Genomic DNA, 576,716 nt, shown 5'->3' with positions numbered 1-576,716 from the left:
CTACTACTCGCCCATCTTCACTCTTCCATGTGGTGTGCCCCAGGGATCAGCACTAAGTCCGACGCTATTTAATATATATGTATCGGACTTGGCGAGGGTCATCAAGCAACATGGGTTGAGTCTAACCACCTATGCGGATGATATCCAATTGGTGGTGGCAGTGCATAAAGATGGGACAGATGTTGCTTCGAGATTCCAGGAGGGGATGCTTGCCATCGGTTCCTGGATGTTGAGCAATCGCTTAAAGTTAAACTCGGACAAGACCGAGGTTATGACCTTTGGAAATCTCTTGCCGAGATGGTCCTCAGGCTGGGGGCCAAGTGAAATCGGCCCTGCACTGGTCCCAGTGGCCAAGGTCAGAAACCTCGGGGTCATGTTCGACGACAAGCTGATATTTAGACATCAGGTCAATTCTGTGGTATCTGCCTCCTTTCATATGTTAAGGAAAATCAAGAAACTACTCCCTTATCTTCCCCCTTCTGCAGGAAAAACGCTGATTTCCACCCTTGTATTCTCTAAATTAGACTACGGCAATGCCCTTTTCCTTAATGCACAAGAACAGGTCCTTAACAAATTGCAATCAATTCAGAACGCGGCAGCTAGGGATCTGCTTGGCATCCCCAAACGTCACCCAACCTCAGCGGTCATACGTCAATTGCACTGGCTACGGGTCAGAATTAGGATCAAATTCAAGGCCCTTTGCATCACATCTAAGGCAGTTCATAACGTAGGACCACGATTCCTGAGGAACGCATTTTACATCTATGCTCCCAGCAGACCATTGCGTTCATCAAGCTCCTGTCTCCTCTCAGTCCCCCGCACGAGAACTTCCACATGGGGAGACAGACGGTTTCTAGTGGCCGCCCCTAAGCTTTGGAATTCGCTCCCGTTGTCCATCAGACGCAGTTCCACTCTCACCACCTTCCGAAAACTTCTTAAGACCTGGTTATTTGACCAATGATTCTTTCAGCGTGTTCTGTCCTGAGAAACACATGCGCCGAGACACCTCCGGGTATTTGCGCGCAATACAAATTACAAAAACATAAACATAAACTTGGAGAAAACCTTTCAATCTACAGAGAGCCGTGCTGATCCTGTGATGTGATTCACCTCATCTGATCTTGGAGGTATGGGGTTCCCGATTTAACCTAGAGATCTTCTATTATTATAAAACCTAGCTCCTAGCCAGGGGAGGGTGGTACACAAGGCGCTATAGACCTGGTTCCACTATCAATATAACATGATTTCTCCCTTTGTGTTTTAAGGACTTGTAACAATGCTGATTGTTTTATTTCTAATCATTTGTCTGCTAATGTTAGCCAAAATACTGCATCTTAGACCACGTAGTTAAAATAAACATTTTAAACTTTATCTTGTGTCTGATTGCTCATGTTGTGGACTTGTATGAGTATAAAAATGACAGAGTGTTCTTGATTCCCACTATTCCTGAGAGTATACTAAGTCGCTTGTTCTGGGTTGTCTAATCATTGGTAGCTTTGTTGTAGCACGGAGAACGAATGAGACACCGATGCAAGTGGGATTGGGGTTCTGGGAACTGAGGTGGGTTACACAGAGATCCTGGTTTCTGCATAGTTCTGTGCATGAGCAGAATCCCCGCAACATGGCACACCTAACGTTTGGTCTTATATTCGAGACACTTTAGTAGTGCTTATACTAGTCCACAATACCCTCACTCCTGTTTCCGGTTAACAGTGGTGACGGATTAACCTGCCTATATGGATAGATTATAGGTTCATTCAAGCTTGATATTTTAATATTTTGAATTACTACCCTGTTTGTGCTACAATTATATAGGTTGTTTTACTCTTCTTTGTCCTTATGGAAGGGATCGACATAGCTCTGCATAGTCATGCAGCACTCCGGCATCACCTAGCGCATTTTAGGGTGCCTAACGATGGTATGTCGGTTATCTTTGTTGTGAGTTCGGATGCAGCATTCCCCTTTGAGATTTTCTACTCTTGGGTTATGTGTGCTGCTGTTGATGCGGATGATGACACAATCCACTCATACACTCACATTGAGACACAAGCTAATTATATGCCATAAAGGACACAGGAGATTCTGCTTTCAGCAAGGCAGCATCCAATTTGGTTTAATGGCGCCCTCCCCCACACTGTGACTCCAGTCCGGTTAGGCCCTTTGTCAATCCCTGGGGCCACTTGGCCAGTCTTGGCCGGGTTCACACCACATCTGCGTTATCTCACTGTCCCTGTTGACGAGTTGCATCAACTTCATAACTCCTTGATTGGGGTACATAGGGCTTTAGTACAATACATTTCCCGCAACCTCCAGGTGGGGGTACCTAGGGTTGTGGTGCAACCAGTAGGACCAGCCGGGATGTCTTTTAGTCCCGTCATGATGAATTTGGTAATGGGCAAGCGCCCCCAAAATAATGACGATATGCCTTATTGGCTTGCAGAGACATTTGACCAACTGGAAGCAGTATTTCCTAATACGACTACTGTGGAAAAACACTGGATTCTCACTATTAGTTTGCAGAAAGACTTGGTACCAGAGGTAACCAATTGTGAGAATTGGGGTAAAGTATTTGCAGCAGTATATGCCAAGTGCTTCTGCACACCGTCTATGACTGTTCTGCCCTCCGTGATCAAGAGTGTTCAGGAGGAGCACAGTTCGTGGGCGGCTGCAGAGTTAGGAATGAGGCTAATCAGAGTGTATGACGTAGTTGCTGATCTCATCCTTGCGAATGCAAAGGGAGATGCGGTTAACTTTCAGGTGTCTAATGCTTTGCGCCTCGACGGCGAAGCCGAGAAACCCCGACTGTTACCGAAAATTACTGTGGAGGCTTATAAGACCATTGGCCGCAATAATTTGGGTGTTAAGCCTTTTGCTAAAACAGCAGTTCAACCGCAAACGCAGACTGCTAAGTCTAATAAAGACAACCGTCCAGTTTTTCCTAAACAAAATTGGAAAAAAAAAAACAGGGGAAGCAGCAACAGAAACAAGGGTTGCGTCCTGCGTCACCAATACCAGTGTCTACTGAGCGCACATATGATTTGCGCACCGCACGAGAATTAGGTCTCCTGATAGATTTCAGGTTCCTGATCAACGTTCTCCTTGTTCTTCACAGGAAACATCGATCTCATGAGCCAGTGGCGGAGATCGCAGCAGAGGTCGGTGGTGCCCCGTTAGGAACCGAGCAGCCTCGTCTGACTGATGGTAAAGGCAAGCAGGACGACTTCCCATGTCAACGCCCTCAGTTTCAGAACAAGAAAGTTGCTGCGTTAACCGCAAGGTATGCCACAGAGAACACAGCTTCAGAACCTGACATGGGCACTAACGCTACTAGACAGCGCAGCAGAGGTTACAATAGTGTGGCAAGCACTGCGTTCATATCTGAAGGCGACAGTAACTGACAAGTTCATCACAGCGGAAACTGCTGACACTAGAGTGGCTCCCCCGTGACATACTATATGAATTGGGGCCAGATGTAGGTAAATCGATTTTACCGATTCTAAAATACCGAATTTTACCGAATCGGTATTTTAGCATCAGAAAATGGGATGTAGGTAAAAAATTGGTAAAAAATACTGAATCGGTAAAATTCGGTATTTGACAATCGGAACTTACCGAATCGGTAAATACTGAATCGGTATTCCCCATTCATTCCTATGGGCCAAAAGGCCCATAGGAATGAATTTTATAATTTTAAAATGACACTTTAGGTACAGGTAAACGCTGAGATGGCCTGAAGTAATTACGGCTGCTCGAGGAAAAAAAGGAACATTCAACTTCTGTATACGAAAAGAAACTAGTACTGATCAGGTATGCCTTCACTATGGTGAACGATAAAAAATGTGTTATAAACTGATAGATGTAAAAGTTACAGGAGATTCTTATTAATTGTAGGTGCAAGCATCAGCGTACAAGGACGAGGTTTTACCCTACATTCACAGGAAATAAAATGGGAAGAGTGTCGGGATAAAGTAAAGGACACATCCAGGTATGTGCAGGAGAGTACGCTCTGAAATACTGTTGGACTGAAACTAGTTGCAGAGAGTGATAATATATCCTACTTTGATTTTAGGATAAGGACCAGAAAAATAGTTGAATATAGAAATAGACGCCTGCAGCCCAGCGGAAGCTGGTAAAAAGGTAAAATAGCGGCACTAGGCTACAATGGAGGAGAATGAAGGAAGCACAGTTAATTAAAACCTAATTTTTTTTTGTTTTATACACATTCTAGAGAGAAGTATTTAAGACAGAGCCCTGAATAGAACCTGAGAATTGATCTGATCGGGTTTGAAACGCGTCGGCACACAAAAAAGGAAATAAACATTTATTGTTGAATAGACCAAATATTTGATTTATGGTTTATGGAGAGAGACAAAATTCCTTCACATTCAATTGTGGTGTATTTAACTTTCAGCCCCAACCTGACTTTGTCGAAAAAAGTGTGGGTAGTAAACACACTGTATAAATACGAATTAATGGGGCGTGGCCAAGATGGCGGGGTGAGCGGACGCTTCCTCCCGTAGCTCCTCCGGCCCAGCTCAGCCTGAGCCCTGATTTCTGCGCTTCTCTCCCCCCGCGGCTGCACTGCGGGTGAGAGGACTGTGCCGGAGTTCGAGGGGCACATTTTGGTGCCACTTTGATTTCTGTGGCCCCGGGGGAAGTTCCCGAAAAGTTTATTCAGAGATCGCTCCGAGGAGTGGAGCCCGGGTCGCCCCGAGGAGAAGGGCCTGGAGGCGGAGCGTAGCACGGCGCTGTCCGCACGCCTCGGCTGGCCCGAGTGCTGAACAGCGGAAAGCCGGAGATCCCGAGGGAACGGACTGGACGGACTTCGCGGAGTGAGGTGGCCTCCTGGCCTGTGCCCTGGTGACGGGCACCATTGCTGGGCGACGGACCTTAGCCCTGCACCGGCGGTCTCCCCCCTCCCGGGGTCTCGAAGGGAGACGACTTGCGAACTCCGCGCCTGGAGGCACTGGATGGCGGAGTTCGAGCAGTGCCCGAGCTGGGCAATTCACTGGAGGTGGAGGGAGGCATCGGTTTTCTACTTTCCGGACTAGTTACCATTTGAGAGTCGCCCACGGACTTGCTGGCCCGGGTTGCCTTCTTGGGTCCCACCCTCCCGCCATCTTGTCTTTGTGTGGCTGAGCCCAGTGACCCCGACCCGCGCCCTTCTCGCACGGGTGCCTCGGCTGGTCCTGGCACCAGCACATTTGCGGCCCTCCCTGGGAGCATATGGCGGGAGGCCCGCACTTCGGACGTTGCTGTCTGCCCTACTGGCCCGGGGGCCGTCTTGCCCAAGCTCGGACCGCCATCTTGTCGCCTGTGACGCACTACCCTTGTCCTCGGCGAGGGCTTCACATCTGGTGCCCGCGGGCGGCGGCGCTCGCCCTCAGCAACTGACCCTGGGCTTTGCCGGGCCCCAAGATGACTGGAAGATGTGGCGCGGCACGAGGAGATCGCACTTTGCCGGAAATGCTCGGCAGGACCCAGCAACTACGCGACAGGACGCAGCCGTCCCCGGGGGCCTCCCGGGCATCAACGGACGCAACTGTGAGCGAGCCGCCGGTCACGCGGTCCTTCATGGAGGACTTATTTAGCTCCCTCAAGGAGGAATTTCAAACTCTTAAGACCGAAGTGGCTGGAGAGGTCCGGGAGGTGCGCAGGGAAGTCGAGGGCCTGGGCGAGCGGGTCGAGGCTGTGGAAACGGCGGCTCAACGTCGCGATGAGGAGATAACCCATCTCCAGCAGGACGTCCTCCGCCTCCGGGAGCAATGTGTCGAGCTCCAGGCCCACTCGGAGGACCTCGAGAACAGGTCCAGGCGGAACAACATCCGGGTGCGAGGTGTTCCATCCGCAGATGAAGGTGCGGACCTGGTGGCTTATCTGCAGGACCTGTTCCGCGACATTTTGGAGGAAGGAGCGGATTTCCCAATCCGCATTGACAGAGCACACAGGGTGGGCCGCCAACGCCAGTCATCGGCACCCCCGCCTGATATCCTGGCATTTTTGCCGGATTTCCCCCTGAAGGAGCGCATCATGACGGAGGCCCGCAGGAAACAACCACTGACCTTCCGAGAAAGACCTGTGGCGCTCTATCAGGACCTGTCCGCTATCACACTGCAGAAGCGCAGGTCTTTCCGCATCGCTACGGACTTTCTGCGGGAGCACGAGACAGCCTATTCCTGGGGTCACCCCTTCCGTCTTATCTTTCGATGGAATGGGGTGCTGCATCAGCTGCGCTCCTTACAAGATGTCTGCGGAGTGCTGGGCCTTACTGCTACGGAGGAGGAAGGGGCTACACCCGCATGGCGGCGTCCCGAGCGGCGGAGCCGACGGAGGTCGAGAAGGCGCCCGTCGTCGGCGCCAACGAGTCGCCCAGACTCGCCCACCATCAGAGCTGAAATGGCGGAGGCCCTGAGGACTGCCTCCAGGAACTTGCCTGAATCTACTGGTGTGGCCTTAACGGCCTAACTTCTCTCCGGGGGGAGAGGCTCTTAGCTTTAACGATGCTGGGCTGGGGGCTGGGGGGGCGAGGGGGGTGGTGTGTGGCTGGACGTCCACTTGACTTTTTTCTGCAGACTCGCCCATTTGGGCTAGACTGAGACTATGGGGTGCTGTTTTCTGCTTTTTGTTTTGGCTGGTTGCCATGAGTGGGTTTTGGGGGGGTTTCACTGTTGGTTTGTTGTGGGGGGGGTCCCGTCCGAAACTGTCCGATTGTGTGCGATGCCGCTTCTGGCCTTCCCTGTGCCCTTCCCCCGCGCGCCCCCTCCGCTGATCCCCCGCCGGCTGCATAGCGCGTTGTTTCCCTGGAGGCGATGCCACCCCTGAAAGTAGTGACCCTTAATGTTAAGGGTCTGAATAACCCCGTGAAGCGTAGGGCGATCCTCTCCCTGTTGGAGGGGTCGCAGGCGGATATCTGCCTCCTGCAGGAGACCCACTTGCTTCCCAGAGATTGCCATAGGTTGCGCTCTGCCAAGTTCCCCACGCAACTCTTTTCCTCTGCTGCGACTAAGACCGCTGGGGTGGCCATTCTTTTAGCCAGCTCCTTTAGGGGGGAGGTGTTGTATAAATATGCTGAGCAGAAGGGGAGGCTTTTGGTGTATCGCATGCGCCTCGGAGGTGTTGCCTTTACGGTTGGTTCGGTTTACAGCCCCAACGACCACCAGGACCGCTTCCTGGAGTCAGTGTTGGTGGACGTTACTGCCTCGCCCGATCGACATATTATCCTGGGAGGAGACCTGAATATGGTCTTCGACTCCACTCTAGATAGGTCTGCCCAGCGCTTTCCGCAGACAGGGGAGCTTTCTAAGGCGGTACAGGACCGGATTGCGGAGATGGACCTGCATGACCTCTGGCGCACCATGCATCCCACCGTTAGAGACTACTCGTATTTTCCCCACGCACACCGCACTTATTCGCGGTTGGATTATCTTTTGGTGAGCGGCCCGCTCCGCTCGGCCGCTGTGGCGGCGGACATGGGGGTCTTGTCCCTGTCCGATCATGCGCCGGTTTCAGGGGTCTTTGCTTGGCCGGCGGCCCCCCCCTCCAGAGGGATGTGGCGGCTTCGGGACACGCTTCTCCATAAGAAATCGGTAGTGAAGCGAGTGGAGGAAGTCATCCAGGACTACCTGACCCACAATAACAACTCTGACACGTCCCTGGCTACGCAATGGGCGGCTTTGAAAACAGTCGTCAGGGGGGAGTTTATCTCCATTTCCTCGGCGGAAAACAAGGAACGCCAGCGCAAGAGGGAGGAACTGACGGCGCAGGTTAGGGAGCTCGAGCAGGTCCACCGCAGAACGGGGGCTCCTCGTGTTTGGAAGCAACTGAAGGCGGCACGGAAACTCCTCTCTGCGTTGGATCTCGATCGGGCGGAGTACGCAGCACTGCGCCTGAAACACGCCTTTTACACCGGCGGAGACAGGTGCGGTAAGCTCCTAGCCCATAGGCTCAGGGCTGCGCAGCAACGCAATGTGGTGAAGGAGCTGGTGGGTGTGGACGGGATTCCGGTTTCTGGTGACGCGGAGGTGGCAGATACCTTTCGCTCCTTTTACGAGGCACTGTATGCTTCAGAACCATCCCCACCGGGAGAGGCTGAGGCCTATTTGGACTCCGTGACCCTCCCGGCCTTGGACCCCTCCCAGGCGGACCACCTTGAGAGGGACATACACGTGGAGGAGGTCATCTCCGCGATCGCACGGCTGAAGCATGGTAAGGCCCCGGGCCCAGATGGCTACACGGCCTTGTTCTACAAGACCTTCTGTCCCACTGTCGCTCCTCTCCTAGCTCGCTTGTTTAATTCCTTCTCTGAGCCGGGTGCCATCCCACCGGACCTCCTCTCGGCGACTGTGTCGGTTATCCCCAAACCGGGGAAGGACCGGACTTTGTGCGGCTCGTACCGGCCTATTTCGCTCCTGAATGTGGACCTCAAGCTTTACACCGGAATCTTGGCGGCCAGACTGGGTCTACATCTACCGGGTTTGGTGGAGGCGGATCAGGACGGTTTTGTACCCGGTAGGCAGACGGTCGACAACACGAAGAGGGTGACGCACGTGCTGGAAAAGGCCTCACGCGTCCCGGGGGAGCGGATGCTGCTGTCGGTCGACGCGGAGAAGGCCTTTGATAGGGTCCATTGGCCCTACCTCGAGCTGGTTCTTGGGAAACTGGGGATCGGCGAGAAGTTCCGCACGATGGTCTTTAACTGCTATAGGAGACCGTCGGCGTCAGTGCGTGTCAATGGACACAGCTCCAGCAGCTTCGCCATTGAGCGCGGCACGAGACAGGGTTGCCCACTCTCGCCGCTCCTCTTTGCCCTTTATATGGAGCCGTTTGCGCAGAGGATCCGCGACAACCCGGACGCTATTGGGGTGAAGATGGGACAATACACGCATACTGTCAGCTTATACGCGGACGATGTCTTGCTGACCCTAGATGATCCCAGGCGGTCACTCCCTGCCTGCGTCCAGGAACTGGACGCTTTTGCCCTCGTCGCAGGCTTCAAAATGAACATGGCTAAGTCGGCTGCACTGGATGTGTCGCTCTCTGCCGACGCCAGGAGGGACCTTCAAAGTCTCTTCCCTTTGCAGTGGTCCTCCTCCACGGTGCCTTACCTGGGCATATTGCTTGCTCCCTCCCTGCCTGCCATGGTTGCAGCTAACTATTCCTCTCTGGGCAAAAAGATCAAAGAGGAACTCGGCCGATGGAACAAGGGCCTACTCTCGTGGCTGGGCCGTATCGCAGCGGTGAAGATGACGGTACTGCCCCAGATTCTGTATCTTTTTCGCGCTCTACCTCTTCAGCCCCCTGTGGGTTGGATACGGCAGACGCAGGCAGACATCTCCCGCTTTGTGTGGCAGGGCCGTAAGCCTCGGATGAAGCGGGTCCTCTCCACGCTTGCCCCGGAGGCGGGAGGTCTCGGAGTCCCGGACCTCCGGAAGTACTTTCAGGCGGCGCAGCTCCGGTACCTGGTGGAGTGGAGCCGGTGGGAATCGGACAAACACTGGCTCTTTCAAGACCAGGCAGTTGCAGGCCGTACCCTCCAGGAGGTCCCGTTCCTGCGGCGCATTCATCGCCCGCCTAATCTCTACGCCTCCTTTATCACCCGAGTCCCGCTAAGAGTGTGGGACGCGGTGTGTGAGCTTCGGGAGCTCACCACTTTTCCATCGCCGTTCACTCCCATTGCTGGCAACCCGGACTTCACTCCGGGTCTGGAGCCGGGGGCCTTTTCCCACTGGGTGAGTGCGGGATGCAGAGCGCTTTTCCAGATCTACGGGCCGGAGGGCGTGCTCCCCTTCCAGCAGCTCCGACAGGAGTTTGGCCTGACGGAAGGGGACAGACTGCGTTATATGCAGGTCCGCCACTGGGCTCTTCAACCCCCAGTGCGTGATGTCGCCGCCCGCTCGATTACGCCCTATGAGCGATGGTTGGTAACCCGGGCCTCCGACGCCAAACTTATCACGGATTTGTATAGGTTTCTCCAACCCCCGCCGTTTCATTACCATAACCCGGGCAGGGAGCGCTGGCACAGGGAACTGGGCAGGACCCTGAGCCACAAGGAGTGGGACGGGATTGCATATCGGGCGAGGCACTCTGCGTACCACACTGGGCTGATGGAAACCTTCACTAAAGTATCCACCTATTGGTACTACACCCCGGAGCGGCTCTACGAGATGCGCAAAATAGGCGATAAGGGTTGCTGGCGCGGCTGCGGACAGGAGGGCACCCTCACGCACATTCTCTGGGAGTGCCCGGTGCTGTCGGCCTACTGGAAGGAAGTCTTAGATGAGGTGGATAGGCATTTTGAGATCGAGCTTCCGCGCTTCCCCGCGTATGTCTTGCTTGGCCTCCCCAATGACCTGATGTACCCGTTGAAATCCCGCAGAGGCAGGCAGATTGCGATTGCGCTAGGCTCCGCTGTTCAGAACATACTTGTACTCTGGCGCACCCCTACTGCCCCCTCTGTCACTGGTTGGTTGCATAGGCTCTGGCAGGTACTGGGCATGGAGAAGATGTCGCTGACGGTGGCTGGGAATGTTGACCAGTTTGAGGAGCTCTGGCATCCCTTTTTGGCACTGCTGTCCACGGAATTTCGCGAACTTACGTGCCCACGGTACTTGCGCCTCCTTAGGCTGACACCGCCGGCGCCAGCGGCGGAGTGAATGTGCGGATTGGGGGCTGGGGGTTGGGGGCGGGAAGTGGAGTTATATGCTTTTAATGCTGACTTTCGGACGGGGATGTTGGGGTGTTGTTTTCTTTCCTTTCTTTCTTTGCTTTTCTTTCTTCTTCTTTTCTGGGGTCAAGGGGCTGGTGGAACGGTATGCTTCTCTTTTACTGTGTCGCGGAGTCCTATTCTGGCTTGGCCTTGCCTAGGGAGCGGGGGCCTACGGAGGGGTCGTCCACAATGCCTTATTGCCTTATGTCTTTGCCTTGTCACCCTCTGGGGCATCCTGCCTCCCTCTTTCTCTTCTGACTCGTTGCAATGATTTGCTTTTTGTACTGTATGTTTACCTGACTTCCTGGTCCCCTCCCCGTGTCTGTTTTTTTATGTCTTAATAAAATACTTTAAACCTAAATACGAATTAATGTGTATATAATGTAAACATTTTTTGCATATTGTGTATCTATATGTGTTGTGGAAATGTATTGTATTTATGTGTAAATTATGAAAATGTTCAGTGTTTTTTTTTCCATATATGAAATACTAAAAAAAAATGAAATTTAATAAATAAAAGGGGACGAATGAAGTATACCTAACAAACTAGAAAGTAATACTGGTTTGTTTCCAGAAAGTACGTGGATCTAGAGAAATGTGTAGTTGGTAATTTATATTTCATAATAGACCCCTGTTTATCACAAATCACAAAAAAAGTGTACTTGTGGATTATTTTTCCTTTTCTCCCCAAAGCCCTGCCACCCCCACCCCCCACCCACTCCCACACCCACACCCCCCCCAACCCAACCCGTGAGCCACCCGTCACAATCAAATTTGTCCATGGTGCAAAACACCCTTTCGGTTACCTACAGACTATATATATTGATTACAGCACATTGTATTTCATATTCCCTCCAGGTAAAGCTGACGTGCTGTCTAATATAGACTAAATGAATAATACACACCACTGTATATCCTAATATTATAACCATATTAGCGATGTACCGAAAGAGAAAAAAAACAGAAAAAGAACAGCATACTAGCCAGACGAAAAAAGATCTAACTAACTTATACTTATGCTTATGCTTACTGACTTCCCATTATCTTCAGATATTCTTGTGCAGCTATCTCTGATGTAAAGTAAAAAATTGAATTTTTTCTTTATGAAGCACCTTTAACTTAGCCGGATTTAACAAAAAAGCCTGCCCCCCTTTAGCCTGAAAAGCTGATATTACCTGCCGCAATCTCCACCTTTGCTGCACTGTTCCTCGGCAGAAATCGGGGCGCACAAAAAAATTTGCATCCCTTACCTGACCGGCGCCTATCTGGCCGAGCAAGATCATATAATGCCTCGCGCAACAAATAATTGTTCAAACAAATTAAAATTGCGCAAGGCTGCACATTGAGCTTTCCCCCAGACCCACCCACTCTCATACTTATAACAAAAGGGAATCTGTGTGCCCTGATAACCTCAGTCTCCCAGTTCCAGCTTTTTAAATCAGGGAAGGCCTCCTTAAACATTTCAACAATGAATTGCCTCAGATACTGCCCTTCCCTCTTTTCAGGGACCCCCAAAATACGAAGATCATTGTGTCTTGATCTGTTCTCCAAATCTGTCAACTTCCAGTCAAGTCCACTCTAGTTTTTTGTAAATCTGCGATGGACGACTGCTGATTTGCCAATGAATCATTCTACTCCTGAAATGCGTTCTTCCATCTCCACAACCCTTGTTGTTATTTCAGGGTAGGACTTTGCAATGCGGTGAACCGTGTTTTGTAATTTGCACACTGCCCCCTGTGCACGTAGACCTTCTGCCTTTGTCTCCTCCCTGTGGGCCATTATGACTTTATAAATTGTGTTCAGCGTTACCTCACCACAGTCCTCCCCAGGGTTACCAACATCAAGTTCTGACTGGCCAGACTGTACAGTGGGTGTACCGTCCCAAATAGGCTGGAAAACAGGGATCCTCTTCTCATTCGGCACGTGATCTCCATAGTCTTGTATTTTCCTCACAGTCTCTTGATTCGCGGATCGCTCCAAACAGTAATCATCATCCCCTAGATGTAAGTCTATTTCATCCCCTGAATCAGCCACTGCGCTCAAACTATCATTGTTGTTGTCGTTATCATTATAGTTCTCTGAAACAATTGAGAAGTCCGACATAGAGTAGAATTTACCACCTAACCCAGCAGAGTCTGCATCATTCATCTTTTCTGGCACAATGTAGCCATTATTAGCTCTATCTAACCAATCTGGTGGAGCAGTACCCACAATTAGTGGCCCCCCGAAATCACTTGGGGCCCGATGTAGGTAAATCTTTTTTACCACTTCATAAATACCGATTCATACCGAATCGGTATTTAAGAAGTGGTAAAAAAGAGAAGGGCAGATGTAGGTAATTTTATTTTAAAAATTACCGAATCGGAAGGAATCGGTATTTACCGATTCGGTAAATACCGAATCGGTAATGCCCATTGATTCCTATGGGCATTGAAGCCCATAGGAATCAATGGGCATTACTGAATCGGTATTTACCGATTCGGTAATTACTGATTTCTGCAAGGGGGCAGGGGGTGTCACTTTGACACCCTCTACACCCCCAATACTGGCTTGTGTGCCATGTGGCACACAGACATGCCCTAAGGGCATGTCTGTCTGTCACATGGCATAGGTGTGCATGCACACATGTGCATGCACACCTGGATTCGGTATTTTAACACCCAATTGGATTGGGTGTTAAAATACCGAATCTGAAGGGCCTGTGGGACTGAAAGTAGTCCCACCTACATCCCGAATTTTTAAAATTGGTAAACTTACCGATTCTGTATTTTTCCGAATCGGTAATTTTACCGAATTGGTAAAATACCGAATCGGACAAAAAAAGGTCCCCCACATCTCAAAAGGCCAAATACTGGTCGGAAACAGCCGAATTCGGCCGTTTCCGACCGGTATTGGCCACCTACATCGGGCCCTTAGTGTGGTATTATCTGTCAAATCCTCTGTAGCAGCCCCGTTCTCTACCATCTCTAAGACTGCCACATTGTTGCCCAGAGAGCAATTTGATGACAGAGGTTAATTCTGAGGTGGATTTACTGGGACCCCCACCGGCTTGCCACTAAGTACCGTTTAAAAAAAAAACATACACGATCCTTTTTGGGGGTGTCTTGTTGCCCATCCCTACCTTTTTGCAGAGATCCTTTCTCTACACCCGAAGCACCAGGATCAGCATTCCCAACTGCCCCAAAAGGATCCAATAACCGCTCCACAAGTCGCCGTCTTTTATCAACATCCCTTTCACAGTGAGCGGGTGTCCCGCTGGTCGCATTTGCATTTGCATTTGATACCTAGTTAGGTGTGCTCCCCCCCGCCGGTCAATGCCACAGAAGACACAGAAGCCGAAACGGCCGCCGTGGCCCCACAGGTTTTTGCCGCTCTACCTTTCGGAGCCATATCCAACCCCAGTCCAGAATCGCCAGAAGGGCGCTCCACACCAAGCGTTCACAGCTGCGGCTGAAGGTTCCTTATCGTTTGCCGCTTACTCCGCAACTCCTTCTCCGCTCCGCCTAGCTGAACCGCCGAGCACGCTGCAGCTTCAGCGCCACTCTGTGCCACGCCACCCAGGAACCTAGACCAGCCGCACAGGAATCGGTCTCCACTGAGTGAGATTCGTACACCCCCCAGGAAACTCAGCCGCTACCAAGCCTGGGCAGTCAGCAGCAGCACAAGGACAGGTGAAATCAGCCACAGGTATGAGGCTATGGTGGAGCAGTCCACAGGCTACTCACACAGCCTCTACAGCGGCCGCCATCTTGTCTCACACTTGACATTTCCAATGGCTTTTTTAGTCATAACTTGCCCTCTATTAGTAGTCAATGGACAGCTTTTACTTCTGGCGGAAAACAAAAACAATTCAAAAGGTTAGCCAAGGGCTATAAAAACAGTCCAGGCGTTTTTGCTGCACGTGCTGTCTCATTGTTAGACAGCATCGAACCCTGATGCGTACTCGCATGTTGATGATATTTATCTCACAGACGATGAATTATGGCTGCATCTGTGTTGCGTGGACCGCATCATAGTAGTGTTTGCGGTCTTCAGTTACAAATTTAACTTTGCAAAATCACGCATTGTGGAGTACACAGTGTTGTTTCTGGGCTATGAGCTCAACAATGAAGGTCGAGGTTTAGCACCTCACTTCCTGGAGAAATGTGCATGTTTGCCCCCTCCAACAACTCTGAAAAAACTACAATCTTTGCTGTTTTTTTTAAATTTTGGGCATATCTACATTCCCGATTAAGCCCAGCGTATCAAGCTGCTATAGGCTTTGATACAACCTACTTTTACCAAATCATGCTGTCTTCCAGAACATTCAGCTATACTGCAATCTATGCAGTCTGATCTTCTTGAATCAAAATACTTACTGGAACGTGACAACCACACAAACCTGGTAATAAGAATTGTGCTGAGAGCAGTGGGTTTCACATACTTAATGTTTAATGAAGGAGACACAGTCCCTATTGCTTAGAAGTCACACTATAAACTTCTGCTGAAATGCGCTTTCCTTATGTTGAAAAGGTTTTGACAACAGTGCAGATGGCGGTTCTAAAAGAAAGAGCGCTGTCAAGGGGAAACGCATTTTGGTTGTTACATCATATCCTGCCCTTTGAGGCAGTGACGAAAACCAGTGTACCAAATTCTAAAGCGTTACATCCAGGTTGGATACAATGGGCCACTTCACTGTCGTCTCCTGATGTCACGTTTATCTTTGACTCCTCATTGCAAACACAGGAGGTTTTATAGTATGTATGAATTTGTTCATCCTGCTCCTCTGTCCATGTGTCCGCTTGAGGATTACCATTGTATCATTTACACAGACAGTTCAGCGCAACTGGCGACGGATTCTAAACATTCTTATTCATCGGCCTGCACAATAGTGGCTGGTACCATGGTGAATGGTGAATTCAAGTCCAATGTCACACACACGCAGTCATTAGAGGACTGTACCGACCAGCTGGCAGAGATACGTGCTCTGGTGCTTGCACTGGAGTTTGCTGATCCTCGTGTGACTACTTTAATTATAAGTGACTCCTACTACTGTGTTCAGTCTTTCAACGACAATTTATTCTTTGGGACTCAGAATGACTATTGTGATTACAAAGGTAGCACAATTAAGCATAAAATGCAATGGGTTTGAGTCGCAGAACCTAAAGAACGTATGCCTCTCGTGAATGTGATTCATACTCTTGGTCATCAGCGCGTAGGAGTACACGCTGTTGGCAACAGTTTAGCTGATGAAGCAGCAAAAAAGCAGTGGCAACATACTTAGTAGCAGCAGTTACAAAGTCCAAAAGTAAGATTGATGATGACATCTTAGCGGCTATCGCTGCTACAGAGAAGGGTGATAATTACCCTAGAGGTTTCCCTTCTAAATACTCTTATCATTTAAGTCCTGATAAAGTTCCCTATGTGAGAATTAACGTCCTTGGTGAGAGGTTGTTTCCAACGCGGACCGCAGGCTTTCCTTGATAACAGCCGCTCATGAAGGCATGGCCTCTGCTCATGCAGGCGTCTCAGCGACTGTCACTATCTTGCAGCAACGTTACTGGTGGCGCGGATTATACAAACAGACTTGTGATTATGTCTTTCCTTGTGACATATGCCAGCAGATTAAACCTTCAACTGCTGCGCGACCACCACAAACACAGTTGTACATATCTAATAAACAACTTTGGTGTGTTTATTTAGATCACTGAGGTCCTTTCTCTTCTGATACTGCGTATAAGTTAATCTTAGTTGCAGTGGATTTGTGCACACGCTTTATATGGGTTTGGCCACAACGCAGTGCTGACGCACGAACTGTCATCAGGGATTTGTGGGAAATTTTGCGTGTGGCACCTTCCATTCTGACCAGGATCCAGCGTTCGTCTCTAACGTGTACTAGGAAGCCATGAGGTCTTTGGGGTTGCTGGTCAAATTTTCGTCTCCATACTGGCCTCAGGGCAATTCTGATGTGTAGCGAAGGAACCGTGACTTACAGCAATCCTTGACAGCTAAAGTTATAGGTACTGGTTCACCCATTTGTATAGTGTAGAACGTGCACTTAATAATCTCCCTAGAAGATCTCTGGGTGGGCGGACCCCATACGAAATGCTCTTTGGCATAAAAATGTCCGGGTCCTTGATGGTCTAGACATGGCGGCATCAGCCGGTCCCTTTGACGTACATAATCATTCTGCTGTGTTTCTGAACCTAAAATAGACTCGAGACACTCTTGCAAAGGAACATTTGCCCTCCACAACTGATGCTGCACTACAGATTCCGCTAGTTGGCTGGCTACCTCGAGTCGGTGACCTGGTCCGTGAGAAGGTGGAGAACAAGAAGGAGTTCGGCCCCTCTTGTCGTGCACCTGTTCCAGTGCTTGGCGTGCAGGGTACCAGAACAGCCATTTTACCACCACGTCCTGGTCGCAAGGATAACAGGTACATCTCCATAGACAATGTCAAACTACAACGAGTGGCTGATTCTTCTTAGTATGACTCCAGTGGTCTCTTGTCCAGCAATGCTGAGAAATTCTGTTTTGGCCTCGGCAAACACCAACAGGCCTGACATTGCCATAGAGATGCACACAGTTACTAATCCGTTGTTGAATCTGCAGGCTGGCGAGCGACATGAAGATACTGAGTATACCTATACCACAGATGTGTTGTTGCCAGTTGACCAGTCGAACTTTTCATTTGACACTAACTCTACAACATCAAGTGCCCCATCAAAATTTTCTATTTTTCTTACTTGGTTTAAAAGAGATTTTTTAATTCCACCTTGGACTTACATCTGGTTGGTGCTCATTTCCATTTTTTTGTTTATGTCAATTGGATTTGTGGATGTCTTTTCTCGTCTAGTCAATGAACATTACCTTAATGAAAGGTCTACAATTAAGTTAATTGATGGAACTTTGGCACTCCACTCCTCATCACACATCATGAAGAGGGACCAGACTTTTGTCAATATCATTGCCTCGCCTGTGTTAGATGGGATTGTATGGCCTGCTGTAAAATTTCAAATTCATGGCCCAACAAAACATATGCTCTGATGATTGGAACGTTCAAACCGTTGAAGCTCTATTTTATGATTGGAAATATTATGCTGCATTTGATGCTGAAGATTTGTATTTGAACTCTGCAAATTATGCAGATTTGTTTTGTTGTCAGCACTATGGTCATCATTTCCTGCATAAAGCTAATATATTTAGAAATGTGGTTAATTATACACAATGGGAACATGGCCCAGCTCCCATTGAAGGCAGTCGAAAAACTCTTGGAAAAATAGACATATTTTTATTGATTTTCATCGATAAAATCCTGAAGCTTTTTATTATAAAATGACTTCTAAGTCCAGTTCTAAAGTTAGACTCACTCACACTAAATTACTGTATTCTAAATCATTTATGGATCAATTAGCTATAGGTGGCTATGAGCTGTGGAAAGATACAATTGATCTTAAATCTGTTTGGGGTTCTAAACCCTGGAAGGTGCAAGGCACAGAAGATTTACAACGTGGGTGCCTTATCCCGAACCACATGTTGTTCTTGAATACTACTATTTTTCAAACTACTTGTTTTGGATTGGCTACTTTGAAACAAATGAATACCCCTAACATTTGAGCTTATCCTACATGGGAAAATCACAAAGATATGTCCCTTGATGAGTTGCAGCCATTAATTAATAATACCTCATTTAATATTTCTAACTTGGATCCCCAAAGTTGGTTGTTATGGCAAAAAAGTTCAGATTCATGCCAACATTGTTTTCTGGGTCTGGCCCCGGGCTATATGCAAGTTAGAATGGAACCCCATTTTGAAAATTCCTATTCTGTTACTACCTATTCAGTAGGCAAATTATGTCAAAATTGGCTCAGACATTCTACCTTATCGTCAGTTAAACATCATTTGTCCCAATTGACTGACGATGTTGATGTGAATGATTTTGTAGGAGGCAGGTCCAAGAGATGGATATATGCTATTTACAATGAAGTGTGGAATTGATCACAAATTAAAGCAGCTTTTCGCTTGAGGGCTATATTTAGCAAGCAAGCTAATTTAGAAAAAGTGCTTCTGTCGTTGATAATAGCATTAACACTCTTTCATTCAGAATTTACACTTTAGATAATATTGTTTTATCTGTTGTGGATATTGTGCAGGATGAAGTGTCTGTTTTGTACCATGGTCAAAATCAATTGCATTCAATAATGCAGTTTACTTGGACTTTACAAACATTGGAAAAGTTCCTTGGGACTACGTGAACACGTCATCTTTGTTTTTACCTTTTAATTTGACAGAAAGACAACAGTTCGTGTCCATGAAGGATGCAATATACTCGCTTTTGCATATTGAATTGCATATCTAAGCCCTGTAGGAAACCATATTGCATTTCTGATGATGAAGCATGCATTCCTAGTGCTGTCCAGCAGAGAGCAGTGGAGTGCAGCAGAGTGTCGCGGAAAGCTGCGAGCTGTGAGTCGCTCCGGTCGCCATTCCTCACGTTGCGAGCAGAGGGAGGCGAGTAGGCGAGCAGGCGAACTACAGCCCCGAACTTCAGCCCCTTGGAGTCAGCACCTGCCTCCGCTATCTGGCAGCCAGCAGCCGGCAAAGAAGGTCCGGCGGGGGTAAGCGGAAAGCCTGTGGGGGAGCCCAGCGCTTCATAATCAGCGCCCAGCTCCCTGCACCCTGTGTCTGCCCTGCCCTGTCTACAGCTTTCCGGACGGCATTGAAGGTCTTTGGCCCAGGTCGGTGTAAGTGGAAAGCCTGTTAGGGGCTGAAGGGAGGCTGCCCCTCTAGCAGAGTAAGGGAGAGCCTGGGCAGCTCGGCTGATCGGTGGCAATCTCAGGAGTTCCTGTAGACTGCGAGCCGTGAGCAGAGAGCGGGACTTAGAGGAAAACTGGGAAAAATGGCGATAACGGCGAAATCGGCGTATTGCCATACTCCCGCTAAACTCTTGCCACAAACACGCAGCGTGTGGAAAACCCGGCGGTAAGCAGCATTATATAGCATAATACAGTGGCTATATTATCCTATGCGTGCAGAAGTATTGGGGGAATCAGTGAGTTGCAACGGAGAGAGGAGAGTAGTCACTGGCCTTAGCTTACTGGCGCTGAGGAGTGATTAAATTGGACACTGTAGCTTGAGTGCCAGACTGGCTGGTACACGTAGCATCCGCGTTAATACAGATCAGACCAGACCAGACCAGACCTGAACGTGCTTCCCTGCTCCCCAGCCCCCTACAGACTGCTTATCCCGTGCAAAAGACTAAAAGTGGTTTAATAACTCCTAGCACTGGGACAACGCAGATATAGGAATAAGATAAGTGGCTAATTTTATCCTGAGGATATCCTGAGGAGGTAAAAGTGTCGCAGAGGGTGCCTCCTCCTTTCTGCAGGGGATCCGCGGGCTGTCAGGGATGTAAGGAGTCTGACACAGCTGCAAAGAGGGTAGCGTGCAGTCCGCAAGATATCCTTTTGGTCACCCAGCACATAAGTCGACTAAATCTAGACCCCAGAATAACTATGCGGTCTGGCAAAGTAAGGAAGACCCCTGGTGAAAAGTCAAGTTACGCTAAGGGATCGGCCAAACGGAGAAGACTTGATAAAACAACTGGAAATAAAGCAATTAACAACATGAAAAATCCTTTAATTTCTCCAATTGCTTCTCTATTCGAAAAGTCTGTGTCTAATAAAAACATTTCAAGAAGTTCGCGATTTCATTTCTTGAAGGATCCAGGGTCTGTACTGTTTTCCCTAACAGGGGATGTTGTGGGTCTATCAAATCCCATAGCCCCCGCAAAACACCTGGCAGTAAACGAACAGTGGCTGGATGATGCCACTCATGCATCTACTTCAGGGAACCAAATGTTCCAACATAGCGGAAATTGCGTCTCACCCAAAAGACCAGTTCAATTGGATAATTTAGACCACAAAAAAAGCAGCATAATTACAACTGCTACTGTTCATTCTGCTTTTGATGATTCAAATACGATATCTATCCAGCAACCGCATTTGACAAATTCAACTAGTCAACGTCAAAGTTTGGAAATAATTTATAATTCACAAGACAATCATATACAATCTTTACATCCGAGCTTTGACGAGCTCTTGCATCCTTGGCCCAACTTAAACAACTTAACAGATAATAGCAAAGAGAATGATCGATTGGCTGACACAAATTCAGTCCATGCGGAGGTAGTAGTAGCCGCAGAAAAGGGCAGCTATGAAGAGGTACAATAATCAGTTTGCACGCGCCATATGGAGAATCTGCCCAGGCCAATCGGCCTCGGTGAACTTTTGTTACCATCAGTAAATGCGAGGCTTGATAAATCATTAAGCAATGAGGCCAAGACAACGCCCCAAGAGGATGTAGGGCCCCCGGATTTTGTCACTCCCCTAAAAAAAGCACTACAAACCTCAACGGCAACTCTAATAATGCAATCTGAAGAATTGGACATTCAGATAGATCTGATGAACGTGATCGCATCTTACATAGCCGGGATAAATACGAAATTAGATAATCTGAACAATCTAATTAACAGAGCACACACACAATCAGATTCTTTTCAACCTCAACCTACTTGCCCTTGCGGACCAGTTCTCAATAAATTAAGCTCATTGCCAACTGTATTAGAACAAATACTCACTCTTAACAAGCGCTTTATTGGTACAGACCCAAAGCTCGAACAACCAGGCCCTCTCAAAATCGAGCACCAACCACCAGCCAATAATAAACTCAGGTCAGGCAATGTCACTAATAGAAATGATTCAAATGAAATAGTTACGTCCGAGGTAATTACCTCAGAGCCAATAAAGCAAGGACAAACAAAGCGACAAAGAAAACGAGAACGGAAGGCTAGGTACTAGAAATGTGATGCAGATTCTCATGACTGTTTTAACAGTACTGCATTTCTCATTTGTACAATATTTGTTGCAGTAACTGTTGGTTCGTGCTTACACAAGATTGCTCTGTTTGCCTGTCAATTCTTTTCCCTGTATTGTTCTCCCTCCCATTTACTTGGTACAGGCTTGTGCCCAGTTTTTGATCTGTGTCGTGTCTCACATATTCATGAATCTTCGTTTAATCTTGAAAATAAATATTCCCTTGTCCGGCTGGACATTGGAGAAAAAGAGCCATAGTTCTTATTTAAGTCTGTGCGTACTACTCATAATTGCATTGAAAAGTTTAGGACCTTTGTTCTTTATAAAATCGCAGATTCTCAGCCAGGTATTGGGTTATTTTCCATATTTATAAACCCAAAAGCAAAAATTATAAAAGAAGACTGCATCACGGAAATCCAGTTAGATGCAACCGAAAAAGTCACCAACTCCGTTTATGAAAAGCCTACAAGTAAAAGGGAACCCAAGAGCTCTCAATCATCAGGAAGCACGATAATCACTTCAAATGCAGCAATAAATCAGCAAGACGCGCTGCTGAGAGCATATCATTCGCCTACCACTGGCCCTGGTAATAAGCCCAGTAAAACTGTAAATTGGAATAGACATAGCGATCCTCACTCTAAAGTGATCATGCAGTTGAAATCTACAGAGACTAGGATGCAACCTCAAGATACAATTCTCCCTCCCAAAAAATGACAACACCTTTGGGAATATAAAACCTAAAGCAATAACAACAGAATTAATACCTCAAATCTCCCAAATAACAAATGAAATAGCTGAAAAAGCTGGGGTTCCAGACAGCATCAACAGTCAATTACATATGGAGCACTGAAATGAAGTAGGGGAACAATTAAACTCTGTTTCCTCTTCACAAACGGTACTAGAAACGGGAGACCAACATATGGTCGATAACCCTCAGCGCGATAATTCAAGATCGCTATTTGGAACACAGAGCAGTTTGATTCAGGGCAAGTTAAGCTTCTGCATAACGAATAAGGAAATAACGCAACCAATCCAAACGGATGGTAAAGAGCAAAGGACAAATTCTCCTAAGCCAGGTATTGAGTGTCATCAAATTATCTGGTCACCGGAGTACAAGACACAGGGCTGTCATGATATACTGAATAGGTGTAATATCCTGAAATTAATGAGTTAAGAGATATTAAATCAATAGATCTTGAACGTGTTCAATTTCTAACAGGGTCAAAGGACTTAACAAGTGAACAGACACTGACCACCTGGAAAACTCTGGAGATTGCGCAAATATTACTAGGAAGATCAGACCTATTTCAACCATGGGGTATTCATCTATCACAGCCCGTCACCCCTCGCTATCCATTTCCGTTGAAGAAAACTTGTAGTTTGCAACCAATAAGCTGAATCGGCTTCTCAAAAGCCTGTCTACTCGATTCTATACAATGCCAAAGGCAGAACTGATGCAATCCTCATCCAGGAAGGAGTGGAAGCAAAAAGGGGGAGGGAAGCCAGATCTCCAACGGAGCACTGGAAATGGCTTCCCAGTATGTTAAATGACAAGCAGAAGAACTGACCGTATAGAGATAATGCTAAGCAAGAGGAAAAAAGCGGCTTACACGTTCTATCATGGAACATTGCCGGAGCTAAATGATTGCTGGAGGATGTATTACCTTTGGATGAATGGGCAAATGCCGATATAATCGCTCTACAAGAGACATGGCTGCAAGAAGAAATTGCGTTGGCCGGCTGCACGCACTATTTGGTACCCGCTGAAAAATGTAAAATCTATTTCAGAGCCATCGGTGATCTTTCAGTCAGTTCGACCCTATGTCACAACTTTTGGTGACAATGGATCTTGCGTCTTTATATACGCAAATTCCCCAACAAGACGGATTGGATGCAATCAAAATCTATCTAGAAAAAAGACCACGTCCCCACAGAGCTCCGACTAAGCTAATTATCGAATTTGCATCTCTAGCATTAAAAAAAATGTCTTCATGTTCGATGATGAGCTGTTCCTTCAGGTGAAGGGGACAGTGATGGGATGTCCTTTTGCGCCAGAGATGGCCGTGCTGTAAACGGCTCAGTACGAAGAAAAATATGTGTACAATAACAATCCATGTAAGGCACATATTAAGCAGTGGCTAAGGTATATAGACGACGTGTGGTGCATCTGGAATGGAACCCCTCAGTCCCTAGAGGAATTTCACAGTTGGCTATATAATCGCAGTCCGGACATCAATTTCAGCTTAACGTACGACTCAAAATCTCTATCGTTCTTAGATATGGAGATTAAATCAACACCAGAAGGACTAATGTCTTCTCTTTTCCTCAAGAAAACTGATAAAAACAATGCCCTGCACTTCAAGAGTTACCATCCGAGAAGCCTAAAAAACAACCTCCCCTACGGACATATATTCTTAGGGTGAGAAGGGATTGTTCCAGAATACAAGACTTTGAAACACATGGCCATTCACTGGTTCAAAAGCTCCAAGAAAGAGAATATCCACGCAAGTTCCTCAAACACTCCATGAAGAGAGCCAGATGGACACCAAGAGAGCATTTATTGCAAAAGGAGGAAAAAGCACCCACACAACGTATGGTGTGCGTATCTACCTTCGGACCCCACACGCATCCAGTGCAAAATATCATTCGGAAAAGTTGGCATCTAGTGGAGGAAGTTATCCCTAACATCGGGTCACCGTTGTTTGCGCTAAAAAAGAACCGGAGTGTTGGACAGCAGATTACAACTACACGTCCTGCAATAAAAAGACACACAGAGCACCCTGTTCAATCTCAGTCCGGTCAATGGACACCACAAATGTGGAACCTGCTCGGTGTGTAGTCTAACAATGGAAGGCTCATTGTTCACTGATGGCAAGAAATATTGGCGGCATAATGATTTCACTAACTGCAAAACGAAGTACGTAGTTTACGCTATTGTGTGGCCATGTAAAAAAGTCTACGTTGGTAAAACTACACAGGAGGTGCGCCAACGGATAATCCAACATCAATCCAGAATCAATAACAAAGTACTCACCGCACCATTGGTATCTCATTTTTTGCAAAAAAAACATTCTGTGAATGATCTAAAGTGGACAGTCTTACCAGTCATAAAAAGCCCTGCCGGAGCGGGAGGAAATCCAGACAGACGCCTCTCACAGAAAGAAGCCTACTTAATCCTCAAATTCGATACAGCAATGGCAGGATTAAATTACCTAAATGAACTGAGTAACCTTTAACATAATTCTCATTCATGGAGACTCTGTAACAGCCAGCTGCTCTGGGCCTCTCAAGGCCGTGACGACTGTAGTAAAATCATTCGAACCACATATCCCAGCACACACCTGAAACGACACAAATGTTCTTATTGAACCGCGGCCCCTTTAAATATGAACACATATGTCTCTGGCGTAACCACGCGTTACGCTTGGTGCGAGGAAATGGATGCCGGAAGATAGGAGCAAACAGTTGGTTTTCCAAGTAAGCACTTTGCCCGTTTTCAATTAGAAACCTTCCGCAAAGCTTAAATATTCGACCTGCTTCCAATTTCACTTTATTTTTTCAGTCAGGATTTTCACCGTGCGGCTCGCTCAAACAGTGCACGGAGCCGCGGCGCAATCAATCTTCGATAAGGTAGGAAGCTCCTCCCTCGCTCTCAGACCTTTCTGCACACTGACTTAACAGGCTCAATAACTGCATGCCCGTTCCTCCACAGCATCACTTGGTAACCAGTGAGTAATACTATGGTGTAAGCATACCAAGTGTTGAATACAATCCGGCATCCCTCCCCCGTGTCCATACTGCCAACATATTAAGGTAGGCTTTATCTCATAGCGGCACCTATCAAGGTATTATTCAGCTCTTAACGGTGAAATTACAGCAGGTTTTCGATCTTTTTTGTTCACCTACAGAATTTGTATAGGCGTTTTTTTGACAACTTTCGACCTTTGTGGCCGGAGAAGTTTTTAACAGGTAAATTTAGATAGGAGTAGAGAAGTCTGAGAGTAAGAAAAGAACCTTTAAAGGTGTTCTTATACTGATACCACTGTCATTATTATTTTTCACAGTGACAGCAACCTCCAGTCCGTGTCCTGAAGAGAACCCAAAAACAACATAGGGTTTGAAACGCGTTGACTTTCAGCCTGAGATAAAAAGAAGGGGCAGATCTAGGGCAAAAGATTGTACCATAATTGCACAATCCATCCTGCTCATTCCCCTTGAATCAGACCCCACCAAGTAAGATAAAAAATCTGAGGCATCGTTTAGACAAGCAGGCTGCCGCAAAAAATTAAATGTCCGCTTGTCTGCATGTATATATATGAAGGACTGGTGCCTCACAATGAAATAACTAGAGGCATTGCACAGTTGTCTATGTGATTTTGTACAGTAATTTGTTGCATGTATTTTTTGCATTCGTGTATTCTTTGAATGTATGTATTTGACAATGATTGTGTTTTTCTTTATGACATATGAAAAAAAAAATTGAAAACAGTTTTTTTAAAGCATAAATTGATTTAATCAAATAGTTGTCCAACCTAGTAATTTGCAGACTAGGTGGGGGATTGTGTGAAATCAAACCTGTCTGGCCATTGGTTTTTGTTTAATAAATTGTAGTGGTCCTGGCCAGTCAGTGACAGAACCCAAGCCTCCTTCTTTTTCCCTGTTCGGTCTACGTGTCATCAGCTTTAAAAATTAAGTCAGAACAACTCAACTCTCCTGATCCAAGTATTCAATTAATCAAACTATCAGGTCCAATTGCAAGCAATAATATGACAACTATCCTGATTAATGATTACACGCAACCAAAAAATCGGGTCAAAAAGATAAAAAATGCCTTACTGCGTGATGTAATACCGGACCTATTTTTTTTTCCAAACAAGGGATACCAGGCCACCAATTTCAGTACTGCTAATTAATACTGCAGATTCGAAATACAACGCAAAAAATCATTGCACTTTACTTTCATATTTGTATTGATTCAACTTCATTTCAAACAACTGTTCATTACTCTTGATGCATAGGAGGAATACACATTTCATTCAGTATATTGTGCGAATCAAAATTGTATGAAAACATTTTACAAAAACATATTATGATCAAAAACAAAACAGTGTTGTATTTGCATCAAATAATTACACCAGTCCAAAATTTCAACAATTGCCTGCCAAAATTCAAATTCTATGTTGCACTATGACAGGCAGGCTGCGCTGAAAATTATTTTTTATAAAAGTTCTCTCTCGGGGAATGTTTCAATTATGACACCCTCACTAGAGTCCCATTCAATGTTGGTCCCTCGCAGACGATTAAAGACGTGCTGATGAGTTTCCAATCCCCTTCTGCATTGGGGGATTATCATCATGGCTTTAGACCACGGTGTAATCCTGGTAAATAACAAAATAATATATAATGAGTAGCGCCCTTCTTTGCCTCTCCTTATCAAACTTTTAAATAAACCAACCCACTAAGTACATACCAAGAGTACCTTATAGTTTTTGATGGGGTTCTTTTAAAGGTCCATCTTCTGTCCCTAAACACAACCAAATTGATTTTATATAAGTTTGAGTCTGACGTTATGGGACAATCTTAACTACTATCTTTGTTTTTTATGACTTAGAGTTGGAAGCACTTACTGGAGTCTTCGTACATCTATTTCGATGACTCCCTACTTGTGTTCATGTTTCCAGACACGGTCAGCTTAGGTCGTTTTGAATTCACCCTGCAAACAATTAAATTGCCATTGTTTATACAGAACGAAGTTGCTTACTGTTTGTGACTTAGGAAGAGCTTTCCACAGCATTTCTCTTACTTGTATGAAAGGTTCCTCTTCTACCAGATGAATTGTATCCTCATCTAAATTTGGGGCAGCATCATTTCCTGTTGCAACCAAACAGAGGAAACTTTTTATTTTTAACGCAGTGTAAATGGAAAGCTATTTGTTTGAATGTGCGCTTTCATCGTCCTTATTTATCTATCTGCTGCAGCCCATTATGTTATTACATTGCACGTTGTCGCGATGGAGTACTTGAACCACTGTGACATTTTTGTTCTGTACGGCAGTTTCACCGCCCGTCTTCTTCACTTACTTTGCAGCTGTGTTCTTCTGGCATAGATTCAGTCTTCTCTCACCAAATGTGTATCACTCGATGCTTGTACTGTCTCTGCCTTTATGCGTGTCATCATCGTGTTCCTTGTCCTTTTGGATTCTGGGACTTGTGGTTCCAATGTTCAAGTTTGTGCTTGGTTCAACTCGCTTAGCTCATTCAATCCTCTTGTTGTACAATGGAACTTTAGAATTAGATACGCTTCTTTTTTAGCCAGCATATTTTCTAAATTGCCTCTGCGTGGGGGCAATTTAATACCGGATAGTACAGTCCATTGAAAGTCTCTTTCTGAATGTTGTTAGTCAACAAAATGTTGCACCATTGGGGCGGTCAGTACTTGATTATTGATGCGCGATCTATGTTGTACGATTCGCTGGTTCACCTGTCGTTTTGCCAATGTATATTTGAGAACATAGGCATTTGATCGCATAAATGGTATTCCTAGTTTTACAGTTTGTATAAACTTATGGCCCTCAATTGTCATGCCGCAGACGGAGTTTTTCCATCTGGAGGTCCAATCTGGTTAAAAGGTGCCAATTTGATAGGATGATCTTCTTGTAATTGGCACCTTTTAACCGGATTGGACCTCCAGATGGAAAAACCTCTATTTGCCATGCGTAAGAATGAAAACATTGGGCAAAAAATAATTAGAGCCGACTTGGGACGAACATCAACGCCAGTCAGTGATTTGCGTACGCAGTGGAAGTTACCCCTCGTTCAAGGTCACAGAAAATGTGGGAACTGCTCCGTCTGCGGCACGACAATTGAGGGCCATGAGTTTATACATGACGGCATTAAATGGACACACAAGGAGTTCACTAACTGTAAAACTAGGAATACCATTTATGCGATCAAATGCCCATGTTCTCAAATATACATTGGCAAAACGACCCAACAGGTGAACCAGCGAATCGTACAACATAGATCGCGCATCAAAAATCAAGTACTGACCGCCCCAATGGTGCAACATTTTGTTGACCAACAACATTCAAAAAGAGACTTTCAATGGACTGTACTATCCGGTATTAAATTTCCCCCACTCAGAGGCAATTTAGAAAATATGCTGGCTAAAAAAGAAGCGTATCTAATTCTAAAGTTCCATTGTACAACAAGAGGATTGAATGAGCTAAGCGAGTTGAACAAAGCACAAACTTGAACATTGAACCACAAGTCCCAGAATCCAAAGGGACAAGGAACACGATGATGACACGCATAAAGGCAGAGACAGCACAAGCATCGAGTGATACACGTTTGGTGGGAGAAGACTGAATCTATGCCAGAAGAACACAGCTGCAAAGTAAGTGAAACCCGCCGCAAACACCGTTATGAAATGTGAAGTTGACGGGCGGTGAAACTGCCATACAGAACAAAAATGTCACAGTGGTTCAAGTACTCCATCGCGACAACGTGCAATGTAATAACATAATGGGCTGCAGCAGATAGATTAATAAGGAATATGAAAGTGCACATTTAAACAAACCTACTTCTGAGCAGCTTCGGGACGCCGCCACCGCCGAGAGTCACTGGGGGCCATTGAGAGCAGAACCCACGCCGCCACCGCCGAGAGCCAGCTGTTCCAATCCCCGCGCCTCCGCTCCGGGACCACAACTCCCGGCAGGCTTCGCGGCGGCGCGCAACGCTGACGACGCACCAAGAGGTGCACAAAACCGGCGCAGAGGCCGGCGGAGAGGGTGCAAACCTACTTCTGAGCAGCTTCGGGACGCCGCCACTGCCGAGAGTCACTGGGGGCCATTGAGAGCAGAACCCACGCCGCCACCGCCGAGAGTCGGCTGTTCCAATACCCGGGCCACCGCTCCGGGACCACAACTCCCGGCAGGCTTCGCGGCGGCGCGCAACGCTGACGACGCACCAGGAGGTGCACAAAACCGGCGCAGAGGCCGGCGGAGAGGGTGCAAACCTACTTCTGAGCAGCTTCGGGACGCCGCCACCGCCGAGTGTCACTGGGGGCCATTGAGAGCAGAACCCACGCCGCCACCGTCGAGTCAGCTGTTCCAATCCCCGCGCCGCCGCTCCGGGACCACAACTCCCGGCAGGCTTCGCGGCGGTGCGCAACGCTGACGACGCACCAGGAGGTGCACAAAACCGGCGCAGAGGTCGGCGGAGAGGGTGCAAACCTACTTCTGAGCAGCTTCGGGACGCCGCCACCGCCGAGAGTCACTGGGGGCCATTGAGAGCAGAACCCACGCCGCCACCGCCGAGAGTCAGCTGTTCCAATACCCGCGCCGCCGCTCCGGGACCACAACTTCCGGCAGGCTTCGCAGCGGTGCGCAACGCTGACGACGCAGCAGGAGGTGCACAAAACCAGCGCAGAGGCCCGCTTCGTGGGACGCTGGGCGGGCCCTCCATGGCCCTCAAAGGCCAGAAGAGGCCGGGCTGGGCCACCCCCCTGACGTTTACTTACTTACAACCGAGCAGGTACTCTTTTTTCTCTTATTTGCTCCTCACTTCCCTCTCCCCACGTGAGTGGACTACTTTTGGATTCTACTGCACTTTTTTTACTTAGTGCTGTATATCTTCCAAGATGCGTCGTACAATGAAGAAGGTCCCTAAAACTGTCAGAATGCCTACTCCACGCTCAAACTCCAAACAAAAGGAGGCCGAGTCCCAACCTGTCCCCACCCTTACAGCAATTGACATCATGCTGCAACAGACCATAGGGGTGGTATCCACTGCCATAGCCAATACAGAAAGGAGGCTGTCTCTACCTCCGACAACATTTGTGCATGTTTCTCAGGATGCTGCAGTTGATCCCTTGGTTACTACCTTAGATGCCACTGATGAGCTAGAACTAAGTCTCGGAGTCACTGCCTCCTTTGCTGAGCTCCCGTGTGCCCAGCACTCTATTGAGGCTACAGTGCATTCAGTAAATTCTCAGTCTGACTTAAGTCCTGCAAGGGATGGAGAACCAAATTAATTTAGTGTTAGATAATGGCAGTTCAAGTAGTGAACCTAAGAAGAAAAAGGCCAAACGTAATAAACAAAATCATAACTTAGTGGCCCCATCCACCAATTCGGCATCAGGTATACCTTGCTGGGTAGTAAATATGGTGGCTGACCACAAGGATGACCTTGAGGATACTATCATTGCCCACATAAAGCCACTTATGTCTAAAATTGACAGATTGACATCCCTAATAAACACCAAAGGGATTGGTCCCAACAAGCATGGGGGTAATGAGGGCATATTATCTCAATGGGGTTCCAAAGGGGGGCCAGAGGGGGGAACCACCAGTAACCCACCAAAAGTCAACACCACTCACACTAACCCGCCCCCAGCTAATAAATCTAATAAATCTATGCAACATCCGCCTGAAATTGGGAAGAAAGCTACTGCAGTCCCAACCCCTAATACTGCCAGTACCATTCTGCAGGCCCAACAGGTTTCAGGAAATGGAAATCCCCCTAACCCAGCAGATAAGGACGGCCAAAGTACTAGAAAAAGCACAAGTACAACTGCTTCCCAAATAAAAATACAAGAGGCAAAGGCAAGACCGACACGATTTAAGTCAATTAATTTACCGCCTGAAGCCTCGCCCTTTGTGGTTATATTGACAGGTGTGCCTCCCTTGAAGGAGGGTAAAAGGGAAACCCAAGTTGAATTAAGAAATAAATGTGCTCAATGGCTACAGTTAAATAGACCTCTACCCCCTAACATCTCTGGGGAAATCCTTGCGGTTAGAAGAGGGGAGTGGATAGGTAGAAATATAAAAACAATAGCAGGGGATATTATAAACATCAACTTTAGAGATCCAGCGGTAGTGAATTATATATGCAATGCACCGCCTAGTGGAGTCAATACACAAATCCACCCTCTTCATCTTTCATATTTCTACCCGCCTATACCTAAACGACAAACCCTGAGAAACAGAATACCCATTAGCAGGGCTTACCAACAAGTACCCCAGCGGAGTTTCCACCAATGGCAATCACCTTGGCAAGGCACCCTTGAGATTGATCCCTTTGTATCGCAGTTTGCACACTGGAATAGGTTTTGTGCTCTGGAGGAGGTTGATTGGCTCTTATCTAAAGAATCCATCATCCCGCCCTTGGATCCGAGACGGGGGGAGGAGGAATGTATGTTGAAGGAAACCCCAATTTTGCTCCCTCACCCTGCCTCTGTTGTAGAGCCCACATTAACCTTGTCAACACTGTCAACCATTAACATGCCACTAGCTGAGTGTTTGGGCCCCTTAAATATCATTAATAATAATAATAATGCACAGGACACTAATGGCTCACTCAAGATCCTTAGCTGGAACCTTGCAGGTATCTTGAGGAAATTGGGCTCACCTGAGTGGAATGATCTAGTAGAGGCGCATAAAATCTGTCTGATCCAGGAAACCTGGAGCCTTGAACCTCTCCACCGGGTGGGATATGTCACATACTTTGTGCCTGCAGTAAAAGATAAAAATGGGAAGGGAAGCCCCTCGGGGGGCCTGCTCATCTGGGTAAGCATTTCCCTTAACTGCTGTATAACACCGAAGCAGGTTGATAGCCTAGATATTCTAGGAATATCCTTGAGAGGTCCCAGCGAGGGGCTAACCCTTGTCTTGTATAACATCTACGTCAGAGGTACCAAGTGTGGGTCTATGTCCCAGGTAGTAACCACCTTAGAAGCAGAACTTAGAGAAAAAGCTGAAGGAGTTCAAATTTTGGTAGCGGGTGATTTTAATTGCACTTACGAGCCGCTCCCTATGGATGACATCTCAGACCTAGGTGAGGATGATGCTAGATGGGGTATTCCAGCTTTAATCATTCCCCCGATAAAAAGATGGTCTCGTAGTGCAATTCAATTAAACGCCTTGACACTGGAGTTTGGCTTAAGAGCCACAAATGGCCGCACACCCTCAGATCACCTGGGTGCTGCCACTTTCAACAGAGTTAATCATACTTCAAGGATTGATTATATTCTGTTGGATTTTAATCTATGGGGACTAGTGCAGGATATGATAGTTTTACCCACTGTGGAAAGCGATCATAACTCGCTTTCTTTATCCTTAAAAGATCCCTGGCCCAATAGACCACCTGTAGCACCCCTCAAACAAGCTCACAAAATATCTGTTTCCTCCTGTGGAAGGCGCCTGAAGTGGAATAACATTTCCACAGATGTCGCAAAACTTAATATTATTAATGAACTACTTACGGCCTCGCAAACGGAACTGGATAGTTCCAATTCGGCTTCATTAACTGAAAAGGTAACACCCATTTTTGAGGCAACACTTAGGACTATAGGGGATGTATTTTTGAAAAAGGGGTGCGCGGGAGGAATACTGCACCACGTAACCCCAAGGGTAAGCACGACAGGTATACACTTACTTGCAGACAGGCCAAGTCGCTCTTGATAAAGGCTGTCAAAGGCAAATCCCAAACTCAGATCCAGACAGCCAGGAAAGAGCATAAGCGAATATTAGCATGTGCAAAAAAAGAATGGGTTGAAGAGTACTGGCGTACTCTAAAAGAGGCTAGTTTAAAAAAAGACCCAAAGTGCTTCTGGGACACAATTAGAGCCAGACATAGACCAGACAGTGACCTTATTACATGTAACATCTCCAGTCAGGCGTGGGTTAATCATTTCGCAAAGTTATATACTCGCCAACTAGGCCCCAATACCACTGATGAATCTAATGCTGATCAGGGTTGGTACCATTAAGAAAATAGGGTGACCCATAAGGCATGGACCTGGGTATATATTGATATAAACAGACAGCGGTCCTGAACCTATAGATTCTAATGATTGACTTAATCAATTGTTAATCAATACTTCATGTGGAGCAACACTGTCCAGTCTGCTCTATAATACTCAATTACTCAGTATAGTGAGAAAAACCTAACACCACGGTTAAAGAAAAATATTTTTCTGTTTTATTTTAAAATTTTCATTTCTATTAGTAGTTCATATTTTACAATATATTTTTCAAAAGAAGATAAAAACAAAGAGGTTGCCCCAAAGGGAGCGTGCAAAGAAAAGAGGTGATCAGAAAAATGAAACAAGTGAGCAGAAAAGAGATACACAGTGGTGGACAAGAAATTATTCACATTATTTTACAACCAATATCGGACATATAATTTACCGTATTGAGTACCTGGCCAAAGACTTTTTTTTATGTAATTGCAATCACAACATTGTAATATATGAGCCTATATATCCTAGATGTTTTGCACTATATACAATGATGTTAAACAATTGGTCCAAGGTTATGTAATAATGGTGTCGACGTTTCGACTCGTCTTATACCCAACGGTGATTTAGACCTGGGGATTGCGAGTCTTCATCGGGACTCTAAACACAAACAAGGGCAACCAAGGGATTTATTATTAACCCTAAAAGAGAAGAAATAGGAAATTACTGACCGTGGTGAAGATTAGAGAACCTATAACCCACAAAGGGGTAAGGTAGTTTTTCTTACCCTTCAAAATAGAGCAAGCGATGGGAGGTGGTCCAAAATTTACAACTTCCCAACCGATATCCTGTAAGAACAAATTAGAATCTAGAATACATCTAGATCTGATTCTTGGCAATTTCCTTGACATTACCAATATTGAAGAGGGATTTATTTACCTTGAGCCCATATCCTCATCCATGTAGGGAAGGCGATACTTCATGCATGAGACATGGCGAATAGGTACCTACAGATAATTTAAGGTAGCATCAATATACCATAACCATGGAAGGTATAATGGTTTAAAATAATTCACAATAAAGGTATTTACCTTGATATAAATGTATTTTGTCAAGATCAAGTATTCCTGTTGATGATTTCAGGTCGCTGTGTAAGGAGACATAACGAGGTCTCACTAAGAATAAATCTTATACCATTTGTGCCATAAATTACCTTATAACATTAGTACTAGTTACCTTGTCAAAGGTGAGTACAATGCACCTAGATGGGTAATTCCTAATTTCCGGACTCCTATTCCTGGATTCGGATAACTATAAAAAGAGGACAAATAAATGAATTGTCATTTATTATATGCCGCTTATTGTAGCATGTTTGGAGTTACAATGTTTAATTTTTAAGGTCAAAAGCTTACCTAATTCCAATATACTGCTTCACGGGCAAGCCAATGATAAAAGGGGGGACTCCTACTCGTAATTCCAATTGCTGTAATAAGGGAGACACAAAAGTAGGGTTTCACTCGATATTTTACTCCTAATACAGTTGTATACATCGAATGACTGTGTGTCACAGTCAACCACATAGAAAGGAACTGAATCGAAAAAGAATCTGAACCTACCCAATTGCCGGTAGTTTGACCGTTTTAACATCCGAGCCTCACTGTGCTTCAGGACACCGTCATAACCGCTGGTGCATTTCCGCGTTACAAATATACCCAGACTCCCTCACGTAACAGGCATAGAGAGAGGACTGGTTATCGGAATCATGTAAGGAAATACCTACATGCCCGATTTTTAGTGAATAATTCATAGTTTACCGATATTGCAACGTTAGTCATATTTTGGGATAACATTTTTGAAAATAGGTTAATGTTAGGCGATTGTGGCAAAATTCTTATAATCGCCGATCTTAATTATAAAACGGCAATATTTTTGAAAAGGCAATTTAAAGGCATTCAAAAAACCACATATGGAAACCACATTTGAAAAGCAATCCTCTGTTGAAGAATCATTCCATTTATATGAACGGCAAAGGTCTCAAAGTACAAGGTGCACAAAAGATTAGAAGACCCCCCGGGAAGACCAATAATTTTGGGGTGTGGGTCACTTTTGGAACCTTTGTGTAAGTATGTGGATGTATTTTTAAAAAGCCCATAGCCACTGCTACTCCAACATATGTACGTGATACCACACACACTATCCAGTTGGTGGAAGGTTTCAATTATGATTGCAATACGTGTATATTGGCTGCGATGGATATCGCATCTTTATACACGAATATCCCTCAAAACGAGGCATTGACCTGCGTAGAACGTGCTCTCAACATGAGAACTGCCCCACATAGAGTACAGACAGACTTCAATATTCAACTTTTGGAAATTGCAATGACCAAAATTTTTTTGTATTCCAAAACGAATATTATATTCAAACAAACGGAATAGCCATAGGCGCGAGCTTTGCCCCAAATCTTGCTATCATTTACATGAGTGAGTATGAGAGTAGGTTCATCCAAAATCAATATAATCCTTACTTCAATAATATTTTATTGTGGGTAAGGTATATTGACGACGTTCTCTTGATCTGGCATGGTGGGCGTTCTGAGCTTGAGGATTTTCATAATTGGATTAATACCTGCTCCAACAATATTCAATTCACTCTGGAATCTGATTCATTGTCCATTAATTTTTTGGATTTAAAAATTAAGACTGCAGATGGATAATTATACACCACCTTGTACAGAAAGAGTAGTGAACGTAACACCCTCCTCAGGTATACTAGCCATCATCCACGCAACCTCAGGGACAACTTGCCCTTTGGGCAATTCCTGAGGTTGCGACGGAATTGTTTTAAAAAAGATGATTACCTAGAGGAATCTGCAACTTTGATGTCGAGATTGAGTGAACGTGGTTATCCCGCTAGGCTCCTTAAAAAAGCCAGAAAACGGGCCTGTCATAACCATTGTGAGCCCTTACTTCACATTACCCAAAAACCAAAGAAGAAAGGTTGGTTTGTGTGACGACATTCAATACTAAAAGCAATGCCATTAAGAAATGTGTGAATCGGCATTGGCATTTGATCAGTGGGGAACTAGGGGGATCCCACCATCCTTACACGCATTCCGTAAAGGGAGGAATATCCGGGACCACCTAGTAAAATCATTGCTACCAAAGAAACAATCCTGGAGTCAACCAACAATATGGGGTGCATCAACAGTAAACGGCCACAGAAAATGTGGGATGTGTAAGGCCTGTCCTCTCACAATAGAGTGCAATATATTTGACCATAATGATCAGACGTATAAGCTTACCCAACACACCAACTGCAACACCTCATGGGTAATTTATGCAGTCTCATGTCCTTGTGTTTTTTTGTATGTGGGTCAGACCACACAAAAAATAAAATGTTGCATTCTGCAACATATGAGCCTTATAAGGTGTAAAGTTCAAGGTGCTCCATTGGTGGATCATTTCAGTAGATTCGAACATCCCGAGAACAGCCTGAGGTGGTGGGTCATTGAAAAAATAACAGCTAACCCTCGAGGAGGTGACCAACACAATATTCTGAATAGAAGAGAATGTGAATGGATATATACTCTGTATACGGTTAACAAGGGGCTCAATGAGCTTGAGGAAATGAACAAACAAGTGGCACTATTGGGAATATGAACATATTATACTATGTGGTTAAGTGTTTTATGAGAACTGTACAATTAACTGTATAAATGTTTTATAAGAACTGTATAATTTTGTGACCACAATTAATGGAAAGAAAGCCATCTATCGAGCTATGACAGTACTCTGTTATTGTATATGTATGATGTTACCATTTTGCATATAAGCATTATTTGTAATTGTACGTCTTGAGGATATTTGTCCACATGTTTATAATGTATATAAGGATAAGGTATGGTCTATATGACGATACAATCCATAACCGAATGTTGAAATATAATCTGAGCCCTCAGCAAACACCCCTTTTGGCCAATGCTAATCTATGTTATTTTCCGATACACAATCATCGGGGCCATGGTCCTTTGTCTATTTCCGTCTTTTTCCACCACTATGTCGATCTCCTCCTGGTGTTATACTTTGAGACCTTTGCCGTTCATATAAATGGAATGATTCTTCAACGGAGGATTGCTTTTCAAATGTGGTTTCCATATGTGGTTTTTTGAATGCCTTTAAATTACCGTTTCAAAAATATCGCCGTTTTATAATTAAGATCGGCGATTATAAGAATTTTGCCGCAATCGCCTAACATTATCCTATTTTCAAAAATTTTATCCCAAAATATGAATAACGTTGCAATATCGGTAAACTATGAATAATTCACTAAAAATCGGGCATGTAGGTATTTCCTTACATGATTCCAATAACCAGTCCTCTCTCTATGCCTGTTACGTGAGGGAGTCTGGGTATATTTGTAACGCGGAAATGCACCAGCGGTAATGACGGCGTCCTGAAGCACAGTGAGGCTCGGATGTTAAAACGGTCAAATTACCGGCAATTGGGTAGGTTCAGATTCTTTTTCGATTCAGTTCCTTTCTATGTGGTTGACTGTGACACACAGTCATTCGATGTATACAACTGTATTAGGAGTAAAATATCGAGTGAGACCCTACTTTTGTGTCTCCCTTATTACAGCAATTGGAATTACGAGTAGGAGTCCCCCCTTTTATCATTGGCTTGCCCGTGAAGCAGTATATTGGAATTAGGTAAGCTTTTGACCTTAAAAATTAAACATTGTAACTCCAAACATGCTAGAATAAGCGGCATATAATAAATGACAATTCATTTATTTATGTCCTCTTTTTATAGTTATCCGAATCCAGGAATAGGAGTCTGGAAATTAGGACCTACCCATCTAGGTGCATTTTACTCACCTTTGAAAAGGTAACTAGTACTAATGTTATACGATAATTTATGGCACAAATGGTATAAGATTTATTCTTAGTGAGACATCGTTATGTCTCCTTACACAGCTACCTGAAATCATCAACAGGAACACTTGATCTTGACAATATACATTTATATCAAGGTAAATACCTTTATTGTGAATTATTTTAAACCATTATACCTTCCATGGTTATGGTATATTGATGCTACCTTAAATTATCTGTAGGTACCTATTCGCCATGTCTCATGCATGAATTATCGCCTTCCCTACATGGATGAGGATATGGGCTCAAGGTAAATAAATCCCTCTTCAATATTGGTAATGTCAAGGAAATTGCCAAGAATCAGATCTAGATGTATTCTAGATTCTAATTTGTTCTTACAGGATATCTGTTGGGAAGTTGTAAATTTTGGACCATGCTCTATTTTGAAGGGTAAGAAAAACTACCTTACCCCTTTGTGGGTTATAGGTTCTCTAATCTTCACCACGGTCAGTAATTTCCTATTTCTTCTCTTTTAGGGTTAATAATAAATCCCTTGGTTGCCCTTGTTTGTGTTTACAGTCCTGATGAAGACTCGCAATCCTCAGGTCTAAATCACCGTTGGGTATAAGACGAGTCGAAACGTCGAAACCATTATTACATAACCTTGGACCAATTGTTTAACATCATTGTATATAGTGCAAAGCATCCAGGATATATAGGCTCATGTATTACAATGTTGTGATTGCAATAACATAAAAAAGTCTTTGGCCAGGTACTCAATACGGTAAATTATATGTCCGATATTGGTTGTAAAATAATGTGAATAATTTCTTGTCCACCACTGTGTATCTCTTTTCTGCTCACTTGTTTCATTTTTCTGATCACATCTTTTCTTTGCACGCTCCCTTTGGGGCAACCTCTTTGTTTTTATCTACTTTTGAAAAATATATTGTAAAATATGAACTACTAATAGAAATGAAAATTTAAAAATAAAACAGAAAAATATTTTTCTTTAACCGTGGTGTTAGGTTTTTCTCACTATACTAAGTAATTGAGTATTATAGAGCAGACTGGACAGTGTTTGCTCCACATGAAGTATTGATTAACAATTGATTAAGTCAATCATTAGAATCTATAGGTTCAGGACCGCTGTCTGTTTATATCAATATATACCCAGGTCCATGCCTTATGGGTCACCCCATTTTCTTAATGGTCACCTTTGTGCAGCATGACTGCGAGGTTTGTTGTTGTTTTTTGTTGTTTTTGTTAAATGTTTGTAATCCGTCATTAGTGCTTTGCTAAAAGTTCAATACATCAGTACATTCACCAGACTATGTCTGAGAAGGAAACCCTCACATATAGCGAAGACTACATCAACAAACTCTTAGAAGAAGAGGGAGGGGGCACTCTCATAGCTGGTAGTACAGTCACTAATGACCTGTCTTTAAATGAAAAAATCTCAAAATTAGAGAGACTTGAAAAAAAGCTAATAAGAACTAGGCTACATGGTCACACGCTGGCCAAATATCTACGTTCAAACGTAATCCCTATTGGTCTCCAGGTACGAAATGAACTTGCCATTTTCCTGGAAAATCCTAAATTCAAGGAGAACTTCAGCTTTGTGTCCAACACTTGCTCCAGACACTGGATGGTGTTGGGTATAGAGACTGCTGTAGAAGAAGTTGAGAGACTCACAAGGGAAATAGCAGATCTACGGAAAGAGATCATTGATGATAAGGCCCTTGTGAATGCCAAGGAAGCTTTAGAAAGGCTAGAGAAGACGATAAAGGATTTTGAGATCTATACACAAGGCATTACGTTGGATAAAGTGACAAAAGACATAAAAGCTTACGATAAAAAGACCACTTACCCTTACCTCCAGGAGGGATATTTTGAAAAAGATCAACGAGGAGGTTGGTCTAGTAGGGGTAGAGGTGGATATAGGAGGTACAATACCTTTTCTGGTTCATTAGTGGGCAGTGGTTCAGATAGTGACACAGAACGCCCCAGTACAAGTACTGGCTCCACGACCAATCACCCCCCTCAAAACCAAAATTATCCAGAACAACAGTCTTTTTTAGAAGAAGACCAATGGTGGGGTTCATCTACGAGAGGCCGCCCCTGGGGGAGGCCCAGGGGCTCGAGATCTCGCCCATGGAACAGGGGAGCGGGACGGGGGAGAAAACAAACCCCTTTCCAACAGAACTCCAACGGGGAAATCAACACGAGACGGCAACAATACAAATGGTGAGAAATGAACCAGATAACCCCATAATCAATATATCTGATTATCAATTATCCCCGATAGAACAACAGGTCCTATCGAAGGGACTGTCTTTTGTCCCTATCAACATGCCAAATGACTTCAATATCAGAATTGAATTACAACAATTGTTTTGAAAAATTCGCCTTAAGCATTATTTTCAAAAGATCCCATATAATCCAGTGTTCTCTGGCAGTGGGCTGCGACCGCCCTCCAGGTTTAACTCTCCTACACATTCAATTGACAGTAAGATATTGGCCTATGGACAGGTGGTGTTAAGGGGTGTTAATGAGACATTGACTGCACGACAATATGTTCCATATAACATAAGTCGTGATGAAAAGATTGCACTACAATCCTTAAAAATAACAGTAACATCGTTATAAAGCCCGCCGACAAAGGCGGAGCTATTGTTGTACAAAATCTGGAGAATTATAAATCTGAAATTCTTTCTCAATTGGGAAAACCAGGCAACTATGTACATTTGAGAAAAGATCCCACAAAAACCATCAGTGAATCAATTCAAAAATTGACTAAAGGGGCTTTAGAACAGGGAATCATTAACAAACACGAGTATGATTTTTTAAACAACAAGAACCCAAGAACACCCACAATATACATCCTCCCCAAGGTGCACAAAAGATTAGAAGACCCCCCGGGAAGACCAATAATTTCGGGGTGTGGGTCACTTTTGGAACCTTTGTGTAAGTATGTGGATGTATTTTTAAAGCCCATAGCCACTGCTACTCCAACATATGTACGTGATACCACACACACTATCCAGTTGGTGGAAGGTTTCAATTATGATTGCAATACGTGTATATTGGCTGCGATGGATATCGCATCTTTATACACGAATATCCCTCAAAACGAGGCATTGACCTGCGTAGAACGTGCTCTCAACATGAGAACTGCACCACATAGAGTACCGACAGACTTCATTATTCAACTTTTGGAAATTGCATGACCAAAAATGTTTTTGTATTCCAAAACAAATATTATATTCAAACAAACGGAGTAGCCATGGGGGCGAGCTTTGCCCCAAATCTTGCTATCATTTACATGAGTGAGTATGAGAGTAGGTTCATCCAAAATCAATATAATCCTTACCTCAATAATATTTTATTGTGGGTAAGGTATATTGACGACGTTCTCTTGATCTGGCATGGTGGGCGTTCTGAGCTTGGGGATTTTCATAATTGGATTATTACCTGCTCCAAAAATATTCAATTCACTCTGGAATTTGATTCATTGTCCATTAATTTTTTGGATTTAAAAATTAAGACTGCAGATGGAAAATTATACACCACCTTGTACAGAAAGAGTAGTGAACGTAACACCCTCCTCAGGTATACTAGCCATCATCCACGCAACCTCAGGGACAACTTGCCCTTTGGGCAATTCCTGAGGTTGCGACGGAATTGTTTTAAAAAAGATGATTACCTAGAGGAATCTGCAACTCTGATGTCGAGATTGAGTGAGCGTGGTTATCCCGCTAGGCTCCGTAAAAAAGCCAGAAAACGGGCCTGGCATAACCATCGTGAGCACTTACTTCACATTACCCAAAAACCAAAGGAAGAAAGGTTGGTTTGTGTGACGACATTCAATACTAAAAGCAATGCCATTAAGAAATGTGTGAATCGGCATTGGAATTTGATCAGTGGGGAACTAGGGGGGATCCCACCACCCTTACACGCATTCCGTAAAGGGAGGAATATCCGGGACCACCTAGTAAAACCATTGCTACCAAAGAAACAATCCTTGAGTCAACCAACAATATGGGGTGCATCAACAGTAAACGGCCACAGAAAATGTGGGATGTGTAGGGCCTGTCCTCTCACAATAGAGTGCAATATGTTTGACCATAATGATCAGACGTATAAGCTTACCCAACACACCAACTGCAACACCTCATGGGTAATTTATGTAGTCTCATGTCCTTGTGGTTTTTTGTATGTGGGTCAGACCACACAAAAAATAAAATTTCGGATTCTGCAACATATGAGCCGTATAAGGTGTAAAGTTCAAGGTGCTCCATTGGTGGATCATTTCAGTAGATTCGAACATCCCGAGAACAGCCTGAGGTGGTGGGTCATTGAAAAAATAACAGCTAACCCTCGAGGAGGTGACCAACACAATATTCTGAATAGAAGAAAATGTAAATGGATATATACTCTGAATACGGTTAACAAGGGGCTCAATGAGCTTGAGGAAATGAACAAACAAGTGGCACTATTGGGAATATGAACATATTATACTATGTGGTTAAGTGTTTTATGAGAACTGTACAATTAACTGTATAAATGTTTTATAAGAACTGTATAATTTTGTGACCACAATTAATGGAAAGAAAGCCATCTATCGAGCTATGACAATACTCTGTTATTGTATATGTATGATGTTACCATTTTGCATATAAGCATTATTTGTAATTGTACGTTTTGAGGATATTTGTCCACATGTTTATAATGTATATAAGGATAAGGTATTGTCTATATGACGATACAATCCATAACCGAATGTTGAAATATAATCTGAGCCCTCATCAAACACCCCTTTTGGCCTATGCTAATCTATGTTATTTTCCGATACACAAACATCGGGGCCATGGTCCTTTGTCTATTTCCTTCTTTTTCCACTACTATGTCGATCTCCTCCTGGTGTTATACTTTGAGACCTTTGCCGTTCATATAAATGGAATGATTCTTCAACGGAGGATTGCTTTTCAAATGTGGTTTCCATATGTGGTTTTTTGAATGCCTTTAAATTGCCGTTTAAAAAATATCGCCGTTTTATAATTAAGATCGGCGATTATAAGAATTTTGCCGGAATCGCCTAACATTATCCTATTTTCAAATATTTTATCCCAAAATATGAATAACGTTGCAATATCGGTAAACTATGAATTATTCACTAAAAATCGGGCATATAGGTATTTCCTTACATGATTCTGATAACCAGTCCTCTCTCTATGCCTGTTACGTGAGGGAGTCTGGGTACATTTGTAACTCGGAAATGCACCAGCGGTAATGACGGCGTCCTGAAGCACAGTGAGACTCGGATGTTAAAACGGTCAAACTTCCGGCAATTGGGTAGGTTCAGATTCTTTTTCGATTTAGTTCCTTTCTATGTGGTTGACTGTGACACACAGTCATTCGATGTATACAACTGTATTAGGAGTAAAATATCGAGTGAGACCCTACTTTTGTGTCTCCCTTATTACAGCAATTGGAATTACGCGTAGGAGTCCCCCCTTTTATCATTGGCTTGCCCGTGAAGCAGTACATTGGAATTAGGTAAGCTTTTGACCTTAAAAATTAAACATTGTAACTCCAAACATGCTAGAATAAGCGGCATATAATAAATGACAATTCATTTATTTATGTCCTCTTTTTATAGTTATCCGAATCCAGGAATAGGAGTCCGGAAATTAGGACCTACCCATCTAGGTGCATTGTACTCACCTTTGACAAGGTAACTAGTACCAATGGTATACGGTAATTTATGGCACAAATGGTATAAGATTTATTCTTAGTGAGACCTCGTTATGTCTCCTTACACAGCTACCTGAAATCATCAACAGGAACACTTGATCTTGACAAAATACATTTATATCAAGGTAAATACCTTTATTGTGAATTATTTTAAACCATTATACCTTCCATGGTTATGGTATATTGATGCTACCTTAAATTATCTGTAGGTACCTATTCACCATGTCTCATGCATGAAGTATCGCCTTCCCTACATGGATGAGGATATGGGCTCAAGGTAAATACATCCCTCTTCAATATTAGTAATGTCAAGGAAATTGCCAAGAATCAGATCTAGATGTATTCTAGATTCTAATTTGTTCTTACAGGATATCTGTTGGCAAGGTGTAAATTTTGGACCACCTCCCATCGCTTGCTCTATTTTGAAGGGTAAGAAAAACTACCTTACCCCTTTGTGGGTTATAGGTTCTTTAATCTTCACCACGGTCAGTAATTTCCTATTTCTTCTCTTTTAGGGTTAATAATAAATCCCTTGGTTGCCCTTGTTTGTGTTTACAGTCCTGATGAAGACTCGCAATCCCCAGGTCTAAATCACCGTTGGGTATAAGACGAGTCGAAACGTCGACACCATTATTACATAACCTTGGACCAATTGTTTAACATCATTGTATATAGTGCAAAACATCTAGGATATATAGGCTCATGTATTACAATTTTGTGATTGCAATAAAATAAAAAAAAGTCTTTGGCCAGGTACTCAATACGGTAAATTATATGTCCGATATTGGTTGTAAAATAATGTGAATAATTTCTTGTCCACCACTGTGTATCTCTTTTCTGCTCACTTGTTTCATTTTTCTGATCACATCTTTTCTTTGCACGCTCCCTTTGGGGCAACCTCTTTGTTTTTATCTACTTTTGAAAAATATATTGTGAAATATGAACTACTAATAGAAATGAAAATTTAAAAATAAAACAGAAAAATATTTTTCTTTAACCGTGGTGTTAGGTTTTTCTCACTATACTAAGTAATTGAGTATTATAGAGCAGACTGGACAGTGTTGCTCCACATGAAGTATTGATTAACAATTGATTAAGTCAATCATTAGAATCTATAGGTTCAGATCAGGGTTGGGAGTCGCCCTAACTTCGATCCAAATGGATTGGGAGGTCCTTTCTGAAGAGTCCGATTTTACAATAAAAGAAGTTTAGTATGCCATAAGTACCATCATGCCCCAAAAAGCGGCTGGCCCGGACGGCATTCCCGGGGATCTGCTGCGGTCAGACATTCCAAAATGGGGGAAATTCATTCACTGCCTGCTTATTGCCATCTGCAGGGGTGCTTCGATTCCAGCATCTTGGAAAGGGGCGGAGGTCGTCCCTATTTTTAAAAAAGGTGCTAGGGATGACCCGTCCAACTATAGACCCATAAGTTTGCTGGACATCAGCCAAAAAGTAGTCGGCAAGGTCTTACTGGTAAAAATATTGGACTGGATTAGCGATAATAATATCCTCTCTGATTACCAGGCAGGATTTAGAGCAGGCACTGGCACAATCGAACAAGCCTTTAGATTGATGCTGGTGTACTGGAAGGTAGTGGTCATAGGCAAGGACAGTCTTTATCTCGCCTTTATCGATTTAAAGACTGCCTTTGACCTTGTATCTAGGGAGAGCCTTTGGAGGGTCCTTGCTGACATGGAGATGCCACACTACATTCTTTTGCTACTCATAAGGCTCCATGAAAACAGCTTTGCACAGATAAGATGGGGCACAGAAGGCGAAAAAACTAGCAGTATCCCGGTCGAGAGAGGGGTCCGTCAGGGTTGTGTTTTAGCTCCCACCCTTTTCTCTCTATATATCAACGGAGTGGTTGAGCACCTTCAGAAAGACCCTTCAGATGAACCATCCCTGGCGGGAGAGAGTATACCCACCCTTCTCTTTGCCGATGATACGCTTTTGATATCCAAAACCCCAATGGGCCTCTAAAAACTCCTTAATAACTTTCAGTCCTTTTGTTCAGATTGGGGCCTGGTAATTAATACCGACAAGACGAAATACCTCGTGATGAATCCCCCAAAAAAAGCTGTATGCCCCCCGAAATTGAATGCAGTACCTTTGGGGAGGGTAGAAGTATTCGACTATTTAGGGATTCGTCTGTCACATAACATGCATTGGGCCCCTCATTTAGACAAAATGCTGCTAACCCACAAGAGGGTAACAGGAGCTCTTCTGAAAGAACAGCGCTTCTGTGTAATTAGACCTATAGCCCCTGTCATTGAGATCTACACAGCAAAGGGGGTTAGCTCTGCTCTTTATGGGGCGGAATTGTGGGGCCCCTGTATCACCAATGAACTGCCAAGATCCGAGAGGAAGTTCTGCAGGGCTATTATGTCACTTTCTCACGGCACTCCCATTGTCCCATTAATGCTCGATTTAGGATGCCGCCCCATTGAATATCTAGCCAAATTTCGGCCCCTTTTGTTATGGGCGCGCTTGTGGCGAGTTCCGGAGCTCGCCAAATACGCGCAAGGGCTTTCTGAAATTATGGCATTACCAGGGTGGCATAGAATCAACTGGATAAAAGATATGAAAGCTCTTTTGTTTAATTTGGGCCTAAGTGAAGCCTGGACAAATAGATCTTCTCCCCCAAAGGCTACGCTTAAGAACCTTTACTGGAACTGGATACTGACCCAACGGAGTACCAACTGCTCATTGGACAGACTCACGGAGGATTTCCTGAAATTCATGGACCTACCAATTCGGGAACTCTATTTAGACATCATTGAGAAACCATTTGATAGGGTCCTTTACTTTAAATTTAGAACAGGAACTCTTCCTCTGCGTGCTTTTACATCCCGGTGGAAACCACCAGCTCAAACCACAGAGTTCTGCCCAGTGTGCATATCCAGACCAGAGTCAGTGGCACACTTTTTGTTTGAATGCCGGGAGTATGCCCTGCCAAGAAGGAAATGGCTCAAGCACTTGTGCCGCCAGCTGGGGACCAGGCGCAACGAGGAGGCTTTACGCATTCTAATGTCAGACTGTCGCACCTTGTATGTTTGCACTCTTGCTAAGTTCCTTTCATGGGCTTGGACTATTAGAACTAAAAGGCTTAAAGCAACTGTTTAATTCCTTTTTAACTAACTATTAATGAAATGTTCCTTGTATATGAAAACTGAAACTTTTTTAACCAATTGTATTTAAATCGATGCACTTCCCTTCCCCCTTTTCTCCCTTTTATTCAAATGAACATATGTATTTTATTGTGTAGCTTTTATGATAACTTTTTTATCGAAATGAAGCCTTTTTGACTTTGACTTTGACATTTAAACAAATAGCTTTCCATTTACACTGCGTTTAAAAAAAAAAAAGTTTCCTCTGTTTGGTTGCGACAGAAAATGATGCTGCCCCAAATTTAGATGAGGATACAATTCATCTGGTAGAAGAGGAACCTTTCATACAAGTAAGAGAAATGCCGTGGAAAGACCTTCCTAAGACACACACAGTAAGCAACTTCGTTCTGTATAAACAATGGCAATTTAATTGTTTGCAGGGTGAATTCAAAACGTTCTAAACTGATAGTGTTGGACTTGGCCCTTAAGGCAGGTTCACCCCTAATCTTTTTGCTTTAGATCTGTGATATGCGTGGATGATTTTCTGGTCTGTGCGCACTTTTTCTCTGTGTCCCAGAGTAAAGTGCGTGCATGTAGTTAGGCTGGCCTGCTCTCCCATAGGGATGCATGGGGAATGTCTGTGTCCCTAGTAGTTCCTGATGCGTGGGGAGTGCATGCTCGAATTTGGTATGTGCGAGTTCGTGAGAATGAATGCTTCGCAATGATGTATGTTGCGTGAGTGTGTCATGTGTAGAAATGTCATTTCTAGGACTTGGCATATTACTGTAAAATATGTCTGCAGTGTGATTGGCTGGAGCTGGCTGGTGAGCCTGGCTCCAGGAAGGCTGAATGGGTCTGCCCGGTGGTGAGTGTGAGATTAGCATGCTTGATGGCTTGGGAGGAGTGCACCTGGTCCCTGATGGGCCTGGACTTTCCCCAGACAATGCTGGCTCCACCCCCTATAGTGCGACTGATGGCCCTAGCCCTGCCAGTGAATAGAGAGGGTGGTTGAGGTAAACAGAGTACTTCAAAACCAGCTGCGACTGGTTTTCCCCCACCCTGCACCCTGAGACAAAGGGTTTTTACTGTATAAGAAGGGGCTGTGTCCCCATACAATTTGTCCTGTCTTTGGTTTTCTTCCAGGATCTTGCCAGAGGGGGCTGCTGCTGCTGCTGGGGCCAAGAGGACCGCCACTTGGCTGTCTCCCTGCCTGGAGACCCAGTGTGCTGGCTCTTGCCCTGCCTTGCCCCTCTGTCTGCCTCCAGACCCTGCTGGAGCTTTGCTGTGCCTGGAGGCACTCTGATTCCGATTTGTAGCGCTAGGCCCGCTTTATTTTCCTTGAAGCACCGAGCGCGCTTCCCTTGGCGCTTGAGAGCGCTGTGCCTCGACCTTCAGCGCTTGGGAGCGCTTTATTTGCATTGCCGGTGCCACCCGGCATTGGAACCGATATTGCCGATTTTTGGGCGAGCGAGTGCCACCTCGCTTTATCTTTTAGTCTAAGGCCGGTGCTACCCGGCATTGCCCCGTTGTGCTTTTATCTATCTCAAGCCGGAGCCCACCCGGCATTGCCCCGTACTTGGATTTTGTAATTACCTCGAGGGAGCCCACTCCTCGGGTACTGAGAGCCCGCCTGCCTGCCTGGTATGAGCCGCCGCGCTGCCCGCGGCGACCCGGAAGTATTTGGCCGACCGGCCAATCGCTGCGCGGCCCCCTCGAGGCCGACCGGAAGTCCCGCCCCGCAGCCAAGCAGCGCGAAGGAGGAAGCAGCCGGCTCTGCCCTCGAGCCTCCCGGAGTGAAAGGGAGCCCCACGCCGACCAGAAGAGGAGACGCATCCGGCCCAGCGCGACCCGGTGAGTGCGGGGCGTTTCAGTGTGTGACCCGAGCGGCCCCAGTTGGCAGAGGGCCGCTCCCCCGACGCCCGCATTCTTGTTGTGTGGAGCCCCGAGGCTCCTGGGGGGCAATTTGTTCTTTGAGCCCGAGAGGCTCTACATGCCCACATCGTATTTAGAGCCCTGAGAGAGGCTCTGGGGCATTTTTGATCATCCTGAGAGCGCTGAAGCTCTACACTTGTGCATTTGCTTAGCGAGCCCTGAGAGGCTCTAGGGGGACACAGGCAGCTAGTTGGTTGTAGCCCCGAGGCTCCCACGCTGTGTCTCCCCACCTTGTCCATGAGCCCTCCTGGCTCCAACGTTGCCCTAACTTTTCCTGCATCAGTTGCCCAGCACTTTGTGGGCAACTGCTACGTTTAGGTTTGTGTGCTGTGCTGCCTGCGCAGCTTCCCTGACACTGAGACTCAGGGCATTCCGCCCCTTTCGAGGCCAGGTGGCCTGAGGGACATTGTGAGTGTTGTGCTATGTGCACCCCGCGCATTGTAATTTCTTGATATGTGATTCTTGCGCAAAATGTTCTAATCTGCACCTCTGTGTTTAATACCTCATGTGCAATTGTTGACATCCCACTTTAGGTTTATCCACTCTGCTAAATGTGACCTGCATAGAGGATTGGTGATGTCCCATTTTATGTTTATCCACTTTGCTAAATGTGACCTGCATAGAGGATTGGTGATGTCCCATTTTAGACCACCAAAAAAAACTTCTATGGTCCACATGCCCAATCAACTTTGGATTATACAATCGTAAGTCTTTCACTGTTTCCCCTATTAGATCGTTTTTACATAGAGTATACATCTATGAGTGATCATGCAATGCAACATACTATATTCAACTCGTGTGTGGAAAGATTCCAATCATCATACATACTTGAGGGCCAATTATGCACTATCAACTAAAAACGTATATTCTGGTCTAATTCGAATAAAATCGAGTGGTTCTGGATAATAGAGGAAACATTTAATAATTTAGGTGACATGCCAACGAATAGTATACAAGCATGGTCTCTTTTTTTGCAGAATCTAAAGCTCAAAATGAAATCGCCTAATGTGAAGGGCAATGGGCGCGGTTCAAATAGCAAATTGCCAAAGGAACTGAAAGATCTAAGAAGGGATCTGCGAAAAACACATAAGAAGTTGCAATTGAATGCCAAAGACTTAAGTCAATTGGGCATTTTTCTTGCTCTAAGAAAATTGTATAAAAAGAAGGTCTTGGCAAATAAAAGAGGGATAAATGAGAGTTTTTAGACTAAATTGCTCTTCAGTTCCAAACTTCCTAACTCAATTACTTTCTGGAAAATCATAAATCAACTAACAAGACCTCGGAATGTATTAACATCAAATGTGCAGGAAAGCGAATGTGCTACTTTTCTTTCATCCAAATTCAAAGAAAATACAATAAAATCTTCAGGGGATCAACTTATTCTGTAACATCATCATAAAAGGATAAATGAGGTGGAATGCTGCGGCCAGCCGCTAACAACCTTGTCAGGGTCTGACTAGGCGCCTGCATGAAACCCCGGGAGGACTGCTTAGTATATTCTGACGATAACATGGAAAACTACACTTCCCAGAAGCCTCGGCTGAGGCTACTTTAGGGGGAATGACACGCATCCTGTTGCGTGTTATTCCGGCGTTCTGGGTTCAGCGAGCGAGAGAAGCCGCCTCTCGTTCCTCCGTGATTTTCTTCTGGGGAAACTCCTGTTCTGGATACCACGGTGAAAAGGTAGGAGCGGAATCCCATCTCTATTTACCGGCATTGAGCGGAGCGCTGTGGTGGCCGCCACACGTTGCCGTCTTGACATCGCGTTCAGTGAAGGAACTGCACGCATATTCTTTGACTTGATTTCCTTTGATGCGGAGTGTAGTGGTTTCCTGCCACACGTTGCCGTATCGTTCTGGACTTGGTTTCCTTACTGTTGCTTATTTGATTCTTCCTGACTACGGTGGCGTAGGTGGTGCACGGTGGTGGTCGCAGCTACGTGACACCAGTACAAGCTGCTTGTTTCTATATGAGTGTGTTTATTTTGATTCAAGTACAAACGGAGCGCTGTGGCGGTCGCAGCTACGCGTTTCCGTGAAGGATATTAAGGACTACATGAGGTGTTGTGTACTGATAGTATTAGCCAGTGATAATACTATTAAACAACCATCGTTCTTTCTTTTGGATTCTTTCGTTTCTTATCTGTGGAAAATCAAACTGCTTGTTTTTCTATTAGATTCGGCAGAGCGGAATGCTGTGGTTCTTGCTTCCCACGCATTGCCGTGTTCTGCGTTTCTATCTTCTGTGCTGCCTCTCTTTGGTTCTCCTCAGTCCTCCTCTTCAGTGTGATTAGTGGGAAGCTCTCCCAGGAACCCCTTTTGTTATATTGCAGTTACTTGTAGAAGGTATGAGAGGCATAGTATACTAGGTTCAATGTCACAGTTGTGTATATGATTATTGGTCTCACTGTATTTATGTTTCATATAGGACGAGAGTACAGACAAAGAGGGATAACAGAGATACATTTCCAGAATTCCTGTTTTTATCCACAGGTATTCAGATTATAAGGAAACTATATGAGTGTTCATATTGTAGAAAGGAACAGTGTTCTTATCTCTGTGCATTTTGTCGTTTCAGATATTCCCTTTCCCCGCAGACCCCTCCCTTTCCTTTCCCTGTTTATTATTTTGTAATTACCCCTCACCTAATGGCTCAAATCCTCTGTTGACATTTAATCAGAGGGTTTGTGACGTTTGGAGGTGGGCTGTATGATCATCATCCGGATCCCGTGGAGTGTACCTGACAAACCTATTCAAGCAAAGGTTCCGCATCAGCTGCAATGCTCGGACCTTATACTGCGGAGGAGATAATAAAAGTAATTAAAAAGGGCAAAAGCAACGGGGCCCCGGGTCCAAATGGTATCCCGCAAGCTGCTTACAAACATGCACCCGAATATTGGAGCGCACCTCTTAAGAACCTCTTTTCAGATGTACAAACCTACAATCAAGTGCCGGAAAGCTAGAAGGGCTCCATAATAATGCCTATATATAAAGGTGGTGAAAGATCTAATCCACTTAACTACCCACTAATAGCACTGCAGGACGTGGAAGCAAAATATTATGCATCACTGCTCTTAAAAGACCTGGTAACCTGGTCTGGAGAAAGAGAACTGACCCCAATCAACCAAACAGGGTTTAGAGAGGGGATCGGAACTATTTCAAATATTTTATCCATCACCATGATAGCGGAAAAATGTAAGCGCACCAAACAGGAGTTGAACTTATGTTTTATAGATTTGCAAGCCGCATTTGACAATGTGGTTCGGGACCTATTATGGGCAAAACTGAGAGCACGGGCTATACCGGAGAGTATATTACGGGGCCTGCTACTATTTTCCTCAGACACATGGACACAAGTAAAATTAGGGGATGGTTCCCGTCTATCAAGGAAAGTGTTCACAAGAACTGGTTTAAAACAAGGCTGTGTCTTGGCTCCACATTTATTCAACTTATTTCTCTCGGATCTCTCCGTCAAGTTAAACACGCGTAATGCTCACTCACCGAAATTAGGCAATTTGCAGCTCACTCCTCTTGCATATGCTGATGACATCGTGCTCATGAGCTTAACAAGAGTTGGTATGTCCAGGTTGCTAACTGCACTTTCTGCTTTTCTGTTCGTAAACAAGCTGTCTCTGAACTTATCTAAGACTAAAACAATGTTAATTACCAATCGACGCTCTACCGATTGCAACATCTGTTTTGAAGGAAAAAGGCTGGAAAAGGTATCAAATTATAAATATCTGGGATACTTCATTGATGATAAATTAGCGTTAAAAGACCAGAAAAGTTACTTGACACAAAGAGCTAGAGCCTTAATTTTTGCTTTTAGCACCCTGTCAAAAAAATTGGAGGGTCCATCTTTTAAACCATTACTATTTGTAATTGCTAGCAAAACACTTCCCACCTTGGCTTATGCAAGTGTAGCAATGTACGGTAAGGATTCCTCTCTTTTAAACAATTTAATCACCAAAATCTACAAGAGGGTCTTTCAACTTCTCAGCTCCGCTTCACCAGCGCAAATGCGCTTAGAATTTGGTCTTATGAACGAGACAGTGGGAAGACTGTATACATGTATTAAGGTATGGTACCGGATTAAGATGAATGCCATCGATAATAATCTAAACAAATTTCTATGGCAGGATTTTGAAACACAAAAAAAATCTGAAGCAAACAAATTTGTGTCCAGCGCATTGGAATTAACATGTACTGCTGAGCTTTGGGATAAAAATTTGCCATTTACCTCATTCAAACAGGCAATTAATAAAGCTGCCAAATTTCATTAATTGATAACTGATAAGGATATCTTTTCCCATCGCTCTCACGCTTGGGCCGTGATTAACAGTTATAAATCACTTACTCTGGCGTTTTACTTGGCTTCTACTTATTCAGTCCTTATTAAAAAAGGTTGATGGCCCTAAGATTTGGTAAATATCCAACATTGGCAGACGAGCCTGCCTGGAAACAACTACTATCCATTGACTGTCGGCTATGCGGTCACATCAAGGAGACTTAATTCAGATTACATGTCACTGTAAGAAGCTGAATCAAGAGCGAACGCTCTTCTTAAAGAACTGCTTTCTGGTTAAGAGACTGCGGACATGCAGGACAGCAGTTATTTGTTGTTTGGACTCAATGGACCCCCAAATGAACTGCAAGATGATAAAGTTCTTGCTTGCTTTTGAAAAACGATTGAAAACAATTTAATATTTTTAAAAAGTATTATGTTTCATGTTTCTTTATTCTTTAACATTTAAAGTTTTATATTTTTCTGTTTTTTCTTATCGTTATGAATATGATTATTTGGGTTTTATTTTGTTGCAATTTAATTCTTGATCATTTTTTTAATGCAATTTTATCTTTAAACATTGGTTTGTGAATTGAACAGGAAACTTGTTATATTTTTAATTAACTAAACAATAAAGACTAAATAAAAAAATCTAAATATTGTATTTCTGTAACAATGCCAGCTTCTTCTGCCCAGACCTGTAATCTGTTCAGCAGAATTTGACCTGCCACCTTAACAAAAGAATCTAACAGTGATATTAGTTGACAACATATAGGATTATGGTGGTCTCTCAGGAAACTTTCGAAAGCCTGTGTAAATGTAGGTGACAGGGTCTCAAATTTGGAGGAAAGGATAGTCGCCACTGAAGCAGAGGCTGCGGCAGCCACGAGCAGAATGGAATCCCTTGGCGCACAAGCAATAGATGTCCAGTGGAAGCTGGAGGACCTAGAAAATAGGCAAAGAAGGAATAATCTTAGGGTCCTTGGGGTCCCAGAAGGAATCGAAGGGCAGGATGTCAAAGCCTTCATAGTCAAAATTTTCGAGAAAGCCTTTCCAGATATTGCTGGATGGAATTGGACCACTGAAATTCAGAGGGCGCACAGGACTCCGTTTAAACTGAGACAGAATACCAGAGAAGGTGACAAGCCCAGAGCTATCCTAATCTACATAGGCAAATTTCTTTTGCGCCAGTCTATCTCAGAGAAAGCGAGGCCAGACGCCAAAAGAACCTTTGAGGGAGGCTCTTTCTTTGTAAGGCCTGATTTTTGTCACGCCACCGTTGAACGCCGTTGGAGACTGAGACAATTAATCAAGCCTTTCCAGGACAAAAGAGTACAGGTCTATCTTATTAATCCTGCCCTGTTAAAAATAATTCATTCAGGCAAGACTATGTATTTCTCTTCTGAAATCAAAGCTCGGGAGTATCTTTACTCAATATAGTACGGTACATGACTAACATTGCTGGGTGTAGCATAGGGGCATCCTATATACATCCTATATATAATATAGCTATAGCTACTAGCTGAGTGTGTTTTACTACTAGTCTTTAATGATCTATATAAAAGAAGGATGCAGCCTAAGGGGGATGAGTATATAGTTGAGCATATAGATGTATAGTCTATGGTGGGCAGGGTATGATGTTTGAGTCTAAGTCTAAGTCAAAGTTTAAGATTTATAGAGCTAAAGGTGTCACGATAAGGTGGTTCATGGATCATTTATTAGGTTGAGGACGTGTTTGAATAAGTAGTCCGCAAGTGTCCACTGCTGGTATGCACCCATCACACGCACAGACCTAGTCTGCGCGCTTCACTGGGGAGCGGGTTGGGGTCAGGGGGTTAGGGGGGACAAGGTTTGTAGTGGGGTGGGGGGTTGGGGAAAGCAAAAAACAAAAAGGAAAAAGAAAGTTCATGCAATAAATGTGTTTCTTAATATAAATATGATGTTTAGAGTTGATATGCACAGTTATGAAAAGCTCAGGAGGAAACGTAACTGGTTAGAGTGCTGGCTTTGCTCCCTACAGGGATATGTCAAGGATTAGGGTAGTTAGCCTTAATATAGGCGGACTGAATAGCTGGAAAAAGAGGGGTAGGTTTGAGGAGTATATAAAATTAATAAGGGCTGATATCATCTGTTTACAAGAGACCCATCTACCTTGGAAAAAGAAACACTGGCTAAATCTTAGGGGGTATGAAATTCTGTCCTGTTCCTCACAGACATCAACGGTAAACGGGGTAGCTATCATGGGCCGGGTTGGCCTGGGAGGAGCAAAAAAATCAAAGGCTGACGCACTGGGAAGATGGGCACTATGCGAACTGAAAATAGGCATAACTCTATGTTCAGTATACAGCTCTAACCTGGATGACCCAGGGGTGATGGATCAGATAGAGAGGGAACTTACCAACTGGTCTTCACCTATAGTAATGTGTGGAGATTTCAACATTTCAGCAGATTTTATAGGTGATACCCCATATATCGGTCGTAAGCCCCGGGTATTCAGGGCTGTATCTTCTATAATTCAATCTCATGGGCTGAGGGATGTGTGGGGCAGCCTAAAGAAAGATGAACCCGGGTTCACATACTTCTTACATCCATTTAATAAACATACAAAACTGGACTATTTCTTAATATCAGCAACCTGTCTCCCTAATGTAGAAATTGAAATGCTTCCCAGGCTTATATCGGATCGCAACCCCCTTATTCTCACTATGACCATGAATATACAAAGGGAGAAGATCAGACCCTGGACTTTTGATAGGAAGCTCTTAGCGGATAGCAATTACCTAGTACATATCAAGAACTGGTCCCAATCCTTCTTTGATGCGAACAGATACAGTGCATCCCGTGTCATGGTCTGGGATAGTTTCAAAGCTGGCCTGAGGGGAGAGACAATCAGCTTTTCGGGTAGGTTGTGGAAAGAAGCTAAGGAAGACAGAGAACGTCTTTTGGTTAAATTGGCGGAGGCAGAGGAACAACACAGGAGAGACGTTTGCCAGGGGATACAGGGCAATCAGAGCTTAGAAAGGTTGAATAGCATGAGGCAGACATACAACGGCAATTGGCTAAAAAAGCCGCAGCACAATATCAGACCCGCAGAGCCAGTATGTATGAAACAGGGGAGAATGCAGGTAGGGATCTAGCGTTAAGGATAAGACAGGCTACATCAAAAAATACTATCACCGAAATTAAAGAAGGCGATCAGATCTATAATAAACCATCTGAAATTCTCAAAGTATTTAGGAGGTTTTATCAGGATCTTTATAAGGAAGAAACGGATATAGTTGATCCGGGTATAAACTGGCCGGATACAGGCACTAAACTTACGTCTATGTTATGTTATGTTACATACATTTGTATTGCGCACAGCTGCCCCAGCTAAGAGGCATCCTGGCGCATGGCAGGTAATATGCAACACCTACAGGGAACACAACAGAAGGAAAGATAAGGCAATTATTAAAACAGAAACGTTTTAAAAACTTTACGGAAGACTAAAAGATCATCTAGCAACCGCATCTGCCCTCAGCCCCACATTATTCAACTTGTATGTGAAACCGCTGGCTGCCGTCGTCAGGCAATATGGCCTTACGATGACATCGTATGCCGACGACACGCAGCTGGCGGTGACACTCAGTGGGGACCCTGAGGTGACTGCGCCCAGATTCCGGGCAGGACTGATAGCTGTGGCTAGCTGGATGCGTAGCAACTGCTTACAGCTTAATGCCAAGAAAACCGAGGCCCTGATTGTGGGGAAGCAGGCGGAACTCTGGGGAGACCAGTGGTGGCCTCTCGAACTGGGGGCAATGCCCATCCCAGTGGACGAAGTCAAAAATCTGGGGGTATGGCTGGATTCTAACCTTTCCTTTACCAGCCATACAAAGAAGACAGCAGCTACCTGCTATGGCATTCTGCGAGGACTCAGACCAGTCCTCAAATTTTTCGACCCTCCCACACGTCAACTGGTGGTTCAGGCCTCTATCCTCTCACGGATAGACTACGGGAGTGCCTTGCTCCTTGGAGTCAACCAGGCTGAGGCGACTAGGCTTCAGAGGGTGCAGAACGCTGCTGCACGGGCCATTGTAGGTCTCCCGAGACAATGTCCTGTCTCTCCTGTCTTGGCCTCTCTGCACTGGCTTCCGGTCAGACAGAGAATCAAATTCAAGGTTCTCTGTCTGACATTCAAGATTTTAAAGCTTTCTTCTCCCCCGGCCTTGACAGGCCTTATTTCTTCTTATGTCCCCACGCGATCCCTCAGATCCGAAGCCCAGTATCTGGTGAACAAGCCTAGGTTCAGGCTTAGCAGGATGGGAGGACGTTCCTTCCGTGTGCTGGCGGTGGACCTATGGAATTCCCTTCCTGTTCACATTCGCGCCCTCAACAGCTTGACCCTCTTCAGAAGGGCCATCAAAACCCACCTGTTCATCTCTGTTAGCTAATATCCCCCTTTTTCAGCTCTGATCTGTTGTGTTGTTGCATATGATCAGGCGCCAGGACGCCCCTTCGCTGGGGCAGCTGTTGCGCCTAATAAATGTTATTAACATAACATAACATAACATAACATCTCTACTGGAAGGGAGTTCCAGAGCTCGGCCGCTCTGACCCGGAAGGATCGACCACCAACCCGACACAGCCTGTATCGGGGGATCACTGTAAGTGCTTGACCCAACGATCTCAAGGACCGGGTAGGCACATACCAGGACAAAAGGTCCGCAAGAATTTGAGGACCCACACCCCTCAAAATCTTGAACGCCAAACACAGCACTTTAAACTGGATTCTTGCCCTGATAAGCAGCCAATGCAGTGATCTCAATGTGCCGGAGACGGAACATGTACGAGGTAAGCCAACAATGGCTCTCGCCGCGGCATTCTGGACGCGTTGGAGGCGGGTAACCTCCGCTGAATTGGTCCCTACCAGAAGCGAGCTAGCATAGTCCAGGCGAGATAGCACTGTAGCCTGGACTATCAGCTGCCTGGTACGATGGTCAAAAAACTTCAGGACGGGACGCAGCGACCGTAGGATACTAAAGCAACAGGCCGCGGTTCTCTTCGTATGACCCACAAAACTGAGTGTAGGATCCATCCATACTCCTAGGTTCTTTAATTCTGTGACCGGAATGGGGGCCGGCCCCAGCTCCGCGGGCCACCACCTGTCCCCCCATAGTTCCGATCTCCTACCGACGATCATGATCTCCGTTTTCTTTGCGTTGAGCTGGAGACAGTTGTTCTTCATCCAGCTCGCCACCGCACTAAGTCCACTCTGAAACCTGGGGGCATCCCTGTCCGCATCCCCGCTGATCGTAACCGCTAGCTGAGTGTCGTCGGCATATTAGACCATGGTCATGCCCCATTGCTTGACGACCTCAGCCAGCGGTCTCACGTATAGATTAAACAGCGTGGGACTCAGCGAGGAACCTTGCGGCACCCCCTGTTTCAAAGGATGGAATTGGGACTGGAACGGTGGGATGGCAACGCTAAAGAAACGATCGTCTAGGAAAGACCGGAACCACTGGAGGGCAGGGCCACCCAGCCCAATCTCCTCCAGGCGATGCAACAGGATAGGATGCGAGACAGTGTCAAACACGGCGCTCAGATCTAATAACACGAGCACCGCTGTCTGCCCCGCATCCATCACCGTGCGAAGATGTCCAGCCATGGAGAGAAGGGCGGTCTCCGTGCTGTGGCCGGCACGGAACCCGTTCTGGGTGGGATCCAAGATGTTAGCATGGATTAGGTGGGCCGAAAGAACTTTGTTGACATGGGCCTCCAACACTTTGGTCGGCCACGGGAGCAAGGAGATAGGTCGATAGTTTTCGGGTTTCTCTGGATCCAGCGAAGGCTTCTTTAAGATGGGAGAGACCACCGCCCGCTTCCAGCTGGCGGGTACCGTGCCCGACTCCAACGAGATGTTAATCAAGGAGTGTACCACGGCCCGGCCCACAAACGACTGATCTCTAAAAAGAGTCGGTCTGAGCGGATCAGCGGGGGACCCTGATTTAACCTGCTGAGCCAAGAGGTCAAACCCCTCAGATGACAACGGGGGCAGCACGTGCAAAGTGGTATCTCCAAGGATGTTGATTGGAGACTCAACTGGAGGCCCTGTATAGGGAAAAGTCTTATAGATGTTTTGGACCTTTTCCAGAAAAAACAAAGCAAGAGCCTCACAGTGAGTGGTGGAGCCAGTCGTAGGAGCACAGGCCCGCTTTGCTAAAAGATCCTTCATCACTTTGAAGATGGTTTTGGAGGGGTTGGAACTGTTACCGAATTCAGCAGCGTAATAAGCTGCCCGGGCTTGGCAAACAGCCCGATGGTAAGTTTTGACGGAGGCGAGATAAATTGCTTTTTTCCCGTTATCGTACGCCTTACGCCAAGCCCTCTCCGCTCGCCTACAACTACCCTTGAGTGTACGCAAGGCGCCATCGTACCACGGGCTTGACTCCCTGGAGCTGATCTTACAAGCGGTGATAGGGATAAGGGCGTCAAGCGCCTTGGAGATCCAGGAGCAGAACCTATCGTAACCTGTGTCAACAGTTACCAGAGGACGTTACCAACGTCTAGCGAGATAGAATTCCTGGAGCAGAATATTACCGCGGATGAGCTCTCTCAGGCACTAAAAGATCTATCAGTAGGCAAGGCAGCAGGGCCTGATGCCATACCCCTGGAGCTCTATAAACACCTGAAGGAAGAAACTGCACCTCTTCTGTTAGATTTATTCAATGGAGTTATAAATACTGGGGTTATACCAGAATCTTGACCAAAACCAATATAGTTGTATTCCACAAGAAAGGGAAACCCAAGGAAAATCCCGGCTCTTACAGGCCCATATCTGTGGAATTTTAGTCTGAACATCGTCTGCACCAACCTGTCACCCACGTACAACATGCACGACAGCCATTTTAGGCATCATGGTCTCCCTGTCCTCGATCGATTGCCAGCGCGCTCTCCTGACCCTGCGAGCATCCTCCGCGCACCCTGGCTCCCCCCTACTCCCTCACATGGGCAAGTCATAAACCTTCTTCTTTTGCAAGACTCTGTCCTTGGGAGTCACGCTCGCGCCTGACCAAACACCTCCTTTCCTTTCATGAATACCCCTGTTTCCTGCCTTCCAGTCTCCAGTGCCTGTCTCTTTGTTTGGTAACCAGAGTGGTATAGAGGCGGTTAACGCCGGGCAATCTTGAAACAGGCCGTCAGCCCTACCGTTTTTTCTACAATTGGCGTCCCAAAGCGTGGGGCCCATCAGCGACACGTGGATCCAGTGGGAGAGGTCCCGACGACAGAGTGAACGACTGCAAGGATCGGGAGAGCTCCTGTCCGATAGACCCTCGTCTGACAGCCGATCATCCGAACTTCACTGGTTCTGAACAGACCTCTCTCGAGTGATCTACGGTCCTGACTGGGAACCATCAGGAGTGCCGCGAACATCACGAAGAATAGAGGACGATCGGGCGCTGGATTCGGAAGACAGGAAACTGTCCATGCGGTCCGGGTAAGGTCGTGTAAACGCGACAAAATTACGAAATGATTGTTTGATTTGGATAATACTAGTATTACGCGTTGTTGATTCTTCTGGAGATTCACCGTCTGCAAACGGAGAAACAACAGGCTCTCTCTTTGCAAGCAGTGAAGGATAGGTAACGCAGACTTTTGTCCCCATTGTAACCCGTCGTGCCCATCTTCCTCCCCCACTGTTTTCCCGAACTATTGTTCGCGGATTGTTGTCTGGAGATTCTCTGTCTGCAAACAGGGAAGAACAAGGTCTCTCTTTGCAGGTAGAGAAAAAGTAGGTAACGCAAACCTTTAACCCGTCGTTCCTACTTATTCTCCCCACTGATTGTTTGATTGACCGTACATTAAGTGTTCGGTATTGGTTCTTTTTGAGGTATTCACCGCCTGCAAACAACGGAGAATAGAAATATTCTGTCTAGTCTTTGCACGCCGTGATAAGATAGGTAGTGCAGACCTTTGTCCCCGTTGTAACCCGTCATGCCTATCTTCTCCCCACTGATTGGTAGCCTGTTTAGCCCGGACCGCTTATTAGAGATGAACCATCCAGCTCCGCTGGAGGGCACCCCTAATAAGGACATGTTCACTAAGCATGGACTAGTCGCTATAGCTTATACTAAGTTATGGCATAAATACACAAAGAAGAACCCTGAAAGTCAGTGGCCACTGATAGGTTCCTTTGATGATCATAAAATAAAAACATTAGAAATAGCGCTCCAGAAAAATAAGACTACACCCACTATGCTCGATAGTATCGGCATGTGGCGCAAAGAAACGGAACAACGAAGAAAAAGAGAAGAAGCAAAAATAGGGAAAGAATTACGAAAGGCAGCCCACCTAGCCGCTAAGCAACTAGAAGAAGAAATAAAAGAAAGAAAGGAAGCTACACAAAAACAAGAATCAGGGTTGACAGGTCAATGTCCTGTTAGGACCCCTTCTACGCTCTACCCTGAATTGCCCTCCAAACAACGGGCGAACGATGAGTTACTGCTAGGTCCCCCAATCATCTACATGCCCCCTCCATATGCCCCCTGCCAACAACACCTGCAAGCCCTGAGTGCGAACGAGAGCGACCTTAGCGCTAGTGCACCAGCCTTCACGGCCTCTGCACCAGCCGCATTAGTAACACCACCGGATGACCCCGAGGCTAGCAAGCAACCACCAGCCAGACCAAATAGGTTGAGTAAAGATGAGCGGGATGGGATTGACAAAATAGCAAAGACACTAGTCGAGCGGAAGGAGAGCGAAGAATACACAATGAACATGTATAATTCGCATGCCGGCAGCCGCAGACGGCATTTCATTTTACGATTCAGCTACCACACCCTGAACGCATATGAAGATAGGTATCAGACTAAGGGCCCCGCTAAACTGACAACACTATATAGAAAGATTGATGTTGGAGATGGGACTGAACGTGAGGCGACGGACCTCTTCATGCAAATGCTTGAGGTCTTCCGCCACCTCACGGAACAGAAACCAGAAGTCAAGGTTACAGTCCCTGAAACAACCGAGTCCTCAGTAGGAGTAGCCAACTCTATGATGCCCATCAGAGAGGCGGCCCCTTACTGGGTTCCGCCACGTGGTCAGGGAACAAACGACGATATTAACCATGAAGATGCAAAGGGGAGGGTTGTGTACAATTGGGTTTACCAACCATGGGACCGACAAGACATCTTAACCTTTAGACAAACTCTGCCCGATTTAAGAAAGAACCCGACAGCATTCTATACCGAGTTAGGCACAGCCTTGGGTTCGACGATAATGACTTTAGCGGACATTGACTTGTTTTTCGGGTTATGCCTGCCAGCTGACGTGTGGAAGCAAATCCGGAAGGCTGACCACACGGATCTGTTCGGACATACCTGGAAGCAACTCAGTGATCTAGATAGACAGCGAGAGCCCGGAAAGAAACCAGTAAAAGACATATTAGAACTCCCAGACAAATTAGTTCAGAAGTTAAAGACACTGATCCCAGAGAAAAAGGTAGATTGGTCGATCGTCACGGCCTGTCGTCAGAAACCCCAGGAAGATGTATCGGAATACTTCTCCCGATTCGAGACAGTGTTCTCCGACTACAGTGGCCAAGACATGACCACCGCAACCGGACAACACCTGTTTGTACAAAATTATGTAAAGGGCCTATCACAAGAGGTCTCCCAAAAGCTGCAGACGAGTGAGAGTAGTTGGGGGGCCTCCAAACCCGCAGCTATCCTTCAGATGGCTCAGTATTACGAATACCAGAAGAATGAGAGTGATAGGGCATCCGAGAAAAAGAAGAAAGATTTGAAAGAAAGGGTGATGATAGCTCAGATACAAGGTATAGTGGTCGGACGGGAACCCCACAGGGGGAACTACCAATTGACTACCCCTAGAAATCCACCTCCCAAAGACCACACCCCAACACCCCACATTGGACGTAGAGACATTAGCGAGGACCAATGCGCCTTCTGCAAAGGATTCGGCCATTGGAAATCCCAGTGTCGGGTTCTATTAGAGATGAACAGAAATAGGGACCCCAAGGACGTAGCGGGTGGGCCGAGAAATAGGGGACAAGGACGAGGGTACACAAACGACACCACCAATGACAGACCAGGGAGATCGAACACATTTGACCGTCCCCGACAGAACCAGTATCAACTATCAGACGGTGAGAATGCCCCCGATTTTGCATAGGACTGCCAGGGGCAAGGGAGGGATCCAGTCGAGCTCTGTGTTGACCAGCAAGGTCCTTACGTCACTGCTAAGGTCCTAGGTACAGAGTCTCCATTTTTGGTAGACACTGGGGCGACACGTAGTGTGTTATCGAAACGACTGATTCCAAGGGCACCCTTGTCTGGCTCACACATTACATCGATAGGTTTCGATGGGACGCCCTCCACTAACCCCCTGTCCGTGCCTATCACCTTTGACCTAGAAAGCAACACCACTGACACAACATTTCTGCTCTCCTCCAACTCCCCTGACGCCATTATGGGCATTGACTTACTGAAGCATTTCCGAGCTACCAGTAGGTGTTCCCCAGATGGAGTCCGAGTCATCCTGTACGACAACCCAGGCATGCGCAAATCCTGCCCTGCACGACACATGTGCTCCATAACTGACGCTGATCTGTCCTTGCTCGACACCCTGCCCCAGTACCTATGGGCCAAGAATGACTCTGATGTGGGACGAATGATGATTGACCCCATTCATATAACTGTAAGACAGGACGCTATGCTCCCGAAACTCCCACAGTATCGGATATCGCCCGAGGGCGAGAAGGCACTGGTAGCAATCATTCAGTCTCTGGTAGATGCGGTTAGCAATGTCTGCAACAGCCCTATCCTACCCATTGTTAAAAAGCAAGGCGAGGGAGATGAGAAAGCGTACCGCTTCATCATCGACCTGCGAGAGATTAACAAAGTGGTTGTACCCCAATACCCCGTAGTCTCAGACATCACCACCATTTTGACCCTCATTCCGTCCACTGCCACCACCTTCACTGTTATTGACCTCAAGAATGCGTTTTTCTCTATCCCCATCCACCCAGACAGCCGTTATCTCTTCGGCTTCACCCTAAAATCCAGCTCGTACCGATTTTGTAGAGCTCCCCAGGGGTACACTGAAAGTCCCAGTATTTACAGCCAGGCCCTCAAAAGACAGCTGGACGCTGTCCAGCTACCAGATGGAGTGGTATTGGTCCAATATGTCGATGATAGCGTTTTGGCGGCTGACACCACCCCACTTGCAATCACAGCTTCTATCCAACTCGTACACTTTCTCGCAGAAAATGGCCACAAAGTCTCCAAAAAGAAACTACAGTTCTGCCAGCCACAAGTGACATACCTAGGCCATCTCCTGTCCAAAGAAGGGAGGAAACTTACGCCCGATCGAATCCAGACCATCCTAGATACCCCCATCCCAAAAACACAAAAGCAAGTCCGCTCTTTAGTTGGCCTTACCTCTTTTTGCAGACAATGGTTACCAAATTTCAGCCTCATTGTAAAACCCCTACTTGCCTTGCTGGCCAAAGATGCCCCCTTCCCACTTCCTTGGACCCCTGAGTGTCAAGCATCCTTTAAGGAGCTACGGGATGCCCTTTGCTCAGCCCCTGTCCTGGGAACACCGGATTACTCCAAGCCCTTTTCCCTTTTCATCCACGAAAAAGAGGGGTGTGCATTGTCCGTTCTAACACAGTCTATCGGTCCTAAGCAGCGCCCATGTGCCTACTTCTCTGCCACTCTTGACCCTGTAGCCAGAGCTTTGCCTACCTGCCTTCGAGCAGTAGCTGCCGCTGCTGTCTCTATCCGTCAGAGCGAGGGAATCGTACTTTCAAACTCCCTCACTGTGTTAGTACCCCATGCGGTCGACACCCTTTTGAACCAAACCAAGACTCAACACCTGACTAGCGCACGACTGACAGGGTACGAATTGACGCTACTTGCACCCCACATCAAACTAAAGAGATGCACTACTTTGAATCCTGCCACCCTGTTGCCCCTGCCTGAAAATGACCCCGACGTACCTCCCATACACGACTGTGTAACCCTCACGGACGAACAAACTAGGAGTAGAGTTGACCTCCGAGACACTGCTTTTGCAGACCCTGATGGAGAGCTATGGGTAGACGGCTCATGCATCAAACTCCCAGATGGCACCACTTCAGCTGCCTATGCAGTAACGACAGCCCGAACAGTAGTTGAGACAGCCCGCATCACACAACGATCTGCACAGGCTGCAGAACTGATAGCCCTCACACGAGCATGCATCATAGCCACAGGAACCACCGCGAACGTACATACGGACAGCCAGTATGCCTTCGGGGTGGTTCACCATTTTGGGCTCCTATGGAGGGAAAGGGGATTCCTGACATCACACGCACACCCATCCTTCACGGAGATCTGGTTTCTGCTTTGATTGAAGCAGTTCTCCTCCCCAAACGATTAGCAGTGATCAAATGCCAGGCACACAAGAAGGTGACAGACTTAGTCGGACAAGGGAACGCACTGGCCGACATCACTGCACGAACCACAGCTGAGAACAAGACGGTGACAAGCATATATGTGACCAGGTCACAAGCAGAGAAATGGACTGACGCTAGAGAAATGATTAGAGACATCCAGTCGGCCAGCACCCCTCACGAACTGACCGAGTGGGCACGGGTGGGTTTGAAGGACGATGAGTGCTGCTGGCGGACAAAAGACGCAAACAGATGGCTGCTGCCTGACTCATACCTGATCCCGGTACTGACTATTGCACATTCCCCCGCACACATAGGATCTGCACCCATGATCGAACTCATTTCCAAAGTCTGGTACAATGACAAAATCCCCGACTCAGCCAAACGTCTGGTCCAGCAGTGCCTTATCTGTTTGCAACACAACCCCGGGAAGGGAACTGTGGTACCCCGGGGAGGGTTTGGGATCCCCGATCACCCCCATGAGGTCCTCCAGATGGATTACATCCAGCTAGAGAGATGCCAAGGCTTGAAGTATGTACTAGTCATTGTATGTGCCTTCAGCAAATGGGTAGAGGCCTATCCAACCCGTGACAACACTGCCATGACTACTGCCAAAGTACTACTGAAAGAGTTTTTCCCTCGCTATGGCCTTTGTCGAATTTTATGGAGCGACAATGGCCCCCACTTCATAGCTGAGGTTATCCAATTAATCTTAAAAGGATTGGGGGTGAAGCAAAGGTTTCATGCGGTCTTCCACCCCCAATCCGCCGGTCTGGTGGAGCGACATAACGCCACATTGAAGTTGAAATTGTCAAAAATAGTGGCCACCACCGGACTTAAGTGGCCAGATGCCCTCCCAATGGCTTTGCTGTCGATGCGCTCCACTCCCACCAAACACCATTTGACCCCCTACGAGGTTGTATTCGGGCGACCGATGAACCTCTGGACTGCCCCCAAACCGACCTCCATTCATGACGTCCCGGACATCCTACTGTATGATTATTTGTGCAAGTTGACTAAAACGTTGTCTGTAATTCATCAACAGGTGCAGCAGGCCATCCCCGATGCTTCCAGGGGCCCAGGCCACGACACCCAACCGGGGGATTTTGTGCTAGTCCGAAACTTTCAACGGGCCAAGAGTCTGAAACCCCGGTGGACGGGCCCCTGGCAAGTGCTGATCACCACCCGGACGGCGCTTCGAGTGGAGGGGAAGCGGCACTGGCTGCACGCACACCACTGCAGGAAGGTCTCCCCGACCCTGGCCACGACAGAAAACGTCAACACCCAAGAAGAGCTCCTGAACAAAGACCGGCCAGCATTAAACTGTTATCCCGACACCGAGGCACTTGAACTTGCAAAATTCCCTGATCCCACTGTGCCATCCAGAGAAGGGTATTTCCTGCGACGAAAGAAGGGAGCTTCGGCTAAGTAGACCACGGACTGAGTTAAATCTCAGAACGGTGACCTAAACACAACCAAGGGTTACCGGGAGAGAAGCTAAACAAAGTCTGTGGTTCTGCCCGCTACCGAGCACCTTGAAGATGATGGAAGCGCCAGATAAGAAGATGATGGAAGCGCCAGATAAGAAGATGATGGAAGCAACAGGAAATACCCGCTACAGGAACCCAAAGACTGACAATCTGCACAAATCAAAGACAATCGCCTTCTTCGTTGTCTTTCTCTTTTGCCTCCTCCTCATGACCTCCTTCTGGATCCTGGAGGAAAACACACCCGCTCGTCAGGTATTGCTGCCCACTGCTCAGCCAACCCCTACGAGAGAGCATCACCTAATCTCCCTGTCACCCCAGCTCCGAGAAAGGCGCAGGGAGTTCTGGAACAATTCCTTCGTGCAACTGTTGCACCAACACAACCTTGCTGCAAATGCCACGAACTGCTGGATCTGCGGGTTGCTCCCGCACGCCACTGGACACTCAATCCCTTTCATCACTTCTCCTTTCTCAGTTCACGGCTCCTGCCTCGCCTGGCTGATCCTCATGCAAGAGAGCCACAAGGACAACGCCACTTCCGGCCAAACAGTATCACACTTCTACTATGGGTTCTGGCTGAACAAAACCGGAAGGACCTCTGCTCCCCTGTGTCCTGTACCCTCGGGTGCCACCTTCCTTAAGAACATCCCAGCCAAAGAACGTGTTGAAGTGCAAGTGCTCCACAATCCGGCTAGACCCACCTTCTCTCACCTGCAAAGACAAACTGCCGCCACCCTGACTGTGGCTCTGTCTGTTATCAATATCACAGGACTTGTGTGTCTCGAAGGCCAGGGAACGCAGCTGGTGGGTCACAGTTCTTGCCGCATCACCAGAACATTGGACTCAGTTGATCCTCCTTCCTTTGTTGCTTCTCCAAATATGTACTTTGTTTGTGGCACCAAAGCTTACACCTGGCTCCCGAAAGGTTGGAAGGGTACCTGCTACATTGCCTTCATTCTCCCTCCCACATATGTAGCCCCTGCTAACCATCACCGGCAGAGGCGCGCAAATGACATTGAACAAGCCGACTCCACTGGAGCACAGTTCCTGGATGCAGCAAAGGGGCTTGTTCCTCTGTGGGGTCCAATGGCGAACAGTCGAGCCATCCGACACCTGACCCAGGCAGTGGAAACAACGATCAACATCACGGCTGGCATCCTCGCTAACAACACGGCGGAACTTCAGGCGGTCCGCCTTGTGGCCCTTCAAAATCGCCTTGTTCTAGATGTGGTTCTAGCCGATCGAGGAGGAGCATGCCGCATCATCGGATCTAGCTGTTGCACCTACGTACCAGATAACTCGCCCTCAATCTACAAAGCAATTGAACACCTCCACAGACTTTCCTCGGAGGTTCACCAAGAACAAGAAGGATGGTCGCTTGGGAGCTGGTTCTGGGACACTTTGAAGGACTGGGGTTGGAGGTTGTTTACCTTTTTATTGATACCAATTGTGATACTATGTGTGTGTTGCTTAAGTATCCAATGCCTGCCATCCTTGTGTGCACTTGTTACTAATTGTATGTGCCCAAAGACTTTGGACTTCAGAAATGAGCGCATGAGTCCCCTCTATGAAGTAGAAATACGTGGCCTTATGGGGATAAATCCGAACTGACAAGTTGGCGAGACGTGTTAAAAGGGAGGACTGTGGAATTTTAGTCTGAACATCGTCTGCACCAACCTGTCACCCACGTACAACATACACGACAGCCATTTTAGGCATCATGGTCTCCCTGTCCTCGATCGATCGCCAGCGCGCTCTCCTGACCCTGCGAGCATCCTCCGCGCACCCTGGCTCCCCCTCCTCCCTCACATGGGCAAGTCATAAACCTTCTTCTTCTGCAAGACTCTGTCCTTGGGAGTCACGCTCGCGCCTGACCAAACACCTCCTTTCCTTTCATGAATACCCCTCTGTTGGTAAACTCTCCCTATGCGCCTGATTGTCCACGCGGCATGAATACCTCTCCTTTGATGACCCCTTCCACCGAGTCCGATTGTCCACGCAGGTCCGAGGCCACCGCCTAAGCCGGGAGATACAGTTTACTGCCCCCTATTGCATGGAGTCATTCCTCTTCAAAGGACCCACTATTGATCAAGGCCTCCCCACCCCCTGGGATACGATCAGGCGCACACATCCTAAGAATCGGCGGAACACTCAGCTGCGTGATAGCCCCCTCCTCTTATCAGCAGGTTGAGGACCTCTATTGTGGATGTATGTGGGGGTGGGATTGACACGAGGATTACGGGGATGTCTTTCTCCTTACTTCACAATGTCTTGATTGTAATAAAGATTGGTCACATGTCATAAACCAGGGTATAAGAGGCCAGGCCTCAGAGAGGCTGTTAGAGCACCTCGAGACGATACCTTGTTGTCTGGTCTGATGTGTTCTGCTCCGTCGGAATAATAAAAAAACTCCTGTTTCCTGCCTTCCAGTCTCCAGCGCCTGTCTCTTTGTTTGGTAACCAGAGTGGTATAGACGCGGTTAACGCCGGGCAATCTTGAAACAGGCCGTCAGCCCTACCGTTTTTTCTACATATCGTTAATAAATAGCGATAACAAACTTTATGCAAAGATAATGGCTACACGGTTGGGGAGGATGATCGCGACCCTCGTCTCGCCCTGGCAGCATGGTTTTGTCCCCGGTAGGGATACTACTGACCATATTAGAAGGGCAATAACTCTGTTCGATATCCATGCAGCTGGTGGGGGGGGGTCGCGATGATCCTCCTCGACGCGGAAAAAGCGTTTGACCGTGTCAGGTGGAGCTTCTTGTGGAAAGTGATGGCAGATAGAGGTTTTGGTCCCAGATTCTTGCAGGCAATTAAGGCTACGTATTTTAATCCAATAGCTAGTATCCAGCTTATGTGTGAAAGTTCTAGGCAGATTCATATCACGAGAGGTACGAGACAAGGGTGTCCGTGCTCACCCATCCTTTTTGCATTATACATAGACCCCCTAATTACACTCATAAAGAATAACATTAATATAAAGCCAGTTGTCACTAATGGATTTCACACCAAAATCCTCGCATATGCAGACGATTTAGCCATAACCACCACTGATCTGGACAGTGCAATGAGGGGAATAATCAGTATTACATCTGACTTTGGGAAGTTATCCGGATACCGACTCAATGTGGCAAAAACACAGGTACTATGTTCAAGAAATATAGTCAAACTTGATGATAGATATGTAGACTCAGTAGTATATCTAGGAATAACAATCAACGCACAGCCAAGGGAAATCATCAAAGACAATTTTTTGCCATTACTTGAAAAAATGAAACAGGATCTTAAAAGAATTGATACCCTCCATCTCTCAATCATAGGTAGGGTCAATGTCATTAAAATGACAATGTTCCCGAAGATCCTGTACAAATTTAGGTCTATCCCCTTTAAAGTAGACGACATATTGATTAAGGAAATGGAGGCAATCTTCATGAACTTTGCCTGGCAATATGGCAAGGTGAGGAGATTAATCAAATTCTTGTCTCTCCCCCAAGAAAAGGGTGGGTTAGGAATCCCTAATCTCACGTTCTATAATTGGTCTTGTCTACTTACAGAAATGGCTATACTCTTCTTTCCTGATGATATGCCACACAGTCAGGGAGATATCCCATCTATCTATCAACTGGCTCTAGGAAGCGAAGCACGCGGGGTATTGCTAAGGAAATACGATAAACGCTTTTATAAGGCAACAGGCTATAAAATATTGGAAGACATCTGGAGGTTATGGTCCTCTGTACAGAAGAATCAGAGCATTCCAAAGTTTAATAAACATACCATACTCTGGAAATCAGGTCTATTTCCACACCTAAGTAGAGATGGCCCATGGAGACACTGGGAAAGACAGGGAATCACTACATTAGGTCAAGTGATGACAAAGGATGCTTTGAGGCCCCTTGAACTTCTGAAGTCACGATACTCACTTCAAGGATGCCAAGAGTTCAAATATATGCAGTTGGCCAACACAATAAAATCAAAAAGACCGAGTATAGATATATCTAAAGATTGTACAATACTTGACTATATGAAGGGAGGTGGTTGCAGAATCAGATCATTCTACGGGCTGTTCTTGGAAACGCTTCCCGATGACATTCTTAAGACAGAGGCCGCTTGGGTTGTTAAACTGAGAGATCCAGACATCGACTTGGATAGAGCTATCCTAATGGATAAAAAGTTCTTACACTCCTCAAATTTAAGAGCACAGCACTTTAAGACTCTATTCAACTTATACTACACTCCGGCTAAATTGTATGAATGGGGAAAAAGGGCGGATAGCAACTGCCCTAGATGTGGAGAGGGGCCTGCTGATGTTCTTCACATGTTTTGTAGTTTTGGAAAATTAGGAACTATTAAAAATGAAATCGAAAAGTTCCTAGAGGGGCTGCTAGTTGTCAAAATAGACCTATCCCCTACACTTTTAATAATTGGGTGTGACGCTAAACTGGGCTTAAGTACAGAATCCGAGGCACTTGTTTTTATAGCGACAGCTGTTCTTAGAATATTAATTGCTGCTGCATGGAAGGATATTGAGGCCCCAACCTTCCAAATGTGGATGTGCAGGATGCTCGGGATCCATAACATCGAGTCAGAGCTGTACGCTCTAAAGGGAGCGAAATCCAGGGAAATGGGATTAGGATTTGGGCGCCCGTGGCATCATGGAGGCAGCTAAAAAGCGGGGGTCCATAGCTCCTCAAACATCTAATGTAGCCACTACTATAGTATTTATTGTATTTATTACCCCATGTTTTATCAGCTGAGTTTTTTACTCTTAATCATGTGTATTTATCTTCATGTATGTATATTTATATTCCTGTATTAATATCTACTGTTTTGTATAGAGTACATTATATTGTCATGAACTTTCATTAAAAATATTAAAATAAAAAAAGGATTATGGCGGTCTCCCTTCTTGAAAATTGGGACAAGATTGATTCTGACGAAGATGGAATGAATCCATAGGAACAACATGCGGTTAGTACTAGATTTAGTAGGGGGCCCCGAAGGGGCAAGTTTGAATTATAAAGGTCCACAGGCACTCCGTCCGGGCGCTTCGCCACCCATACTTGCATTTATAGCACAATTAACTTCTTCCAGGGTAAAGTAAACATCTATTGGATGGTAATTGCGTGATATTAACTTCAGTGTTTGTTTGGACGTGGTCAATGATATTACCTGTACATTATCATTATACATAGATGAATAATGGTCCACCCTTTGATCCTCGCCGATAGTTATCTCTATAGATGAAGTATCTCAAGGGGCTAAAAAAGGAGCGTTTACTGCAGTCCAAAAATGGTTATTATTTCCGAGTGCAGTGGGTTTGTGCAATGCCATCCATAATTCATCTCTCATTGCACCCTTACATCTTTGAGGGCACGTTTATATGCCCCTTTGGCTATTTTAATTTCTATTGGATTGCTGATGGATTTATGTAGAGCATTGTTCAAGTTGGTATATGCTTTGGTGCATTTAGCGTTAAACCAGCCCTGCTTCTTATCATGAGATTTTTTGTTTTCCACGAGTAATGCCCTTTTAAACTCTGAAGTGATCAGCGTAAAAGATTTTTAAAATTCACCATGGGGAGTGGTCTCAACAAGACAAGCTAAAAAGTCTGATTTACAATTAGTTTATAGGGACCTCGTAAATTCAAGTGGTTCCACCATGGGCCACCGCAATGAATAACCATTAATTTTGTTCAGAGCTATATTCTGTACAATGCGATCTGATTTACCCTTTTTATTTATCACATTGCATAGAAATTCAAAGGTGACGCTTAAAGGGAAGTGTTCACTGATTGCGTTGTTATGGGTCACAAACTTTTTCAGCCTGCTGAGGTGTCTGTTTGAGAGCAGGATGTAGTCACTGATCGAGCTCATCCCTCTACCGTTAAATGTGCAACTGAAGGGTACTGAAATCATTGGCAAAACCAAGATCAAGTGAAAACATGATCTCATTTAAATATTCCCCAAACGTTGTATCTGGGAAATGAGCATAGTTAATTCCATCATCAGACGTCAGTCACAAACTTTTTCAGCCTGCTGAGGTGTCTGTTTGAGAGCAGGATGTAGTCACTGATCGAGCTCATCCCTCTACCGTTAAATGTGCAACTGAAGGGTACTGAAATCATTGGCAAAACCAAGATCAAGTGAAAACATGATCTCATTTAAATATTCCCCAAACGTTGTATCTGGGAAATGAGCATAGTTAATTCCATCATCAGACGTCATTCCTCAAATATCCCTCTCAGTATGTGGGCACAGTGTGGAAATAAAATCCCCACCCCAAAAAACACACACGTCTTTTACAGTATCATTCTGAATATTACTCAGATCGCTTCATAGTTTTCTCAATACCTCCAAAATCTGGTCTTTAGGGATGTTATTATAAAAATTCAGCAAGGCTATACAGTGCATTATATCCACGTTAAACATCACGATCTGCTAATAAGAGTTTGACGTCTTCAATTCAATCTTTTTTTACATTAACTTGATTGGACACATACGTGCACAGGCTACCCTTGTTTCTCCCGTGTGTGGATAATATTGCAGAAGTATGAAATGTTTTATCTCCATTAATATGCATGGAATTCTCCGCCAAAGTTTCTAGGAGTACATCGGAACAGTGGTCCGGGTGAACAATTGAATATGCATAAAGAGAAATAATACATTTAGAATTTAACCCGTTGGCTGCGGCCATCCCGAGCCCTACCTCCGTAGTGCTGCGCACGCCCGTTGGCTGACGCGGCCCGTCAGCGCAATAGAACGCCCGCACCACGGCAGAATTTACACCACGATTAACGCGTTAAGACAAGAGATGAAAGAAGCGTGTTAAGCTTAGTGTACAGTGTTGTTTATTCACACTGGACTAACGATGATTCATAACATTTGTTAACACAATGTTAAAATAGTGCGCCAGGCGGGGAAGGGAAAGTTGAGGGTATTGTGATTGAGGTGAGGATGAGGGAGTGAATGAAAAAATGAGGGAAACCAAAGGATTTCGCAAAATGCAGGACTGTAAATACACACGGGTGGGGAGCAAAGTAGGGAAAAAAAACAAAAAAAAATCCTCAAAATTGGAATATAAAAAGATTGGCAAGGGAGTTAAATGCTGCCTCAAATGAAAAATCAACTTAAAATGGCAAAAGAGAAATCAATAAAAATCCTAACATGGAATGTTAATGGGCTTAGAACACCGTCACGAAGAAGAATTATGGAATATCTCAAAGAAATAGAAAGTGAAATTATTATCTTACAAGAAACTCATTTAACAATTGTAGAATGGTCTCAATTAGCAAAAAACCTAAACTGGATTGGAGCAAGCATACATACAATGCAAGAGTGTAATACAAAGGGGGTAGTAATTATTTTAAAGAAATCTCTCAACGCCAAAATAGAAGTTGACAAAGCGGATAGCAAAGGCAGATGGGCAATCGCCAAAGTCAGAATTGAAGAATGTATTCTCACTATTGTGGGGTATTATGGCCCCAATAGGGACGACGCTGAGCCACTAAAAAAGCTTTATTCCAAACTCCTAACATACCCAGTTCCAATCATAATGGGAGGGGATTTCAATCTCATAGGAGATCCTAAAAATGATAGATCCCCACCAACAAAACAAATGAACTTACCGAAGATGAGGGAGTGGTTAGGGATCTATAAAAAAGATGTATTGCTAGAAGACATGTGGAAATTGAAAGGAATAAAAAACTACCCATATACCCTACACAATAAAAAAATTAGGGCACAAATCAAGAATAGATTTCTTTCTATTAAACAAACATTTGCGAGATAAAGTTAAAAGTATCGAACACTTACCTGCACACCTATCGGACCACTCTGCTGTCCAGCTACATATAACACTTCCGCAACCACAAATGCCTAGCAGGTGGACTGTTGACCGTACAATTTTGAGGGACGAGCGATGCGTGGAGGAGCTTTTAACAACTACCCGACAATATTTTCAAGATAACGCAACTAGCACAACAAAAAGAATGACATGGGATGCTTACAAAGCGGTAATCAGAGGAAAACTGCTTAGCCTGGGTGCTTATAAACACAAATCAAAAAAACAGGAAATCATAAAAATGGAAACGGAAATCAAAGAAGATGAATTGCATTTAGAATGCGATGTCCTGCAAGAACAAAAGGAAAAACTGGAAGAAAAACTTCGTAACTCAAAAGAAAATCTGACAATTTATCTAGAGAATATAGTCAAAGAGAAATGGGAGAGCAGTAAATTAGCAAACCATGAGTATGGTGAAGGATGTGGAAAACTCCTAGCCTGGAAAATGAAAACAGATCAATCCAGAAACAATATATTAAACATATATAACCAAGATCAATCAACCATTTTTTCAGACGATGCCGCAATAAGAAGGGAATTCTTCAACTTCTTTACTTCAATATATAAGGAAGACACAAACCCAACGGAAGAAGAAATTAAAAATTATCTTGAGAAGATCCAACTCCCGCGTCTGACGGAGGAAGAAGCGGAATCTGTGAATTCCGAAATAACAGCAGAAGAAGTAAGGAGCGCCATAAGTCATCTAAAGAAAGGAAAAGCTGCAGGCCCAGACGCATTGCCCAATTAATTTTATATCGCACTGGAAGAAACACTAATCGAACCTTTAACTGAAACGATGAATAAGACATATATGGAACATGAAAAGATCCCAGACTCATGGAACGATGCTACGATAAGCATATTACTAAAACCAGGAAAAAAACCAAAGAACTGCGCATCATATAGACCAATATCGCTCCTAAACTGCGATTATAAGATCTTCATGAACATAATAGCGAAAAGAGTATCTAAGGTTATGGCCAAATTAATTAATACGGACCAAAAGGGTTTTATAAAGGGCAGACAGGTACAAGAAATCACACATGAACTAATAGCAACTGATGCCGCTAAAGCCTTCGACCGTGTTAACTGGGCTTTTATAATCAAAAGCATAGAGAAAAGTAACTTTGGGTTTAACTTTACTCACATGGTAAGTGAAATATATTTGAGCCCAAGAGCAAAGGTAGCTGTTAATGGCAATCTCACGGAAAATATTGAGATCCAAAGAGGTACACGACAGGGTTGTCCCTTATCTCCGCTACTTTTTAATTTATATATTGAACCCCTGGCATGCTCTATCAGAAAGAATACTAACATCACACCTTTCAGATATTTACATTGGACAAGGAAAGTAGCGCTCTACGCAGATGACCTAATGGTGTTCACGGACAATTATAATTATTCTAAACTGGCAATTGATGAAGAAATGAACAAATTCGGTAAAGTATCAGGATACCTGGTAAATACTGATAAAACGGAGATAATGAGGTGGAACTCACAATTAATTTCACCACTCTTGAAGGATAAAATAAAATACTTAGGAATCACCATAACACAAGATCTTGGAAAACTAGCAGAAACAAACCTCAACCTAGTCATGAACGAAACGAAAAAGCTCCTGAAAATCTGGTCAGGTCTACCATTAAGCTTCTTAGGTAAATCCAATATAATTAAAATGTCAATTATTCCAAATTTCACTTATCTTTTTAACAATATTCCATTAGAATTTAAAAAGGAAGGCTTAAAAAAAATACAAGGAGAAATATCTAGTTTCATTTGGTCATCAAAGAGTACAAGAATCTCATGGAATAAACTCAGGAGAAAGAAGGAACAAGGGGGTATAGCAAGTCCGGATATATATGAATATTACAGATCCTTTCAATTTAAAAACGTCAGAGTCTTACTAAAAGCACATCAAGCATATCCAATACATTTGCAACACTTAACAAATGGTGAAGACCACTTCCTCTTCAAATTTGGCCATCCGAAATTTTTCAAAAAAGTCAAACTAAAGGTTCTGAACAATGCCGTTAAGATCTGGAACCAAATAAGATCTGTCACACAGATTCCATATTATAGTAATATGGCTCCAATATGGGATTCTCCAGGCACCCCTGACTGTTTAAATGACTCTTTATCAAAACCACTTAGGCAAGCTGGAATTGAAAAATGGGGACAACTCCTATCTGGAAACTTCTTGTTATCATGGGACCATTTGCAAATAATTACAGATCGTAAAATCTCGAAGTTTAAATATTACCAACTGAGCAGCTGGGTAAGCACCATTCCAAAAGGAGCATTAGACCCGGAGAATCTAGAACCAGAGATGATGAGTGAAACGGTATTAAAGAAAGAAGTATCAAAATGGTATTGGGCACTAATTGAAACAGAAAAAGAAGACCCAACAACTGCTGAAAAAACATGGAAGAAAGACTTACAAAATGAAGGTTCAGATCTCTGTCCAATCTGGAAAAAATCAGTAGAAAAATGTTGGTCATGTGTAAAGGCCGCTCCACTAAGAAGGAATCACCTTTTCTCTATACATAGAGCATACTGGACTCCTAAAAAGTTATCAAGATTCAAAGGAGCTACAGTAAAATCGTGTAGCAAATGCGGAGAGGAAAAAGCGGATGATATACATATGTTTGGTGGGTGCCCTTCGCTTACACAATACTGGCAAGAAATTGGTAAGACTCTAACCGCAATACTGGCAACTCCAATAACTGTGAGTATTATTTTAATTATTTTTGGGATACACTGCATTACTCAACTTAACCAGATAAAGTTAGACAAACATCAAGAAAACTTACTATTTGTTATGATCCTTTTAGCACGTAGAGAGATATGTATTAATTGGACAAAACCAATTCCCCCAACACATGAAAGCTGGTTAAACACTGTAATAAGAATTAGTAGTTTAGATAGAAAAGGGAAACAAATCAAAAAAATGAAACACTGGGAGATCTTGGAAAATTATATTGAATCTAGACAATAACTTATAATCTCTCCTTGCCAGAGTTCCCTTTGCTGGTTTTTTCTTTTTCTTTCTTTTTTCTTTTTCTTTTGATTCCAATGATTAAGCGGACAATAATTCCTGGCATGACTTGAAGTCTGTCAAATATCCAATGGGTCAGAGATCTCTCGAAACGATGGAATTATTGAGTAAGATGGAGGTGTGCAGTGGAGAACTGATCAGACCAAGAACGAGGCTTACCCCTTGCACCTCCCGATAGACGATCAGGGGCAGCCTTTGTGAAACACCTTGTTCGGTTGCTGTTGGTCTCCCAAACGCCTGTCATTCTTTTTACTTAACCCGCAATATGAGGATAAAAAAAAAAAAACATGTGCGATTCACAAAATCTATTATTTACACAGCAAAAGGGCTCATTTTTAAAGCCAAGTTATTCACAAAATATCCAAATTTCAAATAGCCATGGTCAATAGCAAAAACACAGTGACTCATCGCCGTTGTTAAAACGGGCTAGTGTATCAGAAGTCAACGTTTTGACCCCTAGAAAATAGTAGGTTATTGTGTACCTTACACCAGGGTCTTCCTCAATACAGTAGTGGGGGAGAAGGGGGTGGTTACCTGGGGAAAGAGCATTAAAAAAAAACATTGAGAACTACGGATTTCCATAAGGGAAGTGGAAAGTATCAAGGGCCTAAGCCCAATATTTTACCATGAAAAGGCCTTTGATTAGGCCTGAAGGGGAGAATGTGGGCGCGTGGGCTTCAGTTGGGCAAGCGAGAACAAACACCTGCAAAAATAATAAGCAGGTTCAGTAATGGATCAAAGGCTCCCTCAGTCAAGTTGAAATAGGGTGGGCCTGCTTTATCTACTTACATGAAAGGGTATTAATCCCTGAATGAATGAAAGGTGGCCAACCATGAAAAATCAGCTGGGCCTTTTCGGATTCATCGTATAGCACAGACAGCAATAACGAGCAACCAGGACCAGTGGAGACTACAGCTATCAGGACAACTGGCATCAACCTCAAGGACCCTATCAGCCTTTTTAGGAGAAGGTCAATGGAGACCACCCAGAGGCAGAGGGGGATCATGGCCCAGAGGAATACAGAGGGGACAGCCAACAACCAGCGGCAACTGGGAAAGTAGATGTGGCAAAACACAGAAACGGGTCAGTTTTCAACCGGAGAATCACTGGGAAATCCAGACCCGGCAGAGGACCTATAGGTCATGAGAAGACCACAGAACCCTGTAGTTAAAATTTCCTCTTACACACTGAAAAATAATGAAACTAGCGTCCTCAGTAAGGGTCTCTCTTTCGTGTCCACGGCACGCCCCACTGAATTTACCTCAAAACCGAACTACATCGCTTTTTTAGAAAAATCCATCTCAGATATTTTTTCAAACACTCTCCTCCATCCCTAGTAACCTCACAGACAGGATTACAGATTCCCTCAACCTTTGTGCCACCAAGTCACAAAATGACGAATAAAATTCTAGCTTTTGAGAGCGTCGTCTTGAGGGAGTTTCTACGATACTAAAAGAGTTTAAACATATGAAGTACAATATCACTAAGATGGAAAAGGAAGCGCTGGTCTCCTTGAGAAACAACAAGGAAATAGTGATTAGGCCAGCAGATAAGGGTGGCGTCATCGTTGTACAAGATGTCGCAAATTACAAGACAGAAATTATGAACCAGCTACAAGATGGAGTGAGCTACAGGAGGCTAAGATCAGACCCCTCCAAGGACCTCGCTAAGGATATATTGACCCTGACCACATATGGCCTTGAACAAGGTTTTTTGACAAACCATGAGTTCAAGTACCTCAATCAAAAACATCCACAGCTCCCTACCTTGTATACTTTACCAAAGATCCACAAGGACCCACTGAAACCACCTGGACGTCCCATGGTCTCTGGATTTGGATCCATGCTCGAACCATTGTGCAGATACATAGACCATTTCCTTAAACCCATAGCGGAGACAACTCATGCCTACTTGAGAGACACAATGCAAACCATAAACTTGATTGATCTTTGCCCCTACAATCCAAATAATCAACTTCTGGTAACCTGTGACGTTGTATCATTATACACCAGCATTCCCCAACAAACTGCTCTGGATGTAATGGCGGAGATATTGGACCAACGATCGGCACCCATGCCTGTACCTACTGAATTCATCATTGACCTACTACTCTTAGCAATGATGAGGACTTTCTTCTTCTTCAATGGCCATTTCTATTACCAAACCAAAGGAGTAGCAATGGTGGCTGCCTTTGCTCCTGACTTAGCCATCATTTACATGGACCGTTATGAAAGATTCTTTGTTTTCAGTGAAACCAATCCCTACATCTCAAAGGTGTCCTTTTGGAGACGGTATATAGATGATATTCTGATGATTTGGACTGGGAACTCTATGGAACTAAGCAACTTCCACTCTTGGCTTAATGGAAGAAGTCCTGACATTCAGTTCACCATACACTCAGACCCCAATGAAATTGATTTTTTGGACTTCACAGTCAAGAATGAGGATAACCATCTGTTAGAACTGGGGGTCTCTAGTTGGCAGAGGTAGGTACCACTGTCCAAATAGGGACCCTTGATTCTAGTCAGGGTAAGGAAAAAACCCTCTGAGATAACCCCTGCTCACCCTCTAGGTAGCTTGGCACGAGCAGTCAAGGCTATTCAAGAGGCAATAAGTAAAGTATTTTTACCAACACTCACAGTAATACAGTGAAAACACCACAAACTGACTCCAGAACAGTTTAGAAAAATAAAGGTATTTAATCTAAACTACACAAGACCAAATCGACAAAAATCCAACATACACAGTTCAAGAATATGGTTTCAAAAGAGTTCTTAAGGTTGTAATAAAAAGTTCATTAGGTTGCGATAAAATAATCCACAGTTGCGTGAAAAGTTCACAGTTGTGTCACGTTACAGACACAGTAGCTTTAGTTGCGACAAAGTTCCAAAAGCAGAAGATGGTGCGGTGGAAAACAAGCGATGCGTTGCTCCTGAGACCCTGGGGAGGCGATGCGACAGCCCCGCTGCAGCAGCGGGCGTGTTGCAACGAATCCGGTATGTATTGTGAGGAAGGCCACTTGTATGGATTCCGGTGCGTAGGTTCCGTAGGAAGTTTGTTCTCGCAAAGGCACGATGCAGTGATATCTGGAGTTGCGACGATCTCCGGGGCGATGATGCGCTGACAGTTGGTGAGACAGGCCGCTGAGGCTCTGTGCATTCATTACTTGATATTTTAAAAATTACCTTTTGTGTTTTATATTTGATTGACGCTTCCTAGCGATACATGTTATTTGTTGATTTTAATAACAAATATACCTGTACTGCTCCTCGGCGCAATGCTTTCCTTGCCTGACACTCTCTTTCGCTCTAGGCACCAATCCGCCATGGCTTGTGCCGTTTGCAGCGGCGGGTCCACACGAGCGCTACATCCTGCATCCGGCCTCACATCCTCACTTCTGCCCTGCTGGTCAATCGGCAGGTTAGCGGGCTAGTGAGTGGAATTGATGTGGCTATTTAAGACCAATGCAGCCTTCAGTTGGGGCTGACAGTTGGTGAGACAGGCCGCTGAGGCTCTGTGCATTCATTACTTGATATTTTAAAAATTACCTTTTGTGTTTTATATTTGATTGACGCTTCCTAGCGATACATGTTATTTGTTGATTTTAATAACAAATGTACCTGTACTGAACGCCGCTCCTCGGCGCAAAGCTCTTTCCTTGCCTGACACTCTCTTTTGCTCTAGGCACCGATCCGCCACGGCTTGTGCCGTTTGCAGCGGCGGGGCCACACGAGCGCTACATCCTGCATCCGGCCTCACATCCTCACTTCCGCCCTGCTGGTCAATCGGCAGGTTAGCGGGCTAGTGAGTGGAATTGATGTGGCTATTTAAGACCAATGCAGCCTTCAGTTGGGGCTGACAGTTGGTGAGACAGGCCGCTGAGGCTCTGTGCATTCATTACTTGATATTTTAAAAATTACCTTTTGTGTTTTATATTTGATTGACGCTTCCTAGCGATACATGTTATTTGTTGATTTTAATAACAAATGTACCTGTACTGAACGCCGCTCCTCGGCGCAACGCTCTTTCCTTGCCTGACACTCTCTTTCGCTCTAGGCACCGATCCGCCACGGCTTGTGCCGTTTGCAGCGGCGGGGCCACACGAGCGCTACATCCTGCATCCGGCCTCACATCCTCACTTCCGCCCTGCTGGTCAATCGGCAGGTTAGCGGGCTAGTGAGTGGAATTGATGTGGCTATTTAAGACCAATGCAGCCTTCAGTTGGGGCTGACAGTTGGTGAGACAGGCCGCTGAGGCTCTGTGCATTCATTACTTGATATTTTAAAAATAACCTTTTGTGTTTTATATTTGATTGACGCTTCCTAGCGATACATGTTATTTGTTGATTTTAACAACAAATGTACCTGTACTGAACGCCGCTCCTCGGCGCAACGCTCTTTCCTTGCCTGACACTCTCTTTCGCTCTAGGCACCTATCCGCCACGGCTTGTGCCGTTTGCAGCGGCGGGGCCACACGAGCGCTACAGCCTGCATCCGGCCTCACATCCTCACTTCCCCCCTGCTGGTCAATCGGCAGGTTAGCGGGCTAGTGAGTTTCTTCCCACTGGGTATATAATGAGGCAGTGGCGGAAGCGCGCAGCGGGAGCGCCGACTTAGCGCCAAAGTCCTGCCCTTCTGCGCCCGTCCGCGCCAGGACGGGACCAGGGGCCATTCCCTCTGCCCCCGGTCACATAACATACTCCCGCTCTGCTCTATTGAGTCTACAGCCGCCTCCCTGTACTTTTGCTCCCACCTTTCGTTGTCAAGATGTGCCGCTGAAATGTCCTAAATGCGCTCTCACGCTAGACTCTGTCACCCCGGTTATATGTACCACCTCATCCACTTTCTGGGATACCCCATCTGTCACTCATTTTTCCTCTATTACGCACAAAGCATGTCCTGATCTGGGCTTTATTAGTATAAATTGCTGATCTCTCTCTAAACATAAGAGAGACATCTTTGACCCCCTTGAGTCATCTAGCCCGGCAGCCATGTTCGTAACGGAAACATGGTTAAACGACAGTTCCGGTCCGGACATCGCCATGGCTCTCCCCAACAACTACACCTTTGTGGGGAGAAACCGTGTACTCAAGGATGGCGGAGGTATTGCTGTAATCTTTAAAAGAGAATTCTCTTGCAAATGGGAAGATCTAGATTTTCCCAGTTGTGAAGCTGGTCTCTTTAAACTCCTACTCTCTCCCAATTTCACTCTAACTGGAACCCTTATTTATCGTCCCCCTGGCTCAGCCTGTGCATGGGCATTCTCTTTCCCAGAGCTCATTGCCCCTTTGATGTTACAATCCACTAATTTCCTAATAGTGGGAGATTTAAATATTCATTTTAATCATGCTTCCTGCCCCATTAGCACACGCCTATTACAGGACTTAGCCGCCTTGGATCTTCACCTGCATAACTCCGGCCCCACCCATAAAGCTGGTAATCTATTAGATCCCATTATCTCCAATCTTAATTGCATCACTTGCCATTCTTCCTCACCTGTTATCTGGTCCGACCATTTCATCATTGACTTTTCAATCAATATATCTGATCACAACTCCTCTACTAGCTTACATCCTCATAAAGCCAGCAGGAATTGGAAACAATTAGATAATGGCAAACTGAATATCTGCCTTGAGAATTCTAAACCTACGGTTCCCACCGTTACTACTAAGGAGGTGTCTGCTATCAGCTCTTGGCTGATATCAGCCTTAGATTCTTGCCTTCCAACCCAGAGAAATAAGCCTCATATCCATCATCCACCGGCACCCTGGTTTAATGATTCACTCCGCCAGGAAACATCTCGTTGCAAGAAACTGGAACGCATCTGGCGCTCCAACTACAGCACGGATAATAAAAAAAGATATAAGGCCGCCCTTCATGCATACCATTCTGCCTGTGATACCGCCAGAGCTAATCATGCTAATACCACCATACTTAAGGCCCAAAATTGACCTAAGGCCCTGTTCAAAGTTGTAAAAGATCTTTCAGGCATGTCCTCTGTACCTAAAGACCCCTGCCTGGACACAGAACAATGTAACGCCCTGGCAAATTTTTTCCGGGAGAAAATAGATAAAATCTATGCTAATTTTAGCGCTCCCTCCTCTTACTCTTCCATTCCTGATCCTCAATTGCCCAGCCTCTGCTCCGTCGAGGCATCTAGTCTAACTCCCACTGCCCCCCAACTCCATTCCGGGGAGCTGATCTCGCCTTCGCTTTTTCAAAAATATCTACACGAAATAAAAACTGGCTCTCCCCTTGATCCCATGCCTCCACAAATATTGGGCACCCTGGATCCATCCATACTTCAGATTATCCTTGATCTTCTGAATGCTTCATTGGTTGAAGCCACGGTTCCCAAAGAATGGAAACATGCGATGGAGGTTCCATTGATAAAAAAGGCCAACGCGGACCGAAATAATCCCTCCAACTTCCGTCCCATCTCTTTGCTCTCATGCTACTCTGAAATTCTCGAAAAGCACGTTAACTCCCTTCTCACCTCTTATGTTGAATCCTTTAATTTTCTTCACTGCTCTTAATCCGGGTTCAGGGCCGGCTTCTCCACTGAGACCACGCTTCTCGGTGTGGCCGAGACCATCAGAAGACAAGTGGACCACGGGGAGACAGTGGCACTCATTCTGTTAGATTTGAGTGCCGCATTTGACACCGTCTCCCATTCCATCCTGTTGTCCACCTTGAAATCTGTGGGTATTGATGGCCCTGCCCTGGCCTGGATTGCTAGTTTTCTTTCTAACCGCACCTTTCAAGTCTTTTCCTCTACTTCTGTCTCCTCCATCTTCACCTCCCCTCACGGTGTTCCCCAGGGTTCTATTCTCAGCCCCCTTTTCTTTAATCTTTATGTGAGACCTCTAGCTTTCCTGGCGGAGCAAGCAGGTCTCACGATCTACTCTTACGCAGACGATACGCAAATCGTCTACTCTCTATCTACAAATAAACATCTCCCCACGTCTTCCCTGCAGTCTGGTTTGTAACAAATCTCCAACTGGATGCATAGACATAAATTAAAACTTAATGGTGACAAAACGGAGCTGCTTTTATTTGGCCCAAATCCATCGCTCTGGGGCCCGCAACATTGGCCTCATCAGATGGGCCCTATTCCTACCCCTTCAGCCACAGCCCGCAACCTCGGGGTCCTTCTTGACAACCAGCTGTCAATGAAGCAACATGCTGTAAAAGTCTCAGCCACCTGCATCACCATCGTAAGGTGGCTGAGAAAAATTACGTGGATGCTTCCAGCTGACACCCTGAGGACTGTAGTCCAGGCCCTTGTCACCTCACGGATGGACTACGGGAACATTCTGCTCTTGGGTGCCTGCAAGGAGGTCACAAAGAAATTGCAGGTGGTTCAGAACATGGCAGTTCGCCTTATCTGTAATTTGCCTGCCAGGTCCTCGGCAGCAGTCCATCTGCGCAATCTGCACTGGCTGCGCATTGAGAGCCGAGTGAAATTTAAAGCTCTCTGCATAATGCACCATATTAAAACTGGTAAAGCCCCGAAATACGTGTCCTCTTTGGTACAGCACTATGTCCCTTCCCGCACTCTGAGATCCTCCACACAAAACAAGTTTCAGACCCCTCGTTTCAACAAAGCCAAAATGGGCGGTCGCTCGTTTGCGCTACTTGCACCCTCCCTATGGAACTCCATGCCTCAATCCCTGCGATCTGAAATTTTCTACCTGAAATTCCGCAAAGGAATTAAGACCTGGCTTTTTAATACTTAAAATGCGTGCTCATTCCTTCTCAACTTAGCTCACCTTTTGTTTGCTTTAGCGCCGGGAAACCTCCGGGTAGCTGTGCGCTCAATAAATGCAATTATAATAATAATAATAATAGACCAGCGGTGATCTTCTCTCTCACAGCTCTTCGATGCGATGGATTCTGCGACGACACTCGCAGCGACGTGATGCAGTCCGCAAGCAAGCAGTGCGGCTATCTCACCCAGCGACGACAGGCTCTGCGATGACACTCGCAGCGATGTTAGGCTTCTCGCAACGATCGGGTGCGTCCCGCAAGCGAAGGATGCGACGGCTCTGACAGCGGCAACAGGCGCTGCGACGATCTCGACCTTCGCAGCGGTGGGAAACGTCTCGCACTGTCGGGGATGCGCTCCGCAGCGAGCGATGCAGTAACTTTTCAATTGCAAAAAGTCTCTCAAGCTTAGTTTCAAGATTCCCAGCACAGGTACAGCTTCCAGGGGCCCCACAACTGGATCAAGCACTCTAGGAAGGACAGAACTCTCTCAGCAGAGTTAAGGGAAGCTGGGGGTGAAGTCCTTTTGTTCCTGGGACTTCAGAACAGGGAGCCAGTTCTTCTTAGGCCCTTGGAGATTCCTTCAAGACAAGGGACACAGCACAATAGCAAAGTCCTTCCCCCTCTCCTTGGCAGCAAAGCAACAGGTCAGTCCAGCAGAGCAACAGCAGGACAGTCTTCCTTCTTCAGATTCAGCTTTCTCCTTGGCAGAAGTTCCTTCTTGATTCCAGGATGATCTAATTTTCTGTTGTCAGGGGTCCTGTACTTATACCCCTAAAAGTCTTTGTTCTCTTTGTGCAAGTGGGCCCTGAGCCAGGTCTGAACCAGTTCTGGGTGTTGCTTGAGCACTTTGTTTGCCTGGCTTCTCCTTTCCTTTCAGAGTGAGGGGCAGGGTCGTCAGCCGCAGAGCAGGAGGTGGAGCCAGCATTGTGACAGGCAGGCAGGCACAGCCCTAATCAGGCCCAGGTGCTAACTCCTCCCACCACTCAGGTTGCAAATCCAGTCATTCAGCCTAGGGCTGACTCAGCCAGCCCCATGGGGAATCCCCAGTCCCTGTCACTCTCAAACCAGACAGTCAATACACAAATAGGCCAAGGCACACAGAAGGGTCAGACAAGAGAACAGCAACTTTCTAAAAGTGCTGTTCTCAAACACAGGATTTAAAAACAACCTTTCCTAAAAGATGTGTTATTAAATTCTGAGTTCAGGGATACTAGACTCGTATGTCCTATCTTATTCCTATGGGAAGAAATGCTGGTAGCCACTGTAGCCAGCATCCTCCAGGTTAACATATGGAGTAAGATAGCCTTACAATAGTGAAAAACGAAAAGGGCTTCCTTTCACTACCAGAGCATGTCACCTGCACCAGTACATGCTCTACCTTTCACATACACTGCACCATGCCCAGGGGGGTACCTTGGGCCTTCCATAGGGGTGACTAATGTGCACAAAAAGGGAAGGGTTAGGCCTGATCATTGGGGACACTGAGCAGGAGGACATGGCAGTTCCTAGACTGCACCCAGGCACTGCAGTGGCAGACCTGAGACACCATTTTAGGGCTACTCATGTGGGTGGCACAATCAGTGCAGCAGGCCCACTAGTAGCATTTGTCATCACCAGCCCTGGCACACCCAGTGCACTTTACTAGGGGCTTCGTGGTGATGCAAATATGCCAATCATGGATATCCAATCATGATAACAATTTACATAGGGAACACTTACACTCTGGCACTGATCAGCAGTGGCAGAGTGTCCAAAGCATCTAAACCAGCAAAACGAAGTCCAGCACAGCATCAAAAATACAGGAGGTAGAGGTAAGAAGATAGGGGGAACCACGCCAAAAATGCCAAGTCTAACACCATCTATAGACAAGTCTGTATCAGAAACCGGCAGAGAGGAATTCCTTGCTAAGATATAATAGTTACCATCCGCGAGGTCTTAGAGACAATCTACCCTTCAGACAGTTTTTGCAGATTTGCAGCAACTGTACAAAGAAAACGTACTATTCTTCCAGGGTACAGTAAACATCTATTCTATTGGATGGTAATTGCGTGATATTAACTTCAGTGTTTGTTTGGACGTGGTCAATGATATTACCTGTACATTATCATTATACATAGATGAATAATGGTCCACCCATTGATCCTCGCCGATAGTTATCTCTATAGATGAAGTATCTCAAGGGGCTAAAAAAGGAGCATTTACTGCAGTCCAAAAATGGTTATTATTTCCGAGTGCAGTGGGTTTGTGCAATGCCATCCATAATTCATCTCTCATTGCACCCTTACATCTTTGAGGGCACGTTTATATGCCCCTTTGGCTATTTTAATTTCTATTGGATTGCTGATGGATTTATGTAGAGCATTGTTCAAGTTGGTATATGCTTTGGTGCATTTAGCGTTAAACCAGCCCTGCTTCTTATCATGAGATTTTTTGTTTTCCACGAGTAATGCCCTTTTAAACTCTGAAGTGATCAGCGTAAAAGATTTTTAAAATTCACCATGGGGAGTGGTCTCAACAAGACAAGCTAAAAAGTCTGATTTACAATTAGTTTATAGGGACCTCGTAAATTCAAGTGGTTCCACCATGGGCCACCGCAATGAATAACCATTAATTTTGTTCAGAGCTATATTCTGTACAATGCGATCTGATTTACCCTTTTTATTTATCACATTGCATAGAAATTCAAAGGTGACGCTTAAAGGGAAGTGTTCACTGATTGCGTTGTTATGGGTCACAAACTTTTTCAGCCTGCTGAGGTGTCTGTTTGAGAGCAGGATGTAGTCACTGATCGAGCTCATCCCTCTACCGTTAAATGTGCAACTGAAGGGGACTGAAATCATTGGCAAAACCAAGATCAAGTGAAAACATGATCTCATTTAAATATTCCCCAAACGTTGTATCTGGGAAATGAGCATAGTTAATTCCATCATCAGACGTCATTCCTCAAATATCCCTCTCAGTATGTGGGCACAGTGTGGAAATAAAAAACCTACCACAAAAAACACACACGTCTTTTACAGTATCATTCTGAATATTACTCAGATCGCTTCATAGTTTTCTCAATACCTCCACAATCTGGTCTTTAGGGATGTTATTATAAAAATTCAGCAAGGCTACACAGTGCATTATATCCACGTTAAACATCACGATCTGCTAATAAGAGTTTGACGTCTTCAATTCAATCTTTTTTTACATTAACTTGATTGGACACATACGTGCACAGGCTACCCTTGTTTCTCCCGTGTGTGGATAATATTGCAGAAGTATGAAATGTTTTATCTCCATTAATATGCATGGAATTCTCCGCCAAAGTTTCTAGGAGTACATTGGAACAGTGGTCCGGGTGAACAATTGAATATACATAAAGAGAAATAATACATTTTGAATTTAACCCGTTGGCTGCGGCCATCCCGAGCCCTACCTCCGTAGTGCTGCGCACGTCCGTTGGCTGACGCGGCCCGTCAGCGCAATAGAACGCCCGCACCACGGCAGAATTTACACCACGATTAACGCGTTAAGACAAGAGATGAAAGAAACGTGTTAAGCTTAGTGTACAGTGTTGTTTATTCACACTGGACTAACGATGATTCATAACATTTGTTAACACAATGTTAAAATAGTGCGCCAGGCGGGGAAGGGAAAGTTGAGGGTATTGTGATTGAGGTGAGGATGAGGGAGTGAATGAAAAAATGTGCGATTCACAAAATCTATTATTTACACAGCAAAAGGGCTCATTTTTAAAGCCAAGTTATTCACAAAATATCCAAATTTCAAATAGCCATGGTCAATAGCAAAAACACAGTGAATCATCGCTGTTGTTAAAACGGGCTAGTGTATCAGAAGTCAACGTTTTGACCCCTAGAAAATAGTAGGTTATTGTGTACCTTACACCAGGGTCTTCCTCAATACAGTAGTGGGGGAGAAGGGGGTGGTTACCTGGGGAAAGAGCATTAAAAAAAAACATTGAGAACTACGGATTTCCATAAGGGAAGTGGAAAGTATCAAGGGCCTAAGCCCAATATTTTACCATGAAAAGGCCTTTGATTAGGCCTGAAGGGGAGAATGTGGGCGCGAGGGCTTCAGTTGGGCAAGCGAGAACAAACACCTGCAAAAATAATAAGCAGGTTCAGTAATGGATCAAAGGCTCCCTCAGTCAAGTTGAAATAGGGTGGGCCTGCTTTATCTACTTACATGAAAGGGTATTAATCCCTGAATGAATGAAAGGTGGCCAACTATGAAAAATCAGCTTGGCCTTTTCAGATTCATCGTATAGCACAGACAGCAATAACGAGCAACCAGGACCAGTGGAGACTACAGCTATCAGGACAACTGGCATCAACCTCAAGGACCCTATCAGCCTTTTTAGGAGAAGGTCAATGGAGACCACCCAGAGGCAGAGGGGGATCATGGCCCAGAGGAATACAGAGGGGACAGCCAACAACCAGCGGCAACTGGGAAAGTAGATGTGGCAAAACACAGAAACGGGTCAGTTTTCAACCCGAGAATCACTGGGAAATCCAGACCCGGCGGAGGACCTATAGGTCATGAGAAGACCACAGAACCCTGTAGTTAACATTTCCTCTTACACACTGAAAAATAATGAAACTAGCGTCCTCAGTAAGGGTCTCTCTTTCGTGTCCACGGCACGCCCCACTGAATTTACCTCAAAACCGAACTACATCGCTTTTTTAGAAAAATCCATCTTAGATATTTTTTCAAACACTCTCCTCCATCCCTAGTAACCTCACAGACAGGATTACAGATTCCCTCAACCTTTGTGCCACCAAGTCACAAAATGACGAATAAAATTCTAGCTTTTGAGAGCGTCGTCTTGAGGGAGTTTCTACGATACTAAAAGAGTTTAAACATATGAAGTACAATATCACTAAGATGGAAAAGGAAGCGCTGGTCTCCTTGAGAAACAACAAGGAAATAGTGATTAGGCCAGCAGATAAGGGTGGCATCATCGTTGTACAAGATGTCGCAAATTACAAGACAGAAATTATGAAGCAGCTACAAGATGGAGTGAGCTACAGGAGGCTAACATCAGACCCCTCCAAGGACCTCGCTAAGGATATATTGACCCTGACCACATATGGCCTTGAACAAGGTTTTTTGACAAACCATGAGTTCAAGTACCTCAATCAAAAACATCCACGGCTCCCTACCTTGTATACTTTACCGAAGATCCACAAGGACCCACTGAAACCACCTGGACGTCCCATGGTCTCTGGATTTGGATCCATGCTCGAACCATTGTGCAGATACATAGACCATTTCCTTAAACCCATAGCGGAGACAACTCATGCCTACTTGGGAGACACAATGCAAACCATAAACTTGATTGATCATTGCCCCTACAATCCAAAAAATCAACTTCTGGTAACCTGTGACGTTGTATCATTATACACCAGCATTCCCCAACAAACTGCTCTGGATGTAATGGCGGAGATATTGGACCAACGATCGGCACCCATGCCTGTACCTACTGAATTCATCATTGACCTACTACTCTTAGCAATGATGAGGACTTTCTTCTTCTTCAATGGCCATTTCTATTACCAAACCAAAGGAGTAGCAATGGTGGCTGCCTTTGCTCCTGACTTAGCCATCATTTACATGGACCGTTATAAAAGATTCTTTGTTTACAGTGAAACCAATCCCTACATCTCAAAGGTGTCCTTTTGGAGACGGTATATAGATGATATTCTGATGATTTGGACTGGGAACTCTATGGAACTAAGCAACTTCCACTCTTGGCTTAATGGAAGAAGTCCTGACATTCAGTTCACCATACACTCAGACCCCAATGAAATTGATTTTTTGGACTTCACAGTCAAGAATGAGGATAACCATCTGTTAGAACTGGGGGTCTCTAGTTGGCAGAGGTAGGTACCACTGTCCAAATAGGTACCCTTGATTCTAGTCAGGGTAAGGAAAAAACCCTCTGAGATAACCCCTGCTCACCCTCTAGGTAGCTTGGCACGAGCAGTCATGGCTATTCAAGAGGCAATAAGTAAAGTATTTTTACCAACACTCACAGTAATACAGTGAAAACACCACAAACTGACTCCAGAACAGTTTAGAAAAATAAAGGTATTTAATCTAAACTACACAAGACCAAATCGACAAAAATCCAAAATACACAGTTCAAGAATATGGTTTCAAAAGAGTTCTTAAGGTTGTAATAAAAAGTTCATTAGGTTGCGATAAAATAATCCACAGTTGCGTGAAATGTTCACAGTTGTGTCACGTTACAGACACAGTAGCTTTAGTTGCGACAAAGTTCCAAAAGCAGAAGATGGTGCGGTGGAAAACAAGCGATGCGTTGCTCCTGAGACACTGGGGAGGCGATGCGACAGCCCTGCTGCAGCAGCGGGCGTGTTGCAACGAATCCGGTATGTATTGTGAGGAAGGCCACTTGTATGGATTCCGGTGCGTAGGTTCCGTAGGAAGTTTGTTCTCGCAAAGGCACGATGCAGTGATATCTGGAGTTGCGACGATCTCCGGGGCGATGATGCGCTGACAGTTGGTGAGACAGGCCGCTGAGGCTCTGTGCATTCATTACTTGATATTTTAAAAATTACCTTTTGTGTTTTATATTTGATTGACGCTTCCTAGCGATACATGTTATTTGTTGATTTTAATAACAAATATACCTGTACTGAACGCCGCTCCTCGGAGCAACGCTCTTTCCTTGCCTGACACTCTCTTTCGCTCTAGGCACCAATCCGCCATGGCTTGTGCCGTTTGCAGCGGCGGGGCCACACGAGCGCTACATCCTGCATCCGGCCTCACATCCTCACTTCTGCCCTGCTGGTCAATCGGCAGGTTAGCGGGCAAGTGAGTGGAATTGATGTGGCTATTTAAGACCAATGCAGCCTTCAGTTGGGGCTGACAGTTGGTGAGACAGGCCGCTGAGGCTCTGTGCATTCATTACTTGATATTTTAAAAATTACCTTTTGTGTTTTATATTTGATTGACGCTTCCTAGCGATACATGTTATTTGTTGATTTTAATAACAAATGTACCTGTACTGAACGCCGCTCCTCGGCGCAACGCTCTTTCCTTGCCTGACACTCTCTTTCGCTCTAGGCACCGATCCGCCACGGCTTGTGCCGTTTGCAGCGGCGGGGCCACACGAGCGCTACATCCTGCATCCGGCCTCACATCCTCACTTCCGCCCTGCTGGTCAATCGGCAGGTTAGCGGGCTAGTGAGTGGAATTGATGTGGCTATTTAAGACCAATGCAGCCTTCAGTTGGGGCTGACAGTTGGTGAGACAGGCCGCTGAGGCTCTGTGCATTCATTACTTGATATTTAAAAAATTACCTTTTGTGTTTTATATTTGATTGACGCTTCCTAGCGATACATGTTATTTGTTGATTTTAATAACAAATGTACCTGTACTGAACGCCGCTCCTCGGCGCAACGCTCTTTCCTTGCCTGACACTCTCTTTCGCTCTAGGCACCGATCCGCCACGGCTTGTGCCGTTTGCAGCGGCGGGGCCACACGAGCGCTACATCCTGCATCCGGCCTCACATCCTCACTTCCGCCCTAGTGGTCAATCGGCAGGTTAGCGGGCTAGTGAGTGGAATTGATGTGGCTATTTAAGACCAATGCAGACTTCAGTTGGGGCTGACAGTTGGTGAGACAGGCCGCTGAGGCTCTGTGCATTCATTACTTGATATTTTAAAAATTACCTTTTGTGTTTTATATTTGATTGATGCTTCCTAGCGATACATGTTATTTGTTGATTTTAATAACAAATGTACCTGTACTGATTGCCGCTCCTCGGCGGAACGCTCTTTCCTTGCCTGACACTCTCTTTCGCTCTAGGCACCGATCCGCCACGGCTTGTGCCGTTTGCAGCGGCGGGGCCACACGAGCGCTACAGCCTGCATCCGGCCTCACATCCTCACTTCCGCCCTGCTGGTCAATCGGCAGGTTAGCGGGCTAGTGAGTTTCTTCCCACTGGGTATATAATGAGGCAGTGGCGGAAGCGCAGCGGACGAGCGCAGCGAGAGCGCCGACTTAGCGCCAAAGTCCTGCCCGTCTGCGCCCGTCCGCGCCAGGACGGGACCAGGGGCCATTCCCTCTGCCCCCGGTCACATAACATACTCCCGCTCTGCTCTATTGAGTCTACAGCCGCCTCCCTGTACTTTTGCTCCCACCTTTCGTTGTCAAGATGTGCCGCTGAAATGTCCTAAATGCGCTCTCACGCTAGACTCTGTCACCCCGGTTATATGTACCACCTCATCCACTTTCTGGGATACCCCATCTGTCACTCATTTTTCCTCTATTACGCACAAAGCATGTCCTGATCTTGGCTTTATTAGTATAAATTGCTGATCTCTCTCTAAACATAAGAGAGACATCTTTGACCCCCTTGAGTCATCTAGCCCGGCAGCCATGTTCGTAACGGAAACATGGTTAAACGACAGTTCCGGTCCGGACATCGCCATGGCTCTCCCCAACAACTACACCTTTGTGGGGAGAAACCGTGTACTCAAGGATGGCGGAGGTATTGCTGTAATCTTTAAAAGAGAATTCTCTTGCAAATGGGAAGATCTAGATTTTCCCAGTTGTGAAGCTGGTCTCTTTAAACTCCTACTCTCTCCCAATTTCACTCTAACTGGAACCCTTATTTATCGTCCCCCTGGCTCAGCCTGTGCATGGGCATTCTCTTTCCCAGAGCTCATTGCCCCTTTGATGTTACAATCCACTAATTTCCTAATAGTGGGAGATTTAAATATTCATTTTAATCATGCTTCCTGCCCCATTAGCACACGCCTATTACAGGACTTAGCCGCCTTGGATCTTCACCTGCATAACTCCGGCCCCACCCATAAAGCTGGTAATCTATTAGATCCCATTATCTCCAATATTAATTGCATCACTTGCCATTCTTCCTCACCTGTTATCTGGTCCGACCATTTCATCATTGACTTTTCAATCAATATATCTGATCACAACTCCTCTACTAGCTTACATCCTCATAAAGCCAGCAGGAATTGGAAACGATTAGATAATGGCAAACTGAATATCTGCTTTGAGAATTCTAAACCTACGGTTCCCACCGTTACTACTAAGGAGGAGTCTGCTATCAGCTCTTGGCTGATATCAGCCTTAGATTCTTGCCTTCCAACCCAGAGAAATAAGCCTCATATCCATCATCCACCGGCACCCTGGTTTAATGATTCACTCCGCCAGGAAACATCTTGTTGCAAGAAACTGGAACGCATCTGGCGCTCCAACTACAGCACGGATAATAAAAAAAGATATAAGGCCGCCCTTCATGCATACCATTCTGCCTGTGATACCGCCAGAGCTAATCATGCTAATACCACCATACTTAAGGCCCAAAATTGACCTAAGGCCCTGTTCAAAGTTGTAAAAGATCTTTCAGGCATGTCCTCTGTACCTAAAGACCCCTGCCTGGACACAGAACAATGTAACGCCCTGGCAAATTTTTTCCTGGAGAAAATAGATAAAATCTATGCTAATTTTAGCGCTCCCTCCTCTTACTCTTCCATTCCTGATCCTCAATTGCCCAGCCTCTGCTCCGTCGAGGCATCTAGTCTAACTCCCACTTCCCCCCAACTCCATTCCGGGGAGCTGATCTCGCCTTCACTTTTTCAAAAATATCTACACGAAATAAAAACTGGCTCTCCACTTGATCCCATGCCTCCACAAATACTGGGCACCCTGGATCCATCCATACTTCAGATTATCCTTGATCTTCTGAATGCTTCATTGGTTGAAGCCACGGTTCCCAAAGAATGGAAACATGCGATGGTGGTTCCATTGATAAAAAAGGCCAACGCGGACCGAAATAATCCCTCCAACTTCCGTCCCATCTCTTTGCTCTCATGCTACTCTGAAATTCTCGAAAAGCACGTTAACTCCCTTCTCACCTCTTATGTTGAATCCTTTAATTTTCTTCACAGCTCTTAATCCGGGTTCAGGGCCGGCTTCTCCACTGAGACCACGCTTCTCGGTGTGGCCGAGACCATCAGAAGACAAGTGGACAACGGGGAGACAGTGGCACTCATTCTGTTAGATTTGAGTGCCGCATTTGACACCGTCTCCCATTCCATCCTGTTGTCCACCTTGAAATCTGTGGGTATTGATGGCCCTGCCCTGGCCTGGATTGCTAGTTTTCTTTCTAACCGCACCTTTCAAGTCTTTTCCTCTACTTCTGTCTCCTCCATCTTCACCTCCCCTCACGGTGTTCCCCAGGGTTCTATTCTCAGCCCCCTTTTCTTTAATCTTTATGTGAGACCTCTAGCTTTCCTGGCGGAGCAAGCAGGTCTCACGATCTACTCTTACGCAGACGATACGCAAATCGTCTACTCTCTATCTACAAATAAATATCTCCCCACGTCTTCCCTGCAGTCTGGTTTGGAACAAATCTCCAACTGGATGCATAGGCATAAATTAAAACTTAATGGTGACAAAACGGAGCTGCTTTTATTTGGCCCAAATCCATCGCTCTGGGGCCCGCAACATTGGCCTCATCAGATGGGCCCTATTCCTACCCCTTCAGCCACAGCCCGCAACCTCGGGGTCCTTCTTGACAACCAGCTGTCAATGAAGCAACATGTTGTAAAAGTCTCAGCCACCTGCATCACCATCGTAAGGTGGCTGAGAAAAATTACGTGGATGCTTCCAGCTGACACCCTGAGGACTGTAGTCCAGGCCCTTGTCACCTCACGGATGGACTACGGGAACATTCTGCTCTTGGGTGCCTGCAAGGAGGTCACAAAGAAATTGCAGGTGGTTCAGAACATGGCAGTTCGCCTTATCTGTAACTTGCCTGCCAGGTCCTCGGCAGCAGTCCATCTGCGCAATCTGCACTGGCTGCGCATTGAGAGCCGAGTGAAATTTAAAGCTCTCTGCATAATGCACCATATTAAAACTGGTAAAGCCCCGAAATACGTGTCCTCTTTGGTACAGCACTATGTCCCTTCCCGGACTCTGAGATCCTCCACACAAAACAAGTTTCAGACCCCTCGTTTCAACAAAGCCAAAATGGGCGGTCGCTCGTTTGCGCTACTTGCACCCTCCCTATGGGACTCCATGCCTCAATCCCTGCGATCTGAAATTTGCTACCTGAAATTCTGCAAAGGAATTAAGACCTGGCTTTTTAATACTTAAAATGCGTGCTCATTCCTTCTCAACTTAGCTCACCTTTTGTTTGCTTTAGCGCCGGGAAACCTCCGGGTAGCTGTGCGCTCAATAAATGCAATTATAATAATAATAATAATAAACCAGCGGTGATCTTCTCTCTCACAGCTCTTCGATGCGATGGATTCTGCGACGACACTCGCAGCGACGTGATGCAGTCCGCAAGCAAGCAGTGCGGCTATCTCACCCAGCGACGACAGGCTCTGCGATGACACTCGCAGCGATGTTAGGCTTCTCGCAACGATCGGGTGCGTCCCGCAAGCGAAGGATGCGACGGCTCTGACAGCGGCAACAGGCGCTGCGACGATCTCGACCTTCGCAGCGGTGGGAAATGTCTCGCACTGTCGGGGATGCGCTCCGCAGCGAGCGATGCAGTAACTTTTCAATTGCAAAAAGTCTCTCAAGCTTAGTTTCAAGATTCCCAGCACAGGTACAGCTTCCAGGGGCCCCACAACTGGATCAAGCACTCTAGGAAGGACAGAACTCTCTCAGCAGAGTTCAGGGAAGCTGGGGGTGAAGTCCTTTTGTTCCTGGGACTTCAGAACAGGGAGCCAGTTCTTCTCAGGCCCTTGGAGATTCCTTCAAGACAAGGGACACAGCACAACAGCAAAGTCCTTCCCCCTCTCCTTGGCAGCAAAGCAACAGGTCAGTCCAGCAGAGCAACAGCAGGACAGTCTTCCTTCTTCAGATTCAGCTTTCTCCTTGGCAGAGGTTCCTTCTTGATTCCAGGATGATCTAATTTTCTGTTGTCAGGGGTCCTGTACTTATACCCCTAAAAGTCTTTGTTCTCTTTGTGCAAGTGGGCCCTGAGCCAGGTCTGAACCAGTTCTGGGTGTTGCTTGAGCACTTTGTTTGCCTGGCTTCTCCTTTCCTTTCAGAGTGAGGGGCAGGGTCGTCAGCCGCCCAGCAGGAGGTGGAGCCAGCATTGTGACAGGCAGGCAGGCACAGCCCTAATCAGGCCCAGGTGCTAACTCCTCCCACCACTCAGGTTGCAAATCCAGTCATTCAGCCTAGGGCTGACTCAGCCAGCCCCCTGGGGAATCCCCAGTCCCTGTCACTCTCAAACCAGACAGTCAATACACAAATAGGCCAAGGCACACAGAAGGGTCAGACAAGAGAACAGCAACTTTCTAAAAGTGCTGTTCTCAAACACAGGATTTAAAAACAACCTTTCCTAAAAGATGTGTTATTAAATTCTGAGTTCAGGGATACTAGACTCGTATGTCCTATCTTATTCCTATGGGAAGAAATGCTGGTAGGCACTGTAGCCAGCATCCTCCAGGTTAACATATGGAGTAAGATAGCCTTACAATAGTGAAAAACGAAAAAGGCTTCCTTTCACTACCAGAGCATGTCACCTGCACCAGTACATGCTCTACCTTTCACATACACTGCACCATGCCCAGGGGGGTACCTTGGGCCTTCCATAGGGGTGACTAATGTGCACAAAAAGGGAAGGGTTAGGCCTGATCATTGGGGACACTGAGCAGGAGGACATGGCAGTTCCTAGACTGCACCCAGGCACTGCAGTGGCAGACCTGAGACACCATTTTAGGGCTACTCATGTGGGTGGCACAATCAGTGCAGCAGGCCCACTAGTAGCATTTGTCATCACCAGCCCTGGCACACCCAGTGCACTTTACTAGGGGCTTCGTGGTGATGCAAATATGCCAATCATGGATATCCAATCATGATAACAATTTACATAGGGAGCACTTACACTCTGGCACTGATCAGCAGTGGCAGAGTGTCCAAAGCATCTAAACCAGCAAAACGAAGTCCAGCACAGCATCAAAAATACAGGAGGTAGAGGTAAGAAGATAGGGGGAACCACGCCAAAAATGCCAAGTCTAACACCATCTATAGACAAGTCTGTATCAGAAACCGGCAGAGAGGAATTCCTTGCTAAGATATAATAGTTACCATCCGCGAGGTCTTAGAGACAATCTACCCTTCAGACAGTTTTTGCAGATTTGCAGCAACTGTACAAAGAAAACGTACTATTTTGTACAATCAGGTGACCTAAGCCAACGACTGGAGAAGAGAGGCTACCCAAGGAAGCTGATAAGGAGAGCACAGATAAGGGCATGGTAGAGCCCTCGCGAGAGCCTGCTGAAACCTAAAGATAAAGCAGAAGAATCCATGCAAAGAATGACATGTGTCACCACTTTTTCAACACAAAGCCATGCAATCAAAAAGGTGATCAACAGATATTGGGGCCTGATATCAGAAGACATTGAACAAACCAATCTCCCTATGCACTCCTTCAAGAAAGCTAAAAGTGTCAAGGACCACATAGTGCTCTCCTTCTTAGAGACTCCTGAGGCGCCATTAATCCAATCAATGTGGAACCTGCCACCTCCACTGGGGCACTTCAAATGCGGACAATGCAAGGCATGCCGAACAACAATCCAAACAAAACAATTTACATATAAACATCATGTAATCACTTTGAAGTCCCTCACGAACTGCAATTCTACAAATGTTATCTACGGCATCATGAGTCCCTGCTACCTCTTATACATAGGTCAAACGCAACAGAAAGTGAAGGCCCGGATCCTGTTTGTTTCTATTTTTTCACCTATGCAGGTACAACATGCATGTCACAACAGTCAACCAATGTAATGCAATGTGTATTCATATATGCTGGAACTTGTGTCCTTTCATTTTGGCATTTTTGTTTCTAACGAGTTCTGTGTAGGTTCTCTTTTGGCTGCAGTTTTTCTTCAGCCCCGTTAATTTAACTGTAGCCTAACCACCATCCCAGCAACTTTTTCATTTTTGAGACTTGTTCACAATTCGGGTTTATCAACTTCGGCAGACGAGCATTCAGTCTGTCTTCCTATACACATTTCAACATGAGTCAGCACCTGCAGTATGACACGTACGCACGTGTAATTGACCAGTCTAAACCTGCATACATATTCAGCAGGATTCAGTGCTCTGGTTCCAATTCGTGGACAGAGACGTTTTCTGAGCAGCTGTAAGCCTTATCCTTTCAGCACACTTAACCCCCCGCAAGCTCACAGTTATGTTGAACCCTTGTTCTAGCTCTGTTTTTAAAACACAGCAAGTGGTTTTTGCGCGCTTAATATTGAATCTTGCATACTCGGCCTGCAGGACTCCCTCCGGTTTTCCTTCCCGGACCAAGGCGCTTTTACATAATCCGCAAGGGATTTTGTTGCTATACAATTAAGACAAATTTCAAACAATACACACACTTTGTCTGCTCAACTAATAGACTAACTGTGAATAGGCAGATAAGCGTATACAATTGTTATAGAGAAGTTTCTTTTGATTGTTATTCTCGAAATGTCCTTCTTATAACATTGTTATTTATTTTGTACCCTTTTTAATTCAATTTTGAGTATTAAATACGAACTTTTTTCATATACATCCTCTATCTCTCTTTTTCCATTTGGATCACTTATGGTGACTTATCTATATTGATTGAATATTTGTGGTTGCTGCTTTGCACTATCGCCCCATGTGTGTAAGGCCGCTAAGTATTGTTTGAAATTCTGTCTTAATTGTATAGCAACAAAATCCCTTGAAGGTATCTATACCCTACCATATCTTTTGCCCAAACCCTCAAGGGTATATTGGGTTGCTCACTCTTTGGTTACTTTACATAATCAGCGGCAGGCCCTTAATTTGCTCATGGTACTGATTGGTGCGATCTTTCATACCTAACATCAACAAGCAAACACCCGGGGGCACAGTTATTTTGAGCCATTGATCTGGCTCTGGCTTTAACACACAGCAAGCGTTTTCTACGCACATACTATTGACGGTTGGAACCTTGCTCATTCGAGTGGCAGGATTCAGCCCTCCGGCTACCCTCCCGGACCGAGGCACCTTTATATAAGCAGCGGCAGGCCTTTAATGTACTCATGTTATTTATTGTTTCAATTTTGCATATCCAAACAGTACGATTTAGTCCTTTGGTTCCCGAACACGAAACAAGGCATTTTTCCTTAAAGCGGCAGGCATCAGTAGTGCAAACGCTAAGCCCTAGGACACGCACAGATATTTTCATTAACTTGCAGCCTATGTTTGGAGTCGGTGTAGCTTACCGGAACTTTATTACTCTTAATCTCCTTTTTCAGAGATGACTCGCAACCGAGCTACCTTTGCCCAGTTTGTTGAATAGACAAGATGTTTAATGTTTATGTTTAAGAATATTAAGAATATGTAGAGCGTGTGGCTGCCTGAGGGCTTCCCAGCTCTAAAGAGTACTGTTTAAAAGCTCTTAACCATAGGCCGTCTACAAGGGAAAAAGCAAAGTTTTGAGATGATTCCTGAAAACGGTTTCGTTGGGTAGAATTCTTATTTCATATGGGAGGGCATTCCACATCTTTGGTACCAGGTGGGCAAATGATCTGTCCCCCCCCCCCCCCTCTCCTCACCTGGCTCTTTTCACCCTCGTTGTCCTAAGAAGCTGTTGCTCGGCTGATCTTAGATGTCTGGTCTGGATATACCTGGACATCATTTGTCTCAGTTTTATTGGACCTTTTTTGTTAACAGCCCTCTATGCCAGGCATAGGGACTTAAACTTTATTCTTGTTTCAATAGGGAGCCTGTGTAGCTGTTTCAGTGCTTCTTTAGTGGAAATGCGTTTGGGGATTTTTAGAAGGAGTCTTGCTGCCATATTTTGTACTACCTGAAGTCTCTTCATCACATATTTAGGCACGCCCACGTAAAGTGAGTTTGCATACTTCAAGCGCGAGATTATAAGAGACTGGATGGCCGTTTTTTCAGATGTTCCGGGATCACCTCTATAATCTTCCTTAGTATTTTAAGCAGAAACATATTCCTGACAGTTTCCTGGATTGGTAATCCATTGTGAGTGAGTTTTCTATCCAGACCCCCAAATTTTTAATAACTAATTTAGGTATAGGTGGGTTTTCCATACAAGGGGGCCACTGTGTAAGGGGTGCCTGGATAGTGGATTTTGCCAATAGCATAATCTCTGTTTTTTCGTCATTTAATTTCAGATGGCTATTTGCCATCCAATATACCACTCTCTCCAGACAGTGACTCAACTGTTGATTTGCATTATCTGTTAGGGAGACTATCAGCTGAGTGTCGTCAGCATATGGCACCACTGAGAAACCATCTTCCGACTGAGACCGGGAGGGTTTTCGTATTTTCATGGGGGTTAGTTAGAGTTTTAACCACTCTAAATAATTCCCCTGAAGAATTAATATAATGATGTAAGGCAGCCCTCGAGTCTGGGAATAAAAAAAAGAGAAAACTGACATACCATTAATCAAGAGAAGTTTGCGGGATGGAAGAGTTGCTAAACCGCATAGGGGAATGAAACGAATGACTCACAGGAGTTGAATGTGATGGGCACTCAAGTTTGTAGCACAGTTAGCGTGGTGCCTTGTCACTGTCAGGCGCTGAATCCTGCCATCCTAGCATATCCCGCCTACTACGACATTGGGGAACTAAGACTCCCAGAAGGTCCAGAAATTGGGCGGAGCCTTAGTTATATTACCCAGTGGTGCACTGAGGAAAGTGCGTGTAATCTGCTGTTTCAGAGGACTCTTCTCTCTTCTTCCGTCCTTGGTGAACGCTGTTCGGATGTCCGAGTCTCGCACAGAGCATCAGAGGCTCATTTGGTCCTGGGTTTTTGTTTGCCACTCGGAACAGCGGAAGTTCCGATCTTCACGCATTGTTAATACGCCTTTCTTATGATTCGTCTTATTTCGGATACCGCACTGAAGGAAGAGCCCTTCCGAGTTAGAGGACATGTCCCCGAAGGAGCAACGCGCTGAGGTTAAGCGCTTCTGTTTATATATCCTTCACGCTTTGGATGCGCTTGGAATTTAGTTTGGAGGTTCTTGCTCCAGAGACATATCGCGCTGCAGGAAGCGCTTTGAATTCCTCGTACTGCCGGTAAGCTGTTATTATCGGATTCTGTTCATAAAGAAAGACCTTTTTGTTTCAACCTTTGGATTTGGGACTTCTGGGTTATTCATCGCTCTTGAGGAGCTCAACTCTGTTGTGGCATAACTTTACATCGTGTGGATTTGTTCATAGCAGCACGGACCCTGAGTTTATTATTTTCTGGTGCTTGCTGGGATTCCTGTTCTTCTCTGGATTTAAGAGGAGCTTTACTCATTTTGTTATTCCATCCCAATTTTAATCAATTAATTTTGATCTCGATTCACTACTTTACGGCTCCCAGTCACGCCCTGAGTCTTTCTACTATAGCTACACGGACCGTCACAGGTCACGTGGTCTGGTTGCCTTGGTTACCCGCTCATACAGGAACCAGCCGACCGCCATTGCTGAACGCGAGTCGGAGCACAGACAGATTCAGTCTGCCTTCGGTAAGCCTTACACCGTTAGAACACTGCACCACTTGTTAGCGATTACCCCTTGGTTTGATGTAACTAAATCCCGTCTTTCCTCTCCAGACGATCATATCCTGAGGTTGTGACAAGGCGCCACGCTAACTCTGCTACAAACTTGAGTGCCCATCACATTCAACTCCTGTGAGTCATTCGTTTCATTCCCCTATGCGGTTTAGCAACTCTTCCATCCCGCAAGCTTCTCTTGATTAATGGTATGTCGGTTTTCTCTTTTTTTTATTCCCAGACTCGAGGGCCGCCTTACATCATTATATTATGTAAGTGCATTTTCTATCATTTCCCAACTCTGGACGCATTTTACTGTGAAGGTCCTAATCAATGGGGGCGTGGCCTGGAGCCGTCGATGGTGGACGTGTAGTTCTCCAGCTCCGTCCTAAGCCCTGAAAACAAGCTGATTATCCTGCACTCCCCTGCCTGCGACCCACCTGATCCCTCCACAGGTTGTCTCCGGAGGCGAGCGGCGTGCGGCGGTGCGATATAGCCCCTCTCGGACCACTCCTCTGGCGAGTTCCGGCGACGGAGCCTGTTGCGGCCTGCGGGTCGAAGTGAAGCCCCAGCCTAAAGTGATTGGCCTGGCCGGCCTACCCCTAGCCTCCTTTGCGGTCCAGTCGGGACCTGAGATTGGACTTCTCCTGTGCTGCCGGCCGGAACTACGGAGTGCGGTATGGTGCCCCACCCTGACTGAGGCTCCGCTACCCCCCCCGCTTGGTCGCTTCACCACGGGCCGGCCGCCCTACTGCGGGGCCCCTTCGGGACGCGGGAGCACTCCCGGACCGTCCCCCCGCCCACCCACGAAGCTAGCGGGACTCCGGCATTCCGCCGCGGGGACAAGGACTGAAGAGCGGGTGGCACACACAATCCACTGCCAACACCGCGAGACCGTCTTCGCCCTGCACAGACTGCCAGCATCACAACGCGGATCGGCCCGACCTTGCTGATATCCGGGCGCCATCTTGCCATCACTTCGGGCTTGGTAGAGACCCTCGGGCCCTGGCAGTCTCGCCTCGCGTGCCCCCAGGCCGCCTGCCGGAGACCCTGAAACGGACACGCAGCACAGAGTGGCACGCATTGAAGACACCCGGACCTCAGGTACAGGGGTCTGGAAAGGGAAAGTGCGCCACGCGCTTTGGCGCCTTATTACAGCGCTACAGCCCCGACCTTTGCCGCGCTCCCGGCAGCTACGACAAGCTCACTCTGCGGTGGCCTGGACCCCACCACCTCTCCTCCCCCACCGCCTCTACGGACCTGGGGTCATACCTGCCTGTGGAGACGCCGGAGGCGCACCGACCCACCCTACATTGACACCTCGCCTAGGTAGCCTACGCTGTCCCTGCCAGCCCTGAGATCTTCGCTACATCTGCCTCTACCCAGTACATAGTGGTCCTCCCATAACCACTGCCGGACACTCAGAGGGACTGCGGCGGTCTGCTGCATCCACTACAGCGCCACCCTGCTAACAAGATCCATGGGCAGACACAGGGGCAAACCTCAGGACCAGGGCGCTCAGACGGACGTGCAGTCCACGGGCTCTGACGACCCGCTGGCCTCCTCCAGCATGGACATCATCCCGCCGACCGGTAAAAGATCGCAAGACGCCAAGCTAGATCTGATCCTGAATGAAATACGCGCGACGCGCGAAGCGCTAGAATCGCGCATAGACAACATGGCGACTGGCCTGTCCCTACTGAAGGCTGACCATAACAAGTTGGCGGATCGGGTGGTAGAGCAGAAAATAGCGCTAGATGACCTAATCCCGCAGCAGACGGAACACTCCACAAAATTGGAAAACGTAGAGAAGCAACTAAAGCAACTATGGGGTAGAGTGGACGATGCTGAAGGACGTGCCCGCCGCAACAACGTCCGCATTCTGGGCATTCCGGAGAGAAGCGAGGGGAGGGACCCCACGCAGTTTGTGGAGGATTGGCTACGGAAGCTGGTGGGCCAGAGAGACCTCACCGCCCTCTACAGTGTGGAACGGGCCCACAGGATGCCATCGCGGCCCCCACAACCAGTGGCACCTCCTCGCCCCCTGATCGCTCGTCTCCTCCACTTCAGAGACCGAGACACTGTCCTGCGAGTGGCCAGGGAGGAAGCGCCAATACGCTTCGAGGATAAGAATATATCGGTCTACCCTGATTTCACACCCACTGTGCAGCGGGCCAGGTCCAACTTCATGGGGGTGAAACGCAAATTGCGGGACAGGAACATGAAATATGCACTTTTGTTCCCTGCTCGGCTCAAAATCCTACATAACAACAGGTCCCATTTTTTCGACTCGCCTGAGGAAGCGGCAGAATGGATGGAGGTCACTCTGACCCCGCCGGCATCACAGGACCCATTCGCAGACCACCACAGTGACACCCACAGGGGCTTGCCAGGCCGACGGAACAACACTCACAGCCCCGGCCATCATTCATCCCACGGAGCATCGGCGACGACGCATCCCCCTGGATGCCAGGCGGCGGACCACTCGTCATCATCCCCGCAACAACGTCTAACAGAGGAGGCACTGGCCGCCCACGACGCGGGAGCAACCGGAGACAGGCTCACCGTCACCACCGACACCCACACTGAGGTGTCTGGTTCAGTTGACAGCTTGCAGCTCTTCCCGAAGATCACGGCCCAGATGGCAGAGGAGTTCTGAACCACGACACAATTGATCCTCACCGGGTGGTAACGTATGACTAATCCCCTCCTTCACATATGGTGGGTTGTATGTGTGGGGGCCCATTGTATTGTGGGCTATCATGCCCACGCAGACTGTTCAGTGACAATCGGCGGAGGCCTACCACCCCCGGTATGCACACGAAATTGACTGACTTGTGCCCACGTTGGGCACCATGGTTTGGCTCCTGGGTACGTTGGCTCAGGGACCTTTTTGTTCAGGGGTTACATGTTTGCGAGACACTCTCACTTTTTAGCACAGCAGGACGTGTGGGGTCACCCAGTTGTTTCACATTGCCGCACCACACAGATGGTAATGGGACCTCTTAACAATTACCAATTGTGCACCTGGAACGTGCGTGGCATGGGATCAGTGCACAAACAACATAGAATCCTTGCACAACTCAACGGCAGGGGGACACAGATTGCTTGCTTGCAAGAGACACATTTGAACGCTGCTGAAGCGGTGAAATTGCGCAAGAAATGGAGAGGGCAGCTCTTTGCTACCTCATATTCTGCATTCTCAAGGGGGGCGGCGATTTGGCTCCGTGGCTCTCTTCCCATCCAGGTGCTGGAGCAACAGATTGATCAGGAGGGTCGCTATGTATTTGTACGGGGACTGTTGGATGGGGAGGCGGTTGTCATTGGATGTGTGTACTCACCTAATTTTTGTTAACTGTCAACGGGGTACTTGCAGGTTGGGCTGATCATCGCTGGATCATCGGGGGTGATTTCAATGCTGTACTTGATGTTATGCTAGATAGATCACACCCCCCTTACAGGCTGCCGAGAGCAGGAAACAGGCAGATGCGCTTACGAGTTGGGCTGAGGGCTGGGATTTGGCAGATGTGTGGCGCAGCATACACCCTCTGTAAAGGGAATACACTTTTTTCTCCCCTCCCCACCAGCTTCACACCAGAATTGACCATGTTTTCTGCTCCCGTTCCCTTATAGCGATGATTGTCCAGACCCAGCACATGGGGAAAACTCTATAGGACCATAGCCCCGTGGAGATTACATGGCAGTGGGGTAGGAGGCTGGCTCCCATTCCGACTTGGCGACTGTCTCCTGATCTCCTCGAGGATTCGGTCTTCCGGTCCTCCCTGTCCGACACTATAGACACCTACTTCTCCACGAATGCGAACACGGCCAGCTCCCGGCAGATAGAATGGGACACTTTCAAAGTCTGTCTTAGGGGGACTGCTATGACTACTAGGATGGGAAGGAAGCGGGAGGTGATCAGCCAACTGAAGGAGGTGGAGGGCTCACTCGCGTCCCTAGAGAATGAAGCAGCGGGCACCAATGCTCCCTTTACACCACTGCAAGAAGCACATATTAGGCACGCGGAGCTACTGGAAGAACTGCGGCTTATAGACTATAGGGAATACACGAACAGGCAGCATACGCAGGCAGACCGAGCCGGTCCCCTACTAGCCCGCCTCCTACGGGACTCCCCGATCAGCCACCCCATTTTGAGGGTCTTGGACCAATCTGGCCGCTCGGCTACCACCCAAATAGGGATTAATACGGCGTTTAAGGACTATTACACCATGCTGTACGGTCCCCCACAGCCCTTATCAGAACCCGCACTGGCGGCCTTCATGGAGGGGCTGGATCTCCCACAACTTTCTGACACCCAGAACAAAGACTTGAAGCGTACTATTTCAGTGGCGGAAATTAGACAGGCGATACGAGCCCTTCCGAAGGGTAAGGCCCCCGGAACGGATGGCCTACCAGCTGAATTCTACGCAACGTATATAGACCTCCTGGCCCCACGGTTACACACTGTTTATCTGGAAGCCCTACGTACAACCTCTCTACCGCAATCGTCCATGCAAGCACTGATCACGTCCCTCTTGAAACAGGCCAAAGATGGTCTACTGATGGCCGATTACAGACCCCTGTCCCTTCTCAATACTGATTCTAAAATATTGAGCAAGGTGCTGGCGTCGAGGCTCGTGCAGTATGTGCCTCAGCTGGTCCACCCGGATCAATGTGGTTTTGTAACGGGCCGTAATACGGCCATGAACCTTAGGCGCTTAGCCCAGCTCATGCTCGGAGACAATGTGGACACGGGCTCCGAAGGATGCATATCTCTGGACTTAAAACAAGCTTTCGATTCCTTAAGATGGGACTATATGTTCGCCACCCTGTCAAAATTCGGGATACCGCCCGAATTTCTCGCTTGGGTCAGATTGCTATACACCATCCCCACGGCCAGGGTGCGCACCTCCAATCAAATCTCAGGTCCCATAGCTATAGCAAGAGGCACCAGGCAGGGCTGCCCGCTCTCCCCTCTCCTCTTCGTCCTTGCCCTCGAACCATTGCTCTGTAGGCTCAGGTCGATGGCCCCCCGCTATGGCATACAACGGCATGGTACGGAACACATTGTATCTGCGTACGCGGATGATATTATATTATATCTTCGTGACCTGAGGGGCGACTTGAACCCAGTTTCCCAGGTTTTTGAGGATTTTAGAGAGATCTCTGGCCTCACCATCAGCGAGTCTAAGTCCTATGGGTTCACCTTTGCAGCCGCAGGCGGGTCGGCCCCCCTGCCTTTTGCCCCTCATGAATTCCAGGTGGCGGAAACCACCATCCGATACCTTGGGATACAGATATACAGGGAGGCGGGCATGATGATAGACGGCAACCTGGGGAGGGCCATCAGAACGCTGAAGTCACAAATTCAGTTCTGGCTAACATTGCCGCTCTCAATACCCGGCAGGGTGGCAATATCCAAGATGGTGATGCTCCCCCGTCTCATCTACTACTTCACCAATCTGCCATTCCAGATCCCAGCGGCGACATTTAAGACCCTCGACTCCCTACTCACCGAACTTGTGTGGGGACATGGCCGCAGGCGCATAGGTCTGACCAAATTGCAGCTCCCCTCCAACTCCGGAGGCATGGGCTTACCGGACTTCAGAGCTTATAATTATGCATGTCAGCTACAATGGCTAGCTTACTGGGTGGCGGGTCGCAATCTTCATGAGATTAATGTTTCAAAAAACGACCATGCTAAGGGGAGAGTGCACATCTTGCTCCTACCTGGCTCGGATCTACCTAGAAACGCCTCGCCACTTCTCAAGCTGGCGGTAACATACTGGCTGAAGGCATTAAAGTACACGTCCCCCGGGACGCCTTATGCCCCCACGGTACCACTATTGGGCATACCACTAGGCTCGGGCACACTCACGGCGACCTTGCTGGAGCTCTGGCATGACGCAGGTGTGACACACATGGGTGACCTGTTTGCGGAGGGGCACCTATTATCTTTCGAAGACTTCAGAACCACACAGGGCGTCCCCAGCGGCTCCTTTCTTCTGCACGCCGGACTCCGCCATTATATCGCACGCAAATGGTCGTCTGACGGGCGGGAGCCTGTTACGAACCCTCTCGTCACAATGCTCTACCTCATGGGAACGGGCGGCCATCTGACCAGGTGGCTCACAGCTAGCATCAAAACGGGGAGGGCACTTACACTGTCACCACTGCGGGCGGCATGGGAAGTAGATATTGGAAGGCCACTGCGAGACAAAGAGTGGGAGCGCATACTTCAGTTCCCCAGAAAAGTAGCTAGGAACTCCAAATACAAGTTCATCCAACAGATGTTACTACATAGAGCCTACCTGACTCCGCACCGCCTCCATGTGATGTTCCCTGCATCCAAGAGCAACTGCCCCCGATGCGATGCAGACGACGCATCACTGGTACATATGCTGTGGCAATGCCCTAAACTAGGGTATTTCTGGACCACTGTCCATGACTCACTCGAGAAGGCTGGTACTCTGTCCCGATCACCTACACTGGAACATACACTTCTAGGGCTGGGGCCATCAACACGCACCAGAACCATGGTGACGCGCTTCTCAGATCTGGCCCTGTTGCTGGCGAAGCGTGCCATCACGATGAGATGGAAATCATCTAAACCGCCCAACGCTGATCTGTGGCGGGCGGAAGTAGTGCGATGGGGTAAGGCTGAGGGTGAAGCACTACAGAGAGAGGAAAGTAGGGGCCTCCGAAAAACACTGATCTCACTGGAATGGTTTGACACGTTGGGGGTATTTGAGGCTGGCAATGACGAGGATGAAGGAGATACAAGTGAATAGCCACTTGGGGTATCACTATGCCCCGATTCACTCTCCCATGCACAACCACTGTCTACGGTGCACTGCGATGGGATACGGGTGACCCCGACCCATCGATCAAGCTACCCCACCCTACCTGTGTGTTCAACTTACAATACGTATCAATGCATTGGGGGTGACCCACTTGTCGATATTTCAATTATGTGCCCGTTGAGAGAGTGTCGGGTGGGATTTCCTAGGGGTGGAGGGTGGGATCAGGTATGAACGGGGTCTGTTAGTTTGTTCTGGTTCATCGACAAAATGAAAAATCGAATTCACTATGTTTCTATATATGCTTTGAGCAAACGCATGCATGTACCACCGGTATTAATACTGAGCTCGTATATATGAAAATGTATGCATGTTACTGCTCTAAAAACTATGCTAATAAACAGATTTAAAAAAAAAAAAAAGGTCCTAATCAATTAATACCTTTCCCATTTGTAGGACCTGAATTAATTCTTCATATGAAGGTATTCTCCATTCCAACTTCCAACTTGGAGACAAGCAACCCATGGTATGTCTTGTCCACCATTATAGTGTGCTTAACCATTTGTTTAAATTCTGACTTACGCACCCTATCTGAATTAAATTAAATCATTACTTACTAAATAGGTTGCCTGCCCCGTCCCCGTCCTGAAGAAGACCCCGAAGCAAGGTTATAACTTACGCCTGCAATTATTAGAGGGTCGAAACGTGGACAGCTTTTATGCTTATCAGCTTCACCCCATCATTTAGTCATTCAATGTGATATGTGGATATGTGATATGTGGAGTATGATCTTTATCTAATGATGTACTTTTTCTATGTTTGATTTCGATACAAAGTACAGTGAGGACATTTGGCTGTTTTTATTGTCACTATCCTATACCCACACTACCTTGCACTACATCACCTCCCTCCCTCCCTGGGGCACTATGCATTTTGTGGTTGTGTATCCAAATTAAGGATGACTAACGTATGCCTACATTGTGAATAAATAACAGTGTAGTCTAATTAAGTTTTTCTTTATTCTTTGGTATTCAACACTTTGAATGTATTGTTTTTTGCTGGGACCCCTCTTTTCTCAGTAATGATATTACCCAGGTCCCAGTGACTACGTTTGGGTGAACCCTTTGCTATATTCTACTTTGAGCAGACGCTGGTCTGCGAGGTTCTTTCTCCTCTTTTCCTGAATTTATTTCAGTCTAGCACACCATGGTTGAAAGAGAACTCCTTTCATATTCAGAAGAATATATTGATAAACTTCTTAAGAATCCCTATAATATTTTCTTATCTACCAACATTCCTACCATTGATTTCACTCTCAAAGACAAGATATCGCGGCTTGAACGGTTAGAAAAGAAGCTAATCCGCACCCGATGGCATGGTCACCTTCTAACCAGATACCTAAAAGAGATCATCATTCCGATTGGCCTTCAAATCAAAATTGAACCAGCAATCTTTATTGAGGTGCCTAAATTTGAGGAAGGGTTTAGCCACGTCGCTAATAATTGCTCACGCCACTGGATGGTGTTGGGTATTGAAACTGCAGCCGAACAGATTCAGCTTATTTCAGCAGAAATCCAATCACTCAAGGCAGAGATTGCTGGTGATACCTATTTCACCAGGGCCAAAAAGAGTCTAATCAACCTTGAAACATCTCTCAAGGATTTTGAACTTACTACACAAAACAAGAAATTGGAGAAACTTGCACGAGATTTACACCTATACGACAAAAAGAAAACCTCTCCTTACTTGCAAGACGATTACTACCGCCAGGACAACCAAGGCCGTTTCACTAACAGAGGACGTGGCTCCTCCGAGGTAGACGCAACTATACCACCTTTTCTGATTCCTCGTATAGCTCTGAGGGGGAACAAGACCAAGCAGGCCCAAGCCACGCCTACACTTACCAAGATTACGGTTATCACCAGAATCAATACAATCCTTTTTTAGGCCAGAGTCAAGGACCATGGAGACCCCCGAGAGGCAGGGGCAACAACTGGCCCAGGGGCCAACAACGTGGTCAACAACAGAATACCGGCACTTGGGATGGAGGCAGAGGCCAACCACAGAAGCAAGTTCATTTCCAGCAGGAACAACACGGCGAGAGGGTAACACGCAACAAGACATATCGGTGGTGAACCCCACATCCACTTTGAACCCGGTGGTGAACATATCAAATTACAATCTAAGTGATGATGAACTGAGGGTGCTAAGTAAAGGATTATCTTACGTCCCTACTAACATACCAGATAATTCCACAGTGAGAACTGAACTTTTTGAACTTTTCAGAAAGATTCGGTTGAAGTATTTCTTCCGTAATTCCTCACCCTATCAAAATCAATCCCACACTGGTTTGAGGATTCCATCTACCTTTGTTCCTCCGTCTAGTGCCATGTCACACAAGATCTTGGCATATGAAGCTGTTGTATGGACAGATGTGCAACAAATATTGCAAGAAAAGTCATATATCAAGTTTAATATAAGCAAAACTGAGAAGGCTGCACTCCAATCCCTTGCTCTAAACAATGAGGTTATCATTAAACCAGCCGACAAAGGCGGGGCCATTGTCATCCAGGATGTGTCCAAATATGAATCAGAGATCCTCAGACAACTGAACGATAGTGTGAGTTATAAATTACTCAGATCAGATTCTTCATCATATTTGGCTCTTGAAATCTTGCAAGTGACCAAAGAAGGCCTAGAGCAAGGTTTCCTCTCAGAAAAGGAGTTCCACTATCTTAACCAAAAGAATCCCAGATTAGCCACCATTTATACCATACCTAAGATCCATAAAAACATGGTTGACCCCCCGGGACGTCCCATCGTCTCGGGTTGTGGTTCCATGCTCGAACCACTTGGAAGATATTTGGATTTTTTTCTGAAACCACTTGCTGAATCAACCCAGACATACTTACGGGACACAATGCATACCATCAATATTGTGGAGGGTTTACCATTTGATCCGCGAAGGCAAATTCTGGCTACATGTGACATCGTTTACTTGTATACATGTATCCCCCAGGAGGAAGCTTTAGCTGTTGTAACTAGATCTCTTCAACATCGACCTGCACCAGTGGCACTTCCCACTATATTCATTGTAGCCTTATTAAGGACAGCAATGACTAAAAATGTTTTCATATTCAAGAACCAGTTCTTCCTCCAGATCAAAGGCGTAGCGATGGGGGTTCCTTTCGCTCCGGATGTGGTCATCATATATATGTCAACATTTGAGAATGGGACCGTATTGAACAGATTCAATCCATTCAGAGACCGTCTCGGTCTCTGGATGAGATATATAGATGACATCCTACTGATCTGGGATGGTGATCCAAATGAACTCAAATCCTTTCATTTATGGCTCAACCAACAATCCCCCCATCTGAAATTTATGATTCATTCAGATAACCACAATGTGGATTTTCTAGACATCACCATCTATGAGAATTCTGGCACCCTATTAACCACACTCTATCGTAAGCCGGCTGAAAGGAACTCACTTTTGCAATATAACAGCCATCACCCCGAGCCTTGCTTGACAACCTGCCCTTTGGGCAGTTCCTATGGATCCGAAAGGAACTGTTCCAACAAGGACCACTACATTGAGGAGTCCGAAGATCTCTCCAACCGTCTTCAACAACGTGGATACCCGAGACGACTTGTCAAAAGAGCGAGGAAACGAGCCTGGTTCTATCCCCGTGAGTATCTACTAACTCCGAAGGACAGAACAGACCAACAACAAGAAAGAATTGTATGTGTTACCACATTTTCAACGAAAAGCAACAAAATAAAGCGCATTGTAAACCAACACTGGAAATTGATTGCAGACGATGTGAGACAAGAGAACACACCATTACATGCTTTCAGAAAAGCCAAGAGTGTTAGAGACCACGTTGTGAGATCCTTTTTACAACCGAAGTAGGAACCAACTATCACTACCCTGTGGAATCGTCCACCCATTGTGGGTCATTTTAGATGTGGACAATGCAAGGCCTGCAGCACTACCATACAAACCAAAGAATTTGAACACAACAAACGTAAAGTGCAATTAAAATCACACACTAACTGCAATACATCTAACATAATCTATGCAATAGTGTGTCCTTGCAATCAGATTTACATTGGGCAGACTCAACAGAAGGCCAAAGTAAGAATCCTTCAGCACACAAGTCGGATTCGCTGCGAAGTACATGGCGCACCGCTTGTTGAACATTTTCAATCTGCCTCACATTTCCCTGACAGTTTTAATTGGGTGGTTCTAGAGAACGCAATCCTTGGACCTCAGGGTGGTAACATTACCAACATTTTGAATACACGAGAGTTGAAATGGATGCTTTATTTTGATTCCATCCAGAATGGCCTGAATGAAAATGACAGCTCGTTTTCTCAATTAGCCACTCTGCCTTAATGTGCACGATACCAATCCCAGCTATACCTTGACTTCTGTTTATTGACCTCTATGAAATATGGTTATGCTGTTTTTGTTTTGCTTTATTCTGGTGGATACGGCCTTTACCATCATAAGACAGGTACGCCGTATGATGATATCGTTAATGACCTTTACCATACATGGATTTATATGTGTCTATATTCATGTCTGTTTTACTTCCTAACAGGTATGCCTTATTGTGGTATTCTCAAATGGCTTTCTTCATACATGTGTTTATATGTATTTATACTCATATTAGACTCCTTGTCTAATCTACGCCACGACAATTGGTGGTCCTATCATCAGTTACAATCATGTTCATTTGACTGTCCTGTACCATCGTTTGATAGGTACGCCATACTGTGCTTTCTGTACAACTTTCTTAATTTCATACAATGATACAATGTTTCCCAAGAATCTGTATACTCAACATCGACCTATGAAATGCCCAGGTTCAACTAGGTAATTACTCAACTACAACAAAAGGCCCATATTAATGAATTTACATTATGAACCTTTCACCTATGTGCTTGTGGTTCATTTTGTCATTCCATCCCAATTTTAATCAATTAATTTTGATCTCGATTCACTACTTTCCGGCTCCCAGTCACGCCCTGAGTCTTTCTACTATAGCTACACGGACCGTCACAGGTCACGTGGTCTGGTTGCCTTGGTTACCCACTCATACAGGAACCAGCCGACCGCCATTGCTGAACGCGAGTCGGAGCACAGACAGATTCAGTCTGCCTTCGGTAAGCCTTACACCGTTAGAACACTGCACTACTTGTTAGCGATTACCCCTTGGTTTGATGTAACTAAATCCCGTCTTTCCTCCCCAGACGATCATATCCCGAGGTTGTGACAAGGCGCCACGCTAACTCTGCTACAAACTTGAGTGCCCATCACATTCAACTCCTGTGAGTCATTCGTTTCATTCCCCTATGCGGTTTAGCAACTCTTCCATCCCGCAAGCTTCTCTTGATTAATGGTATGTCGGTTTTCTCTTTTTTTTATTCCCAGACTCAAGGGCCGCCTTACATCATTATATTATGTAAGTGCATTTTCTATCATTTCCCAACTCTGGACGCATTTTACTGTGAAGGTCCTAATCAATTAATACCATTCCCATTTGTAGGACCTGAATTAATTCTTCATATGAAGGTATTCTCCATTCCAACTTCCAACTTGGAGACAAGCAACCCATGGTATGTCTTGTCCACCATTATAGTGTGCTTAACCATTTGTTTAAATTCTGACTTACGCACCCTATCTGAATTAAATTAAATCATTGCTTACTAAATAGGTTGCCTGCCCCGTCCCCGTCCTGAAGAAGACCCTGAAGCAAGGTTATAACTTACGCCTGCAATTATTAGAGGGTCGAAACGTCGACAGCTTTTATGTTTATCAGCTTCACCCCATCATTTAGTCATTCAATGTGATATGTGGAGTATGATCTTTATCTAATGATGTACTGAACCAATGGTCTTTTTCTTTTTCTATGTTTGATTTCGATACAAAGTACAGTGAGGACATGTGGCTGTTTTTATTGTCACTATCCTATACCCACACTACCTTGCACTACATCACCTCCCTCCCTCCCTGGGGCACTATGCATTTTGTGATTGTGTATCCAAATTAAGGATGACTAACGTATGCCTACATTGTGAATAAATAACAGTGTAGTCTAATTAAGTTTTTCTTTATTCTTTGGTATTAAACACTTTGAATTTATTGTTTTTTGCTGGGACCCCTCTTTTCTCAGTACTGATATTACCCAGGTCCCAGTGACTACGTTTGGGTGAACCCTTTGCTATATTCTACTTCGAGCAGACGCTGGTCTGCGAGGTTCTTTCTCCTCTTTTCCTGAATTTATTTCAGTCTAGCACACCATGGTTGAAAGAGAACTCCTTTCATATTCAGAAGAATATATAGATAAACTTCTTGAGAATCCCTATAATATTTTCTTATCTACCAACATTCCTACCATTGATTTCACTCTCAAAGACAAGATATCGCGGCTTGAACGGTTAGAAAAGAAGCTAATCCGCACCCGATGGCATGGTCACCTTCTAACCAGATACCTAAAAGAGAACATCATTCCGATTGGCCTTCAAATCAAAATTGAACCAGCAATCTTTATTGAGGTGCCTACATTTAAGGAAGGGTTTAGCCACGTCACTAATAATTGCTCACTCCATTGGATGGTGTTGGGTATTGAAACTGCAGCCGAACACATTCAGCTTATTTCAGCAGAAATCCAATCACTCAAGGCAGAGATTGCTGGTGATACCTATTTCACCAGGGCCAATGAGAGTCTAATCAACCTTGAAACATCTCTCAAGGATTTTGAACTTACTACACAAAACAAGAAATTGGAGAAACTTGCACGAGATTTACACCTATACGACAAAAAGAAAACCTCTCCTTACTTGCAAGACGATTACTACCGCCAGGACAACCAAGGCCGTTTCACTAACAGAGGACGTGGCTCCTACCGAGGTAGACGCAACTATACCACCTTTTCTGATTCCTCGTATAGCTCTGAGGGCGAACAAGACCAAGCAAGCCCAAGCCACGCCTACACTTACCAAGATTACGGTTATCACCAGAATCAATACAATCCTTTTTTAGGCCAGAGTCAAGGACCATGGAGACCCCCGAGAGGCAGGGGCAACAACTGGCCCAGGGGCCAATAACGTGGTCAACAACAGAATACCGGCACTTGGGATGGAGGCAGAGGCCAACCACAGAAGCAAGTTCCTTTCCAGCAGGAACAACACGGCGAGAGGGTAACACGCAACAAGACATATCGGTGGTGAACCCCACATCCACTTTGAATCCGGTGGTGAACATATCAAATTACAATCTAAGTGATGATGAACTGAGGGTGCTAAGTAAAGGATTATCTTACGTCCCTACTAACATACCAGATAATTTCACAGTGAGAACTGAACTTTTTGAATTTTTCAGAAAGATTCGGTTGAAGTATTTCTTCCGTAATTCCTCAGCCTATCAAAATCAATCCCACACTGGTTTGAAGATTCCATCCACCTTTGTTCCTCCGTCTACTGCCATGTCACACAAGATCTTGGCATATGAAGCTGCTGTATGGACAGATGTGCAACAAATATTGCAAGAAAAGTCATATATCAAGTTTAATTTAAGCAAAACTGAGAAGGCTGCACTCCAATCCCTTGCTCTAAACAATGAGGTTATCATTAAACCAGCCGACAAATGCGGGGCCATTGTCATCCAGGATGTGTCCAAATATGAATCAGAGATCCTCAGACAACTGAACGATAGTGTGAGTTATAAATTACTCAGATCAGATTCTTCATCATATTTGGCTCTTGAAATCTTGGAAGTGACCAAAGAAGGCCTAGAGCAAGGTTTCCTCTCAGAAAAGGAGTTCCACTATCTTAACCAAAAGAATCCCAGATTAGCCACCATTTATACCATACCTAAGATCCATAAAAACATGGTTGATCCCCCGGGATGTCCCATCGTCTCGGGTTGTGGTTCCATGCTCAAACCACTTGGAAGATATTTGGATTTTTTTCTGAAACCACTTGCTGAATCAACCCAGACATACTTACGGGACACAATGCATACCATCAATATTGTGGAGGGTTTACCATTTGATCCGCGAAGGCAAATTCTGGCTACATGTGACATTGTTTACTTGTATACATGTATCCCCCAGGAGGAAGCTTTAGCTGTTGTAACTAGATCTCTTCAACAGCGACCTGCACCAGTGGTAGTTCCCACTGAATTCATTGTAGCCTTATTAAGGACAGCAATGACTAACTATTTTTTCATATTCAAGAACCAGTTCTTCCTCCAGATCAAAGGCGTAGCGATGGGGGTTGCTTTCGCTCCGGATGTGGCCATCATATATATGTCAACATTTGAGAATGGGACCGTATTGAACAGCTTCAATCCATTCAGAGACCGTCTCGGTCTCTGGATGAGATATATAGGTGACATCCTACTGATCTGGGATGGTGATCCAAATGAACTCATATCCTTTCATTTATGGCTCAACCAACAATCCCCCCATCTGAAATTCACGATTCATTCAGATAACCACAATGTGGATTTTCTAGACATCACCATCTATGAGAATTCTGGCACCCTATTAACCACACTCTATCTTAAGCCGGCTGAAAGGAACTCACTTTTGCAATATAACAGCCATCACCCCGAGCCTTGCGTGACAACCTGCCCTTTGGGAAGTTCCTATGGATCCGAAAGGAACTGTTCCAGCAAGGACCACTACATTGAGGAGTCCGAAGATCTCTCCAGCCGTCTTCAACAACGTGGATACCCGAGACGACTTGTCAAAAGAGCAAGGAAACGAGCCTGGTTCTATCCCCGTGAGTATCTACTAACTCCGAAGGACACAACAGACCAACAACAAGAAAGAATTGTATGTGTTACCACATTTTCAACGAAAAGCAACAAAATAAAGCGCATTGTAAACCAACACTGGAAATTGATTGCAGACGATGTGAGACAAGAGAACACACCATTACATGCTTTCAGAAAAGCCAAGAGTGTTAGAGACCACGTTGTGAGATCCTTTTTACAACCGAAGGAGGAACCAACTATCACTACCCTGTGGAATCTTCCATCCATTGTGGGTCATTTTAGATATGGACAATGCAAGGCCTGCAGCACTACCATACAAACCAAAGAATTTGAACACAACCAACGTAAAGTGCAATTAAAATCACACATTAACTGCAATACATCTAACATAACCTATGCATTAGTGTGTCCTTGCAATCAGATTTACATTGGGCAGACTCAACAGAAGGCCAAAGTAAGAATCCTTCAGCACACAAGTCGGATTCGCTGCGAAGTACATGGCGCACCGCTTGTTGAACATTTTCAATCTGCCTCACATTTCCCTGACAGTTTTAATTGGGTGGTTCTAGAGAAGGCAATCCTTGGACCTCGGGGTAGTAACATTACCAACATTTTAAATACACGAGAGTTGAAGTGGATGCTTTATTTTGATTCCATCCAGAATGGCCTGAATGAAAATGACAGCTCGTTTTCTCAATTAGCCACTCTGCCTTAATGTGCACGATACCAATCCCAGCTATACCTTGACTTCTGTTTATTGACCTCTATGAAATATGGTTATGCTGGTTTTTTTTTGCTTTATTCTGGTGGATACGGCCTTTACCATCATAAGACAGGTACGCCGTATGATGATATCGTTAATGATATTTACCATACATGGATTTATATGTGTCTATATTCATGTCTGTTTTACTTCCTAACAGGTATGCCTTATTGTGGTATTCTCAAATGACTTTCTTCATACATGTGTTTATATGTATTTATACTCATATTAGACTCCTTGTCTAATCTACGCCATGACAATTGGTGGTCCTATCATCAGTTACAATCATGTTCATTTGACTGTCCCGTACCATCGTTTGATAGGTACGCCATACTGTGTTTTCTGTACAACTTTCTTAATTTCATACAATGATACAATGTTTCCCAAGAATCTGTATACTCAACATCGACCTATGAAATGCCCAGGTTCAACTAGGTAATTACTCAACTACAACAAAAGGCCCATATTAATGAATTTATATTATGAACCTTTCACCTATGTGCTCGTGGTTCATTTTGTTATTCCATCCCAATTTTAATCAATTAATTTTGATCTCGATTCACTACTTTCCGGCTCCCAGTCACGCCCTGAGTCTTTCTACTATAGCTACACGGACCGTCACAGGTCACGTGGTCTGGTTGCCTTGGTTACCCGCTCATACAGGAACCAGCCGACCGCCATTGCTGAACGCGAGTCGGAGCACAGACAGATTCAGTTTGCCTTCGGTAAGCCTTACACCGTTAGAACACTGCACTACTTGTTAGCGATTACCCCTTGGTTTGATGTAACTAAATCCCGTCTTTCCTCTCCAGACGATCATATCCCGAGGTTGTGACAAGGCGCCACGCTAACTCTGCTACAAACTTGAGTGCCCATCACATTCAACTCCTGTGAGCCATTCGTTTCATTCCCCTATGCGGTTTAGCAACTCTTCCATCCCGCAAGCTTCTCTTGATTAATGGTATGTCGGTTTTCTCTTTTTTTTATTCCCAGACTCGAGGGCCGCCTTACATCATTATATTATGTAAGTGCATTTTCTATCATTTCCCAACTCTGGACGCATTTTACTGTGAAGGTCCTAATCAATTAATACCTTTCCCATTTGTAGGACCTGAATTAATTCTTCATATGAAGGTATTCTCCATTCCAACTTCCAACTTGGAGACAAGCAACCCATGGTATGTCTTGTCCACCATTATAGTGTGCTTAACCATTTGTTTAAATTCTGACTTACGCACCCTATCTGAATTGAATTAAATCATTGCTTACTAAATAGGTTGCCTGCCCCGTCCCCGTCCTGAAGAAGACCCCGAAGCAAGGTTATAACTTACGCCTGCAATTATTAGAGGGTCGAAACGTCAACAGCTTTTATGTTTATCTGCTTCACCCCATCATTTAGTCATTCAATGTGATATGTGGAGTATGATCTTTATCTAATGATGTACTGAACCAATGGTCTTTTTCTTTTTCTATGTTTGATTTCGATACAAAGTACAGTGAGGACATTTGGCTGTTTTTATTGCCACTATCCTATACCCACACTACCTTGCACTACATCACCTCCCTCCCTCCCTGGGGCACTATGCATTTTGTGATTGTGTATCCAAATTAAGGATGACTAACGTATGCCTACATTGTGAATAAATAACAGTGTAGTCTAATTAAGTTTTTCTTTATTCTTTGGTATTAAAAACTTTGAATTTATTGTTTTTTGCTGGGACCCCTCTTTTCTCAGTACTGATATTACCCAGGTCCCAGTGACTACGTTTGGGTGAACCCTTTGCTATATTCTACTTCGAGCAGACGCTGGTTTGCGAGGTTCTTTCTCCTCTTTTCCTGAATTTATTTCAGTCTAGCACACCATGGTTGAAAGAGAACTCCTTTCATATTCAGAAGAATATATTGATAAACTTCTTGAGAATCCCTATAATATTTTCTTATCTACCAACATTCCTACCATTGATTTCACTCTCAAAGACAAGATATCGCGGCTTGAACGGTTAGAAAAGAAGCTAATCCGCACCCGATGGCATGGTCACCTTCTAACCAGATACCTAAAAGAGAACATCATTCCGATTGGCCTTCAAATCAAAATTGAACCAGCAATCTTAAATCCTGTACATATTTTAACTGCTACTGTTTTAATTTGCGGGAACCAAAGTCCGCTACAGGGCAACAATTTCTCAGCACCGAGGCGTGCTTCTCTTACCCCCTCATCCCGGCGTGGCCAATTACGGGCTGACGACGCGGGACAGGGGCGCCATCTTGGAGGGAGGAAGGGTTGGCGGTCCAGTGGCAGGACGCCTCCCGCCCTCCCGGATACTTAAGGAGCTGTTTCCTTAGGCTCGCTGTACTTGTTACTCTCCCCTGAGGCGAAAAGCCGGGGGTTCTTTACACTTTTCTTTCCTGAAGCGCACAGACACGCGGATTGATTTATAACGCTGTTACTGCAGAAATTTTTAAATCCTGTACATATTTTAACTGCTACTGTTTTAATTTGCGGGAACCAAAGTCCGCTACAGGGCAACAATTTCTCAGCACCGAGGCGTGCTTCTCTTACCCCCTCATCCCGGCGTGGCCAATTACGGGCTGACGACGCGGGACAGGGGCGCCATCTTGGAGGGAGGAAGGGTTGGCGGTCCAGTGGCAGGACGCCTCCCACCCTCCTCAATAGGATATAAAACAATGGGGTCATTCCGTCCGCGCAGCGGGCGCGCCGGCGGCGCGCCGAAGGCGCGCCAAAGGCGGGCCCGTCTGCGCCCGTCCGCGCCAGACACGGGCCTAGGGCCACCCCCCCTGGTCAAAATGTCCACGCAAGCCTCATTTCCTACCCACGCTCGGCTTTGATAGATCTACGCCCGCAAACCTCGCATCACTGCACAAGGTACAGCCCTGACTCTTTGCTATCAAAAACTGAATTGCAATGTAAATATTGTCAAATGTCTACCCCTTTATTAAATAAAGGAATAGATGGCGAAAACGGGATTAAAACAAATCAAATGTTTAAAATAGCTCTGATTAATGTGCGCTCCTTACCCAAACACAGGCAAGAGGTAGCTGATGTACTCACTGACAGGAACATAGATATTATGTTCCTGACAGAGACTTGGCTGGACAAAGCCTCGGACCCAGACCTCGTGATAGCCGTTCCACCTGGATATAACTGCTACAGACTAGATAGAAGTGGCAAACGAGGTGGTGGGGTTGCAATAATTGCCCGTGACTTTTTTAAAATCCGCACTACTGCCTTACCTTTAAAGGCATGTGAGGCGCTTCAATTTGATATTTACCTCTCACCATCAAACAATTTTAAAGGTATATTACTTTATAGAAGACCAGAAACCAGGGCAGATTTTCTGACAGAAATACTTACTATTCTGGAAACCTCCGGCACTGATAACTCGATAACTTTGTTAGGTGATTTTAATTTCCATTTGGAATGTGGCGAAGACAAGGACACCATTTCACTGCAATCTGAAATGGAGGTCTTTGGTCTAGCTCAGCTGGTGAAAGGACCTACCCATAAGGCAGGCCATACCCTAGATGGTATCTTTACCAACTTGGAAAATATATCAGTGTCCGATATCTTACCCATGACATGGTCTGATCATTATTTGGTTTTGGCAACCATTCAAATTAACAAAGTTATAACACCCTCTACATCCTCCTCGCGAGAATTGTTTAAGGTCTGGAAAGATATCAATATTCCCTGCTTTAAGGAGGCGTTGGTGAACTCCACTCCCAAATGGGCAGATGACCCAGATACCGCTGTCGAACAATATTACACATGGATAGGCCAGACGGCCAATAAATTGGTACCCGAAAAAAGAATGTCCAGAAATAGAAATACCCCTTCAGCCCCTTGGTACACTGAAGAGCTCAAAAAACTGAAACAGCAATGCCGAAACAAAGAAAGAATATGGAGAAAAAAGTATGATAATAAGGATAAGATAGTGTACAAGGAACTCTTAACCCAATATAAACTTCTAATAATAGAGACAAAAAAGAAGTTTTATACAGAGCAAATCGAAAGCGCTAAAAACTCACATAAAAAGCTTTTCGAAATAACTAAACATCTTGCGGGATGTGCCCCAGATCTTAACCCTCCTTGCTCACAAGAGTTCTGTGATTCACTAGCAACATTCTTCTTCACCAAAGTAAATGACATATTTTCAGCATTTAACCAAGGTGAAGATCAAAGGATCGCGAAAATAAATACTTCCCCTCCAAGTAATACCCTTTCATGCTTTGCAGAAGTAACAGATTCCAATATCCAAGACATCGTGAAAACAATTAAATCTGGATCAGCCCTGGACCCTTGCCCTTTGAACACCCTTCGGTCACTAATAGATACTATAATCCCAGTCATCACTCAATTGACCAATCTCATGTTCCACACAGGAATCTTCCCCAGTCAGTTGAAGAAAACACTACTTAAACCACTCCTGAAGAAACCTGGCTTGGACAAAGCAGAATTAAAAAACTATAGGCCTATAGCCAACCTACCTTTTATCGCGAAAGTAATTGAGAAAGCTATGAACGCTCAACTTGCGGGATTCATCGAGCAATACCATCTGCTCGATGAAACACAATTCGGGTTCCGTAAATATCACGGGACGGAAACAGCCCTCATAAAGGCAGCAGACGACATCCGATTAATTAGAGACCAAGGTGGAACCGCACTATTGGTGCTCTTAGACTTATCAGCTGCCTTCGACACGGTTGACCATAAGATCCTAGTCAACCGTGTCGAAAGGATGGGCGTGCAAGGTACAGCGAAAGACCTAATAGCGTCTTTTCTAGCAGAAAGATCCCAGGCAGTCATACTGGGCCAGTATGAATCTGCTGAATTATCACTGCCGTGTGGGGTACCACAAGGTTCATCCCTTAGTCCGACACTTTTTAACATCTATGTGTCGGACCTCGCAAATACCATCAAAGCGCACGGGATGAACCTTACCTCATACGCAGATGACACTCAGCTGATACTGGCTGTCAGAAATGACGGGGAAACAGTGGCGGAAAATTTCAAGACAGGGATATTGGCCATTGGAAAATGGATGTCCGAAAACTGCTTGAAATTAAATTCCGACAAAACTGAGGTGGTCATTTTTGGCCACCTCAGTCCAAGCTGGTCCCCCACTTGGTGGCCATCATCTTTCGGAGCTGTACCTGTGCCAGCTACGAAAGTGAGAAACTTGGGTGTCATCTTTGATGACAACCTAAACTTCATGGCTCACGCAAACCAGACAGCTTCCAATGCCTTCTTCAAGCTACGATTGGTGAGGAAGATTCTTCCGTTTCTCCCTACCAACGTGGGAAAGACATTGGTTAGTGCAATGGTCCTTTCAGCGCTGGACTATTGCAACGGCTTGTTTGCAAATGCCCAAGCGAAAACAATCAAGAAGTTGCAGACAATCCAGAATGCAGCAGCCAGGCTTCTCCTCAATATTCCAAAATTCAAGCCTATATCTGAATCTTTGAGAAGTCTCCACTGGCTACCTGTTAGGAACCGAATGAAGTTTAAGACGCTATGTATCGTCTATAAAGCACGGCACCATCAAGCGCCTCAGTTCTTATGCGACCATCTCGTCCCGTACATTCCCACTCGAATGTTACGATCTGCAGGACAGAATGACCTGATTGTGCCTCGAACCAGACTGGTCAACTGGGGAGACAGACGTTTTCTAGTCGCCGCCTCAAGATTGTGGAACATACTTCCACAAAACATAAGATCAAGTCCAAATTTATTGTCCTTCAGAAAGAAACTGAAAACCTGGCTATTTAATCTTTAAAAACTATACAGACCATATAGGAGGGTAAAACAGTACAGCGTCGAGACGCCTGCGGGCAATTGTTCGCGCTTAATAAATGCCAAAAATAAATAAATAAATAAATATTGAGGTGCCTACATTTAAGGAAGGGTTTAGCCACGTCGCTAATAATTGCTCACGCCACTGGATGGTGTTGGGTATTGAAACTGCAGCCGAACAGATTCAGCTTATTTCAGCAGAAATCCAATCACTCAAGGCAGAGATTGCTGGTGATACCTATTTCACCAGGGCCAAGGAGAGTCTAATCAACCTTGAAACATCTCTCAAGGATTTTGAACTTACTACACAAAACAAGAAATTGGAGAAACTTGCATGAGATTTACACCTATACGACAAAAAGAAAACCTCTCCTTACTTGCAAGACGATTACTACCGCCAGGACAACCAAGGCCGTTTCACTAACAGAGGACGTGGCTCCTACCGAGGTAGACGCAACTATACCACCTTTTCTGATTCCTCGTATAGCTCTGAGGGCGAACAAGACCAAGCAGGCCCAAGCCACGCCTACACTTACCAAGATTACGGTTACAATCCTTTTTTAGGCCAGAGTCAAGGACCATGGAGACCCCCGAGAGGCAGGGGCAACAACTGGCCCAGGGGCCAATAATGTGGTCAACAACAGAATACCGGCACTTGGGATGGAGGCAGAGGCCAACCACAGAAGCAAGTTCATTTCCAGCAGGAACAACACGGCGAGAGGGTACCACGCAACAAGACATATCGGTGGTGAACCCCACATCCACTTTGAATCCGGTGGTGAACATATCAAATTACAATCTAAGTGATGATGAACTGAGGGTGCTAAGTAAAGGATTATCTTACATCCCTACTAACATACCAGATAATTTCACAGTGAGAACTGAACTTTTTGAATTTTTCAGAAAGATTCGGTTGAAGTATTTCTTCCGTAATTCCTCACCCTATCAAAATCAATCCCACACTGGTTTGAGGATTCCATCCACCTTTGTTCCTCCGTCTAGTGCCATGTCACACAAGATCTTAGCATATGAAGCTGTTGTATGGAGAGATGTGCAACAAATTTAAAGCTCTGCGAGGGGTTTGTGAGTATTTAGAAATATATTGGCGCACAACAGGTAGTGGTTGGGTCAAAAGAAATGTTAGCTTGTGGTTGGTGCAACTGGATCAGAGAGAACCCTAAACTCTGAAAAGCAGGGGTGGAGGAATTCCTTCCCTGTAGTTAACTATAAGCAAAATCCGATGCACACAACAAGTAAGTGTGATATGAATGATCACCAACAAGTTACAAGGATGGAGTCACACAGATGTGTTCTTTTGTGTTGTTTTATTGGAATGCATATATTAGAAACATGAGACCAGCCATTTTTTTTTCTTTTGTGTCGTTTTATTGGAATGCATATATTAGGAACAATAGACCAGCTGACACGTGTTTCATCAAGCAGGGTGTTAACCCGTGACTCTTCAGGGCTGGGGGTGACATAAAAAGGAAGGTGGATAATAACGTGTAAATAAGACAGAACACATGATGAGAAATAAGAGAGGGGGGAAGAAAAGATATAGGCCAGTGGTCAAAGAGGGAAAGTGCATGTGTGTGGAAACCGAAATGTGAGGTAAGTAAAGACAAAAATTTTGACATGATGTGAGTGAATAAAGTGGACCGAAACCCTTAGTGGTTATGCAAACACGCTTGCTTATAATGTTGACGTAGCAAATAGGGAGATACATTATGTACATCCGTATAATGTTTGGGAGGGAGGAAAAACAAATTGATAATTCATAGGCGAAAGAGGAAGTTACTCATACAGTAGCAGTCAGTGACCTAGCCGGGATGCAGTCACATATCATGAGGACAAAATTGAAATGACAGGTTTGTGGTGACACCTAAGTGGATGTTAGACCTGTCTGACTTTTTGGCGAAGTCCCTCCTAATTTTTATTTATTTTGTCCCCTTTTTGCCCCTCATACCCTTATTAATTTTTGTGTCTACTGGATTTTTATAGGTGTTGGCCAGGGGGATAGGTGTTCCCTCTCCCCCTCATAGTTTTTTACCCCAGGTCCAGAGGCCTGTTCTGACAGGAAAGTTGGCACCACCTAAAATGGTGGCCACCAACTGCCCCAACTGTCACCAACAGAACCTGGCCATAGACCAACATAGGGCATTCCAGAACCTTCTGGTCCATTCTGGACCACTGAAGGGCAGCCTATATAAGGCGGAATGCGGGGCAGCCATTTTGTCTACCTGTGGAAGTCAGCTGGAGGACAGGTGGTGGCTAAGGGTGGGAGAAGGTTGGACTTTGGATTGACCTCCTGGACTTGGAAGCTGTCTATTTGGCCCAGCCCACAACTCCCCTGTTGGTTACTTGTCCTGGCCCCGCTGTAGGAAGTTACTGGAGACCCTGGGCGCCTAGCTAGCCCTTGTCTAAAATCATACAGGGACAGCTTTAGGAGAAGGAGACTGCAGCGCTGTGGTGTGCAGTCCTCTGCCCAGCATACAGAGTCCAGGGACTGTCAAATTGTCCTAGACTGTCCCCTATCGTGGAAACCCCTGAAGCGTTAACCCTCACCTGCTGTGGTGAAGCGCCACTGAGGAGGGTAGCAGAAGCCAGGAGGAACCGGGCTGCCCTGCCTTTCCACCTCCCAGTCTGGTGCAGGGCGAGCGGCGCCGTACTGGTGTCGTCATCGTGTGTCCCAAGGTGAGGAGCAGGGAGCTGCCTTGCGAGGGAGCCAGCGTGTGGAAGTTGAGGAGCGGAACCGGAGAGCTGTCAGGCCGGTCTGTTTATTACTGACGCGAGGCAAGTGGCGCCGTAACTGACGAGAGCTTGGAGCTGCGGAGCGGAGGAATCCCCGGACTGTTTCCGGGTAGGCGGAGTGAGGAAGAGGCGTCCCCTGTCTTGCGCGATCACTGAAGGAGAGACGCTCTCTCTTCGCGCATGCCCACTGGAGCCGCTGGGCGTGGTGAGGAAGAGGCCGGCGGTGGAGGCGGGAGTGTCCCGGCGCTTGCCTGCGCAGTACCGCTCGAGTGAGGGAAACCCTCGAGAACGCTAGCGAGGAGCTGGACACCAGCATTGGAGTCGTCCCGGATACGAGAATCAAAGGATCTCCCCAAGCCAGGGCAGTGTCTTTAGAGCGGGGGCTGTTGTAGTGGAAGTTTCCCCACGCCAGCGCCGAGTCAGCAGTGCGCTGGGCGTGGAGTGTGGAGATCGGCGTTTTGGACCCAAAAAGAGCCCCAGAACAACAGCGACGCGTGGAGACTGGGAAAACATCGTCTCCACGCTACAGTAAGGAGAAGTGGGGGTATATACTCTAGACTGTGCCTCCAGTAGTGTATAGGAGAGGGGAGGGAGGCCTGCTGAAGAGAAAAAGGGTTACCTGCCATCTTAGTAAGTTCAACTGTGGTTGAGGTGGTTATAACTACCAATCTGGAATACTGGAGTCTGGTCCAGAGTAAAGTGCTGGTATTAACTCTGTGAAGAGTCATAGGGAGCTATCATATAACAGGTTAAACAAGCACAGTGCTTAGAGAAGTATACTGTTAATCCTGCTGAATGTGGATCTGATATAATTGGAAGTGTCATTCTTGTTTATCTGATAACTGAAATGCACCTTAGAAACTCTAGTGATAAATTGTTTAGTAGCTCCTAAAGTAATTATTGATTCTAAGGTACAATTTATCCGAATGTAAAAGTGTGATAAGAATTCAGAAATACAGTGACTGCTAGTAATTTAAAAAGTGATTATTTGCTAATGATTTAAAACGTGTAATTGCTAACCCTGAAAGTGATCTAAACTGATTTGAATTATTTATATGTGAGTTACTGACGTGACAACACAGAGCATATTATTTTTATATAAAGCAACACGTATTTTCATATAAATTTTGGTGTAGTGTTTTTCTTTTTGAGTGCTATTGCGTGAAATTACTTTTGGGTGGTCTGCAACCTTTACACTGTGCCTCTGTATGTTAGTCTTGCCCTAGGCCAGGCTACCTAATTCCAACATATTGGTGCCTAGCGGTGGGATTGCGGACTTGGTTGCAGCTACTTACTAGTAATTTGGCGTAATACACCTAACCTACACCAGGAGTTTTCTCCTTGCGGCCCTCCCAATTAGTCTTTTTGTTTTTTCTAAATTTATTCCTGGTGGTGGGTGGAGTTGGTTTTAGGTTACCCTCACCCCTCTGAAATTTCTGGTGTGTATCCAGGTTTGCCAGATTCACCATGGAGTTTGCGGTGGAAAACCTGGAAGTCTATTCTGTGCCCCAATTGAGAATGTTCTGCCAGCAGATGGGGGTCTTTTTCAAGCATGGTGCTAGGAAGGGGGAGCTCCAGACTAGCCTTAGGGCCTGGGTGGAGGCACACCAAGAGACAAAGGAGGAGGATGAAGAGGTTGACCAGGGCACAGAAGGGGGGGTGGAGGAGTTATTCCGCCATGAGGGGGAAAACTTGCTCACCGGACCAGTGTCCTATTCCAGAAAGGGCAGTAGCATTTCTGGGAGAAGCCTAACAGAAGCTGAGCTCACCGATAGGAGGGAGAAAAGACAGCTAAAGTGGGAGTTGGCTAAGATGGAATTGGAGAAAGAGGAGAAGAGGATGGTCCATGAGTTTAGGCTAAAGGAACTGGAGCTCCAAAGTCTACAACGGGGGTCCTCTCCTGTTAGGAATGGTGGCAGCGAACCGAAAGAGTCAGCCAGGGAGGCCAAACCCTATATCCCAAAGGACCTGATAGCGAGCTTCAGTCAGGGGGATGATGTTGCTAAGTGGCTGGCCGCTTATGAGGTTTCTTTGAAGGTTCATGGAGTGCAGGAGAAGCACTGGGGGGGTAGTTTGTACAAGTACATGCCTCCTGCTGGTCGGGACACCTTGTTGGCCCTGGATCCAGAGGAACAGACAAACTACCCCACCATGAAGCTGGCGTTATTGAGGAAGTTCGGGCTCACCCCAGAAAGGTACCGACAGAAGTTTAGGGGGAGCCACAAGATGGGAACTCAGAACTGGGTGGACTTCCTTGATTACGCCAGAAAGGCTTTAGAGGGTTGGGTCAAGGGCAGCGAGGTAAAAGATTATGAGGGGCTGTACGATCTGTTTTTGAGAGAACACCTCCTCGAGAAATGCTTTCCCGAGCTGCGCCAACACCTGGTAGACAGCAAGCTGACCAATCCCCGGAAGCTTGCAGAGGAGGCGGACATCTGGACAAGTACCCGGGTGTCCACCAAGGGGACTGGAGGGGAATCTCAAAAAGCCGGACAGGGCGCCCCCCAGAAGAAGGAGGGGGGGGAGAAAAAGAAAGAGTTCTCTAAAGGTCCCCAAAATAACCTCCAAGGGAAGGGAGCAGGTTTCACCCCTAGGGCAAACCCGCCCCGGAACCCTCATCCTGGCCAGAGCCAGCAGCCCAGGGTTCTCCACTGTTTTGAATGCGGTGGCGTTGGACATTATAAGGGAGATGTCAGATGCCCAAAGAGACCACCCCCTCCCACCGGAGGAAAGTCACCGGGAGTAGCTAGTGTAGCGCTCGGGGAGGAGTTGCCCTTAGATAAGGGGGGTGAGTGGGCGGGTGTCACCTTAGTGTCCCTGGGAGAGCGGGAGATGGTGCCAAAGATCCAGGTGCCCCCAAATACTACAAAGTATGGGCAATGGGTTACCATCAATGGCCAGAGAGGGGAGGCTCTGAGGGATACAGGAGCCAGCATGACTATGGTGAGAAGTCAGCTGGTGTCCCCAGAGCAGGTTGTTCCAAATGTACTCCACCCCGCCGCGATGGCTGACGGCAGAATGGGCCACTATCCAGTGGCTGAGGTTCCCTTTGAGTGGGAGGGGGTTGCAGGTTCACTTCGAGTTGCCGTAAGCCCTGCCGTGCCAGTCGATTGCCTGTTGGGGAATGACATGGAACACAACACTTGGAGAGAGGTGGAATACCGGACGCATTCTGCGATGCTGGGTACACCTGACTGGGCCTGTGTCAGCACACGGTCTGCGACTGCCCGGAGAGGGAGTTCGCCTGGGTTGGAGCCTGGAACAATGGCCCAACCCGCTGCTAAGAAGGGACAGACCCGGAGACAGAGAAAGCCTGCTCCGGCTGCCACACCCCATGAGACAGATCGGCCACCTGCGGTGGTGGACCAGGAGTCCGTGGAGGGGGAAGTAGACTCTCTGGAGGATTTGCCCATCCCTGCGGAGTGGCATGTGGAGGGAGGTCCTACCAGAGAGGAATTCTGTAAGGGGCAGAGGGAGTGCCCCACCCTTGAGGGACTGAGGCGACAGGCTGAAGCCCAAGCAGCAGGTGATGTTACGGGACATTACCATATTTACTGGGAGGATGGACTCCTCTACAGTGAACCCAAGGTACCCTCGCCTGGTTCATCGAGGGCTTTGGTAGTCCCGCAACAGTACCGAGCCTTTCTTTTGGAACTGGCTCATGCCATACCCCTGGCAGGACACTTAGGCCAGGACAAGACCTTTGCACGGCTTGTTCTCCACTTTTACTGGCCTCAGATGAAAGCGGCGTCCAACACATACTGTAGGACATGTGTAACCTGCCAGGCCAGTGGGAAAACAGGGGTGAAGCTAAAAGCTCCCCTGGAACCACTTCCAGTCGTTAGCACCCCCTTTGAGAGGGTGGGCATCGACATTGTAGGGCCTTTGGATCCACCAACAGCAGCTGGTCACAGGTTTATCCTGGTACTGGTGGATCATGCCACACGGTACCCAGAGGCAATACCTCTGAGGACAGTCACTGCACCTGTAGTGGCAAGAGCCCTAATGGGAATCTTTACCCGAGTGGGATTTCCCAAGGAAGTTGTGTCCGACAGGGGGACCAACTTCCTGTCAGCTTACATGCGGGCAATGTGGAAGGAGTGTGGAGTGACCTACCGGTTCACCACTCCTTATCACCCCCAGTCAAATGGACTGGTTGAGAGGTTCAATAAGACCTTGAAGGGCATGATCAGAAGTCTGCCCGAGAGCCTGCGGAGGAAATGGGATGTCCTCCTGCCCTGTTTACTCTTTTCCTACAGGGAAGTGCCCCAGAAGGGAGTGGGCTTCAGCCCCTTTGAGCTTCTGTATGGGCACCCTGTACGCGGTCCTCTCAGCCTGGTGAAGGATGGTTGGGAGAAATCTCCCAGGAAACCCCCCCAGGATGTGGTGAGCTACATGCTGGCCTTCAGGAGCCAAATGGCGAAGTTGTGGAAGCAAGCTTCTGACAACTTGGAGGCCAGCCAGGCAGTCATGAAAGAGTGGTATGACCACAATGCTCACCAGGTGGAATTGGAGCCTGGACAGAAAGTGTGGGTGATGGAGCCTGGAGAGCTTAGCGCCCTCCAGGATCGCTGGACAGGCCCCTTTGAGGTGTTGGAAAAGAAGGGTAAGGCCACATACCTGGTGGACCTTAAGACCCCTCGACAGCCCCTACGGGTGCTACACGCCAACAGACTCAAGCCCCACCATGAGAGGCCCGAAGTCATGCTGATGATGGTGACTGACGGGGGAGAGGAAGCGGAAAGCGAACCTCTCCCCGATCTCTTTTCGTCCCAAGAGAAGGATGGGTCAGTGGAGGGAGTGAATCTCTCTCCTACTCTCACTCCTGAGCAACGGGAGGACTGCCGCCAGATACTGGAGCAGTACTCTTCGTTGTTCTCCCTTGTCCCGGGAAGGACCCACCTGTGTACCCATGATGTGGACACAGGAGACAGCCCACCAGTGAAGTCCAAGACCTACCGGCTGTCTGACAAGGTGAAGGCTAGCATACATGGAGAAGTTGCCAAGATGCTAGAGCTGGGAGTAATTGAACCTTCCAACAGCCCTTGGTCCAGTCCGGTGGTGCTCGTGCCAAAAGCCGCACCACCAGGCACCACACCTGAACTGAGGTTCTGTGTGGATTACCGAGGACTGAATTCAGTGACAAGGACTGATGCTCATCCGATCCCTAGGGCGGATGAATTGATTGACCGGCTAGGAGCTGCCCAATATCTGAGTACCTTTGACCTCACTTCAGGGTACTGGCAGATCTCCTTGACAGATGGAGCAAGGGAAAGGTCAGCCTTCTCCACGCCTGAGGGACACTACCAGTTCTGTGTGATGCCCTTTGGGCTCAAGAACGCCCCTGCCACATTTCAGCGGCTGGTGAACCAGGTCCTCTCTGGAATGGAGAGTTTCTCTGCTGCTTACTTGGATGACATTGCTGTCTTCAGTAGCAGTTGGGAGGACCATCTGCAGCATTTGCAGGCCGTTCTCCAGGCCCTGAGACAAGCTGGATTGACCATCAAAGCCAGCAAATGCCAGATTGGGCAGGGGTCGGTTGTGTACCTTGGACACTTGGTGGGTAGGGGGACTGTGCAGCCCCTGCAGGCGAAGATTGAGGCAATCATGGCCTGGGAACCCCCCAAGACACAGACTGAGGTCCGAGCTTTCCTGGGCCTCACAGGTTACTACCGTCGCTTTGTGAAGGGGTATGGCACTATTGTAGCGCCCCTCACAGAGCTCACCTCCAAGAAACAACCTCGACGGGTAGTTTGGACAAAGGCTTGTCAGCAAGCCTTTGAAAAGTTGAAACAGGCAATGTGTGCGGCACCGGTCCTGAGGGCCCCAGACTTCTCCAAGGAGTTCATTGTCCAAACGGATGCATCAGAACATGGCATTGGGGCAGTGTTATCGCAACTCAATGAAGAGGGCCTGGATCAACCTGTAGTCTTCTTATCCAGGAGGCTGCTTCCCCGGGAACAGAAGTGGAGTGCCATTGAGAGGGAAGCTTTTGCGGTGGTGTGGGCTCTGAAGAAGCTGCGGCCATACCTCTTTGGCTCGCACTTCCTGGTTCAGACCAACCACCGACCCCTTCGTTGGCTGATGCAAATGAAGGGGGAAAATCCCAAGTTGTTGAGGTGGTCCATCTCCCTACAGGGAATGGACTTCCGGGTGGAACATCGGCCTGGAGTGGACCACGCCAATGCAGACGGTCTCTCCAGGTATTTCCGCCTTAGTGATGAGGACTCCCAAGGGGTTGGGTAGTTCTCCCCACTTTCAGCTGGGGGGGACGCGTGTTAGACCTGTCTGACTTTTTGGCGAAGTCCCTCCTAATTTTTATTTATTTTGTCCCCTTTTTGCCCCTCATACCCTTATTAATTTTTGTGTCTACTGGATTTTTATAGGTGTTGGCCAGGGGGATAGGTGTTCCCTCTCCCCCTCATAGTTTTTTACCCCAGGTCCAGAGGCCTGTTCTGACAGGAAAGTTGGCACCACCTAAAATGGTGGCCACCAACTGCCCCAACTGTCACCAACAGAACCTGGCCATAGACCAACATAGGGCATTCCAGAACCTTCTGGTCCATTCTGGACCACTGAAGGGCAGCCTATATAAGGCGGAATGCGGGGCAGCCATTTTGTCTACCTGTGGAAGTCAGCTGGAGGACAGGTGGTGGCTAAGGGTGGGAGAAGGTTGGACTTTGGATTGACCTCCTGGACTTGGAAGCTGTCTATTTGGCCCAGCCCACAACTCCCCTGTTGGTTACTTGTCCTGGCCCCGCTGTAGGAAGTTACTGGAGACCCTGGGCGCCTAGCTAGCCCTTGTCTAAAATCATACAGGGACAGCTTTAGGAGAAGGAGACTGCAGCGCTGTGGTGTGCAGTCCTCTGCCCAGCATACAGAGTCCAGGGACTGTCAAATTGTCCTAGACTGTCCCCTATCGTGGAAACCCCTGAAGCGTTAACCCTCACCTGCTGTGGTGAAGCGCCACTGAGGAGGGTAGCAGAAGCCAGGAGGAACCGGGCTGCCCTGCCTTTCCACCTCCCAGTCTGGTGCAGGGCGAGCGGCGCCGTACTGGTGTCGTCATCGTGTGTCCCAAGGTGAGGAGCAGGGAGCTGCCTTGCGAGGGAGCCAGCGTGTGGAAGTTGAGGAGCGGAACCGGAGAGCTGTCAGGCCGGTCTGTTTATTACTGACGCGAGGCAAGTGGCGCCGTAACTGACGAGAGCTTGGAGCTGCGGAGCGGAGGAATCCCCGGACTGTTTCCGGGTAGGCGGAGTGAGGAAGAGGCGTCCCCTGTCTTGCGCGATCACTGAAGGAGAGACGCTCTCTCTTCGCGCATGCCCACTGGAGCCGCTGGGCGTGGTGAGGAAGAGGCCGGCGGTGGAGGCGGGAGTGTCCCGGCGCTTGCCTGCGCAGTACCGCTCGAGTGAGGGAAACCCTCGAGAACGCTAGCGAGGAGCTGGACACCAGCATTGGAGTCGTCCCGGATACGAGAATCAAAGGATCTCCCCACGCCAGGGCAGTGTCTTTAGAGCGGGGGCTGTTGTAGTGGAAGTTTCCCCACGCCAGCGCCGAGTCAGCAGTGCGCTGGGCGTGGAGTGTGGAGATCGGCGTTTTGGACCCAAAAAGAGCCCCAGAACAACAGCGACGCGTGGAGACTGGGAAAACATCGTCTCCACGCTACAGTAAGGAGAAGTGGGGGTATATACTCTAGACTGTGCCTCCAGTAGTGTATAGGAGAGGGGAGGGAGGCCTGCTGAAGAGAAAAAGGGTTACCTGCCATCTTAGTAAGTTCAACTGTGGTTGAGGTGGTTATAACTACCAATCTGGAATACTGGAGTCTGGTCCAGAGTAAAGTGCTGGTATTAACTCTGTGAAGAGTCATAGGGAGCTATCATATAACAGGTTAAACAAGCACAGTGCTTAGAGAAGTATACTGTTAATCCTGCTGAATGTGGATCTGATATAATTGGAAGTGTCATTCTTGTTTATCTGATAACTGAAATGCACCTTAGAAACTCTAGTGATAAATTGTTTAGTAGCTCCTAAAGTAATTATTGATTCTAAGGTACAATTTATCCGAATGTAAAAGTGTGATAAGAATTCAGAAATACAGTGACTGCTAGTAATTTAAAAAGTGATTATTTGCTAATGATTTAAAACGTGTAATTGCTAACCCTGAAAGTGATCTAAACTGATTTGAATTATTTATATGTGAGTTACTGACGTGACAACACAGAGCATATTATTTTTATATAAAGCAACACGTATTTTCATATAAATTTTGGTGTAGTGTTTTTCTTTTTGAGTGCTATTGCGTGAAATTACTTTTGGGTGGTCTGCAACCTTTACACTGTGCCTCTGTATGTTAGTCTTGCCCTAGGCCAGGCTACCTAATTCCAACAGTGGATAAAAAGGGGGGGTGAATATCCCAAGAAAATTAGGAAAGCTTAGAAGCTAGTAATGTGGACATAAAGTGAAATAGTAGCTTGTCAATTATACAGTTTGCCTGATGAACATTACTATTGAGCAAAGAAAACAAACTGGATACGGAAAACCAGCAGAGAAATATATGAATCATTGTGTGTTATCCGGAGCATCAGGTATCTGCAGAGGGAGAAGCAATATAATACAGTTTTCTCCAATAGAGTCGGTGTTAGCAAAACAGCCTAATTTGATAAATTTGGTTCATACTGTCTATTAATCTGGAGCAGCCGGTATCTGCAGGGGGGAAAAGAAAATATATATTCTTCTCTAAAGCAGGCGGTGCTGGCAAACAGTCTGATTTGAGGCATGTCGTCACATTTGGAAATAAATTGTGGTTGCGAGAACTGTGTCCTCAAAATTAAATATCACCTAAACATGAATCGGTTTATAGTGGTGGTCTTTCGTAGTTCTGGTCGGGAATACCTGCAGTGGAAAAGAGAGAGAAAAAACCCCATATTCGCATGTATTGTTGGTTTTGCTGTTGCTGTAATTGCGGTCCGGTTTTGAGATAAAAATTGAAAGGAAAACAGTATGCAATCTAAAGGGGCACAATTGCGAGCACATTATTTAAAGAAATACATTGTTATTTAGTGGACTTGGTGGCTGTCTAAAGAGCGCTACAATTGAAAAGGAGGAAAGTAGTTAAAATGGAGAGAATAAGGTGAGCGGAGAGAGTAGAATGAGGAGAAGAAGACAAGAAAAGAGAAGTCTGAGTCTAAAAGGCGATTTTGGCAGAAAACAAATGGAAAAAGGATGTACCTGTTGAGAGGTCATGAAGGGCGGGGTCTGCAAGGGAGAACGAGAGAAATGTAATAATTAGAAAAGGGGAACATGGGTGCACGGGAAGATAAGCCGATGGTGATCTGAGGGTTGGGCGGAGTAGGGGGGAACGGGGGCTGTCAGAGGAAAGAAATAACTCACCGGGGGAGCGGTGATATTTCCAACCCGGTCCTGATTGGGTGTTTCACAAGATTGTGAACGTACTTTAGGGTACGTGTTATATGTTCCAGTTTGGAAAACGTCGGAAAAAATCCAGAAAGTAGTGCTGGCGGCGTATAATGCCGACTTTGGTTGCCGCGGAATTTTAAACTATGGGTAGAAGAGGGAAATGAAACAAGTTATTAGCGCATTGCTATGCTAAACAAAACACTATAGGTCAAGTTCAGCTCTTTGTCTGCGGCGAGGATGGGGCCAGCGAATTCTTACCTGGGGTTCGCAGTAGGTCCGGGTATTCTTGATGGCGGGTCTCGCCGGGTGCGGAGAAGACCCGGTCGCACAGGAAGTGAGTGCTATTTAAGGGAAAGTGAGCGGAGCTTGATTGTGGAAGACTAGACCTTGTATTGCGTATATGACGAGGAATGGTGGAGTAAAGAGTGGAAAATAAGGACTGAAAAGGAAAACGGACTAACCTTGTATTACTTACACGACGAGGAGTGGTGGAGTAAGGAGTGGAGAATAAGGACTGAAAAAGAAAACGGACTGCAAGGGAGGACGGTTTGGGAAGAGGGGGAGTAGGAGGTAGTAATATAGTAGTAGCACAAAAGGATAGTGGGAAAGAAAAAGGACCGAATTGGGGAGAGTGTGGAAAAAAGAATCAATCGAGATAAATTCGGGTGTGTGGGTGCAGGTAGACAATAGAGGGGAGGGGGTATATAAAGGAAAGTGTAGAGCGAGAGGAATGAGGTGGGTGAGCAGGGAATGAAAAAATCAGTAAATGGAGAAAGAAAAGGTGAAGAAAGGGTGGGAAATTACTTAGCACATATTATTATAATTAATCTGAACAAAAACCGCATCAGATTTACAAAAGTCAAAATCACAAAATGACACCGTTTTGTCTATGTAGGATGTCTATCAATATAGAGACCACATAACGGAACAAACATTATGATTTTTGTGAATTCAGATATTGCGACGGTAAAGGTTCATAGTAAGTCCTTGGGAGCATATGGATCTTGTGCACCCTAGGTATAGGTCTTTGTAGACTATGGACCTAAGAAGTAATGAAGCTCATCGTCCTTATTTTGGCCATGTTTTATTGTGTGCAAACGCATAATCTAAATGGCTTCTTGGCGTCTTAGTCTCAGTTCTCTGTTGCCGCCTCTCACATTGGCCTCTGTCACATCTATTCCGTAGAAGCAAAAATTCTTGGTAGTTCCTTGTGACGGACAGGTAGCCATGTGAGTGGCTATTGGGTATTGTGCGTCCTGTTGTAGAATTGCCCGTGCATGTTCTCTGATTCGTTCTCTTAGGGGCCTGATGGAACTCCCAATATATGTGCTGTGGCAAGTGCATTCAATGACATACACTGTGAATCTGGCGTTGCAGTTGATGTTAGTGTTGATGGTGTATTGCTGTTTGAGAAAGCCCTTGAAATGCTTTGTGCCGTGTTTTGCCCTGCTACACATGCTGCAGTTACCGCATCTGTAGAAGCCTTTTGATTTTCCTGTTAACCATGAGGTGTTACTGGTCCCTCTTGGAACAGTGGGGCAAAGACTATTTCTGAGGTTCTTTCCTCTTCGATAAGTTATCTGTGGTCTGGTGGTGATGGCATGCTGCAAAGATTTGTCCGCCAATAGGATGCCCCATTGTTTGGTCATACTTCTTTTTACTACGGTGCTCATTTCGTTGTAGTCTAAGATTAACCTCACTGGTTGATGAGCTTCTGTTCTGGTCTGTTTAATTGCTAGTGTGGCTTGTCTGTCAATTTGTTTGATTCTGTTTTTTGCTTTTCTCAGTACCTGAGGTTTATACCCCCTCTTGGTGAAACGTTGGGTCATATCCTGTATACAGAGTTCGAACTCCTCATTATCACTGCAATTTCTCCTTGCACGAATGAATTCCCCATATGGGATTGTGTCGATTTGATGACTCGGATGTGAACTTTTCGCGTGTAGGACCTCATTGCATGCTGTTTCTTTGCGGTACATGCGGCTGTGGAGGGTGTTGTTTTTGATGTACAGTTCTACGTCCAGGAAAGAGACACTGGAGGTGCTGATGTGACTTGTGAATTTCAATTGGCTGGTCTCATGTTCCTAATATATGCATTCCAATAAAACGACACAAAAGAACACATCTGTGTGACTCCATCCTTGTAACTTGTTGGTGATCATTCATATCACACTTACTTGTTGTGTGCATCGGACTTTGCTTATAGATGTGCAACAAATATTGCAAGAAAAGTCATACATCAAGTTTAATATAAGCAAAACTGAGAAGGCTGCACTCCAATCCCTTGCTCAAAACAATGAGGTTATCAATAAACCAGCTGACAAAGGCGGGGCCATTGTCATCCAGGATGTGTCCAAATATGAATCAGAGATCCTCAGACAACTGAATGATGGTGTGAGTTATAAATTACTCAGATAAGATCCTTCATCATCATTGGCTCTTGAAATCTTGGAAGTGACCAAAGAAGGCCTAGAGCAAGGTTTCCTCTCAGAAAAGGAGTTCCACTATCTTAACCAAAAGAATACCAGATTAGCCACCATTTATACCATACCTAAGATCCATAAAAACATGGTTGACCCCCCGGGACGTCCCATCGTCTCGGGTTGTGGTTCCATGCTCGAAAGACTTGGAAGGTATGTGGATTTGTTTCTGAAACCACTTGCTGAATCAGCCCAGACATACTTACGGGACACAATGCATACCATCAATATCGTGGAAGGTTTACCATTTGATCCGCAAAGGCAAATTCTGGCTACATGTGACGTTGTTTCCTTGTATACATGTACAGGAGGAAGCTTTAGCTGTTGTAACTAGATCTCTTCAACAGCGACCTGCACCAGTGGCAGTTCCCACTGAATTCATTGTAGCCTTATTAAGGATAGCAATGACTAAAAAAAATTTCATATTCAACAACCAGTTCTTCCTCCAGACGAAAGGCGTAGCGATGGGGGCTCCTTTCGCTCCGGATGTGGCCATCATATATATGTCAACATTTGAGGATGGGACCGTATTGAACAGCTTGAATCCATTCAGAGACCGCCTCTGTCTCTGGATGAGATATATCGATGACATCCTACTGATCTGGGATGATGATCCAAATGAACTCATATCATTTCATTTATGGCTTAACCAACAATCCACTACTCGATCGACGGCACGCCATATCCCGGCACCGCTGCAGAACCCACCGTTACCTCGGGGCTTTTCTCTTTATCAGTTGCAATTTTTGGTATTCCTGCCATCATTCTACTATTACTAAGTATCAGCTGGCCCACTCAGCTTTGATCCAACAAACATTACAGACATTTATCTGACTGTTCAGAACTTTTGACTACTGCCAGTTTATATATTGCTGCTCTACGTTTTATCCTCATGCTCCTTTACGTACAAGTCGGCACCTGAACATATCTTTAAAGAACCTTTGCTGTCATAATACAGGATTTTCATTCGTCCATACGCCCCATCTTTTCAAATTATTTCAAGCACAGGAATCATTTCCTAGTTACACAGGTATTTTGTTACCGTGTCATTCATCTGAAGACAACTAATTGTAACTTGCGGCTCCTGAAGAAGGCGTTTTCGCCGAAACGCGCGTCGAGTAATTTGTCATTACATTTTATATTGTAGACACTATTAGGTTTATGTTGGTGTCTTTTTATAGAGTGCATATTGTGTCATTTTATATAATTGTGTGTCATATAACTTGAACTAATCGTTCTTTATATGATTTTTAACATGTCGATTAAAATCATGATTCATTTTTATTAATGTTTTTTCTTGTATTGTTTGCCTACTCCTAGTTCTATTTTGGTCCCATTATCTGTAGTCTGCCACCCAGATTGCCTAGGATGTTTTTGTACACATACTCAACCAACAATCCCCCCATCTGAAATTCACGATTCATTCAGATAACCACAATGTGGATTTTCTAGACATCACCATCTATGAGAATTCTGGCACACTATTACCCACACTCTATCGTAAGCCAGCTGAAAGAAACTCACTTTTGCAATATAACAGCCATCACCCCCGAGCCTTGCGTGACAACCTGCCCTTTGGGCAGTTCCTACGGATCCGTAGGAACTGTTCCAACAAGGACCACTACATTGAGGAGTCCGAAGATCTCTCCAACCGTCTTCAACAACGTGGATACCCGAGACGATTTGTTAAAAGAGCGAGGAAACAAGCCTGGTTCTATCCCCCTGAGCATCTACTAACTCCGAAGGACAGAACAGACCAACAACAGGAAAGAATAGTATGTGTTACCACATCTTCAACGAAAAGCAACAAAATAAAGCGCATTGTAAACTAACACTGGAAATTGATTGCAGACGATGTGAGACAAGAGAACACACCATTACATGCTTTCAGAAAAGCCAAGAGTGTTAGAGACCACGTTGTGAGATCTTTTTTACAACCGAAGGAGGAACCAACTATCACTACCCTGTGGAATCTTCCACCCATTGTGGGTCATTTTAGATGTGGACAATGCAAGGCCTGCAGCACTACCATACAAACCAAAGAATTTTAACACAACCAACGTAAAGTGCAATTAAAATCACACACTAACTGCAATACATCTAACATAACCTATGCATTAGTGTGTCCTTGCAATCAGATTTACATTGGGCAGACTCAACAGAAGGCCAAAGTAAGAATCCTTCAGCACACAAGTCGGATTCGCTGCGAAGTACATGGCGCACCGCTTGTTGAACATTTTAAATCTGCCTCACATTCCCCTGACAGTTTTAATTGGGTGGTTTTAGAGAAGGCAATCCCTGGACCTCGGGGTGGTAATATTACCAACATTTTAAATACACGAGAGTTGAAGTGGATGCTTTATTTTGATTCCATCCAGAATGGCCTGATTGAAAATGACAGCTCATTTTCTCAAATAGCTACTCTGCCTTAATGTGCACACTACCAATCCCAGCTATACCTTAACTTCTGTTTATTGACCTCTATGAAATATGGTTATGCTGTTTTTGTTTTGCTTTATTCTGTTGGATACGGCCTTTACCATCATATGACAGGTACGCCGTATGATGATATCGTTAAGACCTTTACCATACATGGATTTATATGTGTCTATATTCATGTCTGTTTTACTTCCTAACAGGTATGCCTTATTGTGGTATTCTCATATGACTTTCTTCAAACATGTGTTTATATGTATTTATACTCATATTAGACTCCTTGTCTAATCTACACCACGAAAATTGGTGGTCCTATCATCAGTAACAATCATGTTCATTTGACTGGCCCAGAAGCTCCCTAGTAACACCAGTGTATTCTGCCCCAGCCACAAAACGTAACTCGAACCCAACGACCTTTTATTGACTATTGACTGCTATCACTCTGAACTGTACATTAACTTTGGGATGCTTTTTTATAAGTAGGTGTTTTATCTGCAGCTTTTAGAAGTAACTTCTATCTTATATTAATCGTATTTAATTGAGACTATGCTGCCTCATGGTTTCACTTAGGCGATAATCACCTTGTACTAGAAGAATTTTTATATTAACAATGTTATTGCTTTATTTCTATTGGGAATGACGGGTGGAGCCTGGTGAAAAAGTCCTTTTGATGTAAGTTTTGATTTTTTTTTATATGTGGATTGTAATGATTTAATGAATCAAACAATAAAATATATATAATAGCGGTTTTAGCGCGGTGATGATCAGCTGCCTGCCAGTGCCCTGTGTGTTGCTGGCGTTCACACAGTCTAGTCTCTCTGCAGCATATACAGTACTTTACAGGAGCCCTGAGTATCACTTGAAGACACACTTACTAACTCGTTTTGGGCCGCCCCGATGACTGTTGGATGATACTAGTCACATAGAAGACATAAATGATCCTAACAATGTTATTCTGAACATTAATGCAACAGGAAAAAATAAACCTATTTGTGATATTAATATAGGTGGGGTAGATATTCGTTTGTACCTGATTCTGGGTCACCTTATACTATTGTCCAACAGGCAGTTTGGGAAAAGGAATTTACCCACATTATTAAACAAATGTTAAAACCATCAGATATTCAGCCAGTAACTTTCACAGGGGAAAAGATCCCTATGGTGGGTTACATTGAAGACATTTTCAAATTTAAAGACAGGTCTACCAAAGGGAAACTGTATGTTGCTGAAAAGGGTGCTTCTGTTCTGGGGTGGATTGACCAAGGCAAATTAGGAATCATCTTAAATCCCAAATCAGTTGTTCCAGTTATGCGCATTGGTGATATAAACAAAGATTTCACTGAGAGCATAACTAAACAGTTTCCTAAGGTATTCACAGGTGAAGTAGGGAAACTTAACGGATTCACACATAAAATAATTCTTAAACAAAACGCTAATCCTGTAAGCCATAAAGCTAGGAACATTCCCATGAGTATTAGAGAGAATGTTATGACAGAATTAGATAATTTAGAAAAAAAGGTATTATTGAACCAATTGAAAGCACAGAATGGTTGGCTGTGTTAGTTATCGAGCGCAAACCTGATAATCGTTTACGTTTGTGCATAGATTTGAGAGATCTCAATAAAAAAATAATTGACAAATTTCCCCTTCCCATGATAGATGAGCTGTTATCACAAACTAAGGACATAAAATGGTTTTCTACGATAGATCTGACATCAGCCTATCATTAGGTTCAATTACACGAGAGCAGCAGAAGTTTGACAGCATTTATTACACCCTTTGGGTGTTATTGTTTTATAAGAATGTAATTCGGCCTCGCTTCTGCTGCTGCCGTATTCCAGCGTCTGATGCATAAAATATTTAAAGGCATAAAAGGTATAACTTACTTTCAAATCAACATATTAATAATAGGTCGTAATTTGAATGAACATGATGAAAAACTGAAAATTGTATTAGAGAAATTGATGGAAAAAGGTCTTGCTGCTGAACTTAAAAAATGCAAATTCAGAATGAATTCTGTAATGTATCTTGTCCATCAAGTCAGTGGAAATGGTATTTCTCCAAAGAAAAGCTTAATTGAAGCAATTGAAAAAGCACCTTCACCAACATCTAAGGATGATGTAAGATCCTTTCTTGGATTATTTGAATTCTACTCGAAATTTGTAAAAAACTTTGCCACAAAAGCGTACAATTTGAGACAACTATTGAAAGTTAAGCATGAATTTGAATGGAATAATGAACTTGAACGTGACTTTCAAGGAATTAAAGCTGACCTTACATCTGCTTTTCCTCTTCAAGCCTTTTACAACTATTCATACAATATTATCACAACCGATGTCAGTGGCAAAGGTTTGGGGGCAGTACAATCACAAATAAACAATGAAGGAACTGAAGTAACTATTGCTTTTGCATCTCGCTCGTTATCTCCATCAGAAGTAAAATATTCGGTAATAAAAAAAGAAACGCTAGCCACCGTTTGGGCTATGGAGAAGTTCAGAAACTGTGTGTGGGGTACAAGATTCATTCTTCGTACCGACCACAAACCGTTACTTAAGGTATTAACATAAGAGGGTATACTCAAGGCCTCACCTAGATTTTCAAAAATAAGTTTAAAATTGTTGGACTTTACTTATGATGTTGAATACCTTCCTGGTTAGAACCATCAAGTTGCCGATTATTTATGCAGGTCACCAGTTCAGCAGGAACACAATTCTAGTTCAAACCCATATGATTTTAGTGTGGCTATTGTATTTGATGATATGAATGCCATAACAAAAGAAGAATGGGTCAATGGATATTCTCAAGATGTAGTATTGTCAAAAGCTACAGGTTTCATCACCAAAGGATGGCCAGGCAAAAATGATCTTCAAGGTAATTTAAAAGCTATGTGGGAAATTCGAGATAAATTATCCATTGGCAATTTTGGTTACATCTGCAGATGTGAAAGGATTGTTGTTCCAGCTACTTTGCGAATGAGAATACTAGTAATCAATCATGAAGGTCATCTGGGCATCTCGAAATTAAAATCTATACTACTATAATAAAGCAAGAACTTTGGACCTTTGAGCGGGTAAACTCGGGAACCACAGCGCCAATCCACACACCCGATACATCATTGTAATCGTCAGGTTGTGCAGATGGACATAGGCTATATAAATAAAAAATATATATGTTATTTAAAAAATTGAAAATAAAAAAAAAGTAGTCCCTTGCAAGTAGCGCCGGCCGCGACCTGCGTGGTGACATCAGGAGCGCGGGGAGGAGCGGCGTGCAGGAGCGGAAGAGGAGCGGCGGACATCAGCGCGGGGAGGAACGGCGAAGAGCGGCGGAGCGGTGAACTGAAGAGCGCGGGGGAGGAGCGGCGGCTGAGGTAAGGCTCCGGGGGACCCAGGGTCAATGTCGGGGCGGGCGGGGGCCAAGCTTCTACTACGGGGGACCCAGGGACAATGTCCGGGCGGGCGGGGGCCTGGCTTCTACTCGGGGGGATCCACGGACAATGTTGGGGTGGGCGAGGGCCCTGAAGACTCGTTGCTTTCCAGATAAGGTCGGGACGGGCTGCTAGTCAAGAATTAAAATGCTATATTGGTGGCCAGGATTGGCTAAGGATACAGACAATTTTGTTAGTAACTGTTTAATTTGTCCTAATGCTGACAAAACCTTAAAAGCACTTGTACCCACACTTGGTTTAAAACCAATTCCGGATAATCCTTGGGCAAATCTTAGTATAGATTGGCTAGGCCCTATTGAAGATAGTGATGGAAACAATAAACACATTTTAGTTGTAATTGATGAATTTTCCAAATGTCATACATTTTTTGCAAAATGTATTCATTCGAGAAAGAATACATTAAGTAATTTTAAGTGACAATGGTCCACAACTTTCATCTGAAAAATACACAACATATTTGGAAAGGAATTGAATTTGCAAGAAATGCACACCAGTTTATAATCCTGCAGGCAATGGATATGTTGAAAGGTTCAACAGAGTTATTATGGGCAGTATCTAGGCAGCAGTAAATGCAGGAAAAAATTGGGAAAAAGAACTGTTGAGCACACTGTGGGCTTATAGGATCACTCCTACTGGAACTGGATATAGTCCTTTCAGAATGTTACGAGGAAGAGAACTTTTGGTAAAGATAACGTAGCTTGGAATACGAAGAAAATTCATAGCAAATGGTCAGGAGCTCTAGTGAGATCCAATATGAGGGAAATGCACGTTTCTTGCAAAGTTCATTTTGATAAAATGCATAATGCTAATGATATTAAATTAAAGACAGGTGATTGGGTCTAAGTAAATTTGTCTTCTAAAGTTAAAAAAGGCTTCAGCAAATATTAAACACCCTTACAAGTCACTTCACCTTATTCCAAGTCAGCCAGATTAAGTGACGGGAGTGTATGGCATTACAACAGAATGTCATTGTACAAAAATTCTGGGTATAATGTAGAATGTACAAAATCTATCTCTTCCATGAATTGGATGTGGGCTGAAGTAATGCATTCATCTTCAGATGGTTCAACCAGTGTTTCCTCTACTTCTAGTCAACATCCTACAAGTACTGTTTCTACAAATTCTACTAGTATCATTAATGGATCTTCACAATCTTCAAGTAGTTCCACAAAAGTAACACGAGTTGGTAGAACGATAAATGTACCAGTGAGATATAGAAGTTATGTAATGTAATGCGCCAGTAAGATATAGAAGTTATGTAATGTAATTTAAGTGTTGATAAAGAAAGGGATTGGTGTTACAGTATTGTACTAACTTTTTAAATCATTCCTTTTTAGGTTGTTCCTTTTCTTATTTAGATCATAATATTTAGTTGTGAAATAGTAATATAATTAATATTATTTATTATATAAAGGAAGGAGATGTGGTATCCTTGCATCAGCTTATCCATAGCAACACAAGGTACAGTGATTCTGTAATACATCATGACTATTCTAGAACGGAATGAGCTCAGTTACTTGCTTTACTTCTAGGTGTGTGGATGTATCTACCTGTTCCTGCTTGTCAAATAAACTATAGCCTTCAACAATTACCGCTTGTGGCAACCATCATTGCATTACCTTCGAGACGGGTAGGAGCGTACTACCCACGAAGAGTGCAATGGCACACTAGTTTAAACTCCATGACACTCTGTCTAGTAACAAGGAGCACTGCACTACCCCACCAGCGACTGATAGCTATATTAAGCAGACCTCAAAATCTCTTCTCTTCTAAAGACACTTTCATAACTAATACTCATTCTCAGGCCCCTCTAGGAAGTTCGCTCTTCATTGTAAAGTTGTAATGTTTCCTGTACTTTCCTCAGTCACCCATGTGTGCAGTGTTGGATTTTGTGTCTGTGCACCCTTCATTTTAAGTCTCCTGTTTATCTTTGTAATGTTCTATTATGTAACACTTTTCTCTTGTAACGTAACTGGCTCTATTTTACAGCGCTCAGACACCTTCGGGTAATGTCCGCGCTTGCACTAAATAAATAAAACGTCGTCGCCCCACGCCAGTACAGGCGACGGGTCTCGGTGATCAGTGTCACCGCCCTGCAGCAAACAGCGGCCCTCTGTAATAGTGGTCACGGACCAGCCCGTTTCCGCTGAAAACACCAATACGTTTGTGGTAATGGGCCGGTTCTTTCCAGGCGCCTCGTCTAATACTAGGGGGGTGGGAAGCAACGCGCGAACGTAGACTGGGAAGAAGGTATCGTTCCAGCTCGGCTGAGTACTGTAAGCGCCTTGTTTATTATTGATTTGAAAGGTGGCGGTTCACCTACGCGCGCTGGGCGCACTTTTACGTGCCTCCGACGTCAAGTACGTCGTTGTTAGGGACGCCGAACTGGTAGGATAACTGCTAACTGGATAACGCGCTGTGACGCAGGTATAGTCCGGGTGGCTTTCGTCGGAAGAACTAGTCTCATCTGCTGCAGTCCTTGCCATAAGGATTTTCCCAGTCCCCCAGAAGGTGATTCCGCTCCTGCAGAGGGCTAGGTAAAGTTGGGAGCACATCTGAGTGTGGTATCGCATAGGTACGACGAATAGGGTGGCCAGGTTTCCATTATCATTTCGTAGGAAACTTGGTTAACATGGAGGCACTGTGTGTTCGGCAAAACTACAAGTCGTCTGTTGGGCTGCGAGGGTGGCTGTGAGTGATAGACGTGTTTAATCGCATCCTGTCCTTTTAAAGGCTACCCGCGGTGGTCTAGTTGGAAACAGTGTAAAGAGGAGACTTTTTTTTCCAGTCCCGACCCTCCTCCCCTTTCCCCACATGGCCAAATTGTGTGCTCTTGGGCAGTGCTGGAATTTTAAAAAGTGTACTCCTTGAACCCATAAATTCAAGGGAGTGGAGTTACGAGGGGCAGCACTTGAAAAACAGCCTGGCAGTCAACATACATTTTTCGGTCTCGCCTGACCCAGCTCATGCGCTGACCTGAAGTGACTTTTAGTAAGTGGCTTCAAAAATATGCTGCCATGGTTGGCCAAGAGTTTGAGTGCATGTGCACAGGCGCGTGCTTTGCGTGCCTCTCTCTGCGCTTCAATTCCCTCCCCCATCACAGATCTCGTCACTCTGCTGGCCTCATTAAGTGCATCGCGATCACTTTCACTTTCGCACACAACTCCCGGGCTTCTCTTGCGTTTTATCCCCCACTGTTCTTCCTTTAATTCCGGCTTCTGCGTCAGCTCTTATTTTCTCTTTCCTACCATTCCCAGTATTTCTCTTCACCTACTGCTTCTCCCTCTTTTGGTGCTGCAGCGCGTTCATCACTCGTCTATCCCAAATCCAAATGTAGGCGTCTGCCCTCAAAAGGTAAATCTAACATCATGAAAAACTAGAACAAACCTTGCTCTTTTTTACATTCTGGACAGGAGCAGGCTTCGGGCACTCATATTTTACATTTTCAAAGAGGTGATATATGATGGTGAAACTTACTGTACTCAACTACTTCAGTCCACTCATTTCCACCTTGAGCATGAGTAAGTTATTAAACACATGTGGCATATGTTATGGTCACCAAACAACGTCCTGTCTTCAAGGACACTATTTTCCATTCTTAAGGGTACCTTTCACAACATGTTTTCAGCAGAGTTGGCACGGTTGGGTTTGTTGAAATGAACGAAACTACAACTCCCAGAATACACCCAGTTATTAAAGGAAAGTCCAACGCGGGTGTACCTGGCGAGACTGAGTCATCAGGTCACCCAAATAATATACATGTTTGAGCAGACACAAGACTATATTCAAGTTTGATCGCATTACATTAAATGAACAATTTTTAGGCGTGGGAACTATGTTTATTTTTAAACTGTATGCGAGAACACAAAATCACACATTTATAAAGCATGAATTTAAACCTAGTGTCTAATCCCTTGGATTGTTTCGAATATCACCAAATTCAATTTTTTTTCTTTCATGTCTTCATACTTCGTGACCATCAGCTAACACGTCATACTATATATACCATCTTTTCAAAAGCACAACTCTAAAAGAGCGCTAAGTAAAGCACTTAAGCTTTGTCAGGGGTTTGAAGCGCTATATAAATTCTGCTACAGCATACAATACAATGGAGATTACAACATCAATTAAAAGCCTTCATACAATACTTCTCAGCTGTCCCTCTCCTCCACCACGCATTCCTTGCTCTACCCTCCTCCACTCATTTCCCCGGATAGTTGGCTTGAACATTTCCACTCAGCTCCTTCAAGTGCCTCTCCGTTTACACTACAGAGTGCCCTTTTGGGCCGGCACACACCCTGCTCCTTATCAGCCCGCTCCGTGCCCAGCCCAGATTCTTGGCCTCAGAGGGCACCTGGGTGTAACGCTGAATGGGGGAATGGTCCCTAAGGTTTGAGGGCGGAGCCAAAACAACAGTCTCACGAGCATCTGATTTTTGCACTTGTAACACCCAGAGGGTGTTTACAGGCTAGTGTGAGAAAGTGCTTGGTTTTATTTATTTTATTTCAAAAACATTTATTGAAGGCAAAGAGTTGAAATGACACAGCGTGATGCCCACAACCCAACGCAGGCAAGTGCTTAGTTTTATAAATAAATAATATATGTCATAAACAAGCACTGGCCATGCCAATGGGCCTGGCTGATAAGAAAAATGCCTTTCCAGTCACTTGGACTTTAGGCCCTCAGTATTTTAGCATGCATGCACTGTATCATTCATCCTTGCACTTGTACATCCGTTTACCCACTCACAAACTTTTTTTTGCAATAATCCATTCACATATCCACAATAAAAAGCACAGAGTCTACACACATATGCAAGACAATTTAAAAGAACAATAATAAGTGTTTAGCCATGCAACAGTTGATAAATCACTGGCTTGGTAGTCAAAGAGGACTGGGGCATAGAGAAGGTTTCTTCTATTAATGACTTAAACATGGAACTTATCTTGCATATCAGAGGGATGAATATGGTGGAGTAGTTAAAATCTATGTCCACCACAGTGAGTTTCTATCCGCATTTTCACCCTTGAACATTAGAATGGTCATCATTGTGGCTGTGGAAAATTCAAATGGAGATTTTTATGCTTTGCTGGGATTCTGCTGAGGACTCCTTGGCATTTTTGAGGCATTGTGGACTTAAGAATCTTTTGTGAGGACCTCACAATATGTGGATCACAAGCGACCATAAGGACTTTGGCGGCCTTCCTGGATGTTTTGAATAATGAATGATTCATGGGCTACTCTAATGCCCATACTAGTTGTTACTTGGTAGCGGGGAGAGGAGTTGGCCTAACGGCTAGTGCGGTCGTCATCGAATCTGAGGAACTGTGTTCGAGTCTCCGCATCAACGCTGAACATCCTGTGATTCTGGACAATACACTTAATATCCACATGCCTAAAAAAAATAAAAATGAGTGTGTCCTCATGTAACACAACTGGTGCTATGTTTAGCGCTCTGATACCTGATTAGGGTCAAGTTTGCGCTATATAAAACACTGTAAAAATAAAAAAACAGGCATTGGCATAGCCAATAGGTCTCGCTTTTGGGACTTTATAAGTATTTAGTTATGCAGCACAAGATCCTTTGTGCAACAACATCAACTGTTGCATGGCTAAACACTTATAAGGTCCCAAAAGCAAGGCCTATTGGCTATGCCAATGCTTGTTACTTTTTAAGTCGAGCCTACGCACTGCGAGCAGTGCTGTATTGAGAATGGAATATAAGCTCATACAAGCTCCGCCCACTTCCCTGCCCATCTTTTCAAATGGCTCCTTTTACCATCCTTCCTAAATCTTTGCTTTTCATTGGTAAATAGGCTTACTAGTCCCTCCTTGGTACCGCCTTGTCTCCCATTCTGCAACCTCCCACAATGACTGGACCTTTCACTTGTGGTTTTATAAAGTGTGCTTTATATATTTTTTATATATATATATATATATATTACCTGCTGGCGGTCGCCAGCAGGTATATATAGTTAGGACCTAGTTTACATGGGAAATCCGCAACATTCTATTGGGAATAACTTTGGCACCAGTTAATGAATGTACGCGATTTTCTCAAAGAAGAGGGCCCGTTACGCTCCGCTCCTTCCCTGAAAGTTTCAGGGGGATTCGTGAAGCGGGGGCCAAGAAAAAAGGGGGGCCCCAAAACGTGTTTTCCCCATGCAATTTTCCATAGGACAGCTACAGCCCTTACCGATGAACGGAATTACACCAAACTTGGCAAAATGGTAGAGGCTGGTATGCAGTAGAGCCTTTTGTTAAGTGGTGTAAATCCCTCCAGTAGTTGTTGAGAAAATCGGATTTTAAAAATATATATATCTATAGGCATTGCACCGTGCGTGCACTGTAAGCTTACTGTACTCTGTACCTTCCCGAGTACGAGCTGCATGCTGATTGGCTGCCACTGTCTGTCAACACTCCAAAACAGAAATTGTTGGCAGCCATCTTGTGCCTCAGTAGACTGAGGCACAGGAAAGCAGAAAAACACATGTGTAGAACTCAAAAAGGGGCAGGGTAGAAGTACCCTGACCCCCTAGGCCTGCTCAGTGGGTCCCACAAGGACCCCCCAGGCCCCCCAAATGTTTTTTTTTTTGAAAAATCGCTGGGGTGCGCACACCGCGATCCAAAAAAATTATTGGGGGCCTGGGGGGTCCTTGTGGGACCCTCTGAGCAGGCCTAGGGGGTCAGGGTGCTTCTACCCTGCCCCCTTTGTGTGTTTTGCACCTTTGTTTCACTGCTTTCTTGTGCCTTGGTTCTACTGAGGCACAAGATGGCTGCCAACAATTCCTGGTTTGGAGTGTTGACAGACAGTGGCAGCCAATCAGCATGCCTTTCACAGGAAAGCAGCATGCTCATTGGCTGTCAACACTTCTAACCAGGAAGTGTTGGCATTCATCTTGTGCTAGGTAGACTGAGGCACAAGAAAGCAGAAAAACAAACGTGTAGAAAAAAAAGGGGGCAGGGTAGAAGCACCCTGACCCCCTAGGCCTGCTCAGTATGTTTATTTAAAAATTATCCCCAAAAGGGACCAAATTGCGGGGGCAAAGTAATAAAGAAGTGTGGGGGGTGCCCAATCCCCCCCACACTGCCCCGGGGACCGCTGCCCTCCGGGGCAAAGCAAAGCAGACTCCTGGCACATACTGGAGGCTCCTGGTGGGTTAGTTGCCCCCCAGGGACCCTCAGAATGCAAGGGGAATTAGTTCCCCCTCTGCAAACATGCCTGGGGGCTGCGTTGCTGAGAGGTGTAAAAAAGGGTGTAGCCTTATTACACCTCTCTGCAATGCAGCCCACTGGCTTATACTGGAGGCTCCTGGTAGGCTAGTTGCCCCCCAAGGACCCCCAGTATGCAAGGGGAATTAGTTCCTCCTCTGCAAACGCGCCAGGGGTTGCGCTGCAGAGTGTTGTAAAAAGGGGCGTGCCCTCTGAACACCTGCCTGCAAAAATGTAGTAAATCAATATAAAAAAATAACAATTAATACATTTCAAAATTGTCATTTAATAAACCTTCGAAATTAAATGAAAAAAAACATAGCTTTCAGGCCTGATATAGTTAGGAATTAGCATTTTAAAAACCATTGAAATTCATAAAAAAATCATTGGTTTCAGGCCTTATATAGTTAGGAATTAGCATTAAAAAAACTTTTGAAATTCACTGAAAAAAACATAGGTTTCAGGCCTTATATAGTTATGAATTAGCATTTAAAAAACCTTGCAAATTCACTGAAAAAACCATAGATTTCAGGCATTATATAGTTAGGAATTAGCATTTAAAAAACCTTGCAAATTCAATTAAAAAACCATAGGTTTCAGGCCTTATATAGTTAGGAATTAGCATTTAAAAAACCTTGCAAATTCACTGAAAAAACCATAGGTTTCAGGCCTTATCTAGTTAGGAATTAGCTGTAAAAAAACCTTTGAAATTCACTCAAAAAACTATAAGTTTTAGGGGTGTTATAGTTAGCTGGACATTTCACTCATACAAAACCATTGAAATTGCTCCTATATAGTTAGTTGTACTAACTATATTTCGCGCACCCGCAATCCACTGCTGATGGTGTCACGTATTAGATCATTCATGACATGGTCAGTGACATCACTGATGACATCTCAAATGACATTCATTTTTTTGTTGTTAGATATAGGGAGATTAAGAGATTTGCCCAGAATCACAGTATTTACAGTGTCATTGCCGAGACTTGAACCCAGTTCCCCAGATTCGAGGTCCACCGCCCCAGCCGTTAAGCCAACTCCTCTCCCCATTATATTGCCGGTGATCACTATTTCTTTAATGGTCTTATCTTATTACACTCACTTCATTGCAGCAGGCCACGGCGTCAAGCTTAGTAGTTTGGCAGGCGCCCACCTTTTTAATTGTTTTCTTCAATAATTATTACTTTGCATTGTTTTTGAAAAGTATGTAACGCTGCATATAATTACGGCTGACCAAGAACTAAGCAAACAGTGGCAGCCGCATGGCTCGCCCAACTCCGTCAACATCTTTGCTTTTATTTTCACAACATGGGCGCCGCGATTTAGATTGCACTAAGGCGCCCGCTTTTCCACTATTTGCTCCTCGTTGCTGTCCCGCACCAGGGATAAACATTAACTATTAACAACACAGGCGCTGCGCTTCATATTTTAGCAAGCACCCGTTTTAAAACATTTTTGGGGGGTGTTAATTGATGTTAAGATATATATTTAAAGTGTGGTAATGTCGCATTTGATCCCGACTGACCGGGAACTAAGCAAACAGTGACGGCTGCACTCGGCTCGCCCAAGTCTATGTTAACATCTCTGCTTTGGTAGGGGGGGAGGGAGCGACACGTGACCTTCCAGTCTGTTTTACTCATAATCCGTAGGTGGAGGGAGATTCTCATTGTGCCATAGTGAAGTCTGCACCAATGTAGGGTGACCAGGCGTCCCGTATTTGCCCGGACAGTCCTGGTTTTTAGACAGCTGTCCCGGCAGATTTCAGGAAATTAAGCTTGTCCCGGTTTTTTGAGAGGGTCGGCTGAAAAGGGTGGGAGGTATTTTTTTATGTTTCGCAAAGCAGGGATAGTTAGCAGCTGTTATAGGAAAGCAATTTAATTAACAGGCATGCAACTGGCTTTAAAAAGGGCATTTTATGCATTTTCTTACTGCCTTTTCTGTAATTTTCTGCTAAGGAGCACTGTCATTCTGTGCACAGGGTTGAAGTAAAATTGTAGTCCTTCTATTTTTGGGAAATGTCAATTTTTTTGCTTTAAAATTCTAGTCACCCTACACCAATGGCTAATAAGCGGAGCTCCACCATACTGCCAGGTGGGCCCCGGGCTACTCCTGCGCTGTTCCTGCCGTGGTCCTCCACAGGCTGTACCAGCAACTCCACCATACTGCCAGGTGGGCCCCGGGCTACTCCTGCGCTGTTCCTGCCGTGGGCCTCCACAGGCTGTACCAGCAATGCCCCGACAGTCACCTGGCATGCCTTCTCAGCCTGCTACAGAGCGTAGCGTACATGCCACCCCGCAGCACAGTCTTCAAGGGCCTCTTACGCCCATCAGGATGCTTGTTAAGTATTAGGTCTAAGCAGGTTTATTTCTGTAAGATTTTATAGTCTAGTCTGTATGTCCCTGTATTTTAACATTCTATAGCTATATTCAAGGATGGCCTCTGCGGTTGCTGTCTCTATTTCTGTAGTTGTTCCTTCCGCCAGTAGTTTGCCCTGGCCGTAATTTAGGAGAGCCCGTTCTTCGTGTAGGCAGGTTGAATAAAACAGCCAGGCACGTCTTTACATGAAAGAATAATTTGAGTACAGTCTTATTACTCAAAAATAGCTGGAATGGTTTGAAAATATGTTGATTTGTGCATCTGTGGTGAACGTATAATGAGTTTTCATTTTCTTTCTTTCTTTCTCTGGGATCTGATTCATAACAGTCTAATTCCTGGTGACGCTATTGTGTTCTGACCCTTCGCGACGTAGTCACAAACTATATCTGCTCCTGTTTTCTGTTCTCTTCCAAGACGGCTGCAGTGGTCTTCGCCATTTGGGCGCGTCACCGGTGGCGGTTTATGTAGTAAGGCTGTTACCAGGCGACAACTAGCGAGTTTGGAGGTCAGTGGGCTACGGCCTGCAAGGATGATCCAGCAGGGGGCGGCGCAGCAGACCTACAACAACTAGCTAGTGAAATAGCTGAGGGGGAGAAAAGAGGGTTGTCTGGTGGGGCACCTGAGAGGGGCATTCGAGAGGATGTCTGTGGGGGACCTGTCAGATGCGGAGAGCTGCGAAAGGGGTGCTCTGGTGAAGACTAGGTAAGGCAATAGAAAAGCTACTGTAGGGGAGGAGGAAGGAGGGAAGAGAATGGTGTTTGTGGGCTGGTAGTTTGAATTGCCGCCAATTCTTGTTTTTCTACTTGAATAGTCCATGATCCTGTTATTATGTTCTTGGTAAGTTAATTAGAAGTGACAGACTGGGTATGTCCATATGCTAGTTTACTCTCAGGCAACGTAGTTATTCTGTGCTTTGCGACAATATGCAAACGCACTCACAATCCTGTTGCTCGCTATTCATTAAATTCAAAGGAAATGTATTCCTAGTATGAAAAAACATATTTTCAAAGAGGTACATTTCTGGTAAAGCATCTTGATAAAACAAAAAGTACTAGAAGTGTGAAAAGAAAATGCAGTGGGGCTGGAAGTTCGAGAAAAAGTGACCCGCCGGGCAGCGAAGCATGTTCAGAGGTAGAGTGGGTTGGTTGAAATTGACTACTGTTAAGATGTCGCTTCACTCATTCAGGAAATAATAAAAAAAACTATAGGGGCATTGCTTTAATTTAATTTATGTCTGCCACTGGTGATAATTTGTTGCACACTATTCCACCTTAGACAGGAACTAGGTGTATGCAAATACCCCTTGGTCCTGCTCCAAAAGGGACAGTCCAACCTGAACTGCTGGGCCAAATTGCCTCTGAATGGAAACAGACGCAACCCCAGCAGGTTTCAACCTATTTGGGCCTCTTCAGTAGGGTCATTGTGGTAAAAAAAGAGGGACTGGAATTTGGCCCCGAATGATTACCAGTGACTGAGATTTATTCAGTCACTCCACCCATCATTTTATTTGATTACGGGCTCCACTAATTACCGATACATGTGAAACAATTTGCTTCAAAGCCGAGAGTAAGCACATAGCTTATTTTGGAAAATTTACGTCCGCATGCCCAAAGTTTATCTTAAGAGCCCACTGCTGGTACTGCCAAAGTCCGGATACCAAGTCTGCCAAGTTTTGATTCTAGTTCAAGACTCTTTCTTTTTTTTCTCCATTTTCTTAGACTTCTTGTCTTTTTTATCATTCTCTGGCAAGCACTTTTCATCTCGGATATCTCCCCTTGTCACTGTTTTCTACCTTTCTTCTACGCCTTTTTTCTGTATGGGATGGCTGTTCATTGCCCGCTATAATAGAATATAACAGAAGGTCTTCTGGCATTCTCTTCCAGTACCTCATTTCATACCAAGGGGCGTTTGCAAACTGATGGCTGACTAGAGTTTTATTAGTGCATTTTTCGACGGTTGAGACAACACTCTTCCAGAGAACGTATACGGTCTATTCTAATGATACATTTCAGCAGGCTTGACCTGATGAGATCTGTCAGAGAAAAGAGTAAAGGGGTGCCGCTTGTGAAGGAGACCTTGCTGTTTGTCTCTGTGCTGCTGACAGGAGCCCCGTAGGGCAAAGCATCTGTGTGCCAGGAGCCCCGCTGGGCGTTCGGATCAACGAGGGGAGTCGCCATCAAAGAGGTCGGGACTGCGAGGGCCAGCAGGCTGTGCGCGTTCCAGCCAGCACACCTGCCGCCTCTTCCTGTGTCTCCGCCCCCTGCTGGACTGTTTAAAACTCCTCGCGGCCCCCGCTCCGCGGGAGCCGCTCGTGAAGGAGACCTTGCTGTTGGTCTCTGTGCTGCTGACAGGAGCCCCGTAGGGCAAAGCATCTGTGTGCCAGGAGCCCCGCTGGGCGTTCGGATCAACGAGGGGAGTCGCCATCAAAGAGGTCGGGACTGCGAGGGCCAGCAGGCTGTGCGCGTTCCAGCCAGCACACCTGCCGCCTCTTCCCGTGTCTCCGCCCCCTGTTGGACTGTTTAAAACTCCTCGCGGCCCCTGCTCCGCGGGAGCCGCTCGTGAAGGAGACCTTGCTGTTTGTCTCTGTGCTGCTGACAGGAGCCCCGTAGGGCAAAGCATCTGTGTGCCAGGAGCCCCGCTGGGCGTTCGGATCAACGAGGGGAGTCGCCATCAAAGAGGTCGGGACTGCGAGGGCCAGCAGGCTGTGCGCGTTCCAGCCAGCACACCTGCCGCCTCTTCCCGTGTCTCCGCCCCCTGCTGGACTGTTTAAAACTCCTCGCGGCCCCCGCTCCGCGGGAGCCGCTCGTGAAGGAGTCCTTGCTGTTTGTCTCTGTGCTGCTGACAGGAGCCCCGTAGGGCAAAGCATCTGTGTGCCAGGAGCCCAGCTGGGCGTTCGGATCAACGAGGGGAGTCGCCATCAAAGAGGTCGGGACTGCGAGGGCCAGCAGGCTGTGCGCGTTCCAGCCAGCACACCTGCCGCCTCTTCCCGTGTCTCCGCCACCTGCTGGACTGTTTAAAACTCCTCGCGGCCCCCGCTCCGCGGGAGCCGCTCGTGAAGGAGACCTTGCTGTTTGTCTCTGTGCTGCTGACAGGAGCCCCGTAGGGCAAAGCATCTGTGTGCCAGGAGCCCCGCTGGGCGTTCGGATCAACGAGGGGAGTCGCCATCAAAGAGGTCGGGACTGCGAGGGCCAGCAGGCTGTGCGCGTTCCAGCCAGCACACCTGCCGCCTCTTCCCGTGACTCCGCCCCCTCTATTCACAGTCGACTTATAAACCAAAGACCCGCGCGTTAGCGGGACGCGTGTGCGGGACATCACCCGGGACGAAGCCCGGACTAAGGGCGGACAGTCTTAGACAGTCCGAGACAGGCTGAGACTGGACTGGACACGCCACTCTGCCCCTACTGTCTTTGCTTAGTTTGGTTTGCAGTAAGACTACTCATACTTGTTTTACATCTTGGATATACCGTCATTCAGTATATCATTGTTGTTATTTGGTTATCATTACTGGTTTAAGAAAAATGCCCAAAAAGAACTTAGCAGCGGGGGGTAATTCTATAGAAAATTATATGATACAAGTAGTCTCTAAGATTAATAATGAGAGACGCGAATCCTTAGGCCTTAGTCTGTCCCCTAACCTATCTCCCCTAAGTCCCTCACCTGACTCACCCTGGATTGATATACCTTCCCAGGTCGAGGGAAGTGTAGTTTTAGACTCAGATACCTTAGAAAATGGAATTTCAAACCTGAGTACTCATACAACACAGGGACAAGACATAGCTCGGGCTAATGACTCGGTATGTCAGGTAGTTGATACTGATCAAGACCAAGATCAAATTGTGCAGGAGAGTGAGCAGCCAAATAATGAAGTTGATCCCCCAGTTCAAGATCATGTGCCACGTGCCATCAGAAAATGTAGAAAAACCCAATTACATCGTGGTGGTGTTCATTTAGGGAAGAAGAGGGCTGCGTCGCCCGTGAGAAGTAGGGATAAAAGCAGGGGGAAAGTAGAAGAACCCGAGAAGTATAACGTGGATGAGGAGTTATTATCAAGGTTAGATGATTTAATTGACACTAAACTTAAAATCTTAATTAAACCAGTAGTGACCAAACTGGACAAGCTAACTGCAGATATAAAGAAATTAGGTGCTGATCAAAAAAAGTTAGCAGAAGCTGTGTCTAATATATCGGACACAGTTACCAGCCTAGTTCTACCCGTAAAAGAGGCTTTTTTTCCTTCATCTGAGGGAGGCACTAGTTCAAACACTATACAAGCAAATTTGCAGGAACAGCCCTCAATTACAGTGACACATCACTCATTGCCAGGGGATACTTTACCCCCAATTCCGACTGTAATACCTGCACCTAGCACAGAAGAAGTCACTGTTCAGTTTCTGGAAGATGCGGCCCCATTAGTGTTGGTATTGGCTAATGTCCCCCCACTAGCCCCGGACCAATTAGAACCCCCCCCGGCATTAACAAGTAAGGCCCTGCACTGGTTATCAGGCAATATGCAGTTGGCCCCGTGGGGGAAACAACAGCTAGCTGGTGATATTAAATCAGCCAGAAGGGTCCCATGGATAGGTCAAAACCCCAAAAAATTCAAGGGTGATTGCATTATTATAAATTTTGCCAATTCTGCAGTTTTACCAAACATCCTGCCAAATATTTTGCCGCCGCAGCGCAGAAGAGGTACCATCATTCCCCTCACCCTAGAATTTTTCGGCAAAAAACAGCGGAGCATGATCTATCCTAAGTCTACTCATAATTTTACCAGGCCTACTTGGCCAGCAACACCTCATGGCTGGGGTTTCGAGGTACCAACTAATAATTGGGGCTATAGTCAGGATAGAAGGGAACGTCCAATACGGCCACCCCCTCTAGATCAATGTTACCCTACTCACTTTAATAATCACTTTAACATCCCCATTTCCAATAGGTACGGCATCTTCTCAGATGAGGGGGGACTGGATGGGGTGGAATGACTACCTGACACACCTTCTAATCTCCTCCCCAACGACCGATTGTTAGAAGATACAGACATAGGAGATACTCTTCAAGTGTTAGAACCGCAAGGCAGCAAGGATGGGGGTTCGGGTGGTATGAATCAAACTGCTATACCAGGTTTACCCATTGATATAAACCCAGCCTCTCCTCTAGTTTGTACTTCGGCTAATCCTGGGATAGATCGGGTACGCTGCTGTACAGGCTTAACATCTATCATTCATACTGCACGAGAAAATGTGGTTACAACACAACACGAACCAATTTAATATAAGGAGGGGCTATTATCCTGGAACATAGCTGGACTGCAGGATAAATTGATTAATATAGATTGGTTATCCTTTGTTAAAGATTACCCCGTTATATGCCTCCAAGAAACCTGGGTAGTGGGGAAAAATATACAGATTGATGGTTATGAGAGTTTTATAATTTCGGCAGTTCCTTCACCTAGTGGTAGAGCTAAAGGGGGTTTGTCAATCTTTGTCAATCTGTCACTTATATGCCTTAAATCTGAACATCACTCTGGCAACAACAATATTCAGGTTGTCGAATTTAAGAGGGGTAGTACAAGTTTTGTTCTGATCAATTTCTATAATGCAGTGAGTCAGTCCGGGGATTGCAATATTGAGTCATTACGTGAATTCCTAAGGGCCAAAAATGATTCCCTTCCCCGCCTTAAGATAATAGCGGGTGATTTCAACACACATTTATGTGGGAACCCTAGCCTGAGTCCTGTTGGTCAATTGGGATGTAACAATCTGGAAGGAATTCACTTTGATCACTCGCGGAGGGGTTCTTATTTAAACGACCTAATGAATGAATACAACCTTTTCACTGCTATGTCAATAGCTGAGGAACAAACTGTTTTTCCAACCCCTACTTTTAAAGGTCACGCAACAGGGTCATATATAGACCATATTCTATTATCGGCAGAGTTTGTTAATAATGTTGGGGACTTTTCGATTATCTCAAGTATTTACAGCGACCATAATCCCATATGCATTATTATGGGGGTGAATTTACTCGAAAAACATAACCCTCGAGAGGATTGCGGTACTACTAAATGTATTAATGGTAAGCGACGCTTAAAGTGGTCAATGGTGGACTGTAAACAATTTTATTCCTCTATTAACAATGTATGCCAACATGATCTGATAATATGCACATCTACTGCTTCAGCACCATTACAAATTTTGACGTCTTTTAATGAGATTGCTAAAAAGGTGGAGTCTTTTTTAATGTTACCCGCCAAGAGGATAGCTAACTCATCCAATAACCCGAAATGGTTTGACAGTATCTGTTCGAAGGCCAGTCGCAAGCTTAAGAAAGCTTTAAAAATAAAACCAAGAGATCCTTCAACCATCAGGGTGTTGCGGGCTGAGTACAAGAAGTCTCTTGCCATTCGCAAACGTGCTGTCAAGAAAAGTGTTTGGGAGTCCTTGCTAGATCCAGAGATATTAAAAAATAGCTCAAAGTTCTGGGAGATCATTAATAAGCCCTTATTTGATCACCCCAGTATCTCAAGTACGGGCACCAATATCTCAGAAGAAGTTTGGATTAACCACTTCAGCTCCATTTTTAAAGGTAACGGTTCCCAGGTACAATGCAGTCCAAAAGAAACCAGAGAAAAATCCTTGTTATTCACAATTGATGAGGTATTAAAGGGCATAGAAGGCCTATCTAACAACAAGGCCCCAGGACCTGACGGTCTCCCCCCTGATCTTTTTAAATCTTGCATAACACTCTGGGCACCGGTCCTTACAGCTGTACTCAATGCTGCTGTGGTATGCGGATGCCCAAAATCATGGGGGGCATCCACCATCGTGCCCATTTTTAAGAAAGGTGACCGTAGTAGTCCTGCCTGCTATCGACCAATATCTTTAATTAACTCCGTGGTAAAAGTTGTGGGAGGAGTAATATTGAATAGATTGGTCAGATGGTCAGAAGAAAATAATATAATATCTTCAATCCAGTATGGATTCAGGCCCGGACATTCTACGATTTCACAATGTTTAAACTTATACCTCATTATTGGGAAGTATACTAAGGCTCGAAGCGGAACGATCCATATGGCGTTCATGGATCTTTCCTCGGCTTTCGATTGCGTGAGTCGGGGGAAGCTCTGGGACGCCATGCTAAGAATGGGTGTGGATCCAAACCTAGTCGCTTTGTTAGATGATATGCACTCGGACACCAATGCAAATGTCAGATTCACCCAAGACCTAAATGTGACCAAAGACTTTGGGGTGCATCGTGGTGTCCGACAAGGTTGCATCCTGGCCCCATTCCTTTTTAATTTATATATTAATGATCTGGAAGAGCACCTTTTAAGCACCAATACGGATTATCCGTATATTGGCCGTAGGGGGCTGCCAGTCCTTTTATATGCGGACGACGCAGTTCTCCTATCAAGAACAGCAAATGGACTCCAAATCTTACTAGACTCCTTCCATTCTTTTATGACCTCAAGAGAGCTAAGTATTAATAACTCCAAATCTTATATAATGAAGGTCGGACAGGGATATAAAAAAGTAAACTGCCTAAATGTAAATGGAGTACGTATTCCTACTACACATACATTTTCCTATCTCGGGGTCCTCTTTGACAGTCAATTAAATTGGGGACCCGTGATTGAAAAAAAGAAGGGAGAGGTCACTAGGGTAAACGCGGCAATAATGGACTTTTCTAGGAAAGTGGGTAATAGTCCAGTTGCCGCCTTACTCCAACTTTACCAAGCAAAAAGTGTTTCCACAGCGTGCTACGGCAGTGAAATTTGGGGCTATGTTCCTCCGGATCCCCTACAAACTGTTGAAAATAATTTTCTGAAACAAGTTTTAAGGGTTCCTAGGGGTACGGCCAATTTCTCTGTGAACGAGGAACTGGGGGTTTCCTTCGTAAGTGACAAGATTGCTGTTAATCCCATGATATGCTGGATGAACTGTTGGTTAAATGATAATATTCCTCTCACCCAGCTTATTTTAAGAGAATCACTCACATGGGATAACAGGATGAAGGTTCCTTGGTTAAAGTATCTTTATAAGTGCTTTGCTGATTTAGGTCGCCCTGAACTCTTTTTATTCCCTGAATCGATCACTAAACAGGATGTTATAACGGTCAAGAAAGCTTTTATCGATTTTAGAATTCAAGATAGGGAATCATGTGAGCTAAAAAAAGAAAGTGTTCGTAATCATGTACTAGTAAAAAGCACCTTGCTCATGGAACCCTATTTATCCTGGCAACTGTCCAGTTATGACCGTTTTTTACTGACCAGGTTCAGGCTTAACTTGTTTCATTTTTTGCTGGCTGTACCAAGGGGAGCTCATCGTGGACAAGTGTTGCCGGCTTGCGGCTGCGACGATATGTCTCCGCAAGACCTGGCACACTTTCTCTTTTTTTGTCCCTTTTATGCTGTTCCGAGGAACGTATATTTAAAACCCTGTCTGAAAAAACTAAATTTTATACAATATCGTCCTGCACTGCACTTTCTACAGCTATTAAGTTGTGATTACACCTTGTATATATGTAGTTTTTTAAAATTGGCAGTAAAATTTAGAAATAGTATGGAAGGATAAAAATAATATATGAATTGCTATTACCTCCTTTTTATAATGGACCTCACAAAATACTTTGAATGCTTGTTGTATATTTGTCTTCTCCTTGCTTATATTACAACTGTATTTTATTCTTATTGTATAAATGTGCTCTTTTTAATTGTAGTGTAAATGCTTTTATGGTTGTCAATTCGTACAACCGAATAAAGTTTATTGACTTGACTTGACTAGTGCATTTTTCCTTGCTGGTTGAACAGTTTATGTTTATTCTTCTCTCTGAATAGGTGATTTTTTTGTTTGGGAGGTTGGACCTCCATTCCACTGAATGCGAAGGGCATCTGATATTTTGCTTGTTTTGCTGACTGGCTGATCCTCTAAATCTTAGGGTAGGTATGTGAAAACCTAGAAAAATACCCTTCCAGAGCAGCTTGTGATGAGGTATTAATATGTCAGTAGGAGTAAGATGGCCATTATAAAGCTTTAGTAAACTCTTTTTCTGACGTAGAATAAACACTGTTAATCCAAATATTAGAAAGCCCAGATAGCCTCGTCTTTGACCACATAAAGTCTCATCATCACGTCGTTTGATGCAGTAGATTCTTGAACCAGGTAACTAACACTAAGCAAAAGATAGCAGTTCCAAGTATGATTGCGCCAACGTAGGACAGTAAGGAAACTGCCCCTTGCACTTGTCATTCTCACTTCCCTTCAAATTTAGCAAAACCGTTCTGCAGGCTATGAGATAGATTATCCTAGAATTACATTTTACAAACCGTTGGGGAGATGCTCACCTGTGCAAGCTGATTCGGGAATGTGTCAATTAAATAATTACCAGTCATTACAACCTTCAGTTGTAATAAGAAACGGGAATGCGTCAATTAAATAATTACTAGTCATCACAACCTTCAGTTGTAATAAGAATCAATCTGTTTGGTTTATACAGACTTTTTCAGAATTAAGTTAGTTTCAGTCACTCCTGTGATTAAGCACTGTCATATTCCACTGTATGCAAAAACTTGTAACCCGATATCTAAAGTTTCACTTTTAGTGAAGATACCATAGAAAGTGAAAACTTTACAGGTTTAAAAATTGTAATAGTAAAGGATGTTGGGGCATCGGAATTCTGTTTTGAAAGAGACAAAATAGTCTGCATAGATGTCCAGTTATCTGCTTTGGATAAATGAACCAGGTTGACTCTGCAATCCAGATTCAATTTAGCTGCAATATCCCATTTGGCTGCAATATCCCATTTGGCTATGCTAGCCTATCCTCTGAGATTAAGGGACTGGAGGGGTGTTAGTTTTTGTAAGCAAACGGTTTGCAAATGGATTTGGCTGTTTATATTCCCACTTAGTTGTGGAGTTTCTCAGGGATCCTCTTTATTTATATTACCATTTAATTTGTATTTGCACCCATTATTCCAACAGGAGGTTCTGCCCCATTACTACATTGATGGTACACAGGTAGAGTTCAGGTGTCCAGCTACCAACTTTCCAGATAATACTATTAGAATTTTCCAGGTTTCTTAAAAGGATAATCCAAAATTGGCTCAACCTCACTAGGCCCCAAGATAAAAAAAATTCTCGCTAAATATGCTGGTGACCGTCTGGTCATCAGACCGCAAAGACCACAGTACAAAGAAAACAGGAACCCTTCCACGGTTTGTCTACTAAGTCAGACAGGCTGTAATCCTTGAACCTAAAAGAGAAAGAATAATGCAACTCAATAATTCCCAAAACGTGAGGTCCCACATGAGCTAAAATTTGAGGTCCGTTCCATCAGCCCCACACTGCCACCACATTTCAACAGAATTACCAAGCCACCCACCTCCGTCATATTCAAGCAAAGTCTGTAATTTTGTCCACCTGCTAGCCCACTACTGGGCAAATAAACAAATCCCCTGACTGAATCATTTGCATTTCAAAATTCCACATCTGCACTGTGGATCGACCATTTCCCTTTGATTCAAAAGTAATCATCAACCTAGCCGCATTCATTGCCAAGTAGCGCAAACATTTATGAGAAAAGTCAAATTTCCTTAAGATAGTATTGGCCCCTAATAGGACCGTTTTGGCTAAAAGGTTAATGGTCAAAGTTGAGACCTTCTCCAAAAAATGCATACCCCCTCTGAGACATTTTCTAAAACTCGGCAAACCTAGAACACATCGGCCATATCCACTTCAATTCCCTACATCTGTGGGTTGAGCATTGCACATCTTCTTCACTGCATATTTATCACTACTTTAAAGACATCGCAGGCCGGTCTCCTCCTCTGATATTTGCAATCTAACAAGCGGCCAAAAAGGCCCTTTATTGTAATGCAATAGGTCTTGCATTTGCAAGATTTTAAGCTATTAGTATTGTAAATGACAATGCCTTTTATTTATGTTTTAAAACCAAAACCATAAATAAAATGCATTGTCATTTACAATGCCAATATGCGAATGCGAGACCTATTGCATTGCAAATGCTTGTTAAAGTCTGCTGTAAAGAAATTGTCAACAAGAACATAGGGGACAGTAAATCTGGTCTAGGTTACTTAATGGATCTCAAAGGCTGTGTTTTAAAATATTCTACAGGTTTAAGACACATGCTGAAGAGATCATTGTATGTTATAAAGTAAGGGTTGACCCAATGGTACTGGGACCTGGGTATTCAATGTTGTGTATAAAGTGGTCCCAGTCGAAACAACATTCTAAACGCACATCACAATTTATATACAGTACACATATTTCAAAACACATTTTTCTGGACAAAATATTCTGAGTGATGTTATTTAATATACATCCTCAAATGCAAATCAATTGTCAGAGTAATCAACAAATAATGGACATTTAGTCTTGATGCCCAATAGAGGGGCGTGGGAAAAGGATGTATATTAAATAACATCACTCAGAATATTTTGTCCAGAAAAATTTGTTTCGAAATATGTGTACTGTATATAAATTGTGATGTGCGTTTAGAATGTTGTTTCGACTGGGACCACTTTATACACAACAGAAGAGATCATTGTATGCCTAGCAATTTTGAAGGGATTATAATAATTGTAAGATATCTAGTGGTTAACACAGATCTGGGAGTATTCTGTGCTTTGTCCATTCACAGTTTTGACTCATAAAGTAGCATAGAGGGTTAATGTGCTTGCACACGTGCAGTATGCAGATCAAGGATTTGGTATTTTGCTTAGAGAGGTAAGTGGGCTACTGCTTGTGACTCAGAGATCATTTTGTTACTTACAGTTCACAAGCCGTCTAAAACAGCACAGTGAGCTCTGTATCGGCATCAAGGAGGGACATGCAAATTGTTCGTCATGGGTTAAGTTCCTTAAAGTGTTTTGTTCTCAATCTGTTTTCATTCTAAGATTGCAGAAGAGGGTTCTGTTGGGAATTAACAAAGTCTTGCTAGTACAGATAGCCACAGCCACTGTCTTTAGTTTTACACCCTGAATTTACTCTTAACACATAATGTCTACAAGTATGGTATGCGTTTCCCGCAGGTTATAACCCTCATTCTCTTATGCTGTACATTGTTTTCCACACTTGTATGATTTATTGTGCCTGTGCGCTTGTGTGATGTAAAGCACTCTGACACCCTATACAAGGATGAGGAGCAGTATAAAAGAATACAAATAAAAATAGGTGCCATTCAAATAAATATTTTTGTAATTGCTCATACAGACAGATACATCTTGCATTCTTACCTTGCAGGTACATCTCTTACATGGGGAGTTGAACAAAGTTTAAACATGCCTACAGTAGTTTTGCTTAAGCACTTATGGATTGGTATGAAGCTGTTCGCCTTTGTTTTCTTCCATTGTATTAGTGGTCTAGGTATTGTGTTCCAGATAATTTCCAACCTGGGTGATATTTTACCAAATGGAGGGCTCATGTCTTTAAATCATGTCTTTGTTCAGGGACCAGCTCAAATCAGGAAGCCCCCTTGCTGCCTGCACGTTTCTGTCAGAACGGAACACAGACATCATGCTGGAGCAGCTGAACTGTCGCCCAGTGTTGCAAAATCGACACTAGGACAGTTCCAACATGTTTCCTTTTTGTCAGCCTGATCCCAGATCTGCCCAAGAAATAATTTCCAGAACCACGATCTGGTGTGATTCCCCCTACTTTCCAGTACTGCTCTTGTGTAATCAGTTTTGAACATATTTGCCAGCTCTTGTTTTTAGGTCTCAGCTCTGGACGGAGCGCAAGTACTTCCTCGAAGCGAGACATGCTGTATCTGCTTTGTGGGCTTACAGCCCGCCGATGACTTCCCATTTGCTGGCACCATTGTCGCTCTAATTTTGCATTCTCCTCATTTGACAAGGACATGCATATGTCATGCCTCTTCCGGTCTTTAGCCCTCCCCAAGAGCACCCGCCAACTACTGTTAAACATACGCAGAGCCCATTTTTACGCATTGTTTCAGGACCACTTTATATTTTTGGCAATGGGTGACCGGTCCCTCTACATGCTAGGAACAGATTTCTGCAGGTACGGGCTTTTTCTGCAGAACATAAGATATATATTTTCTATTTAGTGTTTCCTAACGTTCTGTGTTTGATAAAGCTAACTTGTGGTTACATGCTCTGCTCCTAGATAATGTGTTCTGTATTTAACACCATCACTGCTGCAGCAATTCCCCCTCTGTGCTTTAGATCCTTTACACCCATTGTTCATGACGAGCTCAGCTCGTCATGAGCACACGAGCAGTGTACTTCAGCTCGTCATGTGCATCGAAGGGGTTAAGTAATCTAACTCGCTGAGTTCGGCTTTATTGTTGGATAATGACCTTGACTTGGAGCCGTAAGGAAAGGTTGCATTACTGGCAGATGACTGTCTCCATATCAATGTGTGTGCACATCCCATCCTATACTATAAAAACAAAACATGTTTATACAAAACGCAGAATAGCACATGGACACTAATGCTGTATGTACAGTTTGTTTTCCATAAAAATCTCTCTTCACACATTTGAATAGCACAGATAAATAATAGCCTTCTAAATACACCAAGAGGCACAATTTATAAACATAAAGCATGATTTTCAGAATGTGGTAATTTTGTTTAACCTACCTTTCTTGTAGTTCTGTGACGGTGTATGCTCTACAGTGTTTCCATCAATACATTGTTAATATGCATTGGCAAAGCCAAAAGGTATCAGCAGTCCGAGCGCTACAGGGGTTGGCAATGTAAATGCATTTGTGTATGGCTCTGGGGCTGTTTTTATTAATATAACATAAATACTTTAACATTGCCAACGCCTATAGCATTCAGATTGCTGATACCTGTTGGCTTTAGACTTAATCTAAAATCCCTTATTTAATGTACGGTTATAAAAAAAAACCTGGACTAGCTATTAATTTTTTTCGGAGGGCGACATCTGCACTGCAGCTTATTCACAAGATTCTCTAAAAAGTAATATGGTGGTAAAGGTATGTTATTTCCAGCAAAGAATATTGCATTGCTGTGTTGAGTGCCCTATTTACCAAAATGTTTGATTTTAGACACATAATACTCCTTCTTTACCCTAGTCTGACAGTATGGGGAGTGTTTCACATCAGGCTGAACTGAAGAAATGAACACCAGTAGCATGCTTCCAGCATGGCTTTCATTCACACATCCTTGGCTGTTTTACTGAAGGTGTCCGCTTTTCTCTAGCATCTCTAAAGATGAATGTATTCCCGAAGCTGGGTTATGCATACCCCTGCTGCGCTGCAGCTCTCTCTCTCAGGAACCTAGTAAACTAATGGGCTGTAGATAGGCATCTCTTATTCGGTCACATAGGGCTGAAAGAAGAAGTAAAAGTGATACCATGGTAGTCTGCTTATAGTATCCCACCCGATAGCTTAAACCCTCCTGATGACCTCTTCCTTGTCCTGAAAGAGGCAAAATGTTTGACTTTTGGCTCCAAGCAAAACCTCATTGCGACTTTGGAGCCACCCAAATGCAGGACAAGCCTGCAGAAAATGGGATAGGTGCTCACCCTGACTCTGGTTACCAGAACTATAACTTTGGAGTGGCTAACGCCACTCTGTAACATATAGATCTGCTACTCAAATTATATTCATTAAATATATATTGGTAGCCACTCTGTAGTCATAGTCGGCGTCACCAGAGATAGATAGATATTTTGGGTGGCGTGAAAAGAGCCAGTCAGATTTTGCTAAAATTTTTCAGCATTAGATTTTACGGTGCACAGATGATTCTTTTGGGCACTGCAGATAAGTAGAGTAAGTATTTTTTAAGTTATAAGGTTTTTCAACTTAGTGATATCTTGTACTACTAAAAGGAGCAAGGAAGCCCAAAAAAGGAACTCAACTGCGTATGAAAAGTTTCAGATAAACAACATGAACAATTGAAAGAACCATTTATGGTCTATTGCTATTGGAAACCGATAAACAAATACATAATTAATAGAATACATTTTAATCTAGATAAGTTTTCTTTGCATGCTCTTTGGCCACAATAAAACTGTGCCCAGCAAGCCAAACAAAACCCATCTTCCTTATGTATTCCTGTTCAACAAAATGGAAACATGGCCTAGCAGTGAGCTACACAAACTACTATATGGAGGGCGTGATAATTGGCCATTAAGAGAAAAATAAGCTTCTTAATTTTTATAACCGCAATAATTCACTTTGGGCTTCATATGTAGCACAGTACTGCTAAAAGTAGCAAGGAAGCCCAAAAATAGACTAGACTGCTTTTGTAAATCTTCACAATTATTATGTGAACAACTAAAAGACATAATCATGTGACATTTATGGTCACATGATTATGTAAACCAATAAAAATATGCATAACCAATACAGTAGATAAAAATAAAGAAATCACATTTCAATCTGATTGCCACTCTGTAGTTGTAGTAAGTATTTCCAAAGATAGGGATTCCTCCGATATGAGCTTCCTAATAACTTTCCACCCATTAACGAATCACCACAAAACTTTCCAGACCTATAGCAATTTTTGCATGTTGTGATGATGTACATTTTTGTAAGTTAATTGTTAATGGGTTGCAAAGATAAAAGGGGGTCACAAGCGCATTTTTCCATCAATGCATTTTCCGTGGACTATTGTATTTGGCATTGCGCAAAAACTGCTGAATGGGTTTACATCAAATTTGGCAGGATTATACATCATGATGCAGAGATAATGCTTTTTTCGGTCCTGTAGTTAAGTAGGTTAAGTCATTTTTAAATCTATAAGGAATTTAAACCTAGTAATATCTGTCACCTCTGTGCTTTCACGTAATTTCAAAACATTTTGTGAAACTACCATGGTACATGGCTGAAAACCTATTTCAGAATATATAAAAAAAATTAAAAAAGCATTTCTCTACTGATTACCACTTTAATAAAGTGATACTAGGTAGGGACCTACTACTTTCCTATATCTCAGGCTCTAACACTGAACCCAACCAAGGTGTAGTAAAAACAATATGGCTGCCTTTTCATTCTCTAAAGCAGTTATTAACCAATTATATACTGGCTTGTCATCACTATGTACCTCTGTATACTGCAAAGTTATCAAGGTATACCAAGACTCAAAATATAATTACGGCTGCGCTGTATTATTGGATTGCTGTACCCTTGTTTCACTCATGGTGTGGCATGGGACAATTAATACTTAAGTCAAATATACAAAGGAGTGCAAGGCCACCATGCACAGCCCTGTTGTGATTGGTAAATCTAGAGAAATGCAAGGCAGTGCAATTTGCTGTTTTGGGTTACTCTGCATACCATAATCTACATTGCTACTAAATTTCCCATACATTTGTATGCCATGCCACTGTAGCCACTCTATACACTATTCCACTCTATGCCTCTCCTCTGTATTCTACTCTTTTCACTTTGTGCAAGTCCACTGCCCACCAGTCCACTGTAAACTATTCCACTATATTCCACTCCACTGTACGCTAGTCCACTGTACGCCACTCCAGGGTGTGGCACTCCGCTCTATGCCACTTCATTCTATACTATTCAATTGGACCCCACTGTATTGTACTCCACTGTATGCTATTACAGTCTACCCCACATCACTATATACCACTGCAGTCTACACCATTCCATTATATACTACTCCACTGTACGCGACCTCACTATACATTAGTACACTCTACGCCACTCCATTGTACAACACTTTGCTCTACACCACTCCACACCACACTATTATGCTGTACACAAGTCCACTCTACGCCAGTCCACTTTACGCTATTACTCTGTATAGCATGCGACTGTACACCTCTTTAGTGTACGCCACTCCATTGTATGCCACTCTGCTATACGCTACTACAGTATATTCTATTCCACTTTATGCTATTCCACTGTATGCCACTCCACTGTACGCTACTACACTATACTCTATTACTTTCTGCCACTCCAGTCTACGCTACTCCACTCTATGCTATTCCACTTTATGCCACTTCACTGTACGCTACTCCACTCTACCCCACTCCAGTATACTCTACTTCACTTTATATAACTCCCCTCTACAAAACTCTATACCACTCTACTCTATCCCCGTACACTCCACTGTCCTAATTTCCACTCAACTCTGTGCCTGTACAGTCTATTGTACAACACTGGGCTCCACTCTAGGATAGTTTCCTACACTAGACGACACCTCACTGCACTCTACTATATGAGACAACACAATTTAAAACAGTTTCCTTGACTACGCTAAGCTACTTCCATGTATGCCACCCCACTGTACACTAATCCACTGTACCCACTCTATACACTATTCCACTCTATGCCTCTCCTCTGTATTCTACTCTCTTTCACTTTGTGCAAGTCCACTGCCCACCAGTCCACTGTAAACTATTCCACTATATGCCAATCTACTGTACACTAGTCCACTGTACGCCACTCCAGGGTATGGCACTCCGCTCTATGCCACTTCATTCTATACTATTCGATTGGACCCCACTGTATTGTACTCCACTGTATGCTATTACAGTCTACCCCACGTCACTATATACCACTGCAGTCTACACCATTCCATTATGTACTACTCCACTGTACGCGACCTCACTATACATTAGTACAATCTACGCCACTCCATTGTACAACACTTTGCTCTACACCACTCCACACCACACTATTATGCTGTACATAAGTCCACTCTACGCCAGTCCACTTTACGCTATTACTCTGTATAGCATGCGACTGTACACCTCTTTAGTGTACGCCACTCCATTGTATGCCACTCTGCTATACGCTACTACAGTATATTCTATTCCACTTTAGACTATTCCACTGTATGCCACTCCACTGTATGCCACTCCACTGTACGCTACTACACTATACTCTATTTCTTTCTGCCACTCCAGTCTACGCTACTCCACTCTATGCTATTCCACTTTGTGCCACTTCACTGTACGCTACTCCACTCTACCCCACTCCAGTATACTCTCCTTCACTTTATATAACTCCCCTCTACAAAACTCTATACCACTCTACTCTATCCCCGTACACTCCACTGTCCTAATTTGCACTCAACTCTGTGCCTGTACAGTCTATTGTACAACACTGTGCTCCACTCTAGGATAGTTTCCTACACTAGACGACACCTCACTGCACTCTACTATATGAGACAACACAATTTAAAACAGTTTCCTTGACTACGCTAAGCTACTTCCATGTATGCCACCCCACTGTACACTAATCCACTGTACCCTACCCTACTCCCCTCTTCGCCGCTCCACTCTACACCATTCCACTTTATGCTATTCCACTCTATGCCACTCCCCTCTTCTATACTCAACTATACAGTATTCCACTGTACGCTATTCCACTGTCTGCTGCTCCAATTTATGGTAATCCACTCTGCACAACTCCACTCTATGACTCTCCATTTTATGACACTCTCTTCCACTCTATATCCACTCTATATAAAAGTCTACCTCACTTCATGGCACTCTGTGACATTCAACTCCACTTTATCCCCATACACTCCACTGTCCAACTCTATACTCCACTCTATGCAAGCACACTCCAATGTACAACCCCTATCCACTATACAGCACTTTTCTATTGTATGAGGCACCACTCTAATTTATAACTGTTTACTACCTATGCTATGGCAGTACACTCCATTTCATGGCACTCTACAATATTCCAATACACTCTATTGTACTGTTCTCCACACACAGTTACACCACTCCAATCAACTCTACTCCACTGTACAAGACTTTACCTCACTCTACACTACTTTACAAAAATCCACTCTATGCAGCTCCACTGTTCCGCACACTACTGTACTCTATGCAACTCCACTCTACTACACTGTATGTTACTGTATGACAATCTACTCCTATCTTTATGCCTTCATTCTACTATAAAACACTGTACTATGCTGTATGCCACTGTTCAACGCTCTACTCTACGATACTCTAGTCCACTCTGCGACACTGTACGCAACTCTTTGTGTACCATTGCACCCCACTTTACTGCATTCCAATTTAATACAGTACTTCACCCTACTCCACTGTACGCCACTCCACTCTCAGCCCCTCAATGCCACTGAACTCTATAGCGCTGTATGCCAATTCACTGTACCACTCTCTACAACACTGTACGCCACTCCACTTTGCAAAAATCATCTAGACTGTATGCCACTGTACTCTACTATAGTCTGCATCTCTACTGTACAACACTAATCTACTGTACAACACGGTACTCCAATTGATCACACTTTACTCGACTGTATGCTACGCCACTCAACTCTACTGCCCTTCACGCCACTAAAGTCTATGACACACCACTCCACAGCACTTTATTTCACTCTACACTACCCAGTGTACTCCACTCCTCTCTACTCTACTACACTTAATCCAACTGTACTCCACTGTACTATACTTAACATCGTCCAACACTCTATTACACTATATGGAACGCCACTGTACTACACTCTATGCCTCTCTAATCCACTCTATGGCCATCCACTCTACACCACTGTACTACACTGTATGACCCTCGACAACACGCCACTCAACTTCTCTCTACGATGCGCACTCCACTATATCAATCAATCAATCAATCAAAGCATTTATATATCGCACTACTCACCCGGAATCAGGTCCTGAGCTGCTTTCTGAAGGCGAGGTGGTCTTGGGTCAGGCGGAGGTGGGTCGGGAGGGAGTTCCAGGTCTTGGCGGCCAGGTAGGAGAAGGACCTTCCTCCTGTGTCTATGACACAGAACTCCACTCTATGACACTCTACAACAGTCCACTTGACGATACTCCACTATGAGACACTACTTCACCCTACTCCACTCCAAAACACGCTACAACACTCTACTCTACTGTTCGACACGCCATTCCACTGTAAAACTCGCTGCTCCTGTCTACGATACTTGACTCCACTATATGAGTCATTATGCCACTACATTGTATAACACTTTGCAACACTGTATGATACACTACTACACTCTACTCTTCTCCACTTGATTTCAATCTACTACTACACTCTACTCTTCTCCACTTGATTTCAATCTACAATACTCAAGTCTATGGCAATAGACTTTACAACCGTCTCCTACACTGTACTGTACGACCTTCCACATAACAACTCTCCACTTGCGACATAAAAAAGGTAAAAATAAAAATTGAAATTCAATGAAAAAAACCCAAAGGCTATAGCTTAGCTATAGTTAAGAGAACTTATGTTCTGTATGCAAACCAAGTTTAAACTATACAAACATAAAAAATTCTCAAGTTATAATTATAACTTTCACTTACTATAATTGTATTTATTCTCCCTATTTATAAACGGGTGGTGGACCATCTGAGGGAGATCTCGGCCGACGCCCCAGTCCTGGCAGGGGAGAAAATGCCCACCCTGCTCTTCGCAGACGACACCATCCTGTTATCAAAAACCCCAGCAGGTCTCCAAAAGTTGTTAGATCGTTTTAGCTCATTCTGCGATGAGAATGGCCTTACCATTAACACCTCTAAAACGAAGCTGATGGCCATGTCACCCTCAAAGAGGTTCAGGAATAACATCTCCCTCAATGGCGCTCCATTAGAGATGGTAGACTCTTTTGATTATTTGGGGGTAAGGGTAAATAGCCGGATGAGCTGGAAAGATCATATGGCCAAAATGCTTTTAAATCATAAGAGAGCATCAGGTGCAATTTTAAGAGTACATAGAGAGTCTATGAGTAAACCTATAGTCCCGGCCCTTGAGATGCATTCAGGGAAGGCACTATCATCGGCAGTCTACGGATCAGAGCTATGGGGGTCGAAAAACACCGCCGATTTAGTAAGATCTGAAAATAAATTTCTAAGAGACTTTGTTTCACTCCCCGTTTCTACTCCTATTAAACCTTTGCTCCATGATATGGGGAAGCGAGCATTAAAAGATATTGTTTGTCTGCGTCCGCTAATTTTCTGGGCTCGCCTCAGACGAACACCAGAGTTGGCTAACTACGCAACTGTCCTTGATGAATTCATCAAACTCAACACCGGAAATAAGATCAAGTAGTTGGGTAATCTCAGGCAGTTGGTCGTGAAACTAGGGCTGGGAGACGCCTGGGATAGCCAATGACCCCCTCGAAAAAATACTAAAGAGGATATATTGGAACTGGGTACAGCAGGAAGAGCTATGTAATTGTAAATGGGGGTCCCTCACTGAGAAATTTTTGTCACATAAACCTGTGAGGAGTTTGGAACCTTTCCTGGATTTTATAGAAAAACCCAGGGACAGATCTCTCTACCTAAAGCTGAGGGTTGGGTCCCTCCCGGTAAATGCAATCACTGCCGGTTGGAAAAAGTCAGGCTTCCCCAACTCTTCCTGCCCCGGTTGCTTTGCCCCTAAGGAGTATGTGGCCCATTTTCTCTTTGCTTGTCCTGCTTACAAGGCTTCTAGGAAAATTTGGCCAAAACCAATATGTAAGGAGTTGGACCTCAGATGCAATAAAATGGCTTTACGTGTCTTGTCCACCGACACGTCATCCCTGATGGTAGTATGCGGGGTAGCAAAGTTTTTGGATAGCTCTTGGCAGACCCGTACTAGGCTGTTAAAAGCGCCCCCCTCTTAAACAATTCTGGCTGTGGACTGATAAAGGTTTTATACTTTATAAGATTTCTATGAGATTTTCTACGTGTTTTATTGTATATATATATTTTTTTAATCTGTTTTTTAAATGGTTTATGTATACTGTATGTACAATGGATTGATGGAATTCTAATTACGATTGTACAGGGATGTACAGACTTTTATGATAAAATGTTTTTATCGAATAAAGTACATTCAAATCAAATCATTTATTCTTGATGTAAAAACCAAACAATCCTAAACAAACCTTAGGATACACTGCTTATACCCTTTCATATTGCATCACTTACATTATGTGAAATCATAGCTTGTATAACAAGACTTATGACTTCTCAAATTACATATTTTCTGAGAACAGTGTGTGCATGATAGAGTAATGAGTAATAGTTAATGTTCTATGGCTAGCGAGCTGGCAACACTGTGTACAGAGAAGCACGAATTATCGTAATATGAAGGTGGTGCATACATTTCAAATTTAAGGTATAACTATGACTTTAGAATTTGTAACGTTTGTTTATTTAAAGTTTGGTCTGCATAGAACGAATAAACCAATTTCCCCTAACTATAACTTATCCTTAACCTTTATTTTCTGAATAATATATGTGTGTGTATATGTGTGTGTGTGTGTGTGTATACATATATATGTGTGTGTGTACACCTATACATGTATGTATGTATGTATGTGTGAATATATATATATATATATATATATATATATATATACCAGCAGCCCGCCCCAGCGTTGCCTGGGGCAGAAGGGGGCTGGGGGCAGCATTTCAGGCTTGCGTGCACTCCGGCCCCCGCCCGCCACGACATTTCCACTCCTCCCCGCGCTTCACTCAGCCGCACACGTTCCGCCTCCTCCCAGCGCTCCCGCGCTTCACCTACCTCAGCCTGACTTCACCGCTCCTCGTTCCGCCTCCTCCCATCAGCCCGACTTCACCGCTCCTCGTTCCACCTCCTCCCATCAGCCTAACTTCATCGCTCCTCCTTCCGCCTCCTCCCATCGCTTCTCTGAGCCGCACACGTTCCGCTCCTCCCTGCGCTTCATGTATCTCAGCCCGACTTCACCGCTGCTGTCCACCGCTCCTCCCCGCGCTAGATGTCAGCACGCACGTCCACGTTGTTAGCGCACCCGGCCGGCGCTACTTCTTAGGGACTACATTTTTTTTTATTGTTTATTTTTTAAATAACGTTTATTTTTATATTTTTTATAGCCTATGTCCATCTACAGGACCCCCCCTTTCCAACACTGTATTGGGTGTTGCGATTGGTGGTGTACTTTTCAAGTTTACCTGGCTCAAAGGACACAGTTATCTCTTTATAATAGTAGTATAGATATATATATATATATATATATATATATATATATATATATATATATACACACATATATATACTTATGTATTTGTGCATATATAACATTTTGTATTCTTGATATTTTTTTCTGATTACTTAAGCTGGCAAATTGGCGAAAGCTATTAGGCCAGACCTATCCATGGCATCATTGTTGTTTGCAAAAATGTGAATGGCTGTGTATATAATGCCTACATTAAGTGCAGTGTGTGTACACTGTGAGGTGGTGAGCAGGGTGTTGATGAGATTGCTTTGGTTTGATGTGCAAGTGTGGTGACCTGGGTGTGTATAGGAAATGAGTAGGTGGTTGATATAATGGAAGGAAGTGAAAGGATGGTACCATTTGAGGGGGGTGCTGCAGTTTGGGGCTCAGGGTAAAAGTAAGGGGTTCTGGCCCTCCGGATCTTACCAGAATCAGACCGAACAGTCTGTTGTTTGTACAAGCCCGTACCCAAGGGTGCAACGAAGTAATTCAGGATAAGGGAAAGTAGGTTAATAGTAGAACGAGTGAAAGTATTTCACAGATTTCCATCCCTTCACAACTCCATCTTCACCACTAATACCCTAACAGGAAGGGCCCTCTCTTCCCCCGAAATTTTAGGATTTTATTTTATTACTTCAACCTACAAATCCGAACCTGTGTTTGGATCGGATGACGTAGATTGATGCTGAACAGTATGCCCTATGAATACTAACTAATTAGCGGTAAAGATGTGACAGTAAAACGGCCATGGACCTCTTAATTTTACGTGGCCTCTTGGTACCTCCCTTGGGCAACCATTTTGTGTGGCATTTTGGTGGTTTTACTGTCGGTGCTTTAGCTGTATTATTGACATGACGTGACAGAGATTGAACTATATAGCACTACATTTGATGAGTTATTAGAATATAACATTTAGTAATGTAGTACAGCCTCATCTATTATTGAATTATTTTTTTCTTAAAGGCTCTCCCATCTCGATTTGTTGTGCACCTCTTCATTTCATTAGGAAAAGGCCTGCAAGTTATTTGTTCACTTGCAATTGCCAACACTGGGCGTGTACACGAATGTCTGCATCATGATAATACACTCATTATGTACTTTACATTTCTTGGCAGATTTTGAGGTCCTTCCGGTAGATCCCAGATGTTGCCCGCAAGCTGCTCACAAAGGTATGTATCTGTTTGAATCTCTGATACTCGCAAAGAAAGCTTAAAGAAATGTCCAGCTTAACTGAGTGTAACTGAGTAAATGTTAAGTTAAAAAAGTAATACAGAGCACTCTGACTTATATCCGTCTATTTTTCTGTGGCTGTGGAACATTCCTCTGCACTTGCCAAGGTATTTAGCAGTGCTCTAATGTAGTTTTTATGGTATGATGCAGACTTGCCAAGTGTCGCGTATCACAAAAGACACTAAATCAAAGTAGGCGTATTCTTGCTTCTCCACAGACTAGTGATTTAGTAATGCAATCTGCCCTCAGATTTAACATTTGCGACAAGGAATCTGCGATGGCAGCTTGGCATGTTGGGCCTTCCACTATGGTTGTGCCACCCTGAATCCAGGAGCTGTTAAATGGGGTAAAAATGTTCGTTAAACTAGTAGACCACTTTAAATTTGGTTGTTCATCTGCTGTTGGAGAGGCATTTCCCCCACTGCGCAAGCAGTACTCTGTCCAGCCCGCTAAAGTATCACATTATCTGTATGTTAATGAATGGAAAAAAGTAGCAACACTACAGAATTGCATCTCTCTTTTCCTTGTGATAAACTGTCAGATGTCAAAAATGATCTCCATCAAACATCACACACAGGCACACTGCCCAACACATCATCCCTATGCCTACAGAAAACGAATTGTCCGGTACTCATTACTTTGACCTTGGAAAGAAGAAAGGCTGATTCAGCCTGATTGGGATTCACGTCGGTCACCTGCCCATTTCACAGAGGCGTGACTGCTGATGCTAAATGTCCCATCTAGCTTCGTCTGGTTTGTCAGGTGGCAAAATACACTATTTAAAGAAAAAAACATTCTGCGTATTGCTGGTTCTGATGGTATTTCACATACAAAAAGAAGGGGAGAGAGGTATGGGTTCTTTCCCATCCTCCCTGTAGAAATCACCTATCAACACAAAATGGAGGAAAGGAGGGAGAGACAAGTGGTACAAGATGTGCATCTGTCTCTTCACAACATTAGTACCGAAACTAAAGGTTTCTTAAAAAACTGCCCTCACCCACTAGGCAGAGGCATGCTTCATCATAGAGCTGCTACAGCATCCCTGCACTCACCAATGCCTGGGATAGAGCAAAGGGAGGGGATGACAAAAACAAACCTAAATGTGCTGGTATCTTGTGAAGTAAACGCAAGACAGTGTGGTGCGGAATCTAAAAACGGACTCAGAGATTCCTTCTATCAAAATGTACTCTAATGTACCCTGGTTTTGGACATAAAATGTAAATAGGCGGCGAAGGTACTGGGGAAAATTAGGGCCCGGTTTTCTCCTATACTGCTTGTTATGTCGACATGTTTCAGCTGTCTACATCGCCCCACCCGGGGTCGTGCAGGCCTTCCTCAGGACTAGCAATCCCTGGTGTGTAACACTCCCTTTCCTCATTATTTACCAAATCTTTAAGGGAATGTTTATTGTTTAAATGTGATAAATGAAATTGCAAATTCTGTGTCTACACGGAACGGCGAGCAGTACTGACAGAGTGGCATCCAAACCCTTGAAGAACGTGTGACTACAGGTGGATGCTCCTGCTTGTGCTTCATTGCGAGCCATCTACACAGATGATACCTGTAACACACGAGTGTCTACACAAAAAATGACAAGCCAGGTCATTGTTTGTAATTTCCTTTATCACATTTAAACCATAAACATTCCCTTGAAGGTTTGGTAAATAACTAAGAAAGGGAGTGTTACATCCCAGGGATCGCTATTCCTGGGGAAGGCCTTAATGACCCCGTTTGGGGCGATTTAGACGGCTGGAACATGTTGATATAACAAGCAGTATAGAAGAAGGGGGCCCTAATTTTCCCCAGTACCTTGCCCGCTTATTTACATTTAAAATCCTAAACCAGGGAACCTTAGAATACATTTTGATAGAAGGTATCTCTAAGTTCGTTTATAGATTCCGTACTACACTGTCTAACATTTACTGCACAAGATCCCAACACATTTATGTTTGTTTTTGTCTTCTCCTCCCTCTGCTGCATCCCAGGCGTTGGTGAGCGCAGGGATGTTGTAGCAGCCCTATGATGAAGCATGCCACTACCTAGTGGGTGAGGGCAGTTTTTAAGAAACCGTTTGTTTCCGTAATAATGTTGTGAAGAGACGGGTGCACGTCTTGTACCACCTGTCTCTCCCTCCTTTCCCCATTTTGTGTTGGTTCAGATGGTAACCATGTCCTAGCTGAACTCTAATCCTGACTTTCTGGTGCACATTCACATATTGAATGTTGCAGTTTATTGAGTCTCTGGAGAATCTACACCCTCATTCCTGCGCTCACGCAGAATAGCCTACTTTGGCATTAGAATTCAGCCTTCCGACAAGAAATATGCAAAAACAACAGTTGATGGACAGAATGCAGAACAATGTCATACATTCACCCCAGAACAGAGATCTGGGCCAAAATCCATCGTTATTTTGCACTCCACACCACCCCAGTTCAGACATGGCCATATGCAAATCAGCCTTGACCCTGTGCCTCATGGGAACAGTCCAGCCCGAACTGCCAAGCCCTGTCTTCCCTGGACCGGAATCAAGCATCTTAGGACCGGTTTCTGGCTTTCAGCCGTCATCAGCCAGGATAGCTTGACTCCAGTGGTGTGGAGAGCACAGGACTCACGTCTGAGCATACCCGTCCCACTCAGGGTGACAAATGCAAAAACAACAGTTGATGGACAGAATGCAGAACAATGTCATACATTCACCCCAGTACAGAGATCTGGGCCTAAATCCATCGTTTTTTTGCAATCCACACCACTAGAAACCGGTCCTAGGATGTTTGACTTAAACACAACCAACATTTGGTTGTACTCTTCTCTCTTGATATTGCATGTACATATTAGGATTTCAAGCAATCATTTAGCCTATTATAGTTCAATATAGGAAGGTGTTTAGCATCCCATGGTTATAAGTAATAAAACATTTTAAAGTGGTGAACCCCTCTTCCCCTGTTATTGATATATTTATTTTTAAATATTATTGCCTTTCCAACGCACAGCACAATGCTAAGAAAGAATTGTAATGTAATACTGTTTTGTTAGTCTGCTCAATTGGAAAATGTTTAGAAAATAACTAGACTTCAGAGAACCGCAATTTGAAGATTCATAAACTTGAATACATATAAAATGAACCTTGAAGTATGGGGTAACATCCAATAAACAATACGGATTAAGGAGAGAAAGAAAGATGGCTTAGTTTGAGTAAATGTAATCTAAATCCCATTAACATGTAACAGGCACTGATGGATTACAGTTCTACAATGACGCACATGTGTTATTAAGTAGTACAGTCTGATATTAAAATGTAAGAACGTGTACACTACAGCTATTGAAAATAAGCTAGTAGACAGAATCATACTCTGTTTAGTTCCAGATATGAATAAAACAATGTCTAATATAATTTCTCCATATTTCCGGACATGATTGAATTTTCTTTTTATCCGGACTTGCTTAACAATGACCCCATATTTTGCTTTATTAAATAACTTTTAGCTGTTTCCACATATTTGGAATTCTTTTTTCCCATTGCGATGGATCTTTGAATTGAAAGACAAGAGAAAACAGAGCCACTCAAACATATAAATGGTGTATTGGTCTTATGTCTTGCTTTGCTACTTATAATCAAGCAAAAATCCCCAAAAGAATTAAACATCAAGTAAAGGATACACAGAGCTCTTTCAAGGGTTTAACGCACAAACCACGAGTAACTTGCCCATAACAGTGCTTTTGTCGCAGTATGATTATGGGAGAGGCCTTGTAGTTAAAATATTGTTTTCATTTATACAAATTCGCATCTACAAGAAAACATGGTTTTATAAAATAAATATGCATAGTTTATTTTTGTATTACTCTGCTGCTCAATATTTCTGTTAGCAGGAATGAAATTTACATGTTTGCTCCCTTTGAAAGCATTTTACTCTAGATGCCCTAAGCTGAATACATCTTTTTAGTTAAGAAAATTCTACATTTAATTTTCTCTCAAAATTCTGTTACCATTTAACAAATATTAAATCAGTTCCATTAATGAACTTCCAACACACTCTAAACATTAGTTTTTTTGTCTCTTACAATTCTTTCTCAAATTGAAGCAGATTTATCCACTCCAATAGCAGCATTTATGTTCTGCAGATTAAGCTATAGAGATGTTAATATTCCAGGGTATGTCTAAACACAATTTTTTATCAACTATAACTTTATCCAGATACAAATCAATAACAGTGGTACACAATGTGCATTTTGTTCGCAATATCATGCAGTTTGTAGTCCAAATATGCAAGAAGAAAAACGGGTAGCAAATTTGTAGAGACCTTCCATCTTAGATTGTGAAAAGCCCTTTGTCACAAATAACTTAAACAGCAGGTAAACCAGGTTGTGGATGAGAGGCATGGAACACCTCAAGAAAAGAGAATATACAAGGCTGCTAACAAACGTTTACCAGGCATCACACTTTCCAACCCTTTGCTCTTACACTTTACCCTTTGACCAAATAGGTAGCTGTTAGAAGCCTCTGTTTCCTCCTGCCTCCCAACTTCCTCCCCAACAATATTCCTACTTCATAATTGGCAAGTGGTCGATGCAAATGGAAGTCTTTTACAGCTGACCACCAGTCCCCGACATGAAACGCCCTTCCAGATTTCTTCTAATGATCTGGTACTAAGGCCTTACTAGAAAGCCTCACCATCAAACTATCTCTCCCAGTGATGCACCTGGCAGCCAGATAATCAGCTGGCTTGTCTCTGTAAAGATTACACACTTTCGATTCATGTGTGTTAATCTACCTAAGGCCACTGGGACGATTTCACCACAATTCAACAGCTAAATGGAAATCATCTTCCAGTCCTGTAATCCATGTTCGATATTGCACAGACCGAAGCCCCAAAACAACCATCGATCTTCTTTAATACTAATGCTACCTGCACCGTATAGGCGGTGCAACAACCGGCTTACAGCAGCATTAGCCCTATTGAATTCAGCCATCTTCAATTTAGATCTACACAGTTGTAGAAAGCTCGAGAGCATCGTAGGAAACAGCTCACCACAACTCTAATAAAGATTGTCAAGAAATGTAACGGAGGCTGTAGGAACCTTCAGTCTCCTGTGCTTTATAAGAGAAGAACCAACACAATCCACCACTTCTGAAATTCTGTATTACAACTAGTAAATAGGAAGGGTGATCGAAACAATCCAGCCTGTTACAGGCCTATCTCCCTCCTGGATTCCATGGGGAAGGTCGCAGGACGCCTGATCCTGGAACGTCTTCAGGATTGGGCGTCAGAGAACAACATCGTGACCAACTACCAGTATGGTTTCCAGGAGGGGCTTGGTACTGTTGAACAGGCTCTAAATTTAACCCTTCTAATAGGCAAGTATGTGGGGGCAAAAGGGGGTAACCTATACCTGGTTTACGTCGACCTTAGCGCGGCGTTCGTCTGCGTGATACATGCCAGGTTGTGGTCCATCCTAGAAGAGTTGGGTGTTGATCCCTCACTCATCAAGTTTCTACGTGAGCTTTACTCCGACGCTACGGCCTGTGTAAGATACGGGATAGGCGGAGAACTCTCACCCTCATTTCCAATTACAAGAGGAGTCAGGCAGGGCTGTGTCCTGGCTCCCTTCTTGTTTAACCTATACACTAACGGGCTGGAAACAGCCATGCTAGCAAGTAACCAGGACCTACCTACTATTAACCATCGCCCCATCCCTGCATTACTCTATGCTGACGACTCCGTCATACTAGCCAGAACACTAGTTCAGCTACAAAAAAAACTGGATAAATATTGCCAGTTCATGCTCTCTCTGGGGTTAAAAGTGAACAAAAGCAAAACCTTTGTTATGTATACAGGACTCAAGGTAAAGAATCCTAAACCTCTTTATATTGAGCAAGTCAGACTAGAACGAGCTAGGGAATACCCTTACTTAGGTATTTTAATTGACGACCAATTATCTTGGAAAAGAGCGACGGCAAGCAGGAAGCTGCTCTACCAGAGAGCGACTTCGGTGCTTGTCTCTTTTTCTAGGAAATTGGGCAAACCTGCCCCATCTGAGTTGCTTAAAATTTATCATGCTAAATGCCACAGCATAGCAACATATGGCACAGGCGTCTGGGGCTATGTACCCACAGACGAATTGCAAAAAGTCCAAAATGGCTTCTTAAAATACCTACTGGCACTTCCACATAGTGCTCCAATTTACGGTTGCCATATCGAGCTTGGCATTGACTATCTTTCAGATAACATCAAATGTCAGCCAATTCTCTTATGGCACCGTATCTGGAACAAGCCACAATGCCACCTAGCACGCTCCTTGATTTCTGACTGCTTAAACATGGTGTGCTGGAAGAAAATTCCATGGTTAAAGTATGTTTTTAATTTCTTAGAGGACCTGAACCGCACACAATACTTCACTGAGCCTTCCTCGTTGGTTGATATTAGCAGAAGTGCTTTGAAAAACCTATGTCTTAACCATCTAAGGGAATTACGCTTCTCTCGTGAAGTAACCAAGCAAACTAATGTGCAAGTACTGATGGTCCAAGTTTCCCCTGGTATCCAGCCCTACCTTACCTTTTACCTATCCAACTACGAAAAATATTTACTAACTAGGTTTCGTTTTAATCTATTTTTTCGTCTTGTCACTTTCCCCACTGTGTCAAATTGGTCCCATGACCTAAACAAATGTCCTTTTGACCAAGTCTCTCCCCAATCGACTATCCATCTTATTCTGTTTTGTCGATACTATGAACAAGCGCGCAAGTATTGGATTATTCCACTCTTGCGCCAAATGGGGTTGAGGACCTGTCGTCCAGCATTTTTGGCACTCCAGCTGTTAGACTCACAATATGTGGCAAAGAACGTAGCTCTTTTTCTAAAATCATGTCTAACGACTCGCAGTAAAATGGGGCTAATGTCTTACTGAATTTATGCTTATCTGAAATAATTTGTATATAGATTTTATGTAAAGTCTTTTTATATGCTATTTTGTAATGTAATAATGTGATTTTATGTAACTGTATTTAAATTGTATGATGTACTTTTCATGATTATCTAAATGTTAATCGAATAAAAGTTTTCGAACGAACGAAAATAGGAAGTGCTTGATTGAGCCACAAAAACATCAGTCAGTTAGGAATGGCTCCTTCCTTCTTGTGCCAGTAAATGTACAAAATGCAGGTTGATGTTTGTTAATTGACAGAAAAAGCAGCTCTTTGTGTAGATTGAATGAACTGCTGCTAGACATTCCTCAAAGCTATGTTTAGTCTTAATTGGCAAAATGTGACCTTCCCAGTGCTTGCTGACCCACAAGTGTCTCCTACAAAACTCTTCTCAGGGCATAGTTGGCTTAGTTGACTTGTCTGGGTGGAATTCAGCATAACGCTTCCACATGTACATTTCAAAGTTGCTTGTAATGCTACAGCCATGGTGGATCAAAGGATGGCATCATTCTCACCACTTTTAAAAGCACTGTGCTGGGATTCGATCAGACCGTAGTCCAGTAGGGCCTCTCCGCAATGACTGGGAAAGAGAGGGACAGAGAGCTGGAAATACTGCCATGGGTAAGGGTGAGCAAGTTGCTGACAGTAGCTTTGCGATAACTTTGACCTGGGGTTCTATTGCTCTCATCTGAAACGGTAGCCCCATTAGCCCAGGCAAAAGGTTTCCAGCGCCAATGTTCCAACTCGCTTCGATTTCCATGATTAAATACCGGGGCTTCGTGGACTGCCCGAGATGCTGCAATTAAGGCACTTACAGGTAGATTCATCAAGCTAAATTGCGCTCGCAAAGGGCCAGATTCTGAGAATCTGGCCCTTTGCGAATGCAATTTTTGCATTTGGGATTCATCATCCCAAACGCAAAAATCGCTATTTGCGAAATCACATATTTGAGAGGAATTGGATTTAAGGAATCTCTATTAGAGATTCCGTAAATGCAATTCATTAACCAATTTGAAATTGCGAATTCGCAATATTTGGTCGCTATTTACCACGAAGTCTGACTTCGTGGTAAATTGCGAAAAAATAGAAAAAAGCACTTTTGTGCTTTTTTCTCTGTTGCATGTTACACACACACATGTTCTTTGGACATGTGTGTGTGCAACACCTGTGTAAATTTGCATTTCAGGGGTGCTACAGGGTGTCCTTTGGACACCCCTGGCACCCTTAAAATCGCTATCTTATTTGCGATTAGCTAATTGCTAATCGTAAATAAGGCCCATAGGAATGAATGGGTAGTTATTCCTTATTTGCGATTAGCAATTTGCAAATCGCAAATAAGGAATGTGTAGGAATCGCAATTTATTTTGCGATTCCTACATGAATCCCGTTTTGCGAGTCTGTAATAGCGATTCCTTATGAATCGCTATTAAAGACTTGCAAAACAGGTCTTTGATGAATCTACCTGATATTTCTTGGTTCAATCATGTGGTTCGAGCTATGAGTGTAAGACACAATTAAGGCACTTATTCTTCACAGTAAATTAACCCGTTTGCAAAATATTCCAGGTTTGAATTTGGAGGCATTAAGTTGTAATTCCCATTTGTGAAAAAGTTAAGGAAGCTATCTCCCAATCAATGTAATATATTTTTTAATTGTTGCTATCAATTCAGTTTTTAATTTGCAGAACGTAGGAGCAGTAAAGTTTGGTTGTTAAAAGTAGACACTAGTGACTTCCGCTGACAGCTCAGCAGAGGCCCTTTTAAAATAAACATTAAAACTAAGGCAGCAAATCGGAGCACAAATGCACCAACTTTTGAATGGGGACTCTGTCGGGCACAATGTTTTGGGGCAGATCAGATTAATGCCTTATTATTTGTAGGTAAGTCCATAATCAGTCGTTTTGATGCCTTTCTTAGACCGCTTTTTCCCGTGTATCTGCCGAAGGCCATGTGGGTTGAGTTGTCGATACTTTTCTAGAAATCCCCTAGGGAGGGGTAAAGACCAGGTTGACTTTCACACCTCCCTAGCATGCCCAGGTATGCATTAACTTGCCAACAGAAGCAGCAAAGACAGACCGGCTATGACCCATGCATTTCTCTTAACTTACTTGGCTACTTGGACACTGATAATTCCTGTTGGAGACGGAGGATTATATTATTGAGTTCATGAGGCCCTTTCTGCAAAAAATGGACACACACGAGATCGATACTAGCTATTAATAACAACCTTTATTAAGTTTAAATACCTGGTTCTGGTGCAGATTATATGAGTGAGCATTATTGCAGAAATACAAAATAGTGGTCAAAAGCAAAAGTGTGAGACTTTCTTTTATTAGCAACCTATCGGATGGTGTCATTAAGTCAAATCATTGGTGGAATCAATCTGTATTGGAAACACACCCTTCCTAGCCTTAGGCTAATGTCTAATATAGCAAAAAAAAATGCCATAATAACGAGTTTCCTAGATTGTCTCTATACACACATACCTTACACGGCAGCAAGCAACATCAGTTTCTCTTTTTGTTTATCATGCTTTGCTTGAGAAAGTGACAGCTAACACCCACTTATACCTCTACGTTACTTTCAAGTAACGTAGAGCTTCGTTTGCAGCTTCCATGCTGAACCTGCAGCCTGAACATCTTATCTCAAGAAGATGCTTGTACATTAAATGTATTTATAATTTCACAGCATTATTATGAGAAAAACAGGATTTGTGATGTAAGGTGATAAAAAGAAACATGTGAATTTCATCTGCACATATGGCCACTTCTACTGTACTTTATCAGTCATGCCCTTGAACGAATAACATATGAGCAACTGATGCACTATTAACTTATTTTAACACATGACACCAAATAATGAACGAAAGCAAATACATAATTGATAAGATATTTTATTTAAATTGACTATATGAATGCCACGAGGCGCTCCAAAGCAGGGAAAAATGCAAATCAGATGTCACCATGGTTTGACTGATAAAACGTATTGCCACTGAAAGGTTCCATTTTGGTTGGTCATTTGTACCTGTGATTTCTGTCTTGTTGTAGATCTGACCAGAGACCTAGCACCAGTCATTGTGTAACAAGTAACCTCATCAGTGATACCTTTTTACTGGGCCATAAACTGAACATTCCCTCCCCCACTCACCTCCCCAAAATACAATTAGTGTGAAATAAATTATGTATTCCCTGTGTGGCTTCATTTTATATCAACAACCTGTGTTTCTCATTTACAAACTCTTTGCTTGGTTGTGAGATTGCTTATTTTTTCAAGAATGGAAATTTTTCTGCTAGCTGTAACGAATGACGTGAACATGTTCTTTGTTCTGTTCAATGCAGGTTACTTTCTGTACTGAATTGTGCACTGGAAGAATGTGAAGAACAGAATGCTCTACTGGAACTGCAGTTAAGGCGCTGTCACCGTCTTCTCGGAGCATGGTAAATCTTGATTAAAAAGGGAGTAGAATAAATGTAAGGGGGACATTCTTTTAGCACCCTTTTAAATATGGGGCCATACTAGGTTACATTGATGTGTTGTACAGCAAATTCTCATCTTCCCATCCCATTGTAACGGTCTCACAGATTGCTGTTTTATATGTGCTCCAGGCTTTCCACTGTCTTTTCTTTCCTTAAACATATTTTTCATTTACTTGGTACTTCACTGCAGCAATGGAGCATGGTTTAGCTCACAGGCAGGGTGTTACCTTACAACTAGTTCCTTTATTGTTCAAAGTGGGTACGTCTCTTGCTATTTTGTCTTCCTACTCTTGAATGTCTGAGTAATATAGTTTGCTCTTCCAAGTAGTGCATGAAGTGCATTTTTCTGGTGATGTGATGTTAAAGAGAAGGCTTGGGTGTAAGGGCCTCATGATGAATGCTGCAGTAATGCTCTTATTAAGTTCTCCATCTGGAGTTACCAATACCCGTGGTTACTGCTATTTGGTAGCAAGATGTTGTTAAAGATAGTAGGCATTACAATTTGGACACAAAGGGTCCACTAGGAAATAAGAGCAGCTAAGAATCAGTAATTCAGGATCCAATTGCTTGGCAAAGACTTGTTTTCCTCAGTTTCATTCAAAGATTTTGAATGCTTTCAACTCTTAATGAAACAAAAAAAGTCTGCAGCATTTCCATGTATCTTGGTACTTCCTGGACCTGCAGGGTACTGTGACATGCAAAGTAGTTGTCAGAGCACTCCAGTCAGAATTCAGGTCTTTGATATTGTGTTTGTCTGTAGATCAGGAACAAATGAAAGACTGGTCCAAGCCACACCGTTATGTGTGATATGCTTGTGCTCCTTTTGGGGTATTTGCCTTACTATCACGAGAATGTTATGTTTTTTTTTTTTGCTATCCCATAGGACAAATTATTTTCCTAGGACTATACAATATTATAGGTTAGGTGAGAGTTTAAAGTAGATATAGTGGGGTGTAGGCTTTTCTTAATCTGAGGAAAGCGCAAGAACTTGGCATTAGCAGGGAGTATGCCTGGTGAGTTTGCAATTTCAGAAGAGAGTGTAGTTGATAGTAGACTGTTAACAAAACGGGTTGTAGAATGAGAGGGAGGTAGGAGGTTGGCTGTGCCATTGCTCCTTGACTCAGAAGGAGGTGTATGATGGCCGCTGGCACTAGGGATTTCGTTGCTTACTCTACTTTAGGACATTTCACCAATTTACTCAATCTCCACCCACCCCAGGTAAGATGACCACTAAGATAGTTGACCTTACAAATGCAATTTTGGTATTTTGTACATAAAAGTTCCACTCTTTACATTGTTTTGTTGAACATGTGATTTCTTAGTTGCCTTATTATTTGCAGTGGTCTTTCTATATAGTAGTTTATAAAATTCCACTCCAATCTACTACCAATTTACTTTTTATTGGTTCTGCTTTCTTTAATTACCTTTTAAACTTATCATACTGAAGAGATGTTCCTTCTTTACAGCACTTCCAATCTGGTGCAAACTCTGGTGTAACTAACTCTATCACCAGGTTCATGCCTCGTTCCTACCCCCATGCACAATTCTATCATGCACATGGTCAAACTCTGCCCCTAGAAAGATCCGCGTCAAGAGTTAAATTAGTTCCCATAATACATTTCAAATAGCTACGTGCTAAGGCTTGGTGTTTCCTATTTATTAATCCTTTCTCTCTCCAACCTTATAACAGTTGAATCCATTTTTGTAAATAAAATATTTGCACTTTGTGCAAGCTTCTTCCTTGATCTCACTTGCCAACATTCATTCCAGACATTTGCTTTGGTCCTACACAGTACCATGAGCTTCTATAGGAACTGGCAAATGTGGTAGGATTTCAGACCACCGTACTTGGAGAAGTTATTTCATTCATCAAAGTCAAATAGATTTTGCTCCGATTCATATAACCGAAACATTCGATTTGGTGATGCTTTTTATGCTCTAATGTTCTACATTATTCTACATTGTTTTTCACCATAGATTATCTTTCTCCTGTCTTAATATCTTTCAATATGTGCCCCATCAGGCTTTGGTCCTGAGAAAAAATGCATTATTGGTCATCCAGTAAATAGATCTGCTCATGGCAGGCACACATAACCTAGCCAACTTTCGCTTGCTTGAATTGTATTCATGGTCAGTGTGAAGTGAGTCCCACTGACTGGTGGGTAGTTCCACATAGAGGGTATGTGGATAAGAAGATGGTAGAAACGTCCGTCAAACAGCAACGCTGAACTAACTGGGATCTGAGTAGTGTTTCACTGTAGAAGTGTATAAACACACTTGGTAATGCATGGAATGCATTCTCTGTGCTGGTCAACAAACATCACACCAGTGCATAGCATGATAAGACTAGGAATATGGCCCCTTATGGGCACCTCCTGTAGGGAGGTCATTACATAACATATTAAAGAGCTTTGGTGCCAGGACAAAACCATGGTGTCTTTTCCACACGTCACCCAATACTAGCTTTGACATGACTTTATTTTAAAGTGGATGGAGGAGCTTTGCTGTGGCACCATTAATTTCAGTGTGCTGCTCAGACAGAGCTGCCAATCATCAAACTAAAGGCATCCATCAAATCTGCAAAGTTTAGAAATAGACTTGACTTTTAAACCAGGACCTATTTCATGAGAATCAAATGCAGTCTAGAAGATTGTTTCAGGGTACTAAACCACTCATTAAATTCTTGAAAAAGGGACATAATGACATTCTCCTAGTAGCATCTTAATATGAACAAGGGTGACTTTCCCAAAAACTATTCCCACTACATCAATTAAAAACAAAAGTGTGGGGTCTACAATTAATTGGAAGACTGTCTAATTCAGTTCATTAAATGAAGGCACATTTGCTGCTCCCTTTCAGAAATTGGGGTAGAGGCGGCAGTGATGGAGAGGATGTGAAACATTGTGCAGAGGCAGGAGAATAGGTCGCACTAAACATGCAGTCTGCATTAAAAGGTTTGCGTAAACATACACTCAGCTATTCTCTTCTGCTTTATATCAAATACACTGTACAATAGGACATTCTTAATGTTTGATCATTTTGCCTCCTGGTTCTTTTGTTCTGATCTCTTAGGAAAGTACCCTCTCCAGATGGTGTGCAGCAGGATATCAGCACAACAAGTGAGCAAGGTAAGTTCTTAAGAGCTCCTCACTTTTGTCAGGGTTGTTATATGTTTAACTTTCCCCTGTTATGATATGCTGAAACCGAACCACTTAACTGACCACATATTTCTCCTATCCACAAAAGAAATAAAGGGAAACGTGATCCTTGTGGGACTTAATAACGTAACAAGAAATGTTCATTTGCCGCAGTGGATCCCAGATTTACACTTTCTAGACATTGCTGAAATGCCCTTATAGAGCTCTGCATTGAGTAGTAGTGCAGCTAACAGCTGAAGTACATTTTACAGCAATGCATCTCTTGGTTAAAGAACAGATGTGGATGGTTCCAATATGACTAGTACCAAGATAGATTGAAAAATTTGTATATGGGTTTCATCTTTGATTTCCAGTTCTAGGAACATAGACCACAATTAGTACACTGCCGCACACACCATGCTTTTCTTCTTAAAGTGTTACACTCCCAAGAAAACTGTTTCTTTTTTCTACCATTGTCTTGGCTGGTGTTTTTGGGTAAGAGTAGCCAATTAGGATGAGGAAGTGAAGGCAGCCTGTGACCCACAGACTAAGCCAGAATTAGCCCAGCAGCCTGTTCCCAAGATGCTGCCAACCTCTTTTCCCCGCCTTTTGTGAGCTTCTTTTGTAGATCTTGCAACAGACAGTTTGGGTCTGGCTTCAGACAGCTGTGATGATTTATCATTGATCACGTCTGAGAGGTTGTCGTTGAATGACCATTATGTTTCAATAGCAAAGGTGTTTTTCTCACCATCAGCCTTAAATGTCTTGACGTTGAAGACTTGGAATGACTGAGTCGAGGTAGAGTCGCTGTTGATCCATCCCTCAATGGAGACGGAGAACATGATGGAGCAGAGCCACTCGATGGCAACCCCAAATGTTTCGGCTTTGCCGTTCCGTAACGGAGAGAATGGTGCAGATGCTTGTCCACTGGACCTCTTTTCTTTAGTTCTCTCTCTGTGTGAGTCTTTTTCAGAAGGTGACACACTTAAAGAGGCTGGGTGGGAAAGAGATCTTTCTCGCCTCTTCTTCCTCGCTTCCTCTGCCTTTGTGTCCTGCATCTTGCCCCTGAGCTTGATGCTTTCCCTCTTTTTGAGTGTTCTCTTTGACATTCATGTTTTACAAATGCTGCACTCTTTTAGAGATTGAGAGACAGGGAGGCAAACCACACAGAACTTATGGGCATCTATAACTTCTTCCTTCCACAGGAAGGGATGGTGTTCAGACTGAAAATTATAGTTGAGTAAGGAAAAAATCCCTTAACTTTGCTTGACAGGAGATATTAGAGAACTTTGAGTGAAAAGGATAAAAATAATTTCTTGACCCAAAAATAGTAAGCTTTTCAGAAGTGTGATCTTCACAGTTGTTCAGGGATCCTTCTTTTAAAACCTGGGAAAAACTGGCTAGGGGTGGCAACTTCCAGTATAATGCATTGTAGGCAAGAGAGACACCCAGGTTCTTACAAGGACAGGCCTCTTTTTTTCTCTACTCTTCATGTAAGCCGATCAAGCTGCATTTTTACCCTCATATGCACCATGTTTTAAAGGTGTTTTGCTTATCTGATGCAACAATTCAGCTCTAAATGGACATTCTGAATCATTATTATGGATGTTCCAGAGAAAAATGACAAGTCTGATAGACATCCATTAATTTTTGATTATGCCTGACTTCACGGATAAAGACATTCTGGAATGTTGTTTCTGTAGAAGAAGGGCTACACATAATTTTTGTCTGGGGTCCACACAAGCAGCAGGGAATTATTAATGCGCTGATGAAAATCAACGAAGATGTAGAACCAGGTCCACACCTTTTACACCTAATGTGACAATACCAAGTGATGTTGTATCGAATTGTACACACTTGTGATTTTGCACATTGCACCTAAATATGCTGTTTGCTCTAAAAAGTCTTTTGGCGCCTGAAAGTGTTTTGATACTCTTGCTGATGTTGCTCCTAGGGTAGAACCAGGTCCACACCTTTTACACCTAATGTGACAATACCAAGTGATGTTGTATCGAATTGTACACACTTGTGATTTTGCACATTGCACCTAAATATGCTGTTTGCTCTAAAAAGTCTTTTGGCGCCTGAAAGTGTTTTGATACTCTTGCTGATGTTGCTCCTAGGGTAGAACCAGGTCCACACCTTTTACACCTAATGTGACAATACCAAGTGATGTTGTATCGAATTGTACACACTTGTGATTTTGCACATTGCACCTAAATATGCTGTTTGCTCTAAAAAGTCTTTTGGCGCCTGAAAGTGTTTTGATACTCTTGCTGATGTTGCTCCTAGGGTGATCTTTCAACTTTGTGATTTTTCACTGAAATGTGATTGTGTTCCTAAACATGATACCATAATTCTGCCTAGTTTGCAATGGAAATGGAAACAAACTTACAAAAATCATTATGCCAAGGCGTCCAAGCACTAGTAAGCAACAGAAAGAAGCATCCACTAAATTCAAGAGAAAAGAAAACATGCCATTACGGAAGAGAAAAGAGCAACATTTTCAATTGGTTTCAAAAGGCAGCAAAATAATCCAGACTAGCAATATGAGTGGGCTGGGTTGGGTGTTTCACAGTTTGGCAGCCGCTTAAGGAAAGGAGGTTTCCAAAATTTTTGAATAGTTACCGTCCGAAGGGAAGATGACCTAAGATGTCTTTTGGGGGTGTACAAATGAAAAGATGTTCTCAGAGGCATAGACCCATGCTGGTTCAGAGCCTAAAATACCATGCAGAGCACCTTGAATGTCACATGCTTTCTAACAGGAAGCCAGTGAAGGGAGCGCATATCCTCCCTTACTGAGAGATGTTTGAGGACATACAGAACCTGGTGGGCAACTGCATTCTGAATAACTTGCAGTCTGTTGAGCGAGGACGCATTGATGCTTAAATATAAGGCGTTGCAATAATCAAGGTGCGATATTAGAGCAATATCCATTGCCACTCTAAGATCCGCCGGAATGAATGGAAATCGCTTTTTAAGGATTTTGATGATATCAAACCAGGAGCTTACAATTCTATTTACCTGTGTATCAAAAATGAGAGAATAGACAAAAACGGCATCTACATTTTTGGCTGAGGTCACAGGGTATGTAATGGACCACACATCTCAGGCCACCGGATTGCCGACCATGCTGATTGCTGTGCTCCAAAAACCAGGATCTCTGTCTTATCAGCATTTATTTTCAGATGATTTTCCTTCGTCCGGGTACTGGCACAGACCATGCAGAGTGGCAACTTGTCAGCTGTCCCAGGCAAATCATCAGTTAAGGAAACAATGATTTGCGTATTGTCTGCTTAAGACCACACCTGAAAGCCAAAAGACCTCACCAAACTGGCCAGGGGGCAACGTGTATGATAAAAAGGATCGGATTGAGGGAGGACCCCTGTTGGACCCGCAGGGAAGCTGGAAAAGTCCAGCCCTGAACTTGCCACAGCTGGCTAGTTCCTATTACTCAGAAAGGACTCTAAAAAGTCCGAAGCTGTATCCCTCACCCCTGACTGATGCAGTTTTTGCACTAGGCGGGATGGGGATATTGTATTGAATGCAGCTGACAGATCCAGCATTACCAGAATGGCAGGTCCTCCCTGATCCACCTGGCAGAGTATAGAATTTGCAACAACAACCAATGCCGACTCAGTGCTATGACTGCTGCAAAATCCATTTTGTGAGGGATCCAAAAGATCATGTGCAGTTATGAACTCAACCAGTTCCTGGTTTAAACATTTTCTAATGGTTTTGCGGGTGCAGGCAGCAGCAGAATAGGGTGCAGATTTTCAGGATCCTCTGCATCCCCCTTAGGCTTGTTTTGGACAGGGATGACTACTGCCTCCTTTCACATTTGACGAAATTCTCCCATAGACAATACCGGTGTAAAAACTCTTGACAGGAAAGGCGCAATCGGGTCCAGAAAGAATTCTAGGAGGACAGAGATTGTCTGGTGATCCTGATTTTAAGCGCATAAAAAGATATTCTACTTTAAACAAGGAGACTGGAGTGAAAGCAGACATATCAGGGAGAGCATAATAACCTATAGAATCTTCTGTTGCCAATTCAGAGGGAGGCTCTTCCTCCAACATGTGAACTTGGAATAGATCTTTAAGAACTTGTCTTTGCAATATGCTGCAACACTATTGCCAAAACCTTCAGAGATACCCATGGGTTGCTGAGTCAGCTGTATGGAAAGATCTTTGACCACATTGAATAATTAATTGGGAGTGTTAGTGGCAGTACTAATTTTGCTAATGTAAAAAGGGAATTTGGCTTGAGGCAATTGCAGATTTATTTATAAGTAACACATCTTTGTGTTTACCTTTCTCTTCTGCTATAGGATTAGCCCTCCATTTTCGCTCTTGCCTCTGGCACTCTCGTCTAAGGGCTTTCAATTCTTCCAAGAACCCTAGTGCAGAAGCTTTGGATCTAGTGAAAATCATAGATTTAATACCTGTAGTCGTTCTTCTATTTTTGGGAAATGTCCCGGTTTTTGGCTTTAAAATTATGGTCAACCTACTACCACAAGGCGAGACCAATTGGCTATGCCAATGCTTGTTTTCTACAGCTTTAATACATCGGTCAGGCTTTCAGCGAGCCTCATCCATTCACAGTCCTTGGTAACCCTGCCATCTAGCGCATGGTTCTGGAACTTCTACCAAACGATTTTCTTAAAAGCTTTAATTCTTAGTGTTGAAACGGGCAACTCTGCGCTGACCCAGAGCGGTGTTATCGCATGAAAATGGCAATCTGTGTTTTTTTTAAAGCATGAAAGGTACATTTTGCCTACTTGCACCTTTCTCCTCAGTGATACGTTTGTGTGATGTCTTAACGACACGGACTGTGTTTGACATGGGAGGTTAGCCAAGCCAAATAATTCTGTGGAAGAGCAAACCCCCTCCCCCCCCACACCCCCCCTCCCCCTCCCCCACCCCCACCCTCTGTGAAACTAAGACAGGAATTAATAGAGCGGATACACGTACGTTTGGTCCTGTCAAGGTCAGAACCCCTGTCTAATTCCAGCCTGCACACTGATCTCTGGCGCAGTTGCTAATATCCACTATTACACGTTGTCCTCGTGATAATTGAGGAATCTGTACATACTTTGCCTGGATAATGCCTTAAACAGTTCTCATTTGTCACCCGGGCAACTCATGAAAGCTGGTGAAATAGTCTGATGGGTTCGTGCGCCTGTAGCAGAGATTGATGATACGGAGGAGACTCAACGGGGCTGAAGGGTAGAATTGAACGCTGCCCTGAGCTCACGTAACCGTGAAATAACCGGGCCCTCAACCTCAACGAGTAACTTTATGTCCACCCGCCTCCCTCGTCCCATGTCCTGCTCTTAAATAAGACACCCCCACTTAAAAGGGGGTGGGGCACTGGACAACCAAGTGGAGGGTTGGTGAATTTTATCTAGTGGTTTTGTTTCAAATCATTGGATTAGGTCATTTTCTGTTCATCCTAATATTTATAAACATTATCTTTGTGGCAGCGGTTCTACTAAATCGAGGCACTGTGCTGAGGGCCAAGTACGCGTTAGCTGCTGAGGCCCATTTGAACAGAATATACTTTAGTTTCATGCTGGGGAACAGGAAAAGTAGAGCAGGGGAAGGGCGGATACAGCAGCGATCGAGAAACCCAAGTATAGCAGAGCGGGAAATAGTGCATTACCAATAGAGAGGAGGGAGAGACAAGCAGAGGGTGAGATGGAGAGAGAGAGATAGGGACCGAGAGCACACACAGCAAAGAGAAAGAGGGGAAGGCGGACCGAGGGGAAAAAGAGGCCGCACTAAAGCGAGAAATTGAGGGCTAGCTTAGCTAGCACTAGTCTTAGAGAAACAAGCATTTGGATTGGATATCTGCGGCAATCAGCCTCCTCGTGGGGCCCTGGCATGTTTTATTTTAGGGCAAAGCGGCTGGGCGGAAGGCGGTGTGAATTTACATCATGGCCGGATTGGCAAAGCGGGCAGTCAGGCGTTGGGCTACTGTGCTCTCTGCGGGCTGATTTATTTCATTCCCGGCGTCTCCCAGGCCACTGCAGCTCTCCATTATTGTTCTGGCCATGGCAAATGACAGACTACATCACACCCCTAGAAACAGTGCCCCATGCTGTGCTGTCAGTCTGAGGCAGGGGCAGGGAGATTACAGCAGCCTCACCGTTGGGCCATCTTCAGCTCAGCCCCTATTACCGCCCTCTCCTTGGCCATCTCCCCTGCCTGGCAATCGACCTGAGGCACTAATGCGCCTGGAAAGAGGTGAATCTGAAAATCCACCTCACTAGGGGCCAGGTGTTTCTCACCTCCGCCGCCCTAGGGCCAGCGAAGCCCAAAAAAATTCTTTCTCTGACCGTCCCCCCCCCACACACTCACACCAAGCCATCATGTTCCTTTTAATTGTATTTATATAGTGCTTACTATCCCCTGGTAGGGCGTCTAAGCACTTCTCAGCGAGTAGCATGCTTCTGCGGAAACCCCAAAAGGATTTGTGGTGGATTATTATCGGGAAATGTGAGTTAATTTAAGCAGTGGACATACAAATTTGTAAGTTGGATGGAAAAGGACAATGGAGGGATAGAAGTAAGAAGAGTCTAGAAAGTGTTATTTGGGAGATCGTAGTAGTAAGATAAGGTTTGGGGTGAGTAAAAGGAAAGATGGAGAGGAAAGAGTCTCTAGCAAGTGGGAGATCATAGTAGTAAAATGAGGTTTGGGATGAATCAAAGGAGGTATACATGTGGAAAGAATTTAAAAAGGGTTGTTTGGGAGATCATAGTAGTAAAATGAGGTTTGGGGTGAGCCAAGCAGGGATAGAGGAGGTAAGAACCTAGAAAGTGTTATTTTGGAGATCATAGTAGCAGAAATATGTTTTGGAATGAGTTAGAGAGTTGCGGTAGATGATCTATTGAGAGAGGTATAGGGTGAGACCATGTAGTGCATTGGACAAAGTCAAAGTTTGTTTTGTTTTTGTTATATTTTTTTGCTTGAAGTAATAAATATATAGATACATGACTGCATGACTGCATAGAAAGGGGTTACATATAAGGAGGATAATATATCAAGACTTACATTGCATGGTATGAACTCAAACCTTCAAGTGTTGCTGTGTTTGAAGCTAATTTATTTGTGTATTTTTTTAATGAATTTTTTATATTTCATTTTATATTTTTCGAAATATTTTAATAGTGAGGCACTTGTAAATTAAATAGTTATGATAATTTTTGCGTATTGTGATAGATAAATAAAACAGAGACCATTTATGCATCTAATCTAATCAAATTACTTCTAGGAAAACAATGCAGTAACTGATATACATGTCACGCATAGGATAATATTTATATATGTGTGTGTGTGTGTGTGTGTGTGTATGTATATATATATATACATACATACATACATATATATATATTGAGTCTCCTCCAGTTGCTTCATCAGAAGAGACTGATCTTGTCGTATTTTTGCGCCCTGCCCTTGGCGCATAGGGAGACCCGCTCAACAAGAATCTGGAACACTTTGGGCAAACATCGTGTCTTCCTCCAAGTTATTGGATTGCTTTCCAGACTGCCACATCCAACGAAATCACGGCGCAGCTGCAGCCGCAGCTCATGACTTCATGGGGAAACTAGAACACTGCATCGATGTTTCAGCGCACTTTGGACATTGGGTAATGTGGCTGAGCGGTGGGGACACAGGTCGGGACTTTGTTTTAAACTGCGGTGCTATGTTCTTGTCAACCGGGACTCCTCTTTTCAAAAAGCTCCGGACTATTACTTCCAGTGCTCACTATGAGATTTAGCCATGGCGGGATACTTACCCAGTTAGCCAGGTGCCTGCTGGGAACTGTGGTTCGCCGATGCGAAGTGCTGTGAGGTTCCGCCAATCAATATGGCTCAGCTGGACTGCGGCAAAGTAACGCGGGAGAAATTTGCATATTTAAAGGAGGAGGTTGGCGGGGCATTGCATTGAAATTATGGCATTTGATAAAGGCATTGCGCCGAAACGCGTCATGCCATTGTTTTGAATAAAGGCACCTTTCCTGTATTCCCTGTTGAGTCTCCTCCAGTTGCTTCATCAGAAGAGACTGATCTTGTCGTATTTTTGCGCCCTGCCCTTGGCGCATAGGGAGACCCGCTCAACAAGAATCTGGAACACTTTGGGCAAACTTCGTGTCTTCCTCCAAGTTATTGGATTGCTTTCCAGACTGCCACATCCAACGAAATCACGGCGCAGCTGCAGCCGCAGCTCATGACTTCATGGGGAAACTAGAACACTGCATCGATGTTTCAGCGCACTTTGGACATTGGGTAATGTGGCTGAGCGGTGGGGACACAGGTCGGGACTTTGTTTTAAACTGCGGTGCTATGTTCTTGTCAACCGGGTCTCCTCTTTTCAAAAAGCTCCGGACTATTACTTCCAGTGATCACTATGAGATTTAGCCATGGCGGGATACTTACCCAGTTAGCCAGATGCCTGCTGGGAACTGTGGTTCGCCGATGCGAAGTGCAGCGAGGTTCCGCCAATCAATATGGCTCAGCTGGACTGCGGCAAAGTAACGCGGGAGAAATTTGCATATTTAAAGGAGGAGGTTGGCGGGGCATTGCATTGAAATTATGGCATTTGATAAAGGCATTGCGCCGAAACGCGTCATGCCATTGTTTTAAATAAAGGCACCTTTCCTGTATTCCCCGTTGAGTCTCCTCCAGTTGCTTCATCAGAAGAGACTGATCTTGTCGTATTTTTGCGCCCTGCCCTTGGCGCATAGGGAGACCCGCTCAACAAGAATCTGGAACACTTTGGGCAAACTTCGTGTCTTCCTCCAAGTTATTGGATTGCTTTCCAGACTGCCACATCCAACGAAATCACGGCGCAGCTGCAGCCGCAGCTCATGACTTCATGGGGAAACTAGAACACTGCATCGATGTTTCAGCGCACTTTGGACATTGGGTAATGTGGCTGAGCGGTGGGGACACAGGTCGGGACTTTGTTTTAAACTGCGGTGCTATGTTCTTGTCAACCGGGACTCCTCTTTTCAAAAAGCTCCGGACTATTACTTCTAGTGCTCACTATGAGATTTAGCCATGGCGGGATACTTACCCAGTTAGCCAGGTGCCTGCTGTGAACTGTGGTTCGCCGATGCGAGGTTCCGGCAATCAATATGGCTCAGCTGGACTGCGGCAAAGTAACGCGGGAGAAATTTGCATATTTAAAGGAGGAGGTTGGCGGGGCATTGCATTGAAATTATGGCATTTGATAAAGGCATTGCGCCGAAACGCGTCATGCCATTGTTTTAAATAAAGGCACCTTTCCTGTATTCCCCGTTGAGTCTCCTCCAGTTGCTTCATCAGAAGAGACTGATCTTGTCATATATATATATATATATATATATATATATATATATATATCTTTAACCATAATATATACATTTGTTAAGCAGACCTAAACTATATCTATATATTTTAAAAACCATAGTTATTAGACATATTTGTACAAAGAAATACACATATTTAGATACATACATGTAAACACATTATAAATGTTTACATACACAGGGATATGCTGTACATGTGTGTTTGAATATGATGATTATGTAGGAAAGAGCCAACTCCTGAATAGTCTTCTTAAGATAAGGTAGTTATCTGTGGATCTTATTTTTGGGGAAATGAATTCCATAGTTTAGCTGCTTGAACAGAGGAAGATGTACCACCTATGGTTTTGTTCTTGTATGGTGGGATTTTAAGGCGAGATGCCCATCTGGAGTGGAGGTTCCTTTGTTGAATGTATTTGATGATTTTGTTCCTGATGAAAAGCTATCCCCTTCCATGTATTGATTTCTGGGTGATACAAAGCAGCTTGAAGGTGGATCTGTTGGCAATAGGTAACCAATGTAGGGCGCTCAAGACAGGGGAGGTGGGGGCTTGTGGCCTTACATGTAGGAGTAGTCTGACAGCAGAGTTCTGAATCCGTAATAGTATTTTCATAGTTGATAAAGATGAACTGTGGTAGAGGCCATTGGTGTGATCAAATGTAGACAGTACAACAGAGAGAGTAGTGTGGGCCGTTTGTGGAAATCCCAGGTGGGGGAAGATGCTTCGCAGAAGTTTCATAGCAATGAGGCACTTGATCTTGCTAATTTGTCCACGTGGGCATTCATTGATAACTTTGAGTCTTTGGTAATTCCAAGGTTTCTAACTTCCTTAGATACTTTATGAGATGGTCCCAAAAAGTCAGGCCAGGCACAGAGTGGGTCATAATTTTTCCAGTTGCTAAATGTGAGTATTTTAGTTTTGGAAACATCCGATTTGAGATGCTTTGTCCTTCACTGATACACGGCTCTAAGACAACTGAAGATTTTTAAGTTTCTAATGTCTTTAGGGCTATCCAGTTTAAGGAGTATTTTTCGGTCATCTGCATAGTTATAGCATGTGAGCTAAAATTCATTGATCATTGCTGGTTATGACTTGTAAATGTAAATGTGGGTGTACTTGTAAAGCGCACTGTGACTCCAAGGAGTATCCTGGAGCTGAAGACCGCTGGGGAACCCGTCCTAGTTTTCCCTGTGAGATGGTCCCTTTCTGGGTATCTCCAAGGTGAAACCAGGCATCCCTGGCGTCTGTGGGGGGCCGTTGTAGAGATGAGGCAAGCTTAATGCCCAGAGTTGCCGAGTGTGTTCCCTGGTTAGAGTAGGCACAGAGGCGAGAATTATCGAGTCCGTTTGACCCTGGTCCACGACCCTGCCGCGTCGGGAATTGAACCCTGGTCCCAGGCCGTTCACTGCTTAAGGGTCTGCCGCCTCTAACCAGTGAGACACAACACTTGATGTAGAAGTTGAAAACGGGTGAGATGATAGAGCCTTGAGGGATCCCTGCTTTTGTGAAGTACAGTATGGATGAGAAAGGGGGAGTATGGGTGACATTTGTTCTATTTTGAAGGTAAGATGTGATCCATTCAAGAGTAGTTCCCTCTATGCCAGTTTCATAGAGTATTTGTATTAGAGGGATCTGGTCAACTGTGTCGAAGGCAGCTGAGAGGTCCAAGAGAAATAATGCAGCAACCCCGTTCCGGTCTACTGCGCTTTTAAGGTCATCCCAGATGGTGATGATGGCAGACTCTGTGCCTCTTCCTGGGCGGTATCCTGTTTAGTAGTCTGAAAGTATGGAGTTCTCTTCACGGAATTATGACATCTGGTCGAATGCTGCTCTTTCTATCAGTTTGCCCAGGAATGCTCCATCTTTAACTGGTCTGTAGTTATTGGGATCATGCAAGGCCAGCTTTATTTTCTTTAATAATGGGCGTATGTATGACTTTTCTTTTTAGTTCTTCTGTAAAGATTCCTTTAGTAAAAGAATGATTGACAATTCTTCTTACTAGTATGGCGGCAGAGTTAGTTAAAAGAATGTTCTTGAAGATTTGTGGTGGACCAGGGTCAGAAAGGCAGCTGGCTGGCCTGCTTGCTTTGACCAGATCCATAACTTTACTTTGTGGTATTTATTTGAAGTAATGCAGAGACTGGGTTAGCCTACTATTTGAGGGTGTTTTTGGTGCTGGTGGTTTTCCTTTGTTTTAAATAAGAATCCATTGTATCTGCTTTGTTTGTGTAATGATTTGAAGGTTTTTCAGAAAATTCTTGAGTAATGGGATGAGTTCCTTCTGTGCATTTAGGTTTACAAAATTCAGTGAGAATTCTATAAAATTCTTAATTTGCATATTTAGCATTTTGAACTCTTTTTAGCATTTTTGATTGTTGACTTGTATATTCTATTTGGTGTGTGTAGGTGAAGTTTGTCTTGATTTCTGTTTGTTTTGAGCCAGGTGTGTTGCAGCTTTCCAATTTATTGTTTTATCTGTTTTGTTCTGCATTTTTGTAAGGTGCTTAGTAATATCAAAATATTCCTAAGGCCACTCATAAAGGTTTTGAAAGGAAGTTATTGTGTCTATATCCGAGTTGGATGTTAGTTGTGTTTTTGTGTTTAAAATTCAGTTTGTTCCGGTCGATAGGTGGATGCATGTAAGGTGACCTTAGGTGTGTTGATTTGTGGTGTTCCATGTTGGAAAGCTACCAAATGAAGGTCTGACCATGTGACTGGAGTAATTCTTTGAAAGGTAACTAGCTCTGGTTAGCACAAATGACATCTAGGATGTGTCCAGCGACTTGTGTGTATTTGTGTACAATCTGGTGTAGGTTCAGTGTGAATAGGCCTGTGGGGATAGTTTTTGGATGGGGCATATTGGGTTTGTCAAAGAAAATGTTTAGGTCACCAACCATGCATGGATTGGAGTGGAGCCTATAAGGTTCAAAACTGTTACTAGAAATGTGTCTGGGAATGTTGCATTGCTAGGTGGTGGTCTGTAAAAGAGGAGGAATTTACATGAGGAAGTTGGTGTAGGGTTTCATCTTCAGCTTTGGCGAGATTTATTGATGCTTGAAAATAACAGAACATAACCTTTTTTTTTGCCTATATGATTTTGTGTGATTGTTTGATAGCCTAGAGAAACGGCTTCATGCAACACTGGATACATGTCATTTCCCAACCATGATTCAATTCTGAAGAGTAAGTCAGGTTGTGTGTCAGTGAACAGGTCATAGACGTTGTGCTTGTTTTTAGAGAGTGATCAATCATTTAGCAGTAGGCAGTTTAGAGATTGTGTTTTGGTAGTGTGTGACTTTGTTTTCTTGAAAAGTGAGCAGTGGTTTTGTTAAACTTGTAGCAAGTGTGTCATTAGTGCAGTTATTAACTTTATGAGAGTAGCAGTAGTGTGCTTTTCTATATTGTATTCCTAATCCAGTAGGTTTAGAAGGCATTTTGTTGGGTTTGTGTGTGTAGGTAGTGGAGATGGTGGTTGAGAGTGAGTTGGCGAGCTGTGTTGTTTTTGTAGAGTAGCCTTGTTATGTGATAGACAAGGAGATGTGAAGTTGTGAAGAGTGGCATGTTTTTTTGGTTTGCGTCCATTTTCGGTGAAAGGTGTATGAGTTAGAGGTGGAGGTAGAGCTTGTGGGTCATGTTTTAAGGTTTTAAATTGTGCAATGGATAAGATGTGGGGGAATGACAGGAGTTGTGTTGGCACATTTGTGGTATGTGTTAATGAACAGAAAATAAGTGGGACTAAAGATCTTATGTGATGTGTATTATTTGTCTAGTCATGAAGGGTGGGAGTGGGTGTTAGTTCAATTTTGTGATGTAATGTAGTATGAAATTGTCTGTGTGAGATTTTGGTGTGCTGGTGTGTATTATGTTTTGTTTTTGTGGAGTAGTGAAAGGAGATATTGATGTAGTTGTGTTCTGAAATTATGGACAACCCCGAACGCATATTGCGAATCGGTGTAGATGTTAACCCGTTTCCCTTTGGACCATTCAAATGCTTGGGTAAGAGCTATGAGTTCTGCTGCTTGGGCTGAATGTACGGGTATTCTGGCTGCTAGGAGGACCGTATTCTCTGTAGTGACAGCATAAGCTGCTGAAAGCTCGCCTGTTTGGAGACGCATGCAGGAACCATCTACGAACAGTGTGTGTTCGGGTGTACTTAGAGGTACGTCTACAAGATCAGACCAGGGTTTTGTGACTAGTTCGACTATCTCTAAGCAGTCGTGAGTTTGATTGTCTTCTGGAACAGTGGGTAGCAGTGTAGCTGGTTGAGGATATTGCTGCGTTTGATGATAATGTGGGGTTGGAATAATGTGGCTTCATTACCTGTGAGACGAGCTATGGTTAAGTGTTGTGTCTGTGTCCTATTCAAAAGTAATTCTACTGCATGTGGGACTTGTACTTCAAGAGGATGTCCTAGCACTATGGAATCACTTTGTCGAATTGCCAGAGCCATAGCTGTAACGGATTTTAAACAGGCTGGCAGACCTTGTGCAACAGGATCAAGAGTGCTGGAAAAATAAGCACAGGGACGATGTTTATTGGCCTGCGTTTGTGTGAGTACTGACAAGGCTGTACCTTCCCGTACCGTGACGAAAAGGACAAAGGTTTGGCATAATCAGGTGTAGCTAGGACAGGTGCAGAGCATAATGCTTGTTTGAGAGTGTCAAAAGCAAAAGTATGATCAGGTGTCCATGGCAATGGAGAAGAGGTGGCAAAATCGGAGGTCGTTAATTGTATCAGAGGTTTGGCTAAATAGGCGAACTGGGGAATCCACTGCCTACAATAGAAAGTGAGGCCAATAAAAGCACGGACTACTTTCTGTGTCTTAGGGACAGGAATATTGAAAATGAGTTGGATTCTTTCAGGTGTGAGTGCCCTACCCTCCTTTGACAGCAGGTGTCCTAAGTATGCCTCCTGCTGTAAACACAATTGTAATTTAGAGGGTGATACTTTGTGGCCATGCTGTGCAAGAAACATTAGGACAGTTCGTGAGGCTTGTTCGCATTCTGGTTCGGAGTGTGCAGTGATCAGTAAGTCATCAACATATTGTAACAATGTCGTATTGGAGGGCAGAACAATGTCATTTAGTTGTCTTTTAAGTGCCTGACTATGGATACTGGGACTTTCTGTGTACCCTTGAGAAGCTCTTGTGAAACAGAAACTACGACCTTGCAGTGAAAATCCAAATAGATACTGACTATCTGGATGAATGGGTACACTGAAGAAAGCATTTTTAAGGTCAATAACTGTAAAATGTGTTGCATCAGGATCTATAGCTGTTACCAGAGTGCTGATGTCTGAGACCACAGGGTACTGTGGACCCACACATTTGTTTAGTTCTAGTAAATCTACCACAAGTCTGCAAACTGGTGGTGCACCGTCATCTGTCTTCTTTTGCACTGGTAGAACTGGTGAATTACATATGTTGGAAGGTACTTCTCTGACTACTCCTTTTTAGGTCTCGCTAGACCTATTGTTACCGAGTTCCTTGTCAAGCGACCTAGATCTGGCCACGAGCGCCGATTACACCTCGTGGACGCGCCCCCTGGCCCCGCCCCCCAGCCGTGCACATCTTCTGTCCCGCAGGCAAACCAGCCTTCAGTTAGATAAGAGATGGCATGCTGTTCACAGACGCGCGCGTGCGCACGCACGTACATTGCCCCACTCACCACATCGGCACACAGGCACATTGCCCCCCCCCACTCACCACATCCGCACATTGCCCCCCCCACTCACCACATCGGCAGGATGTCAGCGAGGAGACCCTCCGCAGGCTGCCGCAGAGTCTCTCAGCTCCCGTACCTCCACCTCAGGTCTTGCTGTGTGCTGCCGTCAGGTCCCGGTCAGAGGATGCTAGTCAGGGGTGCCGGAGGCGGGAGGCCCCAAAATGGCGGCTGTGTCGTCGCGCTCTCCTGCCAGTGCCGCTCCCGCTGCTGCCCGCTAGGTCCGGGGTCCCCAAGGGACAGCCCAGCACCTCTGGGACCATCAGCAACAAGGTCCGGGGGCCCAGTCAGCTGTGGATGTCCCCGCCAGGTCTCCGTTCCCGCTGGCTGGGGCCCTGGCCGGAACCGGCTCTTCTGAGTTCCTAAATGGTGGCAAAATGTGATGTCAGTAGAGAGTTCCCTCCCCAGGGTCCGACCGCAAGGCCTCTCAGCCCCCACACTTCCCTCACATCTCCCACTCCGAGTCGCTGCTGATTCCCAGGTGGAGAGTGTAGGCTTGGCCGTGATGCTCGCTCAGTCACGGGCTCCTGGTGGCTGCAGCCTCGTAGGCCTGAGCGTTCTCCTACCGGTTCCGGTCAATCTGGCTCTTGCAGCTGCGGGCGCTAAAATGGTGGCTGCAGCCTCGTAGGCCTGAGCGTTCTCCTACCGGTTCCGGTCAATCGGGCTCTTGCAGCTGCGGGCGCTAAAATGGTGGCTGCAGCCTCGTAGGCCTGAGCGTTCTCCTACCGGTTATTTCACCGCTGTCCACTAAATCCGAGGCCCCGCAGGGGGGGCAGCCAAACACCTCCGGAGTCATCGGAAATTAGGCCCGAGGGCCCAGTCAGGTGCACAGTATCACGGCCTGCTTGTAGTTTGCGCCTGGAGGGCCCGCACGGGACTTGCACAGCGAAGTACCCAAATGGCGGACAGGCGGGATATCAGTTGAAAGGTCCCTCCTTCAGGACCGACTGCAAGTCTTCTTGATCCCCCTCCTACAGGTGGGAAGGGGATGTGCACGCGCTTTCCCTCGGCGATTTTACCTCGTGGGCGCGCACGCCCAGCCCGGCGCCGTGCACATCCCCTATCCCACATTCAGGGCCATAACTCAGAGCTGTTTACAGCGTGTTCTGTGTGTACACCGCGCTCGGGGAGTCCTGTATCGCAGCGCTCCATGCGGCACTCAGCCCAGGGCACCAGGCACTACTCCAAGGCCTGCCTAGCCCTCCTGACTGCGGTGATGCTGCGGCCCCTGGGGGAGCAGGAGAAGCGGATACAGCTAGAGGCGGTGAAGAGAGGCATCCTGGAGGGGCTGGGGCTGCACAGACCTCCGCCCACCCCCCAGAGGCTGGACAAGGAGGCGCTACAGAGAAAGAGACGAGAGTCCATCTCCTAACTCCAAAATGTAAGTCTGCTGATCTCTTTAACTTTTGTTGAATTCATGAGGATGATACATGTATATAGCTCAATACTGCAAACTGCATTGCCTCTTGGCGCTCACAGACTTTAAAGAATAACCGACTCCACAGCGTGGCTTATTATCGGGTGTCAGTCCGTGTGTTTCTATTCTAACCACTTCCGATTTTGTCCTGTGATGGAGATGATAAATCTCTTTGCTGACGCTCACATGAATAACAGAGGAAGCCGTGATTCAAATCCGCTTTCTATTCATACTGGTTTCAGTTCACTCCCAGGCTATTCTTGTTATCACAGAGAAGCTTCAACACAGAATACCTGTAACAATAGGATACTAGTGAGAAATCTCAGCGGGGCGCACACTCCACAAAGAGATCTGTGCGAATCTGCAAGTTACAGTTCTGCATACTACCTGAGCGGACTCAGCCTTTCATCATCCGGAAGTTCACACAATTAAGTTGGCAAATAAGGGCATTGTTGTCTTGTTACAACTGTGATTACTGATGTTAACTTGGCAAGAACAATTTTCGATTCTAACTTTTGAAATACCAGCCCCTTTCACCCTCTCAGATATTGTGTGTGTCTGTCTCTCTCTCTCCTGACTGGCATTCAGACTCCGAGTGTTTTGTTTTGAAAGCGTTTAAACATTGCAAATACTCCACCTTATTGTTTTGGTTTAACTAGATAACAGTACAATAAAAGCCAAAATAATTTGATAATGGTGCATTTCTTAAACATTTGAAAAACGCTATGCATTCTGTCAAAATAAAACTCGTAAGTCAGAGTGACTCAGTGTCCTGTTGATGTATCATGTTAATTAGTCCTTTGTGCCTTTTGTTATTCACGATTCGCCTTTTGCACCTCTGCATTCAGCACTCTTGTTACCTTTCTTCTATTCGCTGGGAAAAGACACAGTGCACAGAGCAACAATGCGTTGGAATACTCGTAAAAGAAAGGTTTTCTTCCTACTTGCTTTTGTACTTGGTGTGCTTTTTATAAACATGGATAATTCAAAATCCCTTTGGAAGAAAATAGGTTGAGGCTTTAAGTAGTACTGCGCTATACCAACAGACCAGAAAAGATTTGTATCGGGCAAATAAAATAACATTCTCCTGCTGGTTCAGATCTTTTAATCTACCAAGGTCCGCACACTTAACCCCTGTTCCAAAACTACTAGCAGACAATTATGCTCATGGCAGAGCAGCTAGCGGTCAAGGCAAAGTGTGAATAGAATAACTGCGCATTGTTGCTACATTATACATACGACATCTGAGTTGAGTTATAACTTTTGATAACCTTGTTACTGTTGGTTATTTTGTTAATCTTATTTCAATAACTCAAGGCTGCTACATACACCGCGAACATTACTGACACTGTTATTTTCACACAAATGTCCACCCTCCCTCCATGTTGCCTGTCCATGTTGCCTCCCGCCCGCACACCCTCCCTCTTTGTTGCCTCCTGCCTAAACCGTGTTGCCTCCCGCCCTCCCTCCCTCTGTGTTGCCACCCGCCCGCCCTCTGTGTTGACTCCTTCTTAAACAGTGTTGCCTCACACCCACCCCGACACCCACCCACCCTCTGTGCTGCCTCTCGCCCACCCACCCTCCGTGCTGCCTCTCGCCCACCCAGCCAACCTCTGTGCTGCCTCTCACCCAGCCACCCTCCGTGTTGCCTCTTGCCCAATGTGTTGCCTCTCCCTCAATGTGTTGCCTATTGCCCACCCACCTAGTGTTGACTACCACCCACCCAATCTCCGTGTTACCAACGACCCACCCTCCGTGTTGCCTAGTGAACCCCCAACCACCGTCAGTGTTGCCTGCCGCCCGCCCACTCATTCTCCGTGTTACCTCCCACCCTTCGTGTTGCCGATCGCCCACCCACCCTTCGTGGGGCTCACCGCTGGCCCACCCATCCTACATGTTGCCTAACCCTCCATGTTGCCTAACCCTCCGCGTTGCCTAACCCTCCGCGTTGCCTAACCCTCCGAGTTGCCTAACCCTCCGCGTTGCCTAACCCTCCGCGTTGCCTAACCCTCCGCGTTGCCTAACCCTCCGCGTTGCCTAACCCTCCGCGTTGCCTAACCCTCCGCGTTGCCTAACCCTCCGCGTTGCCTAACCCTCCGCGTTGCCTAACCCTCCGCGTTGCCTAACCCTCTGCGTTGCCTAACCCTCTGCGTTGCCTAACCCTCTGCGTTGCCTAACCCTCTGCGTTGCCTAACCCTCTGCGTTGCCTAACCCTCTGCGTTGCCTAACCCTCTGCGTTGCCTAACCCTCTGCGTTGCCTAACCCCCGCGTTGCCTAACCCCCGTGTTACCTAACCCCCGTGTTACCTAACCCCCGGTGTTGCCTAACCCTCCGTGTTGCCATACCCACCCACTGTTTTGCAGCCCACCCACTCACCCACTGTATCGCAATCCATGTTGCATCCCGCCCACCATCCTTCTGTGTTACCTCCCTGTTGTCTAACCACCCACCCTCCATCACTGATGCTTATCTCTCACTGTTGGCTCCGACCCACCATCCCTCCCTGTTGCCTCCCATCCACCCTCGCTCCTTCCCTGTTGCCGAAATGTGTTTAGTTCCAAACGCCCTTCCTACATCCGTGTTGCCGTCGACCGCCCTCCCTCTGTATTGCATCCTGTCTACCCTCCCTCTGTGCTGCCTCTGCTCTCCTTCAGAGTTGCCTACTGACTGCTCTCCCTCACTCTGTGTTGCCTACCATCCACCCTCTGTGTTGCCTCCCACATGCCGTCCCTCCTTCTGTGTTGCATCCTGATCTATCGCCCTCACTCTATCGCCCTCACTCTATCTATCGCATCACCACAGCATCAATCTGTCCAACCTTTTAACAACAACTGGTTCAAATATGTTATCTCAATGTTTCAAGCTTTATTACAAATGAAACAAAAAGATGTTAATATTGCACTTCTGTTCTTTGATTTTCGTCACAATAAAATACAATGGACATAATCTTCACAAACGTTATTTACAAAAGTTTAAGCTATTGCCATTATAAATTACAATACCTTTTATTTAAGTATTAATTATTAAAGCCATTGTTATTTGTAATATCAATACATCTAAGTCACGTATATACAACACATATTGCATTACAAATGGTATAGGTGTCACATTTGCGAAAGATAAAACTATTGGCATTGTAAATGACAAAGCTATTAATTTGGCTATTTTCAAAACCAACACATAAATAAAAAATATTTGTCATTTACAATACCAATAGCTCAAACTTTCCTAATGCGAGACCTAATGCATTGCAAATGCTTGTTGTATGAAGTCATCGATAATCTGAATAAGGGCTTGTTCCGCATCTGGAGGTAACTTGTATTGGCGGACACGAGGTAAGACAACACCTTCCTTCAACGTGACTATGTGTGGTGTGATATCCATGAACCCTACGTCAGTTGGATCTGTAGCCCATAATGTAGTAGGAATGTCCCTTAATCTGACATTTAACTCTCGTGTCGTGAAATCACCTTTGAAATCTCAGAGGAATAGTCAGATCCCTTCCGGGGAACAGCATATCACAGCACCCAGTTCCTTCAATGTCTGGATGCCGAGTAAATTTTCAGGACAGGATTTAGTAAGTACCAAATCGGTGGAAGCTGTAAGAGGTCCAACCTGAAGTGATACTGGTTCAGAAACTTTGTTAATGACTGGTGTACCTGAGAAACCCAAGGAAATACTATTTGAGCCAGAGAGGGGTACCTTGTGAACTTCGTTGTGTTGTACTGTCGTCCTACTGGCCCCGGTGTCAATCAGAAATTGTGTTTCTTTACCTAGGAGCTTAGCATGTACATAGGGACCCTTTTGATCGACCGGGACCGGGATTAGTGGACGACTATCGTGTTCCTCCCAGCTGTCTCATGAAATTGTAGGGAACTCAGGATAGGATGCCACTGTATACTGATAGAGTTGTGTGGCTAATTTAGTATCAGCTGGGGGAGTTGATGTTGGAGCAGAGGGACGAGTGGTATAGGGGCGCGGCTGTGTCTTTCCAGTAGCAATATTATGTTGTAAGACTGGACAGTCACGTACAAAATGTCCAGTCTTTTTGCAATAATTACAAGTAACCTTTTCTTGTGTTTCTGGACGTTGCTTATGAGTCTGAGGAATTGTATTGGTCTGTGCTTACAGTACTTTCATTTTAGTGTCTTTTGTCCTCTTTTTCTCCTGTTCATGTTCATCTCTAATTCTATTCTGATGGTACTGGAGCATCTGAAGTGCTTGTGAAGGGTAACGTGCTTGCCAAGTGCTTTCAACCTTTAATACCCAATCTTTTATTTGTTGTAAGGAATTTTCTACAAGCTTCGAAACAAACAATCGTATTTTCGAGTATTTTCGGGAGAAGGCGAGGGAGTTCCAGGACTAGAGGTCCCAAGCCTTGTCCAGGAGCACAAGTACTTTCTTCTGTCTCTAAAGCTGTCCATGTTATCTTTTTCCCTTCTACCTCCCACTCTTTCCCTTTTAGTTTGTCGTATGTTCTTTGAGGCAGTAAGACTTTGAGGAGAATATTGAGATCCTTATAAGTAAAGGAACCCATTTGAAGGATATTTTTGAGTTCCCTATGGAAACCCGTAGGATCTTTTTCATGAGAAGGGACCATTTCCTTCATTTCTAATATCTCTATTTTTGTCAGGGGAGTGTAGACAAACGTTTGTTGTAGCTTTCCTCCAGAATCTACAACGGGATGTACTTCTCGGACTGGAAATTGACCTTGGTCATACTGAGGAGGATTTGAGTCATAAACATTAGAATGGTATTGGACATAGCGTTGTCGTTGGTCTCGGAAAATGTTTAGGAATTCTTGTCCCCTTGTCACCCACCTCCCTTCTAGACAGTCTCGTAAAAGAGGATGTAACATTTTGGGTGGGTGGCTAGTGGCTTCATACAATGTAATGAGGTGTTGAACCATATAGATACTGGCTAGTCTTTGAGATGTCATGGGGAGCGATAAGAACATTTGAGCGACTATGTCAGGGCCATATATACAGTATTGGGACACCCAATGGGTGCTTGATCGAGCAAGTTCTTTTTCTTGTGTGGTGAGTGGAGGTTCGTCGTCCATCCAGTCATCTAAAGCTTCTTTTGTTAATTGGAATGATCGCTCTGAAGAAACTGATAATTTTTTAGACTTATTCCTAAATTGGCCTCTACTTTGGGAGCGAGGGATACGAAAACGTTCTGACCCCTGAAAAGCAGCTCCTTCTTCCCTGTCTTCATCTGTACCCCCATTCTCTGTCTCTTGGGTAGGGGCATTTTTCTGGTGAGAGTCGGAAACCTTACTGGTAAAGAGAGGGATGAAGGAATCTATTTCTTTTATTTTATTATAATTCCCCGCTACTACTGCTTGATCTAGCTTAAGTGAGTCGTCGAGAACCTTTTTCCTAGCACTTGATATCATAAGGATAAAGCAAGTAATCATAAATCGTGAGAGACATTTTTATGGGCGATAGGTCTATTTTTAATAGCCTCTTATAGGGCTTCTAAATTTTCTCCTGTTCGGACAGCTTCGTAAATTTTATTTAGGCAACTTGTGATATTTGGTACCTCCCGTATGCCTTCTAAAGCTTCCCGTAAGCGATAGGAGACATCTGCTTGTGGACCTTCTCCTGGAGTCGGGTCAAATTCACATTCTAACATAGGCAGAACACCATCTGAAGTATCAGGGATGTGTTCCGTCTGAGTAACTATCCGTCTGGCTGTTGCTTGATTAGTATAAGCAGGAGGTGGTTCCATTAAATAGGTGGTAATGAAGTCTTTGGATATGGAAGGAACTCTAGGACATGGAGGTGCTGTGGGAATACTAGGATTTTCATCGGACTCTGTCCTTTGTGAAAGGACGGGATACATACCCCTCACGGAGGCCGAGGCCTCCCTCTTTATTTGTTCAAAATTAATATCCTCATTCTGTTCTCGTAACTTTCTCATCTTACTTTCTTCTGACATTCTATTTGCTTTCTCTACTTTCCTTTGCTCTTTCTGTTCCCTTCGATGTGCTTCCTTTCGCCATAATTCGATACTCTCTAACATTGAGGGTCTTGCTTTCTTTTCCCAACATTTCTTTTCAACTGCCATGATACAATTTAAATCCCATGTGCCACTCTTTGGCCATCTAATCGCAATTTCTAAATCTTGAGTGTACTCTTCCCACAGATCTAAGTACAAAACGGAACCAATTCCATATTTTGTATACATAAGAAAACCAGGAGTATCCTTTGGGGGGACTGGTACATCTTGTTCCAGTAACCCCCTCTGGGTACCCAGTTTACACAACTTCAAAAACAAAGGCATTGCGTCAAAAAACAACAAAAACTTACACTTGATAACTCAATATATCCTGAGTATCAGAATACAAACATACCGTTTTCTTGAAACCTAGAACCCATCTTGACCGTGCTCTGAAAAATCAGAACCCGTCTTGACCGTGCTCTGAGTAAATCAGAACCCGTCTTGATACACCCCCAGCAGTACTCACCGAGGTGCTGAGAACTTGAAGATCTTGGAGATCTGGACACTGGACTAGTTGCGCTGCGCTCTTGATCAGGGGACTTGTCGGGGTTCTGAAGACCTCAGACTCGGCAACTTCACAAGATTCGGGCTCTGGGTCGAGACTTCCGCTGTCGTCCTCACCGCCTCATATTGATGGCTAGGCCGCGGCTCGGTCCCTCTTCGACACGAAGGAGTTCATGCAGGAACACCCTGCAGTGTGCACGTTGAAGTCCGTCGGTGTCTGGAGAGACAGGTACGGGTCCGCATCACCTGCGTGTGGGGAGAAAGGGAAATCCCTATTCGGGCGCCAATTTACTGTAGTAAATATTTTAGTAATTTACCTTGATCGGAATTTCTATAATATCAATAAGGTCAAGCATGAAGAACAGAGTCCATGGTGGTTAGAATTCAAGGGTCCTTATTCAGTAACTCGAGTTAAGGGAGAGCTCCGTCACCGAAGGAGGCTCGGGAATAGTCTCTACTTTAATCAAAGAAAACATGGTATTTATACATTCTTGACATAGAAAAGAGGAAGGAGCTTCCCTTGAGCAAAACTCGGATAGCCGTGTTGTAATCATACAGAAGTCATGGCAGCGTAACTGTGTCATAATCATACAGAAGTCATGACAGGAAGAAGCGTGACTGTCTTAAATCATGAGGAAGTCACGGCAGAAGCAGAGCGTTGAGAAATAACCTTAGGCTGGTTCTTTAGGTAAGAGAGAGAGAAAGAGAGAAAAGAGAACTGGTCATTGACAGGATGTCTGGTGTCGTGTCTTTAGCAAACAGGCCCTGGTTTCTCGGAATTGGTCGTTGTGTCTTGGCAAACAGGGGCTTATTTCTCGGAATCGGCCTGACCATAAGAACGTGTGGTTGCAACGGGGCTCGTTTCTCGGAATCGGCTCGGACATAAAAATGTGTGGTTGTAATTAGAGGAAGTAGTACGTTGAGTGCAACCTTACGTTCATGTGCCTGTTTTCTAGTTTCCACCATGGTGAGCTCGGGACGAGAAAGAGAGGGTGTATAATGGGACATACATAACGAAAAATATTCGTTTTCCACAGTGAAGGTGCCATTGTGTGGTAGTTGGTGTAGAAGGGTGTATAGGGGTGGTTGGTCCAGTTCTAATGCAGAGAGTTAAGAACCTCAGTATCTCATTCGTTAATCTTACATTTGCTAATCAGATAACCAGTCTTGCTGGGGTTTGTTTTGGAATCTTAAAAACGCTCCAGAAGATCCTGGGCCTTCCCCAAGAAGCTGCCAGGAAAACAGTAGTCCAGGCTCTGGTGATTTCCAGACTGGACTACTGCTACGTGCTATATCCCACTCAAGGCAGGTTAAGGATGCTTCAAAGGGTACAGAATGCTGCAGCACATCTGCTGTTGAGCATTCCTAGACACTCCTCGATCTGCCCAGGTCTTGTTGAATGTCACTGGCTATCGATCAGAAAGAGAGTTTCATTCAAAGCTTTATGCTTTTGTCACAAAATCTTGAATGACAAAGGCCTCCGCTAGCTTTATTTTCTGGTCAAGCCCTAACGACCTAACAGATGTCTTAAGTCTGATGAAGCTGCGCACACAGTTGTTCCGGGGGGTGGAAAGAGTGCGCAAGGGAGGTCGTCCTTTAGTTTCTTGGCCTCCAAGCTATGGAACACTCTCCTTCTTGATTTGAGACAGGAACACTTCAAAGTAATCTTCCTAAAGAAATGTTAGTTGTGGTTATTCAGATAAGCTTAATTTAGGTCTTTTACTTGGGCATCGGGCACTTGTGGTATTGAATTCTTAGGCCTGGGACACTCTGCTTGGAGTAACGAAGTGCTTTACAAATTTTATTATTATTTTTAGTTCAGTAGAGTAAAATGGCATAGAGGGTCATGGAGTGGTGTAGAACAGAGTGAAGCTGTGTAGAGAATGTTGCTTAGAGTGTTGTAAAGTAGAGCGACGTACAGCGGGGTAGGTGAGTGGAGTGCCGTGGAGAAGTGTAGGAGAGAGGAATAGCATAAAGTGAGTGCTGTAGAGTCGAGTCACCTACTGGAGTGCAGTGGCATAGAGTGGAGAAGTGTGTCATTGAATAGAGTCAAATAAAGTGATGTAAAGGGTTGTAGAGTAGTGTGGAGAGTGGTGTGGTCCTGAATGGAGTAGAGTTTCATAGAGTAAAGTGGAGTATTGTAGAATGGAGTATCATAGGGTGTTGTAGAGTGAAGCAGCACAAAGTATAGTGATGCACAGTAGATTGGCGTAGAGTGCAGTGGTTTTGAGTAAATCGGTGTAGAGTCCATTGGTATAGAATACAGTGACGTAGAGTGGAGTAGCTGAGAGTGGAGTCGAGTTACGTAAAGTGCAGCATCATAGAGTAGATTGTTTCCAAGTAGAGTGAAGTGGCATAGAGTGTAGTGGTACAGGTTAGAGTGCAGAGGTGTTGAGTGCAGTAAAGTAGAGCGATGTTGAGGTTAGTGGTGTGGAATAGATTAGAGTGGCTTAGAGTGGAGTGATGCAAAGTAGAGTGGTGCAGGGTAGAGTGCAGTGGCATAGAGTGCAGTGGTGCAGATTACAGTGGCAGAGAGTACGCAGAAATACCAGGAAAATCTCAGTCTACCATGCTGAAATAAAAAAAAAGCACAAATAGTATATTTTGCAAAAAAATATAATTGTGCTGCAATTCCTCACACGAAAAGTTTCACATTGTGGAAACACTCTTAGTACCTTCTTACACTGGGCCCCTCCCTGGAATATTCACCTTTACAGTGCAATGACCTGGCATGTTTTATCAGAGGAAAATGCAAAATATCTATGATATGTTCGAACAGTCTTCCCGAATTGACAAGTATAGCCATAAGGATGACTTGTTGGTTACCAACTTGACCACACTTAGCGATTTTCACATTCTGATGCCAGATATCTTGAGTAAAATCAAAGCTGGTTCTCCTGAGGACCCCCCAAGTATTTTAGATAGCGTACTTCCCAACCTACTTGAAATGGTAAACTTCTCTTTAACCACGGGGTGTGTCCCAATGGCTTGGAAACATGCCATGGCTAAAGCACTACTGAAGAAGGCTAATCCTGATCCTTTTGATTTAGGAAGCGAATCCCCAATTGCTCTCCTCCCTGGGATAAGTAAAATATTAGAAAAACATTTGAATCTAACTCTCTCAAAATTTTTAGAGAATCATCACATTCTGTACTCTGACCAGACCAGACCAGATTTTGTCCTTATCACTGCACAGAGACTGCTCTTATGGCGGTGGTAGAAGAAGCTAAAGGGCTGCAAGATCGAGGAGGCTTGTCAGCAACTATCATCCTAGATCGTAGCTCAGCATTTGACATAGTAAATGTTGACATTCTTGCTGAGAGATTACACAGTGCAGAAATCTCTGGAATTGCCCTGGCCTGTCTTAAATCCTTAATTGAAGACCGACTTTTCAGGTCTTTGACGGACATGGTCCGTCAGACATCCTCCCCCTAAAATGTGGAGTACCCTAGGGCTCGTCGCTGACTCCTACTCTTTTTAATCTGTAAATGAGGCCACTTACGGATATTGTCTTTCCCTTCGGGATCCCAATAATCTCTTATGCAGACGATATGCAACTGGTCTTCTTTCTTGACCAGATCAAGATTCGGTCTGCCCTTCATTAGGCTCTTGTTTATAGAAAGTTGCCAATTGGATGAATAGCTCCTGTCTTAAACTGAATGGAGACAAAACAGAGCTTATGATCCTCGGCAACCAGCCTAACTTTTCCATGAGTTTGGACTGGGCGAGCTGCTTAGGTCTTCTCTAAATACAGCTATAAAGAGCTTAGTAATGTGGCTTTATACATCAATCAAATCTGACTCCCAAGTAGTAAAGCTGTCAGCCATTTGTTATGGCATGCTCAGAATGCTGCGAAAAACTCTTCCCCTTCTCCCTCCCTCTTCGGAGAATTTGATGGTCCAGGCACTCCTTTCCTGAGTGGACTATTGCAATTCACTCTATTTGGGGTCTTCTAAAGCTACAATAAGGAAACTGCAGGTGATATTGAATTCTGCAGCTCGGATACTGTACAACATACCCAGACATCAGTCCGCAAGACAAGCCCTTAGCTCCTGGTGGCCGAGAAGATTAAATTTAAATCACTCTGCATTGCCCACGCGTCACTTTCTGACAAAGGGCGCTTGATCTCCCACTCATTGTTTTCTGCTTATACTCCCAGGAGAACTTTGCAAGCCTCCAATGCTCATTTGGCCAAAATACCTATGGTCAAAAGTGCAAAACACGGAAGGCGATCCTTTGCATACAATGCAGCTAAATTGTGAAACCGCCTTCCCCTTTCTCTTCGATCAAGCAACAAGGAACTTTGTTTCCAGAAATTATTAAAGACTTGGCTCTCCCAGAATGAGTCTCTTTAAATCTCCTTAACGAGTCGGTGCCAAACTATCCGTGCTGTGATGCCTACAGGTAACTATGCGCTCTATAAGTGCCGTATATAATGGAATAAAGGGCAGTCATGCATAGTGCAGGGGCATAGAGTGAAGGTGCATAGAGTAGAGTGGTTCAGAGTACAGTGGTGCAGTGACAAAGAGTGCTGTGGTGCATAGTAGACATGGGGTAGAGTGCACTGGTAGAGTAGAGCTGCAGTGTGAAGTGGCATAGAGTGCAGTGATGCACAGTAGATTAGATCAGCGTAGAGTGTTGTGGCATAGAATAGAGTGGTGTAGAGTGGAGTGGAAAAGAGTGCAGTGGTGCGGAGTAGAGTGGTGTAGAGTTCAGTGGTAGAGAGTGCAGTGTTGCAGAGTGCAGTGGCGTGGAGTGGCATAGAGTGCATTTGTGTAGATTGGTGCAGAGTAAAGTAGAAAGGCTTAGAGTTCAGTGGCGTAGAGTATCGTGGATTACAGTACAGTGGAGTAGATTAACGTAGAGTGTATTGATTTTGAGTAAAGCGGCGTAAAGTGCAGCCGCGTAGAGTGGGTGGTGCAGGGTAGATTGCAATGGCAAAGAGTGGAATGGTATAGAGTGTAATAGAGTGGCTTTGAGTGCAGTAGCGTAGAATAGATTGTTTCAGAGTCGAGTGAAGTGTTGTAGAGTGCAGTGGGGCACAGTAGATTAGCGTGGCTTGGAGTGGTTTGGCAAAGAGGAAGACGCAAACGCAAGCTGGGGAACCTAAAACAACTAAAGGCAGCAAATATGAGTTACAAAATGCAAAGCCAATTAGAAGCAATGGGCGGAATACATTCCCAGGAAAGCTTTCCAAATGTCCCCAAGATGACGTTAGCTGTGGTGTCTCGTGGGCTTCGATCTAAAAATGAATCAGATCTTGTGTAATGTAACTGGCGCTCAGGTATAGCGCTCCAAGGACCATGGCCGACTGCACACTATATAAAACTGGAAACAAAAAACCTAACCATCTGTTTATTTATGTTTTAAGGTTTTACAAAGGCCAGCATAGCATGTTACGTATAGAAGACTGTTCATAAAGAAAGTCTTATTTAATTTCAGCACCGCTTTTCTGCCTTTCTTTAGTTTAAGTATCAGTCACATATCATAAGGTTGCTTTAGAACAGATTTTAAAGCACTTTCCCTTATGTTTATTGCTGAAAATGTCACCCACTGATAAGAGGAAGAAACACTAGATTTGGGTGATTTAAAAAAAAAAGTTTCGCACCTGCTAGGGCATTATAATACCTGCCGTGCTGGTAAAAGGCAACCCTAGCCAGATCTGGTTTTGTGGCCATTGGTCCACTTTATATCACCTCAGCCAAAATGTTATTAATGTCCCATTTACAGAGGAGTACAAATGAAGTGTTGCAGTGGCATAACGTAAAATGATGGGTCTCCCCTGCAGGATGTGAAGAGGGGCTCCTTAATCTCCCCTATTTCACAAATATTTACTGCCCCTAAGTGGAATGGTGTCCCCTGAAGGCTTTGGGGGCACCTGAATACTTGGGGACCCCCCTGCACCTCTGGGTCCTGTGTTACGCCCCCTTGGTGTCGCAGGGAACACATACTGCTGTGCGCAAACATTCCATTTTATTCCCCTTAGTGCCTAACTGTCTAGGTTTTCTATGTTGCCGAGGCTGAGCTACGACACTTACGCCATTCTGTGGCCCTTGATGGATGCACAATTCTACTTCTGTGTTATTTGCGCGCTTTTTGTTATTCAGGGAAGATTAGTGCTATGAAAACTGCATTCTGAGGCTCCTTTTGGGTGAGCAGCTCCCAAGGTAGATATCTCAGTACTCTGTTGGGTTTTCTGCTTCCACAGTGCTTGTCAATACATATTGTGCTGCTGCTGTAAAAGTGGGCATTTAAATGATAATACACATTATACACGCCTCCTGTCTGTGTATATAAGGTCATATGAAATAACAACGGGAAACCTCTTGGGATATGTGTTCAACAAATAGCACTTCTTAGTCTGGCTCCCATCTCAAATTAATTACATACGTTCAATGGCAAGGAAAATATATTTGCAGTGCCTCCTCTTCGCTGAGGTAAAGGTTCCCCAACGCCTGAAAATGGCAGCAGCATAAGAAGAAACTGATATGTGAGAGTGCCACATCAGGCATGTCTTCAGTTGACTTAGGGTAGTGGGTAACATTAACAGGCGTGCTTCAAGACTCCTCTAAGGGAGCTAAAGTGAAGCACATTAATGAAAAAGGTAAAACAGATCAGCCTGCTAACTATCACCTGATCTCCCTCCTCGATATCCCTTCTAAACGTTCTGCTCAAACATTATTACAATAACTTACTACTTGGGCATTTTATTTTGGGCTGATCCCGGTGCAGCAAGGCGGCTTCAGGCCGAAGCCTTCTACAATGGACCACTGTTTCACACTGTGGGGAATGCATGGACGTCAGTGTAGTCGGTAGGTGGCCTTTTTTGATGCTTTGTTGACTTCCAAGCGGCATTCAACAGGGTGGAAAGAGGTACTCTCAGGCGGAAACTTCAACAATGGAATATATCTGGGCCACTGTTAAGCCTTGTGATGAAAATGCACAGGCATAATTGGGTCTGGGTTGATCTGGACAGACAAGGAAATCTGTCGAGGAAAATTATGGCTGAGAATGACTTTCAGCAGGGGTGCACCTTAGCACCCCTGCTGTTTGTTCTGTTTATTGCGGACCTCCCCCAGACGTTACACGACACACACAGCTACTCTCCTAAGATTGGCGGCAGGCATTCCAACTTCCTTATGTACACAGACGATCTGGTTTTGATGGATCTAATGCCTATAGGGCTCCAAAGAAAATGAAATGCTCTCAAAACCTATTGTTATGGGAAAAAATCTACGATAAAGGTTGAGCAAACAAAAACCTTGCATTTCATTAGAAAGAAAAATAATTTTGCTTGGTTCTTAGAGAATGTGCAGCTTGGGCAGGTTAGGAAGTATAAGTATCTAAGTATGATCTTTTCACACACAGTCTAAAGTGGGATACAAATGTGGCCTCCCTGAGACTTGTACCATCAGCCAAAGTGAATGGCTTGAAAAAGTTCGACCTCCCATTTGGTAGGTATACCCTTCAGCCTTTAAGACAGTGATGCAAGGCAAACTAATACCCCAGGCTCTTACTGGTGCAGAGATGCTGCCAATGGATAGGCAGGTTGCTTGGGAAGTCTTGGAGGGTAATTTGTTGAAACTGCTTATTGATTTACTCAATTTTCTATGATACAGGCTGTCCGAAGGGAATTGAGAACAACAACCTGGAGTACGCTGGCGGACGCCACAGATTTAATCTTGTATTTCTCCATTATAAATGGGGTTCCTAGCGACAAACTGTCGGCTCTGATTTTACCCAAGGTTTTGGCAACCTTCCCCTCTTCGAGAACTCTGTGGTAGAAACTTTGAAGCGCCTGGAAGTTCCTGACTTGCTCACTGAGGGAGGGACACTAGCTCAAGTAGTCATATAAAAAGCACCCTCACACAATGTGCTATTGAAACCAGTTGGAAAGAGGACTTCAGTATCTCAAATTCTAGAGTTCTATTATCCTCTTTTTAGCTTCGCATGAGATCATGGATGTCTATCCATACTTATATATAACACCAGACAAGCCTTACAGAACAAAATTCTGTGGCTGAGGGTGGGAATTGGCCCGGGTTGGCGAATAGCGGGCTTAAAGGCACAAGTAGACGAGCACAATGGCCACTGCCCCTGTAAACAGGGTAGGACATATTCAGTGATCCACCTACTGATGGATTGTGCACTCCTCCTCAAGGAAAGAAAGATTTTCCAGCCTGTTTTTATAAAGGACGAGAGACAGTCGAGAAATGGGCTTAAAATTGTTATGTGACATTAGATACCAGGACGTAGCTACTGCCATCAGACTATACCTGCTGAAAATCATAACATCCCAGGTTAGACTTTTTCTCTCTTAGGGCCCGATTACAATGTTGGACGGACCTCAGTCGGTCCAACATTGTTTGAAAACTGGGAACGAGCAACCTCCTGTCGGCACTCCCAACCCATCAATTAGGATGCGACCGAACACTGTTCGGTCGCATAGCTATTCTTTACAATGGGCAGGAATGAATGCTCTCATTGCAAAGAACTGAGTTGCAGTTCATCCCTACACCCAGTAGCAGGTACCTCAAGGTGCCTGCCTTTGGGTGCAAGGATCAACAGGGGGCACCAAAGGTTCCCCCTAGGCTGCCATCTGGAGGCCTTGCACCCATGGGGGCCCTGCAGGGGCCCCGCAAACTCGGATTCCCACAGCCTCTCTGTGCTGGAAAGGCCGGCACAGAAAGGCTGTTGGAATATGCCATTGTGATCCCTCGGGCGGAAAGAGCCACCTGAGGCATTACTGGAAGCTTTCCGAATGGCGTCAGAGGCCATTTGGAAATTCAGTTCAGTTTCCTTTCCGACCGACCCCATCACAATGGATCTATCGGAAAGGAATCCAAACAGCCAATTCAATGGCTGTAGGAACGGCTCCGACCGAGGGTACGGAGCTGTTTCATACAGCATCGTAATCGGCCCCTTAGTGCTCTAAGGCAAAAGGTTTTCACATCTTAAATGGCAGCGTGGTGTTTGAATCAGTAAGGTAACCTCGAGCGTTTAAAAGGCTGCCTCATCTGTTAAAATCTGGCCCATGGGCTGGGAGTTGGGAAATTTGACCTCAAGAGCAGGGATTATTTAGTTCCTACTGAGTCCTGTCTGCACTATGAGGGTGGCCTGGCAAGGGCACACAGGAGACTTGAAATGTGGCTTTGTTAATAAGGTTGATTAAGAGAGCCCCATGTGTCATTGTGATAAGTTGCTTGGCATGTTGCACTTTACAATGTTGGACCTGAGCAAAACGAGCTGCATTGTAATGGTTAATTTGGCACCTTTTTGTTTTTCAATGCGTTTTTAAGATATGTGGGACACTGGATTGTCGAACATGCACTGTGTTTTAGTGTAAGGAGTTTTAGGTGATTATATGGTTATTAGTCAAAATCACATGCTGGTTAAACTGACCTAAATGTGTGCTACGCACTATTAATGTTATGTCATTTGTGACTGCTTATTCATGAATCAGACAATGTGCACTATTTTTGCCAGAATGTATTTCTTGGAAATAAAGTTTGAATACAATAAAGTTTGAGGAGTACTTAGGGACGCTCACAGCAGCTCAACCCCATCCTATGCGTGTGGTTCGTGGGTCTAGGCTACATTATGTGTCTTCTAAGCGTAATACTTCCTGGCAGTCGGCTACAGAGTGAACACAAAGCTTGGTGAGAGTCAACAAAAAATGTTGCTTGATACGCTCTGAGTAGTGCTGCTGCATTCAAACCATGTTTCATTCTTTACTATTGGCCACTCACTGGGAATCAAGGAACTTAAACGTGACAAGAACAGTGACTTATTCATCGGTTGTCTCTCTTAGGAATAAGACTAGGACCAAGTGTGGCCATCTTGTCATTCCCACAACCCTCATGCACTGAAGTTATTCTTTCACTGTTTGGCTTTACATAAGCAGCAGAGAATGAGACATACATGTGATGTATTAGCAGTCTAGGCAGGAGCTAATCACAGGGCTGGCTGTTCCCAATAGCACTGATATTAGGACTAAAAACGCAAGCTGCTGTGTGGGGTGGGTGACGATATTTCGGTTTTAAAATCTTTTTGACTTCTTTTTATTTTACGAAGCCGGCGTTGCATATTACGTTGACTTTTATTGAGTTCATGCTGCGGGTGCTTTTTTAGTCTCATGAACTGAACTCTACTTCTTTTGAAATGAAGGGCAAAAATAGGGAAAACATGTTTTCTTTATTTCACTTCAATGCTGTTTGTTCTAGTTGATTCAATGCCCATTAGATTCCCAATGTGAGACTAATGTTCTGATTTGTTACCTTTGCCTCAATTTGTAAAGCGCTCTGATATCCTTCGGGATCAAGTTCACGCTATATAAAACTTTATAAATGAATAAAATAAATAAATGCACGATTTTGGGAGTGTAGATAACCATCAATTCTGTTAATTTAACGGTCTTAAATGATCCCATAGCTATCTTGTGCTGCACTGAAATATATGGGTGGATCAGTAGAGCTGGATGTTAGTTTGGGTGTTGGAAAAAGGAAGGTCCTGAGATTGTGTATCAAATGACATTGGCATTTTTATGGATGGGAATCTTATTCTGGAGAAGTAAAAATATGAAAGTCCAGGCCTATGGTGAGCGACACGTGGTTTGCCCTGCTCTGGCAGTAGCAGTCAGATAGTAGATACATTGACAGAGTCCATTCTTCAATATGCAACATTGCAGGTTGAGGTGTAGAGCTGTAGTGTATTATGGTAGGAGATAAAGCATCTTCAATGTTATTTGGCATAATGGGACCTTCAGGACTGGTTTGATGTCCATTGGCCGACCTTTGCTTGAGCCCTAAGGGACTTCAGCGCAGGACTGCAGTGCTTTAGCAGCAATCTCTGGCTGAGTCTATTATTTATTTATTCATTTAATTTTTAATTACTGCTTTTCTTAAGTGCTATAATCCACTAGCTAGTCTCTTCGAAGTGCGAAAAAGAAATACATATATTCAAGAAAAGAGGTGAACATTATTAAATAATAATGGAATGAATCCAGGTCTTCCTTGCTCATTGCAAAAGTTATAGTACAATTCCTAGCAGCGCATAAGGTGTACATGGGGAATTCAGCGCCTTTGAGGACAAGGAAGGTATACTTTAGTAGTGACTGCAACTTGTTTTAGGGCTGTGATCGCATAACAATAGGTCTGAATTAGTATGTTAGGGAGAAGACCTTGATGGATGAGATATTCGACCTCATCAGACCTGTTAGCAGCACTTAACAGGTTTGTTTTCAAGGCCTTGAGGATTAGCAGGCAGTTTTGTTCCTTCCTTTAGTGTTCCATTGGCTTGTGAGTTGTCATGCGTTTGTCGGCCTCCTTCATTATTGTAATTAGTCTTGCCAATGGCTCAAAGGCTGAGTATTGCAGATTATAGACTTCAGTCTGGAAAGACTGGCAACATTTTCAGTGGTAGCCTCTAGTGAAGCTTCACTTTCTGAATTAACCCCTTCGCTGCGGGGGTTAATCCCCCGCTGTGCTGGGGGGAGGGGGGGCACGCACAGCACCCGCATGCTCATGACGAGCTGAGCTCATCATGGGCTACAGTGCTCCTGTGCTCATGATGAACTCAGCTCGTCACTGGTGCATTGGCTCCGTGGAACGTTCAGCACAGCGGGGGAATTATCCCCTCGTGTGAGCGTTCCACGGAACATGACGAGCTGATCTCGTCATGAGCACCGGAGCGCCGTGGCTCATGACGAGCTCAGCTCGTCATGAGCATTCAAGAGGTTAAACACTGATCTTTCGTTTATTGACAAACTAAAGTAGGGTCTTTAATGTGAATGCAGTATAGAAATGTAGGCCAAAAATGAGCTATGCAGCAAGGGTTTGTGCTCTATGAAGCTTGAATAGGGTTTGTAGGGATTGAAATCTACATTGCTGCAACAGCCTTTATTAAGGTGACCAGATTTTTCTTATCAAAACTCAGAACATACATAGAAATTGGACTAAACTTTGTCACCTACTACAGATGTTGAAGTATCACAATGACAGCTCCCAAGACATAGGACTACATTGATGTAACTTACAAATCTACAACAAAGGGCTACAAAAAGCTTAAGAAAGACTTGTTTCGGAGGTTTTGCACCTCATTTCCTTACCAAAAGGTAAAGATATTGTATTGATAACAGTAAAACAGGAATACAAGTACAATAAAGCAAATCAAGAAAATCTGGACTAGACAAGGTTCAGTTTGTGGTTATGCAAGAGGGAGCTGAAAGTGGAGTTGAGGTGCCTTTAGTATTTATTTCAGAGTACCTTTCCTGACTCTGTATAAAGAATTTTGCAAACCTTTGTAATATAAGAGCACCCCGATCCTATGCTGCAATGAGTCCGGTGCATCCACGGCCGCTGCATGAAAGAGCGGTAGGAGGGGGTTTTTCGAGAGACGACCACGAGGGCAAATTATTTATTTATATCATTTTCCATTGTGGTCGTCTCTAGAACCCCCCCACCCCACCGCTCTTACCTTCAGTGGCCACAGCTGGCCCAGTGGCAGCTTAGTTACCCACCCCGCCTTTTAACCTGCTATGCTATGTGAATGACGCCGCCCAGCTGGTGACTATTAAAAGCATAGAAGTTCTTTCCCTATTGTGAGGAGAGAGCCAGTAAAAGAGTAGGAATGTGCCACACTGTAATATATGTGCTCACCTGACCCTCTAAAAAAAATCAAAACATGTCTTTGCTTAAAAGTGTTGGGACTTCAGGACAATCTTGAAAAACTGGGCCTATCCAAGGAAATTCTGAACATCCGGTTAACGTAGCCATTTTTCAAGAAAGAAAGTGAAGACCTGCTCAAATTCGTCAATGCATAAGTTGTCCAGGGAGCAGTAGCCAGCATTGTGGTTGTGTCAAAAGCTTTAGGGCCTTATTATGACTTTGGCGGTGCAGGAGCAGGACCCATCAAATAGGCACCACAATGGGAACATCAAAAGCAGTACCTGCATGGAATGGACTGCTGCAGTCCATGCAGTGCAGGTACTGATGTGCATGCACATGGAGGGCACGGTGTGTGCCCCCTTGTGTGTTTCCACATGGCATGAGGCACCTGGGCCCCCTTTGTTTCTTCACCGCCACACTTTTCATATCGGTCGCACCACAATGAAAAGTCTGGCGGTGAGCAAACTCATAATATGCTTGCCGAGGCCGCAGCGGCTCTGCCAAAAATATACTGTCGCCTCAGGACTGCCATACAACAGCCAGTGAACGGCGGTTCCCTGGTGGTTGCGGTGGTCCCAGGGCGGCCCGACCGCCCTAGTCGTCATAGGTCGGTCGGGAGACAGCCACTGTGTGTCTGGTCGTCCGTGGACCGCCAGACTCATTATAAAGCCCTTAGTCTTTCTGTCAAGTACCAACTGAAGTTAATGAAATCCCTGTGATTTGTCTGCAGTTTACCAGTAGTTACCTCTGTACCTTGTTCACTCATTTTATTTACTTTCCTGCAGAGAACAAGTCATCAGTTGAAGAACAGCAGGAGCTGGCCCTTTTGAATCGAGCTTTAGAGAAAGCTATGCGTATCCGAAATACTCTCACGCCACAGATACCTGAAGTTCCAGGGAAACCTGGGGAGGACCCAGACAAAAAAACAACGGCTGGTACCAACCCTGTCAGGTGTCCAGCCTCAGTCCTAAAAGAGAAGACACCAAGACCTACTTCAGCGACACTCACCACAAAACCTAATCCCACCAGGAAGCCCCAAGGATATGTGTTGCACGCACCATACAGGACTAACCCTGAAAAAAAGCGAAGCCGAGGGGGATCTGGAGCTGCTGCGCAGGTTGCTCGCAATACTAAGGAGTCCGGGAGGGTTCACACAAGAGAAGCTTCTCAGCCAAAAGGCCCACGGTCGTCTTCAACAAGCGGGCCTAACCAACTGCAAAGTGAAGCTGCAGGTTCGCACGCTCCCAACACATCAACCAAGGGTGGAGATGCTGACCGGCTGCTTGAAGACCTGGAGGTGGATGGTCCTGGACATACAGATCCAGTCTCGAGTGAGAAGCGGATACTGAGTGCTACCTCTGGAGGAAGCAAAGCACAGCGCTTCACGCTCAAAGAATTAGGGTAGGTTTTCTTCTGCAAAGACTTGTGTATTACATGGTAAGGATGTTTCCAGCTGGGCGGGGGAAGAGTTAGCAGTCTTTCATGATAACTCAGTACCATGGTTATTGGGATTCACCACAAAGTATTTCTGTGAGAAGAGTGGTCTATTGACCCAACACATCTGGCGGATGGTCTTCATTACTAACTTGCGAACATTGCTTTATGTTTTACATTTACAATTTTAACTTTGCTTTTAGGTTTGACAAGACCCCACAGAGGTAGTTGATTACTTAAAATTGCCAAACTACTTAATGTTGAAAGGAAGAAGACAACCCAAGCCACGTTGTCTTCTTTCAGTAAAGCATGTGGTCAACTTTTTTACTAACCCCCCCCGCACATATATTGCATAAGGTATCTGCATGCCACGTTAATCATATGTAAACCTAAAATAATAGCATAGGTACATAAATGATTGGAGTAGAAAATCCTTATATTTACTATAAATGTATATAGTACTTCTTGCTGTGAACATCTTCAATTCAGCAGCAAATGGTTGTGGTAATAAAACTGCAGGGCTTGAGACTGCTCCTGTTTTGGGAGCCAGTTCTCCCATAAAAACACTTTAAATCCAGATTTTTCTTTAAAAAGTCAATGGCCAGTGCCTCTTCCTCATTTGACGACTAGTCCATCATTGGCCTGGTTGCAGTGGTGGCTCCTCTGCTAAGGCGAAAGACCGTTGCCGCACTACCTTGAAACAGTAAAAGAAAGGAAAAAATAAAATGATAATAACGTAATGTTATTATCATTTTATTTTGTCCTGATGATGCAGCAGCTTTGCGTGACGGGGTGGGGCTGAAGAGCAGGAGAGGAGTGGTAGCACTCTCCTAAGTATGCAATGACTGTTTGGTCAGCCAAGTAGTCATGCATGCTCTCCCTGTTCTCCATGCAGGCTGCATTACAGCCTGCATGGAGAACATGCCCAGGCCCCCAGGCCCTGACTAGGCACTGAACCATAGCTCTCAGACGGTAAACATAGTTTACAACGAAGTTGATACAACACATGCCATTACAACACGGTCATTACAACGACTGCGTAGTTATATTGCATACCTGTTAGAACTGGCTATTTCTGGTTGGCTAAGGCTTACGCCAAAGCCAGGCAGAAACCACCATACCAGTCAGGGCAAGGGAGTCACACGCCAAGATAACCCCTGCTCACCCCCTTGGTATCTTGGCACAAGCAGACAGGCTTATCCCGGAGGCAATGTGTAAAGCATTTGCGCACGCACACAACAGCAACAACATCCTAGGCACACCACAAAAGGAACTCAACACAAGGTAAATAAAAATAACTTGTATTGTCAAAACACATCAGATAGTAATCACACAATATACATTGTACCAACTGGCACGGGCAATATTCACAAGGGATTATTTACAGGACAGGGCCACATGTGCCACTGTCAGACTCAGCACTTAGTAGAAATAGCACTTCTAGAACATAGAATAAGTGTAACATGAAATAGGAATTCTAGACCACAACCCTCAACTACTGGCATAAGGTAGGTACACACTACGCAATACTAATAACCATAGGCCTAGATCACGCACGGACACATAACCTCTCTAGTATAACTATACTAGGACACAACCACGTAAGAATAAAAATACATTTAGGGGCTTAGGCAAGAACACATTACACATGATGCATAAAAACCTTCCGAGGTGTAGGGAAAACACATGCATAATAGCATTAATCATAACAGCACATAAAGCATATTAGCGCAGAAATCATATCTAGGCCTAACCAGTAAAACTACAGTAGGCAATCTTCTCACTAATCTAAACACACATAGGTAAGCACACAGCAAAAACACATGATGTATAACCAACACATTCAGAGGTGTAAGAACAAGGCACATGACGCATAAAAACACATTCAGAGGTGCAGGAAAACACAATTGCGCAAAACTTACATAAGCCACCACCTGTGGCAGTCCCTAGGCCAACTGGCCTTGTTGGGGCTAGGACGCCCTGTGTCCAACAGTCAGGGGCCTAAACGTGGCAGCTGCCCACTAAGTGCTGGGCAGCTGTAGGATCTCTTCTGATAGATACATCTGCCGTGTGGATTCCTCACCTTGTGAATATCCCCCTTGCGTCAGCAACGTTCGGAAATTTTCTTCGTAGCACGCCGTCGTGGGCGACGTCACAGGAGCACGGCATCGCGCGCGACTCCGTCTGACGTCACCGACTCCATATTAGGCCCACGCCGGCGTGATGACGTCAGTTCCCTTTTTTCCGCGTCTCCGACGCTAACGGTTTTCGGGATCTTCAGCGATACCTAGTATCTTTCTGACTATTATTTGTCACTGTTTCCCTCTGAAAGAATACTGGGGTCCAAGAACTACCTGTGAGCCTCGCAGGCTCTAGCATCCAAAACAACTGTGCCCCCGAGCCTCTCAGGGCTCTCAACAGCTGCGGCACTCTAGAGCCTCTCTGGGCTCGTAGAACAACAATGATGCGGGGAATCGTAGGAGTCCCACTCGGGGGACTCAGGATCAGAAAACTGCCCCCGGAGCTCTGGCGGGAGCGGAGATACCTCTGGAGCGGCCCGCTGCCTCTCGGGCCGCTCAAGTACTCTGCCAGGCCCTCACGGGTCCCTATGACCACCAGCACTCCATACCTCTAACCAGCCACACGGGGGGCGGACACCGGCAATGTGCCCCGACGCCTCCCCCTCCTTGAGAACCCAACGCCGCGTGGCCCCACTCACCAGGACTTGGCGCTGGGGCTCCTCTGACTGCACACACGGGGCTCTCTTCACACGGGAGCCCCGTTTATTCTCCATTGGGCTTCACTGTTGGAGACACATGCAGGGCTCTCTCTGCAGCTGCGGGAGCTCTGCTTCCCCGTCTCCTCTGCCGGTGCAGCTTCTTGGGCGTGCGCCGCCCGGACTCCTCCGCCGCTTCCTCTCTCGGCTCCAGGCTTCCTGTTTGTGGCGCCTGGCCCTGTCACGCTGCAGTTTGCCTGACTTCCGGTTGGGGGCCGCCAATGGCCGCGCGGCCCTCGGTCGGGAGGCAGGCCCAGCACTCAGCAGCAGAACTCGGGGTTGGCTCCTGATTAAAATAACGAAGGCAAATATGCGGCGTGGAAGCCGCTCAGGCAAAAATAAAGCGCTCTGAGCGCTAGCAGCAAAAATAAGCGCTCCCAAGCGCTATCACAGCAACACAAGCGCTTCCAAGTGCTAAAAGCAATCAACAGTGCTCCCAGGCGCTTACAGGAAATAAAGGTCTAGCAAAAAGTCAGCAAAAGTCCTTCAGCCATCCAGGGCATCCAGGGGCTGGGCAGGGCCCAGGGAGGCAAGCCTTCCCCTGGGCCCAAGCAGCAGCACGCCCCTGGCAGGATTCAAGTAGAAAAAAGAACCTTTTTGTGAGGGGACACAGCCCCTTTTTATACAGTAAAATCCTTTGTCTAGCAGGGTGCAGGCAATGTGAGAATCAGCTACAACTGGTTATAGGGAACTCCTTTCACTGGCCAGGCTAGGGACATCAGACACACCACAGGGGGTGGAGACAGCATTGTGGAGGGAAAGCCCAGCCCTATTCAGGACCCAGGTGCACTCCTCCCTCACATCAGCATGCTAATCACTCCATTCACCACCGGGGCAAGCCCCTCCAGACTCTTGGAGCCAGGCTCACCAGCCAGCTTCAGCCAATCACACGCCAGACACAAATTACACAAACATGCCAACTTCTAGAAGTGGCACTTCCACACTAGACACAATCATGCCGCATATATCATTGCGCAGCATTCAATCTCACGAGTTCGCACATACCAAACTCGACCCTGCACTCCCCACACATCAGGAACTACCATGGTCACACATATTCCCCATGCATTCCTATGGGAGGGCAGGTCACTCTCACCACACACACAGAGAGCGCCCCGCACTTTACACTGGACCACAGTGAAAAAGTGCGCAGAGACCTAAAATCACTAACACCAGGTTACAGAAACAGTCTAGGCAAAAGCAAAAAGTTTCGGGGTGAACCTGCCAAAAAGTGCCAGGTCCAACACAACCCCCTTCCAGCCAAAATGCAGGGTAGACTAATCATTCCACTGATGGGCTTCCCTGTTTTGGGTGACAAAACACGGACACGGGCCCGCTCGGCAGGGACACCCTCCGGTTCTACGCCACTTTGAACCCACATGGATTTCTCTAAAAAAAAGCTCTCTGGCACAACTAGGATACCCCACTGGTACTCTCTAGTCATCCACGGCCAGGACCAGGCCCTAGGCCATCCAAATGTCACAGATCCTGACCAATCCACAGAGTGGGGGGCAGTAGCCCCTGGCACACAATAGCCATTTTTCTCCACTCTCCCTCTCAGTGTAGCTACAACTACCACTGATCCTTCAACCTAGGGTCCGCACCCTCAGGCTGACCAGAATTCACAGGCAAGAATGCACCACCCTACCTCTACTTCTGGGGTTCCGCACCCTCCCAGGGAAGCACCCACCAGAACACATCTCTCCCACCAGATCAGGACCTTTCTCCATCACTGGCCTACCACCTGGGATCTGGAAACTATTTCACTTCGGAGGTACAAAGCACACAGCACAGTCCCTCTTCAAGCAGGTGGGGGGACACAGCACACAGCAAAGTCCCCTTTCCTCTACCTTAGTGGAAACAACAAACTGCAGGTGAGCCCCAGATCACACAGCAAGGGCAGCCCCCTCAGTCTCTTCAGCTGATCTACTTTGGCAGAGATTCCTTCTTGACCTGGAAGTTTCCTAATCTCCCAACCTAGGATCTAAACCCTCAGGTTGCACCAGAGTCAGAGGTAAGGACACCGTCCCTCTGCACCCCCTTCCAGAGTTCTGCACCCTCCCACCTTGGAGCGGTATCCCTGGAAGCCAAACCGGTAAGGACACTGATTACAGATGCCCTTCCCTCCAGATCAGGCTGAACCTGAACCTGGCCTCCCCACCTCCTCAGGGAACGACCTCCAGAGGCCCCACAAATGGTCAAGCACTCTAGACGGTCAAATGCCCAGCGAACCAGGACTTCTGCACCCTCCACTAGGAGTGGTACTACCCAACACCAGTACCGCCGGAGTTCTGGTTACAGACACTCCCCGTCCTCTAGACACAGGAAGATTCTCCTCAAATGACCTGTAAGTACAGCCTAGGCCCCTGACCTGGCGCTCCCTTAGGGAATCCTCCAGGCCCTGTGACAGGGTTTCGGGCCAACGTGGGACACACCGTCCCACACTCACTCTGCCTCCACTGAGCCAGGACGTGAGCCCCTACACCCCTACCATCCTACTGGACCTAGCTGGGCTACACATGAACCTCTTCCCCTACACAGGATCATCAGATACACAAGCCACTCCTTTTAGAACCACTCCCTAATGCCTCTGCAAGACATCTAGCACACCGCCAGACGTCCACCTTCCTGTCCAGTGCATCTGCAGGACCTCCTGCACACCACCAGAGGTACACATCCCGTGCAAGCTTCTTTGATCACCAAACAAACCTCACACCAACTCCTCTAGTTCAACACACCACTCATCCACACACTCCCCCTCCAGACTGGTGAGACAGTTCCTCATTGACTCTCAACCTGTACCCCTCTTACTGAGCACCAGGCACCATACTCTGGGAACTGGGAATGGGACTTCACGCACTGGACACATTTTAGCTGCCACCACTGGATCCTACCATACTGGGGAATCTAGACACACGCACACTAAACTCAGGGGAAAACCACCCTCCCGAGCAAGCCATTCCTCCTCCACACTCCCTCTCTTCCATCTACCCACACAGGGACAGGAACAGGGATTGGGCACTGGACCCAGCAAGGGATTCCTTATCTATGGGAACCTCCCCCTCTACTTGCGTCCCGCCCTGTCATTTTCTCTCATCTGCCACTAAACATAAAAGCGCAGGAACACCATCTGAAAATGACACTCTTGAGGAAAAACAAAATCACAATCAATAATCCCAAACGTGACTATCTAGAATGCAGAGTTTTGTAATGTAGCCAGTTGTCGCTGTGGTACTGCGCAAACACAAGTCCTAATCCTCACCGCTGTCCAACAATGTTAGAACAAGCTATTTCTGGTTGGCTAAGGCTTATGCCAAAGCCAGGCAGAAACCACCATTCCAGTCAGGGCAAGGGAGTCACACGCCAAGATAACCCCTGCTCACCCCCTTGGTAGCTTGGCACGAGCAGACAAGCTTATCCCGGAGGTAATGTGTAAAGCATTTGCGCACGCACACAACAGCAACAACATCCTAGACACACCACAAAAAGAACTCCACACAAGATTATATAAAAATAACTTTTGTATTGTCAAAACACATCAGATAGTAATCACACAATATACATTGTGCCAACTGGCACGGGCAATATTCACAAGGGATTATTTACAGGACAGGGCCACATGGGCCACTGTCAGACTCAGCACTTAGTAGAAATGGCACTTCTAGAACATGGAATAAGTGTAACATGAAATAAGAATTCTAGACCACAACCAGCAACCACTGGCATAAGGTAGGTACACACTACGCAATACTAATAACCATAGGACTAGATCATGCTTGGACACATAACTTCTCTAGTATAACTATACTAGGACACAACCAGATAAGAATAAAAATACATTTAGGGGTATAGACAAGAACACATTACACATGATGCATAAAAACATTCAGAGGTGTAGGGAAAACACATGCATAATAGCATAAATCATAACAGCACATAAAGCATATTAGCGCAGAAATCATATCTAGGCCAAACCAGTAAAACTGCAGTAGGCAATCTCCTCACTAATCTAAACACACATAGGTAAGCACACAGCAAAAACGCATGATGTATAACTAACACATTCAGAGGTGTAAGAACAAGGCACATGACGCATAAAAACACATTCAGAGGTGCAGGAAAACACAATTGCGCAAAACTTACATAAGCCACCACCTGTGGCAATCCCTAGGCCAACTGGCCTTGTTGGGGCTAGGACTCCCTGTGTCCAACAGTCAGGGGCCTAAACGTGGCAGCTGCCCACTAAGTGCTGGGCAGCTGTAGGATCTCTTCTGGGCCCTCTGAAAGAATACTGGGGCCCAAGAACTACCTGTGAGCCTCGCAGGCTCTAGCATCCAAAACAACTGTGCCCCCGAGCCTCTCAGGGCTCTCAACAGATGCGGCACTCAAGAGCCTTTCTGGGCTCGTAGAACAACAATGATGCGGGGAATCGTAGGAGTCCCACTCGGGGGACTCCGGATCAGAAAACTGCCCCCGGAGCCCTGGGGGGAGCGGAGACACCTCTGGAGCGGCCCGCTGCCTCTCGGGGCCGCTCAAGTACTCTGCCCGGGCCCTCACGGGTCCCTATGACCACCAGCGCCCCATAACTCTAACCAGCCACACGGGGGGCGGGCACTGGCAATGTGCCCCGACGCCTCCCCCTCCTTGAGAACCCAACACCGCCTGGCCCCACTCACCGGGACTTGGCGCTGGGGCTCCTCTGACTGCACACACGGCTCTCCTCTTCACACGGCAGCCCCATTTCTTCTCTATTGGGCTTCACTGTTGGAGACACATGCAGGGCTCTCCCTGCAGCTGCGGGAGCCCTGCTTCCCCGTCTCCTCCGCCGGTGCAGCTTCTTGGGCGTGCGCCGCCCGGACTCCTCCGCCGCTTCCTCTCTCGGCTCCGGGCTTCCTGTTTGTGGCGCCTGGCCCTGTCACACTGCAGTTTGCCTGACTTCCGGTTCGGGGGCCGCCAATGGCAGCGCGGCCCTCGGTCGGGAGGCAGGCCCAGCACTCAGCAGCAAAACTCGGGGTAGGCTCCTGATTAAAATAACGAAGGCAAATATGCGGCGTGGAATCCGTTCAGGCAAAAATAAAGCGCTCTGAGCGCTAGCAGCAAAAATAAGCGCTCCCAAGCGCTATCACAGCAACACAAGCGCTTCCAAGCGCTAAAGGCAATCAACAGTGCTCCCAGGCGCTTAGAGGCAATAAAGGTCCAGCAAAAGTCAGCAAAGTCCTTCAGCCATCCAGGGCATCCAGGGGCTGGGCAGGGCCCAGGGAGGCAGGCCTTCCCCTGGGCCCACGCAGCAGCACGCCTCTGGCAGGATTCAAGTAGAAACAAGAGCCTTTTGTGAGGGGACGCAGCCCCTTTTTATACAGTAAAATCCTTTTTCTAGCAGGGTGCAGGCAATGTGAGAACCAGCTTTAACTGGTTATAGGGAACTTCTTTCACTGGCCAGGATAGGTACATCAGACGCACCACAGGGGGTGGAGCCAGCATTGTGGAGGGAAAGCCCAGCCCTATTTAGGACCCAGGTGCACTCCTCCCTCACATCAGCATGCTAATCACTCCATTCACCACCGGGGCAGGCCCCTCCTGACTCTTGGAGCCAGGCTAACCAGCCAGCTCCAGCCAATCACATGCCAGACACAAATTACACAAACATGCCAACTTCTACAAGTGGCACTTCCACACTAGACACAATCATGCCGCATATATCATTGCGCAGCATTCAATCTCACAAGTTCGCACATACCAAACTCGACCCTGCACTCCCCACACATCAGGAACTACTATGGTCACACATATTCCCCAGGCATTCCTATGGGAGGGCAGGTCTCTCTCACCACACACACACAGAGCGCACACACTTTACACTGGACCACAGTGAAAAAGTGAGCAGAGACCTAAAATCACCAACACCAGGTTACAGAAACAGTCTAGGCAAAAGCAAAAAGTTTCGGGGTGAACCTGCCAAAAAGGGCCAGGTCCAACAATACCATTACAACGTAAGTCATTGCAACGACTTGCTCTAGGGGGGCAGAAGGTGTTGGATTTTAAATCCAGCACCTTCCCTACTGTTGCACAGACTGGAGTTGGAATGGTAAATTATACTATTCAAACCCCAACGCCCCCCCTACAGCAAGTCGTTGTAATGACAGAGTTGTAATGGCATGCGTTGTAAACGTGCCCTATTCCTCTCCGACCAATCACAATGCTGCATTGCAGGTGTTGTGATTGGTCAGGGGAGCCTAGGTGTGATTGGTCAGGGGAGCCTGGCTGCCTGCTTCCTGTTTCATTCCAGATGCGAGGAGAGACGATGGAGACACGCAGCAGTAAGGTACGTTTTTTTGTCTTTTTTTTAAATATCTCTTTACCTCTCTCTGTCCCTCACGCCCCGCCACCCCTGATCCATGCCGGCCGCTACTGCCTGTCCGATCTTTTAAAGAATATGTGCAGTAAAACTCTTCATTTGTCTCTGATCTGCCACATTGGTCCTCCTAAGTGCAGCCGCATGAGACGATCTAGCATTATAGCCATCTGTCGAGGGTTATAATGGATATTAAATGCCCGGTTCTTAAGTATGGGCCTTAGAATTCCAGCTCATGACATGTTAGAAGAGATTATAGAAGCAACGCCTTCTAGAAAGCTGTGCATAGGTTTCTCCAGCTTTTCCACGTGAATATGATTTATAATTCTGGCGTTTATTTTAACCAGTAAATGCTAATATTTGCATCAATGGCCATCTGTTTCCCCCAAAAATGTTGCAGCGCATTGAACCTTAAACATGTAGTAATATAGAGGTGGGCTGAAAGGCATATTGGCCTCCGGGAGGCGTCATCTTGTCAGGCAGAGCTGGGCATGTGACTGACTCTAGAAAGCCCTTCTACTAGAGACAGCAGCCTTTTGAGAAATCTCTGAATTTCTCTACAGGGCAGTCAAATTCGTTGATCTTGTATTTACTTTCCAAAAAAAGAGGACGTTGAAGTATTTAATGTATACCCTTTACTCTGAAAAGGCCAGCTTGACAGGACTACCTAAACATTATGTAGTCAAAATGCGATGGGATAGGTTACAACTGTTCATTTTGGTGCTTTGAGGCGATGAAGTGAAAAAACATTAATAATAAAACAAATAAAAACAAAGTTAATAATTCCGAAACCTATCAAATCTTAAAAAACACCGGATTTTGTTTCAAATATAGAAAAAACTGCAACGATTTGTTTTTACATTTGCACTTGGAGTGAAGGTAGGATGGAAGTCTGCAGAAAGTTGAGACTGAAGGGCCTGTTATTGTAGATGTGTGCTGGGAAATTGGATTGAGGTGGGAGTAGAGGTGGGCGAGACAACAAACTAACAAGAAAGCCTAGCCCGTAGTCTGTTTTGGCTTGAAGAGCACGTACTCAAGAAGAGCCTTAAAAATATGGTGTCAACCATGCATCAGAGATCATGCTAGGATGTGGTATGGTGTCTTAAAAATTACAAAAAGTGTTTTTTTTAAGACATTGGAGCGTTTCCCCTTAGTACATCAGATTATGTATCACTGTATTCAAAAGTATTTATTAAAAGTGAGATTTTTTACACGTGTAAGACATCTTACTGCCCCGACCTGGTGATAGTGCTATTACTGACCTAGGAGGCAAGTCGGGGCTCATGTGTGCACTGTATGTTAGCTAGATTCCTATTTCCAATAAATATAATTATAGTCCATGAAATCAAACAGAAGACTGATTTTTGTACAACACACTTCCTCAGCTCGCGTATTTATAGGTGCTCTGATTTGTGATAGTGAACAAAAGGAGGCTCGGTGAAATAATTTATTTGCCCAAGATCACCCAATTTTGACAAGTAGGGAGGCCAGGATTTTCCAGTTTCACAGTGTGCAATGCAGCCACTGGATGCAGATCTCGTTCTGACATCAAATGTTAATACTTTGTGCTTAATTCCTGGAGCATGACGTTAGAGCATGGGTCACAGGCAGAATCCACTTTTCATTTTTGGCAGTTTATATGGTGCGAACAATTGCCCAAGAACATAAGAGCCCCTCTCAACAGGCACAAACTATGCTACACGTCCTTTTTGTAGGCACATGCAGATCTGGCCAGATTACTGAGCCGAGGCCAAAATTCGAAGCTGGTTCCCCATGTTACATGGTCACCAAGTGTGGCCACTAGGCCAGATCTCCTTCTGTGAAAACTTGGCTTGCTTTGGGCTTGAGGTTCCAAGAAGACCTCGAGCAGAGCCACGCATCTGACTTGAGCCTGGCTCGAGCTCTCAGTTGCTCGCCCACCGCGAGATGTGTTGGAATGTTGGACATAGGAACAAGTTTGGGTGTACAGGTTGATAGGTCATCAGAGTGAATATGAGAGAAAATATGAATATAGGTGAGCAGGTGAGTGATGCAAAAGTTGATGCACACCCAAAAGATTGAACAGATTCAAGGACGTGTTGAAGCAGGGTGGTCTTCGAAATTCCAGTTAGCAAACTGCAAACGAATGCTCCAAAATTGGACATGTACATCCCATGTGAATTTATTTTGTGATAAATACATTTTTGGTTTACTTTTTTGAAATGCTATACTGTGCAAATTCAAATAAAAACTAACAGTTATTTGGATTCTCAGAAACTTGTTTCTAACACCTACTCAGCGTAAAATAAGTGAATAGAAACAGTTCATTCATAGAAAAAAGAGAAAATGACAAAAATGGTTACAAACAATTAATTTACTGAAAAAAAATCCTGTTTTTAAAAGATTAAAAACTATGGTAGCTATGGCATTCGCTTAGCAAGTAGCAAAGGGTAAGTAATAAACCAGACAGCCGGGGCTCCACCGCTATGGCGGAGTAGACCCTCCCTCCCCTCCCCCCGCCAGCTGCCTCAAAACAGCAGGAAAGGAAAGATAAAACGATAACAAACATGTTTTATTATCGTTTTATTTTTCATTTCCTGCTAAGACTTTGGAGGCGGGGCTTTAGGGAACGACAGGCGCAGGAGGAGTGATAGTTAACTGTGATCAGTGTGCATGGCGGTTTGGCTGGCCGTCTCAGGCTGGCCAAACCGTCATGCTCACTGAAACTCTTTCCGACCCAGCTGTGTTCTTGGGTTGGAGACAGCAGGCACAGACTCCCAGTCTCTCTGGAAACACAAACCCTCGGCACTCAGGCGAATCCTGATGTTTCTTTCATGGCATGAAAGCAGCATCAGGATTGGCCGCAGTGGAGCCTGGGAGTCTGTGCCTGCGAGAAGAGGAGCAGAAGAGCGCGACACGGCTGACTGCATGTACTTTTAAACAAAACTATTTATTTTGTCCCCCGACTCCTTCCCACCCCTCCCCACCCCTCCCCTCTACCCTGCCACTCTTCCACAGCACCAGTCGCTACTGAAACCAGAGTATCTGTTCAGCGCAGCAACTAGTTATTGGGCTGAGCTTCATTTTCTGCAGTGTAGGTTGAACACCTCCATCGCAGCTCAAAATGTCCAATTGGGAATATTTTCAGAACCCTCCCAGATATTATTGTTGCAGGTTTCTGATTGCAAATGCAACCGAACAGGCTATGAATCCAGGGTTGGAGGCTGCAAAGGACAGCAGACCCCTTCCCTACGTACATCCAAATGCCTATTGTTTTAGTTTTTTTGCAGTCCTCGTGAATGTCTCTGTAGTCAAAAGGTAAAATGGGCATTCCATGAAAGTTAGTGTAAGAAACGTATAGCTGTCCCATGTGCCGTTTTCTGCACTCCCAATGCTAATACCCCACAGCTGTCCCTGAATGGATACCCCTCCTTTCGAGTTTGGTATTCCATCAATCGCTTGCGACTTAACTTGCAATTCCTAACCATTGATCCATTTCAGGGCAATTTAGAACAAGCATTTACAATGCAATAGGTCTCGCAGTAGTATTAAAGTTTGAGGTATTGGCATTGTGTATGACAATGCGTTGTAATACATTTTTAGCAAACTTTTAATTGGTGAGCAGTGAGAGTGTGTGCAAGAGTATGCTGTTCTTGATAGCAGTGTGGTAGAGCAGAGTTGAGCCCTTTAAAAGTGGGCGACCCCCCCCCACCCCAGTGACCTCCCCATTCTGTCCCCTGATGTGCTGCGGGAGCTGGACTGAGTGTTTGCCTTTGTGGGGTGAGAGGGGCCCGCGCAGTTTGTAAGGGTAGTTTGACCCCACCCATCTCCATTGCACGAGTCAGGGCACTAATGTTCTCACTGAAGATGCACAGTTGGGTTCCCTGCGCCCCAATGTTCTGCTTCTCAGCGCTGGACTTCCGGCGATTTGAGCATGGCTTGGTCTTCCATTTATTTCTCGCTGCCACTCAGAATGAATGACAGGCAGCAGCGTAGCCTCGTGCAAGAGCCCTGTGCCACAGTACTTGCTGCACTAGTGGAAGCAGCAGCTCCCGGCTGGGCTGGGTTCGGCAGGCCACAGGCAGAGAGAGTCGAGCCCGTTTTAAGGCAGCCTCCACAAGACACCCGACTTAATGGAAGTTGCAGGGGAGAAGTGGCATTGTGGTTGTCGGGGAAACGTCCATCATCCTTTGCGGAAAAATTTTAAAAAGTTTGTTTCAGCTCCTATTTCACCCTAGCTTTTATTTTTTTTAAAGTTTTATATAGCGCGTACTAGACCAGAAGGATCAAAGCGCTTTACATGGGCACCAGTTGCGCTACATGAGGACACACATTTATCGATTGTGTTAGGCAGGGGGGAATTAAGTGATTTGCCCATGAGCGCCACTGCCGAGGCTCGAACCCGGTTCCGCTGCTCCGATGTCTACGCTCTAGCCGTTAGGTCACATCCCCTCCCCATAGGAGTGGGATGGAGTTTGAAAAAAAAACGAACCGTAAAGTAGGTGGGAAATGTGCCGTTGTTAATAGTAGGTGTCAAGCAATGCCCACGTTGACAAAATAGAGGTTTAGGTAATAACCCCTCAGTTTACTCAATTAAAATAATAGTAGGTGTCAAGCAATGCCCACGTTTTGCGCTGTGGGTGCTTATAGAGGTGCCTTTGTTGTTTTCCTCACGCTGTGGGATTTGCAGCTCCTCGGGGCTGTGCAGTAGAGTGCTGAGGTAGTTGATGGAGCTTCCTCTGTGTTTTAATGCTGCTGTTTAGATATGGGAGGTTGGCCAGGGGGAGGGGCCCTGCTCACGTTGGGTCAAGTCTGTTTGTACTGCATTGTTTATGAGAGTGCATGAGCTTTGGCATGGGGGTTGCAGCATAGTTCTGCTTGATTGACCATGTGATCCTCCTTGCTTTCCTAACACCTTGGCTGCTAAGGCAATTCCCATCCTGTGCTGGAAATTGTCATTCTCCATTATTTATGACGAGCTCAGCTCGTCATAAGCACAGCTCCAGTGTGCCTCATGACGAGCTGAGCTCGTCATGAGCAGGGAAGGGGTTAATGGGACACCCAGAGGCAGTCTGCTTCTGTCAGCCTCTTTCTTGGGCTCCGAGCCTTGCAGCCGACTTTACAGGCACACTCTGGGTGAGAAACAGGGTTACCTGTGAGATAGCTTCAAGCTCCGTGCTTTGATTTACCACTAGGTGGCGCTGCAGTCGCTCTCTTCGCTGAAATTACAGGCCACTCCCTGATTAGAGCTGTTGCTGCGGGAGTGCCGTGCAGTGCTGGGAGGCGCATTTTGTTGACCCCAGTTGGATGATCGCATGGCATTAGTCCAGTAGCTTTTGACTCTTCATTCAGACCGCTTTTGAATGAGGTACTGGGTTTTCTTCTTACTTTTCCTCGTTGCTTCTGCTGCGGGCGAGCGGCCTGTATTTTGCAGAGAGGGAGGCCGCTTCACTGGCAGTCTTTTTTTCGGCCCTTTGCGGTGCAGCACCACCTTGCTCACACTATTGCCCTCTCACATGCGGCCGGGCAGAAGGCGGAGGCAGGCGTCTCTTTGCTCATTCATAGGTGGCAGCGCTGCGGGCTGGAGCTCACTTTACGGATGCGGGTGAGAGGCACGGGTTCTTTGCTGGTAGCTGGTGACTACTGGCAGCGCTAGGGGAAGATGCACTCACTGGCAGGTATGGGCACAGTGTTGTTTGCAGAACGCTTCTCTGGACTTTGGTCTCCGGTGCGGCGTGGTCATGCGGCCGCTTGGTTGCACTGCCTGCTGGATCACCTCTTCATCGGCCCCTCAACCACATGCTGCCTGTTGTGATTTACATGGCTGTGGGGCTGCGGAGGTGGCCGCCTGGGTGCCGCTGCGGGCATATGTCCAGCATTGCAGCAGGGGGGGTGTGTTTGGCACTCTATGTCCAGCATTGTAGCAGAATGAAAGTAAGCAGGAGGCTTGCAGTGGAGACAGAAGATGGGTGTGCGCGCATGTGTTTTAGGCATGCTGTCTGCGCGTGACCCTAGCCAATCCGATTCCTGAGGGTGCGCGTGCCCATCTCCTGTCTCCTGGGAAGCAGAGACGGTGACTATAGGTCTCGCAGCAAGACAGCGCTTTCGCGCTGTAATCGCAGGCGAGCCCTTAAAAAGGTTGGGGGCATTTTTCATGGCCTTTCCTCCTTCTGAATAGCAGTGAGTCTTAAAATGCACACTGAAAATCAGTAGACCCCTTCTGACTCACAATGTACCGTAAGTGCATTGTAACTCTCCAATTTGAGGTTGCAAATACAACCATGGAGTGCCACAGGGCTCGTCGATCAGCCCAATCCTCTTTAATATTTATCTGCAGCCCTTGATCCCTATTATAAAATCATATGGGATCGACTTAATCAACTATGCTGAGGACACCCAGTTGGTGTTCTCCCTGGAAGGGAAGCATGCAGTGACCATGGATACTCTCCAGCGATGCATGGGAAAGGTCGCCGGCTGGCTTAATGCAAACTCCCTCCAATTCAACGAGGGGAAAACAGAGGTAGTTTATTGCTCACCGGTTAAATTAAGTCAGCAACCATCTTGTGAGATCAGGCTCTCGGCGGGAGCTGACCCCTGCATCCCAGTTAAGACCGTGCGGAATCTGGGAGTATTGTTTGACGAAAACCTTCAATTGGTCTCGCAAACTAATAAAACAATCAGTGTCTGTTTTGGCCTGCTAAAAGGGCTCGGACAGATTCTTCCTCTTCTGCCCGAAGCGACCCGACCTCTGGTGGTAAGAAGTGTAATCTTGGCTAGACTCGATTACTGTAACTCGCTGTACCTGGGTGCCCCTCTATACATCTTGCAGAGGCTCCAGAGAGTCCAGTCTTTTGCGGCCAAGTTAGCACTTAATAGACCTCGGGGCTCCTCTTCCATAATGGCGTTGAGAGATCTACATTGGCTGCCAATAAGAGATGGAGTCACTTTCAAATCCTTATGTATTGTTTATAGAGTGCTACACAATACGGGCCCTCTTCCATTGCAGGAAAGACTTACATGGTACAAGCCCACTAGGTCTCTGCGCTCCTCCAGTCTAAGCCTGGCAGCCACTACCAGAGTCAGATGCTCCAGGATGGGAGGCAGAGCTTTCTGCACAGTAGCGTCTCGGCTATGGAATGAGCTGCCTCAGAACATTAGGCAGGCCGACTCCTTGATGGGCTTACGAAGAGCCTAAAGACATGGCTATCTGCCAAAGTCTGAAATCTCCGCGTCTCTCATCCAGCTTTTCAATCTGTCATTTTCATCTGACTAGTTTTCTTCCAAAGCGCCAGGATACCCGCAGGGTGACAGCTGCGCTATACAAGAATAATATACAATACAATACAATACAACAATTTTGTGAATCGTAGCCTTTGCAAAAGCAAAGTGGCTTTGTACATTGAGGCACAGTTTTCGCCATAGGTGTGGAATGGGATGTTGGGTGGGATCCCCATCAAAAAACTGTAGAAAAGGAACACGTAGGAGGAGGAAAATAAGCCTATCTGATAACATGGATGGAGGAGGGTGTGTTTAGGAGGAGCCACAACACAGAACACTGGGAAAAGGAAGGGAAAAGGAATCTGTGCGAAAAAAGTAGTGGAAAGAGGGGGGGGCTGAGAGTACCTTGAACAGATATTTTAAAAACCTCCCATCTGCAGAACATGAGAAGGGAAGGGAAAAGGGATCTATGCAGTTGAGAGAAAACAGAGTGATTTCAACATTAATTTCATTTATAACGCTAACAAAAGCACATGAAGGGTAAATTGAATAAAAGACATTCAATGAATAGATTTTTACCAGATGATAAAATGGCATACGTTATAAAAATTTAGATTAAGCAGTTCTCGGAAATCATATTCTTTACAAACCTGAAATCACCGAATTTGTGCAATTAATTTTAGACTTTTGAGCTATTGGATACTGGCATAAAATGTCAGTCTGAAGCCCTGAACGTTTACAAGGTTGAGATAGAATTTTTTAATAGGCCCCATTCCCAGAGTCAACAATTTCTTAAGTAGATCTCAATACTAAATTACATCTTTCCAAATTATTACACTTTTGATTGTTCTAAGTTATCGAAATTGCACAAAGAAACGTTAAGTTGATGGATAATTAAAAAAACTATGGGCACCATTACGATGGCGAGCGGACAAAGTCCGCCTGCCACTGTAACGGTATGCGGGTCTGCCCGCCAGGGATGCAACGGTCCAGCTGTTCCGATTATAATGCGCCTGCCACACTGGTGGGCGCATCCCGCACATTTTACATTGCGGCAGTCGGTGCTGCAAGCAGCACCCGCTGCAATGTAAAAACTGCATCTTGTGCCTGCCACCTTGTGCATACAAATGTCTGGGGGTACCAAGGGTACCCCCTCAAGTGCACCCCCCACACCCCGGGGGCCTGAAACGGGCCCCAACAACAAAAACTGCATGCCTTTCTATGGCAGCATCGCCTCCATGGAAAGACCAATTGCCGGCATCATCATAATATGGATGGCAGTGTCTTGCAGACACTGCCACCATATTATGCATGCTTTCTGCTCGGTCGACGACTTGATCAGCAGAAAAGCGGCGGGCGGTCTTTCCGTCCGCCGCGGACCCCCCAGCCATCCTAATATGGTGGGGGGTCTTTTAGGTATGGATGGCGGACGGATCGCCCCCGCTGAGCAAGCGGTGGCTACCGCCCGCCATCCTAATGGGGCCCTAAGTGTCTTGATGACATGCGTGCAACAGCAAGACCTCTCGATGAGTTCATTACTCAGAACTGACTTCCCCATGATCCCCAAGTCACAAGTATGAATTCTAGAAAGACTATCCTGGCCTTCCTTCCTTCCTTCCTTCCTTCTGAGGTTGGCAGATTTAGTAAAAAAAACATTTTTGTGATGATCTCACCTATAAAATCGAGCATCTAAAGATAGAAGTATGAATCATTATGTAATAAATATGATATGATTATGATTAGTGTTAATAAAATTAAGTCGCTTGTATTTCAAGGGGTGTATTTATGAGTTAAAATAACTTTGTTTGCAACTTAAAATCCAATCTTTAACTATGGCTTTTTAATACATACTGCAAACCCGACTTAGATCATTGCAGTTACTTCATGGAATGTTTGATTTTCTTTTGTATTCTTACAATTATTGAAACCATACCTTGGTAACTGTTTACTCATTTTACGTTTATTTGTGCTGGTCATAATGGGCACCAATAAAATGATATGCATACGTTTTAGTAACTAGACAGTGAGTACCCTTGTGGGTATACGGGAGGAAGGAAGAGAGAGATAAACCTTAAACTACCCACTGTAAAATGATCTGTGCCATATTTAAACATCTACTAAGAAATTACCCTTCAAAATGGCTGTGGTTTTTGTGGCAGCTCAGGAGTAGAGATGGAGAAATTTAATGTAACAGAATAATCCTTAACAAAGGATATCAACGGCAAATCTGCCCATCAAATACATGTAGGCTGTAGCTAAAAGTCAATAATTATTCATACAGTTAGGTTTTCCTAAGAGGCTTCCTGAGTTTTCTGTCTTAACATCGATTTGGTTAATTCAGAACAACTTTCCTTGACATTGAATCTGCATCTTTACCAGTGGCCTGCTCTTTCAACAAGGCTAAGGTGCTCTGAATACTTTGGGCCTCCTCCAAGGGAATCGAAGATTTTTCTTCTTTTTTTTAACTAACATGGCAGTTTGTACGCCCAAATATTCTGCAAATGTACTCTACCTCTCTGCACTAGTCTGATTGCTTTCTCAGAGTAAATTGGAACCCTGGTAAATGTGGGCAAGTGGAATACTCTGTTTTTCACCTGTGGTCTTAATCCCCTCCCCCACCCTGACTTATTTTGCCGCCATGCAGATCAACATAACAAATCCATCACAATTTTAATTACATTTTTTTGCTTTAAAATTCCAGTCATTTAGCCACCCCCCAAAGAGATGAGGAGTCTAAGGTATGAATGTGGGGGGTTTACTCTCAAAATATAGCTATTGTGGAACAAAACATATCCCACAAGAATTGGCGCACTTATTGGAGGTAAATAGTGAAGCAGATTGAGTGATATCAACAAAAACTCTGGACAGAACCCCATATTGCTGACTTGCAATTATCACAATGGGACGTTTACGTGAAAGAAGCTGCACCTTCAAACTTGACTCTTCTCGATTGATCTTTAGGACTCTTTGGGAAATCTCGCTTTGCCTCGTAATCACCGAAATTTGATTGCCTCCTCTCTTTAAGTGCTTAGAGAGCAGCAGTCGCCTCATGGCTTGTTTCTCTTTTGTTCTGCGGGTGCACTATTGGAGGGTTCTTTAAAGTAAAATTGGCTTATGCACTTAGATTGAAGCATCCTTAAAAAAGTATGCAGATTTTTGGAGTGGTTGCTAAGTAATCAAAATCACCTTCTGTAGAAATGTTGTATAGCGATTAGTTTAGTAGCAGTTGTTTCAAATGATTATACCTAGAGAAGCCATGACTAGTTCACCCTGACCTCCCTCCAATGGGACCCAAAATGGCAACCAAATACATGATTTTATATCGACATACACAAAGACTTATTTTGTCTTGCAATCAGTGTTGTGATTGCCTTGTCAGGTATCTGCAGCTTGATGATCTTAACCTGCCTCTATGCGGGATTATTTCTTGACATTATTTGAATCCCTGATCTACTTCACATCTATTTCACCTCACAGGTTATGACTGTTTGTCCAAGTCTGGTAAATGTTGATGTGTCCTGTTCATCTACTGCGCTCTCTATTGACATCTAAAGTGGTCTGATTAACAAGCAGCAAAAATCATATGTGAATAAATGTACAGTATCATCTTGTCACAATTAAATATTATAGATAATTCTGTGCTGATAGGAACTGGATTATCCTACGTTTCTCAGGTAATGTTTAGCTATGGTAAATGCTTCTTGCTTTGTAAGGTTATGAAGGCCAGTTTTATACATTGAGTCAAAAGGAGCTCCTACAGGTTGAAACAAAATTTTGGATTTCCCAAGAGAGAGCTGGAGTTGTAACAAGAGGGCATTTTCTATTCAGATCCTTCAATTAATCATGAATAACATGTTTTCGGCTCAAAGGCATTTCAGTAGGAGACTTATATAATATTGTGTAAGTGGACAATAAATGCTCTTGTAGGAAGGCTAAACACCTAAATTATGCAGTTATGATGTCAAAAATTCTTCCTGGCAAAATAAAGGCCCCTGACCTCAAACCATGCTTTGGACAAGGTATGGTTTTATTTTATTTTGAAAATAATAGGTCCAAATGGAAGTTTGTCACATCTCCTATGGTTCTCTTAATTATTTTACAGTCACCTGGAAGATGTAAGTGCACTTAACATAACATTTATTGAAAGCCCTGCCAAGCAGAGATCTTGGGTAGAGGAATCGAAATTTGCCTAGCTTACGTAACGGTAAGTTTCAATTCTATCAAGGACACGGAGGCGAGGATTATGCTATATCTTCCTTCGCTTTATTTACATAAAGACTCCACAGCAGCTTAGGAAAAGATATATAATAGTAACAAAAAATGCTTTAAGGCTTAAAGCATGTGACAGAACGTTCAACAGATCAAAACAACAACTCCCAAGAGTCTCTTTGTATAATGACAGTCCATAGTCCTTCCACTCTGTCCATCACCGCTATAAACCCGGCCTTCTCTTCCTCTTCCTCCTCTTTCTTCGCGCAGATCACGCCTGAACCTCATTGATCCTGCTTAGCACCCTCGTTGCCTGTCGAAAAAAGAAACAGCGTAAGCGAGGTGGCCCAGGAACGCAACAATAAGGCGAGGAGCATTCAGTGACTAATATAGCATAGACAATGTAAAGGAAAACGCTTTACTTACTGCCATACGGGTGGGTAGAGACACCACTGTGTAGCCTGGGTGGGATAATCCTCGCCTCCATGTCCTTAATAGAATTGAAACTTACCGTTACGTAAGCTAGGCAAATTTCGATTCTATGTCAGGACCGGAGGCTTCAGATTATGCTAGTTCAAAGCTTACTTACCACCAACTGGGCCAAATCCACCACCGGCTTAAAATAAAACCTCTTAAAGGTGGAATCCGAGGACCAATCCGCCGCTCGCATTAGGTCCTCCAAGCGAGCACCCACTGAGAACGCCTTAGAAGCCATGGCCCCTCTGGCAGAGTGTGCTCCAAAAAGAGTAGTATTGATGCCTGCTTCTTGCATGACCCACCGCACCCACTGAGCAATAGTGGGGGAGGAGACAGCTTTGTGTGGCTTCCGCAGGGCAATCAACAACTGACGCTCGCCCGGGGGGCGCAAATCCAAGGTCAAATCTTCATATGCTTTGAGGCATTGCACAACACACAACTTAGGAGTGTCAAGAAAAGCTGGATAGGAAATGGATCGCGACGACGTTTTGGTGCGTCGGCCCACGGTAAAAGTAACCCCATCCGGGGAAAAAAATGCGTGCAGATATATCCAGCGCGCGCACATCAGAGACGCGTCTACAAGAAATCAAACATAACAACATGGCCAACTTCGCCGACAGTTCCTTAAGAGACAGATAGGAATTGGCCGGCCAGGACAAGAACAAGTTCAGAACCAAATTGACGTCCCAAAGGACAGAGTACCTGGGTTCAGGAGGCAACGCGAAACGAATAGCCCGCAGAAGCCGGCAAACAAAAGGATGCTCCCCTACTGGGTGGCCATCGATGTTGTCATGGCCTGCGGAAATCGCCGATCGAATAGCATTAATCGTTCTATAGGCCAAGCCCTTGTCGGCTAGGTGAGCCAGGAAATTCAGCACGGGAACGAGGCCTGCGACCAAGGGATCCAAATCCCTTCGTAGACACCAACGCATCCACTTAAGCCAAGCGGATCTGTAGCGCTTCGTCGTACTATCGGCCCATGCTTTGGAGAGCAAGTGTTCAGCAGACCCCGAAAGGCCTGGGAGCGACCAGCGTCTCCTGAGAGCCTCCATGCCACGAGGCGGAGAGAGCTCTGCGTGATGAGAGGATGCGGTTCCTGATCCGGATTTGTCAGGAGCAGAGGAAACAGGGGGAGTAGGATTGGAAAATCCCAAGAAAAGTTCCAGAAGAACCGGAAACCACACTTGAGACCTCCAGAGCGGTGTAACCAACACCAACTCCGCTCCTTGGCGCCGTATTTGGGCCGCCGCTCGCATTATCATGGAGAACGGGGGAAACGCAAACGGCTGTTCCCGACTCCAATCCTGTAGAAAGGCGTCCGTGGCCTCCGCCAGAGGGTCCGGCCTCCAGCTGAAAAAACGCGGCAGCTGGTGGTCGAGACGGGACGCAAACAGGTCCACTGAAAAAGGACCCCAGAGAGTTTGCAACCACCGGAAGACCTCCGGATCCAGTTTCCACTGACTGGCGTCCCTGAGGTGTCTGGAGTGCCAATCCGCTACTTGGTTGGCCTGACCCGGTAGATATTCCGCTGTCACCGCAATGTGACGTGACAGGCAATAGTCCCAGAAGTCCTTCGCCAGATCCGCCAAAGCGCGGGAACGAGGACCCCCTAGATGGTTCACATAACGAACCGCCGAAACATTGTCCATCCGTAAAAGGACACAGGCCTTGACCGAATCCTTGGTCCAACAACGGACTGCGAAGGAGCCCGCCAGGAGCTCCAAACAGTTGATATGCAATCGTTGTTCTTCTGAAGACCAGGCGCCGCCGGTGGAGAAATCCCCGCACCGGGCGCCCCAGCCCGACCTGCTGGCATCGGACTCTATGATTAGGTCCGGGGCCGAACCGAAGATCGCCCGACCATTCCATGCCTCCATGTGAGACAGCCACCAGGACATTTCCTCCTTCACTTCGTCCGTGAGGGGGACCCACTGATCGTAACTCATCCCACAACGTAGGTGCTGCGCCTTCAAGCGCTGGAGCGCCCTGTAATGCAGGGGGCCTGGGAAAATCGCCTGGATGGAGGACGACAGAAGCCCTACCACCTTGGCGATATGGCGCAAGGACGTGCGATCCTTTGTGATCGTCTGCCGAAGCAGGTGTCGTATTTTCGCGACTTTCCGACCCGGCAGGCTCAAGACCGCCTGCACCGAGTCCACCACGAAACCTAGGAAGATGATCTTCTGAGTGGGAACCAAAATCGACTTGGAGCCGTTGATCACGAACCCCAGTCTCTGGAGAAGGTGGACGGCCTGCCGCAGCTGGCCCGCCAACACCTCCGGGCACTGCCCCATGAGGAGGATGTCGTCTAAGTACACTAACATACGGACCCCCTGACTTCTGAGAAACTCCACTACCGGGTGGAGAACTTTCGTGAAGCACCATGGGGCCGACGACAGACCGAACGGCAGCGCGGTGAACTCGAACACCCTGCCGTCCCATAGAAACTGAAGGAAACGACGGTGCGGGGGATGGATGGGGACGACCAAATAGGCATCCTTGAGATCCAGTCTCACCATCCAATCCCGAGGGAGGAGTACGTCTCGAAGGAGGTGGATACCCTCCATCTTGAAATGTCGATAGATCAACCACCCGTTGAATTCCTTGAGATTGATCACAGGTCTCTTGCCCCCATCTGTCTTGTCCACTAAAAAGACATTGCTGAGGAACCCATGTGGGTGGCGCGTTGATAGACGGATGGCCCCTTTGCGGAGCAGGTCCGAGACCTCCCCGTCTATCAACCGCGCGTCGGACTCTGAAAAGACCATTGGACGCGGGGGCACCGCTTGCGCGGGCTGGTCGTAGAATTCTATGTGGAACCCACGTACAGTTTGCAAGACCCAAGCGTCGGCAGGGAGCAATTCCCACTCCTCGTAAAAGGTTGCCAGCCGCCCCCCAATTGGAACTTGATCCAAACAAAGGACACTTACCGGTGGCATTCCCCTGTCCAGAGTTCTTCCTGAACCCTCTGCCGCCGAAGCGCTGCCCTCTGGTGGGGTAGAAATTGTTAAAGTTCGCAGAGGTCTGGTATTGGCCTCTGCCGGAGCCTTGTCCTTTATTGGTGGTCTGCTGGCCACAGCCGATCGCGCGGCCCCTACCGCGACCGGCCCCTCCGGAGAAACGTTGGTGAAACACCCGTTTAATGCTGGATTGGGCCTTGTCCAGCGATGTGAACGTGTTCACGAATTTGCCCAGCTCCCTGATGAAGGGCTCGCCAAAGAGGCCTCCCTGGGCAACAGCACCCGCCTCCGACGAGGCCAGGTCCCCCAACTTCGGGTCCAATTTAATCAAGAGCGAACGCCGCCTCTCAGTAGACAGGGCGTAGTTGGCGTTGCCCAAGAATACGATCACCCTCTGGGCCCAATTAGAAAGCACCTCCGGAGAAATGACGGTGCCATTCGCCTTCGCCTCCTCCGCCATATCGAGGATCTTCGTGGCAGGCCCAACCGCATCCAACAGCTTATCCTGGCAGGCCCGCCAGGACCGATCGATGCTTTTCCTGGGATCTTTCATAAATTTTGCCAAGAAGGTGGCCATCTTGGCATCCAACTCCGGGGTCATGGCCACCTTACCCTCCAAAGTCGGTCTAGGGCACTCCCCACGCAGGCAACCCCTCGCCTCCTTCTCCAGGGGCTTGCGCAGCCTGCCCGCTACAAACTTCGCCACCGTCTCCCCCGGTGTCCAAGCCGCGGAGCGGGGGTGGACGATCTCGTCCGGGTCCAGCATGCCCGACTCATCTCGTGGCATCTCCTTGGTAGAGGACGCCGGAAGCCAGGATCGGGTCGACTCCCCGTCGTCATCGGTGTCTGGAGAGTCGTACACAGGAGAAGCGGGGGCCGTCGACACGTCCCCCGAAGCACCCGGATCCACCAAGGGAGCAGGGGGCACCGCCGTTGCCTTCGCCAGGAAGGCGTCCCGGAGACGCTCAAACGCGCCCCTGTCCACTCCTTGGGCCTCCGAAGATGGGCCTTCCTTACAGGGCTTCTTCGGTGCGGGTGGCAACCCGCCGGAGGTCCCCGGGAGTTCGGGGGTCGGAGGCACATGCGCTGACGCCAGCTTCGCGCATTCTTCCACGATGCGGGCGGAGAGGCGGTCCTCCATAGGCCCTACCACCTCCGTCACGCAGCGATAAATCGAATTATCCACCGCCTGGTAAAATTCGTCGTCCTGCAGGTAGGAGTAGGGTTCTTCCTCGTACTCCCCTTCCATCCTGAAGCTCAGGGGTAATTCCGGGGCACCCTGGAGGGCGGCAGCCGAGACAGGTCTCGGATATGGGCAGACCAACTGGCTGCGATCACTTTTTGGGCCAACTGACGTGGCAGGTGGGGCTGCACCAACCCCCAGCGTGCAGACCCTCCTCGCCGGGACCGAGTCTCCGCACCCCTCAAGCGCGCCAAGCCACACACTGTAATCAAAGAGGTGCACAAAGTTCACCCAAAGGTGTTTCACGCGGTCAGCGCCGCAATACAGACCCCAACGGGGCGTCAGGAACAGGGAGGTACAGACCCGGAGCACCAGGTGTCAGAGGGGTACGCGAGGGTTGGCTCCTGCGCAAGCAGACTCCACGGCGCCGCTCCTGTAACTGCGGAGGTGCGCCGAAGGGTCGGGCAGACGTTAAGGCCCCCCCTGGCGGCTTACTTACACACCGCACACAAGTGGGAAAGAAAGATCGCGTAGGAACGTTCCTGCGACCGGGGACTCTGTAATGGAAAAATAAACCATGGGGTGAGTCCCCCAACGATCGTACATACAATACAATCAGTAAACACAGAAAGGAAAAAACATGAAAAGCACTTATCTGGCTGCGGGAGCAGCGAAGAAAGAGGAGGAAGAGGAAGAGAAGGCCGGGTTTATAGCGGTGATGGACTGTCGTTATACAAAGAGACTCTTGGGAGTTGTTGTTTTGATCTGTTGAACGTTCCGTCACATGCTTTAAGCCTTAAAGCATTTTTTGTTACTATTATATATCTTTTTCCTAAGCTGCTGTGGAGTCTTTATGTTAATAAAGCGAAGGAAGATATAGCATAATCTGAAGCCTCCGGTCCTGACATAGAATTCGAGGTTGCATGTGGTATCCTTTATGAGCTTCTGGATAGGGATCTGGTCTCGATGAAAACAGGAGATGCTTAGATCTGGGTATCACATTGGCTTCACCTTGTTGATGGCTATCAGGGTCATTTCCTTATGTGTTCCTCAGTTCTTGTAGATTGTAGATGATATCAGAGGTATGGTTGGAACAGTGTTCAATGATGCCTTATACCAACTGACCTTGAATGCCTTTATTTGTAATTCACAGAATTTGTATTTACTCCTTTGTGTCAGGAATGTATCTATCAAGATTTCCTAGATCTTTAAGTGATGCTGAACCAAATCTTGATGCGATGCAGCTTTGAGTACTTTTGTCCAGATTCCTAATTTAGGCGTCTGCTTACTCTATCTATGCTCCTGGGAGATTTTGATTTAGTTGGATGATGCTGTGACTCTGCCCTGAAAAGTATTGGAGATTTCATTCTGCCTTCAGTGTGTACCTAAAACGATCTGGTTTTGTTTAAGTAGCCAATGATTTCCTAATGTGTCATTGTGGAGACTAACTCTTCGTAGTCCTATGAAAGCTGTACCATCTTGCCCAGTTTGACTTTTGCTGATCCGCCTAATGTTTTTCCCCCATTCACTGAACCCAGGGCGGTGAGGTTTTGACACATGTGCGCACAAGTTGTTGTTCTTGGATAATATTGTTCTCAATTCAAATAGCAACGCACAACTCCCCGTGGCCCACCGCTCACAGGCAACAATCCTCAATAAAACAATAGCAAAAGGAAAGGAGGGTATCCCCTTCTTTCAATGTTATCAATCAACTGTTGCATTTCTCAAAGAAAGTCCAGTCCATAGGCCATTTTTTCTGTTCCAAAGAATTTTGGTTACAAATTAATTGAAGAAAGAACATCATATAATGTCATTCATTCAATTTAATCAAATCTTCTCAGGCGATTTCATCAAATCTTTTCAGCCTTCGTGTTTCGTCCTAACCCGGACTTCATCAGGGCTGAAAAAAAAGAAAATATATACGCCAATCAATTCCATACAATGTGATTCATTATTATGATATATATTATACTGATACAAAAGCACTACTCACAAAAATCAATTCAAACCCACAATATTACATACACTTTTAGATGCCTGTCTGTCTCCATTTTAACAAACATACACCCAGGACGGGATTTCAATTACTCCAATTTTCATTAATAATATACTTCATTAGTAAATCTTTAAAATTATCAAAAGACTCTCTACATATTCATTGACATTGTTAACCTCATTTTTACATTCTTTCGCATTCGACATGATGATGAAATTCCAATACCCAGGTTATTTACCTAAGAAAAACCTCCTTTACCAGGGCCATCCCTGTTCTCTTACTTTACATTATTATAAACCCTTATTATCTCTTGTTCCCTGCTCATTAAGGAAGAGCCAGAAATTCTCCCAAAATGTTCACATTTACCTAGAGGCCTACAGTGTATTCTTTTTTTAATTTAAAGTCTATTTATGCACCTTCCTATTACCCTTAGATAATCTTTGAAAAAAGTACCTTGTTCGTTTCTTGTTGGACCTTTATTCATATCACAAATCAAAGATGCATCTTTTTTAAGCGCTCCCATGAATAACCTCTGTGAAAGTTCAAACAACATCTCTAATTACCACTTTGATTATAAAATGTATTCCTTCAACTATTGCTATTTTTTAGAAAAACAACATACCTTTCTTTCATGAAACCAATTTCTTATACATTCTTCATGATCAATCCGTAATCAAAGTCCTGATTTTCACACTATCTCATTCATGAATACTGTGTACTGTATAAAAATATATTTACACCCATATACTCTAGTGCTGATCAACTGACAAAAAGCATAGATAATGATAATGCTTATTTCCCGTTCACAGTGCTACCCCTACAATTAACGCTGTCTATATTTAAACTCCCCCTAACATATTTCCCCGTTCAGCCATCTACAAGTCCACTGGAGATGATGTATGTTCTGTTGTCGTGGCCCTTCTGGTTAGGAGGTGCTCTCAAAGTGTTATCCACCCATAGCAGTTAGTGGCTACTGGCTCTTCATAGCAGGCTGTTGGGTAACCTGCAGTGGTTGCCACCCATAGCAGTGGTGGCTTCTGACCTGTCATTGCAGACTTTTTGGCAACGTGGAGTAGTTGGCATTTGGATGGTAGTTCAGAGGTACGTTCTTCTTTTATTTCTGCCCTTGCCAGTAATGTAGTGTCAGGAATTTACAAATTGCATCTACCTATGTTCCAAGAGTAGGGAATGGGGGAAAGACAATTGTAAAGCCTTGTCGGGTAAATATTTGGTACCCGTGTAGTTCCAAATAGATTCCTTCGTTATCATGTAAATAGGTTCAGGTCATAGTGGGGTTAGTTCCTTCCTAAGATGGCCGCCACGATAGCCACTGAAGTCATTCAGAGTTTAGAACGTGAGGGCTAGTTGATGTGCGTCTTGCGCAGCGTTCTAACTGCGCACTTCAACTGTTCGAGTTCCTGAGGTAACAGCTAGAGTCTTACGCTCCGTGTCAAGTATTCGTGACAGGAGTAGTTTTGGGATATTCTTGAGTCCGCTAATCTAGAGACTTACCGAGAGAGAGTTTCATCTGTCGAAAGTTACTTCTGAGTGAATTCTGGAAGTTCGTGAGGAAACGTTCTTCCGTCTGTTGCTGTGACTGAGACTTCGTTCATCTCCATCCGTCGTGGGAGCCAGTTCACTCTGCGGAAGCTCGTCTGAGGACTTCTTCTCAGAAGGTTCAACGGACTCCACCAACCTCTTGCGGAGCATGCAAGAGGAACAGTAAGCCAGCGGCTGCTTTCTCCTTCTTCCCCCATTGTCGGCGAACTTGTGCTGAACTGCTATTCCCTTCTTGCGTTTAACCTGCTCTTTCCTCCCCCTCTTGCCTCCCTTGTTCCTTTTGCGCGCTTCATTTCATTCAGCATTGGAAACCTTGGAGCCGCATGTTCACCACAAAGCATCAACAGATATAAGCAGAACCCCAGTTGGGGCTAATACAGAAAGCTTACAGGTAAAGAAGGAGAGAGAGAGAGTTTTAGTCCTGGGTTGTAGAATTTTCCGTAAGGAACATTTAGTAATGTTAGTCTTTGTCCTGCAGGCTTGAAGCTCTCTGAATGTATCTACACATCTTAAAGAAGAGTAGCAATACCTTTGGGAACTACTGGTAGGATAAGATTCATTATTTACATAGAGTGAGAAAGTTGGTAGGTAGAAGTGGTTGTTTATTCTCTTCCCCCCCCTGTTCTGTGCATTAGGCATCTACAGAAACCGAAGTCCAGGTCTACCCAATCGGTGAAGGTGCCAGAAGCTCTCAAGGTGTCTCTTCTCTGTCCACTTCCCCTTTCCCTGTCACTAGTGCGTTCGCCCATGTGGCGGAGTCACTGGTGGAAGGGTGATCGGGTACAGCATCACTGCCTCTGCGAAGATTGGAGCCTTCTGACAGATTGAAGTGCCCAAGTTTTCACTTCGCCCAGGCAGTATGGTGGAGGGCTTAAATCTAAAGGAACTGGGAGACATGTTAGCGGGTATCCAGCGGGAGTTAGGAGCAGTAAGAGAGGAAAATAAAAGTTTAAAATTAGAGTTGGAGGCTTCTAGGCAAGAAAATAGAGTGTTAGCTCAGAAGATGGATGGGTTAGTAATGGGAAATCCTGTTCAGGGTCCTTCTACGTCCCACACCAGTTCTGTAAGTTCAGATCCTAAATCAGTAGCTCAGGTAATCCATTCAGTCTCCCCGTTAATTCCTTTGGCAGCTCCCGAGAGATTCTCGGGGGATCCGCAAAAAGCCCAACTCTTTTTAACTCAATGCTCCCTTCATTTCATGTGCCGCCCAACCCTTTTTCCTGATGCCCAATCCAGAGTAGCATTTATTTTGTCCTATCTAAGTGGGGATGCTGCTAATTGGGCAATGCCCTTGGTGAGCGAAGATGACCCAATCCTTTGTGATTTTGTTAAGTTCAAAGCTGAGTTCCTCAGAATTTTTGACAGGAGAAGGATTTCTCAGGCCACTGATAATGAGCTGCTGGAATTGCGTCAGGGTTCTAAAGATCTGCTATCATATCTGACGCAGTTTAATAAGTTAATTGTGGAAACCAACTGGCCGGAGGAGAAACGAGCGGCCTTATTTTATCGAGGACTGAAAGATGAGATTAAAGATACTTTAGCCCAAGTTCCAAACCGGCCCACTGAACTGTCTGCATTGGTGGATTTAGTTTTGGAGTTGGATTTTCGTCATTCAGAGCGTAGAGGAGAAAGAAGAAAAGATTGGAGAGTAAATGTTCCTCGATTCGACCGGGCTCGGTTCGAGAAAGGTTCTGGAGGGAGTAATGAAGCAGAACCCATGCAAATTGGAGCCGTCCGTGGGCCATTGAGTAAAGAGGAGAAGGAGGATCGGCGTTTGAAGAAATTGTGCCTTTATTGTGGGATCGCTGGCCACTTTGTAAAGGATTGTCCTAAGCGCCCCAGAATACCGTTTAAGGGAAACGAGGGGGGCCATCAGTAGACGGAGTCGCTCTGGTGGTGCAGGAGAACAAGACGACTCCGGATCCGCATTTAATCCTAAATACTCTTCAGTCGTGTATCCCACATGTAATCCTTCACATGACCTTAAAATTCCGTGGACGACAGATTTCTGGAGTGGCTATTATGTTGGATTCTGGGGCCACAGGAAATTTCTGTGACATAAGGTATGCGCGAAGCATGGGAATTCAAGCCATCAAGAAAGAGAGACCCGAGCCAGTGAGAGCCGTTGACGGAACCAATTTATCATCTGGGCCAATTATCAGTCATACGGAAGAATTGGAACTGATTCAATCGGATGGGCATCGAGAAGTGATGCAATTCAATTTAATAGACGCCCCTCAGTTCCAATTGATTTTGGGTCTACCTTGCCTGACTTTACACAATCCGACCATTGATTGGACGAATCGAACAGTCAGTATGCAGTCAAGCTTTTGTCAGGAACATTGTTATGGGCCCCAAGAACCCTCCGAGGAGAACTCCCTTGCTTCTTTACTATCGTATGGAGGTCAGTCAGTCTGTGTAATTAATGCTGGAGAAATTCCTCCCGAATATCAGGATTTGAAGATGGTCTTTAGTGAACGGGAAGCGGAGGTGTTACCACCACACCGTTCCTACGATTGTACAATTGATCTGGTTCCAGGAGCAGTACTGCCTTGCAGTCGGATTTATGCTCTGACCGAAGCTGAAAATAACCATCTCAAGGAGTATCTGGATCGATACCTGGCCAATGGATTCATCAGACCATCGCAGTCCCCGGTATCCTCCCCGTTATTTTTTATTCCAAAGAAACAAGAAGGCAGTCTGAGAACCTGCATTGATTATCGCGCCTTGAATTTAGTAACAATCAAAAATCGATACCCCTTGCCTTTGATTTCAGTTCTTCTGGATCAACTCAAAGAAGCACAGATTTTCACCAAGCTTGACTTGCGAGGGGCGTACCACTTGGTGCGGATGAAAGAGGGGCACGAGTGGAAGACGGCCTTTCGTACCAAGTTTGGCCTCTTTGAATATTGCGTGATGCCCTTTGGGTTGTGTAATGCACCTGCAGTGTTTCAGCATTTCATAAATGACATTCTGAGTGATTTGATTGACAAGGTGGCGATAGTTTATCTGGACGATATCTTGATCTACTCTCAGAATACCCAAGACCATCCTAAGCACGTCAGAATGGTGTTGGAGCGTTTGAGAACACATCATTTATATGTAAAACTGGAAAAATGTGTTTTTCACGCTACCACGGTGGAGTTTCTAGGATTCATCCTTTCTCCACATGGAATCACCATGGATCAAGGAAAAGTGCAAGCCGTCAAGGATTGGCCAGAACCACGGAGTGTCAAGGAGATACAGCGATTTTTGGGATTCGCAAACTTCTATCGGCGCTTCATCCAGAGTTTTTCACATTTGATTGCCCCCATCACCCGTTTACTAAAGAAAGGTGTGCTGTTCGAGTGGACCAGAGCAGCTGCTCAGGCTTTTAGTCATCTCAAAGAAAGATTTGTGTCTGCTCCTATTCTTTTGCATGCCAACCCGGAAGAACCCTTCTTTGTAGAAGCAGATGCATCCGATCAGGCTATCGGAGGAGTTCTCTCGCAACGACATTCCCAGACTGGTCAGTTGCATCCGGTAGCATATCGCTCTAGAAAATTAAATCCAGCAGAACTGAACTACACCATTGCAGAAAAGGAACTGCTAGCGGTTAAGGATGCCTTTGAGGACTGGAGGCATTATCTGCTGGGGGCTAAACATACTGTAACTGTGTTTACTGATCACAAGAATCTACAATTCTTGAAGTCCGCAAAGACCCTCACTCCTCGACAGTTACGTTGGTCCTTGTATTTTGCAGATTTTGATTTTGTGCTCACTTTTCGCCCTGGAACAAAGAATGGAAAGGCGGATGCGCTTTCTCGCTTGGATACCGACGACTGTGAACATCCTGTTGAACCTCAACCAATCATCCCAGAGACTAAAATCATTTGTGCTCTTTCTCTGAGTAACTTTCAAGAAGAGGTGCGGAAGGGATTATCTTCAGAAGAAATGCAGAAGTGGGTTCAATCGGGTGAGGGGAGAGAGTTAATCCAATGTTTACCCTACTACAAAGGAGCCTTGTATCTCCCAACCATTCCTCTCCAACAAAGAGCCTTGCAAAGCTGTCATGATCATCCTTTGGCCGGTCATAAAGGAGTTTCTAAGACTTTGGATTTAGTTCAGCGCTATTTTTGGTGGCCTGGGTTGTCCTCTCATGTCCAACAATATGTGCAGTCATGTGAACTGTGTGCCAGGGGTAAACCTAGTCGGCAGGCTCCACAAGGATTGCTGCAACCCCTTCCTACCCCGACCCATCCATGGCATACAGTATCAATGGATTTGATTGTAGATTTGCCGGTCAGTAAGGGATTCGATACTATCCTGGTGATTGTGGATACTTTCACCAAGATGAGTCACTTTATTGCCATGTCCGGTACCCCTACTGCTCCTGAATTAGCACAAGCTTTTAGTGAGAATATTGTAAGACTACATGGGGTTCCCAAGATTGTGGTTTCTGATAGAGGTCCCCAGTTCATCTCCCGTTTCTGGCAAGCCTATCTAAAGGGATTGGGGATTGAGAGAAGGTTGTCTACCAGCTATCACCCCGAGTCGGATGGACAGACGGAGAGAGTTAACCAAGAACTGTAACAGTACCTCCGTTTGTTTCTCCTTGAGAAGGGTGGTGACTGGTCAGATCACTTGTGGATGGCAGAATTCGCTAGTAATAATGCTAAAAGTGTTTCTACAGGTTACTCCCCTTTTTATTTGAATTCTGGACGCCATCCTAATCCATTTAGCCCTCAAGAGGATTTAGATGTCCCCGCAGTACAGACTTTGTTGACTAATATCTCCACTTTACATAAGTCTGCAGAAGAGAACTTGATCAAAGCTAAACAGGTCTACAAGAAAAGTGCAGATAGACATAGAAAACCCGCTCCACAATATAAAGTAGGAGATCAGGTGTGGCTCTCCACAAAAAACCTTCATTTAAAAGGGAATAGAAAATTCCAACCAAGATTTGTGGGTCCCTATCCAGTTGAGCAGGTTATGGGTCCGGTAACAGTGAGGCTCAAGTTACCAGTTAAATTGGGGATCCATCCAGTCTTCCACGTCTCCTTACTGAAGAAGTCTAAGTCCAACATGAGGTTGGGTAAACCACCTGAACCCCTCTTTATTTCTGGTCACCCTGAGTACGAGGTTCATGACATTCTAGATTCAAAACACAAGAAAGGTAGGCTATTTTATCTGGTGGATTGGAAGGGGTATGGCCCTGAGGAAAGGTCGTGGGAACCCGCTGCCCAAATTCATGCTCCCCGACTCATTAAGAGATTCCACGCACGGCAACCTCTCAAACCTGGACCGATAAATCGGTCTTTGAGAGGGGGTACTGTCAGGAATTTACAAATTGCATCTACCTATGTTCCAAGAGTAGGGAATGGGGGAAAGACAATTGTAAAGCCTTGTCGGGTAAATATTTGGTACCCGTGTAGTTCCAAATAGATTCCTTCGTTATCATGTAAATAGGTTCAGGTCATAGTGGGGTTAGTTCCTTCCTAAGATGGCCGCCACGATAGCCACTGAAGTCATTCAGAGTTTAGAACGTGAGGGCTAGTTGATGTGCGTCTTGCGCAGCGTTCTAACTGCGCACTTCAACTGTTCGAGTTCCTGAGGTAACAGCTAGAGTCTTACGCTCCGTGTCAAGTATTCGTGACAGGAGTAGTTTTGGGATATTCTTGAGTCCGCTAATCTAGAGACTTACCGAGAGAGAGTTTCATCTGTCGAAAGTTACTTCTGAGTGAATTCTGGAAGTTCGTGAGGAAACGTTCTTCCGTCTGTTGCTGTGACTGAGACTTCGTTCATCTCCATCCGTCGTGGGAGCCAGTTCACTCTGCGGAAGCTCGTCTGAGGACTTCTTCTCAGAAGGTTCAACGGACTCCACCAACCTCTTGCGGAGCATGCGAGAGGAACAGTAAGCCAGCGGCTGCTTTCTCCTTCTTCCCCCATTGTCGGCGAACTTGTGCTGAACTGCTATTCCCTTCTTGCGTTTAACCTGCTCTTTCCTCCCCCTCTTGCCTCCCTTGTTCCTTTTGCGCGCTTCATTTCATTCAGCATTGGAAACCTTGGAGCCGCATGTTCACCACAAAGCATCAACAGATATAAGCAGAACCCCAGTTGGGGCTAATACAGAAAGCTTACAGGTAAAGAAGGAGAGAGAGAGAGTTTTAGTCCTGGGTTGTAGAATTTTCCGTAAGGAACATTTAGTAATGTTAGTCTTTGTCCTGCAGGCTTGAAGCTCTCTGAATGTATCTACACATCTTAAAGAAGAGTAGCAATACCTTTGGGAACTACTGGTAGGATAAGATTCATTATTTACATAGAGTGAGAAAGTTGGTAGGTAGAAGTGGTTGTTTATTCTCTTCCCCCCCCTGTTCTGTGCATTAGGCATCTACAGAAACCGAAGTCCAGGTCTACCCAATCGGTGAAGGTGCCAGAAGCTCTCAAGGTGTCTCTTCTCTGTCCACTTCCCCTTTCCCTGTCACTAGTGCGTTCGCCCATGTGGCGGAGTCACTGGTGGAAGGGTGATCGGGTACAGCATCACTGCCTCTGCGAAGATTGGAGCCTTCTGACATGTAGACTAACTTCCTTTCCTAGCTAATATTTGCACATTCCCTGTAAAAAAGAGGGGGTTCTTGCCTTCTCCAGGTTATTTATTTTGTATTGCATGTGCTTTGTGTGTGGCACGAGGGAACCATGTGCAGAGCAAATAGTGTTCATGGAGGACACAGTATATGTATGTGCACTAAACTGTGGTTCCATACAAATTTCCCTGTTTCCTCTGTGAACTTGACAAATTGTTTTCTGTTATCTGGGTCGCTGCCTGAACTTTTAACTGTCTGGTTTGGTTGTTGGTAAATATGCACTTGCTCCCTTACTACCTAGTTTTCATACCTGGAAATTCCCCTTATTGTGTGTATACGAGAATTTCAGTTTTTGTACTTACTGATGCTTCTACTTTTTCGACTCTGAGGTGCACTGCGTCCTACAACCCAGGCCCCAGTGCATGTGCTGTGAACCCTCAAAGTGTATGTTCAATCAGCTAATACATTGTTGGCATATTTAACTTACCTATAAGGCCCTAGCATATAGTTCAAAGTGTACCGAGTGCTAGTAAGTTAAGTATCACTCGTGGACTGCAGCACTTATTGTGCCACCACTGCAGTGGCAAAGTGAAAACATACAACGAATGGGTGTGGGAAGCACCTAATAGTACCTACAATATTTCTATTCCATGATTTGGTATATTAGGACATTTTACGAAAACATTTCATATAAAACAATAGCTGTACATTCATAAAACGTGTGTGTGTGTATATATATATATATATATTTCAAACAGGGTTTCCCCGATTCCGGGGATGCGTGGAGTCGCAGAAAAGAAAGGACTATCAATCGCTTAGTTGCTTTGTGGTGATGTTTATTCTGCTTTACAAATCCATGGGGGGTCAAACGGAAAACAACCGACGCGTTTCGTCAGCGTCCGCTGCCTTGGTCACGGTCAGTTTGGTGCTTGGGACTCACAGTCTTAAAGGGACAACGTATATTTTGAAACACACCTCTTTTTGGCCAAGTCCACCCACTTACACTAAGCATTTTGGGACATGTAGTTTTTTGGCCATCCCTGTTGGTTTCTCTGATTTACAACCAAGGTTTATGGCAAAATTAAGGGAGTGTGCCGTTGTACCCATGAATAATACAGTTGATTTTGTCAAACTTTAAATTATAAAACAAGGCAATCAATTAGCATTCAACATTCATGATAGAATATAGTGCAATCAATGATCGAAACTGGGAAAAGTTTGACAAAATCAACTGTATTATTCATGGGTACAACGGCACACTCCCTTAATTTTGCCATAAACCTTGGTTGTAAATCAGAGAAACCAACAGGGATGGCCAAAAAACTACATGTCCCAAAATGCTTAGCGTAAGTGGGTGGACTTGGCCAAAAAGAGGTGTGTTTCAAAATATACGTTGTCCCTTTAAGACTGTGAGTCCCAAGCACCAAACTGACCGTGACCAAGGCAGCGGACGCTGCCGAAACGCGTCGGTTGTTTTCTGTTTGACCCCCCATGGATTTGTAAAGCAAAATAAACATCACCACAAAGCAACTAAGCGATTGATAGTCCTTTCTTTTCTGCGACTCCACGCATCCCCGGAATCGGGGAAACCCTGTTTGAATTGTCAGCGGCTGGCTCTGCCGCAGGAGAAACGCGATCGGGAAAAGCAGGGCCTTACGAGGGGAAAGGGAGCCAAGCGGAGGATATTGTTCGACTCCTCGAGGTGCTCACCGGCAAAACAACCAGAAACTTTTGCAGCTCCACCAGAAGCGGAGGATCGGCGGAAGAAGGCGGACGGTCACCTGCCACGGAGGGAGACTCTAAGGTAAGAGTGGCTGCCCGCTGGAGTACGCTGATTTACGCGCTTGTCTGAATGTGAATGCTGAATGAGCAAACATACGACGGAATGCAATGATATGCTAGCCGGTTGCCTGGCCTCAACGTCTTCTGTCTTCAGATCGATTACCTGCCAAAAATATACAAAAAACGCTACATAAACCCTGATTAAAGTAATCAGCAGCATCTCAAATAAAGAAAGGGCATAATCGGCAAAAACAGAGGAATAAAGCCAGAACGGACTCGCTTTGAACAAAACTAAAATTAGAAGCATATATCCACGGCTGGGGGGTCGCACAAGGAAGAGGAAAATCATGGATAGGCGGGATGCAAAAAGGAAGGAATTCATCGTAACCATGTTTAATAGAGGAAATATAAATAACCCCACTGAAAGTAACAGGGAACCAGAAAAAAACGATATTAAAGACAAACTGCGCCTTTGGGAGAAACTCAACAAAAAGGAAATAAATAAATCGTGGGAGTTAATCTCCTTACAAAAATACTTGGAAGTTGAGAGGGTGCCTCGTGGCCTAAGAATCCTAATAATGCCAAGCCAGCAGGATGTCACGAATGAACTACTCCAGGAGTGGGGTGAACACACTATCAATTCCTCTTTGGGGCTACTTAAGATACTCGTAAAACACATTGAAATAGCGCTTGACAAGATTAAGGAACAATTGCGAACATTGGAAAAGGAAATTGATGGACTCAAACTCAATACTGAAATGACAAAATTTAAGGAGGACTTAAACAAACAAATAGAAAAACATGAGGAGGAAGTAAGGGCAAGAAAGCAAACCAAATTCGAGAGGGATGCCAATGACTATGCACAAGGTCGCATTTTTACGTTCGCCCGTAAATATGACTCTTTCAGGCCACCCAAAGCCAACACGGCTAGTTCGTCCTCGAGCATGACGTAGTTAACATCAGCTGACCTAAGTGAGGATGACGCCAACTTAGATCCACAACAAAAGGTTTTTTTAGGGGACATGCGCCTGGTTCTCTCACAACAGAAATGGGAACAAAACCACGGGGCGCAAAGAAATATGCGTGGTCGGGCAAGGGGAAGAGGAAGATCGTGGCAGCCAAGATCTACAAAACCCACACAAGGAGAGGCACAAAGCGAAACGGCTACAAACGAAAAAATTGGCACAGAAACAAGACTAATGAAGAAGAGGGGGAAGTAAACGAAGAACTGCAAATAATCAATCTCTCGGGAAAGGAAATCTCTGAGGCAGAAATATCATTGCTTAGAAAAGGAATCAATTTTTGCCCCACATCACACATAGACCTGGCACAAACACGAATTGATCTATATCTTTACATTCGAAAAATAAAACTAGCAAAATTCTTTGCGGAGAGAAAAAACAAACCCCAAATTTTGAAGAATCAGCCCAAACCTACATCCACTCTGTTGGCAAAGGAGTCCGAGGCTTATTTAACTTTATTGAATTTGAATACAGAGGATGGTCTTGAAATCAGCTTGGAGAACGCCATAACACAAATGGGAGCGGGAACTAGTGGCTTCAAGGCAAAATCCAAGTTTTATCCCCAACTAGCGCCTGGAAACAAAATTGACCTATTTTAGGAAGCAGTTATCCATGACCTCTATAAAATAAACATCAAAAACAACAGCAAGAACAACCTATCCAAAAGTGAGAAGGAAGCCTTAATCGCATTGCGCAAAAATGAAACCTTTGAAATTAAAACAGCTGATAAAGGTGGCAATATTGTTTTATGGGACCGAAAATTGTACATCGCGGAAGCAATGGAACAATTGAATAATCCACAGCATTATGAAAAATTAAACACCAATCCCATCGACAACATCAAAAGGGAATTGGGCAGGAAAATAAACCAGTGGGAAAAGGATGAACTTTTGGATCTTGACGAGAAAAAGTATCTAACAGTGGATTTCCCTAAAACAGCCACGGTGTACTTTCTGCCTAAGGTCCACAAAAATGCCACTACACCACCTGGGAGGCCGATTGTCTCGGCAAACGGCTCCTTATTGGAACCTTTATCCAATTTCATTGATTTCTACCTGAATCCCCATGTGAAACGCCTGAAATCATATATAAAGGATACCACCGACTTCCTGTGTCACCTAAACCAAATTGAATGGCAACCAGACTACATCATGATCACAATGGATGTAGTTTCATTGTACACAAATATTGACAATGATATGGGCATCAGGGCCTGCAAACACATCTTTATGGAACGCAACATTCATTACCAACATCACAATAACATGCTTTTGGAAATGATCCATTACCTACTATACAATAACATTTTCATGTTTGGCGAGACAGTGTACAAACAGAAAAATGGGGCCGCTATGGGCTTTTCATTCAGCCTGAACTATGCCTGCACCGCCATGGGATGGTGGGAGGAAAAAATTGCATGGGATGAGAGCCTTCAACCATTCACACAACATATCAAGGTCTGGAAGAGATTCATAGACGATTTGTTCATTGTATGGAATGGGGGAGAGGAGAAATTCCTAGAATACTTCCAGATACTAAACACTAGCACACCGGGCATAAAATTCACCCACAACATCAATAAGGACAAAGCTGTTTTCCTGGATACTGAGGTATATGTGAAAAACAACCGGATAGAAACCACCCTTCATCGCAAAGACACCGCAACAAATGCAACTTTGGAGGCCACGAGCTTTCATCAAAAATCACTCATATCAAGTATTCCGTATGGGGAATTTTTACGCCTGAGAAGGATATGTAGTGAGGAACAAGAGTGGCAAAAACAGAGCAAAAACGCTATGCAACGCTTCCATAAAAGACAGTACAATCAACAATCCACACGGAAATGTTGGGAAAGGGCCAACCTAACTAGAAGAGAAGACTGCCTAACACCAAAGGAATCCCAATCAACGACTGAGGAAGAACCAATCAGATTCATTACAGACTACAGCAGTGAATCCAAGCAGGTAAATCAAATACTCAAAAGAAATTGGAAGCTCCTACAATTGGACCCAGTGATAGGCAAAAGAATGGGAAACCATCCCATCCTAACATACAGAAGGGCCAGAAATCTCCAGGACCAGTTGATCCACAGTCATTTTCAATCAAACAGGAAAGGAAAGCCATCGCTACAAACCAAAGGGTTTGTAAAATTTTATAATTGCAAGGTCTGCGAAATTGCAAAACCAACCACAACAATAACCATGCCGAACAACAAAAGCTGGAAAATCAAGGAATGCATTACATGCAACAGTAAATACACTGTGTATATGATTGAGTGTCCTTGCAAGATGAGGTACATAGGTAGCACAATCTGCGAGCTCAAAAAACGAATACTGGAACATGTTCGGGCCACTGTCCACAAGGACAGAGCCAACGCAATTGCAAAGCACATGGAACTGAGTCACAATGGTGATTGGAAACAACTTCGCTTTTGGGGCATTGAAACCATGAATTTGTCAGTAAGGGGTGGTCATCATGAGAAATCCCTTCGACAAAAAGAATCCAAACATATTTTGAGCTTCAGGACAATGACACCTTTCGGGCTGAACCAGTCAGAGGAATTGTACATACATTTGTAAATATGATTGCAGAAATTCTAAAACTATGAACCTTTAAACCTTCCATACAATGTCATCCTGCCACCATGATTCACTTGAATATAATTTGTCCCCTCACTCACCACTACCTCACAATTTTTCTCACCCTTGTAAATAGCTCACAGTTTATTGATTGTTTTGGTTTGTTGGTAACTTTCAATAAGTTTGCCCACTGGAGGGCTGTACTTGGACATAGAAACTGAATGGGCAATTCGTGAATAGCCCACTGGAGGGCAGTATTCCCAGTTTCGATCATTGATTGCACTATATTCTATCATGAATGTTGAATGCTAATTGATTGCCTTGTTTTATAATTTAAAGTTTGACAAAATCAACTGTATTATTCATGGGTACAACGGCACACTCCCTTAATTTTGCCATAAACCTTGGTTGTAAATCAGAGAAACCAACAGGGATGGCCAAAAAACTACATGTCCCAAAATGCTTAGCGTAAGTGGGTGGACTTGGCCAAAAAGAGGTGTGTTTCAAAATATACGTTGTCCCTTTAAGACTGTGAGTCCCAAGCACCAAACTGACCGTGACCAAGGCAGCGGACGCTGCCGAAACGCGTCGGTTGTTTTCTGTTTGACCCCCCATGGATTTGTAAAGCAAAATAAACATCACCACAAAGCAACTAAGCGATTGATAGTCCTTTCTTTTCTGCGACTCCACGCATCCCCGGAATCGGGGAAACCCTGTTTGAATTGTCAGCGGCTGGCTCTGCCGCAGGAGAAACGCGATCGGGAAAAGCAGCGCCTTACGAGGGGAAAGGGAGCCAAGCGGAGGATATATATATATATATATATATGTGTGTGTGTGTGTGTGTGTATGTATATATATATATATATATATATATATATATATATATATATTTCTCCACAGCACTCCCTCACTTAGGAAGAATTACCACGGACACCTCGCATGGATTGCAGATAATTTAATCGTATGTGGAGTGCACAGCAACGCATTTCGACTTAACGTCTTGATCTCTCTGTGGTCGGCAAAGGAAATCCAGCTCGTAACCGGGATTTCCTTCGCCGACCACAGAGAGAGTCTTACGAACAATATTAACTACCCTGAGGGCCCACGTGATCCACCCCGACGATCTTGAATTGAGATTCCCACTTGGTCGATCACGTCAATAACGGGACGCACCTCTTTGGCCTACATACACCATTATTGGACCTATAGATTCGGAATTGCTCTTCTCCATTCCGTGGGTTAAGCTTACAACGTTACTTACTCTGTTGGTCTTTACGACTCTGACACCGACACTTAGATTCGGAGTGCTTGGCTTTCTATCCTCCACCGCTACTGCAACTGAATGTTTGCCGGTGCGGCTCATCGTTGATATAGACACTCTATCCAGTCGTGTGACCCATCTTGAAAAATAATGTGTCCCACCATCTAAATTGAGATTACACTTGGTTATTATACAGTTCCCAATTGACACCAGTCCTGAAGATGGTCTCACAAAGTGCTCTCTAGGAGACCGAAACGTCGACCCCCGCCTCATCCTTACTCTGTGTTAAGTATTTGAATTTTGAATAGGTGTTTTTAGGTTCTGCTGAGTCATCTATTAATATATTGTTTGTGTACCTGCAGACCTAATGAATTCTGAATCAATTATATCTGTATATGAAACTATTTGTTTTACCACTTGATAAATTCTATTTTCTATACACCTTTGTGTTCGTTATCTTTTTTTTTTGTGTTCTGATGAATTGCGTTCTTCTATAATCATTAATCCATTTTTGATGAATTGATTTCTTATAAGGATCATTAATTTATCCCTCCTAGTCAAACTTGAATTATTAATTGTTATTTAAATAAATTCCCTTGAAGGCACTCATGCCCCTCTACTTAATCACCCAAGCCCTCAAGGGTATTTTGGTTGCTCACTGTTCTATTTTCTACATTTGATAGAGAGCGCCAGTTAAGTTCCATGTCACACCTCCAAGACGCCTACTCACTTTCTACAGTTTATTGCACCAAAGCAGTGCTCTTGATCTTTGTTCCCAATCAATTCCTTCATCTCAGACATTTTTGTGTTTTTTGTTTCAAGTGGCAAAATCTGGAAAGGCCATCTGCATTGCCATGGTCACTCACTGGTGTATGTTCCACTGTAAATTCCATACCCTGTAGCACGTTTGCCCACCACAACAGTTTAGGGAATTCCCCTTGCATCTGCATAAGCCACCTGAGCTTAATTATGTAACTATGGAACACTATTCTTTTGTAACCACTTCCTTATGTAAAGCGCTCTGATACCTTCGGGTCTAGCCAGCGCTATATAAAACTCTTCAAATAAATAAATAATAAACATGCCTCTATGTCTGTCATTGGAGCCTAGTGGTTCAGCCTTTGAACTCCCAACTCAACTTCTTAAAATAAACCTGTTTGCCAAGACCAAACCTTAATTTTTAATCTTTATAAATCACCCTTAGGGAAGGCCTTGCTATCCCGTAAGACGTGGTGCCACATACTAAAAAGAAGGACCTATTTCTTTCAGGTTTTATATGTCCTGTCCTCTACCTCGTTGGTGCTGCCATTGGCCAATGGCCGACGTGGCCCCGCCCGTTTTGCGGAAGTGCCGCACTTCTGCAGAATGGGCCGCGCAGCAAAGGTGTTAATGTAAGGATGAATTAAGAAATTTACCACTTTCTGGCCCAAAGTTCTAGTAGCCATTTCTGATTCACTGCAGGAGTTGTCACATGAGGCATCCTGGTGCCCTCTTACCAGAAAGTGTGATTAGGCCTCAGGAAAGGGGATCAAAAGGTCTGCTTGATGTAGAATGTCTAACCTCTACTGACAGGATGGGCAAAGGACTATAGCCACATATGACCCAGCTTCAAAGGGGCTACCTCCTCTGAGAGGCTTATGCAAGTCACGCCTTGGCTTGTCTGCTCCTTTGTGTAGGTAGAAAGGCTGGCATCTCCTCCAGAGGGGGAAACTGTTACAGAACCTGTTTTCCAGGAGGGGTGGTTAATTTTACGGGAAACACTGTGGGGCGTACCCACAGCTCTGACTCAAGGAAGAAGGGTACTGACATTTTGACTTTCGGTAGAAAGATGCACACCCCACAGGAAGTGATGTAAGAGTGGTTAGGGTTTCCCCTTGGAAATGTTGCTGCATTGGTTAGGGAGTCCTCCTCTATACCCACAAACTCAAATTTGGCATAAAAATGGTACCCTGGCTCCCAGCTTTGGAGCACTGCTAAACTCAGAAAGAGCAAAAGAAGGAAAGCACCTGCTGAAACTTTGGGCTTCAGAAAGAAAGGCTGCACCAAGAAAGACTGCACCTGCTAAACCAAAACACTTCAGAAAGAGAAAGGCTGTTCCGGCTGTGGAACTCTCGGAACCCAAGGGCTGGACCGACTCCAACCTCTGCAATGGACCAGTGAGAGAACTCCAAGAGCTAATTGGCTACCCTCCTGTTAATCATCAGTGACACAAAAGCTAAAGATGCTTGGTATCTGCGGAATGCCCAGCTGACTAGTTGCCACTGGAGTTGCCCTGGACTCCACTGTTTTAGCCTATGATACGGAGTCCTATCCCCAAGAGGTGATAGACACTTGGCTGGTGCTAGAGTGTACTCTTTCTCCTCACAGAACTGCAACTTGAGAGTCTAAAGCAAAAGATAACAGTTTTTGGACACAAAGTATGAGGCTTACAGACTATTGCTACTTCCAAGTTTGTTGAGAGCCGTGAATGCCGTTGAGAAGCAAGGCTTTTACCATACCGCTGGACTTCGCCTCTCTGCTGACATCCAACCAAGCACTGGACTGAAGCTAGTAAAGAAAGCTGACTGCCTATTGTCGAGAAAAAGAACCATAAATGTTTGTATTTGTAAAGGTAAAATTTTGACCTGGACCAACTTGACACCTTCATCTGTCCCCAAGTTCCATTGCGGTCGGCTTGGAACTTTGCCTTTGCCCCATACCCATTCGTTAAAAGCACATATCCTACCCAACAAGTGAAAAGAAGTGATTTGCAAAACCTTTTGAAGTGAATTCTTGTGATTTATAAAAACCTCGCAAAAATCATAGCTCCACTTTCCATCATTAGATGTTTGTTGTTTGTTGTCTATTCAAAGATAAAAATAAAAAACATTTTTATGAATCGAAGTGGCTTTTTTATTGTGTTGTGTTTCTAACTTATTGACTGTTTAGGTACTGATATATGCTTTACACTTTTTTGGTCTCATGCCTAGTGGTGCAGTGCGCATCATTGATCCCGCAGCGAGAGACTTTTTGTAGGCGGTTTGAAAACGGAGCTTGGAATCGCACACTCTTGTGTGTGTGCTTATCCTTTTGGGCCACGCTATTGCCCTTTGCGTGTGTCTTTTTGTGAAAGACTGCGCGCAATTGGCCAGAGGCGGGCGCATTGCTCCGCCCATAGCCTATTGGTGTCTATTACGTGCACCGGCCGTCATGTGGTTTCAATTATCGTGCCCAGACACGGGCGCGATAATTAAAACCACATGTCTCGCTGTGGCTCGCGTACCACTCGAGGGATTGTTCATTGTTGGATCCATCTCACAGCGCTCACCACTCGTTCTAGCGTCCAGCTGTTCCACAGAGCTCGTCTATTACATGCACACGTGGCTTCCTTCTCAACCCTCTAGAGGCAGAAAGCCAGAGCTCGTAAGTATCAGAGCCTGGAGAGGCAGAAAGCTAGACTGCCGAAGAAGTTGTTGGTCAGTTTGAGTGATTTGAACTTTTGGCATCATAATTTCTCTGAAATTCTCGTCCGTCTGCTGTGATCGCATTTAAAAAAAGTTATATTTCGAATTAGCAGTTGCATAGCGCAGAATCTGCCATCGCTATAGTATCGTAGCGCCTTTTGATAGTGCATGGCTGTGTTTCCGACGTTTCCATGGCAGACAAGTGTCTGATTCAGTTTAGTGCTGTGGCCGGTTATTGGGGTGGGTTTGCTTGTTTTAGCAAGTTGTAAGTGCTTCTGGGGGGCGAGAGCCGGATGTATTCAATTGCATGCATGTGTCCGCAGTCGTGATTGGTGCGCCTTGCTTGGCAGGACACGGCTTTAGGTGTGTTGTATGCACTTCCATCTAGTGGTTCGGAATTCTGAGGGACTGTAGGCAGAAGAAGAAACTCAAGTCAGAGGGGCTTGGGGGCTGCAGTGACGCTTTAACCACACGAGGGATAGGATACAATGCAGGCCTGTCGAAGGATCTATCATGCTTTTAACAAAGGAACTGGCGTGGTTCATAAAACAATAACTTAGAAGTACAAAAATCCCAGCTCTATCAGTACACCCTGTGAACCTCTGCACAGTGAGTGGGGTGTGGATGGGGTGGGCTGGGGCTTGGCAGCTGATCAGCCCCGAGTGGACAGTATCAAGGTGGGAGTGGTGGGGGTGCTGTTTCACGTCTGATATTTTAGGGGTATCGTTTGGCACACCCTCTCTCATTGGCACACGTGGTTTAAAATGACATGGGATGATAATTAATTGAGGGATCTGTGTCCCTTTTTCAAGAAATGGAAACAATAAAAAATGGACAGTCTAGCGGTGAAATCACAGATTCTGTCCCTACCAGACCTTGATTCAAATCTCCGTTTACACCCTTGCCCAATCTGTGTTCCCCTTTAGAAAAATGCTTGACTTTTTTGTCTTCTAAAAAATTGGGAGTTTACCAAGGGCGATTCAGTTTGCAGTGTGTGATCCAGAGGAAATGTGGTGCATTCAATCATTCATTCTGCTTTTCGAAAGGTATGTGAAGTGACGACTAACCTGTGCCGCTCCGTGCTAGTGTGCGTGGGCACACAGGCCAGTGTTTTTATTGTGCTGCCTGGTGAGAAAGGAGGGGACAGCTCCTAGAAAGGATGCACCCCAGCTGGAGACCTGCACACCTTGACACCCCTTTGCAGAAGGAGCTCAGTCCATTAAAAAAAGCAAGCAGGCCCTGTCGCCATACACACTTCCGCCCAAGAATGCCCAGATTTCATTGTGCCATACACTGTCTCACAAAGATAGCACGGTCTGAAGGAAGTGACGCTGCTGTCAGCTGAGGACAGGTGCTCATCGAAGACGTGCAGTGGCTGAGTGGGCGCATGCCGGAGCTCTGAGTGGCATGGTTGTGTGTAGGAGGAAAGTTAAGGTAATGAGCCTGGGTTGAAGCTAGCTTTAATGCATGGGCCAAGTGGGCAATTGCCTAGGCCCCCACATTCCCAAGGGGCCCCTCCAAAAGTTAACTTTTTCTCTATTTTACTTTTGTCTATTTCCCCATCTCAGCCTTTAATGTATGATGCATTGTTTGCCATTATGGGGCTTGAATTAGCAGAAAATGTGTAATATAATTCAGTTGTTCCAAAAAGTGACCCCTATAATATGTTTTGCCCAGGACAGAGCCGACTAAATTCTTAATGCAACACTTGTGCCAGGGGGTCAGCAGAGTGGCTGTCCCATCTTGTGCATAGGGCAGGAGTCATTAGTCATTTGTAGGCGCAGCTGTTGTGTTGCACTCTTGTATTTATTTATTTATTTAAAATATTTATAGAGCGCGACTGTCACCTGGCAGGTATCCTGGCGCTGGTAGCTACTCCTGGGGTTTATTGACGGGGGGGGGGGATGGACTATGGCTGGCCGGTTTAAAGGGGTGGAGGAAAGAGCCATGTTTTGATTTGTTTCCTGAAGGGGAGGAGATAAGGGATTTGGCGAATATCGACAGGCAGACTGTTCCACAGCTTGGCTGCAGCTACTCTGAACGATCTTCCCCCTATCCTGGCCTTCTTACATCTGGGCACTCTCACAAGGCAGGCAGTTGTGGACCTGAGTGTTCTGGTGGGGGTGTACCAAGAGAACAGACGTTGAAGAGGTCTGGGTCCTGCACCATGTAGTGCCTTAAAGACCAGGCAGAGGGTCTTGAAGGCAATGCGTTGCTTCAAAGGCAGCCAGTGCAGCTCGGCCAGTGCAGCGGTGGCCGAGGATCTCCTGGTCCACCCAAGAGCCAGTTTGGCTGCTGCCGACTGAACTCGTTGGAGTCTGTCCAGTAGTGTCGCAGGAGATTCAAGCAGCAGGGCATTACAGTAGTCGAGGCGACTAAGAATAGTACACCTGACTACTAATGCTCTGGCGGAGGAAGGTAGCAAAGGCAAGACCTTGCGCAGTGAGCGCATAAGGCCAGAGCAGGTAGCGACTGTTCTTGAGACCTGCGTTTCCATGCTCAGTTGGTGATTTAGCATGACGCCCAGGTTGCGAACACTGGTGACAGGTGGCGGGTTGTTAGAGTTTTCCGGGGGCCAGAACTCTGCGGGCAGAGGGCGGGGTATGCGACTCGCAGGACAGAACAGCACCTCGGTTTTCGAGGCGTTGAACTGAAGAGAGTTCCGGTGCAACCAGCTCGCAGTGTCTCTTAGACAATCATGGAAGGCTTGCAAGGAGATGGAATCTTCGCCTTCCCAAGAGAAGAGGAGCTGGGTATCGTCCGCATAGTTTACTGTAGTCATGTTATGTGATTTAATTAACGTGACCAGTGGTTTCAAGTAAACATTAAAAAGAATCGGACTGATAGAGGAACCCTGGGGAACACCGTGAGGGACAGGGGAAAAGACCGATTGGAAAGGGGGGAGGGATATGGCCTGTTTTCTTTCGCTGAGGTAGGAGCGAAACCAGATCAGGGCCGTGCCGTCGATCCCTGCCTCTCTCAACCGCTCGAGCAGAGTCCCATGATTAACAGTATCGAATGCGGCAGACAGGTCTAATAAAATCAGGGCCACGGCTTGGCCCCTGTCTGCGCGCATTCGAAGCTCCTCCATGGCAGTGACCACAGCAGTTTCAGTGCCATGGGCTGGGTGAAAACCAAATTGGAATTCGTCCAGAATGTGGTGCTGCTCGAGGTGGGTTGAGAGGCATTTACTGACCCAACGTTCAAGCACTTTCACCGGGAAAGGCAGGAGTGATATGGGGCGGAAGTTGGACAAACATTTTGGGTTTAACGTTGGTTTCTTTAGTAGCAGGGTGATACGCGCTTGCTTACAGGGGCGGGGGACGAAGCCGCAGCTCAGGGATTGATTACAAATCATCCGGAGAGTGTGAAATAGTTCGTGCCCACATGCTTTCCAGATTTTCGGAGGCAGAGGATCAAGGGGGGATCCCGAGGTGATGCCCTGTGCAACTTTTTCAAACTCTGTTTGAGAAATAAGGGGGAAAGCCAGTAGCCTATTCGTAGGAGGGCAGGCTGACCTCAGAGAGTCAGGATTGATGGGGCTGACTTTGGGAAGGGTGGGATGAGTGTGTAACGGGGGCGTTGCCAGATTGTTGATGATGGTCTCAATTTTGTCAGTAAAAAACTGAGCAAGGCTATCACAAAGGGACTGAGATGGGGGAATGGGGTTTTTGACGCAGTCAGGATGTAAGATATTGTCCAGGATCTGAAATATACTTTTTGGACTGTTGGCCGCATTGGCTATAGTGGAGCAGTAGTAATTCGCTTTACTCTCTGCGATGGCGGATTTGTAGTCACAGAGTGGCTTTTTCCAGAGGATTTTATTGTTGTTGCAGTATCCGTGTCTCCACTTTCTCTCAGCCTGTTTGCAGGCTGATTTGAGGGTTTTCAGAGAGTCATTGTACCAGGGAGCAGGTGCTCTACCTTTAGGTTTACAGAGTTTAAGAGGGGCAACAGAGTCCGCGATGGAGGTGATTCTCGAGCTAAGGGATCTGTGATTGTCTTCCACCGAGCTGGTGGAGGAGAAACTGTCCTCCACCTCGAAGACTTTGGTGGAAATGCTGAGTTTTTCTAAAGCTTTCCAGTTCCGATAAGAGAATTGTGGTGGCGAGTGATTTTTGGGCTTACTTGTTGTGGCATTATTGATGTAGAGTTTGATGAGCGAGTGGTCTGTCCAGCTCATAGGTAGAATGTCGCCTACTTGAGTTAGACCCGGGCTCGAGAAGATAAGGTCAAGCCGGTTGCCTGCGGAGTGAGTGGGGTCCTTTATCAGTTGGTGAAGCCCCACACTATCACAGGACAGCAGAAGGTTGTCTAGACCTGTGTATAGGCTGCCGTTTGGCCAAAGATTGAAATCTCCTAGAAGTATAAGTTTATTATGAGAGGTTGCCATGTTAGTGATAGTCGTGAGGAGTGCTTGCTGTTGCGAGAGAGAAAAGGCCCCAGGTGGACGGTAGCAGATAATCACCGTAAAGGTGACTCCTTGGTGGCAGTTTATAGTCAGACCAAAGAGCTCGATTCCGGGTGCAGGATCTATGTCTAAGGTGTTCATTTGCCATGAGGCTCGGAAGATGACGCCAACTCCGCCACCGCGGCCTTTGGGTCTGGGGAGATGAAGAATATTGAAGTTTAGCGGGCAAGCAGCTGCTAAGTCGGTCTCACAGTTTGCACGTGTCCAAGTCTCGGTTAGGAAAAGTACATCCAGATGGTGTGAATCTATAAGAAGATTGATTTCAGTGGCATGCTTCGGTAAAGATCTGACGTTCAAGAGGCCTCCTACAATTAGGTCCTTGTGGGTGAAGTCAGTTAATGGAGAAGCAGTCTCTTCAAAGGTGAGCTTACCTTCGTGCGCATACCCTCGAAGATTAAGCAGTGCATCCCGAGTGTAGCAGGGGGAGAGTGGGCTGTATAGGGCAGGGTTTGTGGCGCTAGGCGCGTCCTCGTCGCGGACGAGCGCAGACGAGCTTGCCTTAAGCGCGCCTTCGGCGCGCAATCGGCGTGCCCGCTGCGCTCGTCCGCTGCGCTTCCGGTATTGACACATGAATTATAGTGGTCGCTAGTGACGTAGGAGGGGTCGTGGCCAGCAAGAGATGGGCGTGGCTATCGTTCTCCCTCGGCGGTCAATGGCGCCAAGAACGAGTGGTTTTCGTTTTCCCAACAGCTAATATGCAGCTGCTGTGGGAATGAGGAGAGTGTGCAAATCGGCAGGTATTATTAAAATCAATACACAAATTACAGGTTTAAAAATAGCAGTAAAACACCTCCCGGCTTTTCGCCTCAGGAGTTAGCAGTGCAATGGAGCAGCGCGTGAGTCAGCGCGCCCTATTTATCACAACGGAGGGGGCGTGGCCAGCAAGAGATGGGCGTGGCTATCGTTCTCCCTCGGCGGTCAATGGCGCCAAGAACGAGTGGTTTTCGTTTTCCCAACAGCTAATATTCAGCTGCTGTGGGAATGAGGAGAGTGTGCAAATCGGCAGGTATTATTAAAATCAATACACAAATTACAGGTTTAAAAATAGCAGTAAAACACCTCCCGGCTTTTCGCCTCAGGAGTTAGCAGTGCAATGGAGCAGCGCGTGAGTCAGCGCGCCCTATTTATCACAACGGAGGGGGCGTGGCCAGCAAGAGATGGGCGTGGCTATCGTTCTCCCTCGGCGGTCAATGGCGCCAAGAACGAGTGGTTTTCGTTTTCCCAACAGCTAATATTCAGCTGCTGTGGGAATGAGGAGAGTGTGCAAATCGACAGGTATTATTAAAATCAATACACAAATTACAGGTTTAAAAATAGCAGTAAAACACCTCCCGGCTTTTCGCCTCAGGAGTTAGCAGTGCAATGGAGCAGCGCGTGAGTCAGCGCGCCCTATTTATCACAACGACGGGGGCGTGGCCAGCAAGAGATGGGCGTGGCTATCGTTCTCCCTCGGCGGTCAATGGCGCCAAGAACGAGTGGTTTTCGTTTTCCCAACAGCTAATATTCAGCTGCTGTGGGAATGAGGAGAGTGTGCAAATCGGCAGATATTATTAAAATCAATACACAAATTACAGGTTTAAAAATAGCAGTAAAACACCTCCCGGCTTTTCGCCTCAGGAGTTAGCAGTGCAATGGAGCAGCACGTGAGTCAGCGCGCCCTATTTATCACAACGGAGGGGGCGTGGCCAGCAAGAGATGGGCGTGGCTATCGTTCTCCCTCGGCGGTCAATGGCGCCAAGAAGAGTGGTTTTCGTTTTCCCAACAGCTAATATTCAGCTGCTGTGGGAAGGAGGAGAGTGTGCAAATCAGCAGGTATTATTAATATGTAATATTAGTATGTAACGCACTCGTGCTAATTACCCGCTTCCAGGCGCTAGCGCAGTTAGCGGACTGTTTGTGGGTTGCGCACTATGGACCACCAAGGGGGCAGTGGCCACGAGATGTGTGTTGACATATCCCTTCATCCAATGGGTGTGCACAAAGTGCTGTGGATATTTGTCTAAATTAGCCGATACTACTTCGTTTTTAGGTCTCATAGAGAGACATATTGGGGTTAAACCAGAAAGCTAAACCAGGCTGATTTTGCCGAGTGCATGTGTGTCCGTGCACGCGCTTTCCATTTGCTTCCCGAGCCCTTTCCTGCTTCACACTTCAAAGGAATGCGACCCCCGCCCACGCAATGCCGAGAGCCAGCGCTTCCCTCCCACTCGCTCACTCCCCTTCTTCCCCGCCCCCACCCCATCCGACTTATTCTTTCTTGTTATAATTTGAATTCATTCATTCATGTTTTTTCGCCATTGTATTTCACAACATGTACATACTTTGCTTTAAGCTATACTAATCAGTTAAAAAACCCACATTTCTGTGTATTTAAATAATTTTGAAAAGCAAATGGAAGAGTCTTTTAAATGACCACGTTGATTAGAATCCCCTGCTGTCTCTTGTCGGAAATATAATTTGAAATATGCTTTTGCCGTCAATTTATCAATATCCCCAAAAATGAATGAAACACGTTTACGTGGCTTTTCAGTCATCTTTCCTTGTATTAGTTCCACATTTCTTTTTACTTTTTCACTATTTATTGCTACCGGTAACAATGATCGGGGGAGTGTTCACACCACATAGGCGCTATTCTGAGCACAGAAGCAAAAAATATTTTTCCACGAACATTTGGAATTAGAAGTGGGCAGTTTAAACGTCATGCCTCTCACTCTAAGACCTCAGCTGAGAGAGTCCAAGGGTTTGCAAAGCTGCCTTTGGATTCTTTCTGAAGAGGAAGCCAAGCCACTTCAAACAAGAAGTGCATGTGGTCTCGTGAATGCGCTTCTATCCGCCTGCCTGACGGGAGCTTTACACACTTCAAAGGCTCCGCTCCCGCCCCCCGCCTGCACTTCGCACTCTCCGACTTCCCCTCCCACGGCCGCTCTTCTCATTCACGCGCTCGTTACCATTTGCTCCCGAGCCGCAATTCTCCTCCCCCCTCCCCCCCCCCCCCCAATGCCAGGAGCTTGTTTTGTAAATACGCGTTGACAGCTGGGGTGGACAGATAGACAACCAGAATATATCCTGCTGGCTGGAACCCTTTGAACCCAAGGGGGGGCTCTACCCTGCATAAATATTACACTATCGCTGTATTCTTCAACACACAAAACAGTTCAGACACTCTTTGTCACTGCTGTTCTTTACAATGCTGCCCTTATTTGTTTGAAACCAGACCCCTGACCCCCAACCTCACACATAGCGCCCACAAATCTTAAGAGGCACTCAGGCCACCAGTCCGGTAATAGCGCCAGAGGTACTTGAGGCTGGGGGTGAGTTTGCATGACATTTTATTTATTTCCCTGTGCGCTTTGTTATCATTAAGTGCAAACTTCGAGTTTCACAGAGCACTGTATAGACTGGTTCGCTTCTGGGTGCTATATTTAAATAATGCTCTGAAGGATGTCCCAATGACAACACAGGAAATCAAATTGATATAAAGTAATTGCAGATCACATGCTTTTCAGGTTGGGCAGGTCCAGCCCCTTTAGATTCATTTCACGCTTTGCATCATGGTATTCGTAATCTCTCAATTGTCATTCATTCATGCTCAGCACTGTAACTTTTCACAAACATATGTTGATTTTTCTTTAAGCTTTGTAAAAAAAGCATCTACTCACAGTGTAGACAAGGGCACAGATCAAAGGGCAAGGGATAGAATTGCCTCTCGAGGGGCGCACGCACCCCCGCACAGGAAGCAAGGCTCCGACGGACCATGTTAATATGCCTGAAAGCATGAGAGCTACCCCGACAAATCAGCTCATTTAACATTTAAAAGTGCTCGGCCCCCGTTGAGGGATTCATTTCACGCGAGGCATTATGGGACTTGTAGTTTTTATAATTTCAATTCATTCATTCATGTTTTTTCGCCTTTGTAATTCACAACATGTACGTACTTTTCTTTATGCTATACTAATCAGTTAAAAACCCACACACTTCCTGCAGCAGATGAGCCAAGAAGTAAGGGGAGGCAGAGCCTTGCAGCATCCCTCCCTGCTCCAGGCACCAGGGCCCCCTCCTGGAATAGGAGCCTCCTATATGATCTGCTGCGTCAGCCCCCAGGGACGGTAAACTCCCATTGCTGCACCGCCCACATCCATACTCCTTCTTTCACCTCTGCTGAGATTTCATACAGGGGTTATAACTCCTGCTATAGGCTCCTGCTATTGCTTTGCCCACAAGTATGTATTTACTCTACCCCTCCCCTGTGAAGTCATGACTCTCCTGCCCCTTCCATTGCAAAATGCTGATTTTAGCCCCAAATACAATTTGTCCCATATGCCTTCCTTTAAACTGCTGTATTTCCAGATCGTGCTGCTACATTTACAGACCCATGCCCTCACCACATCTTCAACAAAGCAGACTCCATCATAGCACCACACCTCCGAGACGTCATCAACTGCTCCCTCAACTCCGCCACCTTCCCGGAAAGCTGGAAACACGCCGAACTCAGCGCCCTTCTGAAAAAACCCACAGCGGACCCCACCGAACTCAAAAACTACCGCCCCATCTCGCTCCTTCCATTCCCGGCCAAAGTCATCGAGAAAGCCGTCAATAACCAGCTCGCCGCCTTCCTCGAAAGCAACAAATCCCTCGACTCCTCACAGTCCGGCTTCCGAGCCAAACACAGCACGGAGACCGCCCTCATCGCAGCAACAGACGGCATCCGAACTCTACTGGACAATGGAGACACAGTCGCCCTCATCCTCCTAGACCTATCCGCAGCCTTTGACACAGTCTGCCATAGAACTCTTCTACAGCGCCTCAAAAACATCGGAATCCAAGGAAAAGCACTGGAATGGATCACCTCATTCCTCACCGGTAGAACCCAGAGAGTCCGCCTCCCACCATTCAAGTCCGAGGCCACTGAAGTCCTCTGCGGCGTACCCCAAGGTTCCTCACTCAGCCCCACACTCTTCAACGTATACATGAGCCCCCTCGCGACCATCGCTCGCCAACACAACCTCAACATCATCTCCTACGCAGATGACACCCAACTGATCCTATCGCTCACCAAAGACCCCAACACCGCCAAAACCAACCTACATGAAGGTATGAAAGAAGTAGCAGACTGGATGAAGCACAGCCGTCTGAAACTGAACTCAGACAAAACAGAAGTCCTTATCTTAGGCACCTCCCCCTCCGCCTGGGACGACTCTTGGTGGCCAGAGGCCCTTGGAAAAGCACCCATCCCGACGGACCACGCACGGAACCTGGGCGTCATCCTGGACTCCTCACTCTCAATGACCAGACAAGTCAACGCTGTCTCATCATCCTGCTTCAACATTTTTCGCATGCTCAAAAAAACATTTCGCTGGATCCCCACCGAAACTAGAAAAACAGTTACCCATGCACTGGTCACAAGTCGCCTGGACTACGGAAACACCCTATACGCCGGTATCACCGCAAAACTCCAGAAAAAACTCCAACGCATCCAGAACGCATCAGCCAGACTCATACTAGACATCCCGCGCAAAGACCATATCTCCAACCACCTGAAAAACCTCCACTGTCTCCCCGTCAACAAGAGGATTACTTTCCGCCTCCTAACCCACGCTCACAAAGCACTCTACGAACTTGGACCCGAATGCCTCAACAAACGACTTTCCTTCTACACCCCCCCTCGCCAGCTACGATCTTCCAACCAAGCCCTTGCTACCATTCCTCGAATCAATAAAATCACCATGGGAGGCAGATCCTTCTCCTACCTCGCAGCCAAAACCTGGAACTCACTCCCCACTCACCTACGCCTCACTCAGAACCACCTAACATTCAGAAAACAACTTAAAACCTGGATATTCGACAAGTAATTCCCATCCCTTCCTCAAGCGCCTTGAGACCCTCTGGGTATGTAGCGCGCTATATAAATTTCTGACTTGACTTGACTTGACAGTTAACCGCACAACAGTTCCTGTAACTTTAATATTTTTGTAACTTTACTAACTTATTTTTTGAGTGACATCGCACTGGAAATGTCCAATGTCAATCTTGCGCTTGTCTTTCTTTTTTGCGATGTCACTCAAAGTTCATGTTAAGATTGAAAAGTTTGAGTGACATTGCACTGAAAATGGCAAATTTCAACAGGACATCGCAATGAAAATGTCAAATTTCAACCTCACGCTTGTTGAGAAAGCACTTTTCAAAAGTCAGTCATGCGCTTCCTTCCACTTTCATTCACCCATCATTCATCCATCCATCCACCCACTCTCCATACATCCACACTTTCATCCATCCATTCATCCACCCACCATTTCAACCGTCCATCCATACAGCCTTCCACACTTTCATCCACCCATCATTCATCCATCCATCCACCCATTCTCCATTCATCCACTCTTTCATCCATCCATTCACATACTCACCATTTCAACCGTCCATCCATTCAGCCTTCCACACTTACATCCACCCATCCTTCATCCAGCCACCCATTCTTCATGCATCCACTTTTTCATCCATCCATCCATTCACCCACCCACCGTTTCACCCGCCCAGCAATTCAGCCTTCCACCCTTTCGAATATAAGCGTTTGAGTGACATCGCACTCAAATGTAACATCGCACTCAAATGTAACATCATACTCAAATGTAACAGTGTGCTTGTTCATTTTGATAGAACCCTTTGAGGGACATCGCACTGAAAATGTCCAATGTCAACCTAGCGCTTGTCTTTCTTTTTTGCGATGTCACTCAAAGTTCATGTTAAGATAGAAATGTTTGAGTGACATTGCACTGAAAATGTGAAATTTCAACTGACATTGCACTGAAAATGTCAATTTTCAACCTCGCGCTTGTTGAGAAAGCACTTTTCAAAATTCAGTCATGTTCTTCCTTCCACTTTCATTCGCCCATCATTCATCCATCCATCCACCCACTCTCCATACATCCACACTTTCATCCATCCATTCATCCACCCACCATTTCAACCGTCCATCCATACAGCCTTCCACACTTTCATCTACCCATCATTCATCCATCCATCCACCCACTCTCCATTCATCCACCCTTTCATCCATCCATTCACCCACTCACCATTTCACCCGTCCACCCTCCGACTACACCCTCTAACTCCACCATCCAAATACACCCTCCAACTCAACACTCCAAATCCACACTCCAACTCCTTCCTCCAACTGCAAATCCACCCTCCAAAAACACCATCCAACTCCACCCTCCAACTCCAACATCCAAATACACTCTACAAATCCACCCTCCAACTACAACTCCAGCCTCCAAAACCACCCTCCAAATCCACCCGCAAACTATAACTACGGACTCAACTCCACCCTCAAAATCCAACTCCACCCTCCAACTCCAACCTCCAACTCCACCCTCCAAATACACCCTCTAACTCCACCCTCCAACTCCACCCTCCAACTCCACCCTCCAACTCCACCATCCAACTCCACCATCCAACTCCACCATCCAACTCCACCATCAAACTCCACCATCAAACTCCACCATCAAACTACACCATCCAAATCAAACTCCTACATCCAAATCCACCCTCCAAATCCACCCTCCACCATCCAACTACATCCTCCAAGTACACCCTCCAAATCATCCCTCCAACTCCACCCTCCAACTCCACCCTCCAACACAACCCCTCAACGCCACAGCACCACTCAATACCACAACACCACTCAGCGCACAGCATCCCTCAATGCCACAGCATCCCGCAACGCCACAGCATTACTCAACGCCACAGCATCACTCAACGCAACAGCATCACTCAGCGCCACTGAATGCCACAGCACCACTGAATGCCACAGCACCACTCAATACCACAGCACCCCACAATACCACAGCACCAGTCAATGCCACATCACCACTCAACGCGCACACCACTCACCGCACAGCATCCCACAACGCCACAGCATCAATCAACGTCACAGCATCAATCAACGTCACAGCATTACTCAACGCCACAGCATCACTCAACGCCACAGCATCACTCAACGCCACAGCATCACTCAACGCCACAGCATCAGTCATCACCACTCAATGCCACAGCACTCTAAATGCCACAGCATCACTCAGCACCACTGAAGGCCACAGCATCACTCAGCACCACTGAAGGCCACAGCATCACTCTGTGCAACCATTCAACAACAACTGGTTCTAATATGTTCTCTCAATGTTTCAAGCTTTATTACAAATGTCACAAAAAGATGTTAATATTTCACTTCTGTTCTTGGATTTTCATCACAATAAAATACACTGAACATTCTTCCCAAAAGTTATTTACAAAAGTTTAAGCTATTGCCATTATAAATTACAATAACTTTTATCTAAGTATTAATTATTAAAAAAAATAAAAGCCATTGTTATTTGTAATATTAATGCATCTAAGTCATGTAAATACAACTCATATTGCATTACACTTGTTTGCGAAAGTTAAAACTATTGGCATTGTAAATGACAAAGCTATTAATTTCGCTATTTTCAAAACCAACACATAAATTAAAGATTTGTCATTTACAATAACAATACCTCAAACTTTCCTAATGCGAGACCTATTGCATTGCAAATGCTTTTTTGCTTTCTTCGTGCTTTGTTTCGTGTGATGGTGTGATTAGGTCGCTAGGTGTGTGTCACGAGCAGAATCTCAATTAACCGTACTTTGTGTCCTGGGTAAACCACTTTATTTCCATGTGCCTCTGTTCCTGCATCTAGCAAAACAGGGGGTTCCTAGTAATAGGTTAAACCTAGCTACTAGCCTCTACACCACGGTCACATCTATCCTGAGCTGCTCGTGAACATGGAGCTTAGAGAGAGATGCGGCTGACAGCTCGTAACAGGATGTTGTTAAACTTCTAGTAAATGGCCTCACAATGATTTTCGTTCATGTATGATCGTAAGGAGTTGGGGATAAGGTTAACAGTGGGGTTTGTGGACCAGAGGTGTAGCTTCAGGGGGGGGGAGTGTTTGGAGTTTAACCCCGCCCCCCTTACCATAAATGTATTTTCTGATAAATAGTTGAGCACAGGTGCTTTCAGTCTGGTATGGTGAGATGGCTGACGGTTTTTACCAGAAATTTTCACATACAGTCAGACAAAAGCGTTCACACATCCTTTCCTTTTTGAAAGTGCTAAAAAAATGGTTATTTTACAAAATATTGTGTTTTTTCTCTCAGTGCTCCTACCAATCCTCCTCCCTCTCCCTTTTCCACTGCTCTTAAAACCCTCTCATGCGCCTTGCTTGTGGTATAATGTATTTTACACTTTATATGCCAGCGTGATTGTTGGAAAATCTGAAGCTTGACCCCCCACCGCCCCCCCTCCCTTCCCCCCCCCAATCTAACTGACCAAGCTACGCCCTGTTTTGGACAAAACACCCAATAAAAGCTCAGCTCAACAGCCTGTGGATATATGTGTACAGAAGGCTACCGCCACATTGTATCACAGGGGCGTCTGAATACTTCAGAAGCAGCTGCCGCCTGCTTTGTAAATTACCCTTGTGATGTCAATCGGGATAGTCCCAATACACAGCCTTACAGTGAAACCCTGTTGTGATGTCATGGTAAGCGCTTATGATGTGATGTTCACAATGGAGTGCATTGTGAGGCGAAACTGAGAAAGCACGCGCTGATTAAATCATACAGTGGACCTCTTTGTGATGTCATGCTCGTGAAGTAATAGGACAATGCACTCCTTTGTGATGTCATGCTCATAAGCTGCAGCAGTGTGTCGTTTTCATGCTGCCCACAATCAGTTGTGCAATGTATACAAGAGGCCAACCTACGGGTGCCGTGAAGGCTCATTTCCTTCAGGCATTATCTGAAGCTGGCCTGTACGTGATGGAACATCAGCGTGAAATCACCATCGCTCTGCAGTAAGAACAGGTGCAGCGTGTCTTTTCATCAGTGTCACCCGTGCTACTGTGATGATGTCACGAAGGGCCGCCTTTCTGGTGCCATGGATTCTTCTTGCTGTGGTGATGCCGCGGATGCCCGTCTTTGTGGTGAAATGGATTCCTCCTGCTGTGATGTCACAGATCGCCTTATGAGCCCGCCCAGTAACCTCATGCTGCCTATCAATAGCCCATGCTGTAAAGTCACGCTGCCAGCTGCTGTGATGTCACAAAGCTTCTCTCTGACTAAGCATCCCTGCATTGACGTCATAAAGCTCCAACTTGAAGTCCTCTCCCAAGCTGTCAATATACCATGCGTTCTGATGTCATAAAGACTCGCTGTGTTGCAATAAGGCTCCTGTGCCGTCATAGTGGTGTGTATCTTGAGGTAATAAAGCCTCCCTGCTGTGATGTCATATATCCTCCATACTGCTCCTCCAGCAACGACATTTTAAATTAACTGAGAAGGGCATGTATCACACAATTTTCTTAACCTCGGAAACTGTGATTAATCCAGGTTTTTTGGTTTCACTTTCTTCCTCCTGACCCATCCGCTTTATGAGCTTGCTTTTTTTGTTTAGATGTTTTCAAACCTGATGATTGTAAACATCAAACAGCTCATGCATACCCACAACCACTCGACTGCAGAAAAAAAAACATAAGTAGGAAACATTGCCATTTACATCGCCAGTAGCTCTAACTTTCCCCAATGCGAGACCTATTGCATTGCAAATGCTTGTTTCCTTTGGGTTAAGTCAGACGGACCTATGCCACAGCTACCCAGGACTGAACTAAGTGTGAATATTAAGAAACCAAACTGGGATTGATACAGAACAATTACATTATTCCTTGATGAGGTCTCTCAAACCACCCTAAATAATAATCCACTTCCCAACAGAGTATTGAACAGCAACCACAACTTCACAAAGGAAGAGCATTTCCACTGTAGTAAACACCTTGATTGAAACCACAGTTTCCTATGCCTATCAACTCAAAACCTGTATTAGCAATTGAAAAAACCCAGCAAACGCACTCTATACTGCATGGAGGAATGGTTGATTTTTTTTTTTTTAAATTTCAAAGTGACTGGTTGAATTTTTAAAGAAAGATGGTACTTTGGGTGGCTGTTTCTTCCCAATAGTACCACAGTCCCACAGTGTTAATCTGCCCGACCGTGATTACAACATTTGCGCTCTATAAGACACCGAAATAACCACCACATTATAGTTTTTTTCTTGACTATGGGTAATACCATCTCGTGGGTGTTCTTCTGACTTTGGGAGAGACGATCTACTCTTTTTTTAGAAAACAATTTTTACAACCGCTGTGCTTCTCTTCACTGGGCGCTATGCTGTTGTCCAATTCAGAGTCGTCATTCTTTTCTTCGACAGGCGTACCATTGACTCAGTCATTACATTACTGGGTTCAAAGTTATCCCTTGTCTGTTGCGATTTTCCCACCCCCACTATAGTGCAGGTTTTTCTTTGATGCGCCTATTAACAAGTCACACTATTATTTATTTACAGACCTTTTTGATCTTTGGAGCAAATGGCTTCTGTAAGTAGAGCCGCATCGTGGTCTGATATACTGGTCATTGAACCCACTACATGACAAAGTTTCAAATAATCTACATTGCACTTTTCGACCATTCTGACCATATAGGTATTTACTCAAATAATTAATTAGTAGAGCGAGCGCACTTTGATCAATATAGGTTGTCTCCTAAACCTTTCCAGTGGACAATCCTTGATTCATGAAAGGGCTCTCACCCACTAGAATCCCTAAAGCCAAGCTTGATCCTCGAGTCCTCACCCAGATACTCTCCGTATTTGACCATCAAGGGAGCATTTGTTTTGTATTGTAGGGAGGGATCTAAGAGTAAAAATACATAGCAGTACCCTAATAGTTCCCCAGATATTTATCCCAGGGTGCCCTTGCAAGATTTTAAAAGACAAAGTGATGCTATTGGAGGAATTATTTAACTCCAGTGTCTGAGGGTCCATTTGTCGCAGCCAAAATGGGTTGCCTGATTGGTGAATTGGTTTTGTTCTGGACCGAATTTAGATTCCTACACAAATCCAGTTGGGTCAATAAACCATTTATGTGAACATATGTGAAGTTAACTTATTCATACATGCCACATATACTAACTACACAGTTATTTCCTATGGTGTCTAACTGTATAACCTGTATTACTGATGAGGGTATTTTGTAAGTGATATCACTTCGAATCATTTTTGTCACACTTTGTACCTACTTGCACTTGAATTAATTATATACATTGTGCCTTGTATTATAAATATGAATAATACATTTCAAACGTCAAACAAGGAACTGCATTCTGGACTTTTATAGTTACTGTAGTAAATGTCTCGTACACGTGATTGCACACTTTTGATGATACTTCGGTATAATTTGTCACATACTCTTTTTTTTATTTCTGATAACACCATGATTTATTGACAAGTTACGTTTCAAGAAGTACTATCCGACATTGAGTTTTTTGTTAATTATGTAACTTACTCATTCCTATAGGAACCATTGTTCTTTTTACTCTTGGTTGCTCAACGCCTCTTTTTTATAAACATGTGGCCGTCAAGGTATTGATTGCATGTTGTCACAGGTTGCATTTTGTAGAGAGATGGCTTTTTACTGCTGAACAAAATTGGTACCACCCTATGTGAGGGCAATGCGGAACGAGTTTGGCATAATATATGACTTCCACCCATTAACCAATTTACATGTTAATAGATATGAAAAAACTCTCAAAAGCATAAGGGATACTTTAAGGAAACAGCTGACGAGGAAGTGGGATATGTGGCTGCCATGGTTAGGGTTCACTGTATTGGAAAGCGCCACAGAAAGGCATTAGCTTAAGTTTATCTGAATTTCTGTAGGGGCATATCATGTCAATTTGATGATGCAAGATCAAGAATGTAACTTTCTTATTGTTTGGAAGAATACAGGATATAGGGTCTGGGCAATGGAAGGGAGAAACTCAAGCTGAACAGCCTAAAACAAATGGGGATGTGTTCAGTAACACATCCCCATATCCATCAGAACGCACAAGCGTGGCTCCAATTTAAGAAATATGTGACGCTTTACCTATTTAAAGAATACTTCATCACAGTGCATTAACCACCCACAGCCCAACTACTTCTCCTATCTTGTTGACTTGATGCTTGTCTTTGATCATGTAGAGCACTCCTCTGCCTTTATAGCTATGTTCATGTTATAGAAATACCATATACACACATACAGTACATACATTTTAGCACCAGCACCAATTATGCATGTTGTGCTGCTCTGGTTTAGTGCTTGCTTTTAGTACCCTGCTCTAGATTGGGTATGGCATTGGAATTTGGAATAGTGTGGTCAATAGAACACAAAACATCCCCGTATAATAAACTTTTGTGCCAAGTATCTTAGAGATTTTTAGCCTCAGTTGAGCATTAAATGGCAAAAATGAGATTTTTTTTTTTTTTAAAGTCACCTCTCATTAGCTCTCCATTTAATCACCAGCGGTGAAAGGGTGCGCTAAATGCAAGCGCAATTAGTGCTCAATTTCTGATCGACTCTAGCGCTAAATATATGAAAGTATAAAAGACATTTGCTCCTGGTTTTCAACTAGTGCTAAACTTTAGCAATGCCTCAGCCCTTTATGTGAAATGTTATGTGTTACAGTAGGTAGGGAGTGCGAGGTGGACTTGCCAATTCTCATCTGGCCTCAAAATCCCTTTAGTTGCTTTTCACCATATAACGTAATCACATAGTACCAGCAAAGGCAGAGCTAATGTTTAATATAGTGTATGGTGTTATCTAGAAAAATATGTCTAATGTAAAAATGTTGTCAAAGCAGTGAAAGGTATGGACTGTTATATCACTTATGCTGAGGTATTAAAAATGATAAGCAATGGTTATTTTTTCTTTTTAGTTAAAATGTGTAATTGCAAACATAATGTCTCCATGGTAAGGTGGTGACATGTTTTCTCGATTTTTTTTCCCTTGTCTTTTTGTGGCACATGTTTGAAAGAAAAGAGAAAACATAAGCAATACTTCAGCTTGCTACAGTCAGATCTGTTGACTTTACCACTACATGTTTCAATTTTTTTTGTATTTGTCAGCAGCTTTTGACATGATCTTCATGGTCTTGCATATCCAAGAATTGTTGTCATTTCTCTGTGCATATGTTTTTGATGCATTGAAGAGAGTCTCTTCATTTATAAAGTTAGCTTTCTAATGTTTGTTTTTACGTTGTCAGCAGCTTTTCGCTTGATTTCATAGTCTTGCTTATCCCAAAATGATTTTTATTTCTCTACGCATATATTTTTGATGACTTGAAGAGGTTTTCTTTATATATAAAGTTAGTTTTCTGATCTGGTTTGGAGGTTTATTGCTTGGGCTGCTGTTATTCTTTTATTTTGTCACTTTAACATTAGTCATTTTATATTTTATTTTTGGTTCACATTTCTATGCACACACTAGTCCTATATTTTTCTCTTCTATTTGTTTACTGTTTCTCTCCTGTAGCATCTGTCTGTGTCTTACAGCAGTTGATATAGTAATGATAAGTGTTGGACCTGCGATGGGCAAGCCCAGCACAAAGGGGGTAGCTTGGCTCAAGTGTCAAGGCAAGTGAAGGCTATCGTGTTAAGCCGGCTCTGACCCAATAATATCTCCTTGTACAACCACCAAAAAGAAGGACACCACACCACTGTTGTAGAAAAATACGATTCCTTTATGTAAAAATTCTCTGTTGTGAATGGGGATCAATTAGGAAAGCACATTTACATTTCTTTTGGTCATAACTTGCTGGGTTTCGATTTTGGAATAGATTCAATAAATAAGCTTAGGAGTACAGTTCATCAATAAATAGAATGAATATCAGGAATAAATATTGTCAATAAATAGAATAATAAATAGAGTCAATAAATATAATAAATATCGGGAATAAATATCTTCAATAAATAGCATAAATATTTCTGTTTAGCAGAAGAAACACTGGTTCAGTTAAATAAACAACCACATATTCTTTCTGGTATCGCTGCCACCAATTAAATAGTTCAGGAACACTACATTTGTAAATACATTTCAGGTTGGAAAGATAACTCTTACAGTTTATGACGTTTTCACCACTAATGTACACAGGCTTCTCTGGGCACAGAAGGGAGTACTGGGACTCTTTAAGAATCACACGGGGGTTATGCGCGTATATCTAAAAGGCAAGGAAAGACAGTGAACACTTCATTTACACTCGGCTGCCACTGGGTTGAGATCTCTGCTTGCCGGTGGGGGTCTAAGCGCGCCTAGGGGTTTCTACCACCGCTAGCACTCAGGCGGCACCAGTTCCAAGTCTTTAGACTGCCGAACGGGGCTGCCGAAGAGGTCACTCAATCTTCGCGCTCAGTCAAATAAATGCCGGTTCACAGTTCCTTTACAACAGCGCTTCCCACCTGAAGAAACGGGCCCACCTCACATCGGCTGCAATCGAAAAGCGATTCAGTCGGATTCAGCACTTTTCTCGCCAGCGACGGATTCTCAGGGGCTCCACGGACCTCCCTCCGACTTCCTCAAACAGGGATGGTTCCCGCCCACAGCTACAGCCGCCGAGTCACTGGGGAGTGGCAGAGACAGTAGTCCTGCCCAACGAAGGCCGGCCTTTCCCCGCCCCGGCGCACCACCTCACCTCAGTCTGCGCAGGAAGCACTCTACGCCGGTGGAGCTCGGAGATGTCCGAGCTCCTCGCTGGAGGCGCCTGTCACAAGGAGGCACAGAGGACGCTCTCGGTCGCGGCGAACTTGCTCTCGCCTCGCGACCCGAGTCTGTTGTAATTCACCACTGCGGGGGGGGGGGGGGGCGGGGAGGCACACGGAAACGGCCACAGTCTCTTGAGGGTGACGAGGCACTCGCTGGGCAGGCGCTGTAGGCGCGAGGTCACCGTACACACAGCTGACTGGAATGCCAGTCAGGGTCCACGCCAGTAACCCTTGCTTGCTCTACTGCCTGCACTACCAGCCGCCTCAGGGGTCAACAGGGCAGGTGTCAATCTGGTGTCAGTCTGGTGTCAAGTCTGGAATCTCCTTTTTCACCTAGATCTGGAACATCATTATCCTATCTAGTCTTCTGGTCATCTAAAATGGCCGCCAGGGACTGGACCTTATATAGCCAGTGTCCTGAGGTGCTGGCTCGTGCCAGTAGGTTCTAGAACCTTCTTTGGGCTAGGCCAATGACATGGCGCTTCTGGGGTATTTGGGATCCAAACAACCACCATACTGGGGTTCTAGAGCAGCCATTTTGTGTACCTGAGGGAAATAAAGAAATTCCTGTCAGGAATGCGCGCCAAGTAAAAGGGCGCCAAAACCTTGAAAAGTCAAGGTTCATGGAGGCTCCAAGGGGAGTCACTCACATGAGGAAAAAGGGTGGCCACCATTTTGAGGCCATTCATACAGGTTGCTAATTCCAGTCTATAATGTCACAGGTTCCTTGTAAATAGGTGCCAAAAACCTTGGGAACAACTGGGCGTCAAGGAACATCCAGCCCCATGAAACAGCACACAAAAGGTCCTGGTAGACAAAGAAAAGCGACAAATTTTGGGAGGTACAGGGGAACAAAAGAAATCATAGTGGTGAGGGGACTCTCAGAAGCAGACGGGTCTAACAATAAGCAATATCACTGTCTTAACTCATACTAGATTGAGACCTCCTTCTTGCCAACATCATCTCAGCTGGTTATCCCAGCATTTATTTCCTTCCTCATATACCCACAGATGCATCTGCTTGCTGTTGAGACCTTCTGTTTATTTGTTTCTCTTTCCGAAGAGCACATATATTGTTTTTTGGGATTGTATCGTATTAGCTTTTGTGCAATACTTTACTACCCATGACAGAGGCCTATATTGTAGGCAGTGGCGTAGCGTGGGAGGGGCCACCGGAGCGGCTACCCCACCGCAAAATTCTTAGGGGTGCAGATTTGGGGGCGTAAATTTGAGGAGAGGTGTTTGAGCTTTACAAACATGGATTATTATCATGCCACGCTAAGCCACTGATTGTAGGTATCTATTTTATGTTTGTTTTGTTTGTACAGAGCCCTCTGCATAACCTATTTGACGTTAGGTGCTCTTGTAAGACTCTACAAAGTTAAACAGAGGAATAGAGTACTTAGTTTATATGTAGCTCCTAGTTTCACAGGTATGTGATATTCTGTCTGTATTTTGCTGACTGTATTTTCCTTTGGTGAGTTTATTTGTAGGATCTGGCCACCATGTTTAGGCCCGTCCCCCGTCCCTAAGTCTCAGATAAAGAGTCTTGGGATCTGGCTCGATAGAGCACTTGACTTTTCGGTCCAGGCTACCAAGACGGCCGCCACCTGTTTTGGGCTAATGAGGATGCTGCGGAAGGTGCTCCCTTTGCTCCCATTCCAGGCGAGGAAGATCATGGTCGTGGCCCTGATGCTCTCCCGCCTGGACTATGGGAACGCTCTTTATATGGGAGCCCCGACCTCCGTTACTCAGAAGCTCCAAGTCACACAGAACAGTGCGGCGCGCCTACTCTACAACATCCCCCACTGGCAGTCAGCTAAGAACGCCCTAAGGGAGCTCCATTGGCTTCCTGTGGCGGCAAGAGTGCAATTTAAAGCCATGTGTATTTTACACAAATCGTTCCATCGAACGGGCCCTGTAATTCTACACCCTATGGTTACGCCATATGTCCCGTCCCGTTCCCTTCGCTCTTGCACCCTTCAGCTGGCAACGTCCGCCAAAATCAAGAAAGCTCGCTGGGGAGGCCGCTCTTTCTCTCATACGGCGGCGAGACTTTGGAACTCCCTCCCACTCTCTCTTCGGGAACACAACAACCATATGTCTTTCAGGAAGGCCTTGAAAACGCACCTGTTTGCTAACACCTGCTAATCTACCCCAAGCCCGCACTAAGTAATCATTCACAAGCGCTGCGAGGCCTCCGGGTAGCTACGCGCTATACAAGTGCAATTTCCATTCCATTCCATATAGTCCTCATAATGACTTTGTGGTACATCATTCGATTTTATAGGCATCTTGCATCTCATATCACTGGACGTCAGCAAGTCACCCTGAAACCCTGGTGGAACAAAGTTTGGGGGGTGGGGGGTAGTTTTACTCTTTGGACCATTAAGTGGGTAGGGTTGGAAATATCCAGTGACAGTCAGTTGCAGAGGTTAAAGCCAGAGACTGAAAACCATCCATTGCCTCTGCTCTTACACTTTGCTCTGAGGACCACTCGGAGGACATTTGCTTGTTCATAGTAGAGATGGTTGAGGCATTGATTGTATTGCATTGATGTCTTGTAAAGCGCATGAATCACCCCACATGGGGTATCTCCGCGCTGTAGACCGCTGGGGAACCCGTCCTGGCTTTCCCTATGAGATGGCCCCTACTGGGTATCTCCAAGGTGAAACCAGGCATCCCCGGCATATGTGTGGGGCCGTTGTGGAGATGAGGCAAGCTGATGCCCAGAGTTGCCGAGTGTGATCACTGGTTAGCGTAGGCACCGAGGCGAGAATTAGCGAGTCCGTTGACCCTGGTTCACGACCCTGCCGCGTCGGGAATCGAACCCTGGTCCCGGGCCGTTCTCTGCTTCCGGGTCTGCCGCCTATAACCGGTGAGCCACACCACTCCACTGTTGAGAGATATATATATATAGGATGATAATTTATTAAAAGCTGACATTGTCATCTTTTTAAAACAAAACAACTCCGGTCCTTTATCACCTTTTCCTCTAGAAATGTAATGCTACAAATTGCAATGCGAGGCTGAAGAGTGATTAAAAAACAAAGCTGCCGATTCTGTTCCTAAGTTACATACAGATAGATATCAAATATTGATCTTCTGGAGCCAGATTCCAACAGAGGGTGCAAAGATCGATTCTTCTACTGGCTATCCGTCTCAGGCTACAGCGAGGGATTCAGCACTGAGGCTGTAGAGACTGATCCTATGGAGAGGATTAATAGGACTGTCCCATCCAGATGCTGCACTGACAGAACACAGTGAAGGAAACAAAGCTGTGGCAGAAACATCCCACTGTAGCTGATGCACACTCCACTGCTTTAGAAAGAAGCTGAAATGTCCTTGCTTCGACGTGCACCTCCCTGTCCACAGACACCCTTCCGTTTCTTTGGACATTCTAAAACCCTGAATCATAAAACTGTACTAAGGTTGATTCAGACAATTCATTAACCTTAATAACGTTTTGTTTATGTAGCACTTTATACCGCATGTTTGCCAATGCTATTATCCAACTACATGGGCTCATTTTAACTTCGTCAAAAGAATCAGTCGGCTGTACCAAGATTCAATTCTATGACCTGCAGGTAGGGATGCCATCTTGTTTTTTGTTAGCCCTCATAGAAAAACACTGAGCAGGCAGTAAAAACCCGCCGAGGTGACAACCCTACTTGCAGGTTGCACTTATCTCCGCTGTGAGGGAACTGGCTCACCAAGTAATGAAGAAAAGATGTTGGGTGGTGTCATCACAAAAATGTAAGGGGATTCTGACATGTTTTCCTTCCTTCCCAGTCCCTTTTGTAAAATGACTTCCCTCTTGCATTGTATGCTGCTTCTGAGTTTGGGAGCGGACGCCCCATAGTACCTAGGGAACAGTATGCAGTGACTGGTGCCATGAGAATGCTGTTGCCACCATCCAGCTGGGCACTAAGGCAGCCCCTTTCTCTGTTTTGTTCTGCTGTGAATTCACTCTGAATGAAGAGACTCTACGCTAATTCTTGTGGTCTCCAGAGTGCCTTGAGCACCAGGAGAAGCATTCTGTTCTCTTCTCCCTTGCTAGATGGCACGCAGGGGTGAAACGAGCGTGGGCGAAGGATTTCTGGAAGTAGCAGATGACTTCAGCTTTGCTGCCCACGACACTCCGCTGCTTTCTATTTTTGCACTGTTGTGAGTGGGCATTCAAACATCTGCTTTCGCCTTCTGCATGCGTGCTCCTCAAGTGCGGAATTAAACTGGCTTAGATATACAAGTGATACATTTCTACCTTTACTTGTAGCCCAGTCTTTATTTCTTCACCTCCACTTTTGAGTCTAAGATGGTTGCATCATCACCACCTCCATCAATCAAAGGCAGGTGCTGCATTCACTTCCAACTGAACTATCACCTGCCCAGGTAAGGTCAGGTCTTCACCTGGATCACCAAAGCTTAACCCTTTCGATGCTCATGACGGAACGGTTCCGTCATGACCACGCCCGTTTTCATTAGGGCCCAGCACTGGAGGTGAATCGGGGCAGCACTGATGAGGTTAACACTATTGCCTGGTTCAGATAACTTTGAAACCATCTTCCAGCTCATCTGTGGTTGAACCTGTCCATCAATCTGTCTACTGTGAAAACTGTTCCCTAACCCAACTGAGGTGTTACTATCTTCCAGTCTGGCTGTTGTTGAGACTGGTCCTCAGGCCTAGCTGTGGTTGACACAGTTTGGGAAGTTCAGACTGTCGAGAGGCCCTACTAATGGTGACATATCTGCCCAGGGAAACATCCTTAATTACAAAGCGCGAATCACGCTGTGCCCTTACAACGCCAGCAATAGAATAAATGCATCATTACCACACATTTATTTAGCACGCAAGTCTTTACGACTTGCTTTAGGGGGTGCCTTACTGTTTAGCCAACTGGAGTGGAAATAGTAAATGATATTATTCCAAAGTTCAGCACCCCCTAAGGCACGTCGTTGTAACGACTTGCATGTTAAACGAACGCGTCATAACGCGTTCATCTAATGCCGGCGTTGTAAAGGCATGTGTGGTAAAGGCATGCAGGATTCCGTCATAGAACCATCTGCCCCACCTGCTTCCCAGGCAATCCAGTTGTAACTGTAACAAACTGTTTCCACTATCTTAGTGTAGGCCCCCTTCCCAAAAGTTAGACCCAACATTTGAATGCAGAGGTAGAATAGGATTCAGTCTGTCCTTCGTGAACCAGTTCATCCATCCATAAAATATTTCTGTCTCCTGTGGTGGAAGCACCGAGTTTGTTTTTCAGCTTCTCTACAGGCATGTTTTGTGACATTCTGCAATTGCTACTACGCCTTTTCCCTCACATTTACGGATACTGTATTAGGTTTGTACTGAGAAACTGCGCCAGGCCCCGTTAGTGGAGGGTGAGGTGAGGGGTGCCTTTGCAGACACTGGAAAGGGTAGGTGGTAGCATTTATGGTGGTTAAGGCTGAAAGAACTAGAGGTAGGTGGAAAAAGATCAGTTTCATAAATCATCCATGTCCCAGGGGCACAGTCGCCAGCAAATGTTAGTAGTTCTATGGCAGGGGTACTCATAGTACGGCCCGCGGGCCGCCAGCGGCCCGGCAAGCCTTCCATGACGGCCCGCGGACCTTGCAGACATCCTACCTGTGTTTAAAAAAAAATAAAAGTTAAAGAGTGTCCACAAACACTGTAGTTGCATCAGCTCCCTATGGGGGCCGGGCGATTCCAGTGAAGGTTGCAGTGGAGATGCACGGGTGCTAAGAAGAGGTGAAATCAACAAAGCCTCATTAACAAGTAAGTGGTCTTTTAAAGACCTGTGAAGTACTCTGGTGCGGCCGGGAAGTTGTGTCAGCCCCGGCTGAAACGCAGGTACGCCAAATGAGGTGACAGAGGGAGGGAGAGGGAGGGAGGGAGAGGGGGGGAGGGAGGGAGAGATAGGCAGAGGGAGGGAGACAGAGGCAGAGGGAGGGAGACAGAGGCAGAGGGAGGCAGACAGAGTTACTAGTGAATGTGGGTCTGCAAAACTCTGCCCAGCATCACATTCTTATTGTTTCATCATTTTAGTCTGTACCTTACTCAGTGCTACAACACTAGGTCTTTCTAGATTCTAGTTGCTTCTAACCTCTGCTGTGCCAATGATTCCAGCAAGGAATTCATTTGAAAATGAGCATTTAGAGCCAATGTGATGCATACCACCAGCATTACTATTAGGTTTCTTACTTTTCTCACTGTTAGAGGCTGTGACATGTAGTAAAGAAGGAACAACCATAGTCGCTCTGTTTAAGAGTAAACCTTTTCCATAATTAAATTGAGAGTTGCATCCAGAAAATTCTGTGTTTACTAGGAAAGCAGATGTGACTTTGTGACCATGGTATTAAATCTAAGATTGAGTAGCAAAGATTTTGAGCCAGTAAATGGCATTTTTGAGCTGTGCTCCCCTACACCAGCAATCTAACTATGGACTTATGATATACATGGGCACTTTCACAATATAAATGTGCCACAACCACTGCCAAACAATTTGTAAACACCCATGTGGTTGACATTATTCCGCAACGCAAGACTAAATTGGAAATATGTTCGCTTGCCACAAAAAGAAGATACAACTGAGAAATGAATGCACTGCAATGTGAAAATATGCATAATTTAAATCCTTGGTGGTCGTGAAGTCCCTCTCCTATCTCCTTCAATACTGGATCACTTCCTGAAGGGCTGTCATTTAGAAGTGCACTGTCTTTACATAAAGGTTTACTAGACAGAGGGAAGGAGACAAAGGGAGGGAGATTGGGAGGGGGACAGACTGAGAAAGAGGGAGAGGAAGACAGAGGGAGGAAGACAGAGGGAGGGAGACAGAGGGAGGTTAAAGAGGGTAACAGAGAGAGGGAGACAGAGGGAGGGAGACAGAGGGAAGGAGACCGATGGAGAGGGAGGGAGACAGAGGGAGGGCGACAGACTGAGACAGAGGTAGACAGAGGGAGAGGGATACAGAGGGAAGGAGACAGAGGGAAGGAGACGGAGGGATGCAGAGGGAGGGAGACAGAGGGAGGGAACCAGAGGGAGGGAACCAGAGGGAGGGAACCAGAGGGAGGGAACCAGAGGGAGGGAACCAGAGGGAGTGAACAAGAGTGAGACAGAGGAAGACAGGGAGAGGGAGGGAGACAGACAGAGGGAGGGAGACAGACGGAGGGAGGGAGACAGACAGAGCGAGGGAGAGAGAGAGAGAGAGAGAGAGACAGTCAGAGTGAGGGTGACGGGGTGTGTGAGAGAGAGAGTGAGACAGAGACAGACAGAGGTGTGAGAGAGAGAGAGAGGTGTTTGTGTGTGTGTGTGCCGGATCTGGTGGCTCAGTGGACGAAGGCGTCCACTGCAGAGACCTGTGTTCAACCTCATGGTCACAGTTTTTATTTTGCTCTAGACCCGACCCCTCCCCCACTGACCCCGCCCCCACCAATGCGGCCCTCGGCCACAAACCACACTGTAAATTTGGCCCCGAGAGAAGGCTTTGTGACTACCCATGTTCTATAGTTATCCCACTGGCTTTCAATTTTCTTCCTTTTCAACCCTTATCACTGGGATTCATTTCTCCATTTTATTCTTCTTTGCCTTGCCCGGACCTTCCCCACCTCCATTGTTCCATAACCAGAAAGCTGCCAAAAAAGCTTGGATCCAATTCCTTACTCCTGTTTTCAAATTAATACATCTCTCACACGCCATCTCCCATTGCACTGTTTTAATGCTCCCATTTCCCTCAGCTACTTTTCCGCTATTTGCTCTTCTTACAAAGCCCACTTCCACCAGGTGGAGAAGTGATTGTTGGCCACCTCTCCTCTCTGTCGTTGGGACCAGCTTTGCAGTTCTTCGTGGGCTGGGCCGCCAACCACTCAGAAACATAGAGGAGCCGAACTGAACCAAAATTAAGTATCTGAAGCTTAGAGGATAGAGCATCACCTTTCTCTCAAGAGGGGGCAGATTTGGTCCAACCCGCTTGATGCCACGTCGAGCAAGAGAAGCACAGATTTTCTTGCCTGGAAAAGGACTTTTTCTTGACAGACCACTGCACCCTTCATGTTCCTGTAAAACCTCCTCTTTGGAAATATATGAATAAATGCACAAGAATCCATAAATACATTAAACAACTACTTGAGTTGTTGAGGTTTGTGTTGTTTGCCATTAGTAGGCTGCAAAGCAGCGTGAGATATTCAGACTTCCCGTGTTTATCATCTTAGTATTAAATGTAAGGCAACCAGACATGTGCCCTGCTTTCTGTTTTACGTGCTCTTCTCGAGGTCACCAGAATGCATTCATTGCTAATGCTTTTATGCTCATTGTGCTCAGTTGCTCCCGTATAGTGAGCACCGACAGCTACAACCTCTGACCACTTCTTTTATATCCTTCTTGCAGACACACGTTGAAGCTGCCCCTACCATTCAGGCAAGCATCTTCAAAGAATGAGCGGTAAGAAGCTGACTTTGCCCTACAGTTGCTTGGGGTTGATGAAGTAAGTTTCAAATTTCTGTGTAGCGTATGGACGTGGATCTGCAGTGAGCAGGATCATTAGGGAGAGATGAGGAGCAAGTGGAGTGCTGTATCAGTGCAGCAATCCTTACACAATGTTCCTTGGAAGTGTTGTGCTAACCCTTGGCAGGTGGAGGTTTTTCCATTGATCTGCATCTACAGAATGTGCATTTCTTTTAATATTGCTTATATGTTTATTGTGTGGAACTGCAAACTCAATTGCATCAAAGTGCTGGAATAGAGGGTATGTCCCACTGCTTTCCCCTGCTGAGTAGGCCTTCCAGTAGTAATATATGTTCATGGAGGCTTTAATCATTTCTGTCAAGGAATGTTTGAGCGCACACCTGAACACAAGGAGGAGAGAGAGGATTTTAGAGTCAGTATCCACACCAACTCTCTTACTCACAGATCAGTAAAGAGCATGAAGGCTGACAGACTCTTTTGTGTAAAGAAAATATAGTTATTTACATGCTAGAGTCACGTATGTGCTTCTTCCAGGATGTTGTGTCAAGTGTGAGGACTCATAAACATTCATCATGGACTAAAATCGCAGTCTTCAGTATGACATGGTCACAGGAAGGTTGAGAGGTTAAAGACAAGGTCTGAAAACAGCAAAAGGGAGAAACGTATACGATTTAAACATTTCAAAAGTTCATTCAGCAGAGATCATCATATTGACGTATATGCCACTGATCACATGATCAAATACAATAAGGGCAGAAAAACATGTACCCAGCAGTGAGGGAGGTTGCTAATGAGTTCCATTCAACCAGTTCTCTGTAGTTGATTTTAACCTTGTATCCGATAAGATTTACTTAACCCCTTGCGCGCTAGCGGTTTTCCGCTGTGTGCTGGGTTTTTCGAAAACCTGCGTTACATGACGAGCTGAGCTCGTCATCAGCATCGAAGGGGTTAAATACAATTTCAGCATTTCTTTATGAGTATTCAGAAAGAGGCAAAAAGCGACCTTGACATCTAAAAAACACGTTTTCTTTACACAAAGTATGGAGCTCCGTGGGTCGTTCCATAGCTGCATAGTTACTGCTTGCTTGTTTGCATGAGTATATCACTATCTGGGTGTTTGGATGAGTGCATGAGTCGTACCTGAATGATTAGATAAGTGCATGACTAATGGCTCAATAATTCAATACATACATAGATAGTGGTTGAATAATTAAATGAGGTCAACTCTAGTGCCTGGATGATTGTAGGAGTTCATAGACAGTATATGGGTGATTTATAGAGTGCATGCATACAAGATTGTTTAATAATCTTTTTCCACAGCCTTTGTTATATATTGATATTTGACCACGCTATCGTTCATAGCTGTTATGATGACTATAATAAACCCTCTTGCTTTCATTCAGCCATTCATTCAACCCTCTTGCTTGTACTGCTTCTTCCTCCAGGGAATAAGGAAAAAAGTATGCTGGTTGTTGGTCCCTCATTGAGCACTGGCAGGGTCTTCATGATATTTCTATAAGCAGACAGTGGAGGCAGGAGCCTGCTGTATATATACCATCATCAGATTAATTGATGAAGACTTTTGGATCTGTAAGGTTTATATAGAATAGATTTCAAAGGTTCCTGGGATTGGTGCATATTGAGCCACAGCTATGAGGGTGAAACAGAACAATGCTAAGGCAGGCATTTTATGCTTGGTACTCATTGTTGAGGAGCAGCAGATAGTAATGAGCTTACATTTTGAATTAAGTCAATAAAAGCTCCCATCGTAGATGTTAGATTGAGGGGAAAAAGTTTGATGTCCTTCGCAGTAGTGGAATCTACTTCAAAACATAGCTCTAAAGCTGCTATATCACGCCTCACTGCTTGCAAAAGGATCCTTTCTCATGCAGTGGCGATATTGCTGAATACTGGACTCGACAAAGTATTCCAAATGCAGCCGACCATAATGATCTTTCTTGTTTCCCAACACTGAGTGCTATTCAAGAGATTCAGGTTTGCCAGCATTGATGAGTATACCAGGAAAATGTGCAAGATCAGAACTGTACTTCATAGAGGATGAATTCATGTTTCTTTGTTTATTAGTATTGCATTTTTATGTTTTTAGGCTGTGGGAAAAGATTCTTCTCTACCAAAATACCCCATGTGCTGTTTCAGAGACCCAGTTCATACAGAAGCTAGAGACCTCTGTATCCTTTTCTTTAATAAGAGCTACTTGTATACAGTGAAAATGTTCCTATACTACCAATATTATTTGTTTTGTACTAGTGATTAGTTCAGACAAGATCACATTAATGGACTCCATATGCAAGATTACCAGTGTGATCCACTCGTTTCGTCGGGCAAGGTTGCCTGAAGTGATTTAAAAAAAAGGCTTTGTTAATGTGGAGTTTCAGTTTGTGGGTAATAAGTAACAGCCATAGGTGCAATGCTCCTGGCACTAAGGTAAAAATATCACTAATGGTTCCCGATTTTGGCATGACTTATTACTGAAATATCTGCTTTAAATTCAGCAGCTAGTCTCCAAACATCAGCTTGTGAGTTCTAAAAATGCACACAGAAATATGTTTTTATTAAATGTATATATATGTATATATATATATATATATATATATATATATATATATATATATATATATATATATATATATTCACTGAAAAAACCATTGGTTATAGACCATATATAGTTAGGGATTAGCATTTACAAAACCTTAATTTACTCGCACAAAACAATAGAAATTCGCATAAATAGTTAGTTGCAATAACTATATATCGCGCGCCCGCAATCCACTTCTGATGATGTCACATATTACATCATTCATGACATGGTCAGTGACATCACTGATGACATCACTGATGACATCATCCAGTGACTGTATGCTTCTGTAAAGTAAAAATATATCTTACATATTGAAGAATGAGTGGATGTATAAGTGTCTGGATGAAGGATTTAGTAGGTGCATGACTGACTGTATGAGAGAGTGATTAAATGTGTCTCACTGAGGGCATGAGTTAGTGACTAAACTGTCTTAATTTGTGCATCGTTATATCTGTTGTTCTGTAAACTGCTGCATGTGTTGATCAGTAGCTATATGAGTAACTATATTGGTTATTGATTGGTTGCCCAAGTATTTGTATGGGAGAGTGAGTGTGTGTGTGTGGGTGGCTGGGAGGTATGGGTGGTTGACTGTGTGCATGAGTGTTTTGGTGAGTGATTGGTTTCTCAGTGCTACATGTCAAAGTAAGTACATATGTAAAACACAGTACATGTGAGAGTTGACATATAAAAATTACTGTGTATAAGAGCTAGTGAATGTGTGAGTGGCTGCATGGATCTTTGAAAACTTGTATCAGTGATTGTATAAGAGTAAAAATGTGTTAAAATATGTTTGAATAAGTAAGGTGTGTATAACTGTATAGTTGAGGAAATGGAGGTGTGATTGATTCTTTGCATGACTGACTAGGTGTATGATTAACTCCATGGATGAGTGACAATCTGTGAGTGTCTGTTTACACTGAGTGTATCTAAGGTTATATTAGAGTCTGAAGAGGTTGATCGTATTATCACATGATTGATGTCATCAGTGATGTTGTCAGTGATGTCATTTGAGTTGTCATCAGTGATGTCATTTGAGTTGTCATCAGTGATGTCATCAGTGATGTCACTGACCATGTCATGAATGATGTAATATGTGACATCATCAGCAGTGGATTGCGGGTGCGCGATATATAGTTATTGCAACTAACTATATATGCGAATTTCTATGGTTTTGTACGAGTAAATTAAGGTTTTGTAAATGCTAATCCCTAACTATATATGGTCTATAACCTATGGTTTTTTCAGTGAATTTCATTGGTTTTTTAAAAGCTAATATCTATAGCTGAAACATATATTCTTATTCTAATTCACAAATATATTTTATATATATTTGTATTATATTTTTTTAATTCAATTTATATTATAGTTTAAATTATTTTTTCTTGTTTCGCTTTCGGTCCGCGAATCGGTAAACGTTCCATAAGTGCAAATACCGCGTTAGAAAGGCACATCATGACGCGTCCCGTAAACGCAACATATCGCGTTACTACGTAATGCCCCTTATGACGTGCTGCGTTAGCGCACCCGGAAGCGTTCTGGAACGCGAACCAAGGCGCGAAACGTGAAGCCCCGCAATCGATCCGAGGCGCGGAACGCGTAACGTAAGCATAACAGGTCATGTGACTAGTTCTTAAAACTTTTCATTGGTTCATTTTACTTTTAGTTTCCTAATGATGGAACGCTTGATCATATGACGTAAAATAAACACTTTTCATTGGTTTAGAACATTTTCTTTTCTCAAATGATGAAAGTCCCACCTTTTTTCCTCACTCCGACTTTCATTTTTATGAGAGAAAGACCTGTTTTTGTTTGCTAAGACATGGCATTTGTATTAGCTGCAGCTGGTGGATCTCCACCACCTCCACCACCACCTAAGAAGAGAGGACCGACTAGCCAGGTCATCTTCGACCAGGAAGAAGAAGAAGAGGAAGACGAGGAACAGGAGCAAGGGACAAGTGGCTTTCTGAAAGAAATGCCAAGAACGTCCCATCTGAAAGTGAATTTTATCTGGCAATTTTTTTCTTTTCCTTCTCATGAAAAGAAAGTTAATGCCAGGTACGTTACCTGCCTCATCTGCAAAAAAAACCTCTCGAGAGGGACCGAAAAAAAATATAGCTATGGTAATCATACCATGCATCGGCACATGGAGAGTTGGCACCCTCTTAATTATTCTAAAGCACAACTTTTTTTTAATTTTTTTTATTTCAAATCTTTTTTATTGAAGAATAAGGATAAAAATAAAGACAATACAATAAATCTTTAAAGGTACAAATGAACAAATTCTTGGTATCATGACACTTACAATAATCAAAAAGCAAATCAAGGGAAGAAGATAAGAAAAGGGAGAGAGAGAAAGAGAGGGAGAGGAGAGAAAAGATAGAGGAGAAGAGAAAAAAGAGGTGAGAAGAGAGAGGACAGGTGTATCCATAGGGCAATAGTAGTTGGTTTACCCAGACTTGGCACACTGTGTGTGTATCAGAGAATATACAGTAAGTATACAAAAACAAAAGCAAACACCTCGAATTCCACCTAGGTTCTGTCTAGGAAAGCCGAGTGTTGAGATGCATATCATGGTGGTTCAAAGTGGTAGGATGACGCATCTAGGGATGTCCAGAGTTTTTTGTTCGAAGGCTTCCAAGTGGCTGACTGTAGTGCAGGATTATCCGCCCCTCTTAAAAATGAAAGCCATTCCAGCCACATTTTGAAGTTGACTTCATCAAAAAAATTTCCATTTGTAAAGAATGACCTTGCCCGCCAATGTCAGCATAATATCAAGCAATTGTCTGTCATGAATGTCCGGCAATTGTGTCTCCAGAGGACCTAAAATGACATATATGAATTCCTGGACAGGCGTGATTCCAAGCACCTGTTGAATGTATGTAAATATTTTACTCCAAAATGATCGCAATAGGGAACAATGAAAAAACATGTGTGCCAAGTCGCCAGGAGCTTCTTGGCAGTTCCAACAGGTAGGCATATCCCTCAGTTTACATTTAAACAATCTCTGGGGGGTCCAGAACACTCTATTTAACAGCATATATTTCGTTTGACATAGGATCGGGGATATCTTGTTTGTCAGTGCGGTGTTGTGTATCACCTCCCAGTCTAATGCAATGCCTGTGGAATTAGGTTCCGATTCCCACTTACTTTCGGTCAGCCTATGTGGTTTCTTGGGTAGGGGGAGGGGCAATTTATATATTCTTGATACAAAATGGTCAGCATGGTATAGTATTCGTAACCGGGTCACAAGCCAGGGTAAGTCTGTATTGAGGGGGCATTTGGAGATAGCGGCCTTCAGTTTTAGGAACTGGTAAAATTCTATGGGTGGTAAGCTAAACTTTTCTTGCAATGTCGAAAAGGGCAGGGGTCTGCCATTATCATACCTATATGATTCTAAAGCACAACTTCGAGATTTGGTGGATAACCCCCGACCGGCAAAAACATCCACCAATGACTTAGCAATAAGTGAGTCAGAGGCAAGGGAAACGGTCCCAAATCTGCAAAAGAACTTTGGGCAGATGAGATTGACTTGTGTAGCATGTGGAAAATTAATTTCATGCGGAGAGATGAGTATTACTTTAATAAATAGATCATATGAAAGTCATCAATGTCCAAAACGTCCTAGACAGTAATTTTTTTTTTTGTTGCTCCTGTTGAGCCCTTTGAAGCAAATCAGTTTTTGTTTCCCCTTCCTCAAAAAAAACACAAAAAAATATAAAACATCAAAAATAACAAAAAAAAAGTTCTTTTCAGAACTACCTTCCCTTTTAAAAAAAATTGCTAGAATGTTTAGCACTCTAGCATCCTCTATTTCTTTTGGTACGCTTCCCGGTTAGCGTTCGGGTACGCGAACCGGGAGCGAACTAAAAATTATTTTTTTTTAAAAAAGACGAGTTAATAAACAGAGAGTAATGTGAAAAGAAAGACAAATAGAGGGAGTAACACACAGTTACTGTTGAAAGAGGGACTGATAAAAGAAGTGAAAAGAGTAGTATAAATAAGTAATAGAAAAGGAAATGAAGGAAGTAGCAAAGACAGGAAACTAAGGGTTATAAAAAAGAAGCAGAGGAACTAATAAAAGTTAAATCTGATAGACATGTAACGTAAAGAGTACTAAACGCTTACCTTATAATTGTCATTACTGTACTGTATTATCATTTTTATACTTTTAATCTGTGTAAGAAAGAACAAAAAAATTTAAATTAATACAAGGTGGTAAAAAAAGAGTGCGCATGAGACAAAATGAATGTTAAATGTTAAATGTGGTATACTAGTAAAGCGCACAGCTGCCCCAGCAAAGAGGCGTCCCGGCGCTGTATACCGCTGGGGAACCCATCCTGGCTTTCCCTCTGAGATTGTCCCTCCTGGGCATCCCCAAGGTGAAGCCAGGCATCCCCGGCGCTGATGGGGCCGTTAGTAGAGATTAAGCAAGTTATTGCCCAGAGTTGCTGAGTGGGACCCATGGTTGGAGTAGGCACCGAGGCGAGAATTATCGAGTCCGCTGACCATGGCCCAAGATCCTGCCGCGTCAGGAATCGAACCCTGGTCCCGGGCCGACCTCTGCTTCTGGGTCTGCCGCCTCTAACCAGTGAGCCACACCAATCCATATACATATTAGAAATCACAATTCAAAGTAGAAAATTAATTAAACATATTTAATGGTTTATTTTTGCTGTTATCAGAAAATATCAAATTTCACTGAAAACAGTGAGTTGACGGTATTCATCATATAACAGCGGGGAAAAAAACACAATCAAAATGATTGTGTTTAAAAAACCCAAATAATATAAATAAGCAGAAATAGGAACTTCTCCAAAGTAACTTACTTTCTATGACGTCAAAGGATATCCTATGAACAGCTTATACTCTGTTGTGCTGTTACTATTTTCTGCCCGCCACTTTCTGAAAGATAAACTCAATTGTTTTAAGAAAACTGAGACATACAAAGCAATTTGAAACAGCACACTAAGTTACAGCAACACCTAGAATCATTATAGTCCAATTACCTACCCTAAATTCTGACTTCAAAAATCAAGTCAAAAGGCAACATTGCTTCATACTCAATTGGTAATGTTTGCTGAAAGACTAGCCATTTTTTAAATTTTAAAAAAGCTGTGTAATATCCAGATGTTGTCAAAGGACCAGCATATTATATAATAGCTGCAGTTGCAAATGTTCTTCCTGAAATCGATGACTGTGTAGCCAAAACATTTTTAATTAGACTGGACAACTTATTTTCTTCCAGTTTATGTAGTTGAAATTGTAAAATGACATGTCATCCATAAGTTTCCATAAATAATGTGGACAGCATTGCAGACTTACATTTCCTCTACTCCTTATTTTGATCTGCTGCTTGACTTTGCTTATAAAAACAAACAGTTTTCGCTCTGTACTACAATTATCCACAAGGCCATATAGAGTAGGAGCCATTAGAACCTCTGTAAATTCCTCTAAACAAATCCCAAGCTTCCTTTCCTAAAATTTTGGTTGTAAGAACACCAGGTAAGAATTTTGAAGGTGGAAAGGCAATCTTTTTTTGAAAGTTAAAACAGAATCATTGCAGAATGACCAACCGTTTCCAGATTTCAAATAAGCTGTATAATGTCCTGAATTAGTTGAAGGACCGTTATGATATATAATTGCATTAGTTATAAAAGTCCTTCCTGATATTGACAACTGCGAAGCCACAAAATTATTAATTAAAGTTGTCAATTTAGTTCCATCAGGCCTACATCGTTGGAACATTAAAATGACATACTGGCCATAACTTCGTAAAATTAACGTGGACAGCATTCCAGACTTACATCGGCTGCACTCCATATTTTGATCGCTGCCTTTACTAGCTTATTGAAGGATACTAATTTACTGTCAGGCAAAGTTAAATATATAAATCTTTCTGAGTCTACACTAGTAGTACTTGATAGCCTACAGTTCTCGCAGTCATGCTGCCATTGATAAGAAACGCCAAATAGATAATCTACATCTACACCCTCATCTTGCAATACATCAAGCATATACATTAAAAACTCCTGACAATCCTGCTGAATATTTTCAGAGAATTCTGTTTGACCTGAACATTCGTCTTACAGAAAACGAATTTCAGACACACTTTCTACTCTCGTTCTATCAGCACTACATTTCTCTAACACAGAATTCAACAAACAGCATAAACTTTGTTCCGAATTGATCACAATCTGTTCTTTGAAAGTCTCTAGTGAAAAGAGAACATTAACAACTAGATTAGCATAGCAGTTGACACAGAACTATTTTCAAATTTAAAACCAACAACATTTTCAACAGATTTCATTTTATTCCTGCTTACAATTTTGGGTTCATCGACTTTTGGTCTTTTTGCTACAACATCCCTACTATTACTGATATTTCTTCGTTTCCGGCCTACCACACGTTTCTCAATCAAAGGATATTGAGGCAAATGTGGTGCATACTCTCTTCTTAACCTATTGTATTCCTTAACACAATCTAGATCCGCACAAATGTCTGTGGCATCACAGTCAATCAAGTACAAACCCGATAAAGTTCTGACTCGTGACAATGCTACATAAGCCATACCCTCTTTGAATACAGAACTGCCAATATTCACTAAAGCAGTGTCTACACTTAAACCTTGCGATTTATGAATTGTCACCGCATATGCCAAGCAAACAGGAAACTGCTTACGGCGAGCATATAAGTCTTTAACAAGCAAAAACCTAGCAGAGCAACAACCAATTAGCTGTACTTCCTCAATGCCATCAAATTTCATTTTTAAAAATTCAATTCCATCTCTATTTCTGTATTTCTCAAAATCAACAACATTACCCATTGATCCATTTACCAGACCTCTTTCAACATGTAAATTCCTTCTCAAAATGATTCGGCAATTTAAGCACACATTCAAAGTCTTTTCAAAACCCGCAGTTTTAGATATAGTCTTCTCTAATAAATCCAATTTAGATTTCAAATTCTCTGACAAAATAATTGTTGCTCCCATATGCTCTATTTTGTCAATAGCTTCCAGTTTCACAATCTCTTGTTTTTCTAAATTCAACATTTTGTTGTTGAAGATGGAACATTCTGCAAGAGTTGGCATCAAACATATTCCAGATTTCTTCACAGTAATTGTCTGAAAAATATCCTCTGGCAAAACGTCTTCTTCTGGATATAAATTTGACAGTAAGCGTGCATGTAAAGCTTCTTTACAACGCTCAGTCACTTTCCCGATTCTAATATCTTGTAGAATATTCTTGTAATCTTCGTCCTTCGCCTGACGCATATTTTCACGCAGCTCAGCATAACTGAAGTTTAACCATATGTTAACGTTGCCAATGCTCCCTAGGCACTTCTTGGTATTTTCATGTGTAAGCAGTTTAAACACTGGTTGTCCTTTCACTGGTGTCAGCTGCAGAAGATCACCAAAAACAATGATGTGTTTGCCACCGAATAACACATCATACTCTGTTTTAAGAACTTCCTGCATTCTTAAATGCACAAAAGCAAGCATGACATTGGAAACCATGCTTACTTCGTCAATGATAAGAAGTTTCATCTTCTTCAAAACTCTAGATACTTCACAACAAGCATCTCCAGATAACTTGTGGTATTGTAATTTGTTATCATGCTCCACTGGCAGCACCAGTAACCGATGCAAAGTAATCCCTTTAATGTTATGAGCTGCCAGTCCAGTTGGAGCGGTCACAACACAAGACAGCGATAAATCAGTCCTTTTCTGCAGATAACATGAAATTGCTTTAATAAGGAAACTTTTTCCAGTTCCTGCTTCTCCACTCACGTACAATCGGACAGGCTTCAACGACGTACATTAGCACTCTTCCTTCTCATGATTTAATCCATGCTCAATTTGGTTGGTAACTTCGACATATATTTTCCTCTGCTCAACGTTAAGTTGTCTTTCCAATTCTTCTAAGTTAACCGCATCCTTCTGTGCATGTGCCATGGCTCTTTCCTCTTCAATCATGGCAGTGGCAGCTTCATTTTCAATAACTGGTTCTCCTAGTGGATCCTGACTCAATGAAACAGAACTCTGACTGTCCTGAGAACTGTCTCTAGCAATCTCGGCTGCAATTGTTGCTTCCTGCTCAATTTCTGCATTCAATATTTGTAGATATTTTGGAAAAACAGGACATTCTATGGACTCCTTGGCTGCATTGAAAGAGTCTTCGTAACAGAGGAAATCCCCAAGCAGTTCCTCTTCTGCACGCCAAGGCTTGAAAAGTTGCAAAAGAGCTAAATAGAAAAACTCTTTTCTTTCGGGAGATTCGCAATCCAATTTTCGATGATTTATCAATTGACATTTTTTTTGCTTGACCAGACATCCCTCACTTCCAATTACAGCATACACTCCTTTATCAATATCTTCTTTCATGTTCCTCTTGAAAACGTAATTTTGAAGAACATCATACAGACAAGCATTCTCCAGGTGACTGCTTCTATTTGGATAATATGTATCCAACATGTCGCTCTTCAAAATATCTGTACTGTTTGGCTCCTTCTCCGCCAAATACTCAATTTCCCGTACAGGTTTCAGAACTCGATTACGCGTTGCAGCAAGACCAAGACTCGCCCAAATGATACTCCTAGATTTGGCATAGAGACTTGCTGAAGATAACCGGTCTGAACATTCGTAAGCTTCAATTTCTCGATGCGACAACATCTTCAGACTGAAACTGTACAACTTCTTACTGAGGCTCTTTTCATGGGAAATATCCTCCCACATATCCTTCAGTTCTGTCTTTTCTTTTTTGGTGATGTAAGACGTCACATACCGAGCCACAGCCATACAGTTGTCAGCCACAAACTGTATATCCATGTTAGCATTCCACATGGACAAAATCACTGGGTTGTAGTCGTTGATGTACTTGGACTCTTCGTTTCTTTTCAAATTGTATGTGTTTTTGGGTGATTTCCTCGTCACATTATGTCGCAGCGATGACATCAAATTGTTAACTCTTCCTTTTGATAACACCGACCGTGGAAATGCAAAACGACATTTGGTGTAGTATTTGTCCTTGTTTCTGAATTTACGACGGCAGTACTTTCCACAACGATGGCTTTGAAAGCGTAAAACTTGTTCTCTTAGACTTTTGTCTTCGTTTGTCTTTGGAACAGCACATGTAGCATACTGTTCTATGAAACTCATCACTAAGTCATCCGGATCTGTTCCAAATTTGGGTGCATCTTTGATCCATAGCAGCATATGTATATGAGGAGCACCTCTTGCTTGATACTGCTTTCTCCAGAAGAAATCCAACACCTCTCCAAGAGGTGGATTTTTCTTGTTCGTGATGAAAGACATCATAGCTTCAAATCTATGATTGAAATACCTGCATACATTCACAGGATCCAAAGAGCACAGTTCTCCGGGTGTCTTAAATTCAATATTTTCAATGTTTCCATTTACCTCTCGTAGAAATTCAAGTAAGTCTTCCCAGCCATACTCAGCACAGCTGAGAGTGAGGAACCATGTGGGAGTTCCTAAGTTCCTCAGCATACATTTTAAGTCACCATGACGGCGGTACCAATACTCATTAGTACCACGCTGACAAGCCATGAGATTAATCAGGTGAGAATCCAAAATACTGTCTTGCACATTGACTTTATCCATAAAGTCCCTTGCCGAGATATTTCGCAGTTGTACACCACTTTTCAAGATGTGGTTCACTGCATAAGACAATCCAGAGAGATCACTTTCAAACAATAGATGAAATAAATAGGGAATGCATTGTCGAAACCTAGGATCTTCTGTATACAATCGTAAAGTCCGGTATTCTGAAGCAGGAATTTGAACAGGTCGCTCATCATATCGTCCTCCTCGACCTGTGGGAAATAACTGTGGGAAACACCGAGCTTCCAAACTTTCCTCCCAAACACTAATGGGGCTCCCTTTGGCTTGTTTCATTTGAAACAACTCAATAGCATTCCCCATGACTTCCTTGGAATGCAAAGGATGAACACTATAATGTTCATATATTTCTTCCTTTTTAGAGGCTTCTACTTTCTCAATTTGACCAGGACACAAATCGCTGTCCTCTTCTTCACTTACTTCCTCTTCTGCAACACATACATTCTTGTAGTACTTATTATTTTTTATCAAATACAATGTTGCCTTTTTGACTTTCCTAACATCCACTAAATCTTGCCAGATTTTCTTACTCTTTGTCGGAACACCATTAACTATGATAACCAGAGGTTCCTCTTCCACTTTCTCTACTCCAATTGTATTAATGTTTTTCTTCAAATCCAAAGGCAAATAAACAACCCTTCCCTTTAATCCTCTCTGTAAATCTGATGGAGGCAACTTCCCTGTCTTTGGCTCCATTCGTACAATAGCCTGGAAGGGATGGACACTTTGAATCAAAATAGTTTCATAAGTATTTAAATCCTTCAATTCATAAGGAATGTCATCTAATTCCAGATTATTATAAACAGCTCTAGCAGGCATCTGGTTTTGGTTTAATTTGTTATAGCAATAAGTACACATACGTTGGTCCGCTCCCAAATCAAAACAATTTTCTACCATCAAGTATGTGGCAAAATCCTTCCATTCACTATTGTTTTCCATATCACTCTTTGCATATATATCCACTAACTTAGTCTGATTCTTATAATAAGTCCATCGACAACACACACAAGTGAAATTAGGCCTCTCACTTGATTTCACCATAAACGTGGAAATTTCCTTGTGAAACTTATCTGTACTGAAAATCTGTTCACTGTCTTCCACATTACCTTCTTCTAGTGGTTCAATATCAACATTGTTCTCTTTACCAGCAAAGTAACAGAACTCAATTTCTTGACAAATATTCTTCACATCTACTTCAGAACCATTCAAAAGAGCTATGCTTAATTTTTTAAGCATAATTGCTGGACTCTTAGCATAATACAACATTCTAACTAATTTCCTCACTTTATTATGATGCACTGCTAGCATCCTGAAATGATGAAATACACTCTGGCATACTCTCCTAGAAAGACAAGCCAGTGAATGACCACGCAAACCTGTCACTTGTCTCACTCTGCAAGGATCTAATTCTTGCAACAACTTGATTTTTTGCTTTACACTTTTCTTATGAAATGTCCATATAAAATCACAAAGCAAATTGATGGAATCCTGTTGCACACTGCAAATAGAACTACACTTCCAGGTGTACACTGGTCCCTTAGGACGTCTCCCTAAAACCTCATCACTTAGCGCCTCTTCTGCATCTGCAGACACAAGTATTTCTTTTTCAACCGGATGACCATCTTTTACCTCATATGCTCGACCACTGCTGTCAACTGCATGCACCAAAACATTGTCCTGAAAATAACTCTTCTCATTAAAAAATGCCTCACTATTTGAACTATGCATCCATTCTCCTAGGAAAACTTCACAAAAATTACTTCGATTAACTTCTCTCTTCCATCTACTATTAGATTTGAAAACATAGATTACCTTGTTTAGTTTCCTAATTCTATTATTTACCAAAATAAATAACTTTCGCTTAATTTCGAAAGCCTGATCAATAATTTTCTCTACATTTTTCTTTTTCTTATAAAATGACACTTTCTGTTGACCATTTTTAAATTGTTTTAGCAAATTGACAATTACCCTGTTGCGGAACATTCGCTTACGAATGTCCCTGAATATATTTGCCCTTCTACTGCCATGCACAGAGTTATCTCCTGCTCTAGCACAAACTTTTTGGAAGGGCTTTTCCTTTCCATTTAAATGTGCTCTCTTTTTCTGGACTAAAACTTGTTCTGTAGTTATACTTTTGTTTCTACAAATGTTTCTAAGGAATGATTTCGTTCTCTTACCCGGTGTTCTCTTCGTCCGTTGAGGTAATTCTAATGTAGAGGACTGCTGCAAAATGTTAGTCAATTGCTGTCTTTGACGTTTCATAGCCTTTCGAATTCTATCCTTAGACGGCATTGTCTAATTTCCAAATAATCTGCAGTTGAATCTGTGGTGAAATATAATAAAAAATGTTATTAACCACTATTACCAAACAGTAAATCAATAACAGTAAGAATTAGATTCAACAATGCTATAAAAATGAATAAAATAAAAGAATTCACAAGGGTGCAGGGGGTATCACTTTGACACCCTCTGGCACCCTCAAAACAGGCACAGGTGCCATGTGGCAGGCAAACCAGCCCTAAGGGCAGGTCTGCCTTTCACATGACATAGGTGTGCAAGCACACATGTGCATGCACACCGGAATCGATATTTTACCATGAAGTTTGATTTCATGCTAAAATACCGATTCGTTAAGGCCTTTGGGACTCAGAAGAGTCCCCCCTACATAGCAAATTTACAGAATCGGTAAAATTACCGATTCGGTATTTTACCGAACCAATAATTTTTCCGATTCTGTAAATGTAGATTTACCTACATGTGGCCTTGGATTTAGGCCCCTACATACCGATTGGCCATTTACCGGTCGGAAACGGCCAAAATCGGTCGTAACCGGTCAGTAAATGGCCTGAAACGACCACCTACATCAGGCCCTAAGTGTGCATGCATTTGATTTCAAACAAAGTTTTTAAACATTTTATGTAAAACAATAATACACCTACATTCATGGGGAACAGACTTAAAATGCCCTAATACACATGAAAACGTTTTTTTAAGGAACTTGCACCTTTTTTTTTCAATAACTTTTAACATGGCTATGTAACTCAAACAATCAAAATGAAAATTTGCCAGGCACACATGGGGGCGTATTTACAAGGGCCTTGCACTACAAGGAAAGTGACTTCAAATGACCAGACACACATGGGGACGTATTTACAAGGCCCTTGAACCCGGGGGAAGTGACTTGAAATTGCTAAGCACACATAGGAGGGTATTTACAATGCCCGTGCAACACTTATGCATCATTCTCTTTTAACATGGCTATGTAACTCAAACAAATAATCCATTCCTATGGGCTTTGAAGCCCATAGGAATGATTACTTTACACAAAAGGGGTTAAACCCATGCAGTCGCGGGGACCTGGGCACTATGTGATACATATAAAGGGGGGTCCCCGTGGAAAAGAAACATATACAACAATTATTCAACAATCAATAAAGCACAAGTTATGTAAACGAATATCAAATTGGCATATATTATTTAATGACCAATAGTTTGTGAATATCAGATGTAATACAAAAATCATGTAAATAAAGGGCCCTTTATTTACATGATTTTTGTATTACATCTGATATTCACAAACTATTGGTCATTAAATAATATATGCCAATTTGATATTCGTTTACATAACTTGTGCTTTATTGATTGTTGAATAATTGTTGTATATGTTTCTTTTCCACGGGGACCCCCCTTTATATGTATCACATAGGAATGATTAGGCATTACCGATTCGGTATTTACCGAATCGGTAATTAAAGAATTCACAAGGGAGCAGGGGGTATCACTTTGACACCCTCTGGCATCCTCAAAACAGGCACAGGTGCCATGTGGCAGGCACACCTGCCCTAAGGGCAGGTCTGCCTTTCACATAACATAGGTGTGCATGCACACATGTGCATGCACACCGAAATCGGTATTTTACCATGAAGTTTGATTTCATGCTAAAATACCGATTCGTTAAGGCCTTTGGGACTCAGAAGAGTCCCCCCTACATAGCAAATTTACAGAATCGGTAAAATTACCGATTCGGTATTTTACCGAACCAATAATTTTTCCGATTCTGTAAATGTACATTTACCTACATGTGACCTTGGATTTAGGCCCCTACATACCGATTGGCCATTTACCGGTCGGAAACGTCCGAAATCGGCCGTAACCGGTCGGTAAATGGCCTGAAACAACCACCTACATCGGGCCCTAAGTGTGCATGCATTTGATTTCAAAAAAAGTTTTTAAACCTTTTATGTAAAACAATAATACACCTACATTCATGGGGAACAGACTTAAAATGCCCTAATACACATGAAAACGTTTTTTAACGGAACTTGCACCTTTTTTTCAATAACTTTTAACATGGCTATGTAACTCAAACAGTCAAAATGAAAATTTGCCAGGCACACATGGGGGCGTATTTACAAGGGCCTTGCACTACGAGGAAAGTGACTTCAAATGACCAGACACACATGGGGATGTATTTTCAAAGGCCCTTGAACCCAGGTAAAGTGACTTGAAATTGCTAAGCACACATAGGAGGGTATTTACAATGCCCGTGCAACACTTATGCATCATTTTCTTTTAACATGGCTATGTAACTCAAACAATTAATCATTCCTTTGGGCTTTGAAGCCCATAGGAATGATTAGGCATTACCGATTCGGTATTTACCGAATCGGTAATTAAAGAATTCACAAGGGAGCAGGGGGTATCACTTTGACACCCTCTGGCACCCTCAAAACAGGCACAGGTGCCACGTGGTAGGCCCACCTGACCTAAAGGCAGGTCCGCCTTTCACATGACATAGGTGTGCATGCACACATGTGCATGCACATCGGAATCGGTATTTTACCATGAAGTTTGATTTCATGCTAAAATACCGATTCGTTAAGGCCTTTGGGACTCAGAAGAGTCCCCCCTACATAGCAAATTTACAGAATCGGTAAAATTACCGATTCGGTATTTTACCGAACCAAAAATTTTTCCGATTCTGTGAATGAAGAATGCAAAATCGCCTTTGAAAGCAGAATGCAAACACTTGAAGCAAAACATCATTTAAAATACACAGCTGACTTTCTTATTTACGCAAAAAAGCATACTACTCTTTATCTAAAATATATAAACGATAACTCACCTTTACAAATTCTTTTTGAAATTCAAAACAGTCTCAGAAACACACCAATTATTCTTTACCAGAATTAAAGGTATGCACTCCAGAGGCTGGAACCAACAAAGGCACCGCAACGCTGATATTCAACACACATATCTCTCATGTCAGCCAATACAAACGCTTCCCTCACTTTTTTCAAATCAACACCCTTCCCCCCTCTGCTCTTTCTACCTCTTTTCCATGGCAACTACCGCCTGCCAGACCTGTCATGGCCACAAGTTCACACAACAATGTTTCAAATGAACTCTGAACTCTCAGTACACCTGCTAATCCACTGCAATCTTTCATAACTACATTTTTAAATAACTATTCAAAATACATCTTTCAAAGAACATATCCATGCACCCTAACTTTCTGTTTTCAGCTATGGAAATACACCAATCACTGCTAATGAATCATTTGCACTTAAACTCCACAGTTTTTTACATTACAAACATCACTATTTCAACTGCCATTTCATTCCCACACTTCATCTGACCGCAGCAAAAACTCCTCTAGCTATGTTTTCAGTCTGGATTCTTGGACATAGCTACATCCACTGGGCTCACAGGTATGCTGATAACAGAAATTTACACAACCTCAATTTACAAAATGTGGAAATCAAATGGATTGGTCGAAGAGGATTGAAATGTCACCAATTGATACCATTGGTGAAAACCTTTTTACATTTGCCAACCCCTGACCTCATAATAGTGCACTGTGGAGGAAACGATTTGGGCACTTTGACTGGGGTAGGTCTGGAAATGCTTTTAAAGGACACCTTTGAGCAATTGATGACACTTTTTCCTCAAACTGCCTTGGTATATTCCAATATATGCCAAAGACAAAAATGGAGGTGGTCCAATCAATTTTGTCCACAAATTGAGAAATCGAGGAAGCATGTAAATAAGTCTGTTTCAGCTTACATGAGGGACCATGGAATGGGCTGCATCTACAACAATAACTTGCGTTACTACATGCAAGATATCTACAGAGGAGATGGTGTGCATTTCTCAGATGAGGGGAACAGAGTTTTCATACTAAATTTAAGAATGTGTATTGGTTCCTACTTATAAGTTTCTAGAACATACACAGAACCCAAAAGCTCTTTTCAGAGCTTCCTTAACTTAGTGTACTCTTTTGAAATTTCGAATGTACCTTTTTTCACTTATTTTCACCTATATTCGCTTCCCGGTACGCTACCCAGTTCGCGTACCGGCAGCTAACCACGCGAAAAAATCAATTTTTTTTTCTCGACATATATGAGCCTCCTCAGCCACCCTCAGAAAACTTAGGGAAACAGGATACGTCTAAAGTACCCCAATCTACCCATTCTGAACATTATTTACCCTCCATCTTATATCTCAATTCTACCGAAACACAAAATGGAGGACTCCCGTAACGCTGCAAGTTCGCGTACCGGGAAACGCACTGACAAGCACTCGCTCAAAAAAGGTGGGAAAGTAATTTACAGAAAAACCACTGGAGACACTTTCACCAATTAAACAGTAGCTCATACTACATACCAATCCCTACCATTTTCACAAATTTCGTTGGAATACCATTTAGCCATTTAGCATGTAGAACTCTCTAAAATCCCTGAGGTAAATTACTTCACAAAACATATCGGAAGTGTTGGAAATGACAACCAATTAAAATATTACTTTCAATTTCTACTATTATATCATGACATTTGATTGGTTATGTACCTGAATATATATAAACAAAGAGAGAGAAACACAGCCATTTTGACTACTACTTTGTGAAGTGCAGAACAACAAAAAATCAACGGATAACTTCAAATTATATTTAAAAGGTAAGATATTATTTATAAAACTGAAGTATGTTCTGTACTGAAAGCTAATTAGAAAAACATTTTCAGACAGTTATATTCTATCACTCTGTAATACTTATTAAATAAAATAGACTTCTCTGTTTTAGTTATGGCAGGGCCAGTCCAAGGATTTGCGAGGCCCTGTGCTAAAAGGGAACGTGCGCAAGGCCCCCTCCAAATTACATAAGTGACCACTTAGAAGGAGAACATTCACAGACACTGTGGGGGCCCCATTGTCCAGCATTTTGATGCCCCCACAGTTTTAACTTTTAATCCACACGCATTTCTCACACCTTCATAGGTGTGAGAATTGATTGTGGTCTAAAAGTTAAAACTGAGGGTGCGCCAAAATGCTGGACAATGGGCCCCCCACAGTGTCTGTGAATGGTCTCCTTGCAATTCAGAGAGCGTCTCCTTCTCCCTCCCCTATACCTCCTGACACCATCCATGAGAGGCCCAAGGAGGGGGCCCCCTGCAATAGACCTTAATTGCAGGCGACACCTTTCTTTGTGATAGATCTCCAGGAAAACAAAAGGACACATCACCAGTGCGTGGCACCATGCTGGTGGGCTAAGTGCGAGGTCCTGAACGGCAGCCCACGCTGCCCATGCCTAGCGCCGGCCCTGAATTAAGGATAGAGTTAGACTTCTCTAGTATAATTCAGAATTGACTAAGAGTTTATTTGATAATTTTCTTCATATTTCTACTTCCAATTTGATACCATACACTGCCCAAAGAAAAAAACACTGTTTAAATAACCAAACTACCTGTCTGTACTGAAACCCAACAGTGCCCTATCTGTACTGATATATTTTTTAAAAATTCATTTTTCAGAATTCAAAATGGAAAGACAAGAAAACAACTTGAAAACTGAAACAGAAAAACAAATGGAGACAGAAGTTGACAAGGATTTCTACGACGATACAATAAACAATGAACTTGTGCAATGTGTAGATGCAGTAGATTTTCTACTGAAAAATGAAGAAAAAAATGATCACGATTTTTTAGATTTTCTTTTAAATTTTGAAAAACAATCTGAAAAATACATTTTTATTTCTTAATTCAAAAATTGTTTGACACATTATTTATTTTTATATGTATATTGAAAACTAGTAGCAAATTGATTATAACGTGAAGTCAGACTTTAAATATACTGTGCAACTTTTTGGTGTTACATACTAACTTTGTTCATAGTTACTTCCTTTCTCCCACTATATAATCCCCAATGTGTATTTAACATCTCTTTATCATCTCCTGCCACCATGTTGTTTCGCTTTCCAGACAGACTATGGTATGAATTCCATATACCACAATAACTTCTTTAACAACAAGCAAGATATCTACAAAGGAGACGGCGTTTATTAATTTATAGACTCTGCATTGGTACCTACATGTAGCTACGTAAATAAAAAAATAAAAAATAAAAAACAACAAAACGAACAATTGATAAACATACAATAAGTTAAAAGTCAATCATTCTTGTTTCCTTATAGTACGCTCCCCAGACCGCTTTCGGGTACGCGTACCGGGCGCACCCCACAAAAAAAACATTTTTTTTTTTTCTTTTCACAGCGGGGCCCTTTTAAAGCCTCCACATCAAACCTAGGGGGTCAAGGAGGATCTACTATGCCCCCTTATGGGCATTTGCCCCTTCGTTCTGGCCTCCTCTTGTCTCTCGATCCTACCGAGAGACAAGATGGCGGCCGCTACAGGCTGTTTAGAATGTTGACAAACACCGGAGAGCCAATCAGCTTCGCTTCGTAAAGCTCCGTTACGCGAATAGTACGCGAACTAGTGCGCTATCCAGGACGCTGTCACAGATATATCTGTTTTTTAAAACGTTAATTTCTCAAAATCCACTGGAGCACATATATTGAGACCCAGCAAAGGCACATCGGGCTAACAGTCCCTACAATTTTGCCAAGTTTCGTACAAATCCATTCAGCCGTTCGAGCTAAAAGTGAGGCCAAACGCCCTATGGAAAAATGAATGGGAAAAACGCGTTTTGGGACCCCCCCTTTTTTCTCGGCCCCCCCTTAACGGAACCCCCCCCCAAATTTTCAAGGGCTGATCAGAAACAAAATGTCGAACTACACTGGCTGAGTTTTACGGTGCACACCTTCTTTTCTTCCAATTTTATGGTTGTTAATCTTTTTTGTTGTCTTCTATCGCGTGCAACTCCCCGGAAAACGCGGACAGCCCTGCCGCGCTGTTTAAATGAAACGCACTGAAAGGAGGAGTGATTCCACTCCCGGCCGGGTGCACAGCTATAATGTTCTCGGCATCACAAAATATGCCACAAATTGAGTCATTTAAGTTCTTCTTCTTTATTTTCATCACAATAATCAATGTTTTGTTTCATTCTTCTTACTTTTACATATTTTTGCTCTGTCACAAGAGGGAACGCTTACAATTGAGCTGTATTTTAAATGAGGCAGAAATGCTAATCCAAGCCTTCTTCTGCGCCACGATAGCACATGTAAGTTTTGTTCATGTCCATTAAAATTCATATACCCAATGCATTTCGGGCCTTTTTGTTTGGCCCTTCGTCAGGGGTTATCTACAATGCAAAATACATAATTAAATATATATATTACTCAGTGTCATTGCATCTTAACTATTAATAACACAAATACCAAAACAAAACTGTTGCATAAACTAACGTTTTCCCGCTAGAACGTAACATACTGCTACACATTAACCTGAATACCTATACTCCCTTCGATGCCTTTCCCTCTTTATCGTCTTCCAATGGCACTGAGTAATATATATATTTAATTATGTATTTTGCATTGTAGATAACCCCTGACGAAGGGCCAAACAAAAAGGCCCGAAATGCATTGGGTATATGAATTTTAATGGACATGAACAAAACTTACATGTGCTATGGTGGTGCAGAAGAAGGCTTGGATTAGCATTTCTGCCTCATTTAGAATACAGCTCAATTGTAAGCGTTCCCTCTTGTGACAGAGCAAAAATATGTAAAAGTAAGAAGAATGAAACAAAACATTGATTATTGTGATGAAAATAAAGAAGAAGAACTTAAATGACTCAATTTGTGGCATATTTTGTGATGCCGAGAACATTATAGCTGTGCACCCGGCCGGGAGTGGAATCACTCCTCCTTTCAGTGCGTTTCAGAAACAAAATGTGCCATTTTCCTGAAAATTTCAGCCGATTCCCTCCACAAACGCCAAAGTTATTAGACATAGAATTTTCAAAAGTTCCATAGAGAAAAAATCCTAACTCTCTCTCTCTATATATATATATATATATATATATATATATATAATCTACTGGCGGTCGCCAGTAGGTAGTTATAGTTAGGACCTAGTTTCCATAAGAAATCCGCAACATTCTGTTTGGAATAACTTTGGCGCCGGTCGACAAATACACACGAAATTCTCCAATGGCCTGCTCCACTCCTCTCCTTCCCTGAAAGTTTGGGGGTGATTCGTGAAGCGGGGGCTGAGAAAAAAGGGGGGTCCCAAAACATGTTTTCCCCATTCAATTTTCATAGGGACCTTCGACGGCTGAACAGAAATACACCAAATTTGGCAAAAAGGTAGAGTTTGGTTTGCAGATTACCCTTTTTTTTAAATGGTGTAAATCCGTTCAGTAGTTCCTGAGAAAATCTAAAGAAAAATCATAGATATATCTATAGATGAGGTACCGTACTCTGTACTGTACTCTGTACCTTCCTGAGCACGAGCTTCATGCTAATTGGCTGTCAACACTCCCAACCAGGAAGTGTTGGCAGCCATCTTGTGCCTCGGTAGAACCAAGGCACAAGAAAGCAGTGAAACAAACGTGCAACACACGCAAAGAGGGCAGGGTAGAAACACCCTGACCCCCTAGGCCTGCTCAGGGCGACTCACAAGGACCCCCAAGGCCAGATAAATATATATATATATATGTTTTTTAAACGTGGGGTACGAAGTACAGTACTCTGTACTTTACTCTGTACTGTACTCTGTACCTTCCCGAGCACATACTGGAGGTTCCTGGTGGGCTAGTTGGCCCCCAGGGACCTCCAGTATGCAAGGGGAATTAGTTCCCCCTCTGCAAACGCGCCAGGGTGTTGCGTTGCAGAGAGGTGTAATGGGGCCACGCCTCTTTTTACACCTTTCTGCAACGCAGCCCCATGGCGCATACTGGAGGTTCCTGGTGGGCTAGTTGGCCCCCATGGACCCCCAGTATGCAAGGGGACTTAATCCCCCAATTTAGAACGCGCTACGGGGCGTGTTTGCACAGTGGTGAAGGTAGGGGGCGGGGCTTGAGGTGATCTCTGTGCAAACATGCCCTGTGGCGCGTTTTAAGTTGGGGAAATAATTCCTCTTCAATCCAGAGGTCCCCTAGTGGCCAACTAGTCCAACAGGTACCTCCAGTAAGCGCCACGGAGCTGCGTTGCAGAGTGTTGTAAAAAGGGGACGTGCCCTTTGAACACCTCTCTGCAAAGCAGCTCCCTGGCGCATACTGGAGGTACCTGGTGGGCTAGTTAGCTCACAGAGGACCTCAGGATTGAAGAGGAATTAATTCCCCAAACTAAAACGCGCCACAGGGCGTGTTTGCACACATATCACCTCAGGCCCCGCCCCGTCCTTCACTATTGAGCAAAATATTCCTCTAAAATCAGCCTAACTACGAATTCAGATTTACTCACCTGTTACCAGGAGAGACCTCAGTGCTGCATCTTTCAGCCCACTACTGATCCTGAAACGTAATTCTAACTATACTTACAGTAACTTGAATTTCCTTCCATAGGCTAACATTGACTGGTTTCACTTAGAAATTTTTCTGTGTGGAGTTTTGGAACTTAAAAAAATTCCTAAAAATCAGCCGAACTACGAATTCTGGTTTACTCACCTGTTATCTGGAGAGACCTCAGTGCTGCATCTTTCATCTCACTATTCCTGAAAAGTAAATTTAACTGAACTTACCAGTAACTTGAATTTCTTACCATAGGATTCCATTGCCTCCTATATAAAAAATATATAAATTAAAAAATATATAAAATAAAACAAATATATATTACAATTTCAATGTTTTTAATAACATTTTTTCCAATTTATATTAAAATTATGTAATGTAATTTTAAAAAATATTACATTTAAAAATTATCATTTACAAAACCTTTGAAATTCACTGAAAAAAACATAGGTTTCAGCCACATTATAGTTAGGAATTAGCATTTAAAAACCTTAGAAATTCACTGAAAAAAGCATAGGTTTCAGCCACGTTATAGTTAGGAATGAGCATTTACAAAACCTTAAAAATTCACTGAAAAAACCATAGGTTTCTCACATGTTATAGTTAGCTGGACATTTCACTCATACAAAACCATTGAATTTCCCCCGTTATAGTTAGTTTAGCTAACTATAACTCGCGCGCCCGCAATGCACTGCTGATGACGTCACATATTACATCACTCATGACATTGTCACTGACATCACTCATGACATCACTCATGACATCTCAAATGACATCACTGATGACATCATCCTTGTGAAAGAGTAGCAGACCTTCTCTCAGCGTAATATAACCTTTGATACACACATTCAAAAATAGAAACAAAAAATTTCAAAACAATGTAGATACCAATATCAGTTACAACAACCTATTCAGTAATTCCAAAATCTACATACACATCCACTCATTCACCAACAGTTCTATATACTCACTCATACATGTACTCACTCATCATATGTACTCATTCACCTATACATCCTGTTACACACCTATACTCATCCATAGAGTTACTCACACACATATTCACACATGCAAATAAACTATCAAACATACATTTACTTGCATATACAGCTATACACACACACCATTACACTTACTTCTACAGAAACGTACACATACTTACTCTCTTAAACAATCACTTATAGAAACACATACTTATTTATACAGGAACTCTTCCAATCTCTCACTCTCACATATACTCACTTATATACATCAATACTCACATATACTAGTTTAAGACATATGTACTTATTAATAAAGACACTATTGAGACAGTCATTCACTCAATAACATACCCATACACACACTCATCCACCCATACAGTCCTGCACACATGCTGTCTTCAAAAAACATACAAACAGTGAGTCACTCATTCATGCATCTATACGCTAAGTAATATCCGCCACCGAACCATACAGACACTCATATTGATACTCAAAAAACAAACTAATAACCCATATAGACACTCATGTAGCTACTCACCAACCCATGCAGCCACTTATACACTAAGTGAGACACTGATACAGATATTTAAATATTTAAACATTACTTGCTAATACATGTATTAACTAAGATACAATTAATAAGTCAGTAATAAAATCAATTTTACAAAAAAACCATCTATTTAGACACTTATTTACCCATTTATTCTTCCGTCGACCTTTAGATATACATATATAAAAAATATTTATTTTTCAGAAAGACACACATTCACTGGATGATGTCATCAGTGATGTCATCAGTGATGTCATTTGAGATGTCATCAGTGATGTCATGAGTGATGTCACTGACCATGTCATGAGTTATGTAATACGTGACGTCATCAGCAATGCATTGCGGGCGCGCAAGTTATAGTTAGCTAAACTAACTATGACGGGGGAATTTCAATGGTTTTGTATGAGTGAAATGTCCAGCTAACTATAAAGTGTGAAACCAATGGTTTTTCAGTGAATATATATATATATATTACCTACTGGCGGTCGCCAGTAGGTATATATAGTTAGGATTTTTTCCCTATGGGATTTCTGAAAATTCTATGTCTAATAACTTTGGCGTTTGTGGACGGAATTGGCTGAAATTTTCAGGAGAATGGCACATTTTGTTTCTGAGCAGCCCCTGAAAATTTGGGGGGTGTTCGGCAAGGGGGGGGCGAGAAAAAAGGGGGGTCCCAAAACGCGTTTTTCCCATGTTAATTTCCATAGGGCGGTTGGCCTCACTTTTAGCCCGAACGGCTGAATGGATTTGCACGAAACTTGGCAAAATTGTAGGGACTGTTAGCCCGATGTGCCTTTGCTAGGTCTCAATATATGTGCTCTAGTGGATTTTGAGAAATTAACGTTCAAAATAAGATATATATCTGTAACAGCGCTCCGGGTAGCGCTCCGGTTCGCGTACTTTTCGCGTAACGGAACTTTGCGCGCAGAAAGCTGATTGGCTCTTCGGTGTCTGTCAACATTCTAAACAGTCCGGAGTGGCCGCCATCTTGTCTCTCGGTAGGATCGAGAGACAAGAGGAGGCCAAAACAAAGGAGGAAATTACCATAAGGGGGCATAGTAGATCCTCGTTGACCCCCTAGGTTTTATGTGGAGGTTTTAAAAGGTCCCAGCAGGGCAAAAAATTGTTTTTTTTTTTTTTTTTGCGTGGTGAGCGCCTAGTACGCGAACCGGAAAGCGTTCTGGGCAGCGTACTATAAGGATAAAAGAATGATAGACTTTTCTAATACTGTATGTTAATTGTTTGTTGTTTTTGTTGATTTTTTTTGTTTTCTTTATTTTTAAAGTATTTTTTTTATTTTGATTGTGTTTCATAATTCATTAAACTTTCTAACATTTCATTGTCAGAAATTTCAAAATTGTCATTGAATATATTTTATATTCTATGAGGGTGTAACATATCCTCATTTTTAAGCAGGTTATCCACTGCTTCAACACATTGTAGTAGTTCCTGGTCTCTACTTTGATCCATAAATTCATCAATGTTTCCTTGGCTGCTCTCTTCCAGTACAATTTTAAATTGAACTTGCTGCTCGCCTTCCATTTTGCCTGAAATTTGGATTAAAAAAATATATATTAGTAGAGATAGGGCACTGTTGGGATTAATTTTAGATAGGCAGTTTTTATCAGTGAATATATATATATATATATATATCCAAAACCAAGTTTGCCTGGAAGAAAGAGGGGCCAACGAGCAAGGTAAAGATTTCAGCTTTTAATTCTTTGTCAGGATCGCAGCTTGCGAAATGGATGCAAATACAGCAAATTCAATGAAAAGTCAGCCTGACGCGTTTCGTATTGCTACTTCTTCAGAGGCACTGACTCGAGCTGCAAGGCAGGCATTCTTTAGGCAAAACCACGGCACAAGTACCCGCCCAAGTGGGCGTTGCCGGTCGCAGGGCTTCATGGTACCTGTAGTGTGATGTCCTGTCCTCCTTCAGTGAGTGGTCTGCCTTGGAGCACACTGTTGATGAAGAGGTGAGACCACAGTGGGGTATGCAGAGTCACATCACAACTCCGCAGCTGTCCATTATCCCCAACAAACGCTCCTTGCTCCCACATTGGTGGCATTGTAAGCGTCTCCGTGGGGGGCTGGAACAGCCCCAGGGCTGGCCTCCGCGGCTCAGGCATGCTGCTGAAATATCCAAAACCAATATATATATATTCACTGAAAAAACCATAGGTTATAGACCATATATAGTTAGGAATTAGCATTTACAAAACCTTGAAAATTCACTGAAAAAACCATGGGTTATAGACCATATATAGTTAGGGATTAGCATTTACAAAACCTTATTTTACTCACACAAAACCATTGAAATTTCATATATAGTTAGTTGCACTAACTATATATCGCGCACCCGCAATCCACTGCTGATCATGTCACATATTACATCATTCATGACATGGTCAGTGACATCACTGATGTCATCACTGATGACATCTCAAATTACATCACTGATGACATCACTGATGACAACATCCAGTGACTGTATGTTTCTGAAAAGTCAAAATATGTCTTACATATTGAAGAATGAGTGGATGTATAAGTGTCTGGATGAAGGATTTAGTTGGTGCATGACTGACTGTATGAGTGAGTGATTAAATGCGTCTCACTGAGTGCATGGGTTAGTGACTAAACTGTCTTAATTTGTGCATCATTATATCTGTTGTTCTGTAAACTGCTGCATGTGTTGATCAGTAGCTTTATGATTAAGTATATGGGTTATTGATTGGTTGCCCAAGTATTTGTATGGGAGACTGAGTGTGTGTGTGGGTGGCTGGGAGGTGTATGACTCTGTGCATAGATGTGTGAGCAGTTGATTCACTAGATGTATGGGTTCAAAATTACATGTGGAAACAGCTGTATGGGTGGTTGACTGTGTGCATGAGTGTATTGGTGAGTGAATGGATATCTCAGTGCTAAATGTCAAAGTAAGTACATATGTAAACCACAGTACATGTGAGAGTTCACATATATAAATAACTGTGCATAAGAGCCAGTGAATTTGTGAGTGGCTGTATGGATCATTGTGAACTTGTATCAGGGATTGTATACGAGAGTAAATATGTGTTAGTATATGTTTGAATTAGTAAGGTGTGTATAACTGTATAGTTGAGGAAATGGAAATGTGATGGATTCTTTGCATGACTGACTAGGTGTGTGAGTAACTCCATGGATGAGTGACAGTCTGTGAGTGTCTATTTACTCTGAGTGTATGTAAGATTATATTAGAGTCTGAAGAGGTTCACGGTATTATCTTATCACATGAATGATGTCATCAGTGATGTGACCAGTAATGTCAAATGAGATGTCATCAGTGATGTCATCAGTGATGTCATCAGTGATGTCATCAGTGATGACATCAGTGATGTCATGAATGATGTAATATGTGACAGGATCAGCAGTGGATTGCGGGTGCGCGATATATAGTTAGTGCAACTAACTATATATGAAATTTCAATGGTTTTGTGTGAGTAAAATAAGGTTTTGTAAATGCTAATCCCTAACTATATATGGTCTATAACCCATGGTTTTTTCAGTGAATATATATATATATATATGTATATATATATATATATATATATATATATATATATATATATATATATATATATATATATATATATATATATATGTATGTATATATATATATGTATGTATGTATATATATATATATATATATATATATGTATATATATATTCACTGAAAAAACCATAGGTTATAGACCATATATAGTTAGGAATTAGCATTTACAAAACCTTGAAAATTCACTGAAAAAACCATAGGTTATAGACCATATATAGTTAGGAATTAGCATTTACAAAACCTTATTTTACTCGCACAAAACCATTGAAATTCGCATATATAGTTAGTTGCACTAACTATATATCGGGCACCCGCAATCCACTGCTGATCATGTCACATATTACATCATTCATGACATGGTCAGTGACATCACTGATGACATCACTGATGACAACATCCAGTGACTGTATATTTCTGTAAAGTTAAAATATGTCTTACATATTGAAGAATGAGTGGATGTATAAGTGTCTGGATGAAGGATTTAGTAGGTGCATGACTGACTGTATGAGTGAGTGATTAAATGTGTCTCACTGAGTGCATGGGTTAGTGACTAAACTGTCTTAATTTGTGCATCATTATGTCTGTTGTTCTGTAAACTGCTGCATGTGTTGATCAGTAGCTATATGAGTAACTATATTGGTTATTGATTGGTTGCCCAAGTATTTGTATGGGAGACTGAGTGTGTGTGTGGGTGGCTGGGAGGTGTATGACTCTGTGCATAGATGTGTGAGCAGTTGATTCACTAGATGTATGGGTTCAAAAGTGCATGTGGAAACAGCTGTATTGGCGGTTGACTGTGCATGAGTGTATTGGTGAGTGAATGGATATCTCAGTGCTACATGTCAAAGTAAGTACATATGTAAAACACAGTACATGTGAGAGTTGACATATATAAATAACTGTGCATAAGAGCCAGTGAATGTGTGAGTGGCTGTATGGATCATTGTGAACTTGTATCAGGGATTGTATAAGAGAGTAAATATGTGTTAGTATATATTTGAATAAGTAAGGTGTGTATAACTGTATAGTTGAGGAAACGGAGGTGTGATTGATTCTTTGCATGACTGACTAGGTGTGTGAGTAACTCCATGGATGAGTGACAGTCTGCGAGTGTCTGTTTACACTGAGTGTATCTAAGGTTATATTATAGTCTGAAGAGGTTCATCGTATAATCACATGAATGATGTCGTCAGTGATGTGATCAGTAATGTCAAATGAGATGTCATCAGTGATGTCATCAGTGATGTCATTTGAGATGCCATCAGTGATGTCATCAGTGATGTCATTTGAGATGTCATCAGTGATGTCATCAGTGATGTCACTGACCATGTCATGAATTATGTAATATGTGACATGATCAGCAGTGGATTACGGGTGCGCGATATATAGTTAGTGCAACTAACTATATATGCGAATTTCAATGGTTTTGTGTGAGTACAATAAGGTTTTGTAAATGCTAATTCCTAACTATACATGGTCTATAACCTATGGTTTTTTCAGTGAATTTTCAAGGTTTTGTAAATGCTAATTCCTAACTATATATGGTCTATAACCTATGGTTTTTTCAGTGAATATATATATATTTATATATTTCCGCACTTGCGCCTTTACTGCGACAGACTTCAATCCTTGGCCATCTGACAGAAAGAACACGGAAGACCCAGAGTGCAGGTGAGTTTTTTTATTTCTCAGCACACCACGCCAGCATAACGTTTCGGCCTACACAGAGGCCTTGGTCACATGACGCACTGAGAGAGTTGCGAGAAATTTAAAGTGCTCATGCAACAATGATGGAAACATTTGATTGGTTACATTTAAAACAGTGGGAGTGTTTAACCGTGATTAATACTGATTTGTTTGCATTTGCAAAGGCGGGGAAACCAACCATATTTACACATATGCCCTTCACTTAAATATTTGTTTAAATACATTTGTGATATCCGATAATTCAAGGGGGTTATTGTTACTAGTATATGGGCACACAAGGTATTTACAAACAGCATAAGAAATTTCATATATTTACAAGATGTGGAAAGAGAAACCCTCAAAAAAAGTCGAATAACCTGAGAGCAAATATCTGAGAGCTGGAATATATATATTCCAAGTGCCAATCGTGCACAAAACAAGTACGGCCGTTAGATTCACTGTGCTGATTTATAGAAGTTTATTTTAACTTGTGCTGCCCATGAAGCGTTTAGGCCACGTCCTGTGGCCTTGTTCACATGACCATGCTATGTTATACAAATTTTTGTAAAGTGTGAAAAACAGAATATAAGCCAAAATTGGGGGAAATGTTACTGTCTATAGCAAGGCCATATTGTTGAATAAAGCATAGGCCAAACGTTGATATATACTAAAGTCGATATGGAAAACGGAACTAGAACTAGAGATAGGGAATCATTGGGAGGTTAAATAAATATGCAATGTCATCATAAATATATATGCAAATCCTCTCCAATGTTCAAACCGAAAGGGGACTTGCTGTCCAATTCCATAAAGTATTTTGATTCCAATTGGCGGAGTATTTTTTCTCGGTTTCCTCCTCTTTTATTTATCTGTACAGCTTCGATGACAAAGTATTGAATGCAGCTCAAATCATTGCTGTGTGCAGCCTTGAAGTGCCTGGTTACTGAGTATGGAGGATCAGATTTCACTATTGCATGCAAATGCTACAAGATCCTTACAAATACTTGCAACTTGGTACTACCAACATAGCTTAGACCACAATTGCATTGCAGCACATATATAGCATGATCTGTTCTGCACGTGTAGTGCCCCTTAAGCTCAATGCTTTCGCTAGAAAATGATGTACATATGTATATATGGTCCAGTTGAAGGCAAGGAGCCGAAACGCGTAGATCGTCCGTTTTTTTGATGCACCTTTATTTTGCACATGGTGTGTAAATAAATCAAGTGAAAACCTACCTGTTGCTGTGCCGTGTCTTCATCTGCGGGAATCGGGGGGAGAAGAAGCTCAAGCAATATATATATATATATATATATATATATATATTACCTACTGGCTATCGCCAGTAGGTATATATAGTTAGGATTTTTTCCCTATGGGATTTTTAAAAATTCTATGTCTAATAACTTTGGCGTTTGTGGACGGAATCGGCTGAAAGTTTCAGGAAAATGGCACATTACGTTTCTGAGCAGCCCCTGAAAACTTGGTGGGGTTTCGTCAAGGGGGGGGCCGAGAAAAAAGGGGGGTCCCAAAACGCGTTTTTCCCATTCATTTTTCCATAGGGCGGTTGGACTCACTTTTAGCTCGAACGGCTGAATGGATTTGCACGAAACTTGGCAAAATTGTAGGGACTGTTAGCCCGATGTGCCTTTGCTAGGTCTCAATATATGTGCTCCAGTAGTTTTTGAGAAATTAACGTTCAAAACAAGATATATATCTGTAACAGCGCTCCGGGCAGCGATCCGGTCCGCTTACTTTTCGCGAAACGGAACTTTGCGCGCAGAAAGCTGATTGGCTCTCCGGTGTCTGTCAACATTCTAAACAGTCCGGAGCGGCCGCCATCTTATCTCTCGGTAGGATCGAGAGAGAAGAAGAGGTGAAAAACGAAGGGGGAATTTAATGAAAGGGGGCAAGGTATACCCCTCTTGACCCCCTAGGAATGTTGTTGGGGTTATTAAAGGGTCCCGTGGGGAAAATAAAAAAAAAATGATTTTTCACGGTAGAAGCGCTTCACGGGCCGCGAACTGGGCCGCAAACTGGTAGCGAAACGGGAATTCGCCATTTTGTGCTTCGTTTTAATTGTTTAGAGACAAAAATTATCGCCGCACATCGGCCACAATGCATGAATATCGTTGAAAAGTCAGCGATATTCATGCATTATCCAGCAAATGCTCTTAGCCATGTTATCCACCTTCCATTGGATAACAGAAAGCTGATTGGCTCTCCGGTGTCTGTCAACATTCTAAACAGTCCGGAGCGGCCGCCATCTTATCTCTCGGTAGGATCGAGAGAGAAGAAGAGGTGAAAAACGAAGGGGGAATTTATTGAAAGGGGGCAAGGTATACCCCTCTTGACCCCCTAGGAATGTTGTTGGGGTTATTAAAGGGTCCCGTGGGGAAAATAAAAAAAAATGATTTTTCACGGTAGAAGCGCTTCACGGGCGGCGAACTGGGCCGCAAACTGGTAGCGAAGCGGGAATTCGCCATTTTGTGCTTCGTTTTAATTGTTTAGAGACAAAAATTATCGCCGCACATCGGCCACAATGCATGAATATCGCTGAAAAGTCAGCGATATTCATGCATTATCCAGCAAATGCTCTTAGCCATGTTATCCACCTTCCATTGGATAACATGGCTAAAAACTGCTCTGTGCGTGAGCTTTTTTTTTTTGCTGCGTGACGTTTGTTAACGTTCGATTCGATGGAAATCAGGAAGTGTTGACCACCATTTTGTCACTGCGAGTAAATATTTTGTTATAAATGAATCCTTATTGATAAGCATTGTCTGCGCCATCTTGCGTTTTTGTCCAATGCCACAATGCTCTTAGCCATGTTATCCACTTCCCATTGGATAACATGGCTAAAACTGCTCAGGGCAGGTGTTAGCTTTTGGAGATATTCGCGCTTAGCGCGAATATCTCCAAAAGTTGGTAATAGGAGATAGCGATGGTTAGGGACTGTTTCCAGTCGCTAAAATCTTGGCACGCCCACTTTGCATGTCATTAGTGATAAATATCACTGATATGCAAAGCGGGGCCCAAGATGGTCGCTATCACCTTTTAGCTGTCACTAACTGGTGTTAGCGACAGCTTGGTAATAGGGAGATAATTTTATCTCTTTTTTTTTTGGCTTTTAAAGCCCAAAAAGCGGAAATAAACCCCCTTGATAATATGCCCCATGATTTCTCGGGGGTTTCAGCTGACAGGGCTTGGTATTGTGTTACGTGCTAATTCTTCCAGGAAACGTCAGAGGGTCGATGCAGGGGTTCTAGAAGGGGTGATAAACCATTTAAGCCTCATGAACAAGCGCATGGTCTTTTAAAGATTTGTGAAGTACTCGGGGCGGCGGTGTGTGTGTGCCCTCTTTCAGGCGCGGGCGGGGGGGGCACTGCCAGCAACTTGCCAGGCCAGGCAGTGTTCAACACGTGCATCACCCTTTCTCTGCCTGCTATTGCGCTCCATGCTTCGGAAAGGTAAGAAAAAGAACGTGCATTTGAGTTTGAAATGTCCGATCTTGTAGCAGTACACTTGCAAAGCCCACACATGACAATAACCCGATTCAAGGCCCCATTCACCCGATTTTTTAAACATATATAGCACTCCAACAAAGTTAGATTTTAAAACGTTATTAACATTTAACTATAATGAACGGAACAAAAACTGTAAAAACATTTAAACATTTTTCACCCAAAAAAGCAACAATGGTCAGAAGCTGTCTTTTGTGCGAATAGTCCCAAGGCAGCACAACGTGCAGAGTTCTGGACGGCACCCAGGTGATGTCGCCTGGGTGCCGCACTGGTTTTGGGATCCTACAATGCTGCTCCGAAAATTGGCGTGGGGCGTCCCGGGTGGGGCGGGGGGAGGCCTCGTCAGTAGCGGTCTGTTGTGCGAATAGTCCCAAGGCAGCAGAACGCGCTGAGATGTTGATGGCACCCAGGTGATGTCCAGTAAACTGCCGCACTGGTTTTGGTATCCTACAATGCTGCTCTGAAAATTTGCGTGCGGCGGCCCGGGGGGGGGGAGCGTGGGGGAGGCGGCGTGAACGGGCCTCCCCAGGTGGCGGCCATCCAGCTGAGTTGCGCCCGCTCTTGCGGCTACAGCGTCTCGCTCACCATGTTGTTGAGTTGCTCCCACTCTTGCAGTGCAGCGATAGGCGCCTGCCACATGACTCTTAAAATGGCGGACGGCTCTTCGGTTTTGGGCCTGGTGCACTGAAATGGCCCTGGGACACCTTGGAACTCGGACGCTTGCCTGCTAGGGCTTGGGCTCCATTCTCGAAAAGCGTCCCCTCAGCCGTGAAGATTCTACAAAAGTCTTGGGGGCCCCCGACTCCCGCAGGCTTCCGGTGGGGAGCGGCTGCCATAATTGCTCGCGGAATGACCACGACGGAGCCACGAGATGGTGGTGCTCTCATGCTGACGCCAGCTTCAGTCTGAATGATCCAGAAACAAGGTGGGGCTTTCATCGTTTGGGAAAAAAAAATGTTCTAAACCAATGAAAAGTGTTATTTTTAGGTCATATGACCAAGCCTTCCATCTTTAGGAAACCGAAAGTAAAATGATCCAGTGAAAAGTTTTATAAACAAGTCACATGACCTGTTATGCGGCATAGGGCTACAAACAGCGTAGAAAATCCGTTGGCACGTGAGGCGGCGTCAGTAGCGGACCGATGTGCGAATAGGCCGAAGGCAGCACAACGCGTCGAGATCCGGATGGCACCGAGGTGGTGTCCAGCAAATTGCCGCACTGATGTGGCCATCCTACAATGCTGCGCCGAAAGACGGCGTGTCCAGCTGAGTTGCGGTCACTCTTGCGGTACAGTGAGTCGAACGCGCCGAGATCCGGATGGCACCGAGGTTGTGTCCAGCAATTTGCCGCACTGGTGTGGCCATCCTACAATGCTGCGCCGAAAGTCGGCGTGGGGTGCCCCGTTGGCTTATGAGGTGATGTCAGTAGTGGACCGATGTGTGAATAGGTCGGAACCAGCACAAGGCGCCAAGATCCGAATGGCAAGTCCTGGATGTTGAGTGCCTCAGTTGAGATTTCTGAGCAGTGCTTGTAAGACTGTCTGAAGCTTATTTGCACCTGCTGCAGCTTCACTATTGCCCTGGTGTGGCCAAAGGTCGCACATGACATAGGCGGCCGGCTCCCGAGGTCCGGCGGAACTTTTTTCCTTTTCCTTTCTGCTTCTTTTCCTACAATCCGTTTCATCTGAAGACACGACCAGGTCCCTGAATGTGTGCAGGAGGACGCTATTGATTGAATGAAAATGGCGGCTTGACACAAAGCTGACTCAAGCGTTGCTGTTGATGCTATACAGACAAAAATTGGTTTTCAGTTTGTACATTCTTCAGGATTTTTTTTTCTATCCAAGTCTGATTGAGAGTTTGTAGAAAAATGGCTTCAGATTTTCCACATACTACTCTTCAACATTCTTCCTAAATGTAACAATGTGAAACTCACTAGGAGAACGGCTGTTTCTGTTTCCTTTCAAAATGCTGCCAACAATATTTTCTGAATGGAAGACACCATCTTGTAGCATAAAGGGCCGAAAGGGGTTCTGGTCTGGCCGATGGTTGGTGGAGACATTTTGACTATATCTTGGACCTGCCCGGCCTCGCACAAAATGGCGACGGTATAAATGGGACTCGTAACTCCTTGCCCGCAAATGTATATCTAGAAAATGTTATTGTAAGTGGCCCTGTCGTATTTTAATTACAAAATGTACGTCCACCGATTCCGCAACTGTTAGACACCTTTGTTCTTGCAACCTAATGGCCCGCTCGTTACGTTCCTCTTCAGTGTAAATGTCTCCTCATCATATACGATTTCAGTTTGCTCCGTGGCCGGCCCACGTGGTTATAGGCACGTATTTGTATACTGACATTTTCACAATAAAGGTTTTTAAAACAAAACACGGTAGTAGTATTTACATTGGTAAAGTTTTTACTTTTAGTCACTGTTTTCGAATCAGTAAAAGGCAAGTGAAATAAAGCAGTCCAATTACATGACGGATAAAAGGTATAATATGTAGGAACGCAGTAAAGATAAATGGTCAAGGGCAGTTGTGTTTTTCATTTCTGCAACATAAAGTGATCGATAAGAATCTGATAATCAGGCGTATCGGCGACTAAGACAGCAGGCCGAGTCTCTTTTACTCAACGGCTCCGTCATGGAACGAAGAAACGCCCTTTTTCTCGAAAAAGGAATATATTTTACTTGCAGGACAGTTGTAAATTTTCCGGGAAAGTACATTAGCCTGGAATATTATAACATATATGTTTTAAAAAAAATAATGTTCGAAAACAATAAAAAGCGTAATTTTTAGGTCATATGACCAAGCTTTTCATCATTAAAATAACAAAAGCAAAATGAACCAATGAAAAGTTTTATTAACAAGTCACATGACCTGTTATGCTTACGTTACGCGCTGCGCGCCGCGCCTCGGATCACTTCCGGGTGCGCTAACGCGGCGTGTCATATAACGCATTACGCGACAACGTAGGTCAAGAATATAGTCAAAATGTCTCCACCAACCAGCGTTCGGAACACAACCCCTTTCAGCAGTCCAAAAAGTTCTGTTAAATGACAACAGGGGGGACAGGCAAGAAGAACCATCAGTCAAAGAGGGGAGGGCAAGTTCTTCTCTTCCGGGTCATGTTGGGGCGCTACCGGAACTGATCGAATTGGTAGTCTACAGTGTTTCTGGATGTTTCAGACTAAAGCTGGCGTCAGCATGAGAGCACTACCATCTCGTAGCTCCGTCGTGGCCATTCCACGAGCAATCATGGCAGCCGCTCCCCACCAGAAGCCTGCTGGAGTCGGAGGCCCCCAAGACTTTTGTAGAATCTTCACGGCTGAGGGGACGCTTTCGAGAATGGGACCCAAGCCCTATCAGGGAAGCGTCCGAGTTCAAAGGTGTCCCAGGGCCATTTTAGTGGACCAGGCCCAAAACCGAAGAGCCGGCCGCCATTTTGAGAGTCCTGTGGCAGCCGCCTATCGCTGCACCGCAAGAGCGGGAGCAACTCAACTACATGATGAGCGAGACGCTGTAGTCGCAAGAGCGGGCAGTAAACAGCAGAATGGCGGAAGAGGCACAGTGTAGCAAAAGCGGGCGGGATGGCAACTGAAACGGTAAAGGGGCGCCCCACTACAGCGTGTCTTCAGGTCAAACGGATTGTGGGACAAGGTCCAGAATTGAAGAGTCATCAAAAGGCAAAAAGTTCCGCCGGACCCCGGGAGCCGGCCGCTTATGTCGGGGGCGATCTCAGGCTACACCAGTGCTATAAGACTTGGGGAGGGTGTCGGAGCCAAGCGTCTTCTCCGAGTCCATGGCCATCACACCGCCCCTCAGGGGCCTCCGTCAAGCTGTTTAGGAAGGTAACATATCACATTGTTTTCTAATGCAGTCAGGTCCACAAACGACACTCACTTACTTTGAGAATAGTGAAGCTGCAGTAGGTGGAAATAAGCTTCAGACAGTGTTACAAGCACTGCTCAGAACTCTTAACTATGGCACCCAACATCCAGAACTTATGCCATTTGAGAATGGCAGTGACATTGAAGCAACTCAGGGACCAAAACCATTAACGTACTTTCACGTATGAAAAACTTACTTGGGGAGGGGGCAGGAGCGAAGCGCCCCCTCCCAGTCCGCGCCACCACACCGTATGTTGAAAATCTGAAGCCATCGTTCTACAAAGTCAACCAACCTTGGATTGAAAAATCTAGAAAAATGTACAAACTGAAAACCAGTTTTGGTCTGCATAGCATCAGTAGCAACGCTTGCTATCAGAGTGCATGAGTTTCATGCTCGATCGATTGAGCTAGCCGGATCGGGCAATAAAAAGTATAAAATAGTTATGTAAATAGTTATTTAATAAAATGTTTTACCCTGTTTCTTTGCTGGTGTGTTGTCTATATTTTTAATATTTGCATAGGGTTTGTCGTTATTTTGGGCGGGGTGGGTGACGGAGTCGAGCTGTCTTGCAGCCCTCATGGTGTGGAGCTCAGTTCATCTCACTATTTTCGTATTTCTCATGAAGGGTTGTTCCTAATATTTCTATTTTAGCGAGGTCAAAAAGAGATCCAATTAGTGGCCTACTGATTTTGCTCGATTACTTTTATTTTTTTACACGATTTTTCACTATCTGCAAAGACTAAACAGAGTATTGCGACTTTGTGCTTGTTTGTAAATAGAGAATGATCCAAAGAGAACCAATTCTAAAACAGTAAATGCTTGGATAACAATCAATCAAATGGAGAGACAAGCAGGCACGACGGATTACAACGGGGGCAAAGGCCTGCGTTAACTACCGTTCAGTATCTGCAAAGAGAGAGTACTACTAAGAGAAAAGAGGGGAGGGGGGGGGGAGCGTTCAAAGCACATCAGCGTGCATAAATACGAAAATGTTTTTATCTATCACGTACTTGACATTTTAAAGCTTTTCATATTTGCTATTAAAAAACCAATGAAATTCACAGAAAAAACCATAGGTTATAGTGGATATATAGTTAGGAATTTGCATTTACAAAACCTTGAAAATTCAATGAAAAAACCATTGGTTTTAGGCCATATATAGTTAGGGATTTGCATTTACAAAACCTTATTTTACTCGCATAAAACCATTGAAATTCCATATATAGTTATAAGCGCTAACTATATATCGCGCACCCGCAATCCACTGCTGATGATGTCACATATTACATCATTCATGACATGGTTAGTGACATCACTGATGACATCACTGATGACATCTCAAATGACATCACTGATGACATCACTGAAAACATCTCATTTGACATGACTGATAACATCACTGATGATATCATTCATGTGATAATACCATGAACCTCTTCAGACTCTAATATAACCTTAGATACAATCAGTGTAAACAGACAGTCACAGACTGTCACTCATCCATGGAGTTACTCACACACCTAGTCAGTTATGCCAAAAATCAATCACACCTCCATTTTCTCAACTATACAGTTATACACACCTTACTTATTCAAACATATACTAACACATATTTACTTTACTCTCTTATACAATCTCTGATACATGTTCAAAATGATCCATACAGCCACTCACACATTCACTGGCTCTTATGCACAGTTATTTATAGATGTCAACTCTCACATGTACTGTGTTTTACATATGTACTTAATTTGACATGTAGCACTGAGATATCCATTCACTCACTAATACACTCATGCACAGTCAACCGCCCATACAGCTGTTTCCACATACACTTTTGAATCCATACATATAGTGAATCAACTACTCACACATCTATGTACAGTCACACACCTCCCAGCCACCCATACACACACACTCAGTTTCCCATACAAATACTTGGACAACCAATGAATAACCCATACAGTTACTCATATAGCTACTGATCAACACATGCAGCAGTTTACAGAACAGACATAATGATGCACAAATTAAAACAGTTTAGTCACTAACCCATGCACTCAGTGAGACACATTTAATCACTCACTCATACAGTCAGTCATGCACCTACTAAATCCTTCATCCAGACACTTATACATCCACTCATTCTTCAATATGTAAGACATATTTTAACTTTACAGAAACATAGTCACTGGATGTTGTCATCAGTGATGTCATCAGTGATGTCATTTGAGATGTCATCAGTGATGTCATCAGTGATGTCACTAACCATGTCATGAAGGATGTAATATGTGACATCATCAGCAGTGGATTGCGGGTGCGCGATATATAGTTAGCGCTTATAACTATATATGGAATTTCAATGGTTTTATGCGAGTAAAATAAGGTTTTGTAAATGCAAATCCCTAACTATATATGGCCTAAAACCAATGGTTTTTTCATTGATATATATATATATATATATATATATATATATATATATATATACATGTTTGTGTATATATATATATATATATATATATATGCAAACACACAGTTCCGGTGTTCTGCCAGTACCCGCTCACGAGTGGGTCGTTGTTAGGGTCCCGGAGGCCCGATATCTGCATTCAAAGATTCTCCCATACGAAGAAACGTGCAACGACACACAAGGAGTATTAATATTATTAGAATGCTGAAAGGATGGTCGTAAATTGCTGCCATATTACTATCATTGTGATTTACATCGAGAAATGGACTCATCTAATGTCTAATTCCTTTTCCAATATGTCCGCTGCACTTATCTCACTTGTGGGTGTATATGTGAAGTCCTATGTCCATGTCTGTTCATTGGCAATGTAAAAGAACTACTGTTTTGAATTCACAACAAACGTGAGCAAGCCGTGAGGTGAAACGCGTTGTTTGTTTTTTGCTGCCAATTAAAACTTTGAAGCACAGCAACTCCTTGTGTGTCGTTGCACGTTTCTTCGTATGGGAGAATCTTTGAATGTATATATATATATATATATATATATATATATATATATATATATATATATATATATATATATTCTAATCAATTACAGGTAGCCCAATTGAAGCAAAACCACTCGAAGTTTGAATAAGCACATTTATTTGCATCCATTTCACAGCTCCTTCAAGCAGCTAGCAGAGCCGTCTTCTGACATGAAAGCCTAACGCGTTTCAGGAGTTAATCATTTCTTCAGAGGCTAATGTTCATGAAGGTTTGAGAGGCAGTTTTGGGTCACGTCTGATATCACTCTCACCTGCCACAGTGGGCCCAGTCGAGAAGCGAGGCCCACCTTATGAAGGGTTTGTGCAGGCTCTGTGATGGGGTGTGCAAATGATGGAACGAAGTCAAGAGCAGTTCCAATTCAGGTGGTACTGCATTGAGCACGAATTCACTGCTGCAAAACGCAAACTGAGGGCTTACAGCGCTTTACTTTACTCCACTTGGTGAATACTTTGTTCAAATTTTAAAGACTGTTGAGTGGACCCACTTGGGGAAGAAGGCCACAGAAGGCTTTGCGATGAAGCCACGCCCACTCGAGCAGGTGGCAGTGATTATATGAAGTGACTCGGCCAGAAACTGCTCTTCCAGCCCGTCACGAACAATGCCTCTGAAGAAAGGATAACTTCCTGAAACGCGTCAGGCTTCACATGTTCAAAGATTGCTCTGAAAGCTGTCAAGAAGCGAGCAGTGAAATGGATGCAAATAAACGTGCTGATCAGAACTTCGTGTGGCTTTGCTTCAAATTGGCTTCCTGTTTCGAATTTTTTATATATATATATATATATATATATATATATATATATATATATATATATATATATATATATATATATATTTGAGATGTAATCAGTGATGTCACTGACCATGTCATGAGTGATGTAATATGTAAAGTCATAAGCAGTGTATTGCAGGGGCACAAGTTATGGGTAGCTCCCCAACTATAACTGCTGAATCTGACTGGTTTTGTACAAGGGAAATCTGATCCTAACTTGACATGCCTGTAACCTTTGGTTTTTCAAGTGAATTTCTATGGTTTTTAAGTAGTAGTCGCTTTTGCAGAGTGGTGGAGAAAGGGGGCTGGCATTCTGATCAACTCTTAGAAATCCCAACTGTGTAGGACACACGGGAGTACCAGGAGGGCTTCTTCGCCCCCAAGGTCCCTCAGGCGTATAGTGGACTTCATCCCCCAACCAGTAGTGCGCCAGGAGCTGCGTTTGCATAGTGGTAGAGAAAGGAGGCGTGGCCCCTGGAGACCTATTAGCAATTCCGCTGTGTGGGACTTACTGGAGGTAACAGGAGGAGGAGTTGAACTCCAAGGATGATCTTGGGGGCCATTACCCCTCCTGCTACCTCCAGTAAGTCCCACACAGCAGGATTGCTGAGAGGTTGTCGCAGGCCATGCTCCCTTTCTCCACCACTCTGCAAATGCGCCTCCTGGTGCACTACTAGTTGGGAGATGAGGTCCCCTTGGCAATGTATTTTTGTATATGTGACACTTAGTCTGCGGTATGTGTTTTAACCCCTTCCATGCTTCTAACTTCCAACGGTCGTCGCGTGCACTACCTCGCTGGTGCTGCGCACGACCGTTGGACGTCCGAATCCCGTTAGCGCGATCGAACGTCCGCACTGGGGCGGAATGTTCGACGCGCTAAACGGGTTAAGGTGAGTGTAGTACAGTGTACTTACATTTGTTATAAAAACAGGTTAAAACATTTACAAAAACACTCTACTATACTATATTTCCCCTTAAAACCAACAGCACACGCTAAGCTTGACCTTAACTACATTTTGCATTTTTGATTTTGAAAGGGCAAAATATTGTGTAGGCTACGCTTACTCTGCATTTTGAGTTTTAAGGAGAAATATGGTATAGCACAGTGTGCTTAAATGTGTTTTTTAAAAGACAATTATAAAAAAAACATAAAATAATACTAGTACACTATATTTATCATTAAAACCTAGAACACACTCTAAGTGCGGTGTAAACTATATGGTAGTACGATTTAGAAAAGGGGGTGGTGATGAACAGAGTGTCTGAGTTAAACAGACCACTCTTACCCAGTCCAAAGATCAGGGCTTGATCCATCACCGTTATTTATCTCACTGCCCCATCCCAGCTCAGAACCTGGCTATATGCAAATCAGTCTGTCCCTGGCCCAGTGCATCATGGGAACAGGGCAGACTAAACTACCAAGCCAATTCTTCACCAGAAAGGAGACAAGCTACCGGGGACCGGTTTCTGGCATTTCAGCCTTCTTCGGCCCGGCTAGCTTGAATCCTGATGGAGCAGTGAGAAAGGGACTCATGTCTGAGTATACCCTGCCACACCTATAGTGGCCAAAAACGATTTAGAAAAGGGGGTGGTGATGAACAGAGTGTCTGAGTTAAACAGACCACTCTTACCCAGTCCAAAGATCAGGGCTTGATCCATCACCGTTATTTATCTCACTGCCCCATCCCAGCTCAGAACCTGGCTATATGCAAATCAGTCTGTCCCTTGCCCAGTGCATCATGGGAACAGGGCAGACTAAACTACAAAGCCAATTCTTCACCAGAAAGGAGACAAGCTACCGGGTGAGAGCTTTCTGCTTAATTCAGAGACTCTGTCCCTCACCACCCCTTGTTGTAAATATTTTTGTCCACCCTAAGCGTGGAAGGGTATTCTCAGATGTGAGACCCTTGCTCATTGCACCATCAGGATTCAAGCAAACCGGGCCGAAGACGGCTGTAATGACAGAAACCGGTCCCCGGGAGCTTGTTTCCTTCCCAGTGTAAGAATTGGCTTTTGTAGTTTGGTTTGCCCTGTTCCCATCATGCGCTGGGACAGGAACAGACTAATTTGCATATAGCCAGGTTCTGAAACTGGGATGGTGCAGTGAGCTAAAAAACGGTGTTGGATCTAGCCCTGATCTCTTGACTGGGTGAGAGCTTTCTGCTTAATTCAGAGACTCTGTCCCTCACCACCCCTTGTTGTAAATATTTTTGTCCACCCTAAGCGTGGAAGGGTATTCTCAGATGTGAGACCCTTGCTCATTGCACCATCAGGATTCAAGCAAACCGGGCTGAAGACGGCTGTAATGCCAGAAACCGGTCCCCGGGAGCTTGTTTCCTTCCCAGTGTAAGAATTGGCTTTTGTAGTTTGGTTTGCCCTGTTCCCATCATGCACTGGGACAGGAACAGACTAATTTGCATACAGCCAGGTTCTGAAACTGGGATGGTGCAGTGAGCTAAAAAACGGTGTTGGATCTAGCCCTGATCTCTTGACTGGGTGAGAGCTTTCTGCTTAATTCAGAGACTCTGTCCCTCACCACCCCTTGTTGTAAATATTTTTGTCCACCCTAAGCGTGGAAGGGTATTCTCAGATGTGAGACCCTTGCTCATTGCACCATCAGGATTCAAGCAAACCGGGCCGAAGACGGCTGTAATGCCAGAAACCGGTCCCCGGGAGCTTGTTTCCTTCCCAGTGTAAGAATTGGCTTTTGTAGTTTGGTTTGCCCTGTTCCCATCATGCACTGGGACAGGAACAGACTAATTTGCATACAGCCAGGTTCTGAAACTGGGATGGTGCAGTGAGCTAAAAAACGGTGTTGGATCTAGCCCTGATCTCTTGACTGGGTGAGAGCTTTCTGCTTAATTCAGAGACTCTGTCCCTCACCACCCCTTGTTGTAAATATATGGTAGTACAGCAGTGCTACGCAAATGTTTTTTAAAATATTTACAGTAAAAAAACAGCTTTTACTTAACTTTACACACTTATATAAAATAACGCATCTCTTTCTATACACTTATAAAACACAAGGACACTATATTTACACTTAAAAGCAATAACACTGCCATAGTCTAGTCTAAACAATATGGCTGTGTTTTACTTTAGTAAGGGCAGTCATTAGCCAATCATATACTGTTTTGTGATCTGCAAGTAACACAGTATATTGCAAAATTACCATGGTATACCGCAGCCCAATATATCTTTACGTTTTTGTGCATTATGGGCGGGGCCACTGCAATTATGCGATTGTGCAGCTTCAGCATTATTCACTTAATTCTTGATTAGCCACATAATCCATCATCTGATGCACAATTTTTGTCGCTGAAACCGTTCAATAGTTAATAAAACGCAGCGCCATGTGTTGGAGCGCAGCAGAATGCATTTTGAAAAGGTTCGCTGGTTGCTTTTTGCTATGTGTCGGTGTTAAAATGAGTTGCAACCAATGCCCAGACGGTGTTCACCAGGATAACAAGCATTGGCATAGCCAATAGGTCTCGTCAATGTGGCTTTGCTAGTATATTTTATCCGTGTTCTACTCTTGTGTAGTTGCTATTCAGTATGGCTAAAAGTTATTAGTATAAAAAGGCATGGCGTGAAGTGTTCTAAAGTGTGGCGCTTGAAATTTGGGGAATCCACTCAAATCTTCCTTCATGCCCCTGTAACTAACATCATGAAATGTCTTCCATTTCAATGTGTTGACATGCATCAATAACACCAACAGCGAATGTGCCTCTCTCTCAGGCAGTCCAAGGTACGTTAGGGACTAATGCGTGGCGCATGCTCTGATTGCACGGCTGACTTCTGACAGTGAAGGTGTACAGGCAACAAATCCATTTCAAGTTGAGATTGACAGACATGCCTCTGTCTATAGTCTGTAAGGTGTTTCCTTCTTTCAAGACTCTGGCTGATAAATCCAAAGTGGCATTTGAGGTTGTCAAGGGATACAGTTACCTAAAGGTCTATACAGTTTAATATGGCACCACACTCAAGGAAAATAGATATAAATAGCGGAACGAAGCCAGATATAACTTAAACCCTCATTGATGGCAGACCGCTCTCTTTCCTCCTAAATATGAGGGCTTAGAGTAAGAATACAATAATTTTCTTGACAGGTACAGTAAGAATCGTTTTCTAACTAAATAGCAAGGCAGGCGTGCATCCCCTGACTATCAAACCAAGTTGCCACCAATGATAAAAGATATTTCACTTTTAGTGAATCCATTAATACCAGAGTCCAATACACCATTGAAGGAGCAACTTGTTCCAGAAATCGTATAGCATCCAGTGAATCAAAATCGATCCAGTTAGTTGGACATGTTGAAATGAAGAGCATCTAGCCACAGAGTGACTGGACCTGGGACTTTTTCCTTGCACATTGCCAATAAAAACAACTGTTAAACTTACATAAATGTGTAAAACAACCTGATAAAGCCCATTCATCTTGCCAGAACTTTGAGAACTCCAAAAGGAGCTTGAAAACCTATCTAAAGGCATCCCCTAGTTAGTCATCCAAGTGTGCATTTGCAGTGGAAATTCCTTCCACTGGTGAATTTTGTAAGAAAGCAGTCAACAAACAGAAGCTCAAACTTCTCAGTCCCTGCAAAGCTGCGAAGTTCTCTGCAAGCGAATCACTGACTTGCTTATTGTACAAGCGAATCACTGACTCGCTGATCTACTGAGCATGGCATTCTAAATTACACATCAGGAGGAATTCTAAAGGTTGCTGGCCAAAGCCATAAAGCTCCAAAATAACTTTTGGGGTTCTTTCAGGAATTATATAGTGGCATGTGATCATAATTGAGTGGTAACCACCGGACACGTTAGTCCTGCAATTACCACCTAAACTCAACTATGTTACATGTCAGACGTGCTTACTGTGATTCTGTCAAGCATGTCTGTTAGGACTGTTTCATAATGATTCGTAACTTGCTAACTATACCGTGGTTTATCTACTACTGAATGGAGACGCAATTCTTCAGTGTTGCTTTTATAAATAAAATTCCACATTACTGCTGCCAACCATCAAAATCTTCATAGTTTAACGCCTTCGCAGCGTCGAACGTTCAGCGCCCAGTGCTGAACGTTCCAAGAACGAATGCTGGCTCGTCAGCCAACGGTCGTGCGCAGCACTGGGGAGGTAGTGCTCGTGACGACCGTTGGCCGACGGCAGCACTTAAAGGGTTAATAAGCAGCTTGTCAGATTAGCATCCTACGACAAGGAAACTACCTTCCTGCAGGTTTAACAGGATGAAAGCTTACAAAACAAGGACACATTTTAAATGAAAATGCAAGACTCTACTGCTAATATAATCCACTGACCAGCAGTACCGCAAACGGACCTGACGACTGAAAAGCAGAGGTCAGTCCCCAACGTCACTCTGTATGTGTTTACATGTATGCCAGACCTAAAAATGGGAATGTATATTTTGGCCAAAAGAACACAAAAAACACACATCTCCAATTTAGCAATTATTTAAAAAAAAACAGAATAACTCAGTACAAATAAACCAAATGTTGTAATTCCATGTCTTCTAAAAGATACAGTTCATAACCAAAACAAAATAAAGCACATATGACAGTGTTGCAGGAATGCTCACCATGTGCGTTCATAAGAGTTGATTTTAAAAAAAGGCGGGCATATTTTGTTTGTAAAAAACATCATTTTCGGACGTGGTCAAGCAGGCCAGCATGGCGTATGCAAACTAGATCGGCTCCGCCAGCCCAATAGCAAAATCTGGCATAATCCGAGACAGCTAGCTGCATCCAAACCATATGTCGGTCCCCTGGGTGGGGCTAAGGCAGAGACTATGGCAACGGGCCATCTGGGGCTTGGTTGCAACGGCTGGAGGCACGACATTACTTCGAATGCAGACGCCAAGGGCTGGAAGGCGGCCGGCAGGCATGCGTAAGCAGGATGACGCTGACTCCAGCCCGCGGCTTAGCACTGCCACAAAGGACATCTACGCCGCGAAGACACCGGTTTCCGTGCTGCACTTCCCATTCCTCAGGCGAGCCGCAGTGGTGGAGCAACGGGAACGACGGGGCACGGGGGAGGTGAATATATAGCCGGATTCAGGACTACTGAAGACGCCTAGCCATTACGAGGCCCGAAGCAGCCAGTTAGTGGGACCTGCCAACTCGAGAGCTTCTACCCCCAGACCCCTCCCCAGACGTGCCGCCGTAGGGTTGCTCGGGGCTGGGGTGACGGTCTGAGACAGTGAGACCCAAACTATCCCAGGGCTTCTGTCTTGGTGGTCCCGAGATTGAGGGCTGCTCTGGGGTACCTGGGCACCACGCTGGGCCGCCGGTGGGCTTCGTGCTACCTCCAGAGCTCTGGTAGGGAAGGAGCCCTGTTGCTGGAGCGTCAGGGGACCATATTTATGAGAAGCTGATGGACCCACAATGAATAGCCGCGTAATGTGCCTGGCAGGGTGAGGCCCCTGATATTGCGCGTGGACCACTTGATACCTGCTTTGAGACCTTGGTGTGTGCTGAAGTCGGCCCGCACCCTGTTGTGACAACGGGAAGGGACCTCCGCATGGCTGCCCTTGGTGTTGTCCCGGTGTGGTGGCTGCTTAGCGGACACGAGGCTGCAGCCCGCTGTGGTGGACTTTTGCTCAGCCTGGTTAGGGCAATACTGCGGCCGGTGCTCCCCCTTGGGGATACTTCTGCCCGTGGTGTGAGTCTACGACACCATATCCACCCACCATGACTAAAGACAAAATATCCAGGGGCCCGCCAATGAAAGCACTTTGGACCAGTTCACTGGGACTGGTGCCAAATCTGCAGGATCCGTGGGTGATTCCAACAACCCGCCGGATAACTCTGTGCTCCTGGCAGCAATAACCCACACGAGAGTGGCACTAGAAGTCCAAATTGGCTTGGTTGGCTCAGAGGTGTCGCTGCTGCGCCAAAGTATTAGGGGGGCCATTGAGTGCATCACAGAGGTGAAGGCAAGGGTCTCTAGAGTGGAGCATTCCGTTTTTACGTTACAAACAAAGATCTTCTCCTTGGAAAAACTTACCAAGGGCCATGCCACATGCGTAGAAGATGCGGAAGGAAGGACCCACAGAAACAACCTCCGATTTGTGGGCTTTCCGGATAACTGGGTGGGCAAAGATACCGAAAAGTTCATATCAAAGGATGGCCAAGGGGATGCCTGGGGATGTCCTCTCCCCCTGCTTCATTAGAGAGCGCGCGCACATGGCCCTGCTGCAGCATCTACCTTCTGGGGCACACTCACTACCCATAATACCACGCATCCTTAACTATCATGATAGAAACTCAGTCCTTAAACACACCAGGATGAAAGGAGATCTTTTCTATGACTCTCAGACAATCCTGATATTCCCAGACCACACAAGAATGGTCCTACAACAGCACCAATCGTTCCAAGCTGCTAAGGCATGACTGCTGGAGCTAAAAATTGTGTACTAGCTTCAGTTCCCTACCCGACTGCGTGTCGTGTATAACTCACATACTCCCTTCTTTGATATGCCGGAGGTCGTTTCCAGGTGGGCAGACAAACAGATATGGCCCAAGACCCTCACTACTCCTCATCACGATTCAGACTCGTCCTCCAGTGAATTGTACTGCGGGCAAACACAGCAAAAGGGCAAACATCAACATCGGTCCAGGCCCACATGGCGATCCAAGACACAAGATGGCGATCAAGATGAGGCGTGCACCGGGAGTGCCTCTACACAGCATAAATAACGTACATTTAAATAAAAATAATAATGTACCAAGATACTTGTTTAATGATTAACCAGCCACCTATCAACTACCTGCATGCAGCGCACCCTACCCCCCCCCCCCCTGTATTTTGGTAATGGCCTTTGGGTGTTTGGGGGTCCATTGGAGGAATACACCACCGGTCCCGGGTTGGGGCCGTCACGGTGTCTCATCCATGACAGATGCTTTACATTTTATGAGGTATTGGGGTGAGGGGTGGGAATGGATTAGGTTATGGGAAAGATTGAGTTATGTTTTTATATTCAATGCTTAGACAATGTAATGTAACATTAGATAGATACCCGTCTGTGCAATTTAATACACCACATCATTTAATTCATGCCAATGTCTTTATCAGAGGCTAAGAACTCGCAGGGACAGCTACGTATCCTGGGTTGGAATGTTAGGGAGGTACTCAATAAAGTTAAGTGGGGCGCGATATTTTGTCATGCGAGGAAATCTAGAGCTGACATGGTAATGTTAAAAGAGACACACCTCATGGTCACCAAGACACTGTTTGGCCCGTTATGGCTATTATCAAGTATACCATGGGGATTCACTTGGGGTTCCAGGGGAGTTGCCCTGTTAATAAACAGTCGAGTTTCATTCATACGTACCATCCAATGGGCAGACACACACAGGAGATATGTTATTGTCCATGGATCTATCAATGGTGAACACATAGTAATGGGTAGAATATATGCCCCCCCCCCCAATTATCTCAAACATTCATAGATGTGTGGGCTCTCCTTCCAGATTATCTTGCAATTATGGGTGGCGATTGGAATGATGGAACGCATGCTCTCACCGATAGGGGGGTGACCCCGGGGCTAGGGAGAACTCCAGACTCCAAATTTCTTTCCCTTGTAAACATGTTGGGATGGGTATACACATGGAGGATGCTTCATCCTTACGATAAGGGCTTCACATACTACTCCTCCTTACACAACGCATCTTCTCGACTAAACTGTCTATTCATACCAGGGAACTATATCCAGAGAATAACTGAGGACTTAATCCTGCCTCGTGGATTGTCTGACCACTCCACAATTATACTAACACTTGCAGTCAGTCCACACAGACGCAAATTTCGATGGAGACTATCCTCATGGCATTTGCAAAACCGGAAGCATAGGGACCATATAAATAAAGTGGTGGTGGAGTACTTTACTCATAACGTGAACACAATCTCCTCGTCAGAGATACGCCCTGAAGCCCACTGTACGTGGAATGGACATAACCTACACTGCAGTGGAGCGGAAGCACCGGACGCATGAACTTACACAGCTAGATGACCGAATCATGATAATAGAAAAACGTTGTCAAGAGCATGAAGCCTCTTTAGCTCGTAGGAACCTACTGCTTGCTGAACATCAATATCTGAGTAAATTAATGGAAGGAGCCGGATTAGCCTGGTTTGCATCTCAGAGCCAAATATATCAATGGGGCAAAAAATCTAGCAAATTACTATATCGATTATGTAAACAGACAATACCCACTCCTCTTACAGATCCTACCAACATCACTCGCAGTGTTGCAAAATTCTACGGTGAACTTTACCGACCATGAGAGGTGATACATGTCTCAGTGATTGAGGAATTCTTAGATGATATACCACCACGTACCATTCCGGAAGATGTGCGGTAATCCTTAGACATACCCATTACACTTGAGGAGGTCACAAAAGCTGTGTCCGAGCTGCAGACGGGCATAGCCCCAGGTCCTAATGGTTATCTTAGCGTGTTCTACAAAGCATTTATATCTCAACTAGACCCCCATCTCCTCCAGAGTCAACACGGCTCCCATCTGACTGCAGCACGCAGAAATTGTGGTTTTTGCCAAGCCGGGTAGACCATCCAAACAACACTCCTTATACCGTCATATCCCTCTTAAACACCAAAGCGAAAATCCTTGCTAAAATCCTAGTGAATAGGCTAATGCCATATATGTCTGATATTGTCCTTCTAGATCAATCCGGCTGTATGCCCCATCGTTCCACCCGCCATAACATCTGGAGAGCACATAATGCGATCGCAGCCGTAGATCGTTTAAATAGACCAGCAGCATTACTACTATTGAATATGGACAAAGCCTTTGACTCTGTTAGTTGGATATATCTATTTACACTTCTACCATGCTACAATTTCGGCCCACAGTTTATAACGTATATCAAACTCCTATACACTGACCTGACCACTACAATCCAAGTCACAAATTGTATCTCAGCCCCTTTTCCGGGGGCGGGGAATACGGGAGGTATGCCCTCTAGCCCCTCTTCTTTTTGCACTGGCCAATGAGCCACTGGCCATATGGATCCGGAAAGACACGATAATCCGGAGGTTTGAATGGACAATGGACATATCAGATTGTATAGAATTATATGCTGATGATCTACTTTTCTTCCTCACAGATCCTAATCAACCTGGCCCCAGAATATTGCAGATTATGCGGAACTTCAGAGAGAGGTCAGGCTTGCATCTGAAACCCCAAAAGTCCACCATATGGCCTTTACGAGGCACCCTGGAGCATAACAACTGGGCTGAAAGTCTTCAATTGCAAAGGATGGATTGCTATACTTAGGTGTGTTCCTGTCTGAGTCTCCCCCACTTTCATGGGACAGGAACCTGGGCGCTGCTACTGAAGAAGTGTGATCCAGCATCAGGCTCTGGACGGGACTACCCCTAGCTCTATACAGGAGATCTGCTATTTTTAAAATGGTCTCCCTGCCACAGCTGCTCTACTATCTGCAGAACCACCCGCATCCTATTCAGACTTCCTGGTTCAAACTCATTAACGCCATACTGGGACAATTCCTGTAGGGGGGTGGTGCATCTTGGGTTTGCGCTCCGTGCATGTTTTAAATCTCTGTATTATGGTGGCAGCCGTGGCCACAGATATGATGGCCTATTACACAGCCTCACACCTTCAGGTGATTAATGATTGGCATTATAGGCCTAGTGATGATCCAGCATATGCAACAGAGCAGTGGATCTTAAATGACCTGACCCTCACATTCCATCTATAGAGTAATTGGAATCACCGCTCTTTGCTACCCGCCACCAGAGTAGTTATCCTCTCCTGGCGACAATCCCTTCGACAAATGGGGTGGTGGGGTCATCTTACCCGTGAAACACCGCTCTGGCATAACCAATTATTATCCTACTTGACTGGGCTCCAGGGGTACGCAAATGGGATCACATAGATAGTTCACCCATTGGAAATATCATGCAAGGTATAATCCTTCAATCCTTCCAGGCCCTTAAGGATGAACTGTCCCTGTATAACTCCCAGTTGTATAAATATTTGCAGCTTCGTCATGCTATTACACCCCACATTGATAAAGTTTAATCATTTCCAGAATTCAATCCATTAGAATGTAAACTCCTCATGGGTGGCCTGGGAGAGCATAAGATATCCAAAATATACCAATCTCTCGTCACCCACAGCACCACTTCCTTTGGGAAACTCAAAGACGATTGGCAAATAGACTTGATCCTCTAGATACTGATGATTGGACTGAGGCTCTGGATTCTCCCCGAGGCCCTGCCATATCTTCCCGATTACGACTTATTCAGTTTAAATACCTACATAGGGCTTATTATACGTGCTATAGATTATGGAGAGCAGGCCTAATTCATTCTCCTGTATGCCCACGATGTCAAAACGATGAGTCTTTCATACATATAGTTTGGGCATGTACAGGTCTGGATAGGTTCTAGTGTGGTGTGCTGACATGCCTAACTTAAGTTCTTGGGTGGGGACTACCTAGATCCCGTAGATTGACACTGCTACACATAACAGATACGATTGGCGGTAACAAGTATAAGCGTCATCTCCTTTGGCTGGGCCTTACCAGCGCCATACGTGATATTGCCAGAGCATGGAAATCAGATACTCCCCTTACTATTGGGGCTTGGAAAAATGGTATAGATTTTGTATGGGTTTGGAGATTCCGGACTTCCCGGCCCCTGGATGCCCACAGAAACATCCTAAAATCTGGCAAAGATGGGCAGATTGCTGCATGCTGGTCCTGCAGGGGCTGTCTAACAAAAAGGAGTTTGGCCCATGCGGACAGAAGTGGGGTAAGGGCCCAAATACTTTGTAAAAAAGAAAGGAACCCACACTTCAATATGTTTTGCACCGTTCGATTTTGGATGAAAAGATAAACAAAACTTAATATGTTTATCAAGGCGATTATTTGTGCCGTTTTTATTCATCAATTTTGTTAAAAAAAGCTTTGCATGTACAGAGAAATCCCACTGTCATTTACGTAATAGCCAACAAAGTTGTGATAGCTAATCTTTAACAACACAAAACATAAATTTACAGACATAGACAATATGAAAGCATATAACTAGTGAGAAAAAAGTTATTTGTTTGCAACAAAGTGAAAATGTATCAAAAAGGGAGGGAAAGATGTCAAGGTATTTTTTCAATAACATCAATAAACGCAATTAAGCAAACATATTTCCATCAAAAAGCAATTATTGCCCAAGAAGCAGCCTTTCGATGAATCTGCATGAAAACAAAATAACCTCTCGGAAACAATGTTTTTAAGGCTATAGATTCCTAAGTATTTTGTTTGTATTTCCAAACTTAGGACGTAATCCTGGCGAACAGGATTACGTCCTAAGTTTGGAAATACGAACAAAATACTTAAGAATCTATAGCCTTAAAAACATTGTTTCTGAGAGGTTATTTTGTTTTCATGCAGATTCATTGAAAGGCTGCTTCTTGGGCAATAATTGCTTTTTGATGGAAATATGTTTGCTTAATTGCGTTTATTGATGTTATTGAAAAAATACCTTGACATCTTTCCCTCCCTTTTTGATACATTTTCACTTTGTTGCAAACAAATAACTTTTTTCTCACTAGTTATATGCTTTCATATTGTCTATGTCTGTAAATTTATGTTTTGTGTTGTTAAAGATTAGCTATCACAACTTTGTTGGCTATTACGTAAATGACAGTGGGATTTCTCTGTACATGCAAAGCTTTTTTTAACAAAATTGATGAATAAAAACGGCGCAAATAATCGCCTTGATAAACATATTAAGTTTTGTTTATCTTTTCATCCAAAATCGAACGGTGCAAAACATATTGAAGTGTGGGTTCCTTTCTTTTTTACAAAGGTCCTGCAGGGGCTAGCAGAGACAACAGATATTATAAATTCTGAAAATAGGTCTTATGAAGCACAAAAATTACTTGTACCTTGAAGGGAGTGAGGTAATATGAATTTTCATGGTCAATTGTGTCCCCTATCGTAGACCCCAACGGCTCCATGTATGTGCTTCAAGTACATGTATGTTCCCTCCACTTTCAGCTATGAAGACGCAAATACATTTGCGTCCAACGTTAACATGTCCTCTTTCAGATCCACCATGAATGGGTCGGATATTTGGTTCCTAAGTGTGCCTTGCCAACGTCTTTACATGGTGCACTTTTCATGTTTTACTCGCTCTGGTGAGTTAGGCCCTGATTCCTGCCATCGAGCCCTTTCTGCCTTCTGTTCCTGAAACCTACAGTCTGCTGCTTCCTGACCTCTGCCTTACTTCCTGTGCGGCGAGCGGTGCCTGGCTCGGCCTGCTTGCCTGCCAAGACTGTATTCAGCCTTCAAGTTATCTGCTCCGCCCCTCGAAAATACATTCCTGTCTAGTAGTTTAGGAAAACATCCTTCCCAGCTGCAGAGCAAAGGGCCCGGCCTCACTGTCTCCATGCAAGTAATTCATAGCTCCTGTTACCATGGTAGGCCCATGGCCCCTCGCATCTCATGTAGACACGTAGTCGCATATGCACGCACTAGCAGTCAGTATAGAATAGCCTCTGCCCGAGAGACCTTTCCTTCTAGATAATACAGTTCCTCAAACACAAGATATTAGATATGATTTGGGATTAGGTTGTTCTGACACCCCAGACTTCCGTCTCCTCATGTAGGGCTAAATGTCAAGTCCCCTTCACCCTCCAGTCACACGTCAATCACACGTCATGCTGCTGCGCGCGCATCTCTGCCACATATTTCTGCTGACACTGCAGGATTCTTCTATGGATCCACCCACCTGTGATACATTTCAAGTGACGTTGTCTAGCACACACACTCCATGTACGCCCTCATGCACGCCTTCTGTTACGTACATGTGTTCTTATCTCGTTTCTCTCAGCTGTTACGCCTTCTGCATCTAGCTCTACTGTAATGCATTGACTATATATATGATGTTCTGTTATTAAAGCATTGTACATGTCCATGTCCATTCCCTTCCTGAACCCTTGTGGTGATGGAACATGATACCTGGTTCGAACCAATTCCTTTTTAAGGAATAAAACCCTTACAAAACTCAGATGCCACGGATTCTGCCTCTTATTTTTGACTGAGTTATTCTTATTGAGCTTTACCGCATAAATTAAGTATAGGTAATTTAAATTTACCACATAATTGGCGCCCGAACAGGGACCCCTCCCCCACCTTACGCGCCGGCGGTGCGTTGCAGGCCCGGTCCCCTGCCACAGCCGGACGGACAACTACGCGTACCCGCAGGATTTCCTGTATCTCCCTCAGGCCAACGGAGGTGACTGAGGCTGCGATTGACACCCAGACCAGGCGGTGAGGAGTGCGGAGGATCCCGACCAGAGCCTAGCTGAGAGAGCAAAGTCCGAGGTATTCAGAGGCCCACCAGTTCCGAAGTTCCGAAGTACCTACGTCACGAGTCGAGTCCAGTCCAGTCCGGTCCAGTCCAGTGTCAAGTTTCCGAGGCCTTCCGTTCCGTGCTTCCCGGTGAGTACCGTTGCTGGGGACGCATCTAGACGAGTGCATTAATTTGTGCCCGGTCAAGACGGGTTTGGGTACACAGACCCGGTCTGCACTGTTTAGCGGTGTATCTGTACTGTTTAGCAGTATATCGAGTATGCAGGTAGCTAGTTTTATTCTAGTTATTGTTGTTCGTTTTTCAAAATGTTTAAATGTGTTTTAATGTCGTGGTATGAGTGATTGTTCGATCTACATTATTGTGTATATTGTGTTAGTTGTGCCCAAGTCCGAGTAAGTATCAAGTACCAAGTAGCACGGCTGAAACATGCCGCTGTTCTCTAAACTAAGACAGATAGGAACTAGAAAAGGGATACTCGAGGAAGCTGTTCCCATTCCACCCAGGGACACTCCAGGGTATTTTATGTACCACAAACACGGCTTAGATGCTGTATTATATCTCGACTTATGGGTGGATTACACCAAAGATTTAGCAGAGAATCAGAGATGGCCCGCTACTGGGACATGGGATGCCGATTGCATCATGAGAGTAGAAGAAGCATTATGGAAAAAGAAAGCCAGACAGTCACAGAAAGATGTCATTGAATTATGGCGTAAAGAATCACACAGACGTACAGAGAAAGCACTCAGAAAAGCAGAAAAACATAGAGAGGATTCAGACAAAGCCCGAGAAAACGTATTAGTTGAAGAGGGGATACGAGTAAAAGCAGAACAAGTAGACCGACAACGAAACACCCTTATGAATGGTATGTATCCTCTTCTGGCCGAGGGTTTATCTAAGGCCACTCCGGAAATACCGAAGGATCTGCCCCCTCCATTGCTCCCGACTAAATTACGTCACAAGACCGCAGAAGACATATTCCTTTCTTCCTATTTAGACGACGTAGCTCCCGCATATACAAATCCACGTGTCTCTGCACCACCCGCTGACGCCACCCCACCCCGAGATAATCTACACCCACTTCCGCAACAACAAACTCCTCCTCCCGTTCCACATCCTGCGCCTATTCCCCCAGCCCTTCCTGCACCTATTATTCCTGGCATTCACCCACTAAATCCTTTTGGACCTGGCACCTCGGGAGGTGCGACAGGAGGTTTTCAAACGCCGCCACAAACACATCGATTGACTTATAGGGATTTAGCACAACAACGTACACCTCAAACAGCGAGTTACGACATACTTAAAGAGCCTCTTACAGACTGTAGATATGATCCAGTACCCGGTAAAGACGACAGAATGATGCTAGCATCAGTACGTCTACGACGAGTTGCAAACTATTTAATGTTACTACCAGGAATGATTGATCATCTAGACAGAATATATCATTTTGTCCAAACGGGGGAAGGTCTTGAAAGTATTGGCGAGGCCATGGCACACCAGAAAGTTGACACTCAAGGTATGATATTACGTTTTTTCATAAACTGCTTGATAAGAGACCAAGATAGGCCTGGTGTAGACAAGGAAGAAATGATTGCACTTAACAAATGGGGTCAGAATATAGCAGACGGAAAACATGATAAACAGAGTTGTATAGACAACATGTACCGAAGGATCCGAAAAGCAGTATTAAAAATACACGAAAGAAGACAGCCTGAAAGAGAAATAGATACAGACAAAAATGAATCCTCGGAGGAGGAGGAACAACCAGAAACGACAACAGGAGCATTGCAATTACCAGCTAAAGAAACGATAGCATATGTAGGTAAGGGAAGACCTTTTAATAATTCAATACGTCCGGTACGTCCAGAAAGTAAGAGACTTTTTCAAGCTGCCATGTCAAATCCGAAGACCCCTGAACATCTATTTCAGGCTACCGATAAAATACTTCAAGAACGAATGGGGTACCATGTACTCGATTCCATGGATGAACAAGAATTGGCCAGGTCAGCAGTACAATGGGCTGACAATTCTGATAAATATAGTGATGACGGCTTAGCGCAGACCTTTTTGAACTTTTCCCCTGATGAACAGAAATTAGCTGGAATATACATGATTCAGCATCTCATTACGTTGTTTAAAGGCCAACATTCTGATCCAGGCCCCCTACCTGATATTTTAATAGAGCTACTCTCGAATAGATGGAGAGGTCTAGGTACCGACTTAATTAAAGTAATTCTAGAACATCGACACAGGTATAGTGTTTTTCTGAATACACAGTTTGTTCCAGCTCCACCCGCAGAAAGAAAAATGTATTACATAGACAGACAGAATCCCTTGCGAGAAGTGCATCCAGTTAGGGATGATGATAATACCTTTAAACGTGTGTTTGTGTACACGCCCATAACTAAAATGGAACTGTTAGAAATGAAGAAACTAGAGCCTAGCCATGACAAAGACCCAGCGAGTTTCCACCGTGAAATAAAAGACATGTTACTCATGGGTGATTATACCTATCCTGACATTATGAAAATACTGAAAGTATTATTGCCTCCCGGCATTTACGAGAAACTGAAAGAAAAAGAATGGGAGGTGGGAGAGCAAAAGATTGAGTGGGCTGCATTAGAGAACGAAGAAAATACTCGAACCCCAGGCCTAGGGCTTGGGGACAAAACTAAAGCATTACCAGGATTGTTAGTACAAGTATTGCCACGTTTGTTAGCAACGAAAAAGGAGGACTGGGATGCAATCTCAGCCTGTAAACAGAAACCCGATGAAGACACTAGTGATTTTTATTCCCGATTTGAGAAATGTTTTGTTATTAATAGTGGCCTGAAACCAAGTAGTGAGTCATACCCACACCTTTTTGTATCCAAATTGGTCGAAAATTCTCTGCCCCAAGTTAAGAATCGTGTTCTGAAAGTCGAGAGCACATGGCAAGCAAATACGCCTTCACAAATGTTACAAATGTTACAGTACCACCAGAACAGAATTAGAGAAGAACATGATCATGAACAAAGACGTATGAAAGACACGAAAATGAAAATGTTAGTTGCTCAGTCAGTTCCATCTGACGGTCAGAAAAAGGGTATGACACAGTCCAATAATTCAGCAGCTCCTGTTAAAGGGATATGCAACTATTGTAAACAGCCAGGTCACTATATAAACGAGTGTGCAGTTTTGAAACATAATATAGCTACAGGTAAAACTAAAGAAAGACCGCGTCCTCCTAGACAGGACCAGGTACAACAACAAGTATCACAGAATATCCAGCCTATGCAAGCTTCACAACAGACAGTACAGACCGTAGCAGTACCACAGCCACAGCCCATTGCCGCAACACAGCATGCAACACAACAGATGTACCAGTATGCACAAACAGATTATCCCGATTATCAGCGATACACATGAAATAGCCTAGAGAGGGAAGTTGGTTTGCCTCATATCGAGGTTCCTGTAGATCAAGAGGGTCCTTACGTACATAGCCAAGTATTAGGGAAAGATAGAAAGTTTTTGATTGATACAGGGGCAAGCAGAACAACGATAAGTCATGACGAGGTTCCAGGGGCACCCCTCTCAGGCTCCCAGAATGTTTCCCTTGGATTTTCAGGCAAACCTATTGTGAATGAAGTATCGAAACCAGTACCTCTTTTAGTTGGTCCATTGTCTCGCACTACAGATTTGTTATTAACGAAATCATGTCCAGAAAACTTGTTAGGTATCAAGACACTGAAAGCTCTAGGAGCTGTTATTTGTTGTTCTCCGGAAGGAGTAAAATTGTTCTTACGTGACTTTAAGGGTCACTATGTGTTGAGAGATATTGATCCCAGATTACAGAATGTTCCTGCACATTTATGGGCGCAAGGCCCCACTGATGTAGGTTGTATGCACATTACACCATATCGAGTCACACTCAGGCCAGGAGTAGTCTTACCACGAATCCGACAATACAAGTTACCTCCAGATGCTGTAGCGGCTTTACTGAAAATCATTGACGAGCTCATTGCACAAGGAGTGGTTGTAGAAACCGACTCGAATCTATGTAACTCCCCCATCATTCCAATACTTAAACGTACTGATCCAAATGCACCCCCAGTTTATCGATTAGTTATAGATTTGCGCGAATTGAATAAATGCATCGTACCACAATATCCTGTGGTTCCAGATATCTCGTCTTTATTGACTGCCATTGATTCCGAAGCAACGTTCTTTACTGTAATTCATCTGAAGAACGCCTTCTTTAGCGTCCCAATTGATTCGGAAAGCCAATACCTTTTCGGATTCTGTTTAAATGGTCGAAGCTTCAAATTTGCATGCGCACCTCAAGGATTCACAGAAAGCCCCAGCATCTATAGTCAAGCACTGAAAAGACAACTAGACAGTATACACATGCCTGACAACACTGCCCTGTTACAGTACGTCGATGATCTACTGATCACCGCCCGCAGCGAACCTGAATGTGAGCAAGCGTCACTGACGGTTTTGCATTTCCTGGCTGACAAGGGACACAAGGTGTCCCCTTCGAAGCTGCAATTCTGTGTTCAGCAAGTGGTTTACCTTGGGCACTTGCTGTCCAAAGGGGGGAGACAGCTAACCCCTGACCGCATTCAGTTAATCGTAAACATGTCACAACCCAAGACACAAAAGGAGGTACGAGCCTTTATAGGCCTCACTTCTTACTGTAGACAATGGATCCCTCAGTATGCATTTCTAGCGAAACCACTCATACAGTTGACAACCCAGGAGGCAGCAACATCGACTGCCCTCCCTTGGACTCAGGAACACACACAAGCTTTTGACGACTTAAAGAAAGCCTTATGTCAAGCACCAGTTTTAGCGACACCATGTTACAGCAAGCCTTTTACACTTTTCGTCACAGAACGTGAAGGTACCGCATTGTCAGTACTCACTCAAGATCAAGCAGGTTCACACAAACCGTGTGCCTATTTTTCTAGTACATTGGATCCAGTAGCCCAGGCTCTGCCTGCGTGCTTGAAATCAGTAGCAGCAACAGCTCTAGCAATCAGACAAAGTGATTCCATAGTATTAGGACACCAATTGACAGTACAAGTTCCACACTCCGTGGAAGTTCTTTTAAACCGAACACAGACCCAGCACATGACTATAGCAAGACTGACAGGTTATGAATTGACATTGTTTCAGCCACACATAGAAATCAGACGTTGCAACACATTGAACCCTGCTACACTTTTGCCATTAAGTGAGACAGACCCATTGGCACATGATTGTATTGAAGTCATTACCATTACGACGAAACCCAGACAAGACTTGACAGACACCGCATTACCAGATCCAGACCTGACACTTTATGTGGATGGTTCATGCATGAGAACAAGTACAGGAGAATTAGTGGCCGCCTACGCAGTCACGACAGAAACTGAAGTCATAGAAACGAGTTGTATTGACACCCTGTCGGCTCAAGCAGTAGAGCTCATCGCTCTGACTCAAGCCTGTATTCAAGCAAAGAACAAGAGAGTTAACATATACACAGATTCACGTTATGCATTCGGAGTCGTACACGACTTCGGTGTCCTGTGGCGAGAGAGAGGTTTCTTGACCTCTCACGGAGCCAAAATTCAGCACGGTCCCCTCATTCAAACTCTGTTAGATGCAATACATCTGCCTATATCCATCATGAAGTGCAAGGCACATACAAAAGTCACAGATACAATTTCCCAGGGTAACGACCTGGCAGACCGAACAGCCAAGCATACAGCTCAGACTCAGACTCACGCAACTGATCTGACAAAGACAATAGTCCAGACACCGACACATAGTATGACAGTTAAGGATCCCGCCCTAGATGTAATTGATATACAGACACATGCTACACCGGACGAAATCAAGAAATGGATTGAACTAGGAGGGGTCCAGACAGAACAGGGATGGATGACGAAGGGAAAATCTACATGGTTTCTCCCTGACTCTATGGTCCAAGTAATCATTAACACAGTACACAGTCCTGCACATTTAGGAGAAAAAGCCATGTTAGACAGTATTCAAAACCTCTGGTTCAATAAACATTTACGAGCAGCAGCCAAACAGAAAGTGCGTACTTGCATGATCTGTTGTCAGTTCAACCCAGGTAAAAGCATTCCCGTAGAACAAGGTGGATTTCATCCTCCCGATCACCCTTTTGAAGTCCTCCAGATGGATTATATCCAGATGGAACGTTGCCGAGGATTCAAATATGTCCTTTTAGTTGTATGTGCACTCTCCCGTTGGACAGAAGCATATCCAGTCCCAGATTACACTGCTCCGACCACTGCCAAGCAGCTGGTTCGTGAATTCTTCCCCAGATATGGTTTGCCCCGCATTGTATACTCCGATAACGGTCAGCCATTCTCGTCCGAGCTTATGAAGCAGGTATCTCTCCTGCTCGGCTTTCAATTGAAGTTCCACTGTGTCCGACATCCCGAGGCAGCAGGCCTCGTGGAGCGTCATAATCAGACTCTGAAAATTCGTCTTGCCAAGATCTGTAGAGAGAAAGGTGTCGACTGGATAGTAGCTTTACCAGTCGCACTCTTTTACATGAGAATGGTCGCACACTCCAGAACAGGGCTATCCCCGTATGAGGTGGTCTTTGGTAGGCCACCGAATATGTGGGGGATGCCTCTGCCTCGCAAAATCACTGATGTTGACTGTAATATGCTGACAGATTACCTTGCTTCTTTGATGTCTGCACTACAATCATGTCGTTCACAGGTTGCTGCAGCCTTTCCCGACAACACCGAGGTGAAACCGCATGAAGTTGTTCCGGGGGACCTTGTTTTTATAAGGAACTTTGACAGGAGAAGTCCGCTGGAGCCCCGCTGGCAAGCACCGAAGCTAGTACTTCTAACCACCAGGACAGCGATAAAAGTGGAGGGCCGCAAGGGTTGGCTTCACTCGAGTCATATCAAAAAATACCATGGACTACCGCCAGATCTAAACTTCCAGCCCTGCCCTCCTCCACAGACTGACTCAAAACTCCCCTTGGCCGAGAAAACTTCTTCTCAAGAATATATATTAAAATTGAGGTCTAGCAAGTCAGACAGTTTAATTGTTTAAGTCCTCCCCTAGGTGAATCGGTTAGACGAGTTTCTGACATGTATCCCCTAGACCCCAACAGAGAGAGAGATAGACAGAAACAGATCAAGAAACGTGAATATTGTAAATCTCTTCGCAGCCACTGTATAGTGACACTATTGATTGTTTTTTCTGAGTCTTATGATTATTGCTGCAAGTGTACTGTTGCATATATATTACCCTATTTTTAAGCATGCACATTCTTCTTTCAATGTCACTGCCGAGCACTCTTTCAGTGAACTGCCCCCGCATGAGTTATCTTACCGACTTGCGCTGCGCAACAACACATTCATTAGTATGTTACATCATTCCCATCAGACCAGCAATGCTACAAATTGTTGGATATGTGGCCGACTCCCTCCCTATCAGAAATACAAGGGAGTTCTGCCCCTCTTCCCGTACCCGTTCACACACAATGGTTCCTGTGGGGCATGGTTTAGTTTAATGAACTCTCTAGATTCCAATTCCGTAGTTTACCAGGGCAACTGGGTATGGGGAAATCTGAACACAGTTCTGCATAAAGTATGTTTCCCTGACAAGGAGGGTCTACCAAAGAGGACAGGGACTGATCTAGAAAATGAAGTATATGGATTAGGTAACTTTACACTTAACCTCATGATTCTGAATGTTGAATCCGAAACCGAACCAGTCTTGCCTGCTATGTCCGTACTACCAGTCAAAGGTGAATTATGTGTCAGAAAGAATGGTTCAGTACACCTGGGTCATAGTAAATGTACTACTGTGATCGAATTCAGTGATAAGGGCAAGTCTGCGTTTAAAGCTTCCCGTCATTCCTACTTCATTTGTGGTCATACCGCATATATACGCTTACCTCTAGATTGGGATGGCACCTGTTACATTGCATTCCTTCTGCCACCTGTTTTCCTAGCCCCTCCTGATTACCATAGGGACACCCATCTAGTACACAATAGACCACAGAGAGATCTCCCGATTGTCGACTACACTGAAACGGCATGGGAGCAATACACAGACTTCAATAAAGGTTTCTTTCCCTACTTAGGTGTTGTCTTTAATAGTAAACTGATACGTAAATTAACTAGAACCCTTGAAGCAGTAGTGAATGAAACTACTTCCGCCCTAGGTAACTTAACAGAGGAGCAGTCTGCTATGCGGATTGTTGTTCTTCAAAATCGTCTTGTCCTTGACGTCATCCTGGCAGATAGGGGCGGAGCTTGTAGAGTCATCGGATCGAGCTGCTGTGTTTTCATTCCAGAAAACGCGCCATCAGTATACAGAGCCATAACCCGTCTTCACAAGATTGCAAGTCAGATACACCAGAATCCAGGCACCTGGACTTGGTCCGGTTGGTTCTGGAGCGTGTTGTCAGCCTGGGGATGGAAGGTCCTATCCTTCCTAGGTATTGCCCTTCTCATAGTATTCAGTTGTTGCCTATGTCTGCAATGTGGGCCAGCGATTTGCGGCTTGTGCGCCACATCATGTATTCCTCATTCAAGTCCTCATTCAAAACACCGTAAGAAGAAAGAAGAGCAAATGATGTTACATGAACAGATTGATAGATTAATGAGGATTGATATATCATGAAGGGTCCGTAGGGGACAAGGAGGGAATGAGGTAATATGAATTTTCATGGTCAATTGTGTCCCCTATCGTAGACCCCAACGGCTCCATGTACGTGCTTCAAGTACATGTATGTTCCCTCCACTTTCAGCTATGAAGACGCAAATACATTTGCGTCCAACGTTAACATGTCCTCTTTCAGATCCACCATGAATGGGTCGGATATTTGGTTCCTAAGTGTGCCTTGCCAACGTCTTTACATGGTGCATTTTTCATGTTTTACTCGCTCTGGTGAGTTAGGCCCTGATTCCTGCCATCGAGCCCTTTCTGCCTTCTGTTCCTGAAACCTACAGTCTGCTGCTTCCTGACCTCTGCCTTACTCCCTGTGCGGCGAGCGGTGCCTGGCTCGGCCTGCTTGCCTGCCAAGACTGTATTCAGCCTTCAAGTTATCTGCTCTGCTCCTCGAAAATACATTCCTGTCTAGTAGTTTAGGAAAACATCCTTCCCAGCTGCAGAGCAAAGGGCCCGGCCTCACTGTCTCCATGCAAGTAATTCATAGCTCCTGTTACCATGGTAGGCCCATGGCCCCTCGCATCTCATGTAGACACGTAGTCGCATATGCACGCACTAGCAGTCAGTATAGAATAGCCTCTGCCCGAGAGACCTTTCCTTCTAGATAATACAGTTCCTCAAACACAAGATATTAGATATGATTTGGGATTAGGTTGTTCTGACACCCCAGACTTCCGTCTCCTCATGTAGGGCTAAATGTCAAGTCCCCTTCACCCTCCAGTCACACGTCAATCACACGTCATGCTGCTGAGCGCGCATCTCTGCCACATATTTCTGCTGACACTGCAGGATTCTTCTATGGATCCACCCACCTGTGATACATTTCAAGTGACGTTGTCTAGCACACACCTCCGTGTACGCCCTCATGCACGCCTTCTGTTACGTACATGTGTTCTTATCTCGTTTCTCTCAGCTGTTACGCCTTCTGCATCTATCTCTACTGTAATGCATTGACTATATATATGATGTTCTGTTATTAAAGCATTGTACATGTCCATGTCCATTCCCTTCCTGAACCCTTGTGGTGATGGAACATGATACCTGGTTCGAACCAATTCCTTTTTAAGGAATAAAACCCTTACAAAACTCAGATGCCACGGATTCTGCCTCTTATTTTTGACTGAGTTATTCTTATTGAACTTTACCGCATAAATTAAGTATAGGTAATTTAAATTTACCACAGGAGAACTATTGTAATTGCGATCTATATCTATCTATTTCATATGTAACTGACTCATACGATTTCATTGGAGTTATTTTGTTGTAAAGTTATATTATTTTCAAGCATATGGTTTAACAGTACGTGTATACATTCCCAAAATAACAGTGTAACTTAATGAATATTGCTGTAATTGAATGTATGCTAATGACATCTGTTATTAAAAAGAAAAAACATAGTCGTATACACTTCATATAAAAAGGCACACAACCATATATCGTAGATGTATTTATCTAAATTGACCTGCAACCAAGTAATGGGACTTTTTTTCTCTTGTGCTGCTTGTAAAATTGCTGATAAAAAAGTGGTGTGGTAGCCCCATATGTTTTCGCCATCACGTGCATAACCTCCTGATGATTCTACCTGTAGCAGATAACATATATTAATGTGAAATGAATGTCATCAGCTTCAGCAATTATGTAAATAATGCTTGTGATGGAAAGTGTTCCAGGGTCTGTGTTTTTCCTCTTCTAATGCAAACCTCCCATCAAACAAATAGAAACTGCATTAAACTGTAAGTCTTGTGTATTTTGAAAACCTCGACATTTTGATTTTACAGGGTACGCCATTTAAACACTTTACGCGAACAGGATAAAATAGGATTGTGAGCATACAATGGTGGATTTGCTCCTTGCGCTACTTATGATGCACCACAATATTTACAAAAGCTGACACAGTTGAAGGCTGCATGAGGCATGTTATGCCACTTACAAGAGATGACTACTCCAGGATCTTTAAAACAGCATAATGTTTGAAAAATATAATCAGATCCCAAGATGCAGCTTCTTTTGTCAGTAAAAAGCAATTTTACTCGGATGCAGTTGCTTATGTTGAATAGGAAATTGTCTGTTATGTATTTGTCACTCACAGTAACGATGAAGAATGATTCACATCTCCAGCAGCCTATTTGAATGTTTAGTTTGTTCAACACTAACCACCCCTTCTCATTGAAATACCTTTATAGTGCAAATCTAAAAGATGTGCACATTAAATGTGACCAGCCAACCCCTGTGAAACAACCCCATACTTTTCTGTAATATCTTTTCTCAATTTGAAACCCTTTTAAAAAACAAGTAAAAATTCTATGTACAATGAACATGTGACCAGTCAATTTTGTGAGAGGACATCGAAGGCTTGGACTGTGTATGAAGATTCATGGCAAGCAAGGGATGCATGAGTAGAGTATCACCAGGGAACTGTTGATAAAAATGCAACGAATAATGGAAGAGTTTAGAAATGAGAGCACTGAACAGGTTTTCTGTGCTGTAGTGTAAGTGAATGTGGAAGCGTAAGATAGCGACTGGACACAAAAGACTTGCCAAGAATGGCTGAATAGCAGAAAGCAATTTTTTTTGCATGACGCGAACGTGGCCTGAGGGCATTGAAGCATTATAAATGACAACTAAATGACAATATACAAGGTAATACTTTAATTTTGGCATGGGGAGATTAAGTGATTTTGCTTACATTCATCGGATGTTAAGATGACACTTGGGCTTGAACTCTGATCCCCATTTCCGAAGTGGGCTCTGTCCATTTAGGCCTCACCCACATCATATCACCTTTCGAGAACTCCTAACTGGATCAGTTTTGCTTATAGCTGCTGACCTATTCTCCTTTTAGGGATGTAGCACTCTGACAGCCTGTAAGGTGCTTCTTAAAGGTACAATCGAAATAAAGAAATATAAAGCTGTGTTCAGATCGTATCCTGGACAGCCCGACTGAAGACTTCTGTGATAATGAATCAGGCCTAAGCTGTTGAAGCTCAGGGCCAGACGTGCATTTCTCTTAGAAATACCCCAACAGGATGATTTATTAGGTGCAGGTTATACTTCTAGTGAGAATCATTGCAGGGATAAATCTTACCAAGAATCTATCAATTATCTTACCTATTTTTTCCCACTTTACTTATCAATGAAAACGGGAAGACCTTTTCGATAGAAGTACTCACATAGTCATCCTTGTGGAATAAGGAACTGGTCCCAACCCCTGATGAGTTTTTAGTACTAAAACTCATAGACCTGTTTTTTGTAGTTGTATAATCAATAAACACTTGTCAGGTGTCTGAAAAATGTATTGGCCTTGAGTTTGTCATATGGGTCAGCATTTCTGTACCAATATTCATCAAATGCTAATAGCATTTCAGAAGAACTTGGGCAAGTAAAAAAAAAACTGACTTCCATAGAGGCATTTAAAAATACGCCACACCATACTGTAGGGATCAGTGCTTAGTCCTACCATATTTAACATCCATTCTTCTCTGCTTTCAGTTTTATTCATTCCCCTCAAGTTTGCTTGAATGCTTTCGCTGATGATTGTCAACTAATTTGGGCATTATCTACGATACACAATATTGATGGTCGACATCAAAAATTGCAAAAAGGCTCAAAACAAGCTCTACCCCCCCTTAAAGGAAGAACAAAACGGATCTCTTACCAAAACAAGCCCAACACAAGATTGACAGTCGATGTCCAAAATTGCAAAAAAGGCTAAAAGAAAAACAAGCAATAGAGCAGGAGGTGCCGAAAGGATAATAGCAACAACGGTAAGATGGTAGAGACGATGCAATAAAATACAGGCGCCAAAACTGAACATACACCCACAGTGTAACACTAGCAGGAAAGAAATAAAAAAAATAGTCCCCCAAGAGAACAGATAAACAACCAAAGCGTAAAGATACAATACTTGGTCCCTGCTATGTGGGAGGAAACAAAAGACAAAAAGGAGGGACAAAGAGGAAGGATTGACCAGTAGCAAGCAAGGATTTTTAAAAGACACTGAAACAAACAAATGAAAAGCAGGGGGAGAGCTGTACGCCCGCACAGTTTATACAACAGGTCTCAAAGCTTGACCTAAAAATGACAAAAAAAGGATGTAATACTGTCACAGAATATGCTGTGTTACACTGCATAATTTGCTTTATCGTGCCACGTAATTTACTCTACTCTGCCTCATATTTTTGGTCCGCCCCTTCTGCATAATTCCAAGGGCCTTGCTTTTGGGCCTGATTGATAATGGGAAACTTACAGTTTTCTGGAACTTTACCATTGTTTGCTGTTCTTAAAGGCATTTTTAATGGTACTATCTTAACGAGTGTGGAGTCACCGAACATAAAAAGATAGGACTGTCCTATGTTTTTATATTTTAAGCCTCTACTGTCTTAAAAAAAAACTTTGTGAATACCAAAGAATTGTTAACTTACACAAAAGTATAATTTTCCTTTCTGACTGATGCCCTACAACTTTTTAAAAAACACAGCAATTTACATTTACTACTAAAAAGGATCCTTCTCACCATAATCTGAAATTCTGACAGATTTCTTCTACATTCGGTGAGCCATTTTCACACTACGTCTTTTTAAACAAACCTCTAAGACTCAACACCCCACTCCACTCCATTGTACAACATGCCATTCCACTCTGATACGTCACTGCACCTCACCCCACTTCACTCTGCGTTAGTTCACTCCTCTCTATAACATTCAACTCCACGAAACACCACTCCATTCTATGCCTCTCCACTCCACAACACTCTACTCTACTACACTCCACTCTATTTCAATCCACTCTACTCTATTTGACTTTTCCGCCACTCCACTCTACGCCACTCTAATATATGCTTTTCCACTATACGCTGCTTCACTCTGTGCATTTCCACTGTGCAGCACTCTACTCTATGCCACTCAACTCTCTTATTCCACTTTACTCCCTTCTACCCAACTCCACTCAACACCACTCCACTCTGCCACTCCACTCTATGCCTCTCCATTGTAAGACACTCTACGGTGCTCCGCTCTATGACACTCTACTGCCTTCTACGACACTCTGTACCCCTCCACTGCACCACACTATACTCCACTGAGTAGTACTCCTGTACAGCTGTCTACTCCAGCCTGTCAGTGTATGCAACTCTACTCCACTCTGTGCCACTGTATGATATTCTACACTCCCACCCCAGTTTACTGAACTTTACTTTATGACACACTACTCCACTCTACTCCACTTCTCCACTCTATGCCTCTGCACTCTCCGCTACTCTATGCCACTCAATTCTATGGCACTCCACTCTAACACACTCTACTCTTCTCATGCCATTCAACTCTACATACACTCTAATCCACTCTACGACACTTTCTCATATTCTATGACATGCAACTCCAGTCCACTGTATGACGCGTGCGTCACTCTAGGACGCTCCACTCCACTCCATGACGCTGTAGTCTACAACATACCAATCCACTCTGTCACACCGTACTCCATTCTACGTTACACCACTCCACTCTGTTCGTCTCCATTCTGCTCTACTCCACTGCACAACACTTTACCTCACTCTGTGCCACTATGCGAGACTCCACTCTGTGCTACCCTCCATACAACACTCAACTCTACTCTACAACACTGTACTACTCTGTGAACTCTGTGACATTCTACTTCACTGTGTGCCCCTACACTCCACTGTACAACACTCCACTCAACTCTATGCCACTATACAACACTCTACTCCAATCTACGATACTCTTCTTCATTTTATGACAGCCTACTCAACTCTTTGTATGTCACTCGACTCTGACAGTACTCCAATTTACTTCACTACTCCACTATATGCCACTCCACTCTATGCCACTCCACTCTATGCCACTTCACCCTACCACACTCTAGGTCTACTCTGCTGTGTGCCACTTGACTGTAAATGATTCTGCTCCACTGTACGCCACTCCACACTACTGTAGTGTACAACACTTTAGCTCTGTAATATGCCGCTCCACTCTACAACACGCCACTTCAATTTATAACACTTTACTCAATTCTACGCTATGCCACTCCGCTTTACTGCTCTCCATGCCACTATACTGTACGACATGCTCCACTCTGAGACCTTACTCCACTGTATTCTACGCCACTCCACAACACTTTACATGACTCCACACCACTGTACGATACTCCACTCTGCGCTGCACCACTGTATGACACTCTTTTCCACCGTATGCAACTCCACTCTACAACACTGTACTAGACCCTGAGACTCTACTCCACTCTATGCCACTCTACTACAGTATATGACAATGTAGGACACGCCACTCTAATACACTTTACTCCACTGTATAATACACCAATTCACTGTTCTTCATTTCACCCAACTGTACTCTACAACACGTCAATCCACTCTATTACAGTTTACTCCATTCTACATTATGCCACTCCACTCCACTGTATGACGCTTTACATCACTGTGCCACTTTATGACATTTCACTCTACTTTACTCCGCTCTATGCCACCCCAACTCTACCACACTATATGCCACTGTACTATACTCTGCTCCATTCTACGCAACTCTGTATGCCACTCCACTCCACTCCATTTTACTCCACTCTAAAGCACAGTACTTTGACACTTTCACTGCACTCCACTACACTCTGGCAGTCTACTTTACTGTATGCTACTAGATTCTACAACACTATATTCCACGGTATACCACTCCACTGTACTGTATGACACTTTCCAGAATTCTACAACACACCATCCATTCTGCTGAATGACACGCTACTGTAATTTAAAACACTTTACTTGACGAAACACTACCCCACTATACTCAATCTCACTCTGCAATAAACTACTTCACTGTATCACATTTTACTGCACTCTACTCTGCACGACTCCACTCAATGACATTTTACTAAGGGTGGGCGTAAAATCCGTTTCATGGGCGAATTTGCGGATTTTCCGCGATTTCGCGATCCGCGATCTCGCGAAATCGCGGTAAAATCCGCGAATCAGCGGGGACGAATTTTCAGCCAAGCAAGGGTTACAGCAGCAGGTGCAAAAGTTGAACCTAATTTCTTTGTAACCTTTTACAAAGGGGTTACAAACAAATTAACTTCAACTTGGACACCTGCTGCTAATTGCTTCCTGGTGCCTCGTTGCCTACTTGCAACTATTCTCTGACCCTGCTCTGACCCTTGAAGCAGGGTCAGAGAATAGTTACAAGTAGGCAACAAGGCACCTGTCCAAGGAATTAAACCTCATCAGGAAGCACTTACAGATATAAAAAACAGGAAGAAGGGAGAGGATGGCAAATACACCCATTTTGAGTTGTCAGGAGGGGTTAAACTAAAAGAGACCTTTACAGCACAATTTTCATATGCATTTTGCTAAAAATAAAAAGCTGTATGTTCTGTAGGGGCAACTCAGGAATCTGGGCCTTTAGAGATCCGGCCTCTCTTTCTTTCTCTTGTTCTCTCTCTCCCTCTCTCTTTCCCTCTCTTTCTCTCTCTTTCTATCTATCTATCTATCTATCTCTCTCCCTCTCCCATAAACGACTGCATGGGTAACTTCGCTATGCAAGCGGCTCGCGAAGACTCAAAAAGCCCCGCAAACACGCAAAAAACCCCGCGAACATGCAAAAAAATAAAAATCCGCAAATTCGCGAATTTTGCGGATTGCGAATTCGCAAATCCGCAAATTTGCGGATCGCGAATTCGCAAAATTCGCCTATGCTTACATTTTACCTTCTGCCACGTCACTTTATGCTATTCCACTGTACTACTCTGTACTCCATCGTATGCAACGTCACTCTACAACACTATGCCACTCTACAACACTCTACTCCATTGCATGCTCATCCATTGTACGTCACTCTACTACACTGTATGGCACACCACTCCACTCCACTATGAGACATGGCACTCCACTCTACAACACTCTCCACTGTACTCTACAACCCTACACTGGACAACACTTCACTTTACGATACTGTACTCCACCCTACTTATCTCTGTCATTTAATTGCACAACACTATACTCCACTCTATGCCAGGCTACAGCACTCTACTTGACAACCCTACACTTGATGACACTTCTCTGAATGACACACCACTTTACAACACTACACTGTATGCGACTCCACTCCGCGACAGTCCACTCCACTCCACTCTCACACTCTGCTGTACTCCACAACATGTCACTTCATTCTACACCACTCCAGACCACGCCACTTGAGAAGACTCTACTAAACTGTATGCCCCTCCACTTTAAAACTCTCTACTCAACACTATGCCAGTCTACAACACTCCAGTCCATAACAGTCCACTCCACTGTACTCTAGGACACTTCACTCCACTGTATTCCCCTACACTTTACGCCACTGTTTGACACTCCACTCTGACACTACTTTAGTGTGCGCCACTTCACTTTAGATGACTTCTCCATCGTTTACATTTCTGCTCTATGCTAGTCTCCTCCACTGTACGATACTCTCTTACACTCCACTGTATGACACGACTCTCTACAAGACTCCACTCTACGACACTACACTGTAGGAGATTGTCTTTTTAGTAAACAGCATTACACTTAACAACACTCCACTCCATGACACTCCAGGTGATGACAATCAACTCTGCTGTACAACATGCCACTCTACTGTACAACACACCATTCCACTCTGCGATAATTACTCCACTGTACGACATACCATGCCACTCCACTGTATAACACTTTTCTCCACTGTTCGATATGCCACTGCACTCTGCGACACTACACTGTATCACAATCTCATCCACTTTATTCCACACTACTCAACGACACTCCTCTCAATATTGCTCAACTTGATTTGAAAGTAATTTTTATTAAAAAATAAAAACTATTGAAACTCAATGCAAAAAGAAAAGGTTAAGGATAAGTTATAGTTAGGAAAACTTCTTTCAATTTAAACCCATGTTAAACTGCACAAAGATTAGAAATTCTTCAGTTATTGTTATAACTTACCTTTATATTAATTTATGCACCACCATCAAATTACTTTATCTCACGCACTTCCGTACACATGATTGTCAACTTGCTAGCCATACAACATAATCTAATTTGGGCCGTCTTCATGCACTGTGCATGGTAGAGTTGCAAGTTTTTCTAACTATAACTTATCCCTAACCTTTGTTCTTTTTAATTGAATATGTTAAAAATATATATATTTATTTTATAGGCGGTTGCCAGTAGTCTGGTAGGTATAGTTAGGACCTAGTTTCAATACGAAAAGTATTTTTTGACTTGCTTATAACTCTGGTGCCATTTGACGAATCTTGACAAATCTTTTCCAAAAAAGTGTCCTCCTGATTCTAGTTGTGCCTAGAAAGTTTTACAGTAATCCATCAAGCAGGGGCAGAGAAAAGGGAGAGTGATAAAAAGTGCTTACCTATAGGGATTTTAGACATTAATACATCCCGAACTTCTAGACAAAATGCCACCAAATTTGGCAGAAAGCTAGCTATTGGTCCAGAAAGAGCCCTTTTTGTTATTTGGTGTACATCAATTCAGTAGTTTACATATGCATGCCAAATTTGGCAGAAAGGTAGCTGTTGGTCCAGAAAGCGACTGTTAGGCCTGTCAAGTCAAGTCAAGTCAATAGATTTATATAGCGCGCTACATACCCAGAGGGTCTCAAGGCGCTAGAAGAAGGGTGGGGAATTACTTGTCAAATATCCACGTTTTGAGTTGCTTTCTGAATGCTAGGTGGTTCTGAGTAAGGCGAAGGTGAGTGGGAAGTGAGTTCCAAGTTTTAGCTGCTAGGTAGGAGAAGGATCTACCTCCCATGGTGGTTTTGTTGATGCGAGGTACAGTGGCAAGGGCTTGGTTGGAGGATCGTAGCTGGCAGGAGGGGGTGTAGAAGGATAGTCGTGTGTTGAGGCATTTGGGTCCGATTTCGTAGAGTGCTTTGTGTGCGTGGGTTAGGAGCCGGAAAGTAGTCCTCTTATTGACTGGGAGCCAGTGGAGGTTTTTCAGGTGACCAGAGATGTGTTCTTTACGCGGGATGTCTAGTATGAGTCTGGCTGAAGCGTTCTGGATGCGTTGGAGTTTTTTCTGGAGTTTTGCGGTGGTACCGGCGTAGAGGGTGTTTCCGTAGTCCAGTCGGCTCGTGACCAGAGTGTGGGTGACCGTTTTTCTAGTTTCGGTGGGGATCCAACAAAATGTTTTTTTGAGCATGCGAAGAATGTTGAAGCAAGATGAAGAAACAGCGTTGACTTGTCTGTTCATCGAGAGTGAAGAATCCAGGATGACGCCCAGGTTCCGTGCGTGGTCCGTCGGGATGGGTGCTTTTCCAAGGGCCTCTGGCCACCAAGAGTCATCCCAGGCGGAGGGGGAGGTGCCTAGGATGAGGACTTCTGTTTTGTCTGAGTTCAGTTTCAGACGGCTGTGCTTCATCCAATCGGCTACTTCTTTCATTCCTTCGTGCAGGTTGGTTTTGGCCGTGTTAGTGTCTCTGGTGAGTGATAGGATCAGTTGAGTGTCATCCGCGTAGGAGATGATGTTGCGATTGTGTTGGCGAGCGATGGCCGCAAGTGGGCTCATGTATACGTTGAAGAGGGTGGGGCTGAGTGAGGATCCTTGTGGTACGCCGCAGATGACTTCAGTGGCCTCTGACTTGGATGGTGGAAGGCGGACTCTCTGGGTTCTTCTGGAGAGGAACGAGGTGATCCATTCCAGTGCTTTTCCTTGGATTCCGACGTTTCTGAGGCGTTGTAGAAGGGTGCTATGACAGACCGTGTCGAAGGCTGCGGAGAGGTCGAGGAGGATGAGGGCGACTGTGTCTCCATTGTCCAGTAGAGTTCGAATGTCGTCTGTTGCTGCGATGAGGGCGGTTTCAGTGCTGTGTTTGGCTCGGAAGCCGGATTGTGAGGAGTCGAGGGATTTGTTGGTTTCGAGGAAAGCGGCGAGCTGGTTGTTGATCGCTTTCTCGATGACTTTGGCCGGGAATGGAAGGAGTGAGATAGGGCGGTAGTTTTTGAGTTCGGTGGGGTCAGCTGTGGGTTTCTTCAGGAGGGCGCTGAGTTCGGCATGTTTCCAGCTTTCCGGGAAGGTTGCGGAGTTGAGGGAGCAGTTGATGACGTCTCGGAGGTGCGGTGCAATAATGGAGTCTGCTTTGTTAAAGATGTGGTGAGGGCAAGGGTCTGTGGGGTATCCTGAGTGGATAGAGTTCATCAGACGGATGGTGTCCTCAGTGGAGATTGGCTTCCAGTCATTGAGGATGTTCAGGGGGGGTGGGGGTCCAGCAGGGGATTGGGTGGGTTGGTCTCCGGGTTGGTTGTCGAAGCTGTTGTGGATGTCCGCAATTTTGTTGTGGAAGAATGAGGCTAGGGAGTCGCAGAGGGCTTGAGAGGGGGTGATGTCGTTGGAGTTGGCTGAGGGGTTGGTAAATTCCTTGACGATGTTGAATAATTCCTTGCTGTTGTGGGCGTTGTTATCTAGTCGGTCCTTGAAAGCGGCTTTCTTGGCAGTCCGGATCAGTTGGTGGTGTATGCGGGTGGCGTTTTTGAAGGCGTCCTTGGTGCTGGTGGTTGGGTCTTTTTTCCAGGCCTTCTCGAGGGAGCGACAAAGTTTCTTGGATTTCTTAAGATCATCGTTGAACCAGGAGGCCTTCTTGCTGCCTAGTTTGATTTGTCGTTTTTTCAGTGGTGCTAGGATGTCGGCGCTGTTGGATAACCATTGGGTAAGGTTGGTGGCTGCTTGATCTGGGTTTGAGGGGTGGGCGGGGGGTTTTGAAGAAGCGATGAGGAGATCTGGTCGATGGTGATTTTGTTCCAGTTTCTTTGCAGAGTGGGTTGGGGGTGGTAGTTGGATGTGGGCTTGTTGTAGGTGAAGTGAACGCAGCTGTGGTCAGTCCAAAGGCATCTTTTGGGTGTGTTTCCCTGGTCTTTTTGCTTCTGGTTTTGACTGTGTGCTTACATTAGTTTTTCCTGGTTATTGGACTTTACTACTGCTGATCAGTGCCAGCGCCCCTGATGTGTAAATTGTGAGTATGATTGGTTATCCATGATTTGCATATTTGATTTACTAGAAAGTGCACCGTGTGTGCCGAGTAGCCCTGTGAACATGTATCAGGCCTGCCACCTGCCACTGCAGTGTCTGAAAGTTCAACTATAAACTGCCTTTACAGTTGAAACTGTAAACTGCTTTGTCAACCTAGCAAGTGCACCCACTTGCCAGACCCATACATTCCCTTTTAATACATATAAGGCACCCTAAGGTAGGCTAGGCCTGCCACTGTAGTGTCTGCAAGTGCAACTGTAAACTGACTTGTCAACCTGGTATGTTCACCCACTTGCCAGGCCCAAACATTCGCTTTTACTACATGTAAGGGTCCCAAAGGTAGGCCCAAGATAGCCCCATGGACAGGGTGCTGTGTATGTGAAAGGTAGGACATTGACTGGTATATTACATGTCCTGAGAGTGAAACACTGCTAATTTCTTTTTTCACTCTAGCAAGGATTATCTCTCCCATAGGTTATCATTGGAGCTGTCTTGTAACATCTTACAAGTGTAACTTTCAATTGGGAAGAGTTGGAGAATTGGAGTCTGGGCTCCCTGAGCTAAGATTTTGAAAACACATCTTTTAGTGAGGGTGGTTTTTAAGTTGTATGTTTGAAAATGCTGCTTTTAGAAAGTGGGTATTTTTCTTGCTTTACCATTCTGTGCCTCGGCCTTCCTCTAAAATCTATGTCTGATTTGGACTGACAGTTGGACTGTTTGTGCATTTGCTCTATACAGTCACCCAAAGGGAGCTGAGGTGTGCCCTGCATATCCTATCTGAAAGAGACACATTAGTGATAGATTCCTTACCTTAGAATATCCCCAGGCGTCAGACTTGATCCGGACATTTTTGCATAGCAGTGCCCTTGAGCGTCGGTAGGCGTTGTCTGCGGGTCCGTCGTCGGCGTCGTGGGCGCTGTGATGACGTCGTCGGAGTACTCAGACGCCGCCTCCGCGTGCTGACGTCTCTTCTCCTTTTTTCCGCGCCAGCAGCGCAGATCCGGAAAAAGTGGTACCTTAGTCACTTTTTGACTAACTTTTTTGAGATCTTTCCGATCATTTCTCGAGTCTTCGACTCCGATCGGTGCCGATAGGGATGCCAGGTTTTAAGCCTTGTGGGGACTGCAACCGACTGATGTCGGTCACCGACCCTCACTGTCGGTGCCTACACTGTCTCGGCGTCTATCATGACGACAAGATGCTCCGACTGTCGGGCCTTAACCTCGAAGGATAGGCGGGAGCAAGCGGCTCGAGCTCCGGCAGTCAGCCCGCACCGTGAAAGGTCCCAGTCCGGACGGAGGTCGAGGGACCGGTCGCGGGGGCGGAGCCATCATAGTTCCGGGAGTCGACATCATTCCTCCGGGTCGAAGTCGTCGTCAGGTAAGCACAAGAAGTCGAAGAGACGTCATCGCTCTTCCGACTCCCCCCGACGTGGCCGGGGGTTCGGGTGACACCGCCCACGCGGCTCAGTCGGAGTCACGGGCGTCACGACCTGCCCCATACTCTCCGGTCCCTGGGCAGCAAGCGATGCCGGAGGAGATCGATCATTTCCTCATGGCCAAGAGGTCCCTCTCTTCACCGACGGGTTCCGGGGTGCCTTCGGGCCCAGCGGACCCGTCTGGGGGCCGTATCGGGTCGGGTGGTTCGGCCCGACGCCGCCGGCGCCTTCGGGCCCGCGCCGCAGGGCCCCACTGGATCTGCTTCTGGATCCGGATTGTCGCCGGTTGACCCTACAACCTCACCAGTGCCGGTTCCACAGGTGTCACCTCCGGCGCCGTCCTCGGGCAGCGCTATCACCAAAACCTCCCTCGACCCGGTTCCAGCATCGGAATCCAAGAGGTATGAGAATTATGGAAAGAAAATATTCTCCTTCCTTAGTTTGGGACTGCGGTCTTCCAACACTGCATGCCTCTTGGGCCGTTACACCCACTCCCTGTGGGACACGGTCGCAGACGTGCTGCCACAATGCCGGCGGAGGTCAAGGCTAAACTCGCCCAAGCACTTGCGGAGGGTCGAGATGCGGCACGTTTCTCCATCCGGTGTGGGTTGGATACCACCGACTCACTGGGCAGAGCGATGGCAACGACGGTGGCGATTCGTCGCCACGCCTGGTAGAGGTCCGCCAACTTTTCGGCCGATGTCCAGAATACCCTCATGGACATGCCGTTTGATGGCCGTCGCCTGTTTGGCGACAAAGCAGACCATGCGCTTGAGCGCTTTAAGGACTCCAAGGCTACGGCCAAGTCCTTGGGCCTCTCGGCCCGCGCCAGCAAACGAAGGCCTTTCGCTCCTTTCGTGGCCGAGGAAGGGGCGCCCCCACACGTGCTGCCAGCCACACACCGCACACTAACATCCAACGCGGTGGCGGCCGTGGAAATCGCCGTGGAGGCGGTCGGGGACAACGGCGTGGCCAGTCCACACCTTCCCCCGCAGCATCCGCCTCAAAACCCTCCTAGTCTGTGCTTTCAGGCCCATGTGACTCCAGTGGGGGGCAGGGTTCGCCATCACCACTCCCACTGGCGCACTGTCACATCGGACGGGTGGGTGTTGCAAATCGTCCGAAGGGGCTACTCCCTCCCCTTCGAGACGACCCCTCGAGCCAAGCCACCGCAATACCACCGCGTATCGGGTGATCATCTGCGGCTTCTGCTGGAGGAATTTACAGCCCTCTTGGCCAAGGGGGCCATCGAGCGCGTTCCTGGGCCAGAAGTAGGGTGTGGTTGCTACTCCCACTACTTTCTGGTACCCAAGAAGGGCAAAGGGGGCCTACGCCCAATCTTGAACCTACGGAACGTCAACTGCTCCTCCGGCAGGAGAAGTTCAAAATGCTGACACTGGCTCATGTCTTAGCTGCCCTGGACCCAGGAGACTGGATGGTAGCGTTGGACTTGCAGGACGCTTATTTTCACATCCCCGTCCTGCCGGCCCACCGGCGCTACCGGCGGTTCACGGTAGGCCACGAGCACTTTCAGTTTACCGTGCTCCCCTTCGGCCTCACCAGCGCCCCATGGAAGTTCACGAAAGTCATGGCGGTGGTCGCAGCTCATCTGCGCAGGTTGGGGGTTTCAGTCTTCTCCTACCTCGACGACAGGTTGTTGAAGGCGGGCTCGCCCCAGACAGTCGTCAGCCACCTCCAGACGACGGCGGATCTCCTGCACCTCCTGGGGTTCTCCATCAACGTGCCGAAGTCACACCGGTGTCCCTCTCAAAAGCTCCTCTTCATTGGAGCGGTTCTCGACTCGGTGCAGTTTCGGGTTTATCCCCCCGAGCAGCGGGTTCGGGATATTCAGGCTCTGATTCCGATCTTTCAGCCTTTACCCTGAGTCTCGGTCAGGTTGACGCTGCGGCTTCTGGGGCTGATGGCTTCCTGCATCCTTCTGGTGCATCACGCCCGGTGGCGGATGCAGGCTCTGCAGTGGGACCTGAAGTTTCAGTGGGCCCAGCATCAGGGCAACCTGTCCGACCATGTCCTGATCTCAGAGGGCACTGCGAGACAGCTGCAGTGGTGGCTCACGGACCGCGATTGGGTCAGCGGCAGATCCCTCTCCCTTCCCCAACCGGAGCACATAGTTGTGACAGACGCGTCCCTCCAGGGCTGGGGAGGCCATATGGGAGAGGCGGAGATCAGAGGCCTCTGGTCTCCGGCAGAGTCCCGGCTCCATATCAACCTTTTCGAGCTGCGGGCGATTCGTCTTGCACTGAAGGTATTCCTCCTCTCTGTCTGAGGGAGTGTAGTGCAGGTGTTCACGTACAACACCACCGCCATGTGGTACTGCAACAAACAGGGCGGGGTGGGGTCGTGGACCCTATGCCTGGAGGCTCTGCGCCTCTGGCAGTGGCTGGAACATCAGGGCGTGACCCTAGTGGTTCAACACCTGGCAGGTTCTCTGAACGCCAGGGCGGACTAACTCAGCCGTCGGTGCATGATGGATCACGAATGACATCTGAACTCGGACGTGGCGCAAGGCCTCTTTCAGCAGTGGGAAGAACCTTGGTTAGATCTATTCACCACCGAAGAGAACGCGCAATGTCATTAGTTCTGCGCTTTGGAATTTCCAAGGCGGCACTCGCTCTGAGACGCTTTTCGTCGCGAGTGGAGTTGCGGTCTGTTGTACGCCTTTCCGCCTATACCACTTCTGCCCAGAGTGTTGAAGAAGATCAAACGCGACCGGGCCCAAGTCATCCTTGTGGCTCCGCACTGGGCACGAAGGTACTGGTATCCCGAGCTACTCAGTATGTCAGTCGATCCCCCGGTCCGTCTGCCTCTTCAGTAGGACCTTCTGTCGCAGCAACAGGAAACGGTCCTCCACCCGAACCTGTCCTTTCTCCCCCTCCATGCTTGGAGATTGAGCGGCGACAGTTAAGGCCATTTGACTTGCCTCCTGAAGTCTGTAATATCATTCTGGCAGCCGGGCGTCCCTCCACAAAGTCGGTATACGCCTGCAGGTGGAACAGATTTGTGGCATGGTGCACAGCAAAGGCTGTGGATCCTCTCTCTGCCCCTCTTTCTGAGGTTCTTCTCTTCCTTCTTTCTCTTGCCCAGTAGGGCTCTGCTCTGGGCACTATCAAGGACTACCTTTCTGCCCTTTCAGCCTTCCTAAGGCTGCCTGATCAACCATTTTTGTTCAAGTCCCATATTGTAAATCGTTTTCTGAAAGGCATCACACACACGTTTCCACCTGTTTCCTTCGTGATGCCTCAGTGGGACTTGAACCTGATTCTTACTTTTCTGATGTGCGCTCCCTTTGAGCCGCTTCACAACTGTCCTATCTGCCTTCTTACTCTGAAGACTGCTTTCCTGGTTGCCATCACCTCTGCCAGGAGAGTGAGTGAGCTCCAGGCTCTATCCTCTAAACCTCCTTTCCTTTCTGTCCATCCGGACAAGGTTGTGTTGCGGACAAAACCTTCTTTCCTGCCCAAGATAGTCACGGCCTTCCACATCAGGCAGTCAATCACCTTCCCCACCTTCTTTCCGCCTCCGCCTCCCCCTTCGCATCCCTCGAAAGAGGAAGAGAGGCTCCACCGTCTGGACCCAAAACGTGCGCTCTCATACTATCTGGATCACACACGCCAGTTCCGGGTAGATGACCAACTCTTTGTTGGTTACGTGGGCGCTAAGAAAGGATGGGCGGTGCGCAAACGGACCATCTCTCGGTGGATCGTGTTGTGCATCCAAGCGTGCTACTCTTTGGCTAAAAAGGAACCTTCTGTTGGGCTGAGGGCCCATTCCACTCGAGCCACAGCGACTACTACTGCCCTGGGCCGAGATGTCCCCTTGCAGGACATTTGTCATGCAGCTACGTGGGCCTCGCTGCACACGTTCGCAAGACACTACTGCCTGGACAGCCAAGTCCGGAGGGATGGCTTCTTTGGCCGTTCCGTCCTCCGGGACTTTCTGGTTTGATTATTGGTTCGCAGACCCACCACTGGGGTTGTTATTGCTGGGGTATCTATTCTAAGGTAAGGAATCTATCACTAACGTGTCTCTTTCAGATGCACAAGTTACTACTTGTGTAACGCTATATCTGTAAGAGACATTAGTTAGTGATAGATTCCTGACCGACCCACCCATCCTCCCCGTTCTGCGAACCGATATCTAGGGTTAAGGTCATCCCCTTTCAGGGCCCTAGTTTCAATGGCACCAGTGTTGGTTTTTGACATGGCTCTGCGTTTTTGGCACGGAAAAGCTGTGTCTAAGAACTGACGTCAGCATGCGCCCACAGTACTCCGACGACGTCATCACGGCGCCGACGACGGATGCGGAGACGCAGACGACGCCTACCGACGCGCAAGGGTACTGCTACACAAAAGTTTCCGGATCCAGTCAGACGCCTGGGGATATTCTAAGGTAAGGAATCTATCACTAACTAATGTCTCTTACAGATATATCGTTACACAAGTAGTAACTTGTGCGATTGTCCATCACCAGGCTGATGGGCCTTCCCGAGCTGAAGTGGTGGGAGGAGCTGTCACTGACACCTGAATAGGGCTGTGCCTGACCTCTCACAATGCTGTCTCCGCCACCCAGTAGTGTGGGTGGAGCGAAGACAGGGCAAGGCAGGATCTGTGAACTACAAAAACTATCCTTTGAAGTATGCCTACTTCAAAGGCCAAAAGGGGTTTGAATATTGAACCCATAACCCCAGACTTTTGGAACACTTCTGGACCAAGAGGAGATTTTACCAAGAAGAAGAGCTGGAGAAGCTGTAGGAGGGGAACTGCCACTCTCCTTGTTGCTGTGTTGTGCTGGCCTGCCGCTTGTTGCATCTGTCTTGGACAGTAAAAGGACTAAACTTTGCTTTTGTATCCTGCTTGCCAAGGTTCTGTAAGGGCTTGTGTGTGCTAGGCAGTCCAGCCTTGAAGATTGCACCACCCTTGAAGCTGAAGAGGGGTCCACAAAGGCACAGAACTGTCTTGAATCTTTCTGTGGGAGAACAGAAAGGCATCAGTACCAACATATAATTCTTCAGAGGCCCACCGAAGGGCGCGGAAAATACAAATTAATTCCTTGCGGAAGCTCAGAACCCACAAAGGGGAACAATGTTTAAAAGGCACACCTGATTCCACTGGAGGATACTAAGAATGTACTTCACATCCCAGCATGCAATGTATGCTATACTGCAAGGGCAACTGAAATAAAAGGCATGCAGGGAAAATGCCTTTTCATCAATACTGCGAAGCCTCATGAAATGCCTGTGAACAAGAAGCTGCTGCTCCGAAACACTTGAGGCTTGTCATTTTTCTGAACAAAGAATGCCGGTTGCCTTCACTAGAACTAATGGAATTCGTCTGATCTAGAGTGCGTCTTCAGGGGATACATTGTGACTGTGTGTGTGTATTGCCTTAAGACAATTAGAGAGAATCATTTTAGAACTGGACAGCAGGCATCCAAAAGGGTTGAACAATGCAGAAGATCTTCACAACTTGTAATAAAGCCATTCTCCAGTACAACATATGAACTAAAACTGTAGAGACTTGATCCTATAGTTATTGCAACAGATATCTTCTTCCCTGTCCCTCTTTGTCCGTTTTTAATATATATATAGATTTTTTAATATATATGTTTTTTAACCTAACATATGAAAGCCCTTCACTTTTATAGAACATTTGCACATTTTGCACAATCACAACTTTTGCACTATCTAGGCACTTTCTCTGCTCGGGCAATACTTGACATGCATTGAATTAACCAATTATTTGCACATAGCGATATTTTGCACATACTGAATGTATTCAGGTATCAATCAATCCCAGTACTGTAGTGAATTTTTCAAATTCATAATACTTACTAAATCGGATTTTTTAACAAATTTAGTATTTATGTATGTATTTATCAATATGCAACATTTATGTACTAACTTGAATATCATAGGATGAAATGTGACAATTTTATTCTATTTTATCATATACCTTTTAGAAAATCTATGGAGATGTATGATTTTAAATTCACTATTACAGTATACTGTATGGATTTCAGCATTTACGCAGGCAAATAATACAATCAAGTGCTCCCTGTAAAATAGATCTATTTGGGATGATTAAAAGACAATGTTTTCACTATTTAAGCATTACATGTCTAAACATAGGAAGTGCTGCTAGTATATTTTCTATGTCTATGGTATCACATGGTAGAGGTGAAAGCATCCCAAAATATTGTAAATGACAATTTGTTTATTTATGTGTTGGTTTTGAAAACAGATAAATAAATGGCATTGTCATTTACAATGCCAATGGCTTAATCTCTCACAAATGTGAGACCTATTACATTTGCACCCACCCACACACACACAGAGAGCCACACACACACACACAGCCACTCACACGCACACATGGATGTGGTGGTAGTGGATCTGGTGGATGTGGTGGTGCTGGATGTGGTTGTGGTTGTGGTGGTGGTGGTGGATGTGGTGGTGGTTGAGGATGTGGTGGTGGTGGTGGATGAGGTGGTGGTGGGTGTGGTGTTGATGGATGTGGTGGCAGTGGATGTGGTGGTGGTGGATGTGGTGATTGTTGAGGTGGTGGATGTGGTGGTGAATGTGGTGGTGGTGGTTGTGGTGGACGTGGTGGTGGATCTGGTGGTGGTGGATCTGGTGGTGGTGGATGTGTGGTGGTGGTAGTGGTGGTGGTGGTGGATGTGTGGTGGTGGTTATGGTGGATGTGGTGCTGGTGGATGTGGTGGTGGTGGATGTGGTGCTGGTGTTGGATGAGGTGGTGGATGTGGTGGTGGTGGATGTGGATGTGGTGGTGGTGGATATGGTGGTGGTGGATGAGGTGGTGTTGGATGAGGTGGTGGTGGATGTGGTGGTGGTGGATGTTGTGGTGGTGGATGTTGTGGTGGTGGATGTTGTGGTGATGGATGTGGTGGCGGTGGATGTGGTGGTGGTGGATTTGGTGATGGATGATGTGGTGGATGTGGTGGTGGTTGTGGTGGACGTGGTGGTGGATCTGGTGGTGGTAGATGTGTGGTGGTGGTTGTGGTGGACGTGGTGGTGGATGTGGTGGTAGTGGTGGATGTGGTGCTGGTGGATGTGGTGGTGGTGTTGGATGAGGTGGTGGATGTGGTGGTAGTGGATGTGGTGGTGGTGGTGGATGTGGTGGTGGTGGTGGTGGTGGATGAGGTGGTGGTGGTGGATGAGGTGGTGGTGGTGGATGTGGTGGTGGTCGATGTGGTGGTGGATGTGGTAGTGGTGGATGTGGTAGTGGTGGATGTGGTGGTGGAGGTGGATGTGGTGGTGGTGGATGTGGTGGTGGTAGATGTGGTGGATGCAGCAGTGTGAGGTGTGGCGTGCAGCAGTGTGGCGTGCAGCAGTGTGTGGCGTGAAGCAGTGTGTGGCATGCAGCAGTGTGTCGTGCAGTCAGACAAGTGGTCAGTCCATCCTTTGCTGGGGAAGGTAAAGCTCCATGTGCTCTAATAAAACTGCTTCATGTGAAAGGCAGCAGTTACGAGCCTTTTTAGCAGTCGAGTACAATTTCTTAGAAGCCGTTGTGTAAAGCTTATGTGGCTAATACATACATAAGCTAGATGCCACTAGATGCAAGCGAATGGCACACTATTTATTCCTTATCTTTTCACTTTTCAGTGCAATGTGTTCGCTTTTGATAAAGGCTACTCCTTTGGTGTGCTGCAGTTCTTCGATGCCAAAGGCCGAGAGAGACTCGTATCCCAGTGACAGGGAAGCTGTGTTTCAGGGATCTTGTAAGGGTTCCATGGCCCAAAGGCATGCAAGGAAAATGACGCCTTTGCACCTGGTTGGAATAGTAAGATGGCTGTAGTCTGCATGCAGAGGGCACTGCATACCCTCGGGCCACCTGCACCAACTAGAGAATAAAAAGCTCCACCACGGTCTGTGTTTGAAGATGCAGGCATTGGAATGAGCAGGAGCCGGAAAGTCTTAACTTTTCAAAAGCTGCAAACGGGGTCAACTGTGCACAGCAAGAGCTGTCTAAAACCTTCATTGTGCTGTTTTTAGATTACACTGGTATTAGTTGATTGCGGTTTTCTAGCAAAATGTCTTCTGCCGTATTCTTTGTGTTTTTATTTTAAAGAATAGATTTCATTGCCGAGGAGGTCAAGGAGATAGACTTAATGTCTTGTTTTCTGCAGTGGGCACTCACTCTTTTGCCGGTAGAATTTATTTTGACCACCTTGAAATGATGAACGAACAAGCGGTCCATTCATCTCCCCCCCTTCCACTTTTTCAATGTGTTTTCCCACTTTCCCTGCACACCGGTGCCGGTGCTCGTAGTCTCCTGCTGCAGGCGGGATCACACTATAGCGCATTGCGGTAAGATAGTTTGTCAGCGTGTGTTGTAGCACTGCCTGGCTTGCCTCTTGGGTTTAATTGCTTATCTTCCTGTTGTGCCCCCTGCGGCCTCCACCCCTCCTCCTAGAGCCGATAAACACATTAAAGCCTTAGACTTGCCTCTAATCCACCCATAGAGGAGGGGGGGCAGGAGTGTGCAGGCCTGACTACCCGGCGTGGAGTTCCTTGTTGCCACGGAGACTGCAGCAGATATGTATGCCTCGCGCTCGCGGGCAGTCAGCGCCGGCCCTATTGATTTTGCCGCAGCGTGACGTCAGGTTGGGCTTGACCAATGATCACTCGATTCCGGTTGTCTTGCTAGCAGAGCCCTGTAAAAAAAGGGACGAGCAGGCGCGTGCACTCCGAACGCACCGCGGCGAGGGGCCGTCTGGTAAAGCATGCAGTTAATATTTTATGTGCCTCGACAGTAGGACTGCTGCTTTTCCACGTATGCTGGTCTCGGCGCAGGCCTTTGTGTGCAGATGTGTTTTATGTAGCTCTATTATAGCACTACAATGCCGCCTCGTAACGCTATGAGACATCATCTTGCTGAAATACTAAACAAGCCGTCAGAAGGGCAGTCCAACACCACCACGTTTATCTAAGGCGAGGCAGAAATGCCTCGGAGAGACGCAGCCTCATTTTGGGATTCGGGGGCGTGTTTTTCTTTCTCTCCTCTTCCCATTGGCTGGAAGGTAAAATCCAAGCCAATGGGAAGAGGAGAGAAAGAAAGTAAAAAACACACCCCCGAATCCCAAAAAGACGGGGCTTAAACGGAGTGACGCCCCTCTCCTCCAATGGCTGGCCTCCATTTAGGAAGCCAGCCAATGGGAAGAGTGGTGGGTTTAAGCCCCTTACTGAAAAACATAAGATCTCCCCTGCAAGACTGCGTAAGCGCAGCCTTCGCAGACGGAGACCTAAAAATGGCATAAAAATAGTAAGCGGACTGCGTTTCCGCCAGTGATCAATGATACTCTGTTATCCGAAAAGCGTCTGACGAGGCTAAAATACATGAAGACCTGCCAAGCCATGCAAACTGGTGTCCGTTTCCATTCCTCTGAAGCATCGCCGGCTGGTGTGCGAGAGACGTCTTGTGGAAAATACTGTTTGGACAGGTATATATATGTGTATATAGATATATATATATGTGTGTATATATGTATATATGTGTGTGTGTGTATATATGTATATATGTGTGTGTGTGTATATATGTATATCTATATATGTGTGTTTGTATATATGTATATATATATATACTGCTCAAGGGTCTGCCACACGGTGAAAAGAGCACTCGAACAGTTGAAAGGTTTGACCCGTGACCTTTATTTTCAGTATGAACTGCTCACGTTCGTAGGCTGGATTTGCAGAAACTCCATCTCGCCTGACGCGTTTCGATACTTTCTTCCTCAGAGGCTTTATGACGAAGTTTGCGTGCAACACTCCCAAGGATTTGTGGGAGTTGAAGTCCTTAATGTTCCTTTATGGATGCACTGTCTTTACTGCCACTCTGTATGAGCCCAAAGCTCTGATGAGCCCCCACTCACGACGCAGTTCTCATCTTGGTCAGCTGTTTCCACAAACGAGGCAGGTAACATCCCAACTCGTGGCCCCCGTGTTAAACAGGGTGGTGCTCCTTCGCGGCTGTGCTGCCGCTAATATACTGCTCAAGGGTCTGCCACACGGTGAAAAGAGCACTCGAACAGTTGAAAGGTTTGACCCGTGACCTTTATTTTCAGTATGAACTGCTCACGTTCGTAGGCTGGATTTGCAGAAACTCCGTCTCGCCTGACGCGTTTCGATACTTTCTTCCTCAGAGCCTTTATGACGAAGTTTGCGTGCGACACTCCCAAGGATTTGTGGGAGTTGAAGTCCTTAATGTTCCTTTATGGATGCACTGTCTTTACTGCCACTCTGTATGAGCCCAAAGCTCTGATGAGCCCCCACTCACGACGCAGTTCTCATCTTGGTCAGCTGTTTCCACAAACGAGGCAGGTAACATCCCAACTCGTGGCCCCCGTGTTAAACAGGGTGGTGCTCCTTCGCGGCTGTGCTGCCGCTAATATACTGCTCAAGGGTCTGCCACACGGTGAAAAGAGCACTCGAACAGTTGAAAGGTTTGACCCGTGACCTTTATTTTCAGTATGAACTGCTCACGTTCGTAGGCTGGATTTGCAGAAACTCCGTCTCGCCTGACGCGTTTCGATACTTTCTTCCTCAGAGGCTTTATGACGAAGTTTGCTTGCGACACTCCCAAGGATTTGTGGGAGTTGAAGTCCTTAATGTTCCTTTATGGATGCACTGTCTTTACTGCCACTCTGTATGAGCCCAAAGCTCTGATGAGCCCCCACTCACGACGCAGTTCTCATCTTGGTCAGCTGTTTCCACAAACGAGGCAGGTAACATCCCAACTCGTGGCCCCCGTGTTAAACAGGGTGGTGCTCCTTCGCGGCTGTGCTGCCGCTAATATACTGCTCAAGGGTCTGCCACACGGTGAAAAGAGAACTCGAACAGTTGAAAGGTTTGACCCGTGACCTTTATTTTCAGTATGAACTGCTCACGTTCGTAGGCTGGATTTGCAGAAACTCCGTCTCGCCTGACGCGTTTCGATACTTTCTTCCTCAGAGGCTTTATGACGAAGTTTGCGTGCGACACTCCCAAGGATTTGTGGGAGTTGAAGTCCTTAATGTTCCTTTATGGATGCACTGTCTTTACTGCCACTCTGTATGAGCCCAAAGCTCTGATGAGCCCCCACTCACGACGCAGTTCTCATCTTGGTCAGCTGTTTCCACAAACGAGGCAGGTAACATCCCAACTCGTGGCCCCCGTGTTAAACAGGGTGGTGCTCCTTCGCGGCTGTGCTGCCGCTAATATACTGCTCAAGGGTCTGCCACACGGTGAAAAGAGCACTCGAACAGTTGAAAGGTTTGACCCGTGACCTTTATTTTCAGTATGAACTGCTCACGTTCGTAGGCTGGATTTGCAGAAACTCCGTCTCGCCTGACGCGTTTCGATACTTTCTTCCTCAGAGGCTTTATGACGAAGTTTGCGTGCGACACTCCCAAGGATTTGTGGGAGTTGAAGTCCTTAATGTTCCTTTATGGATGCACTGTCTTTACTGCCACTCTGTATGAGCCCAAAGCTCTGATGAGCCCCCACTCACGACGCAGTTCTCATCTTGGTCAGCTGTTTCCACAAACGAGGCAGGTAACATCCCAACTCGTGGCCCCCGTGTTAAACAGGGTGGTGCTCCTTCGCGGCTGTGCTGCCGCTAATATACTGCTCAAGGGTCTGCCACACGGTGAAAAGAGCACTCGAACAGTTGAAAGGTTTGACCCGTGACCTTTATTTTCAGTATGAACTGCTCACGTTCGTAGGCTGGATTTGCAGAAACTCCGTCTCGCCTGACGCGTTTCGATACTTTCTTCCTCAGAGGCTTTATGACGAAGTTTGCGTGCGACACTCCCAAGGATTTGTGGGAGTTGAAGTCCTTAATGTTCCATTATGGATGCACTGTCTTTACTGCCACTCTGTATGAGCCCAAAGCTCTGATGAGCCCCCACTCACGACGCAGTTCTCATCTTGGTCATCTGTTTCCACAAACGAGGCAGGTAACATCCCAACTCGTGGCCCCCGTGTTAAACAGGGTGGTGCTCCTTCGCGGCTGTGCTGCCGCTAATATACTGCTCAAGGGTCTGCCACACGGTGAAAAGAGCACTCGAACAGTTGAAAGGTTTGACCCGTGACCTTTATTTTCAGTATGAACTGCTCACGTTCGTAGGCTGGATTTGCAGAAACTCCGTCTCGCCTGACGCGTTTCGATACTTTCTTCCTCAGAGGCTTTATGACGAAGTTTGCGTGCGACACTCCCAAGGATTTGCTGACCAAGATGAGAACTGCGTCGTGAGTGGGGGCTCATCAGAGCTTTGGGCTCATACAGAGTGGCAGTAAAGACAGTGCATCCATAAAGGAACATTAAGGACTTCAACTCCCACAAATCCTTGGGAGTGTCGCACGCAAACTTCGTCATAAAGCCTCTGAGGAAGAAAGTATCGAAACGCGTCAGGCGAGACGGAGTTTCTGCAAATCCAGCCTACGAACGTGAGCAGTTCATACTGAAAATAAAGGTCACGGGTCAAACCTTTCAACTGTTCGAGTGCTCTTTTCACCGTGTGGCAGACTCTTGAGCAGTATGTATATATATATATGTGTGTGTGCGTATATGTATATATATATATATATGTATGTATATATGTGTGTGTGTGTTGTGTGTGTGTATGCATATATGTGTGTATAAATGTATATATATGTATGTGTGTGTATATATGTATACATCTTCTCAACACTGCTAAACACCTACTCATACCTTCATCAAACTAAGTTGATTGCGTATTTAAAAAAATCACTTCTACATATACACACACAATGTCCCACATACGCACATGTACACACGCACACATAACATACATCCCTTTCCTTTCACATACACTGGCACTCCTCCAGTTACCTGGTAAGGGCCCTGCTTGCAGACTAAAGAAGAGGGTGGTTAATCTGATGAAAATGTGTATGTACCCTGGAGGCTTTATTGAGTTTCTATGCCAATGTTGTTGTGTCTCTGTACTTAAAAACAAATAATAATACATCGAAGTAGCATGGACATATAGGATTGTTGAAGGTGGAGAAATGTGTTAGGAATGTGTTAGCTATGTTAGGCTGTCCAGCGAAAAAATATGTTTCCTTGATGAGCTCCTCAGTTTGATTCAGTATCACCTGCCTTCAGTCCGGCAGTGGTAGGAATGGAAGTGGTGGGCTTCAGGAATACTTACAGCCTCCTGAACCAGCAGTTACAAGTACAGACCTCGCTGGAAAATAAAGGTGAGTCCTGGTGGCCTTCCACACTGAGTAAGCAAGATTATTTTCCCTTCTCATTCTGAACATTTGTGCACGCTCTTGGATTTTTTTTTGTGGTCAGAGGATTGCGTGAAGAGGTCCTGGAAAGATGGCAAGCATAAATAGTTGAAGCACCAATTAACTGGTCATCCGATTCTTGAATCTCACTGGCATCACCTTCTTATTTTCTAAATTTAGGTTAGTGCCCCAAAGGGACTTGTAACATTTGTTCTCTATTTCCAATTAACACATTCTAACAAAATCAAGAAGAAAAGCTATACAAAGCTTCCATATCTGTGGATGTTTAAATTGTTGATGATTTATTTACATTCTCTGTACTGTTTGAAACTAGTAGGATTACTGTTTAATGTTAACCTCTGTAAGCGTGGTGTCCTAGACCTTTTATTGTAAAAAGCCCAGGAGAGCATCTTCACTTTCAATCAGATCAGCTGGCAGGGTGTAACTGACCATCAAAGGAGGCCCCCCTCAGATCTCATCTTGTACATAAAGCTCCTTTACAACACATAATTTTCCTTTAACCCCTCCCCTGCTATTGACGGAACCGCTCCATCATCAGCTGCGGTGGCGCTGTGCTGATCACGGAGCTGTTCTGTCATGGCCCGCCCGACGCTCCTGCGCAGCGCGAATTCCGCGCCTGCGCTGAGCGTTCTATTGAGCGGGCGGGGCCATGACGGAACCGCTCCGTCATAAGCACAGCGCAACCGACGCTGGTGACGGAGCGGTTCCGTCACCAGCATGCGCCCGCCGCTCTTCCGCCTCGCCCCCTTAGCACTGCGGCGGAATAGCCGCCGCAGTGAAAGGGTTAATGGAAAATACAAGTAAATTAAGCAACAATCTTCCAAATGTGAAACTCATATGGCATATAACTCTGAAAATGATCTCTTACTACCACATCATCATATCAACTTTCCCTAGACACAATTTATATTATGTCCATGTGTTCTTGGTCATGCCACATTGACCACTGTACTGATTTTGCATCTTGGTCCATCTCCCATTGCCACAAAACCTTTCCAACCAGTATTTCCGTGTGAGAACACACTGACAAAATACTCGGTATCTCTGGTTACGTACCAATACCAAATCCCTCTCTTCTGTTTCAAGGCATTTAATGCCTTTCTTCTTGTCTCACTGTTCTTAATCATTTAATCAGTCCTTTTCTTATCTTTTCATATTTCACCTCAACTCCCAATTATTTTTAAACAATTTTAATTAGATTTTGTTGGTACGTGATTAGAACAGCCATGAGGAGTAAACAATTATAAGAGTAATCGTATGCAACATTGCACACAGCTGGAGAATATGGCAGACACCCAAAATTATGAATGCACACAGTCTGTAAACGGGCTCAGGAATGCAATACATCATTGATGAATCCCTATGAGACTCTAATCTGCAAACTGCAGCCATCCCTAACATGTATGTTGCAGTTGGAAAACATAGATTCTGTGACACCAACTGTTTTACAAAAGTAAAAATTGGACCTAGATCTTTTTATAAGCACCCATTTTATCAAAGACCATAGCTGCCACCTTTTCTAAAGCCCAAATATTCCAAACTCAAGCTAACCATAATGGCATAGGGGGTATTCAGGGTGTCTTCTGTCTCCGGGCTATAGTGAGGCAAATCACTAAAAGCAGGTGGCTGATCAGTCTCTCTGGGGCTACAGATAAATAGTACATGTTAACATCACCCAGTAGCACCTCTAGAGGGTTGAAAATTATAAGAATACTTGTGATCTGGTTAGTGTTCTACCAGAAGGTTTCCTTGTGTTCACATGACTAGCACATGTGAAATATCCTTCCAAATTAGTTGCATATTCTCCAGCAAATATTTGAACTTCCAAATATTACATTGGGCTTACCGGGTATTAAAAACTATTGTGCAGTGATTTTGGAATCCTGTGTCTCGTATTAAGAGCATATGGAACATATTGCCTCCCTTGACCAAATATTGAGCCATATTTAGTTTGAAATTTCCTGACCCAGTTCTCCCTCTCAGCTTAGTATATTAAAGGGTGTCCAGCTCCTGCCTCCCATCCCATCAATAATGACCCGTCCAGACACACCTAAGCTCCCTACATCACCCAGTTAGGTTGCCAGAGACAGGCTGCAGGCAGCAAATGGCTAAAGCAGGAAAATTTCAACTTTCTAAAAGTTACATTTTCAAAATTATAATTTAAAATCTGACTTCATCATTAGTTAGGATTTTTCATTACAATTCCAAAGACACCAAACCTGATCTGGTTACCAGTTCCCATTTGGAAATTGCACTTATAAAATGTAATAAGGTAACCCCAATGTTAGCCTACAGAAGACTTAGGCCTTGCACTAGTGAAAAATGACTAAGACATTTTTGCATTACCGCAACATGTAAAACCTCCAACTTTTTAAATGCACGGCACCCTGTCCTCTGAACTGTACATGGCCTACACTAGAGTTGACATATGTTTGAAAAAGGAAGGATTTGGGCCTGGCAAAAGGTTTTGTTTTTCAAGGCTGAAACAGTAGTTTAAAATTGCGCACACACACAGGCTACAATGGCAGGCCTGAGACATGTTTAACGTGCCACTTAAGTGGGTGTCACAATTAGTGCTGCAGGCCCGCTAGTAGCATTTAATATACAGGCCTCTTTACTAAGGACTTACTAGTGAATTAAATATGCCAATTGGGAATTAACCAATCATACCATGTTTTAAGAAAAGAGCACAAGCTCCTTAGCCCTGTTCAGCAGTGGTAAAGTGCATTGATTTGTAAGGCCAGCAAAAACAAAGTCAGCAAAACAGGGAGTCTGAATAGGTAGGGGGAAAATCACACCAAAGATGGCAAGTTTAACAGTCAACACTGGTTAAACGTTGTCAATTAAAAGTTCAAACTGGCAGTGAAGATCTGGCAGTGTCTAAGCTTTCCTAGTACTTGTTATTAGACTGACAATATAGGCAGTCTCTTCTTACAGAGAGAAACTACAATATTTCCTAAAGCTCTAAGGCTCACCTCTCTATATCAGAGAGCATGGCTTTGACAGATTACTGGTTGCTAATTCTTCTGCACCACATTGTTAGGATGCCTTGACCGCTAAGCTCTGACAGTTTACTAAACTATTTTCAACATAATTCAACACCAATTGACCTTGTCTTTTCCCACAACTTCTTCGTTATCTTATTTCATTTGTGTGAATTTGTATAGTGCACACACTACCAGAGAGGTGTCGGACCACTTTAAAAATATGAACCAAAAAATTCTATGCATAAATGACCGTATTTCACAACCATCCAAAGGAAAGGCGCAAACTGATTAAACCAAATATACAGGACATACAGTATGCACAAGCTTCCATTATGATGAGTAATAAAGGCAGATGAGATATCAAAGTTGGAAAGTAGAAGGCATTAAAATTATCATCAGAATCGGACAACTGGAGATAGGTAGGAAGAGCAAGTTAGAAGAAAAAAAGATGGAAATGTTAAAAAGTTGTACAGAGTACGAGAGTTATTAGATAGTGTATGAAATATGTATTGGTTGAACTGAGATTTACCACTTTTGAAGGAAACGTTAGTAACCGGCAAAGAAGCAAGGAACAGAATAGAAAGGAAAAGAATATAGGGGGATATTGACAGTATTCAAGGAGAGATGTTTGGTTAGACTCCAGTAGAGAAGTTTTTTGACAAGTAGGTATTTAAGTTAAGATTCAATAGCGATGTTGGCAGCAATAATGCAAAGAGAGGCAATGATAGTAATTCCTTGATTATTTGTGAAGTGTCCCTTCTTATGCAAAAATGTCTGAAAGAAGGTTCATCTATTATGTATAACCTGAGCCCTCCTTATTTTCCCACTATTAAAGAGTGCATATATGCTAGAAAGTGTCAAGAATGACACTGGAGGAAGTAAAAAACATTCCAGAACAGCATCTGGATCTGCTTCAAGTATCTTGCATCAAACCGAAACACATAGGGGATCATCTGCTTCTACTGCTGTGCTTTTGGAGACAACCACTGACCTCTAAATAGGGTCTGAGAAGTGGCAAGTGGAACAATCTTTACACAATTCCAGCTTAATGATACTTGCTTTATATAAATACTACATACATATATATCAACATCTAATTCATCCACATTCAAGAAACTGAAAGCATCAGAAGGGTAAACTTTGAAGGCCTTAACATTCAACATTCGAAGTAAAGGCCTCTCTCCTGTTTTGAAACAAAGATGAGATATAAACTGTTGGGGAGTTTGCCATCAAGCAAACACATGCTGTTGAGAACTTTGAGGGAAAAAATTGCTGAGGATAAAATATTGAACTACATGCCTGTTGTTCTTCCACATTAAATCAAAGATAGAAGCATACAAAAGAACCCTTTGTGAAAGTACTCTGGCTTTGGATATACCTACATTTAGGACTTCAAGACCACTACTCTTTTTATTTTTATTTTATTAAAGACAAAAATAAAGCTCAGGTGTGCACATTATATTCCACCACATGAGACATTGTGGCAATGTACAGAATGAAATACATCAACATTTAATGCAGGGAGTTTGGAGAGTCCCGTGCCTCTGGCACCAGTATCTGCGTAGGTGGCTCACAAATTTCCCCTCTATGACTATTTCAATTGTTCCATATCTTACCCCACTTCCTAGGGCAGCCCCTGGCCACGTAAACAGCTCTTTCTCTAATCATATACCAGTCAAGGTCTTCCGCCCATTTGGTGACTCGGGCGGATGACTGGCTCCCCAGTGCTGAGCTATGTTTTGTTTAGCCACAATATTTGCCAAGGTCACCCACTGTTTCTGGTATGTATTCAAATCTGTAGGCTCCCACACATTCAACAAACACCTCTGGGCCTCCGGCCGCAGCTCCACCCCCAAGGCTCCCCCCAGCTCATCATGGACCTTTGTCCAATACAATTGTACCTCGACACAGTGCCAGAGAATATGCATGAGAGTGCCGACCTCCCCGCATTTCCTACTACATTCTCTGCTTACTGCCCTTCCCATTTGTACCAAACGGGGTCCAGTTATATAGGATCTGTGAAGTATTTTCAGTTGCACCAGTCGAAGCCGCATCTGGATGGCAACCACATTTGGGGAGGAGACCGCCTCCGCCCAATCCTCATCATCTAATTCTAACCCATCCGCACACCATTGTGCTCTGAGCCGCACCAGTGGGTGCTCCATGTTATTAATCAGTTTCCTGTATATCAGGGAAATAGTTTTTTGGGGAAGAAACCGATCCAGTACTCGGTCCTCCAGGGGCGATGACTCCGGGAGCACCACACATTTAGGAACATGAGTGGCCAGGGCATGTCCCACTTGCTGATATCAATAATATTCTTTATTGTGTAGACTATATTGTCTTTTGAGGGACTCAAAGGTGAGCAATGTATCTTTCCCCCATACATCTTTTATTTGAGCTATCCCAATAAGGTACGACCTATCGAACCCCTTCGACTTCCACAGACTGCCCAGCTTCTCAGAGTTCAGGAGGGGGGTGGCCAGCGTCAACTTGCCCTCCCACCCCAGACCTTTAATAGCTGCGTGCCAGACTTGAATCGTATGCGCAGTTGGGCCAGTCAACGGAAACCTACCAGGCCTGGAATACAGAGCTCTCTCTATCAATCCCCCCCGGGTTTGACCCCGGTCCATGGCGTAGCAGAATCAATTTACCAAACGCTATGCGCGCCTTACCATCCCACAGGAGCTGTCTCTGGAGAGTCTCTATCTCTCGGAAATACGCCGCCGGGACCGGGTCCATCGAATTCTGTAAAACATACAAAAACCGAGGCAAAGCCATCATCTTGAAGAGCTTAGCTCTCCCAAGCAAGGAGGGAGGAAGGGCTTTCCAGCGCTCTAGATCCCTCTTACACCTATTCAATGGGGAAGCTAGGTTATTAGCATATCGTAACTGCGGATTGAGCGAGATAAAGATATCAAAGTATTTGAATACAACTGTCTCAATATGAATAGGGCACGTCTGCGGAACCCTCGGGGAGTCGCCCACCAAAACATATAGCACCGACTTCGCCCAGTTTATTGTCAGTCTGGAGTACCTGCCAAAAATAGCGAGCACATCCAGAAAATTGCGAAAGGAGTCTCTAGGGTTTGTGAGATACAGCAAGACATTATCCACATAAAGCGAAATCTTATCCTCCCAGCCAGGCGACCATCGTAAGCCCCGAATCGATCTGTCCCATCTAACCCAGGCTGCCAGGGGCTCCATCGCGAGAGCAGAAAGCAGAGGAGACAACGGACATCCCTGTCTTGTACCTCTACCTAAAGGAAAGTCGGCAGACTTGCAGTTATTGACCACCACTATAGCTAGGGGTTTAGCATACAGTAAGCGAACCCAATCAATAAACTCTTTACCAGGGTCCAACTTTGCCAAAACCGCAAACAAGTATTGCCACTCCACTCTATCGAAGGCCATTGTGGCGTACAAAGATACCAGCACTGCCGGCTCGTGGATCCTCGAGGCGCCGCCAAGGACGCCATGCAGCCTACGCAGTGTTGCGACGAGGCATGAAACCGGACTGATCCGGGTGTATAAGGGACGAGATCACCTTAACCAGTCTAGTAGACAAGATTTTTGCTAGGATTTTAGGCTCTGCGTTAAGGAGCGATATAGGTCTATAAGATGGGCATTGTGTCTTGAGTTTACCAGTCTTATAGATGACCACAATATTAGCCACACGTTGGTCATGTGGGAGCTCCCCTTCTCCTTACTTTCCAAAAACATGGCCTTGACGTGTGGGGCTAGTGTAGCAGCATTCAGCTTGTATAACTCTATCGGTATCCCGTTTGGGCCTGTTGCTTTACCGGACTTTAACTATCTGATCGCTTGTGCAACTTCGTCGTCAGAAAACACGGAGTCAAGATAACTCCTGTCTTCCTCTGACAAACTCGACATTACGATATCCCTGATCATCTCGCTGTTGTCCGCCTCCATAAATCCATTACCGGTCATATAGACTTTCCTATAGTATTCCAAAAACTCATCTGCCACTGCCTGGGGGTCTGTGATCTTACTCGACTCCCGCCCTTCCAGTTCAGGTACCAGTCTGGATGCCCTCTCTCTCCATGTTCAAGCCATGCAATCAGTTTACCGGCTTTGTCATGGTGCTCATAGATACGACTCTGGACGGCATTGTTATGGGCCACTGCTCTATCCCTATGAGATCTTTATACTCTTCCTGTCGGAGTTTTAACAAATGGCGTACCTCAGGGGTGGGCAACCTCGCCACCCTCTCTTCCAAAAATATGACCTCTGTCTCCTTCTGGGCCACATCTGCTTGCCGTTTCTTCTTCTTGCCTGACACTCCTCTTGCCACCGTTTTGTACGCCTCCCAGAGAGATTGCGCCGAGTCAACAGACCCCACATTTTCCTGGAAATAACGGTTGAACATCTGCAGCACCTCTTTCTTAATGGCTGGGTCTTTAAATTGCCAAGCGCTAATGGGAGCAATACTCCCCACTTCTGGAAGGTCTAGGACCAGCCGCACCCATAGCGGACAGTGGTCAGAAATGGCCCTCCCAATAAACTTCACCTCCTGGATCATAGTCGCCAGCGCCGCAGGTAATAAGATATAATCTATCCTAGATAAACTACCATGAGCTGCAGATAAGTGGGTGTAGTGTGCCAATGTTGGGTTGCGTAGTCGCCAACTATCAATCAGTCCCAGCATGTCTAGAAACTCTGGAAGCCACCTCTATGTTGGTCTGAGCACACGTGGGGGGCAACGGTCCATCTCTCCGTCCAAAACCGCATTAAAGTCACCACCTAGGACAATCCCCCCAGGGGCAACGTGAGAAAAAAGGCCGCCAAATCCCGAAAGGTCTCGGCCTAAAGCCCGGTGGCACATAGATAGATAAAAAGGACTACTCTTTAAATATACAATATATTGGAGCCATCATGGCTATGATAGTTTTCCTCAAATTCACCAATTAAACTATCCCACTTATGTCATTTACTGACTTTTCAGGAGTTCTGTGTGAGCGAGTGTTATTAAATACATTTATTTGCTCACAACTGAGTGTTAAGACAAGGAATGTAATTCATAGCAACAAAAAACCGTATGTAGGTTGTCTTACCAGTTTTGGGTGGGCACATAGAGATGCTGTTGGATAATGGATAGTGAACGACTCATTACATTAATTTATCACATATACGTATATGTAGTGACCATAGGAGGAACATCCCGTTCATGCTTCCTCGAGCCAGACCGTCTTTCATTTGAAAAACAAGAGCATGCAATCCTTCACAACCCTTATTGGATCCCAGGTCATTTCACTCCAACAATGTAGGTTTGTTTGGTACCAGCTACTTCCAACGCTGCTTGCCCTTGCTTGTCCAATAAGCACAAGCCTCTTGTGCAATCCTCTCCTACTTGATTCGTTCTTCATCTCAGCAGTGAAGAAGCACTATGTTTTCTTAGTATCATTCTTCATTACGCATATCAGGAAACCCAGCAGATGGATCTCCATCCTACTGTTTTTTTCTCTTCTGCTGTCACAGTCCTTCCTCCTCGAACTAACAAGAAACGTACAAATTTACATCCAGGAACCACATTGTCTTGGCATGCACCCATTCATTTGTACTCCCTACATTCTCATCATCTGGAGGTAGCCTAAATTACTGGAGCCTCTGGCTTATAAACAGTAGATGATTGTGTTTCTTTGCAAACTTCCTCAGCCAATCTTAGATGCCAATGTATCCCCTTTTAATATATCCTCCTATTTTCCTTATGGAATTACAGAGTCTCCAGTATCTGAAAGAAAGGAAAATGATGAAGGGAACGCCAGCATGATGTAACAGTGTAGAAATTGTGCACCCTGTGCTAATTTCCACAATGATGCCTGATGAGAGGAAAGTGAGAAAAATAACTGAATAAAATAGAAGTGACAAAATCAGCTCTCTTTTAGTCTACTACAGTTCCACATCCTGACCTCCACAATGACACAGATTGTTTTTATTCTGCAAACCTCTTCAGAGTAATCTGACTGCATAAAGTCATCTATATTTTTTCTTTTAGCTTTCCAGCCTGACTCTATATTCACAATCCCTGTTGTCAGAAAATCCAGTGCAGCTTTTTGCCACGCAAACTCTAAATCCACATCTGGTTTCTTTGGTCTCTTGGATTAGGAATATGGAATCGCCTTTACTGAAAGGCAATCCGTCAAGATCTAGTACCTTCTCTGACCAGGGAGGCAACATTGCTAGGAGATCTTCACATATGCTACGTAGCCTCAGTTCTTGCTGCACATACTACATGACAAACAGTTTTAGCGTCTCCACTAGAGCCCGATTCAGGTCCAAGAACGTGGGATCGCTCAGAGCAACAAGTACTTGCATGCTCCAGTACCGGGGCAGCAAACCTCTATGTTGGACTTGGCCCTTTTTGCAGGGTCATCCCTGAACTTTTTGCCTTCCTCCTATATTTTTTCTGACCTGTTGTTGGCTATTTTATGACTCTGGGCACTTTACCACTGCTGATCAATGCTAAAGTGCATATGCTATCCCTATTGTAAATGAATGTATGTATTAATTGGTGATTCCATGATTGACTATTTGGTTTACTTGTCAGACCCTAGTACAGTGCACTGAGTGTGCCCAGGGCGTGGAAATCCAAATGCTGCTAGTGGGCTTGCAGCACTGGTTGTGCCACCCACAGAAATGGCCTGGTAAAATGTGTCTAAGGTCTACCATTGCAGAGCCTGTGTGCAGCCTGGTACTGTCATGCTGACTGGGCAAGTGCACCCACTTGCCAGTCCCTAAACCCTCCCTTGAATTCATATTAGTCACCCCTATGGTAGGCCCACAGGACGGGTGCATTGTAAGTATAAGGTAGGACAATCCCTGATGTGTGTGGCATGTCCCAAAAGTGAATTACAGCCATTTTCGTTTTTCTCTATTGCAAGGCTACCTGTTCTCCATAGCCCAGAATGGGCTGCGAGATTATTACATGTTTATAATCCTAGCAGACTCAGAGAACGTGGTAAACATTTGAGTTTAGTATGCCTGGACTCAGAATAATAAAATACATCTTTTAGTGAAGTTTATTTTAATATTCTGTGTTTGCAAATACCACTTTTAGAAAGTAGGTATTTGCTTGCCTAACCATTCAAGCCTGCCTCTGCTAGGGTGTGTATTCCTTGTCTGGAGTTTGAGTGACATGGCTGGGGGATTCCAGAGGCAGAATGAGTCAGCCCAGTGGTGAATAGAGAGATCTGCATCTAGATGGGAGGGAGGAGTTGCCCCTGGGACCTGAATAGGTCTGTGCCCGCCCCCCACAGTGCTGGCTCCACCCCCTGTGGTGTGTCTGATGTCTCTGCCCTGCACACTGAAAGAAGAGAAGGAAGACTGTCAACAAAGTGCTCCAGGACTGTACTTGCCTTCCACAATGCTGGCTCCACCTCCTGTGGGGCGTCTGATGTGCCTGCCCTGCGCTGTGAAAGAAAAGGAGAAGTCTGGTAAACAGAGTGCTTTAGAACTGGTTTTGACTGGGCACGGGACCCTCTCCCCTCAGAGAACAAAGGATTTTGGAGTATAAGTATTGGGACCCTGATCCCAAGAAATAGATCACTTCTGGACTTACAAGATGAAACCTCTGCTGAGGAGAAGGAACCTAAAGAAACTGAGGAGAGACTATTACCAAGCTGAAGTGCTGCTTGGGTATTGGCCTGCAGTGGTTGCCTGACTGCCAAAGAGAGGAGAAAGAACCTTGTGGACTTTTCTTTCAACTTGTGCAAAAGATCTCCAAGGGCTTGGAAGAGAGCTTGCCCCCTGACCGAAGTCCCAGGACCAGTGGACTTCACCAGCCTTTGTGAATTGCTGCTGGAAATAAGTGGCTACAGAGGCAGGGAGCTGTGACCGACTCTCACGACCGTCCCGGTGTCCTGTAGGCACCGCATCTAGCAACATCCGCCTCGAACAACGCAAGCTCTCCGCTCACCGACTCCGTCCTGATGCCGTCACCAAGCCGTAGCCTGCACAGCAACTGGTGAACACTGCGACGTGCATCGTCTCGCTACACTGAAGTGTACTAGTCTGACCGATGCGGTCACTGCTGCTGACTTCAAGTCCTGTGAACGCAAAGGAGTTGAGCACCGCCTCTCACGCTTCACGATGCACCGCCCGACTCGCACCACTCTCCAGACTGGTTGATGCCAGCTCCCAAACTCCGGCTCGGTCGCCGCACCGCAAGCTGCAAGCACCGCATCGAAGCACCGTCTCGTCCTGCAACGCAAGCCTTGGATCCACTGACTCTGTCAACGGGCATCGAGGGACAACGCGTCCTGCAACGTTTCCTTTCTGCACCGCGACGATTACCGGAACCGGCTCGCACATCTGTGCCGGCCTCCCCAAGTAAAAGGTACTTTCGACGTTTGAGTGGGCCTGTACCAACGCGGTCCGCTGGATTTGCTAGGCTCTGTGTCATTTTCAACAACGCTGTAGCCCGCCTGGGCTACAGACACGCACAGAACCTTCATTTAAGCCTTTTAACCAGAACTCTTGAAATCTAATAGTACTATGGATTCTTTTTGTTGTTTATTGGTCTTGTGGTAACTCTATATAAAATATACTTATTTTTTAAATAAAACCTTGTGTGGTGTCCATTTGTAGTGTTGTCACTGGGTTACTGTATGTGGTCACAAATGCTTAACTTACAACGCCTCTGAAATAAAGCCTTGCTGCTCGTGCCAAGCTACCAAGGGGGTGAGCATGGGTTATTTTAGGAGTGTAATCCCCCTTACCCTGACTAGAGGAGAGGGTCCCCATTTGTCAAAAGTACCTACCTGTGCCAACTAGAGACCCCCAATTCTAACCCGCTAGAAGTAAGCAAAGGGCAATTATGCACTTCTAATCCATATGAGTGCACATGAACTTTCTCTGTACAGCTTATGAAGTGGCACTCCTGCACCACAACTGCTGGGCTTTGAAAGCACAACGGCACAAGCAAATGCTTGTGCACAAGTGTTTGCTTGTTCACTATTCCATTCACCGCTATTCTGGCATGAGACTCAACAGGCCTTTCTGTGCATGCAGTGGGGGACTTCTCCCTCCCATACCTCTTCCCTTTAGCACTTTGCACAGCCTCACACTTCCAGGTTTTCACCTTTTCAACAGTGCTAACTCAGACCATGTTGTGATATCCCTATACTCCACGTTTTCCAGTGCTCCTACTCTTATTTCTAAGTTTCCATAATGTTAGACTGCATCTCTTCATAATTTTATACCCCAACTCTTAATAATTTTAGACCCCAGCTCTTCATGTTAGATCCGTGCTCTTCATAATATTAGACATCAGCTCTCCATAATGTTAGGCCCCAGCTCTTCATAATATTAGACCCCAGCTCTCAATAATGTTAGAACCGAGTTCTCCATAATGTTAGACCCCTGCTCTCTGTAATATTAGACCCCAGCTCTCCATAATGCTAGACCCCAGCTCTCCATAATGTTAGACCCCAGTTCTCCATAATATTAGACCCTAGCTATCCATAATGTTAGACCCCAGCTCTCCATAATGTTAGACCCCAGCTCTCCATAATGTTAGGCTCAAGCTCTCTATAATGTTAAGCCCAAGCTCTACATATAGTTAGACCCCAGCTCTCCATAATGTTAGGCCCAAGCTCTCCATAATGTTAGACCCCAGCTCTCCATAATGTTAGACCCCAGCTCTCCATAATGTTAGACCCCAGCTCTCCATAATGTTAGACCCCTGCTCTCTGTAATATTACACCCCAGCTCTCCATAATTTTAGACCCCAGCTCTCCATAATGTTAGACCCCAGCTCTCCATAATGTTAGACCCCAGCTCTCCATAATGTTAGACCCCAGCTCTTCATAATGTTAGACCCCAGCTCTCCATAATGTTAGACCTCTGCTCTCTGTAATATTACACCCCAGCTCTCCATGATGTTAGACCCCAGCTCTTCATGTTAGACCCGTGTGAAGGACTGGGCTATTCTAAGGCCCAGCGGTGCCAGGGGACAACACCTGAAACCTTCGTGGGTTACCTGTTCCGGCGTACAAAACACAGAGACACAGGACACTTCCTTCGGCCTCAAAGTTCAGCGTTTATTTACTGCAGGGATACAGAAATCGCAAGAAGTACACTACGTGTAGGTTCTGAGAGACTGCTTCGAATTGCAACAGTGGGTCGCTCCTTTTATACATATCTTAGTCATAGCACAACATGGCGAACAAAAGGTTACAACTCAGTTCCCACAGTAAACTTCAAAAAGGGTCGCTTTCATGTATTTAGAAACCCGGAAAATAATTACTGTAACATCGCCGGTTCCCAACTGTAAAAGTACGTTATCCCACCATTAGGTACATTCCATTCTGGCTGTAAACGAGTTAAGGAAATAGACAGAAACAGGTGCAAGGAAGACAGAAAACAGACAACAGATTGAGAAAGAGTGTAGGGGGCAATATCGGAAGCATGATTGCAGGATCAAAGGATTCGTGCCTAATGCATGCACGACTGAAACAATAGACCGGCACGGCAAGATGAGCCTCGAGTGGAGCCATCTGCCTTTGCAGTGTCATCCACCTCGTCATAAAGACACCCTCAAAGGAACACGTGTCTTCCGCAAGAGCTTGGGAATCCCAGGGTCACAAAGCGAACAGTGTCCGTTCGCTGGCTACTTGAGGGCAAGAAACAAAATGGATGCCGTATCTAAAATGGAACCCGTGGGTTCAGATGAAAAAACCCACGAATAAGACGAACGGTGCAAAGTAGTGTAGCGAAAACGCGTACACCCATTAAACTCGTCATTTGCGGTTCATAGATACCAAACTCGTCCATATTCGAACAAGTCAAAAACGCCATTACGATTCTCACGGAACCTCACGTGCTCTTCATAATATTAGACCCCAGCTCTCCATAATGTTAGGCCCAAGCTCTCCATAATGTTAGACCCCTGCTCTCTGTAATATTACACCCCAGCTCTCCATAATGCTAGACCCCAGCTCTTCATGTTAGACCCGTGCTCTTCATAATATTAGACCCCAGCTCTCCATAATGTTAAGCCCAAGCTCTCCATAATGTTAGACCCCAGCTCTCCATAATGTTAGACCCCTGCTCTCTGTAATATTACACCCCAGCTCTCCATAATGTTAGACCCCAGCTCTCCATAATGTTAGACCCCAGCTCTCCATAATGTTAGGCCCAAGCTCTCCATAATGTTAGACCCCAGCTCTCGATAATGTTAGACCCCAGCTCTCCATAATGTTAGACCCCTGCTCTCTGTAATATTACACCCCAGCTCTCCATAATGTTAGACCCCAGCTCTCCATAATGTTAGACCCCAGCTCTCCATAATGTTAGACCCCAGCTCTCCATAATGTTAGACCCCAGCTCTTCATATTGTTAGACCCAAAATCTTCATAATGTTAGACCCAAGCTCTTCATAATGTTAGGCCCCAGGTCTTCATGTTAGACCCGTGCCCTTTACTGCTACCTCATATCTATGTGATCTTATAACTGTATCTCACAGCCAAAACTATATAACCTCTACCTCACTTTTGTTTATCTATATGATCCTTGATACAAGCTAAGCCTTATTCAACTCTTAATGCTAACTGCACATGTAATTGCACTGGTAATGCTATATAACCCTACCTCACCGAGCTTGGCTATATGCCTATGACACAAGCTAAGCCTTATTCACCTCTTAATGCTAATTGCACAGGCGTTAGGAATATATATATCTAATCACCCCCTTATAGCATATCGCCTTCTACCTCATATCTGTTTGTTGTTATAATTGCTATTATAATGTCAATCTGTACTCTACCTTCTATGTTAAGCGCTCTGATACCCACGGGTCTTGTCCGCGCTATACAAAACACTATAAATAAATAAATAAAAAAATAAAATGTTAGACCCGAGCCCTTCATAATTTTAGACCCGAGCCCTTCATAATGTTAGGTCCCAGTTCTTCAGAATGTTAGACCCAAGCTCTTCAAATAATGTTAGACCCCAGCTCTCCATAATAGACATCAGCTCTTCATATTAGACCCCAGCTCTTCATAATGTTAGACCCCCAGCTCTTCATAATGTTAGAACCCAGTTCTCCATAATGTTAGACCCCTGCTCTCTGTAATATTATACCCCAGCTCTCCATAATGGTAGACCAATGCTCTCCATAATTTTAGACCCCAGCTCTCAATAATGTTAGACCCCAGTTCTCCATAACATTAGACCCCAGCTCTCAATAATGTTAGAACCCAGTTCTCCATAATGTTAGACCCCTGCTCTCTGTAATATTAGACTCCAGCTCTCCATAATGGTAGACCACAGCTCTCCATAATGCTAGACCCCAGCTCTCAATAATGTTAGAGCCCAGCTCTCAATAATGTTAGACCCCAGTTCTCCATAATATTAGACCCCAGCTTTCCATAATGTTAGACCACAGCTCTCAATAATGTTAGACCCCAGCTCTCCATAATGTTAGACCCCAGCTCTCCCTAATGTTAGACCCCTGCTCTCCTTAATATTAGACCCCTGCTCTCCGTGATATTACTCCCCAGCTCGCCATGTTAGACCCCTGCTCTCTGTAATGTTAGACCCCAGCTCTCCGTAATGTTAGACCCCAGCTCTTCATAATGTTAGACCTCAGCTATTCATAATGTTAGACCCCAGCTCTTCATAATGTTAGGCCCTCAGCTCTTCATAATATTAGACCCCAGCTCTTCATAATGTTCGCACCCCAGCTCTTCATAATGTTAGACCCCTGCTCTTCATAATATTAGACCCTGCTCTCCGTAATGGTAGACCCCAGCTCTCCATAATGGTAGACTCCAGCTCTCCATAATGGTAGACCCCAGCTATCCATAATCTTAGACACAGCTCTCAATAATGTTAGACCCCCTGCTCTTCGTAATGTTAGATCCCAGCTCTACGTAATGTTAGATCCCAGCTCTACGTAATGTTAGACCCCAGCTCTACGTAATGTTAGACCCCAGCTCTTCGTAATGTTAGACCCCAGCTCTTCGTAATGTTAGACCCTTTCTCTTCGTAATGTTAGACCCCTGCTCTTCATACTGTTAGACCTCTGCTCTTCATACTGTAAGACCTCTGCTCTTCATAATGTTAGACCCCTGCTCTCCATAATAGTAGACCCCTGCTCTCCATAATGTTAGACCCCAGCTCTCCATAATGTTAGACCCCGGTGCTTCATAATGTTAAACCCCTGCTCTCTGTAATGTTAGACCCCAGCTCTCCATAATGTTAGACCCCAGCTCTTCATAATGTTAGGCCCCAGCTCGTCACAATGTTAGGACCCAGCTCTTCATAATATTTGACCCCAGCTCTTCATAATGTTAGATCCCAGCTCTTCGTAATGTTAGACCCCTGCTCTCTGTAATATTACACCCCAGCTCTCCATAATGTTAGACGCCAGCTCTCCATAATGTTAGACTCCTGCTCTCCGTAATGTTTGACCCCAGCTCTTCATAATGTTAAACATCAGCTCTTCCTGATCATAGACCCAAGCTCTCCATAATGTTAGACCCCTGCTCTCCATAACGTGAGACCCCAGCTCTTTTTGGGAAATGTGCCTAGGTTTCACCTCCACAATAGTTGGAACTGAGCCACAGCACAAGGGAATCCTCATTGCCAGTGCTCTACCGTAATCAAATAAAATCACAACTGGTTCCTCCATCTTTATATAATGAACTCCCACCACACTGCTTCCACGTGAGTCAGATTGCAATGTTTAGCCTACCAGCTCAGAATGTTCGGACGTTGATGGCATTGTGTGAACTATTCCAAATCTATTTTACACAATCAACCATTTTCTAGCTAAGAACAGAGCTCCCAAATTTCAACTAACAATATGATCTAAATTGTGCTACTGTAGTCATGTGTTTATAGGTGCAACTTAAGACTGTTCCGTTATCCCGGGCATACCTAAGTATGGGCCAGATGTAGGTAAAATCATATTTGCGAGTCCTTAATAGCAAATTTTACTGATTCGCTATTAAGGACTCACAAAATTGAATGTAGGTAGGAATCGCTAAAATATTAGCGATTCCTTAATATTCCTTAATAGCGAATCGCAAATTGAGGTTTGTTAATAAGGAATACCTACCCATTCATTCCTATGGGATAGGAGGCCCATAGGAATGAATGGGAAGATATTCAATATTTGCGATTCGTTATTAAAGAATCGCAAATAGCGGGAGTTATTTCAAGTGTGTCAAAAGGGCACCCTGTTGCACCCCTGAAATGTGCATGTGTGCACATGTGGCGCGCATACATGCCCCAAGGGCATAAATGAGTGCCACATGGCACTTTAAAAAAAGCAAAAAAGTGCTTTTTCAAAGGAAATCGCTAATTACGACCAACTTGAAGTTAGTGGTAATTAGCGATTCCTTAAGGCTGAAGTGCACTTTTTTTTGTGCTACTTATAATGCATTTAAGGAATCGCAGTTTCCGATTCCTTAAATGCAAGAGCAAAATAAGGAATCGCAATTTTGCGATTCCTTATTTTGCTAGTAGGTTTAAACTCACCTACATTGCTCTCAGCCAAATACTGATCGCAAACGCTGAAATTCTGGAAATTTCAGCATTGGCGATCGGTATTTGGTCACCTAAATCTGGCCCTTGGTGGTTAGAAAAGTCACAAAGACTCATAAAAGATAGAAGCATTTTTTATTTAAAAAGATCAATGAATACTCATATTGTGGCGCTTTCATTGAATTAAAAGTGGCAATAAGACTGCTGACAAAAACGGATTAGTACAAATATGAATGACTAGCCTAAATTTTTTTATATAGCACTGGCTAGACCCGGCGGTATCAGAGCGCTTTACATGAGGATCAGAGCATTACAGGTTGCATAGTGACAGCAATTACATGTTTCAAGTAAAGACATAGAAGGAAACAAAAACATGAGATGCAGGGAGGGAAGGAAACTCAATGGGGCAACGAGGAAAAGAATGTCAGACGTCCAGCTGGGTAGGTGTCGGCCGAGGGGGTGAACCAGAGCAAAAACTCCTCTAAAGCTGCATAGGACAGCTACACCAGGCATCGGCCAATGTTGCTCGGGCTCCGAGGTAAGTGCAAACAGTATGGTATCCGCCCAGGGGGCATCGTCGACGCACCGGTCCTGGTGTTACTGGGAAGCGCCGTCCTCTACATTCTCCAGCTGGCCCACAGGACAAAAGTGGTGAGAGGTGGAAGGGACAGATTCCAGCTTTGGCAGATTGTAGGACACCCCATTGTTCTTGCCTTCAATCCTCTTGGCGGGGGTGAAGCTGAACAGGATTTGTGCCTAGAGACCTGATCCTCATCAGACTTTAGTCCTCTATAGCCCCCCACAGCAACATTGTAGATTTTTTCTGGGTGCCATTATAGAGTCAGGCAATGTGGTGGACCTCTGGCTCAGGCGCACTTCAGACCGACGCCCCTTCCGGCGTCGCCACCATCTGCGAGGGATTCACTGATCCCTAAATTCTCTAGGGCTTTCCAGTCCAAATTTATGTGCCTTATAGTTGGGTGCCTGGGTTCTTCTCATGGATGGTTAGATAGTAGCTCCTCATGCTAAATGTCCCTAGTGGCGGCCATCGTGAGGTCAGGCATAGGTAATTGCCCAGGATTGTCCTCACACTAGGTCCACTTGTCGCTTCTCCTAAAGGATCTCGGGGGAGGGGGGGCACTTATTCCGGCCGCCTTATCAAGCACCTCCCTGGGCACATCATGTGGAGATTCCCCATGCGGAGCATTTCAACCCCCATCTTGGGGTCATGCGGCACAGAGGGGGAAACCGCACCACACTCTGTGTAACCCCTCTTCTCGCTATGACACTCCACTATTTGGGGAATGTAGGAGATTGCACCACTATTTTAACGCCACAGTCGCACTCACTCCCTCCTCCGCACTCAGGATCTATGCTGATGGTGGCTGCTGGCTTCCCTGGGACGCTTGTGAATGGTCCTGATTTCTGTCACACATCCATGTGAGCCGGTACTTCTTTCCGACCTCTGGCTAGTCACAATCGCTCACTGCCCCGTCACCAGTAGCTCGCAGCTGGTCTTCTCCGTCGGTGTTCAGGGACCTCGCAGCGGGACAGCCCCATTTTGAATATTACCTCCGCGCCGACAAATCCTCATTCATACATGCATCATTCAACTTTTTCTTTCTTAACCATGTCTGCCTCAAAATGGATTTTCTCTAAATTCAAAAAAAGCAGTTTAAGCTTTATTTTTACTTGTCGGATGGGACTGTCCACACCATGATGTATGGTGTGTTCCCCTGTCCTGAGTGCCTAACTGATTGTACCTGAGAACCTCATTTTTTATTTGGATTGTAGCCTCAAACTAATCTAGTGTGTTTGCAGAGCCTTGACATGATTGAGATCCTGGATAGCTTGTGTGGCTTGACAACAGCGCCAAGCATGCTCTCATTCTACTGAGAATGAACTACTATCCCTGGCATGGTTTATTTCGTGTATTCATATTTTTGACCATACCTTTTTAACTGTGGCCATGGAGTGGAGCCTACTAGCCGATTTGTTAAAAGGTTCTGTTTCTATGCGCTAAACCAGATCCTAGTACAAACATCATGTTTGTTTTGCTTGCCGTGAAAGTGGTCTGTGTGGTACACGCATTTTAGTATGAGGGAACCAGAATAATGGAGGCCTATGGGTCCCATTTGGGATATTCAAAGCCTGACTTTTTCCACTAGATGGGATGAGGTTATTTTCCCACACACTGTAAGTGTATTGCTGATATTCCTCAAGCTGTAGGGAGGAGACCTAGTCACTGAAGTGGGGAAGGAGCAGACAGGCCTCCTTTAGAAATTCAATTGGGCCTTTTGTTTAAAGGTTGTTGATTATCCTTCCTGCAGCCTTGCTATTTGGTAGACGGTGAGTGTGAAGGGTGGGACTACAGTCTGTTGTTTTAAGGTAAAGGAGACTCCTTAGGTGAGGCCAGGCTTTTGGCTTTCCTTTGACCAAACTTCAGTGTGGCTAATAACAGCCAGGTACAGAAAGCTGACACCCTTTGTACCGGTCTTGTGTGTGCTCCTGTCTGGAAAGCGCCCTACTGTGAGGACCACCACTCTGCCTTACTGGGTTTGGAGAGTAGCCTGGAGAGAACACTTGAAAGAGAACTGCCCCACTGAATGTGAAAGTGGATCCCTGTCTCCTGTCTGTTTTGTATACAAGTGGGATCCACTGACACACTTGTTGCTCCACAGAGTGCAACCAGACCTGTTGTTTCCCCACAGCCACCTTCCCAGAGATAATGTGACATTTCCTGAGCCCACCCATTGCAACCACAGCTGATTATCTGTCCTGAAGTGTCTACAAGCCAGTCTTCCTGCTGCGAGAGGGAAAAAGCCAACCAGACCTGCAGGAGGAATTACTGTCCAGGAGGAGTGGGGTGCACCGTGACCCCAGTGCAGTGGCTGGTGTTAGCCAAGAGCTTGCCGTTCCTGGCTAGAACCGTGAAGGTGCATCATAACCTGACACGCCAACCCTGATCTATGAATGTTGCGGCGCAGCCTAAGCTGCTTCACCCTGATTGGGAAACTGTAAAATGGCCCAAACTGCTGCAATTTGCAGAGCCCTCGTAGGCAGGACACCTAGACATAATCTTCAAAGGACCCCAAGCACCACAGTTGAGATAACCTCTGTTTGCCCAAAGGCCTCACAATGGGGTCTTACAATTATTTTTATCGATAAGAAAAAAAGTTACTCCTCAGTGCTTTGAAAATGACTCATAAAGAAGTGTCTTATTGCCTAAAATGATCCTTGAGCTTCGTGTTTTGCTCCCTTGAGGTAATTTTAAGAATGTCTTAAGTGAGGAAAGTTGGTACTGATTTATGAACGGTGTAGCCCAAACCGTAGGCAATCTTAAAGAGGTCTCTCCGGGCATATGATAGTCTTAGGACAGTCTTACCTCTTCCTGTAGCGTTGAAAACTATTTAGTCACGCCTAAATTTCATGGCTGGACTTATTTTCAAGAATGTCTTCTCTGAAACGACTCTTTCTGAAATCAAGCCTTATCAAATTAGTAGTTTTCCTTCTTTTTGCATTTCATTAGGTCTTAAGAAATCCCGCTGCTCTCTTTCATTGAGTACAACAAAGGGAAAATAAGGCTGAGATTGTTTTCTTTATAAGAAATGATGAAGTTCTAGTTAGATTTATTTGTATTTAGCTAAAGATTGAGGCTAGAAATGTGTTACTAATAAGAAGAAAATGTGAATACATAACAAAATGGCGAACAGTGAAACTAAACTGTATAATCCCTAAGAAATGAAAAGGGCAACATTGATTAATATTAAAAAGTTACACTCCTAATTTTATATGAATGTGTATATATATATATATATATATAAGTAGGTATATATAGTTAGGATTAGCTACCATAGGAAATCCGCAACATTCTATTTAGAATAACTTTGGGGCCGGTTGAGGAATTTGCGTGTAATTTTCCAAAATTTTGACCAGCTCCGCTCCTTCCTTGAAAGTTTCGGGGGGATTCGTGAAGTGGGGGCTGAGAAAAAAAGGGGGTCCCAAAACTTGTTTTCCCCATGATAATTTCCATAGGACGGTCTGACAAGTCTACAGCCCGAACCGCTGAACGGAATAACGCCAAACTTTGCAAAATTGTAGGGACTGGTACGCAGATGTGCCTTAGCTATGTTTGGTGAAAATTGCTCTAGTGGTTTTTATGAAAATTAGGTTCAAAAACACATATATATCTATATGAGCTTACGGGTCCGTGCACCGTACGCGTACCGTGCGCGTACCCTTACGTGCACGAGCGTGATCCTGATTGGCTGGTAGTCGACTGTCAACATTCCAAACTGTCCAAACCAGGAAGAGTTGGCCACCATCTTGTTTCTCAGGAGAACTGAGGCACAAGAGAGCCCAAAACAAGAGTGGAAAACATGAAAAGGGGGCAGGGTAGAGACCCCCCAACCCCCTAGCCCTTCTCAGGGGGTCCCAGAAGGACCCCCAAGGGCAAAAAAAAATAATCAAAAAATCGCGGGGTACGCGCACGGTACACGTACCGTGCGCGTACCCCGCGATTTTATTTAAAAAAAATAATTTCGCCCTTGGGGATCCTTCTGGGACAACCTGAGAAGGGCTAGGGGGTCAGAGGGTCTCTACCCTGCCCCCTTTTTGCGTTTTCCACTCTTGTTTTGTGCTCTCTTGTGCCTCAGTTCTACTGAGAAACAAGATGGCTGCTCAGGTGGTCCCGGAAGGATATTAACATATAAAAACGTTATTCACTAATAGAATTTGCATTTTCAAAACCTTTGAAGTTTTTTGAAAAAAATATAGGTTTCACGCCAGATATAGTTAGGAATTAGCATTTAAAAACCTTGCAAATTCACTGAAAAATCATAGGTTTCAGGCCTTATATAGTTAGGAATTAGCATTTAAAAAACCTTGCAAATTCACTTAAAAAACCATAGGTTTCAGACCTTATATAGTTAGGAATTAGCATTTAAAAAACCTTGCAAATTCACCTAAAAAAACATAGGTTGCAGGCCTTATATAGTTAGGAATTAGCATTTAAAAAAACCTTTGAAATTCACTGAAAAAACCACAGGTTTCAGGCCTTATATAGTTAGGAATTAGCTGTAAAAAAACTTTGAAATTCACTCAAAAAAAGTTGTAGGGGTGTTATAGTTTGCTGGACATTTCACTCATACAAAACCATTGAAATTGCTCCTATATAGTTAGTTGTACTAACTATATTTCGCGCACCCGCAATGCACTGCTGATGATGTCACATATTAGATCATTCATGACATGGTCAGTGACATCACTGATGACATCTCAAATGACATCACTGATGACATCACTGATGACATCATCCATGTGACAATCACATACACCTTTTCATACACAAGTAAAATCTTTCATCACTATTTGTAAAATACAGAGTATCATATTTGAATCCATTGTCACAGCAATACAAGCCCACTCAGTGATTCATAGATGTATGCACACATCTAATCACTTACCTGTAGATTCACTCATACATGCTGTCAATGAACAATAGAACACTATCAAAAATACTTATACACCTATATCAACATTACACAGCAGCACACATCTTATTCACATATGAAGTCATCCTACTCACTTAGGCAAACAATGGATCATACTTACATACTTACTTAACTACACACTTATACAAACACCACTTCATCTATTCATTTAGATAGTAAGTCATACTTAGTTAATTATAAAATCATTATTAGAAGTATATAGTTAACCATTCTGTCACTCACACAATCATTGAGTCTTATGGATACTTATTTATATACAACAACTGACACATACACTGCCTTTTATTTTTATAGTATGTTGTTCATGTACCATTGACAGATATATTTCCTCCTCCCCACACCCTTAAAGAGATTCACTCACCCAAACTATTAGAACATGTAATTTTAACTTCATATGTCTACTGAATCAACTATTCACACATCTTTGGACAGTCACACACCCCCCACCGAACCACACACACATTCACTCTCCCATACAAATACTCAGTTATCTAATCAATAACTAATATAGACTTTCACATAGCTAGTAACCAACTGGAGAACCAGTTTATACAACAACTAACAAAGTGAAACAGATATTCACACAGTTTAGTCCCTATCCACTATATTTAGTGAGACACTATAACTTGGTCACGTAAACAGTCAATTACACTGCTACTAAATCCTCCATCCAAATATTTATTTATATATATCCACTCATTCTTCAATGCAAATTGCTATATATATAATGCATATTTAAATAAAGAAGCAAACTAAATTCACTGGATGATATCATCAGTGATGTCATTTGAGATGTCATCAGTGATGTCACTGATGGGGGCGTGGTTTGGACGCCGATCGGGATGGCGGCGTGAGCTTGCAGCTCCGCTCAGGGTCCCGCTATTTCTCCTGAAAATCGCGCCTGGGGCGACCCCTGATCGGCGCAATTTGTCTGCGAAGTGTTGGAGAACCACTGGTGAGCGGAGGAGACCTCTTCGGGGTCCGCTAGTCCCACGGAGACCTAGTCGGACGACGTCCGAGGTGTTGCCCGGAGTGCGAAGAAAATGGCGGCGGTGAGGGTCGATGGTCTCTGAACCGAAACTGAGCGGAATGGGCATCGGCTGGCGGAGTGGCCCGCCTGTGCAAGAGTTACAGGATCTGCTGACACGGATCTGAGGAGCGGGGGAGATTGGTGGTCACCATTGGATTGGACTACTGGGGGCACGCACTCATCTCTACTTCCCTCCCTCCCCCTCCACCCCGGTACTGGCGACAGTGGGACGGACGGCGCTAGAACTTCTGGTCTTTGACGTGACGGGCACTGCAGAGGCTCTCTATCCGTTCTTTGCTGAGGCGCACGTCCCCTGGGCAGAGATTATCGGGACCTGGTGAGGTCCGGGCCTGCCCGTGTAGCTGCGACAGAGACACCTAAGATGGCGGCTGAGGGTGGAGCGGCCATCACGGGGCAGAGCCGGGAGGATTCGGCCGCGCTGTCCCAGGTTGGCGAGGCCTCCCCGCCGATGATGGACCAGGAGCAGAGACTGAATCGGCGCCTGGATGCTATTCTGGATGCCATTACCTCGACCAAGGAGGCATTGCAGCAGGACATTGCGCAGGTCGCTACGGGGCTGGTGCTCCTAAGAGCGGATTATGCCAAGTTGTCGGATAAGGTTAACGACCATGAACAGCTGTTATTGGACCTGAAACTGACGGTGGTGACCGCGGAACATAAGATAACGGACATTCTGGCCCGGCTGGACTCGTTGGAGCGGCGTGCGGAGGATGCTGAAAGCCGCAATAGGCGGAACAACGTGCGGGTCGTAGGCCTGCCGGAAAGAATTGAAGGGGAAGATGCGGTGGCCTATATGGAGGACTGGTTCCGGACAGTGGTGGCACCGCACCACTGTCCGGAACTGTTACGTTGGAGCGGGCACACAGGGTGCCGGCGCGCCCACCAGCGCTTGGCCGCCCCCCCCCCCCCCCCCGACCGATGGTGGTGAAGCTCCTTCATTACAAAGATCGGGACCTCCTCATCCAGAAAGCTCGGGCCTCGGGCCCGTTTGAGGTGGAGAACAGCCGAGTCACGATCTTCCCGGACTATACTCAGGCGGTCCAGAAGAATAGGGCATCCTTCTTAGCGGTGAAAAAGGAGCTGCGGGAGGAGGGCATCCAGTATTCCTTGCTCTTCCCAGCCAAGCTGCGGATAATCCTGGATGGGACCACCCATTTCTTTCAAACTCCGGACGAAGTGTGGTTATGGCTGGAATCATACCGAGCTGGTACAGACAGGAATAGCAAGAGTCAGCGAGCGAGGCCTAAACCGCCTCAGGTCCGGAAATCTCAGAGGATTCGTTCCCGCACTAAGCTTCAGCGAGAGAAACGAGAGGCTCAAATGGCGGCGGACAAAAGAGAGGCGCTGGCAGCGACGGCGGCCATTACGAGATCACAGCGGGAGAGTGACTTGGCGGCTACGGATTCTGGAGAAGACGGTGGCAGGAGTGGAGAGGAATCTTCGGAGGCGGAGAGCTTGAAGGGGCCGGTGGTCACCCCCCAAACATCTGATGAGATTTTTCATGGCTGATTCCTCTATGGGACTTGGGACACTGTTTCTGGTAGGGTGGTATCCTGTTGGCGCTGGGTGGGTCGCCTGGTAGGGTGCAGCACCAGCATTGCGGGATGGAAGGCGCGGGGTGCGGGCTCCGCCTGCCCGGGGTCGGCGGTAACTCACCCCCTCAGGGCCCTTAAGGCCTTCTGTGGTGGCGACCACAGGTTAGTCGGATGTGTGTGTTGTTTGAGGTTTGGATTGGGGCTCACACTGGGTTTGTAGGCTCTGTCCTGGGGAGTGGGGTTTGGGAGTTTTTCTTATGGTTTGTTTTGGGGAGGGCAACCGCTGTGATGTGGGCATTGAATGGCTATACCTGAACTGGATTGCTCAATGTTGGTATGGGGACGTTACCTAACTTGAAATGCCTAACGTGGAATGTCCGAGGACTGCGAACTATGGTCAAACGCCACAAAGTGCATGCTTACTTGGTGCGGCAGGGGGTTCAGGTTGCCATGCTGCAGGAGACTCATCTAACGAAACAGGAATGCACCGCACTACAGAAGAGGTGGCAGGGTCAGGTCTTTGGCACTACTTACTTCGCGTTTGCTAGAGGGGTACTGATTTGGGTACGGGTGGGGATACCGTTCCAGGTGTTGAGTCAATTGGTGGATCCTGAGGGCAGATATGTGGCGGTGGAGGGGAGGTTGTATGGCCGGGATGTGGTTATCAGTTGCATATACGCTCCAAACGTTGATCAGGCCCGCTTCTTTGATGGTTTATCCGGCTCCTTGGCCTCTTTCTTAGCGGGGCTTCTGATACTGGGGGGGGACTTCAATTCGATCACAGATGTGGCCTTAGATAGATCCCACCCACCACTTGTTGACTCCCCTGTACGTAAGTTAGCCGCACACAGGAAGGATTGGCAGGACAGATGGGGATTGCTGGATGTGTGGCGGGAACAGCACCGGAATAGCAGGGACTATTTCTTTTTTTCCGCCCTCCACGCCCTGCATGTTAGGATTGACTCGGTGCTATGCAGCGGGTCCTTAGCCCCATTGATCTCCCATACGGAGTATCTGGCCAGGACCATATCGGATCATAATCCTCTGTTGGTGCATGTCCAATGGCAGAGAGCGCGCTCAGCGATTCCTACATGGCGGCTCAGGCCCGACACCCTGGAGGACTCGGTGTTCAGTGAAGCAGTCCAACGGGGCATAGATCAGTATTTTGGTGAGAATGAGGGGACAGCTTCTTGTAGGTCCACTGAATGGGACGCGATGAAAGTGGTGGTGAGAGGAGTATGCTTGGGGAGGTTCTCGAATGCTCGAATGTCGGTGTTGAATGTGCTTGCCAGTGCGGAGGAGAAATTGAGGGATTTGGAGCGGCGTAGGCCGGCCCGATCGGATCTACAGACCCGGCTGCTGGAAGCTAAGGAGGTGGTGGCCACCGAAACGGAACGGCTACGGAGCTATGACTACAGACAATATGCCATTAGAGCGCATGCTGAGAGAGATAAGGTGAATAGAACAGAAAATGCTGGCCCTCCTACTTATTTAGTCTCGCCTTAAGTTTATGAGACAACAAACAAAAATCAACGTTTCTTTGTTTGTATGGGTAATTTTATTTAACCCTTTTGTTCATTATTTTTAGTAAGATTTATCTTTTTCCATAGGCAAGAAGAACACTTTATATACACCTATATACAAATACAAAACATTTATACATATTTACAACAACTATACAAATAACACATTTAATCAAACAGTTATCAACAAACTTCACGTGTGAGAAAAAATATAGCAATTCTGTGTTCACAAATGGTTAATCTTTGTGAAGTAATCAAAAAACCGCTACTAGACCCAAGAGGTGGAAAAGAAATAATGCGACAGAGATCAGAAATTAATTCACAATTAGTTCCACCAATAAAGACTGAACCCGTCAAGGGCAAATATTTTGAACTGTCTGTCTGTCGTTTGCCTTGCCAACGCTTTTCGAATCTGTCAAAGCTTACAGATTCTCCTCAGGGCTCTCTCAATGTTTTGAATCTAAACAAAAGAATAAAGCGAAGCTTGTGTCAGTGTTTGTGACTTATTTGTAAAAGGCCCCCCTGAATTAGTTGGACTAAGCTGGACTGGTTACCTTTATACAGAGTGCGGACGGCTCTCGTGGTTCAGTTGTACACGAAGGGCTGTGCGCCGTATGAAGTCAGTACATTAGATGAATGATTCTGGAAAAAATCAATGAATCAATAGCTTACCATGCCATCTGGAGCAGTGCCAAGCGACTACTACAGACCTAAGGCTGCATGCTCATGCCTTAGTCGGGTGTGGCATTAGATGCTGTCTTAGGTCCTCTGTTTGCTCATTCTATCCTTTCGGAGTGACCTGTAAGGCATTAAGGTCACGCTCAGTATTGGAATAAGTTGTGGTGCAAAGACACTTGAGAGATGCTGCGGGATAATATGAAGCCACCTACCTAGATTTCTGGTAGTGATCACGGGGCGTCGATCGCCATGCCGTGTGCTCGTTGTCCTAATCTCACTCGTTCAATCCGTGGCGGGGGTGCGTGTCCCTCGCTGTTGTGTGCGTCTTACTCGCGCTAAAAAACATAAAGGGTCCCTTAGTCCCTGGTCGATACAGACTTAATACAGTTAAAATGTACTGAAGTCTCACGCATTAGGAGCCTCTCTCACGCTCACCTTTCTTCCTCGGGAGCAAACCAGGAAATGCAAACACAGGAACAGCCTAGTGGCTGTACAGGGCTCCTACATCATAGTGAGCCTGGAGCTGGGCATTCTGGGTGTTGTAGTTTCCAAATTTTTTGTGCATGAACTTGTTACAATCTTGAGATTTCTGAAAGCGTGTTCAACCCCGTTTGGGTGCTGTTGAACTTGAGTATCAAGTAGGCCTCTTTTTTCAAAAGGATCTGTTCTATGTTGATACACGTTTTTGACTGGTTGATGTTAAATAACACTGTCCAAGTAAAGTAATTTTCCCCGTGCTGCTTTTCGGAGAAATGTTGGACAAGGGGCGCAGTTAGTACTTTCTTTTTTATGCGCGACCTGTGTTGGGTCATACGTGTGTTGACCTGCTGATTGGTCTTCCCAATATAGATTTTTTGGCAGCCGCAAATTATGGCATAGACGACATTTTTTGTTTTACAGTTGGTGAAACTGGTATGAGACCAAGACGTATTGGAGTGTTGAAAGGTGGTACCCTCAATGGTTGTATCGCACGCGATACAATTCCCACACCTGTGGTGTCCCTCAATGGGTTTAAGACCCCACTTTGACAACAAGTCACTTTTTGGTTTGGCCAATCTGATATCCGCGCGGACTAGTTGCTGGCCGATATTCTGATTTCTTCTGAAAGCAAATATTGGACGTGGAATAGGTGTCTCCAATTGTTCCAGCAAGTGCCAATGTTTCAATACCATTTGGCGTATGTTATGAGTTTCCGCACAAAACGTCGTCACACACACTAGATTCTCCAGATCACGTTTTACTTTTATTTCAAGAAGGGACTCCCTCGGGGTACAACGTGCTCTTTTAAAGGAATGCTTAAGAAGCTTTTTGGGGTAACCTCTTTGTGTTAGTTCATCACAAAATTTTTATCCATATTGCTCAAATTGTGTCAGCTCCGAACAATTTCTCTTGATTCGGAGAAGTTGTCCATATGGCAAGTTTGCCCTCAGGTTTCTGGGATGTGAGCTCCCATAGTGGAGTATGGTGTTCCTGTCCGTTGCTTTCTTGAAGAGTGACGACTTCAAGACACCGTCAACATCTCTCACTTCCACATCAAGGAATGTCATTTTGACATTGCTTGAGTCTATTGAAAATTTTACGTCCTTATGTCTATTATTGAGCCACAGGTGAAAGTCACCCAACTCGGCATGGCTCCCCTGCCACAGGAGCCACACGTCGTCGATGTAACGATACCAGTGCACAATATGGTGCGCGAAAGGGTTGTCTGCCTCCACAAATTTTTTCTCATATTCGGCCATGTATAACACGGCCATTTCTGGGGCATAAGGGCACCCCATAGCGGTGCCCTTGATTTGCATAAAGAAGTCATCGTTGAAGCGGAAATAATTTCTTTTGAGGGTTATTTCGGCCAATCGTAAAATGAAGGATGTTGGGACTCTATGTGGTCTTTCCCTTAAGTCTAGATAGAGTTCCAAGACCTCCAGTGCTTCATCTTGTGGTATCTGGGTATAAAGGGACGTCACATCCATGGTTACCATGAATTGTGACGTATGATCGAATTGGGTCCCTTCAACCTTAACCAGAAAATCAGTGGTGTCTCTTAAATAGGACCTCACATTTGTCACAAAGGGCTTTAGGAAGAAATCTATGTATTTAGACAAGGGCTCAAGACATGAATCACACCCCGACACGATCGGTCGTCCCGGTGGGTTGGACAGGTTTTTGTGAATCTTTGGTAAGAAATATGCCACAGGAGTTCTTGGGCATTTCTTTACCAAAAAATCACTTTCTTTGGGCCCCAGGAAACCACTTTCTTTACCCATTTGGACAATTTCTATGATTGTGGACTGGATCTGTTGTAGTGGGTCCTCCTGCAGTTTTCTGTACCATTCTTGGTTGTTTACCTGCAGTGCCCCTTCCGCAAGATATTGTTCTCGGGGCCATAACACCACTGCCCCGCCCTTGTCGGCCTGTTTTATGATCAAAGAATGATCTTCTTTCAGACTTTTAAGGGCCAGTCGTTGTCCCTTCGTGATGTTTTGCTTCACGTATTTATGCTTGTTCTCTAGTTTGTTGATTGAGGAGAGCAAAATTTGTTCAAATGCGTGTACCTGTTTAGGAATATTCTGGTTGGGAACAAAACTGGACTTATTCCTGAGGCCTGTTGTTTCCATACTAACACTAGGAGGTTGGTTAGCAAAAAAGACTTTAAGTCGAATTTTTCGACAGAATTCTATTGCCTCTAATTTAATCTTGGTAAAGTCTGTTTGTTTAGATGGAACAAATTTGAGTCCCAAGTTAAGGACAGACTCTTCCTCCCTTGTCAAAATCCTGGTTGATAGATTCACTATGGTGGAGGAGCCCCCTACGTTTTGTAGTAATTTCTCCTGGTTCGCATTTCCCATGCCGGTTTGAATCGCACCTTTTGTTGTTGGCCTTTCTCTAAAAAAGGAGTTTGTTTCTTATTAGAATTCCCTCTCGCTTCAGATCCAGAAGACCCTGAAGATGAAGTTTCAGAGAATGTTTTGAATCTGTTCCTGGAACGTCCTTGAAAATTTGTCAAAGCCCCCCGAGATTCGGTTTGGGAGTAATAATCGTCTTTGAGGAATGGATATGCTCTCTCAAGTGTGAAGGATTTAGAATCCCTTTCGAACTGAGCTGTTTTATTATTGATGGTATTATCCTTGAAAGTTTGTATTTCTTTATCTAACTTCTCTAGCAATGCCTTAGAGTCTGGAATCACTTGGCTTTCTGCTATGGCCTTAGTCAGTTCATCGATTTCTTCTAGTTCTTTAGCGCACAATCTCTGTGCTGTTTCTATGGTATGGACCATAAGGTCCCTACTGCACTTCGTGTTTATGCAGCTAAAGCCCTTCTTGTAGTCTGCATCCTCAGTAAATATCACCGGCACGTTCTTAACTTGAAGTCCCCAAGGAATGGTCCCACCCCTTAGGTGCTTCAAAAGAAAGTATCCGTGAAGTTCGGTACGAATGTGTTTTTTACGAAGCCTAGTCAATTTGTCTGTTTCATTCTGCTGTTGGGCAGAAGAACTTAAAGTAACCTCAGCAAAGGGGGAATTAGCCAACAAGTTCTGAATATGGCTTTCCGAAAATGATAAAGTGTCCTTCTCGCCCATTACTTTGGAGGGACAAGATGTCTCTCCCGGTTTACAGTTCACAGAACTTCTCCCGTGAAAAAATGTTGTTGCCCTTTTGACTCTCGCGGGTGTGCACCCGCTCTATAGTTAGTACAACCACGGAGTTTGGTCCTGGGACAGGGGGCAGCTGGACCCAAATTACAGTGAATAGAACAGAAAATGCTGGCCCTCCTACTTATTTAGTCTCGCCTTAAGTTTATGAGACAACAAACAAAAATCAACGTTTCTTTGTTTGTATGGGTAATTTTATTTAACCCTTTTAAAGTTCATTATTTTTAGTAAGATTTATCTTTTTCCATAGGCAAGAAGAACACTTTATAAACACCTATATACAAATACAAAACATTTATACATATTTACAACAACTATACAAATAACACATTTAATCAAACAGTTATCAACAAACTTCACGTGTGAGAAAAAATATAGCAATTCTGTGTTCACAAATGGTTAATCTTTGTGAAGTAATCAAAAAACCGCTACTAGACCCAAGAGGTGGAAAAGAAATAATGCGACAGAGATCAGAAATTAATTCACAATTAGTTCCACCAATAAAGACTGAACCCGTCAAGGGCAAATATTTTGAACTGTCTGTCTGTCGTTTGCCTTGCCAACGCGTTTCGAATCTGTCAAAGCTTACAGATTCTCCTCAGGGCTCTCTCAATATTTTGAATCTAAACAAAAGAATAAAGCGAAGCTTGTGTCAGTGTTTGTGACTTATTTGTAAAAGGCCCCCCTGAATTAGTTGATTAAATGTGTTATTTGTATAGTTGTTGTAAATATGTATAAATGTTTTGTATTTGTATATAGGTGTATATAAAGTGTTCTTCTTGCCTATGGAAAAAGATAAATCTTACTAAAAATAATGAACAAAAGGGTTAAATAAAATTACCCATACAAACAAAGAAACGTTGATTTTTGTTTGTTGTCTCATAAACTTAAGGCGAGACTAAATAAGTAGGAGGGCCAGCATTTTCTGTTCTATTCACTGTAATTTGGGTCCAGCTTCCCCCTGTCCCAGGACCAAACTCCGTGGTTGTACTAACTATAGAGCGGGTGCACACCCGCGAGAGTCAAAAGGGCAACAAGATTTTTTCACGGGAGAAGTTCTGTGAACTGTAAACCGGGAGAGACATCTTGTCCCTCCAAAGTAATGGGCGAGAAGGACACTTTATCATTTTCGGAAAGCCATATTCAGAACTTGTTGGCTAATTCCCCCTTTGCTGAGGTTACTTTAAGTTCTTCTGCCCAACAGCAGAATGAAACAGACAAATTGACTAGGCTTCGTAAAAAACACATTCGTACCGAACTTCACGGATACTTTCTTTTGAAGCACCTAAGGGGTGGGACCATTCCTTGGGGACTTCAAGTTAAGAACGTGCCGGTGATATTTACTGAGGATGCAGACTACAAGAAGGGCTTTAGCTGCATAAACACGAAGTGCAGTAGGGACCTTATGGTCCATACCATAGAAACAGCACAGAGATTGTGCGCTAAAGAACTAGAAGAAATCGATGAACTGACTAAGGCCATAGCAGAAAGCCAAGTGATTCCAGACTCTAAGGCATTGCTAGAGAAATTAGATAAAGAAATACAAACTTTCAAGGATAATACCATCAATAATAAAACAGCTCAGTTCGAAAGGGATTCTAAATCCTTCACACTTGAGAGAGCATATCCATTCCTCAAAGACGATTATTACTCCCAAACCGAATCTCAGGGGGCTTTGACAAATTTTCAAGGACGTTCCAGGAACAGATTCAAAACATTCTCTGAAACTTCATCTTCAGGGTCTTCTGGATCTGAAGCGAGAGGGAATTCTAATAAGAAACAAACTCCTTTTTTAGAGAAAGGCCAACAACAAAAGGTGCGATTCAAACCGGCATGGGAAATGCGAACCAGGAGAAATTACTACAAAACGTAGGGGGCTCCTCCACCATAGTGAATCTATCAACCAGGATTTTGACAAGGGAGGAATAGTCTGTCCTTAACTTGGGACTCAAATTTGTTCCATCTAAACAAACAGACTTTACCAAGATTAAATTAGAGGCAATAGAATTCTGTCGAAAAATTCGACTTAAAGTCTTTTTTGCTAACCAACCTCCTAGTGTTAGTATGGAAACAACAGGCCTCAGGAATAAGTCCACTTTTGTTCCCAACCAGAATATTCCTAAACAGGTACACACATTTGAACAAATTTTGCTCTCCTCAATCAACAAACTAGAGAACAAGCATAAATACGTGAAGCAAAACATCACGAAGGGACAACGACTGGCCCTTAAAAGTCTGAAAGAAAATCATTCTTTGATCATAAAACAGGCCGACAAGGGCGGGGCAGTGGTGTTATGGCCCCGAGAACAATATCTTGCGGAAGGGGCACTGCAGGTAAACAACCAAGAATGGTACAGAAAACTGCAGGAGGACCCACTACAACAGATCCAGTCCACAATCATAGAAATTGTCCAAATGGGTAAAGAAAGTGGTTTCCTGGGGCCCAAAGAAAGTGATTTTTTGGTAAAGAAATGCCCAAGAACTCCTGTGGCATATTTCTTACCAAAGATTCACAAAAACCTGTCCAACCCACCGGGACGACCGATCGTGTCGGGGTGTGATTCATGTCTTGAGCCCTTGTCTAAATACATAGATTTCTTCCTAAAGCCCTTTGTGACAAATGTGAGGTCCTATTTAAGAGACACCACTGATTTTCTGGTTAAGGTTGAAGGGACCCAATTCGATCATACGTCACAATTCATGGTAACCATGGATGTGACGTCCCTTTATACCCAGATACCACAAGATGAAGCACTGGAGGTCTTGGAACTCTATCTAGACTTAAGGGAAAGACCACATAGAGTCCCAACATCCTTCATTTTACGATTGGCCGAAATAACCCTCAAAAGAAATTATTTCCGCTTCAACGATGACTTCTTTATGCAAATCAAGGGCACCGCTATGGGGTGCCCTTATGCCCCAGAAATGGCCGTGTTATACATGGCCGAATATGAGAAAAAATTTGTGGAGACAGACAACCCTTTCGCGCACCATATTGTGCACTGGTATCGTTACATCGACGACGTGTGGCTCCTGTGGCAGGGGAGCCATGCCGAGTTGGGTGACTTTCACCTGTGGCTCAATAATAGACATAAGGACATAAAATTTTCAATAGACTCAAGCAATGTCAAAATGACATTCCTTGATGTGGAAGTGAGAGATGTTGACGGTGTCTTGAAGTCGTCACTCTTCAAGAAAGCATCGGACAGGAACACCATACTCCACTATGGGAGCTCACATCCCAGAAACCTGAGGGCAAACTTGCCATATGGACAACTTCTCCGAATCAGGAGAAATTGTTCGGAGCTGACACAATTTGAGCAATATGGATAAAAATTTTGTGATGAACTAACACAAAGAGGTTACCCCAAAAAGCTTCTTAAGCATTCCTTTAAAAGAGCACGTTGTACCCCGAGGGAGTCCCTTCTTGAAATAAAAGTAAAACGTGATCTGGAGAATCTAGTGTGTGTGACGACGTTTTGTGCGGAAACTCATAACATACGCCAAATGGTATTGAAACATTGGCACTTGCTGGAACAATTAGAGACACCTATTCCACGTCCAATATTTGCTTTCAGAAGAAATCAGAATATCGGCCAGCAACTAGTCCGCGCGGATATCAGATTGGCCAAACCAAAAAGTGACTTGTTGTCAAAGTGGGGTCTTAAACCCATTGAGGGACACCACAGGTGTGGGAATTGTATCGCGTGCGATACAACCATTGAGGGTACCACCTTTCAACACTCCAATACGTCTTGGTCTCATACCAGTTTCACCAACTGTAAAACAAAAAATGTCGTCTATGCCATAATTTGCGGCTGCCAAAAAATCTATATTGGGAAGACCAATCAGCAGGTCAACACACGTATGACCCAACACAGGTCGCGCATAAAAAAGAAAGTACTAACTGCGCCCCTTGTCCAACATTTCTCCGAAAAGCAGCACGGGGAAAATGACTTTACTTGGACAGTGTTATTTAACATCAACCAGTCAAAAACGTGTATCAACATAGAACAGATCCTTTTGAAAAAAGAGGCCTACTTGATACTCAAGTTCAACAGCACCCAAACGGGGTTGAACACGCTTTCAGAAATCTCAAGATTGTAACAAGTTCATGCACAAAAATTTGGAAACTACAACACCCAGAATGCCCAGCTCCAGGCTCACTATGATGTAGGAGCCCTGTACAGCCACTAGGCTGTTCCTGTGTTTGCATTTCCTGGTTTGCTCCCGAGGAAGAAAGGTGAGCGTGAGAGAGGCTCCTAATGCGTGAGACTTCAGTACATTTTAACTGTATTAAGTCTGTATCGACCAGGGACTAAGGGACCCTTTATGTTTTTTAGCGCGAGTAAGACGCACACAACAGCAAGGGACACGCACCCCCGCCACGGATTGAACGAGTGAGATTAGGACAACGAGCACACGGCATGGCGATCGACGCCCCGTGATCACTACCAGAAATCTAGGTAGGTGGCTTCATATTATCCCGCAGCATCTCTCAAGTGTCTTTGCACCACAACTTATTCCAATACTGAGCGTGACCTTAATGCTTTACAGGTCACTCCGAAAGGATAGAATGAGCAAACAGAGGACCTAAGACAGCATCTAATGCCACACCCGACTAAGGTATGAGCATGCAGCCTTAGGTCTGTAGTAGTCGCTTGGCACTGCTCCAGATGGCATTGTAAGCTATTGATTCATTGATTTTTTCCAGAATCATTCATCTAATGTACTGACTTCATACGGCGCACAGCCCTTCGTGTACAACTGAACCACGAGAGCCGTCCGCACTCTGTATAAAGGTAACCAGTCCAGCTTAGTCCAACTAATTCAGGGGGGCCTTTTACAAATTAGTCACAAACACTGACACAAGCTTCGCTTTATTCTTTTGTTTAGATTCAAAACATTGAGAGAGCCCTGAGGAGAATCTGTAAGCTTTGACAGATTAGAAACGCGTTGGCAAGGCAAACGACAGACAGACAGTTCAAAATATTTGCCCTTGACGGGTTCAGTCTTTATTGGTGGAACTAATTGTGAATTAATTTCTGAATATTTGCCCTTGACGGGTTCAGTCTTTATTGGTGGAACTAATTGTGAATTAATTTCTGATCTCTGTCGCATTATTTCTTTTCCACCTCTTGGGTCTAGTAGCGGTTTTTTGATTACTTCACAAAGATTAACCATTTGTGAACACAGAATTGCTATATTTCTTCTCACACGTGAAGTTTGTTGATAACTGTTTGATTAAATGTGTTATTTGTATAGTTGTTGTAAATATGTATAAATGTTTTGTATTTGTATATAGGTGTATATAAAGTGTTCTTCTTGCCTATGGAAAAAGATAAATCTTACTAAAAATAATGAACAAAAGGGTTAAATAAAATTACCCATACAAACAAAGAAACGTTGATTTTTGTTTGTTGTCTCATAAACTTAAGGCGAGACTAAATAAGTAGGAGGGCCAGCATTTTCTGTTCTATTCACTGTAATTTGGGTCCAGCTGCCCCCTGTCCCAGGACCAAACTCCGTGGTTGTACTAACTATAGAGAGAGATAAGGTGGGCACGTTACTGGCTAGACTCGCTAATCCTGAGCTCAGAGGCTGCCCGGTCTTGAGCATCAAAAATGATCTGGGGGAGACGGTCTACTCCCAAACGGCGGTGCTGGAGTGCTTTAGGGCCTACTACGCTGAGTTGTACGAGAGTCAGTCAGGAGTGGAGGCGGGCGAAATAGCGGAATATCTGGAGTCAGTGCAGCTTCTGGTGCTTGATGACGACGATGCAAAGGACTTAGGTGGACCTGTCACGCTGGCCGAGATTAGGGCGGCCATTAAACACATGGCGAGAAATAAAACACCCGGAGTGGATGGCCTGCCAATAGAATTTTACCAGAAGTATGCTGATAGCTTGGCGCCCAGACTACTGGTGGTATACGAGGAGGCTCATAGGTTGGGGGGTCTGCCCGGATCGATGAGGGAGGCATTGATAGTACCGTTGCTGAAGCCCGGCAGGGAAGCAACTGATGTGAGGTCTTACAGGCCCCTGTCCATGCTGACGGTGGACTATAAGATACTGAGCCGGATCTTGGCCACCAGGTTGGCCCCGCATATGACCGGCCTGGTGCACAGGGACCAGGCGGGGTTTATTCCCACGAGGAGTACGGCATTAAATATTCGCCGTCTGATAGGGATACTGGATGGCACAGTAGATACGGACGGTGCCCAGGCGGTGTTGTCTGTGGACATTGAGAAAGCTTTTGATAGTTTGGAATGGATCTATCTGGATGAAGTCCTAGTGAGGTTCGGCATTGGTGAAGGGTTCCGCAGATGGACGAAGGTGTTGTATTCCTCGGCGACGGCGGGAGTACGACTGGGCAATCTGGTGTCAGCGGCTTATCCTGTTGGTAGGGGGACGAGACAGGGGTGCTCCCTCTCCCCTCTTCTGTTTGCACTGGCGATGGAACCACTGGCAGTACGAGCCAGGTCGGGAGATATGTACGCAGGGATTGCAAGAGGAGGGCAGTTGCACTACATATCATTGTACGCGGACGATCTACTACTGTACATGGAGGAAACGGAACGGGCTCTGGAAGGGGCGATGGAGATGTTATCTGAGTTTGGCCGGTTGTCGGGCCTCAGGGTTAACTGGACGAAGACGTGTGTCTTCCCGCTTAGAGCGACCACGCCCTGCCCCGCCCGTGATATAGGGGTGGTCTGGGAGCCATCTTGCTTCACTTATCTGGGAGTCCGTATTTACCACGAGGTCGCGGACTTATTAGAGGGTAATATTGGGCGGTGCATACGGGCGCTGAGAGGTTGCATGTCTTTCTGGGCGTCCCTCCCCCTGTCGGTGTTGGGTAGGGTGGCCCTGCTGAAGATGGTGGCGCTCCCGCGGCTCTTGTACTATTTTCGCACGCTGCCCATTTGGATTCCCCAGAGGGTTTTCAGGGATCTGCGGATGATGGTCATTGGCTTCCTTTGGGGGCACGGCCGCCGTAGAGTAGCACTAAACACGTTGCTCTGTCCTAAGCTCGAGGGGGGGATGGCCGTCCCGGACTTTGAGTCGTATTATTTGGCCGCGCAGCTTCAGGTTCTCACACAGCATGTGGCTAGGGTGTTTAGAGGGCTGGAACGCGACCGAGAGCAGGGGATACAGCATCATGTCCTGGCCTATATCATTATGCAGCAGAAACTGGAGTTGCGAGGCCTTACTATGGAGGAGCGGACGCTCAGGTTATGCTGGCAGAGGAGCCTGAGAAGGGCGAAGGCGGCCCGGCCGTATGCCCCTGAGATACCGATAGGCATGCTGACTGCGCTGCCGCATGGGGGTGACTGGACCCCATTATTGGAGTGGGAGGAGCTGGGACTGCAAGTGGTGGGGGACTTGTACATTGATGGAGCGTTGGTGCCCTTCCAAACGCTACAAGAACAGTTTGGGCTGCCGGAGGGGAGCTTCCTCCTGCATGCGGCTGTGGTGGCGGCCATGCAAAAGCATTGGAGAGAGGGGCTCATTGAACCGGGCACGACCATGGCTTGCCAGTATGTAGTGATGGCCGCCGGCACCTTTAAAGCGGTGACCTGCCTCCATAATAGGATGTTGCATGAGGGGTTGGAACCGCTCCTGGGCCTGAAAGCGAAATGGGAGGTGAGCATAGGCAGGCCCATTCCGGACACGGTGTGGGGTCATATCCTTAAGCGTACATGGAAGGGCACGAGGAACGCGTGCTTTCAGCAGGTGCACTTTTATGTTTTGCATAGGGCCTACTTGACGCCGGAGAAGATCAAACGATACTTTCAGGTACAGGAGGCGCGGTGTCCGAGGTGCATGGCGTTGGAGGCGGATCTGGATCATCTGCTATGGGGCTGCCCCAAACTGGAGGACTACTGGGAGGAGGTTGGGGGTCTCCTCAATGCAGTGACCGACAGGGAGGTGGAGTTTGACATGGCGGCGTGCTTGTTACTCTGGTTCCCACACACAAAAAACACTAAGGTGACAAGCAAATTTATTGACCTGGGGCTGATACTGGCGCAGAGGGAGATCACCTGGCACTGGAAGTCCAGGGAGGGGCCGTCGGTGAGGAGGTGGACGAATGAATTGCTGAGGTGGTCTGAATGCGAGAGTGTGCTCCGTATGAGACAAGCAGTCAAGCTTGACAACGAAAAGAGCCTGGAATCAGCGCGGGCGTGGGAGTTGATAGTGCAGGCTCTGCGTGACTCCCTGGTGGACGATGAGGAATGAATGGTGGAAGCATGAGGACTCTGCGAGGCTCACGAGTGTGGAGGTATAAGTAGATCTGTAGCGGGACCCATACCGGAGTCAGGGGCACGGCACACATCATCAGCGGTTGCTGGGGGGGGGGGCAAGGGTGTTGTTCTAGGACTGTTGAGGGGTGGGTTGGACACCGGGATCCAGGTTGGGAGCGGAGGTACTACCAGGCCTGTGACTGCCTTAAGGTTTGTGGAGCATGAACAGATGGCGGAGCAGGGACAGGGGCAAGGGGCACTGTCGTGACAGGGCCCCCACAGGGTCTGGGGGGCGGGATTGCAGTATCGCCCTGAGACCGGGCTGTTAGCTTATGATGGACGGTGTTGAGGTTGGGTTCAGGGTTGGTGCGGTAAAATGCAGATACATGAAAAGATTTCGACCACTGTCCCTCAGGGATGCTCACTGAGATGTCCTGCTGGCAATGTGGAACATTATGCAGCCCGGCCCCCGGGATACGGGCTGAATGGCTGTGTATACACTATGTTATTTGAACTATGCAGGGGGACACCATGAGTGTGCTGGTTGATCTATTGTATGCAATGGTTTCTAATTCTGCAATAAAAACAAATTTAAAAAAAAAATCAGTGATGTCACTGATCATGTCATGAATGATCTAATATGCGACATCATTAGCAGTGCATTGCGGGTACGTAAAATATGTTTAGTACAACTAACTATATAGGAGTAATTTCAATGGTTTTGTATGAGTTAAATGTCCAGCAAGCTATAACACCCCCAAAACATTTTTTTAGTGAATTTCAAAGTTTTTTTTAAAGCTAATTCCTAACTATATAAGGCCTGAAACCTATGGTTTTTTCAGTGAGAAAAATATAAATATATATATATATATATATATATATATATATATATATAGAGATATATATATATATATATATATATATATATATATATATATATATATATATATATATATATATATATATATATAGAGATATATATATAGATATATATAGATATATATATGTGTGTATATATATATGTGTGTATATGTGTATATATATATATATATATATATGTCAGAGGAGCGGGAACGGGAGGAGGCGTTTGAGCAGCTGTTTCACAATTTGCCCACAGTGAAACAGGGTGGCAATATGAGTAAAAGCGCTACGGTGGCTAAAGACAGTGATGTGAAAAAACTTTTGCGTGAGCTGGAGAAACACATGAGAAGCGAACTCACGAAATGGTGGGAGATCCGCTCACTAGAAAAATATCGAGAAGTGAATCGGGTCCCCCGGGGCCTAAGAATTATGCTGGTGCCCAGTTTTGAAAACCCGAATCCATTACTGTTGAAGGATTGGGCAGAGAGTAACCTGGAGGCATCCATGAGGCTTTTATGCTTGCTAGTGAAGTATGCCAAAATTGATAGGGACAAAGACCTGACGGAAATAACGAGGATTAATGAAGAATTATCCAAAGATATGTTTTCAAAGGACATTGCCCTTATCGAACAAACGCGTAAAGACATCAAAGATCGATTAAGCAAACACGAAAGCACCATCAAACAAAGGAAAGTGTATAAATTTGCCAGAGATGAACAGGACTACAAATTGGGTCAGATTTATACGTTTGCCAGAAAGTATGATCAGCTACGCAAACAAAGAGCCACGGGAGCTAAACTGCCCAGACCTGCGCCAGCACCTCCTCAAGTCCAATCAAGTGCATCGGAAACAGGTAATCTCACTGCCTCAATTTCATCAGAGAGCCTTGTTCCAAGCAGCGAAGAATCGGATGGAGGAGCCCAGGGTTCAGAGGAAGGGGATTTGGGGCAACTCACTCTGGACGAGGAGATGGAGTTCGTGAGGATCCAAAGAAAAGGTACTCTACGCTCGAGAAACGCGAAAACAAACGGCGCAGAAACACAAGGCGTAGAGAACGCCGCAAATGCGCCAAAAAGCGAAGGGAGGCCACAAAGGAAGAAGAACGTGGTGAACAAGCAATAGCGATCGAAAAAACCATTGTGAATCTGACCAATGTGCAACTTGACCAAGCAGAAAAACAACTGTTGGCGTTAGGATTATCATACTGCCCTGAGAGCAATTTTAACTATGGGAACACTCGTGTAGATGTTTTCAAGTTTATCAGAAAATTAAAATTACGAAAATACTATGCCATCAAAGGGGGTTTAACTCAGCCCAAAAAAACTGGCCCAACCACACTCAACCCAGAAAGAAGTGGGCTACAAGTCAGAGATGTCCCCCTTTTGAAATCCATGCATGGTTTGCGCAACGAGTTGACATCCACTCCATGCACTCAGGAAGTGGCCTGTGAAGAAAACATCGAAATTGGCCAAAGTGAACCAAGTGGCTTCAAACCACCATCAACGTTTATTCCTTCTATGCCCAAGGATGCCATAGACACCTATGCAGAACTACTAACCGATGGTTTAAAAAAATTGCATACTCAAGTTAGTAGACATAAGAATCACATCAGTCCGAAAACCAAATCTTATAATGATCTAATGAAGAAATTACAATCTGATAACACCATCATTATAAATCAATCTGATAAAGGTGGCAATGTGGTACTTTGGAGCAGATCTGAATATATGGAAGAAGCATACCGCCACCTTAACGACACAGCTTGTTACGAACCTTGTGATTCAAGAACAGTCAGAAACATCCAAACAGCATACTGGAAACAATTAAATGGTTGGAAAAGGGATGGCCTTCTCACCAAGGAGGAAATGAAATACCTGTATAAAGAACATCCGGTTATACCAAATTTATACTTCATCCCCAAGGTCCACAAGAGGGTAAGGCCAGTACCTGGAAGACCGATAGTATCAGCTATACATAGCTTGTTTGAAAACACCTCGAAGTACATTGATCATTATTTGCAAGACTTTGTGACCACCCTTCCAGCGTACATTAGAGACAGCACGGATTTTTTAAATAATTTGGAACAATGCAAGTGGTCTTCAGACTTTCTGTTGATTACCATGGACATTGCCAGCCTTTACACTAGCATATCCCATCAGGATGGTTTGAAGGCTTTGAGATTTTTTCTTGGCAAGAGACCAGTTGAATTACACAAACATAGTGCTATGCTGTTGTCTATGGTTGAAATATGCCTCAACAATAATGTTTTCTTGTTTGATGACAAAATGTTTAAACAATTACGAGGTGTGGCTATGGGGGCATGTTTCTCCCCGACCTACGCGGGGCTCCACGTGGGTTGGTGGGAGGAGCATGTCCTCAGAACGCAGTTCTCTACTATTTGGCAGGAAAATATAGTTAAATATATGAGGTATATTGATGACATTTTTATCATCTGGAGAGGGAGCAAGGAAGAGGCAGAGAGTTTTGTCAATGCTATTAATGTTAATGACTCCAACCTCATCTTTAGTGCTGATATTAGCAAGACCGATATCAGTTTCTTGGATGTTCGAGTGAGCATAGTCAACGGTATCATAACAACAAGCCTGTACAGAAAGAGCACAGCAGGTAATACCATATTGCATGCTCACAGCTTTCACCCGGGGCACACCATTAGATCCATCCCCTATGGAGAGTTCCTTAGAATACACAGGACGTGTAGTTCAGCAGAACAAAGGGACTTCCATCAATCGGAAGCTATGAAGAGGTTGGAAGCTAGGGGTTACAAGATTAGTGCCCTCAAAATAGCAATGAACAATGCCAACAAATTAGATAGAACTAATCTCTTGCAGGCCCCTTCTAATGCTATGCCCTTAGATGGTAACCATGATGACAATAGCAATGCCCTAAGATTGATTACTGGTTTCAGCCGACAGGCAAGTCAAATTTCCAAATTAGTTAGGAAGCAATGGTCGGTTATACTCACTGACCCCATTCTGAGAGAGATTATGCCCAACTAACCAGAAGTGACTTACAGGCGAGCATATAGCATGAGAAATGCTTTAGTGTCCAGTTCACCTGAAACAGCTAAAAAAGAAGATTGGTTGTCACCTCGGAAGGGTTTCTTCCGATGTATATCGTGTAGAGCGTGCAAATTTGGCACCAACACCAAATCGTACACGACACCATTTGATGACAAACCCATCAACATAAGATCTCACTATACCTGCAAAACTGAACTAGCAGTATATGTTCTCACATGCTCGTGTAATCTGAGGTACGTTGGCAGTACGAAATTGCCAGTACACCAACGTATTCTACAGCACTTGAGAGCAATAGTGAACTGTGACAAAAGTTATCCAGTAGCCCGCCATTTCGATCAATTTCACAACAGAAATCTATCCCATCTGAGCTATTTTGTAATAGATGCGGTTAGAACCAGCAAGAAAGGTGGGGACTACGAAAAGAAATTAAGGCAGATGGAGTCCCTGTACATAGTTCGCCTCAATACCAAGATCCCGGGAGGTTTGAACATGGGAGAAGATCTGAGCACCTTTCTGTAAGGTATTATTGTTTGTGTCAGTCAGTCATATTGTTTGGGCCAATATGTAATTTTAGTCCGGCTACCTCTTCTGTAAAACACATATCATCTTGATGCAAAATAATAGTTGCTCTTTTGTTGTCTTTTTTTTTCTTTATATACCACTGTAACCGCTAAACAATTGATTACTCCATTGCACTGTCACTCCATAGGTAAGTCGATGGTCTGTGGCAGGGACCATTGGCTTTAACCATGTGATATAACTATTTATACCATCCTGTGTAACAAATGGGCAATGATGGACCTTTATGCGTTAGCATATTTTAACGTAACTGAAACAGTTGAGTTAATGAATTTTTGATTTTTTGTTTCCCATAACCCATGATGTCTTCCTGTTTACTCAAGTAGGACATCCCAGCACTCCCTCACCTTCATATAATTTTTTGCACTTTTTCCAACGGTACAGTAATACATTATTATCAACTTGTTTTATATCAATTGTGCCCAAACATTGATCCTCTATAAAAATTTCATGAACCCAGTCAATGGAATGCAACAATAGAACATAAAACATGCCAATCATTGAGGTTATGGTATTCTATGGAATCTTTATTGCTGCAAAATTTTATTTTTTAAAAACAATTGTGTTTTTAAATGAATGACAACTATAAATAGAGGCACAAGTGATTAAGTGTAAAGAATAGATTTTAAATTTGTGTATATATATGAAATACCTATATTGGACTGTTAATGTATTTGTACAGGAATTATGTTGCGTATTTGCACAGCTATTAATCTTGCGTATTTGCACTGTTAATATTTGCACATTGATGATATTTATGCACTTGCACTTTATATCAGACTATTCTTTTATTACATGTGCCGTTGTCATGGAGAATAACCAATGATTCCAGATTAACACTAATACCTCAAATCTTTGAATAACTAAGCCATGTTATGTTTGAACGTAACTTTGCACCATTCCAAAATGGCCGAACCAATAATAACGTATATTGAGAATGGGTCCTTGCTATAGTCCTCTTTCGAGTGCACTGAACTGCATGAGGAACTTTTGGCGCGTTGTTGTAATTAACTGATGTATTTAAATGAATGTTGTACCGTTTACCCGCTGACAGTGAGCAAGGGCGTTCACGCCCGAAACGCGTCTGTTTGGCAGTGTGTTGCACCTCTGCACTTCATATGCAATAAAGGAAGAATATCCGAAGTAAGTCTGGCTTGGATTTATTCAACTGTGTCTGCGCACTGGGTTTGGTGAGAAAGGCGTCGCACTAACCTTCCGGTTGGAATTCATATATATATATATTCACAGAAAAAACCATAGGTTATAGTGGATATATAGTTAGGAATTTGCATTTACAAAACCTTGAAAATTCAATGAAAAAACCATTAGTTTTAGGCCATATATAGTTAGGGATTTGCATTTACAAAACCTTATTTTACTCGCATAAAACCATTGAAATTCCATATATAGTTATAAGCGCTAACTATATATCGCGCACCCGCAATCCACTGCTGATGATGTCACATATTACATCATTCATGACATGGTTAGTGACATCACTGATGACATCACTGATGACATCTCAAATGACATCACTGATGACATCACTGATGACATCATCCAGTGACTGTATGTTTCTGTAAAGTTAAAATATCTCTTACATATTGAAGAATGAGTGGATATATAAGTGTCTGGATGAAGGATTTAGTAGGTGCATGACTGACTGTATGAGTGAGTGATTAAATGTGTCTCACTGAGTGCATGGGTTAATGACTAAACTGTCTTAATTTGTGCATCATTATGTCTGTTGTTCTGTAAACTGTTCCATGTGTTGATAAGTAGCTATATGAGTAACTATATGGGTTATTGATTGGTTGCCCAAGTATTTGTATGGGATACTGAGTGTGTGTGTGGGTAGCTGGGAGGTGTGTGACTCTGTGCATAGATGTGTGAGCAGTTGATTCACTAGATGTATGGTTTCAAAAGTGCATGTGGAAACAGCTGTATGGGCGGTTGACTGTGTGCATGAGTGTATTGGTGAGTGAATGGATATCTCAGTGCTACATGTCAAAGTAAGTACATATGTAAAACACAGTACATGTGAGAGTTGACATATATAAATAACTGTGCATAAGAGCCAGTGAATGTGTGAGTGGCTGTATGGATCATTGTGAACTTGTATCAGGGATTGTATAAGAGAGTAAATATGTGTTAGTATATGTTTGAATAAGTAAAGTTTGTAAAACTGTATATTTGAGGAAATGGAGGTGTGATTGATTCTTTGCATGACTGACTAGGTGTGTGAGTAACTCCATGGATGAGTGACAGTCTGTGAGTGTCTGTTTACACTGATTGTATCTAAGGTTATATTAGAGTCTGAAGAGGTTCATCGTATTATCACATGAATGATATCATCAGTGATGTTATCAGTCATGTCAAATGAGATGTTTTCAGTGATGTCATCAGTGATGTCATTTGAGATGTCATCAGTGATGTCATCAGTGATGTCACTAACCATGTCATGAATGATGTAATATGTGACATCATCAGCAGTGGATTGCGGGTGCGCGATATATAGTTAGCGCTTATAACTATATATGGAATTTCAATGGTTTTATGCGAGTAAAATAAGGTTTTGTAAATGCAAATCCCTAACTATATATGGCCTAAAACTAATGGTTTTTTCATTGAATTTTCAAGGTTTTGTAAATGCAAATTCCTAACTATATATCCACTATAACCTATGGTTTTTTCTGTGAATTTCATTGGTTTTTTAATAGCAAATATGAAAAGCTTTAAAATGTCAAGTACGTGATAAATAAAAACATTTTCGTATTTATGCACGCTGATGTGCTTTGAACGCTGCACCCCCCCCCCTTCCCTCTTTTGTCTTAGTAGTACTCTCTCTTTGCAGATACTGAAGGGTAGTTAACGCAGGCCTTTACCCCCGTTGTAATCCGTCGTGGCTGCTTGTCTCTCCATTTGATTGATTGTTGTCCAAGCATTTACTGTTTTAGAATTGGTTCTCTTTGGATCATTCTCTATTTACAAACAAGCACAAAGTCGCAATACTCTGTTTAGTCTTTGCAGATAGTGAAAAATTGTGTAAAAAAAATAAAAGTAATCGAGCAAAATCAGTAGGCCACTAATTGGATCTCTTTTTGACCTAGCTAAAATAGAAATATTAGGAACAACCCTTCATGAGAAATACGAAAATAGTGAGATGAACTGAGCTCCACACCATGAGGGCTGCAAGACAGCTCGGCTCCATCACCCATCCCGCACAAAATAACGACAAACCCTATGCAAATATTAAAAATATAGACAACACACCAGCAAAGAAACAGGGTAAAACATTTTATTAAAAAACTATTTACATAACGTTGTTTTATAAGATGATGTCAGTAGTGGACCGATGTGTGAATAGATCGAAAGCAGCACAAGGCTCCAAGATCCGGATGGCAAGCTCCTGGAAGTTGGGTGCCATAGTTTAGAGTTCTGAATTTGAGCCTTTTTCAATGTCTGTGCTTTGTTGAATCAAATTTGCGGCTTGACACAAAGCTGACTCAAGCGTTGCTACTGATGCTATGCAGACCAAAACTGGTTTTCAGTTTGTACATTTTTCTAGATTTTTAATCCAAGTTTGGTTGACTTTGTAGAACGATGGCTTCAAATTTTCAACATACGGTGTGGTGGCGCTGACTGGGAGGGGGCGCTTCGCTCCTGCCCCCTCCCCAAGTAAGATTTTCATACGTGAAAGTACGTTAATGGTTTTGGTCCCTGAGATGCTTCGATGTCACTGCCATTCTCAAATAGCATAAGTTCTGGATGTTGGGTGCCATAGTTAAGAGTTCTGAGCAGCGCTTGTAACACTGTCTGAAGCTTATTTCCACCTACTGCAGCTTCACTATTCTCAAAGTAAGTGAGTGTCGTTTGTGGACCTGACTGCATTAGAAAACAATGTGATATGTTACCTTCCTAAACAGCTTGACGGAGGCCCCTGAGGGGCGGTGTGGTGGCCATGGACTCGGAGAAGACGCTTGGCTCCGACACCCTCCCCAAGTCTTATAGCACTGGTGTAGCCTGAGATTGCCCCCGACATAGGCGGCCGGCTCCCGGGATCCGGCGGAACTTTTTGCCTTTTGATGACTCTTCAATTCTGAACCTTGTCCCATCCAGCTGAGTTGCGCCCACTCTTGCGGCTACAGCGTCTTGCCCACCATCCAGCTGAATTGCGCCCACTCTTGCGGTGCAGCGATAGGCGGCTGCCACAGGACTCTCAAAATGGCGGCCGGCTCTTCGGTTTTGGGCCTGGTCCACTAAAATGGCCCTGGGACACCTTTGAACTCGGACGCTTCCCTGATAGGGCTTGGGTCCCATTCTCGAAAAGCGTCCCCTCAGCCGTGAAGATTCTACAAAAGTCTTGGGGGCCTCCGACTCCCGCAGGCTTCTGGTGGGGAGCGGCTGCCATGATTGCTCGTGGAATGGCCACGACGGAGCTACGAGATGGTAGTGGTCTCATGCTGACGCCAGCTTTAGTCTGAAACATCCAGAAACACTGTAGACTACCAATTCGATCAGTTCCGGTAGCGCCCCAACATGACCCGGAAGAGAAGAACTTGCCCTCCCCTCTTTGACTGATGGTTCTTGTTGCCTGTCCCCTCTGTTGTCATTTAACAGAACTTTTTGGACTGCTGAAAGGAGTTGTGTTCCGAACGCTGGTTGGTGGAGACATTTTGACTATATTCTTGACCTACGTTGCCGCGTAATGCGTTATATGACACGCCGCGTTACCGCACCCGGAAGTGATCCGAGGCGCGGCGCGCAGCGCGTAACGTAAGCATAACAGGACATGTGACTTGTTAATAAAACTTTTCATTGGTTCATTTTACTTTTGTTAATTTAATGATGAAAAGCTTCGTCATATGACCTAAAAATTACGCTTTTTATTGTTTTCGAACAATATTTTTTTTTCAAACATATGTTATAATATTCCAGGCTAATGTACTTTCCCGGAAAATTTACAACTGTCTTGTAAGTAAAATATATTCCTTTTTCGAGAAAAAGGGCGTTTCTTCCTTCCATAACGGAGCCGTTGAGTAAAAGATATTCGGCCTGCTATCTTAGTCGCCGATACGCCTGATTATCAGATTCTTATCGATCACTTTATATTGCAGACATGAAAAACACAACTGCCCTTAAGCATTTATCTTTACTGCGTTCCTACATATTATACCTTTTATCCGTCATGTAATTGGACTGCTTTATTTCACTTGCCTTTACTGATTCGAAAACAGTGACTAAAAGTAAAAACTTTACCAATGTAAATACTACTACCGTGTTTTGTTTTAAAAACCTTTATTGTGAAAATGTCAGTATACAAATACGGGCCTATATCTGAGGTTCCGTGACAATTGTAAGTGGTGTTTTTCGACTCGCACGAATATGGTCGAGTCTAGTATCTATGAACCGCAAATGACGAGTTTAGTAAGTGTGCGCAGTTTCGCTGTGCTAACTTAAACCGTTCGTTTGTTATGTGGGTTTCTCATCTGTACCCACGGGTTCCATCTTAGATACGGCATCCATTTTGTCTCTTGCCCTCAAGTAGTCAGCGAACGGACGCTGTCCGCTTCGCGACCCTGGGACTCCCAAGATATCTGCGGAAGACACATGTCCTTTGAAAGTGTCTTTATGACGAGGGGGTTGCTGCTGTAAGGCAGGTGGCGCCGCTCGAGGCTCATCTTGCCGCACGGGCTTATTGTCTCAGCCGTGCATCTCATTAGGCACGTCCCTTTGATGCCTGTATCTCGTGCTTCACGGCACCTCCCCTTTTACACCCTTTCCGATCTCCCCACTGTCTCCGTCTTCCTCTGCACCTGTCTTCGTTCCTATCTCGATCTACTTTACTGCTGATTGGAATTTGCTAATGGTGGGAAGATGGGTTTTTACAGTTGGGAACCGCCAAATGTTTCCGCACTTATGTTCCGGACCTTGTGTGTTTCAAAGTGACCAAAGTGACCCCTCTGGGAGCTAGATGTGGGAACTGAGTTGTAAACCTTTGTGTTCAATGTTAGCTTATGGGTAAAAACTGTATAAAAGGAGCGATCCACAAAACCAATTTGAAGCAGTCTCCCCAAGTTGCACGTGGTGTACTTGTCGTGACTTCTGTGTTCCCTGCAGTAAATAAACCTTGACTCTTTGACGCCGAAGGAAGTGTCCCGTGTCTCTGTGACTTGTACGCCGGAGCAGGTTACCCACGAAGGTTTCAGGTGTTGTGCCCTGGCACCGCTGGGTCCAAAAGAACCCAGTCCTTCAGTTGGCGCCCAACGTGGGGCTGCATCAGTGGTACCGGTCCAAGCCCGACGATCGTGAGGAACTTCGTGTGAAATCTCCGAGGGAAGGTGCACCCCGCTTCATCGATCCTGTTGTCGAAATAAGTGGCCCGAAGACTTTTCCCGCGAAGATTCCCGCCTCCTAACGGCTGCGACGGACTGCTGCCCTGACTGTAGACCTGTTTTGGCGCCTGGCGTAGACCTTGGTATAGCGAGACGATAGACGGGCCTTCCTGAGGACGCCATTGATCTTTGAGTTAAGTATTTGTGGGTCGCTCCCAGAATCCTTGGTTGTAAACACTTTAGCGAGTGTTTTTGTTGTAGACACTTTAGCGAGTGTCTTTGTTGTAAACACTAGTGTTTGGTTTGTTGTTGTTGTACACGCTGTGTGAGTGTTTTTGTCGGTGACACTTTGCTAGCGTACTTTGTTGTTGTTGTATTTGTTTGACGACTGCAGCCGCCAAAGACCGAGGGTTTTGTTCTTGCTGGGACTTGGTAAATCCCGTAACCCTTGAAGTTTGTGAAACTCGGCTAGTGTGCAAGATGCCTGGTCGCAGTACTTTGTTCAGTTGCTTTAGACCTTGTGGTGCGGATTCCCTGCTGGAGGACTCGTGTCCGATACCTCCGGTTGGAACTCCTACTTATGACTTATATAGCAAACATGGGCTAGGCCCGATTGCTTTTAACGATTATTGGATAAAATATACAAAGAAAGACGGCGATCTTCGTTGGCCACCTCATGGTAGCTTCGAAGCGTCGATCTTAGATAATTTGGAAATTAAGTTGTTCGAACGTAAATCTAGGCCGGCCATGTTTGATGCCTTTCGGTTGTGGCGTAAAGAAGCCCGACAGAAAGAGATCAGACAGAATAAACGTAGTGAGCGAGATAATGTTGCTACCATAGTGAAGAAAGCTGAGCAGTTTCAGCGTGATAAGGAGGATAAGGATAGGGAAGTGTTTGAGAGACTACAGCGTATGACCATAGATAAATGCTATCCTGCTTTGCCTACGGAGTCGGATAAGAAGGAAGAGGCAGTTGAGGATCCTTTAATGTCCTATCTTATGAAGTCGCCACCTCCGTACGTACAGGGTACCGCAGCTCCTGTGGTCCCTGCCGTACCTGTTCTTCCACCTGTTATTCCTCCGCCTGTTCCTCAACCTGCACCCGCTCTTCCGACTATTCCTGCTCCTGTGCCTGTGTCTATTCCTACTGCTCCTCCGCTTCCACATACTCCTGCTCACACTACTGCTCCTGTGTTGTTAACCCCTGTTGTTGCTAATGTCTCTACTCCTTCTCTTGTTAGTCCTGTGTCTTATTCTTGTCCCTCTACTCGTAACCGTAATTCTCCCATTGCGGCTAGCTTCTTTCAGTCGCTCGGACCTGTTTTTGGGTCCGCTGGTTCTGATGGCCCACCGCAGAGGCGTAGTCAGCTTCCTGGTAATAGGGAACGCGCTGCGCTATACAATATGGCGATGAGTTGGATGGACAATCCGCAGAGAAATCCACCCCGAGTTGTTCTTGAAACATTTAGTCAATTCAACATACCGACTCAGAGATATGTGTTTGACGAAATGTGTAAACTTTTACATGATCAGATAGCGGCAGTTGCGCCTGACGAGGTGTTGACCGCCCTGTCTAATCTTCGGCTTCAGTTCGCAACTGGACTGATAGTCGATACTAATGTTCGACGTGCTATCGAGCAGTTGCTGTCTTTCCGTCTAGCTCCCATTCCTCACGCACTGTTTGTAGAGGATCTTGAACGCCAACAAGCTGAGTCTGGTCAATATCCTATGCGTGAAGTTCCGCCGGTTTGGGTACCTGCTGATAATACTGATGTTAATAACCCAGTAGCGGCACATTTCCAGAGAGTGTGGATACATCTCCCATGGAAACGATCGGAAGTGCTTCAGGTGAAACAAACTTTGCCCGATCCTCGTAAAAATCCTGCAGGGTATTATAAGGAATTGTCGCAGCTCGTTGATGCTACGGTAATGAATCTTGCCGATATCGACATGTTGTTTGGAAATGTCGTACCGCAACCGGTATGGGCCAAGATTCGTCACCAAGATCACGCAAATGAATTAGGTGGTGATTGGGCTGCCATTACAGCGGCAGACGCTGGACAAGCGGCTGCTACTAAACCCGATCAGTTGATTGAACTTCTTCCCCAGCGAATCATTACATTAATGAAAACGCTCATGCCAGCTATGAGGGTAAATTGGGATAAGTTGTCAGCCTGTAAGCAAAAGAAAGATGAGAGTGTTTCAGACTTCTTTACGAGGTTTGAGGAAACATTCGTTGATCATAGTGGCCAGGATATGGGTACTGAGGGTGGACAAAGGCTGTTTGTGGATAAATTTGTATCGAACTTATTGCCCGACTTGTGCAATAAATTGAAGAATTCAGAAAGTGCGTGGGCCGTTTCTACCTCAGCTCAGATTCTGGCTACGGCACAATATTACGAAAATAGAGAAAAAGAGGAAACTGACCGTGCTGATAAAAAGACGAAAGAGCTAAAAACTAAAGTGTTGTTGCAACAAGCATATCCGCCGCGCTCTAATCAGAATGCGCCTCAGCAGAATAGATTGCAGTCGCAATCGAATCGATCGCAGTCGCGTAATGATTCCTCTTTCCAAAGATCTTCATTAGGGTACAATCAATGTGCTTATTGTAGACAGGAGGGACACATTAAATTTGATTGTCCTGCTTTAAATGACCGTAATAGTGGTAATTCGTCTAGAGGAGGCCGTGGTGGTTCACAGAATGCATCACGTGGTAGAGGTCGAGGTGCTCAGAACGACCGCTCTGACAACTCATCACATTCTAATAATTGTTTCGATCAACGTGGATCATCACAAGGACGATCTGCGCAGTACAATGTAGACGATTATTACGTCGATCAGGGAACTGACGATAGTAATTACTAGGACAGCCAAAGACAAGGAGAGGGAGTGGTATCAGTTCCGGTCGATCAGAGAGGGCCTTACGTCGCAGTTGCTACATCGGGCGTCGTTGAGCCTTTTCTGTTGGACACTGGTGCAGCGAAAAGTTCTATCATGCATTCGAAACTCCCTGGCGCACCTTTGTCTGGCTTAACAAATGTTTCCGTTGGATTCTCTGGCGCCCCCGTTAGCAATCCAGTTTCGTGCCCTTTGCCCCTTAAAATTGGGCCTCGTGAGCTCGAAGCTCCATTGATTCTGACCACTGGTTGTGGCGAAAATCTTTTGGGTCTGGATTTGCTTAAACGTTTGTATGCAACTTTGTATTGTTCTCCTGCGGGTGTAAAGCTTACGTTCGGAGAGAAAGTAGTCTCTCCCATGTATTTGTCCCTCGATAAGCTTCCACCGGAATTGGATTCTCTTCCTGCGTCTTTGTGGGCGACGGGTCCAAACGATGTGGGCCTACTTGATATCTCCCCTTATGTTGTTCAGTTGAAATCGAATGTGCGATTGCCACGTATTCCCCAGTACCGTATCTCCCTTGATGGTGAACGAGCTTTGTTAGCGATCATCTATGATTTGATCGAGAAAGATGTTATTGAGGAGACTCGGGGAAACGTGTGCAACAGCCCTGTACTGCCCATTCTTAAACGTACTGATCCTACCAAACCGCCTGTTTATCGTTTTGTTATCGATTTACGGGAGGTAAATAAAATTGTGGTTCCTCAATTTCCTGTTGTGCCTGACATCACGGCGCTACTGACTCTGATTCCAGCTACTGCTTCGTGGTTCTCGGTGATTGATTTGAAAAATGCGTTTTTCAGCATCCCGATTGCCGAAGAGAGCAGGGACCTTTTCGGTTTCTCTCTTGGTGGACGTAGCTTCCGCTTCAAACGCGCTCCTCAGGGCTACTGTGAAAGTCCATCGATTTACAGTCAAGCTTTGAAGGGTCAACTGGATGCGTTTAGGTTGCCGGTTGGTGCGGCTTTAATCCAATACGTCGACGACTTATTGGTGGCTGCTGATACTCAGGACATTTGCAAAATTGCTACGGTATCGTTGCTGCAACATCTCTGTGAGTTAAATCATAAGGTGTCACCTTCTAAACTCCAATATTGTTGTCAAGAAGTAACCTATCTAGGTCACTTATTGTCAAAGGAGGGAAGGAGATTGACCCCAGAGAGAATTGCAGCGATTGCGCGAATGGCTGTGCCACAAACCCAAAGAGATGTGCGTGCCTTTCTAGGTATCACGTCGTACTGTAGGCAGTGGATTCCTAATTTTTCATTGCTAGCGAAACCATTGGTGGCTCTTACATGCAAGGATGTTTCAACTCCTTTACCATGGACGGAAGAATGTCAGAAAAGTTTTTCTGAATTACGTGACTCATTGTGTTCGGCTCCTGTGTTAGGTACCCCTGATTACAGTAAACCGTTCACGTTATATGTTCACGAGAGGGAAGGTTGTGCTTTGAGTGTTTTAACGCAACCTTTTGGTGGTAAGCAACGTCCATGTGCATATTTTTCCTCGACCTTAGACCCAGTAGCTAGAGCATTGCCGAGTTGTTTGAGAGCAACTGCGGCAGCTGCGGTCTCCATCCGACAATCAGCAGGATTGGTCATGGATAATATGCTTACGGTGATGGTTCCGCATGCAGTCGACACTCTTTTGAACCGTACGAAAACTCAGCACTTGACGAGTGCGAGGTTGTCTGGGTACGAATTGACGCTTCTGGCAAGCCATATTCAGATAAAACGTTGTAATGTCCTAAATCCGGCAACTTTGTTACCAATTAGTGCAGAGTCAGATGCAGTAACAGAACATGACTGCTACTTGCGGACAGAGGAGGAAACGAAAGGTCGAGTGGACCTTAAAAACACCCCATTGGAAGACCCTGACGGCACCCTGTATGTGGATGGGTCATGTTTTAAATTGCCGAATGGTGATGTGACTACTGCTTATGCTGTTGTGACGTTGAATACTGTTGTTGAGACTGCGAGATTGAATCAGAATTCTGCCCAAGCTGCAGAGCTGATTGCTCTTACTAGAGCATGTGTGTTAGCAAAAGGTAAACGTGTGAATGTGTACACCGATAGCCAGTATGCTTTCGGTGTAGCGCATAGCTTTGGACGGTTGTGGCGAGAGCGTGGTTTCTTCACGTCGCATGGCACGAAAATACAGCATGGCCAGCTCGTGAACGATCTTTTGGATGCATTGACTTTGCCTGCTCAAGTTGCAATTGTTAAGTGTAGTGCGCATCGTAAGGTGACGGATGATGTTGGTCGTGGTAACGCGTTTGCAGATGAGATTGCTAAGGAGACTGCCCGGAACCTTAGCACTCGAATGTATGTGACGAGTTCGGTTAGGTGGCCTGCAGAATCAAATATGTGTGAGGATACTATAGAGAGTGTGAAAGCGATTCAGAATGAGGCCACTGATACTGAAAAGACGAAGTGGAAAGAAAGTACGGGAAGGTTGGATGCGAATGGTTGCTGGATTGATTTGTCGGATCAGAAAAGATGGATGTTGCCTGATGCGTATGTACTAGCCGTTGTGACAATGGCACATGGGTTAGCACATATTAGCGCGAAAGGTATTTGCAAGTTGTTGGCTGATGTGTGGAAGAATGATGGTATTACGAAATGTGCTGAACGTCTGGTGAAGAATTGTATGGTGTGTATAATGTACAATCCTGGCAAAGGAACCCCAACTCCCCCTGGCAGTTTTGCTCCTCCTTCGTATCCCTTTGAGGTGATTCAATTGGACTTCATCCATATGGAGCGATGCAATAACCTGAAATACGTTTTGGTTGTGGTTTGCGCATTCTCCCGATGGATCGAGGCCTATCCCCTCAAAGATAATACTGCTTTGTCTACTGCGAAAATCCTACTGAAGGAATACTTTCCTCGGTATGGAATGCCTAGAGTCGTGTGGTCAGATAACGGAAGTGAGTTTGTTGGAAGTGTGATGAAGAGTGTGTGTAAGGGCCTTGGAATTAATCAAAAATTCCATAGCGCCAATCATCCCCAGTCAGCTGGATTGGTTGAAGGGTACAATGGCACCCTTAAACTAAAATTAGCGAAGATTCAGGCTACGACTGGACTTTCGTGGCCTGACGCTTTGCCTCTAGCACTACTGTCAACTAGGGCGACTGTACACTCCCGAATAGGGCTTAGTCCCTATGAAATAGTGTTCGGCCGTCCTGCGAATGTGTGGGGGGTTCCTAGGCCAGGTATATTCGTTGATCTTGAGTATCCGATGTTGATTGACTACTTACATGACTTGACTGCTAAACTGAGGTTAATTCATCAACAGGTTTACGACGCCTTGCCGACGCAGAACGAGGGTCCAGGCCACCAGCTCCAGCCCGGTGATTGGGTTGTCACCCGTAACTTCTCACGCAAGAAGAATCTGGACCCCCGTTTTGTTGGACCTCACCAGGTGCTCCTGGCCACGAGGACTGCCGTTCGTCTTGAGGGACGGAAAAATTGGGTACATGCTACCCACTGTAAACGAGTCCCTATTCCTTTACCGGCAGACCCGTGGGTGAGGAAAGGCATTGCGTCAACAGAAGCAGAGACATTGCCGGCGTTTGTACCTTTTAGCGACGCACAGCTTGTTGAAGAACACTCAGCGCAGCAGAAAGCCACTGTTGGAACATTGTCAGCAAAAGACTCAAGACCAAATCAACAAACTGATCAGCAGGACGCTGTCTCTTCAACGGATCCTTTGTTCGACGAGCAGACACGTCCAGGGAAACATCGATATTCTTTGCGTTCTCATACTAAGGACAAATAAAATTGTTTTCTTGCTTTGCTGAAACTGATAACTGCAATATCCTCGTTTCCCCTGATCAACTTTGAACATTCGTATCACTGAAATTTGTTTTGTGCATATATCAAGCTTCTTCTTTGTATCTTTTTCCTTCCACAGCTGAATTATTGTGCTAAATAAATACATATTGTGTATTGAGGGCCGTAGGGCCGCGCGCGTACTTCCTTCTGGACAGTAGGTCTTGACGCTAGGTTAAAGACCGTCGGTTCCTAGGAACTCCTGGGGATTGACTATTGCTGCACAGAACGAAGTGCGTCAAGAAACGTTGCGGACGGTCGTAGGGAAATGGCATTTTCGAAGCTGAACGATTTGGAAGGAGCTCAGGCGTACAGAGTCAAACTGCAGAAACTTAGTCGTACTAAATGTGTCGTATTCCAATTGTTTGTATTGTTTTTAACTGCTTCTGCATTTTTGGCGGGTGGGGTGTATTACACTATGTCTTACTTTTTACTTCCTACCCCTACTCCTACTCCTTACCCTAACCTTACTTTTACTGCTACTACTGCTTCTCCCCATTCCTTTCATATCTTACCGGAACACGAACAGGCTAGACGTGTAGAATTCCGCAACAATTCCTTTATCCAGCTCCTCCATCAGCATCAGTTAGTGGTTAACACTACTAATTGTTGGGTGTGTGGGCTGATGCCACATACTACGGGTAAGGGTATTCCATATCTGGTGTTACCGTATAGTTCCCAAGGGTCAGCTCGAGCATACCAAACAATGCTTCGAAGTGCACTAGGTTTCCACCCCACTCCAGAACAACGTTCCCCCAAACCTGGTCCTACCTCGTACCAGTGGGTGTTATCGATGGCAATAGAGGATATGGAAGATGAGATCCATGATGCTTTTCTCATCCCTAAAGAAGAGGTACAAGCCTATAGGGTCCTAAGTAGAGGGGAATATAGTATGTTCACTAATGAAAAGCAGCTTAAAAGCTCGCCTCCAATATGGGTCGTACCCCACACTGGTAATCTTTGTCTTGTGGGTCGTGGTACGCAAGCCTCACTTGGAGTAAGTGCTTGCACTGAAAGTTACCTTCTGCCAATGTCCCCGACCCCTGTGTTTCTGGCTGCCAAGGGTACGTACTTCATCTGTCATGATCGTGCATACACATGGTTGCCCACAGACTTCATGGGCTCATGTTTTGTTGCAAATCTGTTGCCTCCGACGTTTACTGTAGATGCCGATTATCATAAGACTAGAGTCGTACGAGGCGTAATTAGCGAAGAGGATACTGCCGGTCAAGAGGCAGGAGACTTTTTCAAGGGTTTCCTCCCGTTTTGGGGACCTATGGTTAATAGTAGGAACCTGAGACATTTGACTCGGGTGGTAGAATCGACAGCTAATGTTACTGCCAGCGCCCTTGGTAATATCACCACAGAACTTCAGGCGGAGAGACTTATGACATTACAAAACCGTATGGTTTTAGATGTTGTCTTGGCAGATCGCGGTGGGGTATGTAAAGTGATCCATTCGAGCTGTTGCATTTTCATACCTGATAATGCTCCTACTGTCTATCAAGCCATCTCGAAGTTGCATAAGATCTCCGAATCCATACACGTGGATGTAGGGGATTGGACGCTACTCGGTTGGTTTTGGGGCCTGATGTCGACTTGGGGTTGGAAGATTCTGATGATCATCGGGGTTGTGGTAGTGTTCCTGTTCACGTGTTGCCTTTGCGTACAGTGTGGTCCTGCCTTATGTGGCCTCTGTGCTACAACGTGTATGAGACAACCATCTGTTACCAAGGGGACTCGGTTGGACAGAGCTATGCTACAACGACATCTTGATGGTCTGATGAATATCGAATATGATTCCGACTAGTGCTTGCCTACATGAGGGCAAAAGGAGCGTCTGAGGTTCCGTGACAATTGTAAGTGGTGTTTTTCGACTCGCACGAATATGGTCGAGTCTAGTATCTATGAACCGCAAATGACGAGTTTAGTAAGTGTGCGCAGTTTCGCTGTGCTAACTTAAACCGTTCGTTTGTTATGTGGGTTTCTCATCTGTACCCACGGGTTCCATCTTAGATACGGCATCCATTTTGTCTCTTGCCCTCAAGTAGTCAGCGAACGGACGCTGTCCGCTTCGCGACCCTGGGACTCCCAAGATATCTGCGGAAGACACATGTCCTTTGAAAGTGTCTTTATGACGAGGGGGTTGCTGCTGTAAGGCAGGTGGCGCCGCTCGAGGCTCATCTTGCCGCACGGGCTTATTGTCTCAGCCGTGCATCTCATTAGGCACGTCCCTTTGATGCCTGTATCTCGTGCTTCACGGCACCTCCCCTTTTACACCCTTTCCGATCTCCCCACTGTCTCCGTCTTCCTCTGCACCTGTCTTCGTTCCTATCTCGATCTACTTTACTGCTGATTGGAATTTGCTAATGGTGGGAAGATGGGTTTTTACAGTTGGGAACCGCCAAATGTTTCCGCACTTATGTTCCGGACCTTGTGTGTTTCAAAGTGACCAAAGTGACCCCTCTGGGAGCTAGATGTGGGAACTGAGTTGTAAACCTTTGTGTTCAATGTTAGCTTATGGGTAAAAACTGTATAAAAGGAGCGATCCACAAAACCAATTTGAAGCAGTCTCCCCAAGTTGCACGTGGTGTACTTGTCGTGACTTCTGTGTTCCCTGCAGTAAATAAACCTTGACTCTTTGACGCCGAAGGAAGTGTCCCGTGTCTCTGTGACTTGTACGCCGGAGCAGGTTACCCACGAAGGTTTCAGGTGTTGTGCCCTGGCACCGCTGGGTCCAAAAGAACCCAGTCCTTCATAACCACGTGGGCCGGCCACGGAGCAAACTGAAATCGTATATGATGAGGAGACATTTACACTGTAGAAGAACGTAACGAGCGGGCCATTAGGTTGCAAGAACAAAGGTGTCTAACAGTTGCGGAATCGGTGGACGTACATTTTGTAATTAAAATACGACACAGCCACTTACAATAACATTTTCTAGATATACATTTGCGGGCAAGGAGTTACGAGTCCCATTTATACCGGCGCCATTTTGGGCGAGGCCGGGCAGGTCCAAGATATAGTCAAAATGTCTCCACCAACCATCGGCCAGACCAGAACCCCTTTCGGCCCTTTATGCTACAAGATGGTGTCTTCCATTCAGAAAATAGTGTTGGCAGCATTTTGAAAGGAAACAGAAACAGCCATTCTCCTAGTGAGTTTCACATTGTTACATTTAGGAAGAATGTTGAAGAGTAGTATGTGGAAAATCTGAAGCCATTTTTCTACAAACTCTCAATCAGACTTGGATGGAAAAAAAAAACCTGAAGAATGTACAAACTGAAAACCAATTTTTGTCTGTATAGCATCAACAGTAACGCTTGAGTCAGCTTTGTGTCAAGCCGCCATTTTCATTCAATCAATAGCGTCCCGCTGCACACAATCAGGGACCTGGTCGTGTCTTCAGATGAAACGGATTGTAGGAAAAGAAGCAGAAAGGAAAAGGAAAAAAGTTCCGCCGGACCTCGGGAGCCGGCCGCCTATGTCATGTGCCACCTTTGGCCACACCAGGGCAATAGTGAAGCTGCAGCAGGTGCAAATAAGCTTCAGACAGTCTTACAAGCACTGCTCAGAACTCTCAACTGAGGCACTCAACATCCAGGACTTGCCATTCGGATCTTGGCGCCTTGTGCTGGTTCCGACCTATTCACACATCAGTCCACTACTGACATCACCTCATAAGCCAACGGGGCACCCCACGCCGACTTTCGGCGCAGCATTGTAGGATGGCCACACCAGTGCGGCAACTTGCTGGACACAACATCGGGGCCATCCAGATCTCGGTGCGTTCGACTCACTGTACCGCAAGAGTGACCGCAACTCAGCTGGACACGCCATCTTTCGGCGCAGCATTGTAGGATGGCCACACCAGTGCGGCAATTTGCTGGACACCACCTCGGTGCCATCCGGATCTCGGCGCGTTCGAGTCACTGTACCGCAACAGTGACCGCAACTCAGCTGGACACGCCGTCTTTCGGCGCAGCATTGTAGGATGGCCACACCAGTGCTGCAATTTGCTGGACACCACCTCGGTGCCATCCGGATCTCGGCGCGTTCGAGTCACTGTACCGCAACAGTGACCGCAACTCAGCTGGACACGCCGTCTTTCGGCGCAGCATTGTAGGATGGCCACACCAGTGCGGCAATTTGCTGGACACCACCTCGGTGCCATCCGAATCTCGGCGCGTTGTGCTGCCTTCGGCCTATTCGCACATCGGTCCGCTACTGACGCCGCCTCACGTGCCAACGGATTTTCTACGCTTTTTGTAGCCCTATGCCGCATAACAGGTCATGTGACTTGTTTATAAAACTTTTCATTGGTTCATTTTACTTTTGGTTTCCTAAAGATGGAATGCTTGGTCATATGACCCAAAAATAACACTTTTCATTGGTTTAGAACATTTTTTTTTCCCAAACGATGAAAGCCCCACCTTGTTTCTGGATCATTCAGACTGAAGCTGGCGTCAGCATGAGAGCACCACCATCTCGTGGCTCCGTCGTGGTCATTCCGCGAGCAATCATGGCAGCCGCTCCCCACCGGAAGCCTGCGGGAGTCGGGGGCCCCCAAGACTTTTGTAGAATCTTCACGGCTGAGGGGACGCTTTTCGAGAATGGAGCCCAAGCCCTAGCAGGCAAGCGTCCGAGTTCCAAGGTGTACCAGGGCCATTTCAGTGGACCAGGCCCAAAACCGAGGAGCCGTCCGCCATTTTAAGAGCCATGTGGCAGCCGCCTATCCCTGCACTGCAAGAGTGGGAGCAACTCAACAACATGGTGAGCGAGACGCTGTAGCCGCAAGAGCGGGCGCAACTCAGCTAGATGGCCGCCACCTGGGGAGGCCCGTTCACGCCGCCTCCCCCACCCCCGGGCCGCCGCACGCCAATTTTCGGAGCAGCATTGTAGGATACCAAAACCAGTGCGGCAGTTTACTGGACATCACCTGGGTGCCTGTCGTACATGTTGTGTCAGCCATGTGACACTGGACACAGTCCCATCAACATCTCAACGCGTTCTGCTGCCTTGGGACTATTCACACAACAGACCGCTACTGACGAGGCCTCCCCCCGCACCACCCGGGACGCCCCACGCTGTTTTTCTGTGCTGCATTGTAGGATCCCAAAACCAGTGCGGCACCCAGGCGACATCACCTGGGTGCCGTCCAGAACTCTGCATGTTGTGCTGCCTTGGGACTATTCGCACAAAAGACAGCTTCTTACCATTGTTGCTTTTTGTGTTGAAAAATGTTTAAATGTTTTTAGTTTTTGTTCCGTTCGTTATAGTTAATAGTTAATAAAGTTTTATAATCTTACTTTGTTGGAGTGTTATCTATTTTTTTTAAAACGGGTGAATGGGGCCTTGAATCGGGTTATTGTCATGTGTGGGCTTTGGAAGTGTGCTGCTGCAGGATCGGACATTTCAAACTCAAATGCACGTTCTTTTTCTTACCTTTCCGAAGCATGGAGCGCAATAGCAGGCAGAGAAAGGGTGATGCACGTGTTGAACACTACCTGACCTGGCAAGTTGCTGGCAGTGCCCCCCCGCCCGCTCCTAAAAGAGGGCACACACACACCGCCGCCCCGAGTACTTCACAAATCTTTAAAAGACCATGCGCTTGTTCATGAGGCTTAAATGGTTTATCACCTCTTCTAGAACCCCTGCATCGACCCTCTGACGTTTCCTGGAAAAATTACCATGTAACACAATACCAAGCCCTGTCAGCTGAAACCCCCAAGGAATCGTGGGGCATATTATCAAGGGGGTTTATCTCCGCTTTTTTGGCTTTAAAAGCCATGAAAGCGGAGATAAAATTATCTCCCTATTACCAAGCTGTCGCTAACACCAGTTAGTGACAGCTAAAAGGAGATAGCGACCATCTTGGGCCCCGCTTTGCATGTCAGTGATACTTATCACTAATGACATGCAAAGTGGCGTACCAAGATGTTAGCGACTGGAAACAGTCCCTAACATCGCTATCTTCTATTACCAACTTTTGGAGATATTCGCGCTAAGCGCGAATATCTCCAAAATCTAACACCTGCCCTGAGCAGTTCTTAGCCATGTTATCCAATGGGAGGTGGATAACATGGCTAAGAGCATTTGCTCGATAATACATGAATATCGCTGACTTTTCTGCGATAATAGCAAGGTTTATCTGCGATAAAAATCGCCGATGTGCGGCGATAATTTTTGTCTCTAAACAAGTTAGAGACAAAAATTATCGCTAGTTGTTCGTAATATGCCCCCGGGTTTTTGCTTGCAGAAATCGGGAGGCGGGAGACTAGCACTGAAATCAGTAGTCACACGCCTGAATCAGGAGGGTTGGCATGTCTGAATTCTCTACAGCTGGGGCCATAAACTACATCCGCAGGGGTAGGTGATAGCCTGGCATCTAAAATGGCTGCCGTGCACGACAAAATTGTGGCATTGGAAAAAAGGCAAGATGGCGCAGCCGCTGGAAGAGATGTATCAACATATATGAGCCTCCTCAGCCACCCTCAGGAAACATAGGGGATTAGGATACGTCTCCCGCACCCCCTTATACCTAGTAATTTAATTAACGAAGCACAAAATGGCGAATTCCCGTTTCGCTACCAGTTTGCGGCCCAGTTCGCGGCCCGTGAAGCGCTTCTACCGTGAAAAATCATTTTGTTTTTCTTTTCCCCACGGGACCCTTTAATAACCCCAACAACATTCCTAGGGGGTCAAGAGGGGGATACCTTGCCCCCTTTCATTAAATTCCCCCTTAGTTTTTCACCTCTTCTTCTCTCTCGATCCTACCGAGAGACAAGATGGCGGCCGCTCCGGACTGTCACGCAGCAAAATAAAAAAAAGCTCACGCACAGCCGCTGGAAGAGATGTATCAACATATATCAGCCTCCTCAGCCACCCTCAGGAAACATAGGGGATTAGGATACGTCTCCCGCACCCCCTTATACCTAGTAATTTAATTAACGAAGCACAAAATGGCGAATTCCCGTTTCGCTACCAGTTTGCGGCCCAGTTCGCGGCCCGTGAAGCGCTTCTACCGTGAAAAATCATTTTTTTTTTCCTTTTCCCCACGGGACCCTTTAATAACCCCAACAACATTCCTAGGGGGTCAAGAGGGGGATACCTTGCCCCCTTTCATTAAATTCCCCTTTCGTTTTTCACCTCTTCTTCTCTCTCGATCCTACCGAGAGACAAGATGGCGGCCGCTCCGGACTGTTTAGAATGTTGACAGACACCGGAGAGCCAATCAGCTTTCTGCGCGCAAAGTTCCGAAACGCGAAAAGTAAGCGGACCGGATCGCTGCCCGGAGCGCTGTTACAGATATATATCTTGATTTAAACGTTAATTTCTCAAAATCCACTGAAGCACATATATTGAGACCTAGCAAAGGCACATCGGGCTACCAGTCCCTACAATTTTGCCAAGTTTCGTGCAAATCCATTCAGCCGTTCGAGCTAAAAGTGAGGCCAACCGCCCTATGGAAAACTCAATGTAAAAAACGCGTTTTGGGACCCCCCTTTTTTCTCAGCCCCCCCTTGACGAAACCCCACCAAATTTTCAGGGGCTGCTCAGAAACAAAATGTGCCATTTTCCTGAAAATTTCAGCCGATTCCGTCCACAAACGCCAAAGTTATTAGACATAGAATTTTCAGAAATCCCATAGGGAATTAATCCTAACTATATATACCTACTGGCGATAGCCAGTAGGTAATATATACATATATATTATGTTGGTTTTGGCTTGTGGTTTTTGTAATAAACCAAGGATTTGACTAAGCAGACAGCACTTTGTCCGACTTTCATCTGTGTGGAGTGCGTTGTACTTCTTGTACGAGTGGATTTGCATATATATATATATATATACATATATATATATATAGTGAAATGTAATGTGGATCGCTTTCTCAGTTGATAAACGCGTGTTCAAAAAAAAGAAAAAGTTATCCTACTGAAATTGGATGTTGTAATTATTCAGTGATAAATTTACAAAAATAGAAACTGGAAGTTCAAACTTTTTCAGGAACTGTATGAGTAATCAGCAGCTAGTGAGGTTGATCTACACTGACTGCCAGTTGCTGAGCAGGTACACTTTAAAAAACTCTTTCACAAATAGAAACTGATGGCAGAGTCCCCAGTTACTTTAATAAAAAAAACGGTGACACCAGTAACCATCTAGTACGCTAAGTTGAGTTCCGAAAGTAAATAGGCCTGTGCCAGAGACCAGAGGTGATCGACCAGATGGCAACATAATAAATCCATACAATGTAACAATGCAATAAACCCGCATGTATTTCCATTAGCAGCTCAGGTACCACAATCTTAATCTGTTGATTTCTAGGATTTTGATCTTGTTAAACGATAAAAGTACAACTAAAGAAGGAGGCAAGTGTTCGAGAATCAACAACTAATGAAAAAAAAAAACTATTCTGATCATTTATCTAGAGTTGAAGCCTACTAATGCAACCAATACATTATACATTGTGAATTCTAGTTAGAACAAATTTTTGTGAAAACTTATATGTGTACAAAGACATTTACAATGCTACATTCGCCTAAGGTGCAAACAGCAGCTCACACCTGCTTCCTTCTGCTTTTGTTAGTGTGCTCTTCACAGCCCTGCATCGCCTTTCTGTTTCTCTTCCAGGTCCTCTGTCATGGGAGAAGGAGTACCAAGGGCTTCTGACCCTGGAGTCCCTCCAGGCCGCAGTGGCTCAGCATCTGTCTCGGCTGCAGAAGCTTCGAGAAGGTAAGTGGACTGTACACTGACCCCAGGGAGCTCTGTTAGCCAGGGAGGCTCAGGAAAGCTGATAACCGTTCCATCTGCTCTTGCTTCCAGCCGCAGGGGTGAAATTGGCTGTGAGAGAGGATTCAATTTCATTTACCCTAATAGTGTCATTTAAGTTGTGCACGAGTCCTTTTCTGTCGGTTTCATTTGCAATGGTTTTGTTCCACTGAAGTGGACATTGCACCATTTAATAGGATAATACATTACAAGTAAGTGACCGGGCCAGGCACTGTTAGAAACGATCGTATCGCTTGCAAAGAACCTTTTGCCTTGAGTCTCAGGCTTTTTGTCTTGTAGTTCAAGTGGAATTCACCTGGCTTGGTGCAAATCGGTCTTACATTTAGAAATGCTGCAGGCAGATTCGCTTATGTCGCTCTGTGCACAGCCTTTGGGTTCCTGGACCCTTGCAGCTCTCATTTGAATTCATTTCTGTTTGTAAAAATGATTGTATAGTTCCATCATGAAATCAGATTTAATGTGCATCTGTCTTTTCTCTTACGTGTGTGTCGTGTCGTTATCACATGGGTATTTATATATGCATTATCTACTCTGTATACTTCACTACAGGGTTCTCAAAAGTCGGTCCTGGAGGACCGGATCCATGCTAGATTGTTTGCATATCCCAATTTAGATAAATGTAGTTATCTTAAGTCTGGCCTGGATCCAGCTCTCCAGCACTGGCTTTGGGAAACCCTGCTTTATTGTGTATGCAGACGCCGCCCCCTCCTCTCCCCCCTCCCCCTTGGATTTTGAGATTTGGGATGGCAAATACTGTGGCCAAAAAAAGCTACATTTGTGTCCTAAAACCTCAAAATATGTAGTATTTTTCCATATGCGGAAAATGCACCTGTCACACAAATACTGCACAGCCTGTGCTCTCTCGCTGCTTGAAACTGTGCTGCTTGCCAATCTGTAACCTGCCAGAGTGCCCAGCACTACCACACTTGGAATTTGGTATGTCTTGGTCCACAGAGTGCAGACTGCAGTATGATACCTCTGCTCTCTCTCTGTTCAAACAACGTGCAGTGCACAGGGGTTGCGTGGGTGCAGAAGAATCTCGGGCTAGGGGGGGAGCCAGGGCCAGATGAGCCATGGAGAGAGAGAGGCACAGTAGACCAGGGGGGTAAGACAGGAGTCCTAGGGCAGCAGAGGGGACCTTGGGAGGGGTGAAGGGTGGCAGGAGACAGAGGGCAGCAGGTGGAGGGGGCAGGGGGAGGAAGAGTAGTGACAAAATGCAGTAGAGGGTGGGTGGCCAGATTGAGGTCCAAGGACCTGCAGAGTCCGCAGGGGGCAGACTAATATATGCAAGGCGGAGACTGCGGGCTCATTGCACAGGAGGTGGGCTCCCTGCATGTACAAGGCAGACGACAGAAGAAATTCCCTTCACTGCTGCCCCCTTACTCACCCTCCTAATTATGGCTCCGCGACAATGCAGAGAAAATAAAGAGGATCAGCCTCTTTTTTTCTTGAAACTATATTTTTTGCAGCCACTTTGGAAAAAAATCACAGGATTTTTACAAAAAGTATCCATTTTCATTTTGTAATTCTTTTTTTCAGATTACAACATTTTGTGGGGTTTGTCCAGGCATTTCGACCAAACCCAGTTGTTTTTAAAGAAATGCATGAGCATACTTCAATACATATAAGGTCCCACACTTCAGTCTCACAAACTTGCTGAATAGGAATGAAAGCAGAATTTATAAAGTAAATCTGTCACCCAGCATGACATCCTGGCGTTAAAAATGATGCAAGACGTGAGGGCTGAGTACAGACCATGGGATTACACAATAAATAGCCATGTTTGAAGGTTTTTCCCTAAAAAATTGATTCAGCCTCCATGAGGCAAAGATCCAAGGGAAGCTTGTTTGGTAATAGAGCATTTTAAGCGGACGAACAACCCAATGAGCTGAAAAGGCACGCTTCGACAAAGAAGTGTGCAGCACGCCACAAGTTGAAATGTCGGCAAGACTGACTCAGCTTCTGTCCTCCCAAAGTTTGGTAAATAGAGTACCACGAGTGGGTAATAGTAACATCTTTTAATCACAGCACCTATGGATGACAGACGTCTGGTACTAGAAGCTATATAATAGCAAAATGGCGATGATAATGCTAACGCTGCCTGGGGGTCGAGTTAGGCTGTGCCAGTCGTAACCCGTAGACTGCAGGTAGAGGAGTAATTCTGGTGACTAACCTGTGCTTATTAAAGTCAGCAGTAGATGAGAACCCCTTGGATAGTATGATCTCTAGAGATTAAAGGACGCATATCAAAGCATCCAGATATATCAAAAAACAAGAATTGCCACTGAAGGAAAGATGAGGGGCTCCTGTGACTCCATTACAGAAATGTTGATGTATATATTTTTTTAACATTATGGTGATTCCATTCAGGATTGTAGTGGAGGGCCCATATTCGACTAGGTGCAAACCCCAGAGGGGAAAAGCCAGCTAGCAAAGGCTCCATGACATACATGCATTTGACCTATGAGCCCAGATGCATCAAAGCAACTGCAGACTTTATAATCAATCCACTCAAAACAGTACTTACCGTAGTAAAAACAAAATAAAAGTGGCAAGGAGGCAGAGTAAGTAAATTGATACTTGTATAGCGCACTACTCACCCGCAAGGGTCTCAAGGCGCTTGTACGAATACCGCTGTGTAACCCATCCTGGCTTTTCCTGTGAGGCGTCCACTCCTGGGCACCCCCAAGGTGGAGGCCAGGCATCCTTAGCGTTGTGGGGGCCGTTGTGGAGATTAAGCAAGCTATTGCCCAGAGTTGCAGAGTGGGACTCCATGATTGGAATAGTCACCGAGGCGAGAATTATCAGGTCTGTGGAATTTTGAGCTCAAGACCCACAGAGGCGGGGAATTGAACCCTGGTCCCGGGCTAGATCTCTGCATCAGGGTCTGCCGCTCTAATCATTGAGCCACACTTCTCCAGTGGAGAGTGGTTCGAGAATGCAAGCCTACGCTCTTTGCATATATCATGAGGAAACTGCTTTAGTAAATGTCACTTATTATTGATAGACAGGCAAAGAGGTCAGGGGGAGAACCTAAGCAGAGAGATGCAGCCACCTCAAGATCTGTAATCCTTTCAGACAGAAGCTAGGCAGAATGTTAATGAGAAACAAGTAGTCGGTAGACAGCCTGGAGCAGCGGCATTCATAAAGCGACAAAGAGGAGCCTGCAGGCTGTCGACTGTTCATAGCCTAAAATGATTTTGCAGAGCTACTTTCCATCTCTGTGCATCTTTTCTTGATCTGGGCATGTCCTGGGCCCATTATGCTAAATGTAATGCTCACTGCATAGACTATGAGAGAAAACGAGAACCAGAAACTAGAGCAGTGCAATTATGAGAGCAAACTTCAATAGGAACAGCAAAGTTGAAAAGACTTTTGAAAGGCAGTTGAAGTATTTCAGGAAAGTTCTCAGTGAAACATCTTATTAACCAGGGACCTGCTCATTAGAGGGCTTGAGGCTCCTGGCGAACAGCAAACTTGATTTAAAGAAGGAAAAAACGCGTACGACTGATCTAAAATTCTGCCACAAATCGTTGCAGACACAATTCTGGCAAATTGATATTGGGAACAGTCAATCTGTCAGGCTACAGTATAGATAAGGTTGGCTTGTCTCTCGAATGTGGACCTGGGTAGACTTTTATTTATTTTCAATTGTGCTGTGGCTTTGTCTTTAAATAAGGCACCATTTATTCAGTCAGAAGGTCAAGAAGCAGACGGTTTAGTCAATTGCCTTCCATCACATCAGCTGCAACAAAAGAAAAATCAACATATGTACTGTTTATTAATTATGTGAAGCCTGCTCGAAGTTCTTGGCCTGCAATTTCTTACTCATAAACTTCCAGAATTAATTTTCAGGCCCAGGCCGTGCTATTAAAAAAAAACCCTGCAAAGGCCATGATGGTCCTCCCTGCCAAACCCTTACTCTGGGTTCACTGCCCCAAGAATGCATTAGATCTGTTTTAACAAAAATAAACCAATTAAAAGTTCATTTTTATTAGATGGTGTCCCAATTGAACAGGTCAAAGTCATGACTTATTTGGGCGTGACCCTTGACCATCAATTTACGTGGAACCCCCAGTTGGAGGTTTTAATTCTCAAATTTGTTCGCCTTACAGGATGCTTGCTGAAGGAACAGAAAAAAACCTTGACCAAACGTATCACACCGGCATTAAAAATCTATGAGGCCAAGGTTAATGCAGCTACCCTGTATGGTGCGGACATATGGGGCTACAAAGAATTGTCAGCACTAACCACAGCACAGAACAGGTTTTTTCGGAACTTAGTGGGGCTCCCTCAATTGTCACCTGTAAAACCACTGCTTCTAGACTTAGGCTGTAGACCGCTGAATGAGATGGCACAGTACCGTCTTGCGGCTCTTTGGCGTCGCCTCTGGACGACCCAAGAGCTTAGTTTATTCGCTCACGAATTGGGCGAGGTTAGATCATTGTGGGGTGCTCAGAAAATCCCATGGCTGCGGGAGGTCAAACAAATATTGTATTCTATGGGCCTCCCTGAACTTTGGTTACACCCTGAATGTTCTAGGTTCCCATCTAAAGTGGAATACAAAGAGTTATTTTGGGCCGCAAAGAAATCTGCACTGATCACCCTCTCATCAGGAAATAGCCTAACGGGACTGTTCCTAACGCATAAGGTAACTCCATTCCTTGAACACTACTGGGACTTGATATGCAAAACACTTGACCGTAAGCTGTATCATCAGTTTCGGGTGGGAACTTTGCCGATCAACTCCTTTATTGCGAAGTGGACAAAGAATACAAGTAATAAATGCCCTTTTTGTCCTGACCAGGTAGAAAGTGTTGGTCATATATTCTTTGTATGCCCGGCATATCGATCACCTAGATTGAAATGGTTGAAACCAATTTGTAAAAATTTAAATTGTAGGGAGAATCGTGTTGCCCTGTTGAAATTACGCGATTTACGCACTGAAAAATCTGTGATCTGTGTTGCCAAATTTTTGGGGTGGATGTGGCTAATTCGCGTAAAGAAATTGTAGCCCCTTTTAACTCAACCTGATTCTTTTAATGTTTGTATATTGTTTGTAGGTAAACCCTCTTATAAATCTGGGGATCCATTGTAAAATGTTGTAATGTTGATAATGTTTTTATACCTGCTGTCTTTTATGAATTTTATTTCGAAATAAAGACTAAATGAACTGCATTAGATCTGTTGGTGAACAGACATGCCATGATCTGACTCCCTCTCTGCATCTCTCCTTATCCCTAGCTGCCGACTTGCATGTGCGACTAGATTCCGGGAGTCGGGCTGGCACCACTGGTGCATTGCAGGTAGACGGGCTAGGGATTGGCAGAGGAAGGTGTCGTAACACGGCTTCCCTCACGCGGCCGCTCCTTGTGTACTCCAGTGTGCGCGACCTGAAGGAGATGGAGACTCAGAAGCTACGAGTGGCCCGTCTACAACAACAGATCAACATACAGAAGGTAATGAGATCTTTAAGAGGGGTTGTTGTTTCCACTTGCACTGTGCTTCTGTTACTTTATATTTGCTTGTGTTTTTGTTTCCATATTTAATCCTCTGTGTGGAAATGTCTTGATTGCTGAACTGTCCACTTTGTCTGAAGGTGGCCTCCACACCATCACCAACTCCCAGTGCTATTGATACTTTATAGGTCCGCCTTCCTGTTTTCCAGGGTGGCATGCACCCACCATTTTTTTGTTGGCTTTTCATTAGAAAAATATAATTATATAATATACATGTATAAATAGTTCTTTATAATGGCATTTAATAACTGATTTATGAGCAAGTTAAGTTGAAGGACGGACGAAAGGCTAACAACCGATCCTCTTTTCCAGAGCATACACTAGGCACAAATGTGGGGAAAGAATTCATAGTTAGGCTCTGTCTGCATGAATATTTCCTAAGTCTATCTTTTCTCTTGAAAAAATTGATCCTTGCTCAGAAGTTTTGCGTGTGCATTTCTCATAACTTGTAAATATTACTTTTTGTAACTTCTATTATTTTTTTTTAGTTGATTAAATGTTATGTATCTTACCTATCACTAAGAATATCCATCACTGTTGAATTTCACAGGGCCATCCATAGCGGTGCTACATGTAATAACATGGCATATGTTGCCATTAGTCCTTACTTGGTGGATGAAGAAATAGGTAACAAGCCCATGGGTACTAAAGGCTGGTGCAAGTGACTGAGCACATAGGCTAAATCATGTCTCCCCATGATAGGTTGCCAAGCGAATAGACCCGGCTGTTGTTAGGGATGCACTCCATTATTCTCCCTTTCACAATGAGGCCAGATGTTAAGGAATGTATAGCATATATTCAAACTGAGATTAAAAAAAAAAAACTTTTTAAACATTTGTGTGAAAATTACGCTTGATAAAAAAAAAAATTCAACCAATTGCTGTCATCTATGATTAGAGGTCTTCACAGGAAAAAGAGATACATTTGATATACACTCTACCCCCATAATCTTTTTCCTGACTATGGGAAAACAAAAATGAATAACAACCTGTTTCTCCAAAATGTGTTGTGGTAGATTTGTGAGTCTGATCCATTCAGACTTCCTAATGCAGCACTTACAAAGTGCGGGGGAGCAGGCACCATGAATAGGAAGGCTTGTGTCTGGGTCAGGGATATCAGAAAGTCCCCTGCTTTACACAATCATTGGTTAACAATTAGGTGGTCTTATGGAGCCCAGACCACCTAATAAGAAGCTTATAGCATCCAGATGATTTGTTATTCTATAGAACTTATTATTAAACGTTCTTGTAAGAACTTGCTGACCCATAAAATCCACCACAATCCAATTCTGCCCAAAGTTCTTAAAAGAGTGGACTCGTCATTGGACCTATTGCTTTGTGTATTTCTAGCTGAGTGGCAATGACCGTATGCACTGGTCCCTTGCGTAGGAGCCATTTTAAATGCATCTCTGGCAATCTGAGATTATGTTCTCTCCTGAAGCCCCCTAGCTCTGGTTTATAAAACTGGTTATTTTTGCAATACGCTTTCTAGGGGAGGCCAGGAAGGAAATTAGTTAACCTTTGTGTTAGTGGCTTATAGATCTTTTTGCCAACATGAGGATAGACATTAGTTCCATGTTAAAAACCTGTACAAGACTATTTCCTTGGCAGTCTGAAAATAGTAGTAATTTATTCAGCCCTGATGCACAAGTTCTCCTTAGCGCATGCAATCGATTTTGTGAATTAGGTCTGAAGATTGCCAGATATTTGATCCTAGACCTCAATAAGTGGTTGCAAGCTTACGTAAAAACATGTGCTTGCTTTCTTGGTTCTATCCCAATAACCTCAATGCTGTGCATCCAAGTTAATTTGGTTGCATCCCCTTGGGCACACCTTAGGTTCCTTTAAATGAAAGGACTCCACAAAATCTTTTGAACACTTCGTTTTACTTGCTTGCATATATAATCTTTATTCTGAAATTTCCATCATGTCATTTATATTCATTCAGTAATCATCAATCCTGTGGTTTTTATTTACCCTCTATTAGCTCCTAGGCATTTCGGGCTAGGGAGCCCTTCTTCGGGGAGCATGTCTACAAAAACGAAAACATAGCATCTCCTTTTAATACATCCATAAACATATTTCACAATACTTGTACAGAAAACATTGTCTATATGGGGTGTCAATTGTTGTGTACGTAATGGTCTTCATGGTGCCCCTTATGTCCATTCAGTGTGAGGTGATAGTGATACGCACGAAACATGCGCAAATTAATATAAAAAGTGCCCGGATCGTGAAAAAAAGTAGTAAAAAAGAGTGGGTAACACTTACAGTGTGTTATACCTGCGAACAAGTTTGGGGAGAAAAGTTTAGAATAGTATTCTGATCCCCATGTAGGATTGAGCATTGCGGACCCGTTTATGAACTTACAGTTTGAAGACACGAGCGCCGTTTGTCACAGTATGTAGCGTTGTGGTTCGTATCGTTAGTTGCAGCCGGCATTTCCATGTTTATGAATCTCTAGAGTGCTCATTGGCTCAGTGAGTTATCGCGTGTTGGTATACAAACTAAAAGACGGACTATGTCAGAGTCTACGCTGTGATGTGATAACGGGCGGCCATATTAAGCCGAAGAAAAAAGCTAAAACCGGAGGAAATAAGAATCAACGTAAATTAGCGACCTCTAAAAAAAATGGACGGAAAACATGGGTAGAAAAAATGGGCTAGAAAAAAGTGACCCCCAATGTTCAATGCTTATTATGAAAAGTTTTAATGTATATACAACATGTTTTATGGATAAAGGTGAATCCCACTTATTGTACCTCAGAACAGACATGGGCTGCCGCATTGGCAGTGTGTAAATCAGGGTATGAATAACAGGGTTATAAATAGCAAGCTAAATCCATACAATCATTTAACCTATGTGGTTTCATGGAATTCAGTTTATGTATCCAAAAGTTCTCCCGTCGTCCGAGTTTTAATTTTTCATTCAGTCTTTCCTACGTATACCTTCCCACATGGGCATTTGAGTAGGTATATTACGTTGGATGTATCACATGTGGCTGATACCCTTAGTTTTATGTTGTGACCCTTCATAGGGTGTGTTATAGTACAGCCTCTTATGATGTTGTTACAGTTGTTGCAGTTGGTGCAGGCTCTGCTTCCTTTAGCTACTATCCTTTGTGGAGTGTCGGTCTTCAGTAGTTCTCCCATGTTGTTACTTCTAGAGTAGGCAAATATGGGTGGTTGCGTAAAGAGAGATTTAAAGTCTGGTTCCATGCTTAGAATTGGCCAATGTTTCATGATAATTCTTTTGAAATCTGTACTGGACGTTGAAAATTTCGAAACCACTACCATTCTAGTGTTACTTTGTTTTTCTGTGGTTTTCAACAAATTGGCTCTATTCATTGAGTGTACACGTTGTTTGGTTTTCTCTTTTATGTTTTGTGGATAGCCCCTGTCCAAAAATCTCTGTCCCATTTCCTCAATTCTGTCGACGGCTTTATTTGCATCTGATGTTATTCTTTTGGCTCTTATCATCTGTGAGACTGGTAGGTGTTGTTTCAAGGACATTTGGTGGAAACTGGTAAAATGTAAGGTGTTATTCCTGTCGGTTTGCTTCCGAAATAGGTCCGTTTCTAATTTGGTTTTAGTGAGCCTTATTTCTACATCCAAAAACGTAATTTTGTCTTTCTGTATTTCCCAAGTGAATTGTATCCTTTCATCAATACTATTCAATGTTGTTAGTGCTTCTTGTAGCATTTCTTGTGAATTCTTCCATAATATGTAGATATCGTCTATGTATCTTACTAGTAATTCCACGTAGTTATACCATTCTGGGTTTGAAAAGATATGTGTCTCATATTGTTTCATAAAAAGGTTGGCATATACTGCTCGGCACAATTCCCCATAGAGGTTCCTGTTAATTGAAGATACCATTAGTCCTTATATTTAAAATAGCTTTGGTACAAAGTGAAGTATACCAGTTCCATCAGGAAAATTTGCATTGAGTGATCCATGTTGGTATTCATTATTGCAAGTTCCATGGCTTCTATACCTTGTAAATGAAGAATTGAGGTGTAAAGCGATTTCACATCGGCTGTGCACATTAGTAAACTCTCATTCTCGTTAATTTCAATGGTCTGTAGTTTTAGAAGGAAGTCTGTTGTGTCTTTTATGTAGCTTCTCATAGGTTTTACTGCAGGTTGAAGGTATTTGTCCAAGAATTGTCCCACTGGTTCGTGGAGACTTCCATGTGTGGATACTATTGGCCTTAAAGGAGGATCCTTTAAGCACTTGTGTATCTTGGGGACCATGTATACTGACAGACTTTTAGGATTGGGTATCATCAAAAAATGTCTTGTTTTATCCTTGATTACAGCAAAACAAACACGATGATGGACGGAATGTTGCACAATGGCAAAACATTCACCCCCAGTCACAGATCTGGGTTTAATCCATCGTTATTTTGCTCACCAAGCCATCCCAGTTCAGACATGTCCATATGCAAATCAGTCTTGGTCCTGTGCCTACTGGGAACAGTCCAGCCCGAACTGCCAAGCCATGTCTTTACTGGACCGGAATCAAGCATCCTAGGTCTGGTTTCTGGCTATCAGCCGTCTTCGGCCAGGATAGCTTGACTCCAGTGGCGTAGTGAGCAAGGGACCCACGTCTGGGCATACCCTTCCCACATAGGGTGAAAAGCAAAACAAACAAGATGATGGACGGAATGTTGCACAATGGCAAATCATTCACCCCGAGTGGGGGGAATGTTTTGGCATTGTGCGACAGAGGTCGCTCATTTACTTTGATTCTTATTTCCTCCGTTTTTAGCTTTTTTCTTCGGGTTAATATGGCCGCCCGTTATCACATCACGGTACAAAAGGGGGTGGTAATGGACGGGGCATCTAAACCATTCAAACACTCACACCCAGTCAAAAGATCTGGGTTTAATCCATCACCGTTCTTTAGCTCACTCTGCCACCCCAGTTTAGACATGGCCATATGCAAATCAATCTGACCCTGTGCCTCATGGGAACAGTCCAGCCCGAACTGCAAAGCCATGCCTTCCCTGGACCGGAAACAAGCTTCCGAGGACCGGTTTCTGGCATTCCAGCCGTCTTCAGCCCGGCTTGCTTGAATCCAGTGGCAAAGTGAGCAAGGGACTCACGTCTGAGCATACCCTGCCACACTTATGGCGGCCAAAAGCGGTACAAAAGGGGGTGGTAATGGACGGAGCATCTGAACCAATCAAACACTCACACCCAGTCAAAAGATCTGGGTTTAATCCATCACCGTTCTTTAGCCCACTCTGCCACCCCAGTTTAGAAATGGCCATATGCAAATCAGTCTGACCCTGTGCCTCATGGGAACAGTCCAGCCCGAACTGCCAAGCCATGCCTTCCCTGGACCGGAAACAAGCTTCCGAGGACCGGTTTCTGGCATTCCAGCCGTCTTCAGCCCGGCTTGCTTGAATCCAGTGGCAAAGTGAGCAAGGGACTCACGTCTGAGCATACCCTGCCACACTTATGGCGGCCAAAAGCGGTACAAAAGGGGGTGGTAATGGACGGAGCATCTTAACCAATCAAACACTCACACCCAGTCAAAAGATCTGGGTTTAATCCATCACCGTTCCTTAGCCCACTCTGCCACCCCAGTTTAGACATGGCCATATGCAAATCAGGCTGACCCTGTGCCTCATGGGAACAGTCCAGCCTGAACTGCCAAGCCATGCCTTCCCTGGACCGGAAACAAGCTTCCGAGGACCGGTTTCTGGCATTCCAGCCGTCTTCAGCCCGGCTTGCTTGAATCCAGTGGCAAAGTGAGCAAGGGACTCACGTCTGAGCATACCCTGCCACACTTATGGCGGCCAAAAGCGGTACAAAAGAGGGTGGTAATGGATGGATCATCTGAACCAATCAAACACTCACACCCAGTCAAAAGATCTGGGTTTAATCCATCACCGTTCTTTAGCCCACTCTGCCACCCCAGTTTAGAAATGGCCATATGCAAATCAGTCTGACCCTGTGCCTCATGGGAACAGTCCAGCCCGAACTGCCAAGCCATGCCTTCCCTGGACCGGAAACAAGCTTCCGAGGACCGGTTTCTGGCATTCCAGCCGTCTTCAGCCCGGCTTGCTTGAATCCAGTGGCAAAGTGAGCAAGGGACTCACGTCTGAGCATACCCTGCCACACTTATGGCGGCCAAAAGCGGTACAAAAGAGGGTGGTAATGGATGGATCATCTGAACCAATCAAACACTCACACCCAGTCAAAAGATCTGGGTTTAATCCATCACCGTTCTTTAGCCCACTCTGCCACCCCAGTTTAGAAATGGCCATATGCAAATCAGTCTGACCCTGTGCCTCATGGGAACAGTCCAGCCCGAACTGCCAAGCCATGCCTTCCCTGGACCGGAAACAAGCTTCCGAGGACCGGTTTCTGGCATTCCAGCCGTCTTCAGCCCGGCTTGCTTGAATCCAGTGGCAAAGTGAGCAAGGGACTCACGTCTGAGCATACCCTGCCACACTTATGGTGGCCAAAAGCGGTACAAAAGGGGGTAGTAATGGACGGAGCATCTGAACCAATCAAACACTCACACCCAGTCAAAAGATCTGGGTATAATCCATCATCGTTCTTTAGCCCACTCTGCCACCCCAGTTTAGACATGGCCATATGCAAATCAGTCTGACCCTGTGCCTCATGGGAACTCGGAAGCTTGTTTCCGGTCCAGGGAAGGCATGGCTTGGCAGTTCGGGCTGAACTGTTCCCATGAGGCACAGGGTCAGACTGATTTGCATATGGCCATGTCTGAACTGGAGTGGTGTGTAGTGCAAAAAAAACGATGGATTTAGGCCCAGATCTCTGTATTGGGGTGAATGTATGACTTTGTTCTGTATTCTGTCCATCAACCGTGGTTTTTGCCGTTATCACATCACAACGTAGACTTTTACATAGTCCGTCTTTTCGTTTGTATACCAACATGTGATAACTCACGGAGCCAATGAGCGCTCCAGAGATTCATAAACACGGAAATGCCGGCTGCAACTAACGATACGAACCACAACGCTCCATACTGTGACGAACGGCGCTCACGTCTTCTAACTGTAAGTTCATAAACGGGTCCACAATGCTCATTCTGACATGCGGATCAGAATACTCTACTAAACTTTTCTCCCCAAACTTGTTCGCACGTGAATGCAAAAGAACATCGTATAACACACTGTTACCCGCTCTTTTTTACTATGTTTTTTTCACGATATGGGCACTTTTTATATTAATTTGCGCACGTTTCAGGCGTATCACGATCAACTCACCACTGAATGGACATAAGGGGCACGATAAAGACCATCAAGTACACAATAATTGACACTCCATATGGACAATGTTTTCTGTACAAGTATTGTGAAATATGTTTATGGATGTATTACAAGCAGATGCTATGTTTTCGTTTTTGTATACATGCTCCCTGAAGAAGGACTCCCTAGCCCAAAATTCATAGGAGCTAAAAGAGGGTAAATAAAAATCACAGGATTGAGGATTACTGAATGAATATAAATGAAATGATGGAAATTTCAGAATAAAGATTATATATGGAAGCAAGTAAAACGAAGTGTTCAAAAGATTTTGTGGAGTCCTTTTATTTAAAGGAACGAAAGGTGTGCCCAAGGGGATGCAGCCAAATTAACTTGGATGCACAGCATTGAGTTTAAATTCAGACGTCGTTCAGGACTGAAGACGTCACCAGTGGAGCACCCAAACTACAAATTAACAATAGATCTAAAACAACCTAATCTCATAATAAAAACTAGAGGCTGTGCACCAACAATAAAAATTGTGAATTTCTATCCCAATAAACAACACTAACTCCTAAACGTTATGTTGTTATTCAGAGCTTAAATTATAATTCCACACAAAGGTCTAAATGATTGACGTAATGGAAACCAAAAAATTAGCCCTCGGTAAAATGTTCAACCCGCCCCAACATTTCAGACGGTAAGCAACAGTTGGAATACTGCCTATGGGGCATTGTTAAGTCACGGCAGCCCAGCCTGCTCCGAAATGTACCCCTTGGCCGTCAGCCCACATGCAAAATGCCAGAATAACAGGATGGTGGTGGGAGTCAGACTTGCCAGAGAATCTCGTCTGGAGGAGAAAATGTGTGCCCCCACTGAGAAATTAGTGTCTGCACACACAGCCACCCACTCCTAGTCCCCCTGAGGATAGAAACACACACACGCACACAAAATCAGATTTCACCACTCATCCTCAACCGGCTAGTCAAATCCCTACCTATAACTGCCTGGTTTACAGCTTATTTTAGTTTAGAATGTTTTTGCTAACTCATATACAACCCTGCGTCACTTTGTTATAAGGCCTAAAAATTGGACATTCTTTTATCACAATACTCAATTATGGATATATTTTATAACTTTTTCATACATGGTTGGTTATGGCGGTAGAACTGATCTTCTCATGTTCCATTCCTGTTTCTGTTACACTGAAAGGTAAATAATGCCTTTGTCAGATTTCAGGAAGCCCACACAATCTAATGCTATTGTATCTTTTAGTTTCTCTGAAGAAAAACCATGGTTGTTGAATATGCTTGCAGATAAACTCTACTACGACCTTGAAAGCAAGTCGCTGTAGAGAATGGAAAAAATCCCTTCTCTTTCATATAAATGTAAGCAATAGAAAATATGTGAGCATTGGGCACGCATAGTTTAAAAACTGAAAGGCCACATTAGGCTTGAACAGGCCTGTCTCCTAGGCCATAAACACGTTCATGCACTCCAGTGCATTCTCAGCACTAACAGTAGCCAAGTTAACATGCAACTAGGCCACTGCTGTATGGAAAATTACATAAACATATAAAAAGAACTATGCCACATGTCAACTAGAGGTTGCATCTTGGTGGAAGCAGTCAAACAATCACCTACTATGTTCAAGCATCAGGAACTCGTATGTCGCTTAAACAAAATAAAAGTCCATTGTATCGGGCTAGGATTTAAGCTATATAACCTAAAATGTCTGGATGGGCCTGACGGTCATTGGCGGCATTTCTGACAAAGCAGACAATTCCTTGTCATAGGAGCTCAGTAGAAATGCCGTCTAAAGCGCAGTTTACAATATGAAGAAAAAGGAGGTGTGAAAGATATGTAAGTGGCATTTTTAAAATATGGAAGCATTCTCCTCCAGTTCCAAATCCAACAAGACTTGAAAATCTCATTTAATAATGTTTTTTTCCAGGTAATTAAATAAATCACTTAAGCACACATCATAAAAGAGCCTTCATAAATGTAAGTGCAATGTTACCACCTATTGCAAGAGTCATATTGCAAATACAATGGCAAGTATATCAGTACACAGTGTCCCAATACTGTATCTTAGAAAAGTCTCAGAATATCAGATAATTCCATAATTGTCCTCAATTCTCGTCAACTGTGTTTAAGCCAAACTGAATTAATTTAGTATTTTAATAGACCTCTATCGTAATTCAATGCTGAGAATAAAAACCTAGAATAGCTAGACCACAGTTTTGGCAGTATCGGAATTACATATTCTCCTGCCTACATGGTTATGATTGGTACCTAAATTAATCAGCATTGGTAGTGGGTGTTTTTTATAGTGCTTAATATAGATTGGGCAAAAGAACAGAAAATAGACCTCTTTTTCCCTGCACTTTAGGGCAGTGATGAGAAACATTTGATTAGGTGAGTCAATGTGGCTAGGAGCATGATGCCAGGTGAAATTTCTATAATAAAAGCGCTTTGCCATCTGAGGCTTCATGTAGCCCTCATAGTGCTTAAACAACAGTAAGACTCTGGATACAATATCTATTTTAATACCAAATACATATTATTTTCCACTTTTCTAGTAATTTTGCATACGTCTGATGATGTAAGCATTGGATTTAAACATTGTAACACATCTGATTTGCGGGAAGGAATTGCCTCTTTAATGTTTCTTTCTTTTCATGTTCCAGAAAGATCTTTCTCTTTCTCCCTTCTCCACTCTTCTCCCTGATAATTCCTGTGTGGCAATCAGGGTCTTGTGACGAATTTAGGATAGTTTCCATCCCAATCTATTCTTTTCCGTTGATTTCCCTCTCAGGTCCTCTCCCGTTCTCCTTGGCTCCCATGAATTTTCCCCACTTTGTACCTTTTTAGGTTTCGCCTGGCGTTCGCTGCGCAGCAGCGTTCGCGCAGGCAAAATCTAATGTTAGAACAGTACGGGGGCTTTGTCCCGCCTGCTCTTCCATTGGCTAGCTCCATAAATGCAGGCTAGCCATTGGAAGACATGGTTGCCCATCACTGTTTCCCCCGTCATGACGCAATTCGGGGGCGTTTCCGTGTCTTCTTTTAAGTCCCGCCCCCACACCCTCCCTCTTGCCGTCCCGTTGTCCGTGCCTTCTCCCTCCCGCCCGCCCACTGTCCGTGTTCGATGCTGTCCAATGTCGCTTACAGATCCTACCGCTCTGCCTCTCCCTAGTTCCTCAGTGCCTCGATGCTTCAAGGAAACACTCCCTATACACCGTCCCTCTCGCCGTCCTGTTGTCCGTGCCTTCTCGAAGTTCTCCCTCCCGCCCGACCACTGTCCGTGCCTCCTCCCGCCCGCCCACTGTCCGTGTTCGATGCTGTCCAACCTATCTATGAACTCTTAAGTTCATCCGAGCCTACCTCGTCTTGTTTATCCCCCGCCCTCCCTCCCGTTGTCCGTGCCTCCTCCCTCCCGCCCGACCACTGTCCGTGCCTCCTCCCTCCCGCCGCGGTCTCACCACCTTCCACTATTAGCCAGAGCCCTCGGGGTCATATGATAGCAAGTGCTCCTCTCCGTGCTCCTCAGCTGTTGTCTTGAGAAGTGCTGGGGCCAACTCCACTCTTGGTTGCTAGTGCAATCATACATGCACCATCAATTGTTGCCCCATTTACCCTTCAGGGCATACGTTATGGCGGGCCCGGCTAACGAGTGAAAGGCAGCTTGGGCCGAGCAAGAACAGTCCTCGCATTACCTGGCCTAGTCGATTGTCAGGCACTGCAAGCCTCTGTACTGCACAGGCAGGTACTAGGCCAATCTTCACTGTTGGGGAGTGGTCTGGCAGTCACAGCCCGAGCACCTCAGAACCAGGTGCTGAGAGGCCTATGGTCGCGGCGTTTCAAGCCCCCTGTTCACTCTCGTAGTGGCCCATCTCCCCGCAGTTTCCGTGCCGCACCGGCACTCAGGTCAGGGCTCTGCAGGGGGCAGGCTCGGGACCGTGGCGACAGCCTCCAGGACGCTCTGGTTGTTAGGTAATCCACCTGGCAGTCGCCACAGGTACTGTAAGGATCGGAACTCCGCACCCATGGCGCCAAAGACTTAAGCGGGACCCGATTGTCTCCCTCTGGGTCGTCATACAGTGCAGGGGAGGATGAAGGGGGCATATAGTTGGCATCAGCAGCCCCCCCCCCCCACCAGACCTCTGTGTCTGCAGGATGGCAGTGGATGGGAAATCTCGAGGGAGTGTGGCTTATTCCCATGCCGCTTGGCCATGCCCCATTCTATAGGTCCTTTATTTACCTAAAGGAAAGTAGGGAAGTTAAAATTAGGAACAAGACAAACAGAAGGTCCTAATAGGATTTGGGGGCAAATTTGACCATAAGACCGTGTTTGCACAGGAAGGAGCTACAATGCAAAATGTTATGTAGAACTTGTTAACCATTACGGACAATGTTGTCATATGGAGAAGGTTTCAGACACCCTTAGTTAATTTTAGAAATCCTGAGGTCTCAAATCTTTTATGGTGGGCTATGCTTACAAGTTTCAGAGACTGTGGTAAAGATGCTAGGCGTTTTGGGGAGGGGGGGCTGTGTGTGTGTGTGAGGGGGGCTCTGTGTGTGTGGCGGGGGCTCTGTGTGTGTGGGGGGCTCTGTGTGTGAGGGGGCTCTGTGTGTGTGGGAGCTCTGTGTGCATGGGGGGGCTCTGTGTTTATGGGGGGGCTCTGTGTGTGTGGGGGGGCTCTGTGTGTGTGGGGGGCTCTGTGTGTGGGGGGACTCTGTGTGTGTGGGGGGCTCTGTGTGTGTGGGGGGGTTCTGTGTGTGGGGGGTTCTGTGTGTGGGGGGGTTCTGTATGTGTGTGGGGGGCTCTGTGTGTGTGGCTCTGTGTGTGTGGGGGTGCAAATGCAATAGGTCTCGTATTTGCGAGAGATTAAGCTATTAACATTGTAAATGACAATGCCATTTATTTATCTGTTTTCAAAACGAACACATAAATAAAAATGTTGTCATTTACAATGCCAATAGCTCTAACTTTGGCAAAGGCGAGACCGTTGCATTGTAAATGCTTGTTTGCTTTCCTCTCCTTCCTTCTAAGGAATTTTGAGAATTCCATACATGCTCCATTCAAGTGTCTTTTCCTTCTCTGCTGCATCTTGTTCACTGACAAACTTACCATTTCCTTTCTCTGCCAGAGTGCTTATGGAGATTTATTGATACAACTTGTCCCATGCTAAATATTCTTATACGATTAGAGATTAAGATTAGATACTTCTGAACGTCAATATATCAATACTTTTCTTTGAAAGACTACCCTTTTTAGGGAAGTGAGAATAATTCTGTTTGGTCAGTATAAATTTGTTGAATAGTGCTCCATTAATCAAAAGTCAATTTCCTACCTAGGGTTATGTTTGTGCTCATTCATCATGAACAAAATGAGGGGTTCTGAAATAGATTACTGTTTTTGTCTGTTTTTTCATAAAGATATATACACCAACCAAGTGAGCAGTAAAAGGTTGTGGGTGATCGAACATTAGTGTCATCAAAGTAATGCTTTCAAATCCCGAGAACTCTTTTAATTTGCCCATAACCGGTGTAGTGCGGCAAAATGACTAGATTTAAAAGATATATGGTTGTGGTAAAAATAATAACTATTAGAATTAATACGTCCGAATAGTGCATCATGGTTATATAGGAAATAACGTCCATTCACATCACGTTGTAAACAGAACAGTATTATTTGGTCTTAAACAATTTACAGTTTAATTTTATCAAAATCTCAGGCACAAACAGTAAGCTACATTTCTGCACTGAGAAACAAAATATAAGCAATTTACACAACTAATGCAAAGCAACACAAGATCAGGAACAATATTAGACATTTTTCTTTAAAAAGAGTGAGTTCCCGTCCCAAAATACTACACCAAATAAACTCAACCCAGGAAATCAGTAACCCAACAGTAACCCAACTTCCAGCGTGAGTTGGGTTATCCCAACACTGTCTTATTTACAATATTGTGGTACATCTAGAAGGCAGAAATGTATTCTCTTCACTGGAAAATAGCTGTTAGCTGCATTCATTACTCTGATCCCAGAATTCTTGGGGCTACAACCACAATTACTTGCAGATCTATCTGGCAACAAAGGCTCATTGCTTCCATTGTATCGCTGAACCATGCATTCCTAAACAAGGGCACAAGGCACTGTGTTCGAATCATTGTATATAAAGGGCAGACAAAAAGAAGTGAAACTGAGACTGTGTTATGCTGATATGAACATAATGTTTGGCGGAAAAGTGGCCACCTTTCTATTTAGCCACAAACTGTCCAATTGGCAATGTTTCACACCCAAGGATCAAAAGAATAGGCCTCGAATTTGAAGGGCAAATTGCATGCAATTGAGGGTTCTTGGTTGACGTAAGAATTGTGGAAGCGCATTGTAAAAGTCTACAATGGAGGACTAGTTCCAGAATATACTTTTTTAAGACAATTACCTATATTTTATTCACTGTATTTTAGCTTATTCTTTGTTACTGGCAAGTTGATTACATGAAATTGTAGGTTTTACCATTCAAATTGCATGTTTCCTTCTATTTATTTATTTTTATTTTTATTTATGCATGACATTATTCATTTCTATCAGTCCTGTATCATTTTACAATCATTGTTCATATTTAATATCATTACAACCGCATAAGGCATTTGCATCCATGTAATCCTGCACCCCATTGAAAGCAGGAAGATCTTACAAATATCCTAATAAATCCTATCAGCCATATGATGCATATTCTATAAATCTATTCAAATTATTATGTGTGTGATGAAACAAATCATGGGCAATAAACATAATGTTCTCAATTTTGCTTTATTTCTAAATTGTTTTAGGTTTTGGAAAGAGCCCTGTGAGGGTTTTTTTAATCTTTGTAACTTGCTATTCGCTGTATAATGTGATACATTATTAATAAGGTTTCAATTACATCTTCTCTCTTCTTTTCATATTTCTACCATCATTGTTTCTGAATCATTGTAAGGGGGACATGTGTGTGTTCAAAAGGCTTATATAGAACCTACAGAAATTTTAAGGTGCAGTGTTGCTGTAGAATTCCGAAAACAGTTGCATGCTTTTTTGTGACCCCACACAACAAATGGATTTCAATTCTAATGCTTTCATAAGAGGAGAACATTGAGGACATTAGATAGATGTTATGGCCCTTACCTTTTGAGCTGCAAAAGCAGGCAATAACTAACCCTTGTAGCTGTAGCGTTGTAGACTATATTTAAAAGGGGGTAGACATAGACCTGCGAGATGCAGGGTAAAACATTCGCTGATGATTTTGAATCTTGGATGGGAGTGGTGTGCAAATGAAGCAGTTGAACTGACTGTTTTGGTCAGGGATATAACAAATAATGCAACAGACACTGCCTTTGACAGAAAATGCCCTATGTTACACCCAACAAACATTGCTTAGCTCTAAAAACATTGTTCCATGTTTCCCTCATTGAGTTTGGCTTTCCTAGATGTTAGAATGTTTGGTTTTACATTAGTGTGTAAATTTAGACAACTCTAAGGCGCGTGTCTCCTGGACTAAAGCATCTTTTGAGTGAACTCTTAATAATATATCAATTTGAAATTGAAGGTTTGGAGAAGCTTGGAGCGGAATACCACACACCTGTTGCCATGGTGGGTCAGTTTTCCAACAGTCTATACAAATGTATATATTTTTTTAAATAAATATCTGTGGTGCTTACTCTTGGCCCCATACAGTGCTTGCCAGTTTTCATCTGGCCGATCATAACACATTTAACTGCAATGGATTCAGGGGATGGGGGCAAGTCTGTGTGAGTCTGGATTCAGGATCTGCAGAGGATTCTGGGAAAATAAAATAGGATGCATTGAAGAGACTTGATTAACCAGTGAATGCCCATTTTGAGTGCTACTCCACAGGCATGATGAAAAGCATAATGTAAAGCCTCTGTTGATCTGCAGGACCTTGTTTCCTGCTTACATTCCAACACAAGCAGCTGAAACAACACTACCATTGTAATGATCATTGTTATGTTTTTCTTCACAAACAGATACTCATGGCAGAACTCATTCCCTTGCTTGAGTCCAGAAGTTTCCTGGGGCCTTCTTTGGCCCTTCCGTATCGCTCCATCTACACCCAGCTCTGTGAAGGAGGTCAAAAATTCCCAGCACTCGTCTTTGATGATCTCCCAGACACTCAGGACTCTGATATTTGTTTTTAAAACTCCAAAGGACATGCACCCGAGCTATGCAGTTTGGCAAATAAAAATTATGGAAAATAGCCAGTCCATGTTGTGGTTTTCAGATGCGCCTTACTAACCTCCTGTGTTACTTACTTTGTACCAAGGCTTGGCTTTCCAACCAGTAATACCTGTTTATAATTTGTTTTTAGTGATTATTATTGTTTTGGTTTTTGTATTGAATTTTGCTAATTACTCAACACTTACTTATGCTTGTGTCAAAGTGCTTTTGAGTGAATGCTGTTATATTGAATAAGAGAAATTAGCATCGCTTCCAGCCCCTCCTCTTCGTACTCCTCCCACGGATCTCTTGCTGCAATGGATGGCAGAGGGTGACAGGATGACATACTGATCACTTCCCTTTGTCGCCCCTTCTTCCTCTTTCTTCATTGGGGGGTTTTGCATCTCCACATTTCCCCTCCGATCCCTGCTAGATTCTGGGATTCAGGAAAATAAGAGCAAACTGATATAAGTTTAATCATGTCTCCCCTGTCTTATCCTCCTGCCTTTACATTTGCAGCTTAGATGTGGCTATTCAACCACTCCCACTCCAAATACAAATATGTGAATCAGCTGGTGGATGCAGCCAGGGAAGAGGTTATGAGCGCTGTCTTTCTCCCCTATCCGCTCCCCACTTACTGTCTGGTTGAAAATGATAAGCCGAAAATGGTATGGAAATACCATCCCATCTCAGCCCTTCCTACAGTGCAGCTCATAATATTGACCTGTTATGAACTTGTCAATGAAGTGAGAACTAAAGCACTGGGGGGGGAAGTCTCCTGGTGCAACATCTCAGGCTAAGAGAAGAGCTGTGTCACTGAGGCCCTCAGCCTCTTGTCTCCATCACCTCACCAGTGGGAGGAGGTTCCTTATTAGGCTTTAGGGGAGTGTCATTTTAAACAAAACATAAACGCTGCAGAGAGATAGCCTCAAAAGAGAATGGTGTGGTTATCTGACTCCATAGCAAAAGGCCACTTTATTCAAATGATTTTAACTATGCCCTCAGGAGTAAAAAATCGTTTTTGGCCCAATTTGGTCACTATTCGTATGGTATTAACATATGATAAGAACTAGCACTTCAATATGTCCGCATGAAAGTAATTTTGGGCCACATTTACGACCTTTTTTAGCTGTCGCAAACAAAGATTTGGCCCATTTGCAACTGCTGATACTGCTTTGACCATGTATCAACCCTATTTTGCGACTCAGTAACCTGTCACCCACTCGCAAAATATAGTTTGTGAGTCGCTATTAGGAAGGGGCATGCGACGGGCGTCCCTTCCAAATAGCGAGTCGCAAGGGCATGTAAGTTTGTTTTGTGACTGGAATGCAGTCGCAATACAATCGCAGTTTGTCGCATACTTCAAGTAGGTGGTAAGCCTCTCACAAACTGGAAGGGGACCCCTTCCCCTTTGTGATTGCTAGCGAAAATGTTTTCTAAGACAAAGGCAGTGGGCCAGAGACCGCTGCCTACTCCTGAAAAATTAACCTATGATGTTTGATTATTGTTTTTGATATGCATCCTGTTTTCCTTTGAGGAAAACAGGCTGCATATAAAAAAATGTGCTTTATTTGAAAAGCTAACACAGACATGGGTTCTTGCCCATTCCCAATGGGTCCTAAATTTCGACCTGCCTCATGAATATTGAGGCAGCAGGTCAGTTGCGACCCCATTGGGAATCTCTAAGTGTGTCTGAGACACATTAGTACATTTCCTTTTGCGACTCGCAAATTGTGAGTCACTAAAATACACAAATTGCAAAAGGAATTGGTCATTCTGTAGTAGGGGATCTCTGTGTATAGTCATAATCTAGTGAATAGTCCCGCCCATGTGCGTGGACCCCGGAGCAATCAAAAATAATCTCTTACAGTGTCAAAAAATGCAGAAATGCATAGACACTTAAGAGAGAATTTAAAGACAGATAATGCAGCCTAAAAAGGCTGCACTGTCCAGTACTTCAACTAGAAATTCCACCATAAAATCCACAAAAACAGCAAAGCCTGTACAGATTTCCCTTGCTTCACCAACAAGATCCCTCAGGAATGATGGAGAAGAACCTGGACAGACAAGCCCCATAGGCTGTCATTATGTGGCTTAAACAGGATAGTGTGCCTGTAAGGAAACCTTCCAGAAGCTTCTGAAGCTTCTCCCAGTATCCCAGAATGCATAGCAGGTCCAACTTACTTTCAGTTCTTTTTTCTGGATCCTGCAAGCAAGACCCTGGCGCATTGAGCTCTCCCTTTTAAAGAGTTTTTGTTGGTGTTTTTTACACTTCTTTCGATTTTGTGTACTTTTAAAGTACTTTGGTGTCTTCTTCTTGGTCTTTTGCACACTTTAGTTGTCTATAATGCCTGCATTATTTGACAAATGCCCGAGGTGCTCCAGGAAGAAGGCCAAGTCAGACCCCCATGAGGTCTGTATCCTCTGCCTTCCTTCTTCCCACATACCAGAGGAGTGTGAGATCTGCCGTGGGTTCACTGGCAGGACCCTGAGGGACAGGATGAAAATCAGACTTCAGGGACTCGAGGAGAGAAGGATGAAGGCACAAGGTGGGTCTGGTGGGGCTTTTTCTGCCCATGCTGAGGCCTCTGGGGGGCTCCCCATGGGCAGGAAGTCCAGCAAACGTCCTCTGTCTCCGTCTGGGTCGGTGGCTCCTACCTCGACGTCGAGAGGAATGACTGCTATCTGTTCCCCTTCTCCCCAGGGCTCTGGGTCGAGACGACGTCGACCGTCGACGTCGAGGGATGTGGACAGGCCGCCGTCGAAGTCTCCAGTGGCTACTTCATCGTCGTCGACGTCGGTGACGACGTCGAGTGATCGCAGTCGTGTGGCCCGGCGTCGGCGCTCGTCGTCGAGACGACACCGCCGGCCGCCGTCAGCGAAGAGGAGGCGATCGCGTCGAGGGGCTCGTCGGCGTCGAGGCATGGACGGTAGCCGTCAAAGCACAGAAGGTCGCCGTCGAGGCACAGAAGGTCGCCGTCAAGGCACAGAAGGTCGCCGTCAAGGCACAGAAGGTCGCCGTCGAGGCACAGAAGGTTGCCGTCGAGGCATCGACGGCGCAGGAGGTCGACGTCGAGGCATGGACGATCGGCGTCGAGGCGAAGGAGACGTGCGACCTCGAGGTTGTCTCGCTCGATGTCGAGGAAGCGCAACTCTACCCCGAGGGGACGGCGCTCGCCGTCGGGTCGCCGTTCTCCGACTCCCAAGAGGCGCGGAAGGAGCGCTGACGCCAGGAGTCGCTCTGGCAAGCGTCAGGAGGCTGTGGATGACTCTCCTAGGTCCCATCCTAGTGAGGGAGGAGATTCACTGGGTTCAGCGCACTCTGCTGTGTTCACCCCGACTAAGCCTAAGTCGGTTACTCCTCCTCCTCCCCTACCAAGAGGGCCTCGTCCTCGGTCCCCTACTCCACCACCACTGCCACCTCTTCCACCTCCTCAGGATCCTCCGTTGGAGAAGCCTCCTCCAGTACCTCCGAGGACCTATTCGTTGCCAAGGTTCCCTACTCCTCCTACAGGGACTCCTCGGCCGGGGGCGCCACCCAGACCTAAGTCTCCTGCCCCGGTAGCTCCGGCAGGGCGACCTAAGCCCAGGAGGTCGCGATCCCGCTCCGGGCGGAGAGGGAGAGAGCGCAGTCAGCACCGTTCCTCTACGAGATCGAGTCGGCGCCACAGGAGGCGAGAGTCGCGGTCCCGCACAGATTCTTCCGGGACCAGGTCTTTCTCCCCAACGTTGTCGGACTCGCCAGGGACAAGGGTGTCCCCAGTGGACGATATCAGTACCTTTCAGGACGTACTCTTGAGGGGGGCGGCGAAGCTCGGGATCACGGTGACGGCTCCAACACCGACGACGTCCGTGATCTTTGAGACACTTCACTAGAGGCACCTGTCCCGCCCTCTTCTGCCGCTCGTGCCAGGTTTGGAGGAACCAGCAAAGGAATTGTTCCTTACGCCTGCGACTACGAAGGCTGCTCCGTCCCGCCTTCTTAAGAAGTACAGGGCTCCGGACTCGGACCCGGCGTTTCTGAGAACTGACCCGGTGCCAGACTCCGTGATTGTGACGGCGGCCAGGAAGCAGCAGTTGACCTCCCCGTCTTCTACTGTTCCTCCGGATAAGGAAAGTCGTTGGATCGACTCCAATGGGAGGAAGGCCTGTGGGACGGCCTCTACGTCCATGAAGGCCGCTAGCGACACGGCCCTGCTGGGACGTTATAATCGGGCGCTGTGGGGGTCCCTGCAACAGTTTGCGGATCTCCTTCCGAAGGATAGGAGAGAGGATTTCCTGGAAGTCCTGAAGGAGGGGATGCTGGTCTCCAATCAAGTCATCAGCGCGGCTGCTGATGCCTCGTTGCTGGCGGCCCATGGTTATTGTCATGGGATTAATCAGAGACGCCATGCCTGGCTTAGACTGACGTCCCTCAAGCCGGAGGCACAGCAGAGAGTTGCTAATCTGCCCTTCTCGGGGGAGACCCTCTTCGGGAAGCACGCGGACGATGAAATGGCCCGCATGAAGGCAGAGGCGGAGACCTTGACGGCGGTGGGCTTGGAGAAGCCCAAGAAGAGCTACCGCCCGTTCCAGAGGAGGTTCGGGGCGCAGGGCCGAGGGCGAGGACAGGCTGCGGGTTCGCAACAGCAGCAACAGCAGCAGTACCGCAGGCCCTTCCAAAAGCGCCAGAAGGGTAGGGGAGGCCAACAACCCTCTACCGCGAACAAGGGCGCAGCAGGGTCTCGACCCTGAGCTGTTACTTCCCCCTCGTCCGTTACCCGCTCCGGTGGGGGGAAGCATTCAATCCTTTCTGGCAGAGTGGAGAAAAATTACTCCAGACAAGTGGGTGCTGAATATTGTTTGCAATGGATACAGTCTTCGGTTCATCAGCCCTCCTCCAGCGATCCCTCCGGTCAGCTCGCAGTATCAACTGCGCGAGCTCCAGGCGGAGGCCGATATCCTGTTAAGAAAAAGGGCGATAGAAGACGTACCTCTGTCTCAGAGAGGAAGAGGTCTGTACTCCCGATTCTTTCTGGTCCTCAAGAAGGACAAGAACGAGTTCAGGCCCATTCTGGATTTGCAACAGGCAAACAAGTGGATTCGCAGAGAAAAGTTCTGCATGCTGTCGTTGCATCAGATTTATCCTCAGCTGCAACGGGGAGACTGGCTGTGTGCCATAGACCTACAGGACGCTTACTTCCATGTGCCCATTGCACACAAACACCGGAAGTTCCTGCGATTCCAAGTCGGCGCCAATCACTATCAATACACAGTGTTGCCGTTCGGACTGAAGTCTGCACCCAGAACATTCTCGAAGTGCATGGCGGTGGTGGCCGCACACCTGCGGAAGAACAAGGTGTTTGTCTACCCGTACCTGGACGATTGGTTGATCAAGGCCTCCTCCTTCTCGGAAGCTCAAGCGCACTTCCAGAAGACGTGCGTTCTCTTGAACAAGCTGGGGTTGCACATCAACATGTCCAAGTCTGTCCCGACTCCGGTCCAGTGCATACAGTACTTGGGAGCCTCAATCGATACGTGGTCAGCAAGCGTGTCTCCTTCGGAGGAGCAACTGCGATCGATCCTTCGGAAGGCTCAGGCTCTTATGACCGCTCCATCTACAACAGTGAGGACGGTGTCTTCTCTACTGGGGTCGATGGCCTCTTGTATCTTCCTCACTCCCCATGCAAGACTTCACATGAGACCTCTGCTAGAGCGCTAGGAGGATCAGTGGGACCAGAGGAAAGGATCTTGGGACAACAAGATACGACTGCCTCTGCATGCTCTTCAGTCTCTGAAGTGGTGGTGTTCAGCGGAGAATCTCCTCAGAGGGGTTCCCTTCCACAAGGACATTCCTACTCAGACGATCGTGACGGATGCTTCTCTCCACGGCTGGGGAGCGCATTCGGGAGACTTACAGATTCAAGGTGCGTGGTCTCCGATGGAGTCCACTTATCACATCAATTTCCTGGAACTCAGAGCTGTTCACTTGGCGCTGAAGGCCTTTCATTCGTCCTTCCGGACCAACTCTCTGCTTGTACAGACGGACAATACTACCACGATGTATTACCTCAACAAGCAGGGGGGGTCGAGATCGCGCACCCTGTCTCGGGAGGCGCAGACGATCTGGCATTGGCTTCTGGCAAGAGGATTGACGATAACGGCCACCCATCTGCCAGGTGTGCAGAATGTTCAGGCGGACGCACTGAGCAGACTGTTTCAGGAAAACCACGAATGGGTCGTAAACGACGACGTGCTAGGAGAAGTCTTCGAAAGGTGGGGGACTCCAGACGTAGATCTGTTCGCCACCGCCGAAAACAGCAAATGCCGAGACTTCGCCTCCAGGTACTACCAGCAAGGGACGCTAGGGAATGCACTCTGGATCAACTGGTCGAACAGCTTTGTGTACGCTTTTCCACCCATTCCCCTGATTCCAGCGGTGCTGATCAAGCTGTCCCAATCCAGGACGCGGATGATCCTGAATGCCCCGGAATGGCCCAGGCAGTGGTGGTTCACGGACCTTCTACACCAGTCTCTCCTTCCGCACATACGGCTGCCGTGCAGGCCGGACCTTCTCACGAAGTTCGGGGGGCAGATGTTGCACCCGAACCTCTCCTCTTTGAGTTTGGCGGCATGGCTCCTGAGATAGTGCAATATGGCCATTTGAATCTCCCAGACGATTGCATGGACATACTGAAGGAGGCTAAGCGACCTTCCACTAGGACTTCCTATGCTTACAAGTGGAAGAGGTTCTGTATCTGGTGCAAGTCTAAGAACTATGACCCAACGACATGCAAGGAAGACGTCATCCTTCCTTATCTTCTACATTTGGCGCGGTCTGGCCTTAACGTTCATTCCATTAAGGTTCGTCTCGCTGCCTTGACTGCCTACAGGAAATGCCCTTCACAGACTTCCTTCTTCCAGATCCCTGTGGTCAAAGATTTCTTGGAAGGCTTGAAGAAAGTGTTCCCTCCTGTCAGGCTTCCTTTGCCCTCATGGGATTTGAATGTGGTGCTGTCCAGATTGATGAAGGAGCCTTTTGAGCCTATTCATAAGGCTTCGTTGCAGCACCTGTCCTGGAAGGCGGCGTTCCTCGTGGCCATTACATCGGCCCGCAGGGTGAGTGAAATTCAGGCGTTGTGTTGCCAAGAACCTTATACTGTATTTCATGCTGCTAAGGTTGTTATGCGTACTCACCCTAAGTTTCTTCCCAAGGTTATTTCTGATTTTCATATCAACCAGACTATAACTTTGCCTACGTTTTTTCAGGATCCTTCATCTCCAGCGGAAAGGTCTTTACATTCCCTGGATGTCAGGAGGGTGTTGAAATTTTATCTGGATAAAACCAAGGATATTCGTAGGTCAGACCAATTATTTGTCAATTATGGTTCTGTCAGGACGGGTTTTGCTACCTCTAAGCAGTCCATCTCTAGGTGGATTGTGTCCTGCATACAGCTGTGTTACCAAAAAGCTAATAAGACCTTAGGGGGTAAGCCTAAGGCTCATTCCACCAGAGGTAAAGCTGCCACTACAGCTTTACTCCGTAATGTTCCGATTGCAGAGATCTGCAAGGCGGCCACTTGGAAGTCGGTTCATACCTTTGCTAGGCATTACTGCCTGGACACTGATGCCAGGGCAGACTCTCAGGTTGGGCAGGCTTCGCTGCGGAATTTTTTCGCACTATAGTGGTTGTTTCTGTTTCTCCACCGCCGCTTTGGTGTGGGGATGGGCTTGCCATTCTATTCACTAGATTATGACTATACACAGAGATCCCCTACTACAGAAGGAGTAGTTTCTGTCCTGTAACTCCAGTTCTGTAGTAGGGGTATCTCTGTTATAGTCATAAGCGCCCTCCCGCCTCCCCGGTGGAGAATTCTTCATGTAAGTAATGCTACAGGTTTGGCGTTTTGTACGCCTTCAAAAAGAACTGAAAGTAAGTTGGACCTGCTATGCATTCTGGGATACTGGGAGAAGCTTCTGGAATGTTTCCTTAAAGGCACAGTATCCCGTTTAAGCCACATAATGGCAGCCTATGGGGCTTGTCTGTCCAGGTTCTTCTCTCTATCATTCCTGAGGGATCTTGCTGGTGAAGCAAGGGAAATCTGTACAGGCTTTGCTGTTTTTGTGGATTTTATGGTGGAATTTCTAGTTAAAGTACTGGACAGTGTAGCCTTTTTAGGCTGCATTATCTGTCTTTAAATTCTCTCTTAAGTGTCTATGCATTTCTGCATTTTTTGACACTAAGAGAATATTTTTGATTGCTCCGGGGTCCACGCACATGGGCGGGACTATTCACTAGATTATGACTATAACAGAGATACCGCAACTACAGAACTGGAGTTACAGGACAGAAACTACTCCTATGTCTGGCCCTTAATGTTAAGTTGCATGTCTATCTTGTTAGTAGGGCAATTCTAAACTGTGAAAAATATTTTTCATATTTTCTGGACTACTTACCAAGTGAGTGAATATGACTAACCACAGAAACTATTAGGTTGATGAATATGAGCATAGACCATTGTCACTAAAATAAGGCACTAGTAATTCTAAAGCACTAAAACAAATCTGGTCATACAAATATTTTATGTATAATTGCAAATTTCTCCCGAGACTGGATTTAAAAATCCCTACCTTAAGCCTCGTGGAATAACCCTCCCCCGCCCCCGCTGTAAAATATTTGCGTATGATACTTGTTTGAAACCAATCTTCAGTGGCGAGTCTGAGTGACCTTTTATGTATTGCATCTTCTATGAAGTCTGTCCGTCCTTTGAAAATAGAAGAACGTTAGAATTATCTCTATAGTGCTGAAAGAAGTTTGCTTTCTAGGACTGCAGCGAGAGCCGTGGTTCAGAATGTTTTGACGTGACAGAAGCCCTTCTTGTGGATCCTCATGTGACATCATAGGGAATGAGGAATACCAATTTCATTGGCTATGCCTGACAGAGTTAGCTTCCATCTTAAGGTGGTGCAAAATGATGATCTACTGGCTGAGGCCAGACTTTTTTGAAGGCTGCTTAAGACTTCACGGTCTCGCTTCAGTTGTTTATGCACTTATGCCTTCTGAACGCTAGAGGTATTTTTGCCAGTCTCCATCAATTCACCTTGTGTATTATGGCTTCCTTTATTGGAGATCATGCCATTCTCTACTCAGAAATGTGGAGGTGTGTTAATTCGGCTGTACAACTGTGTTTGCGTCGGTATCCCTGGTTAGATAATGTAAGTAAACTCTTCAAATATTCTATGGGCACAGTAGCTCAATGGTGACTTACTAGCTGATCTACTTCCTAGGTGTAAGGAGTTTTGAAACAGTGGTTGCTTTTCTTATCAAATGTTTGCTAGAGGACTAGGAACAACTAACAGTGGGTAGATGGAAAATATCAACGTTCCTGTATCTTCCACTGATATGGGAAATTTGGCTTCCAAAAATTGAGGGATGTCGCTTTTTACAAATATCTGTTGGTGAAGGGTTTTTGCTTTAGCTTTAAAGACGAAGCAAAAGTATTGGGCATTCCAATTAGCTTCACTTTTGTTTCTTCAGATCTTGATAAAATTCAGTCATTTCCCAAAGTGTGCTTGGTACTGTCAGACATGGACATTTGGGCCACAAAGCATCTTTGAGGCATGTGGGTAGATTGTTGTAGCAGTCAAGACCAAGCGCCTGGGAGCTGGCGGGAAAGGTGAACAAGGTATGGTATGAGAGAATTATTATACACGGTATGAGAAAATTATTGTAAATATCCCTGTCTGGTTAATCTTAATATTTATGTAATCACATTTTCCAATTAAGTGAACTATACTACCCTTGCGGTGCTTTTCTTCTGTGTTAATCTAAATACTGTTTGTTACTACCTGCATAGAGTGCACACACTACCTGGTCTGTGTGTTCAAACAGCATATGAACTTGTCGTGTATGTACAGATGAAAGTACCTCCAATTCTAGATTTGTCTCCACCCACCTTTGTTTACCTCCCAAATATACACAAACGAGCAGGCTGCGCGCAATGCACATTGTTTATTCACGATTTGAGTTATCACAAAATGATAAAGTATAACAAATACATACCTGTGTATCTCCTGAAAGCTTGGTTCCCACCCCCATAAAAAAGCTCAAATGGACAACATCCATGAGAGACACTCCGCCTCTCTTCGAATGCCAAACTCCTCAAATGTTCCTGCCTAACACATTCAAGCATGTATCTATGAGCAACTATCGGGGAGAGGATGTAGACTTATGGCTAGAGCGGTCAACCTCGAAGCTGGGTAACCAGGTTCGAGTCTCCGGAACGACGCTCAACATCCTGTGATTCTGGGCAAATCACTTAATCTCCCCGTGCCTAACAAAACAAATTAATGTGTTTATCTGTAACAAAACTGGTGCTCATGTAAAGCGCTCTGATACCCAATGTCTCCGGTCTAGTTTGCGCTATATAAAACTCAAAAAGAAAAATGAGATCACTCCACCTCGTCTGGGCATGAGGAATCTCATGAACTCCCCATTTCTTATATAGCCCTTATTTGCATTCCAGATACATTAATACAACATACCTGTACATGTGAATACTTCTCTTAAAACAAAGACCCTTTTAGTAGTTAATTTGTGGTACTGTAGGAACTTGCTTTACAGGATCAGTGGCCGAGTTCATGGCGCGTCTGGTGGAGCCATTTTTGATTATGGAAGGAATTAAGACTGGCCCCTCCCCCATACCTCCCCAATCAAGTTATTGTAATCCCCGCTCAGATTGGCCACCATCACAAATGGACCTCATGGCCATCTTAAATGTGGTCTGGATGGTGGCTTTTGCTAGTCATCTGTGTAGTCTGGTAGAGTAGGAGGGCTTCCTGCTGTCACTTATAGTGACTATTCCCATGGATGATTGGCACCATTTTTCCCTGTAGCATGTGCGCCTGCTCTTACACTGCCTTTGCTCAGCACGAGCACACTCTAACACAGCTCGCACTTCAATGCTCCACGCAAGACCTAGAGACGTTAATGAGCGGCGTAAAAAAATTGTCAGTTTCTTAGGTCCGGTGGCAGTGAAGTTTCAATACCAGGTGGAGAAGCAGAATGCGTGTGAAAGGCAGTGTTCCTCTTGATTCAGGAACGGAAGTATTGCTGTCCGTGGCACTGGGTCTGCCCTTAAGCACTAGAACAATCTGCCCTAAGTTTGCAGTATGTCAAATTGCACAAAATAAAATATGGATTCCAGCTGTCACCAAAATCCAATCGCATCTTTTAAGTAGACCCAAAGCAGCTTTGATAACAGAAAAAAAACTACTAATCCAGTGGCTGAATTGTACAGCATGAAACTGGAAAACCTCTGCTTGGCCAATTTGTGTGTTCCTAGGAAAATACATTATTTCAATTAGAATCCAATAAGTTCAGTATCACATATTAGAGCACCTTCGTATATTTTAGGTCAGGATGTACACTGTACAAAACGCTTCTCTGGTGTTTGATTTAGTCGCTTATAAAGTTGCTCCATCTATGATTAGAATCTAAGTAATGTATTCTGTATGCATGACGAGTAACGTGCGTCTATTCACTTATCACATTGCCTTCAGGGCTGGGGTATTAATGTTTCTGAGTTCATGTTTAAAAATTCTCAATCACCATTTTTAATAAATACATTTCAAATAAACTGATTTTCTAAAGTGAAACAGTCACATAATTAACACTGTATATTTGTAGTTGGGTGCTAGCATCCTAATTTCTTTATATTCGTATTTACCAACCAACCTCAAAAAAACCCGAGCACAAGTTGATCCATTGTAACGTGAGGGATAAAATGAAACACTAAAAATACCTATCCACGCACAGCAAAGCCCATTTTGTTTAACCCCTTTCTGACTTCTTGTAGGATTCCACCTCGCAATCAGGTCACAAGTAGAGGCTGTGCCTAATACACATTGCATATTAGGGAAACACCATTTTAGCTTCAATAATTCCAACCAAAAGCTCCCAATAATGCCACAGTCTGAGGACAGGGCCTGGTTACACTCGACTTTTTACAGCCCAAGGCAAGCAGTTTTTAAATGGCTCAGTAATCACAGACCCGTTTTGCCCTATTTGAGACTCACAAGTGTGATGCGAAAAATATTTTAACTTGCTGTCCCAGCTAACTGATGGGTCATCAGATAGCAATGCCACGGAGGAGAGTGGTATAGTGTGTCTGTCCAGGAGTGACGGGCAGGGCCGGACTGGGAACCAAAACCGGCCCTGGCAAAGTGCTCGGCCAGCCCGCAGGGTTGGGGGTGCGACCGCGCTCGTTGCCAGGGCCGGTTTTCGGCCGATTTTGTTACAGTGCCATTTTTGCAGCAACACTGCAAAAACGGCCCTGTACCAAAAACGGCCCCCAGGATCCCAAAACTGGCCCCCACCCTTGCGGCGCACCGGGGGATTGCCCAGTCCCTGCAACGGCCAGTCCGGGCCTGGTGACGGGACACTGATGGTGACGCTGTACAGATTTAAAACGAAAGTAGATAATGTGGAGTTCAAAATCCACAGACCTAGCATCCATGGAGGTCCTGGATTCCATGAAGGAGGCGAGCCTGGGAGGAGGGACTCAGGAGTGCAAGGAGACGAGACTCGCAAGGAGCAAGGTCAGAAAGTAATCAATCAGGCATTTGTTGGAGAAAGTGAACGCGAAAGAAAACAAAAACAGCCACCATGCCAAGACTCCGTACTCCTTCCTGGTCATGATCACCCTGATGATCCAGAACTTCTCAGAGTAGACGTTCATGCTCTTCCAGGTAAAATGACCGCCTCCATCTCCTTTTGTTCCTTATGACTTGTTCGCCATTAGGATCGCTTTGAGGATGCTTTCTTACTGTATGCTGTAGATGTTAATGCCACCACCCCAACCCCCGCTTCTGGGGCCATTCAGGCTGCATTAAGCAGCTCTTAACCTTCCAGTTTATTGTGACCAGGGCACTACTTTACCTTCAACCTTCTGAGTCCTGTCCTTTTTAGGTTACTCCTGCACAGCGCTTACCTGTACTTGAGAAATCTATTGTTTTAAATCTAAACTTAAAAGGGACTTATTCTCTTTCCAAGCTTTTCATTGGTTCCTGTGTGTGCCATTCGCTTTTCCTCCATTACTGTTGGCTGTAGCATATTTTTCTACATTTACCAATGCTGTTCCCTTGTCTGCTTCTCTTATCAGTTTCCCACCACCGAAATACTGTTAGCATCGACTTTGGTGAAACTATATTTTCATAAAGTATTGCTTTTCTCTCTTGCAGCATATTTATATAGCAATTTATCACCCAGAGCGATTAAGTGATTTGCATAAAATCACAGAATATTGCACGGCGCCGCTGAGACTGGAACACGGATCCCTAGCTCTCAAGTCAGCAGCTCTGGCCACTGCACCACATCCTATCCACTTCTATGTTACCTGTCAGGGAGCCCTTTCTTTCTCCTAGACGATGATTGATGAAAACAGCTCTTCATTCATTACAAAGGCGAAACCAATGCATTACCAATGCCTGTTTAAACCTGGGGTTTAGCTGCCACTAGAATACACAATTCATGTCCTGATGGAGAGTATCTACTGTGCAACACTGTCTCACTTCCCCATTAAATGTCGCTGTATGTGTGGAAGGCACCTGTTTTCTCTGTTCTTGTTAACAAAAGTTTGGAGTGGTGTTTGCCACAGATTTATTTAACTGAGCGCAGCCCTCACATGCATGATCAGTTCCTTGGTGCACATAGAATTGTCTACAGCACACAGAGGGATGTACGTTGTTACAACGCATGTTTTTACCACGCATGCCTTAACAACGCAGGTTTTTCAACTTAAGTTGTTACAACGACTTGCGTTGGGGGGTGCTGGATAGTGAATAGTTTAATTTACTATTCCAACTCCAGTCTCCGTGGATAGTAGGGAAGGTGTTGGATAGTAAATTAAACTATTACCTATCCTAGAGCGCCCCCAGCGCAAGCCGTTGTAATGACTTGCGTTGAAAAACCTGTGTTGTAAAGGTACTGCGTGGTGAAAGTTGCGTCGTAAAGTATGTTTCCCACACAGAGAGCTTACACTGCTGCACACAGAGAAAGGAAATTAGAGGGAACATTAGTTGGCACCTGTATTAATGCCAAGCTGGGCATAAGATATAACATTATGTGGCATGAGCATAGTAGCGTGTACATGCTGGATATAAAAGAGCATACTCCCAACGTTTTGTACTGCTCCTAGTGAGTCTGTTCCCTAGCAAATGGCCCCTTTGTGAGATAGATCTCACCTATCTGTGGTAGAGAGGTTTCAGTTTGCTTTTGAAGCAACCTGGGTGGTTCTTCCCTGGCTCTCTGATCTCTTTGAGCTGGCACATGTACCCATACCGGGCACCACATCAAGCAGGTAGTTAAGTGGTCTAGGAGAAAGAAAAACAGGCAGAACTTCTGGAATGGTTTCAGTCTGGTTGAACATGCTGCTTGTCATCCAGGACCTTCCACAGTTGGTAGAGGTACGGTTCAGTGTCGCTTTTATAACTGTTGTAGTGAATATCCAGATTCAAGTCTCACTTGAACTTGGACAGCATCCCATTGCCAATAATATTGATAGCAATGCTCAAAGATTTGGCTGGCTGCTTATTTACATGCTTCCAATCACACATGAATGTTCCAACGTGGATTGCAGATCCACAGTCTTGATACGCAAGTTTGGGAAAGCTGTTGTTGGCCAGCTTCAGGCTCCAACGTCTTCTGGCTGCCTCCCTACTGTTGGTCAGATTTCATGGGCTCCTTCTTAAAGAAGCCACTTAGGGGAGGATACAAGGTTTGTGGATACACCACAGATAGGAGAGCAAGGGTGGCATGGGGGAATGTGGAGCTGACCTTTTTACACACTAAAACACACACAGGGTGGGATCGTTTCCTAGACCAGGTATTTTGGGTCACCAGCAATAATATTGCATTAAGGAGTTTAGGGAAATGCCTCTGCAAAGCCAATATGCAAGGAGCACCATTTGGGCTGCTTTTGTCCAGACAGTAGCCTAAGGCGAATCAGTGTCCGGGTGATCCCTTGGATTAGGGCCGACCTTAACATGCCCAAAAATACAGGTAGAGTCCTTTAAAATCAAAACAAAAATAGCAGCATGGGACAGTTCAAAATTGGTATATTAACAGCTTGTATTTGAGGCTCTTGGACCATATCCTCAAAATTGTACAAATCGTTCAGTAGTTTGTAGTTAAGACTGTGTGGTCAAGCTTCGTAAGCATCAACCACATATCAGAAACTAAAAGATGCCGTCATTGGCTGTCTGTGTGACAGTGCCTCTAAATGGCTCGCAGGATGTTTTGTGGTTCTGTAAGATCTTCTAAATGCACTCTTCTGCTGGAAAATAAATTTCCTATCTGTGATTTCTAATCTGTGAGTCAGTCCACTAGTCCACCGGATAATGAAGACATTCATTCCGTTATTTTGCCCCTAAACACTGGGACATCCTGCCTAGCATGCTCCAGAAGAGCACTCAATATCCTCCTGTTTGTGACAAGTACTCAATGGGATTGTCAATGTCCAAGTGGAAGTGGTCTGTTGACATTGTATTTAGTAGTGTGACCTATTCTCAGATCTGGCTTGGAAGCAAGATATCTGCATAGCTCCCTATTGTTAGCAATGATATCAAAAAATTATTTGGAGACAACTTTGACTCCACTCTGATTAGTATTTCTCCCTCACCTCTTGCTATTTGCTGTTTGATGTATTATTCCACCCCTATAGAGTTCTTCCTTGCATTCATTACATTCCTTATCTCATACATCAGTGTTCTTCAATCTGTGGGGCGCGCCCCCCTGGGGGGGCGCGACACCTTCCCAGGGGGGGCCCGCACTCCACTTAAATCTCACCTTTGTTCCCAGCGTCCGTGCAAGAAGACTCCGGTATGTGGAAGGGGGAGGGAGGGGAGATCGATGGGGCAGGAGGTGCCCGTTCTTTTGTCCTGTTAACTCTCCCAGGAGGGGGTTAATTCAACGAGCTGACAGATTCAGCTGCAGTGGGAGGCAAGGGGTCTCCTCTGCTAAAACTGAAAGCGTGTCTGTTTGTTTGCTTTCGGTTTTAGCAGAGGAGACTGCCTCCCACTGCAGCAGAATTAACCCCCTCCTGGGAGAGTTAGCTCTTCTCAGAACGTAGACAAAGTTTCCAGAGTTCGAGTCTCTGCAATGAAACTCAACATCCTGTGATTCTGGGCAAATCACTTAATCTCCCCGCGCCTAACAAAAACAAGTGGCTATAGAATCAGGTGACAAAACTAATACAGAGTCAAAACATGCAGATTAGGTCAATGTATCAGAGGGATGCTACTCGAACACAGGGATAGTAATAGACACCAATGCCATAGACCAGTCTTTGATTTAAGTAGCTTGATGGGTCTACATATGTGCACTGAAACTGGCTACTGAGAGACTGGTAAGCCTCACCAGTGGCAGCAAAGAAACGAAATAAGGGACCAGAAAAGCACCCACAGACAGGGAGAAAGATCACAAATGCCACTATATCATGCTGCATTTTCTCCCAGCCAGGGCTGCAGAGAACCCATTATGGGAGAAAGTGCATCTGCATTTACTCCATCTGCTCCAAGAGGGATCCAAAGAGAAACAAATGTTGCCACTCAATCCTTCAGAAGGACACCTAAGGCCGTTCCGAATAGTACAAGATACACTTCAAACTTGCCTGGAATTAAGTTCAAACTCCACATCTTTAAGATTGATGGGGGCTGTTCCAATCCACCGGCAATGGAACTGGAATATAACTTGCGAAGCATAAATTAAGATTTTGATAGCCTGGTACATTAATGCCCGTGTTCAGGCTGCTCAGACATGTTCTGACAACTTCTGAATGCGCCAATTCATACATCTCAATTCTTTTCTCTCAGCATGAAGCCAAAAGTACAAAGGAGGAGATGGTTGGTAGTTCAACAGAGGACAATAGTGTGGCTTGAATTTAAAAGTGCACCTAAGTCCCCAAATTTGTACTGTTGTAAGTGGACAATCAAGGTTATTAACAGCAACAGACTGGGGAACCCCTCATAAATGCCATGTAGATTCCATCCAAGGGGAATGGCAATGCAGAACAAGGTTGGGGAGACAGCTGCCTGAAATAAGGAGGAGGGCCAGCGTGAGGAGACCCAGGGACTAAAATAAGAACAGGGCCAGGTAGTGCCATAAGGAGAGGGCCAGGCTGAGCCAGCGCCAGGAGAATGTGGAGCTGAAATGCGGAGCGGTGCCAGCCTGAGAGGAGACTGCGGGCTGAAATGCAGAGCTGTGCCAGCCTGAGAGGAGACTGCGGCTGAAATGGGGAGAATCTGTGGCACGCCTGGGTGGAGAGAGGCTGTGGGCAGTTTGGGATGCACAGATCTGGACACACATGAGACCACTGCGTGAAGACTGGCAGGAGGCACCGCACTGGGCTTAAGGACTGTGTCCAGCAAGACCACCTCACCTCAATGGGAGGAACCGGTTCAGATGGTAAGGCAACCCTGCGCAGGGCACCATTACTAAAGATGCAACCCTAGCATCCAGCAGCAGAGGGGGTCTGATCTGGCTACTGGCAGAGCTGTGGGCCCCGGTAACTTAGATTATCAGATCTGAGCACATGGGTAAAGAGCAGGCGCGCAACACCCATTGGACTCACCGGGCTTCAGCCCCCCCCGTCGTGTGTGGCAGCCCGGGATGAGACAGATCCCGGGCACACACACAGCCGCACCCGATCGTTTAACAGGTCTTTAAAAGACCATTTGAATGCTAATTAGGCCTGGCTGTCGTTTCACCCCTTGTTGGAGGCCCTGCAGCTCCACCCTGCCTACTGATTAAAAGTTCAGCCCCCCCCCCGAAATTTTTCTTTAGCCCCCCTCCCGAAATTCGGCTCTAGTTGCGCCTCTGGTAAAGAGACCATGGGTCAGCCTGACCGAGGCCGGAGGGGGGCGATCGAATGCCAACAGGTCTTTACATCTGAGGAGCCTTTGGGAAGAACACACACCACCGCCCCTCTTAAAGGCAGTAACCAGAATAGGGAGCTCGGATTTACAGAAAATATTTGAAGAATATCAAATGTTTATCACCCTGTGGGAAATGGTCCGCCCACAGTGGATTGTTAATCAGGTACAACTGCTAACTACTGCTTTGTAAAACCTAAAAAACACCTCCCCCTGTTTTTAGTCGACCCTCTCCAAAAACCGGGACATGAGCTAAATATGCCCGGAATGTGCGCGTGGCGGTCGAGTCCAGAAATTTCTGTCAGGTGGTGGGGGGGCCCAACATCTAAAAAAATTCAGCTGGGGGGGCTCACGCTACAAAAGTTTGAAGACCTCTGTCATACATGAATTGTATGCAAACAGAAAAAAAAACATTATTTGTTCAGTTTTTTCACTGCAGGTAGCTTTTCTTTTAAAGGGTTACTCAGAAATCATGCCGGTCACACATACATTTACACATATATGTGTACGCAGGTGCACAATGCAGCTCATTAAAGCAATCATTGGCAAAGTCAATGGATCTGGCTTTTAATATGCGCATTGGGATACAGGTAAGTATGAATGTACTAGCATGCATCTGATAGAGACTTCTAGCTGCAGATGCGTTACTTTAGCATAATCCCCAGGCATCAGACTGGAGTAGGAAATATTTGGTGAGGAGTACCCCTGCGCGCCGATAGGTGGTGTAGTTTGGCTCTGTGTGGTGTCGTCCCTACTGGAAGTGACATGCACGGTTTTCTATCCGCACCAGTTAGCTCAGAGCTGGAGAAGCGGTACCACTAGTAATTTTTTGACAGACCATTTTTCGACCCTTTTTGTCAAAGATTTCTGAGACTTTGTCTTCTTGCGTGCAGGATGTCCAACAGAAAGGAAGGTTATAAGCCAAAGCCATGTGGAGCCTGTCATCGCCAGATGTCTGTGACAGACCCACATTTGGTCTGTCTATGATGTCTTTAGCGTGACCACAATGCCAAGGCATATTAGGACTGCACCCTAAGGCGCTGAGGAAGCGGTACTTCAACCACCCTGTCACCCGATAACTATCAAATCCGTGAAGCTCTAGGTCTCGGCTGCGAGGAAGATCTTGAGCATCGCGAAGTCAGACCCGACGATCATTGTCCCTCTCCAAGTCATCAGTAAGTGCCACAATAAGAAGTAATCAAAGAGGTCTTAGACTTCACAGTCTTCATACGAGTTGGGCGGACGGCTGCACTTGAGGCCTAGCTCTGTGGCACTCGAGGCCTTGCTCTGTGATTGCGTCTGCTCCTGGGTCATCTCCTTGCCTTCCTGAGTTTCCTGGAGCCGGAGCGACCTAAAGCCATCTTAAGGAATATTATGAGGCCATGCACTTCATTTTTGGGTGGCCTCATCTCTCTGGAGCACCCAAAGGGTCTGGAAAGGGCCCCTACCGGTTTTTGCCTGCTTGTTTGCCCTCAACGCCAGTCAGGTCAAAGGATCCATTGACAGATCCGGAATTACTCTGTTTGAGGAACCTTGACCTTCCCCAACACTTGTTCCAGTGCCAACGCCTCCGGCACCACTGACGCCCAGTGGTGGCGTCGCCTCATCATAATTTCTGACTCCTATACAGAGCCAGATGGGCGTAGTCCATTGTTGGCTCCAGCGCCAACCAGGGACAGACCCCATATCTGAGCCAGTGCCTTGTTCTTACATCAGACCTGGATTTGGTGATGATTGTGAGGGGTCTGTGTACCCTTATGGATACCATTTAGAAGAGACACCCCTTACTGTGGCTGCGGAGGAGGGTACCTAATTCACAGTGGTATTGCGAAGGGCAGAAGAGGTCCTAGATCTTACACTACCCTCAGTAGCAGTCAAGACAAACATCTTGACTGAGGTGCTTTATCCAGGAGTTGCCTCCACTGAGTAATTACTCCCATTCAGTTAAGGACTTATCGATTTCCTACCCAGGCCTGGTCCAAACCCTGCACAGGGGCTCCTGTACATTGGACAATTGCCTGCCACCATCGCCCGCACGAGAGGACCCCAGCTTCCTCACTAAGCACCCCACTCTGGAGAGCTTGGTGGGCCAGACCTCCACGTTCAACATTAACCCTGACACATTCCCTACCACTCCACCAGATAAGGAATCCCAAAGTCTGAATATCTTTGGGAAGACGTTGTTCTCTTCCACCAGCCTGGCACTGTGGCAAGTAAACACTGCATGCCTTTTGGGCCGATACTTCCATACCATGTGGGACTCTGTGGTGTATGTGCTGCCCATGGTCTGGGATGAGGCTCAAGCCACACTCTAGCAATCATTTGCTGATGGTAGGGATGCAGCTAAATTCACTATACGATGTGCACTGGATACGACTGACTATCTGGGCAGAATGATGTAATCGTTGGCAGCCCTTAGACACAATGCCTCGCTGAGAACCACTGACTTCTTGGAGGATTTCCAAGCTTCACTCATGGAAATGCCCTTTGAGTGCTCTTAGTTGTTTGGAGAGATGACATACTCAACACTAGAGCACTTTAAGAATAGCAGAGCTACGGCCAGGTCCTTTGGGCTAACAGAAGGTGTATCCAAACACGTATTTACACGCCCAGGCACCCCTGCCAGCAATCTGCACAATTTTTAATGTCCAAGGAAGAGGTTCCCACAGACCATGTAGGACAGGCAGCCGGTCTCTCCTCACCCGCACCCCTCCATAGCAGCTGCAGCCTCCAAACCCCTTTCGTATGCCCTCCGACTATAATGGGCTTACAGTGGGAAGCAGGATACACCATCACCTACTCTACTGGAGGTCAATAACATCAGACTGTTGAGTTGTGTACATTGTCTTAAGGGGCTGCTCCCTGACCTTGGTGACCACACCCCACCCATGCCACCCACTTACAACAAGCTGATGAGGACCTCTCCTCTTTGGTCTCTGTCAGGAGGTATTATCACTTTTGGCCAAGGAAGCTATAGAGAAGGTGCCTGCATCAAAAATAGGTTGGGGTTCCTAAACCAACTACTTTCTGGGGCCCAAGAAGAATGGAGGCCTTTGTCCTATTCTTGACCAGTACATTCTTAATCTGTTCCTGAAAAAAAAGATATTCAAAATGCTTGCACAAGTCCTGTCTGCCCTAGAGATGGGATGGTATTGCTGGACTTACAGGGTGTTTATTCCCCCCCCCCCCCGTTCTGCGTGCACACAGGTGTTACCTGTGGTTCACGGTCGGCCAAGAGACCTTCAGTTTGCCTTGCTCCCATTTTCCCCTTACAGGCGCCCCTCAGGTGTTCACGAAAGTGATGGTGGTGCTCACAGCTCATCTGCAGAGGTCAGCAATTCCAGTCTTTCCCTACCTCGACACTTGGCTGAAAAAGGCGTGCTTGCCCCAGGAAGTTGTCTCCCTCCTTCAAACTACTGCAAACTTTCTGCACTCGCTGGAGTTCACTATCAATGTGCAGAAGACACACCTGACTCCTTCTCAGACGCTCCTTTTCATCTGAGCTGTTCTGGACACAGTGCAGTTTTGTGCCTATCTTCCTATGTGGCGAGTCCAGGATATTACGGCTTTTATTCTGATGTTTGACCTCTATCCTGGATTACGGTGAGACTGATCTGATGCTGTTGGGCCTCATTCCCTCCTGTATTCTTGTTCTTACACATGCCCTTTGGCATATGCAGGCTCTGCAGTGGGACCTGAACTTCCAGTGGGCACAGCATCAGGGGAATCTCTCTGACATGGTTCAGATCTCGGAGGGTACTGCAAAAGATATGCAGTGGTGGCTAGCGAACTGCGATTGGGTTCAATGGCAGACCCCTCATCCTCCCCCAATCAGAGCTGACTAGTGACAGATGAGTTACATATGAGTTGGGGTGGCCATCTGGGAGAGACTCATATTAGAGGACTCAGGTCTCTGTCAGAATCCAGACTCCTCCACAATCTTTTGGAGCTCCAAGCAATCCGGTTTGCATTGAAGCCCTTTCTTCCTCTGATCAGGGGAAGGCTGGTTCAAAAGTTCATGGACAATACCACCAACATGTGGTACTGCAACAAACAGGGCGGGTGAGGTTGTGGACCCTTTGTCAAGAGGTTCTGTGTCATGACATGGCTGGAACGTCAGGGCATATTCCTGGTGGTTCAACACTTGGCAGGTTCTCTGAATACCAGGAGAACTAACTCAGCCATCAATGCCTAGCGGATCATGAATGGCATCTTCATCTGAAGTTGGCACAAGTTCTCTTCTAAGATTGGGGAAATCCTCAGTTAGACCTGTTCGCCTTGGTCAAGAATGTGCCATGTTAGCGTTTTGCGTGCTGGAGTTTCCAAGGGTGTTCCTGCTCAGAGATGCTTTTCATCTCAAGTGGCGCTCAGGCCTCCTGTATGCCTTTCCACTAACACCACTCCTGCCCAGAGTTCTCAAGAAGATCAGGAACGACCGGGACCAATTTATTCTTGTGGCCCTGGATTGGGCATGGAGAGTCTGAGTATCCCGAGCTGCTGAGCATGAGCATCGGTCCTCCGATCAAGCTGCCTCTTGGTATGGATCTATCTCGCATTAGCAGGCCAAGGTTCTGCACTCAAACCTGAAAACACTCTGTCTTCATGCATGGATATTGAGTGGCGACAGTTAATAGCTTTAAAGCTTCCACCTAAAGTCTGTAATGTTATCATGGCAGCCAGGCTTCCCTCCACCAAATCGGTATATGCCTGCCGTTGGAGCAAGTTTGTGGTACGGTGTACAGAAAGACAAGTTGACCCTTTTTCTGCACCCCTTTTCCAGGTTCTATTGTTAATTTCTGTGTTGGCCCACCGGGGCTGTGCTTTGGGCACGTTAAAAGGCTGTCTTTCTGCCATCTCTGCAGCTGCCAAACCAGCCATCCCTGTTCAAGTTTTCTATTGTACATAGGTTTTTGAACTGTCTCCAACACATGCTTCCACCGGCATCCTTCATATTGCCACTGTGGACCTTAATTTAGTCCTTTCAAGCCTCAAAATAACTGCCCACCCAGGGTCCTCACAATAAATATGGCCTTCTTGGTGGCAATAACATATGCCTGAGGATCAGTGAGCTACATGGACTATTGGCACATCCTCTGTATCTTACTATCTATCCAGACAAGCTGACCCTTTAAATTGGAGCATCTTTCTTACCGAAGGTGGTAACTCCCATCCATGTAGGCCAGTCCATCACTCTGCTGACCGTCTACACTCCACCTCACCCCTCTAAAGAAGAGGAGAGACTCTATCGGCTGGACACAAAAAGAGGGTTGCCGTTTTACCTTGACCGCACAAAAGCGTTCCGGAATGATGATCAACTCTTCATGGGGTATGTCGGAACCAAAAATGGGAGGGGGGTGCAGAAACAGACCCTTTCACAATGGCTAGTATACTGCATCAAGAGCTTCTACGTATTAGCTAAAAAGCAACCTTCTAAAGTTTTACAAGCTCATTCTACCAGCGCCAAGGCTACACCCACTGTATTAGCTTGCAGAGTTCCTGTCCTGGATATCTGTCAGGCGGATACCTGGGCTTCATTGCACACTTTTATTAAACACTTCTAACTGGAAGGTCAGATCCAGAGTGACGGTCACTTAGCCGATTCAGTCCTACATTACTTTTTAGTCCAGTCTGTACCACAGTCTCCCTTCTGGGAAAATATTGCTTGGGTGTTTATTCTAAAGGAAGGAATCTGTGGCTAGAATTCTATCAGATCAACAAATTACTTACTTTCCATAAGTTCTTATCTGGTAGAGACTCTATCTAGCCACAGATTCCTAACCGACCCACCCATCATCCCCGCTTTGCAGATGAATTTTAGAGTTTAGGGCTTTTTCCCTTTTTAATGCACCTGTGGTCAGTGTTTTTCGTAGCTCCACTCTTCTAGTGTGGAAAGTTGCAAAAGGAACTGACATCAGCACGCTGGGGTAGTGCCCTATATAGGCACTGTACATGTCAGTTCCTGCACAGATGACGCCACACGGAGCCAAATTACATCACTTACCAGTGGCAAGGTGTGCTGCTCATGAAAAATTTCCACATCCAGCCTGATGACTCGGGATTATTCTAAGGTAAGGAATCTAATACTAGATAGAATGTCTACCAGATAAGGCGTTACCGAAGATAAGTATCTTGTTTTGTAGCATATTAAAGCCAGACCTATCGGCCTTGGCAAAGCCTTTTATATTTGAATCTTATAGTATAATGTCTAGCAAGGCTGAGGTAGACTACTACATCATTTAATGAATAAAAAATTGGATAACGGCTGGTCAGATTCTTCGAGGCAAGCTCTTCTAGGCACTGCACCTATTCGATCGCTAATCCAGTCTTTGTGTTGTCTGTTATACTATGATGGAATAGTGGATGGCTCTGGAACAAAATGGAATAGGAGATCAGGACTTCTTCCATACACTTTTGACATTTGCTTGCATTGAATGAATGATAATGTTGAAAATATGCATGTAACAAGCATTGACAAAACCAGTAGATCTGGTTTATGTGGTGTGTGCACTCCTTGGGCCTCGGTCGGCCCTTGACCAGGATCGCTGGGCTACGCGCGGGCAGGCTTGTGCAGGGGGCACAATTACTGAGCCGACACCAGATACCTAGTCGGAAGTGAAGTACCCCGAGCGGCCGTCCTTCTTTTATTACTTCCCCGCAGGCCACGCCTGGCCTGCGGATGTAGGGATGCGTGTGGTGCGAGACTAGACTGCAGAGATTACATCACTATCCAACTTTGTCCTTTGATTGTCCTTGTTTATTCACAAATACCCACGGATGCACAGGTACCTCAGATCTTACCAACAAGCATAGTCTCTCAGCCTCTGGCTCGGCGGTGGATTGGGCTGCAGGCTGTACCGTTGGGAACCAGTGCGCCCTCCTCTGCTGTCCTGAACGGGGCTTCTGGAGGCCACCTCCCGGGGAGGAGAGGAAATGACTTCTGGGCCCTTGCCGGGCTGGCTACTTACTGGCGCCCCGGCTTCGTCTTCGGTCATTGCCATGGCTTGGGGGTTTGGGTGGTCACTCAAGGTCTCCCTGCGATGTTCTGGCGGGACCTCTTTGAACCATGATGTGTTCCAGGATACTTCCTCCGTTCCCTTGCGGGCCATTACCATTGTGCCATGATTCGCCGTGACGGTCCAGGCGCCCAGTTCATAGCGCGTCTGGAACTTCCCTCCTTGGCGTCTGTTCCGCAGAATGACCGTCGCCCCCTGCCTGAGCCTTCTGGGGGTGGCTGGACGACGAATACTTGCTTCCTGGTTTTGTCTCCTTCTTCGCTCTTGTGTCTCATCCACATCTATGGGAGGTGACGACCTTCCTGGGGAAGTTGGTAGGAGGTCTCGCCAGGGTCCTTGGAGCATGAGGGCCCAAGGTCTCCGCTGAGCCGTGCAGTGAGGGGTGCTTCAGTATTCTCTCAGAAATTCATGGAGCCTGTGTTCAGGGTCTGCCTGTTCCACCACGGATATGCAAAACATTTTGTTCAGCGTGCCATGAAACGTTCCATGTCGCCATTCGCTTGTGGCCACTGGGGAGTGATGCGGCGATGCACTATTCCGGGTTGTTGGAGGAATGTGGCAAATTCAGCCCCTTGAAACGGAGGACCGTTGTCGCTGAGAACTTCCTGGGGAAAACCGAACATCGCGAAGACCTTTTCCAGGACAAGACCTACATGAGTGAACGCCATCAACACAACCGACTCGACCACAGGGTACTTCGAGTAGGCATCCACAATGACCAGCGTGTGCCAACCTCCTGGGAATCTTCCGAAATCCATGCTTATTTTGGACCGTGGTACCGTGCAGGCTTCTTCTGTGATGACCGGGAGGGGCTTCTCCAGGTCGCACGTAAGCTGGCATGACACGCACCGCCTGACATATTCCTCCACCATATCTTCGAGCTCTGGGAACCACACCTTTTCCCTCATGTGCGACTTCATCTTGGTGATCCCCTGATGCCCTCCATGGGCTATCTGGATAGCCCGGTACTTGAGGCTCTGAGGGATAACTAGCCGGGGTCCTCTCATCAGGACGCCATCTCCGGTGGTGCTCAGCTCATGGCGGACTCGCCACATCTTCGTAAGGAGTTCCCGGTCCTCTGGAGCCCACGAGTTTGCTTGGCGAAGATAATCGGTCCAGGAGCCTTCCTGTACCGCTCCCAGCGTTTTGGTGTACACCGCCTCGGTGACGGCTGCTTCTTTCACCTCGTCCAGCAACACACTCTGGGGGCACGACGTGAGGGCTACCCAGTGGGCGAACTCTTCGCTGTCTTCATCTTCCTCGGGTCTTCCAGTTTGAGTGGTGTGTCTTGAGAGGAAGTCAGCGGGGTTCATAGATCCCGGGCGGTAAACAACCTCCATCTCATAGGGTTGCAGTTGGACGGCCCATCGTTCAATTTGTGGCGGCGGATGAGGCGAAGTTCCTTTGAACAGCGGGACCAGCGGTTGATGGTCGGTTAGCATGGTGAACGGGTGTCCTCGAAGGTATAGGTGGAAATGGTTGCAGGCCCACCTAATGGCGAGCGCCTCGCGCTCAATCTGAGCATATTTGGCTTCTGTCGGGGTGAGGGCCTTGCTAGCCAATGCCAGGGCGGCCCACTGACCTGCTTCGTGCTCCTGAGCCAGAACTGCCCCAAGGCCGACAGGGCTTGCTTCCACCAACACTTCTGTCCGCTTGGCAGGGTCGAAGTATGCCAGCGTGGCTTCACCCAGGAGAGCGTCTTTGATCCCTTGGAACGCCTCTTCTTCCCTCACGCCCCAGTGCCAGGCTGCGTCTGCCTTTGTGAGGGCTCAGAGTGGTTCACTTCGGGTGGCGAGGCCTGGGATGAAACGCCCGCAGTAGATGGCAATTCCCAGGAAGCTCCTCACTTCCGTCGGTGTGGTCGGAGCGGGGGTGTTCCTGATCGCTTGTGATTTTCTTGGGTCTACCTGGATACCTGCTTGGTTGAACACGTAGCCAAATAATTCAAGAGAGGGTTGGAAGAACTGGCATTTTTCTCTGTGGAGGGCCGCTCCGTGGGCGCTAAGGCGTTTCAGGGTTTCGCGAAGGTGTTTGTGATGCTCGGCGGCTGTTGCTGAGTGGATGAGGATATCGTCACTCACGTTAGGCACTCCGGGTAACCCAGATAGCAGTTCCCTTATGGTGTTCTGGAACACTTCCGCCGCTGACGATATTCCAAAATGTAACCGTTTGTACCTCCTGAGCCCTAGGTGAGTGCTGAAGGTCGTGATGAAACGGCTCTCTTCTGCCAGGGGCAGTTGGTGATACCCTGCGTTCAGGTCAATCTTCGAGAACCACTTTGACCGATTGACGTCCGCGATTATGTCATCCATTAGGGATGTTATGTGTTGTTCCCCCTTTATCGCTTTGTTAGGCAGGCGCATATCAATGCATAGACGGATGGGTCCCGGTTGTTTGGGTTTTTCCGCGATAACCATCGGGGACACTCACGGAGTTGGCCCGGATACTTTCTCGATGACCGCTTGTTCTTCTAGCTTTTCCAACTCTTGCTCTACCAGTTGTTGCAGATGGAAAGGGATCTGCCGATGCCGCAGGGCGACCGGGGCAACTGACCTGTCGATGTGCAACTTGATGGGCTCACACTTGATGCACTCGAGGCCTTTGAACAGCTCAGGGAATTGCTCCAGGAGTTCCTCTACCTGGTGCATTTGGACTCTCCTGGCGAACGCGATCAACTTCAGGTCTTCGGCAGTATGGCTACTCAGGAGGGTGTCTGCTTCTCTGTCGATGACATGGATCGTGGCCATTACCTCAAGGTTGTCAGCTTTAATGGGTACTACTATTTTACATATTAGCGGCAGGGGCCGTTTTGGCTCCATATGCGTATATCCGGGTCTTGGATGGAACTACAGGAGGGCGAGGAGGCTGGCTCCGGTATTGTTGCAACCCCATGACGTTGACTGTGGCTCCTGTGTCGATAACCGCTTTGACATTACTCCCTGCCACTTGCTTTACGCAGGTGGGTTGAGGTCTGCGCCGTTGTTTTAGTTCCTTTGTGAATGACACTATGTAGGCTTCCTCGTCATCTTCGTCGGACGAGTCTTCTACGGTTCGTAGATGTCTCACGGGCATCTTTGGGGTGTGGTCAGGTGGCGCGTTGTCCGCTACAGACAGCTGTCGGACTGTTCTCGTTGGGGGTCTCTGCCCTCGAAAGTTCCGGGTGTTGTTGCGCCGTCAACAGACTGACGTAAAACGGTTGGGGATGCCACAGTTAATACAAGTATTTCCTTGAGCAGGACAGTCTTTGGCGGCATGGGGCTCGTGTCCACAGTACCCACATTTTGTTCTGGGTGCGTCTCCTCAGGACCCTCTGGATTGGTCTCCTCTTGGTTTCGTCCTTACCCCGTCTGTCCGCTCTGTCTTGATGTTGTTTATCTTTCCTTGGGACTTGGTCAGCGCTTGATCCATCGCTGTTGCTCTTGCTGCCGATAGGTCGTGCGACCTGGCTAGTATCAGGATGTCTTCTAGCGTGATTCCCGGCTTTCGCAGTATGAGGCCACGTAGCGTCTTGTCACGGCATCCTTGAAAAAGTTGCCTCCTGATCGCTTTCGGTTGATCTTCGTCCGTGCATGTGCTGGCTAGTTCCCTGACGCGGGCATAGAACAGGTCCATGGACTCTCCTTCCCTCTGACGTGCTTGTCCTAGCTTGAAAACCTCGAAATCTGGGTTCAGCTGCGGGTCAAAATGGCCGTCGAGCGCCGTCACCGCGGCGTCGTAGTCATCCGCTGCCCCCGTGTTGGGTAGATACTTGAACAATTTGAATATTTCGTCTAGTGTAGTGGAGTAATAGGGACCTTTTGACCGCCTTGTCCGTTTCCCGGGTGGCGACAAAGTAGTTGTCTAGGCGTTCTATCCATATCCTCCACCTGGGGGAGGCAGTTGCCGGTTCTTCCTGTTCGTTGAAGGGGGTAGGACTCCTGACGCTGGGTGCTGGAACGGGATGCGATCGGCGTGACAGCGGCATCGTCGTCTCCCATGTTGCTTAACTGGGGTGTGGTAGGACTGGCGGGACAGTCTCTGAAGACGGACCTTGTGTCGTTTATGGCGTTGTGGCGGCGCTTGCTCTTGCCCTCGGGCCACCCCGGCGCAAGAGGGTCTTCTCCTCCCTTCCCTTCTCCTTAACTGTGTGTTCCAGCAGGGCCTCTTCTCCTTGGCGTTGTGCCTGTGTCCGTCTTCTCCCAGGGCCACCTTAACTCTCCTTGAATTTTCAGTGCTTGTTTTTTTCCCTATTGTTCCCTAGGCAGTCCCAGGTGGCCAATGGTCATTCATCAGCATGGATTGGGGCAGCAAAGAGGGGTGTGCATTCCCTGATGATTCCCCACAGTGCTGCAGCAGACGGGGCACCCGGGCCTCCCAGTAGCAGGGCCTTGGTAGAAGGGGTGTATCAGCTCACCTTTCCCCCGTTGCTTGCGAGGCATGGAAGGGAGCCTTGGCCGAAATTGCGGGCCCACAGGCGCCTCGCACATGAGGCGTGACGTCACAGGCGCTCCGAGCGCCTCCTGAAGGCAGCTTCTCTGCGTCTCCAGCGGCCGTATGCACAGTGCCGCAGGGGCCACGCAGAACACGGCGGGCCCGCGGCGGTAACAGGCGGGAGAGCGGCAAAGTCTTTCACGCGGTGCAGCCGCGTAATGCAGGCAGGTGTACACCAGGGCTGTCTGGTGCACGGGCGATTTTTGGGCCCCCTCCTCTCGTCGCCAATGTGGTGTGTGCACTCCTTGGGCCTCGGCCGGCCCTTGACCAGGGTCGCTGGGCTACGCGCGGGCAGGCTTGCACAGCCGGCACAATTACCGGGCCGACACAAGATACCTAGTCGGAAGTGACGTGCCCCGAGCGACTGTCCTTCTTTTATTACTTCCCCGCAGGCCATGCCTGGCCTGTGGATGTAGGGTTGTGTCTATTGCGAGACTAGACTGCAGACATTACAGTTTCCATCTGAAAATTTCTCTTTATTGGCAAGGTGCGTTTGTGTTTGTGTGTTATTGCGGATGTGTTAGTGGGCAAATGTAAGAATACGTCACTGGGTGGCAGAATGAACGCTTCTATCCATGAGCTGGCTCATCTGTCTGTCAACGCTTTGTTCCTTTCAGTCATACATTAATTCATTCACTCAGTCATTCTTTCATTCCCCCACCTGTTCCATCTAAAATACCACACATTCATAAACGAACTAATCATTAAAGAAGTACTTTCAATTAATAGCCTGACCTAATGGCCTTGCCAATGCTTGCTTTACTTATAATGGGGAACATCTGCATTACATGTTCGTACTAGACTCAAGTATTGTGTTTTGTAGAATAAAACAGAATTTCGTAAACACGGCTTGCCCTTATCAGTCTTTCATCTTCAGAATGTCATCCAGTCTTTTTGTTTTCAATGCAACCTTTAAGGCCGCTCCTTTATTGAAATAGTGTCCAAACTTGAAAATGTCGCGGCCCGCCTCTCATGACCCATTTGACTAAGGTCGGAAGGCAGAATATGGCAAATGATTCCGAAGCGCAGTAAGCAACTACTGTTTTTTTCTTTGCCTCAACTTGACTGTGATCACCTCAGGACATCAATCCGCCCCTATTATTGGATGTGCCCAAAAAACTTGAGTACCACAGTCTCCTGATATTTTTTTATTATTATCTAAAATAATAAATATCACAATGTCTCCACTGAAATGACTGCCATTCAGATCTAAGGCTCTTACAATTATCATCCTTTTACAAAATATCAAGCACAGCAAGATTATCAGCTAGCCTGGTAGTCCCTTTATAGTCAGTTTTTAAATGCCCAGCAAAACCCTGAACAACTGCATATAGTACTATAAATGGGTAATAGTCAACTTTGAGGATGTTTTTCACCGCGGGGTTGTCAGTGGTGTGAAATAGACAAAGAGAGCAAAAATCCAGTTGTCTATGATGTCACTCAGAACTCTGAGGTACAAGTCATCCCCGTAATTTCACCCATCTGGAATTTTATGTTTTATTTAGCCCCCCATATTCTCTGTCCCTGCTATCAACTGCTAGGCAGGGGCCCAGGGGTAATGGGTGAGTCATACATAACATGGCCTCTCATCCCTGTAGTAAATTTAAAAACAAAAATGGCTGACCTAAAATTACCCACTCCCAACTATCTGTGCCTTGCCTTCTGTCTCCTTCAGAAGCTGTGCTTCCTGCATTCCAGAGCTGCTCTGACAGGCTCTTGCAGATCCCTGCCAGAGCAGCGGCATACTTTTGGAAATATTTGCCTATCCAGTTTCTTTGAGGAAGATACAAACATAAAGGTGTGATCTTCTTGGTGCTTGTAGAGCTGAGTCATGAACCACAGATAAGGCTGTTCTAAAGGATTTTTTTTTTACTTTAATCCTTTTTCAAAAGTGAGATCAATGTAACATTTGGACTGCGTCAAGTGTAGTGGGATCTGCAACATTCCCATACACCAGCAACATCCCTCACATAGTCCAGAAAAGCCTAGAACTCCTTTTTGTATTGGACAAGGGACGCCTGTCTTCCAAGCAAGGAGGTGAACTGTGAGTTAATGCTAAGTGCTCCCTGCTGCAGTGATCCTGTGTCACATGTTTGAACTTTGGGTTGCAGACTGGCATCCATCCTTCTGAGGTTTGTAAGTTGAGTACAGTTAGTTTGGGTAGTAGTGGCATCTGTTAGTAACAGTATTTAGTAGTGGCACACACGCTGTATTAAGTAACACATTTAAAACAATTGAAACCTGGGATGACCCTTCATGACATGAAAATTTTCACACCAAGGTTGCAGAGACATTCCGTCATAACCGGTTAAGGATACCCTTAAGGGATCCAGAGGAGATACACATGCATAGAAGGAAAGACTTGAAAAGGCTGACGGGCTACAGATGAACTGGAAACAAAGCTTCAGTTATCTAGAGCATATTAATAAAAGCATTTGTGTGCCTCAAAAGTTGTGCAATCGCTGTCAATGGTCAATGCTTACCATGAAAATATGAAACTTACTCAGAAGCTTCACCCACTCAAGCTTTTGGATCTTATCCCCAGCTGAAGAATTCTGAAGCTGAGCAGTGATGTGGAACATACATAAACTCTCAGTAAAAGGCTTGCTCTGTTCAAGAAGTATCTGGTCCAGGTTTCAGTGGCTTTCTACCTGGATTCCCACTTCACTACTGCATTCACAAGCTTTGGAGGGTTCATCTGCATGGAACTGTTATGGCCTGTGCAGTAATGCCAGAAATCACTTTCCCTCCTGCTAAACTGTCTTTACATCTTCCTCTCCAGCAGGCTTGATGCCATTGTTGTATAGCATTTTAGGACCCTAGTGTAATTTTCCCGATTCGTGCCCTTATATAGGTATAAATCACCATGTCCTTATAAAGGCATGGAAATCATAACCATATTTAGACATAGCTCATGCAGTCCAAATTCGGCATGGTTACTTCCACTAGTTCCGAAAATCCACAACGATTTCTTGGAAAACTCGTCTTCAGCAGTTAGGGACTTCCCCTTGGGGGAATATTGATTTGCCCACGCTTGCCATAGCAAACACACGGTGGTTTGGAGCAGTTCGACTATCTACTTGCCCGAAGCATCTCGCTACAGCAAGTGCCCGAAGGAAGCTGACCCTCCAGCAGACGCACTGAGGAAGACGCTGTCTTTTCTCCTGCCGAGAAATCCAGCTCCAGTGTTTCAAAGCTCCCCTTGCGGGTTGTTGGGAAATCGAGTCCTGAGACTGACCTCCTTCATTCTAAACCAAGGTACGGAGCTGATTAGACCCTAAGAGAAATCTTGGATAGATTCTTGGCAAAAGAATACTAAACTTATGCTACACCACACTTACTTCTTCCCTCGTACTAGACTTAGGGTAGGTACATCGGGGTAGGCGTATTTTAGAAGCACCAGTTGAGTAATTTTTAGTCTTTATTTATTTATGTATGCCTTTTATGGCTTAGAAACCATACCATGATTTTACAGTATTATTTTATAATACTCTTCTTGCTGTATGCATTATACTTTACAGCCAGTATCGCGATTGTAGCAGTTCATTTCGTCTGCATGAGAAAGTAGACTGTTCAATAAATACTTTTATTGAAAACGCCCTTCTCTCTATTTCTCTGCACCTCTGATGAAACGAAGCATGCACAAATGACTGAGTAAAATATCTATCTATTGTTTCCACGACTCTGAAGATCAGTTTTATCTTGGGGAAACAAAAGTTGTCATGTTTATGCGGTTGTCAGAAACTAATCCCTTCTTGTAAACTCAAGAAAGTTTCTAATGACCCATGAGCTAGCTGGCACTCAAAATTAAGTTTAATATATTCAATAGAGACCTAGTAGACATAAGTCCTACGTCACATCTATAGGATATATTATTCCAATGCGCAGAGCCTATTGGGAATATAAGAACTACACTACATGGCGCCCAACATTTGGTAAGGCACTAATTTAACCCTAGATACTAGAGTAACTCAGTCGTGCTTTTCACAGTGGGTAAAAGGATAAAATATCCGCCATAACTGAGTAGGACAAAAAATCATATGTATTAGTTTTTGGTTTTGTTCAACTTTGAAGGATATAGTGTTCAAAAAATATTGAGCACCCTATCTTTGTCTCCTTGAAACTTGCTCTGCAAGACTTTCAACAAAATGTCGAATAACGACAACAACGCAAGAATGTAGGCTATTTGGCAATACTTGCATGCTTTCTCATAAAGAAATATGACTGCCCAAATGTCCTGAGTCGCTGTGCTATCTGTGCATGCGCAGTAGAATCCGTCCGATGAGAGCCTACGCAACTAATAACTAATATCAGAGTGTTTGTACAATGCTAGTGACATTTTCGTGAATCCAATAAACGGTCCGATAACCAAAATAGGAGTCCCGCCAGATATCGGGGTCTTTTGCAAAGCCTGCAAACTTTAACTATCAGATCATTATCGACTTACGAGACGAAGGAAGCGTTCAGACATCGGCGCATGCGCAAAGACTACACGCGAGCCAGAATTATCACTGCGCACAATCACGAAGAAATCAGTGCCTAAGAAGACACTCAGCACTGAGCATGCATAAAACGATAGCGTCTTAACAACCGCGCATTACCGGATACGGTCTTATTCCGGCCAACCCTTATTTGGGCTCAATTACGCTACCAATTACCGGCACTTTACCAATTACGAGGTGCATAAAAGACCCGCCTGCTCTCAGTGGCAGTATCATCGGAGCCACGTTGAGGGGAGGAGGTCGAATTTTGTCCAAATAACTGTGAGTTAGACGCTTGAAAAACTACTGAAAGGTGGGAAGCAATAGAGTTTCTTTGGTACAGTATGGATTATAATGAGTCCTTCTCATTATTTCAGATCGTCCTATTGTGCCTGATGGAACCCTCCAAAACGTAAAAGGCTCATGAGGCACTTTATCCTTGCATATTGAGTAAGATCATTTTCTTTATCTCTCCTGCACCAGCAGTAGGAATGAACATGTTACCAACACGTGTGCACAATATGTTTTATGTGTGTCCTTGTCTAGTTTTTGTCATTTTTTACAGGTTGCATGGTTAATTAACACATGATCTATATGTGGTACATAGCAACACCTCACTTTTCCTTAAGGTCACTGATACCTGGAGGATGGCAGTAATGAATAGCGAGAAAAGGAATTAATAAGCGTTTTCTCCCTCTAGGTCTTCACTACACGCCGATTTGGTGAAGAAAGACTACGTTAATGAGCTAGTGACTAGGTACATTACACCTATAGTTCACTTCTTTCTTTAATTTTTGTATAATACACTATGATACATATACACATGTGAGTAAGGTGGGTCTGTGTGCAATTCCGTCCTGAAGAAGGAGGCTTTGAACTCCCAAACATGTCCATGTAGACGCACAAACGAGGTTGGTGTACTTAACTATACACTCACAACCTCTCACTACACCGCTTTTAACAATACCAGCCGGGGACTTAATAAAAATAGATTTTTCTACCCCACGAGCCAGGTATTTTTTACCTTTCGCTCACTTTAAACTCACCACTCACATACGTCCTTTTACCCCACACGCATTCACACATAGTCCAATAGAAAGGGCTCCCACGTAGTCGTCGGTCGCAGCACGCCGCATCCCGAAGAGGGGTGCGAAGACCCCTATGATGAAGCATGACACCAAGGGGCCTGTTGGTGTGTGAGGGGTATTTAAACAACACTGAGTGTTCCCCACGACAGTAGGGACCATCTCAAACTGTCCAAGTGAATTCCACTTTGTTTTTGTACTATACCCGGGGAGACTGAATCCACTTTCCTCTCCCTCCCTCTTCTGTTAGAAATATTTCCACTCAAGTACTCATATATAACGGATGCAAATAATGTTCATTTTGCTCGAATCCCTAGAGTGGGGGATTGGGTAATTCCAAACATGGAACACAAATTAGGACTGATTTTAGCAGCACATGAAGGGCTTGCCTCTGCACACACAGGTGTTTCTGCCACAGTGTCGTGCATGAGGAAACAGACCCGAATCTATGTTTTGAAATGTGAAATCTGCCAGAAAATGAAAGTTTCAACAGTGAAACGAACGGCGCAGCGCCCCTTTTAATTTCAGATAAACCACTTGCATGTGTTTACCTAGACCACTGTGGTCCCTTACAAAGGGATGGCAACTATAAATATATCATGGTCGCAGTGGATTCATGCTCAAGATTCATTTGGATGTGGTCTCAGCGCTTGGCTGATGCCCGAACTGTTATAAAAGATTTGCGAGTCTTTATCGGCACATACGCAATCGGCATGCTACATTCTGACCAGGGTCTTGCGTTTAGCTCTCGAGCTTACAAGGAGGCCATGGCCAGCTTGGGCGTTGCATTGCAGTACTCTAGTCCATTCCATCTTGAGGTAAATGCGGTTGTGGAAAGAAAAAACTGTGACATAAAGCAATCTATAACAGCAAGGCTATTAGGCTCGGGTGACGGGTTGCCCAAACATCTAATAAGTGTCCAACGTAGTCTTAACAACCTGCCAAGAAATTCTCTGGGTGGTGAAATCCTTTTTGGTACTAGAATGATGGTTGAAGACCTCGATCGTCAAACTTCAGTGGTAGAACAAAAACCCTTTGATATCAAAGACCGTTTGGCTGTTTTACAGGACTTAAATGAAACAAGAAGAAGTCTAAGCAACACCATACAGAAGCCAACGACCACTGAAGAAAAACCACCTGTCCCAGCAAGACATGTCTTGATTCCAAAAATTGGGGATCTGGTCAGAGAGAAAATAGCGGATAAGAAGGAATTTGGGCCTTCTTACAGAAACCAGTACTTGTACTAGCAGTCCACGGATCAAGAACAGTGTTACTGCTGCCCCTTACTGGAAGAAAGGAGAACCGGTCTGTATCAATTGACCTGGTAAAACCACACCATGTGGCGGATAATAAGTAGTAGGCCCAGTGGACTCCAAAGATGTAGCAGATGACCAAATCTTGCTACTATCCAAGAGGTTCAAACTGAAAGACACATCACCTTTGAAGATTCTGCAGTGAGAAAAGAAGGACTATGCAACAAAGTCATGGAACTTGTGCCTCTTAAGACCCAAATAACAGTTCGTCAAGAAACTCCCGTCTACAATGATGTAGCATCTGACTATACTAATATGTCAAGGGAACAAGCAGCTCCTGCGATTTCAAATAATCCAGATGCGATACCAACAGTTGACAGAACTGCCTCTGGCTATTTCATTAATTTTGGTATGTTTTCTGAGGACCCCAGTGAGCCCGAAGCAACCCCAGCAAATAAAACTTTCAAGGAACAAGTAACAGAACTTTTTCACCAGCTTACAAATACATATCTGGTTTCACCATGGGTTGAATTTTGGATTGTGTTAGGTGTACGTTTTCTCCTACTATGGCTCATTCTTGTTTTAAGTTTGGGAAAGCTGATAGATGGGAAATATAGTAAAATGGACACTGCAAGTAAGAACATCAACTTGCTCCTGAAGCCACACACATCATCTCATCATGAACAAAGAGACCTGTCATCGGTGAGCATCACAGCTGTTCCTCTACCTGGTGGTATAGCATGGGACAGAACTGATTATGACATTCATGGTCCTGTCGAGCTGCTGAAGATGCCACACCAATTTAAAGTTTCCTTGAGTGATTTTGTTTCATCAGATTATGAACAAATATATTGTTTTAACCATTTTGGTCACCATTATTTGCACAAAACTGCAAACCCTAGAAATGTTTTAACTTATAATCAATGGGAACATTGTGCAACGCCACCAAAGGGTAGCTCAAAAACATTTTATGAACAATTTCCATACTTCTCAGGTTTAAATGTCACAACTCCAGAAACATTTTACTTAAAAAATGTTAATAAGAGACGCATGAAAAGTTTGTTGACTAATACTAAGCAAATTTATTCTGGGCCTTTTATGCTCAATTGTCCACATTAGGTTTTGACTTTTGAAAAGACAACATTGAGACAAAAAACGGTCTGGGGCACAAAAGACTGGCAGGTGCAAGGGTTAGAAGTCTTATTTAGAGCCTTCATCATCCCAGAACAAATTCTGAATTTAAATGAAACTGTTCAACAGACATCTTGTCTTGGCCTGGATAAGATAAAAGACTAAAACAAACCGTCCATACCAAAACCCACACCTGATAATAATAGAACTACAGATGAGGAGGTAGACGTAAATTATATTTTACAACAAAACAGAACTAATCCTCATAGGACAAAATGGTTAATCTGGCCCACAGACACGAATAACTGTCAAGATAGATTCCTGAGCGAAACACAAGGGTTTACAGTAACTAGGCCAAATCCAAATATATCCAGAGACAGCATCCAGGGATAATAACAACTTACAGTGTAGGAAAACTTTGCCTTCAGTGGCTACAAAAATTCGCACTCCCAGATAGAAAACAACACTTAACTTTACTTAAAGATGGCACTGATTTGAGAGAATTCTTACTAGGACCTCGCAAACAACGTCATGAACGTTTCATATATGCCGGTATTTACGCTGCTTATAATGAAGCAGGGAAAGTCACGCAAATGGAAACTGCAGAACGAATATGAAAAATTGATCGTATTAATTTAGAGAAATTTCTCTATGTAGTTGACAATGGGTTAACAACTCTGTCATCCAGAATTTATTCTTTGGACAGCATTGTATCTTCTGCCATAGACATAATGGAACAAGACTTGCTCATGTTACAACATGGACAGTCTCAATTGCGTTCTATAATGCTGCTAGGCTGAACGTTACAAAACCTTCGTTCAGGCTATGTACCTTGGCCTCTAATCAACACCACGTCATTGTTTACTGGATTTAACCTTACAGATAAACAAATCTCTTTGGCACAGAGGAGAGCATACTATATGGTGCTGAGCATAGAAAAACTGGAAAGATTACCATTAACCGTTTCTGAGAAACCAGCCGTTGAACGGATAATACATGGCACCATCACGATACCAAGGACGATTTTCCAGTTTCAGTATTGCTTAAAACACATACCAGCAGGCCTGTATGAAAGGTTGGGTAAGGAATACATAAAGTCGACCTGGGATTTACAATACACATGCAAATGTTGGAGTGGGGAAAAGGAGGTATTTCTTAGTGGTAAAAATTGCAAAGCCACATTGAGCGGTACACTTCTATGTCAGGGCATTAATTCACCTGGAGCCTGTGATGGTTCCTCAAACAACTTATCGTACCACCTGCAGGGTTCCCCGGTAGCAGTGATAGATCCAATTTTTAGGCAGCTTTCCAATGGGAGCTACATAATGATGAAGTCAAGTCAAGTCAAGTGATTTATATAGCGCGCTACATACCCAGAGGGTCTCAAGGCGCTTGAGGAAGGGTGGGGAATTACTTGTCGAATATCCAGGTTTTAAGTTGCTTTCTGAATGTTAGGTGGTTCTGAGTGAGGCGAAGGTGAGTGGGAAGTGAGTTCCAAGTTTTAGCAGCCAGGTAGGAGAAGGATCTGCCTCCCATGGTGGTTTTGTTGATGCGAGGTACAGTTGCAAGGGCTTGGTTGGAGGATCGTAGCTGGCGGGAGGGGGTGTAGAAGGAAAGTCGTGAGTTGAGGCATTCGGGTCCAAGTTCGTAGAGTGCTTTGTGTGCGTGGGTTAGGAGGCGGAAAGTAATCCTCTTGTTAACGGGGAGCCAGTGGAGGTTTTTCAGGTGTTCAGAGATGTGGTCTTTACGCGGGATGTCTAGTATGAGTCTGGCTGAGGCGTTCTGGATGCGTTGGAGTTTTTTCTGGAGTTTTGCAGTGGTACCAGCGTATAGGGTGTTTCCGTAGTCCAGGCGGCTCGTGACCAGTGCGTGGGTGACCGTTTTTCTAGTTTCGGTGGGGATCCAGCGAAATGTTTTTTTGAGCATGCGAAGAATATTGAAGCAAGATGATGAGACCATGTTGACTTGTCTGTCTGAGGAGTCCAGGATGACACCTAAGTTCCGTGCGTGGTCCGTCGGGATGGGTGCTTTTCCAAGGGCCTCTGGCCACCAAGAGTCATCCCAGGCGGAGGGGGAGGTACCTAGGATAAGGACTTCAGTTTTGTCTGAGTTCAGTTTTAGACGGCTGTACTTCATCCACTCGGCTACTTCTTTCATTCCTTCATGTAAGTTGGTTTTGGCGGTGTTAGGGTCTTTGGTGAGTGATAATATCAGTTGAGTGTCATCAGCGTAGGAGATGATGTTGAGGTTGTGTTGGCGTGCGATGGCCGCGAGGGGGCTCATGTATACGTTGAAGAGGGTGGGGCTGAGTGAAGATCCTTGTGGCACGCCGCAGATGACTTCGGTAGCTTCTGATTTGAATGGTGGGAGGCGGACTCTCTGAGTTCTTCCGGCAAGGAACGAGGTGATCCATTCCAGTGCTTTTCCTTGGATTCCGATGTTTCTGAGGCGTTGTATTAAGGTGCTATGACAAACTGTGTCAAAGGCTGCGGAGAGGTCGAGGAGGATGAGGGCGACTGTGTCTCCATTGTCTAGCAGAGTTCGAATGTCGTCTGTAGCTGCGATGAGTGCGGTCTCAGTGCTGTGTTTGGCACGGAAGCCGGACTGTGAGGAGTCGAGGGATTTGTTGGTTTCGAGGAAGGCGGCGAGCTGGTTGTTGACAGCTTTCTCGATGACTTTGGCCGGGAATGGAAGGAGCGAGATGGGGCGGTAGTTTTTGAGTTCGGTGGGGTCAGCTGTGGGTTTCTTCAGAAGTGCGCTGAGTTCGGCATGTTTCCAACTTTCCGGGAAGGTGGCGGAGTTGAGGGAGCAGTTGATGACGTCTCGGAGGTTCGGTGCTATAATGGAGTCTGCTTTGTTGAAGATGTGGTGAGGGCATGGGTCTGTGGGGGATCCTGAGTGGATAGAGTTCATCAAGCGGATGGTGTCCTCAGTGGAGATTGGGTTCCAGTCATTGAGGATGTTCAAGGGGGGTGGGGGTCCTGCAGCGGCTTGGGTGGGTTGGTCTTCGGGTCGGTTGTCGAAGCTGTTGTGGATGTCTGCGATCTTGTTGTTGAAGAATGAGGCTAGGGAGTCGCAGAGGGCTTGAGAGGGGGTGATGTCGTTGGAGTTGGCTGAGGGGTTGGTAAATTCCTTGACGATGTTGAATAATTCCATGCTGTTGTGGGCGTTGTTATCTAGTCGGTCCTTGAAAGCGGCTTTCTTGGCATTCCGGGTCAGTTGGTGGTGTATACGGGTGGCGTCTTTGAAGGCGTTCTTGGTGCTGTTGTTTGGGTCTTTTTTCCAGGCCTTCTCGAGGGAGCGACAGAGTTTCTTAGATTTCTTAGGATCATCGTTGAACCAGGAGACCTTCTTGCTGACTAGTTTGATTTGACGTTTTTTCAACGGTGCTAGGATGTCGGCGCTGTTGGATAGCCATTGGGTGAGGTTAATGGCTGCTTGGTCGGGGTTTGAGGAGTGGGCGGGGGGGTTTTGAAGAAGCGATGAGGAGATCTGGTCGATGGTGACTTTGTACCAGTTTCTTCGCAGAGTGGGTTGAGGATGGTTGTGGGTTGTGGTCTTATTGTAGGTAAAGTGAACGCAGCTGTGGTCCGTCCAAAGGAGAGTAGTGGTGTGGCTGAAGGAGACATGTTTGCTGGAGGTGAAGATAGGGTCTTGTTGTATGTAAGTATTGTTTCCTAAAACTAAGACAGACGGGGAGTCGCCGCTATGGCCTTTACTGAACATCTCTTCTATACAAATTGATACTTTAAGCAGAATAAAAGCCATTCTCTTACAAAAAACTGTGCCACTGACCTCATCCAGAGAGACGTTTGATCTGCAAGTTGCAAGGTCCTCTGCAGAGATACATGCCTTATTATCAACTAACTGCCCTATACATATCGCAGAAATGTTAGGTCGTATCTTAACATGTCTGATACCAGTGGTATTGTACATGTATTTAAGATGATTTTTTCGGGACTGTTAGCACCCTTTGAAGCAGTCCTAGGCCTTTTTCCAAACTTCGTGCACTCTGTGTTCGGCGGCCTTCCTCTCATCTTGGGACTCGTAGCAGGAATACTATTTGTGTTCCTTCTGCTTCATTATGGCAAGTCCAGTCACCAGCTATACCCAGATTACCATGGAGAACACTCTACTGGAAATGCAGTATCGTGAACGCATAACACAGATTCTTGGCTTGGCTACTTTGAGAGATCTGAATACCACGTGGTTCCTATCGTTCAGACCAATCAGGCAATATTGCATCTTACCTGTTCTACGATGCCTGCTTTGTGGAGAGGAATGCGTGTTGGATATCTGTCTAACACTTCCATCAGCTCTGCCAATGTATGTTGACGCTTTTCTTGGTTCGGTAACGGCTCATGCATTGTGTTGCCCCCAACGGCTACCAATCTTGATGACGGCATTCATTGAGGTCTCACCGGCAATTCCAGCTGAGGGTGAGATACCTGGACCAACAGGCACACAGGTATCATCTACTGCGAGCATTGCTAATGTGACTGACGCTGACAGCGATGTTCCTCATCTGTGTACTATTGATCTACTTAATGAAGTGGTTCAACTTTCACCTACTGTGGTAGACTATTTCTTACCCAGCTAAAAGATTTTATGTTTTCTCCTGACACCGAGAATAACTTTTGAAATTAGCACACAGCGTTCCATCAACTTTGAATTTGACCTTCGTTTTTCAAAACAAAAAACTCCTAACTTTGGAACTCTATTTTTCTATGATTTGATTTGACTTTTTTCCAAAAATGAAATTTGGCAAAGAGTAATCTGCTTAAAGTAGAACTATTCATAGAGAACAAGAATTCTTTGAATACTTCCTAGAAACAATATTTACCTTATCAGCAAAGCAAAACAGCTTACATATTCTGCTATGGGATGGCCTCGACCGTTTTCTTCTGCATTTAGAGCCATTTCATAAATGTAATTTTTATGATTCATTTAGTTAGCATTGCCAGTATCATATTTTATGCTTACAATAAAATCATTGCTTTTATATGCGTACACTATTAATGCTCATTTTCGTGTGCTACCATTTAAAATGCATTTTTATTTATATTTGGGTGGGATTGTAAACACATGCTTTAGATATGTTTTAGTGCTTAAATTTAGTAATGTTGAACATAATAAAGTGGAGTGGGTGTTGTATAGCATTTTAGGACCCTAGTGTAATTTTCCCTATTCATGCCCTTATATAGGTATCAGCGGTACAAAACGGGGTGGTGATGGATGGAGCATCTGAATCAATCAAACACTCACACCCAGTCAAAAGATCTGGGTTTAATCCATCACCGTTCTTTAGCCCACTCTGCTACCCCAGTTCTGACATGGCTATATGCAAATCAGTCTGACCCTGTGCCTCATGGGAACAGTCCAGCCCGAACTGCCAAGCCATGTCTTTCCTGGACCGGAAAGAAGCTCTTCACATCACTGGAGTCAAGCTATCCAGGCTGAAGAAGGCTGATAGCCAGAAACCGGTCCTTGGATGCTTGATTCCGGTCTAGGAAAGACATGGCTTGGTAGTTCGGGCTGGACTGTTCCCATGAGGCACAGGGTCAAGGCTGATTTGCATATAGCCAGTGTCTGACCTAGGGTGGTGTGGAGTGCAAAAAAAACGATGGATTTAGGCCCAGATCTTTGTACTGGGGTGAATGTAAGACATTGTTCTGCATTCTGTCCATCAACTGTGATTTTTGCAATTTTCACCCCGAGTGGGCTGGGTATGCTCAGACGTGAGTCCCAGGCTCTCCACATCACTGGAGTCAAGCTATCCAGGCTGAAGAAGGCTGATAGCCAGAAACCAGTCCTTGGATGCTTGATTCCGGTCTAGGAAAGACATGGCTTGGTAGTTCGTGCTGGACTGTTCCCATGAGACACAGGGTCAAGGCTGATTTGCATATAGCCATAGCCAGTGTCTGACCTAGGGTGGTGTGGAATGCAAAAAAACGATGGATTTAGGCCCAGATCTTTGTACTGGGGTGAATGTAACACATTATTCTGCATTCTGTCCATCAACTGTGTTTTTTGCTTATATAGGTATAAATCACCAAGTCCTTATATAGGCATAGAAATCATATCCATATTTAGATATAGCTCATGCAGTACAAATACGGCATGGCTACTTCCACTAGTTCCGAAAATCCACAGTGATTTCTTGGAAAACTCAGCTTCAGCAGTTACGGACTTCCCCTTGCTTGAATATTGATTTGTCCAAGAACTCATGGAGTTTTCAAAGAACTGAGACTCTTTGATGACGTTATTATGTCCACCTTTACGTCAAACTCGGCACCTTCAAGGTATAAATATGCCCACACTTGCAATAGCAAACACACGGTGGTTTGGAGCAGTTCGACTATCTACTTGCCCGACTCATCTCGCTACAGCAAGTGCCGAAGGAAGCCGACCCTTCAGCAGACGCACTGAGAGAGATGCTGTCTTTTCTCTTGCCGAGAAATCCAGCTCCAGTGTTTCCAAGCTCCCCTTGCGGGTTGTTGGGAAACAGAGTCCTGAGACTGACCTTCTTCATTCTAAACTGAGGTACGGAGCTGATTAGACCCTAAGAGAAATCTTGGATAGATTCTTAGCAAAAGAATACTAAACTTATGCTACACCACACTTACTTCTTCCCTCGTACTAGACTTAGGTTAGGTACATCGGGGTAGGCGTATTTTAGAAGCACCAGTTGAGTACTTTTTAGTCTATATTTATGTATGTATTTTATGGCTTAGAAACCATACCATGCTTTTACAGTATTATTTTATAATACTCTTCTTGCTGTATGCATTAAACTTTACAGCCAATATCGTGAGTGCAGCATTTCATTTCTTCTGCATGATCAAGAAGACTGTTCAATAGCCTTTCCAAAGTTGCTCTGTAATTTCAAGATTTCATGTGGTCCAACTTTCATCAAAACTGTATCATCCGATCCATCAAAAGGGTAACTTATTCTCTGTAGGTCAACCCTTTCCAGAAGGACATGACCTTCAATCAGTGAGAGGCATTGCTGCATAATTGCATGTTAAAACAGTCTAAAAGGAAAAAAAAATGATTACTTCGTTATGTGTGTTAAATGTTTTCAATGAAAAAATGATTTAAGCAGACTTCCTACAGGATAACCTTTCTCTCTTGATAACCTGTATCGTTTGGCCCAACCAGAAAGGGAGACCAAGGGTGGTGTTAACGTAATTGATAATAAATCATAATCACAACCTTTTGATCTAAATGTACTATTCAGTTTCACATAAGATATATTAAAATATTAATGCCAAACACTGGGAGCCGGTATATTAAACGTGCTGAATCACCCTAGATTTATTTCTTCTGAAATAAGAAAATACTGCCAGTAAAACATCTGGGTGGGGATAAACCTTCACTGTGCCCCATTTATTTGTAGTCCCTCAAATCCCCTCCTGTTACCAGCTGTTAAAAGTGATTTGAGATAGGTATCTTCTGCATGAAATAACTGTAAAACTACATTCTGAACCCCTGTACAGTTTGAGGTTCACAATGATCTTTTGGAATCTTCTTCCAGTTGTGGCAGACGTCTGAAGTTCCCCTCAAGCAGGGACATCCACAGTGAGCACTCCTTGACAACCCTCCCTAATGTCCTCTTCCTTGCTTGCAAAATTTCTATAGCAACCACTTCGAAGGTCTTTCTGTATCCAAGTAGGACTTGTGGAAAAAACTGATCAGCAGTCTGGTTCGAAGTGGGGTTACTGATTGGCTAGGATATGCACCTATGGCAGGCAGGACCTACTACTCTAGTCAAGGTAAGTGAGTTACACACCCAAGATAACCCCTTGCTCACTCTCTTGGCAGCAGCAGCTGGCGACTTTTGGAAGTGGTGGGGCATTTCACGCTCAATGCACGATCACAATTGGTAGCACAGACTGCACTAACCATTAAATATAATTTAAAAGATCGATTCCAGCTTACCGCCTGCATTCAGGTTAAATAAAGAGTACCCAAGCTGTTCTGCTCCACAGCCCACGTTCCCTGTGCCACTCTCGGATGGCTTCACAATTCAAGTGTGTATGCCACACTCATATGTAGCCCGTCATCTAACTTTATACACTGAAGAGGAGTGAGACGTATATGATAAGGGTATACCTTTGGCTTCCCTATTTTACTATGCATTAACACAAGGAGAGTGGAGACCCAGTTATTTGGGACAGTGTCTGTCTTCCCTGTATCCGAGACAAGTGAGCGTAATGCATCCAGGTAAGTCGGTGCTTGCTTCACTATTTCTCAGACAGTAAACTTTCTCTGAGATGGGGTGAAAAATGAAACTATATTATATATATATATATATATATATATATATATATATATATATATATATATATATATATTTTAATTCTCCCATTGCACCATACATTGGAGTCGCTCACGAACGGGTGCTTACTTGTGGCGGTACCTTCCACAATTAATTACAGCTCGCATTCCAACAGTGAAGTAGGAAAGTAAGCACTCACGGGCAACGTTCCACTGGATCTTTATTCAGTCTGAATAAAGATCCAGTGGAACGTTGTCCGTGAGTGCCTTTTTTCCTACTTCACTGTTGGAATGCGAGTTTATATATATATATATATATATATATATATATATATATATATATATATATATATATATAAAACAATCGCGAAGAAGCCAAGCCTCTTAGGCAATGGCGGGCAGTGATGGGGTTTCAAGCCCCTTTAATCCCACAAAAGCGTTGTCCCAATTCAAAGAACAACAGCGTCACTGCCCAAGCTTCTTTTAGAATTCAATTTTATTCAGCAAAAAAACACTCTACGTGTTTCAGAGCGTGCACGCATTGCTCACGAGTAAAGGGCGTGCACTTAAGCATTGTTTTTAAATCCATCATGTGACACATGACCATGTGAAAACAGTAAACAGACTTCACTTCTCTACTTTGAAACAGAGAAAATAACATCATATAAACAAACACTGTTCTGGTGTTATACAAAATAAACAATTGCTTCAAAGTTGGTCTTGGTACAAAATAGATATTTGCAAGTGTGTGAGCCCCGTTGACAAAATGATCGCGTTCGAAACCATCCCATGGGCTTGTCAAATGTTTCTGTGGTATCAAGTCGATAAAGCGTGTTGTAGTCAAACAAACTAATACTTTACTCAAGTCTGCCGGCGGACACTCGTAACCCCTTAGAACATGCATAACAGTACGTGTCATGTGCAACGGCATGAAAGTACATTTTCTGCTTGCCCCGTGGGCTAGCAAATGAACTCTGACAATGAAAACCTATTATTGTCAGTCACTCAGCATAAAATAAAATCACCATTCTTGCCCCAGTGGGCAGTCAATCTGCGCCCTAGTGCATTGATGTGCCAAATCATGCCTCTCCTTGAAACGTGTTAAATCAAACAATATATATATTTCTCATCCACAGGTACCACCTGTGGCATGCTTCATCATTGGACCCTCACCCAGATACTGAATGTGAATGGGTGGACTCGACACGTTTGTAAGTGGAGCTCTTTGATTGGTAGCAGTGAGTGAAGGCAGGGTGGAGTGAGTGTGTTAAAATAACCTTTAAATCCTTTGTAACACATTTATTATTCTGGAATCCTGGGCTAGGTTAAAATAGATCAGTGGAATTAATGTTCCCAGGCATCTGATAGGTCAACATGTTTCAGCCTTTATATAGCCCATAAAGGGTCAGTAGGCTTTCCTCAGGACCTCGTTTTTACCCTGCTTTTTGCAATTGCTAATTTTCTGTGCAATAACATAGTAATAAACATGCACATTATCATATAGACCATATTTATAGAACCTTTTCCTTGTATGTTTGAAGCTGAAAAGAGAAAAAGTGGGGGACGGATTAGGCATCTGTGGGCACTCATTCTTTTTTAGAGAACCCCCAATAGTGAGATTATTAAATATGCTACAAGTATTTAGGTGAAAACTATGTGTTTGCCTTAAAATTGTTGTTACCACATTTAGAAACTCGGCATAATTAAAATTTAAAGTAGCACTAAGGAAAATGCATTTAGAAGGAAAAACAGACTGGTCCTATTATATACATGACTTGTTTTTTTCAACGGACATCACGGGGTTACCAGGGAAGGACAGTCTCTGTAGTCGGATACTAAGAAGAGAAAAATCATTTGAAGTCATTTTGTTGAAAAAAAATTACTTTCTGCATTAGCAGAGCAATTCAGTTAATCTGTGTAGAAAAACGGAAGGTAAAATTAGGAGAGAAAAGACTGTACTTCATCAAGAGTACCCGTCTGCTTGTAGCGTCTCCCTGTGTCCCTGCATGTTGAGGAAGTTCTGTTTGTTCTCTCCTTTTATATGCCTCATGTATCCTTATCATGTGATCCTTGTCATGTGATCTTTGGTCACATGATCGGGACTGGAAAGAAATACTCTTTCGGTTGCATTGAAGAACTCTGGTGTTTGTGTGACCCTCAAAATACCTCCCCCGGCATGTGGTCGATGCAATAAACTGACTCGTTGCCAGTGGTTGTGTGCAGGCTTGTGGGTTTTTGTCAAAGTACAGATACATTGTATTGCATGTGCATTAGTGTGGCTCCTCCCTTTCAATGTATCAGGAGCAAAGGATTCTGAAACATTGAGTCCACAACTCAAGATTGAAGTTAAAAAACCTTGTGTGTAACCTAAACGGGGAGGCAAAACTATACATGATCAAACTCTATTTATATAATAATCCTACTCCATTTTCAGTACAAGCAATCAGATATCAAGATGGTTAAGTTGTTGCATCTACCCCTGTTGCATCAATGGGGGTGAAAACAAAAGTATTCAGCTGTGGTTGTTATCATGCCTAGTATTTCCCACTGTGTAAATAGCGGGATGCCAAAATTTGGGGTATCTTGATTCAGAACTATCACTATTCCTCATTCGTAACTAATTTGCAAAAAATATATGAGAATAATTTAGAGATTGTTACCCCATGGAACTTCATAATTTAATCCTCTGATATGATTACATAGTTTATAAATCCATCTTTGTTCCTTTTCAAAAAGGATGTTTTCCAAATTTCTTGTCTCTGCGGATACCTGTTCTAAAACTATCCATTTCATGTGATTAGGGGTAGATTTTTTGTTATGAAGTGTTCCGCCATCTTGGTTGTACTGCATCTACATCGTATTGTGCTCCTATGTGCCACGATACGTGTGTTTACTTTTCGTGTTGTTATTCCTATGTATTTGAGATAACATGGGCATACACTGAGGTAGATCACTTGTTGGTGTTGCAATTAGTATGTTTTCTCCACCTCCTCTGGGTATTTTTTCCCAGGTCTACAGTTTTTGTTGCTGACGTCAGGTTGCAAACGCTACGTTGCCCACATGGGTAATGTCCTGTGACTGGTGGGAGCCCCAGTATTGTGTACATTTTCTGTCCTGGTGTTTGTTGTTGTCTAGGTCTTGTGTGTACCAGACTATCACGTATGCTTCGTGCTCTCTTGTGATAGAATAGGGGATGATCCCATTGTCTGCCTCCTATGTTCAGAGTTCTCCAATTATGTTAAATTATTTTTAAAATTTGGTTAGATACTATGTTATATGTAGTGACGCACACGGGGGCTCTGTGGTGTTGCTTGTTGCACCCTCCAAAAGTGCCTCTCTGTTTTGGTTTCTTGCTCTTTTTATTTTATTTTTTATTTCTCTCAGTTTTTCAGGGTGGTTCCTGGCTTTCAGCTTGTTTCTCAATATTTCTGCTTGTTTCTTGATGTCTTTTGTTTGGCTATAGTTGCGTCGTATGCAACAAAACTGGTGATAAGGAAAATTCACAGAGGACGCAGATGAAAACTATCAAACCTCTAAAGATTGTTTTTTTCCTGTGGGTTTATGGTAAGTGTCTGTATGTAACCTACCCTCCTCATAAAAGATCGTGACATCAGGAACGTGAGACTGTTTTCATCTAAGGTATGAGTGAATTTGAGGATTCAGTCCTATTCATTTAACCAATCAATAAAGGTTGAGGCTGTGCTCCTGTCTTCCTTCCATAAAAGGAAGTTGTCGTCTATATATGTCTTCCACACGGAGATGTGTTTGTGATAAGGATTTGTCTCATGAAGGATACATTCAGTTTCTAAATTGAAGACAAAGTCCTGCTATGCTTGGAGCAAAGGTGCTCCCATTCGATATTCCATTTGTTTGCAGGTACAGTGTTCCCTTGAATTAAAAAAAAGTCCTAGTCCGAGCTAGAGCTGCACATTCTAAAATGAATTCTCTTGGTGTGTGAAATTGCCAGTCTTCTTTATGTAAGGTTTGTCTTAATACCACCAGAGTCTCATCCTGTGGGAGACTCGTATAGAGGGTTTCCACATCTGAGCTCAATAGCAGGTGTGTTTGTGCATTATACTCATAATCTCAAATTCGTGTCAACAAATCTTTCATGTCTTTTATGTATGTTTTTGTTTTTTGTCTAATAGGTTTGAAATAAGAATTGCAGAATTGGGACAAGGCCACTAACAATGAGCCAATACCTGACCCGATCGGTTGTCCTGGTGGAGGGTCCAGATTTTTGTGTATTTTTAGGAGGGTGTAAAAGTAGGGAGTTCTAAGGTTGTTGTTTCGTAGGAAATCTCCCTCTGACTTTGTTATCCATCCTTCACTTTCCACCTCTTCTACCAAGTTTGCAATTTTTAGTTTCAACAATGGTGTCAGATCTGTAGATATTTTTATCTTGTAGTTGTGTCTGTCGTTTAACATCCGTAAGCATTCAGCTTTGTATGCTTCAGTATTCTGAATGACAATGCCCCCGCCTTTATCTGCTGGTTTGAATATTATGGTAGTGTTATTCTGTAGTCTAGTCTAAACCATCCCTTCCTGTCTGGTCAGGTTCTGAAATGTGTTAATGTTCTTTGTGTCCAAATCCTCAACCTCTGAATATATTGCTTTTTCAAAAGTGAATACTTCAACCGGTGTGGCGTGTGTTGGTGGATAGTAAGTGGATTTTTTTTACATAGTCCTGTATTCTAAGTTCCCTCAGTGGGTTTTTGTTCGTTAAAAAGAGCCTTCAGGTGTAGCTTGCAGAAGAAGCCAGAATTTGTCAAACCCAGGGGTGGGTACAAACTCTAATCCCTTGTTTAGCACTTGCATCTGGGTGGGTGTTATCTAAACCAATCTTATGCTGCTTTCATACTGTTTGTATAAGTGAACAGTATGACAGCAGAACCCAATTGGTTAGAGCAGGCAGAGACAACGCTCACAGGGAGACCTGTAGGCTGCATCTATGTTTCCCGGGCTCACTGTCACAGCGCAAGTTACGAGAGCTGAAGTACGCGTGTCTGGTTGGCTGTGGTTAAAGAAACAGTCAAACTGACATGGGCACAAAATCTCACAGTGACAGGCAGGTTGGCTAGCAGTCCACTTCTCCACCCAGGGTAAAGTTACGGGCAAATAGAACAGACAGACCGATATGTAGCAGCTTACTCGCACATAGTCGGTCAACACCCCTGGCGCTCTTTAGAGAAGCTACCTCTGCCCTTTATTAGCTTGGCACGAGCGGTCAGGTGTATCCCAGAGGTAATGTGTAAAGATTTGCGCAACACACACACCCCAGTGACAATAAATACACTACAGAAGAGACTCCACACAGGATTATATATTCATATCTCATATAATTGTATATAACACATAGACCAAAACCACATAAATCAACAATCACTTTGCCAACTAGGCAATTGTCATAACCACTGTTCCTTCTAAGGTGCGCGCACCGAAGTCACCCAGAGTACTCAGTATCCCATATGTAGCGCGCACAAACAGCACATTCCCTCGAGACAAGGCGCAACACCACTTTTAAAAAGTGAGTGGTGCAAAAAACGCTCATTTGCTGGTGTGGAAGACAGAGCAGGAGACGACATTGATGAGGAGAACATGAGGAAGCGGCAGGTAAGTTTCTCCCTTACGGCCTCGAGTTCATCAGCAAGTGGCTCCTGCACTTGCTGCATGTTTCTTTCTTAATAGTGCGCGTCTGCGAGGCAGATTGTGGGCCTTTGTGAAAGTATTCTTGTTAATTGCAGCGCCGTCATGCGCTGCAATAACATGAATACTTTTACAAAGGCCCACAATCTGCCCCGCAGCCGCGCTACATTAGGAAAAGGAATGCAGAAAATCTTAAGCACGATGTGTGCTTTCAGATGATTGTGTTTGACTCTGCATTCATTTGTTAATAGTGCGCTGTTGCAGGGCTTAATGTGGGCCTTTGAGATAGTATTCATGGTAATTGCAATGCACACAGGTGCTGCAATTAACATGAATACTATCTCAAAGGCTCACAATCAGCCCGCACTATTAGCAAAAGGAATGCAGAGTCAAACAGGACGTGTGCTTTCAGATGTTTCTGAAAGCACATGTTGTGTTTGCCTCTTCATTTCTTTTGTTAAAAGTACTTGGCTGTGGGAATGACATAGCTGCCAAGGTTTCAGATTACCATGTGGGACATTTTCATAATTTGAGTGTAACTATGAGTGACATTACAATGACTATGAGTGACACTTTCTCGTAAGCAAAATCACGCAATGAAAATGAGGCAAGAATACAAATACCAGAAATTACACCAATTTTAGCAACAAGAAACTCTCAGAAGATCATAAAAGTACAGCAAAGCACCAGAAATGGAAGGGCAGTATATGGCAACAGATTGCGTGACTGCATTTCTCAGTAACAGAGGGTAGGCAGGACCTGCAGCTGCTCAGAAGATTATCTAATTGGTCTCATCATTTGTGACTGCATGCTATCCTAAAAAGCAAATTTTGTGGCATAAAAGTGCAAGTAGGATATTATACCGTCACTCAGTCTCACAGCAGGCTGGGTCACATCAACACCCTTGAAAGTCTGCTCCGCTTCACATGGGACAGACACTGGGCTCTACAGCCCAGCCAATGCTCTCACAACACACCTGGAGGGCAAGAAAAGGGTTCAGTGCTTGTACGCCCCATGCCGGGTGGTCGTGAAAGGCTCTGGGAGGGGGGACTGCTGAAGCTAGGGTTGCCACCTGTCCAGTTTTCTACCAGCACCAGTCTTTTTTAATGTTCTGCCCGGCACAAAAAAGAACTAGATCACCAAAAGATGAAACCTTATCCATTATCTGAACAAACTTCAAACAGTAAAATATAAATGGAAAGCACTTTTAATTGTGTTCCAGTGCTACGTTAACCATTTCTGGTTAATAATTAATGGCAACAAAGGCAGAAAAGTGATGTTACAAAATGTTTATGATTTTTATCATAGAAAGAGGGGTGCTCTAGCTGAGGGGAGAGTGCTTAATATACCAGACACAGTTTAGTTTAGAGTGGTGCTGTACCAGACTTTAACAGGGTGTGGGTGCTGGGGTTTTAGGAGACTACATAAACAGCTTCATGTATTGAAATGCATGCACATTGTTTGCTGCTTCTATGCTCTACATTTTATGTGAAGGACCTGCAGACCTACACTTCAGATAGTGTAACGGAACAATCGTAAACAATCATGGTGCATCGAACGCTTCCAGAATGACGCAATCAATCCCCTACCTCAGGCGGAGGCCAGGCACCAATTGACTGTGGCAGCAGCGGAAGGCGCTTGGAAGGACAACATTTTAAACGGGTGCCCACTGTCGGGGTGGTTGCTTCAGGAGTTCATCACTCTGCCTGATTACAGTGAGAGGCGCGTCTTGCCAGAAAATATGAAAAGGCTAAGCGCAGCCCTCGGACCCACGTGGGGGCACTGACTGTCTATTTAACAATAACAGTTTTGACCAGCCAGACACAGGTTCACTCAGTTTTTGAGATGTATGTGAATCACCTGCCCAGTGACCGGGCACAGAAGATAGTTCTGCAGGCGGTGGCCAATTGACAGTATCAAACACTTGAGGCCAATGTGGATTAGCAGCTGAGCGCAGCTCCAGTGCTGCAGCAAGAGCCCAAAGAGGACTTGAGGCACTGTCAGCAGCGTGACATTCATGTCATGGTGTGTGTATCTAAATTGAAAATCTGCCTTAAGATCCATCATGTGACGCTACAGGTGTGGAGATGCACAGTCTTTTCACTTTTTTTAAGCAACAAATTTGGAGTGATATTTGATGCAGCACCCACATGCGGGCTCTGGTTCCCGGCACACATAACCTTGGCTGCGATGCACAGATATCTTACACTGCCGCACACAGAGGAAACAAATTAGAGGGAACATTGGTCATAACTTAACAGTTAGTGCAATAAAGTAAATACTTATATGTTGCACATGTCATAAAAATACCATACACCATCACTGTGCATATTATGCAGGTCCTCCTGAAAGAGGCAAGGCAGTGCAAGATATAACATGACCTCAACCACAACATCAGGGCATGAATATGATCAGTTAGGTTACAGGCATAAACAGGTCACCAAAACATCACCATATACATATTAATACCTACAACCTCATCATCAGGCTATAGGGCACATCACTCCTGTGCTCCTAATAGGATAGGTACTATACAGTATGTTCAGGTTCTCAAGGTAGAGTGCAGGAACCCACATGAAACACCCAGCATTCTCAGGGGTACTAAACCACAAGATATTTCCATAAGCGCCTCAGGGATCTTGGATCCCGAAACACCTGCTTTCTAAATAGCAGGATTAGGGTATGTACTCCTAGCTTAGGTTATGGAATGTGTTCATGCCCAACTCGTAGGCCGAGATGCTCCTGTGCATATACTCAGTGAAATACAGTAACTTAAAGCGAGCAACTTTATCAGACCTCCATCGAGGATGTACCCTAACCTGCAAGCAGCAGCTCCAGTGCCCCCACAGGTTTGTGGAAAGAAACAGATGTGGGAGCACACACCTTCCAAGTCAGCGGGCAGCCTTGCTGGGTCCCCGGCAGGCCAACCTCTCTTGGTCCCCCATGTTTGGCCAGAATACAAAGGTCTGCCCCCAAAGGCCAGGAGCGCTGGGCAACCCTGCTGGGATCGCTTTGGTCTGAGAAAAGTAAGCCCAAAACACCTCCGCCGGGCTCAAGATTCTATCTCACAGCCCAAAGTGAGGCTGCACCGAGCCGCGATCCCTGGCCATCATCCAGCCCTGCCTACATAGGATTGCGGGACAGCCCCACTCTTTCTATCCTACCTTGCGGCACTGCCTCAGGGATTGAATTCCTCCATGAGATTGGCTCCTCGGGCAGCATCAGAGTATGGCCCTCAGCACCTCGCTGCATAGGGGAGAGTCACACTGTGCTGTGTGGTCTGCCAAACCATCCAAGGGGCCCAATCTGAGGAGGAGTGCCATCCCTTCAGAGTGCCAAACGTGAAGCACGCAGTGCACGCTGAGCCACAATAGCGAAGGGCAAGGGATAGCATCAACCAGGTGCGATGTCTTAGCAATCAAAATGTGACTGGACCAAGAGTTCCACAGCCGGTAGCAGTAGAATTAGATGCCCTGCACTGTCTTCCACTCAAAACAGTGAAAGTGAAGTGCTCTCCATGCACTTTCAAGAGGATGGAGGAGCACTCCAGCACAGCTTTCCAGATGCTTGTGAAATAGGGAGGGCCACACCTACTAATCTGTAAAGAACACTGGGGAGCCCAAGAGCAGGGAACAAACAGCAGGCCAGAATAGCAAGGTCCTTTAAAGCAACGTGGCAATCCACACTGTGACCTAGCAGGACGGCCAAGTCAGCGCACCAACGCTAGCAAGTTCAGATGGTTCCCCCTGGCAGCATAACAGTTCCTTCTGGCAATGTGCAGTCTGTAGAGCCAGCAGAGTCTGGCTACAAGTCCACGCAGTGTCTAAAATCATGAGGTCAGAGCCCATGACATGTTCTTACAATTTCTTTGGTGTGGAGGAAACTTCAATACAAACTTTAGAAGTGCACACCACTACCACTCAATCCCCAGCCCTGGCTCCAGACACACTACAGGGGGGCAGAGGCAGCATTGTGAAAGGCAGACACAGCCCTATTCAGGTATAGGTGACACCTTCTCCTACCACTCTAGCCCAGGAAGACCCATAAGAATAATCTGGGTACACCAAAGCTCTCTTTGTGACTGTATAAAGTGATTGCATAAAAGAGGAACCTGTCAGTCTAAACCAGACGTTGAATGGAGTCAGGCTGCGAAGCACAAAGAGTCATAAGCACCTAAAAGAGCAAACACAAGGAGATGATGGACGGAGCGTTAACACTTTTCAGGCACTCACCCCCAGTCACAGATCTGGGTTGAATCCATCCTCGTTATTCAGCTCACTTCTCCACCCCAGTTCTTTTTGTATTTCTAAAAGTGGCATTTCTAAAATAGTAATAAAAAATCCACTTTCACCAATAAGCAGCATTTATCACCACTATTACAACCGTACCAACCATTACAACCCTACTCCTTTCAGATCAGCAATTACTACTGAAACACATATCATGGAATTCCCAATGCAAACCTATTAGAGGATACAGCCTCACAGCAGTGAGAAATCCAATAGGCTGTTTGTCGCTACAAGAACATGCAACACAACAAAGTCACATGTTCTACATTGACCTACACAGGAGCCTGCCCATAGGACTACCTAAGGTCTACCTTAGGGGTGGCCTATATGTAGTAAAAGGAGAGTTCCAGACTTGTCAAGTAACTTTAAAAGTCAAGACACAATGGCAGTAATCTGCGCACGCATGCAATGACAGAGGCCTGAGACAGGTTTTAAAGGCTACGTCTGTGGTTGGTGCAAGCAGTGCCGTAGGCCCACTAGTAGCATTTAATGTACAACCCCTGGGTATATAGGATATCAATGTACAATGGACTTGCAGGTAAATTAAATATGCCAAACAGGTGTAGCCCAATCTTTCCAAGATTAAAGGAGAGAGCACATGCATTTTAGCACTGATCAGCAGGGGTAAAGTGCCCAGCATTATAAAGTCAACAAAAACCAGTCAGAAGAAATACTGGAGGAAACCCTCCCCCCCCTCCCATTGATCAGCAATACAGAGAAAACGGCTGAAGAGTATTACATCAGATTTGGCAGAAAGCCAGATCTTTACCTAGAAAGCGTGCTTTTTTGGTAATTGGTGTAAATCTGTTCACTTGTCTTGGAGAAATTAAATTTAAAAAATAGAGGTAGCTAGACGATTGGCCCATGGGAGTCATAACGTCCTCGAGTTTAAAAAATAGTGCATTTGCATTGTTCGCAAGACCTTTTTTTCTGCTGGCCTGTTTAGTCTAGTCGGACCCAAAGGTTTGAGTGATCTCATTGGCTGGTTGCAAAATTAACAAAAATGTTGCAGCTACCATTACAGGGGATTCTGCCCCAGTTTCCTGAAAGTTAAAAAATGATTAAGTAGAAGGGGACAGGATAGTGATACCTTGACCGGATGGCGCTTATGGGGAGTGTCCCAGAGGGCCCCACCATAAACAAAATAAGAATAATGTTCGGACCAACGGTCCCGCTGTACTCTCGTAGGAGATTTTGACAACTCCTGCTAGGGACCCACCGAGAGCAAGTGCGACCAATATGCTCCTGTTAGTCCTGCTGTACTGAAAACAAATGTTAAAAAAAGGATGAATGTTGGGTGGATGTCCTGCGGCCAGACCCTGCAATGAACCCCATACATGTTTGCATGGCCTAAGGCAGAGGGTTGGCCGCCTGCAGGACTTGTGTATGGTAATAAGATTTTACTCTATGTGAAAAAAAGCAGATCCATTCAGTAAAGAAAAGAAAGGTTAAAGTGATGTTATAGCTGGGTATGGTAATGACATTTAGATTTACGTTAATACAGACCCCCTAGGAGTTCACTAAGAAAACAAGGTTAAAGTGACATAATAGTTAGGTTAAAACGTCCGACATAATTTCTTTAATGCACAAAATCACTGACATTCACCAGCTGTAGTGTACTGACTTAACTATAACTTGTGCCCCCACCATGCCCAGACTATGAACTCACATATTATATCACTCATGACATGTTCAGTGATATCATTGATGATTTCAGTAATGGGATCTCAAATGACTGCCTCCCCCCTTCTTAGGTGAATCGAGATCTTTCTATGCACAGCCTTTGCTCTGGTACGAACACTTTGTTTATAGACAAACTCATGTGGGCAATCAACCAGACATAAGCTGCCAAACCCGGGCTGCAGATGATCCTGTGAACGACTTCTAATGGAGAGCCCACTGCATCCAGACAGGCAAGGTCCACTAGGTTTCCAAGCCCATGCTACGCACATCTTTTTCCATGTACTGAATCCATTGTGGAATGCCCACCTCTCATGGGCAATCAACCACACATGGGTTAGAAAGTACTCAATGTGAAAGGTTTTTACCCTGTGCAGTACTGCTCCACATAGAGCCTACTCCATATAGACAGACACCCAAGGCCCCTTAGGAAGTGAAGCCCCTACTATGCACAACCTTCAACCTGTACCAAACATTTTAAAGATTGTGGCAATCAAGCACAACTGCGTTTGCAGCTATCTGGTGCTCAAAATGTCCACTCCTAAATAAATATATAAATCGATGCAACTTCTATGTATAGCTTTTAATTCAGAGGCCTCCTGTTGTGTATTATGTTGTATAGATATGTTGTATATGCTTTATTTAGCACGCACGGTTGCGCATGCAATGTTTATGTTCAATTTGTAGTTCGGTTCTTCCGAACGCCTTTCCTTGGCAACAGCCATTACTGACATGACCTGCTGATAAGAAGGGGAACATCCATTACAACGCAAGTATTACAACGCAGTGCTATTACAACGCAGTTATTACAACGTAATTTCCATTACAACGCATGTTTTTACAACGCATGGTGTTACAACGCAAGTGCTATTACAACGCATTTTTTACATCGTATTTAAATGATTATTAATATATTTGTGTTTTATTTAATTAAAAACTTTTTTTTTAATAATATTTGGTTGTATTATAATATTTAGATTGATTAATAATAATAATATTGCTCAGTGCTTTTCATATTATATTTAAAATTAACAATTATTAATTATTTTATTTAATAATTGTGTTTTTTTGGTATTATGAAACATCTATATATATTATAATTAACGACATAATATTTATATGTTATTTGTATGAAAAAATTATTTATTTAGTATTTTTAATTAATGTTTATTATTAATTATTTATTTTATTTAATATTTTAAATTTTTTACATATTAAGTATCAATAATTTGTTTGTTTTTAAATATATTAAAAAATCAATATTACAAAGATTGACTAACTTATTTACATATTTATAGTAATAAAAAATTAATAATTTACTTATTTAAAAATTATTCCATTATATTTCTTTTAAATATTAAGTATTAATAATTATGTTTTAATTGGTAATATTAATTATATTTATAATATTAATTATAATAATTAGTGATTATAAAATGAAGTATTAATATTCTGGTATGTAATGAAAAATAATGTTTTATAATGAAGTATTAATACTCAGGTATTTTAAAAAAAATATATAATATTATTGTTTTAAAATTATTTTAAAAAAATTTAATAATATATATAAATATATATTATAAAGTAAAGGAGATTAAAAAATGAAGTATTGTTACTCAGGTATTTTTTGAAAATTATATAATAATATAGTGTATAATTTTTTTTATTTTAAAATATAAATATTTTTTGTAGAAGGTTATATTTGTAATTATTAAATCAATAAAATATTGTTTCATGTTTACAATATTTTTAGAAATTTTAAAATATTATAGTTATATTTTTTAATATGTATATTTAAACATTTTCCCACGCTTTTGTATTGATTTCAATGAAGCGTTTTGTCCTTTATTTATTTCTATGAATACTCTATTGGAATCCGCGGGACCGTTTCTTATGGATGAAAAACAACTGATGCAGGATGGAGAAGAAGGAAACAAGGGTAGGCTAATGGTAAGTGATTAAAAACATTATTTTTGGTAACTTTACTTTAATTTATAACATTCAAATTAAAAATAATAAAAGTACAAACTCAATTTGTTTTGAAATAAATTTATTTTAATATTCAAATAAATGTCAAAAAATATATTGATATTTATTTGTTTTTTTAATATTTACATGATATTTTTAATATACAAATAAATAATAAAATGTATTAAATTAAACATATAATATATTATAAAGAAATAGTCCTTTTTCAATTTTGCTGCTTTTGGATGACGTCTTGACGTTCACGTCGACGTTCGCCGCCATCTTGGATTTATCGATTGCTGGAAGTAGCAGGAAGCTGATCTGCGCTCAAGGTAGGAAACTTTTCAAACTTTATTTACAGTAAAACATAGTTTTAAAAGTATATATATTGTAATGAGAGGTTAAGTAGAGGTTGCGTATTAAACTAATAGTTGCTTTTGTTTTGATTTGAACATGTCGCCGAACATTTCACTCGTATATGCCATCGTCGGGTTATGTTACGGGAAAAATAAAGGGTAAATATGTTCGAAATATATATTGATCATATATATATTGTATACATTTTGAACGTCATATGTTTTGTGTGGTGATAGTAATGTTTGGTTTATGTAATTTTGATGTACATAGATAGGTTAGAAACGATTTTTTGAAAAATGATAGCATTTGGCTTGTTTTGGAAAGTAGAAAACTGGTTTTTGAGATTTAAGAGAGATCAAGATTATGCAAGGTATGTTTTGTATTGTTTGTAGATAATTTTGAAAAAAGGTTTTCAATTGGTTGGTATGGTTTCATTTTTACAAATGAAGGTATTTTATTCATTTGTTAAGGTTTGTTTTCGAGTGTTGAAATCGATGCTCGCTATTTTTCTAAATAATTGTTCTCATTTATGAAAAATGTGTTTCATTGCTAGATAGCATTATTTGGTAAAAATGACCAATAGAATTATTTAGTCAGCGAAAAATACTGCAGTTAGGTTGTGTTGAAAAAAAAATTGAAAGTATTACATTTATTCGAAATGGCATTTAATGTACTAAAAAAATGTCTTATAATTTAATAGGGTAGTTTTTGGAAACATCTATAGTTAGCCAGAACATATGCAGTTTGGTAGTGATGTCATTTAAGCATAACAAAAAAAATTTGAACAGGTTGAAAAGGTCACTTTTTCAATTGAGGAATTGTTCTAAAAAAACAAGAATGGGTCAAATTTAAGCTAAGGAATACGAAATTCTTAGCTTTGTAATAATTTTTTTAGTTTTAAATAGCAGAGAAAATTTTGAAACATAATTAAATACAAACAATTTTTTCTTTATTACAACCAGTTTACTGATATAATTTTTCACAAGCCAGCATCATTTTTGAAAAAGTAAGTGGTGAGATATGTTGTATAATATAACTTTCATTACAACGTTCAAAATGTTTACAACATTTAAAAGGAATGGAATTTATATTCAAAAATTTTACACAAAATTATTCTGTATGGGTTTTTCCTTTTGAAAGAGAAATTTAAAAGGATTTTTTCATATTTTTAACTGGTTCAGTTGTTAAAAAAAAAATATTTTTAAAGGTAAGGGAACCCGACAAGTAATAATTTAAAAAAAGTTTACAAAAATGTCAAATGAATTAAAAAATTAAAAAATCAATTTAGGGCAAAGCAGGAAAGTAAGTTTGAGTAGAAATATTTAGAAATGTAAAATGTTAGCGACATTCTCTAGGTAGTCCAAAGCCACACACAACGAAAATTGTTGTAGTACACCCAATAGTCTCTTGGACATCTCCTTTGTTTGTCTTGAAGGTCGTGGGTTTAGGATACCTGACAATGCCTGTGCAAGTCTCATTTCTTGAAAACTTTGCTCCTTCTTCAAAGTTTTCAAAAAAGAGTAGAAATTAGGATGATGTTTGCCAATTGTATGACTGAAGGAGTTGTGCAATCCCTCTATGGCATTATTTGTTTTTGCACCACCTTCCAAGCAGGTTGAGTAGCAGTTCCACCACTCCACATGGTAACGTGGCTTCCTCCTGCGACCTGATCTGCCTAGACGTCCAATCCATGTGTCCTCGAAATAATTTAAAATGGGAGCCAATTTTTCTTCATTTTCTACAAAATATTCTGACTTTGAAATTGCTGTGTAGTAGTCATCTACACTATCAGGTGGTACAAAACAAAGTGCAGTTAATTTTTTTAATTCTACTTGTAATTTGCTATCAGACGAGTAATCTGCAACCAGGGACGTTTTTTGAAGTTTACGCCAATATGCCTGGGAAAAATGAAAAAAACATCCCTGAATTTGGGTATCCACGTACAATTTGTTGATGACATTCATCATTGTCAATTCAAAATCTAAAATGATTTTCCTAGGACTTTTTCCTGAAGTTTTTTCTTTAATAACTGATAAGAATTCAGTATAGGTTGCAGATTGCTTATCTGGTAGCAAACTGTATACTAAGGGAACTACATTATTATTAATTTGTGCATGAATGCTGTAAATTTGGGTGAATGGATGGGGCGTACTTTTAAACGTTCCATCCATCATCCAAATTTCAGTATTCTCTAATTTAAATAGGTTACGGGGAGTGCTAAATATTAATATGCGTTTGAGAGGGTTTTGGTTATCATACAGTAGAAAAAGTTCATTAGAGAAAGAAAGAGTTAAATCATGAGGAATTACAATGTCAGCAAAAGTTTGAGGAGTAACTGTTTGTGTGTTACTTGCCTGCTTTTTTCGTTGAATTATTCTACGCAAATTTGGGATTGTTGGCATATTACAAGCAACATGTCCAGGGACATGTTGTGCAACCTCTCTCAAAATCTGACCAGGAGTTGCATTGGAGGTGGATGCAATATCTTTCATTTGATTGATAGTATCGCGTATTTCAATCTCCATTGCAGAGGCAGAGTGGTTATGTTCTGTGGTTTTGACCACAATGTCACCAACAGTAACCGCTCTGCCGCTGCAACGGGCTGAATAATATTGTACACACCTCCAATGTCTCCTTGGTTCACTTAGTCTCTCATTACAATATATATACCCACAATGTTTAAGCAGTCTGTTCCCTTTTCTAGATTTTGTATAAGTAGCAGTAGTCTGGCTTGCCATTTCCTGTTGAAAAAAGGAAATAAAAATTATATTATAAATATGATAATGACATTTTAAGAACATATTAATTAAACATAAGTTGAAATAGTAAGTGGCACCTTTTCACTATCCAGCACTTTCTCTGAATATGCACTTTTATGGAGTTGGAATAGTAAGTGGCACTTGGACACTTTCCTGCACTTTCACTATTCATGCACTTTCTTGGATTTGGAATAGTAAGTGGCATCTTTTCAGTATCCAGCACTTTCTCTACTCATGCACTTTCCTGGAGTTCGAATACTAAGTGGTACCTTTTTACTATCCAGCACTTTCTCTGAATATGCAATTACCTGGAGTCGGAATAGAAAGTGGCACTTACACACTATCCAGCACTTTCCCTACTCATGCTTTTTCCTGGAGTTGGAATACTAAGTGGTACCTTTTTACTATCCAGCATTTTCTCTGAATATGCACTTACCTGGAGTTGGAATAGAAAGTGGCACTTATACACTATCCAGCACTTTCCCTACTCATGCACTTTCCTGGAGTTGGAATACTAAGTGGTACCTTTTTACTATCCAGCACTTTCTCTGAATATGCACTTACCTGGAGTTGGAATAGAAAGTGGCACTTACACACTATCCTGCACTTTCCCTACTCATGCACTTTCCTGGAGTTGGAATAGTAAGTGGTACCTTTTTACTATCCAGCATTTTCTCTGAATATGCACTTACCTGGAGTTGGAATAGAAAGTGGCACTCACACACTATCCAGCACTTTCTCTACTCATGCACTTTCATTGAGTTGGAATACTAAGTGGTACCTTTTTAGTATCCAGCACTTTCTCTGAATATGCACTTACCTGGAGTTGGAATAGAAAGTGGCACTCACACACTATCCAGCACTTTCCCTACTCATGCACTTTCCTGGAGTTAGATTAGTAACTGCTAACTTTTCACTATGCAGCACTTTTATGAATATGCACTTACATGAAGTAATTTTAGAAAATGATATTTTTTTGCATGATCCTGAACTTATAATGCTTTTAACAATGCTTTGTATTTGCAAAGAAATCTTTAAATGAGATGTGTATATTTAAGAAAATTACCTTGGTGTTTTGAAGGTTGTTTTTCTAAAAGTCTTGAAAATAGTTTGGTTATTTGCTGTCTTTTAGGCGCTCTGTGGGTTGAAGTGCTTTCTCTTTGGCTGTATAGAAAACAATTGAAAAAGGTGTTCATTATGTTGAAAATGTTTCATTTTTTGCTTTTTTATACACCTTAGGAAAAAACATTTACGTTTAAGGATGTTTAGAAATATGTCACATCTTTTCACTATCCTGCACTTGCTTAGAATATGCAATTATTGGCAGTTTGAATACTAAGTGGTACCTCTACACTATCCAGCACTTTCTGTACTCATGCACTTTCCTGGAGTTGGAATACTAAGTGGTACCTTTTTACTGTCCAGCACTTTCTTTGAATATGCACTTACCTGGAGTTGGAATAGAAAGTGGCACTTACACACTATCCAGCACTTTCCCTGCTCATGCACTTTCCTGGAGTTGGAATAGTAAGTGGTACCTTTTTACTATCCAACACTTTCTCTGAATATGCACTTACCTGGAGTTGGAATAGAAAGTGGCACTTACACACTATCCAGCACTTTCCCTACTCATGCACTTTCCTGGAGTTGGAATAGTAAGTGGTACCTTTTTACTATCCAGCATTTTCTCTGAATATGCACTTACCTGGAGTTGGAATAGAAAGTGGCACTTACACACTATCCAGCACTTTCCCTACTCATGCACTTTCCTTGAGTAGGAATATTAAGTGGTACCTTTTTACTATCCAGCACTTTCTCTGAATATGCACTTACCTGGAGTTGGAATAGAAAGTGGCACTTACACACTATCCTGCACTTTCCCTACTCATGCACTTTCCTGGAGTTAGATTAGTAACTGCTAACTTTTCACTATCCAGCACTTTTATGAACATGCACTTACATGAAGTAATTTTAGATAATGTTATTTTTTTCATGATCCTGCACTTATAATGCTTTTAACATTGCTTTTGATTTGCAAGGAAATCTTTAAATGAGATGTGTATATTTATGAAAATTACCTTGGTGTTTTGAAGGTTGTTTTTAAAAAGTCTGGTAAATAGTTTGGTTATTTGCTGTCTTTTAGGCGCTCTGTGGGTTGAAGTGCTTTCTGTTTGGCTGTAAAGAAAACAATTGGAAAAAGTGTTCAATGTTTTGAAAATGTTTCATTTTTTGCTTTTTTATACATTTAACGAAAAAACATTTACGTTTAAGGATGTTTAGAAATATGTCACATCTTTTCACTATCCTGCACTTGCTTAGAATATGTCATTATCTGCAGTTTGAATACTAACTGGTACCTCTACACTATCCAGCACTTTCTCTACTCATGCACTTTCCTGGAGTTGGAATACTAAGTGGTACCTTTTTACTATCCAGCACTTTCTCTGAATATGCACTTACCTGGAGTTGGAATAGAAAGTGGCACTCACACACTATCCAGCACTTTCCCTACTCATGCACTTTCCTGGATTTAGATTAGTAACTGCTAACTTTTCACTATCCAGCACTTTTATGAACATGCACTTACATGAAGTAATTTTAGAAAATGATATTTTTTTGCATGATCCTGAACTTATAATGCTTTTAACATTGCTTTTGATTTGCAAGGAAATCTTTAAATGAGGTGTGTATATTTATGAAAATTACCTTGGTGTTTTGAAGGTTTTTTTTCTAAAAGTCTTGAAAATAGTTTGGTTATTTGCTGTCTTTTAGGCACTCTGTGGGTTGAAGTGCTTTCTCTTTGGCTGTAAAGAAAACAATTGGAAAAGGTGTTCAATGTTTTGAAAATGTTTCATTTTTTGCTTTTTTATAAACGTTAGGAAAAACATTTACGTTTAAGGATGTTTAGAAATATGTCACATCTTTTCACTATCCTGCACTTGCTTAGAATATGCCATTATCTGCAGTTTGAATACTAACTGGTACCTCTACACTATCCAGCACTTTCTCTACTCATGCACTTTCCTGGAGTTGGAATACTAAGTGGTACCTTTTTACTATCCAGCACTTTCTCTGAATATGCACTTACCTGGAGTTGGAATAGAAAGTGGCACTTACACACTAACCTGCACTTTCCTTACTCATGCACTTTCCTGGAGTTGGAATAGTAAGTGGTACCTTTTTATTATCCTGCACTTTCTCTGAATATTCATTTACCTGGAGTTGGAATAGAAAGTGGCACTTACACACTATCCAGCACTTTCCCTACTCATGCACTTTCCAGGAGTTGGAATACTAAGTGGTACCTTTTTACTATCCAGCACTTTCTCTGAATATGCACTTACCTGGAGTTGGAATAGAAAGTGGCACTCACACACTATCCAGCACTTTGCCTACTCATGCACTTTCCTGGAGTTGGATTAGTAACTGCTAACTTTTCACTATCCAGCACTTTTATGAACATGCACTTACATGAAGTAATTTTAGAAAATGATATTTTTTTGCATGATCCTGAACTTATAATGCTTTTAACATTGCTTTTGATTTGCAAGGAAATCTTTAAATGAGATGTGTATATTTATGAAAATTACCTTGGTGTTTTGAAGGTTGTTTTTCTAAAAGTCTTGAAAATAGTTTGGTTATTTGCTGTTTTTTAGGCGCTCTGTGGGTTGAAGTGCTTTCTCTTTGGCTGTATAGAAAACAATTGGAAAAGGTGTTCAATGTTTTGAAAATGTTTCATTTTTTGCTTTTTTATAAACGTTAGGAAAAACATTTACGTTTAAGGATGTTTAGAAATATGTCACATCTTTACACTATCCTGCACTTGCTTAGAATATGCAATTATTGGCAGTTTGAATACTAAGTGGTACCTCTACACTATCCAGCACTTTCTCTACTCATGCACTTTCCTGGAGTTGTAATACCAAGTGGTACCTTTTTACTATCCAGCACTTTCTTTGAATATGCACTTACCTGGAGTTGGAATAGAAAGTGGCACTTACACACTAACCTGCACTTTCCTTACTCATGCACTTTCCTGGAGTTGGAATAGTAAGTGGTACCTTTTTATTATCCAGCACTTTCTCTGAATATTCATTTACCTGGAGTTGGAATAGAAAGTGGCACTTACACACTATCCAGCACTTTCCCTACTCATGCACTTTCCAGGAGTTGGAATACTAAGTGGTACCTTTTTACTATCCAGCACTTTCTCTGAATATGCACTTACCTGGAGTTGGAATAGAAAGTGGCACTCACACACTATCCAGCACTTTGCCTACTCATGCACTTTCCTGGAGTTAGATTAGTAACTGCTAACTTTTCACTATCCAGCACTTTTATGAACATGCACTTAGATGAAGTAATTTTAGAAAATGATATTTTTTTGCATGATCCTGAACTTATAATGCTTTTAACATTGCTTTTGATTTGCAAGGAAATCTTTAAATGAGATGTGTATATTTATGAAAATTACCTTGGTGTTTTGAAGGTTGTTTTTCTAAAAGTCTTGAAAATAGTTTGGTTATTTGCTGTTTTTTAGGCGCTCTGTGGGTTGAAGTGCTTTCTCTTTGGCTGTATAGAAAACAATTGAAAAAGGTGTTCATTATGTTGAAAATGTTTCATTTTTTGCTTTTTTATACATGTTTGGAAACAACATTTACGTTTAAGGATGTTTAGAAATATGTCACATCTTTACACTATCCTGCACTTGCTTAGAATATGCAATTATTGGCAGTTTGAATACTAAGTGGTACCTCTACACTATCCAGCACTTTCTCTACTCATGCACTTTCCTGGAGTTGTAATACCAAGTGGTACCTTTTTACTATCCAGCACTTTCTTTGAATATGCACTTACCTGGAGTTGGAATAGAAAGTGGCACTTACACACTATCCAGCACTTTCCCTACTCATGCACTTTCCTGGAGTTGGAATAGTAAGTGGTACCTTTTTACTGTCCAGCACTTTCTCTGAATATGCACTTACCTGGAGTTGGAATAGAAAGTGGCACTTACACACTATCCAGCACTTTCCCTACTCATGCACTTTCCTGGAGTTGGAATAGTAAGTGGTACCTTTTTACTATCCAGCATTTTCTCTGAATATGCACTTACCTGGAGTTGGAATAGAAAGTGGCACTTACACACTATCCAGCACTTTCCCTACTCATGCACTTTCCTGGAGTTGGAATATTAAGTGGTACCTTTTTACTATCCAGCACTTTCTCTGAATATGCACTTACCTGGAGTTGGAATAGAAAGTGGCACTTACACACTATCCTGCACTTTCCCTACTCATGCACTTTCCTGGAGTTAGATTAGTAACTGCTAACTTTTCACTATCCAGCACTTTTATGAACATGCACTTACATGAAGTAATTTTAGATAATGTTATTTTTTTCATGATCCTGCACTTATAATGCTTTTAACATTGCTTTTGATTTGCAAGGAAATCTTTAAATGAGATGTGTATATTTATGAAAATTACCTTGGTGTTTTGAAGGTTGTTTTTAAAAAGTCTGGTAAATAGTTTGGTTATTTACTGTCTTTTAGGCGCTCTGTGGGTTGAAGTGCTTTCTGTTTGGCTGTAAAGAAAACAATTGGAAAAGGTGTTCAATGTTTTGAAAATGTTTCATTTTTTGCTTTTTTATACATTTAACGAAAAAACATTTACGTTTAAGAATGTTTAGAAATATGTCATATCTTTTCACTATCCTGCACTTGCTTAGAATATGCCATTATCTGCAGTTTGAATACTAACTGGTACCTCTACACTATCCAGCACTTTCTGTACTCATGCACTTTCCTGGAGTTGGAATACTAAGTGGTACCTTTTTACTATCCAGCACTTTCTCTGAATATGCACTTACCTGGAGTTGGAATAGAAAGTGGCACTTACACACTATCCTGCACTTTCCTTACTCATGCACTTTCCTGGAGTTGGAATAGTAAGTGGTACCTTTTTATTATCCTGGACTTTCTCTGAATATTCATTTACCTGGAGTTGGAATAGAAAGTGGCACTTACACACTATCCAGCACTTTCCCTACTCATGCACTTTCCAGGAGTTGGAATACTAAGTGCTACCTTTTTACTATCCAGCACTTTCTCTGAATATGCACTTACCTGGAGTTGGAATAGAAAGTGGCACTCACACACTATCCAGCACTTTCCCTACTCATGCACTTTCCTGGAGTTAGATTAGTAACTGCTAACTTTTCACTATCCAGCACTTTTATGAACATGCACTTCCATGAAGTAATTTTAGAAAATGATATTTTTTTGTATGATCCTGAACTTATAATGCTTTTAACCTTGCTTTTGATTTGCAAGGAAATCTTTAAATGAGATGTGTATATTTATGAAAATTACCTTGGTGTTTTGAAGGTTGTTTTTCTAAAAGTCTTGAAAATAGTTTGGTTATTTGCTGTCTTTTAGGCGCTCTGTGGGTTGAAGTGCTTTCTCTTTGGCTGTAAAGAAAACAATTGGAAAAGGTGTTCAATGTTTTGAAAATGTTTCATTTTTTGCTTTTTTATAAAGGTTAGGAAAAAACATTTACCTTTAAGGATGTTTAGAAATATGTCCATCTTTTCACTATCCTGCACTTGCTAAGAATATGCCATTATCGGCAGTTTGAATACTAAGTGGTACCTCTACACTATCCAGCACTTTCTCTACTCATGCACTTTCCTGGAGTTGGAATACTAAGTGGTACCTTTTTACTATCCAGCACTTTCTCTGAATATGCACTTACCTGGAGTTGGAATGGAAAGTGGCACTCACACACTATCTAGCACTTTTCCTACTCATGCACTTTCCTAGAGTTAGATTGGTAACTGCTAACTTTTCACTATCCAGCACTTTTAAGAACATGCACTTACATGAATACTAAGTTGTTCCTCTGGAGTATTTTACATTTTTGTTACTAATACAATATTCATGAGTTGGAATATTAATTAGCTTTATACTTCTGAAAATATTATACTAGTGCCCATTATTTTTTTACGATTTTGTATTGGCACTTTTATACTATGATGTACTTACCTTGCTGATAGTCCTTGCTTGCTATATTTATCTACGCCGTGCAGAGTAGATTAGTATGTGAAGTTTTTATCTAACTTTAAACTGCTTAAGATCAAAATAGGAGTATCTAAAAAAAAATGTAGAGTGGCATTATAAGCAATGTATATAAATAGAAATGCAACGTTTTATTATTAATTAGTATTGTGAAAGGAAAACTTATTCTATGTACATATAACTAATCTATACACTGTATTATTTCTCGGTTTAATCTTACTTAGTTATAGTATTTGGGGGTATTTTATAAACGAAGTGAGGGTATACAGAGGGCACATTTATTAACGTTTATTGTTATTTTCGATTATCCGAAATTATGTAGTCTACTTATGTATATAATTATATAAAGATTTTTTATTACGATTTTTATACTATACGCCACTTACTTTGTTGATAGTCCAATTATAGGTCAAATATTTTTTTCTCATCCGATTTGGTTAGTGGTATTACCACTTTGTGTTTTCGACTTGGTACTGCTTGAGATGATATTTCAGTACACCTTTGAAATATATGTATAAATTATTAATAATTCGTTTACGAATCTTTTTGTTGTACTAATTATGAAATATTATTGAAAAAAAAATTCAAATAACTTTGCACATATTGGGTTTATTTTTCAACTCATTAAAAATCAGTGTATTTCTTCACGAAATCTTTTAAATCGATTTATTAATTATATTCAGTTTATTGAAAATTAAATAAATTTATTTCACTTCAAACAATTTTTTTCTTCTTATTATCGTTCACTTTATTAAGAAAAACGAATCTATCTCACACATTATGTTCTAAGTTTTACTTTATTAATGGTTACTATTATATTCAGTAATCTAATTTAAAAACATGTTTGGTGATATATTGCAGATGATATATTAACCTTAAACATTTTAGCAAATTGTTTTAATTAACTTACTGTTATATGAAATTACAATGCTTTTTCGTTCGTTTTCGTAGCGCTTTTCTTCAAGAGGTCAGAGGGTCAGGTTTTCACGTCTGCTTACTCTGCTAGTTGATAATCAACTGTTTTCAAAATGGTGGGATACGTCTATTTATAACTTTTCTTAATTATCATTATTTTTGTTCTAAATTATATTGGTTACTTTATAAAATTATTTTAAGTCATTTAATGTGGTAACGTATAATTTAAATTGTTTTTTTTTAAAGTTAGCTTTTCAATGTTTCGTTCCGTTTTGGCATCCATTTTGAAAGTCTTGTTGACATTGTAGATCATGGAAATAGTAGATGGACATTAGTTCTTTTTACTGTGTGTAAAATGGCATTAATTTGTTCATAAACTTATTATTTTTGTTTATCGAGTAATAATATCGCTTATTTATTCATCTTGGTATCGTTATCGTATTGCTATGTCCTTTTTTAATCTAATGTATTACATTTCTTAACAATGAGTATTTTTGGAAATTACTCGACGAATTGACCCTGCATGCCGTGCCAGGTTTTATTATACAAAAAAATAAATTATATATATTCTTCTACGTTGTTATGGTATACGATGTTAAACAGTATTATTTTTAATACTCGGGTATTAATTTATTAAATAATTAATTCGGTTTCGTAATATTATGGTAGTTTTTTTCCCCGTTTTTTAATACACTTACCCACCCAAAACCCCTATTTTCCCTGCATCCCGTGCCAGGTTTTATTATACAAAAAAATAAATTATATATATTCTTCTACGTTGTTATGGTATACGATGTTAAACAGTATTATTTTTAATACTCGGGTATTAATTTATTAAATAATTAATTCGGTTTCGTGATATTATGGTAGTTTTTTCCCCCGTTTTTTAATACACTTACCCACCGAAAACCCCTATTTTCCCTGCATCCCGTGCCAGGTTTTATTATACAAAAAAAAAAATTATATATATTCTTCTACGTTGTTATGGTATACCATATTATAGAGTATTATTTTTAATACTCTGGTATTAATTTATTAAATAATTAATTCGGTATCGTAATATTATGGTAGTTTTTTTCCCCATTTTTTAATACACTTACCCACCCAAAACCCCTATTTTCCCTGCATCCCATGGCAGATTTTAGGTTACAAAAAAAAATAATGAAAAAAGATGTAATGGTATGCGTTGTAATACAATGCGTTGTATTAGTACTTTTTCATTAGTAAAATTTTTTTACGATGTAGTAGTATGCGTTGTAAAAAATCGCGTTGTAATAGCATTTGCGTTGTAAAAAATGCGATGTAAAAGCATGCGTTGTAATAACATGCGTTGTATCATCATATATCCTGATAAGAAGCATCTGAGGTGCCAAGCTCCTGTTGCTGTGTTCCAACTATTGGAATAAACTTAGAATAATACCAAATGTTTTTGTGAGTGTGACTCAACAATTTTGGTGACGAGTTGCCGTTGAAACACCATTCAAGAACCCACGCCTAATTTTGCACTTTTTCGTGATTTTTCTTGGAATTACTGTTCCTATATCTGGATTATTCATCACTTTGAAGGAAATGGTACTGGGCTGGAGCATATCTACGATGTTATCGACATTCTCCTTTGGCATGGAAACTTGGGATTTCTACTACTTCAAACTTTACTTACTAGGCTATGCTGCAGCCGTTGCTGGCGTCTTTCAAAACTTACAGCCATTACCTCATTCGGATCTGCACACGTTCTCAGAAATCCAACTGCAGTAAGATTCCAGTTGCTCTTCGTCACCTGGAACATTTTGTCATCCAGCAAGCATACATACCGGGTGTGACCTTACACACGTTATACCGTACGGTCATGTTACATGACACCATCTTGATTTTTCCTAAGTTCCAGAAACGTTCGTCACAGCGTACGAAAAGGTATTTATATGTAAACCGCAAGCTTTCCTCTGTGTATGTTCGCAGAGTCACGCTTCACGGCACGCATTGTGCCAGACTGAGGAACTCATTTCATCTGGGCACACAACATTTGGTACTACGTCAGATGTTTCCTATCACATGCACCTGCATGCGCATTTACAAATGAATTGAAGGTAATTTGATTATGGTAACTGCATTTTTATTTTTTTCTCTTCATTGTCTCGAGAAGGGCATTACAGGATCATATTGAACTAGTCCCTCTGGGTGAATAAGGGCACTATATCCTCACTACTTATTTACTTAATCTCTTTCATGGCTGCTCAGAATTTTTCCTTACAGCCACCTCAGGCCTTTTGGATAGTAGGGGGGTGTCCATGTATGAAGTGGACAGAATGGAACGCATAAATCTTGAACTTCATCAGTGCTATGGGTGAGAAGAATAAGATATCTCCAGGAAGGAAGAAAACAATTGTTCTACATACTGTTGGGCCGGGAGGTTTAAAAGCTTATGAAGAAATTACGAAAGTTGTTGTGAGCGGTGATGTTAATGTGTTTCATGCTATTTTAAATGATTTTGACAACCAGTTTGCTCCCAAAGTATGTATAGGTATTGTTAGCTATAAGTTTTTTCACAGGAAACAAGGTCAATGAATCTATAGATGAGTATGTTTCTGCTTTGAAAAATGTTGGCGGAAAACTGTAAATGTGATCATTTACAAGACCAGTTTATTAGTGATCAAGTGGTAATTCACACCTGAGATCCTGCCATTCAAGAGAGACTAAGGATCAATGCAGATGCGGAATTGAAAGATATATTGGCAATAGTGACAAAGGCTGAGTTATCTAGTCAAAATGCAAAGGTTATTAAATCTGATAACAAACCTGAATCAGAAAGTACTGTCCGTAAAATTAGAAATAAGTGTTGATAAACAAAGGAAACCTAGTACAAAAAGACAAGATCCTATAAAAAAACCAACCTCAGATGTTATCGATGTGATAGCAGTTCCCATTTAGCATCCACCAGATTTTGTCCCGCCATCAAGCAGAAGTGTTCTAATTGCAATATTGTAGTCGATTTTGCCAAAGTGTGTAGGAGAAGGAAGAATGTTAAGGTAAAATGTATGGATGGGGACATATCCAGTTCTAGTGATGAAGAACATTTAGTTAAAAAACTGTCTTCTTGCAATCTGTTGGAGCATAATGAATCAGAAATGTATGATTCTAGAGAATTGTTCCTTCTCAACATTACCGGTAAGAATGTTGATAATAAGAAAAAACCCTTGTGTTCAATTGAATTATGTGGGGTCACAGTACAAATGTATGCAGTCTCGGGTGCACCTTACACCATTGTGGATGAAGAAACTTGGAAGAACAAAATTGTTAAAAGGCTGGGAAAAGATTTACTTCCACCTGACTTTCACCCCAAAGGGTTTTCTGGAGAGAAAATTGATATGGTGGGTTTCCGTAAACTGTTATTCAAATTTAAAGGAAAGGAATCTTATGGAAAAGTTTACGTAGCAAAAAAAGGCCCAGTTGTTTTAGGGTGGAAGGACCAAGGTAACTTAGGAAGAATTCTTAATCCCAGCAGTGCAGATCCAGTAATGATTTTAGATGAATATGTGGAAACTTGTAAGGAAATCCTGAGCAGGTTTCTTAAGGTGTTCTGTAAGGGAATTGGTAAACTCAATCATTTCAAACACCGCATTGTTTTGAAACCAGATACTTGTCCTAAGGTTCATAAAGTGAGGCATATTCCTATCCTACTTAGTAAGGAGGTGGTCTTGGAATTAGAGAAGCTAGCTAAAGCAGGCATTATTGAACCTATTGACTCCTCACAGTGGATTTTTCCAATAATCGTTCCCCAACACAGTAACAGTAAATTGAGGCTATGCGTTGATTTACGCCATTTTGAACAATAATATAATTGTTGACAGGTTTCCTCTACCTAAAATTTCGGAAATGTTGACTCTCATTAAAGATGCTAATTGGTTTTCTACCATTGACTTATGTGCTGTATATCATCAGATACCCTTGAGTAAGGAAAGTAAAGCTCTTACTGCATTTATAACCCCATCAGGTTGTTTTCAATAAAAAAAGGTTACCTTTTAGTCTAGCCTCTGCCGCTGCCATTCTTCAAAGGCTTATGCATCAACTTTTTGGGAAACATGATTACGTGCGTTGTTTCCAAGACAACATTTTAATCTTTGGGAAAGATTGAGAAGAAAATGATAGAGTAGTAATAGTTCTCCAGTATTAGGGGTGTCTTTCATAGATTCACATGCCTGAATCATTCCCCGTCGTCGGAGTGGGAGTCCCACGGTACATAAAAAAGCAATAAAATGCTATAAATATATAGTAATACCAATAGAAATGAACCAGGAAGTAAAACAGCCAATGGTACAGTAGGCAAAAACTTCCCATCTATGACTATCATAGTCATTTTGTATAGTCCAAACTACAGCCAATCAGGCGCCAGCACCCACCAGAATGTTCTCCCCAGAGGCTCAGGCTCTCAGATTTTCTACCGCACGTCGTGTGAAGGGAGTCTCCCTGAGCTCTGCTCAGTTTTTCTAACTTCTACTTCATCTGTGTCTTCTCTTCAGGATGTCTTCAAAGAAATCTCTCTTCAGAGCCTGTGACTGCTGTGGTAAGCCTCGGCTTTTTGAGAAGGATCCACACAAAAAGTGTATTTATTGTCTCTACCCAGACCACCAGGCCTCTGATTGTAAAATCTGCAGAACCATGCCTCAGAAGACTCTCAGAGATAGAGAGGGTCGTTTACTGCTGTGGTTGAAGAGGCTAAAGGATTCTTCTAATACTGTTTCAGAAGTAGACAGTGTCACCTCTGCTTCCACTTCAGCCTCCAGGAAGAGATCTGCGCCTGAGGGAATGTCATCTCCCAAGGCTAAACTGCCTAAAAAACAACCACCTGCTAAAGGACTGGATCAACCTTCCACTTCTCAGGCTGTCCCCACCTCCAGGGGCATGGAAGGCGCTTCTGCTTCCTCTAAGGTGAAAAAACTCAAGCTTCCCCTATCTTCTGACAGGATTTTACCACAGAATTCATCTCCGCCTCCTGTGAAGTCTTCTTCAGCCTCCTCGTCGACGAGAACGACGACTTCAGTGACATCTACGGTAACATTTTCATCTCCTAAACCTAGTATGGTTATGTCCTCGTCTACGGCATCTCCAACGATGGTTTTTGTTTCTGTGAGGCCTATTTCGTCGACGTCCGTCGTCGACGCCTCGTCGTCGACGTCTTTAAAGGCTTTACCGCCGACGAAAAAGACTCCGTCGACGAGCTCGTCGTCAGGCTCTACGCCGTCGACAAAAATACCACCGTCGACGAGGAGTGACTCGTCCACGAAGACGGTCCCGTCGACGAGGAGTGTCCCGTCGACGAAGGGTGTCCCGTCGACGAAGAATGTCCCGTCGACGAAGAGTGCCCCGTCGACGAAGAGTGTCCCGTCGACGAAGAGTGTCCCGTCGACGAAGAGTGTCCCGTCGACGAAGAGTGTCCCGTCGACGAAGAGTGTCCCGTCGACGAAGAGTGTCCCGTCGACGACGAGTGTCCCGTTGACGAAAGGTCTCCCGTCGACAACGAGTGTCCCGTCGACGACGACTATTTCGTTGCCGAAAAGTGTCCCGTCGACGAGAGGTGATCCGTCGACGACAAATCCATCGGAAGTTAACCCTCCGACGACGCCGCAGTTATCCTCATGCACGGCACTACAGGTGTGGTCTCCGTCGACGGTGTTTTTAACACCACGCCAAGCAGCAGAACAACTGCGCAACACTGTAATGAGGCTTTCACCCCTGCGTGTTTCACCTCACAAGGTGTCCTCTGAAGTCCCAGACCAACTACTGGATTCTGACAGTGACAATGAGATGGTCCAGAATACTTTTGGACAAGCCACTAGTCCATCGGAGTTACATATTAAACTTCAAGATGATGAATATGAGGATCCTCACTCTCCTGCTGAAGTATCGATGCCTGTCACTACCCCTGTTGCTCAAGTGCCTTTGGATTTAATATCCAACTTACAATTTATGCTGGACGATTACTATCGGAGGTTTCCACCTTCGGAATCGGCAGGTTCTGGACAAGCAACTCCAATTTCGGAAACGCCTCCACCCGTGCTCCCATCGGTGTGCCCACCTTCACACCCACAACCTGCTCACGAAGAGGACCCGCAATCCTCGGAAGATGACGACCAACGGGAAGAAGGAGAAGTGGATGATTTATCGGAGTGGGAGGACTATCAGGTCCAATCTCCTTCTACATCTCCTCAGACTGCGTCGGCCTCCCCTCCTGTTGATGTAGCAAATTTTCACTTGCTGATGGAGCGTGCAACCGCACGTTTTCATATGAAAATGGAGCATACTCAACAAGAATGTTTCCTTTACGATTTTAAAGATCAGCCCAGACGACAAATTAGGACAATACCCATTGTGGAATTCATCTGGAAGGAAGGTGTTAAGGTGATGTCAACGCCGGCTTCCATTCCTCCAGTCTTGCCAAGAATTGATAAGAAATATAAAGCTCCAGACAAGACGCCTGCCTGTCTCATTGGACAAGCAAAACTTGACTCGGTAATTGTACAGGCGGCTCAGAAAAGGGCCAGAAATCCGTCCTCTGCAGTTACGGCGCCGCCGGATAGAGATGGCAGACGCCTAGACTCAATAGGAAAACGAGTTTCCACCATGGCTGCAACAACTGTCCGTGCTGCCAACGCATTAGCCATCTTAGGTCGTTACGACCGTCAAATGTGGTCTGACATCTCACCATTTATCGATCTACTCCCTGAGCCATCCAAGGCGGAGGCACTCCAGATTCTCAATGAAGGTCAAAGGACCTCTGAAGAGATAATTGATTCAGCTGTTGATGTGGCATCTACAGGTTTTCGCCAATTAGCAGGGGCTGCGGTTCTCCGTAGACAGGGGTGGTTACGTTCCACTGCCTTTAGACAGGAAGTGCAAAACCGAGTTCTAGACATGCCATTTGATGGCGAATATTTATTCGGCCCCAAGGTAGAGGAGGCCTTACAGACTATCAAGAAGGATACCGAAACGGCCAAATCCTTAGGCACTCTACAATTTCACAAGCCGCCCTTTCGAGGAGCGAGAGGACGAGGAACGTCCTTCAATAGAGGTGGATACCAGCAACAACATCAACAATCCTCATACCGTCAGGGTAATCAGCGCTACCAAAATCAGCGCTACCAGTCTTATGGGCAGAAAAGATCTCAATACACCCCAAACAGGGGTAGGGCTACATACCGCGGCAAGGACAAGCGACAATGATATTTTTCACCTGCCGCCACCGTCTTTTCACCCTCTCAAAAGACTTGGCGGAAGAATCTCCAAATTTTACTCCAATTGGCAGTCGATAACTACGGACAAATGGGTCCTGGATATTGTCGCCAGGGGCCATGCCCTAGAATTCGAAAAATTTCCCCCAAATGTACCGCCAAAGGGCCCGCCTCCAGCTCACCTGAAGGAGCTGCTTACCCAAATCAAAATGATGATACAAAAAGGAGCTATCGAGAGCGTTCCTCAGAGGATGAGAGGACTAGGATTTTACTCCAGGTTCTTCCTGATCAGAAAGAAGAACGGGGAGTGGCGCCCGATCCTCGATCTTCGAGCATTAAACAAATACCTAAGGAAATTAACGTTCCGGATGCTCTCTCTTCAAGAAATTTTGCATCTTTTATCACCAGGAGATTGCATGGTCACCCTAGACCTCCAAGATGCATATTTCCACATCCCCATCCTACCTCGCCACAGGAAATTCCTTCGCTTCAGGGTGGCTGGCAGGGACTACCAATTCAAAGTCCTTCCTTTTGGACTACGGTCAGCTCCAAGAGTTTTTACGAAGGTTTTAGCTCCAGTAGCTGCGCACCTCCGGCTGGAGGGAATACAAATTTTCCCATATCTGGACGATTGCCTTATAAAGGCCAATTCTCATGGCACCGTTCAACGTCACCTTCACCAGTGTCTCCACCTGTTTCAGTCTCTAGGCCTGACAATAAATTTCTCCAAATCCCAAATGCAATCGTCTCAAAGAATAGCATTCTTAGGAGCAATGTTGGACACTCACAAATGCAAAGCTTTCGTCTCCAAGGAGAGACAAATGAAAATAAGTCGGCTAGCACAAGATCTCATGCAAAGAAAGTCAGTTTCTGTCCGACTATACAAATCCTTTCTGGGGATGGCATCGGCTTGCATTCCATTACTTCCAAATTGCCGGCTTCAAATGAGGCCGCTCCAGGAGGAACTAGCCCTGCAGTGGCAACAGGTTTCAGGCACTTTCGAGGACCTCATTCAAATCACACCACTCATGAAAGAGTCTCTTCTGTGGTGGACACAAAGGTGTCATCTCAGTCAGGGTCATGCGTTCCTTCAAGAACCACCAAGTCTCACCATCACTACAGATGCATCCCTCGAGGGCTGGGGGGCTCATCTGCAAGGCCTCACGATCAGTGGCAAATGGACTGTGCAACAGAAACGGTGGCACATCAAGCGTTTGGAACTGAGAGCCATTTTTCTTGCCCTCAAGGCATTTTGTGCCATCATTCAGAACACCAATGTGTTGATAAGAACAGACAACACAACAAGTATGCACTACGTCAACAAACAGGGAGGAACTCGATCTCTTCTCCTGTCTCAAGAGGCGCAGGAATTATGGACATGGGCTCTTCACCACAATGTACAGTTGCATGCGGTGCATGTTCCGGGAACGGAAAACGTCCTTGCGGATGCACTCAGCAGGACCACAATCTCCAACCACGAATGGGAGCTTCACCAGAACACAGTGGACCACATCTTTCATCAGTGGGGTTGGCCAGACCTGGACCTATTTGCGACAAGTACCAACAGCAAATACCTGAGCTTCGCCAGCTGGCACCCCCACAAGAATTCTCTGGGGAATGCATTCTCCCTCGATTGGTCCCTGAGGTTTGCGTACGCTTTCCCACCGATTCCGTTAGTCCCCAGGGTTCTGCGGAAGATGAGGAAGGAACCGTGCCGACTGATCCTGATCGCGCCCAGATGGCCGCGCCAGTATTGGTTTACGGAGCTCCTCCTACTATCAGAGAGCAAACCAATTCAGTTACATCCAATCCCGAACTTGCTCAGTGTTCAGGAAGGTCAAGTCTTCCATCCGGACCCAGCATCGCTGAGATTAGCGGCTTGGCTCCTGAACACCATGAGTTTGCACACTTGAACATCCCAGCAGACTGTAAAGAGGTGTTGGCCAAAGCTAGAGCACCCGCAACCATCAAGACTTACAGTCTCAAATGGAAACGCTTCTGTATCTGGTGCCGTTCAGCAGGTGTTCACCCCTTTTTGGCAAAGCCTGAGGAAATTCTTCCTTTTTTCTTGCAGTTGGCACGAACAGGTCTGTCCCATGCTACTTTGAAAGTATTTCTGGCTGCAATATCCAGATATCGACAGGATGGGTCCAATTCTCTGTATTCATCAAGAATGATCCAACAGTTCTTTAAGGGCCTCTTTAGAATGTTCCCTCCAGTACGTCGTCCACCTCCTTTGTGGCATCTGAATGTGGTCCTGGGTCAACTCATGCGTCACCCATTTGAGCCCATCCATCGAGCTGACTTGAAGTATCTTTCGTGGAAGGTATCACTGCTTTTAGCCTTAACATCCGCCAAGAGAGTTAGTGATATCCAAGCTTTCACTGTTCATCATCCTTTCCTCCAATTCACTAGCGATTCTGTCATACTTCGCACAAATCCCAAATACATTCCTAAAGTACCTTCGGATTTTCATCTGAACGAACCTGTTGTTCTTAAATCATTTTTTCCAGACCCGCAAACTCCTGCGGAAAGAGCTTTACACTCGCTTGACATTAGAAGATGTCTTAAATTCTATCTACAAAGAACTTCTGCTGTACGCACCTCTGACCAGTTGTTCATTACCTACGGTGCGATTCGTAAAGGGCAGGCAGTATCAAAACAGACTATTGCAAGATGGATATCTGCTGCCATTGCCTTTTGCCATGCACAGGCTGGGAGACCTTTACCATCTGCGCCCAGAGCGCACTCTACAAGAGCAGTCTCCTCATCTACGGCCTTATTCGCTGGAGTCCCACTTCAGCAGATCTGCAAGGCGGCGACTTGGGCGAGTCGCCATACCTTTACCAGACATTACTGTCTAGAGTCCATCAGCGAGGCTGATACTTCTGTGGGTCGAGCTGTTCTACGGAACCTGTTTCATTAAGGTGAGCCTCTGTTTCCCACCTCCTTGTTTTCTGCTGTCAGACGCTTCTTATGTTATGTTTTCACATATTTTCTTGATTGCATTATGTTATGCTTTATATGATATGTGTTTATTCACTTTGCATTGTTATTTACATTACTAGCTGACAAGCTGGGTGTTATGAGCGTCTGTTCAGCAAAGATATGTACTGCTAGCTACTCTGATTCAGGCATGTGAATCTATGAAAGACACCCCTAATACTGGAGAAGAACAATAGTTACTTACCTGTAATCTGTGGTTCTCCAGTATTGGTGTCTTTCATAGATTCACATGCAACCCGCCCACCTCCCCTCAGAGGCTTTCTAGGCTATTATGGTTTACCTTCACTCCTTGCGAGAAAATCTGAGAGCCTGAGCCTCTGGGGAGAACATTCTGGTGGGTGCTGGCGCCTGATTGGCTGTAGTTTGGACTATACAAAATGACTATGATAGTCATAGATGGGAAGTTTTTGCCTACTGTACCATTGGCTGTTTTACTTCCTGGTTCATTTCTATTGGTATTACTATATATTTATAGCATTTTATTGCTTTTTTATGTACCGTGGGACTCCCACTCCGACGACGGGGAATGATTCAGGCATGTGAATCTATGAAAGACACCAATACTGGAGAACCACAGATTACAGGTAAGTAACTATTGTTCATATTTTGAGTACGTTGGAAGAAAAGGGATTGGCGGTTGAACACACCATGTGCAAATTTACAGTGAAGTCCATTACGTATTTAGGACCTGTTATCAGTGGTGAAGGGGTTTCTACCAAACCAGCGTTAAGAGATTCTATTGTTAAGACTCCCCAACCTAAGTACAAGAATGAGGTACAATCCTTTATTGGTTTAGTAGATTTCTACTCCAAATTCGTGCAACAATTTTCTAGTAGACTATTTGTAATTAGACAATTGCTTAAGAATAGAAATACGATTTTGTGGAGTGAGGAGTGTGACAAGGAATTTGAGGGTATAAAGAAAGCTATTGCCGACGCACCAGCTTTGTGCAGTTTCGATTCTGAACTGGACAATTGTATTACTGTGGATGCTAGCAACAAAGGGTTAGGTGGTGTACTTTCTCAGATGAATCAAGAAGGTAAAGAATGTATTGTTGCTTATACGTCACGTGCATCATCACCTACCGAAGAGAAATTTTCTGTGATAGAAAAGGAGACTCTAGCATGCATATGTGCATTAGAACACTTCGGAGCGTTTGCATGGGGAAAACGTTGCACTGTACGAAGCGGTCACAAACCATTGGTAAGGTTATTGACCACAGAAGGTTTCTTTAACGCCTCTGCCCGGATATCTAGAATGTCCTTTAGGTTACAAGATTACATTTACAAAATTGTTTATGTACCTGGAAGGATATTGTGGCAAACTTCTTGTCACGTATGCCTACTGAATTACAAGACAGTTCTTATCAAGAATGCGAAAATGTTCAGGTAGCGTAGGTTCATGACCAAGGCCTATCCATTGTAAAAAAAAAAGAATGGTTGCAGTTGTATAATCCTGATTGTGATTTACATCAACGTATTGTGTTTGTTACTGATGGATGCCCTCAGAAAAGTAGAATTCCTAAAGGGTTGAAGCCATTTTGTGAAATACATGATGAATTATCTGTACTCCATGGAAATGTCCTGAGAGGAGAGAAAATTGTTCCCCCTTCATCACTCAGAATAAGTATTATGCAGATGTGTCACTCAGAACATGGTGGCATTGCCAAGCAAAAGAGAGGATGAAACAATGATATCGGTGGCCAGGTATGGTGAGGAATTGTGTATGGTGGCCAATTCTGACAAGACCATTGTCTCTTTGAGACCTGAAATGTGTGAACCCATTAATCCTAGTCAACCTTGGCACACTGTTGCCCTTGACATTATGGGGTCCATTGATACTCAGATTAAATACATTATAGCCATAATAGATGTTTTCTCAAGGTGGCCGGTACTAAAGATTGTAGATAAGGTCAATTCTGAGGAAGTATTACAATTTTTAGACATTATTTTTGTAGGCGCTACTTATTAGTGACAATGGAGTTAAATTCACGTCCAAAATTGCGAAGGATTATTTTGAGAGAGTGGGGATAAGACATATAACTACCTCTTTATACAATCGAAGCGGTAATGGCATGATTGAACGGTTTAATAGAGTGCCTAAGAATACTATTTAGTCAGCTGTCATGAATGGTGATGATTAGGAAATGCAACTATTTAAAACTGTATGGATGTAGAGGACCACACCCCATGATGCATTAGAAGTATCATCATTTGAAGTAATTAGAGGGAGGATTGTCAGAACCAAGTGCAACCCCGAATGGTTGTTTGGCACTTCCAAATCTAGTGTGCCTGTGGATGTCATAAGGTCTAGAATTGAAAAAAAAGCATCTTAAATACATGGAGACTTATGACCTTAAACATGGACCAAAAGTTTGTGACATCAAGGTAGGGTCTTGGGTCAAAGTTAAAAAGCCATAGAAAGTAAGGAAGGCGGAGAGCCACATTTCTAAACCGATGCAAGTAGTTAAAGTCCTACACAATGCGGTTCAAATAAACAATGGTAAGGTCTGAAATTTGAAATGTATAGTGGTATTGAAAGGGAATATTGACCTATTTGAGAGTAATAAGAGATGGGACAGTTCTCCTGTGTGGAAGGACTTAGAAACGTTTGACATTGACAGTAATCTAGTGTGTAGCAGAATGCTAAATGATTGAAACATTCTTCCCCCAGTCAAGAGCTCTGGGTTAAATCCATCATTTTTTTGCCCACTACGCCACCACAGTTTAGACCCAGCCATATGCAAATCAGTCTTGACCCTGTGCCTCATGGGAACAGTCCAGAGCGAACTGCCAAGCCTGGTCCTCCCTGGACCGGAAACAAGCATCCTGGGACCGGTTTCAGGGTATGTCACCCTCATCAGCCAGGCTAGCTTGAATCCAGTGGCACAGTGAGCAAGGGACCCACATTTAGGCATACCCTTCCCACTTGGGGTAAAAAGTGTAACAGCAACAAATGATGGACGGAATGCTGAATGAATCAAACATTCTCCCCCAATCAAGAGATGTGAGTTAAATCCATTGTTCTTTTGCCCACTACGCCACCCCAGTTTGGACCCAGCCATATGCAAATCAGTCTTGACCCTGTGCCTCATGGGAACAGTCCTCCAGAATGAACTGCCAAGCCAGGTCCTCCCTGGACTGGAAACAAGCATCCTGGGACCGCTTTCAGGTGCTGTCACCCTTCATCAGCCAGGCTAGAAGCTTATAGAAGATAATAGCAGCAGTGAATGTGTGACTGTGCCAGATGATCACATTAATGATGAGGAAAGACTTCCAAGGAAGGAAAATATAGAACATACAACTGATGTTAATAGTTCTGAACCCATTGTTGGGAATGGAAGTGTGGTATATAGTTCTGAACTAATTCCCAGCAATGGAGGTGTGGATGAAGGAGGTCGTAATATAAGCATTCGGACAAAACCTAAATGGATGTCAGACTTTATGTGCGATGATTCTTCCAGGTAATACCTGTGTATTTGGAAGTTAATTTCTGTATTTTCTGTTCTTTAGAAGGGGAAGATATGTTGTGTATTATGTTGGATATGCTTTATTTAGCACGTGTGGTTGCGCATGCAATGTTTATATTCAATTTGTAGTTCAGTTCTTCCGAACGCCTTTCCTTGGCAACGGCATTACTGACATGACCTGCTGAGGAGAAGCATCGAAGCTGCCAGGCTCCTGCTGCTGTGTTTCAACAATTGGAATAAACTTGGAATAATACCAATTGTTATTGTGCATGTTACTCAACACCCCGCTCCCTCCAGACACTCAAAGCACTTAGGAGAGTAAGCACTTACTATGTCCAACCTTTGATGTGTAGCAAATCTTTTACAGATAACACATCTCTTGTGGGCAATCAACGAAACACAAGTCAGCATGTAATCAGTGATGTCAACAATCATTGAACATGTCATAAGTGATGTGATGGGTGAGATCATAAGCAGGGCATGGCGAGGTGTGCTTTATAATTAGCTCAGTAAACTATGACTGATGAATTTCAGTGTTTTTTGTGTTGAAAACATGACAATATGAAATCACATTTGAAGTGTAGTTATGGTTACTAATCAAAACTGAAGACACATTGAAATTCACAAGATATCGTTAGGACAACATTCATAACTCAGCCATGCAAATCTTAACTCACACACCAAATGGAATGCTCATAACCTAACCATTAATGAAACAGATGCAATTTCAAATGTTGTAAATCTTCTTATAGTTGATATTACCTATCCCTTTACCCCTACCCTATCACCTTTATTGGTTTAATTAGGTCTTGTCGTTTAATTACATTTTGGTCTTCAATGTTCTTATTTATTGGTTGCAGAGCCTAGCTCCTAGCCTGGCCCTGCACCCCACCCTTTCAGCACATGGCCAAGGGTCTTGTGCAGCGAAGTTATGTGCCCGTGGAAGGTGGGGTGCAGTATCTGGTTGTAGGCTAGGTGTTACACCACACCTTGCTACACGCAGATCAAGGGTGTGCACAGCGGGGGTCAGAGACATACAGAGAGTGCCAGACAAGGCCCTGAGTAGCACTCAGCGGTGTACAGTGAGGGGTCAGATGCCCAAAGAAAATTGGGTGCAGGGCCTGGCCACACCTGTGCTTCAATTCTGAGGGCACATCAGGGGTTCGAGGCCTGTGGTCAGTGGAGTGCAGGGCCTGGCCAGAGGTGAGGTCCGACACCCCACCCCACTGCACAAGGATTAAGGCAATGCACAGCAGGTTTTGGATGTCCCTGGAGGATCTGGCACAGGCTTAGCCAAGGACCTGTCCCTGCTCTAATTGTGTTCATGAACAGTGGGGGTCAAATGCTTTTTATTAGAGTGTGAGGTGAGCGTGTGGCCAAACCCTGCGTTCCAACTTGGTGCACATGACCAAAAGCCTGAGGCCAGTCAATGCGCCTCACCCATGAGCAGTTCAAGTTGGAGGCCCATGGACAGTGGGAGCAAAGTATAGCAGGAGGTGAGGACCAATGCCCATCCCGTGGGTGTGATGGAGCGGTAATTTCCTCTTGTAGTTTCTCAATGCAAAACCTTCATGCTATCTCTAACTTACCGCTCAAAAGGTGTTGGGCCCTTCACACCATGTTTTACCTTCAGGAGACCTTAAATAAAGATGAACAGTCAAAAATGCAATTATTATTTTAAGCCAATAAAGAGAGTTGTTGAGTATTTAAAGGGATTTATTTTCTAGTCAAAAGTTAATTTTTCTCTGACCCTTTATTCATTAGTAAAATATCAATCAGGTTACAGAATTTGGAAAACAGGAAAAATAAAATTAATACAGAACACATTACAGTCCGCATGTAAGCATTACATATAGGAAAGAAAATGTGGCGCAAAATTTCAGTCAAAACTCTTAAAGAGTTTCTAAGAAAAATAGTCGTGCAAAGCTAATCAATAATTAATAGTTGCCAAAAAATCTCCCATTAAGAGAAATAAATGCATAAGTTAAATAAATCTTTTCAGACCTAATTAATTAGTCAAAGCATAAACTTAAAGTTTGCATCTAAATCTAAAAATCCTTTCTATCTGTTGCTGTTCTTCTGCATATGTCTGTGTCTAAAGAGCAAGCAGGGAGTGAGATAGCCCCTCCTTCACCAGACCTCAAAGGAATGTGGCCTGCAGTGCCAACATATGATGTGCCAAGACTTGGGAAAAAATTCACCAGGGAACCCCCCACCTGACTCTCCTTGGACGCCCAAGGCTGAATCCCGTGATAATCTCGTAGCTAACCCATAGAATGTCTTGTCTAATCTGTTCCTTCTCTCAAGAGCTCATACACCCCCCTAATGAGCCTAGAAGCCCAAAGCTCCTCCAGAGAGGCTTTTATACTCTAATCCTTGGCAGACTACACAAAATGTTACATCTTTAGGAAAACCTGTACGTGATTGGTCAGTCATGATGGCATGAGTTCTCACTACCATGACTCATTCTAAAAACCTGACTTACCAGTTTTAACAAAAGAAGCATACATGAATAACTACATTTATAAACATTTGCAACATTTACTAGGAAAAAGGTTTCTATAGTTTTCCCTCCTGTCACAGCGCAGCAGGACGGATACTTTATCAAACTGGTACATTGGTACAATCACAAGAATGTACAGTTCAAGATGTCCTTGACTTCTTCGTGGTTTGAGGAAAGCTGCCACAGTCTGCTCATGCTCTCTCTTCTTTTAATGCAAGCCATAGCCTTGCTGGATTCACAGGCAGCCATTTAATGGTAGGCCCAAAAATAAAACAAACACAGAGAAAATATTAATTTCATGTAAATGAGCCTATTATGTTTCCCAACTCCATACTAATACCCCTTATAAATGTTTACCTAGCCAAGCTATTAGTTTCAAGCAACGTTTCTATTATTTATGACAACATGCAAAATAAATGTGCAACATAGCATTTTTATGCTTTAGTGTAAAATTTAAAAGCACACACAGTTAATATAGCGCACACAGTTAATACAGCGCACACAGCAACATGCTTTAGTGTTTTAGATAGCTTTTCATGCAAAAAAGCATTTAGCCCCCTGTGTAGTGTTTGGTGCATTATTAATTCACACACATTATAAAAAGAGGTGTTACTAACTGAAAATATTTATCAAAATATGCAACAAGTCAAAGCCTCTTAAGACAGAAATTGTGTATTTAGATTATAAGGGATGAGCTGGGAAGAGAGAAACACATTCTATTAATCTTCAAAGCTAAAAAGGCCACTTTTCTCTACACTGCAAAAATACATGTTAATTCAGCAAAAGCATTTTCAGACTGAATAGGCCTCACTTTCATGTTTTTCATATGCCATGTTTTTAACTTGCACCAAAATTTGAATGGCAATTTAAATGCAGTCTGTCTCAAGCACAAAAAATAAAACAATGCCTGACTGCAGATGAAATCTGCTCCATCAGGTGCACGGCTGGTGGCTATGCACTGCATGGGTCAGATGGCCATAAGTTATGGGGTACATGGCTTAGGCAGAGGTCAAGCCCTATCACCCACCCCTGTGGTGCATGGTGAAAGATGATGGGGTGGATGGTTTGGATAGATTTATCCTTGCTTTTCTCTCAGACAAACTCAGTGGAGGTCAGATGCCCGCAAATGGAACGCCCTTCCCTCCACTCCGCTGTACAAGGCTGAAGTCCATGCTTATTGGAGGTAGGGCATATGTTCATTAAATCCTTGAGGCTGCTGAGGAAAATCCTGTTCTCTTCAGCTATCAAATGCACTTCATCCCTCTGGAAAATTCCAGGCATGTTGACCTAGATATTGTGGTAGACGGATCCCATGTCATGGTCGCTGAGCTATGCGAAAATCACTTTGTTGTCATATTTTCAAGATTTGCCTATTTGTGGGCAAATTGGTCGGACCATTTCTACTTCTGCCTTTTATAGCTATGGGGAAAGCTGTGGGGAAAAAGAGCCATCAACTAGCCAAAGGTTTCTTTCAGTGTAAATGATTAAGCAACACCAGTAACTGTGCCTAAATGATTTCCTCCACAATGCAGAAACATTACATCTGGTTGCTCACATGTTGAAATGCTTTCCAACAAATATAGAAGTTGATCCCAATCTATTTAATTTTCATATTAGGCAACCCTACATTCTTGTAAATGCTGCACGTTCTTTCATTCTGACAAGCCATGTGGACAAAGGAATGGACAACCATGAAATGGTGCTGGAATTCTCATCCACCTCTGAGAAGGACCAGCAGTCTGAGAAGTGTTCACCAGGAAAGAGGGATTATCTGCTATCCGTTAAGCAGAACGAAAGTTAAGATGTACATAAACGTATTTGGAAAGGTAACCAATAGACTGTGCCGTACAGACAAGGAACAACTTCACCTTCTCAGATATTCAAGTGGACATTAATCTGCAATACATAGCATTTACATTCATTGTTTTAAACTTTGTAGGTGTTGCCTAGATCTACCAATTATTTCAAAGCTGCAACCCCCTAAAGATCAGGTTATGCTTGGTAACCTTTTGACTTGACTAGAAACTGGGAACATGGTCTGATGTGGTAACCTTGGAAACTGGTGTACAGTAGAAAGAAAAGTTTTACTGTTGGTTCAGGGCTGTAAGGTTATGCCAAATTCCATCATAATGCCTTTGTTTACAAGAAATATTTTAAAAGGCATACCTATGATTAGATATTACGGTCTGATCCTGGAGATTCAAGGATGTTAGCATTTAATAAGAAGGCTTAGATCTTTTCTTGCACCGGATGAAGGGATATGTGTAGCTCAATGTGGTTATGAAGGATTCCATCGGAATAACTGCAAGTCTCTCGAGGATGAATTAGAGCATCTGTAGTTTGAGAATCACTTATGTTTTCTGAAGTGATTCCTTTCGTGCATTACAGTCTAGATATATTGTGTACTGGTAATGTTAACAATCTTTAAGTGGCAGGTTAATTAGATAATAAAAGGTGGAAAAGTAATTAAATTAAACTGAGTGATGAATTTCCACAGTGGAAATTTTAATGATGATCATGATTAACTTGTGGTAGGAAGAAGTACAGCAGCAGATGCGTTAATGACTCCATTATTAATTTTATTAAGACTATCAAAAAGATCTGCCATGTGAGGGAATTCACAGGTGCTATGACGAAAGTAAGTGTTACAGTCAGGAACATGTGTAAACACAACGCCACTCATCCAGACACTCATTGTCACGCTTAAAGATCTGAACAATCGCATTGCCACTGACTCCTTGACTATCTGCCACAGCAAAGGCACTCTGATGCACTAAGCGAGTCACAGCCAGGGACATGTAACAACACCAAGCCACTCCCCCAGAGTCTCAGAGGCGCACTCAGAGACATGAACAAGCACACGGCTATTGTCTCTATGACAGTCAAATGGTGACAAGGGCATTATGAGGTAGTAAGAGTCACACTCAGGTGCATGTGTCACCAAACCGCCACGCCTCTAGATACTCAGTGCACACTGGGAGGCTTAAACTCACCGACATTGGATTCTGTCATAGTCCAACCCAGAGACACGTGCCACCTCACTGATTGTCATCCAGACATGCTGGGAGACGGTGGCATACCTGAACAACCACACAGTCACTGACTCTAACTGTTCAATGGAGGAAAAGCCACTATGATGTAGTAGAGTCACACCGGGGGACAAGTGAAAGCATAATGCCACTCTCCCAGAGTATCATTGGCACACTGAACTGAAAAAGCACATTGTCACTGACTCCATGACAGTCCAATAGAGACAAAGACATTATGACATGGCTGAGTTACTCTCAGGGGCATGCCACCACATAGCCACCACACTATCGCTGACTCCACGAAAGTGCAAAGGGGGCAAGGGAACTATAAAGTAGTCATAGTCACACCCCAAAACATGTGTCACTTCACCGCCACTCACCCAGATACCTAAGGGCACAGTCATAGACCTCAACAAGCACACCACCATTGGATCCTTGGGGTGACTCCTGCTATGCATGGTCATAGGCCATGCGTATTAGAGGTTGGGAGTCTGCGATGAGTGGGCCACATGGCTTGGCCGGGGGCTAGGCTCTGTTGCCCGCCCTGCTGTGTACAGTTAAAGATCATGTACAGTGGGTGATCAGGGTGCAGGTCCAGTGGCCTACCCACATTGAACAGGGCTGTGGGCCCTGCACAGTGGGGGCTCAGGTGCCTGTGACGGGTGGGATGAAGAATCTAGCCAGTAGCTAGGCACTCTACCCCATTCCTGTTGCACCCAGCTGAATGCCATGTTCAGTTCGAGTCAGCCGTCCGCAAAATGTTTTTTCAAAATGTTATTGTTAAATATGCCAGGCCCTCATCAATCTAACAAAAAAGTGGCTAAAAGCAAGAATATTTCTTTAGTCTCAAAACGCACGTAGTAGTCCCTGGCACAAAAGGAAACTTCTTTGTGTGTGGATGTGAAGTTAGCCAATGGCCAAAGTGAGCTGGCTCTTTGCCCATGTTGTACACAGTATTGTGAGGAATAAACATTTCAATAGCACATAAAAAATGCCAATTGATGAAACAGGCTTGATGAAAGCAGATATAAGTATGCAATATTATACATATAATTTCAGTAAAATCAAAAGATCTTTGGCTAACACCAAAACTAAAATTCAGTTTATTTTCCTATCAAACTCAACTTTGTAAGACGTTGGGGGCCCCAGTCCCTCTTTTCAGTTCTCATAAGACTACTGTGACACAAGCATTATTCTAAAGGGAGCCAGTGGTGGTCTATTAATTCTTCAAAACCCTGAACAAAATGTAATCACCTGATTGGTTAGACAAGCCTCTCTATCTGAAAAACATGCCTGCAACCTTTGGAAAAAAAGGAGCCCATCTTTTGGAGGACACCATTTTGTGTTAGTTCTTTCACAGCGCAGGGGGAAGTTTAATGCATTGCCCTTAAGTCATCTCAGGCTAACGAAGAAGGCCAAGAGGCAGCAGGACCATCTTCTGCACAGCCACCCCACGCCATCTCCTCCTCCTGCTTCAACACCCTCTGCATCCTTCGCAAGATCTAAAGATAGATCCCCATCGGAACCAGAAGGACCCAGGCCCTCGTCACCAGCAGGCTGGACTACGGCAACGCCCTCTACGCGGGAACCACGGCTAAACTCCAGAAGAGACTTCAACGCATACAGAACGCCTCTGCACGCCTCATCCTCTACATCCCTTCGCCACAGCCACATCAGTGCCCACCTGAGGGACCTGCACTGGCTCCCCGTCAACAAGAGGATCACCTTCAAGCTCCTCACCCACGCTCACAAAGCACTCCACGAAGCCGGATCAGCATACCTCAACAAATGACTCACCTTCTACACTCCCAACCGCCAGCTTTGCTCCGCTTACCTCACCCTCGCCACCGTTCCACGCATCCACCGAACGACCACCAGTGGCAGATCCTTCTCTAACCTCGCCACCAAGACATGGAACAGCCTCCCCATCCACCTGTGACGAACCCAGGACCTGCTGACCTTCAGGAGACATCTCAAGACCTGGTTGTTCGAACAGAAGCAGCTACCCCCCCCCCCCCTCTCCCCCTCAGCGCCTTCAGACCCTCACGGGTGAGTAGTGCGTTCTACAAATACAATGATTGATTGATGTCCATGTAATAATAAGTCAACTCAATTGACGTTGCAAATACTGTTTTTTTGTTCTTTTTATGCACAAGAGAGAAAACAATTTATTTTTCCTTTGCTGAAGACATTCTGCCTCGCTCCAACAGTTGCCCTAGTCGTGGCACAAATTTTAGAAACTCTGTACGCGTGTTTTACCATGGCTTCCTTTTTACTAGCCGCGGTAAAACCCCGTAAGGCTTTTAATGGGATGTCACCCATATTTTAATGAACCTATATTTCTGGGTCGATCCTGATCACAAACGATTATTGTGACAAGTCTCCGACGCGGTTTAGATTTGCACTGCCTCACACAGCACTTTATAAATAATAATATGTGTTTACAGGTCGCAGTGAATTTTGGTCCTAACTGTGTTTTACCTCTATTGTACTGTCATCGTTCGTTTTATATTATCTTGATCTAGCACATGAGACATTTCAAATTTGTAATTCACCTGTCCTACAAATTTGTAATTCTTTCTTTTAATTTTAGATCTGTACTGTACCTTTACCTTGCTGTCTGCAGCTTGCACTCTATAAATTGCATTATCTATGTGCTTTTATGCATTTTAAACAAATGCGAAATAAAGTTTGAATTGAATTGATGTTGTGGTGTTGGCTTTTGCTGCAACTCTTTCAGAAAGGAAGAGTTTGGTGTGGCGAAGTTATACACTTCCATCTACGGGAAAAAAGAAGAACATACCCACAAGATAACATGCATTCTTTTCAATCAGGTGTTACATAGAGGCCATCCAGGCCTTCAACCATTTGAGATGTCAGGGGTGAGAATGTATCTCAGAGCTAACCGCCCCAAAGTCAGGAAGAAGATGTCGACACAGACTTTGCTCATTGCAATGTGGACAAGACTGATCCAGTATTACAGATGCTTGCACCCTGCTGCATCCTACAAAAATTATTTGCTAAGGTGAACAAAACTAATGGATCATCTATACCACGATGAACATTAAAAAACACAAAGACTTTCATTCAAGCTTGGAGAAAAAATAAGATACATATAAACTTGCTACTATCAAAATATTTTTTACAGAAAAACAATTACAAAATGTTTCTTAAACAAAACCCAAAAATATATTATCCTAATACCTTTCCAGAAAAGATGTATTACATAAAATAAAAAAAGACACCAAAACAAAGACAGGAAGTTGTAACTAGTTATCCAAAAGGCTGTTTGCTGTGTGGTTTGGCCTCCCATAGGAGGTTGGGTGCAGGGGGATGGCCTGAGGCCTGGCTCTATGACAATCTCCAGTGCATAGAGCCAAAAGCTGTGTGCAGGAGGGTTTGAACTTGTGTGGTGGTTTGTGTGCAGTGACTGGTTGGAGGCTAGGCCCGGCAGCCCACCTCCACTGCTATGCGCAGTGGGGGTCGCTCATCCTCGGATGGTGTGGTTCTCATGCTACCCACCCCGCTGCGCACAGCTGCTTGTGTACAGTGGGGTTTGGCCACCTGGTGCACTCTAGGAATAATAGGTACTCTAGGTACCTTGATAATGCGTGATACAAGTAGGGTATAGGTTAGGCTCTGCAGCCAAGCCCTGCCTCACCTGGCTAAAGGGTATGTGTTGTTGGCTACCCTGTAATAGTTGTGAACAGAGCCTGCATCCATTCCTTAGGATGCATAGCCAGAGTCTGTGTGTAGTGATGTGAGCTTGAAAGGTCCAAAAAATAGGTCCATGTGGAATTATGATGTAAAAAATGGAAATTCACAGGACAAACATTTTTTTAAACCTCTGAAATGCACTTTAAAAACACAGTTAAAGTGCAATTATGGTCACCAAACAAAAATAAATCAACCATGCCTGATAACGACACTTTAACTGTTTTATCAATGAATTTTGGAGGGTTGTTTGTAAACATACGTTGTGGTGTTATAAGCAAACCTAA

The 576,716-nt window shown here is 44.6% G+C and overlaps 1 protein-coding gene across 3 annotated transcripts; it reads left to right on the top strand.

The window, feature by feature from the left end:
• Nucleotides 1–148,529: 148,529 nt before the first annotated feature.
• TEDC2 (tubulin epsilon and delta complex 2) lies at nucleotides 148,530–483,213 on the top strand. 3 transcript variants are annotated; one of them, XM_086941287.1, is made up of 12 exons: nucleotides 148,554–148,643; nucleotides 179,755–179,808; nucleotides 190,126–190,224; nucleotides 193,123–193,217; nucleotides 193,336–193,391; nucleotides 229,850–230,465; nucleotides 304,358–304,411; nucleotides 306,543–306,624; nucleotides 396,005–396,125; nucleotides 462,044–462,145; nucleotides 467,447–467,661; nucleotides 482,984–483,213. In XM_086941287.1, the coding sequence occupies exons 6-12, from the start codon at nucleotides 229,915–229,917 to the stop codon at nucleotides 483,152–483,154; spliced, it is 1,296 nt and encodes a 431-aa protein (XP_086797413.1). In that variant the 5' UTR covers nucleotides 148,554–148,643; nucleotides 179,755–179,808; nucleotides 190,126–190,224; nucleotides 193,123–193,217; nucleotides 193,336–193,391; nucleotides 229,850–229,914; the 3' UTR covers nucleotides 483,155–483,213. The 3 variants fall into 3 exon arrangements, with proteins under 3 accessions (XP_086797412.1, XP_086797413.1, XP_086797411.1); XM_086941286.1 differs by lacking the exon at nucleotides 193,123–193,217 and having other exon boundaries at nucleotides 148,530–148,643; XM_086941285.1 differs by lacking the exon at nucleotides 193,123–193,217 and having other exon boundaries at nucleotides 148,574–148,681.
• The last annotated feature ends 93,503 nt before the right edge of the window (nucleotides 483,214–576,716 follow it).

The sequence above is a fragment of the Lissotriton vulgaris genome, chromosome 10, assembly GCF_964263255.1.
Source record: "Lissotriton vulgaris chromosome 10, aLisVul1.2, whole genome shotgun sequence".
Lineage (NCBI taxonomy): Eukaryota > Metazoa > Chordata > Amphibia > Caudata > Salamandridae > Lissotriton > Lissotriton vulgaris.
This window is presented reverse-complemented; position numbering and strand designations above follow the sequence as displayed.

Excerpts from the sequence above, each read along its gene's own strand:
- TEDC2 (XM_086941286.1), top strand. The coding sequence starts at position 179,783 with ATGTTGCCCGCAAGCTGCTCACAAAG. Across the intron at positions 304,412-306,542 it reads GCATCTTCAAAGAATGAGCG|GCTGTGGGAAAAGATTCTTC; the intron begins GTAAGAAGCTGA and ends TTATGTTTTTAG. Across the intron at positions 396,126-462,043 it reads GACCTCGCTGGAAAATAAAG|GTCCTCTGTCATGGGAGAAG; the intron begins GTGAGTCCTGGT and ends TTTCTCTTCCAG.